Below are 410,000 nucleotides of genomic sequence, written 5' to 3'. Positions count from 1 at the left end.
GAGATTACATGTGGCTGAGTAATTAATGACAGAAATTTCATTTTTGGGTGAGCTAACCCTTTAAATGTGTTCTTATAACTTCTGGAATACAGGGCTTGACGCTAAGTTTAAAAAATTTAGGACCTGAAACACCTTTTAGAGGCACATTGAGAATTTATCAAATAATAGTTTTTTTCTTAATAAAGGGATTCAGTGAGACATTCACAAGCAAAATGATTTAATTTATTAGAATGCAAAAAAATACACATACTTCTAAATACATTTTACAATTTGCGCACATCTATTTGAGTGAAACACTATTGAGCCCTGGAATAGCTTTGAATATGCTTCCACATGTTGAAAATTATTCAATCTCACAGACAAAAAAAAAAAAGTAATTGCCTTGCCTACAGTTTTTATGGTAGTTGGGTAGAACTGGCATTTAAAATTTAAATCATATTAACTTTTTATGTAGCAGCTGAAGAACTTGGCAGGTTTCTGATCATATAATTGTGTTCTTCACATCAGGGATCTTCTGCAGACACTAACAGAAGAAGAGCTCATGACGCTGGAGCGTAGCCTCTGCATTTCCCAGGATGGAGAATTCCCTGCAGGTTCCAGCATGCCATCGACCAATGACCCGGCCACTTCCACTGGTCCCGAGAGCCATCTAGAGACACTGGAAAAGGACGATACAGTTGAGGAGGTGGTGGATCTCACACTTTGTGTAGCACAGGAAGAAGATTCTGTATGGAAGGAGGATGAGGAGAAGATGGAGCAGCCCGACACCTCCAGTGAGAGTGAGGAAGAGGAGGCCACAGATACAGACTTGGCTTGCTCTATGCAGTATGATGAAGAAGAGATAGAGCAACTTAATATGATGGTGCATCAAGTGGGGGACGAAATGTCTACGCTTCTTTCCCCTCCAAGTCAGAATCAGTCCCCAGCCCACCAGCCTCGACCCTATAGAGGAAGTAGCCTCGATGGTTCCAGTGCCACCTCCAGCCAGCAGGCATCTCCAAGGAGAGCCCCGGGTTCCTACCATGATGACGATAGATTGTTCTTTATGGACGACCTGGAGTCTGGTGTAACTAGCGAACTGTGTCGCGGACAACTTGCCCTTCCTACCGTATGCCTCAGATCCCCTGAGGACAGTAGACCCATCCCGTTGACTGACTCATCAAGTAATGCTTGGTTGACAATCTGCCAATCAAGCAACACCACCAATCTGGAATGTCAGCGCAAACTGAGCCAATCGGCTGAGTCCGTGGAGAACTCTGACAGATCGCCCATGGTGAATGGCTGGGAAGGTTCACAGGAGGAAGATAGCGTACAGACTGCGGAAGAAATCGCCAATCGCACCGGTGGAATGAAGCTTTCTGCCACTGTTATTTTTAATCCTCATTCCCCAAGCTTGACCGACATAGCCGTCGTCTTGCCTCATTCAGCTGATGTTCCTGAACCCGGTGAGGGTGGGACTTTAGTTGCCACTCAGTGCCTGCTTAATTCCTGTGTGTGCTGTGCTGGCGGATGCGTTGACAACCACGAAGATGCCATGGAGCCTGCTGGCCGGGGCATGGCGCTGGGATTTGAGAAGCACAAGCTCACCATCACAAGCTCTGTAATCCAATCAGCAGTAGCTGCTGCCAGCCCAGGGAAGGGAAATGGACATTTACCGCTCACCCTGCCCCCTTCTCAGGGCCACCTCACCCCTTCTGTACCACACTGTTCTGTGCAGAACCAAGCGAGAGAAGAGAATGGCAGTCAGGACTGTACACACTATTCCTGCTGTGAGAAATGCACCTCAGGGGTTCTTCTGGCTCAGGATAGAGGCTTGGGACAAGGGGATGGAGGACCTAGTTGCACCCATCAGGACACAGGATGCCATACGCAACATAACACTACAGTAAAAGGGAGATCGGAAGGTTTTGGAAAACAATCCAAAGAAGATAACAGAAAAATCTCTAGGTTTGTTTACTTTTGTCGAGCATACCTTAAGGTTTTCTTGATTTGAAAAACCTTGAAAATGTTTTGTTTGTTACCTTGTTTTGTATATGAGTTAATTTCATTATGAAGGTTGCCGTTCTTTTCAGTTCTCATATTTCATTTTCACCCCCCTCCCATGTTTTTTTCGGAATGGTCTGCAGCAGTTCTCAAGGGTCCCCCCTCAGTTCTGTCCCCAGCAGTGACATTGACGGTGTTTCTGTCACTACATGCAGTTTGTCAAGTTCATACACACCCAGGTAAACTTTTATCTGATGGGTAATGGTGGAATATGTGAGCACTGTTGCTATGGAGTGCTGCAGGGATGACAAATTTTCATAGGCCAACCCAGAAGTTAGCAAGAGCCTGGTTCCCTCAACAAAAAGCAAATAGGATTTTTCCATTGCTTTTTGGATTATTGCAGAAAATAAGCTCTGTGACCAACAAAAGTTTATGATTCTTACACGTTTTGTTCATCAATATAATATTCACAACTAAACACAGGGTTTATTAATCTTAAAGGGTTAGTTCACACAAAAATTAAAGGTGTCCTAGAACCCTGTTTCACAAGATGTAATATAAGTCTAAGGTGTCCCCTGAATGTGTCTGTGAAGTTTCAGCTCAAAATACCCCATAGATTTTTTATTATTCAATTTTTTCAACTGCCTATTTTGGGGCATAATTATAAATGCGCCGATTCAGCGCGCGTCCCCTTTAAATGCTCGCGCTCCCCTCCCCCGAGCTCGCAACTTTATAATACATTGCATAAACAAAGTTCACACAGCTAATATAACCCTCAGAATGGATCTTTACAAAGTGTTCGTCATGTAGCATATCAGATCATGTAATTATAGTATTTATTTGGATGTTTACATTTGATTCTGAATGAGTTTGATATTAGCCTATGCTGTGGCTAACAGGGCTAAAGCTAACATTACACACTTGGAGAGATTTATAAAGAATGAAGATGCATTTATGAATTATACAGACTGCAAGAGTTTAATAATGAAAATAACGACATGGCTCTGGTCTCTGTGAATACAGTAAGAAACGATGGTAACTTTAACCACATTTAACAACATTAGCAACATGCTAATGAAACATTTAGAAAGACAATTTACAAATATCACTAAAAATATCGTATCATGTCAGTTATTAATGCTCCATCTGCCTTTTTTCGCTATTGTTCTTGCTTGCTTACCTGCATAAAGTCTGTTGATTCGGCTGTGCTGCTCCAGACGTTAATACAGGCTCGTCTAATGCCCTGAACATGGGCTGGCATATGCAAAAGTTAGGGGCGTGCATATTAATGACCCGACTGTTGCGTCACAGTTGGTGTTATGTTGAGATTCGCCTGTTCTTCTGGGGTCTTTTGCACAAATCAAATTTACATAAGGAGGAAACAATGGAGTTTGAGACTCACTGTATGTCATTTCCATGTACTGAACTCTAATTATTTAACTAAGGTAAATTCAATTTTCAGTTCTAGGGCACCTTTAAAATTCTGTCATTAATTATTCACCCTTATGTTGTTCCAAACCACAATACTTTCGTTCATCTTTTGATAACAAATGAAGGATTTTTTTTATAAAATCTGAGAGTGTTGAATGAAGTTGAATGAAAGTCTTACTGGTTTGGAATGACATCAGGGTGAGTAAATGATGAATTTTCATTTATGGGTGAACTAACCCTTTTAAGCTCTAAAGCTTAAATACAATCACCAGAAATAAAAAGCAAAATTTAGGCTATAAACAAGTCGACTAGTGAGGAAATGAGTTTTTCTGTTCAGCGTGAGGCCATTTTATGTCCATGACAACCTCTGTAGCCACTTGTGAGCATCTACCTTTTTCAAGACCCATAATAGCTTGTAAATGTATAAAAATTATATGTATATATATCTTGGGCTTGTGTTAACTTTATTTCTGGCATTTAATCAAAACCCATTTATAAAACCAATTGACTTGGGACTATAGGACAGAAGAGCAAAAATGGCAACTTATTACCGGGTTTTAGGACTCATTCCTGAAGCACTCTGTAGGTTGTGTTTAGTTTGTGGTTGTACTAGCTAAGGTGTGTAATTTTGGTTTTCAAACAGGTTTTTAAATACTCATTTACCCATTTTTCATTGTTACTCCCTCCCAAAAGCCAATGGTTAGACAATGGTGCTGTTTCGGGTTGGTTGAGATGTTCAAACAAACACAGTAATGTTCTAATGGCTCAGTTAGCAATGCCAAGGTCCTGTGTTCGTTTCTCAGGAAATGCTTGAACTGATTAAATGTATACTTTAAATGCAGTTGCTTTGGAGATATTGAGAACTCTAGCAGTGGGTTCTTTTGACCCTTTTTGTCAGCCACCCAACCGCCCTTAGTAATGACATGCCAATGCTTTGAACAACCTCTCAGAATATCTTGTTGCACATAGCAACATATGATATAACACTTTGACAAGCACATTTTTTTCAGAAATATTTCTTTTAATGCCGATGTGAATGATATGTGAAAATCAAATCCTAAAATTTGCCCTGTAATTCCAGCAAAACAAAATCCACAGTGTTCCCTCAGCCATAGGGTCACACTTTTTGGATTAACTTGATTATGTGAATTTCTCCCTTGATGAAGGCCAGCAATCTTCACCCTGTTTCAAACCATGGAATTACTTAGTCACACTTCATTGTTTTTTGTTTTGTTTTGTTTGTTTGTTTTTTTAAATTTGCTGTTATAAATTATATTTTAGAAGAGATATGGTATTATTATTATTATTATTATTATTATTATTATTCATTTAAATCTAATATTTTTCTCTTTCAGCCCTGTCAGTAGCCTGACAACCAGCTCGGACATGTCTGAGGATCTGGATCACCAGGAGATTCAAGTGGCTTTGCAAGCTGCCAAACTTGCTGCTCACAACAAAATTCGATCCCGTTTCCATAGCAGTAGTGACCTCATCCATCGTCTTTTTGTCTGCATATCAGGTGTGTTACCTAATGACATTGAATTGACATGGATTTGTTGCCTGTGGAGCTTTTGTGGTAAAGCCATGTTTAAGTGGTAAAGCATATTTTCTACTAAATTAAACCCCAGGAACTAAGTAACAATTCTTGTGTTGATGTCTTCTTTTCAAATATCTGAAGGTGTGGCTGATCAGTTGCAAACAAATTATGCGAGTGACCTGAGAAGCATCTTAAAGACTTTATTTGAGGTCATGGCTACAAAATCCGATCAAGGGGACAATGAGAAGCCCAAGAAAGGTCAGTGTGCTTCTGAAAGATACGGAAACTATAACAGCATGTTTTCATCGCTTGATGCCAGACATCATTAGTTTAATGTGCTGTTTGATATGCACCTCAGGTCCGTGTCTCGGCAGTGCAGTACTGGAAGATTGCGCTCTCTGTCAGGAGACCATCTCTTCATCAGAGCTCGCTGCCAAAGCCCGAGAGGGACAGTTTGAAGGTTAGTTCAGTACACCACCTATATGCTCACAATATGAAGAGAATTTTATTTTGATGTTCACAATACGACTGTGTTCAAAACCTAGGCTGCATCTGAAATCGCATACATTGAATAGGTACTTTTCAAGTACTTACTTTTTTTTTTTTATCGGTGACAAAGTATGTTCTATTTAGTATGAATATGTCTAAATCCACCTTGTTGGCACTGTCATGTGACCTTATACGTAAGTTGCGTCACTTGCCCACCATTTACAAATCCTCCCCCGTGTCCTTTTGGGATAGTAAAGAACCTTTAGTATGCACATTCAGATTCTTGACGGAAGTAGTAGGTCATCCAGGAGCTTTCTGCCTGCTGTTTTATGAAGCTGTGAATTTGGACATACTACTCTTGTCCACTTTCTGGTCTTTTTTTTTTTTTTTTTTTTTTGGTCTTTTTTGGGTCTTTTGTGGCTATTTGAACACATTTGACCACATGAGTGTTTACACTACAATATCAAACCAGTCAAATGTTTTTTGACAACCTCTGGAAGTGGTTGTAGACATGCTCAAAATGTTTTAAAATGTCTGATATTGAAGTTGAGACAGTGTTATTTTAGTTTCATTGACTTGCTAATATCATTTCAATTTTACCTAAATTTAGTAAATTTGTTGCATATGAAGAATTTGGTTCCAAAATGCAATAACTCCATTTTGATTATTTTGAGTAAGAATGTGTTTTCTTTACCAAGAAAGTGGCAAGATGAAAATCCCTATTTTCTGTTTCAAACTTTCACATAGCATCTTTTGGATATAAAAACATTAAAAATTCAAATCTACATTTTGATTTTAAAAAGTTTATTATAGAAACGTATTATTTTTTTCCCAAAATGCAATAAATTCCTGACACTTTTTTTTTTTCAAAATGCAATTAATCCATCAATATAAAAGTTATTTTTCAAATTGAAAATGCACAACAAAGTAAGTTGATTCACATATATGACAGAGTCTAAACTTTGCCAATATTTATTTTATATACAGGCATTTTACTAAAAATGCAATGGTAATTTTGTTAATGTTATGAATTATTTGTCATTACCGATTAAAGAGTATCTGGCGCCACCGCACGGTTAAATAAACACGTTTGCCAAGTACATTGGTATTAAAAACGGCTTTTAAAAAAAGCCTTCAATGTTTACAGTGGGTGGAATGGAGCGCTGTGATTGGTTGAGCGGATATATCACGTTCTGCAGAAAAAGGAGACTGGCGTTTGTTGCGTTTTGGGAAGAAAGGGGGAAAACATGACAGAATAACACGACGGATATCGCATTTTGCGCAAAATTAATAAATTACTTTTCAATACCGACCAGATACAATACTGATTTAGGCGGAAACTCAGTTTTTTGAAAATGGCGTTTATCGCGTTTTGGAACCAAACTCTTCATATAGTAATTAGTTATTCAATTTTTATTTCAGTTTTAGCTATTTGAGTACTTCAAGTTAAACTAAATGAAAATGAGAATTTTTTTGTATTTTATTTTATTTTATTTATTTTATGCTAATAAGTAATATGTAAACAGCCACTGCTTACAACACCTGCAGACCTCTATCAGTTTTTGCAACCCTTTTTCTGTTCTTCTTTCAACATCAGATCCTCCTGAATGGGTACCAGATGAGGCCTGCAATTCCTGCATTGCATGTAAAGCACCATTTACAGTCATCAGAAGAAAACATCACTGCAGGAGCTGTGGAAAGGTACAGCAGTCAGATCTTGTCAGAATAGAGTGCAACAGATGGCTCCAGATGGAAAAATCCCATTCGTTTTCTCCACAGCTGTAAAATTTAACTTATAAACTAACTTAACTTATAAACTTATAAATAGTCAGTCTCCCTAAACTCTTAAACTAACTAATAACTATCTTTACTAATAACTATCAGGTTATTAAAGGGTTAGTTCACCCAAAAATGAAAATTCTATCATGAATTACTCACCCTCATGTTGTTCCAAACCTGTAAGACTTTCGTTCATCTTCGGAACACAAATTAAGATATTTTACTTAAATCTGAGAGCTTTCTATCCCTTCATAGACAGGTACGCGACTGACTCTTTGACGCTTCAACAAGTTTAAGAGATCGCAAAACAAATCCATATGAATTGAGTGGTTTAGTCCAAATTTTCTAAAGAGACACGATCGCTTTACATGATTAAATGATTGAATTTAGGCTTTTATTCACTTATAAACATTCATTAACCACATCGGTTGTGGTAAGTGGAAGCTCAAGCATGTTTGCTTGATCTTAATTTATGTTCCGAAGATAAACAAAAGTCTTGCGTGTTTGGAACGACGTGAGGATGAGTAATTAATGACAGAATTTTCTTTTTTTAGGGGGGGTGAACTAGCCCTTTAAGCTTAATCTCTTGCTCTCTATCGCTTTCAGCTGAAAGAACATTGTTTGCAACAACAATTTCACTTGATTCCAATCTTAATAAGATGATTTATATTTATTGCAGATCTTCTGTTCCCGCTGCTCTTCACATTCAGCTCCGTTGCCTAGATACGGTCAGATGAAGCCGGTGAGAGTTTGCACTCACTGCTACATGTTCCACGTAACGCCTTTCTACAGCGACAGGACTGGTATTTGACCACACCATACATCCACACAACACAGAAAGACATAAGCACACTACAAGAAGTTTTACTGAGGTTTGATACTTCAGTGAGAACAGACATGCACATCATTTTCACCATCCAAAAAAAAAAAAAAAAAAATTGTAAATATGAACACTAAATGCAATCACTTCAAAGCAAAAGAAAAATCCTTGACCAGGGAACAAAGCGAGAAGGACTCGAATGGACGGGTTGGGAAGGCCTCAAGCACATAAAGGAAGTACCCCATCGCTATGGGAGCCAAAGTATTTATTTAGGGCTTTGCTTTTGAATAATGAGCTTAATTACAAATTTGCTTTAATCGAGCATGGAACAAGCGGTCTATTCTGTGAAACAGAAGTGCACCCGAACAACACAAACAAGAGACATGCAGCTTGTTAACAGGATTTTGTCTGGCAGTAATTGCGGCTTTATTAGCGCCGGAGATTTTATGGGCTCAGATTTCTAGAATGAATGTAAACTGTGAGCACATTATAAATATGAGAATAACAAACTGTGACTTATGAAGACAATAATACTAACACTAACTGCACCATCAGTGACACCTTTGTGGCACAATATAGCACAGATGTTTGTTTTTTCCCAATTTATTATTTTTTTTTTTTTTTTTTTTTTTAAGAAAATAATGCTGCTTTCTGTAAAACAGAAGTAATATTTGAGGATTTAGTTGAATGGCCAAAAAAAAAAAAAAAAGATGTGTGTATATATGCTTGAAAGTTTGACATGGATTTAATATATCTTCCAAAAGAGAAGATTCTCTCATATTCCTCATGCAAATGAATGTGCAACACTTGGATGTTCTTTTCTTTTTCTTTTTTTTCTTTTCTTTCTGTAACTGTAAAGTAATTGCCTTTTACAGCAGTTTGGGAGCCTTCTGCTTTTCCCTCTGGTACAAAAGAACACTTTACACCCCCTACCTCATCCCTGTTGACCCCTCTCACGCGGTTCCGTCCCGTTACAGTATGCCTACACTACCGTATCGGTCAATCCTGACTGTCTTCTACACTAATAGGCAGATGCCTTTCTTTGTCTTTGCACTTTTTTTGTGGATTATATAATGACCAACCACTACGTTTTATTTGCAATTGTAGAAAGTTAATCATATTTGAAGATGTATAATGACGAATCTCATGAATCCTGTCAAAAATATGACATCTGGGTCATATTTTTACTGCAAAATAAAAAGACTGACATTTTAATTAATGTTACATAAAGGAAATGAAGCTGATTTATTATATCTCTGCATTAATGTTAAGGTCATTTAGCACTTTGCCAATTCTCATTATTGTAATGTGAAAAAATAAATTGTGATGTATTCACAATAATTGTGCTGAATTCAATTCATGCTGATTTTATTTTTAATCAGCCTAAAATTGGCTTCATTTTCTTTATGCAATTTTTTTCCGATTTTGGGGATAACCTGGAAATCTGACCTCCTTTTGACATTAACTAATGAAAGAAATACTACATCATGATCCTGTATTGGTTTAAGATCTCAATGTGATCAGGAAAATTGTTTTAGTTTTGTACACTGCTTTTGAAACCTCAGTATTAACTGCAAAACACCTGCTTTTATAACTTCATCACCTTTTAGAAATCAAACTGAGGATTATTTTCTTATAAACAGGCAATATCCGTAATTGCTATAAATTTACGTAGGAGCCGTATAAATGCACCAGTTGTTGCAGTCAAGCTGGTCTAAGATTGAGCATGTCGATATTGTGCTTCAAAACGGTTTTGACCTAAACACGTTATCTGAAATGGAGCGATATGACAAACACTACTGGCTAACATATTATGCACTTTGTATGGCAAATAGAGGAGCATTTGAAGTCGGCTACAGCTTGCAATCGATGCCACATTCGATGATTTATTATGTGTAATGATCTCAAGTCATTTTACAGTAAGTTATCTTGAACCTTGCACCTGATTTCAGATGTTAATTACATGTTTCTGAGATCTTAGTGTTAAACATTCTCAGTAGATACTTTATTAGACACTGTTTTCCAACACTAAAGAATCTGAAATAGTATGAATTACATAATTTATCATGTCATATATTTATTTAGCCTTATTAATGAGTACAGAACACATTCCTTTTTGCCAAAATTATTATTGTAAGTCCTTGGCACCCATGCAGCCAAATACAAATGGTTTCTAGTAAGATAAAGGTCTAATAATGTTTGCATGCATCTTGTAAAGTGGCGTTTATTAAGTTGAGTATGACCAGTTCTAGCAATATTGTAAGCTACATCACACTTGAGGCAGTTTGATTCTGCTGGTTGATGGTTAATACTTTACCTCTTTCTGCCTCATTACCTTTGACCGAGTGTTAAAGCTAATCATTCCCGTATTCAAACCGGTCCTCGCTCTCATCATACTGCTGCGTTTACTGGACATTCACAATGTCTACAGCTTTAAAATTCTGCAAAACTTTTTTTTTTTGTTGTTGTTGTTCATTTATGCATATTTAAAGGTTTATAATGATAAATGGCATTTACGTTTCCCTTATGATCATTTGGAACGGCAGGGTACAGCTATATTTATTCAGACTTTTCAGTTCCTTTTTTTTTTCTTAAAGGGATAGTTCACCCAAAAATGAAGATTCTGTCATTATTTACTCACCCTCAGGTTGTTCCAAACCTGTATGAATTTTTTTCTTCTGCTGATATTTTGAAGAATTTGGGTAACCAAACATTTGATTGGACCACATAGACGTCCATAGTATGGGAAAAAAATACTTTAGAAGTCAACGGGGCCCAACAACTGTTTGGTTACTGACATTCTTCAAAATATCTTCTTTAGTGTTAAGCAGAAGAAAGAAATTCATACAGGTTTGGAACAACTTGAGGGTAAGTGAATGACAGAATTTTAATTTTTGGGTGAACTATCCCTTTAAAAGCATGGTCATTTTATTATTTCCAGATTTACCACTACTGGAGTTGGTTGTTATAATAAGATTTGAAAGTACCTCTTGATTGCTTTGCCTTCATATTACTCACCTGAAGTCAGCTGAACAGATTCTAGGTCCGTCAGTGTTGGGATAGACCGCTTCACCTGACACTGGAATCAATTTGCCGTTGCACACTACTCCAGTTATAGCTTTAGAATCACTTCCGGGTTGATACGATATAGTCTTGTATACAGATTTCCATCTTTATTGAGTGGTACGATCAAGTAGACATTTGCAGAGTGGAACAATTGTCATTTTTCTTGTTGCTTCCTGTTTTGATATCATGAGTGTTCCTCAGGAATGTCTTGATTGTACATCGGCATGATACTGAAGGATTGATTTTTACAGCTACTCTTGGAATGTTTTATGATTTGAAATGAGACGGTGACTGAGAATCAGCCAAAGGTCGAATACTTCCTCGGATGGCAGGTTCAGCGTCTGAAGACTCAACTTCCAGCCTGTCATGTGATAAGCTCAGTTTCTGATTTGTGCCCTCTTCTGAATCTTTTTTGTTTGTTTTTTTTTTTTTGTTTTGTTTTGTTTTTTGTATTAAAAATAAGATACGAGTCTTTAAAATTATACAGATGTTTTATTTTACAGAGAACAAAAATAATGAAATTATATATGTACAAAATTACTTTTTTCTGTATAAAGAGAATCACAATGAGAGAATTTACTCTATTTATTCAAAGCTTGTTCTTATTTTGTAATGGCCGGTTCAGTCTAATAAGATGTAAAGAAGAACTTTTCGAAGTCTACTAAGTATTTATGTCATGCGATGAAAGTAATAAATGAAGTTTTCTTTACATAACTGAAGGTCTCTGCTGTTTTTCTTGTGTCTTTGTTTTTGGAGTACAAATGGATGACATGAGGTGCATTGGCCTATTCTGAGATATATGCATTGGATATTAAGATCACATATACCCAGTTTTTGTTTTAAATGCTGAAATCATTTTTTTTTTTTTGTAATTCAACTTTTTTTTTTTTTTATGTTCAACAGTAAAACATTTCGAAGTACATCACAGTATTTAGTAATCACCTTTGCAATTAAACATTCAGCCACTAGTCGCCATCAGTGGAATACAAACAAAACAAAAGCACATGGAAATTAAAGGGTTGTTAAGCATTCCTACTCATTCACATCATTTTTATATGCTGCTCTGAAATCATCATTAAACTTTTGTTAATACATTAGAACCAGAAGTATTAAAGTGAGAGGATATCAGTGCTTTTGTTTGATAAATGTGTGCATGTAACGGGGCATGTGAATCTTCCAGTTTAATTCCAGAGGAATATCACCATCATCTGAGGCAGTTTTCAGGTAGCTGTAAAGAATGTCTTCTGTTTGCCACCAAGAGAAACATCTCTACAGAACCTGCTGCCTAATGACAAAAACCTCCATTTCAATAGGATTGCAAAGCTAACTCACCATGAAATGGTTTGAGACGATCAATATTCTTTAATGATCTTGAAAAATCTAATCTGTTAGTCCTTCTGAATTTTTTCTTAAGAAATTAATATTTTTCTTTAGCAATGATGCCTCAAATTAATCAAAAGTTACAGTAAAGACAATGTTACAAAATATTTATATTTCAAATAAATGCTGTTCTTCTGAACTTTTTTGTTTTTTTTGTTAAAAAATATACAGTCAAACCAAAAATTATTCAGACACTAGATATCATTTTTTAAATATTTTTTTTACTAGTGGGTGCAGGACACTATAATTCATTTATGTCAGTGAGGATAGCAGAATAAAAATGTGGGACCAAAAATTATTCAGACACTTTGACCTGACTGTTTTGCTTAAGTGTTATCTGATTAATTTTTCTGACACAGTTTAACTCGGATCTTGTCATGTTATATTACCATTTTTTAAACTATAGTGAATAAACTGTATTAATGAATGAAATGTTCAAGGTGTCTGAATAAATTTTGGTTTGACTGTATGTATAATGGATTCCACAAAAATATTAAAGGTGCCGTAGAACGTTCTTTTTAAAAGATGTAATATGTCTAAGGTGTCCCCTGAATGTGTCTGTGAAGTTTCAGCTCAAAATACCCCGTAGATTTTTTTTTATTAATTTTTTTAACTGCCTATTTTGGGGCATAATTAAATATGAGCCGATTTAGGCTGCGGCCCCTTTAAATGCTCACGCTCCCCGCCCACGGAGCTCGCGCTTGCCTTTAACAGCATAAACAAAGTTTACACAGCTAATATAACCCTCAAAATGGATCTTTACAAAGTGTTCATCATGCAGCATGTCTAATCGCGTAAGTATGGTATTTATTTGGATGTTTACATTTGATTCTGAATGAGTTTGACGGTGCTCCGTGGTTAAAGTTAACATTACACACTTTTGGAGAGATTTATAAAGAATGAAGTTGTTATGAATTATACAGACTGCAAGTGTTTAAAAAATGAAAATAGCAACTGCTCTTGTCTCCGTGAATACAGTAAGAAACGATGGTAACTTTAACCACTTTTAACAGTACATTAGCAACATGCTAACGAAACATTTAGAAAGACAATTTACAAATATCACTAAAAATATCAAGATATCATGGATCATGTCAGTTATTATTGCTCCATCTGCCATTTTTCACTATTGTTCTTGCTTGCATACCTAGTCTGATGATGCAGCTGTGCACAGATCCAGACGTTAATACTGGCTGCCCTTGTCTAATGCCTTGAACATGTTCTGGCATATGCAAATATTGGGGTCGTACATATTAATGATCCCGACTGTTACGTAACAATCGGTGTTATGTTGAGATTCGCCTGTTCTTTGGAGGTCTTTTAAACAAATTAGATTTACATAAGGAGGAGGAAACAATGGAGTTTGAGACTCACTGTATGTCATTTCCATGTACTGAACTTTTGTTATTTATCTATGCCAAGATAAATTCAAATTTTTAATTCTAGGGCACTTTTAAGCACCACAACTGTTTTCAACATAGATAATAATAAAAGTTTCTGGAGCACCAAATCATATCAGAATGATTTCTGAAAGATCATTATGTAATGCCTTATGGCTGCTGGAAATTCAGGTTTGCCATTCGCAATAAATTACATTTTAACATATTTTAAAATAGAAAGCTGTTATTTTAAATGTAATATTTCTCGCTATTTCTTTTTTTTTTATTGAATTTTTTATTTTAAAAAAAATTGAAGTATAAGAGACTTCTTTAAAAAAAAAAAAAAAACTAACTTGACCTTTTCCTATATTTTAATATGAAAAATATTACATTATGTATTTTGTAGTCATTATGAAGTGCTCTTATGAATCAGTCAAGTATGTCTTTTAGGTGCCTCCTAACACCAGCAGTTGTCATGGGAACATTTCTGAGATCTGCATCAGTTGGCTAAGATCCCCAGAGTCCTAAATACATTTCCTCCATTTGCAAAGATGATGTAAACCCACTTTCATAGCTTAGTGGATGCCACAGGGAGATCCTCCATCATCGATCCCTGGAAGCAGTAAATGATGGAGATGTGATGGTGTGGGAAGAGATGAGGATGAAGGCAGCGTCCCTTCAGTTTGACCACATCTAAATCAGTGTGATTGCTTTCTGGATTCTGCTTTGCTCCAGGGGATGTGACTGCTCAGTGTTTGTGTTGGTCAAACAGGGCAGGGCTCTTCTGACCATCAGTCTCTCATCTGTTTATCATGAATAAACCACTGATGAAAGACACTTTTTGGGAGAGGAAGGAGAACCAGTCGAGCCCCAGCAAGAAACCTAAACCGGTGAGTCTGTATTAAAGTTCCTTACAATATACCAACATGATAGTATATACACTAGTCGTGATAAAAACCATGAAGGTTTGTTTTGAGCTCACCAGAGTTATCTGCATTTGATAATGCCTCTAAAAATACACGCGACACCTGCAACGAGACATGAAACAGGCGCGCGGACACGATGGCGTGACCGTGAGAGCGTTTGGTGCAGTGATGCCTGGAAGTGGGAGTAAAACATAGCCTGTATTCAACAGTGTATCAGCAAACAAAATACTAAGGCAATCAACAGAAAGGGACTATGATCCGAGATAAAATCACAACGCAAAATTTGGTAGGCGCCATTTTTAGAAAATGCGATATGAGCAAACGCTTAGGACCAGTTGCTCTTTTATATGTAGGCTACGTGATTTGATTACTGTTGCAACAACGCAAATTGCGTAGCGATTTACGACGAAAAAGAGTTTATTTTGAAGACGTTTGGTTAAGTCACTTGTTGGTCTTACTGTAATGAACTTTTACTATGAACTATTATTATTTTATTCATTTATTTAACATTTTATGCTGCTACTGGCGATTTTATGGTCTTTTTTTTAAAATAGCATTTGATGTTAACAGCAATTGTTTGGTCTATTTATTTATGTGTATATTTGTGTAAATAACATTTTAATATGTATTTGTCTAAAAACATTCGAAATTGGTTACTGACATTTTTGGTCTTATTGCACTGTTATTTATTTATTTAACATTTGGTCATGTTAATAGCAATTGTTTGGTCTTTATTTTATTTATTTGTATCTTGTTTGTTTGTGTAAATAACATTTTAATGTCTGTCTAAAAACATTCGAAACTGGTTATTGCCATTTTTGGTCTTATTGCACTGTTATTTATTTATTTACTTATTTATTTAACATTTGGTCATGTTAATAGCAATTGTTTGGTCTTTGTTTTATTTATTTGTATCTTGTTTGTTTGTGTAAATAACATTTTAATGTCTGTCTAAAAACATTTGAAACTGGTTATTGCCATTTTTGGTCATATTGCACTGTTATTTATTTATTTATTTATTTACTTATTTATTTATTTAACATTTGGTCATGTTAATAGCAATTGTTTGGTCTTTATTTTATTTATTTGTATCTTGTTTGTTTGTGTAAATAACATTTTAATGTCTGTCTAAAAACATTTGAAACTGGTTATTGCCATTTTTGGTCTTATTGCACTGTTATTTATTTATTTATTTATTTATTTATTTATTTAACATTTGATGTTACTAATGGTAATTGTTTGGTCTTTTATTTATTTATGTTTGTTTGTGTAAATAACATTTTAAATACCTATCTGTTTGTCTAAACTCATCCAAATTTGGTTATTGCCATTTTTGGTCTTATTGCACAGTTATTTATTTATTTAAATAACATTTGATGTTGTTAATGGGAACTTTCTTTCTTGTCTAAAAACATTTGAAAGTGGTTTCTGACCATTTATTTATTTAAAATTGGTTGTTGACAATTTTGTCTTTTTTGCATCAGTTGTAAATTGATAGCCTAATTTATTTATGTATTTATTTATTACAAAATTTGAAAATAACACTCAAATAGTAATCAAAAATATTTGTCCTGCTGTCAATAATGCAAAATTGTTTATTCAGCCAAAGCCTCAGAATGCCATCACTATCGCGGTGTCCTCCCGCGCCCTCTTCAATATGGATCAGGAGCAGGACATTTATGAGCAGCAGGGAATGGAGGATTATCTGAACTACCAGATCCAACATGAGGTTGAGCCATTTGCACCCGGACCTGCTTTCCCCTTCATTAAGGTCAAACCTGTTCTAATGTACTTACGCACAGCAATGGTATCAGTAAAATGATCTCAACTTAATGGAGATAATTAATTATCTGTCATAATAAATGCTCACACTGTCCAACAGTGCTATGGATATAGGGAAATGTTCTTTTATTTTCTGTGTAGGCAGTGGAGGCAGTGAATGCTCGACTCAGAGAGCTGTATCCAGACAGTGAAGAGCTCTTTGATGTGGTTCTGATGACCAGCAATCATGCTCATGTGGGACTTCGGCTCATAAATTCAATTAATCATCACCGTAAGTCAAAACATCTTTGACCCCAAAGCTCTGCTTTTCACTGAATAAACATCAGGAATTTGTGTCCCTTTGAAACACGGGGAACTTGTATTAGAATTTTCATTTTTGGGTGAACCATCCCTTTTAAGTTCACATATTACCATAATTCATGCCTTACTGAGCTTATTGCTGTTATCAAAAGACTATATTGAGGTATTGTTATGTCCAGAGACGCTGATTTATCAGAAAACCTGTTTTCTTTAATGTGTTTTTGTATGCTTTTTCTGTTTCTTTCATACGTAACAGTAGCTTTTTAAGTGCAACGGAAGTCATTCAATCAAAAACCAACTTTAGCTCGATAATAATTTTCTTATTGTCACTGTGAAGCTGCTTTGAAACAATATGTATTGTGAAAAGCGCTATATAAATGAAGATGACTTGACTTGACTTGACTTCTTCAGTTTGGCGGTAGTCATCTCTATGTAATTATGTAAAAGCGTAAATAATGTCTTGGGTTGTCTGTTATTTCCAGAGCTGTTTATAGAGCGCTTTTGTATGACTGGAGGCAAAAGTCCCATTGGGTATCTGAAAGCCTACCACACCAACCTTTATCTGTCAGCTGATTCACTGAAAGTTAGAGAAGCCATTGAAGAAGGTGAGTGGAGTGTTTGGAGAATTGATTATCTTCTAACGGTAGAATCATAAATATACAAATCTTGTTTAATGTGAAATTCTTTTTTTTTTTTTTTTTTTTTTTTAGGAATTGCAGCAGCTACAGTATTCTCACAAGGAAAAATCACAGAGGTGCCGGAGACTCAGCTGCGAGTGGCCTTTGATGGAGATGCCGTTCTCTTCTCGGATGAGTCGGAGAGAATTTATAAAGCCCACGGACTGGACAAGTTCTTTGAGCATGAGAAAGCCCATGAAAATAAACCCCTTGATCGTGTATGTTCAATTTAAATTTAATAGTAGTGTAATGTTATACAGTGTGAATTCTTAAACCTTTTATAGTCGGTACGTGCTGATTGACGCTGCTTTCGAACGTACTCATTCGTGTTTTATTTGGGCGATCTCTGAGCATCAAAGGTTTCTTTTTACAGCATGTTTTTACAAGCATTGAGCATTGTAGCCAATCACAATCATACCTGTTGAGCGTATGAACTCAGTGGCCTATCAGAGGTGCTAGTCCGTAAGATGAACAGTTTTCTGTTTAACACCGCTAAAAACGCATGAGGTTTTGCTTTGTTCACTGTGAGCTGTTCATTATAACCAACAAAATCTAAACATGATGTAAAGATGTAGAGATTCATTGTACGATTAATACAGAATTTTATTATAACGAGTTTTCGCAAGAGTGCAGAATTCAGTGACCTTGCACTTTTTACACGTTTTAGCCGTTCATTTACATGACAAGTGTTTTGGTGGCCTGAAAATGCAAACTTTACAAGTACAAGCTTTTGAAAACGATACCGTCTATGTGTAAATGCAAAAACTTGAATATGTGAAAACGGTGATGGTATGCACATGTGTATTACATGTTTAGTCTGTAGGCATGTGTGTTTGGCGCCAGTGCTCTGTAAAAGACGTGCGCAGATCCGTAGTCTTTCTTTACAAAGTAACTATCGCTAACTACTGGAATGCATAATACATAGTTTTTAGTTATTTTCATGGATCAGGGATTTGGTCATGTTAATAGCAATTGTTTGGTCTTTATTTTATTTATTTGTATCTTGTTTGTTTGTGTAAATAACATTTTAATGTCTGTCTAAAACATTCGAAACTGGTTATTGCCATTTTTGGTCTTATTGCACTGTTATTTTTTGATATAGTTGTCATCTGTACAAAGAAAAAACGTTTCCATTTTTAGTACATCGTTGTCGAGTAAACGGACCCTTAGAGATTGGCAACCTTAGGGTACATTTACACGACAACGATGTACTAAAAATGGAAAATGCAAAATGATCCGCGAAAACGATTATAAACACTGTATTATTCATGCCAGGCCAGTAGGTGGCGATATCACTTTGTAAAGACACGCTACGCGCCTATAGACTGAACACGTAATAGAGTACCTCAGGGATGACGCATTTTTGTAGGCAAAACCCGGAAGCGAGTTAGCATTTTAGGGCTTCTGGTTCCAACGCCGTAAAGTCTATGGGTTTTTTGAATGGGTTTTTGCTAAATCGCCTGAAATAAGGTCTGTGGTTAACAAAGCCTCTAAATATTTTCACGTTTTGATCTATGACATAAAACACACCAGTTATAACCCGCTTGTGATTTTTTTAAACCTTTACTGTGTCTTAAAAACAGCGGTTGCTAACAAATTGCTAAAAGGGACTACTTCCTTTGGCGGGGACTTTAGGCGTCATCATTAAAAACGGGACATTTGGACAGCATTTCTCATGAAAAAGTGGATAAGTATTCATACACAGCACAGATCATAATCAGCGAGCATGTTTATAAATAAAGTTGTTTTTTAAATACAGTTTGAGGAAGCTTGGTGGTGACGACGTTGATCCGCGACCATGGTGTGCTGTAGTCTGTTTATAGCCTACTGTTAGCTTTTTATATCTGACGACTTTATTTAGGCTTCAAAATGTATTTATGTTGTTTTAACTTGTAAAGATTATCTTGATAGACAAAACGTGTAAGTGTCATAACCCTTTGTTAAACACAGAGCTTATTTTCTGCGATTTTCCAAAAGTCTATGGGAAAAATGCATAGGCTTTCAACCGAGGGAACCTTTTCTAACTTCCGGGTTGGCCTATGAAAACACGTCATCCCTGAGGTACTCTATACACATGCGCATGACATCACCATTTTAACAAATTCGCTTTTTTGTAGTTTACTGGGAAACAATAATGGTAGCCTTTCGTTTTCAAAAACTTGCAATTTGAAACCCGTTTTATAAAGTTTGCATTTTTAGTTTTTAGTTGAAAATGGTGTCACGTAAAAGGCCTCTTAGTGATTATGAAGGAAGGGCTCTTCTCTTTATTCGCTTTCTTTTTATTACCCATTCACAATTTGAATACAAGTTTAGTTTTTAATGCTGCTAAGTACACTGCAAAGTAGTGTAGGTTACCATTCAACAGTTTTTGCTCAGGTAACGAAATTGGTACCAAGTTTTACTGGTATTGTACCGACTACTGAAATTTTGGTACAATGACAACCCTACTTTTGACAATAGTGAATTATTATCTTTTTTCCTATAGGGACCACTTAAGGGTTTCCTGGAAGCCCTGGGGAAACTGCAGCAGAAATTCTATGCCAAAGGCCAGCGCTTGGACTGTCCCATCCGCACCTATTTGGTTACAGCTCGCAGTGCAGCCAGTTCAGGCACCCGGGCCCTCAAGACGTTGCGTTCATGGGGCCTGGAGACAGATGAGGCTCTCTTCTTAGCAGGAGCCCCTAAAGGCCCCATGCTGGAAAAGATCAGACCTCACATCTTCTTCGACGATCAAATGTTCCACGTGGAGGGAGCGGCGGAACTTGGAACTGTGGCGGCTCATGTTCCCTATGGAATTGCCCAGAGGTTTCCACCAAAGACGGGGAAGGAAGTAAAAAAAGACCTGTCAGCCAAGCATCTAGTGTGAATACTGTTCCATCAAGTGATTCATTTAAAACAAAGCTTTTAAGAACATTTTTCTTTGTAATTGGTCAATTTGCTTTGGACTATGTTAGTTTTGCTTTTCCAACTTCCAAAAATGGAAGCTCTATTTGGTTAATAACTTGTAACAAGCCTTAAATAAACAGAGAAAATAACGGTTATGGGCAATAAGTGGTATTTTACTATTGTAAAAATGTTCTGTTCTAATGCAAAAGTACATGTTATTTACTTATTATGCCCAATGTGTAACTTATCTGAAACTAAAATGCACCAAATACTGTGTTGGATAATATATATCACCTTTCACACTTCTAGCCATATATATTTTCACCTTTTATATTGTAATCGCCATGTTTTGAATGACCATATCTGTGATTGTTCACCATAAAGGGCTGTTTTACACTCTGTATCTGTGTATATGCAGTGTTTTAATTCATTAGTGTTATCATGTACAAATTTGGTTAAGTTTTTGCTGAATGTATTAGTTACCTCTGCAGTGTGGGTGTGATGTGATTATATAGCATATGTGTTACTCAGGGCATGCTCAAGTCAGTGTTTGCACTTAAAACCATAATAAACGGTTAAGAGGAAATGAATATGTTGGAAAAATACTGTATTTTTTCTCTCCTTGTAGTTCAGAATATATAAGTACGCAGAGCTGGGGAGTAACGGATTACATGTAATCTGGATTACTTAATCAGATTCCAAAAATCAAGTACTTGTAATTAGAGTAAACTACTTTTTAAAATACTCGTAATCAGACTACAGTTACTTTTTTATGGATTACATGATTACATATTATTCACACAATGGCAGTAAGTTGTTCACAATTCATTGATTCTCCTAATTTACTTCTTTTTTTAACGTTTATATTTTTTCATCATAATAAACTAGCTGCTTATATACGTTCGTATATAAGTTAAGGAGGTGAGAGGGAAATATAGATGAAATATAAATGAAATATATATATGAAATATCATAATAATAATAATATAATATGAAATATTTGATGTAGCAGTGATATTGCTGTGAATTGCATGTTTTTCAATATTTGTTTTTGTAATGTTGCCATTTTCTAAATTTACTAAATTTTAAGTAAAAATGTTTTAAAATCATAAGATGTGATTTTGTTTTATTCAATGTTACTATAAGCAAACACTAACAATATTTTGAAGTATTAACTGCCCATACATTGCACTTTAAAAAGAATCTGTCGAGGCTGTTGTTGGTGAATAGAATATATATTTTTTTTTAAAATTTTCATCTAAATGTAATCCAAAAGTAGTCAGATTACGTTACCAAAAATGTGTAATCTAAGATATTACATTAACCTGATTACAAATTTTGTCATGCAATTTGTAATCAGTAACTGATTACAATTCATAAGTAATCTACCCAGCTCTGTAAGTACATAATAAACAAGAATGTCAGTCATTTGAAATGGAGCAGACTGGACCATGTGAAAAAGTAGAATTATCCAGCTTTAATTGTTTTTTCTACTGCTGTGTCACTGTGTAAAACGTGGCGAAATTACAGAAATTTTCCTATTTCTTTACTTCTTCAAAAAACACCAACCATGGTAACCGGTGATCTCAGGGAATATGGTATTTTGCCCTACAGTTACCATGGTAAAAAGGGCGGGACTTCAGAACAATCTCTGAGAAACTCTGTTGGACTTTTAACTGGCGTCCAGCTGGTTAATGTGTCACCCACCTTAAATATTACAACTAACTTCTGTCGTGTTTTAGTTTAGTTCATGCGTATAGAATGTTTGTAGATGATAAAATAGTAAGGTTATAGTAAGCAGTGTTTAGGAATGTGATCACATGATTAGTGTCATATGACTTTGATGAGCCCTCGACAGAGGGAATGAGAGTGAGGGAAGAAATCTTCATTAGTTCCCAATATTACACTCTTTTACTAATGCTGTCGTCAACCGTGATGAAGGCAGATGGATAACAGTGGGAACTCTTGAAGTCAATCGCTGGATCATGGAGCGTTTGAGGGTTTTGTTTGTTCTCGTTACCGCTTGTGTTTTGGGTGAGTTTCCAAATCAACAGAAAATCTGTGACTTTTAACATGCTTTTATAACGTATTGGATTATTTAGATTTTATTATTAGATACATGTACATAGATACAGTCGTCCTGTTCGGCAAGAATATATTTTATTTTTTTATATTTATATACTTTTTTTAATCTATCCAGACAATGTTTATTTTATTAACATAAAGTTGATTATTTATAAATAATAATAATAATAAAAAAAGAGGAATTGTGTTTAGGTGTTGACCTTTTTAAATAATTTTTCACCATTTTTAGCTTTTGTAACAAATTAACCAGAGGTTTCATCATTTTTACCTTAGTAAACAAAATAGCCAGAGGTGGTGGAGCAATTTTTTTTCCAATACAGAAACAACTTTAGTACATTTTTGAGGGTTTTTACCAACAACAATCTTCTTTGTGAAATCTACTAACAGGCCTTAACCTAAAAATATGTGCAAATATGTTGGCCAGAACCTCTGCTGTATAGTAAACCTGTACTTGTTTTCTGTAGTGTGACATTTTAATGTTTTTTATGACCTCTTGGTTCATTTGTCAATATACATGTGATTCGTCAACCTCCTCATTTTGTTAAAATGAGCTGAAAAGTATCAAAAGTAGGAAAATCTTGGAAGAGAACCAACAGAGAAATGGTTCCTGGTTCCCTCACATAGTATTTCTGGAGTGAAATCAAGTCATATGATCGTCCCCTCAGAATAATTGTATTTCTTCAGTGGGAGCTTGAGTCGCTGAGGGTGACCGGCCTCATGGCTAATGTGATTATGCTCACAATAAGGACTCTGTTTGCCTATTTTGCTGATGGTTAACAAGCATGCTGTGCCATTTACAGTATACACCAACAGACAATAAAAAAACACACACAGTCGAAAGAATTTGAGCATGATTCATGTGATGCCATTGCAATAAACCTTTAAAATTACCTTGTCAAAAAGTCGAGCAGTATTGAGTCAAAATGAGCAAGAATTAAAATCATATCATATTTGTGACTGTACAGTACTTTACACTAAATTAGATACAATACTTATATTTAGTAAAACTGACCATCTACACTACCGTACAACAGTGTGGGGTTCTTCAAAATATGTTTTTTTTTTTGTGCTTTACAGAAGAAAGAAAATTATGTGTTTTTGAATTACATGTGGGGTGATGGTGGAACTAAGCCTTTAAAAGCATTTAATTATGCTTTTATGTCATATGATTTATTTTAAGCTGGTTTTTCATGTGTCTGCGGTTGTGTAGGAGTGGTGATGAGTCAGACAACACTTAGTCCTGCTGTGACGATCACCACAGTGAGTGCAAACGTAACCACTGCCACTCCCAGCACTACAGGGCCCAGCTGCTCCGCGCTCAACACCTCCACCTGCACGGCCTGCGCCCCTGGCTCTTATTTTGATAACGGTGTGTTCATTTTCATGTATTGTTGACTTTAAAGTGTTCCTCACATGTTGAAGCTGACACATGCACTTTCTCTTTCTGTGTTCTCAGAAACTCTACTGTGTTCTTGCTGTCCTGAGGCAGGCCTGTGTGTATTACCTGAAGCCTGTCTTCTCTGCGTCCAGGGTTTCTATCAGCCTCTAGCAGGACAACAGGGTTGTCTGCCCTGCTCATCTGGGTTTTACAGCAAGTGAGAGGAGAAAGTATTACATTGTTTATGTTTATTCAACGCATAAGCATATGCTTTTTTTATGTAAGCATATACATTTTTTTTTTTTTTGCATTAGTTCCACTGGAAGCCCAGTCTGCCAGGCATGTCCTACTGGTTCCTACAACAATAACACAGGCTCTGTCTCCTGCAGGGCCTGCACACCAGGTAACAAGTGATGTGTTCTTCATTTAAACATTCCTTCCTTCCTTCCTTCCTTCCTTCCTTTCTTTCTTTCTTTCTTTCTTTCTTTCTTTCTTTCTTTCTTTCCTTTCCTTCCTTCCTTCCTTCCTTCCTTCCTTCCTTCCTTCCTTCCTTCCTTCCTTCCTTCCTTCCTTCCTTCCTTCCTTCCTTCCTTCCTTCCTTCCTTCCTTCCTTCATTCATTCATTCATTCATTCATTCATTCGCTTTGCTATATGAATCATTTGACACAGAGGGGTGGAGAAAAAAAGCAGAAACAAATGCTACTACATATCAAAATATAAAAAACTTATATATTATATATAATTCAAATTTATTGTGAAGATAATGTATTTTTACATACACACACTAGGGCTGCACGATTAATCGCATGAGATTGTCATGCGTGTCTCGTGAGTAAAGCCGGTTCTGTGATTAGTGGTAAATGTCCATCACCTGCTTTCAAATGGAGCGGCACTTAATATACAGAGCCGTAGTTCGCGGACAAGCTACGCAATATCGCGTTCATAATCGAAGGCGATTCATCTGCGATTATGAACGCGATATTGCGTAGCTTGTCCGCGAACTACGGCTCTACCACTAATCACAGAACCGGCTTTACTGACGAGACACGCATGACAATCTCATGCGATTAATCGTGCAGCCCTAACACACACATCTTACATTTATGAGACATAAAATGTAATCTGAAATATTACAGATTTATTAAGCATTCAATAAAAATTTAAAAGGTTAAAAAAAATCATTTATTGCTTCAGGTTTCTACGCATCTTTGCAAAATTCAACATCATGTAACCCATGTCCACAAGGCACGTACTGCAAGTAAGTTCCTTTTCTGAACATTCTGAACATTGCACCATAAAATGTGTGTCTCAGCTATCTATATATACACCAAACAGGCATAACATTATGAGCACCTTCCTAATATTGTGTTGGTCCCACTTTTGCTGCCAAAATAGCCTTGACCCGTCGAGGCATGGACTCCACTAGACTCCTGAAGGTGTGCTGTGGTATCTGGCACCGAGATGTTAACAGTAGATCCTTTAAGTTGCCAGGTGGGGCCTCCATGAATTGGACCTATTTGTTCAGCACATCCCACAGATGCTGGATTGGATTGAGATCTGGGGCCAAGTCAACACCTCAAACTCGTTGTTGTGCTCCTCAAATCATTCCTGAACCATTTTTGCTTTGTGGCAGGGCACATTACCCTACTGAAAGAGGCCACAGCCACCAGGGAATACCGTTTCCATGAAAGGTTGTACATGGTCTGCAACAATGCTTAGGTAGGTGGTGCGTGTCAAAGTAACGTCTACATGGATGGCAGGACCCAAGGTTTCCCAGCAGAACATTACCCAAAGCATCACACTGCCTCCGCCGGCTTGCCTTCTTCCCATAGTGCATCCTGGTGCCATGTGTTCCTCAGGTAAGCAACGCACACGCACCCGGCCATCCACGTGATGCAAAAGAAAACATGATTCATCAGACCAGGCCATTGCTCCGTGGTCCAAATCTGGCGTTCTGGTGCTTGCGGCGGTGGACAGAGGTCAGTATGGGCACCCTGACTGGTCTGAGGCTATGTAGTCCTATACGCAACAAACCGCTATGCACTGTGTATTCTGACACTTTTCATTCAGGACCAGCATGAACTTCTGAGCAATTTGAACAGTAGCTCGTCTGTTTGATCGGACCACACAGGCCAGCCTTCGCTCCCCATGTGCATCAGTGAGCCTTGGCCGCCCATGACCCTGTCACTGGTTCACCACTGTTCCTTCCTTGGACCACTTTTGATAGATACTGACCACTGCAGACCGGGAACACCCCACAAGAGCTGCAGTTTTGGAGATGCTCTGACCCTCTCTCAAATCCTTACGCTTGCCCATTTTTCCTGCTTCTAACATAAACTTTTGAGGACACCCACTAACAGGTGCCATGATGAAGAGATAATCAGTGTTATTCACTTCACCTGTCAGTGGTCATAATGTTTTGCCTGATCGGTGTGTATATATAAGTATTTTTGGGCGTACTTCCTAAACATAAAAGCATTTCCATTTTATAGACTTGATGACATTTTTTCAGCTGACTGTTTTTCTATTACGTTGGCACTCCATCATTATAACGGTGTCATTGCAGTGCCAAATGACGGTTATAATTTGTTGTAAAGAGTTTTTTCGCCGTTACAGTTCTCCCCTTCTCCCTTTTTGATAGTTCCTCCAGTTGTGCCCAGTGCCGGATCTGTCCTGCAGGCTCAGAGGCTCTACAGATCGCTTCCAAAGAATGTACGCCCTGTCGCCCAGGTATCTTCCTTTAGCCACATTGCTTACTCAAAATATATGTACAACATGCAAACTAATGAAAGCTTTAGTGATATAAAACTCTGAAGACAGGTCATCCACATAATGAAAGCTACTCAGAAATCAGATTGGTCATCAGTTTTGTCATAGATCAGTACATGAATATAGGTCATTGTTGAACAAGTAAATGAGTATTTCTACAGTACACTTATGAAATGTCAATATTTTTTGACAGGAATGCACAAGCCTTCCTATCAAACCATGTGTCAGATCTGCAGCAGTGGTTTCTATCAGATCCGCTGGGGTCAGGAGAACTGTGACCTGTGTCCTGAAAACCATTACTGCCCTGTAAGCGATTACTTTCTTAATCAAACACACACATACAATCTTTAATGTTACCACAGGACTGGTTCCTCTTGCTTGAACGCAAAGAAATGCAAATCATATACTGTAGGTTTTTAAAAAGTGTTTACTTCCTTGTTTATCTAAGAAAATGATTAATGTCACTGTATGTAATACATGTGCCTTTGTGTATTTGCTCCAGAGTCCTGATGTAAATCCGATCCAATGTCCCACTGATGCGTTCTGTCCTGAGGGCAGCACGGCCCCTGGTTACTGCATGGAGACCTTCTTCAGAAAGGTCGGGGAGACGTGTGAACTTGCTCCTGTTACTATTGCACTGCTTGTTATTGGAGGAGGAGGTATGAACATTTGCATCACATTGTCACTCAATTGAACTTCTCTTTCATTAACCACAATGTGAAAAAATGTCAGTTTCACAAAATAAAGTGTTTGTTAAGCTCTGCCCCCTTGTTTACACGTAAGGTCACATTAGTGAAATTTCAACAGAAGTTTGCCAGTAAAAAGTCTGTTGTATATTGTCAATAGTGTAACAGAGTTCACGCAGAAGCTTCTTTCTTACCAAGCAGCTTTCTGTTGATCAACATGGAATTGAAATCTGCTGAGGGAAATGTTTCACCCACACCAAATTCCGTATTGTGTGGATTCCCGTTGAAATGACTAGATTTTGCACGTGAAAATTCACTGAACAACAGTAAATGTGACCGCACCTTTACTTGGTCATACAAGCTTAAGTTACTAATGTCATTATTATCTTGACTTGATAGAGCCAACATACTGATCTACTATTTAAGCTTATTATGAGTGAGACTTAAACAGTGTCGTCTCCTTCTTTCAAGCTAGAACCACCTACTCTATATTTTTCTAACTGATCCGACTTAGGATTTTCGTTAAATGCATACTTATTCACTATTCTATGAGGTTTTTAAGTATAAATAGCGCAAGTAGTGCGTTCACACAGAAAAATTCCAGAAAGAAAAAAATGCACTTTAAATATCCGGATGATGCACTAAATTAATGGGGAAAAAAGCATGGAATGTTGGACACTGTGCAAACATGCTAGCAATGTGTTTATTTATACTAATCATGTTACCAACATACCAAAATGCTAATTCATGTTAGCAGAATGTTAAATCATACTACCAATTTGCTAATTCATGCTAGCAACATGTTAAATCATGTTAGCAGAGTGTTAATTCATGCAAGCAAAATGTTAATTCATACTACCAACGTGCCAATTCATGCTAGCAATGTGTTAATTCATGCTAGCAACATATTAATTTATGCTAGTAACCTAATTCATTCTCACAACATGCTAATTCATGCTAATAACATGTTAATGCATGTTAACAACATTCTAATTCAGGTTAGCAAAATGTTAAATCATGCCAACAACGTGTTAATGGTATTAACATGTTAAATCTTGCTAACAAAGTGTTAAATCATGTTAGCAATAGGGCTGCACGATTTATCGCGATTAAACCGCATGCGATTTGGCAAAGGCTGCGATTATTTTATGCGCAGCTTGTCAGAGCTGTACGGCTCTGTGATCAGTAGTAAACGCTTTTCTATCTGAAAGCCAGAGGGGGCTAACACAGAGGACGATAACACGCGTCATATCGCTGTAGCTGAATAAACATAAAGCCTGAATAAAGCCGTTATGAAATGAGTTTGGAGTAAAAACATTTTATTAAATGTTGTCTTTTGTTGGACAAGATGTTAATAAATGCTTCTCATGTCTGGAAAGATGTTTGACTCATGTTGCTTTTTCAAATGTACATTATAAGTGACTCAAACTCGCAGTGCTTTCAGATGGATTAGCATTTGGAGCCATACTTCATTGACAAGCTGCGCATAAAAAAATAATCGCACTAAGAATCGCGTTTAAGCGATAATTGTATTTAAGTTCAATGTTATTTTTCATATTGTGCGATAAATCGTGCAGCCCGAGTTAGCAAAATGTTAATTCATGTTAGAAACATGTTAATTCCTGTTAGCATAATGCTAATTCACGTTAGCAATGTGTAAAATCATGCTAGCAAAACATGCTAATTCGTCTAACAACCTGTTATGCTAGCAGCATGTTAAAACATGCTAGTAACATTGTTTTACTTTCTCCGAGTAAAACCTTTAAACTTAAAGCTGTTCAAAGTTATATTAAACTTTCAGACCTGGCTTTGTCAAGCCAACATCAAAGTTTGTCATCAAACTTCTACTTACACTTAATCGATTAGGATTGGTCAGTAACATTTTTAAGGTGTTGCTTGGCATAAGGTCAGTTGTCACCCTCTTTAAATTCTTTTTGTCCTCTACAGTGGGTCTTCTCTTCATCATTGTTTTGGTTCTGCGGAGGAGAAGAGATAATGACAGTGAGCTGTCCCTCGCCCGTACACCCCTCTTGCGAAAAGACCGTCCACCTGGTCGCTTCTATGGAATCCCTTGTGATGCGGAGCCTGTTTATGCAGGCTGGTGACATTATCATGTACATTCCAGCTGCACATATTTTGTCTGAATGTTTCTATTTAGAACAGGGGTGTCCAATCCTGCTCCTGGAGGGCTAAAATCCTACATAGATTCGCTCCAACACACCTGCCTGGAAGTATCTAAGCATCTTTAAGACCTTGATTAGCTAATTCAGATGTGTTTAGTTAGGGCTGGAGTGGATAGTGGCCCTTTAGGAGCAGGATTGGACACCCCTGATTTAGAACTTTTATTGAACTGTTCTAAGCTTTATATTGGTAAGATACTATTAAATATTTATGAATGAAGACGCAGTTTTCTGCATTCCATTTTTAAACCTGTGTACTACTGATCTTGTGATGGAGTTGCATCTTTATAGATTTGATTCTGACTGCTTTTCGAGTCTGAAGAGTAAACCATTCAGTATTTTGGGGGGGTGTTTTCTTTTGTTTAATTTTGCACTGGATATTGAGTTAAGCCATGGCACTGAAAAAAAAAAATTGGACTATGTTGCTGGATTAAGCTTATTTTGTTCATATGTGTGTTTATTTTTTGGTACCACTACATTTGATACTTGGGGTACTTGACAACTCGAGGTACATTATATTATATAAATGCACATTATTTCTTGTATTTAACATGTGATGTTACATATTGGCTACTTTTGAAACAAAAATTTTGGACAATTTCCAATGTTGTATACTGGAATAAACAGCTTTGCACAACTTTGATACAAAACTGTAGTGTTTCTATGCAAGTTTGATGGCTGATTCTTGAAACTTCCCTTCAAAAAATCCCCAACATGAACTTTCATTTTCTCAACTGTCATATGACAAATAAAGAACAACATCAAATCCATCTCAGAAAGATGGGTTAGATTAACCAACTTTTTACTTATCAGACCTTGTATCGTTCACAATCAGAGCATCAGGAGTAGTTATATATGTAAATGTATGTAAATAACACTTAAATTATCTCAGTGGTGTTTCTTTCCTCCAAATATCAGATGGGCCATTCCACCGAATCGGTGCCATTTCTGTCCCCAGGACATTTTATGTATAATTATGCATGAAAATGAACTCTAAAATATATTTTATTATTAAGCAAAGTGTCCTAAACATTAATCTAACTGCAAATTTAAAATATATAATTTAAAACATTATTAAAAACTACTGAGAATACTAAAAAAATAGCATTTGTTACATGTCCCCGCTATATAAACCTAAACTTTATCATGAAATATAATCATTAAAATCTTTCAGAAATCTTATTATTTTTGCACAGTTATGTTACTCCAATTACCATCTATGCTAAACGAAAAGAAATTTCATAAGAAATCCATAATATGCAATATAAAATACACATTTTAGTCGTGTGCCCAGGTTTTCACTCAGTCCTGTTACCCTCACACATTTTCCCCACTACAAAACTTGGAACATTCCACAAGACACATTTTCAACAGGAAGTTGCATCATCTGGATCTTATGCAGGCCATGAGAAGACCAAAAGTAAGTTCTCTTATTTTAATTTCTGTATATTTGATGAAATTGTAACTATGACCAAGAGGGTCAATCTCAACATACTGTCCTGTTACCTAAACTATTTCTTTAAAGTTATTTGTTTATTTTAAAAATATTAATTTTGGGTAAGTCACCAGTATTTGCTTAGTATCCTCATGCTATTAGCATATGCGCCATGTGTCCATATGTCAAGTATTTGATCATTTTTGCTTAAAAACTCAATCCTGTTACTTTCAGCCCTGTTACTTATATGAAAAATAACAGGACTGAGTTAAGAGTAACAGGAGTGAGTAGAGTCCTCTGTTTTGTGATTTAATGATGTGAATATTAGCTGATATAATACTATTCACCTGTATCATGAGTTTTACAGTTAGAATTACTTAAATTATAGATTTTTAGGATTAGTTTTACAATATGAATGCCATACTTGTAGGGAGCCAGTCCACCACGATGTGACTTCATCTTTTTGTCTTTCTCTTTCTTATCTTTTGTAGAAGATGGAGAGAACCTATACTATGCAGTTGCCAGAAACACACACCCATGGCATGCTGCAAGGGAAGGAGTGAAACACACCCGCAACCCTATTTTTTCCCCCCTTTTTTTGTCTTTCCTTCCCTCCCTCTCCCCCCTCTCTTTTCCTCGCTCTCCTTCTTTCTCTTTCCACCTCCTTCACTGTAATGTGCTACTAGCACATAGAACATCCCTTCAACACAGAAATCTCACTCACACACATGCACACACGGCCATGGACACACTCTTTTTCTCACACACATACACACACATATGGACACTCAGTCCTGTTACCCAGCGTTCAGTCCTGTTACAAAGTGCTCAGTCCTGTTACTAAATTTATTTACTTTTCTAGAAAAATAATGTTAAACCACTGTTTTTATCAGTTTTGTGTGATCCATCATTTACACAATTGTTAAATAAATTAAATTATTTAAAAACATATAAACTTGAGGCTTTTGTCTTCTTTTAAATTAGAAAATTGTTTTGTGTTTTTTATTAAAATACATCTTGCCTTATAATAGATTTTTTTGTCACAAATATCAGTTATTTGAACACATAATCAACCATTTCTTCAAAATAAACACTTTCTTGAGGTGAATACAAAGGAATTAACTCACATGCTTTTAAACATGATTTTTAAATGTCACGTGAGTTTTGGTAACAGCACTGAGAAAACATGCATCCATCTTCTGCGTTGAAACCTTGTAAAAAATTAAATAAAGTTGCCTGATTTTGACCAATACACATTTTGAAAAGTTAAAAATGTGTAGTATTAGATTCAGTGTTGAAAAAAGATGAAAAATAATGTTTAATTTTGAAGAGTTACAACAAGCAAATGGCACCCATTCGGTGGAATGGCCCAGTTATCATTATTAATTACTTGTTGGAACAAAGCCAGCATCCCTTTGCTTCATAGTTTTCTAGATATAGATCTAGTGCTTGGCGTAAAAAAAAAAAGACATATATATATATATATATATATATATATATATATATATATATATATATATATATATATATATATATATATGTGTGTGTGTGTGTGTGTGTGTTTTGGTAAGACCTTTCTACTTTGTGTATTCTCGCACCGCGTTCTTTTTGTCCAAACCACCTACTGTAGTTAATGCGTCAGTGTCGTTTAAGATGGCGGCCACCTTGACGAGAGGTCTGTCGGGTATGAAATGTGCACATTTAATGTTTTTTTAAATGTCATAAATACATTGCTAAAATGAAAATGAGTTTCTGTGGACTCTTAAAGTTGGTGCGCATTGGAATACGCAACTAAAGGTTTCCTGTGTCTGCTGCTACAATGTGTGGAGACTATTTGTGCACTAAACTGGATTTTTAAAGTTTATGCATTCCTAGTTTAACGTTATATTATTCGACTTGAATGCTATATTTTCTGTTCCATTGTCGTTATATTACTGTGGTAGAATGTAAGGATTGTCATGATGCAGTAAAATCTTTTATTAGACAACAGAAAACGCCCATCAACACTGTAAACTACAGTTCTTTCTCCTCTGATGATCAGGTTTGCTGAGACCCTTGTCGGTTTTAGGCAGGGACTGTCTCACCCCTGCTGTCAGACTCACACAGACAGCTCGCTTCTCAGCTGTAGTGCAGAGACATGTCTGCAGACCTCTGCCTCCTGTTCATACTGCTGCTCCCGTGCAAAACACTGGCCTGCTGAATCGGTAAGACATTGCCTAAAGGCACAACATGTAAGATTTTTTTTGGATTAAAATATCATAAACAAACAAACACTAGAAGAGTGTTATATATTTTGTTGACTGATGTACTTGCATTATCCCAAATGTTTCCAAGAATGTTTAAATTCAGAGAAATAAGCAATTTTAACCAGAACAAGGACCATGTTTGTGCGACATCATTCCACACCAAAGATGCTTTAATATATTATGTGTATTATTAGACAGGTGAGCAACTGTTTGGATACATTAATCGATAGAAAACGAATCATTGTTAGATAGCTTGACACATTGTCTTATTGTTTACATCTTGTTTTCTTGATTTACTGTGAGTACCATGTTTTACCATGCCTAATACTGATCTAGCTTACTGCAGCATGTAACAAGTGTCTCACAGCATCCGTCGAGCGAACGCAGAGTAGCACTATAACAGCTTTCAACACTCATATGTATCTAATATGATAAAACATACGCTTGACTGGAAGAAGCAGAAGCGGTCTTTTGAAGCATAATAAAAGCTCCACTGCTCTCGAACTGTGTCGCACTCGTCTCTCATTAGCAATCGCTCCAGTGGCTTTCAGCCACACCCTGCTTCATACTACAGTAATCTCATCCATGAATATGATTTTTGCCCGAGTCTCATCGGATTCTTTTCCACTGGCTGTAGACGTGAAGACAACTCTTTCCATGATTCTGTGAAATCAAGCTGCGCCTTTGTTTTGAATGGCGACCTCTAGAGCCGAAAACTACATAGTGTGCCTTTAATCACTTTGGTTGTGTGTCAATGATTTTATTGTTCATCAGCTGGAATTGTTGGTGTGAACATGCTTTTAGTTTGGGGATTTTTTTTCTTTTTCCATTGTTACACCAATAGGTGGGGACAAGTGACTGTCTGTATTGAATCATTCACTGAACCGATTCATTCAACAACAAAACAAACTTCTTCTGTGTGTTTGCTATGGGATGCAGAACAGTTGATTCTGCTTTGACTTCGTTAAGAACCATTTTTTTGGTGAAGCAAACAAAAAAAAATAATGTTTTCCCATGATTTATGACTATATCTTCTTAGTTGCATTTTTTGACTGAAGATTTGCTCTTTTTGTAATGGTGACGTTTTTTCTTTTTCTTCAGCGTAACTCCCCTCATCCCTTCATTGATGCTTCAGCCAGTCAGGAACTTAACCTACTACAGTCTGAGGAAAGGCAAGAGGAAGTCTGTGAAGTCGGTGGTTCAAAGGTTTCTCAGGCTACACTGTGGCCTGTGGGTGAGGAGAAAGGTAAAGCATGCCCACATATTATTCAGAGCTGTCCTGTCATGCATTTCTTTGGCATCATGTTGGAAATCCGGTCTGATATTCAAATAACCCAAACTGCGAACCTAAACTGAAACTTGTTCTTTGTGTGTTAAATAATGCTGTTGTTTTTTAGGCTGGATATAAGAAAAAGCTGTGGAAAAAGTCAGCAGCCCGAAAGAAGCGGCTGAGAGAACATGTGTTCTGTAATAAAACTCAATGTAAACTACTGGACAAAATGACAACATCCTTTTGGAAAAGAAGGAACTGGTACCTCAACGACCCATACCAGAAGTACCATGATAGAGTGAACCTGAAGGTGTAAAACCCTCCTAACCTTATTCTGTTTAGTTTTCAAGCAAATAAAGATGTGTCTGATACATGTATCTGTATTTCTGTTGTCTTCTATTGATGCAAGTGTGTATGAATTCACTATTGAAATTCATTGTGTAAATGCAACTGAATAAATGTAATTCTTTCTATTGTTAAAAGTTCAAAAAGTATTTATTTTAAAAATGTGTATCCCCTACAATGGGTGGATACTGGTCTGTAAGTAAATTGACTGATTAAAAAAAAATCAAATAAAAAAAATGAGACAGGAGGAAAAAATATATTTCAATGCTTTTGCATTCTTCCACAAATGTTTTGTGTTCCTCCCAGAAAATTTGTTTACTCTCAACACAAAAGTTTTGCGAGGGAACGCAAAAGCATTTAAATATATTTTTTCCTCCCATATCATATTTTTTTTCCACCACCATGTCCCTATGCTTCGTAGAAACTTAATGAACTGATAATTCAGAACAAGAATTAACTGATTATTCTACCATTTTTATTTTTTGATTAAATAGTTCTGTTGTCTTATTGTAAAAATGATTTAGTCAATAAGTGGCTGATTTAGTTTCAATAGCTAAAACTAGTTAATTTCTATGGAAGAGGATTAGGGCCAAGCAATAATAAAAAAATAAAACCATTTAGAGATTAAAGTTGTAAAATTTTGAGAAAAAACTTGTTAAATTACGAGAAAAAAGTCGTTAAATTTCGAGATAAAATGTTGAGAATAAACTCATTAAATTACGAGAAAAAAGTCATTAAATTACAAGAACAAATTCGTTAAATTATGAGAAAAATGTTGTTAAATTTTCGAGAAAAAAGTCGAGATAAAATGTTGAGAATAAAGTCATTAAGTTACGAGAAAAAACTAGTTAAATTTCGAGAAAAAGGTCGAGATAAAATGTTGAGAATAAACTCGTTAAATGGCGAGAAAAAAACTAGTTAAATTTCGAGATAAAAGTCGAGATAAAATGTTGAGAATAAAGTCGTTAAATTACGAGAACAAATTCATTAAATTATGAGAAAAATGTCATTAAATTTCGAGATAAAATGTTGAGAATAAAAGCTAAATTACGAGAACAAATTCGTTAAATTATGAGAAAAATGTCATTAAATTTCGAGAAAAAAGTCGAGATAAAATGTTGAGAATAAAAGCTAAATTACGAGAACAAATTCGTTAAATTATGAGAAAAATGTCGTTAAATTTCGAGAAAAAAGTCGAGATAAAATGTTGAGAATAAACTTGTTAAATTACGACATTTTATCTCGACTTTTTTTTCGAAATTTAACGACGTTTTTCTCCGAATTTAACGAATTTGTTCTTGTAATTTAACGACTTTTTTCTCTAAATTTTATGAGTTTTTTCTCGAAATTTAACAACTTTAATCTCGAGATGGTTTTATTTTTTTATTATTGCTTGGCCCTAATCCTCTTCCGTAAATTTCAGTAAAATAAACTGATGTACATATTGATATATTTAATCACATAGATTATTTAATCATAATAATATAATTAATATTTTATTTATGATTATTTACACCAGATCAGGTAAGGAAATAAAAGTAAATCTTTTATTTTGCAGATTAAATAAGTACCAGGACACAGGGTTTCACATTCACCTTTTAATTTCTGAATTCCAATACATTTTGAAGTTTTTTTTAAACAGAGATTTTACTCTTTTTACATCAACTTCTGTCTTTTTCACTCAAGATTTATTCAATAAAGGACTTGAACAATGACATACAGTATATTCTGGCCTGCCAGACATGACAGCTGTGGAATATGGAGATGCTGCAAGCTATTATGTTTTTAAGAGGATAGTGAAGACATTTTGACTCCTACTCTGAACAACCTGGCACAAACAACTCAAAAATACATGATATTATTTCAGCTTCAAATGGGTTTTAACAGACAGCCAGGACTTTAATAGTCTTTAAAGGCACAGCCTCTTCTTAAGTCCCTGCAATTAAAAATATCTTTGTCTGACATGATAAAGCACGAATGTGTAATGTCTCACTTTCATACTTGAAAACTGCAGATGCAGAGAGTAGTCGACGAGATTCATATTTTTAACATCATTTTGTTGACGTAGTATGGAGCTCCTAAAGGGACATGGTGATGAAAAAAATACGAGATGGGAGGGTAAAAAAATTACAATGCATTTGAGTTATCTCGCAAAAGTTTAACGTTTCCCCAAGAAAGTTTTACGAGCAAACACAAACATTTTGAGAGCGAAGGCAATGTTTCTCGGGGGAAAGCAAACATTTTGCAAGCGAACGCAAAATTACCTGGGGGAACATTTGTGAGAGAACACGAAAGCATTGATATATAATTTTTCCTCCCATCTCATCCCCCCCCCCCCACCCCATGTCCCTTTAGGGGAAAATCGTTTAAATTCATATTATCATATTACGTTCATATTATCATATTATGTTCACTTAAGACATAACCGACTGTGTTTACGTGAATACTCGCCAAAACAGATATTTTGACAGTTTTGTGTGTATTTGTCCATTCAAATGCGAAAAGACACGAAAGAGAACTCAATTCAGTACTCGCGTGCTGTTTGAGGTGGCTTTCTGTGGCTTTCTTGGACTGAATTGAGTTTTTCAGATATATTCATATGTCTGCACTGCTCTTTCTCCCGGACGTTTACATTTTTAAACGTTTGAGACATGCAGCTAGCGTATGCTAACTTAATTTCTGCCGGGTAGATCGGACACGTTACAATTCAAATGTGCGCGTCTACCATGCAGCGCATCCGTTCTTTTGAGTCTGACAGGATATCTTCCCACATTGTCCCTCCCTGACATTTTCATCTCTTTGTTTATTTGATTTTCTTCATAGTTTTTGTCATTCAAAACTGTTTTTTATTTAGTCATCATCATCTCGTCATCATTTTTGTCAGTGAATAAATGTCGTTGAAGAAAATTATGACGAAAATTATTCAATGAAATAACACTGCTTCATAAATAGCTGTTCTATATATTCTCCTACTGAGTAATAGAAGACCAAAATCAGCAACTACACTGCTCTTCATATGGTAAGAAATTTCAAAGTTTGTGCCTTTAATGACCTGAATATTTTAAGAAGCAACAGTTTTTATATTTATAAAAGGCCAAAGATGGTTCCACAGAGCACTTTAAAATCATACCCATAGAGAAAAAAATGCTGCATTTTGATCTTGCTGTTAAAACTGGAAACACAAGGCAACAAAAAGAACGCCAACCAGATTATCACTATTCCAATGATTTTTTTCTTAGTTCACACTGTAGATAATTTCACAAGTGTAAATAAAATTGTGATAAAATGACAAAAACTGTTCCTGAGGCAGATTTTTTTTTTCAGTGACGTTTGATATAACCATTTGAACAGCTACAAGATATCAAATACTTAGAACCTTTAATCTGATAAAGCATGTATATGAGATTAGGATTGTCATCATTTTCACAGTATAAAACACATAGTGAAACCCTTTCCATAGTGAAATGCTTTCGAGAGTTGATACACTGCTGCCCTCTCCATGACATAGAGATTTACAGTGACTCAAATACACTCGACTGTGATCAGGAACGATAACAACACCAAACTGTGAGTTTCTCTGTGATACATGCTAGTGTAATTGCACAGTGTTTTCAGACATTTCTATCTCCCACATATGATTAAATTCGTAAATGCTACAAAAGTAAAACTACTACATAGAGTGAAGGACCCGCTTTGTGTTGTACCAAATCGCCACTAATGCCCGCTCAACTCTGATAAGGTACTTTAACACTTTAACACGCGCTCAGAAAGTGGAGGCTAATGATGTGAGACACATTCAAATTGTCAATGTCGATACATGCAACATCAAGCAACTGAAGAGGTTTAAGAAATAAACAGAAAGATTTGGTTTAAAGACTTAAAAATGCCATGTTTTGAAAGGTTTCTAAATGCTAAAAAATACTGTACATGCCCAATAATAATTAAAGTAATGAAGTAAAATAAGAATGTCGATAAACAAGTATCAATTTAATTGCCTCTTTCTGTCTTTTTTTAGTGCATTTTTATATATGCACTAAATATATAATGAAGTTATGGCTGAACTATTGATAGTTTAGCAGAACTGTAAAATCCATTGCACTTTGTCCATCTATTTTAAATCATAAATCATGTCAGGCATTGGCAATCAATACCTTAATTTGGTTCAACTATGAGTTTGTTTTAAAAAGTCCCTCTCTTCAGAAGAACATTTGCATTTGTTTATACATAAACGATTAAATAAATGTTACGTTTGTCAAACACACCAATCATATCAGTGCAGTACATTTTTGCTAATAACTATTGTTCTAAGAAAGACTGGTTTGGAAACATCTTGCTACCCAGGGGGCGTCGGGTGACCCAAATGGGCGTAGCCCCCCAAAAATAAAGTATGCCCATAAACAATAAGTGGATTATGGTTGGGTGACTCGAGACATAAAACCAGAGGGACATGCATGCATTTGTTTCTCCCAAAATCATACCAAGAAATCAAACAATCTACACTCAAACATATCATAAATATGTACAAAACAAGTTTAACAACCTCAAAAGAGTCTCAGAGCAGCAATATGTACACAAATGTGTTGCCTAAATGGATACCCTCCCCCTTGAGTGTCAAAGATCAGAAGCGAAAGGTTGCACATCGCTTTGGTTACCTCATTACAGAGCAAGGCTGCTTTTGAATATTTGAACATTTTGGCTGCATTCCTTTTTTTTTTTTCTTTGCCTTCTCTTGTGTCTCCTCATGTTGCAGGTTAGACAGCTAAAGCGCTCCCGCAGCATATGCACAGTCACATGGCTTCAGTGTCTGAAGAGAGGGCGTTCTTTGATCTGGATCGGGTGACAGGTCTTAGGGATCTAGGAGGAGGCTGAGAGAGAGAAGAGATAGAGTCATTCGGTGAGCCAGTAGGTCAAATCAGAGAGCAATTCACACTTCATGTTTACTGTTCACAAATAAACATGATCACAAGATCAGGTCAACATAATTGAGGACATGTATATTTCTGTGATGTGTCAATTCAAGAAAGACAAACACATGTCAAACAGATGCTTTGTGCACAAAGGCCTGTTTTTAGTCAGTTAGGATGTATTATGGTCAGGAGTTAAACTGGTCCACCAGCTTTGGTTTATAAAAGAACAAAATTATTGGCACACACATTTTGGATCTATTTAGCAAGTTTATGCAGTGTGTGAAAAAAAGAGAATGTCCTACTGGGTAGACCATTCACGAGATTTGTCGAGATGAGAGGTAATTCACATAGTGCCCCCTGGGGAGTGATGGGAGAAACAAAGCTTTTCGAAACTTTGAATCAATTGAACCACTTGCTTCACAAAATACTCACTGATTCACTGTTCCTGCTGTTTAGAACAGTGAAACTCAACCTTTTTTGAGTAATGGACCCCCGTCATATTTGGAACCATCCTCAAGGATCCCAGAATAAAATTGGTATCATTGCTATAATTAATGTGTTTGTGACGAACAAATGCAATCAAGTGTAATTTACTTGACTTGTCCTATATTCATACAGTCAGTTATATTATACATGTATTATCTTCTTTTATGGGAACATGTCAAATGTCAAAATATACAAAAAATAAATAAATAAATAATATTTAGATATTTTATAAGGACCCCCTGGCATTATGTCAAGGACCACTAGGTGTCAATGGACCCCTGGTTGAGAAACACTGGTTTAGAACAGTATAAATGCAGTGGCATAAAACATGCCCAAACATGCATAAAAACACCTTTTACATACCAAGTGCAAATGTTGTATTGAAGGTGTTATTAATTAAATGCAATTAACAAATCATGTAATGCCATTAAATATGAAGGGTCTTTATAATCTGTGATCAATTTTAGAGCTTGTAAATCAGGCATATGGAGAGCTTGGTAAATCAGACCAATAAGAGACTTTTAAAGGTCCCGTTTTACGTGTTTTTTTGAAGCTTTGATTGTGTTTATAGTGTGCAATATAATGTGTTCATGTTTCGCGTGTAAAAAAACACAGTATTTTTCACATAATTTACTTATCTGTATACCGCTGTTTCCACTGTCATAAAAACGGGCTGATGACTTCCTTGTTCTATGAAGTCCTCCTTCAGAAATACGTAACGAGTTCTGATTGTGCCAGCGGTTCCTGTGTTGTGATTCCACACCAGCTTAGCGCTCCTTGCCCGGAAAGGTCAGGCCTCTTACCATAACGTGGAGATGCATGCGCTCAGTGTTATTGTAAACATAGTTTTACATGTGGATTATAATTTTCGGGAACCGAGTTAAACATAAATTGTAACCATTGATCTCTAAGTACAGCGTCCCTGGGAAGGCCAAACAAAGGTGATTGGACTGCAGGATGAAAATAACAGCGTTTCGACGACATGGCGGCAAACACACTCTACAAACGCAACTCTTGCTCTTCTCCGTGGGAGCGCAACAAGACCACGCCCCCTTTTTTGTGTATTTCTGTGGGCGGAGGTTAGTCAAAAAACTGTTTTAGTGACGTCATTAAAGAAGGAAGTAGAGGGATGTAGTTCAAACTGGCCGTTCGATGTAGGCGACTTCTGTTAAATAAAATATCTCGCTTGGCATTGAACTTTGAGCTTTAAAATTTTACAGATTTTATTTATACTCTAACAACAACATTACACACTAACTAAAATTTGAAACATGGGATCACGAAGAATGGGACCTTTAAATAAAACTCTTCCATTTTATTATACAAATGTGTCTTTAAATGTGTACATATTTATAAAATTGATCCAAGATCAGGTAAAAGTCATATATAGACATTGGTTCATGAGTTCATGAGATTGCCTCCAGCGGCGAACCATTGAAATTTCAAATCATTTAGAAATTTATGACGTTGTTTGCATGTCCTGATTTTTCCAAGTTGGGTGCGTTCCTGAGTCAACATATTTTGGTGATCCTGGAACAGCATTCCTGTCCAAAAATTTACTCCTAACCATATCCCTACCCCTAAACTTAACCCTAAATGATAGGCGAATAACAGTGATGTAGAAGCACCTAACCCTTGTTGTAAGCCTAAACTAGACATAAACTGTAAAGTTGTCCCTCAAATCTGATTGGTTGATTGGAATGTTGTTCCAGGGTCAACAAAGATGTTGATCCAGGAACATGTTGTACTTGGGGAAATCAGGTTCTGCGCCTCATTTACTGTAATCACGTGACTTTGGCAGTTTGATACACTGGTACGAAACAAATGATTCACATAGGTTTCAAAGCTTCACAAAGCACGTTTCAAAAGCACCCATCACTTCCCCTGGGTAGTGTGATGTCATTACTAATCACCCAGACGCTGGCGCTTTGTGCTGGCCCACTTTGAGCACTGAGTGTACGCGTGTACCAAAAACAAACAAAAAATTGTTATATTAAGTACCATCCATCTTTGGAAGCCTTTTTTCGCCTCACGTCGAAACCACACTGGACGCAAGCATTGTGATGCGACAAATAAAACCCATTATAATCTGAGATACTGTCTATACTGTATGCAGCATGGCACAACATGCCGAAACATCAACAGCAAGCTGATGCTCTGTTCTATTTCTAAAATACTCCATATGCTTGCACTACTTCTGACAACAGGACAAATGGATTTGGATCTTTTTCTTTGACATCTTCAGTGTAGGCCTCAAGCAAGCTGTGGTGGCGCAATACGATGTGGCAATGGACCTGCCAGGTATAGACATGGTGTCAGAGTTAAAAAGGTAATTGTGAAGTTTAAAACAAACAAAGTCACATTGTGAGATATTGTGCAAGAAATTTTAACTTTTCCTTACAGGGATAACAATTATATATGTTTTAATACTGTATGTCTCTAACACTTGGGCCAGAATTACTGTGTGTCTGAAAATAACAAAAGGAGAAATAAAACTAGACAGGTGTCCAGTTTTGTTATGTATGTCCAAACTCATGATGGAGGTATCCAGATTTGCTCCTACCTAGTAAAAAAGAATGTAGAACCAATCAAGTTGGAGGAAAATTATGTAATGCATCATGTCACTTTTTTTTTTTAATAAAAACTGTTGTACCCTCTTGATCAGGGAGTTTTCTCTGAAATTGGTCTGAGATCCTCCCGACCGTGATCGATTAAATCATACTGAAGGGATTGTCTGGAGTCCTGTCTGATTACTGCTGTGCCAGCAGGTTAGTGGAACACTAAAGAAATGAATCCCAAATGTTAGTGTTCATAGGGGGCGAGACGCCATCCGACTCGAAGCAAGTTGTCGCCAGTAGACGCGCAAGAGTTCATAAAGTGTCGATTAGAAGAAGTCAGGTGCGTAGGGGAATTTCTACCACAATATACACTCAGAATTGTGTGATTACAAGATTACAAGAAATAAAGTTGTTAGACAAAGTCGCAATGACAAGAAATAAATTCTTGGATATAGTCATGTTTATAAGAATGAAAGTATTATTCTCTGTATTTCTGTATCTCTGTATTACAAGAAATACAGTTGCAATTGTGAAACAAAGTCACAATTACAAGAAATAGTCCCAAATGTGGGATACAAGTCAAAATTACAAGAATTAATGTCTAAATTATTAAAATTATGGCTTTTTTTTTTTAGCATAAAGTCGCAATAACAGGAAATAAAATCACAACTAACGTTACAAGAAAAAAAATCACAATTGTGAGATATAAAATCAAAGTCACAACTACAAGAAATAGAACAGTCAAGGCCTGTTCACACCGGGACGAATATCGCTCGCGATTTTCGCCGACGTTTGCCTCGTGACTAAACAACGGGCGCCAATGTGATGCTGCGTTCACACCGAACGTCCAACTAGACGCGAATCAGAATCCAGAATACGCGAATTTGACGCCCCAGACGCGTCTAGTTGGACGCTTGAACATTTTGAAGTCAGACGCGCGTAAAATTCGCTCAATTCGCGCGTCTAAACAAAGTGTGTTCAGACGCGAATTCGCGTCATGGGAGGGGCTTCCATCTCTTTCTGCACAGATCCTCCGAATAAACACATCATCTTGTCAGTTGGAAACTAGTAGCGGCAATTTCTGTTATGCCGGCCGGCTTTTGCTAGCGAGCAGGTGGGCTATGATCAACGGCTAAAATCATGCAAAGCGTTTTACAACTAACCAGATTGTCCGATTTCTTCGCTTATCCTCTTCCAGGCAATGTCCTTTTTATTCCTGTCTCTATAAAAATATGATGACACATCATAGAGCTCAGGGTTATCACGTCATAAACACGTTACCAAAGCAGAGTCCCTGATTGGTTAACGCGCCGCGAATTTACGCCAAAATTCAGATTTTTCAACTCGGGCGTCAGACGCGTCAGGCGCGTGAACGCTCAATTCGCGCCGTGCCATTCGCGCGTCAACGGCCGATTCGCGCCGCAGGATGACTAGACGCGCGTTTACATTAACTTAACATGTAAATCAGACGCCCCAGACGCGTTCGGTGTGAACGCAGCATGGCACCGACGCGAAAAACGCGAGGCGTAAAAGCGTCATTTTTTAAAAAACGCCTCGGGTTGGTTTTTTTGGTTTGACGCGCCGCGTTAAAAACTGGCCGACCAATGAGATTGGTGCTTTTGTTCACGTGCCTGGAGCTGCTGAAGTTACAGTAAAACACGACTTGGTGGCGCTCAAGCATAAAACAGTCTTGCCGAGCACCTAGACGATGAAGAGAAAGTAAGTAGACGAGGAAGAGCCCTAGAAACTATCCCTGCGTCTCAAACAGCTCCTAGCTTCCTTAGGTCGTGTATCAGTATACCATTTAAATGAATGTGGCCGACTCCCTGATCAGTGCCCTGACTAGTGAACTAGGGAGCTGATTGAGACGCACACTATGGGTGCTCTGCCACTTCTTGGCCACACCAATAGATGTGTATTATTTCTGTATTTTTCTTTTCTTTTACGTTCAAGAAATATAGTTGAGAATGTCTATTTCATAAATGTTTATTTGCACTGCTGTTTCTGACTACCATCTCTCATATATGCAATTTAATATCTGTATTTTTATCTTCTTTAACTTTATTAATATCATAAATATGTTTATTTGCACTACCGTTTAGCACAAGCGCCATATACTGTCAGGGAGTGAATTTGCACGTTCACTCTGCGCATCGCCAGTGAAAATCGCTTGGGTGTGAACACAAAAAACGTCTCGAAAAACGCTGGCGATAAACGCGTGCGATATTCGTCCCGGTGTGTACAGGCCTTAAGTGTGTTTATAGATGTTACTCTTGTCCTTCCACACAAAGGCAGCAGGAATACTGATATTAATCACAGTATGACATTCTGGTGCTCTTACAGTCATTGTTCAGTCATTGGACGTCCAGTCTTAGAGTAGCAACAGTGCTGAACTCCATTTATAGACAGATTGTCTTACAGTGAACTGATGAACATCACAGCTTTTAGAGATGCCTTTGTAACTCTTCCAGTGTAACCTGAGGTAAGAGTTAGACTCACTCTGAGACTCACTCAGTTGACTGTTGCTGGTGAACAGCAGCATTGGTTAGTGATTAAACAGGTTAGTCACAACAGAGCTAACAGAGCCCCGGTGCAGCCAGGCAAGTCAGCAGCTAGCCATGAGAAAGCAGGGGTACCTCAGGGGCACGCCTCTTAAATCTGAATTGGAGTGAAGCAGATGAGGCAAATTCCTCCTTATCCTGAGGCTCCTCTGAGGCTACAGGTGTGGATGCGGAATTATCCTGGAAGGACTCAGGGGAGGAAAGCAGTGGAGTTGTGGGCTCAGGTTGAGGCACAGTGGGCTGAGATGGGGTCGGGGTGGGTGTGGGAGTCAGCGGGCCAGGAGGCTCCTTAGACGCATATTGCTCCAAGTTGAACATCTCATATTCGGTCATGTCAAAATCATGGCCTGTACCATGACAATCAAAACAAAGACTGTGACACCAACTGCACTTAAACTCTGAATATATTTTAGATCCAATATAAATTTCATTATGGAAGACTTGAAAATCATGTAAAGCCGAATGACAGAGTTACCATAGTTATTTTTGACACTGTGTGAATGATAAAGATGCTAACAAATGATTGGTGCAGTGGACAATATTCTTTCTGTTCTTCAGGAAAGCGATTCTGCTACATTTTGCTGTTTCTAAACTGTGCTGAAATAAGATCCTCACATCTATAACTGGAATAGGAAAGGCCTGTTTATTCCTAGCTAATCACTTCCTGTACTAGGAGAACAGATGGATAAAATGAAAATTAGACAGTTGTATAAAATAACACTAAAGGCCTGTTCACACAGAGCATGATAACTAAGTTATATACAAGTTAATATACGTTGTTTTTTTATAAGAGTGCACCGCAATTGTCATCTGCCACTTTAAATTCTCAAGCATTTTATAGCCGACTGGATTCTGATTGGCTGTCTATTAACATATCAGCTTAAAAAAACCAGTTTTCTCTGTATCATTATTGTTAGGGGCCGTTAACACACGTGATGTGTTTTCGTGTTTAAAACGTGAGACAGTAAAGTGGAATGAAAAAAATGCAAAGATGCATTTTTAAAAAGTTTTTACTTTTAGCGTGATGCACTGAAAAAGATGCAAGGGCAATGGTAAAACATGTTTGTTTAGTGCATGTTTATGCAGAAAAACAATGGAAAAGCAGTGAAGTGGAATGAAAAAAAAAACGCATTCTGTGTGAACTTCCCCTTATAGTTGTGTTGTGGGCTATGGTATTTTCATAGAAATAAAATAATTATTGAAACATTATAGTTACCATCCTTGGTGTGAACAGGCGTGAAGTCTTGTCATGTGTTGATGAATGTTTGACAGAAAGATACAATATGGTGGAATTAATAATATATGTAACAATGTATATTTTCAATGAGAACATTTTCTAAACTCATATGACTTTCTTTCTTTTGTGGAACAGAAAAGGAGATCTTTAGCAGAATGTCCAAGCAGCACTTTTTAGCACAAGTGAATGAAAAAAGCCATGGCTTTGAGTCAGAAACAGAAATGAACATTTTTGAAATCTTCCACTTAGCTTTCAGATCATGTATGTGGCATGTAAAGACATGTTGTGCCAGGTTGCGCCTCTCAACGAGATTTGAAAGCTAGAGTGGAAGTGAAGATTTAAGTTTGTTCCTCATCCAAAGCCATCAAATGACTACAGAACACTGGCAGATATTGGTATATGGTTGTATGGTACTTTTCTGGTCCTTTTCTAAATTTTTGGAGCAAAGACAGACCTTAATCGTGCACTTTAATTGTATGGAAAAGAGCGGGAACCAGGGGCATTTCCTCTGAGGAGGCAAGAGAGGCAGTGCCTCCTCAAAAAACTTAGATAAGAAAAATCCATATTACAAAAATAAAACAACAAAAATACTACAAAATGTGACATTAAAAAGTGTATAAATCACTTGTTTTTCTAAGTAACACTGTCCAACAGCGACACCAACAGGTAAAGTTACAGCAGGAGACCGCATCTCTCTTACCTCCCCCGAGCCCATTGAGTTTTAACAGACCCCTAAAGCGTGGGGTGGGGGGGGGGGGGGTAACTGAAAATGAATGGAGGGAAATCACATAAGATGCATCATGCTATGATTTGATATGATTGGTCATGATTGAATATGATTGGTTTGTGTGATAAATCCCGCCTCTTGTTTTCATGCGTGTTTGCGAATCGGTCTGAATGAACAAAACTATGGCGTTAATGGGAAGACTAGTTAAACATTGAGTAAACAATTCAGCCACTTAGATATCACCTGTTTATGTCACATCAAAATTTGAAATGGCCTTGAAATGTTTTTTTTTTGTGAGCAATCACAATCAGCTTGGTGAAATTAAAGGTACATTTCCGTGTCTGTGACCAGTGTTTACCGAGTATGATGACATGAGTCATCAAATTAAAACATCAAAACTGGGACATGAAATTACATAATATATTTATAAACATAAAAAGAATTGCGAGGACTTTGCCTCCATATTTCAGAACACCGCTGTATGCCACTGGCGGAACATTCTGCCAAATATCTCTTTTTGGATCTGAAACAGCATGACACTGAATAATGATTTTTGGGTGAACTATCCCTTTAAGAGAAAAAAAATGCTTATCTACGATACTTTTGCTGAATCACAGTAATAGAAGGAGATGAAAAATAGAGAACAATAAACAATTTCAAACATTTACAGAGGACATTGGCAGGGCTACAGTGCTCAGGTTAAGGATTAATTACATGTAAGGGATGATTGAGAGAAGCAGCTAAACCAAACAGGATTAGCAGAAATCTGATTGGCTGATAGTAGTATCTTCTTCAAAGGGTTAAGAGAAATGCAGCACTGATCATTAGGCTTGGCATTGCTTACCCTTGCTGTAACCAGTCTCTGATTTGCTGCGCATCATGGTGCGTGTCCTGTGCTGTGCGGCTGCAGGTTGAGTGGTTACAGAACTTGCATTCTTTGCCTGGCCCTCTGCCTGGAAAGATGACAGGTCCTGCATGCTGAAACTGCGAAGTCGCTCGGAGAGAACGCCCTGGCCCTGGATCGAGAACACGGAGAGTCAGATGGAACTCCTTAAGAGTGTTTAAATACTGTCATGCTGTGTACTAGACTATCATCAACAATCTGTTTTGTTTGGACAAAATGAGCATGAAGATGTTGAAGTATTTAAGTTTTGTATATCCAGTCTGCTTAAATTACGATAAGGTATAAATATAGTAAATATTCACTTCAAAAGAAATACATATTATCTAAAATAAACTCAGTTGATATGGCATATGTTAAAATGTACCCAAAAGTGATGATACTTTTAAGCAATAAATACCATGTTCTTTGGTGTTAGAACTATTGGGTAAGCTATTATCTTACATAACATGCGTTGTCTCACCTAAATGGTCTTGACCTTCTCAATTGTAACGAACTGTATTAAACCAGTGTTATAATTTTGACATCTTTTAAACTGATATTCAATTCATTATAGATGTGGGACCCACATGATTTTCCCTTATTAATAAAATCAAAGGTGGAAAATTCAAAAAAACATTGTGACATCTAATAAATAACATCATATGGACCATTTTTTTTTTTTAGTTTTTACATGAATTGTAGTGTTGACTACATTTGTCATAATCAACTATTCAACCCTGATACCAGCATTATTGTAAAAATAAATTATATATATATTTTTATTAAAATTATTACAAACCCGATTCCAAAAAAGTTAGGATACTGTACAAATTGTGAATAAAAAAGGAATGCAATAATTTACAAATCTCATAAACTTATATTTTATTCACAATAGAATATAGATAACATATCAAATGTTGAAAGTGAGACATTTTGAAATGTCATGCCAAATATTGGCTCATTTTGGATTTCATGAGAGCTACACATTCCAAAAAAGTTGGGACAGGTAGCAATAAGAGGCCGGAAAAGTTAAATGTACATATAAGGAACAGCTGGAGGACCAATTTGCAACTTATTAGGTCAATTGGCAATGATTGGGTATAAAAAGAGCCTCTCAGAGTGGCAGTGTCTCTCAGAAGTCAAGATGGGCAGAGGATCACCAATTCCCCCAATGCTGTGGCGAAAAATAGTGGAGCAATATCAGAAAGGAATTTCTCAGAGAAAAACTGCAAAGAGTTTGAAGTTATCATCATCTACAGTGCATAATATCGTCCAAAGATTCAGAGAATCTGGAACAATCTCTCTCTAAGGGTCAAGGCTGGAAAACCATACTGGATGCCTGTGATCTTCTGATCACTGCATCACATACAGGAATGCTACTGTAATGGAAATCACAACATGGGCTCAGGAATACTTCCAGAAAACATTGTCAGTGAACACAATCCACCGTGCCAGTTCTTTTTGGAAAACTGGGACGCCATGTCATCCGGACTAAAGAGGACAAGGACAACCCAAGTTGTTATCAGCTCTCAGTTCAGAAGCCTGCATCTCTGATGGTATGGGGTTGCATGAGTGTGTGTGGCATGGGCAGCTTACACATCTGGAAAGGCACCATCAATGCTGAAAGGTATATCCAAGTTCTAGAACAACATATGCTCCCATCCAGACGTCGTCTCTTTCAGGGAAGATCTTGCATTTTCCAACATGACAATGCCAGACCACATACTGCATCAATTACAACATCATGGCTGTGTAGAAGGATCTGGGTACTGAAATGGCCAGCCTGCAGTCCAGATCTTTCACCCATAGAAAACATTTGGCGCTTCATAAAGAGGAAGATGCGACAAAGAAGACCTAAGACAGTTGAGCAACTAGAAGCCTGTATTAGACAAGAATGGGACAACATTCCTATTCCTTAACTTGAGCAACTTGTCTCCTCAGTCCCCAGACGTTTGCAGACTGTTATAAAAAGAAGAGGGGATGCCACACAGTGGTAAACATGGCCTTGTCCCAACTTGAGATGTGTTGATGCCATGAAATTTAAAAAAATTAAAACTTATTTTTCCCTTAAAATGACACATTTTCTCAGTTTAAACATTTTATGTCATCTATGTTGTATTCTGAATAAAATATTGAATTTTGAAACTCCCACATTGCATTCTGTTTTTATTCACAATTTGTACAGTGTCCAAACTTTTTGCAACCCCGTTACCAATTTTAACTTTGTTTGTTATAAATTTTATTTGTTTGCTTTTTTTTTTTTTAAACTTATGTACGTATTCATGTTTATTTATTGTTTATTGCTAGACAATAATGAAATCACACAAACCTATATTCAGAATTTGGTAACTCATTTTGGTAACAGTGAGAAAAACTTCAAGAGCTTTAAGCCTTTGTATTATTTTCATGGAAAGTTAAACTCTAACAACAAGATAACAGTATTAGATTACCTTGGTGGCAGCCATTACTGCAGCTGTAGCTGCCACATTCAGGCCTTTCCTTCCAAAATGCACCAGGGTGTCGTAGCTTTTATCTTTTGCTTGGCAAAGGTATTCATCAATGTCCTGAGAAAGAGTCAAAGAATATTTCACATATGCTGTATGTATAATAGAACTGACAGTGTGCAACTGATTTATTTCATTGTACACTTTCACATCAGCATCATGTTTTATTTTTATATGAGCAAAAGAACATTTTAATAGTTTATATTTTCTCTTTGTATCAGTGTTTGTCAAATCCATTTGGACTTAATTTGTCCTTCTGACGAATTTCCTGCCCCAAGAATAAAGAGCAGAGGAAAGACTGTGGAAAATCACAGTACCGTTTCCTTACCACTGCTCATCCTCGGTCAACCAGGAAAATCAACCCAAAAAGGTTACAGGAAAAGGACACAAATGTGCACTTCCTCCTCGACTCCAACAATTCAGTTTCTTAGCATTAAAACAGTTGAGATTCTCCACAGCTGTTAAGGATGATGCTTGAACATTTACAATAGAAATGCTTTTGCATTAAATATTAAATGTATTAGTGAAAGTTCTACAGTGTCTTTGGGTATTTTTTTCAGCCTAGACAGGGTAAAGGAAAAAAAATAAAAATGAACAGTGAACAAATCACATCAAATACAGTACCTTCTCCTTAGAGGACAGTGTAGGATGGACAAATTTTCTATATAGGACACTGGATCCCTTTGTGTACGGGGAAAGTAACCACACGACAAAGGCAATTTTGAGCTCATAGTAGAATGGGAGCCTTCAAAACACAATAAAAGACAATAAAATACAGTCATACGCTCATGTGTCATGCTGGTTACCGCCTACATCAAACTGCCATATGCATCAGCAGAAATAAAAATATGAGTAATTCCTAACAATAGGATATGACAAAAGCAATGGCGCATGTACTTACCAGCACAAAAAGATATCAGTAATCACTTCTACTGTAGTAAAAAGTGCAAATATTATCCAGTACATCATCCATTTCACCTGTTTGAAATAAAGCAGTAAACAGAATCAGCAGGCAAAAAAATGAAGGTTAATAAACTAAAACATCTGAGCTGTACTTACATATTCTCTCACATCTTTTGATTTAACAGCTTTATATGAGGAGTATGCTGGGTAAAGGGTACCAAATATAAGCCTGTGAGAAATGCAACAAACACGCTTAAGATAAATAAGTGGAAAACAGATAGAAAAGAACAAAGGTATTTTCTCAGGACAAGGGTATTTTTCATTGGCAAGACATCATATTTGTACGGGACAAGTTGTCATTTGTCACATTAGGTCTCGTTATGTCTGTGTTTGAGTTGGACTTTTGGATAATGATGATGTACTAAAAACAGAAAAGTTTTTCCTTTGTGTTTTTCGCATACAGACAACAATGTTGTCAAAATGATCCCCGTTCACACAGATACATGAAAACTACTAAAAACACTGTATTATCCATGCCAGGCCAGTAGCTGGCAATGTCAATTTGTTAAGAAACTACATGCTTATAGATGAAACACATAATATGCATGCGCATGATGTCAATGTTTTCACAAATGCGCATTTTTGTGGTTTACATGGAGATGATAATGGTATCATTTTCAAAAACTTGCACTTTGAAACCCGTTTTCAACAGTTAGCACTTTCAGGCCCCCAATACGGCATCGATGTGTAAAGGAACGGCCAAAACACACAATATTTTTCATTCTTAGTTGAAAACAGTGTCGTGTAAACGGCCCCAAAGTTGTTTTTGCTTTTTATCATTGTTTTCAGTTCTGTTTCCTGTTTGAATTAGTTTACTATAGTTACTCATTGTTTGATTAATGCACCTCACCTGTTTCTTGTTAACCTTGATAGAGAGCTTGTTTTCAGTCATTCTTTGTTCTGTTCTCATCAACGTTTGATGGTTGTTCCATTCGTATTTTGAGATTTTTTATATTTTTGTTATTCTGAGTTTGTATAATATTAAATAAAGATCACTGTGCATAGATCCTGCTCTTTTTCATCTTTACTGCAACAACTCAGTGTAATCATTAGTTTTATATGTGGTATTTTAAAATATATGCAATTTTATTTAATCAATATTATGTAGTATGCTACCTTGAATTGTTTATTTTTTATTTTATTGTATTAAAATGTCCAAAAGGATAATATGGGCTTTAAATTGTGTTTTTTCACCCCTGGGCAAAAATGGAGAATTATTGATATTCAAAAAGACACTTACTTTGAGGAAAATATTCACTGCATTAAAGAGTGTGACAACTATCCCGTCTCCCTTACCAGAAAATTCATCAAAATGACATCATTGCTTGTTTTACCTCATTTGCGCATGTACTTGGATCATTTCAGAATTAACTTGTTTTTAAATTTGAGTTTATTTGTATGAGAAATTAAAGACAATAGTATTACGTGATTTCAATATTATTTCAAAATCACATAACAATAGCCACTTATAATTCCCATCTAGTTCTACTTCCCTGAAAGGAAACCGCTCCACTCCCTTTCCATTATTGATATTTGAGATAACCTCCCTTTAGTAGGCCTGGAGTCTTATTTACTCAGCCCAGAATATATTTCTTGCAATTCTTGCCTATTCTAAACCGCAGTAAAGATAGTTTGCGGTTTGATATTCAGATTTCTTTTGGCTATAAATATGCAGTGCGCTGTCATAGACATGCAAATAATACCAAATATCGTTCTCCATGATTTGTGAATTAAGGTGACGCTGTCCTTTGGGCCGAAATCAGTTTTTTTTTTTCATAGCGACTCTTAATTTTATAATGGCTATATCTCCAAATGTTGGACACTTAGAGGAATGAAACTGGTGTCATCTTCACCAGCTTGATCTGTGAATTTTTTCACAGCAAAGCTCTTGTCCGTAAGCCCCTTGGTAAGTTCGCCAGTAAGGAATGTGAAATAAAGGCGTTCTTCATGTTTAACGTCTATTACCAATAAACACGCAGACTGCTGGAATAAAATAACATTGTTTTAGGTCGAGCTCAATTTGTGAAAACTTTCACAATAGCATTTTATCTCATGGTCGTGTTTCTCTTTGCTCTGCCCCCGTTTTTTGTATAATATGATATATATATATATATATATTATATAAATGACCTTGTACAGATAATGTACATCACTATTCTCATCTGTGAAAACTTTCACAGTTCAGTACGGGTCAGCTGACCCTTCTCTGGGTCATGTACATCACTATTCTGATCTGTGAAAACTTTCACAGTTCAGTACGGGTCAGCTGACCCTTCCCTGGGTCATGTACATCACTATTCTGACCTGTGAAAAAATTCACAGTTCAGTACGGGTCAGCTGACCCTTCCCTGGGTCATGTACATCACTATTCTGACCTGTGAAAACTTTCACAGTTGAGTTTTGGTCAGCTGACCCTTCCCTGGGTCACTAACATCGCTATTTTGATCTGTGAAAACTTTTAGAGTTCAGTACGGGTCAGCTGACCCATCCCAGGGTCACTAGAATCACTTTTCTGATCTGTGAAAACTTTCACAGTTGAGTTTTGGTCAGCTGACCCTTCCCTGGGTCACTAACATCACTATTCTGATCTGTGAAAACTTTCACAGTTCAGTACGGGTCAGCTGACCCTTCCCTGGGTCACTAACATCACTATTCTGATCTGTGAAAACTTTTACAGTTCAGTACGGGTCAGCTGACCCATCCCTGGGTCACTAGCATTACTTTTCTGATCTGTAAAAACGTTCACAGTTCAGTACGGGTCAGCTGACCCATCCCAGGGTAACTAGAATCACTTTTCTGATCTGTGAAAACTTTCACAGTTGAGTTTTGGTCAGCTGACCCTTCCCTGGGTCATGTACATCACTATTCTGACCTGTGAAAACTTTCACAGTTGAGTTTTGGTCAGCTGACCCTTCCCTGGGTCACTAACATCGCTATTCTGATCTGTGAAAACTTTTACAGTTCAGTACGGGTCAGCTGACCCATCCCTGGGTCACTAGCATTACTTTTCTGATCTGTGAAAACGTTCACAGTTCAGTACGGGTCAGCTGACCCATCCCAGGGTAACTAGAATCACTTTTCTGATCTGTGAAAACTTTCACAGTTCAGTACGGGTCAGCTGACCCATCCCAGGGTCACTAGAATCACTTTTCTGATCTGTGAAAACTTTCACAGTTGAGTTTTGGTCAGCTGACCCTTCCCTGGGTCACTAACATCACTATTCTGATCTGTGAAAACTTTCACAGTTCAGTACGGGTCAGCTGACCCATCCCTGGGTCACTAGCATTACTTTTCTGATCTGTGAAAACTTTCACAGTTCAGTACGGGTCAGCTGACCCCTCCCTGGGTCACTAACATCGCTATTTTGATCTGTGAAAACTTTCACAGTTCAGTACGGGTCAGCTGACCCTTCCCTGGGTCATGTACATCACTATTCTGACCTGTGAAAACTTTCACAGTTGAGTTTGGTCAGCTGACCCTTCCCTGGGTCACTAGCATTACTTTTCTGATCTGTGAAAACGTTCACAGTTCAGTACGGGTCAGCTGACCCATCCCAGGGTCACTAGAATCACTTTTCTGATCTGTGAAAACTTTCACAGTTCAGTACGGGTCAGCTGACCCATCCCAGGGTCACTAGCATCACTTTTCTGATCTGTGAAAACTTTCACAGTTGAGTTTTGGTCAGCTGACCCTTCCCTGGGTCACTAACATCACTATTCTGATCTGTGAAAACTTTCACAGTTCAGTACGGGTCAGCTGACCCTTCCCTGGGTCACTAACATCACTATTCTGATCTGTGAAAACTTTTACAGTTCAGTACGGGTCAGCTGACCCATCCCTGGGTCACTAGCATTACTTTTCTGATCTGTGAAAACGTTCACAGTTCAGTACGGGTCAGCTGACCCATCCCAGGGTCACTAGAATCACTTTTCTGATCTGTGAAAACTTTCACAGTTCAGTACGGGTCAGCTGACCCATCCCAGGGTCACTAGCATTACTTTTCTGATCTGTGAAAACGTTCACAGTTCAGTACGGGTCAGCTGACCCATCCCAGGGTCACTAGAATCACTTTTCTGATCTGTGAAAACTTTCACAGTTCAGTACGGGTCAGCTGACCCATCCCAGGGTCACTAGCATCACTTTTCTGATCTGTGAAAACTTTCACAGTTGAGTTTTGGTCAGCTGACCCTTCCCTGGGTCACTAACATCGCTATTCTGATCTGTGAAAACTTTCACAGTTCAGTACGGGTCAGCTGACCCTTCCCTGGGTCATGTACATCACTATACTGACCTGTGAAAACTTTACCAGTTCAGTACGGGTCAGCTGACCCTTCCCTGGGTCATGTACATCGCTATTCTGACCTGTGAAAACTTTAACAGTTCAGTACGGGTCAGCTGACCCTTCCCTGGGTCATGTACATCGCTATTCTGATCTGTGAAAACTTTCACAGTTCAGTACGGGTCAGCTGACCCTTCCCAGGGTCACTAGAATCACTTTTCTGATCTGTGAAAAGTTTCACAGTTCAGTACGGGTCAGCTGACCCTTCCCTGGGTCACTAACATCGCTATTCTGATCTGTGAAAACTTTCACAGTTCAGTACGGGTCAGCTGACCCTTCCCTGGGTCATGTACATCACTATTCTGACCTGTGAAAACTTTAACAGTTCAGTACGGGTCAGCTGACCCTTCCCTGGGTCATGTACATCGCTATTCTGACCTGTGAAAAGTTTCACAGTTCAGTACGGGTCAGCTGACCCTTCCCAGGGTCACTAGAATCACTTTTCTGATCTGTGAAAACTTTCACAGTTCAGTACGGGTCAGCTGACCCTTCCCAGGGTCACTAGAATCACTTTTCTGATCTGTGAAAACTTTCACAGTTCAGTACGGGTCAGCTGACCCTTCCCTGGGTCACTAGCATCGCTTTTCTGATCTGTGAAAACTTTCACAGTTCAGTACGGGTCAGCTGACCCATCCCAGGGTCACTAGCATCGCTTTTCTGATCTGTGAAAACTTTCACAGTTCAGTACGGGTCAGCTGACCCTTCACTGGGTCACTAACATCGCTATTCTGATCTGTGAAAACTTTCACAGTTCAGTACGGGTCAGCTGACCCTTCTCTGGGTCATGTACATCACTATTCTGATCTGTGAAAACTTTCACAGTTCAGTACGGGTCAGCTGACCCATCCCTGGGTCACTAGTATCACTATTCTGATCTGTGAAAACTTTCACAGTTCAGTACGGGTCAGCTGACCCATACTGAACTGTGAAAGTTTTCACAGATCAGAAAAGTTATGTACATGACCCAGGGAAGGGTCAGCTGACCAAAACTCAACTGTGAAAGTTTTCACAGATCAGAATAGCGATGTTAGTGACCCAGGGAAGGGTCAGCTGACCCGTACTGAACTGTGAAAGTTTTCACAGGTCAGAATAGTGATGTACATGACCCAGGGAAGGGTCAGCTGACCAAAACTCAACTGTGAAAGTTTTCACAGATCAGAAAAGTGATGCTAGTGACCCAGGGAAGGGTCAGCTGACCCGTACTGAACTGTGAAAGTTTTCACAGATCAGAAAAGTGATGCTAGTGACCCAGGGAAGGGTCAGCTGACCCGTACTGAACTGTGAAAGTTTTCACAGGTCAGAATAGTGATGCTAGTGACCCAGGGATGGGTCAGCTGACCCGTACTGAACTGTGGAAGTTTTCACTGATCAGAAAAGTTATGTACAATACCCAGGGAAGGGTCAGCTGACCCGTACTGAACTGTGAAAGTTTTCACAGATCAGAAAAGTGATTCTAGTGACCCTGGGATGGGTCAGCTGACCCGTACTGAACTGTGAAAGTTTTCACAGATCAGAAAAGTAATGCTAGTGACCCAGGGAAGGGTCAGCTGACCCGTACTGAACTGTGAAAGTTTTCACAGATCAGAATAGTGATGTACATGACCCTGGGATGGGTCAGCTGACCCGTACTGAACTGTGAAAGTTTTCACAGATCAGAATAGTGATGCTAGTGACCCAGGGAAGGGTCAGCTGACCCGTACTGAACTGTGAAAGTTTTCACAGATCAGAAAAGTGATTCTAGTGACCCTGGGATGGGTCAGCTGACCTGTACTGAACTGTGAAAGTTTTCACAGATCAGAAAAGTGATTCTAGTGACCCTGGGATGGGTCAGCTGACCCGTACTGAACTGTGAAAGTTTTCACAGATCAGAAAAGTGATTCTAGTGACCCTGGGATGGGTCAGCTGACCCGTACTGAACTGTGAAAGTTTTCACAGATCGGAATAGTGATGCTAGTGACCCAGGGAAGGGTCAGCTGACCAAAACTCAACTGTGAAAGTTTTCACAGATCAGAATAGCGATGTTAGTGACCCTGGGATGGGTCAGCTGACCCGTACTGAACTGTGAAAGTTTTCACAGATGAGAATAGTGATGTACATTATCTGTACAAGGTCATTTATATAATATGATATATATATATATATATATATATATATATATATATATATATATATATATATATATCATATTATACAAAAAACGGGGGGCAGAGCAAAGAGAAACACTACCACGAGATAAAATGCTATTTTGAAAGTTTTCACAAATCGAGCTCGACCTAAAACAATGTTATTTTATTCCAGCAGTCTGCGTGTTCATTGGTAATAGACGTTAAACATGAAGAACGCCTTTATTTCGCATTCCTTACTGGCGGTCTGACCAAGGGGTTTACGGACAAGAGCTTTGCTGTGAAAAAATTCACAGATCAAGCTGGTGAAGATGACACCAGTTTCATTCCTCTAAGTGTCCAACATTTGGAGCTATAGCCATTATAAAATTAAGAGTCGCTACGAAAAAAAAACCTGATTTCGGCCCAAAGGACAGTGTCACCTTAATTCACAAATCATGGAGAACGATATTACGTATTATTTGCATGTCTATGACAGCGCACTGTGTATTTATAGCCAAAAGAAATCTGAATATCAAACCGCAAACTATCTTTACTGCGGTCTATTCTAACGCCATTGTAACACGTAAACAGGCGACAGATCTGTACGACCCCGTTTATATTCCAGGTTTACATTCTGCATGCTTGATAAAAATAGACCCGACAAATGAATGCTCGTCAAGGGCGCAAACTCAGAAGCCAATGAGACGGAACGAATACCGTTTGCGCACTCCTGTACAGGTTAAATAGGTGATTGGAAAGTGCTAGATAGCCAAAAGAAGTGCCCTGCACCTGTGTTTAAGCGTTTCAGTTTAGCACTATTCTAGTGTCATCTCTTTCTCCAAACCAGCCAGCCCAGCAACAGCTGCGCCTCTGACCCGATCAAATGACCGACCCACAAACCGAATTCAGAGTCACCGCGACACCCCTGACCGTCAGAGACCCACAAAACAATACATTACCGACCACATACAGCACACAGCAGACTATCTAGGGCACACCAAGCTAAAACACAGGTTTGTTGTCTATTTTTAGACTCTTCACACAGCTAGTTTACTTCACAAGTGTTGCCATATGTGCAATGTCATCGGATATTGTGATCTAAAATGAATTGAACAGCTATTTAGAGATTTTGCACACACAGCAAGAGGATTGAATGAAGCGCTACAACAAAACTAAGACATTTACGTGGAATATATTAAAATGCGCACTTAAAAACGCTAATGTTAAGTCAATTAATTATTATAGCGATAATGAAAAATAAACTAAATGCTGAAAAACCCACACATCTGTGTGCATCAGCTGATTGACCATCCCATTGTTTTTCCATTATACTGGCACATCAAAGACCTGCTCTGTGCCTTCGATTCCAAACAACAGATTCAATATTCGCATCCTACATTGTGCATTTCCACTAAATACTAGATTCTGTAATTGAATCAAGTGTTGAATAAAACGAATTGCTTCAATAGCTGAGCTAAAACTGTTTTTATATCCTACATAATTCACCGTGTCACTTGGTGTCAGATTCCTATTTAGGGAAATCATCCATATCTTGCAAGTGTACAGTAGGCTATCTTTTGTAATAGCCTATCAACATGTAAACAAAATAACGACTTAATGACTAATCAGGACGAATCTGACCTGATACATAACCATTACATATGTGATTCTATTCTGCCTAGAATTAAGAGGTGCCCTAGAAACCCCTTGCGTTATCGCATCAAAAAAAAGCTAAAAACAACATATTCATAAAAAGATTAAGCATTCTCATGCATCCCAATGAAAATGCTTTACAAGAGCAGAATGAAGACTTACACCACAAGCCTAGAAATAATCCAGGAGACCATTGCGCTGAGAGCGGCGTGTTGTCAACAGGGAGGAGTTTCCTTCGAGACTGTTGTCGGCATTTATCGTTTGACAGACGCGTCAACAGCGCAGGCGCTCTGATCTGAACATGTGGCTTATAGATAATGGGCAAAAATAACAGCAACTTATATGACCGAAAGATGATGGTTTTAAATATAACAAAATAGATATATATTAAGTAACATTAGTGAAAAAATATGGTAATTATAATTATGGTTTTATATAATATTAATTTGGTGGGTTTTAAAATGCTATTTAAAGGGTTAGTTCACCCAAAAATGAAAATAATGTCATTTAATACTCACCCTCATGTCGTTCTACACCCGTAAGACCTTCGTTCATCTTCGGAACACAAATTAAGATATTGTTGATGAAATCCGATGGCTCAGTGAGGCCTCAACTTTCAACTTTCAAGGTCCATAAAGGTACTAAAAACATATTTGAAACAGTTCATGTGAGTTCTGTGGTTCTATCTCAATATTATAACACGATAAGAATACTTTTGTGCGCCAAAAAATAAAAAAAATAACTAATTTTCAACAATATCTATATGGGCCGATTTCAAAACACTGCTTCATGAAGCTTCTGAGCTTTATGAATCTTTTGTTTCGAATTAGTGATTCGGATCTCCGATCAAACGGCTAAACTGCTGAAATCACGTGACTTTGGTGCTCCGATTCACTGATTCGTTCGTAAAGCTCTAAAGCAGTGTTTTGAAATCGGCCCATATAGATATTGTTGAAAAGTCTTTATTTTGTTTTTTTGTTTTTGACGCACAAAAAGTATTCTTATTGCTTTATAATATTAAGATAAAACCAATGAACTCACATGAACTGTTTCAAATATGTTTTTAGTACCTTTATGGACCTGAATGGCTTTGCTCTCAATAGAGGCCTCACTGAGCCATCGGATTTCATCAACAATATCTTAATTTGTGTTCGGAAGATGAACGATCTTACGGCTGTAGAACGACGTGAGGGTGAGTAATAAATGACTGTGGTAAACTAACCCTTTAAATACTCTAAACTCAATCTTTTAAGCAGTCATCCATCTTTGTGAAATAAACAGTGCTTCTATAGAGAAGTAACCCAGATTCACAGTATAAAGACTCCAAAAAAGATCTGGTTTCCTTCACAAAGCTTTGGATGAGTGAACAGGGAGGGAGTCAAAAGGATAGAGATTGAGGTAAGTAAAATAACCCTCTGAGAATCTCTACTAAAGCAGCAGATAATAACATAGTCTACAAGGGCTACTGAGTTACTGTACAAACCCTATAACTTATATGAGATATTAACAGATAACAATACAACATCGTTTCATCAATGTTGTGAAATGTACTCTTTTTGTCTATAAAATTTTATTAGTGTTATTTTTCCCCATTTACAAAACAACTTTTTATGCAGATGTGAATGTTTTTCCACAACAGCAAAGGTATGAAATGAAGCTAAAATAATCCATTTGGTTCATGAGCCAACATATTGAGATTGGATCTGTATAAAATCCATACTTAGCAACAGTTTATGTCAAATAAGCAGATATTAATGGTCGCGCCATACTAAAAAACTAATTATAATGCACAAACAGCATCTGTTTCATATGTAGACATGTTAGAATAATAGCAAACTAACTCAGCTGACCATTCAACTTAAAATATAATATGGACCTGGTTGAAGCAAGCATAACATAAATTGTCAGCCATTTACATCATGTTAAACAGGCATTTCAGTCACCTAAAAGCAAAGGCATAATACTCATAAGAAAAAATGTACAAAGACAGAAGTGGATTTAAACCATATTAAACATCCAAAAGTAACAAACTAAACAGAAACAAAGACAGAAATGGGATCAGCTCATTCAAGTTCCAAAACACCAGGCGTGTAAAAGCCAGTCAGTTATCGAACACATCCATTCCTTTATTCTGAAAGCCTGTCTTATAACTTGCCGACAACTTTACTTACAAAATAATGCAAACGGATTTATTTTTATATTCAGTATTTGTACAAGATTTACAAGTAATGGCTTCCATGAATTTGTCCTACTCAGTAAAACAAATTTGCCAGATATAGTAAAGAACTACTCACTTAGCCAAAGTAAGGCTTGAGATAAAACTGCGAATTCGACAACAGAGACAAAACGACTAAGACCGACACTGATATGACGACACTGCACAACAGATCCTTGGACAAGCTGCTTAGCTATAGGCATAGATTCAAATGAGTGGAGCCAAAATATAGTAAAAAAAATGAATGATTTGAAACGGCCATCCACCTGCTACCATATGAGTACAACAACTGAATATCTGACTTCACTGTTCATTATTATTATTAATATTATTATTATTACACATAATAAAGAGTTAGAAATTGATAGAAATATAGAATTTTTGTTTCTATTCTATATCCACTTCAATATAGCTTTGTTCATTTTATGTGAAGTCCGAATTTAGTCCTATATTTAACATGCCAAAGTGTCTTTTTGGGTAGAAAAGCTACAGAGGAAGTAAGATATGCTATCTATGCCTATAGAGCTTGAAGGTAAGGAACACAGGTCCTTTAGCTCCTCAGTGCTGCTAGCCTGGACTGCATCGCCTCTATATCTTCTTCTTCTTCTTCTTCATCTTCTGAGGCTGCCGTGGCCCCAACCGGCACTGGTTCAGGCAGGGCATCTGTGACTTTGCTAGGAGCTTTTCCAAGTGCACCTGTTAAACAAAGCAATACCTTCAGCTTTGGCTCTCCATTAATTATCAGTGACTGCATAATGACTATAGGGCTGGGCATTGACCCAAACTTCATGATTTGATTCAGTTCATTTGGATATATATATATATATATATATATATATATATATATATATATATATATATATATATATATATATATATATATATATACACAGTACAGTCCAAAAGTTTGGAACCACTAAGATTTTTAATGTTTTTAAAAGAAGTTTCGTCTGCTCACCAAGGCTACATTTATTTAATTAAAAATACAGTAAAAAACTAGCCTGACGTGGTCATACTCAATTCTAGTCCGAATATGAGTCTGATACTGCTCCATTGGGCTTTGATTATGGGGGCGTATTTCAACCGATCCAGGAAAGACCTCAATTGGATAGACCTACAACCAATCAGCGCTACAGAGTAAGTGAGGTATGTTGAGCGACGCATAGTTGTCAACAGAACTCTTCTTAGCGACCATCGGGGCCAGCTGATAAATCAAACTTTTGCCGAATTCCGTAGGAAGGACGGCAAAGACATCTTTCCCATCGACAAATGCCTTGATCGCGGTCCTCTGTTCCTTTTTTCAAATTAATGCGCTGTCGATATCTTCTATAACGGACGCGATGGCGGAATCTACACATCTCAGTTCTTCAACAGCCATCATTGTTGTAAACTAATTGACCTTTCGCAAAGACCCGCCCCCCTTAGTTACTGTTGCTTTGTCCGACAAGCCGTGGCGCTGTCACGCCACACAGAGTGGAAAATACATCGCGGAGCAAAGAAGAAACTGAAAACACATCGACAGACGAGACAGAGCAGGTTACTTATGATATTAAACAAAGTCCCAGCTTTCAAACTGTGTAGTTATTAAAAAATTCAAACAATAAAAACCGTTTTGTGGCTCTTTAATGAGTTGTGACCATGATCGTGACAGATTGCTGTAGCGCCTCAGCTCAAGAGGCTCGTTAACCGATCATCTCTTCCTACTAGTCCATTTATAGCATCAAATAAACATGAATGAACATGAGAATGAATGTTGTTTCAAACGCGGAAAGACGTCAATATGCACAATTTTTCAAGTTTAACTCCACCGAGGTTAATCTTCTAACTCCTGACTGCTTTGTAGGACAAAATGGCGGATGCGGCGTTCTGATTGGTTAGATCGCTTGTCAATCAAACTCCCCAAGCGCTCTTTGATGACGTGGCTGATTACGTTTCTGGTGATAATCTGTCAATCATCGCCCTGACAATGTGATTGGTCCGAACAGTTTCTGTTCGGGATAATTAAGGTGCGTTCACGCGGCCTTGTAATTCCTGTAGTTACGAGATTCTAGCTTGTAAAAAGCGTTCACGTCCTCGTAGAGCTCGTAATTACAGCTTGTAAGCTGGGAGTTTTCTGAGAGCTCCCACATGTACCACGTGGCCGCTGTACCAACTGATCGCTGTAGATTCATTTAGGTGTTGATAGTGGTGTCATGGAAACGCATAATTCCCAGTCCAAGGACCAAAAGGACGTGAACAGCTCCGAATATAACGTCACGTGTTGTCATCTCAAGATTCCGGTAAATACGAGGTGACGTGAACGCAGTATTACTCCTCTACGGATCGAGTCCAGACCGAACTCCCCGACCTCAAAATGTTGTGGGCGGGGCTAAGTTCGGCTGGCATCCAGGCTAGTAAAAAACAGTAATATTGTGAAATATTATTACAAATTTAAAATAACTGTGTACTATTTAAATATATTTGACAAAGTAATTTATTCCTGTGATGCAAAGCTGAATTTTCAGCATCGTTACTCCAGTCTTCAGTGTCACATGATCCTTCAGAAATCATTCTAATATGCTGATTTGCTGCTCAATAAACATTTATGATTATTTTCAATGTTGAAAACAGTTGTGTACTTTTTTTTCAGGATTCCTTGATGAATAGAAAGTTCAAAAGAACAGCATTTATCTGAAATACAAAGCTTCTGTAGCATTATACACTACCGTTCAAAAGTTTGGGGTCAGTAAGAATTTTTATTTTTATTTTTTTGAAAAGAAATTAAAGAAATGAATACTTTTATTCAGCAAGGATGCATTAAATCAATCAAAAGTGGCAGTAAAGACATTTATAATGTTACAAAAGATTAGATTTCAGATAAACACTGTTCTTTTGAACTTTCTATTCATCAAATAATCCTGAAAAAAAATATTGTACACAAATATTTTGTACAATTGTACACATTAAATGTTTCTTGAGCAGCAGATCAGCATATTAGAATGATTTCTGAAGGATCATGTGACACTGAAGACTGGAGTAATGATGCTGAAAATTCAGCTTTGCCATCACAGGAATAAATTACTTTGTGAAACATATTCAAATAGAAAACAGTTATTTTAAATTGTAATAATATTTCACAATATTACCATTTTTACTGTATTTTTAATTAAATAAATGTAGCCTTGGTGAGCAGACGAAACTTCTTTTAAAAACATTAAAAATCTTAGTGGTTCCAAACTTGTATAAACTTATATATATATATATATATATATATATATCTAAGCAATAAGGTACGAGAGGCTGTGCTGTATCGTGAATAAGTCACGGCTGAAGGCCGTGAAGGCACGACGTGAAGCGGAGTGCTTGTAACCCCTTCAGCCGTGACTTATTAATGATACAGCACTAGCCTTCGAGTACCTTATTGCTTTTATATAATGGTTACCACACAATACAAATATTAAAGCCAAAAGTATGTATCAATGCAACTTTCATGAACTTTCACTAAAGCCTTCCTTCTGCCGGAAAAAATAGTCCCTGACTGTTGAACAGCAACAGAAGTTACATTATTGCGCCATTAGATGGCGCCAAAGACTGTCTTTGTGAGTGTGTCAGTCAGTAGCGAAAGACTTTTCAATTCAATTTAATCCACATATATTTGTATAACACTACATTGAAAAGACTGAACTGTTGTGAACACGGAATAAGACACAACTGACAAATGCTTCGACTAGCTCTGTCAGTCACGGGAAAACCCCTTAACTGTTAAAAGGACAAGATAATACATCGGACATTTAAACAGATTTTTATTATGAACATAGGACTGACCTGAAGGAAAATGCTAATTCTGAAAGCAGCTAATAAACTCGTTCAATCGATCTCTTTCTCACAATACTCTTCTACATAATACAGCAAGCTTCAATAAACAATATAAATTGAGAACAAACAGTTTACGTTGCTAAGAGTGGTTGCTAAGGGTGTTGTGTATTGATACACAGAACCGTTGGGTGAAGCTTTATCGTGAATAAAACACAGCTATTGACCAATCTGAATCAAGGACAGGAAATAACCGTTTTATAAATATATTTTCTTTTCAATTTTCTAATTTTTTTTTTCATATCAATAAAAGAACCTGTAGAAAGTGCTGGACGTAAACAGCGTAAGAGAATGACACAGAAGAGGAGATATTGTTGAATAAATTCATTAATTTTGTTTTGTTTTTGCACACAAAAAGTATTCTCGTCGCTTCATAAAATTAAGGTTGAACCACTGCAGTCACGTCGACTGTTTTAACGATGTCTTTAGTACCTTTCTGGGCCTTGAAAGTGGTGGTTAAATTGCTGTCTATGGGGGATAAAAAAAACTTCTCGGATTTCATCAAAAATGTCTTTATTCGTGTTTCAAAGATGAACGAAGGTCTTACGGGTGTGGAACGACATGAGGGTGAGTAATTAATGAAATAATTTTCATTTTTGGGTGAACTAACCCTTTAAAACTAATCTTTTATCACCAAAATTAAATATTTAAATGTTTTTTTTCTGTGAAAAAAAACTTCATGCCTTAAAATAGCTTGAATGTAACTCTACACCCATGCTTCACTTAGTATACACGGATCTATGATTATTATTATGCTAATTAGCCCCACCTCCAACTCACTTGCACAAGGTCAGAGATCCACTCGGTCAAATTACTGAGGTAGACGCTGCACAACGGTATTGCTTTTTACAACATCGGACACATAACGGTAATTAATATAACTAGTCTTTTTGCTTGACTGTGTTATCAAACAGCTAATAATGTGTTGCTAATTTTACACTGACTCCTTTGCTAAAGCCCGCCTGCACGTTGACGTGATTGGTTACAAGGTAGTTTGTGACGTAAGAAACACTAGCGATTTCAAACCACATTTTTTAAACTGTCTTTAGATCACCTGCCGTTTTAAAGACAAAATACTCAACAATAGTGTTGACTTGTTGAAATGTAAAAATGTTAAAAACACCAAATAGACATAACATTAAAAACTTGATTTTCACCACAGGGGGACTTAAAATACAATTTAATGAATATGCAATTAGTGTATATATTTATCAGAAATGCTATCCTCTATAGAGTTTAATTTTTTTATGAGTTATGGTCATTGAATGGCTTTCATAGCAAAAGTAACAAAGCTTAATGCGATTTATTGGACGGCAGGTGCTATCGAAAAGATTCATTCTTGGGATTTAAAAATCAATATTGGTTCATCAAAATGAAAATTGAGAAATCAATATTTTCATCCAAACCCTAATAATGACTAAATGTTTTGTGCTAAAGCATTTATCATAATAAGAAAAGCCTGGGGATGCGAGATAAAATGGCCATTTCCACATCCTGGATGATGGTTATGTGGTTCCTTACCAGCTGTAATCTCAAAGAGGATCTTGTCAACCTCAGCCTCTGCTGCTTCCTCCATCTCCTCCTCATCATCCATCCCTTCCAGTGTATCTTCCAGCATCTCCTCTATGATGCCAGCCTGTGTAGTATGAGTGCTCCACGTTAGATGTGTTACATGTGCTCATCAAGAAGTATCTTTGAAGAACTGTTCATGTAAGTACCTTCATCATCTCTTTTGAGAGTTCTCTCATGGTGGCTTGAATCTCTGGGATTTTAACCAGGCTATGCATGGCCTTCATGACCTCTGTGCTCTTCTGCAAGGCACCTGCCACTCTTAATACAGCTGTAATGGGAAACCAGTGGACAAATATATGAGCAAAACTTTACAACAAGGCTCTTTATGTTAAAGGGTTAGTTCACCCAAAAATGAAAATTCTGTCATTAATTACTCACCCTCAAGCCACTCAATTCATATGGAATAGTTTTACTATCTCTTTATGAACTTTTCGAAGCAACAATGGTAGTGAATGAAGGGACAGACTTCTCTCAGATTTCATCAAAAATATCTTAATTTGTGTTTCCGAAGATGAACGAAAGTCTTACAGGTATGGAACAACATGAGGGTGAGTAATTACATAATTTTCATTTTGGGGTGAACTTACCCTTTAAGATTAGTTAATGCAATAGCATGAAACAACAACACTTGTTCAGCAATCGTTAATCTAGGTCAGGGGTTCCCGAACTTTTCCAATTCCAGGACCCACCTAGACAAGTATAATCAATCTCTCAAGACCCAAGGGGGAGAGGGGGGAATCTGCTTATGTAAATAATCCACCGTGTCATCACGTTCATGATCAGACATACCACTGTATAATAGAGTATAAAACCAAAATATTAAATGTCATGGATGTATATTTACTGAGTAATTCACTATTTTGTAGGGGGACCATTTTCAGCTGAGATTTGGAGGCAGATTACACATCATTAAAAATGAATTTAGAAAGATGGCAGCATCATTGCTTTATTTTTTACACAGAGATTGGTAGGTCTATTAATAAAATCTGCAATCGATGTTGCAAAAAAAAAAAAAATGGCAAAAAGCACTTTTAGTGTTTTTTTCTGCCTGAAGTCTGCATGCCTAACTCATTAAAGATCTCTTAATATCCTATTATATTTTGTTTATCAACAAAGTTTTCTTTTAGTATCTATATTTTTAAGGCTCTATATGGCTCATTTCCAGAGATAAAAGGATTTCAGTGTGGCTCCATGAGTAAATTGTACACATTTTCAGTGGTCAAAAACCAAATGTGGGTCACTTTGCATATAGCTGATACTTTTTTTCTTTTAAAGAAGAATATCTCCAAAAAATGTTGAAACTACAAATGTATCTTTTTTTTTTCTATCAACTTACAGCGCATATTGTTGGGTCAGCAAAATGAAAACTATACTCACACAACTGATTCTTCATACTGAGTAGCACAGAGTTCATCTGGGCTTTAGAGGCGTACAGCTTGTTGATAGCTTTCTTTGAGTGAATCATCTCTTTGGCGAGGATGATGCAGACGTCTTTCTGACCCTTCTTCGCAGCATCTTTGATGGATCTCTTCACCTTCTCCTCCTCTCTTTGAATATCTAAGGAAAATTATACACAAGTACAGTTACCAAATTGAACAATTACATTATTAGAATAGACTGTGACTGATCAAATCAATAATAAACAGTGTATTTTGACCGCACCTCGGATCTGTCTGTCAATAACTCTCATTTCTTTCCTGATTTTGAGAGACCATTCATTGATCTGCGGAAAAGAGATGAAGACAGTTTGAGATCAACAACCTGTTGTGATTTGATTTGACCATCAAGCGTGTAAAGCCGATTTATTGAATTTGGTTTTCATAAAAACCCACGTACGGACCGCAACTTTAAAGTGAGTCGTTTAAAAAACTAATAAAGACATGACGTAATACAGCATGTAACCAACAAGTATGACAAGCGAGCTATTTATAGGCCTGCTATTATTTACAATGGAACATTTAATAAAAACTGTTAACACCCGTCGTCCACTGTGATCGATGTTTCACTTACAAGGTCCTTCGGTGGTTTCTCTTGTGTTTTTCCAAAAAGCCCCATTTTAAACTTGTAAATTAAATAGTCGAACAGAGACGAGCTCAATCTAAATAGTACATTACAAGTCCACTTCCTGATTCCAGCCTCTCGACGTATGACAACATAGGTAATTTCCGGTTATGGGGAGTATAGTTTACATTTCAAAATAAAAGTCCGACTCCACCTGTAATCCCCCGCCCCCCTAAATTCGCATGATTCAAACATTTTAGTTGCCGATTCATAAAAACATTTAGTCATTATTATCTGCATTACCATGGTGATGTTAAACATTTATTAATTAATATAAATGGTTCTGTCATTGTTTGTTAATGTCTAAATAGTAAATGTTGTCAAGCGTCACAATATTCTACAATTTAAATAAATAATTTGATAAATAATAAATACACTTTCATACAATTAACGGCATTAAAACTACACGATAAAATAATTAATTTTTAGGACAGTGATTTAAACATCGAAAATCAAATACGATAATTATATATATATATATATATATATATATATATATATATATATATATATATATATATTTTTTTATTTATTTAGGTATTCATTCACTATGTTGTTTGTTTCTCATTGTGTGCGGCTCACTGGTAAAGGCTTTAGAAACTAAATAGTGCAACCCTTTGATAAAGCGACTTTGGTCTCACCAGGCTTTGAATATTTGAAATGATAATTTGATTCTTAATTAGGTTCACTGCAAAACAAGAATTGAACTGCTGAGAAAATAAGCATATTTACAATGTATCGGACACGTTTGGTGTTACGAATTCATTTCATCCCGTGATATGAACATATGACAAAAAATTTAATAAATAAATAAATAAGAAATAAACCCATCCAGCAACGCCTTTCTGTAATAACCCAATAAATATCTGCCTTCAGTTATATTCAGATATTTTCAATTATAAAGGTTATTTAATTATTTATTTATTTCCTTTCAGCACATCCAGTGATTGACCCCTGACATCCTCACAGGTCGTTTAATTGCACGGTCATTCCCAGTGACGTAAAAATTCGAGCTTCTTTCGCGAGGTTCTAGATTTTTCGTCCTTATCTGGGATGCTGCACCAATCGAACTGATGGTTGGCGTCCAGTAGCCAATCAGAACCACCTGTGGGCGGGGTTTGACTGAATTCCAGGCTCTTAACAAATGCGCAGGTTTACCCATATTGCCGGTTGAGAATATCAGTGGAGGCTGCAAGAATGCAGTAGAAGCGTTCTCTGCTAGGATTAGAGAGGAAGAATTATCTATAAAAAGCCTGACTTACATAATAGCGTATAATTCTTCTAGCTCGGTTACAAGCGCACTTAGGCACATACTGTAGAATAGGGGTGTTGTGTTCTCACCCAGCTGCACTGTTAAAACTGGACCGGAGGTGTTAAGAATAAAGAAATAAGGACTGAACATGTCTGTGGTGGGAATTGATGTGGGTTTCCAGAACTGTTACATCGCTGTTGCCAGGAGCGGCGGTATTGAAACCATTGCAAATGAATACAGTGACAGATGCACACCGTAAGTATAGCATTGCCATCCCTGTAAAATGATGCTGTGTGTTGTTACGCAACGTTTGCTGTTGCCTAGCTGGCAGTGTTCCCGATCCAGTGCATGTTGCCGAAGGATGCTAAACCTCCATTTTGCATTGAAATGTCAAGCTGTAGCCAAGTTTAACCTCTGTATGGGTGTTATAAATGATTGCTACGCCCTTAATTATGTCTGAGAGCAGTGCCAAAGTATGCTTATTATACGAAAACACAAAGGCTTGTCGTTTTTTGATACACGGCGTGTAATTCCCACATGCCATACAAACATTCAGTCGCTAGTGAAATTGATTAAAATAACTGTCTGTGGCTTTTTCACAAGTGTTGCACGAATTCAAAACTGCATGTCGTGCACGAGCACTGCACGTGAACGATATAATCTGACACCCTGCATGGGGTGAATCCACGAGACTGTGACCGCGGCGTCGTGTAGGTTGTTCTGTCGACACTCTCGTTTGGGCGCGGCAGCACATATAATCCAAATAAAAACTCAATATTTTGTTGTATTTTATCCGCGTGTTTTCATACACTGGCTTTTGGACAAATGGCCTAAAAGGAAATCAGTCAAATTGAGGTGTTGTAAGAGGTCACTGCAGTGCTTACTCAAATCGAATTATGTCTTTAGCGCATCCTCAGTTTATCCTGCAACACTAGTTATGGATGACACTTATTCTGGAAATATGGTAGCACAACTGTACCTGCCAATCATTTTTTTAATATAGCAACATTTGTACTGAAATCAATCAGAGATGACAAGGATGTTCATTACACAAATGCAGCTTTCATTTGATTTTTAAATTATGATCTCAAAAACCATCTGTCTTCACACCATAACTCGATACTTTGTGTTGGTTAATATATTAAAGGTATGAAAAACAGAAATTTTGCTACTATGCCCTGGCAGAAGAAAAAATGTAGAAAGTTTTACAGCTGCACTCCTAATCAATGGTAGTGATTTACGGCAACAAAAATCAGGCAATATCAATGTTATTATCTTTCGTAAAGGTGTAGTTTACCCCAAAATGAAAATTCTGTCATTATTTTCTATCCCTCATGTCATTCCAAACCTGTATTTCTTTCTTCAAATGAACACAAAAGAAGATCATTTTTAATAATGTCGGTAACTAAATGGTTTTGATAACGATTGACATCCATTGTATGGACAAAAACATTTTACTAAACAAAAGTCATTACAGTTTTGGAAAGACATGAGGGAGAGTAAATGGTGACATAATGTTAATATATATCTCTTTAATTTCATCTTTACATGTTTCACCTGTTTTGAGTTCATTAAGGTGACAATTTCTAAAGAAATAGTTTGGGATTTTTAGAAAATTTCCCTCATATTAGTAGTTATAAATAACAGAAAAACGAAATGCCTACTGACTTGTGTGATTGATTTTTTTTTTTTTTTTTTTTTGTCACACATCCTGTAGTCTTATTTCATTCATTCTTTAAGTGAATTAACATTTCACACATTATTGTATCTGACGTTGGCTTGTATTGATTGATAGCATGGAAAACATACATTTCAGCAGGAGGTTGCACCCAAATATGCCCAAATCAAACATAATTTTGAACATGTTGAACAGATCAATCCAACTCGTTTATACACAAACTTTTTTTTTTCTTCAGTTCATAGCTTAATTCCACTAATAAGTTCCACTATCATAATTCTAGTGGCTATGAAATGCAGAAGTCACCTTATGAGAAATTATTTTGAAGACATTTGCTAGCAGTCTTGATATACCTTGACATGCCTTTTCAAATCTTAAAAGCTTATTTCACACCATAACATAGTTTTAGACTCAGAAAAGGCTTCTGATAAACACTAGTGAAGACGCTGTCCAAGGTGCTGATCCACACCCTACTCACCCAGTTTCTTTAATGCATCAGTTTGGAAATTAAATATTACCGAAATGCATGATACATTTATGAACATGTCATCTTTCCCTACAGAGCATGCATTTCTCTGGCCTCTAAAAACCGGACCATTGGAAATGCTGCTAAAAGTCAGGTACGAAATGCTAGTCATTTCATGCTTTCTACTTTATTGAACCTTTGTTGTTTGTAAAAGTACTCAGATTAAGTGGGTTATTAATCAATAAACATGCCCTCTGCAGATCATAACTAACTTTAAGAACACAGTTCATGGCTTTAAGAAGTTTCACGGTCGAGCGTTTGATGACCCATTTGTTCAAGGGGAAAAATCCAAGTTGCCTTACAGCCTTCACAAACTGGACAATGGCAATGCTGGAATAAAGGTAATATGACAGTCTGAAACACTTTATTTTGCTGTTGTAGACCACCGTCCAAAATCTAGGCTGTTTTATGGAGGCTATATGTAGAAATCAGACCCCCCTTGTTATTAGCAACACCAGTGGCTGGTAAGTGAACTGCAGCCGGCAACTTACTGCTCATGCACAAGAGACTGAACGTGATTCAATGTCCCGATATACTCATGGTGAAGTTCTTTTTTGTTCTTCAATTAGAAGTAAAAAGAAGTCGGAAATACCTTTGCAGCAATATACTGTTAACGAACATACAGTTAATGAGCGACGTTTAGATGAATACGTAAACGTGCTGCTTGCTTTCCTCTCAATAACAAAATAAAAACAACAAAAATAACAGCTGTGAGAAAACAGTAGTTAAGAAAGCATCTGATCATAGCAATGTGGATATTTTCCTGAACATTGTATAAGCATTCATAAAAGACACATCCTTTTGATTTTCCCGGCCAAAACGACCCCAGTTCTTCACATAAAAATCAGTCTACAGGCTTTAATAGATGACCTAGGAAGTTGGGGAAGGTCTCTTTTTCAAGTTTCATTACAAGCTGTTCACACATTGGCAATAAAAAAGCGGTTAATACATAAAAATTCGTACATATAGCCCCTTCAAAAAAACAACTTGTCGAATGCTAAATGTGCCAGAGATTTCATACATTTACCTACATCACAGGTACGTTATCTGAATGAGGACAAGGTGTTTACCATCGAGCAGATGACAGCCATGTTGCTCACCAAGCTCAAAGAAACTTCTGAGCATGCCTTGAAGAAGCCTGTGGTGGATTGTGTGATATCTGTGAGTGCTCGTGAATCATTGAACCTCGCATATTTCCAGTAGTGATTTGACATGCTTGACATCTCTTTGACATGTTTGGGTTCTCTCCAGGTCCCCAGCTTCTTCACGGATGTTGAAAGGAGATCCCTGATGGATGCAACTCAGATTGCTGGGCTGAACTGCTTGAGGCTGATTAATGACACAACAGCAGGTCAGTAAAATTAAGCTGAAAATGGTTTTTATGTTGGCATTATCTACAACTACACAGAAAAAAATGACAACCTACTAATGGTAACATCTAAATTAACTGGTTTTATTCAAGTCAAAAATATTCTTTAACATCTTTGAGTCAACCTAAATACATTAATTTATACCAACAAAACCAATTTTTAATGCAATAAATAAGGTACAAATAGCACTTTAAGGTAACAACTGAACTCAGCACGAACCAAAGACATCTAAACGAACCAAAAACAGGATGTGATGTCATAAAATCTGACCATAAAAATGACAGAATGCTCAAGCATACCTGTTTTTTCTTGTCATAGTCACAATGTTGCTCGTTACAAGTGTCAGAACTGCCATCTCCTTGCAGCAGATCTTCGTTTGTGTGTGTGACAGAGGAATTCTGGGCGCTGTTTTGACTCCTTTACACATTTTTTAAACTCTTTGTGAGTTCTGACCTGGCAAATATATCATATGTACGCACATACAACAAGCACATTTAGCCCAGCACAAAGCATAGTTTTGGGTGTTCAGTAAGTTTGCAAAATATACATCACAAAAGCTGAGTTTTTTATGTTCAGTGTTAAAAATGACATTGTGATTGCTAAGCGAACCAGGACTAAATGTAGTATTTTCTTATTTGAAAGAACCGAACGAGCAAGTGTGAACACATCCCAAAACAAGCTGCATAACTATTATGTAGATTTACTGTAAGGGAAGATTGGCATACTGTACATGCATATGGGATTTCAGCTTTTTTAAATGGCTAATTAAAATGACTACATATTTTCTCTCTTTCTCGCTCTCATGACAATGATTAACCCTGCTAAGGTTGTCAATCTTCTGCTCTAGCTGAATGTGTGAGGATGTTACGGAAGCATATTTAATGTGGGATGTTTGACAAGTACATGATTCATGAAACATGATTACCGTTTCCTTCCCTTGTGTAATGGTGTTTCCTTAGTTATTTATTTTCAACATCTTGGACAGTAAGTGTTTGCAGTAATAATGATGCTGGCCAGTGCTCCTGTTGGGCAACTAAACAGTTGTTTGTTTTATGTACAAGTTGTTTGACTGTGGAGAGTCTTCTTCATGGCCACATGTTTAAGTAACGTGTTATTTACTACAAACAAAATAAGTCAAGTGCATTTGATTATTCATCATAAATAGACACCAACCACAATTAAAGGTGCCAAAAAACATGTTTTCAAAAGATGTAATATAAGTCTTAAGTGTCCCCTGAATGTGTCTGTGAAGTTTCAGCTCAAAATACCGCATAGTTTTTTTTAAATTAATTTTTTTAACTGCCTATCATTATAAATGATTCAGGGTACGCGGCCCCTTTAAATCTCATGCTCCACGCCCCAAGAGCTCGCGCTTGCCTTGAACACCATAAACAAAGTTCACACAGCTAATATAACCCTCAAAATGGATCTTTACAAAGTGTTTGTCATGCAACATGTCTAATCGCGTAAGTATAGTATTTATTTGGATGTTTACATTTGATTCTGAATGAGTTTGATGGTGCTCCGTGGCTAAAGCTAACATTACACACTGTTGGAGAGATTTTTAAAGAATGAAGTTGTGTTTATGAATTATACAGACTGCAAGTGTTTAAAAAATGAAAATAACAGTAATAAATACAGTATAGAATACACAGTATATATACTGAATACAGTAAGAAACAATGGTAACTTTAACCACATTTAACAGTACATTAGCAACATGCTAACAAAACATTTAGAGAGACAATTTACAAATATCACTAAAAATATCATGTAATCATGGATCATGTCAGTTATTATCGCTCCATCTGCCATTTTCCGCTATTGTTCTTGCTTGCTTACCTAGTCTGATGATTCAGCTGTGCACATCCAGACGTTAATACTGGCTGCTCTTGTCTAATGCCTTGAACATGCACTGTAAAAAAAATCCCAGTAAAATTTACAGTAAAAAACCGGCAGCTGTGGTTGCCAGAACTTTACCGTAAAAAATACAGTAGCAACGTAAAAAAAAAATCTGTTAAATTTACGGTAAAATAACGTATTTCATTAACTGATATAATGTTAATTTACCAACCTAATGAAGTACTAATATCTGTTTTGTACCTTTATAATACACTGACAGTCACCAAACACAGTGGTGATAAGAGTCACATGATGAATCAAAGTTCATCACATGCAGCTTTTCCACAAGCTGAGGAGGACAATACTAATATATAGAAGGTGCACACAGTGTCATTCACACAAACACTAAACACCATCATGGTAACATGCATGAAATTTTAAAAATGCAATAAACATTAATTTAACAACATTAGATGTAACATAAAACCCTAATGTACATAACTGATTAGAAAAAAATGAGAAAAACTAAGAAGAAACAGAGTTATTTCAACGAAAATATATCAAATGTGAAGTGTCATGCAGGGAATTGTGGGAATGTCAATTTACGGTTTTTCACTGTAAATTTTACAATGAATTGTTATTTTTCACTTCCAAAAACGGTGAATTTAACAGTATTTTACCGTAAAATTACATTAAATGTACCGTTAGATCTATTACAGTTATTCACCGTATATAGTACGGAAACTTTCTGTAAACCAATTGACAGTTTTTCACCGCAGCATTTTTACAGTCTTTTACTGTTAAAATCACGGTCATTTTTTACAGTGTGGGCTGGCATATGCAAATATTGGGGGCGTAACCCCGACTGTTACGTAACAGTCTGTGTTATGTTGAGATTCGCCTGTTCTTCTGAGGTCTTTTAAACAAATGAGATTTATATAAGAAGGAGGAAACAATGGTGTTTGTGACTCATTGTATGTCATTTCCATGTACTGGACTCTTGTTATTTAACTATGCCGAGATAAATTCAATTTTTAATTCTAGGGCACCATTAAATTGTGACTGTACGTTATACTAATTTGTTCCCTTGTTTTAGTTAAATTGTGGCCATATTGTACTAATTTATTACCTCATTTTAATTTAGTTAAAGGTGCAATAAGCAATTTCTGAGAAAAGCTGTTGAAAATGGATTGGACCGAGCACCACAACACACTTGTAGCCAATCAGCAGTAGGGGCGTGTCAACTCATGATGGGGGAGGAGAGAGAGAGAGCAAGAGTGAGATTTGAAGAAAGACTGTAAAGATAGAGAGATGGCTGAGAGACATTACAAAAGAGAAAAGGTCAAATATCACTGGAAAAAGAAGGGTTATGATCAGGCAAGAGCTTTAGGACCCGCGTTAATATTAGAACAGCTTTCCAGTGCTGGACAGATCTAAGCGGGAAGGCCTGAAAATGGACACAGAAGTTGCATTGTTTCTACTCCATACATGAGTAACATTGGTTTTGCTGTGTTTCACAGAACCAAAATATGCTGTTGTTGTAATGTTAGCTCTAGTAACAGGACAGTTTTGAGTGTCATTGTTTGTCTGGAGCTGGTGTGCTGCTGGCGACTAAAAAACAACTCAGTTGTATACACAATTGTGTACTGCATGTTCATTTTTTGTTTTTTCTTGTCATTCGTTTGCTTCAGATATTTACCAAATAAATTTATAAATAAAATTATTGGATTATGCTAGAAGAAAGAGACTGCTGAGTGATATGAGATGCATGAAACTGGCATAGCTTAGTAGTTATACCCATTATACTATATTATACCATAAAATACTAAATGCCCACAAAATGCTACAATTGACCAATCATGATCAAGTATTTTTGGATGCATTTACATTATACTACTTACATTATCTTTGCTTAAAATGGACAGAAAATCTTCATTGTTAGTCATTACTGTGTGCAAATGTTACTTTCATAAAAACACTATTATGTGTAAAATATTTTGTATTTCATGTATATTATTGCTTAAAAATGCCTGATGAAGATCATGTCATGTGACTTTTCTAAGCTTTAATAGTGTGTGGGACTTTCTTTTTATTTTTTACTTTTTTTGGTCCTTTCTCCTACGCACATATATTATATTTAATATAATAATTATATTATTAATTTTTATATATATATTATTGCTAGAATAGATAATTGTGTAATATATAAGACAGAATTGTTGGTAATAATGTTAATTGGATATTTGGATGAACCACATTTAGAATTATTCTCACCTCTTGTCTAGTACTACAGTCCACAAGGCCTTTTTACAATTTGTCATTTGATTCTTATTGCAGTGGCCTTGGCTTACGGCATCTATAAACAGGACTTGCCAAATCCAGAGGAGAAACCCCGTAATGTTGTGTTTGTTGACATTGGGCACTCATCTTATCAAGTTTCCATTGCTTCCTTTAACAAGGGGAAATTGAAGGTCTGTATTATTCATATCCTTTTGTGAGATATGTTTGCTTCAAAATATAATGCTTAATCCTTCACAAAGCCATTCTCAAAGATATTATCAAATATTTTATTGTTTCAGGTGTTGGCTACAGCATTTGACCCATATTTAGGCGGGCGCAACTTTGATGAAATACTTGTGGAGTATTTCTGTGAAGACTTCAAAAACCGTTTCAAACTAAATGTTAAAGACAACCCAAGAGCCCTTCTAAGGCTCTATCAGGAGTGTGAGAAACTGAAGAAACTCATGAGTGCAAACTCTTCTGATCTCCCTCTAAACATTGAGTGCTTCATGAATGACATTGATGTCCATGGCAAAATGAACAGGTAATTCCAAAAACAGAGGGTCACTCTTTAAATATATCAACATTTATTATGGTCCCACTTTATATTATGATTCTACTATGTATGTACGTCAAAAGAATGTAATTGTATTGTGTTCATATTGCATTGCAAAAACTTTTGCTGCTATTGAGGTGTGATATGGATAAGGTTAAGGAGTTAAGGTTAGAGTTGTTAGTGGCTTGTTGTAAGTAGATCCAAAGTGTTGTGAATTTAAATATATGCAAATGAAACATTTCAGACTTAATACATAATGATCATTTTTCTTTTGGAGTTGCATTGATGGTTTGAGCAGAAACATGTTATTGTGATTGGGCACAGGGCTCAGTTTGAAGAGATGTGCGCTCAGCTCTTGATGAAAGTGGAGGCGCCATTGAAATCGGTCATGGAACAATCAAGTAAGTAGCAGCAGACGGTTCACCAAAGAAATCAATCATCACAGATGTGAAATTTAAATCCATTCCTAATTTGTATTCATCCTGGTACAGAGCTTAGCAGAGACGAGATCTATGCCATTGAGGTGGTGGGTGGAGCTACCAGAATCCCAGCCATAAAGGAGAAAATCTCGAAGTTCTTCTGTAAAGACATCAGCACCACACTGAACGCAGACGAGGCTGTAGCACGTGGATGTGCATTACAGGTAAAACGTGCCATTATCCTTAAAGCCATAAAAGTCATAAAGCCTCATTAAAAAATTAGGTGCATGACCATAATCTGACTAAAGCACTTAAAATGGCCTTGATAATAGGCGTGATAGATGTCAGAACAGACTCAGCAAAGGTGTTAACAGTGTGAGGCTGTGATACTGAACAGTTGTTGAACAATACTTGTGCCAGTTCCCTGGGGAGGTAGTGGATTCTGTGGGAGAGGTGTAGAAACAAGATGAAATCTGTGTGATGCATGCATGGATTACCATCCAACGCTGTCTCTGATTCCTTACACTAATACCCTATTTAGACAGCTTATGTAACTGCATTTGCTTGTATATACAGAAATGTTTATTTTGTGTGTGTGTGTGTGTTTTTGTGTGCGTAAGTGTGCAATCCTGTCTCCAGCCTTCAAAGTCCGAGAGTTCTCCATTACAGACGCAGTTCCCTTCCCGATTACTCTTCGCTGGAAGTCTCAGACTGATGAAAGTGTTGGGTAAGAGCCTTCTCATTTGGACTTAACCAAAGCCATTATAAACTGTGAATCCAGTGCACATATCTGAATTAGTACACTGTGTCCCAGTTATTCTCTTTACCAAGTCATTATTTATTTTGTAGTGCTCACTAAGGCACGCATCAATATTGCTATTGCTCGTGCTTAGAGTTAAGGTTTTGAACAAACCACAAACCCTCCAAGAATTGAACATCAACATATAAGTGGTTCCAATGAATGATACCTCAAATCATGCGGCTTATTGAGGAGAGGTGTGATATTACATTTCTTGGCAATCACACTTTCATTTGCACCTGGTGGGCCATAAAAAGACCTACATGGCAGAAGGGACCTAAGCCATCTAGGCATGAGAATATAACACAGACCAGCGAACGCTAGAAACCAACCATATCATCCTAGCAAATTCATAGTAATGTGCTAAAAATCACTGTAGCAGCTACATGCAGTAGAGACGACGACCCAGTTTAGCACTGTGGCGGCACCACTCACATTATATATATATATATATATATATATATATATATATATACTTTATTAGATGTTATTAGATCACACAAAAAGGTTATTAGATGGATAAATGTATTGTCAAGAGATATATATAGTCCAAAATGTATTCAGATACCTTGAACATTTCATTCATTAATTCAATTTATTCACTATAGTTTAAAAAAATGGTAATAAAATATGACAAGATCTCAGAGGTTAACTGTGTCAGAAAAAAATAATAATCTTAATTATGTCAAAACATGGTCAGGTCAAAGAGTCTGAATAATTTTTGGTTCCAAATTTCTGTTAATTTTACTGGTAGTCCACTGTATGAAGAATATTTGGGTATAATATGTCACAGTTTACTTTATTTTTCTATCCTCACTTACATAAATGAACTATAGTGTCCTGCACCCACTAATAAAAATATATCAAAAATATCAAAAATGTCGGAATAATTTTTGGTTTGACTGTATATATATATATATATATATATATATGTATACATACATACAGTACATACTGTATCTTAACAATACATTTATACATCTAACAACCTTTTTGTGTGAAATATATGAGATGTGTTGATCTTTTTGTATGAACTATAGCATGTAATAAATTAAAAAATATGCTAGAATATATATGACAAAATGTTGTTGCATTAATCTGTATTATAATGTAAAATAATGTTATAATATTTGAAACCCCTTAAATATTAATTTAAATATGAATGTAATTATTCATAATTTAGTAAAAAAATATTAACGATCATTTAAATAAATAAATATTTCTTTTAGAACTTTTTTTCAAAAGAAAGCTGTAGTAATTTCTAAAGTAAGATATGTATTCTTAAAGTCGGCATGAAATGGAAATTGTAATAGTCTTTTCTTCCCTATTGTGATATATATCCTAGAAAACAATTTTAGGACGGGACTTGATTTTGTCCATCGGAGTTGATTGGATTTTGGATGTTTGCTAATTTCTGCGATAGTTTCAGATGAGTGACAGATTGTTGGAAAGGAGAAATTGAAACTTGTCTGGCCATTGGACAACTTTATTGCCCGGCCCTTGTGCTGGTGCACACTTCGACATCCCCCATCATGAGGGGGAGGGGACATTAATGTTTTCGATAAAATATTATGAGGGCACATGAATTATAAACAAATTAAAAATAATTTATATTGAATTTGTTTTCTAACTGTTGTTTTTCCATCTTCAGGGAATGTGAGGTGTACAATAAGAACCATGCAGCACCTTTCTCCAAAGTCATCACCTTTCACAAGAAGGAACCTTTTGACCTGGAAGCATTCTATAGTTCTCCACATGAGCTGCCCTATCCAGATAGCAGAATAGGTGTGTATTACTGTGTGTTGTGTGGTATCCTCAGTATCATGTTGACTACATTCTGTAATGGCATTCTGAAACCAGACTTTATTTAAACATCTATAACCATCTGTATAAAATGATTCACTTTGAGTTTTAGTCTAGCCTAATTTACGACCAAAATGAGACCAATCACTCTGGTGTGAAGCCCAGGGGATCCTTAAATAGACGTTCATGTCCTCATTTGATTAAGAATGCCCTCAGCATTGTGATCCATTGTGTCCGAGCACCTGTTATATCTTCAACACATTAACTGAAGTGGGTTAGGGTTGGGGGTGTCACAGAGGTGTCAAAATACATCTAACAGCCAGGTAATTAGGACTGAGACATGACGTCCCTAAAGCTCTAACTCCCATCGCATCTCTCAATACTGAGTGTATGTCTATTGAGTGTGTGTAGGTCTACTTAAACTTTCCATATGGCTGGGTCAGAAATTAACTTTATTTGCCCCCTGGGATTGATTTCCATGTTCCAATGTATGTTTTATTGTATTTAATTGATTCTGTATTGTATTTAATTGTTAAAAATGTATTAAACCTGTTAGGAGGACAACACTTACGTTTACGGTAACACTTTACAATACAGTTATTCATAGTTTGTTTATGTTAGGTCACGGTGCATCAACTTAATCTTAACAAACACAACTTTTGATTTTAAGAATGTTTTAGTAAATGTTGAAATTAACATTAAAGGGTTAGTTCACCCCAAAATGAAAATTTTGTTATTAATTACTCACCCTCATGTCGTTCCAAACCCGTAAGGCTTTCGTTCATCTTCGGGACACAAATGAAGATCTTTTCGATGACAGAATGCTATCAGATTTCCTTCCATAGACTGCCTTTGCACCTGAAACTTTGACGCTTCAAAAAGTTTATAAAGAGATCGTAAAACTAATCCATATGAATCGAGCGGAAATTTTCTGAAGAGAGACAATCACTTTAGATGATGAACAAATTTAATTTAGGCTTTTTCTTGCATATAAACATTGATCAGTGAACATAAGCAGAAGCTCGACCGAACCTGAATGACGCACAAGAACAAATCCCTTCCGGAAGCTCAAGCCGTAATAGATTGAGTTTAACTGTGCATTTTTTGACCCCTTATCTTGAATTTAGGGGGCATATTGTTAATTTTGGTGACATTTTTGCCCCAAGGCATCATTAGTTTCTGACGCTGCCATACTAATACTATTATTGTCTGATTCTGGTTCTGATTACCATGTTGTTCTGTTGTGGTCAGGCCGCTTTACCGTCCAGAATGTTGTGCCACAACCTGATGGGGACAGTTCAAAGGTCAAGGTGAAAGTGCGTGTGAATGTGCACGGCATCTTCAGCGTGTCCAGTGCCTCTCTGATAGAGAAGCAGAAAGGAGAGGCAGAGGATGTGCAGATGGACACAGAGCCGACTGTACAGAATGAGGGCAGGCAGGAAGAACAGGTAGGAGACGCTGACCAGCAAAAAAAGTTCAGTCATGTTATAACAAATGAATCTAATTCTAGTTTTGCGGCCATTCAGCTGTTGACAAGACTATAGAGAAATGATTAGTTCAACCAAAAAATGCTAATTCTGCCATCTTCATGTTGTTCCAATACAGTATGGCTTTCTTTCTTCTGTGAAAATGATTATATACACAGGCACAACATTAGCATTACTTTTGCTCTTTGTAACTAATTTTCGCTCGGCACTGAAAATGACATCTCTGTCCTGGAGGAGGAGGATTGTCGTTCTTTTGTTGGGTGTTACTTTATTTAGCTTACCAGGGTTCTGACATGACTTCAACAGCTGTAATTTGGTACAACGGTTTATAAACTAGGCCAAAAGATGGCCTGGTGCACAATTATGACCTCATTCAATCAATCAGTACATAATACTATGCACTGTATTTAAATTTGTCTAAAAAATATTATCAAGTATTTTTTGAAACATCAAATCAGTGTGTTCAAAAGTTTGACTGATAGTGTATGCATTTATAAAAAATCAAATACACTACCATTGAAAAGTTTAGGGTCGGTGAGATTATTTCATATTTTTGAAAGAAGTCTCCAGTCTTCAGAGTCACATGATCCTTCAGAAATCATTCTAACACGCTGATATTATCAGTGTAGTTTATCAATATTTTTGTGGAGACTGATAAAAAAAATTCAGGACTATTTGATGCATAGAAAGTCCAAAAGAACAGGATTTATTTGAAATAGAAATCCTTTGGAACATTAAAAATGTCACTTTTGATCAACTTTATGCATATTTGCTGAATTAAAGTATTAAGTATTTAAAATTCTTACAAACCTTTATGCTAGTGTATGTTCCAGGCTACACAAACTAATAATGCAAGAAGCCAAAAGAAATGTTTTGAAGTAGAATAGCTCAGTTCAGGTCAGTTACATGCCTTTTTATTGATTTCATTCATGGCATTGCTTTTATTTCATTTGTTTTGTGAATGCAAGAGAAGGAAGTCTGAATTGTAATGATTTCTATGGCTCTCAGCCTCAGCTATTCAATGGTCCCCTGTTTATGAAGAATATTCAAAACAAGCAAACATTTTTAGCGCTGTGAGCTTTTTTAAATGAATTTATGGACAGAAAAGCTGCAGGATTGCATCACTGACGCTGTGTTTACACGTTTGTTAATAGAATAAAATGCAGGTGGACCAGGAAGGCCAAGGAGAACAGCCCACTGAAGAGGAAAGACTGAGTAATTCTGGCAGCAAGGTACAATTTATTTTGAAGAATATCTATCTATCTATCTATCTATCTATCTATCTATCTATCTATCTATCTATCTATCATCTATCTATCTATCTATCTATCTATCTATCTATCTATCTATCTATCTATCTATCTATCTATCTATCTATCTATCTATCTGTCTGTCTGTCTGTCTGTCTGTCTATCTATCTATCATCTAATGTTTGTAGCTTATTTTCAATAGATAGTCTTTCTGTACTGTGGAATAAGTTGTGAAACAATTTGATTTCTCTGATATAGAGTTTTCAAAAGTACTGACTAAATTTAAAAAATGTGATGCTTTGAGCGCTGTTGAGCATATTCTTAAACACCTCTGATTGGCCATTGTGTTCATGCGGTCATCGGATATGTCTGTGATTGCCTACAATGATCAACGCATGGGAGTGTTTGAATTTGAAAGCATTTTGAAAGCGAGAGCTTTTGAAAGCAGGCGTCTATCAGCGGACTGGTCCGCGATAGATGCCTGCTTTCAAACGCTCCCCTGTGTATCTGTGTAAACACTCGGTGAAGAGCTTAATTGATGACTATTTATAACGTTTTTGAAGCGTTGATCCTTGAAGCCAATCACAGACATATCTGATGAGCGCTTCAACACAATGGCCAATCAGAGGTGTTTATGAATCCGCTCAACAGCGGTCAAAATGTCACATTTTTAAAATTTCAGTACCGACTTGGTACCGAAGTCGGTACTTTAGACATCTCTCTTCTGATATGACCCCTTTAAAGGCAGTGTGTTTCCTGATATTTGTGTATTTTGCTTATATCTTTTCAATTTTCTTATTTTCTTAAAGGATGGTGATAAACAAGATCAAGGTGCAAGCAGTAGCAAAGCCAAGTCAAAGGTGAAGAGTGTTGATCTGCCCATTTTGGCCAACACCACCCGACAGCTTGATCGAGATGTGCTCAACAACTTTGTTGAATATGAGGCAAGTCTAGTGCTTTTCCATTCACGTTCACTCTGCCTCATTTCCCTGGAGAACATGCGGAGTGTTGCGATTAGTTTAACTCAGCTCAGTTCAAAGCAGTCCTCTTTAGAATCATCCACCCTGTGCATTTTTGATTCCCATCTCAACCCGGAGCTCCATTTTCTGCACTTTTAGGCAGTATGCATTTTGGTTATATGTTCTCATTATATAAGTCTCTTTGTAGCTCCTGTTCATAACACTTGCCAGCAGAACTGACTGTATCTTGTTCTCTGCATGTTGCTGAAATCGTATGAGGGATTTAAATATCCATGACACAGCTCAATTCAGACCACAGGGAAAAGATATTAGTAGATCATTACGTCAGTGATGCGACAGCACAGCTCTAGGCATTAAACTAATGCCCTTTTTTATTAGAAAATAAATACTCAATTTGTTTTTTGTGTAGTGTGTAATCTCACACTATAAAGCTTTTTAATCAAGGCTGAACTTTGGCATCACAGATTTATGTAATGGTATTTATGTTAGTCAACAAAAAATGAATCGATGAATTGACAACATTTTTTAATACAAGTTCATCAATTCACCTGTGGGCATGATTCTTTGTCAATTTTATTACATTTTGCCACTTTGGTACATTTCTCGAATTTTACTGATTATTTACAAACATGTAAGTGCATTTCTCAAAACAATTTGCACAAACAGCACCACACAATGAATTATCTGCCAAAGCCTGTAGTGTATTTTGCTCAAAATCCTCAAAAGTAAATATTCATATCAATGAACATATCAATACCATCTGAATGAAGTCCTTGTGTCATTGAGACGGCGCCAACTCCTGCGAGGACTTCAGATGACACAATATCTGGATCAACATGCACATTCCCAAATTTCTATATATCCTAATTATTGTTAATATGTAATTCATTATTTCCAGGAGCTCATTGCTTCTACCTTCAATTAAACTGCTAACAGTGATTGTAAATTAAATTGCCTAAATTATTACATTATTAGTTAAAGGTGCCCTAGAATTAAAAATTGAATTTACCTTGGCATAGTTAAATAACAAGAGTTCAGTAGTCTCAAAACACCATTGTTTCCTCCTTCTTATATAAATCTCATTTGTTTTAAAGACCTCCTAATAACAGGCGAATCTCAACATAACACCGACTGTGACGCAACAGTTGGGATCATTAATATGTACGCCCCCAATATATGCATATGCCAGCCCATGTTTAAGGCATTACACAAGCCAGTATTAACGTCTGGATCTGCACAGCTGAATCATCAAACTAGGTAAGCAAGCAAGAAAAATGGCAGATGGAGCAATAATAACTGACATGATCCATTATAACATGATATTTTTATTCTTTCTAAATGTTTCGTTAGCATGTTGCTAATGTACTGTTAAATGTGGTTAAAGTTACCATTGTTTCTTACTGTATTCACGGAGACAAGTGCCGTCGTTATTTTCATTATTAAACACTTGCAGTCTGTATAACTCATAAACACAACTTTATAAATCTCTCCAACAGTGTGTATTGTTAGCTTTAGCCACGGAGCATAGCCTCAAACTCATTCAGAATCAAATGTAAACATCCAAATAGATGCCATACTCACATAATCCGATGTATGCATGCAGCATGCATGACGAATGCTTTGTAAAGATCCATTTTGGGGGTTATATTAGCTGTGTGAACTTTGTTTATGCAGTGATAGAGTCGAGAGCTCGGGAGGGGGCGGAGAGCGCGAGCAATTAAAGGGGCCGCAGCCTGAATAGGCGCATTTCTAATTATGCCTCAAAATAGGCAGTTAAAAAAATGAATAAAAAAAATCTATGGGGTATTTTGAGCTGAAACTTCACAGACACATTCAGGGGACACCTTAAACTTATATTACATCTTGTAAAAAAATGTTCGATGGCACCTTTAACTGCATTCTCTAAATTGTAATGTTGATATGCATTCTCTGTAAAGCTGCTTTGAAACGATATGTATTGTGAAAAGCACTATACAAATAAATGTGAATTGAATTGTCATTGTTCACAAGCAAGATGCCAAAATGCGTAGCCATGTTATCAATATAACAGTGTACCCTTGTCAGTATTTCCTGATGTACTGTAAGTTATGGTGACGGTTTTGACAAATTATTGATAATTCTCAAGGCTGCACTTTTTATGTATGGCATATATCAATTTCAACAGTACATAGTTACACTTTACTATTTGTGGGATATTGATTGCAAGAGATTGGACAGTATTCACAATTCACATTTATACTTTTACCTTCGGTCTGTCAAGAAATTACAGCCAAGATTCACTTGAAAATTTGTCAATTCAGGATACATTTACAAATTAGACTATTAAAAGTATATAGAAATTATGCTTGACAGATTAGGACGACTGGTTCAGCTACTTAGCATTTAATAACTTATGAAATGAACTAATGCCTAGATGTTTTAGAGGTAAGACTGTTTGTCAGAGAAACAGTAGGCAATAATATATTTTGATCAACTTGACAAATGTAATGACAGATGGATGAATGAATGGATGAAATCAAGCCTCTTTTTTCTTCAAGTATTCGGTTTCAGTATTCACATTAAGGATGCAAAATTGATTCTGAATATTGTTTTGTGTTTACTTAAAAGATATAGTTGACCTAAAAATTTAATTTCGTCATCATTTCTCACTATGATGTCTTTAAAATATCCCTTTACGTTAAAAAATAGTAAATGTTTGGCTGCACTTTTTTGTCTCCACACTGGAGAATTACAGATTCAGTAATGTTACAATAATATTTATTTTGTCTAAATATACCCTTATGAGAAATAAGTACACTTTAGCATACTTTTAAACATATAATTAATATTATTACATGAATTAATAATATGTGTGGAGTGAATGTTTTCAGACACTTAATTGCATGTTCATTGCAATTAAATGAAAATGTATTATAGTTTAAACTTAAATGCAGTTAGTGCTTTTTTGACCCACTTGAGTAGGACAACATATATTTGTAATTACACATTTGTAATGATGACATTGCAATTCAGTATTAGTATAGTATATTTAGTATAGTACACTGAAATACATTAAATGTAATATTGAATAAAATTATAAACTTTACATGAGTATGTTAGACAAGAAAGCAAAATAAGTGTACTTCCTTAAAACAACTGTACTTCATATCATGAAATTGTACTCTCTTTTAGTGCACTTAAGTGGCCTTTTAATTCATTAATATATTATCTGCAAGTAAATTATTAATATATATATATATATAAAATGTTAAAATTTGAAGTACACTACAAATGCACATTCAAGAAAGTGCACTTCTTTTCACAAGGGTATGTTTACTGTCCCATGTGGATAATTACAGTGTTTGAGAATTTTTGTGTGAATGAAAAGGGAAAAGGGTGGAAAGTTTCAATGATCCAGTTTGTGAATGTTTTCTTTCCATTCTGTCTTTCAGAAAAAAATGATCATACAAGACAAGCTGGAAAAGGAGAGGAATGATGCTAAAAATGGTGTGGAGGAATATGTTTACGACCTGCGAGACAAACTGTGTGGCATCTATGAGAAATATGTGACTGAAGATGTGAGCACATAATCTCTTTGTTATCCGGAGCTGATGTTCTCAGACAAGACAATAGGGAGCTTATGTTTTATCTACCTCAATTCTGCAATTCAGAGAATATCAAATCATTTTACAAATCAAACAGAATATAAACATATACTTAGCTACCAAAACAAAGCACAGGTAAGGCTTATAATGTATGTGTGTTGTTGATGTTCTCTTTTGCAGGAAAGCAACCAGCTCACCATAATGCTTGAGGACACAGAGAACTGGCTGTATGAAGAAGGAGAGGACCAGGAGAAAGAAATCTATCAAGACAAACTGTCTGAACTCAAAGTAGGTGTTTTAGTCTTCAGGCCATGCGTATGTTCTACAGTTGTGACATTTTGCATTATTTCTAACTGTTTATACAATTATTCTTTTATATACATATATCTTTTATACTTTTCTTTGGTTAATATTTTTCTCCCAGCATGATTTAATTTAATTCTGTAATTCGTTTTTTTGCTAAACAAATTGATATCATGTAGGCAATGGTTTCTTCTTGCGAAAAAGAAGTGTGCTTAATTGTATTGAATGTGCACTTGCAGTTTACTTCTAATCTTAAAGTGCCCCTATTATGCTTTTTCAAATATTACCTTTCATGCAGTGTGTAATATAACTGTTTGTGAATGTAAAAGTTCTGCAAAGTTTCAAAGATAAAAGTGCATGACAAGTAAAGCTATTGTCTCCTAAAAGAAAGAATCGATTCTGAACTGCTAAAATAAGTCATCAGCAATTCCAGTCTCACTTCCTGTTACATACCTACATAACAATGCAACAAATATGTATAATGCCAGTCTATGGTCTTCATTGGCTGCCTGTGAACAACATCTACTTTGACCTGCCCTCAAACACTGAGGCCTGGAAGAGTTTGGTTCGAGTTGTCAAAATGTTGAGAAGACGCTGTTTTCAGTTCTGCAAATCCACTTTGCTGCACCTCAAAAGGATGAGGGCTTATGCTGGAATTGATACTGAAAAACTGATGCCATCATTTGTATCACTGTGTATCAAGCGCTGATGAAGATCCAGAGTTTAAATTCAGACATGGTAATGGGCTTTTCTTTTCTGACAAGCGCTGTAAGCGGTTGACCAATCACAAAAGACTGGGCCGTCTGACCAATCAGAGCAGAGTAGACCCTCGGAAAGGAGGGGTTTAGAGAGACCGAATCCTTTTCAGATCAGTGTATATTATGAGAAAATTAAAGCATTTTGAAGACCTCCAGAACAAAATTAGGAACCTTTAAAATAGCATAATAGAGGCACTTTAAAAGCGTATCTTTAAAAAAAACGGTATGTTCGGAAAATATAATATTAATTAATTAAAAGGCCACTTAAGCGTACTTAAAGAGGGTACACTTTCATGACTGTTTCTTAACACAATTACAATTTTGGTTTTAAAGTTTATTTTAAATAATTGTTTTATGTAAAGTATTATTCGAACTGTAACATGTTTCAATATTACATTTAAACGTCATCATTACAAATGTGTAATTTTAAATTTAAATAAATGACATACAAGTTTCATAAATACTTTTCACTACAATTGGCATTGCACTTTACCCATATTTAAAAGACAATATGAGTAATTATGAAATGACATATAAAGATATACTTGAGTCCTATTTAAGTGTTCAGCTAAATGAATTTATTATAAATTTAAACTATAATACATTTCCATTGCATTTAACATCTAATAAAGTGTCTGAAGACATTATATTCAGTTCGCACTTAAGTATATTCTCTTTTAAGTATATTATTTCTTTAATAAGTACTCTTTTTAAAAGTATGCTTAAGTGTACTTCTTTTTCATCAGTTCTTCCAATGAAAACCTCAACTGAAAATGTTTTCTGGGGTTTTGTAGAAGTTTGGTGAGCCCATTGAAGAGCGGTACAGAGAGCACGAAGGCCGACCCAGAGCGTTTGATGAGCTGGGCAAGAAACTTCAGCTTTTTATGAAGGCGGTGGACATGTATAAACAGAAGGTAAGCTGTAATTCCATACTTTTTTGATATTGTGTAGTTCTGTTAATAGTAATTGATTTAAAAAGCTTTTGTTTTTGTAACTATAAAGCAGCCTGTTGTGTTTTTATTAGTCTTAAATTGATGTGAAACTTTTTTTTTTTCTTCTTCTTCTTTTTTTTTTTTTTTTACAGACGTTAATGGGTTATATTTTGGGATAACTCCAAATATCTACTGGCCTAATTACTTTCGCAGCTAACATTTTTTTTTCATCATATACAAGCTATTTAATTTACCTTGTTATGTCTCCCACTATTCTCTAGGGAACATATTCACTTTATAATTCTTCTTCTTTTTTAATATATCAGATGAAGTTTCAAGTGACCGTCTTTATATCAGTTGTTTTGGTCATTTATGTCATTACATAGTGATGTATTTGTCAGACTAATTGTGTTTATGACTGAATCTTAATCTTTAGCATTGTTCAGATTGGCTTAATTATTTTTAAGAGCATTTCACATTAATTTCCTTCACATATTGTTGATGATCATATTATTTATCATCAATGTTGATGCACTTAAAGGTGATGCTGAGGTACACTTAGCACTGAAAAGGATATTATTGAAATGAATGGAAGCTGTGATGCATTAAATACTGTGGAAATGTCTGCCATTTGACCAACAGGACGAGCGCTACCAACACTTGAGCACTGAGGAGATGGGTGTTGTTGAGAAGAGTGTGAATGAAGCTTTAGGCTGGATGAATGTGAAGATGAACGCCCAGAGCAAACTCACCATCGCTCAAGACCCAGCAGTCAAAGTAGCAGAGATCATTCAGAAGATTCAGGTTTGTTTGTCTAGTTTTCCCATAAAAAAGTCACAATGAAATTTTTTGCTGTCATTAGAATGATCACACCAGTTTCTTTAAGAATGAATATGACTAAATCTCATGAAAACATAGCTAACTGACATTTACACAAAAAAAAATTATATTTTGCATAAAGAAAATGAAGCCTGTTTGAAAACCATTTCATTGTGATATTATTTTCATGATACATTGCCACTTTGCATGCAAAAAATTCTTTACTGCAATGTCGTTTGATAATGGATTTTTCCCTATTGTTATTCTTATGATAAAAATTGTAAAAGTTAAAAATGTATTCAATATTTTTTTTGCTTTAAATTTGCTTGAATTAAAGGCAGTAAAACAAATACTGTACTACAATGATGTATGAAATATACTTTAAAAATTACATCATTTTAAATATTTACTGTATATATTTTGCATTTAAGTAATGAGAATGAGAGTTTTCACATTATAGTAATGAAAATTTGTGGGAAAATGTTTTATTTTTTTACTTTAAATTTGCATAAACGAACGACAAAAAATACTACCATAAATGTATATTTCTAATTAATACTAATAATTAAATTAAATTTTGTAGCATCCTTAAAATATACAAAAGGTATCAATGTAGTTATGTAGGACTTTTATTTTGACAGACTGTCTAGTTCTTTGTTCTATATATATAAAATGTATTCAGACACCTTGAACATTTTATTCATTAATACAGTTTATTCACTATAGTTTAAAAAATGGTAATAAAATATGACAAGATCTCAGAGTTAAATTGTGTCAGAAAAAAATAATTTTAATTATATCAGATAACACTTGAGCAAAACATGGTCAGGTCAAAGTGTCTGGATAATTTTTGGTTCCAAATCCAAAAATTTGGTTCCAATTTTTTTTCAGAACAGAGAAGTATTTTAGAACCAAAATTTGAACCACATTGTGACAATTTTCCCACAAATTTTCATTACAGTAATGTAAACAAAATTCCTCTAAAACAAATATACAGTATTTAATTAAAATAGTATAATTAATTAATTAAAATAGTTTAATTAAAATAGTAGAACAAAGAACTAGACAGTCTGTCAAAATAAAAGTCCTACATAACTACATTGATACCTTTTGTATATTTTAAAGGATTAGTTCACCCAAAAATGAAAATAATGTCATTTATTACTCACCCTCATGCCGTTCCACCCCGTAAGACCTTCGTTAATCTTCAGAACACAAATTAAGATATTTTAGTTGAAATCCGATGGCTCCGTGAGGCCTGCATAGGGAGCAATGACACTTCCTCTCTCAAGATCCATAAAGGTACTAAAATCATATTTAAATCGGTTCATGTGAGTACAGTGGTTCAATATTAATATTATAAAGCGACGAGAATATTTTTGGTGTCCCAAAAAAACCCAAAATAACGACTTACATAGTGATGGCCGATTTCAAAACACTGCTTCGTGAAGCTTCGGAGCATTATGAATCAGCGTATCGAATCATGATTCGGATGTTTTGAAATCGGCCATCACTAAATAAGTTGTTATTTTGGTTTTTTTTGGCACACCAAAAATATTCTCGTCGCTTTATAATATTAATATTGAACCACTGTACTCACATTAACCGATTTAAATATGTTTTTAGTACCTTTATGGATCTTGAGAGAGGAAGTGTCATTGCTCCATATGAAGGCCTCACGGAGCCATCGGATTTCAACAAAAATATCTTAATTTGTGTTCCAAAGATTAACGAAGGTTTTAAGGGTGTGAAACGGCATGAGGGTGAGTAATAAATGACAGAATTTTGATTTTTGGGTGAACTAACCCTTTAGGGATACTTAAAAATTTAATTTAATAATTAGTATTAATTAGAAATATTTATACATTTGTGGTAGTATTTATTTTTGTTGTTCATTTATGCAAATTGAAAGTAAAAAAAAAAAACATTTTCCCCACATATTTTCATTACTATAATGTGACTTTTATTCTCATTTAAATGCAAAATATATACAGTAAATATTTAAATTTATATCATTTTTAAAGTATTCATACATCATTGTAGTACAGTATTTGTTTTACTGCCTTTAATTCATGCAAATTTAAAGTAAAAAAATTATTATTTATCATATTATTTATGATGCAAAATATTGCCCCATAAAGAATCCTTATATTCTGGTACTGGCTGACAATAGTCTAACCTACTGCATAATTTAATAAATGAATCCATCTGCTCTGTGTTGAATTGTAGGAGCTAGAGGACATTTGCCATCCTGTCCTCAACCGACCCAAACCCAAAACAGAGGAGCCCGTAGAAGAGGGAGACAAAAACAACGGGGCACACAACGGCCCCACGGCGCAGCAAGGTGCTGACAGCAAAGGCAATCAGCAGACAAAGCCTCCATCTGGAGAGATGGAGGTGGACTGAGCTCTTCCACACTCAACCATCTGATTCTGCTGCCATTCTCACTTAAGCCACCATTAAACCTTTTCAACTTACACTGAACCAATAGCTGGAACCATTCTCTTTGTGTCCACCACTCAGTTGGCTGTATTTGTGCATCTGTTTGTTGACGTCTGCTCCTCTGTTGGTTTTTCTCTTGTACCTATTAAGGGATCAGGACAGGCTGTCCTTTGAATGTTGCAGCTGTATTCGAAACTCAGTCCGGGATTGGACGTCCATGATAGGATCATATAGGATAGATGTAGTTCAATAGCTGAAACGATGCTGCCGCTCTTAACAAAAAGCTATCCCTAAAACAATGTGATACTTGCATTCTGGGAGAGCCAAAGGCATTTTTTGAGGTGAATCATATCACATGGTAACTTGTTATGGGAACATGAATCAAAATACTGTTCGATCAATCGTTAAGATTGAGGGGAAACAAGCAAATATGTATGCAATACATATAAATATATGGTTTATATTTGTATTTAAAATATAAATTTCCAAAGGATGTGTTGTTTAGAGCCTGTAAATATTATTTTAGTAATTTGAATTTATGGGTGCTTAGATATAGGTACACTCCTATTGTTGACATTGCAATGCTTTCAGCTCCGTAGTGTCATATGAAAGTAGAATGTACTGAGCCGGTCATTACCTTTTTTCCCAGTTTTCATGCAGTCCCATATCAAGTCTTGAGGTTTGATGATCACAAATAATAAAACATGCCTTTATGACTGAATGCGTTTGTTGCCATTTTAATGTTTGTGTCAGTTTATATGAGAGATTTTAAGTGTAATTCTATAGTTATAAGAACAGGAGGGTTTGTAGAAGTGTTAGAAGTACTTAAAGAACTTTTATTTTTATTTTTTTTGCAAAACATACAGGCAAAAATGCATTGTATTCATTTAAATTTAAATAAGTTTAATTAATTTAGATTTAAATAAGTCAAATTGTTTTCCTCATTTACAAACTTGCAATCTTATTTAAACTGAAGAAGTATATATACCTTTTTCCGATAATAAGAGATGTTTGCTCAATTTGTATTACTTGTTGGAGTAATTAATGAGCCACAAAATATTTCTAAATTGATGCATAATAACTTGACACAAATTGGGGTTAGTGAGTTGATGAAGAGGTAATAATTAAATCATAAAAAAAATTAGGGCTGTCAAAAAATTAATCACGATTAATCACATCCAAAATAAAAGTTTGTGTTTACATAATATATGTGTGTGTACTGTGTATAATTATTATATATATATATATAAATACACACACATTCATGTATATAAGAAAAATCTGTTATATTTATATATAAAATATTTTTATTTATATATAATATAAATTATATAAATATATATACAGTATATACATCCAAATATTTCTTAAATATATACATGAATGTGTGTGTATTTGTATATACATAATAAATATACACAGCACACACACATATATTATGTAAACACAAACTTTTATTTTGGATGCGATTAATCGCGATTAATCTTTTGACAGCCCTAAAAAAAGTTTGTTTCATAAAAATATTTGTTTACTTGCATGTAATTTGACCATTACCTCATATTAGAGAACTGTGAATGTGTTATTAAACATTGAAATGTTTTAATTTAAAATCTTATAGTTAATATTTTAGGTCAAAGGGACAAAAAACTTTGAGAATCCCTGACTAAACTATGTTTAAGTGAACTATACAAAAAGAGCCAATGTTGTATTTAATGTTATTAATTATAGAGAAGCCAGTGTTGCAATCATAAACAAAACCATACAACCATTAAATTGAATTATTTTATGTATTCCATAAATATGTATAGGTACTAAAAACTTGATATCGTTAACGTGGTAATGTAGAACTTTTATTTTGACAGGCTCTGGACGAGTTTTGTGTTGTGCTATAAGCTGTTCACCGATTGGTCAGTTTGCGCAGCGACGTCGATGACGTCATTACGAGTTCTAACGGGCGGACTTTTCAAAATGGAGGAAAGGCAAACATTTTGGAGGGGAATACAAATATATCGATTAAAAGCATTTTTATACGTCATGCTCAAGTCAAAACATCACGGAAAAATAAGGGTATTTTAAATACACACACGAGTCGTCGGACTGAAGAGATTATGAAGTGAAAATGAGTGTCTCAATCGGTGATAAAATTGAGGTAAGTAGCGCGGCCGCTTGCGGCTCGAGAGCCATCCAACCCGACTGACTATTGTATTAAATTCGGAGGTTTTGTGTATATTTTAAGCTCCCACAACCAGCTAAAATTATCCCTTTGTTGATCTTTACTTTGGTGTGTTGTTGCTTTCGTTCTTTCTAGCTGGTCAAACATTTAAAACGCAATGTTAAACAGTAACAAAACTTCAATTCATAACATTTGCAGTAAAACATTCTGATTTATCCGCACACGGTTACACTTCCGTCTGGATCGCGCCTTCTGTTCATCCATCTGCGGTAAATTTTCAGTGCAGCCAAAGGTGTTTTGGGGATTGGGAGCATGGAAACTGTTGCTAGGCGACGTGCGGTAGCGTCAGTGTCAGGTAGAGTCGCGGGAGGAGAGCGGGAGAGTGATGAACAGATGTCACTGTCAGATGCAGGTAACTAGTGACTCGTCAACAAAGATTGCACAGTGCTCGCAACGGGCTGCTTTTGTGTTGTCGGCTTGATCCGTGATCGAAACACTTTATGAAACATGTTGGAAGTGATTCAATCATTCCTGATAAATTTGACTTCTAAAGGAAAAGATCCACATGAGGACAGAATTTTGGCATCATCTGTGGATCTTAGAATCGAGGTAGGAGATTTTTATGGAATAATAATAATAAAATAAAAAGGTAATTGACTTTTTCACCCTCACAATTCTGAGAAAAAGTCAGAATTGTTAATTTTAACTCGCAATTAAGTCTGAATTGTAAGGGGAAAAGTCTGAATTGTGAGGTAAGAAATACCTTTTTTATTTTGCTATTCTGTGGTGGAAAAAAAAACAAAAAGTCAGAATTGCGAGATGCAAACTCAGAATTTTCTGAGAGAAAAGTCAGAATAATGAGAAACTCGTTAAAAGTTTATACCTTGCAATTGTGTGAGGGGGAAAAAAAGTCCAAATAATGAGAGATTTCTGCAATTGTAAGGGAAAAAAAGTAAGAATTGTTAGATAAAAAGTTGCATTTACCTTTTTTGTTTTTTTTATTCTGTGGTGGAAACAAGCTTCCATAGGGATGTCATTTAGAGGTTTAGGGGCACAGAAACTCTCAAGGGGACAAGATCAATCTCATGGGAAAGGCTCTTAAAATTATCTCATTTGGTCTGTGTGTTATTCTCCCATCTAATTCAAACAATTGCTTTTTATGCTTCAGGACTTCAAGGTTCTCACCTTGTTGGGGAAAGGCTCATTTGCATGTGTCTACAGAGCAAAATCTGTAAACACAGGCTTGGAAGTGGCAATCAAAATGGTAAGAACAAGATTTTCTGTTTAATTAACCATAGTGCCAGGGTTGCGGTTGTGCAGCATCTGTTCAAAACCGTCCACTGATCCCCATGTGTACTTGCAGATTGACAAGAAAGCCATGCACAAAGCTGGCATGGTGCAGAGAGTCATTAATGAGGTGGAGATTCAGTGTCGGTTAAAGCATCCTTCAGTTCTTGAGGTGAGCCCTGAACACTCATCACAGACCTAACCGGACTTCAACTGATGCTCATGTTAGATTAGAATGAATATTTTACTTTTAAATGGAGAAAAAGATTTGCATAGTTTTATACAGATCATTAAAATCCTAAGATGCCACAGAAAAATTATGGAAATATTTATAGTGGAAATAAAAATTTTGTTTTGATTATGATGTTTCATCGGCTACAGCGATGATTCCTCATTGTCCACAACAGTATTTGAAGGCGCAATACTCCTTGTTTGTGTGAATTAAATTTCGGGATTGCAGAGCTGAATGCTCTTCAAGGTTCCCACTCGTTTTAACTATAAATTTGGTTCGTGATTTACTGAGTAAGGATAATGATTTTAAAAATATTTTTCATTATTTCTAGATGATAAAATACTTTAGAGCTTGGCATGACTCGAAAAATGTATATTCATTATAAAAATGCCCATGTAGCTATAAGTTTTTTATGAATTTACATTATTTTTCCAGGTCTAGAAAATTACTTATAAAATTTTAATTTTCTAGAAAAACGTTTAAAATAAGCTACCTCATGTAGAGTTTTCAAGACATTTGCGAACCCTGGTTCTTCAATGAAAAATGGGGTTGCATAAAAAGAAATAATAATACATAAGAAATGTCTTGATTGTAGTTGAATTATTGCAAAGGTCATAGATAAGTCATAAAAATTATTTGGACAAAAAGTGTGGAAGACCTGACTGCATTAATAGATATGAGAACACCAAAAACACTGATTGATAATGGAATAATATAGAGTAATAAGTATAATACAGATTTTTGCTTTTATGTTTGTTAGCAGCAATGAGATGTATATGGACTGAAGAAAGAACTATATGCATGAATGATGCAGCTTTTGTATAATGTGACATTATTATGCACTTGCAATATTACTTGAAGGAAACTGCCATCCTGAATGACTTATTCATAAACTAAATATTGACCATTCCTTTTATTTCCCTTTCTTAAGCTGTATAATTACTTTGAGGACAGTAATTATGTGTACCTGGTGCTGGAGATGTGTCACAATGGGGAGATGAGCCGCTACCTGAAGGAGAGGAAAAAACCTTTTACAGAGGAGGAGGGTGAGTTCATCACATTCATGCATTACAAATGTTAAAAAATCTTTTCTGTATGTAATTCCATTTTAAAATCAGTGGCTGCTGCTACTTTTAATTTACAGATGTATATATGTATATATATAGTATGCATTGTCTATATCGGTGTTTCCTGCAGAATTCTGTTTTTGCATTGCATTTCCAGCACTTCATCAGGTTTAATGTGTGCTAAACAAAACAATATTACCTTTCGTAACATAACACATCTTTAAATATTGATTCATATAGTTAGATTAATATTCAAGTAACAATCCTAAAGGATTTTTTTAATTAAAGCAAAAAGTATTGAAAGTATTAAAATTGAAAAAAAATAAATAAATAAATATATATATATATATATATATATTAATAGTATAATAAAATAATCTAATTCTAATATAAACTAAAATGCTAAAAAAAAAAAAAAAAACTAAAATGCTAAAAAAAAAAACTAACAAAAACCAATAACTATTTAATCAACAACTAAAAACCTAAAAATAAAAAAAAGTTTCTGAAACATTTAGATGATTTTTTATGATTAATACATTTAATTGATCAAAACTCTCAGTTTCTGTTCATAAAAAATGCCTCTTGTCTCTGAACACTGTGTTTTCAGTCTTTATTTTGATTTTTGTTTGTGTTATCAACAGCGAGGCACTTCATGCATCAGATCGTAAAGGGAATGCTGTACCTCCACACTCATGGGATCATGCACAGGGACCTGACCTTATCTAATCTCCTGCTCACCACCAGCATGAACATTAAAATCGCAGACTTTGGTTTGGCAACGCAACTCAAACTTCCCAGCGAGAAGCACTTCACCATGTGCGGCACACCAAACTACATTTCTCCTGAGGTGGCTACACGCAGCGCTCACGGCCTGGAGTCGGACGTTTGGTCACTGGGCTGCATGTTCTATGCCTTTCTCACGGGCAGACCTCCCTTTGACACAGACACTGTGAAACACACACTCAATAAAGTTGTTCTGGGAGATTATCAGATGCCCACTCATATATCAGCAGAAGCGCAGGACCTGATTCAGCAGCTGTTGCAAAAGAACCCCGCACTCAGGCCCAGTCTCTCTGCGGTGCTGGACCACCCTTTTATGACTCAAACCGGGCCCACTGCCAGCAAAGACTCTGGGAGCAGTGATGGAGGGTCCATAGACAGCGGGATAGCCACCATATCCACAGCCTCCAATGCCACCAATAGCAGCAGCAGCAGTAGCCGGCTACAGAGGAAAACCAGGAAGATGATTGGACAGCCCTTACCCAATCGTATGGCTCCGATCCCCAGCCACTCCCATCATTCCACCAGCTCCAGTTTTAAGAGTGGGCAAGACTGGCAGACAAATTTTCAAGATGATTTATCAAGGATGGGTATTGGGAGAGTTCCCTTGGGTGCTGACAGCGGAAGGCCTCATTCTCGCTACTTGAGACGGGCTCATTCATCAGATCGATCCGGTGCTGGGTTTAGCCACACTCCACAGGAGGCGGAGCTGGAGAGATGCCACTCGGAAGAGATGCTTTCAGGGTCCGGACGGTCATTCCAACCAACATCCGGTTACAGAAACGTTCACCATGGCTACTCTGAGCATGGGCGTCTTCCCTCTCCACCTGTAAAACAGCCTGCAAAGTAAGAGCCGTGTGATTCTATCAAAAATGACTGCAAAATTTAATAATGTATTGAGTGCAGTTAGCATGTTTGGATTTCAGCATCATTTCACTATTTTATAATTATTAAATTTTTGCTTCTTTTTTTGTTCCCCTCTTTCCTCAGTCCAGGATCATCTTTCGCTACATCCACCCATTCGATGAGACCACAGATCCCTGATTCTCAAACACAGGCCTGGTTCAGCAATGATGGTATAATGCCCTGCTGAATTTTTTAGTTATATTTATAGAAGAAATATTTCAGCAAAATTTACATTTCTGTCATCGTTTACCCCCGCACATCCCAAGAAAAAAAAAGATATTGTGGCCACGAATTAAGAATTTGTTCCCCCGATTTGTGGCCATAACTTAACTAAATTTAAACAAGGGAACAAATTAGTATAAAATGTTTTACCTAAAACAAGTGAACAAATTCTTAATTCATGGCCATGATATCTTGCATGTCATGTACTGGGCTCCGTACAAACAGTATTTGTTTATTTTTCTGTAGAATATAAAAGGAACTATTCTGTAGAATGTCGAAGCTTCTCATTTAGCACAATGAGAATGAATGGTGATTCACACTGCCAACATTTTTAGAAAGAATAAAAACCCCCATGAAAGTAGTCCATGCAACTTGTGCACTATATTCCAAGTTTTCAAAAGCCATATAATTGATTTTTATGAGAAACGGAACAGTATTTGTTGTGCTTGACTTCCTCTACAGCTTAGCTTTCAAGTCCTATTAATGCTAATGTTAAATTTAAAGCATTCGAACGAATCTCATGGCGACTGAGACATGAGAGAAAGTTCCGTTTAACATCATTGATGTCAAACCTGGATCAATGCTTCATGAGGCGTCATGTTTAAATATGCTCAAGTATGAATGAGATTTTGACAGCTATACCAGAGGCAGATATTTTCAGAGTAATGACTTCAATTTTAAGCTGTATTCACTCAAAGCTATCATTTAGCTTCAGAAGACTTGAACATAAATAATGCATGAGACGTGGATTGCTTTAATGATTGTATGGAAAAGAGCAGCGTGAACATTCTAAAAAACATCTCCTTTTTTGTCCAATGGAAGGAAGAAAAATCATAAAACTTTAGAATGAAATGCTAGAATTTTTTTGTGTGTGAATTATTACTTTAATATGACTTATTTTAAAAGCTTTGCATATTGAGACATTTTAAACCTTAAAACATTTTTGCATTTAGGAATGTTCAAGAGGCCAGCAGATTTGAGCAGTCACAGCAGCAGTGGGAGTTTTCACTCTGGACGAGGGCCCGTCGGAACACAAACCTCCTGCAGCGACAAACCCAGCGGCCTTCATTCCCAGCAGCAACCCAACCTTTTCCCCCACAACAATCCAGGGCCCTGCAGGGAAGATGGGTTTGGATCAGGACACGTGTCAGAACCTCAGGGCTACTCGGATCCGCAGTTTCTGGGTCCACCCCTTTCCAAAGGCAAAGCAAACACAGAGAAGAAAGAGAAGGCATGTCCTACAAAGAGCTTCCCTTCGCTCTGTGCTGCCAGACTCAAGCCCATCAGACAAAAGACCAAAAACGCTGTGGTGAGTGAAGCTATTTATCTCCTATAATGGGTACAATTTAAGTCAAATTTATCAGTATAGCGCTTTTCACATACACATTGTTTAAAAGCAGCTTTACAGAAAATCATGACATTAATATTTATAATATCTTATATATGTACTGTATAAATTTATGTGTATGTATATATTATGTGTGTGTGTGTGTCCATTTCACTTTGAGTTGGAGCACTGGAGAGAACTTATAAGTTAGAATTGCTCATTTAGAACAACATAATGTTACAACGTGTATTTCCTTAGGTCAGTATCCTGGATTCTGGAGAGGTGTGTATGGAGCTGCTCAAAGGACAAGGAGCTCAGGAGAGAGTCAAAGAAGTACTTAGGATATCCTGTGACGGATCCATGGTGAGGGACTAGAAAATCAATCATTAATATAGTATAATTAATGTGTGGAAGTTACAGGATGAATCAAACACTTTCAGAAAGGAGTTTAACATGAGAGATGGACATATCTTGTTTTAAACAAGTTTTCTGTCTTCTGACGACTGTAATCAATCTCTCTATATTTTTTGTTCTCTTTTGGAAAGTTGTGGAAACTCTTATCACATTTTTTTTTTTTTTTTGCTATTGGAGCAAATAGAAATACAAAAAAATTGCTGTTATCTCTCGTTCACCACAATAGAAATTTACCCAACTATGATGACTTTCGTTTCTGAGAACCCCGGAAATCTCTAATTCTCATGCTTTTGTATATTTACTGTCTTTAGGTTACAGTGTACCAACCTAATGAAGGTAAAGGCTTCCCTGTGCTGGACCACCCACCCTCACCACCTGAAGACATTCTCATCTGCAGCTATGAGGATTTACCAGGTACAGTGACTTATACAAGACTTAACGGAAAAGCTTTTGAAAGCAAGATGTGTTTGTAATATTCAATATTTAACTCTGTTTCCCTGCAGAAAAATACTGGAAGAAATATCAGTATGCTACGAAGTTTGTGCAGTTGGTGAAATCGAAGACCCCCAAAGTCACATTGTACACAAAGTTTGCCAAGTGCATGTTGATGGAGAACACTCCTAATGCAGACCTGGAGGTGTGCTTCTACGATGGTGAGCGGCACAGATGATTCAGTAATATCTCATGCAGAATGAACTGTGTACAGTGCAGAGTGTATCTGATTTAAGCTTAAGGATTTCTTCTTTTTTATTCGTCCATTAGGTGCAAAAACCCATAAGACGAGCGAACAGGTGCGTGTGGTGGAGAAGAGCGGGAAATCGTATACAGTGAAGGGTGATGTAGGGCTGAGCGGACTGAGTCCTGAGTGCAGACTCTACATGGAGCTCTCTGAGGAGGTAATGCATTACTGCAACTGTGGTTACATGTTGCACTTGACTTTATGCATTTTGATAGGTGCACGTTTAAAGCTTTCATATTTATTTTAGGACTCTTAGGTGTCTGGTCGTGCTGCTTGCTACAGTTATAATGCGTGTTTTTTTTTTGTTTTTTTTTAGGGGCATCGAATGTGTCTGTCTTTGGAAGCGGCAATTACTGCTGAGGAGCAGCGCAGTGCTAAAAACACTCCATTCTTTCCCATCACTATCGGCAGGTGAGGCTTGTGTCAGCAGCTAACTAAAACTAAACCCATGCTATTGGTTGAGATTAAATGTCATACATGAGGCATGTCTCACACTGGTTGTCTTATGCTCCACCAGGAGACCCACCAATCCAGCTTTTCCAGCTCCTCAGCCTCAGTGTTCCTCTGGCTCCAGCCCAGCTGCACCTGCAGAGGTGGCACAGGTGTGTTTGAGTCCGCCCCAGCCACCCCACATAACACCATCAGTAAGTCATGCACGCATATTATCTCCAAGCACATCTATTTATTTCTGAGTACGTCCTTCTCTGAAATACAATTTTTCATTAATAGTAATTCATTTGTCGTGTTCACGCCTAGATGATTTCCTACGCGGGATCGGACTTCACCACAGCAAGTGTGGCAAAAGGCAGCTCACCTCAGTCAGGAAAAGATGAACGCACCATTAACACAGGAAAGGTGCTCAAGTCCATTTTTGTGCCGAACATTGGCTGGGCCTCTCAGGTAAAGTGTTTGCCTGGATAGTTTGGGGATAAATTAATTTAAGACTTAAAGGCCTGGTTTCACAGTAAGGGCTTAGACTAAGTGAGGATTAGACCTTAGTTCAATTAGGATATTTAAGTACCTTTTATAAATGTGCCTTAGAAAAAACAATACTGGTGTGCATCTTGTGACAAAACATTGGCACTGACATATTTTAAGATATGTCAGTGCAAGTTGCTTTCAGTAAAAACAGCTCAATCATGCTTAAGCCTTAATCTGTGAAACTGGAGAAAGACTTTTTTATGATGTTAAATAAATGTATAAATATATACATATGCATACACCATTATTAGCTATCAAAAAGTACATTTTAATGCTGTCCGCAAGATACTATATGTATGTATGTATTTATTTATTAATAATGTACTAATAATAATAATTATTTATTTGCTTTTATTTATTATCCTTGTCATTCCAGTGTTATTTATCATTGATATACTATTATAGTTTTTGTTAATATTTTGAATTAGATTGATTTATTTTTTCTTTTGTTTTCATTTTAATATTAAAGTTGTCATTTTACTTTGTCTAGGTTTTAGTTTATCTAATTTTAGTTCATCAATTTAAACTAAATGAAAAGGAGTAATATAGTTTGTTTTTTTCATATTTTATTTGATTTCAAGTAATGACTTTTTTATGGTTTTAGTTTAACAATAATAACCCTGCATTATATAAATATTATATATCTCTCCATGGTAACACTTTGGAATGGGGAACACACATTCACTATTAACTAAGATTTTTTCCTTAAACTCTTAATTTAATGCTTATTAATAGTTGTTGTAGCGTTTAAGTTAGGTATGGGGTATGATTTAGGGATGTAGAATATGATCATGCAGAATAAGGCATTTAATATATGCTTTATAACTACTAATAAACAGCCAATATGCAAGCTAATAATCATCTTGTTAAAAGTGAGAATTGTTCCCCATACTAAAGTGTTACCATCCACCATTATGCATATAAATAATTTTATATAAACTACATATTTAGAAATGATATATCAACATAATTTATAATTACCTTTATATGTATAACTTTTCTCATATAAACTATAGTATTATCATTGAAGTCAGTTTATTTATATTTTTATTTTTATTTTTTAGCTAACAAGTGGTGAGGTATGGGTTCAGTTTAATGACGGATCCCAGCTGATGGTCCAAGTTGGCGTCTCTTGCATCACTTTTACTTCCCCTGATGGACAAATCACCAGGTAAAGCTTGTCATATAGAAAAATCAAAAGAAAATTATTTAAGGACAATGCATTTGCAACATTCATAACTTCCATAATTGCATAAAAAGTCCAGGGATATTTCTTAAAACCATTCAAATAGCTCTATTTTTGATTGCACATTGTGTTTGAGAATGAATGCTGGTAATGCTCCTGTTCTGAATTGTCATGCTGTCTGTTTCCTCTCAGGTATAAAGAGAATGAAAAGCTACCAGAGCTGGTCAAAGAGAAACTCCACTGTCTCTCCACCATCCTGGGCCTTCTCGCCAGCCCCGCCGCCAGACGCTGAGGAGCACAAATGAACTTGTTCATATGACCTTTGTGTTGCTGTCAGAAGCACTTCTGTTTTTTATGTCAAATTCTCACGAATGTGCTTTGAGTGTTTGTAAATATATATTTTTAAACCTTTGTACATATAGTCCCACAGATTATGAAAATTATATATTTTTTATGTTGTACATAATGGGTTTCCTGTGTTTATCTTGTGCATGGTGCCTTTATTTTTGTCTACCAGTTTTCTACTTAGTGCTTCAATGAAATGTTAGCTGTACAAACATACAAGCATTAAACATCTGCTGCCTGGTGTATTATTGCTTTTTCTCTCTTCTGTGTTTATTTAAAGCACACGTGGGCAGGATTTACTAAACTATTCAGCTGGTTACTGATAATGACAAAATGCAAATTCAAGTATAAATGGATGAATCTCACAAAAACTCAAAATATCTCATATTTTATCCCAAAATCTTTTTCATAAAGAATCAGTTGCTCATTGCAATGCAAAAACTCTGTTTAAAGAGTACATTTTTTAAATTGTAAAGCGTATTTGTGAGTATTTTGTAGTCATACATCATGATAGTACATGTATTAAATTTAGTTTTGCTTTATTTTTTTTTACAAATATATTTTTAAAAATGATTACATATACATGTCTTGATATATACACTGTTTAAAAGTTTGGGGTCGGTAGGATTTTATGTTTTTGAGAAAAAAAAAAAAAAGTCTATCCAGACAGGAGCAACAGCATGAATCTTCATCTAGTTTAGGAGCTTAAAATCAAACATTACCAAGAAAATATATACGTTTGGAATACAAGAAATACAGGAACACCTGTTGTTTATCACGCCTAATTTACAGCAGTCATCTTTTATGTAAGGCACGTTGAAAACAAGTATTTTCCATCGCGCAAAAAATAACTACACACCGAGTGCTTTGAATTTATTACCTTGTTTTCTTCAAAACCCAGTCAGCGCGTGAAGTTCTCAATATCAGAGATTGTATTGCACTGGCGCCCCCTTGCGGCAACATTCACACAGTGGATTCAGCAGCAGTGAGGGGCAGAGCAGAACAAACCTCCTGTCATGCTTCAGGAGGAACACACACACACTCGCTAGCCGGACTGAACTGATCCCAGCCCCACCTCAGGAGGAGGCAGTGCTCGCTCTCTAGGTGTCTGGATTGAGACCAGAACGCATTCGATTCATCTGATCATCATCAAAGCGCCTTTAATTCTCAGTCTCAGCGACAGACAGGCAGCAACACGAGTCATGGAGACCAGACTGCCCTCCAGCTAGCTAACCGCTATCTAATCGGAGTCCGAAAACATGCGCTAGACAGGTATTTACTTTTCTGCATCTGCTTTATCACTGTGTCCACCGGGGAGAAAACAAGAGTTGAAGCTTTCTGACATCCATCAGTAAGACTTGAGATGATCTGTATGTGAAAGTAGGTGCAGTGCTAGCTTGTTTGCGCTGCTGCTGAATGGGTTGCTTATGGCGGATTTCATGAGTCCTACTGGGTCCATGGTATTGATGTGTTTTCTAAAATGAACAGAGTATGTATAATGAGTAGAATCAAGTGTATTACTGTTCTGAAGTAATGATAGAGTGAAAGTAAGTCTTCCATCAGAAGGGACACATGGGCTGCGTTTCCAATTCTAGTGAGCTGCCTTCCTGGACAGCATATGTGGGCATCTCGGTGCTTTCTAATGATCGGAAAGTTTCAGCTCTCCGAATGTTCGATTCACGGTTTACCTGGTCTGTGATGCGTCAAATGTTCGAATGTTCGCATAGAAAGTTCGAACTCGCATATGATTCATTGTATGTTCGAATTTTTTTTTTTTTTTTTTTTTTTTTTAAAAGGGTTTGTTCACCCAAAAATGAAAATTGGCATTTATTACTCACCCTCATGTCGTCCCACATCCGTAAGATCTTTGTTGATCTTCGGAACACAAATTAAGGTATTTTTGATCAAATCCGATGGTTCAGTGAGGCCTCCACAGACCCAGAAAGCTACTAAAAACACATTTAAAACAGTTCATGTTACTTCAGTGTTTCAACCTTAATATTATAAAGTGACAAGAATACTTTTTTTTGCACCAAAAATGACAAAATAGCGACTTTATTCCACAATATCTAGTGATGGGTGATTTCAAAACACTGCTTCATGATGCTTAGAATCTTTACAAATCATTTGTTTCGAATCAGTGGTTCAGAGCGCCAAAATCACATGATTTTAGTAAACGAGGCTTCTTACGTCATAAGTGTTTTGAAACTTCAATAGTTCACGTGACTTTGGCAGTTTGATACGCGTTCCGAATCACTGATTCAAAACCTATGATTCGTAAAGAATCGAAGCTTCATGAAGCAGTGTTTATTGGATATTGTGGAATAAAGTCGCTATTTTTTTTTTTTTTTTTGTGCACAAAAAGTATTCTCGTCGCTTTATAAAATTAAGGTTGAAACACTGTAGTAACATGAACTGTTTTAAATCCGTTTTTAGTAGCTTTCTGGGCATTGAAAAGGGAGTGTTATTGCTGTCTATGGAGGCCTCACTAAACCATCGGATTTTATAAAAAATATCTTAATTTGTGTTCCGAAGATCAACGAAGGTCTTACAGGTGTGGAACGACATGAGAGTGAGTAATTAATGATATAATTTTCATTTTTGGGTAAACTAACCCTTTAAATTTATGTAGTGAATCAATTTTTTTTTTTAATATAATATTAACTCGCCTTTATTGAAAGTTCAAAGATGAATAATTATCAAATATTCTAATCAAACGTCAGGACTTATGTATTAATTTAGGAATATTATAAAACCGATAGTGATTCTGATTGGTTGAGCCGCGTTCGAAGCCGTTGTAAAATTCCTGAAAACATTAAGCTGACCGCATTACATAAGTATCGCTGCGCCACTGAGTGTGTATCTTGCTGCGTCTGTCTTAGTAACCACTTATAGCAATGTAAATGTATGTTTGTTCTCTATTGATTTTGTTAATTGAAGCTTTTACTGCATTATGTAGTGCTTAACAACGGCCCTTAGCTGTTATAAATTCACTGTAAACCACAGCTTCTTGGTGCTTATTGCTTTAATTGACTCTGGGCTGTTGAATTCTTAGAAAATAATGCACACCCGAGGTGGTAATGCGTTGTGGCCGTTACACCTCGGGTGTGCATTTTTTTCTTGACTCCATCGGCCCAGAGTCAATTATTTCGCTTATACTACGGTTACCACACCTCAAAACACACTTCCAGTGTTGTATTTCAAGACATTTGTCAGGTTTTTGTCCTTAAAACACTTTTGGGTGTGGGACTAATTTCTTGCGCATCTCATCCCATACCTCCATTGCTGATTCCACAATGTTGTTTAAGAACTAGTAACGGAGGTTTGAGCCTTGATAGCTGAATGATACAATCAATAACGCAGTTGAGAGCGAGAGAAAATAAGCAGCATATGTGAATTAGCCTACCTGAGTCTGTGCGTCTCTAACAGCAGCAGTGTCTCTACTAATAGCGAAACTGATAAGTTTATCTACCACAAGAACCACACAGTTATTACCTCGCTGGTGAGAAATGGCATGTAGCTTTTAAGTTGCTAAACTATTTTATTAATTAATTCGTTGAGCAGCGCTGACAAAACATTTCTGTGCAAGTTTGTGTCCGTACTGTACAGTACGTGTGTATGTTTGAAAGAGGGAGAGCTCGAGAGAGTATGTGCTTTACACAATAAAACGTATTTTGTGGCAAAAACCATGACAATAATTTGTCGTTTTCATCCTATAGTTTACTATATTTATTTGCTTGGTCGTGTCATTGTGGGTTTTGTTTCTTTTGCGGTTGTAGGCTGTAAAGGCAGGGACACACCAAGCCGACGGTCGGACGTCGGGAAGTTTTTGTTCGTCGGCCGACTACGTTTTCTCAGTGTGTTTCGCACCGTCGGCTGAAGTTGGTCCTCGTCAGCCTTTTTCGGCCGATTCGAAATGTTGAATCGGCGTTGGAGCTCGTCTGTCCGTCGGGCCATCTGATCATTCTGGCTGTTCAGCTACTGCCACCTGCTGGTTCGGAAAGGCATTTCATCTCACGCAGGCGCAGAACGGACGTGCTACTTGGTCGTCGGCTGTCGAGCGTTGGTTTGGTGTGTCAGGCTCATTTTGGACACTCCCGCTGCCAACTTGAGCCAATCCCGCAGTCTGCTTTCGTCGCCACTAGTTCGTCGTCTTGGAGTGTTCCGGCCTTAAGGACCTTTTGAAATAACTGAAATCATTTGGCGAAGTGTCTGTAATGTGGTCAAGATCTGCTAGAACTACTTTAGCCGTGCATTTCTCTGAAAATATTTGCACGCCTTAGAATGTTGGTCAACCAATCAGATTCGAGCATTCAACAGCTCCGTAGTATAAACTCTCCAATAATCTATTGATTTTTTTTAATCGAATCAAGGCTCTGAACTCACCAATGAGGTTTTGAATTTCCAGAGAATGTTTGCATAATGCATTGAATGTTTAAACTGAGCTTTCACACTTGATATGAGAACCTTTTGAATTAGCTTATAATGCATCAGATGTTCGGACATAACGCTTATAATAGTCAAATTCTCGCACTCATAATTGATGCATATGATTGTCAAATAGTTAAGACTATTGCATGAACAAAACAAATTCTTAAACTTGCTTGTAATTAATCTTTTTTTTTTTTTTTCTACTTTTTATTTAAACCTTTGATTTCCATGGTTTTGAATTAAACTCGCATATGATTTGTTTATTGAATGATGCATCCCATGATGTTCTAATAGAACATTGAAACTCGCATACATTCCAACTAAAGTGCTTGTTGATACCCAAACATTCAGTTTATCTAGGCAGTTCATTAGGTTTGATGTCAAAGCCGTGGAGCATTAATATTGGGCAGAATCTGGCTAGTATATTTACAGACACATTTATGCCTCTTTATTGTTCACTGTAAGTCGTTAGCTGTCTTTGATTTAACCCTCATAAAAAAATGTTCATCATTTCAGGCACTGATAATCTCTCTTGGCTTTGGTTTCACAGGGTTGTATAAGAAGACTGTTTCCTGTTTTCACTGGAGTGACACTGCTGTCACATCTGGCCATCAGCCGCTGAAATGCAGACTTTCCTGAGAGGCAGACGAGTGGGCTATTGGCTCAGCGAGAAGAAGATGAAGAAACTCAATTTCTTGGCCTTTGCAGAGATGTGCAGGTGAGAGGTGAATATAGATCCATCAGCCTGGATCTCTTCCTGCATGTGTTTCCATGTAAGAGCACAGCAGGTGTCTGTTGCTGTTGGGCTTAGGCCGTACTTGTGGTCAGCGGTTCATCCAGAACAGCTGTTTTCTGTGTCTGCTTTTGTTCCAGTATCACTCTGCTGTTTGACAGATCAGTTGATTGAGCTGTTTGAATACAAAGGTGTGACAGGATTTTTTTTTTCTTGAATGTTTTCTTCATTGTGCATGTTAGAAAGGACTTTGAACTGTGGTTGAGAAAGATCCAGGAAGGTTGCTTGCTTGAGGTTGTGTAATACTGTGCAGCAGAGATCCATGTTAACATAAGATGCATATTAAGACACTATTTCTCGTGGAAGTGTTTCATAAGCAGAAATTGTTGTTTAGGTTGACAGACTGCGTATCTGATTTAAAGAAGTGCGCAAATGACTCATACCACACTTATATAGCTAAAATAATCAATTTTGCAAGTTTTAAATGGTTTTTCCCAAACACTCCCTGTCTGTCTTTGGTTGGATAAAGGGATAGCCCATCCCAAACTCATGCATTGGTTGAGCAAATCTTGACATGTCAGGCATGTCGGATTACTCGAAAATATGAATTATTTAGGAAAGGTGTGTTGTTAACCCTTTGATGCACAAGCTATGAAAACCCCTTCTAATGCACAACATGGGTCAAAAATTACCCGTATTCATTTCCTATGTAATTTCAATCATGACTGAGTGTTTCTTTGCTGAATCTTTAAAAGAAATGTATTTTATCATTCATTTATTCCAGGTATTCCTTAAATATCTTGTTTTTGTTTGTCAAAAATCATTATGTTCATTTTTTTTCTTTCTTACTTTATAAACAAACACAGTTTTTGTATGTCTACATCAATTTTACACACATGGGTCAAAAATGACCCATATTCATTTCCTATGTTATTTCAATCATGACTGAGTGTTTCTTTGCTGAATCTTTGAAAGAAATGTATTTTGTCATTTATTTATTCCAGGTATTCATTAAATATCTTGTTTTTGATTTTCTACAAATAATTAAATAAATAAATAATAAAATACATTTCTTTGAAAGATTCAGCAAAGAAACACTCAACCATGATTGAAATTACATAGGAAATGAATACGGGTCATTTTTGACCCATGTTGTGCATTAGAAGGGTAGTGATACAAAAATTATTTTTATTCAAAAAGTAAGAAAGAAAAAATGAAAATGAGGATTTGTGATGATCAAAAACAAGTTAATTGAGGAATACCTGGAATACTGAATGATGAAATTAATTTCTTGCAAAGATATAGAAAATAAAAACTCAGCCGGGTCATTTTTGACCCATGTTGTGAATCAAAGGGTTAATATTTAAGCAATTGTGATGCGTTTTTTTTTTTTTTTGAATAAAATCCTTAGTTACTACTGTTTTTTTATTTCTAACTAAATCGATTAATCATGATTAATTGCATCTAACAAAAGTTTGTAAATATATAGGCCTAATGTGTGTGTGTGATATATATATAATATATAATAGATGTAGCTCATCTTCTCTTATGTCAAAATCCTCCAACATTTTTCTTTAAAACTTCTTGTTTTAGACTTCTAATTAGTGACCGGCGTTTTTGCTCTATCCTCTGCGCTTTTGCGTTCACAGATCAGAATTTGGATTTTTCCCACCTCCTTCTGGGAAATAGGAAAATAACGTATGCAACACCGCTCAAAGTCGGACATTCGGCGTGTGAACTCATTGTACATTGATCAACCCCGACCTCGGCGAGACGCGTCATTTGACGTCACTTCCAAGATGTCTCCAAGCCCTGTTCCCAATGAGCATAAACATAAAAGCAAACTTTTACATTAGAAATTGTTTATATAATGATACCTTCGTTTTTGCTTTTCGTCAGCTGTTTTCAAAGCATGACGACATCATGTGGTCAACATGTGAACGTGACGTGTGATTGACTGAAACTCACTGAGGTCTGAATTTGGACATTTAATTTGGGATATTACCAGCTTCAACTTTATTTGGAACGCAGGATTAGGCTACGTCCTTCATCATACGTCGGGTCAGAGGTCACCTTTCCACCAGAACTCTACTCTTTTGTGAAAGTGCATACGGCCATTGCCGTAAGCCAGTGATACCATTACAAAGCTGGGAAGAGCCAGGATATCAATTAATATAACCTTGATTGTGTTCGGCTGAAAGAAGTCATATACACCTAGGATGGCTTGAGGATGAGTAAATTATGGTATAACTTTCATTTTTGGGTGAACTATTCCTTTAAGAACATTCCTAAGTATTTCTTATAATTTGTCCTCAATTTTTTTTCTTCAATTAAATTCTGGCCCCTGAGCCATATGTAGGGGCCAGAATATAACATACACTTGGGTTTTGGGCTGATTTGTCTTGGACCATTAAGCAAACGCTCAGAACACCCTAGCAACTGCATAGCAACATGGTGAAAACCACTAAGAACATTCTGGCAACTGAATAGCAATTTCCTGGCTACCACTTTCAGCACCCTAACATTGTGGTAGTGAGTTTTGCATGGCTGCACACTTACTTTTCCCCTCCCAAAAATATATAATTATATCTTACTCTGCAGGGTTATTCTAAAGTGGTTTTATTTGTATTAGAGCTGCATAATTCTGGATAAATTGAGAATCATGATTTTTTTTTTTTTTTTTTTTTTTGTTTCAAACAAAGATCACCCACAATTCTGGACAGACAAACTGAACAAAATAACATGTAATTTACTAGAGGTTCTGACAGAATGTTAATTGCTGCAGTCTATTTAAAAATATTTAATTAACTTGAATTATTTAAAAAAATCAGTTTGAATAAACGATTCAATGACTCACTCATAAAGACTTCACTTCTTTCATTAGTGGATGAATCTCTTGAATGAATGATTCAATGACAAATACATTTTTTTAAGTCACTTGTCACCACCTACTGGTGTAACGATGTAATGACACAATCGTTATTTGAATTGCCAAGTTACTTTCAAAAGCTGATTTGCTGTATTTTGATCACTGCTATGGACATCGGTGTTTATATCCAAACTATAAGCTTTTATCTCAGTACTTCTGTGATCATTTGAATATTTGTAACAGACACAACTATACTGTGAAAGACTGTTTGTGAAGCTGCTTCCTGCTGTCTCTGTGTCAGCGGCAGCGCAAACACAGATAGGAATGTTCCTTGGTGATTTTGTGAAAGGTTTAATAGAAACAGGCGAATCATTGTCATTTAGGAATGAGATTGCGTGGGTGTTTGAATTGAGATTGCGATCTTTTAGCAATTAATCGTGCAGGTCTAATTTGTATAAAGAGTCATCTATTTTGTTCCGTTCACAATGCACAATGTCAAAAGGGTAATTTGCCAGTTTAAAACTGCGCTTGCTGTAAAATATTTGCAGTATTTTCCTCAAGCCTGTGTTTTGTTATGCTCTGACTGTTCTTTGGCTTAAGTATCTCTGCTCTCCAGACTTTGATACCCTTGAATGATTTTACATGGTGCGTGTAGGTGACTAGTCTTGGCCTGGCTGTTTTAACACTGTGCCAGCACTTCTATTCCCTATGACTTTGCAGTTAGGCAGATTGGCTTACTCATCATTGAAGGGCCCCTGGATTATTACCCAACATTCAGAGGGAGAGAGAGTGAATGAGTGAGTGAAAGTTGGCATTGCAAGCACTTGGACAATGCACTTGGGTGCTGTGTTTGTATGGGCTGCATGTGTAACCTGAGCAAACTGAATTGCTGGACCTGCAAAGGGTTAAGGTTACAGTGCTTTGTGTGTGTCGTAAATGTGTGGTGTAGTGAAAGATTATGTGTGTGTGGGGTTGGTCTTCTTCTTCTTTTTTTTTTTGTCTTGCGCTTTGCTCGTTGTGCCCCACTGTCTCTGTCTCCAGCTGAATGAACAATTGTGTAATGTGTGAAGCCAGCATTGCATCGGATTTCCTTAGTGGCTGTGACTGTGTGTGAGGAATTGTGTGACTGAGCTGGAGAAAGTGAGGGATCGAGGGAATACAACAATGTGTTCAGTGTAAGCGGTCAAGTCTGTCAGCCAGTTAGCAAAGGGATATGTTTTTGTGTGTTACACATTAGCACTTTTTTAAGGGACACGTCACTCAAATGAAAATTGTCATCATTTACTCACCCTCATGTCATTCCGAACTTGTTTGACTTTCTTCCACTGAACAATGGAAAAATGTTAAAGACTTTTCTGTTCCAAGTCTTCTGAAGCCATAAAGTAGCATTGTTTGAGAAACAGACAAAAAATATTTTGTTATTCATTGTAAATAGGTCATTGACGAATAAGGTTTTTAAAAGTGTAAAAAACATAATGGAGATATAATTAATTTAGAAGTTGTATTAAGTATTAACAATGAGATTATGTGGTTTTTATAATCAATTAACACTCTTTTTGTAAAAAAAAATTTACAAGATGGACAATATTCGTCACTAAAAAGTCATTCAGTTTAACCAAAATTTCGGTTTTACCGAATGACAATATTTTCGAATAATGCTAACAGGCTGATATCTATCTAGCTAGCTAGTTAGCAAAAGGACAATCAAACATTTTATATTTAGGTTTTGAAATATTACAACATTTTCCATGTTTTATAGCGGTTGTACCGAATGACCTGATGTTTCGGGACATGCGTATGAGCAAGTGAAAACATTTTCAAATAGTTAAGAGAGAGTTAGTTACTTTGCTTCATGACCATGTGGTCCTTTGCAGGTGCCTGAATGATGTCACATCCTGTCACATGATATTGACCGCATGACTTGATCCAAAATGGTCCCTTTTATATTTGTTATTTTTAATGACATCAATGAAATTCATTTTTCTGGACATTCTTTCTCATAACAAAGCGATGACTTCTACACATAATTTTAGTTGATATATGATGTTATAAAATCATGCCAGAATAAAAAAAAAAATACATTTATTACATTTTAAGATATTTTAATCACTAATGAAATGGCTGTATTGGCCTTTGGACGGTTAAAACGAATGACCTTTTGACACTTCAAAATCTTTAAAATACCTTTTATATGTAGCAAAATATAATTAAAACCTTTTGGATTCAATAAAAGAGATCTAGTTGTGCTACCTTACATACTTTGGATGTCATATCTTTGTTTTGTTTTTTAATTATTATTAAGGCCTTTGGACAAAAAAAATGACCCGTCACGTCATTGACCCAAATCTTTTTTTTTTTTTTTTTTTAGTTGAGCTAGCTAGCTTGGAGACAGGTGGTATTGGGGAAGGGGCATTCTCATTGTTAAAGGTGCCCTAGATTAAAAAATTGAATTTACCTCGGCATAGTTAAATAACAAGAGTTCAGTACATGGAAAAGACATACAGTGAGTCTCAAACTCCATTGTTTCCTCCTTCTTATATAAATCTCATTTGTTTAAAAGACCTCCGAAGAACAGGCGAATCTCAACATAACACTGACTGTTACGTAACAGTCGGGGTGTACGCCCCCAATATTTGCATATGCCAGCCCATGATTGAGGCATTACACAAGGGCAGCCAGTATTAACGTCTGGATGAAAGGCATTAGACAAGGGCAGAACGTCTGGATGTGCACAGCTGAATCATCAGACTAGGTAAGCAAGCAAGGACAATAGCAAAAAATGGCAGATGGAGCAATAATAACTGACATGATTCATGATAACATGATATTTTTAGTGATATTTGTAAATTTTCTTTCTAAATGTTTCGTTAGCATGTTGCTAATGTACTGTTAAATGTGGTTAAAGTTACCAGCGTTTATTACTGTATTCACGGAGACAAGAGCTGTTGCTATTTTCATTTTTAAACACTTGCAGTCTGTATAATGCATAAACACAACTTCATTCTTTATAAATCTCTCCAACAGTGTAGCATTAGCCGTTAGCCACGGAGCACAGCCTCAAACTCATTCAGAATCAATGTAAACATCAAAATAAACGCTGTACTTACGCGATTAAACATGCTGCATGACGAACACTTTGTAAAGATCCATTTTGAGGGTTATATTAGCTGTTTGAACTTTTTTTATGTTGTTTAAGACAAGCGCGAGCTCTTGGGGCGTGGAGCACAAGATTTAAAGGGCCACACACCCTGAATCGGCTCATTTCTAATTATGCCCCAAAATAGGCAGTTAAAAAAATGGATAAAAAAAATCTATGGGGTATTTTGAGCTGAAACTTCACAGACACATTCAGGGGACACTTAAGACTTATATTACATCTTTTAAAAAAAGTTCTAGGGCACCTTTAAGAGCATTTGATTGGACAGAAATCTGTTTAGAACAACATGAGTCATCAATATTTTTGATTCGTTATGTGGATGAGGGACAAAAACAACATCTGCTACATGTGACTTTTGTCAACGTTTATAATAATTTTTATCCACATTTTTGTAAATATTTAGTTTATACTTAGTTACGTTTCAACTAAGTTTAATAGTGCAATTTAAAAATAATTAATAGTGCGTAAGTAACTTAGTATCTTTTTATGTTGCAGCTAGGGGTGGGAGAAAAAAAAAGATTCTCCAATGCATTGCAATTCTTTCTTCAGCGATTCTGAATAATTTCTGAGAATTTCATAATCGATTCTGAGTTTCGTTTTTAACCGCAGATGCGCAATGTCACTTTGTGTTCTAGAAACAGCCGTATTCTGTTTGCTTCCAATAAACTTGCACACACACAAAAACCCTCAAACTTATAATTTAAATATTAAATATAAATAATCTTCCATACATTTCAAAAAGGTTGAAGCAAATTACTAGGGCAATTGCAGTCTTCATTGCACTGTGAGAAACACATGCTTTTTTTTTTTTTTTTTATGCTTACAGTGTTCACTTACATCGATAATCGTTTTATCATCGCATCGCAGCCCTCTGAATCATAATTGGATCGAATCGTGAGGTGCCTAGAGATTCCCACTCCTATTACACACAGCTGGTGCAACTGAGCCCCTGGATTTGAGGCTTTTCTGCCTTTTTTTTTTTTCTGGAGATCCTCTCATGCTCTGTCCAGTTAGATGAGGGCAGTTGGTGGACAGCCATTATCAGGTCTTTCCAAAGATGTTTGATTGGGTTCAAGTCCGGTCTCTGGCTGGGCCACTCGAGGACATTCACATTTTTGAGTAAATCAAGTTAATGCAAGTCTGAATGTCACTTGAATATATTGGTGACCCTCTGAGCATGTCAATCACACTAGCACAGATTAAAAATGTTTTGTGGATTAAAATGTTAATCCTTTTATAACCTCTTCAACCAAATTACTTGAACTGTCCAGAGTCAATCAATCTGAGTTGAGCGAAGATCTATTCGGCTGTTCTAACTCATGTCAGACCTTTCAAATGACTGTATTATTTTCTGGGCAGGCTTTCTCTAGCACTGTCTTGTTGTTTTTCATGTTTTGGCAATGACTCTGACAGTGCCGCTAGTCTTCTATGAGCTCTAGTTTAGATTTCTCTAGAGATCCATTTGATGTTGGAGATCCTGCAAGATAACAGTGTTGCATAAAAACTTACTGCTTTCATTTTAGATTTAGAGAAATAGTTCACCTGATAATAAAATGATCATAAATTTACTTGGCCTCATGTCATTGGACAAAAGGAGTCTGCTTATTTCTTTTCATTCTTCATGTTTCTCTCTTGCGTTGTTGCTGGACATGTTGCTTTTTGTTTAAACATTGTTTTTTCTTCAGCTTTCTTAATCTTTCTTTGGTCAAAGTTACCGTAGTACCATATTGTCCGGAATGTAAGATGACCCTGATCATAATTAGACCCCCTCCCCCTTTTTTTTTAAGATGGAAAAAATACTTTTTAAGGACCATATCTTATCTTTTAGAAAGAAAATGCTTTTATTTGAAAATAATTTTCATATTGCATATTTTTCATATTTTAATTTCTAATTTTTATATTGAAAGAATGGTAAATACTGGTAAAACGGACCAGCAATCACATTTAAAAATGAACACTTTATGGCATACCATAAAAATAACCTGTAGTTCTCATTTCCAGTAGATTTTAGTTTCACAATGACTGATGTCTTTTTTTATGTACAGTGACAGATGTTGGCATGTCAAAAAACACAGGTGTTTGATCCGCATTTCATAAAAAGACAGCATTTTCTCCCTGAAGTCGGAGGTCAAGTGCCGGGCAAGACTTGTTCTGCGGCGTAATGCTAATCCATTACGCCACATCATTCTTATGGTGCGAGCGTCTTCAATTCAATTCAATGAACTGAAAATGTTTGCTCTGCTCCGCCCTGTGGACATGCACCATTACGCTGCATCAAATCGGCTTCGAAGGAATTGACAGGCAAGTGTGTCAGTACGTAGACGAAAGAAGAAATGAGGGGCTCGTTGATGGGTATGTTCAGCTCTTTGGCAATATCCAGTGCCTTCAACTGGATGACGGCTCTGGTTATGGGTAGCCCTTCATTTCTTTTTCAGCTACGTACTGTCACACTTGCCTGTCATTTTCTTCTTCAAGAAGTCTAGATCCTGAATATAAGATGACCCCATTTTTATGGATGTATTTCCAAGAAAATAACACTGACTTATATTTGGAACAGTACGGTAGTTTTAAGTGTGTTGCTAGTAGCCGGTATTCTGTAGTACGATATATTGTGATGAACATACACAGTACTGTTATCGTGGGCACTTTAAAATACCATGAATGATTCTGTATACCTTATTGTGAATTTTTAGAATGCTGCTTTTCCCATCAACCAGTTAAATTTAACAATGTTAAGAATTTTGTACTCACTACGTGTTTATCAGACAACACAAAGTACTTAAAGTGTGTATATATATATATATATATATATATATATATATATATATATATATATATATATATATATATATATATAAACCATTTGCAACTAGAATATTCTATCTTTTATTTATTTTCAAACATATGTTAATTTGTCTAACCCCCCCAACCCTAACCCTAACCCTCGACCTTAAAATAATTTCTCTAAAATTAATTCAGTGGTAGAACAACTCTTAACCGGATGAATTCTACTGCTGCTGCTACCTGAGCAGCCTCCTAGTGGCTACAACCACACTCTGCAAGTTTCGTGTTTGGGTCGGTACACAGAGCCCCGCCCATCCCCTGCCAGCGGAAGTGTGCGACCTGCTTTACGGCATACGTCACGTATAGAGGATATGCACGTGACGTCACCGTCGACCGTTACGACTGCGGTCACGTCCACTGAGTGGCAAAAGACTGAGCGGCAGCATTGGTTTTCAGCGTGAATGTCCCGAAAAACACACAAAACACATCCAAAACGGGAAAGAGCTTTGTGATTTGACTGTACAAATAGCTTTGACACAAACCCTGAGGCATATATTTAAAGACCGCCGAAAGCTACAGAAAAAAGAAGCAAATGGATCACTGTAATTCACAGAAACAACTTGACTTCAGCAGATAAACATGGATTTGCAGTAATCATTTTGTGTCAAATTGTTGGATTTTGAGGTAAAATCATACCTTATATATTGTATTGTTATATATTATGTTGACAACTCATCAATTAAATATTTTCCATCTTATATTCTGCATAATTGTGTGTTTTTAAATAAACAACACTGACAAAAACTATACTATAATGTTTAAACTATATATGTTTTAAGGCTGGACAATATGACGATATAAAATTGATATAAGTGATTACGCGGATTTAAACCTACCTATATTGTAGTTATATAAAATATTCACAGGCAGATTTGCTTTATGTGTCTCCCCGCCGTCGAAATCAGGCACATATAAATGTCAGGAAACACGATTCCTGGCTGCATGCAATATCCATGGATTAGGTTTATTTGACAAGTTGTAAGGAACACATTCAATTCCAACCTTTAGTGTAATTCGTCAGTTTTACTCGTGTTTTCGCCGTTTCCTCTATTAAATCCAGTCACGCAGCAGGTTCTTTTGCCACTCAGTCCAGCTGAGGGAGCGCGCTTTCGGCGGGAAAGTGACGTCGATGCATACCCTCTATTTTACTTGTAGCCTGGGTGGAGTTAGCCAACAGCTAACTATAAGACAAAATGATCTAATATGCAAGTCTCAAAACCATGCGGACAACATTTTATTCTATTATACAAATTACACCCTTTACGAACAATGCTACATACGAACTATGCGAGCAAAAAAACTAGGCTAACATACTACCGTTCTTTTTGTCATTGTACTTTTTAATTCTGGCGTAACAATAAATAAATATAATATGTAATGATATTTGTAGAACATAGTGTAACACGGGCTACTTTAGCTGGTCGGTGGACATGGTTTCCACGGGGAAGCTTATACAGTAACAGTATTTACGACATTGATAACAGACAACTGCACTTATCAACCACATAAGGGAACCGTAAGCAAATGTTACATGGTGTTGCTTTAACATTTGCTAACCCAAAGTCATTTCTATTACATTTAAAAGAGCTCTGTTATCAGCCCCGCATTGGAAAATGAAACCATATCCGTACCGGCTGGGCCGGGTTGGCACGAAATGGAATGGTTAATAACCAGGGCTCCAAACTAACATTTGAGAGCAGTAGCACCGATGCCACTATAAGTTTTACAGATGGTAGCACCAGCACCTGATTTGGTATCGCTGAGGGATTTTTAAACATAAAGTTAAAAGCCCCTGAAAAGTGCTTGAATTTGACTTGCAAAAGGCTGTACGAACCCTCAGATGAATACATTCGACTGTTTCTGCCACAATACCATGGTTACAGTTAGCATTACTTCATTAAATCCATGGTGAATGTTGGTGATTTGTGGATTGAAAAGCCTTCTATAACTTGTTCGTTCATGGCACAATGTTGCACTTTCGTTTCGTTCGCTGTTTCTCATATGCAACAGAAATGGCAGCTCTTATCAGTTGGCCAACGAGGTGGTGGCACCAGTGCGACCTCTAACAAAATTTGGTCGCACCAGCAGGAAAAAAGGTAACATTCTGGAGCCATGTGTCAAGCAACGAGAACGGTTTGGCCCAACAGGCGAAAAATCATCTGATCATGAAGAAAAGTAACATACCCCTCCCTAAGCAATCTGCATGATTTGTAGTATTATGAATGTTTGTAGCACAAACTCTATTTATGCCTTCATTTCACAATTAATTGTGGGCTGCACACTAAACAAGCAACAGTTCCAGTTTGTTTGTAACCAGGGCAACAAGTGAAGCATAGCAACAACAGAGGTGTAAGACCAAAGCGGTTTGTGTTTTTGGTAACCACAAGTATTTCCCCCGCCAACGTGTGCGAGTGTGTGTCCTGTCCCAGACGGCAAATGGCTGTGATATTCCCTGCAGAGGTTATAAGCAGTCCTCGCTCACAGCTGCAGAGCTAAACAGAGGTCTAGAAGGGGTCATGACTGTGTTCTCGTAGAAATGAGATCACGATTTCCAACCCCCTTTTTGTCCTTCTCAAACGTTTCACAGAATGTTTGTTAATCTTGTCAAATAGATTTGGTTTAATATTAAACAAGTCTGATGAAGGATGACAGATGTGTGTTATGTACTATTGACATTCAATAATCTTTCAGAACAGGCACTCTAAAACTGCTGAAGGTCTGTTTGACTAAATTTGACAGAAATCTCAGGTGCAATATTGCCTTGTGTGTGTAATCATATGTTTAAGGAAGTTGGCAGAGCCATCACGGTTGGTGCAGTCATGTGCGTGCTGTGTAACCACACGTGTGCCATAACACAGGCCTGTGAAATGAATGTGCTCAGTGAAGCATGGATGTTATCTTTGAATCGCACACAAGGCTGCTTTTGACTTTGCTCATCAGATTTTTTTAGATGTTTTTTTTTTTTTTTACTTAAAAAAAATTGTTCACATCAGGTCCAAATATTTATGCATTGCATTGTATGTATATGGATGTACTGACATTGAAATTCTTATAATCCGATAAAAACATTTTTGTGTTATGACTGATAATTGTTAAATGGCTGATAATTAAAATTCTATACTATTTTGTTAACAAATTAAAAAAATGAATTTAAAAGTGAATTTAGGCATTATAATGTACAGTATGAAAAAAAATGAGTTTTGCTAAAGATTACAGTGTTATCAAATTATTAGTATTAAAATTAACTTTGAAAAACATAAGAATAAAAATTGTAAAAATAGAGGAGGTGAGAGAACCAATATTGACTGATATCAATAAATAAATAAAAAAAAATCTCATCTGCTGATAACTGATGTGGTACAGATCATTCCTAATTATTTGATTTTTCTTTTTCACAATATTGTAACGATAATTCTAAAAACTTTGACACTTTGTTGTACAGCTGCACGATTAATTGGTAAAAGATTGCAATCTCATTTCAAACACCCAGAATTGTGCAGCTCTTCATTGTTGCTACAGTCAAAAGTTGAGAAAATCTAAATGAAACCCTCCAAGCTTAAAGGGTTAGTTCACCCAAAAATGAAAATTCTGTCATTTATTACTCGCCCTCATGTCGTTCCACACCTGTAAGACCTTCGTTCATCTTCGGAACACAAATTAAGATATTTTGATGAAATCCGAGAGGTTTATGACTCATCCATAGACAGCAATATAATCAACACTTTCAAGTTCCAGAAAGGTACTAAAGACATCGTAAAAACAGTCAATGTGACTACAGTGGTTCAACACTAATTTTATGAAGTGACAAGATTACATTTGTGCACAAAACCAAAACAAAAATAATGATTTTATTCAACTATCTCTTCTCTTCCCTGTCATTATCCTTACGCTTCCGTGTTTACGTCTGAATGCCGGCTCAGTATTGGCCAAAGCTGCACACGTGAGCAGCACGACGCTTGCATGTGATGCTGACTCAGGAGCCGGCCAATAATGAGTCGCCGTTGTGGCGTAGAACCTGGAAGCGCTGGATGTAAACAATGTATGAGAATGACACAGAAGAAAAGATATTGTTGAATAAAGTCGTTATTTTTATTTTGTTTTTGCGCACAAAATGTATTCTCGTCGTTTCATAAAATTAAGGTTGAACCACTGCAGTCACTTCGAAGGTTTTGTCTTTAGTACCTTTCTCGACCTTGAAATTAATGATTATATTGCTGTCTATGGATGATTCATATACCTCTCAGATTTCATCAAAAATATCTTGATTTGTGTTCCGAAGATGAACGAAGGTCTTGCGGGTTTGAAACGAGATGAGGGTGTGTAATTAATAACAGAATTTTCATTTTTGGGTGAACTAACCCTTTAACAAGAAAATATGTCTTGGAGATTGTTTCGTCTTCTGGCATAAATTACATTATTGGTTTAACCTGGATGGTTTATGAGGAAAATATCTGAAACTGAGCACATTGTGCTATTGGACTGTTTTCTTTACCCTCTTTCGTATCTTAGTCATAATAAAAGTGAATGTGCTCACCATGTTTTGTTTTCTCTATCCCATATTCTGCTTCACTTGGATAATAGAATGAAACCAATGAAATCTGAGCCACACTTTCCTCTGTCCGTATCTCTAAATCCAGCGGCCCTGATCTGTCACTGTGACCCAGCTCAGTCCAAAACTCTGTGTCTCGTTTCACACCGTACTTCTCCTGGATAACTTCAGCCAAGCATTTTTTAATAAAACATTGTTTAGTATGTTTTTAAAGCTATTTTAAATATGAGGACTCATGAAATGTCCTCATATTTCATTTCATTTCATTTCATTTTCAGTGTAATACGCATGTCATTATACAAATTTGTGTCCTCATAAATCACAAAAGCGTGCACACACACAAATATACACACATACTGTATAAATATGTATATTTGTGTTTGTGTGTATTAATATGACTGTTCCTGTCCTCTACGTGCATACGTACAGTACAGTCCAAAAGTTTGGAACCACTAAGATTTTTAATGTTTTTAAAAGAAGTTTCGTCTGCTCACCAAGGCTACATTTATTTAATTAAAAATACAGTAAAAAACAGTAATATTGTGAAATATTATTACAATTTAAAATAACTGTGTACTATTTAAATATATTTGACAAAGTAATTTATTCCTGTGATGCAAAGCTGAATTTTCAGCATCGTTACTCCAGTCTTCAGTGTCACATGATCCTTCAGAAATCATTCTAATATGCTGATTTGCTGCTCAATAAACATTTATGATTATTTTCAATGTTGAAAACAGTTGTGTACTTTTTTTTTTCAGGATTCCTTGATGAATAGAAAGTTCAAAAGAACAGCATTTATCTGAAATACAAAGCTTCTATTTTTATTTTTTTTAAAAGAAATTAAAGAAATGAATACTTTTATTCAGCAAGGATGCATTAAATCAATCAAAAGTGTCAGTAAAGACATTTATAATGTTACGAAAGATTAGATTTCAGATAAACACTGTTCTTTTGAACTTTCTATTCATCAAATAATCCTGAAAAAAAATATTGTACACAAATATTTTGTACAATTGTACACATTAAATGTTTCTTGAGCAACAGATCAGCATATTAGAATGATTTCTGAAGGATCATGTGACACTGAAGACTGGAGTAATGATGCTGAAAATTCAGCTTTGCCATCACAGGAATAAATTACTTTGTGAAACATATTCAAATAGAAAACAGTTATTTTAAATTGTAATAATATTTCACAATATTACTGTTTTTTACTGTATTTTTAATTAAATAAATGTAGCCTTGGTGAGCAGACGAAACTTCTTTTAAAAACATTAAAAATCTTAGTGGTTCCAAACTTTTGGACTGTACTGTACATATACAATACTGTGCAAAAGACTTAGACACATTACTATTTTCACCCCAAAAAAAAGTAAATGTAATAATCCAGTGAGAATCATAAAAAACTCTAACATTTAGTAAACATTTTAAGATGTGACAGGATTATCGGTAGCAGCCAATGGGAATCTGTGGGAAGAACTGCTATCAGTAGGCTGTTCCAGTTCATTAAATGACATATTCATGTTTGAATAGTTAACTTGTGCCATCTCATCTGTCAGACATTTAAGTTTCAACCCATCAAACATGTAGCGTGACCACAGCTACGACTAGTGCACTAGATCAAAAGCGCTCCTATTGTAGTCAGTGGAGCTTTGTTACACATGACAGCGGTGTTGTGTAGTGTTTTAGCCCTGGTCGCGCGTTTGTTTGTCGGGAGGTGAAACTTCCACGGTGGCTCTGAGCGTAGATTCGGTGTATGCTGCAGAAGGGTAGTGTTCCAAGCAGACTTACATGTAAACAACGAACAGTAATATGATAGAATACAATGTAATACAAACCCTAATTTCATTCAGGAAGTTCCCCTCAGGAAGTTTTCTCTCAGAACAGAGCACAAAATGACCACTGACAGATGGAACCATTGGCACCAACGATCAATTTAGCTAACAGTGCTTTTGAGAAACACAGTCCTGGTTGGTTTCTGAGAACAACAGTTGATATTTGAGTGCCTTCAGGCTATGTTGGTCAAGGACCTCTGACTAGTACAGTCAATGAATTTTATTTCATTTTAATTACTTTCCTTTCACAACGGATTTCCCGCCTCCTGGCACACATTTTGATTCATATATACACAACATACTCCACATTCAGGAGGAGTTCAGGCATGTTTCGTCTGTTCGCTGTGACAGACCCAGTGGTTTTCAGGGAGGCACTAGTGCTCTGTGAAAACCACTGCTTAAGACTTTTTGGATAGATGTTTTTTTCAGTTTCCATATTTTTTTAATCTATCTCCCTCAAAAATATTCTTCCTTCCATAATGAATGAACCCACACAGAAAAGTTCTGTCTCACTGAAACTTATTCCCACAAGCCCCACTCACGATGTTTCCTGACAGAATAATAAATAAGCTCTGGCTTATGCACTGCTTGATTATTTTGACATTGGTGTGGAATAATCTGACATAAGAAGGGGAAAATGGTGGCCTGTCTTAAAGTCAGCATGAAATCAAAATGGACTATTGGAATATTGTAGTATTTATTATAAATGATTTGTCTGTGCACATCATTTTGGTAACACTTTACAATAAGGTTTCATTAGTTAACATTAGTTAAAGGTGCCCTAGATTCAAAAATTGAATTTACCTTGGCATAGTTAAATAGTTCAGTACATGGGAAAAGACATACAATGAGTCTCAAACTCCATTGTTTCCTCCTTCTTATATAAATCTCATTTGTTTAAAAGACCTCCAAAGAACAGGCGAATCTCAACGTAACACCGACTGTTACGCCCCAATATTTGCATATGCCAGCTCATGTTCAAAGCATTAGACAAGGGCAGAACGTCTGGATGTGCACAGCTGAATCATCAGACTAGGTAAGCAAGCAAGAACAGTAGCAAAAAATGGCAGATGGAGCAATAATAACTGACATGATTCATGATAACATGATATTTTTAGTAATATTTGTAAATTGTCTTTCTAAATGTTTCGTTAGCATGTTGCTAATGTACTGTTAAATGTGGTTAAAGTTACCATCGTTTCTTACTGTATTCACGGAGACAAGATTGTCGCTATTTTCATTATTAAACACTTGCAGTCTGTATAATTCATAAACACAACTTCATTCGTTATAAATCTCTCCAACAGTGTAGCATTAGCCGTTAGCCACGGAGCACAGCCTCAAACTCATTCAGAATCAATGTAAACATCAAAATAAACACTGTACTTACGCGATTAGACATGCTGCATGACAAACACTTTGTAAAGATCCATTTTGAGGGTTATATATTAGCTGTTTGAACTTTTTTTATGTTGTTTAAGGCAAGCGCAAGCTCTTGGGGCGTGGAGCACCAGATTTAAAGGGCCACACACCCTGAATCGGCTCATTTCTAATTATGCCCCAAAATAGGCAGTTAAAAAAATGAATTAAAAAAAATCTATGTGGTATTTTGAGCTGAAACTTCATAGACACATTCAGGGGACACCTTAGACTTATATTACATCTTTTTAAAAAAAAGTTCTAGGGCATCTTTAACTACTTTAGTTGGACTAAGAATGAACAATACTTATACAGCATTTATTAATATTAGTTAGTTAATTTCAATGTTTACTAATACATTATTAAAATCAAAAGTTGTATTTGTTAACATTACTTAATGCACTGTGAACTAACATGAACAATGAACGACTGTACTAACATTAACAAAGATGAATAAATACTGTAACAAATGTATTGTTCATTGTTAGTTCATGCTAGTTAATACATTAACTAATGTTAACAAATGAGACCTTATTGTAAAGTATTACCATTATTTTTTTTCAAACATTCATGTGTAATCTTTTATCATCTTTTATCTTTTCTCTGATCATGTGTTTACTGGTGTGAGGGCAAAGCAACCTGTCAGTCACATGACATCACAGCAATAGCAAACCAATGATCCAATCAATTGCTGATCGACAAAATCAAGTCTCGCCCTACATTTTTTTTTTTTTTTTCTTGTTCGAGCAGCCTTTTTATTTGGACATATGTCACAATAGGGAAGAAAATCTACCACAACTTCTGTTTCATGTCGACTTTAATGTAGGGCTGCACAACGATTAATCGTTTGCAAAATAAAAGTCTGTGTTACGTAATATATGTGTGTGTTCTGTGTATAATAATTATGTATATATAAGTACATGCGCATACATGTATATATTTAAGATTTTTTTTTTATTTATATATAAAATATTTATATTTATATGTAATATAAAATATATATAAATATGTATATTTATTTATACATGTATATATTTCTTAAATTTATACATGTATGTGCATGTATTTATATATACATAATTATTATACACAGAACATACACATATATTACGTAAACACAGACTTTTATTTTGCAAACGATTAATCGCAATTAATCGTTGAGCAGCCCTACTTTAATGGCTCCTTAAAATCATCCAAAGGTTTTCCCCACCAACATGCTTTATTTATATCAGGATCCAATTTCAGGATCTCACTACAAAGCATAAGTAAAATGCAGCAAATATTTAACTTTACAAAATTTAGTGCAAAAATATAACCGCTCGAAAACAGAGCATTCTTGTGTGTTAGCTTGTCCTGTTGTTTACAGAAACACTGGGGTAAATTCTAACATTTGACTAGCGCTTGCTTTGTGACAGTCGATCCTTGTTGTGCACTGTCTAAATGCAGAGATTTTCTAACAGCACAGGCAGGTTGATGGCTCTGACTTCTGACAGGTTTGAGCACAAATCAGCTTCTATGGTGTTGATTCCCTTCCTACAGCCAGTCAGGGGTTCTCTGATCTCAACTCTGTTGCTTGGCAACAGATATTTTTATTTAGGCTGCATTTTCATGTCAAAATGTAATCTGTTATGATAGTATCTTGAATTTAAAAATTTAGTAAAATTTTAATATAATATGTTTTGTTTCTCTCATTTTCTGGTAAACATGTGACATGAGCAAAAAAAATAACTTTGTTTGTTTGTTTGTTTGTTTCAGGAAAAGAGGGATAGATGTTGTGCAGGTAAGTGGATCTCCTCATAACTTTTATTTTCAGATATTTATCTAATGTGTGAAATCACAAACAGTGTCCACCCACTTTTTCTGTGTTTAAGTCCACAAGCATTTTTCTTGTTCATAGGCATTTCAGAAAATTTTTCATTAAAGATTTCCTTTGCTGTTTCTCATTCAGCTCATTACAACTTTGAAGCTGAAAACTCAGTTAATGAAAAATCCTAAGTTTTACGCAAATAAAATTTATCAGTGACTCGGTTCCTATGTTACACAATAATAAAACCGATAAATAATAAAAACGATAAATAATCCTCTTTACACAAGCAACACAAATGCTAGCTCTGTTTATCAATGTTTGTCTAATGCAGTTTGGTTGCCATGAGAGACTTCTTTGTTGACGAGCAACAGAAAAAACAGTTGCATATAGACCTTATGTAGCCCCGCCCCTTTTCAGCGCCGCGCTCGTTGTCTTTTGACTTCCGGTTTGTATTTCCACAGCGATCTTACGTATTTATGAATGAACTGCTCATTTTAAAATCTTCCCGGGCAACTGACATTTGTTAAGACACCTGCTTTAAACATTACAATGCTCATGATAACTCTCATTAACTCTACAACAGGTAAATCCACTTCACCAGCTAATTATTCTTCAACAGCGATGCCAAAGACAATATTCAAAGACAATATTCTAAAGATGCCGGCGCGCTTGTTTCTCTGGAAAATAAGGTCTATAAAGCAGACCCAATAGCTAGCTATGTTAGCATTAGCATTATATTACCAAGCTAGTTTCCACTAGTCTGCCATATACATAATCCAACTTCGGCAACAGCAGGGTTCAGGAAATAAAAATCCCATTCATTGTCTCCATAGGGGAATTGATTTTTAACAATAACCTTTAAAGACAGAACTACTGTAAGTTACGAGGTTGTTAATCGATGGTATTTGCTTTTGTTGAAGCATTATTTCAACTTATTTTTTTAAATAGTCATCTTTAAGTGTCATTTCTGGTGAAAACTACATTACCCATGATTCTGCAAAGAAATCTTTACCAATCAGAAAATATAAAAAAGCACATCACAAAAAAGAACACTTTCTCAAACTACTTAAATATTTGTATATATTCATATTTTGCAATCAACATAAATTGTTTTATCTGTATATTCAATAAATCTTTAAATCAATAGTTTCATATATCCATCATTTTTAATTTGTCATTCAAAGTGCTTCATGGGATTGCACTCTTTTATTAAAGCTGTTAAGTATATAGTCTTGTACCCTTTTTTTTTTTTTTTTTAATTTTCAAATACTTTTAACTTCAAATCAAATTTGTAATGTTGTGTTTCACCTCATAGCTGGCTGGTTGGCTTATAATGAAAGCCTTTAAAAAAACGTATAGGAAAAATACTTCCAGAACCAAGTCCGCTGAAAAGGTAGACGGGTGCTCTATTAAACACATTAAACATAATATTTTAAACAAAATACACTGACTTGTGGCTTCTGGCATATAGTGTACCAAGCCTGAAAAACCTCTGCATTCATTGTAGCTCTGATTTTATAGATAGAAAGTTTACAGTAGAAGTAGAAAGATGTGTTGGGTATGCAGTTGTTTGCGTATTACAGTGGACAGATGAACTGAATATGTGAATGAATTGGTCCGGGTCTGTTGATAATCTTATTGGCTAAGGCTCCATTCCTGATTCCTAGGAGATTGAGCAGGTGTTTAGTATTGGAAAGTGCTAAACACAAAATATTTCTGTCTCGTTTTCTATTACGTTTATTTTTGAAAGCGGAAAATGTGGTTAGCTTGTTTTCATTAGAGATACTGTTTTGATAGTAAAGCCCAAATTGTTCTCATTGGTTTTGGCTAAGCATGCTAATGTTAACATTTGAACATTCAACAAAGCCAAGGCCTGGAAAGCTTTCCTTTCACAATGAGACCACAAAATCCTTGCCAGTAGAACATCTCCCTGCAGTGTTTCAGCAAATGACCACAAATGAATGTCAACTTTTGAAGATCATCACAGACTTTAAAGGGTTAGTTCACCCAAAAATGAAAATTCTGTCATTTATTACTCACCCTCATGCCGTTTCACACCCGTAAGACCTTTGTTAATCTTCAGAACACAAATTAAGATATTTTAGTTGAAATCTGATGGCTCCGTGAGGCCTGCATAGGGAGCAATGGACACTTCCTCTCTCAAGATCCATAAAGGTACTAAAAACATATTTAAATCAGTTCATGTGAGTACAGTGGTTCAATATTAATATTATAAAGCGACGATTAACGAAGGTCTTACGGGTGTGAAACGGCATGAGTAATAAATGACAGAATTTTCATTTTTGGGTGAACTAACCCTTTAAGGCCCTGATTTTTACTTTTTTTCAAATAAGGGTGTAAAAGAAGTTTGAAATACCTTTTCAGCGGTGTGGACCTAATGCGCCAGAGAAACAAGAGCACAGCCATCTTTAGAATATTGTCTGTTGCTCTGTTTGAAATCCATCCATGGTTCTTGAAATCCAGCCCTGGAGGGCCACTATCCTGCAGAGTTTAGCTCAAACCCTGATCAAACTTACCTACCGTAATCTTCTAGTAACTCTGAAGACTTTGATTCGCTTGTTCAAGTGTGTTTGATTAGGGCTGGAACTAAACTCTGCAGGGCAGTGCTCCTCCAGGACTGGATTTGAGGAGCTCTTTTATATAGCATTGTTCTAGTGGTTTTCCAAATATCTTAGAGAGAGAGATGTTTCCAGATTACTTACATGACATTATTTAGAAGACTTACATGACATATTAGTTCCCCCACAGAGTTCTCAGTAATACCTGCTGGAAACAACACAACAAACTGTTGTTGGAACCAGATTATTATAGAAACGTGTACAGTAAGGAACCACCTAGCAGCCACTCAGAAAACTCCAGCATTATGAAAATTTAGTTTTTATAGTTTTTAATGTCCCATTCTTGAGTTCTGTCATTTGGCATTGCTTGCTCTTAGTGATGTCATCACTTTCCATGTGTGCGTTTGACTTTCACTGTAATCGGGGGTCACATCAATGCATGCAAATATCTCAAAACCGAGCAGTCCCTACAGGCCGACCTCACGTCTTTTTATTTAAGTGTGGGAAAAAACAAAGGCAGGAGTCTCTGGTGAATAAATAGCCCAGAACCAGCTCCTTGGAATTGCCTTACCACACACACACACACACACACACACACACACACACACACACACACACACACACAAAAATTGAGTACATGTACTTTTGAGGACCTTCCATTCACTTCTGTTTTTCTTAAAGGGGTAGTTCATGTTAAAATGCAAATTCTGCCAATGGACCCCATTGGTTCTGTTTCCACCTGGTATTAAGATGCGTTTTAGTCGATCGGATCACAAGTGGACGACACTAAATACAGGTGTAAATGGGGTGTAAAGCATTTTAGCTTGTCCACTTTCGACCACTTCCAGACCAGAGGTAGTTGAAAACACATTCGACCACATTGCTTTTGTAGGGGAACTGCTCATGTGGTTGAATGTTTTCGAACAGCTACAAAAGACCGCCTACTCTCTGCTTACTAATGTGTAAACATTATGGGAAGCACGCTTGCCAGATGGGATTTAAACTTTGTCGGCTGAAGCCCAAGTTTGGCTTAAAAATGAAAAATGTACCAAGCACAATGTTCTCTCACCATTCCTGATTTCTATCACACACTCACCGCATTCAGCATGGTCTCGTGGCTATCAGAGCAGAAATGAAAGCTGTTGCTCTCTGTGTTTTTTCCATTGTCTCCTGTCGCGTTCATATGTAAATTGCGTGAGCTTATTTCGTCCATTAGATCGAAAGTTCTGGAAAAAAAACATACATTTACCTGCCCATTGACCCTCCCCTTGAAGAAATCAGGATAGAAGTGGACAAAAGAGACAAATTAAAACACCAGGTGTAAATGGGTATGTGTCTCTCTTGTCCACTTGTAATCCAATCAACCAAAACGCATTTTAATACCAGGTGGAAACAGGGCCATTGACTTTCATTGCATGGAAAAAAAACCCTATTGTTCCACAGTAATACACTACCATTAAACAATTTAGGATCAGTAAGACGACAAAAAATATCCACAAAAACTGTTTTTAAGAGACTTCTTTAAAAAGCATTAAGAAAATTTTACCAACCCCAAACATTTGAACAGTAGTGTAGTAATGTTGTAATGAGTAATTGATGATATTGTCGGTTATGGAGGAACCCTTTAATTTGATTTAATTTTAGAAACTATATTCTAACCCTTACTTTAACCCAACATTAAAGGAACTATTTTTAATGATTTTGGCCCATTTATAAACCTTATTTGCTAGTGTGTACTGTCCTCATGATATGTAGGTTTTGAGAGTTTTTACAATATTTCCGAGGACATTTTGAGAAATTTAGCCCTCAAGCATATAGCAAAACACACCTCAGTCAAAATTTGTATTGTTGTAATAATGTTGATCATCTCACTTTCTTATTCTGTTCCTCTTCAGACTACTTGTCGGCCAATTTTCTTAAGTCTATGTAATCCAGTATTATTGTAATGCATTCAACCACATTAACCTAGACAATGACTTCATCAGGCTCATTTCCTCTCTAAATGCTATATGATTCATGTTTAATTCTCCAGCTTTCAGGCTGTGAGGCTCCATTAGGATGAAGAACATATCCTGTTTCTCTCAAGTGCATTGGTGCATGAAGAATCCTTGGTCAGTTTTTTTTTTCTTTGATTGACGCATTTGTACGGGCATAGTGGGACGAATCATTAGTTGAGCCCCTCTATCATCGCTTTCAGCAATTTACTCTGGTCATCTTTATGTGGTTCTTTTTATACCCAGAGATACAGACTCTAGGGTACTTATCTCCCCTTTCAGTGTGCTTTTATTCTAATTCACTGCTTATTTTCTAAAATGGATCCATCAAACATGAGCACTGGCAGGGAAGAGTGTCAATATTTCATGAATGAAAGAAGATTAAAGAGTGATGACATCAGCAGGGAAAGATTTACCCCCTGCCTTGGCTTCCTTCTTCTATTCAAGGGTGATTTTTCTTTTTCTTTTCTTTTTTTTTCTTTTTTTTGCTGATGAATGCTTATTTAAAGTCGAAATTGATGCTACCTAGCTCCTAATATACAGGTGCATCCCAATAAATTAGAATATCATGAAAAAGTTATGTAATTTAATTCAAAAAGTAAAACTTAAATATATTCTAGATTTATTAGACATAAAGTAAAATATTTCCAGACTTTTTTGTTTTCATTTTGATGATTACAGCTTGCTGCTCATCAAAATAAAAAAAATCAGTATCTCAAATTATTAGTATATTTAATTTCAAGTTCTATTAAATTACCATTCTCAGGGTATAAATACTGGGTTTAGGTCAGTAATCCAAACAGCAGTCATGGGGAAGTCTGCTGACGTGACAGATCTTCAAGACCCTTTACAATAAGGGTAAGCCACAGAGGGTCATTGCTGAAAGAGCTGGCTGTTTGCAGAGTGCTGTGCCAAAGCATATTCATGGAAAGCTGACTGGAAGGAAAAAGTGTTGTAAGAAAAGGTGTACAAGTGAAAGGAATGACTGCAGGCTTGAGAAGATTGTCAGGCGAAGCTGATTTAAGAACTTAGGAGAGCTTCAAAAGGATTGGACTGAAGCTGGAGTCAGTGCATCAAGAGCCACCACACACAGACGTCTTCAGGAAATGGGCTACAACTGTCACATTCCACGTACCAAGCCACTTCTGAACCAAAGACAACGTCAGAAGCGTCTTACCTGGGCTTAGGAGAAAAAGAACTGGACTGTTGCTCAGTAGTCCTCTTTTCAGATGAAAGTAAATTTTGCATTTCATTTGGAAATCAAGGTCCCAGAGTCTGGAGGAAGAGTGGAGAGGCACAGAAACCATGTTGCTTGTTGAAGTTTCCACAGTCAGTGATGATTTGGGCTGCCATGTCATCTGCTGGTGTTGGTCCACTGTGTTTTCTGAAGTCCACAGTCAATGCAGCCGATTTTAGAGCTCTTCATCCTTCCTTCTGCTGACAAGCTTTATGGAGATGCTGATTTCATTTTCCAGCAGGATTTGGCACCTGCCCACACTGCCAAAGGTACCAAAAGCTGGTTAAGTGGCCATGGTGTTACTGTGCTTGATTGGCCAGCAAACTCGCCTGACATCACCAAGGCCATTAAAGGAATAGTTCACCCAAAAGTTCCAAACACAAACGATTTTGTTCATCAGATTTTTGTCCCTCCATTGAAAGTCCATTCCACCAAAAATTTTAACGATTCATAAAGATATTAAAAGTAATCCATATGAATCGAGTGATATAGTCCAAGTATTCTGAGTACACATGGCCTCTTTTATATGATGAACAGGTTTAATTAAGTTTTTTATTCAGATATAGGAAGCAAGTAAGGTTGAGCTTACGTTTACAATATTTGATGTGCTCTACCATTCTAAATTAAACAATAAAAAATTTGGTCGAATGCACTGTAAGTGGAGGGACAGAAATCTTTCATTAAAAAATATCTTAATTTGTGTTTTATAGATGTTTCTTGAATGGAATGGAAGTAATGTGTTTGAAATATGAGGATAAATAAATAAATGACAGAATTTCCATTTTCCCTTTAAACATTATCTAAATAGATATTATATAAATTATATAAATAGACATATTTTAGGCTTTTGTAGGTAATAGATCTTTTTTAAAATCTTAAGTTTTACGCAATTTTTATGTTGGTTAATGTTTTGGCAATAACAGCAAATAAAGATCGATTTGAAAGGCATTACTCATTGTTTGGACAAACATGTTTGTGTCAGAAGTTATAGGAAAACGGTTTATATATTAACTGCTTTCAGATCGGCCTCAACCAAGCAGAAATCCATTTCCTTGCGTTTTGTTCCTGTTCATTAATGCCTTGCTTTCAAAGCTGCTGCTGCTGCTTCTAATCAGCTCCTGTCCTGATGATTTTAACTCTGAACGACGGCTTCAGAATGTTACTGCCCGAGCGACTCAGCTAAATTCATCTTTGAGCTCTTGAGTTGTGCATGTCTCCCTCCGCCAGCCATCTGCGGGCATGAGTCATCGGTGCAGGACTGGGTCAGTGTCTGACCTCTGCCTGCTCATTTCTGTCATGAGCTCTCAGTATGTTTTAGTAATGACAGGAGGAATCTGACATTTATTGAATAGATATAGATTCTTTGGAGTCAAATTGGTTATATATTTGCTTATAAATTTTGTTTAGTGCAAATGAGCCATGGAAAGGCATTTTAAAACAGACACAGACGTCACAGGTCATGTTATGCCTTGAGTAGCAGGCAGACAGACGTCAGTGTTTAGTTACTTGTCTCACTTGGCATAAAGCATCATGAATAACTGATTGGTCACGTCTACACAGACGTGCATGGAGAAAAAGAAGTGGCTCTCAGCATCATGAATAGACTTGTTTTTGTGAGGGGAAAATTAGATGACTAAACAAAAACAATTGAAGGCAAAATGGAAGAAACAGTTAAAGCGTAACTGCCAGTTTTTCATCACACTTTGTATTGCTACAGTTGTGGTAGTATATGTAAATGATCAAGGTTTACTCATACTCTGTGTTATTCGTACACCGATAAATTCATGTTTATTTGTCAGCAAATGTCACCTGGATAACGTGTTTTGGCAGCTTTATGCTTTCGCATTTTTGTATTCCCGTCCACGACAGAGGGATATTAACAGAACAGCTAGTGTAAGGGTAGATTTACCACTGAAAATTGAATTGTACTTTGTCTACTCTTTAAACAGCATTATAGTAAAATGGAACACTACAGCAACAGCTTTCTTACCTGTATGTGACAGCGTTTTGCTTCAGGGCGGAACTAACGGAATGACAGTTTCTTTGTTTTTTTTTTCCCCCTCCGTTTGGCCTAAAACACAGTGCTCAGTTATCCAGTTTGAAATGTTGACTACAAACACAGAGCTTTTTCAGATATTCTGTTGCGCCGTTCTCTCCATATTTATGATTCTTTGTAGCCTTGAGCCTTGTAGCGCTGGATCCTTCACTGGAAACCGAAAGTAATTCAATCCCGAAAAACAATTACTCTTTTTAATTCCTTGCACCTGGGAACAATACATGTCAATACCATTATAACTGAAAGTTTGCTAAGAAGTATTTCCTACTAAAGCTAGGTGGTATTTGACTCTAGTAAGCATATCTAGTGTGGTATTTGACTCTAGTAAGCATATCTAGTAAGCGCTGGATCCTTCACTGGAAACCGAAAGTAATTCAATCCCGAAAAACAATTACTCTTTTTAATTCCTTGCACCTGGGAACAATACATGTCAATACCATTATAACTGAAAGTTTGCTAAGAAGTATTTCCTACTAAAGCTAGGTGGTATTTGACTCTAGTAAGCATATCCGTAGAAGTATACGTAAATCTATTTAATGCAATACACAATTGGGTGTTAAATTTTACTAAATTATTAACTAGAGGACTGTTATCAATGGGTCAATAAAACATTTATTCAGTGAAATGTTTATTACAATTGCTTTCTTTTTTCTTGCGTCTAAGGAAAAGGTCATAGAAAATAGTTAAATGTAAAAATAAAATGTAAATAAATATAAATAGTTAATAATAATAAACATAATACAACATCATCATCATAATTTTACATGATTAGTCAATTATTTTATTCCATTGACTGCCATAATTCTATGTTTCTCTTCATGTTTATGCCTCTAACAGTTCTACAATGGTGGACGAATAATAAATATATTCCATTTTTCTTTTTTTTTTTAAATTTTACATTGTTTGTATTTTTCACAGTATAATTGGTTTATATACACAATTATATAGCTGCTTTTATATTGTAGGGAGGGGTCCCTTTTGACTCTTTTGTTAGATTATATGAACGTTATACTGTTTATTTTATAACAGACCCCTAATAAAGCTCTTCTCTCAAATGTAAAATTCACTGTACAGCAAACTGTAGAGTGCAATACATGAGATGAGATTTCCTGAAAAATGTATGATGAAATACTTGTAAGAACTAATCTGATCTGGTTACATCACTGTATTAATTTTCTTTCATTAAGTATCATGCACATTTTCAATGTAGTTATATGTTAGTGATCTGTCTCCTGTTACTTTATAGCCCCTCAGCGTGAGGGAGGAGCTGCTCTATAGCCAACAAACTGTCTGACAGAGAGAGTTGTGGTTGTTGTACCTTGCTTAGCAAGGATAAACACACAATAATAGGCTGTCAGGGGTGTGTTTCCACTGTCCACAAATGGGCTTGTGGTGGAACGGCCTGTCCGTGTACAGTAAGCATGAGATTATCGGAGGCAGAACAGGTTTGTCAGCACATCAGCACCTTGGGATTTGAGCTCTGTGTAGTCTGGAGTTGCTCTTGACATCGACATCCGACCACCCGAGGGACGAGTCGTGCTGGAAACAAAGTGGATGGGAAAAAACAACTAAATATAAAGCCACTTTAGGCAGTCAGATGGGTATAGACATTCAGCCATACAAGGAAATTCATTGTGTTCCAACCGCTCTCAGCCATAAATAGTGTATTGCACTTTTTTTTTCCTTATTATTATTATTTTTTTAAATGTAAGGGTTATTGGCAAACATGCCCCTTGTTTAATGTATGTTTAATTACATTTTTGTGATTGTAGAAGGTGTAGAAAGGGAATTGAACAATAATTAAATATACATATATATTGTTTGGCCAGAGGAGAACTCGCCCCCCGACTGAACCCGTGTTTCTTCCTTCCATTTTTTTTTTTTTAAATTTACAGAATGACAGAATTTTTTTTTTTTGGGTGAACGAACTAGTGCTCAATGCTGGTTCAAATTTTTCCTTGCCCTGCCAAAATTTTCACTCACCCCACCAGAAAAAAGTAATAAATAAATAAATTGAAATAGTTATAGTTTTCATTGTGTTTGACCCATGCAGTCTTAATTAATAAGGTTATGATACCAAATTTCAGATGCCAGTGAAATTTCACAATTCTTAATTCCAATTTTGATATCACAGCAAAAACAGCTAATTTTAAAATATTAAATACAAGTAAAACTTAAAATAAGAACAAATAATAGGGATAAATACAATAAAACAAACATGCAAATGTAATAAAGAGTGCTTTTAAGGTTTTTGAGGTAGATCTAACAGTAGTTTTCAGGTACAGAAATTGAATAAAGCAATCAAATGTAAAAAAGTGACAATTTCAAGCCATGGGGCAGTCCTTATTGTCGAGCCCTGCTAACCCTTTAATGCTGTTTATAAGTGACCCATTTTCAGTTGATCTTTTTTTCCCATGCTGTTTTTCTTGAACTTAAATGATATAAACACATTCATATGTCGTTCACCCTGAGTTTGCCAAGACATGTTCCTGGATCAACATATTTCTTTGATCCTGGAACAACATTCCTATCTGAAAATTTTGTCCTATCCCCATTCCTACCCCTAACCCTACCCTACCCATAACTAATAGCTAAAATAGCTTATAGCTAAAAGGGAAATAATAGGTAAAAAACACAGATATAGAAGCACCTAACCCTGGTTGTAAGCCTAAACCTGACATAAACTGTAAAATTATTCTTCAAATCTGGTTGATTTCTATGTTGTTCCACAAAGATGTTGATCCAGGAACATGTTGTACTTTGTGAAATCATGTTGACCTTCATACAGTATGTCAGCCATGCATTATTTTTATTATGGAAGCACAGACTGGCTGTCAGTAGACATTAATTAGTTCAGTACATGTAATGTTAATCTGTATTAAACTGCAGTGGTATTTAACATCATTGGCTTTGTCTGTGTCAGCACTGCTCTGAGTGTAAATGATGACCTTTCACCTTTCTGTTCTCTGCAGCTTGACCTGAGTCAGCCATTAGAGGAGCAGGGTCCCCTGGATGTCATCATTCACAAGCTAACAGACCTGATCCTGGAGGCGGACCAGAATGACACCCAGTCCCTGCTGCTGGTCCAGCGTGTGCAGGTGAGAAGCATGTGGTGGGCTTGTCTGAGCATGTGTGTAGCAGATCTACAGCCCTGATTAGGAGGCAGGAATCTCAAACTGATTAAGCAGCAAGAATTTTATCTACCTGAATTTAATCTCTATTTCCCGGTTTCACAGACAAGGGTTAGGCCTAGTCCCAGACTAAAATGCATGTTTGAGTTGTCTTAAAGGGTTAGTTCACCCAAAAATTCTGTCATTAATTACTCACCATCATGTTGCTCCAAACCCATAAGACCGTTCCTCTTCGGAACACAAATTAAGATATTTTTGATGAAATCCATGAGCTATCTGGCCTCCGATAGAGTGCAACACAACAACCACTTCCAAGGCCCAGAAAGGTAGAAAAGACATTGTTAAAATAGTCCATGTGACTACAGTGGTTCAACCTTAATGTTATGAAACGACAAGAATACTTTTTGTGTGCAAAAACAAAATAAAAATAACAACTTTATTCAGTTTCTTCTCTTCCATGTCAGTTTCCTACGCAGTTGACGTAGTAAACAAAGTGCAGCGCTTCCAGGTTCTTCGTCAGAATGCTGGCACAGTGTTTATCCAAATTAATAATATTTGAATATCTTTATCTGTTTGGGTTTTCATTTTAGTTAGTTTTGGTTCATTTTAAAGTTTTAATCTCATTTTCATTCTTTGAAAGTGACTACTTTTAGGATTTATTCTAGTTTCAGTATTTGATTTAGAAGAAATTAGGGATGTGTTGATACAATAATATATATATACAGTACAGTTCAAAAGTTTGGAACCACTAAGATTTTTAATGTTTTTAAAAGAAGTTTCGTCTGCTCACCAAGGCTACATTTATTTAATTAAAAATACAGTAAAAACAGTAATATTGTGAAATATTATTACAATTTAAAATAACTGTGTACTATTTAAATATATTTGACAAAGTAATTTATTCCTGTGATGCAAAGCTGAATTTTCAGCATCGTTACTCCAGTCTTCAGTGTCACATGATCCTTCAGAAATCATTCTAATATGCTGATTTGCTGCTCAATAAACATTTATGATTATTTTCAATGTTGAAAACAGTTGTGTACTTTTTTTTTCAGGATTCCTTGATGAATAGAAAGTTCAAAAGAACAGCATTTATCTGAAATACAAAGCTTCTGTAACATTATACACTACCGTTCAAAAGTTTGGGGTCAGTAAGAATTTTTATTTTTATTTTTTTGAAAAGAAATTAAAGAAATGAATACTTTTATTCAGCAAGGATGTATTAAATCAATCAAAAGTGGCAGTAAAGACATTTATAATGTTACAAAAGATTAGATTTCAGATAAACACTGTTCTTTTGAACTTTCTATTCATCAAATAATCCTGAAAAAAAATATTGTACACAAATATTTTGTACAATTGTACACATTAAATGTTTCTTGAGCAGCAGATCAGCATATTAGAATGATTTCTGAAGGATCATGTGACACTGAAGACTGGAGTAACGATGCTGAAAATTCAGCTTTGCATCACAGGAATAAATTACTTTGTCAAATATATTCAAATAGAAAACGGTTATTTTAAATTGTAATAATATTTCACAATTACTGTTTTTTACTGTATTTTTAATTAAATAAATGTAGCCTTGGTGAGCAGACGAAACTTCTTTTAAAAACATTAAAAATCTTAGTGGTTCCAAACTTTTGAACTGTACTGTATATATATTAGGGCTGACCAATATATCGCATGCGATTGTCACACGCATTTCGTCAGTAAAGCTGGTTCCCTGATTACCGCTAAATCGCCATCACCTGCTTTCAAATGGAGCGGCATTTAATAGACAGAGCCGTAGATCACTGACAAGCCACGCAATATCGCGTTCATTATCGAAGGCGATTCATCTGCGATAATGAACGCGATACTCACTGTAATCCTCTGTCATGTTTCACACAAAACAAAACTCAAGAGCAGATTCTAATGGCTCATATGGCAGCGGCACTTAATATGGTTGCGTTCATAAAGCGTTTTATTTTTTACGAGCTTGACAACCCCATTCTATCGTTATAGTTATCATCCTCGATGTGACCGAACTGACGCCTGCACATTTTCAGTACTCACAACCGTATTCTCGACAAACCCGCGCTGAATGAACGGAACCGCAATGGACAACTAGTTGTTTGCCACGTCATATAATGTGAGAGCCACAGTGAACTGTGTAATCATGATGGGTTTAGTTTATTCACGGAGATGGAGAAATGATTTGCGTTCATCCGCAGATCCGACAGAACTGCTGTGAGGCGCATGGCTCACGCGTACTCTGCCCTCAGAACTTGTTGGTTGTTTAAAATATCTGATGGATAAACTCATGCCTCGATTGGACCGGTTTATTTAATAACACTCTGTCAATTGTGATAAAACTTCCCGATGTTATGGACATCTCCATTTTTGATACGGTCGCTGAATGTGGTTGTGAGTCCTGAAAATGTGCAGGCTTGTATTACGCAGAGTAGAAGACGTCGACATGCTGTTCCAGCCCTATTCATATTATTTATTTCCTTCAGTTCAATGAAAGTAAAACACTGGACTTCGGTGTTCGGTGCATCCATGACTTCTGAAGTAGAATGCTGCAGGGGTAACGTCAAAAAGTGGAAGACTAATTTGCCGCTGGTTCCTTTGAGATTTTTCTATGGGGTTTTATAATTGGGTTTTTCCATTTATGAGTTAAATAAAGCCTGTGGTAACCATAACTTGACGATACCTTGACGTTTTGTTCTACAACGTAAATTGCACACATTCGTACCATAAATGCGAATTTTGTTTATTTTTGGAAATGTAAGTAACTAGATGTGACCGTTTGGGATGTATAATGTGTAAAATTAGTCTTTAGTCTGGGTTCTGACATCATCCCTGCACCACTCTATTCAAAATTCACCTCATGTAATGTAATGTATGCATCTTTTTTATTATTTGGTGTATGTATTTATTTTTTGGTTAATATTTTTTACTGCTTTTTAGGTTTAGTTTTCATCAGTAATAAAATTGCACTAAATACATTTCTACTTCAATTCAGATTCCCATCCTACAACTTTGTTTTTGTTTTGTCGTCTTATGAAATGTCACCTCAGGTACTCACCTCTAAATGAGAACGTAAGAGTGCTGAGCCTCTTAATGTTCTTAAACAAAGCTCCCTCCTAAGACCGTGCTCTCACTAAGCATGCGCTTAATGTATATTACATAGATTTACGTAAGACACAAAATGAACTGAAGTACAGTGTTCGGTTTAAAGCCTCTGAAAAACTTGAGATGTGTTTGTTTTCTGCTGTTGTGTAACCTGTTTTCCCCCATTTAATCGGTGCTGGTAGAATGTGTATTAATACATTCATATTTTGAAAGTGATTTGATCTAAGAATCAATACACTGGGATCTGTGAATAAATTTCCCATTGAGGACAGTAAATGAGTGATGGAAATGGGAAACTGCATGACAAAAGAGTGTATTTCAGAATGTATTTCAGTCAAAATTACTCATGATTTGAGAGGTTGAGTGAATGGGGACAGTGAAGAGAGAGAGCGAGCGAGTGGTTATGTAAAAGAAACAACCTCGCAGCCTTGCATTCAGTTAGCATGATGTAACAGCAGTGCAACTGGGCTTCATGTGTACATGTCTTTGTATGTGTGGCGTGTACATTCATGCATATTGGATGCCTTTTAACAACACCAATAGGAAATGCTTGTACTTGAAGGTTACGATTAGTCATGTTATTCACTGCTGTTTTAGCTTCTTACCTTCTAAATGTCACCTCCACACTTTCATTGTTCTGACCTATTCCATTGGTCTTGCAGGATTATATTGACGCTCACCCAGAGACCATTATTCTTGACCCACTTCCAGCCATCCGAACTCTGCTAGATCGCTGCAGGTCCTACCAGCTGGTGCACAGGATAGAGGCCTGTATGAGAGGTACTGTGATCCAGCGCCCCTTTTCCTTATTTCGGCAATATTCGTGAAAGTGAGTTTATGCGGTTTTCAAGTTTTGCAAATGGTGATATGCCCAACTACAAGAAGCCGTCAGTTGGTACTTAAAGGTTTAGTTCACCCAAAAATGAAAATTCTGTCATTAATTACTCACCCTCATGTCATTCCAAACCAACTTCATTCATCTTTGAAGCACAAATGAAGATCTTTTTGATGAAATCTGAGCACTTTCTGACCCTCCGTAGACAGCTTCGTAAAGTTCATAAAGGGATCATAAAACTAATCCATATGAATTGAGTGGTTTAGTCCAAATTTTCTGAAGAGACTCGATCGCTTTATATGATGAACATATTGAATTTAGGCTTTTATTAACATATAAACATTCATCAACTCACACATCAGTTGTGGTAAACGGAAGCTCAAGCATATTTGCTTGATGTGCAAGAACCATTGAGGTTAATTCTCGTGTGTTACGCAGCACGTTTGAGCTTCGGAAAGAGGTTTGTTCTCATGCGTGAAGCAAGTTCGGTTGAGCTTCTGTTTGCTGATCAATGTTTATATGTGAATAAAAGCCTAAATTCAAACTGTTCCTCGTATATAGCGATTGAGTCTCTTCGGAAAATGTGGACTAAACCGCTCAATTCATATGGATTAGTTTTACGATCTCTATGAACTTTTTGAAGCCTCAAAGTGGTACTTGCATAGCTGTCTAAGGAGGGACAAAAAGCTCTCAGAAGATCTTCATTTACGTTCTATAGATGAACAAAAGTTTTACACCGTGTCTACACCGGACGCGATGCATCGCGTCAAAAGACAATAGAACCAATTATAATCCGTGATATTGTCGCGTTCAGTGTAGACAGCTTTTAGCTGTTGCGGCGCGCTAAAGGTCGCTTTTGGTGTAGACACAGTGTTCTGGGTTTGGAACGAAATGAGAGTGAGTAATTAATGAGTAATTAATTGACAAGTGGCAAACACCTATTTGCCACTTGTTTGCCACCTGATGTCACCTGATGGAGTTTGGGTTCCTTTCCGCTGTTGCCTTTGGCTTGCTTAGTTGGGGACACTTGACATTTGAAATTCAACAGTATTCTTGACATTTATTCAACAGTGCTTTGATCTGCCTGCATTGACACTATTCTGTAAGAGCTGCTGTGCAGCCAAATTATGTACCAGTTATCAATGTAAAGCTGCTTTGACACAATCTGCATTGTAAAAAGCGCTATATAAATAAAGGTGACTTGACTTGACTTGACTAATGACAGAATTTTCATTTTTGGGTGAACTGTCCCTTTAATTTTTTGGGTTAATCCCAACAACTGTCCCTTTCATTTTTTGGGGTGAACTTGTTAATGTAATGGCCATGTTGAGCTGTGGCGCTCATGTAGGTCAAGCAGGTTTGAGTCCGGTATGCAACATCTTCCATTCCATTTAAAAAAATAGTTTTCCCAAAATTAAAAATTCAGATTTTACTCACCCTGTTTCTTTTCAAACCCGTATCACTTTCTTCTGTGGAATAAAAAAGTGAATTTAAAGAAATCTCTTTTCCATACAGCCGAAGCGAAAGAGGAATGGGGTTGTCAAGGTCCAAAATGACAAAAAAAAACACCATAAAAGTATAATAAAAATGGTCTACATAACTCCATGCGGTAGTTTTGTGTGACAAACAGGCTGAAATTTGAGTCATTATTCACTGAAAATCCACCTTACAGCACCTAATTAATCTTTTTAATAATTTATTTATCCAAAATACCCATATTATAGTGGTCTCAACTCCCCGTGCACAGAAAGCATTTGGTTCTGCCCTGTGCAGACGCGTATATTCGGCTATATTTGTCTTTGTGGGCATCATGTGTGTCCGGGTTCTATTGAACCAGACGTGGCAGATGGTTATGTAACAAAATCATCTGTAAGCCCCCAGTCTGTGTCTCTCCTTTTCTCCTTTTCTTCTTTTGCCCTGATATCAAAGCCTCCCACTCTTTATTTCAAGAAATGTGAAAGACATGTTCAGTTACGCTGCAAACATTTAAATTGAATTAATTACATGATATGTCAATTTAATAAAAGTTATTTAATCACATATATAATTATTTGTTAAAAAGGCCCCAAATGAAGAATTCAAAAATGCACATGATGCATTCTTGAATTCTGTCCTCAATAATTATTATTATTTTTTTAATATTATGACACATCGTGGCAATTGTGTCAAGATTAAAGGTAGTTTACCTGCAGACTCACAAAAAGCTTTCTCCAATGGTAGGAAAATCCATATAACAGATTAAATCGTAACACGTAAAATTGACAGTTGCAACATTAAACATGCTGTAATGTAAATGTTACATTGGACGCTGTCAGTACTTGTTTGCAGATAACACAACTACCAAATTACACTCTGGCCATCTGTCACCCTCTCAGTTTCTTTCGTCCTCTCACATTCACTGGCAGACACAGCGCCACATCCCTCTCTTTAGCAACCGTAAGCATGTCTGACGGTGGTTACCATAGCAACACAAGTGGCAGCCGCTCTAGATACTCTAAGCATAGCAGCGCTCACACCATATTGGGTAAAATAGTTTTCAGTATTGAATGAGATATTTATAATCAACATTTCTGTCGTCTTCAATGCATTTTTTTTAAATAAATGTGTTGCAAAGCATTGGGGCATTTAACTTTTGTTGACAAAAAAATATCTGTAGCAATTTGAAATTAGAGGCAACCACTGCATTTTAATCACGATCCAAACAAAGATGCTACACACAAGTAGCATGCATGTAGCAGCTATTTTTTATTTAAATTTAAATTTCAAGATTCAAAGCAAAAACAAAATGGTCTGTCTTTAGCTTTGTGAATTATGCTACATAGAACATACCCGCACAAAACAAAAACAGCAGACGAACTGAATGAAAATGCAAATTCACTCTCTGACAGTAGGTGGTGCTTATGGAAAAGCAATATAGCTTTTTTTTTTGGTTATCGTTGTACACAAAGCAGCACTGCGCTTATAAACAATTATACGGAGGTATATGGAAAAGAAAATGGCATCTAAACTTTTCTGCAGTCAGTCGGTTCCCTTCAGAGATACATATAATCCCACACCCCAAATTCAATACAGAATTTTCTCTGCTGTTGCATCTGTGCTCTCCTCTCCTATTTGCATCCACAATTCAGTGTCAGTGGCCTGTGTTAACATCGTGTTTACAGACTTAGTAATATGTGCAAACAAATATCATTTTGGGAAATGATTACAATGCAGTTTGTATGCAAGTCCTGAAAAGAGATCAGCCAAAATAAAACAAAAAAACTTCCGGTTGCTGATTTTGTTTGGAGCAAAATCTGGCCGGTTCCAATTGATGGCCGGTCGACTGGTGCATCTCTATTATTATTATTATTATTATTATTATTGTTATTATTAAATTAGATATGCATAGATATCAGCCGCCGATTTTTGATCAATTTACAACTATCGACATATCATGAAAAAGGCTGATATAACAAACCGTTGGTTTATTAATTAAATGTGTGAAGGCACTGAGCTGTATAATCCAAGATTAATCCATAATCTAATATTCTTGCTGTGCTGCTGTCTGCGTTTTAATGTAAATAAAACGGCAAAAGACGAAAATAATAATAATTAAAAAAATATCGCTCACTACTCTTGACTAAATAACTTTTGTAACATTCATAATAAGGATTAATATGTATAGGGTCCTATGATTTCCACGTCGCATAAAACAGACGGAATTGCGGAATCCAGTCATAAAAACAGAATTTACTGTATAACACAGAATGTCACGGAATTTGTCAAAGTTTTGATGAACAGTAAAAATTAGGTCAGTACATTTAAATCAAATCGCGATTATAGACTTGTGTCTGTACGGAAGAGGATTAGGGCCAAGCAATAATAAACAAATAAAACCATCTTGAGATTAAAGTTGTTAAATTTCGAGAAAAAATTCTTTACATTTTCTAGAAAAAAGTCGAAATAAAATGTTGAGAATAAACTCGTTAAATTACGAGAAAAAAGTCGAGATAAAATGTTGAGAATAAAGTCATTAAATTACGAGAAAAAACTTGTTAAATTTCGAGAAAAAAGTTGAGATAAAATGTTGAGAATAAAGTCATTAAATTACGAGAAAAAACTCGTTAAATTTAGAGAAAAAAGTCGTGATAAAATGTTGAGAATAAAGTCATTAAATTACGAGAAAAAAGTAGTTAAATTTAGAGAAAAAATTCTCTCGACTTTTTTCTCGAAATTTAACTCAATTTTTCTCATAATTTAACGAATTTGTTCTCGTAATCTAACGACTTTTTTCTCGTAATTTAATGACTTTATTCTCAACATTTTATCTCAACTTTTTTCTCGTAATTTAATGACTTTATTCTCGTAATTTAACAAGTTTATTCTCAACATTTTATCTCGACTTTTTTCTCGTAATTTAATGACTTTATTCTCAACATTTTATCTCAACTTTTTTCTCGTAATTTAATGACTTTATTCTCGTAATTTAACAAGTTTATTCTCAACATTTTATCTCGACTTTTTTCTCGAAATTTAACGACTTTTTTCTCGTAATTTAATGACTTTATTCTCAACATTTTATCTCGACTTTTTTCTCGAAATTTAACAAGTTTTTCTCGTAATTTAACGAGTTTATTCTCAACATTTTATCTCGACCTTTTTCTCGAAATTTAACGAGTTTTTTCTCGAAATTTAACAACTTTAATATTGAGATGGTTTTATTTTTTTATTATTGTTTGGCCCTAATCCTCTTCCGTATGTCTGTGAATCTTAAGCCACAAAAAGACTATTTAAACATGAATCCTGCATGTTATGCATGTCTCTGTGTGAATGAATGGCGCAGACGCGCGGTTTCATTTTCCTCGCACACACATTGAAGCACGCGTGATGCTCGCTGTGTTTTTCAGCCTCTGCCGCCTCACTATATGAGGACATGAATGCATGACCTTCATCTCTAGAGTCACTTTGTGAGCATTTTACCATTTCATTTGAGAAAATCTATCATCATATCATAAACACACAGAAACTCAAAGGTCTTCACTGCAACCCGTTAAAATAAAAGTTCAGTTTAATTTGAAGTAATTGTGACAGAAATATATTACTGTCGTACAGTAGAATTTAGCTACGTCTCAATGTAATAATAATATATGGATTTAATTTATACAGTGAAGAATATGCAGTGTTATTTTACATTTTGTTTACATTATTTCTGTATCTGAAAACTGTTAAACCTACCTAGAAACATTGTTAATTTCATTGTATCTTTGTTCTGTTGTATTTATATTGGCCTACTGAATGTTAAATGGATCCAGTCCATGTTCATTAGAAATTATTTGATGATGCAGCAATAAACTAGCTAGTATATTTTAATGCATAGTTTTTTTTAAATTTGCTGATGATCAAAACACTGTTTTAATGACAAAAGATAAGAGAGCAAGTGACAAATATCTGTATTGAAATTGACCAGTAATTGTTTTGTTAAAATTATTATCGGCTTCATCGGTGCATCCCATTTTTTACTGCTTCAATCGAAAACTGTACTGCACAGTACCATTTACATATATTACACAGCATACCTTCTCATAACATTGTTAACATGCATACAGGTGAGGAGGCTTATCTCATGAGCGGACAGATGGACAGCAGTACAAGTGAGAGAGAGTGATGAATTGGAGAGTGTAGTACATGGTGTACTCTTCTGTATAGTAAAAGTGTAGTACTGTCTTCTTTTCAGTAAGAGGGATGAACTGAGACTGAATATAGAGCTGATGAAATCCTGTAAATAAAACTGAAGCAGATGAGCGATAGAGGCTGAATGTGCCTCTGAGAGGAGTACATCTGTGAAGATCCGCCACTGACTCGCTGACATCTGCAGGACAGGAGTCGCGCTACAGATCATGTTCAGCAAAGGTTTTTAAGCGAAATATATGTATGAAGTTGTTGAACTTTTTTTTTTTTTTTACCTTTTGGTAGCTCACTAGGGGGACAGAGCTATGATCTGTGCTTGTATGTATCAGTTGAAGAATTCCCACCAGTGTTCACCACCAGCACACAGGAAGTCCCCCCTCACACTGGTGCTGTAATGAATGCTGTTTGTCATCTGAGCACACACTCATTTCCAGTGTATTTCTTAATGAGACGCCTAGTGATGTGGTTAGTGCCACATTTTCTGGCTCCACTCTTGTCCATATGACTCATGCACATCCTGAAGAGCTTCACCTAAGCATTGTCATGCTGTCTTACATTCTGTCCATGGAGACAAAGCAGGACACCGTTTGTTTGTGCAGGAGATAAGAGTGTTTCAGACTTTATAAGGCAAAGGTTCGCACCTTTTATTTCATCCGTAGCTAGATCCACTTCTATGGTATTGTTTAACTATCCCTTTTATTAGCAGAATTCAAACCTGATCAAATAAAATAACTCAAATGGATTGCAAGGAGACATTTTTTGTCTGTCACTCTGCACTTTTCCATTCTCCTTTTGGGAAAATTTGTTCTGTCATCTCAGAGATTCAATTGAACCTTTTTTTTTTTTTCTTTTTTTTTTTTTTACAGATTAGGCAGTATGTCAGATTTTACAAAACCACCATTGTGTTTGCTGTAAAAAAGGGATGAATGGATGGAGGACGAGTCTCATATGATATTAGGCTTCCCATCTGTGCTGTCCGGCATGACCAGAGCCAAAACTCCATAGCGATGCTTTATAAACGTATTCTAAATATTCCATAAACGTCACATAAACTTCTCGGCTGGCTCCAGCAGGTCTGCAGAGAGTTTGAAGTGTTTAGACAGAGCGGAGATTGATCCTGGACCCTCGCTGAGCCAGAAACAGGAACATTGCTAAGCGTTTGTACCTGCTAAAGAGGATCTCATTACTCTTCCCCTTTTATTTACGGAACATCTCTTGGTTAATTTAAATGGAATCTCTATTTCTAATAATATGTCATGTATTAACAGCCATAAACTGCTTAATATCTCTGTATTGAAGTCTTGTACAAAAAAACGCTTCTAGAGCTTTGCCTGTGATGTACTGTCGATTGCCACAGAAAATAATCTCGACTTGTTCCTCAGTTCCTCTTCTGCTGAACGCAAAAGAAGACATTTTAAAGAATGTTGGTACTATAGAAGTCAATGGGGTCCCGTCAACTGTTTGGTTACCGACATTCTTCAAAATATCTAAACTTTTGTGTTCAGCAGAAGAAAGAAATTCATTCAAGTTTGGAAAAACTTAAGGGTGAGTAAATGATAACAAAATGTTCATTTTGAGCTTGTTCACTTTTGAACACTTCTAGAGATAGTCGAAAACGCATTCGGCCGGATTGCTTTCGTAGTGGTCGAATGCATTCAAACAGCCACAAAAGACCACCTTTTCTCGCCTACTAACCTAATGCCGTAAACATTATGGGAAGTGCGCTAGCCAGACGGGATTTAAATTTTCTCGACTGAAGACCCAAGTTTGATTTGAAGACGAAAAATGTACTAAGCACAATGTTCTTTAACCATTCCTGATTTCTAACATGCATTCAGCATGCTCTTGAGGCTATCAGAGCGGAAACGAAAGCTGATGCTCTCCATATGTTTATCTGTCGTCTAAGGTCATGTTCATATGTAAACGGTGCAAGCTTATTTTGTCCATTATATCGAAAGATCTGAAAAAGCCCATATATTTACCCGCCCACAGACCCTTCCCTCAAAGAAATCAGGACAGAAGTGGTCGAAAGTGGACAAAAGAGACAGATTAAAACCCCAGGTGTAAACGGGAATGTGTCTCTTACATCTACTTGTGATCTGTTCAACCAAAACTCATCTTAAGACCAGGTGTAACAAGTTGGAAATATTTTCTAACCGAACATGTAAGTCTGGATGCTCATCTGTTTGTAAATGGTAATAGTAGGTTGCTCACACCACAAAACCGTTTGTTGGTCTTAAACAGGAGATTGCCATTGCCCTTTTTTACTGGCTTTCATAAACGCTTATGTAAGCTTCCTCTGGAATAGGAGAACAAAAGTCTAGCAGCTGGATAAATGAACCAGCTATGATAAGAAAACCAGCACTGCTTTCTCCATTTCAACACTACAGGATATTTCGGTAACGATAACATCATTTACCAGTTCAAAAACTAGACAAAACAGGAAGTGAATGAAAAGCTTGCATTTTTTTTCCTGCATGGGGACTTTGACCAATCACTAATGACCTTGTCTTGAACTAACTGTTCTTGTTGAAGTTCCTAGCTTTGAGGAACTTTGAGTTGTTGAGTCAGTCTGCTTTGCATTGAGTAAAAAAAATTACTGACCCCAAACTTTTTAATGGTAGTGTATTCATATTTTAAAGAAATGAATACTTGTATTCAGCAAGGATACATTAAATTGATCAAAAGTGACAGTAAAGACATTTAAAAAAATAAATAAATAAATGCAGTTCGTTTGAGCCTTCTATTCATCAATAAATACTGAAAAAAAAAAAATCATGGTTTCCAAAAACATATTAAGCTGCATAACTGTTTTCAACATTGGTAATAATAGAAATGTTTCTGAAGCATCAAATCAGCATATATGATTTCTGAAGGATCATGTAATACTATTGACTGAAGTAATGGCTGCTAAAATGATTTTCCATCACAGAAATAAATTACATTTTAAAATATATTAAAATAAAAAAACAGCCATTTCAAATTGTAATACAATGTCACAATATTACTGTTTTTAGTGTATTTGATGTTCTCGGTCGAGCAACCCTCTACCACAACCCGTGTCCTGCTGACACCGACAGTGCTAGTCAAAGCATTTGTCGTTTGCGTCTTGTTCCGTGTTCTCAACAAGTTTCAATATAAAAGTCTTTGCAACTGAATGACTCCCTCATAAAGAGAATCTTTGCCGCCATCTAGAGGCGTAATACATGGTCAGGGACTATTTTTTTCCAGCGGTAGGAAGGTTTTTAATTATTTAAAAAAAAGTTGCAATGTTACATATTTTTTGCCTTCAATATTTGTATTGTGTGGTAACTGTTTTATAAAAGCAATAAACCCTGTGAAGCCGTGGTTTACAGTGAATTTATAACCGCTATAAAAACAGCCTAATGCTGCATTCACACCGAATGCGTCTGGGGCATCTGAAGCGTCTGAGGCGTCTGATTTACATGTTAAGCCAATGTAAACGCGCGTCTAGGAATCAAGCGTCTAACGCGGCGCGAATCGGCCGTTGACGCGTGAATTGAGCGTCTGACGCCCAAACGCCCGAGTTGAAAAATCTGAACTTTGGCGTAAATTTGCGGCGCGTTAACCAATCAGGGACTCTGCTTTGGTAGTAACGTGTTTATGATGTGATCGCGGCGCGAATCGGCCGTTGACGTGCGAATTGAGCGTCTGACGCCCAAACGCTCGAGTTGAAAAATCTGAACTTTGGCATAAATTTGCGGCGCGTTAACCAATCAGGGACTCTGCTTTGGTAGTAACATGTTTATGATGTGATCAGTGGTGGAGACCAGAACAAAGATGTCGCTGTGTGTGGCCACCCTGAGCTCTATGATGTGTCATTATATTTTTTATCGAGACAGGAATAAAAAAGGACCTTGCCTGGAAGAGAATAAGCGAAGAAATCTGACAATCTGGTTAGTTGTAAAACTTTTTGCATGATTTTAGCCGTTGATACTAGCCCACCTTCTAGCTAGCAAAAGTCGGCCAGCATAACCGAGTTAAATTGCCGTTACAGGTTTCCAACTGACGAGATTATGTGTTTATTCGGAGGATCTGTGCAGAAAGAGATGAAAGCCCCTCCCATGACGCACACTTTGTTTAGACGCGCAAATTGAGCGAATTTTACGCGCGTCTGAGGCGTCTGACTTCAAAATGTTCAAGCGTCCAACTAGACGCGTCTGGCGCGAATTTGACGCCCCAGATGCGTTCGGTGTGAACGCAGCATTAGCTGTTATAAAATCACTGTAAACCACGGCTTCTTGGGGCTCATTGCTTTATTTTACCTGCCAGACTTTTTACATGGAATGCAAGAACAATGCAAATGAAAATAAATAAATAAATAAATAAATAAATAAATTCTACATAAATATAATAGACAATAGAAATATAAAATTGAAATTTCAAACACTATTAAATTCAAGTAAACAGTCTGTAATAAAATAAGAACAAATAATCAAACTACAAGCTATAGGATTATTAGGCTGCTGTCACTTTAAGATATAATGCACGGATCCAATATATTGATACTGTACACATGTTTTATTTCTCAACTGTTTACCTTCACTTAACACATAACCGACAAGGTTTACTAGAATACTCGCCAAGATGGGCACTTTGACATAATTTTGTGAGATATTGTCCATTCAAGCGCAAGACGTGAAAGAGAGCTTAATTCAGTATTCGCATCCTGTCAGTTGCGAAAGTTATCTCGGATGTTTATATTGGCAAGGCTTAAAAACACGTGCAAATGATAAACTTTCATGACAACGCAGCTCTGATCCGAGCCCTGCATGTGCTCTGCTCTCTTTCTCTCATGATGATTGCAAGTATGAGAGAAAGTGACAGTGCGTAAAGTTCAGCAGGCAATGAAATTATATCTGCTCTAAACTTATTTTTTGCCTCTAACTCAATTACAGGCTGTAATCGTACAATTTACTAGCCATTGTCTAATAAAATATATTTTTAGTCACCTAATGTGAAATTTGGTCACATAGGCGAGTAATTTACTGCATTGTAGAGGGTTGTAGAGTCTTGAAAAATGAATTGTTGTTTTTCTACTGCTACAAATATAATTTCGTAATGTGTACTAAATATTAATCCTGGTGTCATGTTCAGTATTTCCAATATACAACACTGAAAAGCATCTTATCTTCAGTTTTGCTACCTCAACACACAGGCGGTTTACCGTGATCATATCAGAATGCTTTGTGTCATCGGCCTGTTGAGGCTTCACTCTTCAACTCATTTCCTGACTACACTATCAAAAACTCCCAAAACATGCCTTATCCTGGCTACACTATTAAAAACTCCCAAAACGTGCCTTATCTACCTAGATAACAACACTGGCATCCAACTGAAAGCAAGTTCTACTGCAGGGAAGCAGATTCATTCACTAAACCTCTAGGCGGTTGCTTACTGGCCCAAGTTAGAAGAGCCTATTCTCAAGTTAAGCCCAGTATGCATCTTTGTTTTGATGATTCATCCCCATCCGATAATGTGCCTCCGGTTGGATTCGCAAACATAGCTACTCATTCACAGCTATTGATGCTTTTGTTCCATCTATCGCTCTGTTTGCTCAACAGAGCAATCCCCAGGACAGTGAGAATACGGTATTTTCAAACAAAGCCTTGAACCCGCGGGTCAAATTGCTGCGCTTCTGTTAACTGGCTCCTGCATTATGCAGAGTGAGTCAGAGCTCAATGCCTTGTGTCCATTGTTCTCCATTCGATAAAATAAATAGGGAGCAAAGGCAACCAGAGGGGCTACTGATGACTGAAGACCTTTCACAAGTTGTTTTATAGGAGTCGCTGCCGATAACTTCTACTGTTACTTTTATCCCTGTGATGATGTAAACTCATTTGACTACTCTCACCTAACTAGTCCTGACTATTCTAAATTTCATGTCTTTAAATTGATTTTGATTTTTTCCTGCTTAAATATCAGTCTCTCTAAACCCGTCCTTTCCGAGATCCTGCTCTGCTCTGATTGGTCAGATGAAATATCGTGGTGTTTGTAATGTATAATGTATCATTATTAGGGCCCGAGCACCGATGGTGTGAGGACCCTATTGTAATTGCTCAGTCAATTATTCTTCTATTCCGAAATGAATCGCAGTTTTGAGGGCCAAAACATGCTCAAACTCATGAAACCTGTTGCACTCACTACATTATAACAGGGGAGAAAAGATGTTCACAAGTTTCTTTTCATGCCAACTTTAAGAAAGAGACAGGTCAGTTTTTATTATTTATTTTATTTTATTTTATTTATAAAGGCTCTAAATAGTCACAGCTCAGAAGGGTTTTGGGACTGTGTACGTTCCTGTGGTGCCATCAGCTAATCAGTATTATCATGACATCATTTTCCTGCAGCTCCAGAGTGATTACAAGTCACATGGCATTTTATCTCTCACGCGATTGGCTAAAAAAGTTCTATGGGTCCATGAGCAAAGATGCCAAATATCAAATCACATACATTTGCCAGCCAATCAACTGCCATTGAGATAAATAAGAGCGTTAATGGATAGTATTCTTCGGGTATTACATGCTTCCTTGGTTACAGTAGTCATATGACTCAGTAGTCAAACTCCACTTTCACAAACCCTTGCCTTTCCCTTTATAATTCATATAAGATTCAACCAGGTCTTTTCAGCAGGACTCACCTGTCTCTTCCTGTCTTTCGTTCTCTCTGCAGATGTAAGGATCTGTTCTCCTCCATTTATGGTGCTGAACAGTGAGTGTGGCCCAGACACGCTGGAGCAGATTGAGCAGCATGGTCTTACATTCCCTTTCAGTAAGTCTCACGATTCTCACCTCTTCCTTTCTGAAACAGGAAGTAATGTTTAACCAAGGCATCTCATTCTATAAATCTCACTCTAAAGATGTGGTTGCATTTACAATTGTTCTACAAATTTTTGGCGGCAAAATCCATTAATTGCAGTAGGAATCGGGAATATTGCTTGAGAAAAGATTCAACGAAAGATTTCTCCATGCAGATTTCGCAGTGGGTTCATATTGGTTTAGCGAATTTGCCGTGTTGACCAGAATAATTCTGCTTGGGTTGAAAGTCACTTCAGTGTGAGCTGTGCTTCATACATCCCTACACTATTGACAATGGACAAAGGACCTTTTTTGTCCTTGAAATTTCACAGAAATTTCTTAAAAAGTTTAAAATTCAAATTTTAGGCCATAAAAAGCTGACATATATTTTTATTAGGGCTGGGCGATATATCGCATGCTATTGTCACGCGCATTTCGTCAGTAAAGCCGGTTCCTTGATTACCGCTAAATCGCCATCACCTGCTTTCAAATGGAGCGGCATTTAATAGACAGAGCCGTAGTTCACTGACAAGTTACGCAATATCGCGTTCGTTATCGAAGGCGATTTAACCTTCTAAACCTGTTTAGAAGATTAAAACAAAGAAAAAGGGGTGACACTGTGTTTCTAAATACAGATTAGGTTGTTAATGTTTTCCAAGAATGAAGGCGAGAAGAAAAACGTTGAGTTGAATTGAATTTCTTATGGGTTTGTAAAGTCCCTTGTTGTCGTTCTTATTAGTATTCTTCCGTTTCCGCCATAGAAGTCTCTGGCAGCCCATAGAACCGTATGGTAAAAAGTTGTGAAATTTGGCACACAGTTAGAGGACATTCTGAAATGTGTCCATACCAAATTTGGAGTCTCTAACTCAATCCCTCTAGCGCCACCAGCTGTCCAAAGTTGCACTTATGTTTATGCTAATAACTTTTGAACCGTAAGGGTTAGAACAACTGATTCCTTGGGTCACGACGAATCGATTGCACTCTATGTCGTCATTTTCCGTCATGAAAATTTTTCCGCCATTTTGAATTTCCTGAAAAACCTACTTTTACTGCTAAATCACCATCACCTGCTTTCAAACGGAGCGGCATTTAATAGACGGAGCCGTAGTTCACTGACAAGCTACGCAATATCGCGTTCATTATCGAAGGCGATTCATCTGCGATAATGAACGCAATATTGCGTGGCTTGTCAGTGAACTACGGTTCTGCGCTCCATTTGAAAGCAGGTGATGGCGATTTAGCGGTAATCAGGGAACCGGCTTTACTGACGAAATGCGCGTGACAATCGCATGCGATATATCGCCCAGCCCTAATTTTTATGTGGTGTTAAATTTGGGGACCGAAAAACAGGAAGCGCAATACGGCTAATGTGATTAATAAATGTTCAATGTCAAAATGCAGTGATGTTGCATATTTACAGCAAGGGTGTCCAACCTTGCTCCTGGAGAGCTACCATCCTGCAGACTTCAGTTCCAACCCTGCTCCAACAAACCTGTCTGTAATTATCAAGCAACCCTGAACACCTTGATTAGTTGGTTCAGGTGTGTTTGATTGAGGTTGGAGCTGAAATCTGCAGGATAGTAGCTCTCCGGGAACAGGTTTGGGCACCCCTGTTCTACAGGATCGGGTTTCAGAGCAGTTCACAATCAATAATATAGTGTTTGTATATTGTAATATGTTGTAGATGGTTGTAAGAGTGCATATTTTATCTTCCTCCTCATTATGAATGAGCAGCTGGTAGTAATGCAGCATTTCAAAATAAGAGTCACGGTGTATTATTATTAAGAGTCCCACATTATGTGTAAAATCTGGTGTTTTTTCTTATTGGGATTTTGGTTACACAGTAAACTGTATCTGGCATTTAATTTGCCCTGTCATAGGAAGGAATGACTAAAAACATTGTTTAACACATTTAATATTTATATTTTAGTAGAATCTGCACAGTATCTGCAGTCTTTTTATTGCCTTTTTAAAATAATTATTATTGTATCAGCAAATTCCAGTACTGACCAACCTATAATTTGTATGTATTGATAAATTAATATGTAAATGATTTTAAAAACTGCAGCTGTGACTATAACTCACTAAAATGCTATTAGGTTGCATTTCACAAGGATTTCACTGCATTAAAGGTTTATTAAAGAGCTGCATTAATAACTAGACTTAACAAGAGTGTTTTTTCTTCTCATCCTGCACAGTTTGCAAAACACGGGTTGCTCACGGAACTAACTCTCATGAGGTAATACTCTTTTCTAACTCTGTTTTTGTGAAATGTGACCACAGTTTTTTATCGGCATCCATGGTTCCATGAAGAACCTTTTAAGGGCCCCTATTATGCTATTTTACAAGTTCCTAATTTTGTGTTGGAGGTACAACACAACAGGTTTACATGCATTCAAGGTCAAAAAACACTTTAATTTTCTTTTAAGAACTGTTCTCTGAAAAGTTCTTTGGAGAGCCCAAAATGGTTGTTTCTATGGCATCACTGCAAAAAAACCCTTTGGAACCTTTATTTGTAAAGAGTTTATTTATCACTTTAAATAGATACGCCTGTTTAAAGTAGTCTCACTGTGTTCCTCTGCAGATGGCTATAATATTCAATGCCGAGGACCTAAAGGACGTGAAGCCACCGTGTGTCATTCAGAGTTTTATAAACCACAATGCCGTGCTCTATAAGGTGTTTGTGGTGGGCGAGTCATACACTGTGGTGGAGAGACCATCACTCAAGAACTTCCCCTCTGGACCATCTGGTAAACCTTCAGTCCACACTTCAGCTCTTTATAAATGTTATTTCCATGAAAGGCCACTCCTGCGATAGGGTTCGTTTTACTGCAATTGAACCGTTCAGTTTGTTTAGGCATGATTTACGTTACAACATTCCCGCTGTATAACTCAGATGCCTTTGCATAGCTGACTTTGCAGTGGAAACAGTCGATTGTATTTTGCTCCTACCCTGTCAGCAAAAGTGCTTACTCAAGTCTGGTTTCCGCCACAGGCCGCTGTACAGGATGGTCCGTTTGCATATGCATATGTACTTGCAGTCCATGCAAACCAGTTATGGCTCCTGGGAGGGCAACCTGTTAGTTTAATGCAAATTCATGAGGTCATACTTGTGAATCATGAAATTATGCTGAACTCTGCATGAACACACACATGAAAATGCACTCGCATGTCATCGCGCCTTGCCTTCAAGCAGTATTCCAAACAGCAAAAACAAAAAACCTGTTTAGAAGATTAAAACGAAGAAAAAGGGGTGGCACTGTGTTTCTAAATACAGATTAGGTTGTTAATGTTTTCTAAGAATGAAGGCGAGAAGAAAAACATTTAATTGAATTTCTTATGGGTTTGTAAAGTCCCTTGTTGGCATTCTTCTTCTTATTATTATTATTCCGTTTCCGCCATAGAAGTCTCTGGCAGCCCATAGAACCGTATGGTAAAAAGTTGTGAAATTTGGCACACAGTTAGAGGACATTCTGAAATGTGTCCATACCAAATTGTGTCCAAAACTCAATCCCTCTAGCGCCACCTGCTGTCCAAAGTTGCACTTATGTTTATGCTAATAACTTTTGAACTGTAAGGGTTAGAACAACTGATTCCTTGGGTCACAACGAATCGATTGCACCCTATGTCGTCATTTTCCATCATGAAAATTTTTCCGCCATTTTGAATTTTCTGAAAAATCTACTTTTTCGAACTCCTCCTAGGCAGTTACTCCAATTTTCACGAAAATTGAACCAGATCATCTTCAGAAAGTTATGGAATTCAAGTTGATTTCTCAAACCGTTTTCGAAAAACACGCAAACGAATTGTACGTAGTACTTGCGAAAATAGACGTAAGGCTGTATCTCCGCAACGCTTTATCGTATTCAGACTAAACTTGGTCATCACAAGCATGACCTGAGACATCATGCATTGTTTCGGCGCAGTGCCCCCTACTGGTGCGGAGATATGAAAAATGGCTATTTTTGCTTATAACTTCTGATGGGTTTGTCCAAAAATCATAAATTTGGTCTCGTTAGATTCGGGACATGATATCCAATTTTCCCATATCGTCCATTTTGTCCGTCTGCCATTTTGAATATTGTGCTAAAATGCTGTATTTTACGAACACATTAGCGTATCGTTACGAAACTCGGTATGGGTTTTTGGCACCATGCCCTGACAATACTCAAAAAAGTTTGGTGCAGCGCCACCTTGTGGTCAAAAGTTATAACAAAATTTACAAAAATTCTAATACCTTTTGACTATATTAACCGATTGTAATGAAACTGGTCTCAGTAGATTCCTTGGGTCATGCTGAGAACATAGATATCAAATTTGCCATAGTCGGCTGAACTTCCTTTCCACCATGTTGTTTTTCTTTAAAAACCTACTTTTTCGAACTCCTCCTAGACCATTGCTCCGATTTTCACCAATTTTGAACCAAATCATCTTCAGACCATGCTGACAAAAAGTTATGGATTTCAAGTCGATACATCAAACCGTTTTCGTATACCGGAGCAACGAATTTGAGGCATGACGCAAAAACGACTCTTGAAGCTGTATCTCTGTAATGCTTTGACATATTGACACCAAACTTTGCAAATGTCATTGTCACCTCACTCTGACCATACCACATTAATTTGGTCACAGCGCCACCTATTGGTCAAAAGTGAAGAACCAGTAAATCCTCATTTTTGATCATTTTTCAGCTCTTTTGCCTAAAATGATCTTAATGGGTCTTTAATTGCTCACTGTTGCGGTTGGTCTGATGCTCACAGCCATGTTGGCTGGCCTCTTGTGTTGTTTTTGTGCTTGGCCCCGTAATTGCTGCTTGCAGCTATATTTATATATATATATATATATATATATATATATATATATATATATATATATATATATATATATATATATATATATATATATATATATATATATCAAACAATTAATCGCATCCAAAATAAAAGTTTGTTTACATAATATACGTGTTTATTGTGTATATTTATTTTGTATATATAAAAACACACATGCATGTATATATTTAACAAAAATATGTTATATTTATATATACAATTTTTATATTTATATATAAAATAAATTATAAATATATAAATATACATGTATACATGTAAATATTTCTTAATTTAATAAATGTATGTGTGTTGTATTTTATATACAAAATAAATATACACAGTACACACATTTTGTAAACACAAACTTTTATTTTGGATGCGATTAATTGTTTGACAAATATTATTAAGGTTTATATATACATGTTCTATTTAAATGTGTTTTAAAACATGGATTTCTAAAGCAACTAAGTATATTCCATTGTAATGGCTTGTTTCCTGGGTTCTGTCCATTGTTCTATTCAGTGGCATAACGGCCATGTTTAGAAGATATACAGATGAAGAGAATTCAAAAAGATATCTTTGAGGATTAATAGATGTACATTGTGAATGTTTGGGGTGTTTTGATGTCTGCAGAAGGAAGGCTAAATGGTGGATTGCTGTCTCCCTTAATGAATTTCTTTACTGCCATTTGAGTGGGAAGTCATAAATCTCAGCATTCCCTTGGCACTAGATTTTTGTTTTTCCTCCTCCTCCTCCTCCTCCTCCTCACTGTCTCTTTCTCTCCCTCTCTGCCTGGCACTCCTGAAGCCTTGAATCTCTCATCTGAACCGCAACTCTCTGCTGCTGTCTAGTGGCTTCCTGTGCACTTGCACTGTTACACTTTCACTTTTATTCAGCTGACTGTGTTTGGATTTTTTTACATGAATTTGTTTGCATTTTTATGCCTTTACAGACAGAAAAGCGATTTTCTTCAATAGCCACAATGTGTCCAAGCCAGAGTCGTCCTCTGACCTCACATCTGTAAGTGGGCATCCCGTATAAATTGCAGTTCTCGCTAGTCAGCACACAGTGTTGTTCACTAAAGCTTTTGGCCAAAGCTCTTTATTCACTTTACTTTTGTTTGCATTTTTGACAGAGAGATAATGTAGAAGGTGTTTCTCAGCCCCCGAATGATGATGTCATCAGGGAACTGTGTAAATCTCTACGGGAAGCTCTCGGGGTTTCACTCTTCGGCATCGACGTCATCATTAACAACCAGACAGGCCAACACGCTATCATTGACATCAATGCATTCCCTGGTGTGTATCTGTCTATGCAAACATCCTGCTAACCACAAGACATCTCTCCCTTGCCAGATAGAGTCCAGAACTCCTGGAGAACATTTAATAACTTTTTTATTTTGCACACATACACTACCGTGCAAACTTTTAGGTCAGTACAATTTTTTTAATGTTTTAAAAAAAAGTCTATTATGCTCACCATTAAGCATGATGAAAGGAACATAATTTATTTGAAATATAAAACTTTTGCAACATTATAAATGTCTTTACTGTCACTTCGATCAATTTAATGAAAACTTTCTAAATAAAAGTATAATAAAAATAATAATAATTTCTTAAAAAAAAAAAAAAAAACTACTGACCCCAAACTTTTACTTTTTTAATAATATTTAAAATAAAATATTATAGTACAATATCCAGCAAGTTAGACAGTTTTGGCATCATGTCCCCACAAACTTTATTCAGACATTTAAAAAAGTCATTTGTTTGTCTAATCATGTTGTATTTATATTATGTTAATTTAAAAAAATGAAATGTAATACATTTATATTACTACTAATTATGAGTATTTAAATATCGTGTGTGTATTGCTCTTCAGTCATTTTTGACAAAAAAAAAAAAATTACTTTTTTTTTTTTTTTTTTTGAGAATGTTTTACTTCATCAGACACACACAAATCATTGACATGATTCAAAAAGGTTAAATGGGCCTTAAAAAAAATAGTCACACTCAAAAATGTCTGCATTGGAAATTCATTTCATCTAGTGGAAGCGTTTGGTACTGCGCCCAAACAAAATCTTACTGAGAGCTCATACTTTGAGATAAACCTCAAATTTGGAACACAACTTTAGATTTATGTTTTACATTTATAGCTTTGATTTTCTCACAGTTTTAGAATAAAACATGCTTTAGAAAATGTTTATCATACAAAAATGTAAAACTGTATTTAACTTTTTTAAGTTCGCATTTTCACAATTTTCACTTCAGCAATATTCAGGTACTTTAAAAAGTGTCCAGACTTAAGTCTGAGCTCCAAAGCATTCAAGATTTTTGACCGTTTAATTTGGAAATTTAATTTGCAGGTCTATGCACAAAAACAGGTATTAACAGGTAATAAATGGATTATAATTACTGCATAGATATAATTTGCTACCATAAAATCCCCTAAAAATACAAAATATTAAATAAAAAACATTATTGAACTACCATATAGTACATTTATTTAATTAAAATAAAAATATCATCATGTATCTCATCATGAAATATCATGTTCTCACTGACCAATCTGCACTCAAGAAACATCATGACCACATTGTCTTTACTCCTTTCAGGATATGAGGGCGTTCCTGAGTTCTTCAATGACCTCCTCAACCACATCATCAGTGTCCTCCAAGACCACTCCTCCAACGACCCCTCGGCCCCACCCCCTCCCAGCCAGCTGCCCGCTTTAGGCGCTGGAGAGCGCAACTGCGCCCCCTCCCAGGAGTGCTGTGGCATGCTGGGCAAGGAGTCGGACAGCAGCCCCTGGATCGTGGAGGGTGACAGTGGTCTGAAAGGCCCATGTCAGAGACTGGGCTGCAACTCGGCCATGTCCCCCAACTTCCAACAGCACTGCGTGTCCACGATAGCCACAAAAGCCTCGTCACAATGACTGCCGTCACCCTACTGTCCCACCCCTCCGCCATCCTTCCCTGAACAAATTGTGAAAACAGAGTGAATAATATACAATAACAATAATAACTATTATACTGATAAAATATATCTGTAATCAAAAATAAACTATATTGGGAATCATAATGATGTTGATAATGGGCATTGAATTCTATCTTCTATGCCTTTGCATACAGTTTTTTTTTTTATAGTCTAACAACTCAGTACTGTAATGTGAACTTTTGGGAAATCAACATCTAAATCAGTTTAAATTCGAGTCACGGTGGATGTTAGTTAAGTGAACATACTAGGCATGTTAGATATTTAAGCTGGAAGACTGTTCTGAAGGTTTTCTTTTCTTGATGATGGAAAAGACTAACTGATATCAGTGTCTTTAATGACACTGAACATAAAAACACCCAATAATCTAACAACCGGGACACCTAAAATGTCTTTGTGCTCCGTATTTAGTGGCAATCCTATATTGTGATGATCCACAGTGTATATCTTTGTGCAACGTCTGCAAATCTGCTCTGTAAGCCGAATGAAGGCCCAGCGTGCAGCTCTTGCGGACCGTGTGCCACTGTGTTTGATCTTGTGACACTCCGTAATCTTTCCATTGTGCTCCGAAAGACTTTCATCATCTTTCCATAAACATTGTGACACCTGACATTTTTCATGTGCATTTCAACGCATTATATCATGAGGTGTTATATGAAGTGGGAGAAAAATCGAATGATGAAGTTCCAGGTGAACAGTGTCATGTACCGTTAATGTTTTGATAGTTTTATGAAAGACCCCGAAGAGGCTAAAATTCAACTATTCTTTTAAAAATTCTTCTAAACTCTGTTGTTTGTCAGTGTCAAGTTTGGTTGGACGGTTGCAAGAGGATATATTGACATTCCCTGTATGTGTGTGTGTGTGTGTGTGAGAGAGAGATATGTTTTTTAGCAGGCGTTCCTTTAAAAGTTCTAATGTTTTGTACATGATTCAGTTTTGAAAGTCATATTTATGACTTTGCTTCAGATTAGTACACACCCTTGAAATATTTGAACAAACTGTATGTATATGTTGGGAGTATTTTTTCTTGTTCTAATTGCAAGGAAGGACACATCTCTTCCATAAAGGTTAAAACGCTTTGATTCTTGGTTACCATTCCTGGATTAAAAGGAAAATTAACATAGATTTGTACAATTTTGTTCATATTCCTCCAAGTTATAAATGGAATAATTGCTAGCTTGTTTGAAAATCACTAATGAATACAAAGTATTTGTTTTATACATCATGTAGTTAGCGGAACGTTTCATTTTGTTGCTGATTTAAATCAGACTGTTTTGTGAACTGCCATGTGGTGTGTTCCAAAAATTGTTTAGCACTAATTAATATCAATATATGTAATTAAAACCATCTGAACAATATTTACATTAATTAAAATGTAATAAATCCAAAACGTGATTTGCAGCACTTGTTTGCATATGTAATGAAACCCTTAGACATCCCACAGCAGTTTTTGCGCTATTAAAAAAAATGAGTTGTTGTTAACAGTAGATTGGAAGTTCATCTTTATGTGTATTCATGTTTATGAAAGAAATTTCGCCCACTTAGTGCCCATAAAGTTACACCTTCACATTTGAAGACCAACAGAAAACAGCTTGTTTTTGTTCACTGTGAAAGGAATGAATGTGTGGAGATATTTGACACAATGTCTTAATGTGGTAAACAAGAGCGGTGCAAATGGACTGCTGTCGTCAGCATCTGCTCCCATTCTGTTCAGTTTATATAAAGTGAACATTTAGTGCCACTCCATCGGCCCTTAGCACCTTATGTTAATGCTTTTCTTGTTCTAAAGGGGTCCATTTTTTAATGTTATATAACATTTAAGATTAATATTTATACCAAACTGTTTAAGGTCTTTTTCTATAATAACTCCCTCCATTGTTATGGAATTCAAATTAATTGGTCAGTGTCATTTAAATGCAGTTTTAAAGGTTGTGAGCCATGTTGACTTTAACAAGAATTCGTTTTTTTGTTTGTTTGTTTGTTTTGGACGTGTAGCCTCTTGCTTGCCATGGATATTTATATCAAGAGATTTGGAATATGTTTATATGTCTAATGAGGAGTTGTTCAGATTAAGGTTGTGTTTTGTATAACCTAAAATGCTCCAAGTCTGAGTCCTATGAGAGGCAGAGAGAATGACGGCCTTCAACGCAGCTTTACCTTTTGTCTCTGTACTTTTACCTTCATTGTGCTATCAAATAGAAAAACTCCTCACCTACTAAATTTTCTGTCTCTTATCATTATTTATTGACATCCTCAAGGTTTTGGGTCTCATATAAGATTTCAGACCCCCTTATTTACATATTCACTAGGGCCGTAACCCATCAAGACCGGGGGTGAACATCTCTGGTTACTTCAGTGTCATAATGTGCCCCAATGCTTGACTTTTTGAGAGGGCCATTATATGCTATTCATGCATATCAGATGTGTCCATATGCTAGAAGTGGCCAATTAAGTTTTTAGCACATTTACTCACCTTAAAGGGTTAGTTAACCCAAAAATGAAAATTCTGTCTTTAATTACTCACCTTCATGTCGTTCCACACCCTTAAGACCTTCGTTCATCTTCGGAACACAAATTAAGATATTTTTGATAAAATCCGATGGCTCAGTGAGACCTGCCTTCATTGCTAGCAAGATAATTAACGCAATTTTGTTCACTTGCAATGAAGGCAGGTCTCACTGAGCTATCAGATTTTATCAAAAATATCTTAATTTGTGTTTCGAAGATGAACGAAGGCCTCACGGGTGTAGAACGACATGAGGGTGAGTAATAAATGACAGAATTTTCATTTTTGGGTGGACTAACTCTTTAATGTTGCTCCATACCTGTTTGAATTACTTTCTACCATGGAACACGCACATAAAATGGATGCTGAGTTGCATCAACTTTGAAAAATGTGCCTGGAGAAGAACAAAAAAAACAATGAAAATCTTAGGGTTATTATAGTTAAAGGTGCAATATGTAAGATTTTTGCAGTCAAAGATCCAAAAACCACTAGGCCAGTGTTATATATTTTGTTCACTTGAGTACTTACAATATCCCAAATGTTTCCAACTATTTTGTAAATCGTAAAAATTGCAATTTGCAATAATCAAGGTTTCGGGACGTGTGAGAAGTCACCTATCAATTGCGTCATACCCGCGTTACCCTCGGTTTCAGGTTTTATTTTGTAGAAATCATGGAAACACCAAAGACGCTTTAATATATTACATGTTTTAATAGGCAAGGGAACAACTGTTTTGAAATATTTATAGACAGAAAACTAATTATTGTTATATAGCTCAACATGTTTTGTCTTATTGTTTAAATCAATTTTCTTGATTTTTTGCGAGTACCATGCTTTACCATGCCTCAGAGAAAAACACTATTTTGTCAAATAGCTAACATAGCATAATCAGATGCAGTTTTATTTTTAGTAACAGTAATACAGAATTTTCTCCATCATACAATACGTTTTAAAATTAATTGCATGTCATTTATCAACACAAGCCATCCAGAATTTAATATATTCTAAAATCGATCTAGTTTACTGCAGTGTGTAACAGTGTCTCACAGCAGCCGCCTAGCGAACGCACAGAGTAACGTAATAATAACATTTTCAACACTCTCAAATGTATCTATTATGATAAACAGAGCTGCGTTACCTCATACTCATGACCGGAAAAGCGGAAGCGGCGCCAGCGACTGTGGCATAATAAAAATTCCGCTGCTCGTGTGTTGCGCAATCGCTCCAGCGTCCTCATTCAGCTCCCGCAACACTCAATCCTGCTATGCTTTATACTACAGCAACGTTAATAATTGCATCCATGAACATGATTTCTTCCTGAGTCCTATCCCGATTGTTTCCACCAGCCATTGAAGTGAAGACCACATGTCCCAAGATTCTGCGCTCAAACTTGCCGTCATCAAGCTATGCCTTTGTTTTGAATAGGCCTCTAGCGGACAGAAATCGTACATATTGCACCTTTAACTGAAAAAGAAACATTAAAAAACTTTTTGTTACTTAAAATAAAATATAAAAAACTAAGGCCTGGTTTCACAGACATGTTCAATTAGGACATGTAAGTAGCTTTTATAAACATGCCTTAGATAAAAGCATTACTGGTGTTCATTTTGAGACAAAACAATGTCACTGACATATTTTAAGATATTTTAACTTATTTTAAGTTGCTTTCAGTAAAAAACAATCAAACCTCCATTTTAGTCTGGGCTTAAAGGAACACTCCACTTTTTTTGAAAATAGGCTCATTTTCCAACTCCCCTAGAGTTAAACAGTTGAGTTTTACTGTTTTCGAATCCATTCAGCCGATCACAACTTTTCATTTTCCGTAGGTCTTAGTACATGATGTAACTACAGAAGAGTCAAATTTTAAATAGGAAAAATATCGAAACTCTTTGGTCATTGATGCTAACGGTATAATCAGATTCAATGAACCATGCTAAGCTATGCTAAAAGTGGTACCGCCAGACCTGGAGATCGTCTGAATGGATTCGAAAACGGTAAAACTCAACTGTTTAAATAATAGGGCACTAATAATAGGGAGTTGGAACAATAATAGGGAGTTGGAAAATGAGCCTATTTTCAAAAAAAAGTGGAGTGTTCCTTTAAGCCTTGTCTGTGAAACTGGGGGTAAATTTATTTTAGCTAGTCTTGTTGCCAAGACACCATTTCTTATTTTAATTTAGTTTAACTTGATGGACTAAAACTGAAAAAGTTTGCTGTCATCCCATATTAGAGGGTTACAAAATATCCAGTCCCGTTTTTTGTAAAGTCGTTAAGGTCAGTAAGAGTTCAGACTAGTGTACTCTAGTAGGCCTACAACAAAAGCTATTAAACTGCCATTTGTGCTAAATGAGCAGGCCATACACAGCTTAGACCCCTTCGCCATCCTTCTCCTGCTCGCCATTGGTCCACACATTTTAATTCAACTCATCCTGACGACGTGATTGGCCATACTTTCTGTCAATCACTACCGCCGCTCGTGATTGGCCGGTCCCAGTTAACTAATGCGAAAAATCCATGTTCTCAGGTTTTGACATGTCATTAGAGCAAAGCCACCCGTCTGATCAGAAGTAGAGAGAGTAGCTTCATGCCTCGCACATGTCACAAGTAGTACACGCCAGACTCAAAACCGATTTAACTTGCAGCGTCTGAAACAAAACAAAGCATTTGCCCTAACATCATGCAAACAGCCTAAAGTTGTGCACTTCACTTGAACTGAAATATGTCGTCGATTCGTTTGTCTTTGGCCGGACGAAGCTGCGCTGCTGAGAGCGGACTGAGCGGATAAACGGGACTGAATGTGACGGCTCGTCGCGTCGGTGAATGAAGAAGCACCAGCCGTTCGCTTCTTAGCAAAACACGTCCGAACATGGCTGACAGAACAGCTCCGAACTGTCATCTGCGACTCGAGTGGGTTTACGGCTACCGGGGACACCAGTGCCGCAACAACCTGTACTACACGGCCGCCAAAGAGATCGTGTACTTCGTCGCCGGCGTCGGAGTTGTGTACAACACACGGGAACACAAGCAGAAATTTTATTTGGGACATAACGATGACATAATCAGGTAGGCACATTCACGTGGATGTTTTGAAGGAAATCCATACAAATGCACGCAAACTATCACACTTAAAGTAGTGAACTCAATGGTGCTAATGCATTCAAGCCAGTGTCAGGCTACTTGTACACGAGACGTTGCTGTATATTTAATTGCGAGAACGAGAAAGTGGAGAGAGATGGAGGTGGAGGTTGCTCCTCTGAGGCGCTGTCCAGCACGCCAGGCTGCTGAAGGTGATCTCCGTCACGCTAAGCGGTCGCCCGATCACCTTCACGAGGCTGGCGTGCTGGACAGCGCCTCAGAGGAGCAACTTACGGGACTTGAATTCTGTCAGCGCTATTTTTTATTTTGTTGGTCTATGTACACATGCGTCAGACAGGCGTACGTTGCGTCGCGTCTCACTGTTTTGTGGCAAGTTAAAAGTAGTTCAACTTTGAAAAACGCATCGCGACGCGTTCTCTATCATTCAGTTACTAGCTGTTTTTCGACGCGTCCGTTGTGTGTTAAATTTTAATAAAATAAATAACATTTACAAATGTTAAGCGAATTTTCGCGAGAGAAATTCATTCAGTCAGTTCAATTAGGAATGGACGCCAACGGAAATTTCGCGCGAGGGTGAAAGATTTGCCCACGCAGATTTCGCAACGGTAGATTCGCCGCGTTGAACGACAGAAAGCTGCTTGGTTTGAAAGTGAGCTGTGCTTCATATATCGCTACACTATTGACAATACTGACCTTTTTTGAACGCGAAATTTTGCTAATGTGACTGCATCTTAAAACTTAAAGAATCTCAATACGTTTGCATTTTGTCCTAAAATATACACATTCGTCAAGCACAGTTCTGAGGGGGCTGTACTGAAGAGTTTGTGAACACACTACTTGAAATGAAATTGCCCCGCAGTTCCAAGAGTGACAGGGTTGCCAGGTTTTCACACCAAAACCCACCCAATTGCTTCTCAAAACTAGCCCAATTGCATTTCAAGGGGGGGGTCCTACAGTAAAATTTGTGTTCCGGGGGGTAAAATCCGCATTTTTGGCGGGGATCCCCTGGTAAAATTGGCATTCCAGGGGCTAAATATCACGTTATTTGGGGTCGATTAAACCCACGGACATGAAAAACAACCCCCGCAACAGTGTAAATGTAGCCAGGGTTGCCAGGTTTTTACAACAACACCCACCCAATTGCTCCTCAAAACTACCCTAATCGTTATTCAGGGGGGGGGGTCCTAAAGTAAAATCTGTGTTTTTGGCGGGGCTCCCTTGGTAAAATTCGCATTCCAGGGGCTAAATATCACATTATTTGGGGTCGATTCAACCCATGGACATGAAAAACAACCCGCGGCAACAGTGTAAATGTAGCCAGGGTTGCCAGGTTTTCACAACAAAACCCGCCCAATTGCTCCTCAAGACTTGCCCAATCACGTTTCGGGGGGGTCCTACAGTAAAAATCACGTTCCGGGGGGTAAAATCTGTGTTTTTGGCGGGGCTCCCCTGGTAAAATTTTCATTCCAGGGGCTAAATATCATGTTATTTGGGGTCGATTCAACACGCAGACATGAAAAACAACCCGCGGCAACAGTGTAAAAGTAGCTCAATTCTGCGGGAAAACCGCGGACTTGGCAACACTGAAGAGTGATCATATTTACTATAACAGCACTGTGCAGGGATGGTGAAATGGAAATCCCGGAGTGGATCTTGAGGAGTGAATAGAGAACACTGAGTTCTGTCACTCCACTCCATTCATATACAAAGTTCCAGCCGGCTTTTACTCTGTACTTTGCCATGCTTTTATTCTGATTTAAGCACGAAGGTCCACCACTAACCTCACACCTAAACTGTCACTGGGGCATAAGCAGAACATATAAAATTGTACAAATGAGATCATACTAATTCATACAAAATGTAAAATAGTTGCCATGAGATTGTGTTGTCTATTCGGTACACAACTGCTCATGTGAATTACTATTTATTTAATATCATTTATTAACTGTAAATATAATAGCTCTAACTAACTATCCATCTATCTATAGACAAAGTGCGACCCAGTATCTCACTGTTCAGCTTTGTAGGTTAGATTTACTTCATTAGCTAATATAATATTATCCAATGATCTTGACAATTAATTGTCATGAAATGACCTCTATCTGAAGTCATGATATTGATGTATGTTCTCTTAATTTATATATGATGATCATCCAAGGTTTATCTGTGTTTAACCATAATAGTAATTCAGTTATTTAGGGAGAGCTGTATTCATATACATGTGAAGGTGCTTTCGACTGATGGTGAAGACATTATAATTCAGTCACATGATCATCAAGGTTATGGCATCCTACAGATGTCTGTGTCTGTGGGTGTGTCTGTGTGTGTTGTACGTGTGTCGTGTTTTAGTGAGAGCTTGAGGGGGTGGCGTTCTGCTTCGCCGCCGGTCATCTGCCTCAATTCTCTATTATTAATTAGGTGACAGAGTAACTGACCTTGGCTGCCTTGCATTTGTTTGAATGTGTGAATGGCTGGTGAACACATCAGTGTGCATGTGCTGCCATTTGTACATAGCATATTTATAAAATATGCTATTTTTTTACAGTGTTCTCAGGTGTATAAAATTTGTTCAAATACGAAATCCATGACTAGTTACATACGTTTACTACCTCCTAGTATGTCCCCGGTGTGCATTTGTGTGTCAAATGTCTCATAGGGACCCATCCATCTCTGGTTACTTCAGTATCAGAATGTGACACAATGCTTGACTTTCTGGGAGAGCCATTATATGCTATTCATGCATATCTGATGCGTCCATATGCCAGCAGTGCCCTATTATTAAGTTATCAGCACAGGTATCTAAATACATAGAAGTCATAAGTGATTCATATGTCAAGCATACAATTCAGAACCAAAGGATTATTCATACATTCAATACAAGACAAATGAATAAACAAAGACTAAGTGAAAGATATTGAACAAAGGAGATATTTTAACATTTTACCGCTGCCAAAAGCAGCAATAACTTTATAATGACACCACTTACTCTGTTCCAGTGAAGAAAATGAATAAGGGAATTACTATGAAAAAAGACAATTTAGAAATATGAAGCCTCTAGTACAGTGTGAAGCCTGTGAAGAATATATTCTGGTCATACAGTATTTCATCACCAAAATCAAAAGGGAAAAAGAAAAGAAAGTGTATTATGCATAACGAAAAGGACCATATTTTTGTATTATGATAATATTTTCATAATAATTCAGCACATTTTCTAATTTTTAGGACTGCATCATGATGTTTTACTTTTGCGTTTTTGAGGGAACACACATTTCATAAAAATTAAATTGGTGAAAAAACAATGAAACATTGAAATATTAAATATAAAAAAAATGAAATTTTTCAAATTGGTATATTAATTATTGTACAGTATTTATACTTTGTTAGTTTTAAAAAGATTTTAATAAAAACAACATTGTTTCCCCATTTGAGGTGTTCCTATTTATTATGATTACTATATTTTAATTAAAAATGCTGATCTAATGTGAATCATCCTGTTTCATCAAGACACAGTAAGTCTTCCAATATTCTGAGATGGAGAAAAAAAAACACCAAATAATGTTTCCAAGTACATCTTTCAAATGCAGATCAAATACAGGTATTTCTTGTAGTGGCTGGTCTGAGTTGCTGTTGACATGGATCGGTAGTTGATGGTGGAGTTGGTTTGTATCCTTTGTTATTTGCCCTTGAGTAGAATGCTCAGTGGGAGGTGGAGGATGGAGCCCAGAGCTGAGCTACAGATGTTGAACAGCAGCTTGTGTGTGTGTGTGTGTGTGTGTGAAAGAGAGAGAGAGAGAGAATGAGAGACCCTCTCATACCTAACAGACGTGATTCTGTTTATATCGTACTGTGAGTTGGTCTGAATCAACTCTATTAAGCAAGCTGTGTGATCATGCTGTGCTGTGCTGAAAACTGCTGATGTATGTCCCTTCTTTGTAAATGTTACATGACAACACTCACCAAGGTAAGCACTAACATAAATGCGTAAAATATTGAATTTTGAGCTGAAATGAGCATATCTCCATATGCCCATATGTTAATATGCAGAATGACCTTGCTAGAGGGCTGGGTGGTATGACAATATATATTGTGGTGATAATATAAAGTGTGTATCGAGTACATTACGTGTTGTGGGATGTAAATATATCCATGCAGTGCAGGACTGCTTGTTCTTGACACGCTAGACCAGTAAAAATGTATGCATGAATGAGAAAAATAAAGCACGAGACGTGCTTGATGTTGAAGAGGTGTTAAGGGAGGATCACATTACATTTACTGTTGTTTGGCAAATTTTTTGCAGGAGAAATCCAGTCATTTTATTTGGAATCTATGCGACTTTGAATTTCACATAAGGGCAAATGATTTCCCCATGCAGATTTCTCCACGTCGTGTTGACCAACAGAAAACTGCTTGGTTTGAAAGTGACATCATGCAATATTAAATTCAGTTCTCTTTTGCAGCTTATCACACTTGAATGATCATGAAGACTTCAGATGCAAAAGCCTCTAAGTGCCATCTGAAATTTTTATCAAGTTTGTATGTTTATGTTCAGTTATTTCACTTTAATGGCAATAAAAAAACCTATTAATTGCCATTAAAGTAAAATTACTGAACCTATACATACGAGCAGGGATGGACTGGGACCAAAAATCGGCCCTGGCATTTTGGCCCAGACCGGCCCACCACCACATAAGATCACAAATACCACCCGTCCTTCCGCTTTATATATATATATATATATATAAACATTTATTTTATTTATTTATTTTTTTAAGTTGTTTACAACCAAGTCACCAAAATACGATGAATACACACTGAGCATAACCCAACACACAACAGTAAATCTATTAGCCTTATTACAGTTTACATATTCTTATCACAATGTTAATTGTTGTTGGTGTGGGTGACTTATATCCAACAAGCTATGGTAAACAAGCTAAGTAACATTATAATCGCTAAAATAGCGGACTCACGGGAAAAAATCATCAGTTATCATCTTTTTTTGTTGTTGTTGTTATGACTAATTAAAGAGAAAATAATCACTTCATCCGATGTTTTTGAATAAAATAGCCTTGACAGCCGACTTACTGGAACTCATCTGTCTGTAGAACTGTTCTCTCCCGCCGGCGCCGCCGAACTTCTACAGAATCTACACACAAGCGAGTGTGACGTGCGCGGTGGACCAAACCACTGTGAGGCAAGGGAGGGGTGACTCAAAATGTTTCTAAACTTAAAACGCCCGTTTGCGTTTGTATTGCTTTACTACTTACATAATTATTTTAAGTTTATATAATTTATGCACAATACTTAGCGTGGTTATTAATTATATTTTTTTGGGGGGGACAGCACTCAGATAGGTGTCCCCCCCCGCTATTTACGCCTCTGTTGCTACTGCCGAAAACATTTGTGTCAATTTGACACATTTGGCAGCGTTTGTTTCTCTCACGCAGCTTCTCTGCACCTCCTTTGCGTTTCTTCTCCATGATCACCATCACACTGAAACTGCGTGCAGGCAGAAATCCTATAGATGGTACTGTTCAAAGATATGATTGGGCCAGTCCAGTGTCAATCAAGAAAACAACCAATGGGCCGCTGAGCTACATGTTTCATGAGCCGCGTCTGTCAGAAGGAAAAAAAAAAAAACTAGCCTATGTGATATTTTTGATATGTGTTTTGGGCCAGCAGCCCAGTGTCAATTGAAAAAGTATTGGGCCGCCGATCTAGGCCTACCACTTTCACTTTCAATTTTTTTTTTTTTTTTTTTTTGCGGTCGGCGACCGTCGGCCCCAAAAAGCACGTCGGCCCATTTGATAAAAATTCTCATTTTAGAAGAAAATTTCAGACGGCACTTAGAGGCTTTTGCATCTGAAGTCTTCAAATATACAAATATAAATTTTTTGTCAAAATGTCTATCTTGGCAGGTATTCACATAAACCGTTGGTTTGTCTTAAACAATGAACATAGTTGGGAAATAAATCAAATGTGTGTCAATAGACAAGCATAGACGAAGTGTATGTAAAGGCCCTGATATACTCACAGTGAAGTTCTTTTTCGTTTTTTACTTAGGGGAAAAAGAAGTTCAGAATATGTGAGCAGCGATATACTGTTAGCGAACTTTGTTTTGGCCTGATTTTGTTTTAAATTAAGTCATAGTTTGTTCTTTGATTTCGCTTGAAGTATATTGAGACCTTAGGTCTGGGCAAGGCTTTGCCTTCCCCTGCCTGCTGCTGCTTTTGATCGCTTTTAGAGGGAAAAGCTGCCCATAACTGCTAGTCTAGGATCAGTTTTCTCCGTGATAATAGCATTTCACAAGTTCGTGTGCCCATATAATCTTAGTGTAAGTTGTAAACAGATTTGGCTTGCTGTCTGCTATAGAGGGGCTCGGAGAGGATATTCTACTCGAGCTCCGATTGCCCCTCTATAACAGGCAAAATTGTACAAAAAGGAGGAGAAGGGGAGGAGGAGGGATGCCGAAAGAACTAACAACAGGAAGAGGTAAGATGCTGGTTTTATACCTTGGTATTAATTGGAAGATTAGATGGGCGTACTCCTCTCAAAATTACGTGTATTAACTTCACATTGCAAAACAGATTTGGCAAGCGGTCCAGTGTGTAGGCCTATCTGTGTATGCACTCTGGAGAGAGTCAAAGGTTTTTATTTACAATGTGTTTTTGCAGTATTGAGCAATGAAGCCAATCACAAACATATCTGTTGATTTCTGGAACACAATGGTCATTCAGTGTTTAAGTTAGGATCCACTCACCGCTAAAAAAGTTTTTGTTCAGTGTTCTGCACACTCGTGAATCATTTTATTAAAACAAACAAAGTATAGACACGATGTAAATAAATGATTTCTTGTGTAGTGTAGACAGCCTCATTGATTATAACAAAACTTTGTGAGATCGTGATTAACTAAAATGAGTGACAGCTTTTATGTGATTATAAAGGGAGCACACTTTCTGCCATGCCAAATCACGCATATGCTTGCTTTTCTCTTAAAATTAACAGTGGTTTGTGAATGTAGGAGTGTGAATGTAGTGAATGTAGGAATCAGGAGTGTTTATGCTGGTATGTTGTGGCTAGGCAACACGTAACTTTAAAACTGTTTCATGGAAAATTCATGGACGTACTAAAATACTGTGGGCTTTTGTGGGCAGGAGAGGGACAAAACATGAATGTTACGGGTGGGAGCAGCAGAAGGTAACACATTTTTGTGGGAGTGGGACTGAAAAATCTGTCCCGCGCAGGTCTCTACTCGGAAAGAAGGATAGTCATATGACTTTTAAACAACATTAGTGTGAGTAAATTATTGCAGAATTTGCATGTCTTAAAACAATGGTTTAAAACATGTATACCTTAGATTCCAAAACATCACATGATATGATAGCTTAGTAGTGTAACCTCATCCGACATGCATGAAAATCACGTTTTTAGCCCAGAAATGTCCACGTGTGAGTCATACATGAGTCCCACGGACAGGTGCATGTTGGTCATGCTCCTGAGGCCGTATGCTCTCAGGCAATTGTTTGTTTACAACAGGTGTTCAAAAAATGAATAGGGGCAGATAGAGACTGGACATGTCGGGCAACGGACGAGTGAGAGTGACTGAAAAAGATCTGTCGACCTGCTGTGTTGTTTCCATCCACCCTTTTTTTCATGTGACTGGATAGTGAATCAACTAGATAGTAGTCTATCAACTAGATTTCTCTGTTGTGAATTTTTGCGTGCATGTCCCTTTAAAAGGTTCATGTGCCGGATATTTTGGAGGTTGAATACCACAAACGAGGTTCTTTCCTTATTGAGATGAGGATTTGTTGACTTCAGCAACATTTGCGAAGCCACGTATGAGTGTGTGTGACTGACTGACTTGATTGCTCATGTGAGGGGGAGGGGTGGACATTGTGTCGCGTTTAAACCATGTGATCTTATCAGATGGAAGCTCTCTCCCTCTCTCTCGGTCATGCTCGAGTCCATCTGTAAGCCATGTGCACTCATATGCACTCATTTCTAATGTAATCCTTAATCTGCGCTGCCTCCTGATGCTCTTACTCTAATAGTATCAATGAGTCTAACTGTTGGAAAGTGTGTACTGGTGTGTGGCGCTGTGTGTTTGTGGTCTTGGCTGTCAAATTTAGCACAGATCATGTGCGCACAATGCACGAATGCCTGTCAAGGGTTTGGGTTAGATTGTGATCCCTGTGTATGTGTGTTGAAATTGAAGCTTCAGTTGCCACTGAGATTAAATGTAGGGGTTTTATACCTTCTATATAAAACCTCTCTGGGCGCAGTCCGCTTGTTAGCTTTTTGTCAACGGCCTTGGCAGCTCTCCACCTAACGTGATTGAACTATTGCTTTGTGGGCTTACAGAGTAAAACCTCCTCTAGAGGCAGAAATCACTGCACACTGAATACTGTCAGACAGTTGTAAGACTCTCGTAAAGTAGGGATGTGAATCAGTGAAATAGTGGTATTTCTCTCACATGTTTTAGTGCTAGGATTGATCCTTAAGTAGCACAATCACCACTGATGGTTTTAAGATAGAAATGTTATCATTTATTTAGCTTGAAAATGAAAGGAGATCATAAGCTAGGGCAGACTAAATGTTTCTGGTCTCATTGTGCATGTTATTCCAAAGAAAAAAAAAATGGCAAAAAATAATATAATGTAATCAAATATTAATGTAATGCAAATTAATTTATGTAACAACTTTCCTTCTTGAATGATATCACCAAGAACTCTTATATTTTTACCTCCTCCTCTCAACCACCTGGGTCCTTTCTAGTTTTCTCGATCTAATCAATCGACCTAATGGATGCAATAAATTCTCATTCCTCTTTTTACTGTATTTTGATCAAGTAAATGCAGCCTAAGTGAGCATAAGATATTATTTCAAAAACATTAAAAAACCTTACCGACCTCAAACTTTTGAATGATAAGGTGTATCATATATATTCTTGTCTTGCAGCCTGATTATCTTTTAATGAGATTTGTAGACCTCAAAATTCATGCACCATTATTGTATGAGTGTGTGTCAGGATGAGTCAGTATGTTTGGGCATAATAAGCATGCTGCATATATGTTGACAAAATGCAGTCATGCGTGTTTGAGCCCATTAGAGTGACGCTAATGCTGGGTGACAGGCGTCCTGTGCCTACCGGTTTCACAGCGATCAGCTAGGCTTCCCTCTTCCCAGCAATGCACCGCCCCTCTGGCAGGGAATCCCCACCCCTTCTATAGTAGTTCCAGTGAACGCTACAATCACCCTCTCATTCATTATCCCAAAGCGGCTTATCTGACACATCTACACACATCAAACAGCCTGACATACTAACACACACCAGCATATGGTGTGTTTTGTGTGGCAGTGTAAATGTCCTCACTTTGCAGAGTGGTCTTTCATTGAACGTTTTGAGACCAGGAAAGGCATCCCTTTGTGTGCCCATTAGCCTATGATCCATTGCAGGAGGATTTCTATGCAGTCAGATAAAATTAATTTATTCCATGAACAAAAATTTCCTATAACAGGAGGGTTACCAGAAAAATAGCCTCAGCCTTAGATGTAGGGTGACCTCCTGACTATTGATCTGTTGCAGGACAGTAGATGTGATTTTGCGGGACAATGCGGGACACGTGAGACACATAAATTTACAGCTATTACGCTATGTAAATCGCGATTTACATTTGTTGGCAAACTTGGCATATGCGCCGATTAATGTTTCTGCCGGTGGGTGCCCACACTTTAATGTTGCGCTTATGGTAACATTAAATCCTGGAGAGAAGACAATTCTAGATTCACGGCTGCACATGCTGGAGGACAAAAGTTTGAGCACGCAGATGTGATATCTGAGCGAGAGCGTCCAGTTTTGTGCAAGGGAATCCGCCTGTGAGTGGAGAGATTGCTCGCGCTCGACATTTTTCAATATAATAACGCCATAGAACCCGCATTAAATGAAATATTAACGTGAAAAGAAAGTCGTGTCTGAATTTCGCAATTTTGTATTGGTTAAAACAAATGGAGAATATCTCATTTTTCTGTAGGTGCTCGACCATTTCCGTGTGTGGCGTTTGATCGCCGCCGTTCGTTGGAAATATTTACCATCAGGATGGATGATTACATGCTTTAAATCATCGATTTGGGCAGCTTTGAGCAGCTCTTGAGGTTCTTATCCAGTATGGAAGATGAAATCCTTGCTGCTGTAGTTGTGTTTACTGACTTTGATGAGGCCTGCTGTCCACTCAGTTGTCATCAGTGGGAAAACCTCTCTCTACGATTGCGCTGGTTGGTTATTTTCACAGCTACAATATGACGGCTGCACAAATAGATTTTTAAATGTTCACAGTTTTTATTATATTTCTTACTGTGGTATTGTAATTTCAGGGATGAAAAAAATTACAGACATAAATGAAATGCGGGACACTATTAAGTCTTGCGGGACAAAGCTCCTAATTTCAAAATGCGGGATGGGTGGTCACCCTACTTAAATGTCATGCCCATGGTCTGTTGGCTAAAACACTTAAGGACATTCAAAATCATCATCTGGTTGGATTCTGTATGATTTTCGGAAGACGTGTGTATCACATTCTTTAATGGTCTGGAAGCAAAGTTGGCATGATGCCAAACCCCCTCATGGAAAAAGAAATCCATTGTGTTTACAGCTGTGACAATGAGTGCTTATCAGGATCAACTAAATGTTGGATTTTTGAAAGTATGTATAGTATGTGAAGTTCGCAGCATAGACTTTTTAAAATAAGTCCAAAAGTTTTACACGATGGTCTGTTATTGTAGGGACATTGACATTACAGGGCTGCGTTTAAAGGTCCCGTTTTTCGTGTTTTTTTGAAGCTTTGATTGTGTTTATAGTGTGCAATATAACATGTGTTCATGTTTCGCGTGTAAAAAAACACAGTATTTTTCACATAATTTACTTATCTGTATACCGCTGTTTCCACTGTCATAAAAACGGGCTGATGACTTCCTTGTTCTATGAAGTCCCTCCTTCAGAAATACGTAACAAGTTCTGATTGTGCCAGCGGTTCCTGTGTTGTGATTCGACAGCAGCTTAGCGAACCTTGCCCGGAAAGGTCACGCCTCTTACCATAATGTGGAGATGCACGCGCTCAGTGTTATTGAAAACATGTCTTTAATTTTACCCTATCAATTTGAGCCGGAATCAGACCCGGTGATTGGACTGCGGGATGAAAATAACAGCGTTTCGACGACATGGCGACAAACACACTCTACAAACGCAACTCTTGTGTATTCCTGTGGGCGGAGGTTAGTCAAAAAACTGTTTTAGTGACGTCATTAAAGAAGGAAGTAGAGGGATGTTGTCCAAACTGGCCGTTCGATGTAGGCGACTTCTGTTAAATAAAATATCTCGCTTGGCATTGAACTTTAAGCTTTAAAATTTTACAGATTTTATTTATACTCTAACAACAACATTACACACTAACTAAAGTTTGAAACATGGGATCACGAAGAACGGGACCTTTAACTCAACTTTTAGACATACACTCAAACTTCCCTAAGTACTTCCCCTTGGGGAATCTCCGCTGCCATTTTGAAGTGCATTCAACTTCATCAAGTGGGTTAGGGAAGTTTATTTGGACAGACCATCGATTTTGATTGAGGGAATGAGTCTACTTAAAGCAGAACTAAGTAACTATTTTAACCTTCATAAATAGTTTTCTAAGTCCTTACGATGGTTAATTGACTTGTGGTGTGTTTGAGGCGTGCACTAACCCCCTCTGGCACGTCTACGGCAAAAAACAGCACTTGCAAGTTGAGCTTCGTCGACCCGACACAATCTCGCCTCATGTTCACGTTCACGCGAGAGTGACAAAATGCTTTACGGTAATTCAAAAACAATGTATATATTATGACTTTATAAGACAATTTGAAATTACCCACCTCCATCAAGATTTCTTGTACTGTATTTGCAAAACTACTGCGCTGGTGAGCGTTGTAGTCGTTGTAGTCCAGAGCTGCGCTTGGAGTATTTACGACAGTGTGATTCACTGAAGGAACCTGTAGGGGGAGCTTCGCAAATCTTACTGAGTTCTGCTTTAATATGTACACTTCAGGCAGATTTTGACATTTAACCACTGACTGTTATAGTTTATTGTATTGTTATCATTTTTGTTTGTGTAATTTTTTAAAGCTGCAGTCTGCGATTTTTGGCCCTCTAGCGATTAATAAACAGAACTGCAAGCGTCTTGCGGAAGAACATTCTAGCCGGAGCTACTTTTCTCAGTGTATGTCTATGGCGAGTCATGCAGTTACTGTGATACTCTGCGGCGAGTCCTACCAGTCTGGTCTGAAATAGTCCGAATATAAACACTTATTATAAGTGTACCATAATGATTCAGGGTAAGACAAAAACATGGTTTGGAAAATGGATTCATGTTGTCCATTCTCATTATATAATTTTTGTAAATTTTGAACACAAAAAAAATTACGGACAGCAGCTTTAATATTTTCTCCAAAAGCCCAAGCATACAGGCCTATAGAATGGTGCGTAAAACAGATTCATAAGGAAAAAACTGTAAATAATAAATCAGCTCCATATCAGATTTCAAGTGATCAAGGGCTTAGGGTGTTTCATTTAAACACATTACAAGAGTTCCTCTAGTAGTGGGCACTTGTGCAATGTAAGCAATGACATACATCCGAGTGAATGAGCATAAAAAAACTGCATAAAAAATGTAGTATTCATTCATTTAGTATTCATCTGGTCATGTGATCTCAACATGGCAGTCTTCATGAGGGGACACACTACATATAAAATAAAACAGGCTTTTATTAGACTACTGATATGCCTGGAGTCTTCATCTTATGTGGGTGAAAAAATATATTAAACATTTTTCAATAGTAACATTAATGAGAAAAGAAATTGTGGGCAATAGAGTGCAGTTTTAAGAAGCAGTTTTATTAACTAGTCCTGACACAGTGTGCAATTGTAAGTAGCCTGACGTAAAGTGAGGCACATTAATGAATAATATTGAACATTAATATTAATTTCACACAGAAAATTCACTTAGGGAAGGAAATCAGAGCATTCCCTGTGCTCTAAAACCAGAAAGGGACAAGGGAGCTTGTCCCTTGTCTTGTTATATATATATTAGGACTGTCAAGCGATTACAATTTTTAATCTAATTAATTACACAATGTGGCTATTAATTAATCTAATTAATCGCACATTAAATTTGTCTGAGAAATTACCCCCGAAAGATAATTTAAAGTCATAATTGTGTTAAATGCGAAAAGCATCAAATAGACATTACAAAAATTAGCTTTAGAAAAAACATGTTTTATTTGATTCAACATAGAATTTATTACACAAACTTTTAGGCTACAACAGCCATGAGGGTAAGTAAATGATGGCAGAATTTTCATTTTTGGGTGAACTAAACCTTTAATGGGTTTTTTATTAATACTGAAAACTGAAATATTTTCATTGACAAAATTGAGCAAAAACAGACAATATTGTGTCTAAAATATAATGCAATATCAACTTATTTATTGAACTGTTGTATAAAATCAATATCACATTTGCACTTGTGCTATTCGGGATAAAAACATCACTCTTGTGATATTGCTTAACTATATCATGATATAAATTTGAGACCAAAAATTATATAGAGCCATTTTTGCCCTGATATCTTACATTTTAGGGGTATTCTAACCGCATTCTATAGGCTCCTTTTCTTTAGAAATCACAGATTGTGACTACAAAAACATTTTCAGCCTGCTATCAAGTAGAAATGCACATTTGTACAACACAGTGGGCCGCATGTCAGGAAAACGCTGGAAAACGTGGCCCAGAAATTCAAGCAAATGGAGCTCTTCAGCGGTGGATCATTCTGTCCGCGTGGTCTGTCTCCATTGGATTATATTTCTAATGTCTGATCCTATTGTAGCCCATTTTTATCTCTTAATTTTTATAGCAGGGCTGCATTAGGAAACACTGAGAGATTAAACGTCAGACTTCATCAGTCCAATCATATGACACAACCAAGGTTACTTAACATTTTTAAATGTATGACATCGTATTTAACAACATTTTCTCAAAGTCACAAAGCATTTCAGTTATTTTGCTTCATTTAACAACACTTACAGCTGCGACACTTGTAGTATGTATCAGGCACACATGGATATTTGGGCTTTTTTTTTGCAGACAGGTGCTGAGCATGAAGTGTTATTGGTTGTCGGGATTTAGCTTGCTCTATAGAAGCCAAGGCAAGCAAGATAAATACTGACTTTTGGAAATGTGCTAATCCTCTCCTTCCTGGTAATCCACAACAAGGGCAAGCAAGGTGACTGCTGCAGTAGCTGCTATGACCTGATTTGGACACCATCCAGAATGTGTGTATGTGTGTATGCGGGTCGCACAGATGTGACACAATGACCCCAAATGTGACGTACCATCCTGCCAGCCAGTCTTATTTTAGTATTATTTGTATACTATTATAATTTTTATTAGTATTTTGAATTCTATATATTCTGTTTTTATTTTAATTAAATTTTTTTTGGTATTTTTAAGTCATTTTTATTATTATTTTTAAATATTACTATTCATGGTTAATTTATTGTATTTCAGCTTTAGTTTTAGTTCAGCTTCTCTATTTCCAGGTAATAATATTGGTACTTCAACTTCTTATTTCTAATTTTTTTTAGACTTTTTGTTATTTTGTCATTTTATTAACTGATTTATTTATTAACTCCCCATTAGATGAAGTTTTTCATCTAATATTAATACTAATATTAATAGCTAAGTTTTTTTTTTTTTTTTTTTTTTTTTTGTATTTTGCAATTTTTTGTCTTTTTTTAAATTCAAATTTTTTAGCTCATTTATTTTTCAGCTGGTAATTTTGGTACTTCAACTTAAACTTAGTTAAATTTATTTTATTTTAGCATTATTTAAGTTAACAAAAATGTTTTAATAGTTTTAACAATGATAACCCTGCTTGCCATCTCAGACCTGCAATTAAGATCAAATAAAAAGCTGATTGGAAAACAAAAACAAGTAAAATGATTTGACCGATCAGAAATTTATACTACATTTCAACAGGGTGGAGTTCTTTTTAGTTTGACACAAATAAAACTCTGATGGATGGAAGTTCAATATGTCTGCTTTGCCAATGTTTTTCAACTGAATAATCGACAGACAGATACACAACAATTTGACATTGAATGGACTGTACTTTCAATACCTCATAGTCTTGTTTTCATTCATGTCAAATAAACCACAGCTTCTACTTTGACTAAGGTCTATAACATTTGTTTTATTCAAGCATTTGACCTAATAAATACCTTAGGCTTCCTCTTCAATGACTGTTGACCTTTTGTGGTTTGTTGATTGACTGAATCTACAAGCTGAACTTTTGTTTTGTCTTTGAATGAACTGATTTAACGAGCGCAGTTTCTCTTCTGTGTTGACATATTCATATTGAAGCTGGAAGTTGGGGTAGAACATTTTTGAATTGCTAGTGTTGATGTGACAAAACCACATTTGATAGCTTGTAAAGCAATGTGGACACTTGAATAAATTTCAGCCTTTTTCTTTGCAGCCAATTGATTGGGGAAAGAAATAAATTTAGACTCACTCATGAAACCATGTTTTGCAGCTTACTATAGCTAGTAATTGCAAAGAGGTCTATAATACGTGGAGAGAGTTATTCATTCCCATTCATCTCAATAGCAGTTTCTCAGCTGGCGCATGAGCCGTGACACCAAAGACAGCAGACAGGAAAATATTCACTTCTTTAATTTCTTTTGTAGGAAGAAATTTTACTTTATGAGTCTCACAACATGGTAAATATAAATTCATAATAAGGCATAGGCTAATGTTATGTTAATGGAAAAAACAATATATTTACTGATGTCTATTCAATGATTTACTCGTCTGCCACAGTAATGTCTTTAAAAGATTATTTAAAAGATTGGGATCAGTAGGGTTTTTTTATTGATAAAATTAATACTCTTCTTTAGAAAATGCATGTTAAATTGCTATCCAACTATGTACAGTTTTTTTCTATGAATAATCTGTGCATTCTGTAAATTAATATGACATTTTTGAATCAATTGATTCTTTTGCTCTGGCACTGCAGAGCCATTCATGGCTGAACAGCAGCTTAGAAAATATTGGATTGTTGCTTCTACTGCTTCATTAACAACGTTGCTCTATTAAACAGACCTTGTATGTGAACTGATCTCTATCAGGTGGCACAGCAGACTCCAGCTGTCCAACTTTACATTTCACTTCCCACTCCTCTTCTTGCTCCCATGACATGCTTCTGTTTCTCACCCTGAAGCTCTTTGCCTTTAGTTTTCATCTCTTCTGCAGCTAAACGCTTCCACCCACCTGCCCACCTAAGCAGTCATCCAGCCCTTGCAGTATATCTGTCCAGCAGCCCTGCAGTCCTGCACCGCTGGCCTGTCCACCCACTAAAGGCCTCCATCGGACCCATTAGCTAATAGGCTGGGCTAGCGGCGGGCTGTACATCACAGGAACAGTGCCGTGACAACACTCCACTTACTAAACGAGCTCATTAGCTAATAGAAAGGTAATGTAGGAGAAAGAGGACAGAGAAAGGAGAGTGTTATAGTGCAAAACAAGAAAAGAGATTTTGATGGACTTTTGGTAGCCAATAAATTAAAGAGGTTATCTGAGGGCACTTATATGTATTTTCACTCACATCTAGATCACTGAGAGGCAGATTTAATATTCAGCCACATGAAGAACGGGTTACATGTCAAATCACCTTCCTGACTAAAGCTGAAATTCACTATGAAATCAAAATTTGCCCTTTTACTTATCGTAGTTAAAGGGGTAGTTCACCCCAAAATGAAAATGTTTTCATCATTTACTCACCCTCAAGTAGTTCCAAACCTGTATTAAAGGGTTAGTTCACCCAAAAATGAAAATTCTGTCATTAATTACTCACCCTCATGTCGACCTTCATTCATCTTCGGAACACAAATTAAGATATTTTTGATGAAATCCGATGGCTCAGTGAGGCCTGCATTGCCAGCAAGATAATTAACACTTTTAAGATGCCCAAAAAGCTACTAAAAACATATGTAAAACAGTTCATGTGACTACAGTGGTTCAACCTTAAAGCTGCAGTCCGCGATTTTTCCTCTTTGTCGCCATCTCTGTTTGAAACCTGCAATTGCAGTCATATGCGGAACAGTGTATGTGCGTTGTGCCTCGGCACAGCTCGTCAGCGCGGATGAATCTAATGTTTGCTGTCAGTCACCGCACCGGTGTGGATACTGCACTTCAGAATCACAGATTCTACGTCTTGAAAGTATGACCAATATAAGAATTTTCACTGGAAAATATCATCTGAACAAGTAAGTAACATGTCTGCCACTTTTGTTCTGACCAACTGAGGAAAAAAGCGTTAGGCCTACAATAAATTGTGCTGCCAATGATGATTAAATCTAACAATCGCTTAGCTCGGATCAAGCCAAACCGTGCAAATTATTATTACTGTTATATTGTTCTCAAATTGTTAATGTTAACAACATTAGCATTGCGTGACTATGTGTATTTAGTGTATATTAGCGTTACCTGTAGATTTCAATTTCTGTATCCACTCCACAGTCCAAAGTCTTTTGATTTTTGACTACGGGTGAATCTCCAGTTGGCACTGATGATTGTCATTTGGACCTTTCTGGATTACAATCCGCCATCAAAATGATAAGTTTAATTATTTCAGCTGCTGTGAGAAAAGGCTATAAATGATACGCTACCAGCAGCATCCTCACGTGATAAAACCGACTAGCCTGGACTCCTTCTTTCTGTTTACGGACGTGACGTAATGACGCACAGACGAACTACTGCGTGCTCGTTTTTTCCGCAGAAATCCACCATGTCGCTCTTATTATAAAACATTATTACAAGCTTACCGTTGTGAATCGAGACAAGATAATTAGGTAGTTTTGAACACTGGCTGGTTAGGTACTTGCTCAAAAATTGATTTTGGATCATTTTTAACCAAAAAACGTTACAGACTGCAGCTTTAATGTTATGAAGTGACAATAATACTTTTTGTGCACCAAAAAAATAAATAAATAATGACTTTATTCAACAATATCTAGTGATGGGCGATTTCAAAACACTGCTTCATGAAGCTTCGAAGCTTTACGAATCTTTTGTTTCGAATCATTGGTTTGAAGCGTGAAAGTCATGTGATTTCAGTAAACGAGGCTTCCTTATGTCATAATTGTTTTGAAATTCCAATGGTTCACCACTGGGGGGCGTGACTTTGGCAGTTTGATACACAGTCTGAATCACTGATTCTGATTATTTATTTATTTATTTTAAGTTTTAAAAATCGCTCCAAGTCTAATTTTCTCGCAATTTTGAGAGCAAAAAAACATTGTCTGTTGTCAGTGGTGCAGTAATGTACAAAGCACTTTCAAACCAATCAGCTTTCTATTGGTCACTGTAGCAAATGTGAGTGATCAACTTGAACCTGTTACCAAATCTGCATGTAGAAATCTTGCCCTCATCCGAAATTCACAATGACATGGATTTTTTTTTTTTAAATGACTTCAGAAAATGCAACTTTAAGGCAATTGTCAGCTTATTTTATTTTTACACTTACACAAATTCAAATCTCTAGATTTTCTACCATTTAAAGATTCAGATGTTTGAGCTGAAATTGGCAGGTCATCATCTGATGAAATACTACAGAGAGTAAGTTCCTCTGAGCCCACATAGCGTGGGCTTGTGGCATCTGATCATATTAAATCAAAGCAGAAAATCACAGCATTTATATGCAGAGAGATGTCTAACTAGCTATATCTAGTCACTGAGGAACACACACTGATATTAGTACAGTTTGTATCTGTAAAGTATCTAGAGAGCAAGCAGTTCTTGTTAATTAATGATTAAATTCACATGACTGTGATGTATAAGCTTACTGACTATATTCAATATGAACACTATTGTTAATTGAACAAACCCCTTACTCTACGAATTAAACTTTGTGTTACGGACATAAATGATTCCTCAAAATATGTAACCTGTAGAGGAGAGGTGTGCTATTGCTTTTCTTAAGTGGTCAGACTTATTTTTATCTTAATTTTATAATTTACCATGACATTAAAATAATTATCAGCTATCAGACAGAATTTTAATATCATTGCATCCTTAGTTAAACCACTCTGAATAACCATAGCAACTGCATGAAAGCAGCACTCACTTTTTCCATCAGACAAAGTTAAAATCAAATTCATGTTTTAATCTGTTCACTGACAGCTCAGCCTTAGTTACAGACAGACACTTAGAGTGAGTGTCAAACTGTTTTTGGAGAATGTGTGTATTGAGGACAACAGAGATTTGACCCATCTGTTCCTTAGGCAGGATTGAATGAGAAATTTGGAGTTAATCCCTCCATCTTCTTGGTCTCACTTGGCAATAGCAGTGCTAATGAGACAGGCTGGGGGCAAACACATACTTACAAAGCAGTTGTGAAGGCTAAACAGACCTCGCTGTAATCCATAGGGTTGAGCTGACCCTGTCTTTGTGTTTAGAAACAGATTCAACAGACCGTCTACACCAATCTGACTCACTGAGGGTTGAGGAATGATAGTGAAATGCACTCACTGATTGTGCTGCTTATTTGAATGCACCCATAAAAACTGTGCTGGATACAAATTGGTGAGAAAATGGCAAAATTTCCCATCTTGCGGTTGTGGGTCGTTTCAAAGTTCCAGGTTGTGAAAGATGCAGTAGACCATGTTCTAGTATATTTGTCTGAATATATGCCTGGTTATAATTGTCTACTTTGTCATTTGACCATCAAGTAACTTGTAATTTGTCTACTTTGTAATTTGACCATCAAGGAACCCATGGGACCCACTTTCTAAAATAGCATGTATAAAAAACTTGTCTTGAAACGTAAGTTGCATTAATTCATTATTTCCTATTGTGATGTATATCCAAGTGAAACGGCTTCTCAAATGAGAAAATGTAGGACAGGTTTTGATTTTGTTCATCAGAGAAGAGGCGTTGTTGCTAGAGGGAAGGGAAGTTAATGTTTTTGATTTAAGATTACAAGGGCATGGGAATTAAAAAAAAGAATTATGTGCACAGAGAAATAATTTATAGTTAAAAAATAGTTTTTATCTGTTAAAACTAGTTCTTTCAACAGCGTAAAATAATCACATTTGAAGGGGACCTTATGGTTATACCCCTTTTTACAAGATGTAAAATTAATCTTAGTGTCCCCAGAATGTTTCTCTGAATTTTCAGCATAAAAAAACCCCACAGATCACTTCTTATACCATGCCCAAAATGACCCTTTTTGGGTGGAAGCAGGCTTCCGTGTGTGTATCTTTAAATGCAAATGAGCTGCTGTTCCCTGCGCCCCTTTCCAGAAGAGGGCTGTGCCTTTACAACTCATGCTTCGGATACTCTGGCAACAAACAAAACTGTATGGGGCTGTTTCCCTATGCTACTTTTCTGAACCTTACATTTTTTTTCTCCCATCCAATGGCATTTAAACACAACGCATCTTTGCGTCTAAAAATGATGTGAGACACGAGAGCAACTGTCTAACACGTCCGTCTATAGTGTTTACTTAGAAAAGCAATGGAAAAGTAGCGCAGTAGAATAGAAAAACACATTCTGTGTTCATTGATACAGCCAACAACAGAACAACGTGAACTTAAACGTGTGTACACACTGCCAACACACGTTTAAGTTCAAACACCATGTAGAAGTCAAGTAGGTCCCCTTTAATCTCATGATAAAATAGGAATTAGGTGAAATGTAATTTTTTTTTAAAAAACCCATAGTAACACTTTGCACATGATGTTATGAGCAGAATTCTTACTCAGTTTCTCAAAGAGAGGCCAAAGTATTCCTTCTTACTGTAAGTCATATGAAGGACTTTTTAAATCCCTCTGAATGTGGGTTTCTCTTGGTCAATGATGGAATAAATTGTATCAATTATTTATTACTTTGACATATGAAATCAGTTTGCGTTCATATTGAGCGAAAGGTTGTGCTGTGATGGAGAGTTGTGCCGGGGCTCAGTGCTTTTGCTCTATTTTCAGTTATGTGAGATTATGTAATCCACAGAGAGAAGAATAAGGACTGGCGACTGGCTTGAGGGTTCGTTCACAGCAGGGATATGTAGGAAGCCACACAGCAGCACAGATTTGGGAGGAACTGCTTTTAACTGGTCACAATGATTTTTACATAAAACAATGCAGTGCAAAATGCGATGCTTTCGATTAATACTACAGTAAATATCATTTTGCATGATCTACAATATTATGGTCATTATTAGAATGAATTTAGTTTTAAACTACAAAAAAAACAGTGAGTACTGTGTTTGGAAAAAGACTCACTAGATAGCTTCTTTTTTTTAGAAACATTTAATCTGTTATTTTATAATTGCATTTTGTTTGTTTGATAATGATTTGATTGTCTTTTACATTGATGATATGTAAATATGAAAACAAACATAAATGTACATCTGTATGGAGTCTTTATCAGTTTTGTAATTGTGGTAACACTTTACAATGAGGTTTCATTAGTTAACATTAGTTAACTACTTTAGTTAACTTGAACTAAGAATGAACTATACTTCTACTATACTTCTACATTTATTAATCTTAGTCCATGTTAAAGGGTTAGTTCACCCAAAAATGAAAATTATGTCATTAATGACTCACCTTCATGTCGTTCCAAACCCGTAAGACCTCCTTTCATCTTCGGAACACAGTTTAAGATATTTTAGATTTAGTCCGAGAGCTTTCTGTCCCTCCATTGAAAATGTGTGTACGGTAGACTGTCCATGTCCAGAAAGGTAATAAAAACATCATCAAAGTAGTCCATGTGACATCAGTGGGTTAGTTAGAAGTTTTTGAAGCATCGAAAATACAGTTTGGTCCAAAAATAACAAAAACTATGACTTTATTCAGCATTGTCTTCTCTTCCGGAGTCCTTTCCAGTGAATTGATTCCATTGAATCCTTTCATCTGTCGCCGTTGGTAATGCACTTTTACGTCGTTGTTTTTGGCGATTAGGACGTCCGCGACATGCACACTTACGCACCATTTTAAAAAATATAGCAATACCAAAATACAAAAATGTAGAATAGCTTGAATACAGCGTGCGTCTCCCTCAGACTGTAAACAAAGCTCGGGCGCACTAGATAACATGTCAGCAGCGTCTTACATCAGCAGCGTCACTGCGGAGTCGTGAACCCGGATTGACAACAGACCCGGAAGAGAATACAATGCTGAATAAAGTCGTAGTTTTTGTTATTTTTGGACCAAAATGTATTTTCAATGCTTCAAAAACTTCTAACTAACCCACTGATGTCACATGGACTACTTTGATGATGTTTTTATTACCTTTCTGGACATGGACAGTCTACTGTAGATACATTTTCAATGGAGGGACAGAAAGCTCTCGGACTAAATCTAAAATATCTTAAACTGTGTTCGAAGATGAACGGAGGTCTTACGGGTTTGGAACGACATGAGGGTGAGTCATATATGACATAATTTTCATTTTTGGGTGAACTAACCCTTTAATTTCAACATTTACTAATACATTATTAAAATCAAAAGTTGTATTTGTTAAAGCATTCACTTCAAAATGAAAATTACCCCAAGCTTTACTCACCTTCAAGCTATCCTAGGTGTAAATGACTTTCTTCTTTCTGATGAACACAATCGGAGTTATATTAATAAATATCCTGACGCATCCAAGCTTTATAATGGCAGTGAATGAGATCAACGAGTATGAAGCTGAAGAAAGTACATCCATCTATCATAAGTGTACTCCACACAGCTCCGGGGGGTTAATAAAGGCCTTCTGAAGTGCAGCAATGTGTTTGTGTAAGAAAAATATCCATATTTAACAAGTTATAAAGTAAAATATCTAGCTTCCGCCAGACCGCCTTCCATATTTAACTTATGAAGAAAGTGTAAAACTCTCGCAGTTCAAAAGCTTACACTATGTAAGACCCGTCCAATCGGCCCAACGGCGGTTTCCCACCGGGCGGGGAAGGTTTCTTGCGCATTCGGTCTTTTCAGTCTGGCAAAGTAGTTTAATTCCAAGTAAACTTTTATCTGACTCCATTTTATTATGACCTCGAATTTAGTTTAGAATGTCAATTGATTATTGGTCAATCTCGTCAGTCTTGGTCATTAGACAGAGGCGATGACTAATATTCTAGAGGCCGTACCCACTTTGCTCATTCTAGAATACATTTATTTAGTCTCCATAGATCTGAACACACCGAATTAAGGTAAGAATACTTTTAACTAGGGGCCATGATCATTACCATAAAATCAGGCTGACCAATTTAGCTTCCTCTAGTGGTAACTTTACATGATGAATACCTGATTGTCTGAAGGACACTCAGCAATGTGGGCTCATCTGCACAGGACCGAGCCCTGAGCCTCCTGCAACATCTCTTTAAATACTCAGACCAAGACAGAAACTTCTTTCAAATGGAAACATGACTTCACAATTGGAATTTGCATTAATCAGGGTCCTAGACTGAGTAGTTTACACCTTTTAGGGACAGAAGTCCATTTGCATGAAAGACCTGGTGAAGGTGCACCATGGTCACACCCACTACAGAGGGCAAAATAACTCTAAAATCTTTAAACCTTTATTACCTTCTGGTTTACTTCTGTGGGAATGAGACCTTTGTATCAGTCGCACTGAGACATTTCAAATGATACCAAACATGTATAATGTTGTATGCTAACTGTTCACATTAGACCATATAGATTTTGGGTGAATTTCAGGTCATCTTTGCATGTAGAGAGAAGAAATGGGGGAAGAGGCGGTGAAGGAAAGGAAATGTAGATTAAGGCAATACTGAAGTGTGATTGACTCAATGTGATTGCGTCTCGAATGGGGATGCTAATTTGCAAGAGAGAGTTCGAATGTTAATTTCCTTTGTTTTCTCAACAAGTAGCCCTTTCTCAGTCCAGACAGTCCGGCATTAGTCTTACAACTACGTCCTACGCCTTCCCTATTCAACTTATGAAAAAAGCATAACTGATGTTGCAAATAGGTTTTTTATTTTACTCTTATGACAGTGCTAATGCTTTTATTTTGAAAGTCATAATTTGAATTTTATAGCTTTAACAAAGTACTTGTAGCCCTGGATGAGAATTACTGGTGTAGGAAGAGGGAACAGGTATAAGAGAAAGGAGATTCTGGGAGCAAGAGAGACAGATTAATAAAGGCAGACAAGGCAGACACACAGCGATGTTCATGAGCGGTACAGCTCCCTGAGGGGTTTAATGTAGTCACTCCTCCTCAGTGCCAAGCAGAATCACCCTGGCAGGCTTAAAAAGCTTCATCTGAAGGCTCAGACTGTGAGAGCTGGAAACTCTTGCTGAATATAAACACACACCGTCAAGAGCAGGAGACAGGCATCAGAACTCCCTCAAGAACAGGGAGGCGTTTTGACAGATAGTCAATGGTAAATTGTTGGTGAAATTGTGTCTCTTGGACAATTCAAGAGCCTAGATGAGTGTGGTTTCAAACAGTGCAAAGGAAATCTTTTTTACATTGAGCTCCAAACAGACGTTCCCTCACATAGTCTACTGGGTTTACAAAAACAGCCTCATTTCATCATTTCATCCACTCTAATTCACCCTCTTCTTTTCAAAGTTTCAAACAGTCTTGGGGAGAAGCTAAACAAGTGGCTACTGTTGTAAAGTAGCAACAGTAGCGCATGTTTTTATAATGGTCTAGCTTTTCCAGTAATGAGCTCTTATTTCCAACAAGGAATGGCATAGCATGACAAAATGCTACATTTATTGCACATTATTGCATATGCAGCCAAGTGAGCTGATCCTGTCAGACAAGGAATGTTTTAAGTACTGATAAATAACCTTCTGCCATCTCAAACTAAATTAATAGAAAGTAATACATTATTTCTAACAAAAAAGGCTGCTGCAAACACATACTTACAAAGCAGTTGTGAAGGCTAAACAGACCTCGCTGTAATCCATAGGGTTGAGCTGACCCTGTCTTTGTGTTTAGAAACAGATTCAACAGACCGTCTACACCAATCTGACTCACTGAGGGTGGAGGAACGATAGTGAAATGCACTCACTGATTGTGCTGCTTATTTGAATGCACCCATAAAAACTGTGCTGTTCCAGGTTGTGAAAGATGCAGTAGACCATGTTCTAGTATATTTGTCTAAATATATGCCTGGTTATAATTGTCTACTTTGTCATTTGACCATCAAGTAACTATGTACACTAAGGGTTTTGACAGCTTTTGCCAAGGAACCCATGGGACCCACTTTCTAAAATAGCATGTATAAAAAAGTTGTCTTGAAACGTAAGTTGCATTAATTAATTATTTCCTATTGTGATGTATATCCAAGTGAAACGGCTTCTCAAATGAGAAAATGTAGGACAGGTCTTGATTTTGTTCATCAGAGAAGAGGCGTTGTTGCTAGAGGGAAGGGAAGTTAATGTTTTTGATTTAAGATTACAAGGGCATGGGAATTAAAACAAAGAATTATGTGCACAGAGAAATCATTTATTATAAGTTTTTATCTGTTAAAACTAGTTCTTATGGGTATGCCCCTTTTTACAAGATGTAATATTAATCTTAGTGTCCCCAGAATGTGTCTCTGAAGTTTCAGCTCAAAATACAAAGTTTTTGGTGAAAAATCGGTGTAAAAATGTCTGAATGTCGGAATATTAAGAGATACACATACACCTAAATATTAATACACCATCACTATCAATAATGACACCATTATCAATACTTTTAATAGTTATAATTAATAATTTGTAAGTTATAAATAATTTGATTAATAATTATAAATGGTCTTCCCCTGCATTGTGGACACTATTGCAGATTATTAAAATACATACTATTTGCAATATTATGTGAACTTACAATAAAGAGGACAGTTACAAAACTAATATTTATGTAATGTTCCTCTTGATTCCCCCTGCAGTTCATGAAAAAATCTACTAAACCAATCCAAGACTGATAGGGAACAAGCACTTTTATTATGCTGTTATGTTCTTTTCCAACAGTCAGTGTACAGTTAAAGGCCATCAACACAGCATGTTTTGCATTTAAAAACATGAGACGCATGATAGTGGAATGAAAAAAAAAAAAAAAACCTCAAGGACTGCCAGGTTCATGGTTTTGATCAGTGTGTTTTAATTTAGTTCTGTTCTGTCTCCCTGTCATGATTTGATCTGGTTTAATTTGTTCCCTCAGCTACTGAGTCCGTTTATCTGTTCTGTTAATTATCTCATTAATTCTCCTTGTTATTTAAGCCCTGTGTTTCCTGAGTTGATGGTTCAGTGTCATCAGTTGTTTGTTGTGTTTACTCCTCCATTTCCTGGTGTTTTCTGAGTTGGATTATTGAATTTAAGACGGTTTCCTCTAGTTCCTTGTCTAAGACGGTTTCCTCTAGTTCCTTGTCTTTGGGAATACTACTACAAAGTGTGACAGAACCCTGAACCAAGACAGAAGGTTTTTGTCCCATTGACCCAGCTGTCCATCTTCTCTGCTTGGAGCAGGGAGAATGTCCTCAAGAAGACCACACCAAGGACTTTATCGATCTAGCATGCCAAACTTGCTACACTGCAAAAAATTCTGGGTTAAAAACAACCCATGTTGGTTTAAAAATGGACAAACCCAGTGATGGGGTTGTTTTTAACCCAGTGGTTGGGTTAAATATTTGCCCAACATGCTGGGCAGTTTTATAAATGGTTATTGTTTAATTATTATTCATTAAACTTATTAATAAATGTTCTTTTATTAAACATATTAAAGGTGCTCTAAGTGATCCTGGGTGGAGTAACTTCCTGTTGACGTTTGAAGTGTTGTCAAACAAAACAGAGGCTAGCTAGACCCTCCCTCCTCCTCCCCCTCCCCCTCCCCTCCGTGCTTCCTGAAACAATCATGAACGCGCATTTAAAATCATTCTTGTCGGTTATTGGCTGGAGCATGTTTATTATGATTCGTGGTCCAGGCTGTTTGTTTTTATTGCCGTTTTCGGAGCTTGTGGCGACTACAGAGAACGCGTTTTTTTACAGTGTGTTCAGGGGACAGGCAGCTAGCGGATAGTGAGGAGATGTTTGCAGTATGTGACAAAAAATGTTTTGGCCTAAAAACGCGTGGCATCACTTAGAGCACCTTTAATAAATGTTAATTTCCAACATATTTTGAGTTAATTTTAAGCTAACAATATAGTAATTTTTAAACAATAGTTGAGTTAAATAAAACTACTCAGCAGGTTGGGCATTTAACCCAACCGCTGAGTTTGTCCATTTTCAACCCAACTTGGGTTGTTTTTAACCCAGCATTTTTTAGAGTGTACACGGACCTCTCGCTCTGTGTCTTTTTCTACACCAGCCTGAGCTAAGTCTAAGGGTGCTTTCACATTAGCACTTTTGGTGCTCACCCAGGTTTGACTGACGTCAGAGTTCGGTACGTTTGGATGATGTGAACACTGTCTTCTGAACTCGGGTGCGCACCCGTGAACCGTACCCGAGTCCGCTTAAAAAGGGTGGTCTGGGGTTACGGTTCAAGTGAACTCTGGTACGGTTCGCTTCTGATATGAATGTAAACATACCAAATTGCAGAAGTGAACCGCTATTAATGGCGTATTAAAATATGTGTTTGTGTTTGTGTTTCACTCACTTTCCCGATGAGCGTGACTGACGTGCTGCAAGCATAGAGCTGTAGTGTAGCCTTTTTCATTTCTGCTCGCTTTCAGCATTCTACATTCACGGCAGATAGAGGCAAGTGCCGTTATGAACAAAACCAATGGTTCAAAAACAAAATAAAAGTTATGCATTTTGCCGCCTTCTCCTCCACCGTCGTTACTAAGCAATGAAGTAAACAGCTGCTGGTTTGATGACACAAACGAACCGTGGTTCGGACCCAAATAATATAATGTGAACACAGTCCAGTGGGGGCAGGGGGAGGGGGAGCAATCGAACTCGGGTTCAGTCCAAGCAATCAAACCAAGTGTGAAGGCACCCTAAGACACACTGTCCATCTTCCGTAGAGTGGGTGCTGGTGAACAACAATTCAACATTCACCATTAGCCTGGCGAAGGACTACACAAGTCCCACTCCAGACCCAGAGCCCAGCCGTTCTCCACCCGAGGATTCACTAGAGCCCACCACAGACTGTGGTATTCAGCCTGCCGCAGTGTACGACCCTGAGCCTGCAAGCCTGCTGAGCCTTATACTACTGATAATTATGAAAAAGAGTGTATGTGTGCGTGACGGAAAGAGAGCGAGAGACCATAGTAAAGCTGGACAGATGTTACGCAACATTTGGATGCCTCTGGGATTTCTAAGGCATGTAAAGGCAAGCCTGAATGAATTTAGTGGACTAGTGTGATGGTGAGATTGAAAAATGCTCCATGAACAGTGATGACCTGATTTTTCCACCTCACGTCTATATCATTTGTGCACCAGGGCATTATTATGGATAATGCTACATGCTGTGGGATGAAAATAAAAGCTTATTTCAGAATACAGAAGGAATAGAAATGGATGTTGACAACATTTATATCTAAAGCACACAAAGCATGCTTCTTGGTTTCACAGACTTTATCTGAGCCTCGGTTTCATGAGTCTTAGGTTGCAGAAGACTGCATCATCTTCAGATTATCTCTTCATGGGTCTCTGATAACTAAAAGTCTTTTTCTCACATTCACTCGTGACTATTGGAAATGAACCAGTAATAGTTCATCTTATTATAGCTGTCCACAATCTCCTTTTTTATTAAATCAGTTAGCTGTATAAATCAAGGCCAGATTTCGAACAGGACCATTTCACCAAATATTTAATGATGTATTTCTGGAATGTGTAACATTGGCAGAATGGCCAGTTAGGGAATTTTGGCCAGTGCACTGTGTTCTTTCCTGTTGTAAATACTTAACGTGTTCTTGTGTTACTTTAGGGCAGTGTTTCTCAAACTTTTTCTGCCATTCCCCACTTTGGAGGTAGGGAAGGGTTCCGAGCCCCACCTGTCCCCAGTCGCCCTAACAAAATGTTAATAAACTAGGCTTTAAATTTAATACATTTAAAATGTATTAATTTATTTTATTAACATTACATTTTAAAACATTACATCAAATAACAGCATTAAAAACTTGATTTATTATACGTATATAAATTAAATATTATTTGAGGGTTTTATTGTTTCCATGGCAACGCGCCATGCTTGTCACTTCACACACCGCAGCCACAATAAACACTGTATGTCAGATGTAACACTTTTATTTCGTTTCTCCTTTTTTTTCAAAATATTCACAGACTTGCTTACTATGTCATCAACTATATGATATTCCGATTCTCAAATATGTATAAGTGAGTGTGTTTTGTCGTTTAAAAACGTTAATAAATGATCTTGATCTATAACGCGAGATGGGCGCCGTCATGTTTGTTTGTGCAGCTGTTCAGCGAGCCCTGTCAGTCGGATTTATAGCACGTGAATTCATCAATTTCTCCCGAAATCCATGTTAGTAAGTGGCGGGAAAATAGAATATAGAGTAAACTTTATAGTTACTTATACTATGTGTGTCTGATATAAATAAAACACGTAGGCAAATTATATTTGAATTGAATGTTACTGCTGCTTCCATAGACATCAGTATGTACTTTACAAACTCTAAATGTATGGTTTTACTAGTACTTATGTATATTTAAATGTCTGACACCTAAAATAAACATTATGTTGTTAAAAACACTGCATAGTTGTGACAAATGACGAGCGCTGCTGAACGCGTCCGTCTCTGGCTCACCGCTAGCCAAAGCGCGAAAGCACAGTTTGAATCTGGCAGTTAATTGACGGTATTGAATGTTATAAATCCCATATGTGGGACCGTACTCTCAGGGGCACAGAAATTAAAATCCCATATGTGGGACCATACTCTCAGGGGCACAGAAATAAAAACCCCATATGTGGGACAGGACTCAAAAGGTTAAAAGAGATGGGCACAAAAATGACCAAATTTTCTCTCGTTTCCTCTCGCGCCCCACCTGTCATGTCTCTATTCCCCACCAGTGGGGCGCGCCCCACATTTTGAGAAACGCTGCTTTAGGGTAACAAACCTTAGTACTCAAGGGGAGACAACATTTCCTTTAAATGTCTGTCCCACAAAACCAGATGTGTTATTATTCAAGTAGCTAGCTGTAAAGAAGTTTACTTGCTCTTCAAACTGTTGTTTTGACATGATAGAAGCCCTATGAAAATTGGCTGCTGTAGTGCCTCTTGTGGCAATGGTGAAAATTGTCAATTCAAATTGACTTGAGTATTGCCTGATTACCAGATTACTGAGGGGCCTGTTGGTTACAAGGCTTATTTTCATTTTTATTAATATGTTTTTAAGAAATAGTATAATATTATTACAAAACAGGATCAAGGAGAGGTTGCTAAACTAAAATGTAAATTATTTGATTTAAATAAATTATTATTTCAAATCTTTTTAGTGAATATAATATGTAAAATAAATAACATAAAATTACACTAGTTATATGAATTCTTTTTAATTACAGCAATGTTGTACAATGTTATGCTATATTTAAAATTGATATATATATTTACAACATCGGCTTTATATTGGCCATCGGTTCTTCTTCTAAGGGCCAGTTTATAGGTCACCGCCATTAAGCTTTCGACTCTTTTGGTCTTTATTTAAAAAAAAAAAATCCCTGAAAGTTTGAAATAGAATTAGAATGGTTTGCAAGAGCATGATTAGAAACACATTGAGATTTTAAAAGCAGACTAGTGAGTATGAGTTTACCTGTTTATCATGATGACGTCTCAGCAACCTCTGTAGTCCCATTTAGCCCCTTTTTAGCAACCACTTTTTTTAAAAGTAAAAGCTTTTAAATAAAAATAACACTGATGTATTTTATGTCGTAGAATAAAAAATGAAAATATCTTGAGCTTGTGTTAACCACAGACCTTACTTCAGGCATTCAAAAAATCTATTAAAAAAAAAAGCTAAATCGTTCCTGTTTTGGCCTACAAAAATGTCATCCCTGCAGCCCTCTATTAGTTCAAGTATTTGCATAGAATATGTTTCAGGCAATATGGTTCAAATGGTAATTAACTGATATGTTTGAAAAAGCGTATGCATTCACATACACTTATGAATTTGTTTTGCCAGGCTTATTAATTAGTCTTTAAATGTCCTAACTTCATTATTTTTCTCTTTCCACAGTTTAGCCCTTCATCCAGAGAGAGTTCTGGTGGCTACAGGACAGGTTGGAAAGGAGCCTTATATCTGTGTGTGGGACTCGTACACTGTGCAGACAGTTTCCATCCTGAAAGACATGCACACACACGGTATCGCCTGTCTCGCCTTCGATCTTGATGGACAGGTGAGTGTTGTGAGCAATAACTTACTGCAATAAGAAAGATTTCACTTCTTTACCAAGGAGTTGACACTGTTAACAACTCATAAGATTAATCTCTCAGTATGAGGTGCTGTAAGGTGCTGTGAGGTTTATTATTAGTTGTTGAAGTCAGACCTGTGAACACACCAACGGTGTGACTCCAGCAGTGTGACAGTATGTGTGAGACTGTATAACTGTGTGTTATGCCGAGCTGCTGGTTCCCTAGTTTTTTTCCTTATTGAATGTGACATTGCATTGTGAGGTTTGACAATGGCTAGAAGCTAATGGCTTTAGAAACTTCCATCATATGCTAAAATGTTCTTGCTGCACTTTCTGGATGGCTACAGTTCAACATTGTTCAATAAAACTGCTTCCCATTAATTTTCAGCACTTTAGCAAAACTATTGATGCTGCACTTAGTAAGAACTGCCCCATATAGACCAATTCAAGCAGTGTTTTATAGCTCATTTTACTATAGTTAGTTACAGACCTAAAATCTGATTGGTTGAAAAGCATTCCAAGAGTGAAAGAGTCAACAGCACTGAGACTTTCACTGTTTATATCTGTATTTGCACATTCCAGAAACAGAATCATTCACTGAATCGATTCAAAAATGATAATATATTCAGGAACAAAACTAGTGACTGTCTTTATGAGCGAGTCATTAAATTATTCACTCAATTAGTTTAAAAACACTGGTTAACTCAGGAAGTAATTCAGGAAGTGACTGTCTTTATGGGTGAGTCATTGAATTATTCACTCAATTAGTTCAAAAACACTGGTTAATTCAGGAATGAATTAAGTGACTGTCTTTAAGGGTGGGTCATTGAATCATTCACTCAATCAGTTCATTCAAAATGCTGGTTTATTCAGGAATGAAACAAGAGACTGTCTTTATGAATGAGTCCCTGAATCATTTACTCAACCGAAACACTGAAACATTCAGGAACAAAATACTTGCAACAATTCTGCGGTTGCTTTGTTGAAAGAGAAAAAGCTAATTATTTTCTTGTTTTTTGTTATTATTATACGACAAAAATTGATTACTATAGTTTATTGTAGTATATTGTAAATGATATTTTTGACAACACCATTTTATAGAATCCATATAGTTAGAACCCATATAGTTAAAGATTATTAAAGACTGTTATTAATATCCATAAATTTTCATCTGCATCCCAATTAAAACGCAGCCTACTGTCAAGCCTACTTAAAACTGTAGCCTACTGTCAAATGAGCATTTTTATGAGAAAAAAAGTAACATTTTTAGTAATTGCACTTATTTTTTAAATACAATAGTAATATTATTGTTAAAATTAGTTTCTGGCAAGTAGCAAGTGTGATACTGATTTAATAGCAGCAGGGAGTACAGGGAGCTCAGCCAGCCTGATTTGATCCAAAACACAAATATAATATTGTGCAATGTAGACGGCTGGCAGTGTAATACTTTCAGTGTATAAATGTGATATATTGAAGTCTTAACATTGCACAATAAAAGGCCAGAATAAATGAGAGTTTCGTTACAGTGTCAATTTATCAAAAGCACTGGAAGAGATGAAAGAGTGATGGAATGAAACTTTTTTTTACCTCTGAGACTGACATTTCACATTTCTTAGCTCACTCTTACTTTAACTGAGAGAATTGACCCCTCACCACCCCCCAGCGGAGCTGAGAAAGTGATTTGCAGAGTTTCAGCAGGAAATTGGCCTCATCATTTATTTCACACCGATGGATGAAATGGGAAAGAGATGAGCGGCAAAATGCAGTCTCAAAGACCCGGGGTGTCTAAAGCAACACTTTTCTTCTCGAATTCATCAAAGGTTTAGCATCCCATAATTGACTGAAGCTACTCCGTTTTAGCCTAAGCCAGCGTGGTGCAACCTTAGAAGAAAACTTGTGCATCAGGTTTGATGGGACGGAGGTGGAAAACAACATACTCACATCAAAGGGGCGCTGAACTAATGAGATCCCACCAGCAAACAACATTTGGGAAGATTACACAGGATTTGTGCACCGTTTGAGAGAAAAATCCAGTTTTCTGAAGTTTCTGGCAATTTAGTTCAAGTAGTTACTGTAGTAGGAAGTATATTAGATGGTAATAGATTCATATATGTGTCATAAGTTTAACTATATTAGCGTCCACACCAACATACAACATAGAAAAAATAGCTTTAAATGCTTGAGCTCTTTAAAGTCAGGTGGATTCTGATTAGCAAAGTTTTTATTGTTCATCGGCAGGAAAAAAACATGAAAATTAGGTTAACGATATTGTTCCTCTGTGCCGTTATCATTATAGCCAGTGTTGGGGTAACACATTACAAGTAACTTGTTACGTAATCAGATTACTTTTTTCAAGTAACGAGTAAAGTTATGTATTACTTTTACATTTACAAAAAATATCTGAGTAACTTTTTCAAATAAATAACGCAAGTTACTTTGTTTACCAATTTCTTGACTAACAGCTCCCCTGTCCCCATGTTGAGAGAAATCGGCTGTAAGGGCAGAGGTGTTGCGTGTGCTGTGTGAACATAGTAGTATTGTAATTCTAGACTAAATGTGAACATGCATTTACTCATCTCACTGCACAAATGCAGATTCAGTATTCCTCAAAATGAATAAAAACAGTTAAATGCAAACTCACAATATTACGTAAACATACAATATTTAAATATGTTAAATAATTAGGGCTGTCAATTGATTAAAATTTTTAATCTAATTAATTACATACTCTGTGATTAATTAATCTAAATTAATCTTAATTTCGCATACATAATTTTTGCTGTGAAAGTATTAAATATTTAAATTCAAATGAATCAATGCAGGGTTTTTCCTGGGTCAAAAATGGTCTTCGGTGGTGACAGACATGGTCATCCACACAAACAGTAAAAAGTGCCCTACCCACGTGATCTGCGAGCCCGATACTGACAATAAAGTACCCGTCACTCTCACTGTAATTCTTTCTTGCCCTCTTTGCAAAAAAAAAAAAAAAAAAAAAAAAGTGATTTTATAGCTTTGTAAGAGAAGATGCTTTTTTGCTAAACCTGAAAAGTATTAAAAAGTAGCATTTACAAGTTATATTAACTAATAATATAATTTTCTACCATATACAATTGAATGCACATAGCTAACAACAACTTGCTTTGTTCTGGTTTCACCTCACTCCAGTCTAAACTAACAGATTTTTTGGGTAGGCCTAATTTACTACACATTTTCATTTAAATAACCTGAAAATATTGTGGATTATTAAGGCTAATTTTACTAACCACTCTTGCTAAATGGGGTAAGCACACTTATGTTCTCATTTCAGAGTTGTTCGAGTAAATGATTCATTATAGACCGTGTGGACAGATCAGTTGTTGTCATGATTCATTAAAATGAATCTGTTCAAATGAGTCATTAGGTCGCGAATTAGACATTAGCGGACGTTGATGCGTTGCGTGCGAATCTCGACTGTTATTAGGACATCGCAAAAGATTTGTCAACACAGAAAACACTTCACCACTGGATAGGATTTTCTTTTTGTTTACTGAAAGTGTGGTTTATGTCAGCTGCACGAGAAGATGAGGTGACATTCTTTTGAGCACTATTCACACCCAGCGGTTATTCAGAAAAAACATTCTCCGAATGCGCCTTGTGAAACATGGATTCGGTCTTACGAACTTTTAGCATTGTGTCAGTTGATTTAGATTATTATGTGTGAGGTAGAGAGAGTGCAAAGACGGTGCTTACTTTCTCGCGCGCACGAGGGAGGAGCTCTGCTCGTTCTGTCCGTCAGCGCAGCAGTCGTCTTCCTCCTTCATTTTACAGTCGAATGGTGGCTAGAACTGCTCCAGGTTCAAAGGTCAGTACGGAATGGATTAATCTGCGTTATTTTGACAGCCCTATAAATAATACAAATATACTTTATGTATTTAATGTCATTTAAAACTCACTTTAATGTCACTGCTGACCTAATTAACCCAATTAGTCGATTTTGTAAAAATAGTATATTTAGGGTAATAGTAATGTATAGGGTATTGTAATAGGGTATTAGTAATGCATTATTGTAACACATTCATTTTAAAAGTAACTTTCCAAGACTCTGGTTAGAGCTGTGGTGTGGGCTTCGTTATTCTCGTTAAATTAAAACGATTATTAAAACTTTGTAGTTAGTTATCATTATAGTTAGCTTTAAGACATTTTAGGCTAACAGAGCTTATAGTGACATTTGATCACCAGGTGAACTAAGAAACTCTTTCAAAACCAGCCCTAAATCTGGCCACAAGCACATTTCTGCACTTGCTTAACAAATGGTTTACAGCAGGCGCAGCCAACATTGCTATAAGCTGTCTACACTGAACGCAACAAGATGACCGTTGGAAAGCACTTGGACTACGTCAGAAATAGAACGGTAAATCCGTTTACTGTCGGGAATTTGTCATGTCGCGTCTCGCCGCATCCAGTGTAGACAATATCACGGATTATAATGGTTTCTGTACTGTCTTTTGATGTGTTGCGTTGCGCCGCTTGTGTCCGGTGTAGACACGGTGTTAGATGTCATGACCCCTTTGGTTAGTTGGTTCAAGTGTGTTTGATTAGAGTTGGTGTCTTTTATCATATTGATTTTGCCAACTTATTACAGTTATCATATTATTTCTTTTCTGTCTTGTCTTTATAGTGTTTGGTATCTGTGGGCTTGGACTCTAAAAACACAATCTGTGTGTGGGACTGGAGACGGGGGAAAGTTTTGGCTGCTGCTCCTGGTCATACAGACCGGGTAAGAACTCAAACACACACACATCATTAGACACAGTAGACAGGCAGTGTAATGTTTCTTTTGTCTTCTCATTATCTAGTGGGCTTTCTTCAATAATTTAGTTACATTCAGGCTACACTCAGTAAGTCAAACGTCAATCATACATTACAAATACAAAGCAGACTGCCATAGGCATGTTAGCAATGAATACGTTCTTGGATTCAAGGAGACAGCATCTGGGAATGCACTGAAATCAAGTGTATAGTGTCAGTTCTGGCCAGTCACGTTAGTCAAGCTCACATCAGCTGATGCTTAGCTAATCCACGTCTACTTATAGGAATACGATGCCTATCACAGCATTCCTATTTAAGTTGCCATTTTAGTTATCCTTCAGCTGCTTTCATTGTGTTGCTCAGGAGCTAATTACCATCCACCATCCTCAGCTCCTCCTTTTGTTCACAACAGTCAGGATTTAGCCTCCTAATGTCATCAAGAACATTGTTACAGATATCATTAATGTTGTTTCGGTTCTGTTCATGGGGGGTTATATTGCTGCACTCCCTGCTCTTATCCACGCAAGGCTATTGAAAATCCAAACTGTATGCTAATTGTCATTTATCTTTGACGGAAGTGGTCCTGACAGAATTCATTTCATTTTACATAAATTAACACTGCAGCCAAAACACACATTTGCACATGCAGTATTTTCCTACTTTGATTTCTCTAACTCCGTAACTCACAAATAGTTAAAACAGATTAAATAGTTCTTCACTATAAAATTCCATAAGTAATTTCTGCATAATCTCCTGAGAACCTATTTTCTGTTCAACCAGCCTCTGGTTATCCTGCATGTGTGTTATAACCAAGAGTCTAGCTGCCTTTTCTTTGAGCCCCAATATTCAGAGTTGAAGCTATGTCAGTTACAAAATCAGGGCAGAATCTGATTGGTACTGATCATAATAAGTCAACAAAGCTTAATTTTTAGCAGCCATTAGTACAGTCTTCAATGTCACACGATCCTTCAGAATAGTAGTGTATATACCATCAATTATACTTAATTTGCACTAGTGCTAAACAAGCACAACCTTATAATTCGAACCATCATGTTAAAATTACGATTTACAAACCTGCAAGTAGGAATTTCAAGGGCTTGAAGGCAGCATATACTTTACTGGGTTCTGAAAATACCTACTAATATAATACATCTTACTTTACTTTTTCTTTTTTAAGATATTTGACATATCATGGGACCTGTATCAGCAAAGCAAGCTAGTGAGCTGCGGAGTCAAGCATATCAAGGTACTGCTATTCTCTTTTTGCATTCTCTTTTCCTATTCTCCTTTTTCCTATTCTTGTTTTGGCTTCAGAAATGTTTGTATTGAAATACTTTTGTACTTGTGAAAGTCAATGTGAATTGCTGTTGGCAGCCCACTGTAGTTTCATAATATCTTTCTGAGTGAAAGAGGATATTCAGTGAGATATGCATACCAGAATGGAGATGACTTTGCTAAAACAACGCCATTTGCCAGTAGCTATTTGGAATGGATATTAGACAATGTTAAGCAATAGCCTTCGTTTCAGAGGAAGAGCGAGTTATTACAGAGCATTTTATTAATGATTAAACATCTTTCTTTGGAGACAATGAATTATTTACAGTACAACCAGGAATGTGTATTAAGAGTAAATGGTCAATTTTGACTTCATCTTCAGAAAGCACTCAGATTTCATCAAAAACATCATTTGCATTCTGAAGATGAACAAAAGTTTTATGGGTTTGAAACGACATGAGGGTGAGAAATGAATGACAGAGTTTTCATTTATGGGTGAACTAAACCTTTAAAGCAGAACTGGGTCAAACAGTGAGTCACTGAAATGTACCTCTTCATTTCTGCAGCCTCAGTTCTGAAAAAAAAAAAAAAAAAAAAAAAAAAAAAAAACATGAGCATCGCTTCAGAAGTGTTAGTGGAAGAAGGGGATTAGGACTCATTCAAAAACACTTTTCCAGCTCAGCTTGATGAAAGCAATTATGGAATTATTTTTCAACTACCTTTCAATTGTTGATTCATACTGTTGAAGTACAATGCTACTGATCTAATTACAATCTCCCTCTATCTTTACTGTGAGATGGTTCAAATGGGTTACGAGGGTGTGAAACCATCATTGTTGTTCTCTCAGGAGACAGAAGCCTTTTTCCAAAAATTGCATGCTACTTTGCTTCCTGTCTGTCATCTTTATGAAATTCAGATTCCCACCAACAGCAATTTCCACCAACAAAACAGTTGAAAGTCAAAGGTGTAAATGTAAATAAGACTTTTGTTCATCTTCGGAACACAAATGAAGATATTTTTTAATATTCTGTCATCATTTTTGTTCATCCATTGAAAGTCAACACAACTAACATTTCATAAAATGCATTTGAATTGAGCAGTTTAATACAAGTCACGATTAATGCACAAACACAGAACTCATCAAATATGTTTAACAGAAAAGCAATTGTACCTTTATTGATTGCAAGCAAGCACGGTTGAGCTTCCACAAGAACCAGTGAGGTTTGTTCTTGTTCCTCAAGCAAGCACGGTTCTTGTTTCAGTGCATTCTCCTGCCTTAGAATTTGGCCATAAGCAGATATCTTAATTTTTATAATTTCACCATTAAAGGTGCCCTAGATTATGTTTTTAAAAGATGTAATATACGTCTAAGGTGTCCCCTGAATGTGTCTGTGAAGTTTCAGCTCAAAATACCCCATAGATTTTTTTTTATTAATTTTTTTAACTGCCTATTTTGGGGCATAATTATAAACGCGCCGATTTATGCTGTGGCCCCTTTAAATCTCCGCCCACAGAGCTCGCACTTGCCTTAAACAGTGCCTTAAAGTTTACACAGCTAATATAACCCTCAAAATGGATCTTTACAAAGTGTTCGTCATGCATGCGGCATGCATGCGTCGGATTATGTGAGTATTGTATACTGTTATATTGTTTACATTGATTCTGAATGAGTTTGAGGCTATGCTGCGTGGCTAAAGCTAACATTACACACTGTTGGAGAGATTTATAAAGAATAAAGTTGTGTTTATGCATTATACAGACTGCAAGTGTTTAAAAATGAAAATAGCGACGGCTCTTGTCTCCGTGAATACAGTAAGAAACGATGGTAACTTTAACCACATTTAACAGTACATTAGCAACATGCTAACGAAACATTTAGAAAGACAATTTACAAATATCACTAAAAATATCATGTTATCATGGATCATGTCAGTTATTATTGCTCCATCTGCCATTTTCGCTATTGTTCTTGCTTGCTTACCTAGTCTGTTGATTCAGACGTTGATCCAGACGTTTTGCCCTTGTCTAATGCCTTTCATAATGATAATGTTGGGACCGTGGGCTGGCATATGCAAATATTGGGGGCGTACACCCCGACTGTTACGTAACAGTCGGTGTTATGTTGAGATTCGCCTGTTCTTCTGAGGTCTTTTAAACAAATGAGATTTATATAAGAAGGAGGAAACAATGGAGTTTGAGACTCAGTGTATGTCATTTCCATGTACTGAACTCTTGTTATTTAACTATGGCAAGATAAATTCAATTTTTCATTCGAGGGCACCTTTAAATAAGTAAAATATTACACAATACGCATACTATACGTAAAACCCAGTGCTGTCTATGATTACGTAGAGTATCTTTCTCTTTCATCAGTTAGCATAAAGATTTGGCTTTAGGTTCCTGTCATGAAGTAATCCACAATCCTCATGGGCTATACCTTTTAATCTTTATTTCTGTCTCTCTCTATCTTTCTCTTTATTTCTCTCTCACAACTCTTTCCTTAGACACTGTGCATCCCCTATATCTCTTACTGTGTCAGTATTTTTCTCTTACTATATCCCCCATTCTCTCATATAAGCCACCTCTCCATGTAGTTAGAATGGTGTGGCAGTTGTCCCACATAATTTCTGAGTCTTTACCCCCTCAACCATATGACATCTGCTCCCCAGGCCCACACTCACTCAGCGATTATGCACTCAATACATGCCAGAGATTTAGCGCGCTGTAATCCCCCGTTTCGCTCTCTCTCTCTTTGAGAGAGCCCTAGAGAAACTGAAACTCTTTGGTGCCAGATGAAAAGCAAAATTTTGTGTGGTTCTATAATTTATTCAAGGCAAGCTAAAGATAGCTCTTCATTTAAGAAACTGGACATACTCTACATATTACACACATACATATTATTAACTGAAATTAAACCTCATAAGTGACTGATTTGGAGCACTCTACCGTTAGCAGTCCTGATGCTTTATGTGAGATCAGGCATGAGCCTCCCACAACAGAACATACCTAAAAAATAAATGATCAACTTTAATTACCATTTAGACAATAAAACAACATAGTTAAATTAAATTAAGCTATGGACAAAAAAAAGTGCTTTGATAATCTTTTAATTTATAAGCATTACATGCAGTTGTTTACCTTACTTGCACTGCTGCCAAATAATAGGATGCACTTGGAGGTTATTTAAGGCTATTTTGCTATTTTGCTACCCATGGTTGTGATTTCCATACAACTATGTAACTCGCTGCTTAACCACCATAATACAATTCATCGTTAGAGAAATGAACTCTAGTCATGTTAATGACATCATGCGCAGGTTATGGAGTAATAATTTCTGCTAATTAATTAATTTGAGATCACAATTAATGTCCGATTGTTATAGTAATTTAACAACAGAAAGCAGTTCATTTATTAAAATCATGTTAACATGTACTAAGTAATTGGCATACACTGTATACATATGATTCATTCAGTCAGCAGCTTTCTTCACAACAAAATTTTTCTGAAATTCTGCGGTAACTAACTTGTTAGGCATGTGAAAACTACTTCACACTATTTTGATATTTGATTCATCACAGGTTCCCTCTTGTGTCTTACTTTGGGGTTCTTTTACACATTTATGCATATGCGCACTCTTCAAAAATGGCACTGATCTTTGACACTATAATATAGAATATATAGATAATGTTATATATAAATATATAGAATAAAATGTGTATGTATGTATGTATGTATGCATGCATGTGTGTGTGTGTGTGTATATATATATATATATATATATATATATATATATATATATTAGGGCTGTCAACGTTAATGCATTAATGCATGCAATTAATTCAAAATCCTATGTATGTATGTATGTACAGTACAGTCCAAAAGTTTAGAACCACTAAGATTTTTAATGTTTTTAAAAGAAGTTTCATCTGCTCACCAAGGCTACATTTATTTAATTAAAAACACAGTAAAAAACAGTAATATTGTGAAATATTATTACAATTTAAAATAACTGTTTTCTATTTGAATATATTTCACAAAGTAATTTATTCCTGTGATGGCAAAGCTGAATTTTCAGCATCATTACTCCAGTCTTCAGTGTCACATGATCCTTCAGAAATCATTCTAATATGCTGATCTGCTGCTCAAGAAACATTTAATGTGTACAATTTTACAAAATATTTGTGTACAATATTTTTTTTCAGGATTATTTGATGAATAGAAAGTTCAAAAGAACAGTGTTTATCTGAAATCTAATCTTTTGTAACATTATAAATGTCTTTACTGCCACTTTTGATTGATTTAATGCATTCTTGCTGAATAAAAGTATTCATTTCTTTCATTTCTTTTCAAAAAAATAAAAATAAAAATTCTTACTGACCCCAAACTTTTGAACGGTAGTGTATAATGCTACAGAAGCTTTGTATTTCAGATAAATGCTGTTCTTTTGAACTTTCTATTCATCAAGGAATCCTGAAAAAAAAAGTACACAACTGTTTTCAACATTGAAAATAATCATAAATGTTTCTTGAGCAGCAAATCAGCATGAAAAATGCTTATGGATTTGCATTACAAAGAATAGCAATGCACCTGCTGACAACGTGGCAAACAACTATTTGAAATGTTTATCGTTGCAAAATGGCTACTAAATATTTTCTTTGCGTATACTGTGCAAAATTCCGTAAATGGTAGCTTGTATTCTATTCCGACCATAGCCATAGAGCCTGCATGTGTTTGAGCTTTTGACAAATTTCCTGAGGTTTTTGTTCAGACCCTGCAGGCTGTTCTCAATCCACTTAACTGCATATATAGTGCAATAAGTCTCATGATGATCCTGTATGGTTAGACTAGAGCAAACTGAGGCAGCCTGTTCAAAGAATCCCACTCACTGCCTCCCACCACACACAACATAATCACAGCCTCGCCCACAGGGTCCAACAAAATCACCATATTTACAACATGGCCATCACAACAGTGGTTTAGAAATCAGATATGTCACAGGAGCCGCAGACCACACAATTAGATGTAACTAGATTAAGGTGTAGTGGGCCACCCTGGACTAATTATCCTTTTCCTTCTCGCAGTATGCTAATTATAGCCGTCTTGGTGACTTTAAGGCTGTTTGATTAGTCTAGATGTGCTGGATTCAGGATGGCTTGCACACGCGAGCAGGAGGTTGCTGTCCCCGTAGAGCAGAAAGACAGGGGGAGGACGTGCCTCAGGATGAAGACAGTCTGCCTCTAATGGAGTCTTGGCAGATGAATAGCACTGACTCATTTTGATTATATTAAAGCTTTACCAGAGCACAGACCTGCAGAAACAGTGGAGACCGTGATTCACCATGGCTCTGAATCTCCCTGATGTAACGCAGCCTGGCTGTCTGGAACCGTTCCGTCTGCCCCAGTGTAGGTTGCTAATGGGCCAGCGACTGTTTTTTCATCTTTTCATTCTAGCAGTTATGATTGCCAGAAATTCACCATAAAAAATGCAGTGACAACTTTAGTCTTCATGATATTGGCACTTCATGATTTTGGTATACTTCAGTTCATAAACGTATATATAATAACTTACCCTTGAGAAGAAAATGTGATTCCCCCCCCCTACCACTTTATAGTGTACTTCAAATCTTAATAATATACTGTATTAAAAAAAACTGTACTTGCAGATAATATAATAATAATGAAATAAAAGGATACTTAAAAAGAGTACATTTTCATGCCTGTTTCTTAACACACATTCCGTACACTTTTAAAAAGTGCGCTTTGTAATAATGATAAATTAAAAGTTTTACTTTTAAGTAATTTTAAATGTCATAAGAAGTACACTTTAAAGAAGTACACTTATTTTGATATGTTGACTAACATACTAGAACACAGGTGAACTTGATAGTAATGTTAGCTGTGCTACCGGAAACATCCTTTCTCTACTAATTAAGCATCTAGTCAACAAATTATTGAATTTATAATGATATGAAAACATGTAGTGTACTGTGTATATACTGTTTCACTGTCTAAGTTTTAAATCTGTATCTTAAGGTAATTAATTTATAATGACGTGAAAACATATTGTGTAGTGTACATACATACCGTTTCATTGCCTGTGTTTTACATCCGTATCTGAAGTGTCCCGCTCCATGCAGTGTGCAGTTTCACCTGTCAAAACAAACTCCACAAGGCATTAATGATTTCTCTCGTGCTATATAATGACAGTGGACACAGCAATGGATGCAACACGGAAAAACTATGGAATATGGAATGGATTTTTGCTGGAACAAATGGTTATTCGTTGACTACTAGTAATTACCTCAGTCCTTCTTAAATGAGTCATAAAGGCACTTTAAGGGCCCTATCATACAGCTGGCGCAATGTGGCGCAATGCGGCGCCAAGTGCGACACAAGTGTTTTTTGCTAGTTTCAGCCCAACGCAGTTATCATGTTCACGTCCTGCTCCACGTTGTTTAAATAGCAAGTGCATTTGTTCCAATTTGTGCACCCATGGGCGTGCTGGTCTGAAAATGAGGTGTGTTCAGGCGCATTGTTGGCGCATTACTATTTTGAGGCAACTGAAAACGACTGCGTCATTGACCAACTGAAACCTGGTCCAAAGTCAGTGGCGCAATATACACACACAGGGATGCGCAGCAGCACACAAACATGCAAAATATTAAAGGTGCCATCGAACGTTGTAATATAAGTCTAAGGTGTCCCCTGAATGTGTCTGTGAAGTTGCAGCTCAAAATACCCCATAGATTTTTTTAATTAATTTTTTTAACTGCCTATTTTGAGGCATAATTAGAAATGCGCCGATACATGCTGCGGCCCCTTTAAATCGCGCGCTCTCCACCCCCTCCTGAGCTCTCGACTCTATCACTGCATAAACAAAGTTCACACAGCTAATATGACCCTCAAAATTGATCTTTACAAAGTGTTCGTCATGCAGCATGTCTAATCGCGTAAGTATGGTATTTATTTGGATGTTTACATTTGATTCTGAATAAGTTTGATAGTGCTCCCTGGCTAACGGCTAATGCTACACTGTTGGAGAGATTTATAAAGAATGAAGTTGTGTTTATGCATTATACAGACTGCAAGTGTTTAATAATGAAAATAGCGACGGCTCTTGTCTCCGTGAATACAGTAAGAAACGATGGTAACTTTCACCACATTTAACAGTACATTAGCAACATGCTAACGAAACATTTAGAAAGACAATTTACAAATATCACTAAAAATATCATGATATCATGAATCATGTCCGTTATTATTGCTCCATCTGCCATTTTTCGCTGTTGTCCTTGCTTGCTTACCTAGTCTGTTGATTCAGCTGTGCACATCCAGACGTTAATACTGGCTGCCCTTGTGTAATGCCTCAATCATGAGCTGGCATATGCAAATATTGGGGCCGTACACCCCGACGTAACAGTCGGTGTTATGTTGAGATTCGCCCGTTCTTCGGAGGTCTTTTAAACAAATGAAATTTATATAAGAAGGAGGAAACAATGGAGTTTGAGACTCACTGTATGTCATTTCCATGTACTGAACTCTTGTTATTCAACTATGCCGAGGTAAATTCAATTTTCAGTTCGATGGTACCTTTAAAAATAAAAGGATTACAATGTAAAAGAATATTATTGTGTGTGCATAAAGAAAAAAATGTTTTGGTGGAATCCGGCTTTTCCCATAGATGGTCTGCTTGTGTGCTTTAACCTTGTGCATAAGCAGAGTTCGTTCAGTTTTTCCGCTTGCAAATTCCGCTGTGTAAATAGCGAATCCACCATGGCGTGAGCACAACTGGCTTTTGAAGGCAATGGAAGATGAGACTCTGATTGGTTTATTGCACGTTACGCCCAAAACAAACCTATTACTCATTAAGAGAATAGGGACTACCCTTTTAGACCATGTGCCAGGAGCGCCGACCATTTTTCCCAAACTAGCAGAAGTGGATTTGGATACGCCCGAAGTGCACTTGCGTTGTGTGCTTTAGACCATGTGCTTAGATCATTAAAATAGGGCACTGAAGATCAACTAACTGCATTTATTATACATTTAATCTATAATACATTTTCATTTTATTGCAATTAACATGCAAATACTGTAAGTGTCCGAAAACATTACACTCAGTTCACACTAAAGAATATTCTTTCTCCTTAACGCAAGCTGATGATAATTACAGCATTAACTACTTGGCATAAGCTGATTGGTCCATGTCACTTCTGCAGCCAATGGCTGGTTACATTCACTATAGCAGTTTGCAGTGTGCTTCAGGGTTCCTCTAAAACCCTCCACCTTCCCCAGCTTCACCTGTATAGATCTGCTATGGGTTATTGATATATGCTATTGTGCAGCAGCACTATGTCTTACTCGCAGCAGCGTATCTGTGAATGTATTGGCAGTAGCAAGTTCCTGTACTTTCTCTGCAGCAGCAGCAATAATCTACAGCAGCAGCAATTCAGCAGCAGTGTAGCAGATCTATTCCACCAAGACCAAATACATTAACATTGTCGTATCCATTACCATGCTAAAAATCTTCAGAGAGTTGTCATGATTGAAATAACTTTGTGTTTTATGTGCCATATTTGAAGGAGTATGCAAACATAATTGAGACTTAATAGCTAATTTTATAATATTTCTCTCTCTCTCTCTCTTTTTTTTTTTTTGAAACAGTACATTCAATTTAAAATTACATTTTGTATTCGAAGATGAATGTGAAAAACCTAAAAAATAGTTATGACATGTCGGACTACACTTCGGTTTTCTTGCACTCGACCACTGAGGATGAGGATGAGGTCACACACCGAGTAGACCCTGCCATTCTCTTAATCAGGAGCATGTGACCTTATGAAATAGAGCTCTGAGGTGTCACACACATGCACACACAGCTGAATCAGAATCAATGAGCCAATTATTATGCGGTGGCTGTGGGAGCTTTCCGTGTTTGTTCTAAACTGAGATCGTGTCTGTGCATTTTAATGATGTGTTTAACGAGAGTAAGCATTAGTATGTTTGTGAGCTTGCGTGTGAGTGTTCGCAACGATTTATTTAGCTTGTGAATAGACCATTATGTATGCTGTTGCGCAATATTAAGCTGTCGCACAATTTATTCTGTAAGGCCTTTAAATAGGTTATTTGTTACAATAAATTTAGCAGGAAACAGCAATTGTCTTGCTATATAAATCTTTGATTTCCAAAATAAATCAAAGAGCCTTATGATTCATGTTTCAGACTTAAATTATGTGCAATAGTAAGTGCCATTAAAATATGAGCCCAAGTGTGTTTATGAAATTTACATATATTGTTAATGTCTCTCCCTTGCCCTCAGTTTTGGAGTCTGTGTGGGAACGCTCTGACCCCTAAACGTGGCGTGTTTGGGAAGACTGGAGACCTTCAGACTATACTCTGTCTGGCCTGCGCAAGGGACGAGATCACATATTCAGGTGCCTTGAACGGAGACATCTATGTCTGGAAGGGAATCAATTTAATCCGGACAGTTCAAGGGGCTCATGGGGTAAGTGAGGGCGAATTTTCCACAGCATCTCCAGAATGACTTCTGTCTGACTCCTGAGTGACTTTGGTATCTGCTTACACTGATTTATGAACTGAGTTTGGCCTATTAAATGCTTATTTTTGATATAGCTTTTAATACTCTGTGGTCTATGCAAATGATTACTTTTGCCACTTTAATAATTAATGTCTGTTAGTCATTTCCAATTTCCAGTTAACCAATAATATTTTTGTAGGTAAACTATTATTTATACTTTAAGTGTTTCATAACATACAGTTGTTTATCATTTAATATAACATCTAAAGTCTGCTCATAATAATAGTATTTAAAAATATATAAATAAATAATAAATGTATTTGCTGTTTACCTCTTTGTCCTTCAATCAAAATATTCACAAAATCTAAACTTTGCCTAATGTAAAATAATTGAAAGATTTTTCTGTAATTTTACTTAAATTAAAGGTTAGATTTTTTTTTGTGAATATTTCAAATTAAATGCAAAGGCAAATAAATAGCAAGGGCATTTCTTATAATATAATATAATATAATATAATATAATATAATATAATATAATATAATATAATATAATATAATATAATATAATATAATATAATATACAAATTGTATTACTTAAAATAATTAATACATTGCAATTTATTTATTTCATTTTTTCCCCTAAGGTCCACTCATAATATTAATATTTCAGGTAATATTTATTTTTTAAATTTAAAATGAATTAAACTAATATTAGGCTACTAAACACTATGTTTTATAATACATATATATGTAATTTATTTATTAATTTTGTATGTTATTTAATTTATTTATTTTATTAAATACGTTTTATTAAAGTAATATTACAGCTTTCAATCTTTTCCTCATATTATTGTTTTTTACTTTGTTGTTTAAGAATAATTGGATCTATTCTACTTCCTCATTAACTTTAAATTGGCATTGTTGATGTGTAAATGTGGGTGGTTATCATTTGAATTTGATTTCTGATAAAATCCAAGTACTGTAGCTTACTTTCAAAAGTTTTGAGTTCTACTAGTTACTGTATTTTTATATAACGCAATTAATTGTTTCATTTACAAACAAAGAGAACGGTTGGATTTCTCATGATATGACCCCATTAAGATCTGCAAATGTTTTTCAAGTATACTTTATTTGACCCTTAGTTCTGTCACTACAGTGAAAGTTTGAGACTTTAGGTTCTCTAATTGTTTCAGTTGTCAGAGACGTTCAGCCTCTCAGAGCTCCTGTGTGTGTGTGTGTGTGTGTGTGTGTGTGTGTGTGTGTGTGTGTGTGTGTGTGTGTGTGTGTGTGTGTGTGTGTGTGTGTGTTTGTGTAGTCTGGTATTTTCAGCATGAATGCGTGTGAAGAGGGCTTTGCCACTGGAGGCAGGGATGGCTGCATCCGGTTATGGGACCTGAACTTCAAACCCATCACCGTCATTGACCTCAGGGAAACAGACCAGGGATATAAGGGTGAGTCTACAAACTCCCAGAATGCATTACTCTACACTGACATTTATTTTGTCTAATCCATTAAGTTGCCACTTATCTTTTGTTGTTAAATACTCAGGATCCCACAATGCAAAAGTCCTTTGTCTCTAACAGAGCTCTATCTCTTTTCTTCTTTTACTTTCTTTTTCTATGACTCATCAGTAGCTAGAGGTGAAAATTCAAGAGGTGCGTTGTAGTTGTCAGTGTTCTTTATGCGGGCTGTCCGCCCTGTGTTATATCCATAGCTCTTACCCCTGTTTGTCACCGATCCCAGATGTCTATATGTATTATCAAGCACCCAAGCACCCTGTCCATCCTTGACGGTCTACAGTGTACATCCTTCAGTATGTTTCAGGATCATGTCTGTTTACTTCCACGATTACCTTCATTTCCATACTTACTGTTTTTGTGATGGATCTGTGCAGGCCTGTCGGTGCGTAGCGTGTGCTGGAGAGGGGACCACATTCTGGTGGGCACGCAGGACAGTGAGATTTTTGAGGTGGTGGTGCATGATCGCACCAAGCCCTTCCTCATCATGCAGGGTCACTGTGAGGGTGAGCTGTGGGCCCTCGCTGTTCATCCCACCAAACCCCTCGCCATGACCGGCAGCGACGACCGCTCTGTTCGGTAAGAGCTAAAAAAAAAAAAAACGAATAACAAATCTGAATCACTCTATAGAAAAGAGAAATCGTTAGCTATATCGGGGATGGGCAACATCGGTCCTGGAGTGCTGCTGTCCTGCAGTTTAGCTTCAACCCAAATCAAACACCTGAACAAGCTAATCAATGTCTTCAAGATTATTAAGGCTACAGGCAGGTAGGGCTGCCCCCTAATAGTCAACTAACCATTAGTCGACGAGAAGAGGCTTAGTCGGCCAAAATTAAAATTAGTGGGTCAGTCGCCGAAAAAAAAAAAACTCCACATGAAGTGGAGAAATCACGCAGTCTGTGACGGACAGATAGATAACGGCAAGAAATCCATTCATCGACATCAAATATGTCTTATCACTTGAAACATGTGAGCAGTAGCAACTTTACAAGTCCGCTCGCTCTAACATTAACCTAGATAAATGTGTGCTATTATTTGCACATATCCAAGTGTTTGTATGGAGAGCGCGCTTACTGCGTGACTTTGAGGTGCTGGTGCGATCACTTACATTTAACTTAAAATACATTTTTGGTCTTACAGATAAGAATAATCCAACATTAGAAAATGTAAATGGTTGCTTTTATTTCTGTAAACTCACAATAACAACAAAATGTGCTTTTGTAAAATGATGAAAACAAACAGGATGCGATTTCTGCTGTCTCGGTCTCAAGTGAACTTGAAGCGTGTCACAAAAATGAACTGAAACCTAGCATATACTTGCCTCTCAGACATGAGAAATATATCTATGGAAAGCTTGAAATGTATAAAACAAATATTTTCAGATTGTGTAATCCATATTTCTGTCAGGACCACTATCGTCAAATATGATAGATGATAATGCATAGAGTTTGTATTGGCGGTATGGTTCTGTTCTGGGCAAGAACTCCCTGCGCATCCATGCAGCCTAGCATGGATAAGAGCAGGGAGAGTAGCAATAACCCCCCTAGGGTAAACAGAACAGGACCAACATGCAGAGATCATTAAATGTCATGATTTAACATACACATATTTCGAGAATTTGTCTGATTCAGGGGAAATAATAAGGCCAATCCTGACTGAAGAGAGGAGGAGCTGGGGATGGAGGAGGGTAATTTGCTCCTGAGAAATGCAATAGCTGCTGATGATACTGAGGAACTTATATATAGATGCCGTAATAGACATAAGTCACCTGGGAGTCAGCTGATGCAAGCTTGACTGACGTGACCTGCCAGAACTGACGCTAACGCTAGATGAAACGTGCATATAGGCACATCCACTACTGCGGAGATGACGAGTCAGTATCGTCAACTTCATCTGCAGCTGAAAACACACAAAACACTAATTTATCAATAAATTATTAAAATGTTCAGACAGTCTCCTTCTGTTTTTTCACGCCACATTCATAATCATTACGTTTGCCAGTGCGCTGCTGCAAGCTTTATGTGTGTGTTTGAGTGCCGATTAGGCTACAGTATGTTATATATAGGTGATTAAAGGCTCATTATTATGATTTGTCTGGTTTATTAATATAAACGCACGATTAGTTGACTAATCGCTTAAATGAACGACTACTAGTCAACTAGAAAAATCTTTAGTCGAGGACAGCCCTAGCAGGTGAGGTTTTTTTTAATTAGGATTGGAGCTAAACTCTGCAGGATGGCAGCATTCCAGGGCTCATGTTGCCCATCCCTGAGATATATAATTAATATATAATCAATAAATTAATTGCTCAGTTTTTTTTTTTTTTTTTTTTAAGATGGTAATGAGATTAAATGGAGAACAAGCTTTTCTTAAAGAGACCCTTGTGAAAAAGAAGTCCATACTTTTAAAGGTCCCGTTCTTCATGATCCCATGTTTCAAACTTTAGTTAGTGTGTAATGTTGTTGTTAGAGTATAAATAAAATCTGTAAAATTTTAAAGCTCAAAGTTCAATGCCAAGCGAGAGATTTTATTTAACAGAAGTCGCCTACATCGAACAGCCAGTTTGGACAACATCCCTCTACTTCCTTCTTTAATGACGTCACTAAAACAGTTTTTTGACTAACCTCCGCCCACAGGAATACACAAGAGTTGCGTTTGTAGAGTGTGTTTGTCGCCATGTCGTCGAAACGCTGTTATTTTCATCCCGCAGTCCAATCACCGGGTCTGATTCCGGCTCAAATTGATAGGGTAAAATTAAAGACATGTTTACAATAACACTGAGCGCGTGCATCTCCACGTTATGGTAAGAGGCGTGACCTTTCCGGGCAAGATGCGCTAAACTGCTGTCGAATCACAACACAGGAACCGCTGGCACAATCAGAACTTGTTACGTATTTCTGAAGGAGGGACTTCATAGAACAAGGAAGTCATCAGCCCGTTTTTATGACAGTGGAAACGGCGGTATACAGATAAGTAAATTATGTGAAAAATACTGTGTTTTTTTACACGCGAAACATAAACACATGTTATATTGCACACTATAAACACAATCAAAGCTTCAAAAAACCACGAAAAACGGGACCTTTAATACTTGTGATGGAAATAATATACTTTAAAGGAATATACTTAAGTGTGAACTGAACTGTGAACTGTAATGTTTTAATTGCATGCAATTGCATTATAGTTCAAATTTATATTAAATGCAATTAACTGAACATTGATGATTTAAATGATTTCAAATGTACTTTAAAGTAACACTTTTACTTTGACATTATGACAAAGTGCACTTTTTTAAAAGTGTAATTAAGGAACATAGTCATGAAAATGTACTTTTAAAGTACATTTAAGTGCCCTTTTATATTATAATTTGCACAATTTTTTGATATACTTTATGATATACTTATAAGATTTTAAGTACCATACAAGTGCACATACAATTAAGCCTTCTTCATGAGGGATTACTTGTGTAATTCTCTTTTGATGCTGCTAGTGATACAGAAAATATACAGTAATTGACATTAAACGCGTCATGTCTCATGAGCTACAGTATAATGGATTGTCTGAGCAGTACAGTTTTCCTCAGATTAGATCAAGACTATTGAAGACATGATCTTTAATGTTCAATGCACTAATTTGTGTATTTTTATGGGCCATTACTTCATTTTTTTCTCTGCCTATATCTTTTTAAATTGGAGGATCTGGAGTCTCGTAGATCATGCGCTAATAGCACGCTGCAACATGGAGGAGCCTATACGCTGTGCTGCTGTTAGTACTGATGGTATCCACCTCGCTCTGGGCATGAAAGATGGATCCTTTACAGTGCTAAGAGTCAGGTAAAAACACCCAAGCAAAATAGCCTAGAGCAGGGATACTTGACAATTTGGCCTATACCACAAGCTATCAAAACTGCTTCACTGCTTATTAATATTTGAAAAATGCGTGTCGTGGTGCAACCAACGCATATAGAAAAAACTTTTAACAGGAAATGATGTCACAGAGAGATTAATTTTCAAAATAGAATATAATATTACATGGATGCTGAATAAAAATATTAATAAAAAATCTAACTTTTGAACAGTAAAGTATATCATTAATCCAGCATGTTTAATTTCACTTTGACTACATTTTTAAGAAAATGAAAAGGGTCTTTGAATAAACTAACTGACACTTACTGTTTTGATGAATAAAGTGATTACAATATGAGGCTTTTATAAAGCTGTAATTATTTGTTACTGCACATTTTAAAGCTAGTCAAGTATCCACCAAAATCAAATATTTATTACTATTACCAGATCATTTTATTCAAGTGTTTTAAAAGTGACCCCTAAGCTGTATAATTTGAGTATCTCTGGTCTAAAGCAACCTAAAATATGTTACTACGCAGTAAAATATGCAAATCGGTTATAACTGCACTCATTTTGCAGGGACATGACGGAGGTGGTCCACATTAAGGACCGTAAAGAGGCCATTCATGAACTGAAGTACTCCCCTGACGGAGCGCACCTAGCCGTGGGCTCTAACGATAACTCAGTGGACATCTACGGCGTTGTGCAGCGCTACAAGAAGGTGGGCGAATGCGTGGGCTCCAGTAGCTTCATCACACACATGGATTGGTCCACTGACAGCAAGTATCTACAGACCAATGATGGCAACGGTCGGCGGCTCTTCTACAGGATGCCCAGTAAGAGCTCTGTGCCATCTTGGAATTACAAATTTCTGTCATGAAACTGGTGCAGGCTGATAGGTCCTTAACTCAATCTGCTTGCAATCACATCATTCTCTGTAGGGCACAGCTGATTGGTGCATCAGTAGCCACTAGCCAGTGAACTTGCAGCTCAAGTTTCAAATACTTGGTTAGCATTTCCTGTTAGCAGATGCACTATGATGACTATGGTTTTGACTGTGTGTTTAGGTGGCAAGGAAGTGACCAACAGAGAAGAACTGAAGCTTGTCCAGTGGTCTTCATGGACTTGTGTCCTCGGGCCGGAGGTGAACGGGATCTGGCCTAAATACTCTGATATCAATGACATCAACTCTGTAGATGCCAACTTCAGTAGTCAAGTTTTAGTTACAGCGGATGATTATGGATTAGTTAAATTATTTCGGTACCCATGTGTAAGAAAAGGTGGGTCATCTTTTTTCAGTTTCTTTTATGTTTACTGCACTCTTTAAATTGTTTTGCTTACTCAGTGTATGTGATTTTGATTTCTAGGTGCGAAGTTTAAAAAATATTTAGGACATTCAGCACACATAACCAATGTCAGATGGTCACATGATTATCAGTGGGTGATTACTATTGGTGGAGCCGATCATTCAGTGTTCCAGTGGAAGTTTGTCCCTGAAAGGAAGTCAAAAGAAACTCTTCATATAGCTCCTCAAGGTGTGAGCCATATTCTCTTTGGATGCCTGGCTTTTTGACAAGTTTAACCAGCATTATTAGAGATTACTTTTAGGCTGTGTGTCCACCAAAATGTTTTTTTTTTTTTTTCCTGAGGCTTTTTTCTGTTATTTTCAATGGAAGTGCCACATTTTTTAAAGCCGCTGAGTTTATATTTAGTTTTTTTACATTCGGCAAGAGTTGAAGAATGTTCAGATTTGGGTAAAACACAGCACTCATCACTATCACTTTTTACTTTTTACTTTTACTTTAGCACTTCCTGCTTGTACGCCGGCAACAGACGAAAACAAAAAGCACAACAACGGAACAAATTCATTTAAAACTAGAGCCAGAGCAAATATTTCACATTATATAAACATTTTTATATTCAGAAACAAACTGCCTCTGAAATCAGATACTAGTAACACTTCCGCGGATATTCCATATAATGGCAACCAAATCACAGCGAGGCATTTTCAGAGGAGTGCTGGCGTTTTCAGCTGGTTAAAAATGGTGGACACATAGCCTTAATCTCTTGAATTATGGATGAATCTATTGAAGAAATAAATGAATGTCAAGGCGATGGCTGTGCTCATGAAATATGTGCTAGATTAAATAAGCAAAGCAACTTTACTAATGCAAATTGGGTCTACTTTTTCTTGTGTCTTTTTTCTTTGCATGTTGCTACTCAGTCTACCATGTCACTGTTCATTTTCCTAATGGTTTTCGCACTGCTCACGTTGGCAGTTCTGTTTATTAGCCATCAGCAGTTTTCTTAGTGATAAATCTATAAAGGGGAGGGGCAGCACTTAGAAATGATGAATAAGTTACTTAGGGTTTCTCTGGAGATCACGATAAATGGAATCGGTGCTAATTTGTTAATTCATTTATTTGTTTTACTTGAGTGGAATGCATAATCAATGCAGGAGGTGAAATTTTGCCCTCTCTACTTTACAGAGACGTTAATAGACTCGCATAGTGAGGAATCTGACTCGGATCAGTCAGACGTGCCTGAGATGGACTCTGAAATCGAACAGGAAACACAACATACTTACCGACGACAGGTTTGTTATGACATTAGTAAAAAAGACATTGTTTTATACATACTGTATAAGCAGATCCTTTTCCTCATGGATCCTTTGTTAAATTCCCTCTTCAGTTCTGTGTGTGGTGAGTTTTATGATGAAAATGTGTTGTTCAGGTTTACAAAGAAGATCTACCTCAACTTAAAGAGCAGTGTAAGGAGAAGCATCGTGCCATGGCCATGAAGAAAAGGGAAAGAGCTCCAGCCAGTGGAATGAGGTTGCACTTTATACATGGGTAAGTGCTTCAGTAGATCCCCAGCATCGCACGGACAGCCATCGTGGTTTATTTATTGAGCTCTCAAAAGTACTGAACGAATGGCAAATAAATCAGTACCATGCAAAGTTTGTCCCTCAAACATAAACATATTTAGTAGTGTGCAGTTTGTGCACAAACCAGCTACCATGCTGCAAACAGTCTGACCACTATGATCTGCTTTTTCTGGCAAGGAATTTCTTTTTGTTGGGCATTATTATAACTGAGTTATATAATATAATATAATTAATCAAAAACAATATTACACATACTATTATTTATTTATTTAAAAATATTTTTGTTTCTCTCATAATATTTCAGTTAATATAACAATATATCAATATTAATAAATATTCATATTAATATTATATTTAATATTGAATATTTTCAAGCATTTCCTTACATTTCATATATTTACTGTCTCTCTCTCTCTCTCTCTCTCTATATATATATATACATACATATACTATATATATATATACAGTGGCTACGGAAAGTATTCAGACCCCCTTAAATTTTTCACTCTTTGTTATATTGCAGCCATTTGCTAAAATCATTTAAGTTCATTTTTTTCCTCATTAATGTACACACAGCACCCCATATTGACAGAAAAAACACAGAATTGTTGACATTTTTGCAGATTTATAAAAAAAAAAAAAAAAAAAAAAAATGAAATACCACATGGTCCGAAGTATTCAGACCCTTTGCTGTGACACTCATATATTTAACTCAGGTGCTGTCCATTTCTTCTGATCATCCTTGAGATGGTTCTACACCTTCATTTGAGTCCAGCTGTGCTTGATTATACTGATTCAGACTTGATTAGGAAAGCCACACACCTGTCTATATAAGACTTTACAGCTCACAGTGCATGTCAGAGCAAATGAGAATCATGAGGTCAAAGGAACTGCCTGAAGAGCTCAGAGACAGAATTGTGGCAAGGCACAGATCTGACCAAGGTTACAAAAAAAATTCTGCTGCACTTAAGGTTCCTAAGAGCACAGTGGCCTCCATAATCCTTAAATGGAAGACGTTTGGGATGACCAGAACCCTTCCTAGAGCTGGCCGTCCGGCCAAACTGAGCTATCGGGGGAGAAGAGCCATGGTGAGAGAGGTAAAGAAGAACCCAAAGATCACTGTGGCTGAGCTCCAGAGATGCAGTCGGGAGATGGGAGAAAGTTGTAGAAAGTCAACCATCACTGCAGCCCTCTACCAGTCGGGGCTTTATGGCAGAGTGGCCCGACGGAAGCCTCTCCTCAGTGCAAGACACATGAAAGCCTGCATGGAGTTTGCCAAAATGGTGAGAAATAAGATTCTCTGGTCTGATGAGACCAAGATAGAACTTTTTGGCCTTAATTCTAAGCGGTATGTGTGGAGAAAACCAGGCACTGCTCATCACCTGTCCAATACAGTCCTAACAGTGAAGCATGGTGGTGGCAGCATCATGCTGTGGGGGTGATTTTCAGCTGCAGGGACAGGACGACTGGTTGCAATCGAGGGAAAGATGAATGCGGCCAAGTACAGGGATATCCTGGACGAAAACCTTCTCCAGAGTGCTCAGGACCTCAGACTGGGCCGAAGGTTTATCTTCCAACAAGACAATGACCCTAAGCACACAGCTAAAATAACGAAGGAGTGGCTTCACAACAACTCCGTGACTGTTCTTGAATGGCCCAGCCAGAGCCCTGACTTAAACCCAATTGAGCATCTCTGGAGAGACCTAAAAAGGGCTGTCCACCAACATTTACCATCCAACCTGACAGAACTGGAGAGGATCTGCAAGGAGGAATGGCAGAGGATCCCCAAATCCAGGTGTGAAAAGCTTGTTTCATCTTTCCCAAAAAGACTCATGGCTGTATTAGATCAAAAGGGTGCTTCTACTAAATACTGAGCAAAGGGTCTGAATACTTAGGACCATGTGATATTTCAGTTTTTCTTTTTTAATAAATCTGCAAAAATGTCAACAATTCTGTGTTTTTCTGTCAATATGGGGTGCTGTGTGTACATTAATGAGGAAAAAAATGAACTAAAATGATTTTAGCAAATGGCTGCAATATAACAAAGAGTGAAAAATGTAAGGGGGTCTGAATACTTTCCGTACCCACTGTATATATATATTTTTTTGTTAGTTCTATATTATTCGAAAGCCAGAAACATTGACCATTTTATGTATCTATGTATCATGTATGCATTTTATGTACTATCAGAATTTTAAAGAATTACAGAAAGTAAAATTCATAGCAAATATTACACATGATATTTGTTAATAAAATCTGTTTATTTCAGAGAAATGTGGAAAATAAAGACATCTTCTGCAGCACCTTTTGTATTTGCTCCATTTTATTGGGAGCGATTGTTTTGAATAGGACACATTTCCAGTTTAGACACAGTGTAAGGAGATCTCCATTTAGCTTACATGATTTAGTTACGCACCTGCATATCTGCAACAAAGTTTATCCAGCTATAAATATGCATGCCACAGCTCTGGGAAGTGCCAGTGTCAGTCCCAAAGATGAGTCTTAGCACCCTTAGGGGCTAGCTATATACCAGTTGTTGTTAGTTCACACTTCATCTTCTGAAGGTTTTCTTCAAAGTTACGATGATTTTCTTTGACATTACCAGTAGCTTCAAAATCAGCCTGCCTCTCTGACTCAGGGTGATGCAGATGGACATCCCCACAGTCAGCTGGATTATTAGGCAGCACCTTTCTGACAGCCTACAGTTGTGTTCTGGAGAAGATGGTGACCAGCACTGAGGTGCCTCAGGGAACCCTACTGTTTGCTTTCCTTTTCACACTTATATGGCAGACTGAAGGTAGTTAAAACTAGCTCATACTTTCCAACTTGGCGATGAGTTGGAGTGCAGTGAAAGACTGTCTTGTGCTGTTCACCTGCTGCTGCAGAACATCAGTATAGAAGTTGTGCTGGAAGCTGGATTGGGTTGGACTCACAACACAGTTGGCCTTCAATTTTTGTCTTTTAAGGCTTGCTAATTCTTCTGAAGAACCCACAGGTGAACTCAAAGGGCTGCATTTTCAACCACAGCTGAACTGCATATGTGTACCATTTGTTTCAAGTGCATCCATAGGTCATAAAATGGATTAAGGGTTACGGATTAAAGTTTAAGAACATGGCAGTAATAGTGATTGCTCAGTGAAGATGTGCATGTGCTACCAGAGCACACCTGAATCTGCCTTTAGGGGATGAAGAGATGATGGTGAGGAGAATATTCAGATGAGTTTATTCAATGGTTTACAGAAGCAAGGCATTTTAGGTCACTAGATAAAATCCCATTTGTTTGTTTCTATTTATTTGTCCATTTATTGAAATATAATAATTACATTTACAGTGCTGTAAGTGGAGATGGAAAAATTATGAAAAATGGCAATGATCATAAACAGTTAAAATGATGTACAGACATTTTTAAATATATTTACGCCAGTGTTGCTTTTCTAAAGCTCAATAAAAGTCATGCTTAGCAGTTCACAAAATGGATGAAAATTTAGAAATGTTATGTTGTCATTTGTATAGAAAACACTTGACATGGAATTATCATTCACCCTATCTATTTCCAAATGCGTTATAGCTTTTACACCATGTTGTAATTACCATAATTACAAGATTTCAACTTGTAAAAAGCATTCACATTATGGAAGATATTGTAATTACAACTTGTACGCTGGGAATTTTCTGAGAGCTCCTACTTGTACCAGTAAGCCAGACCTCTCTGGTCATTTATTTCACTTAAGCCCCACCCCTGCAAGTGCATGTTCATTTCATGCCTTCACTTTGGAATGCAACACTCACGTTTCAAAATCCAGTCAACAGCCGATGCATAGAACCAAGTCTTCATCCAACATTTTCTAATTTTTTGATAATCCATTAAACTTAGATGAATGTCGCAATATGGAAGAAAAGCTCTTTCGCTACTTCTGTTTCATCACAACTTTAAAAATGTTCATTCTGTAGTCTCTTGTTAGGGTAACACTTTACAATAAGGTTTATTAGTTAAACATTAGTTAATGTATTCACTAACATGAACTAACCATGGGCAGTGAATTTTATACTGTATTTAATAATCTAAATTAATGAAAATACAGTTGTTCATTGTTTGTTCATGTTAGTTCACAGTGTATTAACTAATGTTAACAAGATTTTAATAATGTATTAGTAATGTTGAAATTAACATATAATGGAATGTTCTTTCGGTTGTGAACAGTGCTTATTTGTATCAAGTCAGTTGAGTGACTCATTCAGTGACTCACTCATGACACACAAAAAAACATTTACTGGTTCCCACATTCTGGATCAATGAAGTTACCTACTGAGTGAACTGATTTGGTGAATGGATTCAAAAGATTCAGACCAATAAAATGACCAAATTTGGTTATAAAATTCAGAAAGATCCATACATCCATATATTACATAAAGTGATTCATTCTTGTATAGGGTGACCTATATGGTTGTGAAAACATTTGCAGTGTTTGTGTGTGTGAGTCCTGGTAAACCCTATTTTAGGGTTTACCCTCACAAAGATGGCAGTATTCGAAATCCTTGTCCTTGTGGGGACATTTTTTGGTCCCCATGAGGAAAACAGCTTATAAATCATATTAAGTGATGTTTTTTGGAAATATGAAAATGCAGAAAGTTTTCTGTGAGGGTTGTGTTTAGGGTTAGGGGATTGAATATACAGTTTGTACAGTATAAAAATCATTATGTCAATGGAAAGTCCCCATAAAACGTGAAAACCCAACATGTGTGTGAATGTGTGTTTCAGTTACAGAGGTTATGACTGCAGAAGTAACCTCTTCTACACTCAGACCGGTGAGATTGTGTATCATGTGGCAGCTGTGGGAGTGGTGTACAACAGACAGCAGAACACACAGCGCTTTTACCTGGGCCATGACGATGACATCCTCTGTCTGGCCATCCACCCTGTCAAAGACTATGTAGCCACAGGCCAGGTACAGTCAAACTGCACAAATGTCTGTCTTTGTCAACAGCAGCATACAAAGCAGAGAGTTTTCTCACTTGAATACATCAAAATCACTTCAGTTCACCTTATGGTCTGGGCACCTTAACATCTGTGTTTTTCTTACACAGGTGGGCCGTGATTCGTCTATTCATATATGGGAAACAGAGTTTTTGAAGCCGTTGTCTGTACTTAAAGGATTCCATCAGTTTGGGGTGTGTGCACTTGACTTCTCAGGTATGGAATGCTAATTAGTACTTAACTAACTGTAACAAACTCAATTCTTGTATCTCAATTATTATTAGTGTTTCTGAAAACAATTTACAAAAAATGGATACAGGAAGAGTCCATTTAGGACAAACTAGTGATAATTCTGAACACTCTCTGTGAACAAACTATCTACAGTTTATGTTAAACAACATATTTCTTGATTAAAATAAATGAGTCAGGTGTATAGATGAGCTTCTATTGACAAAGCAAAAATAGCAGAGCCTCCAAGTATCTGTCAATGTCAAAGGCCTAAACATAAATGATTATTCTCATTTGATTCCATCCAACTGAAATATCCACTGGAGTGACGTCTTTGTTAGCTGTCAGATTGTATTACTTGAGATGTCTTGTTTCATTGTTAGCAGGGTGGAGAGGGTATAATGCATGATGTGCATGCTGTTATTTGGCTGATGTTGAGTGTAATCAGAGGGGTATGATGTCTGTCTCTGCAGCGGATGGGAAGAGGCTGGCTTCAGTGGGTCTGGATGACAATCATACCATCGTCCTTTGGGAATGGAGGAAAGGAGAAAAGATCTCCACCATCCGGTCTGTGAATAAGACCTGCTTTGCTTCCTTAAAGTTGAAGTTTTGTGGCTAGTAGTGCATGTTTGCTAGCTTGGGGCAAATTATATACTAGTGTACTCCTAAAAGCTGACAAATATAATTTTGGCAGATATAAGCATTTGGAATTCAAAGTATCTAATGGACAAAAAATATTTATGACTCATCTCATCTGATGTCATATACAAATTTTTGTCCGATAAAATGTCTAGAATCATGTTCCTCCCCTAGTGTGTCATAAACTAAACCCTTATTGGATACTTGAAAAAAGAGACCAGTAATTTGATATTTTCAGTCCCAACCTCTTGTTTCAAAAGGAACACATGAAAAGTGAATTGCATTCATCAAACTATTTCTTGGGGAATAAAAAGAAATGTTGTTTTCTTCACCAAGCAGCCAGATTCTTTTAAATATTTTTTTCCAGATAACCTTTATTCTTTTGTAATATATCCTCTAAAAATATGTTGGTATCAGTCCATTTCAGCAGATTAGCATCGAAGCACTTCTTCATGACATTAGCCTGTTTATCATACACTCTTTATCTCAGCATGATCATTACCCCAGGACAGAATCGTGAAACCTCCTTTTCTCATTTTCTCTCCCTGAAGAGTGATTTTCATGATACGTTTCGTGATTAATTTATGGAAACGAAGGGATTGTTTCATCCTTCTGTCAGAATGTACTGTGTTAGTTGTTAATTAAAGTCGTGTGAAGTCTGATAAGAATATTTTTTTAAATGTAAAATGTCTTAAATTTATAAGGACTTGAGATCAATCACAAATTATTTTATGTTAATTAGTTTATTAACTGGCAGCCATCAGTTTTTATGTTCAGGTGGGTTAAAAATTAGATACAAAGTCAACTGAATAGAAAGTAAATACTTTCCAGATGATATTTATCACATTTATAATATTATATTATATTTTTTCACAATATAAATGTGTCTTTGTACATGAAAATATAAAGCTTAATATTTTAGAAAGAGTGTCACTTGCAAGAGCATCATAAAAAAACCTTAAAACTCTACAATTTGAGTGGATAAACCATGTTCAAAGCAATATTATCATTTGTATTATAATTTAATTTGTGTTGTTAAAGTGCCTCTTATTATGCTTTTTGATATAAATATGATATTGTTATTTATAACGACATTTAATTATTAATATACATTTACTTGGGGCTTAGTGATGCCAAAGCAATCATTATTATTGCTCAAACTTGGGTTTGAGATTTCCCTATAAATATTAAACAGGAAATCCCTGGCAAGCAGCCACAACGTTCTAGCACTGTGTTGGCTATGACTTAAAGGATTAGTCACTTCAGAATTAAAATTTCCTGATAATTTACTCACCCCCATGTCATCCAAGATGTCTTTCTTTCTTCAGTCGAAAAGAAATTACGTTTTTTAAAGGAAAACATTCCAGGATTTTTCTCCATATAGCGGACTTCACTGGGGATCAACAGGCTGAAGGTCCAAATTGCAGTTTCAAAGGGCTCTACACGATCCCAGACGAGGAATAAGGGTCTTATCTAGCGAAACGATCAGTCATGTTCTAAAAACAATAAAAATGTATATACTTTTTAACCAAAAATGCTCATCTTGCACTAATCTGTGATGCGCCACGCATTACGTAATCATGTTGGAAAGGTCATGCGTGACGTAGGCGGAAGTACTGATCCAGTGTCTACAAAGCGAATGTGCAAAGACTAAGTCAAATGACCTTTATAAAAAAAGGCTAAAACAAAGATGTCGGATGATTTTGAAGTTGGAGGAGAAAATTAGAATATTGGAGGAGTTTTTCGCCCTACCATGGTACTTCCACCTACGTCACGCGTGACCTTTCTAACGTGATTACGTAATGCGTGGCATATCACAGAGCAGTGCAAGATGAGCATTTGTGGTTAAAAAGCATATCATTTTTATTTTTTGTAGAAAATGACTGATCGTTTCGCTAGATAAGACCCTTATTCCTCGTCTGGGATCGTGTAGAGCCCTTTGAAGCTGCACTGAAACTGCAATTTGGACCTTCAACCCGTTGTATCCTGGCAAAGTCCACTATTTGGAGAAAAATACTGGAATGTTTTCCTCAAAAACCTTAATTTCTTTTCGACTGAAGAAAGAAAGACATAAACATCTTGGATGACATGGGGGTGAGTAAATTATCAAGTGAACTAATCCTTTAAAATTTCTCAAAATCTAGTGTAGAATATCTGTTGCTACAGTTACGAGCAACTACAACTCTTTACCGTTGTAAAAAACTATAATGTACATCCTCTCATGGTTTATTGCTATAATATAGAATGGTCTCAAAGAGTGTATACTGTACCTCCTCTTACAGTCTGAAGCGTTTGTATTCCTCTGGCTGGATGCTCTTGAGTTCAGAGGTAGTGCAAGGCTCCAGCGACTCTTCCCTGGGGCTTTCTCTGGTAGCGAGGATGCTTGTGCGGGTGGAAGTAAATAGAGCCTGACAGTGCAGTCACTGCTCAGTGCTCTGCCCGCTTCGCATCAGGCCTAATGCAAAACCGCAGACACCCACTGTCCCCTGGCACTCAGACAGTGGAGACAGCACAGCAGACAGGTCAATTACAGCCCTACAGTGCCTACTGTGAACCTTTAAACACGTAAGCAAAAGAATCCCAAATACATTTAACAAATTAAATGCCTCTCTTTTTGATTTAAAGGGGAAGTAAGGACAAAATCTTTGTCATTAAAATCAACCCCTACATGCCAGACAAACTGATCACTGCTGGAGTGAAACACATGAAGTTTTGGCATAGAGCGGGTAAGACTATAAACCTTTTGTGAAATATGTGAATCACTGTACACTGCAGATCAGAGGTCACCTCACAAACCTTTGATGTTCTCAGGTGGCGGACTGATTGGGAAGAAGGGCAGCATGGGAAAAACCGAGACTATGATGTGCGCGGTGTATGGCTGGACCGAAGAAATGGTGTTCTCTGGAACCTGCACTGGAGACATCTGCATCTGGAGAGATATGTTCTTGGTGAAAACTGTCAAAGCTCATGATGGGCCTGTTTTCAGCATGCACGCACTGGAGAAGGTATCAGATTTAGCTTCAAACAGTAAAGCAGATGGAGTCCCTTTCTCTTTAAATGTGCTTAGAACTGAAATGCAAATATATATTTTGCAAAGGGTTTTGTGACTGGTGGAAAAGATGGAATTGTGGCTTTGTGGGACGACACGTTTGAAAGATGCCTCAAGACATATGCCATAAAACGAGCGGTGCTGGCCCCAGGCTCCAAAGGTGAGGACGTCGCTTGCATTTTTTGAATGACAATTTAGATATTACAGACACAATGCCTCATAAACTGAGCAATTTTTGTCTTGATTTCCAATAAAAAAATATGATCGAAACACAAGATACATTTACTTAAGGAATAGAATGTCGTGAGATAATACGATTTAAAGGGATAGTTCACCCAAAAATGAAAATTCGGTCATCATTTACTAACCCTCAAGTTGTTCCAAACCTAAATGAATTTCTTTCTTCTGCTGAACACAAAATAAGATATTTTGAAGAATGTTAGTAATTGTATTGTTGTATTGAATTGTTGTATTGTATTGAATGTATTGTACTGAATGTCAGCCATTGTATTTTTTCCATACCATGGAAGACAGTGGAAGTAAATGATGACAAAATTTTCATTTTTGGGTGAACTATTTCTTTAATAACACATTTCAGGGAGTATTTCTAGTTTATATAGATTTTCTGTGCTTATCTTTCTTGCATAAATCAGGTTTATGCTTAAAACAAGAAAAGAATACTTTGTCAAAGGGGTTGCAAAAATAAAATTAATAAAAAACTGTGGATGAATAAATAAATAAATTAATTAATTAATGTAGTTAAATGTAATTAAAAATGTAAACATCCCCCTAAGTCTAAGTATTTATAAGTATTGTGCACAAATAAAATAAATATTAGTTATTAATGTGTTATTACAATTTATTACAATTATAAACAACTTAAATATATTAATTTTTAATTATTTTAAATATTTTAATTATATATTTTATTATTTATTATATATTTTATTATATTTTATTATTTTAATTATTATTTTTTATTATATATTTTATTATTTTAATTATTATTTTACAGTTATGCATTTAAAAATCTTTAGATGTTTTTTACTGGACAACAAAACAAAAATACTAAAATTCTTGCAGTGTATAGCTTTAACAGTGTGAATAACTTGGCAATTAAAGCTAATCAGGTCAAACACCTCCATGCATCCTCTAAGAACATTCAGTGTGTTTAATAAGTAGAAAGCCAAGGTCACGGATGTGTGTTTATTTATAACATGTCCCTTCCTGCAGGTTTGCTTTTAGAGGACAACCCCTCCATTCGTGCCATATCTTTGGGTCATGGGCATATTCTTGTAGGAACAAAGAACGGAGAGATTCTGGAGGTGGACAAAAATGGGCCCATCACTCTCCTGGTTCAGGTAAGGCACAAATTCAGGTTTCTGATAAGTTTTACAAGCCACAAAACATGACCATTTTGATAAAAAAATAATAATAATAACTCGGTGAGAAAAAAGACAAGGGCTGAATGAAGAATTTATGTTCAGTTGGCCTTGTTGATTCATTAAACAGGGCTTTACAAGTCTGACCCTGGAGCTGCTTGTCATGTTACATAAACTTACATGCATCCTTGGATATGAACCTACTTCATCCTCCCCTCAGGTCATTTTAACCAGAAATTCATTTTCTTTTAATTTTTAAAATTTGAGTGTTTATCGTAGTGGTACAAGACCTTGTCAGTTTTCAAAAAAACACTGTTTAGTATGTTTTAAAGCCATTTGGTTTATGAGGACACAGGAAGTGTCCTCATAAACTATAGGTGCATCCAATTCGCGTATTTATGGACTATTCTATGACGTTTTTAAGTATAAATAGTGCGAGTAGTGCGTTCACATCAGAAAATTCCAGAAAGAAACTTTAAATACCCGGATGATGCACTAAATTAACGGGAAAAAAGCATGAATGTTGGACACTTTATGCACTCAACTGGCTTTAATTACGTTGCGGAGGGGGGATCAGACTCTGATGATGAATGACAAAATAAACGTATAAAAAAATTCACACACAACATGGGTGAGTACATAGTGCATAAGTACACAATATTAAGTGCATACTGTATAGTGCGTCATTTGGGACGCAACTCATGTTTACGTTGTAATACCCATGTCATTATACACAATTGTGTCCTCATTAACCATGTATACAAGAACACACACACACACACACACTAAGAGAGCTGTTCTAAATTGAAACTTGCATGTTGTGTATTTAAATATATTTGTAATTAAATATTTTTAATAATGAAGTTACAATTTAGTACACTTAAATTATAACCAAATATGTTTGAATTAAAAGTAATTTGAAATTACATAAAATGTACTTAAACTTTTTAATTTAATTTAGAATTAAATTGCATTTTAATCTCCCTTTGGCTTACGTTGTTAGAATATGTTACCATTCAAAATCTAGATGAGAGTGATCATTGTAATCATTGTAATATTTGCATACTGAACTACGATAGGTCTGTTATAGGCCTGTTGCAAACTAAATTGTGCAAAATACATCTAATTAATCACCCGTATTGCATATTACTGTTCAATCTGTCTCCTACTATATACTTGGATTTATACTTTTTTTGTTTTTTTTTTAAACACTTTTTTTCCTGTCTTGCAAGCACTGTTTTTTCCTTCTGGAAATTCAGATCTACTTTTTACACTTTTTTTCTTACAGCCGCACCTGTAAATGACCCTGAGAATGAATGAGTCAGTCAGATGTCTGTTTCTGCACCTGCCCTCACCACTGAACCACTTTGTAATGTGTTCTGCACAAGGGTTTTGTCAGCATCACTGGAACTAAATTGCTCCAGTTTCATTTTAGAAACAAATAGAATGGTCCCGGGGCTGTTGTTGTAATAAATGGTAAATGGCAGTAGCTGCAGACCAGGCAAAACAAGTAGTTTCCCAATATTTCTGCACTCTAAAAAAAATGCTTAAATTAAATTTTGAACCCAGTGGTTGAGTTTGTTTCATATTTGACCCAAATTTGGGTTGAAACAACCCAACATTTTTTAGTGTGTACTCAGACAGCCATGGTTTAGTTTTCAGCATGGCAGGGAACAGCTGTTTAAATGTGTATTTGTTTGGCTTGTGCGACTTGTGTTTTAGAGTCAGGCACAATCATTAATTAAAGGTATGTGCATGTTATTGATGTACTTGTTTACCTATTAATGTTACATTTCAGTTGGTACATACCCTCCATTGCATTATGTCAGCTTTTTAATTTGTCAAGTGATTATTAGGGTGAATGAAAAAAATGCAGATTGCATTTAGTAAGTAAATATGCCTTAGTTAAAGCTTTTTCTAGGCCCTACTCACTGCTAGAAAACATTTGAGCTTGATTAAATTCTTATTTAGTGTGCTCTAAAGTGCTTTTTGGGAAAACATTTTATGAATCTCATGGGTGCATCAATTCCAGTTTATAGCAGAATACACTGTGGGGAAATTGTGCACACTGACAGCATTATTTATTTGATTTTTTAGCAATCAATATACAAATAAAATAAAGTAAAGTAAAGTAAAATAAGGTAAAATAAAGTAAAATAAAGTAAAATAAAGGTATAGCCACAAAGATAACCAAAAAAGGTTGTGGAGGATATGGCAGACTATGGCCATATTCAGACTGCCAGCAAAAATCCGATTTTTTGCATATCCTGATTTTATCCAGATTAATTTTTGAAAGTCTGGACAGCAAAAAACACACAAAATCGTATTTTTTCAAATCTGATTCAAACCACATATGGCGATGGTTTGAAATGTACTTCCAATCCAGTCAGATTCCAAACTGTCTTTTTCATCATTTTTAACGTAACAAAACTGGTGACGGAAATGATGAAAGTGTTCATACAGTGTTCAAATGGTATGTCCAAAGATTTCCTCATTTTCCTGTGCGATGGAGAAGTTCTGCACTACAACTCGACAGGGTATTTATTTGGAGAGCGGTATGATGCACATCCATTTTTCCTGCATCTGTTATGAAAGCCTTGTCACATATGTTGCCCAAGCAACCCATGCAGATATGTTGGTTATGTCTGGACACACAAATCTCATTTGATCACTTGCAATTAATAGTATGGACAGTCTGCCAGAAAATATCTGATTTTAGAAAAAATCTGATTTGCCTGCAGTCTGAGCATAGCCTGCCATACTGGGACTGTACAGCATCACTCCATCACTGTGTTCCAGACTCCTGAATCAGCTCTTTAACACTATGTCTCTGGATTTATGCCCAGTTATAATGATCTTCTTCATCATTTGATGAATTACTTCTGCCGTGTTCACTAGAAAAATGTAGTTGAACATCTATTTTAAATAAAATTTCTCAGGCAGTAAAAGTGTGATGGAATTTGCTAACTTTTATGGTCTATATAATGAGAATAACTTTCACAGTATGGAGGCATGTTTGTGCTAAAAAGAATGGCAGGTATGTTTGTTAGTTTGTTAGTATATATTAAATAGTGTGTGTATGTGTGTGTCTTTGTGTGGGTGGTGGGGCTGTACTTAGGGTCACATGGAGGGCGAGGTCTGGGGTCTTGCCACTCACCCACATCTGCCACTGTGTGCCACTGTCAGCGACGATAAGACCCTGCGCATATGGGACCTCTCCCCCAGCCACTGCATGCTCGCCGTACGCAAACTCAAGAAAGGTAAGCAGAGGCTTACTCGTTACACTAGATTTAAAAATTCCACTGTTTCATGTGTTCACAGAGAACATAATAAAACATTGAGTTACATTTTATTTGAATGTGTCCTTGTTGCAGTGTAATTACACATGTAAGTACTGAGTAATATGAGTTAAAATATTAATTAACAGCATGTACTTACTATAGATTTAGGGTTCGTTTTGGTATTAGTTACTTGCAATAAGTGTTGGGGAAAGTGCATTACAATATTGCGTTACTCCCTAAAAAAGTAATTAATTGTGTTAGTTACTTTTTATGAAAAGTAACGCGTTACATTACTTTTGCGCTACTAAAATTCTGAGATTGCATTTCACTGTTTTTATTCATTCTAAGGAATGCTGAATGTTTTTGTGCAAGTGAGATGAGTAAATGCATGTTCACATTTAGTCTAGAACTACAATATCCATCATTTTCACACAGCGCACACAACACCTCTGCACGGGGACAGAAAAACTTTCAGTGCAATAAATGTGACCCTGGACCACCAAACTAGTCATAAGGGTCAATTTTTTGAAATTGAGATTTATACATCATCTGAAAGCTGAATAAATAAACTTTCCATTGATGGTTGGGATAGGACTATCTTTGGCTGAGATACAACGGAATCTGAGGGTGCAAAGAAATCAAAATACTGAGAAAATCACCTTAAAAGTTATTTAAATGAAGCCCTTAGCAATGCATATCCACTCACAAAAATACATTTTTGATATATTTACGGTAGGAAATTTACAAAATATCTTCATGGAACATGATCTAATGATTTTTGGCAGAAAAGAAAAATCGATAATATTGACCAATACTATGCATCGTTGGCTATTGCTACAAATATACCCATGCGACTTATGACTGGTTTTGTGGTCACAAATGTGAAATAAGTAATTTATAAAAAAAAGTAACCCTTACAGCAATATAAACCATGCTTAGGGCAACTACTATGATGTAACAAGGAGAAATAACTATGGCCAAATATAGTTAAGCTTGTTGTTCACTGACATACATTCTAAGCACAAATGCATTACCGTCTACAAACAGCCCCTCTGTCTGATTATAAATAGCTCCTTATCTATGAACACGCCTTGTGATTTGTATTCCAAGCTTGGCCTTTACATGCTTGACCTCGTTATGCTTCAGAAACTCAATTTGCATTGAAAAATATAACTTAAGTGAAGAACACTCAGCATGCAAATTAGCCTTAGAGCATATTGATTGCCTGAGGGCAGAATCTCTAAAGGGAATGGTTGCAATACATTTTGTAGAGGAACCATTAGCGCTCATCCATGGAATACCATATAGACCAGCGATTTAATCAAATAAAGCTTGATAGGCCAAATCCTTAAGATGAGCTATCAACTCTTCATCAATCCTAATTAAATTATATTATGATGGTTATCCTTAGAGTACACTGGGTCTTTGCATATTTACTTTAATGAATAATGATAACTTACTTGACAATGATCAGAAGATTGTGTAATGGGTTCAAGAGATTCACCTAACAAATCACCTTTATGTATCCTCATATTGTTCCAGATATTTTCTACAGAAAAAAAAAAAAACTGAATGTTCATAATGTTCTTTTGAAATAAAGTTTAATAAATGTAGACTTTTTGTGAAAAACAGACTGATATTTGTACTTCACTTGTTGCAATCAGTCATGTGGCATGTGAAAACCAGTGGCTACAAGCCAATGTTTGGCTGGTATTTTCATTAGGGATTAAAGATTATTAGTATTTTTATGTAGTATTTTAATGTTTCGCCAATCATTATTACATTTTCGGGTCTTTAACAACCCGGATCTATATCTAACACGGATGGATCTCTAACTGCTGCAACAGTATCTCACCTGATATTTTAATAACAATTACAAAGAAATAAAAAAAAAAACATATAAAGCAACTTTCAATTTGAGCAGATGATTTTACCATCATCACTGTCATCGTCATAACTCATTTCCCCAGTACATTCAGCATCTAGATCATATTCACAAGCTCAAGCATATACTTATGTATTCTTTTGTTTTATGCCTGCGGTAGTTATGAGTGAAATATCATGTCATTGTTGTGTATCAGACATTGCCACCTTGAGGAATAATGCACTTATTGAGTCATCAGAGATTCAATTAATGTTGCGCAGAAAAAAAATTTTACTTACACTATTACATATCTCAGGTCGTTAGTGACCCTATACACTTTTTACAAAAAATTAATTAGAAAACATACGGAAGAGGATTAGGGCCAAGCAATAATAAAAAAATAAAACCATCTTGAGATTAAAGTTGTTAAATTTCGAGAAAAAAATCGTTAAATTTCGAGAAAAAATTTGAAATAACATGTTGAGAATAAACTTGTTAAATTACGAGAAAAAACTCGTTAAATTTCTAGAAAAAAGTCGAGATAAAATGTTGAGAATAAAGTCATTAAATTACGAGAAAAAAGTCGTTAAATTATGAGAAAAAAAGTCGAGATAAAATGTTGAGAATAAAGTCATTAAATTATGAGAAAAAAGTTGTTAAATTATGAGAACAAATTTGTTAAATTATGAGAAAAAAAACTCGTTAAATTTCGAGAAAAAAGTCGAGATAAAATGTTGAGAATAAAGTCATTAAATTACGAGAAAAAAGTCGTTAAATTATGAGAAAAAAAGGCGTTAAATTACGAGAAAAAAAAGTCGAGATAAAATGTTGAGAATAAAGTCATTAAGTTACGAGAAAAAAGTCGTTAAATTACGAGAACAAATTCGTTAAATTATGAGAAAAAAACTCATTAAATTTCGAGAAAAAAGTCAAGATAAAATGTTGAGAATAAAATCATTAAATTACGAGAAAAAAGTCGTTAAATTACAAGAACAAATTCGTTAAATCATGAGAAAAAACTCTTTAAATTTCGAGAAAAAAGTCGAGATAAAATGTTGAGAATAAAGTCATTAAATTACGAGAAAAAAGTCGTTAAATTATGAAAAAAAGGCGTTAAATTACGAGAAAAAAAAGTCAAGATAAAATGTTGAGAATAAAGTCATTAAGTTACGAGAAATAAGTCGTTAAATTACGAGAACAAATTCGTTAAATTATGAGAAAAAAACTCATTAAATTTCGAGAAAAAAGTCAAGATAAAATGTTGAGAATAAAATCATTAAATTATGAGAAAAAAGTTGTTAAATTACAAGAAAAAAAGTCGAGATAAAATGTTGAGAATAAAGTCATTGATGTCTAACTTAAAAAAATGAATGAGGGGGAGGGTAGTGAACGAAGTCCTGGGTCGTTTAAGGGTTAAAAGGATTGTTCACATTATTTACTCACTCGCGTGCCTGTCCAAACCTTTATGACTTACTTTTTTCTGTGGAACACAAAAGAAGATGTTTTGAAGAATGTTGATAAAAAATTTTGGTTACCATTGTCTTCCATTGCATGGATGGGAAAAAAATTCTCAAATTAACTTATCATATGCTCCTTGGAAGAAAGAAAGTCGTACAGGTTTGAAACCACATCAGGGTGAGTAAATGATGACAGAATTTTGCCTTTAATTTAATGTTATGGCCGATATTATATTTTTATGTTATGGTTGATATTAAAATTCTATAATAATTTGTCAAATAGTTTAGATAGTAAAAATTAAACATTAACTAAAATCAATCATTTTAAATGCAACACACGAATTTAGCCATCACAACATTCTAATGTACAATATGAAAAATTATACATTTTGAATTTTTCTGAAGATTACATTTAACGGTGTTAATGAATTGTTATTCAAATGTTTTTAAGACTAACATTAAGTGAACATTAGATGTCAGCAAAGGGAATATAAATGTAAACATAGTAGCATGCAGAATACTTTTGCAAGTACTTTTGCTTACTTTTTCGACATTGATTCATATGCAGCTATAAAGAGAACCAGTCTTTTCAGCTGTCATGATAGATTTTTAACGTCAAAATGCTTGACATGACATGGAATTTAACCTTTATAACTTTGTGCAGGTGGGCGTTGTTGCTGCTTCTCCCCAGATGGGAAAGCTCTGGCTGTGGGCCTCAATGATGGCTGCTTCCTCATCGTCAACGCAGACACTCTAGAAGACCTGGTGTCATTTCATCACCGCAAAGACATCATATCAGAAATCCGCTTCTCTCCTGGTTAGTTAACACACTCATTTCAGTACACAAGACTGTACCTTCACATACGCTAATGTAATTAACGAATATTTGCAGGAATGTATTAACATATTAATGAGAACGTGAGATCTGGGTCACGGTAAGAGCTCAAATCTGATTTTTTTATTACAGTAACAGGCAAGTATTTGGCTGTGGCATCAGGTGATAGCTTTGTGGATATTTACAACGTGATGAACAGCAAGAGGGTTGGTGTGTGCAAAGGATCCATGAACTACATCACCCATCTGGACTGGGACAAGAGAGGTGAGAGAGATAAAAGGCACAGCGGCTGTATTTCAAAGAGAGAATGAGTCAAGGGACCTTCACACTGACAGAGTTTTGACAGCAACAAAGTGACCAGAAGTCATTCATCTTCACTAAGAGTAGGGGATTTCAGGCAATGAGCGATAGAAACAGAGGCAATGTGTCTGGTGATGAAAGACTAGCTGAGTTTAACTTTATGTAGTTATGCAATGTGGCGACTATTGGAAATAAAGACATTGGAGTTCTTTTTGATCTGATTTGAGTGCAGGCAAGATGGAAAACCGTGTCAGAAAGGGTTAGGGGGTTAAGGTTGGTGTGGGGGCGTGGGGGGGCAATCCAACCCTCTCCATTGACTTTGTATTGCATGAAGCTGCCTCCTTGTCATTTCTGACTTATAACAAAAACAGAGCAATGTCTAAATGTGACAGGGTGTACAGCAAACAGCTAGAACTAAGTTTTTATAAGCTGCCGACCCAAAAAAAACTAGCATTTAAGGACACAAAAGTGGGTATAGGCAATTGAGACAGAGCGTAACGTGTCACAGTACTACGCCCACTGGAGGGGAACGTAATCGGCTCAGAAAATATAATATATAAAACTGACATTTGGATATTTGATTAACCAGTGACAAAATGTTCACTGCACACATAGGCATAATGAGGCAGTGTCAGGATCCCACAATTTACCCATTCTTCCTGCTGATGCTTCACGTCTTACTGCCTGTATCCACTTTTGTCTCCTTAAAGGCTGGCTTTTACGGTTCGGTAGCTTATAATAACTTAGCTCTGGGTTTTTTAGCTTATTTGCTGTACACCCTGTCACACAGCAGCTTTTAGGCATTGTTCTCTTTTGTTAGAAGCAAGAAATGACAAGGAGGCAGCTTCACGCAATACAAAGTCAATGGAGAGGGTTGGATTGTTTTCCCTCGGTGTGGGCGTGGCCTAAAAATGCTCTGTCTCCATAAGTCATTGGTTATGAAATCAAATAAAATATATGAGGATTTTGGCCTTCTGAAAATAAAACCTTAACTACACTCTACACTCTAAACTACGGAAGAGGATTAGGGCCAAGCAGTAATAAAAAAATAAAACCATCTCGAGATTAAAGTTGTTAAATTTTGAGAAAAAAGTTGAGATAAAATGTTGAGAATAAACTCATTAAATTACGAGAAAAAAAGTCGTTAAATTATGAGAACAAATTCGTAATTTAACAACTTTATTCTCATAATTTAATGACTTTATTCTCAACATTTTATCTCAACTTTTTTCTCGAAATTTAACAACATTTTTTCTCATAATTTAACGAATTTGTTCTCGTAATTTAACGACTTTTTTCTCATAATTTAATGACTTTATTCTCAACATTTTATCTCAACTTTTTTCTCGAAATTTAAAGATTTTTTTCTCGAAATTTAATGAGTTTATTCTCAACATTTTATCTCGACTTTTTCTTCGAAATTTAACGAGTTTTTTCTCGTAATTTAATGAGTTTATTCTCAACATTTTATCTCAACATTTTATCTCGACTTTTTTCTCGAAATTTAACAACTTTAATCTTGAGATGATTTTATTTTTTTATTATTGCTTGGCCCTAATCCTCTTCCGTACTAAACCTAACTACACTCTACATTTATTTTCTTTAATGTATAGAAAATTTATATATATACCAGAATTGATACATGTATATATCATGGGAAAATCTGTCCTTTTTTTTTTTTTTTTTTTTTTTTTGTGAAAGCTCTGAAAACTCCCACTATAATGTCATTTCCGCCATATTTCAAAAGATTAATTGTGTTTGACAACATTCTGTGAAATTACATTTTCTAACATTTTTGGAACAAACTGGCTGACTACTTTGTCTTAATAAGGCTAATGTTACATCTAGCATTTTATGTACCCAAAATACTCCACATTTAATAACATTCACACTTTTTGCATAATTTGACAATATTACAACTTAACTGGAAATGACACACAGTAAAATATTCTGCTTACAAAGGATATTTAGCTTGATTGTCCTTTGATTTCTTTTTTCATCCCAAGTTCTTCATTGACACTGTTGTCTCCTTGGTAAAGTACACTGACTTCAGAAAAATCTAATTAAGGGCACAGTTGTTCACTGTAGTGGAAATAATGCCACAGCTGAAGCCACAGTGTAGCCACATGATAACCTGTCAGGGAAAACCCCCTTCAGGAGTGAAACTGCTTCCCTACTAATAAGGCTTTATATGAAGTTCATGTAAACAAGCACATAGATTCATAAAGACCTTATGTAGCCTCACCATGTCTTCCGGTTTGTATTTCCACAGCATGAAGGTAACATCTTACAGCTTTATAAATGAACCGCTCATTTTAAAACCTTCCCGGTCTACTGACTTTTGTTATGACATCCGCTTCAAACATTACAATGCTCGTGATAACTTTCGTTAACTCTACAATAAGTAAATCTATTTTACCAGCGTCAGCAATGCCATAGAAATATACAGAGCTACCGCAAAAACAGAATTCTAAAGATTGCTGTACACTTGTTTCTCTGCCGCAAAAGGTCTATAGTAACTCTACATATAATCACAAACTGCAAGTTGTCCATACTGAATTCATATTTTTTGAGATTGTCATTGCTTAACTTTGTTACATCGCAGCATCTCTCTTCTGTTGTCTTGTATTAGGGAAGCTTTTGCAGGTCAACACATCGGTGAAGGAGCAGCTATTTTTTGAGGCCCCTCGTGGGAAGAAGCAAACCATTCCTGCCACAGAGGTATGGATCTTGAACATCTCACTGTGTGTCACCCTGCGAGGGGAAGGGCACTCTTTAGGGCAAGAACATGGCCCACTTTTCATTAGCTTGACTCTAAATTTGGAGGCAGGGAATTAGGCCGTGCTTAAGGCCATGGTACGTTGGGACAGACAGTGAACGCTTACCTTAATAACTTAAGATTTAGTAAGAGCTGGAAGCCCTTCAATGTTTCTGATCACCTGCCTTCAGCTAAGTGCACAGCTTCTGTAAGCATTTTGGCCAGTCTCTGTTGGATTGAGTAGGAATTTTAATATCCAAATGAATGCGGCCAATTCATTTTCATTAAAAGTGTTGCTCAATTCTTCAGCTTTAAAGCATAAACTCTATATATTGGTTAAAAAATATTGTTCTAATTAGGGGAAGACATGGCAAAGACACAAGCAATTAATTTTTTTTTTACTGGCCGTTTTGAGATTAACCAGAAGATTCCATGCTGCCTTTTTCTTCCTCAGGTGGACAAGATCGACTGGAGCACATGGACGTGTGTGCTTGGAAGTTCTTGTGAGGGAATTTGGCCTGTGGTCAGTGAAGTTACCGAAGTTACGTCCGCATGTCTTAGCAATGACAAGAAGTTGTTAGCGACTGGGGATGACCTTGGATATGTCAAGCTCTTCAAATATCCAGTCAAGGTTAAGAAAATGTTTTTTTATTTATTGATTATTACTATCACTCATACTAAGGGATAGTTCACCCAACAATTAAAATTTTGTCATTTACTCAGTCTCATGTTTTTCAAAGTTGTCCTAAAACCTTCTTCTTAGGACAACTTTGATGAACTTTTTCGATCCACTTCAAATGTTGACTGCTGTATATATTTTTAAATCTGTGGAACACAAAAAAATTTTGATTTGTTTTTTGCCTATACATTGAAAGTCATTGGGGTTCAGTGTTGTTTTGGACTCTACTGACTTTCATTGTAGGGGCAAAAACAGTTAAAGTGTTTAAAACGTCCTGCACCACCTGCACTATGGACATAAATTATGGCTCAAATCAAATTGTAATGTTATTTATTGTATCTTTTTTTAATGAAAATCATTTTGTTCTCAAAGACAAAAACATTCATACAAAGTAAAAACAATATTTATTATAAAACCATGTTCTTAATCAATATACTTTCTCAAAACATAAGGCAAAATGTAACTTACTGTTGGTAAGTTAATTTTTTGGGCTTTTTATAACTTATTTTTTAATGATCTGAATAGGGAAAATATGCCAAGTTTAAACGGTACTTGGCCCACAGTACCCATGTGACTAATGTGCGCTGGTCACATGATGACTCTTTGCTGGCGACCGTCGGTGGCTCTGACACCTGTCTGATGATCTGGAGCCATGAGACCGAGGGCTGCCGAGAGGCCAGACAGTGTGACAGCGAAGAGTCAGACATTGAGAGTGAAGATGATGGAGGTAAAAAAGATCATTCATAAAAAACAATTATCACTGCCATCTAGATTTAAAGAGGGTAGCCATCCATCATATGAATGTTCATGTAAATGCCATATGTCAAGATTTAAAAGTAAGGTGTCTCTCTTTCTGTAGGGTATGACAGTGATGTAACTCGGGAGAATGAGATTATGTATGTAATCAAGGCCTTATCCACAAACATGCGACCCATGACGGGGGTCAAGCCCCACTTCCAACAGAAGGAGCCATCGGTAGACGAAAGGTAGGTTAGGAATGACACAGCAAGACAATTCTGTACTATAATGATACAGTAAGGACGAACAACTTTGGATGGAGCACGGATTTCACTTTTTTCATCACTTTGTCTTTCTTTAATAGCTTAAGGAATTAGTTACACTTTATTTTGATGGTCCACTTTAGACACTCTACTAACTATAAGTAACTTTGCAACTACATGTCAACTAACTCTCATTAGAGTATTAGTAGAGTGTTAGTATACTGTTAGTTTAGGGTTAGTAGAATAAGATGACATGTAGTTGCAAAGTTGCTTATAGTCAGTAGAATGTCTGTTGGGGAATCATCAAAATAAAGTGTTAGCAGATATTAAGCAGACAGTCTACTAATACTCTGATGAGAGTTAATTGACATAGTAGGTTTCAAATAAGCATTTATATTGGGATGCAATAGATAGATACATAGACTGATTGATTGATTGATTGAGAATAGTTGTGTCACTGCTAAAATGATGATATAGACCATGGTGACCAGGGTCCACTAGAGGCTCTTTTAAGTATTACAATTATTGAGTGTAAATTCATGGAACTCTTCGGCTTTGAGTGACATGCTACCCTCATGTCTGTCTTTTCCAATTTTCCTCACTCCTCTGTCTGTCTCTGAACTCCACTCCTCTCTCTCACCATGTGAAGGCAGGGCGTAGTCAGGTAAGAAGATCAATAAAACGTGCAATATGTTCAGAAAATAACCAGTTTCATGTGCCTCCTCCTCTCATGCTCTTTGGATGTTTGCTAAGCCGCATGGCAACAGCCATCATATCCATAAACCCACTTACCTTTACCTGAACTGAATCATAAAACCGCATGTCGCTCGGTTTTTGCTCTTATTTTACACTCGGATTGCTTTAAAAGCACGTAATTTTAGTCTTAAATTAGAGTAGATGGCACAGTATTATGTTAAGTGCTTTGCTGGCAGATATTTTGTCATTGCTTTGAAGCGACTTTATCACTGCTCTCCACTGCTAATTATTTAAAGAGTAATGCTGCCTCTTTGGCTGCTGGGATATTTGCTCATGCTTTGCTCCCTGCATTCTCTCTCAAGACGATTAAAGGATTAGTTCACCCAAAAATGACAATTCTAGCATCATTTACCCTCATGCTGTTTCAAACATTACTTTCTTCCATGTAAGACAAGGAGAAATTTAAAATAATGTAGTTGATCACTTAGACTCCAGTATCCCCACCACCCTACATAGAAAAAGTGGTTTGAAAAATGGATGAATGGATGGACGGATGAATGGATGGATGGATGCAATGACAATAAATGTGGACTGAAGCTTTTCAATCTTCAAATAAAGTGTCATGAAACATGATTCATGCACTAAATTGCAAAGTTTATAAAGCCATACTATATATTTGTGTGATGGACAGATCAAAATTTAATTTGTTATTCACTGATAATCTTCAACTCTTATTCAAGGATCAGTCTAATTAGTGAACAAATCATTCAGACTCTTTCTTTCTCAAAAACAAACAAACAAACAAAAAACTATTTGTTTATCAATCAGACATTGTCCCTTATGAAAAAGAAGTACACTTTGGCATACTTTTCAAAAAAAACCTTTTCACGGAATAATATAAGGGAGAGCGGGGCTGGTTGGGTCAAGGGTTGGTTGGCACGCAGTTAAATCCCAGTACACTACAGGGCGCTGCCACATAAATCTAACATTAAAATGACTGCCCTCTTGACCAGACCACACCCATTTACTGAAATCATTCAACTGTCACTAACTATTGAGATGAGGACAACTTTTCTATTTTAGAGTCTCAAAACAAAAAAAAGTTTTCCCCACTAAATATATTGTAGAACTGTGATAGATAGAGATATATAAAATGTAAGGATTTCAGTTTATAGAGATAGGAATCATCTATATTTTGACAGGAAATTTACAAGTTTCTGATGAGCTATACTATGTGGCTAACATCATGTCAGTAAAGAGGTGTGGATGGGGTTGGTTGGCACAAGTGCACAACATGAATTAATGATGAATTTTAAAGGAAATAGGAATCATTTGAGAATATTAAATATATCTGTTGATTAGTTGAGATCATAACCTTTCAGTCGATACTGGTTAGACTATTTTCACATATAACATGACTGAGAAATATGACAGAGAGTGAAAAGTGTGCCAACCAACCCCGCTCTCCCCTACTTTCAAAGAATATACTTGAGTGCAAACTGATGTTTAAATACATTTAGGAGTGTGAACTTTGGAGTGTTTTTGACCCACTTATGTCATAATTACTTTTATTGTCTTTGAAATATGGTTGTGTGTTTTGTTGAATATACTGAAAAGCATTTATGGTAAATTAAAATGTACTTTAATATAATTTCTATTGAAATAAGGCTACTTCTCTTAGGAACTTGTCAAGGAGAGCTTGGTGAACAACTTAAATTTTGGTCTGTTCCTCACAAAGAGCTATCGTACAGCTTTAAAAGATTTGGAATATAGCACACAAATTATATGTACCACTTTTATGACACTTTTTTATGGTGTCTTTTTGTCATTTTGGAGCTCACACATTTTGTGTTATAAGGAAGAAAGTAAGTCATAGTAGTTTGGAATAACATGGCATTGAGTAAGAATTTTAGGTGCACTATTCTTTTAAGTGTAAGGAAATTATCCTATTGACTGAGCTAACTTTACAGAGCTGGTTTCTTGCTTGACTAGCTCTATGTCATTCCGTGGTTTGACACATGCTGTCAAGTGAACATGAGTACATTTTTGTTGTATTTTGTTTTGTGTTCTCAATGTCCCTGTGTTGTGCTTCTTTGTTTTTGGAGCACTTGAGGGAACTGCTCAACTGACACTTCTAACGTTTTCTCTCTCTCTCTGTTAATGCTGCTTGTAAAGGGGCTCAAGGTAAGACTAGACTGATCCATTACACCTTATTCTACCTGATACTTTTAGGATTTTTTTAGTTTTACAAAAGTTTCACACAAACGTTTATCATACATCACAAAGTACCTGGTATAGAGCTGACTCAGAATGTTTGTTTTTAGTATTTGGTTACATGTTACAGTGAACGCTTAAAGTGAAACATAACCATGCCAGATGTCTGGTGTCCTTTTCACCCGGTCACTGACCGACCTTATTACTGCTGTAAGTCTGATTAAGTGGCTGTGTTTTGTCTTTGGATGTAGACCCCCAGTGAGCAGGGCTCCACCAATGCCAGAGAAACTACAGACCAACAACGTGGGCAAAAAAAAGAGGCCTATTGAAGTGAGTGATGGCAGATCAGAACCATTATTATTATTTTTTTTTGTTTGTTTGTTTTTTTTTTGGAAAAAATAGCTATACGTAATCAAGTCAAACATGCATCATCCATCACTTTCCTTTCCTTTCCTTTCCTTTCCTTTCCTTTCCTTTCCTTTCCTTTCCTTTCCTTTCCTTTCCTTTCCTTTCCTTTCCTTTCCTTTCCTTTCCTTTCCTTTCCTTTCCTTGTATATTATACTATCATATCCTATCCTTTCCCATCCTGTCCTGTCCTTTATTATTACACTGCACTATCCTATCCTATCCTGTCCTGTCCTTTCCTTTCCTGCCCTGTCCCATTATATTTTGTACTACTAACCCAAGCCCTAACTGCACTATCCTATCCTATCCTATCCTATCCTATCCTATCCCACTCTGTCCTGTCCTTTCCTGCCGTCTCATCTTTTATTTTATTACACTTTCCTTTCCTTTCCTTTCCTTTCCTTTCCTTTCCTTTCCTTTCCTTTCCTTTCCTTTCCTTTCCTTGTATATTATACTATCATATCCTATCCTTTCCCATCCTGTCCTGTCCTTTATTACACTGCACTATCCTATCCTATCCTATCCTATCCTATCCTATCCTATCCTATCCTGTCCTTTCCTTTCCTGCCCTGTCCCATTATATTTTGTACTACTAACCCGAACCCTAACTGCACTATCCTATCCTATCCTATCCTATCCTATCCTATCCTATCCTATCCTATCCTATTCTATCCTATCCCACTCTGTTCTGTCCTTTCCTGCCCTGTCCCATCTTTTATTTTATTACACTTTCCTTTCCTTTCCTTTCCTTTCCTTTCCTTTCCTTTCCTTTCCTTTCCTTTCCTTTCCTTTCCTTTCGTGTCCTGTCCTGTCCTGTCCTGTCCTGTCCTGTCCTGTCCTGTCTGTACTACAGTACTGTACTACTTACATATACTATATACCAGGGGTTTTCAAAGACAGTGGGCCTTCTGACACAATGTGCATGATAGTGATGCATGGCCCTGCACTGAACAGATAAATTTACATTACATGATATATTAACAAACTCTCTATCAATTGACCCTTGTTGGCAGGATATATAGCCCTACTCCTCCCTGACGTGGCCTTACGCATGCACGCCACACTTATTTTTTCTGTAGTATCCTATGCAGTTCTACACAGTACTGTACTATATTCATATCCATGTACAATCTATCCTATTCAATACTATACTATACTATACTTTAAATTACTTAGTAGTGGTTTTGTTTGTAGTTTGGATATGGATAACTTTTCAATCCATTAAATGTTCATTACAGTCTCCTCAGTGGTTAGATGATCTTCCTAACCTCTCTTGACTGAACTGCAGCACAGTTTCTCTGTGCTTGTCCTTTCACATCCTGAGAGCCAGATACTCTCTGCTGTTGTCATGGATACGACCTCAGACACCCCTCTTTGACTCTCTCTGCAGGACCTGGTGCTTGAACTGGTGTTTGGTTACCGAGGCAACGACTGCCGTAACAATGTGCATTATCTTAATGAGGGGGCGGACATCATTTACCACACTGCCTCAGTAGGGGTCGTCTTAAACTTAACAACAGGTGGGGAGAAAACTCATAGATACCTGCCATATGTAATGCATGTTTAATGCATTTTAATGTGCTAGAGTGGGCGTAAGTAATAAGCAAGCATGGATTAGCTATGAATTTTATTTGATGAATAAAATTCATAGCTAATCCATACTTGCTCACTACTTACACCCACTCTGGCACATTAAAATGCATTAAACATGCACTACATATGGCAGGTATCTATATCTTTGGCATAAAGACGTGACAAAAATGTTGTTGAGCATCATTATTCTGTTTTCTGTTTGCTTGCCTTCAGCCTGCCAGAGCTTCTATTTGGAACACAGTGATGATATTCTGTGCCTGACTATTAATCAGCACCCAAAGTTCCCCAATGTGGTGGCAACTGGCCAAGTAGGTATGTTTGTGAAAACATTCACCCTCTCTTCTCACTTTGACTGCCATGGTATCAGCTTTGTCCTGGATGTTTCTCTAAAACATTTAACAAACGAGACAATGACATGCAGTCAGAGTATAGAGCTGTAAAAACAACATGGATAGCATAGCTTAGAGAAGTTGATCTTGGAAGACTTTACTGAGAAATAAGTTCACATTGAAAAAAGTTTTTGATTTTGATTTTGACAAAACATGTATGAGATCACTTGAATTTTTTCCTCAAGAGAAAAAAGTATTTTTGAAAAAAAAAAAAAGAAAATCTCATTTTGAATTTTCCCTTCCAATAGTTGCACCTCTGCTCTGCTGTACTTTATTACCATTTGCACATATTGTTTGAAACGTTCTTTATTTAAAAAAAAAAAAAAAAATGTATTTTCATTTTTTAATTTGGACATTGTGTTGCTACACTTTTGAAAACAGTACATTTTTGCACCAATGAATTTCAAAATGATCTAATAAAAAAAAAAACTGCTATAAAACTGTTTAACTGCTATTGTTGTTCACTTAGGTGATGCTGGTGATATGTCAGGTAAGAGACATTCTCCATTTTAAAAAAGTTTCCATGGAATGCTGTCCCATACTAGCACTTCATTATTGATTATTAGCATACTTCAGAACCCTTATCTTCACAATTTTTACAAACTAAAAACATTGGTCTTTACCTGAGGTTAAGAAAAAAATGTAAAACTTAATGTGAAATTAGTTTATACAAATAAAGTCTCTGTATTTGCAGCCACATCTCCTTCTATCCACGTGTGGGAAGCCATGAACAAACAGACCCTCTCTGTGCTGCGCTGCCATCATTCTCGGGGCGTTTGCTCTGTAAGCTTTAGTGCCACTGGCAAACTGCTGCTTTCTGTGGGTCTGGACCCCCAGCACACCCTCACCATCTGGAAGTGGCAGGAAGGTACAGGTCAACCAACCCACAGCATTCCAGCTGCTTTCGTGTGTTTTTATATCAGGTTTGTGACCTGTTTTTTTTTTTTTTTTTTTTGAAGGTGCCAAAGTAGCAAGTCGGGCCGGTCACACCCAGAGGATCTTTGTGGCAGAGTTCCGACCCGATTCGGACACTCAGTTTGTGTCAGTGGGGATTAAACATGTGCGGTTCTGGACGCTGGCCGGCAGGGCCCTGCTCAGTAATAAAGGAGTGCTGAGCTCCATTGAGGATGCCCGTATGCAGACCATGCTCTCAGTGGCATTTGGAGCTGTAAGTATTCTTCTGTTTTTTACATGATGTTCAGCTCTACTTGTAATTGCTCTAAGAGAGGGAGAGATTAAGGTATAGTTCACCCAAAATTAAGTTCTATCTGCACTACCATTGAAAAGGTTGGGGTCGGTAAGATTTTTTAAATTATTTTTGGAAAAAGTCACTTATGCTCACCAAGGCTGCATTTTATTTGATTAAAAAAAATACAGCAAAACAGTAATTTGATAAATAGTATTGCAGTTTTAAAAGGTGGTTGATTATGATTTCACTTTTTTAACTTTAGTTAGTGTGTGATGTTGCGGTTAGAGCACAAACAATATCTGCAAAGTTACGATGAGTTACGAAAGAGTTACGAAATCTCTTTTTTTAAGGACTACATCAAACAGCTGGTAGAGACTACAACTAGGGTTGCAAAATTCCGGGAATTTTCAAAGCTGGAAACTTTCCATGGGAATTAACGGGAATATATGGGAATTAATGGGAATATATGGCAATTAACAGGAATTAATGGGAATAAACAGGGAATTTGCAAAATTACAGGTTAGCCTATAACAGGGTACTTAAATGTAGTTGAAAAAACATCTTGCAGGATAATTTTGGTTAAAACAACCATATTTAATGCAATTTTAGTTGAATTTTTACCCTGCACATTCTTCAATCACATTCAGACAGCACACTACTTACTGCAGGGCTATTGAGGCCACACCCCCTACATGCACTGTGCATTTCCCCAGTCCATAACATGCACATTTGATCAAAAATACAGAAAAAACAGTAATATTGTGAAACATAACTACAATTTAAAATAATGGTTTTCTATTTTGATATACATAAAAATATAATTTATTTCTGTGATGCAAAGCTAAATTTTCAGCATCATTTCTCCAGTCTTCAGTGTCACATGATCCTTCAGAAATCATTCTAACATGCTAACACAACTGTTTCCAACAATGATAATAACAAATAAGTATCAAATCAGCAAAATTGGACTGATTTCTGAAGGATCATGTGACACTGAAATAAATATCATAATTGCTGCAATAGAAAATGTTTAATTTACATATTTACTAAATTAGAATTAATTGAATGCGAAAAATAAATAACTGTTATTTCATGTTATGACCAAACAAAATGTTTATATTTGTTTTTATATGATACATTTTATATAAATATTAAACTCCCGTAAATTCATGTAAATTCACGTAAATTCACGTCAATTCTTGTTAAGTTTCCAAATTGTAATATTTCCAAAATTCTAACCCTAACCTAACCCTAACCATAACCCTAACCCTTTATGCCGGACTGCTTCACAAACGAGGGACAATTCAATGCTGGATTTGCACAAAAGATTAACAAGATGGCACATGTTAGTTGATAAATTGAATCAACTCCAAAGCAACTACATACATTTATCCACTAACCATTCGGAAACTACCATATGTATTCTATAAGTTGTAACTTCTTCCTGAGTCTCTCCATCAGTGTCTGACTCCGGTTTGAACAATGTAAGGTTGAACACAGTTACTGACAATCATCATTTTGGCTGTGTGAGATTCTCCAGCTTTGTTGTTGTTGAGCAACCAAAGCAGGAGCTGTTAAAGCTCCACCCTCTTCTGGAAAGGGGGCCGGGAGCAGCAGCTCATTTGCATTTAAAGGGACAACACACACAAACAGCATGTTTTTGCTCACACCCAAATAGGGGCTAATTTGACAAGCTATTATAAATGATCTGTGGGGTATTTTGAACTGAAACTTCACAGACACATTCTGGGTTCAATAAAAGTTTCATTCTCGCTGAACCCTTCCTTTCCACGAGTCTACACTTTTTTGATTGGTCAGAAGGCCCAGTCTTCCAGGCCTCAACAACAACTACAGTGTTTGAAGGTGATCTATAGATTTTATGGGCAGACAAAAAAAGACCATAGGCAGGCATTATGCAAATATGATACAAACCTTCACATGCTTGTGCAGAAACTAAGGCTGGAATTACTGATGACTCATTTCTTGTTAATGCATCCTTGCTGAATAATCATAACCCTAACCTAACCCTATTAATTAAAAACTTAAAAACTAGAAAACAAAAAAACTTAATGACACCAACCTTTTGATCGGTTGTGTATGCCATATTTTAATGTACACAAGCACTAATGAGATTTGAGATTTTTATTTTTGGGTGAACTATTCCTTTAAATGAATGCGGGAATGTGTGCGAGTCGGTATTTATGTATACATACAAGCATATGTGTGCATTTGTGCATTTGTTTGTGCACTTGTGTGTCAGAGCTTAAATGGACAAGATGTTAAGTCAATTAATAATTCCAAAAGTTGTTTATGATTATATTTAACTTCAAAAATCACATTTCACACTTTTAAAGATTGGGTGTAAAAGGATGTGAAAATGCTGTGCTTTGCCATGTTTGTGCTGTTTTTCTCTTAGAGGTCACTAGATTAGTGCAGGTTTGTTTTCTTTTCAGAATAACTTGACATTTACAGGTACCATTAGTGGAGATGTGTGTGTGTGGAAGGAACACATTCTAGTGAGAATCGTGGCTAAGGCTCACACTGGACCTGTGTTCACCATGTACACCACATTACGTGACGGACTCATTGTGACGGGAGGCAAAGAACGACCGTAAGTGGCTTGACCTTTCCAACTATCTATACCTAAAGTATTTTGTTTTCTGAACTTGCATTAAAATCCTCAAAAGATGTTGTAGTAAATGAGAGGATTTGTGTGGGCTGCCCTCTGCAGGTCTAAGGAGGGTGGCGCGCTGAAACTGTGGGATCAGGAGTTGAAGCGATGCAGAGCCTTCAGACTGGAGACGGGCCAGATCATAGACTGTGTTCGCTCTGTCTGCAGGGGCAAGGTACAGTGCTTATACAAAATCAATACATTATAGACTAGAGGATGGACACTACTGGACCTCTGACAGTACATGTTGGTCAGCAGTCATTAAGGTGTTTAACAGATGTTGTGTTAATAATGTGGACCCACTTTTATTTATTTATTTAGAGTTGTTTGATCTCATGTGTTTTAAAAAAGATTTACTCCACTGAATTATGCCTTGTGTGGGATGCTGGTGTGCATATGTAATTAATAACCCACAATATTTTTGATATCTGATAGATAGATAGATAGACAGACAGACAGACAGATAGACCGACAGATAATTCTTTAATATAGCAATTATGCTATAGAAATAAGAGAAAATGGTTAATTGACCGTTCGCAAAGACCCGCCCCCTTTAGTTACTGTTGCTATGTCCGACAAGCCATGCCACTCTCACGCCACACATCATGTTCTCAAGCAGAGGACACTGACAACATGTCGACAGACAAGGCAGAGAAGGTTACTATCGATAGGAAACAAACTCTCAAATTTCAAATATTGAATTTTTAAAGAAATTTAAACAATAAATACCGTTTTGTGGCTCTTTAATGTGTCGTGACTCGTGACAGATCGCCGTAGCGCCTCAGCTCAAGTGGCTCGTGAACCGATTATCTTCTTCCTACTAGTTCATTTATAGCATCAAATAAACATGAAAGAACATCAGAAAGAATCTTGTTTCAACTGTGGAAAGACATAAATACACACCATTTTTCAGGTTCAAGTCCACCGAGGTAATCTACTAACTCCCCTGACTGCTTTGTCGGACATAATGGTGGATTCGGTGTTATGATTGGTTAGATCGCCTGTCAATCAAACTCCCTACGAAGGGTCAATAAGCTTTTTTTCATAAATAATGTGGCTCCCCAAGTTAGACCAGTGCCGGTATGGTACCCTGTGTCCTCTTGCTTGATTCTTTAGGGGAAGATCCTTGTAGGCACTCGGAATGCTGAGATCATTGAGGTTGGTGAGAAGAATGCAGCATGTAACATCCTGGTTAATGGCCACATGGACGGTCCTATCTGGGGACTTGGTGCTCATCCCACCCGAGACGTCTTCCTGTCAGCTGCAGAGGATGGCACTGTACGACTCTGGGACATTTCAGAAAGGGTAAATTATATACTGCCTGTGCATAGTCAATTTATTTTCTGAGATACAAGCTTATTCAAATGCCTTCTTGTTTGGAAAAACAGAAGATGCTCAATAAAGTGAACCTCGGTCATCCTGCACGCACGGTCAGCTACAGCCCAGAGGGGGACATGGTGGCCATCGGCATGAAGAATGGAGAGTTCATCATCCTTCTCGTTACCTCACTCAAGATCTGGGGGAAGAAGAGAGATCGGCGCTCTGCCATACAAGATATCAGGTGAGACTTATGTATTATTTAAAGGTGGTAAAGAGGATGTTTTGTTTTATACATTTTTGCAATATTACTTGAAACTGTCTTTACTAAGTAATAAAAGACTATTTATTAGGTGCACTGAAAGGAATATTATTAATATACATCATCTGTGCACGAGGTAGGGCCTTAAAAACATCAGCCAATCGTTTACGCGATCATCGCGTAAACGATTGGCCCTCTGGCTTGTCAATCACTGCCATTGTGAGAGACGTGCGCGGATTGGCCCTCTGGCTTGTCAATTACTGCCATGACGTTCCTTGGGAGAGACGCGCGGCTGCACGCTCTAGTAACTTTCCACACTCTACAGGCGCTGCATGCAATGTTTTTGTCAGGAGTAACAACTGCAGATTATGAGTTACCTGCGGTGAGTCCGACATAATGAATCCACTAAGTGTGTGCGCGGCTTAACGATTGTAAGGCCGATTATGAATGTAAATTGATACTTATGACTGATCGCGCTCAAACGCGTCCAGTCAGAGCCAGTTGCGTTTAGTCTGCGATTACAGTCGGTGTTCAAATTCCTTGTGAAAGTATATAAATCTGCTTCAGGAGCAGGAAACTATCGCTGTATGTTGAGCATAGTCAGAATGTTTTAGCTAGTCGTAAAATGTGTGCCCGGCTTAATAACACAGCGAATGCCGGTGGTAAACAAACACTCGTGCACGAGTTTTGGGAGGCGTTCACTTGAAATGAGCTGTGAAGGAGGGGGATTGCGCATGCGCTCATTTCAAAAACTCAGTCGACGAAAACATCCCCTGTACCACCTTTAATATTGTAAACAAATGCATAATAATTCAAGCCACTAAAATAATTCAATCCATTTTCCACTGCAGCATGAAAAATAAAGGTAATTTAAAAATATGAAATAAAGTCACAATAATGAGGTACAAAAAACATTTTTACTCTGAGGCAGAAACAAACTTCCATACACTGCGTTCCAAATTATTATGCAAGAGACAAATCAGTAAGATTTCTGTACAATAAACATTCAGATTTTAGTTTTTCTAAGAAAATGTTTGTTCGTTTATTTATCCATGTCTTTTTAGATAACTGGTATCAATCTCAGACAAAATAATTTGCCAGGTCTATGGAAACCCTACTTAGAGGTTGTTCCACATTATTAAGCAAGTCACAGTTCTCATGCAATATGGGGAGGAAGAAAGATCTTTCTGAAGATGAAAGGCATGAAATGGTGCAATGTTGTGCAAAAGGCATGAAAACAACTAATATTGTGTGAAACTGAATGGAGATTATCAAATTATCATAAGATTTGTGAGTGATTTAGAGCACAGCAGAACTCGGTCAGATAAAGGCTTATTAATTAAAGTTCCTATCAAAAAATTAATTGTATTAAAAGGGCAGCTATAAAAAAGCCAGTGTTGAGCAGCAAACAGGTATTTGAAGCTGCTGGTGTCTCTGGAGTCTTGCGAACCTCACCATGCAGGCTGGCAGTTGTGCGTAAAGATGCATTTCAGCCACTCCAAACCAAACCTCACAAAGAGAAACATTTACTGTGGGTTTGGAAATACATTAAGACTAATTTTTAAATGGTTTTATTCACTGACTAATGCCGTACTACAATGGATGGTCTAAATGGATGGATTTCTGGATGGTTGGTGAATGGCCACCACGTTCCAACAAGACTGCGACGTCAGCAAGGAGCTGGTGGGTGATGATTTGGGCTGGAATACTGGGAAGTGAGATGGAGGGTATTAAAATTACTTTTGCAAGATATGTGGAGCTCATAACTGGCCATTTTCAACTATATTATAAAAAGGAGGATAGTGCATAGTACAATGCACTATTTGTACAATGCACTATGCACTATCCCATGCTGCAAAAAAACACCACAGCAATAAAACTGTTTGAAAATGTATTTCTACACCCACTGTAAATGTTTCTCTTTGTGAGGTTTGGTTAGTGGTGTCTAAAATGCATCTTTATGCACAACTGCCAGCCTGCATGGTGAGGCTCTCAAGACTCCAGAGACACCAGCAGCTTCAAATACCTGTTTGCTGCTCAACACTGGCTTTTTTTATAGCTGCCCTTTTAATACAATTAATTTTTTTGATAGGAACTTTAATTAATAAGCCTTTATCTGACCGAGTTGTGCTGTGCTCTAAATCACTCACAAATCTTATGATAGTTTGATAATCTCCATTCAGTTTCACACAGTATTAGTTGTTTTCATGCCTTTTGCACAACATTGCACCATTTCATGCCTTTCATCTTCAGAAAGATCTTTCTTCCTCCCCATATTGCATGAGAACTGTGACTTGCTTAATAATGTGGAACAACCTCTAAGTAGGGTTTCCATAGATCTGGCAAATTATTTTGTCTGAGATTGATACCAGTTATCTAAAAAGACATGGATAAATAAATGAACAAACATTTTCTTAGAAAAACTAAAATCTGAATGTTTATTGTACTGAAATCTTACTGATATGTCAATTGCATAATAATTTGGAACGCAGTGTAGGTGAATGCTATTTGAAGCCCCAGGTATACTTCATTTTCCACGTCCCGCTCCGTCTCTCACATGCGCTGTTGTACACGAACCGTCTGCACAGACATAAAAATTGGTTGTGCGGACAGTGTGTGTAGACGTCCAGTGACCCTCCTGATGATGAAAATCACGTCAGTGCGCGGACTGTCGCGGAACACGGGAACCTGAAATATACTTTGGGCTTAATTCTACCAATAATGTGGTCCGTTGCAACAACTAAAGTTTCTTTTCCTTCAGGTTCAGTCCAGACTCGCGCTACCTGGCTGTGGGTTCCAGTGAGAATGCTGTGGATTTTTACGACCTGACATTAGGACCGCAGCTCAACCGCATCAACTGCTGTAGGGACATCCCTAGCTTTGTCATGCAGATGGATTTTTCTGCTGACAGCTGCTTTGTGCAGGTACAGCATGTGTTTATGTGTGTCTTTGACATTATTACAAAGTACACTTAAGTGGTCTTTTATTTAATTATATAATACCATCTGCAAACACGGTTTAAAAAAAAAAAAAAAAATACAATTTTAAGATTTGAAGTAGGCCTACACTACAAATGCACAAGTGTACTGTTTTTCACAAGGGTGCTACACCATTCTAAATGTCGCCACCAGGGGCCAAAAGGTGAAAGAATATCTCACTTGTTTTTGTTCCGCTCTGGCTCACAGATTGATCATCGGTTCATTCCGTTGATGTCCACACACACCATCCACGTGCAGCCGATTTTTGTACAAGTGATTTGAGTGCTTGAAAAGAAAGGTCCACTAGATAGTACTCAATTATTTAATGCTCACAGTCAAAGGATTATACTTTGAAAGAGATGGAGAAGAACATGGAAAACGAATTATACCTGCACCTTAAGCCAGGGTTACCCACACTTGGGTCTCTGAGGGAATCTGATAATTAATCTAATCTAATAATTAACTCTCTCCCCACCATTGACGCAAACAGGCGTGTTTGACTTGAAGCGGCGCTGTGCAGACCGATCAGTGTATGACATAAAAGTACGACATTAGAGAGCAGACGGCTACACATGCTTTCGAATCACGCTTGCAGTACTTGGATGTCATACACCATGTCATGCACAGCGCCGCTTCAAGTCAAACACACCTGTTTCTGTCAATGGTGGGGAAAGAGTTTTTTGACAGAATTTTCCGGCTTTCCGTGTTTTCACTGTTATATGGTAGGGGGCGCTATTGCACAAATAGTAGAGAATCTCAGAATCAAAACACAGGCAAAAAAGCAGCAGAAAAAAAGCAATAAAAGGATTGCTTTTGCACATTGTGTGGTCTTTAAAACAAACAAACAAACAAAAAAAAAAAAAGCTTTTTGTTCAAAATTTTGCTTTTTTTTTTATGAAACTTCCCCACATTCAGATATTCATAAAATAAAATATTCTGGGGGCCATTAAAGTTTTGTGAAAATGATCAAATATGTGGGGAAGGAGTTAATTAAATTAATTAATTAAAAAATGATAATAAAATTAACAATAAAATAATAAGAATTAAAAATTAAAATAAATTACTTACTAAAAATCAAAATAAAACCTAAATATTATTTGTTTTTATTTTACAAATATTTTATTTGTTTACCTGTGTGTCCTGTGACCATTAAACAACATCTGAGAACTGTGAATGTGAATGTGTTGTTAAAGGTGCCCTCGAATGAAAAATTGAATTTATCTTGGCATAGTTGAATAACAAGAGTTCAGTACATGGAAATGACATACAGTGAGTCTCAAACTCCATTGTTTCCTCCTTCTTATATAAATCTCATTTGTTTAAAAGACCTCCGAAGAACAGGCGAATCTCAACATAACACCGACTGTTACGTAACAGTCGGGGTATACGCCCCCAATATTTGCATATGCCAGCCCACGGTCCCAACATTATAAAAGGCATTAGACAAGGGCAGCCAGTATTAACGTCTGGATCTGTGCACAACCAAATCATCAGACTAGGTAAGCAAGCAAGAACAATAGCGAAAAATGGCAGATGGAGCAATAATAACTGACATGATCCATGATAACATGATATTTTTAGTGATATTTGTAAATTGTCTTTTTAAATGTTTCGTTAGCATGTTGCTAATGTACTGTTAAATGTGGTTAAAGTTACCATCGGTTATTACTGCATTCACGGAGACAAGAGAGCCGTCGCTATTTTCATTTTTAAACACTTGCAGTCTGTATACCGTAAAACTTCAAATAATAGCCCGGGCTTCTATTTACCCAAATCGCCGAACTGCACCGGCTTGTATTTGAGACAGGCGTCTATAAGAGACAGGCCTTTAATTTAGTGTTGAGATGTTCAAGCATGACAGTAGGAGGTTACCACATTATATTACGTTTTATTTATAATTAATTTGAATGTGTTTAACAAATCATTTAATGTAAGAAATGTCTTTGGCTATTGGCAGCATAAAAAATAAACATAAAAAACGAAACAATGTGACCGCAATGGGCAGAACAATACAAGTTACCCCTAAACGAATGTGTTTAACAAATAATTTAGTGTAAGAAATGTCTTAGATTATTGGCAGCATAAAAAACGAAACGATGTGACAGCAATGGGCAGAACAATATAAGTTACCGCTAAATCCATCGAGCATATGAACTTGTTGCCCGAAACATATCAACAAGAAAGAATGAAGGCTACCCTGTAAAACAACTGCAATCATGTGATAGAAAATTACTCTATTCATCACTATCATCATCCCGCGATCCTCAATTACAAGTTCATTGGCGAATTCCTCCTCCACGTCGCTCTCCTCCACTTCTCCTCTCCAGCCTCCGCTAACTCTGCCTGCCTTGCTTGCACTAACAGCTCTCGCCCAGATGCGCACGGCTCTCCCTCTTTGAAACAATGGATAAGGTGATCCTCACTTCCATCAGAAGCTACTGTCAGGCCACATACCTAATGATAACATCCCGAAGTTAATGAAATATATTATCTCCTCTTTCTCCCTCGCACACACACGCGCGCGCAAGCAACCCGATACTAAAAAAACAGACCAGGCCTCTATTTGAGACCGGCCTTTATTTACCCAAACCTGTCGTCACACCAGGCGTTTAAAAGAGACAGGCGTCTATTTGGGACTCGGCTATTATTTGAAGTTTTACGGTAATTCATAAACACAACTTCATTCTTTATAAATCTCTCCAACAGTGTAGCATTAGCCGTTAGCCACGGAGCACTATCAAACTCATTCAAAATCAGAAGTAAACAATATAATAGTATACAATACTCACATAATCCGACGCATGCATGCCGCATGCATGACGAACACTTTGTAAAGATCCATTTTGAGGGTTATATTAGCTGTGTAAACTTTGTTAAGGCACTGTTTAAGGCAAGCGCGAGCTCTGTGGGCGGAGAGCACGGGATTTAAAGGGGCCGCAGCATAAAATTGGCGCGTTTATAATGATGCCCCAAAATAGGCAGTTAAAAAAATGAATAAAAAAAAAATCTATGGGGTATTTTGAGCTGAAACTTCACAGACACATTCAGGGGACACCTTAGACTTATATTACATCTTTTAAAAACATAATCTAGGGCACCTTTAAATTATTGAATTAAATTAAAATGTTTGGGAATCACTGCCTAAGCTATTCTTTACAGAAAGTATTTGATTAAAGTTAGAAACATATAAGGTTCTTCTTCTCTATTTAAAAACAGTGTTGATATTGTAATGATTTTCTCTATGCTGTTTTTCTGCTAGGCAGCTTTAGATCAGCTCTACAAATGTATTCACTGTCTGTGTTCTCTGCAGTTGTCTACTGGTGCTTATAAACGTGTAGTCTATGAGGTGCCTTCTGGGAAGCAAGTCACTGAGCAAGCAGTGATAGACAGAATAACCTGGGCCACATGGACAAGGTAATGCTGCAATGCACCCACACTTCTCCTCTGGTCAGATCAACGAACATGGTGTGGTTTAATTCCATATATGTCTGATATTTGCTGGCCAAAGCCCTTGTAACTCCATTTGAGCTTGATCTTGTTAAAATGTTAATAATATAACGACACATGCAAGTGTCTGGCCATATATAAAGCAACAATATTTGCTTTGACAATGCAGTTTTTAATTAATGTAAAAATACAGTGTTTCTTTTTTTTTTTTTTTCATTTTCTGAAAGGTAGCATTTTTTCTCCTGACAACAATGATAAGTATCCATTTGGTAAGGAGGTTAGATAAACTTATAATTTTATTCAGTTTAAATTTAACATGTTTTTCCTCAAATAAGTGGTAAAAAATTACACAGCAAATTACCTTCTGTTTTCGGCTAACTCAGGGAATCTAATCCTGTCTGGACAGGAAAGTTTGTGGTTGCTGCATTGCTTCTCATTTATTTTGTTACTCAAGCTAAATTTCTTGTTTTGCTGTCTGGTGCACCTTTATTATAGACCTCCTTGGTAACAGTTGATGGTTCCAGCTCTGCTGGCATCCCATAAAATAGAAATGAAATCAATAAAGAGTAATCTGAGACAGTACTGCAGTGTTTAAGTGTTTGGGTGTCTCTGTAGTGTCCTAGGGGATGAAGTGGTGGGGATCTGGTCCAGGAACACAGATAAGGCAGACGTAACCTGCGCTTGTGTGTCTCACTCCGGCCTCAACATCGTGACAGGCGATGACTTTGGAATGGTTAAGCTGTTCGACTTTCCGTGTCCAGAGAAATTTGTAAGTATACTGTTTTTTTTTACAGGAATAATATAAGACATGTTCCTGGATCAATGTATTTTGTTGATCCTGGAACAACATTCCAGTCCCTGAACCTAACCCTACCCATAAATTATCTTAAATGATAGGTGAATTACACTGATGTAGAAGCACTTAACCCAGATTGTAAGCCTAAACTGTAAACTTGACCCTCAAATCTGATTGGTTGATTGGAATGTTGTTCCAGGATCAGCAAAGATGTTGATCCAGAAACATGTTGTACTTGGTGAAATCACGTTCATCCATGAGGTCTTAAGGATGGAAAATAAAAATTCTGTCATCATTTACTCACCCTCATGTTGTTCCAAACCCATATGATTTTCTTCCATGAAACACAAAAGAGATGTTTTGAAGAAGGTTCACGCTGCTCTCTTACATACAATGAAATCGGATGGGGACTGATGCTGTTGAGAAGCATCAGGAAAATTCAAGTGCCATATTTGAATAGACACCATCCAAATGTGATTTAAAGAGGTCACGCGCTGCATGTTCCCTGTGGCCACTTATAATGTTGGTATGATTTTTACATGCAATGCAGTCATATTATATACATAAATGGCCATGTTCCACCCTTTTCTGAACCTCTGATTTAAACACTGTTTAAGGAGCATGTCTCCTTTAACTTAAACAGCAAGTCTTTGCATATCAAATAAGTGTTATATATGTGAAACGGTTCAAATTTGTGGTTGTGATTACAGTTTCTGTGATTAACTAAACATAAGTGACCCAAGTCACTCAACTATACGACAGTAAGAAACACAAATATGTCCTTTTTGTTCCAAAACTGACCTGATTTCAGTCCCCTTGTGAAAAAGAGGTGCTCTTATTATACTGAATGTGCACTTGTAGTGTACTTCATATCTTAAAAGTATTAACGCTTTATTTTACACTTTATTTTATTTTCACTGTTACATATGTTACATGCAGTTACTATAGTAATAACTACAAATTATGCATAATTGCATGCTACCAACCCTAAACCAAACCAACTTCAGTGTACTTAAAGAGAGTACACTTTCATGACACTTTCTAGACTACAGGTTTAAAAAGTGCATTGTTTTAATAATCTATTGTGGTTTAAAGAAGTACACTTATTTTGATGTGTTGACTAACATACTAAAGCACATGTAAAGTATTTCATTATAATTTTAAATTTAAAGTTAATAATATTTTAAATGTACTCAGTTGCATCATCATGTGTAATTACAAATATATTTAAATACATTACATACAAGTTTCTATAAAAAATATATTAAATTATATTTTTGTGTACTATAGTTGCTTGCCAGTATTCGACAGTACACTTTAACTTTATTTCAAAGACAATAGAATTATGAAATTACATATATTGATGTACTTACACCCTACCAAATTGGGTCATAAAAGCACTCCAAAGTTCAGCTGATTGCATTTAATATAAATTTAAACGAATACATTTTCATTTAATTGTAAATAACATGCAATTACTGTAAGTGTCAGTACACCCTTAAGTATATTTTTTATTATTTCAGTAATAAGTATGCTAAAGTGTACTTCTTTTTCACAAGGGTCAATAGTGCTGTTCCTACAGATAAATAGAAACCACAGACTAACTTTCGCTGTCTCTGCATATTGTATAATGCCCTAGCATGTGACAGCACATCACAAGACAGTAAAGGGCTGGATGTGACAGTTTTTGTCAACACAGAACAAAACATTCTCACAACAGCCAAAGGTCAGCTGTTGAATTAGACCGTAAAATCTTTTGTGTTTTCATTATATATGCATACTTGTTATATATTAAAATAAAATGTTCCCTCGTCCACTCTTTTGACCTGTGCTGCACATATTTCTGCTTTATCAAGGATAAAATTGCAAATTGTCTCACTAGAATCTGTTTCCTCAGGCCAAACACAAACGTTTTCTGGGCCACTCTGCCCACCTGACCAACATCCGCTTCACCAGTGGGGATCGCTTTGTCGTCAGTGCTGGAGGCGATGATAGAAGGTGCTTGTTCACTTGTGCTTTCGTTATGTTTCTCACAGGCCTCTATCTTTCTGTACTTTCTTTAGCATTCTTCCTATTTAAAATCAACATTTAGAGAAAGTTTCAGTGTGTTTTCTATGTTACAGTTTCAGGATCCAATCTAAGTTGTCAGCTTTGTTTTACTTTTAACAAAAACTTTAACACGTTTTGTTCTGTTCTGTTAACTCGATAGATAGATAGATAGATAGATAGATAGATAGATAGATAGATAGATAGATCAGCATCATTACTCCAGTCTTCAGTGTCACACAATCCTTCAGAAATAATTTTTTTTATGCCAATTTATGTTTAAGAAATATGTATTATTATGTTTTGAAAAAAGTTATGCTGCTTAATTTTTTTTGTTGAAACCACAATACATTTTTTCAGGATCCTTCGGTGAAGAGAATGTTCAAAAGAAACAGTATTTATTTAAAGGTGCCCTAGAATCAAAAATTGAATTTACCTTGGCATAGTTGAATAACAAGAGTTCAGTACATGGAAATGACATACAGTGAGTCTCAAACACCATTGTTTCCTCCTTCTTATGTAAATCTCATTTGTTTAAAAGATCTCCGAAAAACAGGCGAATCTCAACATAACACTGACTGTTACGTAACAGTTGGGATCATTAATATGTACGCCCCCAATATTTGCATATGCCAGCTCATGTTCAAGGCATTAGACAAGGGCAGCCAGTATTAACGTCTGGATGTGCACAGCTGAATCATCAGACTAGGTAAGCAAGCAAGGACAATAGCGAAAAATGGCAGATGGAGCAATAATAACTGACATGATCCATAATAACATGATATTTTTAGTGATATTTGTAAATTGTCTTTCTAAATGTTTCGTTAGCATGTTGCTAATGTACTGTTAAATGTGGTTAAAGTTACCATCGTTTCTTACTGTATTCACGGAGACAAGAGTCGTCGCTATTTTCATTTTTAAACACTTGCAGTCTGTATAATGCATAAACACAACTTCATTCTTTATAAATCTCTCCAACAGTGTGTAATGTTAGCTTTAGCCACTGAGCACAGCCTCAAACTCATTCAGAATCAAATGTAAACATCCAAATAAATACTTTACTCACAGGAATCGATGCATGCATGCAGTATGCATGACGAACATTTTGTAAAAATCCATTTGAGGGTTATATTAGCTGTGTGAACTTTGTAAATGCACTGTATTATCGTCGAGAGCTCGGGAGGGCAGGGAGCGTGCGATTTAAAGGGGCCGCAGCCGAAATCGGTGCATAGTTAATGATGCCCCAAAATAGGCAGTTAAAAAAAAATATATGGGGTATTTTGAGCTGAAACTTCACAGACACATTCAGGGGACACCTTAGACTTATATTACATCTTGTAAAAACAAACAAAAAAAAAGGGTACCTTTAAAATAGATAATTTAAAATAGATTTTTCTTTTGTATAAAACAATGTAATGTCTTTACTGTCAATTTTAATCAATTAAACGCATCATTTCTGAATAAAAGACTCATTTAAAAAAACGTACCTATCCTAAACTTTTGAATAGTAGTGCATGTATATGAATATTTCGGAACAACACATGACTAACAAATGAAAAATTAGGATCCAAAATTTACTTTTTTGCCATATTTGCTAATGTTAAGTGAAACTTTAAATGAATGAATCAATCAATCAATGAATCAATCAATCAACCAACCAACCAATCAGCTTGTTCGAGATGCATTGGCAATCGATTGGAGAGCAGACAACTACTTATGCTTTTGAATCGCTCTCGCTGTACTTTGATGTCATACGACGATCATTCTGCGCAGCGCTGATGCATCTAGAAAAAGCCCAATCAATCAATCAATCAATCAATCAATCAATCAATCAATCAATCAATCAGCCAATCAGTCCTAAATGTTGTACAATGAAGAAAGAAACTTTCCCATTTATAATAATATAATTACATTTTCTCTGTGTATGTTCTACAGCCTGTTTGTTTGGCGGTGTGTCCACGCTCCTCACTGAGGACATGTGGTCTCTTCCCCTCTGCCTCAAAACCATCACGAGCCCAGCTGACAGCACGAGTGAACAGATCAGACGCTGATCTTCACAGAGTCTTACTACCCGTCTGATCCGTGACCGGATGCATGTGTCACCCATACCTGAACTGAGCCGTTTTTGAATGATAGTTGGGCCAAGGTGTCACAAGACCCAACATACAGTAAAAGATCTGTCAGATGTGTATGTGTTTACCCCTCACGTTTTTTTTTTTTTTTTTTTTACATTTTTTATTATTATTATTATTATTTAAAAGAAAATCTTGAGCTACAAGTTGCAGGACGTAATTTATTTTGGAGTCCGTCTGTATCGATGATTTTCTTCCAACTGAGAAAGAACTTGTAGCAAGCGAAGTACGATTAGCCTTAAACTACCCGTTGAGTGTTAATTTAGGTGTGGTGTTTTTGTTGGAGATTTTCGTTTTATATCATAACCTGATTGTTTTGTGTTGTATTTCTTAATGTTGGTTTAGTTGGGTGATTCTTTTCAAGGTTTAATAGATCTCCTGTGGCCTTCTCCCTGAATGTAACACTGGCGTTATATTCTAGGATGTCAGCATGCCAAAGCATTCTATGCACTGTATACTTGACCTGCTCACTGTGGTTGTCCAGTGGTCTTTTAATGTTGATCTTGAACGTGATCTGATCTCCCTTAACAGTAGATGACACTCCTAACCTCATATGTAGCAGCTTTAGCTCGACTAGTAAATGTCTGTGTGTGAGTAGGAATGAACCGTATGCTTCGTGTTTTATGTCTGAGATCAAAGTTTAAAAGAAAAAAATGGTGATGCAATCCCTCAGAAAATGAATGAAAAGAGTTTGTTCCAATGCTGTCTTATCTGAATTCACTGTTCATCTTGCTGCTGAAGCCTTTATGACATCACAATCATTCTGATTAGGAATCAGTTTTTTATCATTGTTGGGTTTTTTTTCCATTTGATTTTACTCTGCTGGATTGCCGAGGCTCAGAGTGAACTGAAGATATGAAATGCAACATTTTCTCTCCTTCGGTGTTAACATTCTGATCGAAAGAGATGCTTAATGCGTATTATGATTTTCTTGTTATCGATGTAAATATCATTTGTAAAGACATTCTTTTGTATATTTTTGTGAAATGTTTCTTAAAAGCCAACTTTAATAATAAAAAAAGATGTACATATATGACACATTCATGTAAAACATTGTCATAGTTATTGAATCGTCTCATTCAGATTGCAAGTTATAGAAATCTCACTCGTTCTAAAGCGACGTGGACTGATTGTTCTGGGTTCAATACAAATCTGCGGCATATTGTTGATTATCAGAGTATAGTTTACAGTAATGTAATTAAAATGAGGACTGAGTCAAAGTTCTTTTATCTTGTTTTGAACCCGGAACATTCCTTTCAATCTTTTGGCACAGTTTATTTGATCTTCTTTCAAGGGAAAGACTTTGTCAGTGTAAAAAAAAAAGAACAGCACACTACGATAATGAACTTCCTCATTACCCAGATAATATGATATTTACTTACAGTTTACTGGTTTTTATAATGCAATCAGGAAGCTTATTAACCCAGTTCTATGATCAATCCATCGTTTAATTCAAAATACACATTTTCTGAGCTTTATCTCAAGAAATGTTGATCACATGATTCCTCCAAACACTGTGATGCAACAGGCTCTATTCCACAGATTTAAGAATCTCAACAGGCAATGGAAAATTGTATGATCTTATAACTTTATTAGAAATATATTTACAATCTTCCTTATATACAACACACTAACATCTGTAGGTTGTGATTTTCTTCCATCATGTCATTTGTGGCCATATATCAGAATCTCTAACGTTAGCTTATTATTATGCTTCTGACTGATCTTAAAGCAGCACATAGCCATGCATGCATAAATAACTTAATAAATTGCAACGCTGTGATGGAGAGAATATGTGTCAGAACTTCACAGAGAAGGACGAGCCGCATGAGCAGCCGTGTTCAGCCTGTGGGTTCTTCAACACCTGAAAGGAAGAGCGGATGAGCTCCTGACTGAAGTCAATAGTGGATCCTTTCACAAACTCCAGACTGTCCTGGTCAATTATTATCCCAACACCATTTCTTTCAAACACTCTGGAAAGAAAGAGAAATAAATGCAAGAAATCAAAAATTCATTTCTTAAATTATTTCTGCAGTATGAATCTTAAGACTTGGTAACAAAGGAAGGCACAAATCTCTTTATTTAGAGAGTGAACTATTAGAAAAGTTAGATCAACAAGATACAATTAACATAGAATTAAGTTTTACATTGATTAAAAGTCTGTACCCTTATCCTTAAAATGGCGCTCTCACCTCCTTATTCAATATTCATCCAAATTGTGTGAAAATATTTTTATTATTTAGCAATAATATATATTTTTTAATATGTAGTAACACAGTTTAGGCTCTTTCTACAGCATCAAACTTCCTAAGATTTTGTACATAAAATGATCAAACAAATATTTTTCTTTTATATGATACTAAAAATAAGTATATAGGAATACCATTATTTTATATTAATAAATATAAACAGAATATTTTTAAGTAGAATTTAGTCTAAGTTACATTAACATTTTATTCTAATTTATAACATTTTTGTTTATTTATTGTTTATTGCTAGAAAACAACAAAATCATGGGTTTAAACTCACTTAAAGTTTGGTAAAATGGCTCCAAAACTCATATAAAATACATTACATGTAAATATGACATGATATTGACCTGAGGTTGATGGAAAAACATGAATTTCTGAGTGATTCAAGTTTTTCAAGCCCTGTTTGAGGATAGTGCCTACGCACTGATTTTTGTAATTACCTGTCATCTTCGTTTCTAACACCATCCACTGAGAATTTATACTGGAATCCTGAACATCCCCCTCCCTCCACTGATATCCTCAGATACTCTCCCTTAACCATAATCTCACCAAGCCTCTGCAGGAATAAAAACAAAAAAAACAAATACATTTTTATTTGATTAATTTTATTTGTTGTTGTCCATGTCTAGTATGATGGGGTTTTTTGTAACTGCCAAAATTGTGATGTATGATGAAGTGTAGGTGAGTTCAAACCTTGACACAGGAATCACTGAGAAGAATGTCATCAGCTGCAATGGATGAGTTTTGCAGTTGTTTGGTGGAGGAGGCGCTGCTGTAGCGCGCAGTGGAGGTGAGAAGAGCTGGACATGTTCTCACTGTATGAACTCTGGCCGAGGAAACGCTAGACAACAAAAACAAACACACGTGACACACTGAACTGCTGCACACAATGCCCTTGATCACACTAACGTAACCAGTTTCGATATCCACAGCACAGTAATATGGTTATATAACATTAAAAATAACTATGAAACCAATTAAAGCTTTATTACGCTTAATGTGTGTAACAGAACGGTTTGTTTTTAAGCAACCGACAACAATTTCACCGTAATTAAAGCAAAAATTTTAACGTAACAGTAACATGTGGCGATTATCATTCGACATTCAAAAGTGTTGATGTGCTACTTTAAGTTATCAAATGTTGTCATCTGTGCTGTTAGCTTTCAATCGCAACTGTTCTCAAGCTAGCTAGCTAAGCTACCTGCAATTGCTATATTAACCGAAGAACAGGTACCAAACAAAGTCGTTTTATATTAGACATTACATCCGGAATATATCACTGTCATTTCGATAATGTGTGCATACTTGAGAAGGTAAAATGACGCTGTTTTAGGGGCGCTTATGAGCAGTCTTCTTGCGAATGACATCTTCTATAACTCGGATAGGACTGCGCATGTGCATAACGGAGTTATCTAGAGTGTGGGTTGCCAGGTTCTTGTTAAAGGGTTAGTTCACCCAAAAATTAAAATAATGTCATTTATTACTCACCCTCATGTCGTTCTGCACCCGTACAGTTCCTATTGTTGATGAAATCCGATGGCTCAGTGAGGCCTCTATTATGGACCCATTCAAACTCTCAAGGTCCATAAAGGTACTATTAAAAACATATTTAAAACAGTTCATGTGAGTTCAGTGGTAACTTAATATTATAAAGTGACAAGAATACTTTTTGGCGGCAAAAAAAAAACAATATAGTGATGGGCCGATTTCAAAACACTGCTTCGGAGATTTACGAATCGAAATTTTTACATTTTCAATTTAATTAAATTGTACATAAAATCATTATTAACAATATAACCACTGTTATATTGTTGCAATTACACCAGAATACCTCTATTTTAAAACAACAATGTAACTTTTAAAGGGATAGTTCACCCAAAAATGAAAATTTGATGTTTATCTGCTTACCCCCAGCGCATCCAAGATGTAGGTGTCTTTGTTTCTTCACTAGAACACAAATGATGATTTTTAACTCCAACCGTTGCCGTCTGTCAGTCAAATAATGCTAGTGGATGGGAACTTCTACTATAAGAGTAAATAAAACTTGCTTAGACAAGTCCAAATTAAACCCTGCAGCTCGTGGCGATACATTGATGTCCTAAGACAAGAAACGATCGGTTTGTGCGAGAAACCGAACAGTATTTATATCATTTTTTTTACCTCTAATACACCATTATGTCCAACGGCATTCATCACTCGATTCGTTTGGTCTGATCGCGCTCTGACAGCGGCAGTGATGTCTCGCTCTCATTGAAGTATATGCGCGAGACATCACTGCCGCTGTCAGAGCGCGATCAGACCAAACGAATCGAGTGATGAATGCAGTTGGACATAGTGGTGTATTAGAGGTAAAAAATGATATAAATACTATTCGGTTTCTCGCACAAACCGATCGTTTCGTGTCTTAAGACATCAATGTGTCGTCACGAGCCGCAGGGTTTCATTTGGATTTGTCTGTCGTGTTTTATTTACTCTTATAGTCCAAGTTCCCGCTGACTTGCATTATACCACTGACAGACGGCAGCGGTTGCAGTTAAAAATCATCATTTGTGTTCTACAACATCAAATTTTCATTTTAGGGTGAACTATCCCTTTAAGAATGCGCTTTTTCACCTTATACAGAATACAAAAATGCAAACATTTTATGGTTTATTGGTTTTAAAAGTTTATATAAGCTGTTTCATTTGCCGCCACAAATGAAGAATGACCCATCAACATCTTGAAGAAAGTAAAGTTTTGGTAAACATTTTGAAAACCGATATATTAAAATGGTTTTACTTCCCCTTATCAACCTTTGCGTAAACATACTTGCCTGAAAAGGGGGGTTTTGAAATATCTGGCAACAGAATGCCCTCCTGTTTCCATGAGTCACTGCTATTGGTTAAGAGTTCGCCGAAAGGCGTGTGCGTCAAAAAGACGCCCACACAGAAAGTATTTGATTGGTGGAGACAGTCATACTTACTGATCTCGTGACAAGGAAATCGGGTGTGAGCACAGTCTGGTCTGAAGGAACTGGTGAGCAATTAATTTAGTTAGTAAATAAATACATTATAAGTGTTTTAACGTTTGAACTCACTCCTATTTTGTTATTTTTTGAGTTTTCTGTGTGTTTATTGGTAACGGTAACATTCATCTTCACGAGGAAGTATACCGAAAGTACGCAGAGATTCACTGTCATGTGATTGACCGATGTTGTTCTTGTGTTTGTTGTAGTCTCTCAGTCAGATAGTTTGCTCTTTCTCGACAGGATTCGTCTGAACCATGGATTACCGTATGCTCTGCGTTGTTTTACTCTCTTTCCTCGCCTACGCTAATTCTGAGCAGGTGAAATTTGTGGACTGTGGTAAGTACTCAATCATGTTTATATATTTAACAAATATAATAATCTGTATTGTCTTTCTGCCCTGTTTTTTCAATCATTGCACTTCCTTACAGGTTCAGTAGACGGAAATGTTGTGGAGGTTGACATCCAGCCCTGCTCACAACAGCCATGCCAGCTTCACAAGGGACAGTCCTATACAGTCAATGTAACCTTCAGCAGCAGTGAGTGGCTTTATACATCCAGTAGCAGCTTAAATAAATCAGATCTAAATTTAGGAAAACAACAACTTGTTTGTATTTCCCATAGGTGTTGCGAGTCAGACCAGTAAAGCTGTGGTTCATGGAGTGATTGGTGTTGTCCCGGTGCCCTTCCCCATCCCTTGTGATGATGGTTGCAAGTCTGGAATCCAGTGTCCTATTGCTCCACAAAAAATGTACAGCTACGTCAACCAGCTGCCCGTCAAGAGCGAGTATCCAACAGTAAGTGTTTAAGTTCCTCATCTTTCTCTAGTTCAAACAGTGCTTTAATATCACAGGCATTCACTTAATTTATTTTTGGTTTGTTTATTAGCTAAAACTGGTTGTGGAATGGGAATTAAGAGATGACTCCAACAAAGATTTATTTTGCATCAAGTTCCCAGTTCAGATTGTGAACTGAAGGTCTACACTGAAGCCAGGATAAAAAAAAAAAACGCTTACAAAGGGAAGCCTCTGGATGTGTGCCTAAACACTTTTCTATGGACTTTTTTTAGATCTAATATTAGTAGACACAGATTTTATGATTTATACTACTACTTTTTTGTTTCTAACCCTGACAGATTTGTTATTTTAACATTTATCTTTAACTATGCACACAGTGCCACTCTACAAACATTGCCTAATCTTAGTTTGTTGCTAAAATTGTCAATGATTCACCAGAATGAGACTCTGACAAATGACAGTGGTCAGTGCCGGTGATTAAATCAAGTATGCGCTAGCTGCTGTGTGGCTAGACAGTGTTCTAATGTTTGTAATCATACCATCTTTGAGCAATTATTTGTGTATTTTTACTTGCATTTTTAAATCTGCATATTTAATAAAAACTTGAATCTTAAAAAGAGCGTATTTTATTAAAACATTGGCGAATGTGGCCAGTTTTGACACGCAACTATGTACGTTACTGAAGTAAACTATTTTTTTTAATGGTATACAATGATTTGAGTATTTTTATCCAGAATGTTAAATTGGGGCAAAATTCAAATATTCCCAGTGTTCTCACACCTTTTGATCAATGTTTAAGATGTGGGAATGCTGTGTATATATTGATTATATAGACTTCTATGACCATTTTTAATGGTAAAGTTTCCATAATGGTGGGCATACTGTATCTAATGTTTATGCTCAGCTGGTTAGCTAAGAGTGCACTCCAGTTAAACATAATACTGTGTCTAAAAGGCTCAATGTAAAGCTGAAAGTGCTTTCTCTGCAGCTAAAGATATCTTTATTTGACGTGTTGACTATTAAAGTGATCTGTTCACTGTTTCTCCTTTCTGAGTCCAGTGTCTTGTTTCAGTTCTGCTTTCTGACAGCTGCTTTTTGTTCATTTTTGAGAGGTCACCCATCATGTGTTTGTGGGCTTGTGGTTACTAGGTCAGTTGTGACAAGTTCTGTTTTAATAGGTTAAAAATTTATCATGACCAAGAAGAATTTGTAGTTAACTTTAATGTTTAAATATTGAACATTAGCAATAACTTCTTCACTACACAATTATTTTACTGGAAACTTGCAAAAAGAAACATCACTGTCTTTAAATAAACTCTTAAGCAAGCAGGATATGACTATTGGCAAAACTGAATAACCAAACCAAAATAACATTTGAATGTGTGCTTTTTATTACAAGGAAACAAAAGCGAGCAACATTTCTTACAGAAATGAAGTTACAGGTACAGAAGTTATTTGTGCCATGTACATCATACTCGTTTTCCTCTTGGATGTTTGAGCAAACATTCTGTAAATTATTTGGATGCTTGTTTGGGACAGAGATTAGTGTATTGTGTTTGACAGGAATTTGTTAACCAGAGGACCGCATGTGTTCATTGGCCCTGTTATCACAAAACGGCATACCATTATCATCTACCTTATCCAAAACCAGTTGGAAACACACATCAATTTCACAGGCATGCTAAAGATGGCCAAAATAAAAACAACATGAGGTAGAAACCCATCATACAAGAACTTCCTGTATGCGTTTAAGTATCTAAATGCTGTTCTAAACCTAAAAGAAATGGAATGTAACTTTTGTAGCATATTTTTACGCAGCCCTTTCAAAGAAAGCCAGAAAATGGCTGCTTTATTACCTTTTAGTGCAATTCTGCGCAGTATTGAACATGTTTTAACCAGTCAAGCAAAGGTTCTACATAACTTAAAATCTTTCATCCCCAAAACAATAAAAATTTAAAATTTTTAAAAAAACCACCAATACATGATATATTGGCTCTTGCTGATACAGAACTATCATCAACCATAGGAAATGTCCCTCTCTTTACAACAAAAAGTCAAGCATTGACATCCACACAAACATGCTGTTATGTAATGAAATTGCAGGGGAAAAGATTCTGCTCAACTCAGAAGTATAAAGCTTCTGTTTCAGTGCTAAAATGCACTGTTTTAAGAAAGCTGATGAATGTCTCTTTTCTTCAAAAAAATACCTTTTTTTTTTTTGGCTCATCAGTCCTTTCTCCTGTTTTTGACAGATTGAGAAAGAAAACAAAGCAATAGACATATATTCCTACAGTCACAAATGGAGTTCGATACATTATCAATAGCAAGCCAAGAGAAGAAAGTGAATGTATCAGGATTTTTTTCAGACAACCACTATCTGGTAAACAGGTTAAATTTACACATTTGAATGAAAGTAGTAAGGCATCTGATATGTTTTTAATGATAATACCTCAAAGAACCATGCTGTACAGTAGACAGAAGTACAGTATGGAGCTCAAAAACTCATTTTACAGGACTCAGTTAATCCAAAATCAGAGCACTTGTATGTTAACATAAGATTTTAGTTCAAACATTTTTCCATAGCCCACATAACAGCATTTCTGAGGGTTATTTCACTTGCATAAATGTTAAATAAAAACAGAGTTTTCATCTGGGCCCATTGTGTTATAGCGCTGCCTCCAATGATACCTCTCTAAATAACAGTAAAATACTTTAAAACATCACAGGCAAGTCAGTTTGTCAAATTAACACCAAGAAGTTCTGTTAAAACATATCACAGGCTAAAAACTGATAAAGGTACCACTGATGCTTAAAGCTGAGAGCGGCACAGGACTTGGTAAAACTGTTAGCAAGCAAAATAATACTGAACCCGTCACTGTCCATTTTGTTTGAGCCTCTCCAGTCTCTGTAGCAGAGCATTTCCAAACGCTTCTCTATATCCGGGGCTGAGGGAATCCAGCAGCGAGTAAACAGTCTCATGATACTGGGTGTTCAAGCCCTCGTCCACCTGATCAAAGGTGTGACCCACCACCTGACAAATAACAAACAAGTCTTTAGGACTCAGTAGAAACATACCATCTGGTATTTCTCACTTTTCATCTTTGTGATCAGTGGCAGGACTGAAGAAAACAAGTGTTACTTTGTAAAATTAACGTACTATATTATGTTTCAATAATTCGTTCTTTGGGGACTTCATGGTACTAGACAATATTCACCTTTAAATTATGCGACATTTCTATACAAAATACAAATATTAGAAAAAAAGATTTCATATCTTCAGCTGTTAGTGTTTAAAGGTACATTATGTAACCTTTTGTTTTTGTTCAAAATTAAAGAGTCAATGGCTTTTCAGAGATGGTGAGAACTGAAGGATTTGAAATGTGACACAGAGATGCTGTTAGACTCAACAGGTGAGTATGGTATATTATTGAACAGATAAATTGCCATATGTAGCTTAGTGAATGTTTTGTGATCCATATTCATCCACACAGTCAGGCAGAACCAAAGCACAGTCAAAACAATGTTCTTCCTCAAAATGCATGCAGTTTTTTTTGTTTTGTTTTTTACGTTAGAGGGCCAAAAGTTACATAATGTACCTTGAAGTTAAAAACAGAGCAAAGTTATTTAATGGAAGGCAGACTGGTGCCGTCTGGTGGAACAAATGAAGAAAATCATATGTAATACCATGGCGTAACCACTGTATAGCCCTAATATAATTATTAATAATAATATAATATAATTATATATATATATATATATATATATATATATATATATATAAAAATAATATAATATGTATATATAAAAATTAAAGTTGTGATAGTCTTTTTTCCCCCTATAGTGACATATATCCAAATAAAATGGAATGTTGTACAAGAAAAAATGTAGGGCAGGACTTGATTTTGTCCATCAGGAATCGATTGGATGGTTAGATTGTTGTTTTTTGTTATTGCTGAAATCTAATGTGACTGACAGGTTGTCCCACCCTGGCACCTGTAAACATCATCAGAGAGGAGATGACATTGGAAGAGGGAGGGGAAATTATTTTGATTCAAGATCACAAGGGCACTTGTATAAAAAAAAACCCTATATATATATATATATATATATATATATATATATATATATATATATATATATATATACATATATACACACACACATACATACATATATATATTTATAAATATTAATATTATTGATGTGCACAGATAATTCATAATAACTACTGCAATATACCCAAACAAAATAAGAATTGCCAATTTTGATTTTATGATGACTTTAAAGTAGAGGCCTATATTGAAAGTGGACCCATCTTCATCTTTTGGAAAACATCAGATTGTCAATATTACAATCAATGCTGTAGAGAAAATGCTGTTAGAAGGTGATACTTTATCACTCACCTTTAACCCTGCCTCGGTGAGCTCTAAGCAGTATCGGTTTCCCTCTCTGGTTTCCACGTTTATATACGCCATATCTAGTCCGCTGGTGAGACTGTGAGAGACGTGCATGTCTGTGACTGCGAAGAGCACATCATTGACCACCGCCTCTGCCTCCAGCCGCATGTCTTTAACCTCTCCCAGCTCCACACAGCGCTCCTCATACGAACACATAGACAGGTCCTCTGGCTTACAGTCCACCTCCATCCCCTACAAACAACAGCGAGCCTCCAGATTATGGATTATCAGACAAATAACCCGCAGAGATGAACTGCATGTTCATAAACATCTGACGTCGACTGATCATGAGGGGGCGCGAGCACTGTAAAGTCATGCTAACGCCTCAAATTCCTCCACTAACAAGTCACGAAGTACGTTTTGCTCTTAATTTTTGGAAGAAGCACTCAGTTTAATGCAAATCATCGGCGTAAAGTAATATGTAACTTGCATAAAGGCAATCTGAAAGATATTAAGGGCTAGCTAACAATATTATTACTGCCAATCGAGGCTCTTGTAGCGTTAAAGTTCCATATAACGCCAATTCCGGGTTATATTGAGAGAATAATAGTCTGACAGCATACATAAGAGGTTAATATGTTATATGATAAAGTCTGAAGCGATTAATATTTATTTATTAACATAATTTTATAAGTTACTAACCTCCTCCTGGGGTGGTTCGTCAGAACACTTCCGGCTCATGCCGGCTGGGACTCATATGTGACTCAATTATGCGCAGCAGTTGCGCAGACGAGCTTCTGCGTATCCGCCTCAACAAACGTTACGATATTTTAGGAAACAAATTTATAGCAAAATGTCTAAATCTATAATTTAGCAGTTGGCCATTTAAGATAATGCAAAGCTAACAGCTAAGTTCATTACGTAACAAATTGTGCGGGTGGATGCGCGAGCTTTGGGGGGGCGGAGGGGCTTCTAGAGAATTCTTTATTTTCCACAAATAACATCAAAGCATTGTTATTGTCCAAAGATGTGAATACATTTAATTTACTTCATTAAATTTGAAAAAGTTGTGTTATTTTTCTTAAATGTGACTGTTTTTCGTTATTCAAAGGTGACATCACTCGCATTTCCACAAGTGTTCCTACTGAAATTCACTAATGGAAATTTACTGGATTGTTCATGCATGAATTGAAACTTATTTATGTCTTAAGATCCCATTATTCGCATTAATTCCTAAACTTTAAATGTATATTAACTCGCCAACGAAAAATGGTGAGATGAGTTGGTTATTAAAATCAATTTATGATGTAATGTTAAATATATATACATATATACTGGCGAATAAATTGCAGAATTTTGGCCTGTTTCGGAATAATATTATACTGTATTATGTAGTATCAGTTTGAAGTATGTAAATACAGGCTAACGGATCAATCACATATTTAAAGAAATAGACAAAAGATATGACTTAGAAACCTTGATATCAGATCATCAACTAAATTCGTTACACCATGTAATTTAATCCTACTTACCATAAATAAAGTGACTTTACTATTAAAGCTTTCTTCCAATTCGTAGTAAAAAATACACTCCTGTAGCTGAGCGGGTGAGCTGTGTAATGGCTGCGCAGAGCGGATGCTCGTGAACACTCCGCGTGGAGCGGCGCGCGACAGAGTGCGCAGTCACGAGCGTGTTTGTAAACACCATCATTAGCCTTATAATCAGAGATGCTGCTTTCACACGACCTGACTTACAATGCGCATGAAGACTGCCATCTCCAGCTGAACATAGGTGTTATTAGTGAGCGATGCATCAGCAGAAGAGACTAACTTGAATGAAGGTATACAGGATTGTGTTTAGCCAGCCATGCTAGTTCACCCTAAGCCAAGGAACAACGGTTAGTCAGCTATTTTATAATACAGGTGAGTTATTTTTCTTTGACATTCTTATTTTGAATGACCACGGTACGTACGAACAAATGGTAAACCTTTTTGCTGTTGTGCAGCGTCTCTCCATGATTTGGCATTGTTAGCTGCTAAAAAACAAACTCGCCAACCTTAAAGGGATTGCGCAAACACTGGTGCTCACTATACTGTATATGTAGATATGGGGTTAGATAGCAACGTCAGGTATGCCAGACAAATAACTATAACTGCAAGTCTTTTAAAGTGAGCTCATCACCACACATTCTGATGTTGTTGTAAGGGAATTGAATAGCTAAATGCCAGTCATTTGCAGTGAATTGATAGGTTTGCCAAGGTAATCTCAGGCTCTAGCAGTCCTTCGCGCATCAGTGTATTGAATTACTAGTTCAGCATATGTAATTGGTTCAGACAGCTTCCACATCAGTTGGAGGTCTACATTAGTCAGCTAGAATCAGAACATGTATTTATACTGAGTCATTGTCATCAACAGCTCTTCACCGAATAATTGTGTGGGTGCGTTTTCAGCAAAACAATGTCAGTCTCTGAGAATAAATATCACTCTTTTCCATGAGGATTTTTTATGCTTGGGTGTATTAATCTGTATGTTCTATCTTAATACGCCACCAAACCGCTCTATTCATTGAGGTTTACAGTAAAATGCTCTTTAGTCTGTGGCATTTAATACCTTGGATGTCTTAATGTGTTTCAGTAAACACTGAACCCAAGAGCTGGTCAAGATGCCTTGGCCATTTTCTGAGTCTATTAAGAAGCGGGCCTGCAGGTACCTGCTGCATCGATATCTTGGAAATTTCCTCCAGGAGAAGCTCAGTTTGGACCAGCTCAGTCTGGACCTCTATCAAGGCACAGGCTCACTCGCTCAAGTGCCGCTGGACAAATGGGTAAGTTCTCTACTTATGTGATGTTGACCCGTATTTGATTCCATATGGAACAAACTCCATGCAATCAGCTCCCAATGTTGGGTGAAGTTTTTATAATTTATCAGATTGTTTATACCTGTTGCCAAATAGGCCGTTCCAGGATGACACTCAAGTTTTTAATATTAAGAGAAGTTCTTTTCGTCACAGTCCTTTATCATTGAAGCATGTTTTATTAGGTAACCTTGTGAGAAACACTTTGGAAGAATTTTTAACAAAGATAAACCAAATATAGTTTCTGAGTTTTTAGCAAAAATAGATTTTTAAAAACCTGATAGTTTGCATTTTTCTTCCCATGAAATTAGCCATAGAAATAGAATAGACATGAACAGTAATTAAACTTCTGAAATTTGATAAAAGGTACCTTATCTGTTTCTAGCTCCAAGGGAATCTGACGTTCCATTTCCAGATATTACTGAGAATGGTTTACATAGTAGTATTTTAACCACCAAAAAGGATGTTTATCCACAGTTTGTCTTCTGTTGACTTTCATGTCTCATGCATCTTCAGTCCCTGAATGAGATCCTGGAGTCTGTTGATGCACCATTTGAGGTGAGTGAGGGCTTCATCCAGGCCATTTCTCTCACTGTGCCATGGGCCTCACTGCTCCAGGACAACTGCGCACTGGAAGTGAGGGGCTTGGAGATGGTGTTCAGGCCAAGACCTCGAATAGGTAGGAATCATCTTTGAATCCACTTTCTTTTTAGATGATATGCCATGATCTTGACAAATTCTTTGATTTCTAATGCTGTACATATATGTTAAGTTTATTCTTATTTATGATATTTTCACCCTCTAATATTTTGTATTTAATAGTTTTTTTGTCTAATGATCTGTTTTTTTATTTATAGTAATTTTAATACAAAAATTGTTTTATAATACTATTTTTTTTCTAGAATAATTTTTCTCTGGCAAGACCATCTTTAATATAAAGTTGAGATGTAAGGGGAGTGCTGACAGATCATTTCTTTTGTAATTTGATGTACGTCAGAGTGAAACAGATTACTGAAAAAGAAAAAAGTGTTGGGCAGGGATTTGGTTCTATCCATTGGTTGTTGATTAGATGGAAGCAGATCTGAATCCAAGCTAGTCGATTGGAGGAAAAGGGGCATTTATCCAAAATTAATTAATAGAGAAGGTACATTATGAGAGAGAAGTCCTTTTCCCGGAAGATCCAATTATGACATTTTGATTAAAAAGTACAAGGTCATTTTTTTTAAATGAAACATGTGCATGAACGAATTGTGACGTGAACTGAATTTCCATTTTATGACTACTTTAAAGGGTTAGTTCACCTAAAAATGAAATTTCTGTCATTAATTACTCACCCTTTATATCATTCCAAACATGCAAGACCTTCGTTCACACAAATTCCGATATTTTTCTGAGAGGTTTTTTATCTTCCATAGAAAGCAACAAATTTACCACATTCAAGGTCCAGAGAAGTAGTAAAGACATCGTTAAAATAGTCAATGTGACTACAGTGGTTCAACCATGAAGCGACGTAGAACACGGAAGCTCTGTAATGTTTCTTCAACATAAACTGTGTAGGAGAATGACAGGGTAGAGAGGAAATTGTTGAATAAAGTTGTTGTTTTTGCACACAAAAAGTATTCTCGTCGCTTCATAACATTAAGGTTGAATGACTGTAGTCACATTTGACAATTTAACAATGCCTTTAATACTTTTCTGGACCTTGAATGTGGTAATTTCATTGCTTTCTATGGGAGATTAAAAAAACCCCTCAGATTTCATCAAAAATATCTTAATTTGTGTTCTGAAGATGAAAGGAGGTCTTGCAGGTTTGGAACGACATGAGGGTGAGTAATTAATGACAGAAATTTCACTTTTGGGTGAACTAACCCTTTAATGTTGTGTATCTTATCCTATTGTAAATCTTTTTTAGCATCAGGCATGGAGCCCATGTGCTGGTCCAGCTTCATGACCAGCAGCATGCAGCTGGCCAAAGAGTGTCTAAGCCAAAGACTCACTGATGAGCAGGGAGAGAGCTTCCAACCTCTGGAGGGTCTGGAAAAGTTTGCCGAGACTATTGAGACAGGTATGCCTCTTCCCGTAGACCATAAAATCTTATTTACTCATTGTTTTTTGACAACCTTTCCCTGTTCTCTCTGTTAGTGTTGAGAAGAGTCAAGGTCACTTTTGTGGATACTGTCCTGCGGATGGAACACATTCCTGAAAATTCTAAAACTGGCATTGCCCTCGAACTTCGAATCAATAAGTAAGTTCTAGAGCTGTAACTAAATATTTTCAACACAACAACATATGCTTTCATTTTAATCATCACCATGCTGTCTGCACATTTTGTGATATTTAGAATGGTTTACTGTGATGAGAGTGTGGAGGAGGCCTCCAGTGTCAATATCCATCAGCCTACTACATTTGCACATAAAAACCTCACTCTGGACGGAGCTTCTGTGTTCTGGGATGAGTTTTCAGAGTCGGCACGCGCCGGCCCCAAATCATCCCCCACTCAAACAGTGAGTTTGTGCTCTGCTGTAATCAAAAATCATCTTGCACAATCATAGTTGTGCAACCTAAGCCTAACTTAACCATATAGCAGTACAGTAATTTCACAAGAGTTTTTTTTGTAGCTGTTTACCAGTACAATTCCAAAGCCCTCTTAGACAAATGTTTTTTATAATTTAAAGGAGGTTGAACCCAAGCTTTCACCGAGTTGGAACCCAAAAATCATCTGTGAGCCTCACCCTCAGTTCCCAGAGCCCGTGTCTTCCAGTACACCATTCGAACCAGTGCAGGTGTGCTGCCTTAGTGGAAAACTGGAGCTGTCTGTGGTTCTGAAGCAGAATGAAGCTATGCCCGGAGCTAAGGTGAGTACATGCAGTATACCGTACAGTTAAAGGTGCTATAGAGGATTTTTTGTTTTATACATTTTTGCAATATTACTTGAAACTGTCTTTACTAATTGATAAAAGACTATTTATTAGGTGCACTGAAAGGAATAATATCAATATACATCATCTGTGCACGAGGTAGGGCCTTAAAAACATCAGCCAATCGTTTGTGTGATCATCGCATAAACGATTGGCCCTCTGGCTTGTCAATCACTGCCATTACGTTCCTTGTGAGAGATGTGCGTGGATTGGCCCTCACAAACGATTGGCTGATGTTTTTAAGGCCCTACCTCATGCACAGATTATGTATATTGATAATATTCCTTTCAGTGCACCTAATAAATAGTCTTTTATCAGTTAGTAAAGACAGTTTCAAGTAATATTGCAAAAATGTATAAAACAAAACATCCCCTATAGCACCTTTTAATATACACTAGAGCTGCACAATTCTGGTTAAATCACTATTTTTTTGCTTCAAATAGAGATCACGATTCTCACACGATTGTGAACAAACAGCTAAACAAAATAACATGTAATTTACTTGAGGTTCTGACAAAATGTTAAATGCTGCAGTCTATTTAAAATGTTTAAGGAATTATTAAAAAAAAACAATTTAAATAATGATTCAATGACTCACATCATATTTCACTTGTTTCATTACTGGATGAATCAGCGTTTTTGAATGAATCTTTTGAATGAATGATTCAATGACATTTTTAAGTCACTTGTCGCCACCTGGTGGCATAACAGTGCAATCGATACAGTCGTTATTTAAAGCGTTGTTATTTTCAAAAGGTGATTTGCTCTATTTTGATTGCTACCGTAGACATCAATGTTTATATCTGAGCTATAAACTTTTATCCTTTACTTCTGTGATTAATATGAATATTTATAACACAGAAATAATGAAACTGTGTGGTTGAAAATACTTTGTGAAGTACTTTGTACTGTACATGACAATTGCTCTCTCTGGCTCACAGATGTTCCGGTGTAATTTTTGTCAAAGGTTTAATAGACACAGGCGAATTCATTATTTAGGAATGAGATTGCGTAGGTGTTTGAATTGAGATTGTGATCTTTTAACGACTAATTGTGCAGCTCTAATATACACTAATTTGAATTCTAGCTGGATATAAAGGTATTGCACAGATTAGCTTTCTTTGGCGCAGTGATCACTCCTTGACTGAATGTGTTCCACTACATTTGACAACTAGAAAGTATTTAAATGCTTTTTTGTCTAAATTATAAAACAATACAAATGTTGTTCAAAATAAAAAGCATAGCAAACTGTTTTTTGTGTCCTTTTAAATAATTACTACTTGGTATGATGTTTTATTATCTAATTCATTTACATTGATACAATTTTTAGCTGTGTCTTATGTGTATTTCTGAATGGTCAGTGTTGTCAAAATAAAAGTTAATTTTTTAATAGCAAGATTTAATGGCTGGTCTTTTCACAGTTGGATATTGATGGACAGTTTGATTCTCTAATCATGCTGCTGTCACCACAACAAGTCCACCTCTTACTGGACATGTTTGGGGTCTTCTCCAGCTCAGGTGACATTTTTTTAAAATTATTTTTTATTCATGATTTGGCAACATGTGTCCCTCATTGAATAAAGTGAGTGATAAATGGTTTCCAGTGAATGTGACCAACTTTTTTTTTATTGGAATACAGCCGGGCAGGAGTGGTCTGCAATAGGAAAGGACAGGAAGAGTCGGCCCATGCAGCAGGAGGATGAGTATCGCCTCCACATGGAGCTCAACCGCTGCCTGAAGAAAGACACCATAACAGGTGCCACTGACCAGGACCTGTTTGAAAGCCAGACCACCAGAACAGTGTCCAGCAGAGGTTAGTTTACCACAGCACATCTTTTACTTCTTAGTACATTCTGCTTTTGCACAATGTCTTCATATCTCTAACTACATATTTAATTTGTATCTTTCTTATTGGTTGGACAGAGGATGTCTTTTTCTCCATGGCTGATATGGACATGTCACATAGCCTATCATCTCTGCCTCCTCTTGGGGATCCTCCCACAGTGGATCTGGATTTGTCTGTAAATAGCAACTACTCCGCCTCCCTGGGGGAGTCGCCATCTGGAAATGTAACTGTAAGTCTTGGCTTTTGAACTCTGTGATGCATAAGTAGAGTAGGCTAACACTCTGTCTAGAATGAATGTGAGCATCTCGCTTATAATAATCCCATCCAACGCATCTGCACTCAGCATGATGCGCCACAACTAGACATGTCAAAGTAAAAAATATAAACTGGAACACAGTCTTTGAAGGTCTAAATGCAGCAAAATTTGGTCTGGCCCTGCACTTCTCTACCCAAAACTCCAAAACTGTATGCCTTTTCCCATGAAACAAGTGAACCATGGTCCCACACCAGCTAAACACCCTCTGGCTCAGCCTGCTACAGTATCCATGCTCCAAACTCGCTCTATTGGTTGAGCTGGAAAGAGGTTGACCGATCTGAGCGGACTGCTCTCACTGTTTAGATGGTGCCTGGGGTTTCAATGTTTACACTTTTTGGGAGAGATAAACTCACAAATGTCATACTAATAGCAGTTAATGAACAATAAACTGGCTTAAGAGAATGTATTTTAACATACTTTTTTTTTTTTTTTTTTTTTTTTTTTTTACATACTTTAAGATATTGCAAGTTTAAAACATTTTTTGACACATTCCCTAGACGGTGTGGGATGAGTACATGGATGTTCCTAGACAGAAGGAGAAACAGATAAATGAAACACCTCAACTTTCTAGAGATTCTCAGCTTACCCACAAGTTGCTACGCCAGACATGTGAGTCCCATCATCAGCTTTATGATTTATGGTAATTGTTAACCTCAAATGACATCTTTAATCATTGTATACCCTATGCATGATCTCTCCAGCTCATCCATCTAAAGGCCATTGTGACGAGTCCAGGCCTGAGCTGGTTCTCAGGCTGACAGTGGGCAATCTCTGCCTGTCTGTTCTCCATATCGATCCCCTCCCACCTTCAGACTCCTCCCGCAGCCATCTTGCACCAATGGCCTCAGAGTTTTTCCGTATTCTGTCTGTAAATCAACTCCCTGCTGGTGGTTTCCTCCAATCACGAACTGTCTTTGATGAAGCCTGTCCACATGATCATCTCAGGTAAGCTTTTACTTCTTAGCCTTTTAACACAGAATTAAAAATGTTCGTCATATCTATCTGCTTAAGCTGAGTTCAGACTGCACGATTTTAGCCCCGATTTTGGCTCGCCGACAAGTTTTGAGAAATCCATGACAAATGCCCGAAATCACAGGCAAATCGGTGCTCGTTCACGCGAGTGACAATCACGCAGTGTGAATGAGTAAAGACGTGATCTGAGAGAATCGCCGACGAGTCGCCAACGCCCGTGAGATATTTGGCATGCTAAATATCTGGACCTGTCGGCGATTCAAAATCCTGCTGTGTGAAAAGTGCTCTGACTGAAAACTACATCGGCGATGACCGACAGCCAATGAGAGAGCAAGATACAGAGCAGCGGGGAGTTCGGGGAGGAGTTATAGACCACAATATCAGCAAGCATGGCTTCATACACATAAACATTACAATTCTATCAAACAGAACCAAAGCACAAACATTTGCTTGACCATATGCAACAGCAGCACATTGAAAAGTTATGTATTTTGCTACAACTGTCGTTGCAGAACACACAATCCTTGTTCCTCGCGTCTCCCCAAACATTTCCTTCTCCCTATTCTTCTTTTATTTTTGTTGTTTTCGCTGCAAATCAGCGCACAGACAATTCGCATTTCAAGCTTCTTGCGGGCTACTATTTTGAATAATAATGGCCGTGTGTCTCAATCAGCTCCCTAGTTCAGCAGTCAGGGCACTGATCAGGGTATCAGCCACATTCACTTTCATTATATACTGATTCACGACCTAGGGAGCTAGGGAGCTGATTGAGACGCAGGCCCAGTCTCACGTGAGAACTCCGGTCTTGAATGTGTGATATCGCATTGTTTCCTTGTCACGTCTCGCGCGTGTATGATTGTGAAATGGAGTTTGTGTGCCAGACAGAGTTGTCGGCGATTCTTCCTATTGTAAAGTCATGCAGTGTGAAACCTTCTGTCGCCGATCCATCGTGCAGTATGTACACTGCAGCGACTGAATGTTGGCCAAGATAGTCATGCAGTGTGAAAAGAACAGTGACCCGACTACTTTGAAAATCGTGCAGTCTGAACTCGGCTTTAGTTGAATTAATAGAAAAAAAAAAAAAAAAAAAAAAAAACGGCTTCCAAACCCTTTAGATCAGGGCTCACCAAACTCAGTCCTGGAGGGCCACTGTCCTGCTTAGGCTGCGTTCCACTCCAGTTTTAGACATGCACTCGCGAACTTCCCTAAACACTTCCCCATTTTGAAGTGCATTCCACTTCGTGAAGTGGACGAAGGAAGTTTATATGGACAGACCCTCGCTCCCTCGATTTTGACCATGCTACTTCTACTTCATATGTACACTTCAGGCAGCTCCATAGCCCACAATGCAACACGATTATGACGTCACCGCATATCGCGTTTAATTTACCCCACCACAAACAACTCAATTTATATATTAATTATTTTTTAAACATTTAAAAAACACATATATACATATAGAATGTTGTATTAAACAATTTTGTAAGGGGAAAAAATAAATAATAAATCAGCTCCATTGTGGATTTCAAGTGATCAAGGGCTTAGGACGTTCCAGTTCAGCCCATTGCAAGGGTTCCGCCAGTAGCGGGCACTCGTGCAACGTAAGCAATGACGTACATCCGAGTCAACGAGACTGAGGGAAGTTAGCGAGGGAAGGGCATTTAAAAAACGAACTGGAACGCAGCCTTAGTTTAACTTGCCTCAACACACCTGCTTGGAAGTTTCTAGTATGCCTAATTAGACCTTGATTAGCTGATTCAGGTGTGTTTAATTGCGGTTGGAGCTAAACTCTGCAGGACAGTGGCCCTCCAGGACAGATTTTGGAGACCCCTGCTTTAAATGTTATGATGAGGAAGAAAACTGGAGAAACCAAGACTCCGTGGCGTAGCCCATTGGCATGTTTTATCAATATAAACTTAATACAGAATATTATAAGAATGGTCGCTTATTATTTTGTTATCGGCCTTCTTGCAATTATCAATATTTAGATTATGTTGAATGGCTGACATTGGATGTGAGTTCACAAAAAAGATGAGGTGGGACAGCAATAACTTTGCATTCACTCTTTAATGCCCTCATTGCACTCCATTGATTGGAAAAACTGAAATTTTTAATGGGTTGAGGAAATTTAAACCTGTGAGTCATCACCAAAACAATGAAAGCAAAAGATAACGATAACAAGAAAGGACCTGAGACGGAGCCTTGTGGAACTCCGTATTCAACCTTTCCTTTTGCTTTAGATAGTATATGTTTTAAGGTGCCACTGAAGATGGCAGAACATTTAAAATGCATTTTTCTTCATCTTCAGGTTCATTGGTCAGGGATTAAAGGTGACATACGAGCACTGCCAAGGCTCCAGTGTACGTACGCTGAACACGGATCTCTCTCTAAGTCAGGTGGAGCTTTTGGAATGCCTGTACTCTACTGACAGCCACACTACACAGAGTGGAGCCCAGTACACAGAGGTATTTTTTGTCTGTTAACAAATGTTGTATGCACCCAGAATAGTTATTTTACATAATAATAATGGTTCATTTCTTCTGTGTCAAACATTAGCTTCTTGCGTTTGATGTCCCAGCCAGTAGTGAGTCTCCCCCTCCTACATGCCTACATTTACACTACAAACTAACAGAACGCAGAGGCCCGCAGGTAACTGCCTGAAATAACACTTCTTTTAGAAGTGTTGATTGGAGCTGATTAAAGTACTTCTTCATACTAAAGTAAATGACCACATGATTATGTTCTTGACTAGTCCATTTATATGATATTTTAATAGTTACATTAATTGTTTGATTTTTACTTTTTATACTTCAAATTAATCACAAATCTAGTCACTTACAGCAGACAGTCTTTTATTTATTTTTTAATCAGGGTGGGCAGGTACGCCTGAGTACTGTACCTCGCAAGGCAGATTTGCAGGTGGAGCTGGGTAAAGTGCGCTCAGAGTGTGACGTCAGCATTGTGGACAGGCTCAACTCCCTACTACAGCCTCAGAAACTGGTTACAACAGAGATGATGGCATCTCACATGTACACATCCTACAATAAACATGTCAGTCTGGTGAGAAACATTACAGACTATCTACCTGTACTTAATTTACTTTCTTTTCTTTTACTTTTATATCACTTTGCATCTTATTGTGGTTGTGTGCTTTCCTCACAAGCACAAAGCCTTTGCAGAGGTCTTCCTGGATGATAGTCGCACCCCAGCGCACTGCCACGTGTCTGTGTCAATAAATGCACCTCTGCTGGTGCTAGTGGTGCGGTTTCCAATCCCAGACTTGCGCTCAGATCAGGAAAGGGGCCCCTGGTTTAAGAAGTCCCTGCAGAAAGAGCTGCTGCAGCTGGAGCTGGAGGATCTGGAGCTCAAGACGGAGTTCACTGGAGGAAACTCATCAGAGCAGACCAAGATGGAGCTCACTTTCAAAGAGCTCAGCGGTACTAATTTACAAACAACCTGATCATGCCAAAAATAATCTCCCAGCTTTGCATTTTGAGTGAATTCTGAAAGTAATCACTGGATGAGGAAACTTAACAATTAACGATTCAAATAGTCATTTTTAAAATACTACAATTACAATAAATTGTAATATACAAATTTTACAATTATGTAATTTGTGCACAATCTAACAATGTAAGTCAATGGGAGATTGGGAAGTTAATTTTACATTTCTTAGAGTATAAAAGTAATTGGAGATATGATATTGCAATACAAAACCTCATAACATAATATCCAAAGAATGTTAGAATGGTTGATTTTTAACACATTTAACCCTACAATGTGTTTTCTGTTACACTAGGGTCATTCCAAAAAGACAAAGATCACCCTGCGGCCAGGTTCTTAAGAGTAGCTAACACCATGGAGGAGGATATGACATCGTCCGACTGTGGCAAATTCGACTGGCCCAGGTAGACTGTGCTCTGTGTATCCTGTTTTGTTCATAGTCATTCTGTGGATCTTTACTGATAAGATTCATCCAGATACAGAAACTAAAATATTTTCTGCTCAATACCCATTCAGAGTGGTTTTGAAGGTGAACCCCAAGGCTGTGCGCTCCATCTTAGAGCGTGTAACGGCTGAGGAAGAGGAAGAAGAAGCAGATGGTCACTCACAGGAGGAAGAGGAGGAAGAAGAAGGAGCCGCCCACTCCCTGAAGGATGTGTGTGATTTTGGCAAACCTGAGCCATCCCCTTTCTCCTCACGACGTGTCATGTATGAGAATGAGGAGGTATGGAGATTTTTATTTTTTTTGTGTGTTTTAGATTTTTTTTTTTTTTTTTTTTTTGTATTTTAATTTCTAATTATTTTTCTTTTTGGATAATATAATATAATTTCTACATAGACTTATAAATAGTAATTATTAATTATGGAAAATAACTTTGCGCCTCATACAGATGGTCATCCCAGGAGACGTGGTGGAGATGATGGAATTCCAAGATAAAACCATGAGTAACTCCCGCTACATCCTTGAGCTGTTTTTCCCTAACGTGCAGCTCTCTTTGCCCAATAAAGACTTTTATGAGAAACTACACAACAGGTAATTATTATTAATGCATGAAGAAAACTTCAAATTCACAGTTTTGTCTTATAAATGTACATCATTAAAAACTTCATATTCATGTTCTTGTGAGTTTCAGCTACCATGTCCTTTTTTTGTACCAGGATTAATAATGACCTGCTGCTATGGGAACCCACAGCTCCATCTCCAGTCGAAACAGTGGAGAACATCCCATATGGGGTGGGCCTGTCTGTAGCCAGTCAACTCATCAACACGTACAGTAAAGACAGCTTCAGTCAGTTTAGATCTACTGGCCCAGAGGGTAAAGATTATTTTGCCTTCTGCTCACTTGAATATTTAATATCAGACTAGAAAAAGCATTAACATGCTTTATGATACTACTGCCAGTACTTATTCTTGGAAAGATGTTGTTTCCAGGTAATAATCTGACATCCTGCGTCTTTTTTTCTCATTATGTGTGTGAAGAGGAAGAGAGTGGTTCTGAGGAAGAGACTCTGCAGTATTACACCCCTGCTGAACTGGGTTATAGGAACAGAAGGAAGAAGAGGAGTAAGATGCAGCCTAAGAACTCTCAGAGCCTCTTTTCCATCGTCCTGTCTGTTAACCATGGTCTGCTATCTCTGCACACACACTTAAAGGTATTACACCGACATCGCAAAGATAGTGCTTCAATTTTGAGTCAAGTGATGTTTCATGTTATGAATGTCAATTCTTCCAGCAGGATGATAATAGTGTGTTACAAAAAAAACATGGTGAATTCTGGATGGAGGTGAAAAACGGGACGCTGTTTGGCGTTACGCAACATGAAGGCTATAAAGACCAGCATTATGTCTGCTTCCACACATCTCAGGCCTGCCTCTATCACCATGGTAAACAAAACATTTTGTTTGAGTAGTTTTACCTGTTGTTTTTGAGTTAAGTTATATAATGGTCTATATAGATTCCTGTACATTATTGTTACTGTGTAAACAAATATATGCTCCTACTTCATTATATTTTAGTGCTTAATTATTTGTATGATACTATTTTTCTCTTATATCTCATATTTAGGATTAATAAGTATGCATGATGATTTTTTTTTTCCCCCTCATCATTGTGTATTTAATTCCTCAGGCACGGTGGATGGGGATGCCCCTGAGTGGAGTGTTAATCTGCCCTGTAGGACGCGTCCTCTTTGGCTGGAGCGTGTTATGTATGCGTCTGAATCTGCCCCAGAGAGGGCGTCTCCCTCTGAAGGGCTCAGTTTGGAGCCCCACAGCATGCTGTCTGTCGCTGTTAAAATTTCCTCCCACAACACTGAGCGCAACGTCAAGGTAAGCCACATAACTGGCATAGACAAATGCTGTTTAAAACATAAATTACTGTTTAAAACTTTGGGGTCTGTAAGATATATATATATATATATATATATATATATATATATATATATATATATATATATATATATATATATATATATATATATATACTTTTATTCAGGAAGGACGCATTAAATTGATCAAAAGTGTAACAGTAAAGACTGTCTTACATTGTTACAAAAAATCAATTTCAAATAAATTCTGTTGTTTTGAACTTTCTATTTATCAAAGAATCCTGAAAAATATAATAACGTTTTTAAAATGTATTAAAATAGAAAAGTTATTTAAAAGTGTTATACCATTTTCTTAATATTACTGTTTTTAAACTCCTGTATTTTCAGGAGTTTCTCATAGCCATTGGCATGAGGGGAGTCACACTGGAACACAGAGTGGTGCCTTCAAGTCTGGGCTGGTATGACCAGGTAATAAAAATAATATAGTAATATTAATATATGCAAAAACGCCTAAGAACTTTGGGATTGTGGACATCTTAAAAAGTTGTACTGATAAATGAGTTGTTGACTCAGTTATTATCAATCTGACTAAGTCATTTCTGACTAAGACTGTAGTTAATTTATCTGTGCTAAACATTATTGGTTGTCTTTCCACTGTAGATAGTTGACTTTTTAAATGTGTCAGATGAGCCTGTGCTTGGCTACACACCCCCTTCATCTGTGTCCACCCTCCACCTGCATCTATGGAGCTGCTCCCTGGATTATAGGTGATGCATTTAGCTAGATTCTAGCACTATCTTTTCCAATACATCTATCCAGTATTTAAAGAGAAAACGGTACCTCCCAAAACTGTTTGGACACTTAAAACGGATGAATCTACAAACACGTGAAGCTCAGAACTTCATCAAAAAGTGTCCAAATTCATTTTGTATAAATTTTGAACAACATATGCAGACCTGCCAACATGTACGCATTTTGCGTACCAGGTACGCATTTTGACCTCAAAGTACGCTGGTACGATTTGTCACTCTATACTACGCAAAAACCCGGTGAGTCCTCTGTGCACGCGTAGTGCTCAAATCCAGCAAAAGAAAGAGTTTGACCAATCATATCGCTGGGTTCATTTCCCCAAATAGCAAGCGGGGATGATTGACCTATCAATAAAAAGAGACTGCAAATCGACAGCAACACAAAATCCCGCGCGATCCTCCTTCCACTCCTGCAGTCTCAGTGACTGAATTCTCAAGCGAGGACAGTACAGCAGTCACGGTACTTCTGACTCCTTGAGGTAAACGGGTATAACATGCTCAAGTAATGTTGAACAACAAATCTAAATAAAATTGAAATCGCTATATGGCTTAGTGGTTATGAAAGTGCTGTGATGTGTGACTGACTGACAAGCGCGAGTCTGGAGAAACAGGCGTTTATTTATTTATTCTCTTGATACGTATAGCCTACATGTGTTGCGTTATTGTGTTAATACTAACTAAAGTACCTAATTATGTTACATAGCCTACTTATTTTGTAAGAAAACTAGCACATTAGTTACTTATGCATTTAAAAGCACCGTTGTCTCAGTGCTGCGCGAGCTCTCTGTCATACACACAAACGCGCGCGAGCACAGAGGGAAGATCATTGTAAAATGAAAATTGACGTGCTTGGTTTAAAATTTGTTCTTGCTTGTGTTATTTTTTTGTCAGAAAACATTTTTAATTATCCACCCGTGTTTTTAAGTTTCGGTAAATGACGGACTCTTTAGTTAACACAACCCCTCGTTATATAACTAACTTCTTGATATTCTTGAATTCTCGATTCGTTTTGCACTTATGGGTACTGTCTATTCACTGTTAACTGTTTTCTATAAATATGCTGTATTTGAACAAGACAAACATTCGCTGATTAAAGGTTAGCCAATACAAACATGTTACAAATAGATACCTTTTTTTTCTGTGGGATTTAGTATATCCAATATTATTCCAATATCCAAATATTTTAGCATATTTGGATATTGGAATAATAAATTAAGTATTTTAAATGAATCACATATAAACTCAATGTTTACTCTTTTCTAAGGGTTTCTTAATTTTAGACTAGTTTTCATTACAAAACCTGTGTAAAAGACTCAACTGTCAGGTTAGTTGTATGTAAATATAACCTACTTGAAATTGCAAACACAATTTTTTAGTCCATATTAAATATGTGAATGTGATTCACTTGTGGTTGTCAGTTTGTATAAGCACAAATTATGCAATGCAATTTTAATCATGAATAAAAAAAATGCTTTTGAGCAGGTGTAGTGAAAATATAAAATAACAGTCAAAATTAGATTAACGAAGATGGGTGTGTGTTTGTGCTTTGTGTATTGTATTCTCAAAAATGTAAAAAAATATATGACCCCCCCCCCCAAAAAAAAAAAAAACCGTGTCCTGTCCCATCACACTGGTACTCGAAAAAATTTTCCAAGGTTGCCAGGTCTGCATATGATGTTTTTATTTAGAATGTAACAAACTTTACTGTAAAAGGTGTTTGTGATGCTCTTTTTTTTAAAAAATAAATTCAACTTTAATTTGAAGTTTGTTTGTTAGACTCCAATCCTCATAGTCTGCACAGAAATTATATCTGCTTTTCTGTTAAAAGACCATTTTGATCTAAGCAGTAGTTTTCTCTCTCCAGACCTTTGTATTTACCTGTGAGATCTCTGCTGACTGTGGAGACCTTTAGCATCTCCAGCAGTGTGTCTTTAGATCACTCTTCCTCCAGTTTGAGGTAAAAACGTGCACTGATGCAACATCAGTTCTTGAAATATTTTTCTGTCTATAACTGAACATTTCCTAGTTACTTTTCTCTAATCGTTTATGCTTTCTTCCCTTATAGAATAATTTTAGATGAAGCTGCATTGTTTCTGTCTGACAAGATCAACGCTGTGTCTGTTAATCTGCCGCGAGGTGTGCAGTTTTACTCTTCTGTGCTGTTTCAGAATAGGTCTACAGAGCACTCTGGTTTCATTTTCTTATTTTTGTGTTTTTAGATTATGTGCAAGTGGTTGATATGGGGACTCTGGAACTGAGGATCACTGCAGTCAAACCAGGAGCAGATGGCAAAATGGTGTGAAAGTCCTCTGTTAAAACAAAAAGTTGTCTACCCTCTTATGCAAAATGTTCCAATGTCTTTATCTTGTGCCATTTATATCTCTGTAGACGGAGCCAAGGTTTGAGCTGCGTTGCTCAAGTGATGTTATTCACATTCGCACCTGTTCAGACTCCTGTGCTGCTCTTATGAACCTTATTCAGTACATAGCCAGCTATGGAGATCTACTGCCCCCTTCTGGACAGGAGGCCAAGCGCAGAAGCACTAAACAAAGGGTTAAGGTCAGGTCAATTGAAAATCTACAGAAATTCGACAGTGTCGCATTCCATTAAGCTTGATATTTAAAATCTAACTATCAAAGTAATTATTATCAGACAATCTTGCCAAATGTTTTGATAGTCGAGTAGTTGTTAGCTTATTTGAGCTATTGTTGTCATGATGAACATTTAATGTTCTCCAGACGGAAGCAGCGAGCCGCCCACCAGCTCCGGCACCTCTGCTTCCTGAAGCGGAGCAGCAGATTCTTCAGGATCTGATGAGTGATGCAATGGAAGAGACGGACAGCCTGCAGAGCCATATGCTGCAACAGAACGGTCAGACTTGTTCATTAATAAAGCCTTGGCAGCTAACTGAAATAAAATAAGTTGAAGTACTAAAATGACTAAAACTGAAATAAAAATAAATTTAAGCTAAATAAAAATCTTTAACAAAAAAATTACAAAAGCACATAAAAAGATTACAAAAAACTAAAATAAAAAATAAATACTATAATAGTATGTGAATAATACTGCTCACATTGCATCTGTCTTTTGTATAGGTATCAACGAAGACCATTCACATGATCATGAGCCACCCCGTTCTGACCTCTTCCTTTTCCCTGATGAGAGTGGAAACCTGGGGCAGGACCCTAGCCCCACATACCCAACCCTGCACTCCCCACTCATCTCTCCCCCTGCCCCCTCTGTGCTTCACGACTCTGATGACTTCTGCATCCTGGACACGCCAGGCTCCAGAATAGAGGTGAGATCTTCATTTCATACATATTTCAAGCATTTATGAAAGGTAGAAGTATTTACATAAGCATATCTCTTATTCTTCTGAATAAATACAATAGCTTTGTGTGTAGAACTGACTGAATTTCAAGACGTTATTCACATTTTTTGGTGAACTGTTCTTTAAAATAGGCATCTTAATTAGTGCATGCATTACTTGATCAAAAGTGTTTTGCCTATCAGGAACGGGATGAGGAGCCTGTGGTAAAGAAGCTAACCTCTGAACCTATCCTGGTGAAGGAAGAATATTTCAGTGTCCCCCTGGAGGGCAGCACCTCGAATAAGGGGCCGCTTCATTTCCCTGTGCCGGAAATCAGATACCTGGTCAAAGAGATCTCTGTTGTGTGGCACCTCTACGGAGGAAAGGACTTCGGCGGTGGCGCACTGTCCTCATCACCAGCTCGCAGTCAAGGGTACATAATTAGGTCATGCTTCATATAAATCTGCATGTGTTATAAGTGTGTATTCAGAGAGCATGTTTGTGCACGTGTGTGTAGGTGCACTCCTCACAGTTCTCCATCACAGACTCCTGTAAGACAGGTGAGAAGAGGCTCCCGTGCTGGAGGATGGGGCAGAAACCCTGATGTTCTGATGGAGATTCAACTCAGTAAGGTCAGAGAAACATAATCATCTGCCTGCTTAATATATGAACATGAATATAATGCTTAAAATATGAAAATGGGTGATGGTTCTTTTACTAATGTAGGCTATAAGGACCTTTGAAATAACTTAAATAATTTGGCAAAGTGATATGGAACCGAAAATTGGTCGACAGACCTGGAACTACTTCATAGTTGTGCGTTTACTGGAAAATAATTGCGAGGCTTAGTTCGTCAACCAATCAGAATCAAGTATTCAGCAGCCCTTTGTCCATTTCAAGGAAAGTCTGTTCACTCTGCGACCATATTTGCAACGCCTCTGGGCAACTATTTCAAATGAAAGCTTGTTTCTGCCATGGAATAAAAAAAATTAAAGGATAATTGCGACTTTTTATCTCTCAATTCAGATTTTTTTTTCTCAGAATTTTGAGATAAAACTCGCAAGTGCGAGTTTTAAAGTCCAATTCTGAGGAAAAGCTCAGAATTGCGAGATAAAATGCAGCAGTTACCTTTTTATTTTTTATTCAGTGGTGCAAACAAGCTTCCATAATTTCAGGCATCCAAGACCAAGTCCTATCTATTTGAATGTGGGAATCCTGAAATCTCAAAAGCTGCTGGCCGAACTCAGAATTAAATAACTTATTGCAAATCCGCAACAAAATCTGACAAACTGTCCCATAAATGTTGTTTCTTATGTTCAAATAGCATTAAAAAAAGCATGTGCAGTCGTGAGCACGAGTCTCAGATTTCTTCATGTCTTATATTAGGTGCGGTTCCAGCATGAAGTGTATCCTCAGATGGCTCCAGAGGCAGGCGTTTTGACGGAGCAGCCGGTGTCCAGACAGGTGTTCTCAGTGCAGGATCTGGAGATACGAGACAGGCTGGCCTCTTCTATGATGAACAAGTTCCTCTACCTGTACTCCAGTAAAGAGATGCCCAGGAAAGCTCACTCCAACATGGTACGATTAAATAGACACAGACAGATAATTATCTTATATATTACATGATCTAGAGCTTGTTTGTATGGTTTCTAAAATATCAAATGATATCGTCTGAGCATGGGCTGTCTGTGTACATCAGTTGACCATCAGAGCCCTACACGTGTGTGCGGAAGCAGGACAGGCACCTCAGGAGTGCTGTCTACGTGTGTCACTAATGCCCCTCCGTCTGAACATTGATCAGGTACAGAACAAAACTGTTCAGCAACTCCCATCAAATCATATTTTTAACAGCGTAGTTCAGACTGATGACTAAATGTCAGTGATCCCCCTCATTTTTGTCACTTTTTTTTTTGTACAGGATGCATTGTTCTTCCTGAAGAACTTTTTCACCAGTCTGGCAGCAGAGGTTGAACTGTTTTCCCCACCAGAGCAGGAAGGTAACAATGCAGGTTCACTAGTCAAAAAGATGTCTATTCTGCGTTCACACCGTGTCCTAATTACTGTTATTACTACCTAAGTTGTAATTACGAGTTTTACAAAGAACGCTTTTCACAAGTTGGAATTTTATGGTAATTCCAACATGGCATCAACACACAAATGGAAAGCTAAATGATTTTAAGAAAAGTTGAATGTCAATATACTTAATTAAATATTGAAAAGCATTGATAAAATTAACTGAATTAAAATTGTAATATTATACCCAATACTTGCATTTACTTTGTATTTTTATTTATGCTGACAAAGCCATTGAAACTAATATCCAAGTTGGTCTATGCACTTCTATTGAGGAGCGCTGTTTGTTTGGCATGCAGAGTTGCTTTCTATGTACAGTGGGTACGGAAAGTATTCAGACCCCCTTAAATTTTTCACTCTTTGTTATATTGCAGCCATTTGCTAAAATCATTTAAGTTCATTTTTTTCCTCATTAATGTACACACAGCACCCCATATTAACAGAAAAACACAGAATTGTTGACATTTTTGCAGATTTATTAAAAAATAAAAACTGAAATATCACATGGTCCTAAGTATTCAGACCCTTTGCTCAGTATTTAGTAGAAGCATCCTTTTGATCTAATACAGCCATGAGTCTTTTTGGGAAAGATGCAACAAGTTTTTCACACCTGGATTTGGGGATCTTCTGCCATTCCTCCTTGCAGATCCTCTCCAGTTCAGTCAGGTTGGATGGTAAACGTTGGTGGACAGCCATTTTTAGGTCTCTCCAGAGATGCTCAATTGGGTTTAAGTCATGGCTCTGGCTGGGCCATTCAAGAACAGTCACGGAGTTGTTGTGAAGCCACTCCTTCATTATTTTAGCCGTGTGCTTAGGGTCATTGTCTTGTTGGAAGGTAAACCTTCGGCCCAGTCTGAGGTCCTGAGCACTCTGGAGAAGGTTTTCGTCCAGGATATCCCTGTACTGGGCCGCATTCATCTTTCCCTCGATTGCAACCAGTCGTCCTGTCCCTGCAGCTGAAAAACACCCCCACAGCATGATGCTGCCACCACCATGCTTCACTGTTGGGACTGTATTGGACAGGTGATGAGCAGTGCCTGGTTTTCTTCACACATACCGCTTAGAATTAAGGCCAAAAAGTTCTATCTTGGTCTCATCAGACCAGAGAATCTTATTTCTCACCATCTTGGCAAACTCCATGCGGGCTTTCATGTGTCTTGCACTGAGGAGAGGCTTCCATCGAGCCACTCTGGGCCACTCTGCCATAAAGCCCCGACTGGTGGAGGGCTGCAGTGATGGTTGACTTTCTACAACTTTCTCCCATCTCCCGACTGCATCTCTGGAGCTCAGCCACAGTGATCTTTGGGTTCTTCTTTACCTCTCTCACCAAGGCTCTTCTCCCCCGATAGCTCAGTTTGGTCGGACGGCCAGCTGTAGGAAGGGTTCTGGTCATCCCAAACGTCTTCCATTTAAGGATTATGGAGGCCACTGTGCTCTTAGGAACCTTAAGTGCATCAGAATTTTTTTTGTAACCTTGGCCAGATCTGTGCCTTGCCACAATTCTGTCTCTGAGCTCTTCAGGCAGTTCCTTTGACCTCATGATTCTCATTTGCTCTGACATGCACTGTGAGCTGTAAGGTCTTATATAGACAGGTGTGTGGCTTTCCTAATCAAGTCCAATCAGTATAATCAAACACAGCTGGACTCAAATGAAGGTGTAGAACCATCTCAAGGATGATCAGAAGAAATGGACAGCACCTGAGTTAAATATATGAGTGTCACAGCAAAGGGTCTGAATACTTAGGACCATGTGATATTTCAGTTTTTCTTTTTTAATAAATCTGCAAAAATGTCAACAATTCTGTGTTTTTCTGTCAATATGGGGTGCTGTGTGTATATTAATGAGGAAAAAAAATGAACTTAAATGATTTTAGCAAATGGCTGCAATATAAAAAAGAGTGAAAAATTATGGGGGTCTGAATACTTTCCGTACCCACTGTATATAGGCAGTAGACAGTAAGGCAGCTCGCTAGATCTTGCAACAGCAGTTCTGTTCTGCAAGCAGTTGTTTCATCTATGTGACTATTTATTGATTTGTATTGTAGCATTCTGTGTGTCAATGAAGAAGCCTCCTGGCCCGGAGGTTTCCTGCAGTTTTTCCAAGTACAACGGTGCAGCGGCTCAAGACCCTGCGCCCATCATCTCAGTGCCAACACAAAGCCGCTCCAGTCCAAGCCTCCTCCGCACCTGCAGCCAAGACAGCACTGCTGAGACAGACACTGCCTCCACATCTTTCACAGACCAGCCCATATTCTTCAGGTGTGTGAGAGGAAGCAGTATTCATACCCATCTACAACAGGGGTGTCCAGTGAGAGGGCCACTTTCCTCAAGAAATTAGATGTCTAGCTTTAGTTTTCTAGTGGTCCTGGATTAGCTGCTTCAGCCATTTTTAATTAGGGCTGGAAATAAAGGTGGCTCTCCAGAAGCAGGATTGGACACCCCTCATTTACAACATTAAACATTTACCCCAAACATTGCTTGTGTTGTTTTCCAGAGAGTTCCGATTCACTTCAGAGGTGCCAATTCGATTAGACTACCATGGAAAACACATGGCCATGGAGCAGGTGAGCTATCTACAAAATCCAAATGTCAAATTTTTTTTTACTCTTTTGCTAAACATCATATTTCATTCAGAATTGATTCTTTATTAATATCAAATACATTTGTTGTCATTTTTCCATGTATTTTGATTTTGTGAATTGTAACGAACATAGTGACATAATATATATGCAATGATTAGTCAACAAAACTCCTTTATTGGGTATGAATCAAAGGGTACATTTACACAACAACAATGCACTAAAAACTGAAAAGTTTTTCCTTTGTGTTTTTCACTTACAGACGACGGCAGTGTAAAACAATCTCTGACTAAAAACACTGTATTTTGCATGCCAGGCCAGTAGTTGGCGATGTCACTTTGTAAAGAGACTACACGCTTATAGACTGAATACATAAAATGCATGACGTCACCGTTTTCATGTTTTTGCAGTTTACATGGAGACAATAATGGTATCGTTTTCAAAAACTTGCACTTTGAAACCAGTTTTCAAAAGTTTGCGTTGTTGTATAAATGAACAGCCAAAACACATAAAATCTTTCCAGAATTTAGGTTTATAACTCACTTGATAGTGGGTTAATAACTCCTTGATACCTGAACTGCACTGTTAGATGTAATAAATGGTATTTTCATCTAAATAAAAAGCACGGGTCAAGTAACACAATATTTTGCTACAAAACAAGCTTGTAGATTTCATTCTCTCTTAGTAACTAAACAATGAATAAATTATAATGTGTATATAAAATAATGTTTGTCTTTTTATTTTCTACAGGGCACATTTGCTGGTATTGTGATTGGACTGACACAACTGAACTGCTCAGAACTTAAATTACGGCGTCTGTGTTACAGACAAGGGTAAGAAAAATTAACAAAATGTAGCGTTTTAAAAATGGTATTTATTAAATTTACCTCACAAATCTTTTTGAGGCCATTTATTTAATTAGATTTTTTTTTCCAGGTTATTGGGTGTTGACAAACTCTTTTCATATGCCATTAATGAGTGGCTGAATGACATAAAGAAGAACCAGTTGCCGGGGCTTCTGGGAGGCGTGGGTCCCATTCATTCCTTGGTTCAGCTAGGTTGGCACAACACATTCGTACACACATTATTCCATCCGCAATTGAATAAGTACTTCTGTTATAAAGTTCTATTGACCAAATATTGATATTGACCATGTAAATAAAGTTGCCTACTTAGAGTTCTCAGTGTTAAGCATTTGTTTCCTCTTTGTTGCAACTGTAGTTCAGGGTTTTAGGGATCTAGTTTGGCTGCCAATTGAGCAGTACCGTAAGGATGGAAGAATAGTGCGTGGCTTTCAGCGGGGCACGGCTTCCTTCGGGACCTCCACCGCAATGGCCGCTCTGGAGCTCACCAATCGGATGGTGCGAACAATACAGGTAAACTCTGATTTGTGTTACTTCCTTTTAGTGTGTGACTTTTTTGGGCGACTGTGGCAGTATGTGAATGTTTTCATCAACATATGACAATGGAAGATGAACATAGATATATATCATACTGATCACATTAAAGGTGCCCTAGAACTTTTTTTTTAAAGATGTAATATAAGTCTAAGGTGTCCCCTGAATGTGTCTGTGAAGTTTCAGCTCAAAATACCCCATAGATTTTTTTAATTCACTTTTCTAACTGCCTATTTTGGGGCATCATTAAATATGTGCCGATTCAGGGCTGCTGGCCCTTTAATTGCTCGTGCTTTCCGCCCACGGAGCTCGCGCTTGCCTTAAACAACATAAAAAAAGTTCAAACAGCTAATATAACCCTCAAAATGGATCTTTACAAAGTGTTTGTCATGCAGCATGTCTAATCGTGTAAGTACAGTGTTTGTTTGAATGTTTACATTTGATTCTGAATGAGTTTGATAGTGCTCCGTGGCTAACGGCTAATGCTACACTGTTGGAGAGATTTATAAAGAATGAAGTTGTGTTTATGCATTATACAGACTGCAAGTGTTTAAAAATGAAAATAGTGACTGCTCTTGTCTCCGTGAATACAGTAAGAAATGATGGTAACTTTAACCTCATTTAACAGTACATTAGCAGCATGCTAACGAAACATGTAACGTTAGAAAGACAATTTACAAATATCACTAAAAATATCATGTTATCATGGATCATGTCAGTTATTATTGCTCCATCTGCCATTTTTTGCTGTTGTTCTTGCTTGCTTACCTAGTCTGTTGATTCAGCTGTGCACAGATCCAGACATTAATACTGGCTGCCCTTGTCTAATGCCTTTCATAATGCTTTGAACATGGGCTGGCATATGTAAATATTGGGGGCGTACACCCCGACTGTTACGTAACAGTCGGTGTTATGTTGAGATTCGCCTTTTAAATAAATGAGATTTATATAAGAAGGAGGAAACAATGGAGTTTGAGACTCACTGTATGTCATTTCCATGTACTGAACTCTTGTTATTCAACTATGCCAAGGTAAATTAAATTTTTGAATCTAGGCCACCTTTAAACTTAATTTGCTCTGTTTTGTGTAGGCGGCTGCTGAAACGGCTTATGACATGGTGTCTCCAGTGCCAGATGAGAAAGAATCCAAAAAGATTAAACGGTACTCGCATTACTGTCTGGCCCATCAGCCAGTGGACCTCAGAGAGGGGGTGGCCAAGGCATACAGCGTAGTAAAAGAGGTATGAGCACTTTGTTGTCCCCTTATTTGGCTCATAATATACATTTTTGCCATTGTATGTGTAATCCTAGAAAGTTAATATAAAATCAAAAATAACTTTTTTAATGCACATTCCCAATTGCACAATTCATCAGCATTTTAAGGAATAGGAAAATAAATGGGTTGTGAATGCCTTTAAATTTTGACTTTAAGGGGATAGTTCACCCACAATTGAAAATACTGTCATCATTTATTCATCCACATGTCTTTGAAACACAAATGAAGATGCTTTTAATGAAATCTGAGATTTCTGTCCCTCCACTGAAAGTCCATTTCACCAAACCTTTATAGTTCATGAAGACATCATAAAAGTAATCCATGTGAATTGATTAGTTCAGTCGTTTTATATGATGAACAGATTTAATCTAGGCCTTTTATTAACATATAGCATAGATCAGCGCAAATTCGTAGAGAACATCAAATATGATAAACAAAAGCTCAAACATTATTTGTTTCATGTGCGAGAACAAATGATGTTTGTGTATATGTGAATAATAACCTAAATAACATCTTCATCAGATAAAGCGATCATGTCCTTTCAGAAGACGTGGGGTAAACTGCTCAATTTATATGGATTATGTTACGAACTTTTTAAAACATCAAAGTGAGTAAATGATGACAGAATTTTCATTTTGGGGCAAACTGTCCCTTTAAGAGTGACTGAGGTATATACTGGTATGTTTAGATTAACAGTTCCTATGCACCGTGTGTTTGCAGGGCATTACCGACACAGCTCTGACCATTTATGACACTGCAACACGCGAACATGAACAGAGGGGCATGACGGGCGCTGTGGGCGGAGTCCTGCGGCAGCTTCCTCCAGCTGTTGTTAAACCTCTTATCGTTGCCACAGAAGCAACGTCCAATGTGCTGGGAGGCATGAGGAACCAGATTCACCCAGATGCACGTCAGGAAGAGTCCCAAAAATGGCGCCTAGGAGAAGAGTGAGCTCTCTTCACTGAAATTTACTCTGCTGGCCTGCATTACATCAAAATTGATATTCATACTGGCCTTTCAGCCCAGATATGTGTGTTGGATTTTATGTATTGGTGTGTTTATGCCTGTAAAGATCATATGAGACCAGTTTTTCTGTTTTGCTGCTTATGCTTTAGTTTAAAGCGTTTGTGGTGTCTGAGTGACAGACAGCTAGAGGCTGTGATAGCACAAATATAACCCCCAAATGAAGTATCAGAGAAAGACTGGAGCTTTTTTCTCAACAGCACTTGTGCTTGACATTTAATGTAACTGGAGTCATTGAGCCGCAGAACTGGAGACGCACAGCTCCCGCTGGAGTAGATTTAACTAGATTTGTCTCGTCTCAGCCCCCTATCAAACGTCCTTGTAGTGCCTTCATGTCATAGTTTATTAATATCATACGTTTATCTGTTTTATGAATGAGGTGGTGTAGTGTCTTGTAGGGAACAAGATTTCTGTGCCATGGGTTTTCTCATCATTTAATTTATACAACAGCATTCAAGTCATTTAAAATGTGACTTGTGTTGGTTACGTCGTGACGTCTTATGTTGGATGCAAGGGAGAATCTCACAAAAAATCAGGGTCATATTTCACCCAAAAATCAAAAGAAGTAACACTGTGCATAAAGACAATGAAGCCTATTTCAGGGCCATTTCGGGTTTGTTTTAATATTGTTTTAATATCCCCCACCACACACATTCTTATTACTGTAACAGTCATATAATGTTAAATAATAAAATCAACTTAAATTACAACAAATACTGCTATGATATATACTTCACTGCTGATTCATATACTGTCTCGCATACAGTACTGAGAATTGAGAATTCAAGAATTGTGCCTAATTTGATTAAAATAATAATGCAAAAAAAAATCCTAAAATTTAAAAATATTTTTTATTTTATTCTTTTGAATTTGGGGTGTCATTTCTTGACAGTTTTTTGTGAGAATCAAAATCTAAACCTAAAAAAATACTGAAGTTATTGTAAACTATCAAAAGGGCAAAAATGAGCCATTTAGTAGCATTATTCTTTTTATTTCTACTACAAGAAGCATCTCTTACCTAACCACACTTTTAACAATTAAAATGGAAGACAGCGACTCTTAATTTGCAACGGATCGATTTCTATGGCTTAAGTAACACAATATGGTGTAGTGTTTCTCTTTACAGATACTGTGTTAGAAACTAGTCTTCAAACGTGGAATGTTTTGCGGTTATTATTTACCACTTGCACTTTGTACTTAAGTGATCCCAGAAATTATCACCTCTTCTCTTTTTTTTTTGTTTGTTTTCAATTCTATTAAGCTGTCAAGACGGCATCTGCTTGAGTGACATTCCCTAAGCATCTGCATTACAAAACAAGTCTTATGAAATGAATCTTTCTTTAGATTGACATAAATTGTCTATAGAGTTTACCTTTTTGTTGAAACTGTCAAATAGACAAGAATTTTAATATTCTGTTCTTCATGATTATCAATATCGTAGTTTGACAGAATTTTTTTTTTTTTGTCTTTATGGCATCATTGCTCTTGTGTGAGTAAATGTTAGTTTGATATGCCACAAAATTGAGAAATGACAGCTAATTTTAGCTTCATATTCCAAACACTTCCTAATTCAAATGTGTTAATATTTATTGTACTTTTTTTTTCTCCTTCAAGTGGTAATATTTCATGTACATAGATGTACAGGTCATTTTCCCAATTTATACAAAAGCATGTATTATCAAGAAAGGGAAATAAATTATTTAATGTCATCTTGTTTATTGTGTCTACTTGACATCGATTGCCAGAAAATTGGACAACAATTAACATCTGTGGTAATCTCTGAGGATTGATGTATATATATTTAGTAACACTTTACAATAAGGTTTATTTGTTAACATTAGTTAATGTGTTAATTAACGTAAACTAACCATGAGCAATACATTTGTTACTGTATTTGTTAATCTTTGTTAACATAAGTTAATAAAAATGCATGTTTTCTGGGGTTTCATTTTTAAAATGTTGTGTAGAAACCATCCTACATTTGATCTTATGATCGTTTCTCAAATGTGTGTGCAGAGAACGAACATACGCACAGTGTCATATATATATTTCTGTTCAGTGAGTGAACACAGTGCCATAGAGTGCTGAACAAAAACATTCTGTACATGAAAGATCAGTGACAGAATTAGTCAACAGGTGGCAGTCTGGTACAGCTGCAAACAGCTGAATACAAGTTATGATCTATAGCATCTGTGGCATGCAGTCTATTATCACAGAAAATAGACGTGTAAAATAATGTGCTTCACCTCCAGATGGAGGTGGTTTTATTTCCTGCCAACATTTACCAACAACTGATTTAAGATAGTGTGGTTTCAAAGCAGCTTTACAAAAAAATGCATGTTTCTACATTTCAACTGAGAGTAATCTGTAATCAGACTTTTCGGATTGTAGAAAAACAGGCATGTTGAAATAAGAAAAAAGCATTGATCAATGGGGGGCAGTGTGGTTCGGCAAATTCCATCTCACAATCATTCTTCACTGTATCTGTGATGCTAATAAAAAGCATGTACAACTTGAGTTGCACATCAGTTCTGATCTTTATGTGCAACTTTTTTTTCAGGTTTCACCATTTGAGAACTTGATAGAGCTGACATTATTTCCTCCCGCTTGTGCCTTAGCAAGAAACACTTCGTAAAAAGAGCTAAAATGATAAACACTTTCCTTACCATATCTGTGTATCTAATGATGCTAACAGGTAATTATGGACAAATATGGACTTAAATATTTGTAAGTAAAGAAGTAATCAATTTAGGCTACTTCGACATTATACCGATTATTTCAGTGCAATCATTAATTTTAACACCTGTTTTATTTTCTCCACAGCTGCTTGTCTTGGTAAAAATGTTGATCAGACGCCTGCGAACCTCATCAAGAATCAAGATGAATCTGCTCTGATCTCATGCACTCATAATATACCGAGATATGACCAAATATTCTGGTACAAACAAAATCAAGACTTATTGGGCCTCAAGTTGATGGGATACCTTTATTACAGTGAGAATAAAGAGCCTGAATTCACAAACAAGATCAAATTGGAGGGAGATGCAACAAAACATGGCACTCTGACTATCCAGAACCTCATGCTGGATGACAGTGCAGTGTATTTCTGTGCAGCATATTACACAGTGCTCAGAATCACATCTGTCTAATACAAAAACCTCCTCTTTTAAATGTCTTGTTTCTGTGACAAGCATATTTGCAGTTCTCTTCACACCTGTGGATATTGACTCAGTGCCAATGCTAAACACAATAAGTTTTAGTCTTGCCTAAAGTGTTGCTTAATGTCTTGTAGAATGTGGTCAATTCAATTCACATCACAATTCAGGAGCTGAAAGGAAGCTTTTTCTTAAATTCTGAATTTTGCCCCACCCTGAGATCACCACTACCATGATACTGATGTCACATCCTGTATTAACAACTAAAATTTGAATCATCACTGAAGATTATAATATAACACATCATCATCCAGCCTCAACGTAACATGATGAGGAACATTATTCTGTTGATTCTTTCAGTACATTGGAGCCAAGGTATTCAAACCATCTAATATACATAATAGAATAACCTTTTGAAATTGCTACAGAAATATTTTTATTTCCAATTGCAGGTATCAGTGATGTTTCACAAAGTCCAGGTGTTTTAATGGCAGTAAAGGGGAGTTCTGCTCAAATGAACTGCACACACAAAAAGGATTTTACACACAACCAGATGTACTGGTATCGACAACGGCAAGGACAAACTATGACTCTTATTGTGTTCACAAGCACTTTGAGTGAACCAGACTATGGAGATTCTGATCAAAGTAAATTTGAAGTTTATAAAAGTGTTGCTGAAAATGGATCTCTCACTGTGAAGAATGCACAGCCAGATGATAGTGCCATATATTTCTGTTCAGTGAGCAAACACAGTGAATCAAACACTGAAGGCAGATGTACAAAAACAGCTTGTACACATATCATATGAATATACTCTCCAAAAGGGGGCACTCTGGTACAGGTGAAGAGCATCTTCCATTCAATGTCTTGTGCAATGACAGCTAATGCTTTCCTGTTCAAGAAATCAGAACCACATACTAGTATATACACCTACCTCTTGTACTACATTTTCCATATATTTCTATGGCAGAAACAGTAAGAGTAGTAGGCTTATGCGGTTCAGAATTCAGCAATGCGTCACTAGATGACATCACTTCCTTCATCACCTGCATTTAATTCATAGTGGAATCAATCAGCAGAGAGAGACGACATGAGTAATGCTCCTCATCTCAGTGTTTCTTTCTTTGTCCTGTGTCTTGCAGGTAATTCTTTTTAGTCTAAAGGTGTTTTTCTAATACTTTGTGTCACTGAGATATATGAGCTCTTCACAGCTTTATATTGTTTATTCATTTATATGTATCTCTACAGTGACCATTTTTGGTAAAAGTGTTGTCCAGACTCCTCCTGATCTCCTGAAGATAGAAAAGGACTTTGCAGAGATTGAATGTTCGCACAAAGTACAAAGCTATGATGTCATACAGTGGTACAAACAAAGTCAGGCCATGTTGGGCCTCAAGTTCATGGGATACCTTTATTACAAAGATGAAAACAAAGAGCCTGAATTCACAAACAAGACCAAACTGAAAGGAGATGGAAGAAATAATGGCACTCTGATTATCAACGACCTCACACTAACTGACAGTGCAGTGTATTTCTGTGCAGCATATGACACAGTGCTCAGAATCACATCTGTCTAATACAAAAACTCCTCCCCTGTTACAAGATTATCAGTGACTGCAAATTCATTCCCAGTCTGCATCTGGACTAGTGGTTCAGTGATTATAATGCAAACTAGCAGCTTAGCAGTACACAAAAACTCTGTAACCATTAGGCCACAGTGGCCTAAATAATGCAAATATACTTTATGTATTTAATCTCACTTTATTAACCATTGTCTTTGCTGCTGGCTTTTGATGATCATATTCAAGCAAAAATGACTTCAGATAAACATCACATTTGTGTTTTATTTTTTTTTATTTTTTTTTTAATTGCTGAAGTAAGTGTTTAACTTTCTTCTCCTGTGTCGTTCTTTTGCAATCCAGAATAGCAGCACAGCTGAAAGTTTTCTTTGAGCTGCGCCCTCTACTGTACAGGCTTGAATTTGCATTTCATTCAGTCTGAGGCTTATTCATTTCACTTTTTGTGTGAAAGGGCTTTTACATTTGCCAAAAATAGAATTATTTATTATTATTATTATAAAACAATCAAGTAAGCTCAGTCCAGGTGAGAAAAGTAATGGGAAACTTGTAATCACCCATAACCCCCTTCCATGTTCTATGTCAGAACGGCGACTCTATTGGCTGGCTCCTGCGTCAGCATCACACTTATGCATCGTGCTGCTCACGTGAACAGTGTCAGCTAAAACTGAGCCGACATTCAGACGTAAACAGAAAAGCGCTGCACTGCATAGGAGACTGACAGGATAGAAAAGAAATCATTAAATAAAACAGTTATTTTTGTTTTGTTTTTGCAAAAAAAAAAGTATTACTGTTGCTTCATAACATTAAGGTTGAACCACTGCAGTCACATTGACTATTTTAATGTTGTCTTTAGTACCTTTCTGAACCTTGAAATTGGGATTTCGATGCTTTCTATGGAAAATAAAACCACCCAGATTTCATCAAAAATATCTTAGCTTGTGTTCTGAAGATGAAGGAAGGTCTTATGGGTGTGGAACGACATGAGGGAGAGTAATTAATGACAGAAATTTCATTTTGGGGTGAGCTAACCATTTAAAGTATTCATTACTGCTTATGGAGATTCAGACTTTAAAGATGTTGATAAAAACAAATCTGAAGCTCTTTAAAGTGCTCCTAAAAGTGGATCTCTTACAGAGAAAGATCTAGAGCCAGATAATAGTGGTATACATTTCTCAGTAGCCTACATTAAAAACTATACTTAAACAGATGGCAATGACAATATGTGCCAACAGGTGGCAATGTGGCACAACTAATAAATGGCACATATAATGCATTCAAATATATGGAGAGATAGTGCAACATAGAAGAGTTGCAGGAATGACACATAACACAGAATGCAAGTCACACTGCATAATATTACAGAGTATATTACCACTGTAACACAGATCCATATGAAATACATCTGAAAATGTCATTGTAGTACAAAAAATAATAGCCTATTTTTTAACAATTTAAAAGTCTATAAGACTGATAATGTTTTCAGACTCTAAAAGAAAAATCTGGACCTTAAGGGTTTTAAGTGTGCAATTTTATTTATTGAGCCATTTATTAAATTTGGTTAAAATAAAATGATTTTAAGTGTAAGAATATATACATGACATTCACATTCATTCATGAAATATACAGTTCACAATCACAAAATAACGAGTCAGAAATTCTTCACTATATCATTACAGAGAAACAGCATGAATAATACACTCCTGAGTTTCTCTGTCACATTTATGTGGTTCACAGGTAATAATGTCTTTTATCAAGTGTTTCTTGATTTTTGTCACAACAACTGTGTATAAATCTTATTTTATTGACTCTTCAGCATTAAATGTCATTTATCTGTCTCTTCACAGCTTCCACTCTCGGTAACACTTGTTCACCAGACTCCTTCTGACATCACTTCCTCCTGCTTGAGCCTTTAATTCATAGCAGAATCACTTTGTAAAAAGAGCTGACATGATGAACTCTTTCCTTAGCACATTTGTATATCTAATGATAATAACAGGTAATTATGAACAAATATGGACTTAAACTTTAACAAGTAAACAATAATTATAAAACATGTGTTTTATTTTCTCCACAGCTGCTTGTCTTGGTAAAAATGTTGATCAGACGCCTGCGAACCTCATCAAGAATCAAGATGAATCTGCTCTGATCTCATGCTCTCATAATATATTGAACTATGACCAAATATATTGGTACAAACAAAGTCAGGACATTTTGGGCCTCAAGTTGATGGGATACCTTTATTACAGTGAGAATAAAGAGCCTGAATTCACAAACAAGATCAAATTGGAGGGAGATGCAAAAAAACATGGCACTCTGACTATCCAGAACCTCATGCTGAATGACAGTGCAGTGTATTTCTGTGCAGCATATTACACAGTGCTCAGAATCACATCTGTCTAATACAAAAACCTCCTCTTTTAAATGTCTTGTTTCTGTGACAAGCATATTTGCAGTTCTCTTCACACCTGTGGATATTGACTCAGTGCCAATGCTAAACACAATAAGTTTTAGTCTTGCCTAAAGTGTTGCTTAATGTCTTGTAGAATGTGGTCAATTCAATTCACATCACAATTCAGGAGCTGAAAGGAAGCTTTTTCTTAAATTCTGAATTTTGCCCCACCCTGAGATCACCACTACCATGATACTGATGTCACATCCTGTATAACAACTAAAATTTGAATCATCACTGAAGATTATAATATAACACATCATCATCCAGCCTCAACGTAACATGATGAGGAACATTATTCTGTTGATTCTTTCAGTACATTGGAGCCAAGGTATTCAAACCATCTCAATGGTAATATACATAACAGAATAACCTTTTGAAATTGCTACAGAAATATTTTTATTTCCAATTGCAGGTATCAGTGATGTTTCACAAAGTCCAGATGTTTTAATGGCAGTAAAGGGGAGTTCTGCTCAAATGAACTGCACACACAAAAAGGATTTTTCATTCAACCAGATGTACTGGTATCGACAACGGCAAGGACAAACTATGACTCTTATTGTGTTCACAAGCACTTTGAGCAAACCAGACTATGGAGATTCTGATCAAAGTAAATATGAAGTTCATAAAAGTGTCCCTGAAAATGGATCTCTCACTGTGAAGAATGCACAGCCAGATGATAGTGCCATATATTTCTGTTCAGTGAGCAAACACAGTGAATCAAACACTGAAGGCAGATGTACAAAAACAGCTTGTACACATATCATATGAATATACTCTCCAAAAGGGGGCACTCTGGTACAGGTGAAGAGCATCTTTCATTCAATGTCTTGTGCAATGACAGCTAATGCTTTCCTGTTCAAGAATTCAGAACCACATACTAGCATATACACCTACCTCTTGTACTACATTTTCCATATATTTTATGGCAGAAACAGTAAGAGTTAGGCTTATGCGGTCATAGTGGAATCAATCAGCAGAGAGAGACGACATGAGTAATGCTCCTCATCTCAGTGTTTCTTTCTTTGTCCTGTGTCTTGCAGGTAATTCTTTTTAGTCTAAAGGTGTTTTTCTAATACTTTGTGTCACTGAGATATATGAGCTCTTCACAGCTTTATATTGTTTATTCATTTATATGTATCTCTACAGTGACCATTCTTGGTAAAAGTGTTGTCCAGACTCCTCCTGATCTCCTGAAGATAGAAAAGGACTTTGCAGAGATTGAATGTTCACACAAAGTACAAAGCTATAATGTCATACAGTGGTACAAACAAAGCCAGAGCATCATGGACCTTCAGCTCATGGGATTCCTTAATATTGGTCTTGAGAACAAAGAGACTGCGTTTGAAAACAAGATCAATCTGAAAGGAGATGGAAGAAATAATGGCACTCTGATTATCAACGACCTCACACTAACTGACAGTGCAGTGTATTTCTGTGCAGCATATGACACAGTGCTCAGAATCACATCTGTCTAATACAAAAACTCCTCCCCTGTTACAAGATTATCAGTGACTGCAAATTCATTCCCAGTCTGCATCTGGACTAGTGGTTCAGTGATTATAATGCACACCAGCAGCTTAGCAGTACACAAAGAAGGGAATTTAAAAGTTTATGATTTTGAATACTTGTTTTTAATCATTAATAATTCTAATTAATTCTAAATCTAATTTATATGATCATTCAGATGCTGACATATCTGTAAATCCACACAAGTTCAACTGGATGTCGTCAGTATGATTCATTATAATTAAGAGCAGTTCAAAAATGAGCTTTCAGGACAGAATGCCAAATCTTTTATCCCTTTTGCTCTATATACATTTATATGTATATATTATTATATACCTTTTTTTAATGTGTAATTCAGTTGAGTACAATAACTATGAAATGTTAAACTTTTAAAGCACCTCTTACAAAAAAGTTTATTCAAGTGTGCTCAAGTGTGTTTATTCAAAGTATTGGTATACTTCTTTTAAATTAAAAAATAAGAAAGTGTTTCAGTCTACTTTGTATGTACTTCTCAGTAATATACCTAAAAAACTTTTAAATTTACAACAAAATATCTGAGTTGCTTTTCAAATAAGTAACGCAAGTTACTTTGTTTTCCCATTTATTGACTGACAGCTCTCCTGTCTCCATGTTGAAAGAAATCGGGAGTGCAGAGGCGTTGAGTGCGCTGTGTGAACATGATGGTTATTCTAGACTAGTTAGACTAAATGTGAGCGTACATTTACTCATTTTCTTCTCCTGCGTCTCAATCAGCTCCCTAGGTTGTGAATCAGTATATCATGTAAATGAATGTGGCTGATTCCCTGATCAGTGCCCTGACTACTGAACTAGGGAGCTGACTGAGACGCACCCCAATTCTTCTGTATTCCAGAATAGCAGCACAGCTGAAAGGTTTGTTTGAGCTGCGCCCTCTACTGTACAGGCTTGAATTTGCATTTCCTTCAGCCTGAGGCTTATTCATTTCACTTTTGGTGTGAAAGAGCCTTTACATTTGTCAAAAAATAACTTTTTTGTTGTTATAAAAACAAACAAACAGCTCAGATGAGAAAAAGTAACGCAAAAGTAACGTAACACAGCACTTTCCATAAAAAGTAACTAGTAACACGATTAGTTACTTTTTAGGGAGTAACGCAATATTGTAATGCATTACTTTTAAAAGTAACTTTCCCCAATACTGTTAATAATATACATATTCCATGTTCATGCAGTTTTGTTCATTACGGTTACAATCTATGATGTCATATCCTGTTCACCAACAGCTAGAGTTTGAATCATTTCAAAGGCTGGGACTCACTGTGCGCTCCACCAGAACTCAACATGACTAGAGCCATTATTTCATTGATTCTGTTACTGCACTGGAGCCAAGGTATGAGAAACTCTGTGACACTGTCTCCACTGCAACTGAAACAATAACCTTATATTCTTATCAGTTTGTTTACATTTTTTCCACAGGCGCTATGGGTGGAGATGATGTTGTTCAAGAGCCTAAAATTCTGTGGAAACCAAAAGGGAATTCTGCTAATATGAACTGCACACACACTATGGGTACTTCATACTTCCAGATGTACTGGTACCGTCAGCGTCCAGGAGAGACCATGAGGCTCATAGTATTCACTGTTGCTGGTTCAGACCCAGACTTTGGAGATGTTGATAAAGATAAATTTGAAGCTCATAAAAGTGTTGCTGATAGAGGATCTCTAATAGTGAAAGATCTAGAGCCAGAAGACAGTGCCATATATTTCTGTTCAGTGAGTCAACACAGTGTGTCAAAGGCTGGAGAGTGCTGTACAAAAACATTCTGTACATGAAAGATCAGTGACAGAATTAGTCAACAGGTGGCAGTCTGGTACAACCAATGTGCTGCATGTCAAAACAGTTGAGATGAGGCAAAACGATCAGGAGTATTATGGCTCAAATACAAGTTACTGACACCATTTATTGCATGCTCTCCATTATCACAGAAAATAACTTCAACCTCAGTTTGTAAAAAAATGTTTTGGCAGAATTTGATTTAAAACTGGTTCTGCAGAGATTGAGTCCTGACACAACAACACAGACCATGGACCAGAGATTACCATTACTGGGATATTTTGTTCTGTAATTTAAAGAGTTCAATGTGAATTTATTCATTTAAATATTCTTCTGAATTTAGATGGAACCAACTTCTGTTTCACCTCCAGATGGAGGTGGTTTTATTTCCTTTACCAACAACTGATTTAAGATTACATTCACACGTGTAAAACTAATGTTTCTTAGTGCAAAAGTGATGCAAACAACATTTAACATATTTGTGATGCAAATCAACAACTGGAGATCAAAATTTTGTTCACGTTTAACATCATTAATACATGAACACATCATATCAAACAAGGTTTATTTAATACTACGTCATATAAACAAATCTTTGAGACCATTCCTCTTTACAGTAAAGTTAATACATTCCAGCCAAACAGCCAAAGAAATATAAAGTGCAATGTGTTTTCCTCATACTGAGTGAGTGGACATTTAAACAATACAATGACAAGCAAAAGTAATTTAGATAACATTTTCATTGTAATTTATTTATTATTGTGTGATCCAGTAGAGTGAATAATGTGCTCTGTGGTGGTTATACAAGTAATCAAACACAAAATTTGAGTCAGAAATTCCCATGGTGACATCACATCCTCCATTGTCTTTGTTCATTTCATCAGCCGTATTTACTCACAGCAGAGTCACACAGAGAAACAGCATGAATAATACACTCCTGAGTTTCTCTGTCACATGTATGTGGCTCACAGGTAATAATGTCTTTTATCAAGTGTTTCTTGATTTTTGTCACAACAACTGTGTATAAATCTTATTTTATTGACTCTTCAGCATTAAATGTCATTTATCTGTCTCTTCACAGCTTCCACTCTCGGTAACACTGTTCACCAGACTCCTTCTGACATCACTTCCTCCTGCTTGAGCCTTTAATTCATAGCAGAATCACTTTGTAAAAAGAGCTGACATGATGAACTCTTTCCTTAGCACATTTGTATATCTAATGATAATAACAGGTAATTATGAACAAATATGGACTTAAATATTAATAAGTAAACAATAAGTAAATATTTAGGTTACTTTCACATTATACAGATTATTTCAATGTAAACATTAATTATAAAACATGTGTTTTATTTTCTCCACAGCTGCTTGTCTTGGTAAAAATGTTGATCAGACGCCTGTGAACCTCATCAAGAATCAAGATGAATCTGCTCTGATCTCATGCACTCATAATATACCGAGCTATGACCAAATTTATTGGTACAAACAAAGTCAGGACTTATTGGGCCTCAAGTTGATGGGATACCTTTATTACAGTGAGAATAAAGAGCCTGAATTCACAAACAAGATCAAATTGGAGGGAGATGCAAAAAAACATGGCACTCTGACTATCCAGAACCTCATGCTGAATGACAGTGCAGTGTATTTCTGTGCAGCATATTACACAGTGCTCAGAATCACATCTGTCTAATACAAAAACCTCCTCTTTTAAATGTCTTGTTTCTGTGACAAGAATATTTGCAGTTCTCTTCACACCTGTGGATATTGACTCAGTGCCAATGCTAAACACAATAAGTTTTAGTCTAGTCTTGCTTAAAGTGTTGCTTAATGTCTTGTAGCATGTGGTCAATTCAATTCACATGCAAATTCTGAATTTTGCCCCACCCTGAGATCACCACTACCATGATACTGATGTCACATCCTGTATTAACAACTAAAATTTGAATCATCACTGAAGATTATAATATAACGCATCATCATCCAGCCTCAACGTAACATGATGAGGAACATTATTCTGTTGATTCTTTCAGTACATTGGAGCCAAGGTATTCAAACCATCTAATATACATAATAGAATAACCTTTTGAAATTGCTACAGAAATATTTTTATTTCCAATTGCAGGTATCAGTGATGTTTCACAAAGTCCAGGTGTTTTAATGGCAGTAAAGGGGAGTTCTGCTCAAATGAACTGCACACACAAAAAGGATTTTGCACACAACCAGATGTACTGGTATCGACAACGGCAAGGACAAACTATGACTCTTATTGTGTTCACAAGCACTTCGAGCAAACCAGACTATGGAGATTCTGATCAAAGTAAATTTGAAGTTTATAAAAGTGTTCCTGAAAATGGATCTCTCACTGTGAAGAATGCACAGCCAGATGATAGTGCCATATATTTCTGTTCAGTGAGCAAACACAGTGAAGTGAACTTTGCCAAGAGTTAAACAAAAACAGCTGCCACTAATAATTGCACTGATCAACAGGGGGCGATGTGATTCAACAAATGTGGAACCTGTTCATCCAAATTTCATATCCTGTATTGACAGGAAGAATTAGAATCATCTCTCAGGACCATGATTCATTGCACTCCTAGCCATCATTTAACATGGTCATTGTTCTGCTAATCCTGTCACTTTGTTGGAGTCAATGTATGATTATTTATCCAGAGCATTACAATGTTAAATAATACAATAGAATAAACAACTATATTGTGTTGATACAGAAATAATCATTTAGCATATTTTGCAGGTGCTTCAAGTGGAGATGGTGTTTCACAGTCTGGCATTCTTTGGATCCTCAAGGGGAAATCTGCCCAGATCAACTGCTCACACAATAAGAGTGCTGACTACAATCAGATGTACTGGTACCAGCAGAAAAAAGGAGAGAGTTTGAGACTCATAGTGTTCTCAAAAAGCTATGGGCAACCAGAATTTGGAGATTTTGATCAAAGTAAATTTGAAGTTCATAAAAGTGTCCCTGAAAATGGATCTCTCACTGTGAAGAATGCACAGCCAGATGATAGTGCCATATATTTCTGTTCAGTGAGCAAACACAGTGAATCAAACACTGAAGGCAGATGTACAAAAACAGCTTGTACACATATCATATGAATATACTCTCCAAAAGGGGGCACTCTGGTACAGGTGAAGAGCATCTTCCATTCAATGTCTTGTGCAATGAAAGCTAATGCTTTCCTGTTCAAGAAATCAGAACCACATACTAGTATATACACCTACCTCTTGTACTACATTTTCCATATATTTCTATGGCAGAAACAGTAAGAGTAGTAGGCTTTTGCGGTTCAGAATTCAGCAATGCATCACTAGATGACATCACTTCCTTCATCACCTGCATTTAATTCATAGTGGAATCAATCAGCAGAGAGAGACGACATGAGTAATGCTCCTCATCTCAGTGTTTCTTTCTTTGTCCTGTGTCTTGCAGGTAATTCTTTTTAGTCTAAAGGTGTTTTTCTAATACTTTGTGTCACTGAGATATATGAGCTCTTCACAGCTTTATATTGTTTATTCATTTATATGTATCTCTACAGTGACCATTCTTGGTAAAAGTGTTGTCCAGACTCCTCCTGATCTCCTGAAGATAGAAAAGGACTTTGCAGAGATTGAATGTTCACACAAAGTACAAAGCTATGATGTCATACAGTGGTACAAACAAAGTCAGAGCATCATGGACCTTCAGCTCATGGGATTCCTTAATATTGGTCATGAGAACAAAGAGACTGCGTTTGAAAACAAGATCAAACTGAAAGGAGATGGAAGAAATAATGGCACTCTGATTATCAACGACCTCACACTAACTGACAGTGCAGTGTATTTCTGTGCAGCATATGACACAGTGCTCAGAATCACATCTGTCTAATACAAAAACTCCTCCCCTGTTACAAGATTATCAATGACTGCAAATTCATTCCCAGTCTGCATCTGGACTAGTGGTTCAGTGATTATAATGCACACCAGCAGCTTAGCAGTACACAAAGAAGGGAATTTAAAAGTTTATGATTTTGAATACTTGTTTTTAATCATTAATAATTCTAATTAATTCTAAATCTAATTTATATTAGATTTCAAGTTCAACTGGATGTCGTCAGTATGATTCATTATAATTAAGAGCAGTTCAAAAATGAGCTTTCAGGACAGAATGCCAAATCTTTTATCCCTTTTGCTCTATATACATTTATATGTATATATTATTATATACCTTTTTTTTAATGTGTAATTCAGTTGAGTACAATAACTATGAAATGTTAAACTTTTAAAGCACCTCTTACAAAAAAGTTTATTCAAGTGTGCTCAAGTGTGTTTATTCAAAGTATTGGTATACTTCTTTTAAATTAAAAAATAAGAAAGTGTTTCAGTCTACTTTGTACGCACTTCTCAGTAATATACCTAAAAAACTTTTAAATTTACAACAAAATATCTGAGTTGCTTTTCAAATAAGTAACGCAAGTTACTTTGTTTTCCCATTTATTGACTGACAGCTCTCCTGTCTCCATGTTGAAAGAAATCGGGAGTGCAGAGGCGTTGAGTGCGCTGTGTGAACATGATGGTTATTCTAGACTAGTTAGACTAAATGTGAGCGTACATTTACTCATTTTCTTCTCCTGCGTCTCAATCAGCTCCCTAGGTTGTGAATCAGTATATCATGTAAATGAATGTGGCTGATTCCCTGATCAGTGCCCTGACTACTGAACTAGGGAGCTGACTGAGACGCACCCCAATTCTTCTGTATTCCAGAATAGCAGCACAGCTGAAAGGTTTGTTTGAGCTGCGCCCTCTACTGTACAGGCTTGAATTTGCATTTCCTTCAGCCTGAGGCTTATTCATTTCACTTTTGGTGTGAAAGAGCCTTTACATTTGTCAAAAAATAACTTTTTTGTTGTTATAAAAACGAACAAACAGCTCAGATGAGAAAAAGTAACGCAAAAGTAACGCAAAAGTAACGTAACACAGCACTTTCCATAAAAAGTAACTAGTAACACGATTAGTTACTTTTTAGGGAGTAACACATTATTGTAATGCATTACTTTTAAAAGTAACTTTCCCCAATACTGTTAATAATATACATATTCCATGTTCATGCAGTTTTGTTCATTACGGTTACAATCTATGATGTCATATCCTGTTCACCAACAGCTAAAGTTTGAATCATTTCAAAGGCTGCGACTCACTGTGCGCTCCACCAAAACTCAACATGACTAGAGCCATTATTTCATTGATTCTGTTACTGCACTGGAGCCAAGGTATGAGAAACTCTGTGACACTGTCTCCACTGCAACTGAAACAATAACCTTATATTCTTATCAGTTTGTTTACATTTTTTCCACAGGCGCTATGGGTGGAGATGATGTTGTTCAAGAGCCTAAAATTCTGTGGAAACCAAAAGGGAATTCTGCTAATATGAACTGCACACACACTATGGGTACTTCATACTTCCAGATGTACTGGTACCGTCAGCGTCCAGGAGAGACCATGAGGCTCATAGTATTGACTATTGCTGGTTCAGACCCAGACTTTGGAGATGTTGATAAAGATAAATTTGAAGCTCATAAAAGTGTTGCTGATAGAGGATCTCTAATAGTGAAAGATCTAGAGCCAGAAGACAGTGCCATATATTTCTGTTTAGTGAGTCAACACAGTGTGTCAAAGGCTGGAGAGTGCTGAACAAAAACACACTACATGAAAGATCAGTGACAGAATTAGTCAACAGGTGGCAGTCTGGTACAACCAATGTGCTGCATGTCAAAACAGTTGAGATGAGGCAAAATGATCAGGAGTATTATGGGTCCATTATGAGAGTATGATGCTCTCCATTTATCACAAAAAATAACTTCAACCTCAGTTTGTAAAACAATGTGTTGGCAGAATTTGATTTAAAACTGGTTCTGCAGAGATTGAGTGCCGACAAAACAACACAGTATGACCATGGACCAGAGATTACCATTATTGGGATATTTTGTTTTGTAATTTGAAGAATTCAATGTGAATTTATTAGTTCAAATGTTCTTCTGAATTTAGATGAAACCAACTTCTGTTTCACCTCCAGATGGAGGTGGTTTTATTTCCTGCCAACATTTAACAACAACTGATTCACACGTAAAACTAATGTTTCTTATGCAAAAGTAAAACAACATTTAACATATTTGTTGCAAATAACATGGAGATCATTTTGTTCAATACATGAACACATATCAAAATGACATTAGAACATGGTTTATTTTATACATAATATAAACAAATCTTTGAGACCATTCCTCTTTACAGTAAAGTTGATAAATTCCAGCCAAACAGCCAAAGAAATATAAAGTGCAATGTGTTTTCCTCATACTGAGTGAGTGGACATTTAAGCAATACAATGACAAGCAAAAATAATTTAGATAACATTTTCATTGTTATTCATTTTTTTTTATTGTGTGATCCAGTAGAGTGAATAATGTGCTCTATGGTGGTTATACAACTAATCAAACACAAAATTTCCTTATATGACATTTGCAAATGTATTCTTTCAAAATTGAATGATCACAAAACATAATAGTCAATAATCATATACAGTACACACACACACACACACACACACACACACACACACACACACACACACACACACACACACACACACACACACAACTTGAGTCAGAAATTCCCATGGTGACATCACATCCTCCATTGTCTTTGTTCATTTCATCAGCCGTATTTACTCACAGCAGAGTCACACAGAGAAACAGCATGAATAATACACTCCTGAGTTTCTCTGTCACATGTATGTGGCTCACAGGTAATAATGTCTTTTATCAAGTGTTTCTTGATTTTTGTCACAACAACTTCCACTCTCGGTTACACTGTTCACCAGACTCCTTCTGACATCACTTCCTCCTGCTTGATAATTATAAACACTTTGTGTTTTCTTTCCTTATTTTTTTAATGATAATAACAGGTAATTATGAACAAATATGGACAAATATTAATAAGCTGCTTGTCTTGGTAAAGCTGCTTGTCTTGGTAAAAATGTTGATCAGACGCCTGCGAACCTCATCAAGAATCAAGATGAATCTGCTCTGATCTTGTGCACTCATAATATATCGAACTATGAACGAATATTTTGGTACAAACAAAGTCAGGACATGTTGGGCCTCAAGTTCATGGGATACCTTTATTACAAAGATGATAATAAAGAGCCTGAATTCACAAACAAGATCAATCTGAAAGGAGATGGAAGAAATAATGGCACTCTGATTATCAACGACCTCACACTAACTGACAGTGCAGTGTATTTCTGTGCAGCATATGACACAGTGCTCAGAATCACATCTGTCTAATACAAAAACTCCTCCCCTGTTACAAGATTATCAGTGACTGCAAATTCATTCCCAGTCTGCATCTGGACTAGTGTTTCAGTGATTATAATGCAAACTAGCAGCTTAGCATTACACAAAAACTCTCTAACCACTAGGCCACAACGGCCTAAATAATACAAATATACTTTATGTATTTAATCTCACTTTGTTAACCATTGGGCCCTATTTTAACAATCTAACTTCACTTTTGCTAGTTTAACGATGAAATGGTCCAAAAGGGTTGTACCTATTGTATCTTAATCAGTCATGAGTGTAATGTGCAATAAACGAATCAGAGTCTACTCTCCCATTGCCTTTAAAACCAGGTGCACTTGCACCATGGCATATTACTAACGCACCCTTTAAATAACAACAACAACAAAAAATACTTTTATAATAATCTAAATAACTTTAGATCAGGTTTTTGTTGGTCAATGGCGCAGTCATTTTCAGTTGCCTCAAAATAGCAACACGCCAACAATGCACCTGAACACACCTTGTTTTCAGCCCAGCACGCCCATGGGCAAACTGATGTTTGCGAGTGTATTTGCTATTTAAACAAAGTGGGTTCTGGACGTGAAAATGATAAATGCGCCGGGCTGAAACTTAGCAAAAAACACTTGCATCGCGCCTGCCGTCACATTGCACAGGGTGTATAATAGGGCCCACTGTCTGTGCTGCTGACCTTTGATGATCCAATTCAAGCATACGAATAAGTAAAATGACTTTAGATAAACATCACATGTGTGCTTCATTTTTTTGTTTGTTTTTATTGCTGAAGTAGAGTGTTAAACTTTCTTCAGTGTCCTATTCTTATTCTCCTACAACACTTCTTATATTACAGACAGGATATTATTAACCATCAGACTTGATGTTGTAAAATAACCTATTCTTTGGAAAGCAAAACAGAGTTCTGCAGTTGTGGACTGCATACTGCTGCCTATAGAATGAGCAGTGTCCAGTAGATATGATGAGACTCATAGTATTCACTACTGCTTATGCAGATTCAGACTTTAAAGATGTTGATAAAAACAAATCTGAAACTCTTTAAAGTGCTCCTAAAGTGGATCTCTTACAGAGAAAGATCTAGAGCCAGATAATAGTGGTATTCATTTTTCAGTAGCCTACATCAAAAACTATACTTTAACAGATGGCACTGACAATATTTGTCAACAGGTGGCAATGTGGCACAACTAATAAATGGCACATATAATGCATTAAAAGATAGTGCAACATAAAATAGTTGCAAGAATGACACATAACACAGAATGCAAGTCACACTGCATAATATTACTGATTATATTAAAATTGTAGCATAGATCTATATGAAATACATCTGAAAATGTCTATAGTACCAAAAATAATACCCTACTTTTTAATAATTTAAAAGTCTATGACTGAAAATGTTTTCAGACTCTTAAAGAAAAATCTGGACCTTAAGGGTTTTAAGTGTGCGATTTTATTTATTCAGCCATTTATTCAATTAAAATGTGTTTCAGTGTACACATGACATTCACATTCATTCATGAAATATACAGTTCACAATTACAAAATAATGAGTCCGAAATTCTTCACTATATCATTACAGAATATACAAATATCATTGTCAGTATATTTAAGAACAAAGGGCCTGCCGGGTTATAGTTTGTAAAATCATGAACTTGAGTTGTCAGAAATTCCCTTGGTGACATCACATCCTCCATTATCTTTATTCATTTCATCAACCGAGTCACACAGCACAGAGAAACAGCATGAATAATATACTCCTGAGTTTCTCTGTCACATTTATGTGGCTCACAGGTAATAATGTTTTTTTTTATCAAGTGTTTCTTGATTTTTGTCACAACAACTGTGTATAAATCTTATTTTATTGACACAGGCATTTAATGTCATTTATCTGTCTCTTCACAGCTTCCACTCTTGGTAACATTGTTGACCAGACTCCTCCTAAATCAATAAAGGAGCAAAATGAATCTGCTGTGTTTGTATGTAGACACGACATAACAAGTTATTTCCAAATTAGGTGGTACAAACAGATCCAGGGCACCCTGGGACTTAAACTAATGGGATTCCTTGACGGAGAAACTGGCAACAAAGAGACAGAATTTACCAACAAGATTATTCTGAAGGGAAATGGAAGGCGAAATGGCACTCTGACTATCACAGACCTCACACCGAATGACAGTGCTGTGTATTTCTGTGCAGCATATGACACACTGCTCTAAACTTCCTCTGTCTAATACAAAAACCTGGCACAGTTACACTATTGGGTTATCAACAAAAGACACAGGCTAAGCTTTCTATTTGTGGCTTAACTCAACTTGGCATTCTTTGAAATAATGAGCAATAATGTGATGGTTGCAAAAGAAAATATCCTTTGTATTATGATTTTGGATTAGTATAGCCTATTATTATGGGTGCTTAGACTGCTTACTAAAGGACACATCACTGTTACTCACACTTTACTTTATTACTTAACTGAATTTGAACAAACCCCTAAACCTATGTTAAATGAAGTTGTTGGAACATAAAATGTCGGAAGGAGCTTGTTCATCTAATCCTATTAACTTTTTTCAAGGTATCTAAGCAGTAGCTTGATCTTGGTTGATCTCAAAATAAGCTTTCAGGACAGCATGCCAAATCTTTTATGCCTTTTTCTCTATGATTATGTATACAGGTGCTGGTCATATAATTAGAATATCATGAAAAAGTTCAATTTTTAATTTTAAATTATTTTAAAAAATGAAACTTTCATTTATTCTAGATTCCCTACATGTAAAGTAAAACATTTCAAAAGTTTTTTTTTTTTTTTTTTTTTTTAAATCTGTTGATTAGAGCGTACAGCTAATGAAAGTCCAAAATCCAGTATCTCAAAATATTAGAATATTTACATTTGTGTTTCATTAAATGACCATCCCTACAGTATAAATTCCGGGTATCTCTTGTTCTTTAAAACCACACTAATAGGGAAGACTACTGACTTGGCAGTGGTCCAGGAGACAATCATTGACACCCTCCACAAAGAGAATAAGTCACAGATGGTCATTACTGAATGTGGTGGCTGTTTACAGAGTGATGTATCAAAGCATATTAAATGCAAAGTTGAATGGAAGGAAGAAATTGGGTATGCAAAGGTGCACAAGCAACGGGGATGACCACAAGCTTGAGAATACTGTCAAGTAAAGACGATTCAAACACTTGGGAGAGCTTCACAATGAGTCAAATGAAGCCGGAGTCAGCGCATCAAGAGTCACCACACTCAGACATCTTCAGGAAAAGGACTACCAAGCCACTTCTGAAACAGAAACAACGTCAGAAGCATCTTACCTGGGCTAAGGAGAAAAAGAACTGGACAGTGAACAGTGGTCGAAAGTCCTCTTTTCAGATAAAAGTAAATTTTGCATTTCATGTTGAAATCATGGTCCCAGAGTCTGAAGGAAGACTAGAGAGGCACAGAATCCAAGCTGCTTGAAGTCTAGTGGGAAGTTTCTGAAGTTAGTAATGATTTGAGGAGCTGTGACATCTGCTGGTGTTGGTCCATTGTGTTTTATCAAGTGCAAAGTCAATGCAGCCATCTTCCAGGAGATTTTGGAGCACTTTATGCTTCCATCTGCTGACAAGCTTTATGGAGATGCTGATTTCCTTTTCCAGCAGGACTTTAGCACCTGCCCACAGTGCAAAAACCACTTCCAAGTGGTTTGCTGACCATGATATTACTGTGCTTTATTGGCCAGCCATTCACACCATGCCTGCCCCCTGAATCTATGGGATATTTTCAAGAGAAAGATGAGAAACAGTCGATCCAACAATATACAGATGATCTGAAGGCTCAATAGTGCCTCAGCAGGGCCACAGGCTGATCACTTCCATGCCACACTTCACTGATGCTGTAATTTGTGCTAGGAGCAAGTCATTTGCTGTAATATGTGCTGTCGACCAAGTATTGAGTGTACAAATGAACATACTTTAAAGAACTTGAACTTTTCTGTTTTGAAAATCCATTTTTTGATTGATCTTAGGAAATATTCTAATATTTTGAGATACTGGATTTTGGACTTTCATTAGCTGTACGCTCTAATCATCAAAATTTAAAAAAAAAAAAAACTTTTGAAATGTTTTACTTTACATGTAGGGAATCTAGAATATATGAAAGTTTCATTTTTAAAAATAATTTACAACAAAAAAAGAACTTTTTGATGATATTCTAATTATATGACCAGCACCTATATATTATTATTTTATTTAATGTGTAATTCAGCTGAGTTCAATAACTAAGAAATGTTACACTTTAAGAGCACCTCTTACAAAAAGAAGTTTATTCAAGTGTATGTACTTACTTTGTATGTAGAAATATACTAGAAATATACCTAAAAGTAGTTGTAAACTAGTTGTGTATTTAAAGTTTACTACTGTTACACTTAAAAGTATACTTTTATACACTAAAAAGTTGGCCAATTTAGTCCCAAGCATGAAATAGTTAACTTACAAGTATGCTAGTAGTGCACTAATATTAGTTGGCTATACCTATTACATAATGTATACTTAAAATATACTGAATAAAATTAACTTGAATAAACTTATTTTTTTGTAAATGACAGCTAATCAGACAAGAGCTCTTGAGTGAGGTGGGAGATATATTCACACAGATTAATAATGTCAAGGCCTTCATTTGATTTCCCATATTAAAGATTCACTTTAATTCTGAGTACCACATATTTGTATTATAAAAAGGGTTTTATAAATCTATAGATTTTTAGTAATATATATACATATTCCATGTTCACACAGGTTTGTTCATTACTGTTACAATCTATGATGTCATATCCTGTTCACCAACAGCTAGAGTTTGAATCATTTCAAAGGCTGGGACTCACTGTGCGCTCCACCAGAACTCAACATGACTAGAGCCATTATTTCATTGATTCTGTTCCTGCACTGGAGCCAAGGTATGAGAAACTCTGTAACATTGTCTCCACTGCAACTGAAACAATAACCTTATATTCTTATCAGTTTGTTTACATTTTTTCCACAGGCGCTATGGGTGGAGATGATGTGGTTCAAGAGCCTAAAATTCTGTGGAAACCAAAAGGGAGTTCTGCTAATATGAACTGCACACACTATAAGGAAATTTCATACCAACAGATGTACTGGTACCGTCAGCGTCCAGGAGAGACCATGAGGCTCATAGTATTGACTATTGCTGGTTCAGACCCAGACTTTGGAGATGTTGATAAAGATAAATTTGAAGCTCATAAAAGTGTTGCTGATAGAGGATCTCTAATAGTGAAAGATCTAGAGCCAGAAGACAGTGCCATATATTTCTGTTCAGTGAGTCAACACAGTGTGTCAAAGGCTGGAGAGTGCTGTACAAAAACATTCTGTACATGAAAGATCAGTGACAGAATTAGTCAACAGGTGGCAGTCTGGTACAACCAACGTGTTGCATGTCAAAACAGTTGAGATGAGGCAAAATAATTAGGAGTATTATGGCTCAAATACAAGTTACTGACACCATTTATTGCATGTTCTCCATTATCACAGAAAATAACTTCAACCTCAGTTTATAAAAACAATGTGTTGGCAGAATTTGATTTAAAACTAGTTCAGTAGAGATTGAGTCCCGACAAAACAACACAACTGGAGATCAAACTACAATTTTGTTCACATTTAACACCATTAATAAATGAACACATCATATCAAACAAAGTTAATTTTATACTAAGTCATATAAACAAATCTTTGAGATCATTCCATTCTTCTTTACAGTGAAGTTGATCAATTCCAGCCAAAGAAATATAAAGTAAATGCAATGTGCAAAAGTTCTCTTAAGTGGGCATTTAAGCAATACAATGACAAGCAAAAATCAATCTTTAAGGAGAAATGTACATAAAAGTTTTTTTAAATGTATTAAAAAAGACTGTTAGGTGTCAGTGTGGTTGAACAAATTCCAGCCTATTTGAAATGTAAATCAATCTGTTTGCATAAAGTAAATATGAATGATCTTTAACGTCATAATCATTGTGATTTGCATATCAGTCCTAATATTTATTCAAAACTCATTCTGTAGACTGAATCTGACTGCCCCCATTTTATTACTCTTTTCTCTCAGGTTACACCAGTTAGGAACTGGTATAGCTGACATCACTTCCTTCTGCTTGTGCCTTGAATTCATAGCAGAAAAACTTGATGGAAAAAACAACGATGAACACGTTCCTTAGTGTATCTGTATCTTTAATGATGTTTACAGGTAAAAATATACACTTGTTAACTCTTTACTTACACAATGCACAGATTATTAGATTATTTCACCCAAATATTAATATAAACAACTGTTGTTGTTTTTTTCTCCACAGCTGCCTGTCTTGGTAAAACTGTTCACCAGACGCCTGATGATCACTTGAAGAATCAAGATGAATCTGCTGTGATCTCATGCTCTCACAATATACAGAGCTACAACCAAATTCTGTGGTACAAACAAAGTCAGGACATGTCAGGCTTAAAGTTGATGGGATACCTTCAATATAAAGTTCCAAATAAAGAGCCTGAATTCACAAACAAGATCGAATTGGATGGAGATGCACAGAAAAATGGCACTCTGACTATCCAGAACCTCATGCTGAATGACAGTGCAGTGTATTTCTGTGCAGCATATTACACAGTGCTCAGAATCACATCTGTCTAATACAAAAACCTCCTCTTTTAAATGTCTTGTTTCTGTGACAAGCATATTTGCAGTTCTCTTCACACCTGTGGATATTGACTCCGTGCCAATGCTAAACACAATACGTTTTAGTCTAGTCTTGCTTAAAGTGTTGCTTAACATCTTGTATAATGTGGTCAATTCACATGTAACTCAAAAACGGAAAGGAAGCTTTTTCTTAAATTCTGAATTTTGCCCCACCCTGAGATCACCGCTACCATGATACTGATGTCACATCCTGTATAACAACTAAAATTTGAATCATCACTGAAGATTATAATATAACGCATCATCATCCAGCCTCAACGTAACATGATGAGGAACATTATTCTGCTGATTCTTTCAGTACATTGGAGCCAAGGTATTCAAACCATCTCAATGGTAATATACATAACAGAATAACCTTTTGAAATTGCTACAGAAATATTTTTATTTCCAATTGCAGGTGCCAGTGATGTTTCACAAAGTCCAGGTGTTTTAATGGCAGTAAAGGGGAGTTCTGCTCAAATGAACTGCACACACAAAAAGGAAATTACATACAACCAGATGTACTGGTATCGACAACGGCAAGGACAAACTATGACTCTTATTGTGTTCACAAGCAGTTTGAGCAAACCAGACTATGGAGATTCTGATCCAAACAAATTCTCAGCAAACAAAACTGTTCCAGAGAGAGGATATTTGACTGTGAACAATGTGGAGTCAGATGATAGCGCCGTCTATTTCTGCTTGGTGAGCCAGCACACAGTGAAGTGAACTTATGCAAGAGTTAAACAAAAACAGCTGCCACTAATAATTACACTGATCAACAGGGGGCGATGTGATTCAACAAATGTGGAACCTGTTCATCCAAATTTGCTGTAGTTAATATATCTGACCTGACTCACATGAACCAGTACTTCAAGTGCTTATCACTAAGATTTGTATTTATTTATTAGCTTTTTTTTTGGAACTGGGAACAGTGAATAATTTTACTGCATGGCTGCAAGCTTTTCTATGTAGAACTGATTTTTATAAAACTTTGTGTTGTTCTATTCTTTTCAGGTTGTACATTTAGTCAGAGCTATTTCAGTCTTCAATTACCAATGACCAAAAATAATTTGGCCAAGCACTGAGGTTTTAACATTTCAATTAGAAGATCGGTAGGTGCATCTTTATCTCTCAATAGATAACTGATAATATTATACAATTTGTAATTCATACTGAGGATTGGGGTAAGAGTTTGAGAAATGGCCAATGAAGAACCTCTGAATGCCATTCATTCCCTTATGCAATATTATTTATCTTTGGAATTTTTAAATGCAATAGTAATTTGTTCATAACCAATTATCAGCATAACAATTACAGTGAAAAGTGAGTAATAAGCTGTGTAATAAGCAGGGAATTGTTCAGTCAGCAAACCAAACTCAATCTATTTGTTGAGTTCACCCTATCAGGTTTTTTTTTTCATCATTCCAGTTTATATGTTCAGCATTTCTAAGAATGTAAGAGAAAACCCATTGAAATAGTAGCAACTCACTATCCCACAATGATAGAGGGAGCCATTTCTCTATTACCGCTTCATTTAGAACAGCATACTGTACAAATTTATTATTATTATTTTTTTAATAAATGCATTTTTAAAAATGTTCTGTGTATTTATAGGTATAAAATTCTTCCAAATCTTAAAGCTTTCCTCTAACAAATGCATAGATTTTCTTTCTACTATGTAACTGTTGTCAATGCCTTCAGAGATGACATCATTTCCTGTTAGAAGTGCCTTCAAGCATTTGATGCATAGCAATGCATTTGAGCACATACAAACATGACTCTATTAAGTGTTTGTGTTTGTCTTGTATGCCTCACAGGTAATTCTATTTAACGTTTTAGTTAGCTGTATTACTTTATAATATGTGAAAGTGCTACACTGCTTACAGTTTTTTTTTTATTATTATTATTTTAAATGTATATTTTCTCTCATTACAGCCGTCTGTCTTGGTAAAACTGTTCTCCAGTCACCTGGTGACCTCATAAAGAAACAAGATGAATCTGCTGTGATCAAATGTGCACACAAAATATCAGGCTATGATCGTACTCTTTGGTACAAAAAAGACATCATGGGCTTTAACTTGATGGGTTTTCTTAATCTTCAATATGAAAACCCAGAATTGGAATTTAAAGACAAGATCAAACTGGAAGGAGATGGAAGAAATAATGGCACTCTGATTATCCATAACCTCACACTAACTGACAGTGCAGTGTATTTCTGTGCAGCATATGACACAGTGCTCAGAATCACATCTGTCTAATACAAAAACCCTACTGTGATATGAAGCTCATTGTTACCAAAATATAACATTTTCCACAAACTTCCACATATAAAAGATCAAGGTACACACATCCGAAGCGTCTTCCAAACTTCCACAAAAATAACTAATAAAAAGAGATATGTTTTTAAGAAGATTAATGTATAGTGATAAACACTAAATAACACCTTGTGCATATTCACTTATCAAAACAAAGAAAATACTACTAAAAAGAAGCACTCTGGTACAAAATTATGAGTAAATCACCTGCTGAATTATTTATTGAGGTAATGCTCTGACTACGTCAATATAAAGCGTAGATACAGTATATTTTAAACATTTATTCACTAGAATATCTCAGTTATGATTATATGCTAATTTGTTTTAAATGATTCAAGCATTCATGAGACAAGCATTTTAACATTTTCAGTTCTAAACTTTCTTCACAGCTGAAGTCCATGCCATGGCAGGAAATTGACGCAATTACAAAACCTGAGGGAAGGAGGCGCTGGGGGTCCATACTAGAATTTGTAAAATACTTAAGGACTGTGATATTGCAATGCTGGGTTGGGTTGTGGTGTTGCAATGCTTATTTCACTTAGAATATTTCTCCAGTCTCAATCAACATGATCAGAGTTCTCCTTGTCTTACTACTTTGGCTTACAGGTAAATATTTTATCATATAAAATAAGAGTTTAATAGGAGTTGTTTAGTAATAGTGCAGTGTGCTCTTACATCATTTACCATTTTTGTTTCTTTTCACAGGTTTTGTTGTCAATGGCAGTGTTCATCAAAACCCCTCAAATCTAATTAAAACCGAGAGAAACTCTGCAGAACTTGTCTGCGAACACAACGTATCATCTTACACTGTGATCCTCTGGTACAAGCAAACACTTAACCATGAATTTACATTAATGGGATATATCTGGAATAAAAATTATTATCCAGAGGATGATTTCAAAGACAAAATCAATTTGAATGGAGATGGAACCAAGAATGGATCCTTAAAAATCAATGCTCTTGAACCCAGTGACAGTGCGATGTATTACTGTGCAGCTAGTTTACACGGTGTGATATGTAGTCATGCCACAATACAAAAAGCTCTGAAAGCACCGATACTGCTGCACAATTAACCACAGCAGGGCTTTTGCACCTGCTGAAGGGCTCGGTTGAATTTCCTGCTAATATCCGCTGAGATGACATAGCAGTCATGTGGTCTGAATATTGATGCTTGCAAACATATAAAATTGTCAACAGGGATGTAAACCGTATTCAGTTTGTATTTATAGTCATTTACAGTGGCATAGTACAATGTATCTTAATTAAAATATTACAAGTCTTGGCTGTGAAATCATGTGATCTAAGTTTCAACACATTTAATATATAGCGCATGCTGTATCATATATTTGACACACAAATTTCTAAAGCCTCTAAATTATCAACATGATCAAAACTAGCTGAAAAGAAGTCTTCTGTCATCTGACATTTTTAGCAAGTAAAATGCCTTTTAGTATAATTCTAAAAAACATCGCCCCTTCAGGTTGTGGTGTCCTGAAGAAGGGGGACGTTTTTAGAATTATATTAAACTGAAACAATACAGAGACGTATAGAATAACTTTTATATTGTTAATATTTCAAGACAAACTTACTGGACTGAGGCAACTAAAGTTTACTGATTATCCATCAAGTATAAAATATGATCCATCAGGCTTTTGAGGAATGTTTATTTGATCTCTTATTCATCATTATATTGCGCAGCACTATATATAAACCTGTATATATATATATATATATATATATATATATATATATATATATATATATATATATATATATATATATATATATATACCTGAGGTATCAAATATAATATTCTACAAAAAAACACATATGCAAACTTTTTTCTATTATTTTATCTAAAGGTCCAATAAACTATTCCATTTAAAAATAGATTTTTTCTTTGACTATTATTTCATATATCTTTACAAGGTTCAGTTTCTTTTCATAATAGTGTTTTGCTAATAGAGTTTATAAGCTTATGCATTTTTTTCTTTTTTCTTTTTACAGTCAACATTCTTGGTAAGTGTTCTCTGTACTATTAATAACATCAAACATTGCTCTCTCTAGTAAAGATGATCATATCCCTTATTCATAATGCTTTACACACAGTTTACATCAGTGACAGAATTAGTCAACAGGTGGCAGTCTGGTACAACCAATGTGCTGCATGTCAAAACAGTTGAGATGAGTCAAAACAATGAATAAGAAATAATTACAGGTGGAATTTAAGTTATAGTCTATATATTTCACATTAACTGTCAACACTGGCCATGGACCAAATTGGGACATTTTGTTGACCTAAAGAAGTCACAAAAAATATAAATTCATAAGTTATTCTTAAATTATGCAGAAGGATGTGGTTTATTTCCTGCCAGCATCTATCAACTAAGTTAGGATCAGTACTAACAGATTTAGTTTCTGCAGTAACAGAAATGGTTTTTTTGGAACAAAAGCATATCATGCAATCGTTTATATCTACCATTGGAGGTTAAAAAAATTTATGTAAAAATGGGTCTGTATGATCCAAAAGATGATAAATGACAGGAAAAATGATAAATGATACTTTTAATGAACACCAAGAACTAGAACACAACACAACAAACCATTAATGAAGCAGAACAGAGGAAACTGAGGGCTTAAATACACTGAGAATGATAATCAAAGAAACAGGGAACAGGTGTGCACTAATCAAAAAACCATGGATACATCTGAGAACTCAGGCAAAGACAACGGCTGTGTCTGAAATCGCCCCCTTATAGGGCACTATTTGAGGGGACAGCCATTTGTAGTGGTGTCCAAAATCGTGGATATTATTAATTGCACTCATTCAATCCCACAATGCCCTGCAATAACAAGTGTACAACCAATGTACACTTAACGGCTAAAGAATACCCATAAAGCACTATAAGAGTCATGCGCCAAATGAATTCCCACGTCTCGCCAGAAGATGGCGCACTAGCCCATTTACTAATTTATTCTTTGATAATTACGTAATAAAGTACGGTCTCTCCAGGTCTTTAGTTGAGACATGGTTTGGTAGACACCTATGAGTGGTGAAATATTCATCTTTCTTTTCCTGACACTCTTAAGCTTTTGTTGTCACATCCTGTACAACAGCTGAAGCTTCAGTGTCGCAAGGCAGAAGAATAAACTCAGGGTTCAAGAACTCAGCATGATCAGAACCATCATACCATTAATTATTTCATTGTATTGGTGTGAAGGTATCAAAACACCTTCATAGTTGTCTCCATGATTTACTCTTTATACATTTATCACTAAACTCATGTACTCTATTTTTGCACAGGTTCTGCTAGTGGGAGTGATGTTTTGCAAAAACCTGCAATTCTTTGGGAACAAAAGGGGAGTTCTGCCCAAATCAAATGCACACACAATAAGGGTTCAGACTACAGACAGATGTACTGGTACCGTCAGCATCCAGGAGAGACTATGAGACTCGTAGCATTCACAACCTCTTACACCGAACCAGAATATGGAGATTCTGAGAAAAATAAATTTTTGGCTAATAAAACAGTTCCTGAGAATGGATCTCTAACTGTGAAGAATTTGGAGCCGGATGACAGTGCCATATATTTCTGTTCAGTGAGCAAACACAGTGAATCAAACTCTAGGCAGAGATGTACAAAAACAGATGCATTAAAATAAGAGATGAATACTGATCAACAGGGGGCAGTGTGGTTCAACAAATTTCCAGCCACATTTCCAGCCTAAGTAATGCATAATTAGGGTGAATTCAGGATGATTGGGACACTTTTTGCCATTGATATGACCCTGTATTTTTATGTTTAGTTTCATTTTTTCCCCATATCATTCCCTCTTCTGTCCGTAACTTTATGAGAAAAGACCTGTCACTGATTTTAGTATGAAGACCCATCAGTTGAGAAGAGATGAAATATAGCTGACATCACTTCCTCATGGCAGAAGCACTTGGTGAAAGAAGCCATGATGAGCACGTTCCTTAGCGTTTCTGTATCTATAATGATGTTTACAGGTAATAACAACCAACGTGCATTTGTTTAAAAAATTACTCTGTACAAATCTTTTATCCTAAATATTGCTGTAAACTGTTTCTAACTGATTTACACGGTTATACACGGTTTTATTTTCTCCACAGCTGCTTGTCTCGGTAAAAAAGTTGTTCAGACGCCAGCAAAACTCATCAAGAATCAAGATGAATCTGCTGTGCTCACATGCTCTCATAATATACCGAGCTATGACCAAATATATTGGTATAAACAAAGTCAGGACATGTTGGGCCTCAAGTTGATGGGATACCTTAATTATGGTACAAAGAATAAAGAGCCTGAATTTGAAAACAAGATCAAATTGGACGGAGATGGACAGAATAATGGCACTCTGACTATCCAGAACCTCATGCTGAATGACAGTGCAGTGTATTTCTGTGCAGCATATTACACAGTGCTCAGAATCACATCTGTCTAATACAAAAACCTCCTCTTTTAAACGGCTTGTTTCTGTGATAAGCATATTTGGCAGTTCTCTTCACACCTGGGGTTTGATTCAGTGCCAGTACACAATATCAATCAATCAATCAAACCTTTATTTATATAGCACAATAAGAACAACAAGAAAGACCGCAAAGCAATAATAAAGGGAGTTTATATCAGAAGCACTAATCAGAAAGAAATTCAACGTTAAAAACGAAAACTAAAAAACAATAGGTCTAGCTAATTAACAGCAGCAAATATTAAAGAAAAAAACTAATTCTGCATATTCTACATTCCTTAACCTAAAATATATTAAATTTAATATATACTCTGCATATTAGTTAATAAATAGACATAATTAGTCAAAAAAACTAATACATTAGTAATATACTGAACCAATATATTCTTGAACAAACAAATTCCATTATATTTTGTTAAATTTCCTTCAATTGCAATTCTGATTTAAATTCCACTGTAACATCCTGCATCATGCAGTCAGTTCTTAAATTGTGAATTTTGCTCGAGCATCAGGTCTGGTGCCATAAGGGGGCAAAAGGGTCGAGATTTTAACTGAGGGTCCATATGATACCAGTGAAGTCAACTTTGGCAAGAGTTAAACAAAAAACAGCTGCCATAATTAATTACAGGAACAATGATCAACAGGGGGCGATGCGATTCCAAGAAGTCTTCAGTGCGGACTCTGCAAAAGCAAGCATCGAGAGTGCATATCGGTCGCAAAGGCGGTGCTTATGAACACTTAAAATGACAAACGGGATACCCATTTGCAGTGTCCCAGCCTGAGCTGATGAGTTGAATTAGATGTGTTTGATTAGGAAGAATTTGGTTGGTGTGCCTTCAGGAACAGGGTTGGGAAACAATGCCATGCGATCTCGTGGAGTTCATGATCATACGTATAGTGGCGGCCATTATAAGTCCACAAAACAGTAAGTGCATGTGAAGTGTGCCATTTGAGAAGGTCTTAACAAACAGACTGCATCATGAGCCCATTTCACACATGGTTTTGCTGCTAGCATAGAGGATGCATTACAGCTAAGCTTTATAATCAGGATATTCTAACAAAATCTAAATTTCTAGCTGTTTTTAATGCACCGATCTTTTTTATGCACCCTTGAACTTGGCATATGGGACAAATAGCTACTCTGAGCAGCTCATTTCACAGAGCAGTTTCTCAACCACCATAGAAGGTGCGTTATTAAAGCTAAAAAAAGTGCTTCTCTCTAAAGGTACATTTCTAACAAAATCAAATTTTTAATGTTGTACCGTGTAATATATTGGTTATTACAGTTGAAACAATCAATTTAGCAGTGACATTTAACATATCACACACTGTCTAATGGACAAGCGAAATCCAAAATTTGCGGACCAATACACAATGAGCCACCTATGGCATCATCAGCCCATTATGCAGTTTCTCGGCCACCATGAAGGTGTGTTAAAGCTAACATAAGGGATTCATGCTAGAGGTAATGAAATCTAAATGAACAAAATCTAAATTTTTAAAGCTTTTATTGTACCAGTCAATTTCTCAGCAAATCAGCTGTGTGCTGGTGTTTATGTTTAACTGTTCATACATTAATATTTCATGTTTATACTGCTTTCCCCCCAGTAGTGTTATAACCTATGATGTCATATCCTGTACAACAACAACTAGAGTTTGTATCTATTGAAAGGCTGGGACTCACTCTACACCCCACCAAAACTCAACATGACTAGGGACATTATTTCATTGATTCTGTTACTGCACTTGAGCCAAGGTATCAAAAGCTTTTTAAAATGATATCCATAGCAAATGAAACAATAACCTTATAATCTTACCAATTTTATTTTTTCCACAGGCACTATGGGTGGGGATGATGTTGTTCAAGAGCCTAAAATTCTGTGGGAACAAAAGGGGAAATCTGCTCATATGAACTGCACACACAGTAAGGATTCAACTTACAGACTGATGTACTGGTACCGCCAGCGTCCAGGAGAGACTATGAGACTCGTAGCATTCACAACCTCTTACACCGAACCAGAATATGGAGATTCTGAGAAAAATAAATTTTTGGCTAATAAAACAGTTCCTGAGAATGGATCTCTAGCTGTGAAGAATTTGGAGCCGGATGACAGTGCCATATATTTCTGTTCAGTGAGCGAACACACAGTGAATCAAACACAAGGCAGAGATGTACAAAAACAGGTGCATTAAAATAAGAGATGAATACTGATCAACAGGGGGCAGTGTGGTTCAACAAATTTCCAGCCACATTTCTAGCCTAAGTAATGCATAATTAGGGTGAATTCAGGGTGATTGGGACACTTTTTTTGCCATTGAGATGACTGGGAAAAAGTGTCCTACTCACCCTGATTTTTTTTAATGGTTAGTTTTATTATTATTTTTGTCATATTGTTTCCCCTGATGTCCACAACTTTATGAGAAAAGACCTGTCACTGATTTTAGTATGAAGACCCATCATTTGAGAAGAGATGAAATATAGCTGACATCACTTCCTCATGGCAGAAGCACTTGGTGAAAGAAGCCATGATGAGCACGTTCCTCAGCGTATCTGTATCTATAATGATGTTTACAGGTAATAACAACAAAAATGAGCACTTGTTTAAAAAAAGACTTTGTACAAATCTTTTATCCTAAACATTGCTGTAAACTGTTTCTCACTGATTTATATGGTTATACACTGTTTTATTTTCTCCACAGCTGCTTGTCTTGGTAAAAATGTTGATCAGACGCCAGCGAAACTCATCAAGAATCAAGATGAATCTGCTGTGATCATCTGCACTCATAATATTCAGAGCTATTACACAATATTATGGTACAAACAAAGTGAGGATTTGTTGGGCTTCAAGTTGATGGGATACCTTAATTATGATCAAGAGACTAAAGAGCCTGAATTTGACACACCAGCAAACAAGATCAAATTGGAGGGAGATGGACAGAAAAATGGCACTCTGACTATCCAGAACCTCATGCTGAATGACAGTGCAGTGTATTTCTGTGCAGCATATTACACAGTGCTCAGAATCACATCTGTCTAATACAAAAACCTCTTCTTTTGTTTCTGTGACAGGCATATTTGCAGTTCTCTTCACACCTGGGGTTTGATTCAGTGCCAGTACACAATAGGTCTAGCTATTTTACAGAAGCAAATAGGCTACTGAAGCAAAAAACAAAACAAAACAAAAAACCTTGTTCTGCATATTTTGCATCACTCAACAGTCAATTTTTGCCCCTGTTACAGTCAACTTTGGCAACAGGGGGCAAAAATGGGGCAAAAAGGGCAAAATTTCAACTGTGCAATCAACTTCTGCAAGACTCAAACAAAAACTGCTGTCATAATTACAGGAACAGTGATCAACAGGGGGCGATGTGGTTCCATAAATTTACAGCATGTTTGCCCAGACTCGCTATAACTGAATCACATGAATCATTTTTCAGCATGGCAGGTTAAGACTGCAACCCATTCTATGCAGAAACAATTATATTTAGCTTTTTTGCTGGTAACATCTTTTCAGATTTTATTCTTGGCCACAGTATTTTTAATACCAAATTTAATTTAGCTAAACAGTTCAATGAGATCTGCAGGAGTCTTTTTCTCTCAATAGACAGAACAACAGAACAAGCCATCAATGTTAAAGAACAAGCCATCAATGTTAAACTTATTTATCTTAATTTTTTCTCAGGCTTTCTCTTTAAAGGTCTCTTTAGATTATCGCAACTCACCTACTGTACTTGTCGGCATAGATATGTATACGTAGATGCCACATTCGACCGCTCCAGACACAGTCAACACGTCGTCACTCACAGTAAGAATCAATGATGCCACAACATTGTGCATCTTCATGGTTGTGAAACCGCCAAGATTTAAATTCTCAAAGAAGTGGGATAACTTTTCAGTTGAGAATGTGTTGGATTGTGTTTTAATATGTATTACCTCAATATTACAAGCTTTTACTATGGTACTTTTTAATGATTTTACTTTTGTTTTAGTAACTTTTTAATGTTGTGTTAGCTGACGCCTTCGTCTTGTATTGTTAGTTTAGCAAAATCATCTGCTGAAGTCTATTGCAGATATAGATATTCATGTGCCTAACTACGGTTACAGACGCTCAGTCAACATTGGCTTTGAGTGTTCACAGACTGGTTTTGACCATTCCAATGTGGCGGACGGCTTATGTACCGGCCCATAGAAACAGCCAATGATGAGGCATCTATGTATATATATCTATGCTTGTCAGTGCCCCCAGACATGACATCACTTCCTACAAGTGCACTCCTGCATTTAATTTGAAGAATTATCACCCAGCACATGAAGCAAACATGGCTAGCGTTCTTCTCAGTGTTTATGTTTCTCTAGTATTCCTCACAGGTAATCCAATCTAATGGAATATTTTTAGTTTCCATTCCACAAAAGGTTCTTTTTAGAGGAAAAAGTTTCCATTATAGATTCCATTACTAAAACGTTCTTCACACTATGAAAAAAAAAAAAAAAAAGTGTTCAGTGAAAGGTTCTTTGTGGAACTAAAGGTTCTTCTATGGCATCCTTGCAACCAGTGTCCGCCAAAATCGCACTTTTGTATTCTTCAAAAAGCTTACGATGTATGTCCTACGCCTTTCCTATTCTACTTATGGAAAAAATGGAACTGGAGCTGCGTTCGTTCCATAAGTTCCTTAAGTAGATAAGACCCTTATTCTTCGTCTGGTATCATTTAAAGGCCTTTGACGCTGCAATGAAACTGTAATTTTGACCTTCAACCGTTTGGAGGCCATTGAAGTCCAGTATAAGGAGAGTAATCCTGGAATATTTTCATCAAAAACCTTAATTTCTTTTCGACTGAAGAAAGAAAGACATGAACATCTTGGATGACATGGGGGTGAGTAAATTATCAGGAACATTTTATTGAAAGTGAACTAACTGTTCATATTTCATGTTTATACTGCTTTCCCCTCAGTAGTGTTATAACCTATGATGTCATATCCTGTACAACAACTAGAGTTTGTATCTATTGAAAGGCTGGGACTCACTCTACACCCCACCAAAACTCAACATGACTAGGGACATTATTTCATTGATTCTGTTTCTGCACTTGAGCCAAGGTATCAAAAGCTTTTTAAAATGATATTAATAGCAAATTAAACAATAACCTTATAATCTTACCAATTATAATTGTATTTTTCCCCACAGGCACTATGGGTGGGGATGATGTTGTTCAAGATCCTAAAATTCTGTGGGAACAAAAGGGGAAATCTGCTCATATGAACTGCACACACAGAATGAGTTCAGCCTACAGACTGATGTACTGGTACCGCCAGCGTCCAGGAGAGACTATGAGACTCGTAGCATTCACAACCTCTTACACCGAACCAGAATATGGAGATTCTGAGAAAAATACATTTTTGGCTAATAAAACAGTTCCTGAGAATGGATCTCTAACTGTGAAGAATTTGGAGCCGGATGACAGTGCCATATATTTCTGTTCAGTGAGTGAATACACAGTGAATCAAACACAAGGCAGAGATGTACAAAAACAGGTGCATTAAAATAAGAGATGAATACTGATCAACAGGGGGCAGTGTGGTTCTTTTGGTAATTTTCAGTCTACTCGCAATGCAAAATGAATGTCTCTGTTTTTCATAAGGTGATGCTTTAAAATAGATTTTAATGAATGATTATAAACTTCATTACTGCCCCCCTTATCTAACAGTATGTACAGTTCTGATATTTATGCATTCTGTGTAGCTTGTATCTTATCTTCACCATTTTATCCCTTTATATTTCTCTTAGGTTTCACCATTCAGGGACCGATATAGCTGACATCACTTCCTCCCGCATGTGCCTTTGATTCACAGCAGAAAAACTTGGTGAAAGAAACCATGATGAACACGTTTGACAGCATATGTGTATATCTAATGATGTTTACAGGTAAAAATAAATATGTACTTATTAATTTTACTTTAGTCTAAAAGATTACTGTAAATAACTGTTTTTTCCCCCTCCACAGCCGCATGTCTGGGTAAAACTGTTGTCCAGACGCCTGCTAACCTCATCAAGAATCAAGATGAATCTGCTGTGATCATATGTGCTCACAATGTACAGAGCTCTGAACGAATATTGTGGTACAAACAAAGTCAGGACTTGTCGGGCTTCAAGTTGATGGGATACCTTTATTACAAAGCTAATACTAGCGAGCCTGAATTTTTAAACAAGATCATATTGGAGGGAGATGCAGAGAAAAATGGCACTCTGACTATCAAGAACCTCATGCTGAATGACAGTGCAGTGTATTTCTGTGCAGCATATGACACAGTGCTCAGAATCACATCTGTCTAACACAAAAACTTGTGAAAAGAAAATTTATGTTTCTCCTCGCAGGTTTAGATTCTGACTCACTGTCAATACTAAACACAATTAGTCTTGAAGCAAATATTTTGTTCTAAAGGGTTTTAGTTTTTAAAAGTATTGATTACTGTTAAGTTTTGATGATGGATAAAACTATGATGAAGTGCAACATGTTAGAAGAATTTTAGACAGGATATATTTGAGCCTACAGTACAATCAACATTTAGGACTTATCTTTAACTGTCTGTGCAGCCTATAGGCTAGCTGACATCACTTCCTTCCTCTTGTGCCTTTGCTTCATAACAGAAGAACTCACTTTAGTAGAAAGAGCTGACATGATGAACACTTTCCTTAGCATAGCTGTATGTCTATTGTGGCTAACAGGTAATAGTACAAAATATGATGTTGTGCAAACTGTGATTAACTTTAATGTAAATGTTATTTCAATGCTATACTGATCATTTTATTTGAATCATTAATGCTCACTACAAACAGTATTATCTCTCTCCATGCACAGTGGTAAATCATGCAAAAACGGTTCTCCAGAGTCCTGATGACCTCATGAAGAACCAGAATGAATTGGCTGTTTTCACATGTTCTCACAATATACAAGACTACAACCAAATGCTGTGGTACAAACAGAGTCACATGTCTGGCCTCACGCTGATGGGATACCTCAATTTTGAGAATGAGAATATAGAGCCTGAATTTGAAAACAAGATCAAACTGGAGGGAAATGCAAAGAAAAGTGGCAATTTGACTATCAAGAATCTCAGACTGGATGACAGTGCAGTGTATTTCTGTGCAGCATATTACACAGTGATACAGACAATCAAATCTTAATACAAAAAGCTAGTCTTACAGGACTCACCACAGCTCTGCCTCACCTGCAAAGGGTTTGATTTGCTGCCAACATTGAGATGAGATGTTCTGTAAGGTCTCATGTCAGTTAAATGACAGTGTGATTTTATTAGATGTACACCAATTTCTAAGAATGTTTGAGGAAACCCATTTAAGAATAGAACAAGGCCCGCCACATTTTGACCTCCTACAGTCAATTAAATTGATACACATGCCAGGGATACCAAGGCCGCAGTTTTCCAGAGGAATTAGGCTACTTTAAAACTGTTGCCACAGGATGATTTTTCCCCTAAGGTAAATTATATTTGTCTGAAATACTTGTACTGAAATATTTTACATTCTCCCAATAATAAAACTGAGCTAGCATAACCAGTCCTACTCGACCCACTCTAAGGGGGATTCGAACCAGAGTCTCAGGCGTGTGAGGCGGGCACGCTAACAAGGACAATAAAGACCGCAGCCTCTATAGCCCCAGTTGCTAGTGCGCCTCTTGAGGCCAGAGGAGTGAGGTTTACTCACATAGCTCTTACTAGCATTCGTTACACAAGATGTTTTATGAAGGACGGCCAGTGTTGGAGCCTTTGAGCTGTGTTTATAATCACTACGATATAGTGGTTTTCAATATGCATAACAGTGACAGTATGGGAATGACATATTTTGAGTTTTCATATTTGGATATTAGTCATTGGGCTACATTTGATTAGCCATTGGGCTAGTTTACTATCCCAGAACGGCAGAGGGAGCCCTTACTCTGTTAATGCTACATCTGAACAACATTTAACAATATGAATATTTTACAAGAATTGTAAATTGTAAGAATTATTATGGCATTGATAATAACAAGATAAACTTAAAAATGTGTTAATTATGATTTCTCTTACTTTCTCTTTAAATGTCTCTTTGGAATTTCAACTATGTTCCTCACCAGCTTGGTGTCAGTGCTACCAGAGATGACATCATTTCCCATGAGTGTCTTCCTGCATTTAATACAGAGCATTGTCCCTAAAAGCATAAATCAAAGATGACTAGTATCCTTCTAAGTGTTTCTCTAGTATGCCTCACAGGTAACCATATAATGGAACCTTTTTAATTGTAATAATGCTTATTATGTGAACATGTTTTACTCTGATAACCTAGATTGTCATGGTACAGTATATATGTATTTTCTCTCATTACAGCTGCATGTCTTGGTAAAACTGTTCTCCAGTCACCTGGTGACCTCATAAAGAACCAAGATGAATCTGCGGTGATCACATGTACACACAATATACAAAGCTATGATCGTATTCTTTGGTACAAACAGAGCCAGAGCACATTGGACTTTATGTTCATTGGATATCTTTTCAATGAACTTAACACCCCAGAGTCTGAATTTAAAAACAAAGTCGAAATGAATGGAGATGGAAGAAAAGAAGGGACTTTGACTATCAAGAACCTCATGCTGAATGACAGTGCACTATATTTCTGTGCAGCCTATTACACACAGTGCTCAGAATCACATCTGCATAATACAAAAACCTGTGATACTGTTACGAACCCCACTTTCAAAAAGAGCTCGCTAGGGAAGGGGGTAAGCAACATAAAAGGACACGCAAGACAAAGAGAAACAATTTATCCGTTTATTAATGCCGCAGCACTCGCGTATCACAGGCAACTGTTCAGGTAGTATAGAACCAGCGCTCTGATACAACGAACATGAAATAAACAAACACACAGATCAACAAAATAAAACAAAAATGAAATAACAAACAAACCACTTAATAACAACAGCGGGCCATCAGGACGCACACAGAACTCGTCGGACAGAAGCTGGCCGTCCGCGTCAGCTTACCGCACGAGCCCTCTCTCTCAAGTGTGCGCCACGCTCACGTAGAGCTAAAGACAGTGGCAGTGGCGGCTACACGACAGGTGTTGGAGTCATTGGGGGTTCCCAAATGCGCACCACGCTCACATAAAGCCAAAGACAGTGGCAGTGGCGGCCTGGCGACTGGAGTTAAAGTCGATGGAATTTCTCAAGCGTACACCACGCTCACATAGAGCTAAAGACAGCGGCAGTGGTGACCTGGCGACTGGAGTTATGATGGAAGCAGCACAAGTTCGACACTCAACAGCCCACCCTTCACATCCACACTCTCTCCTCTTATAACCAGCCCAGCGCGTCGTAAATTAATGGGCCGCAGGTGCACAGGGGCGGAGCTTACCCTCGGGAGAAGAGAAAGACCAAAATTAATACAAAGAAAAAATACACACACTAAACAAATAATAAATACAAAGGCTTGGACCGTAACAATACAAAAGCTTCAGCTTATCAGTGTCTGCAACAACAAAGTCACTATCACTCTGCACCTGGACATGTGGGCTTTTCAGTACCAATAATGAAGACAGAAGCCTTAGCAGCACACAAAGCAAATATTCTCACTACTTGAATGTGCACATAACATGTTCTCTTAAAAATAAAGTTTCTTTATTGGCATTGATTGTTCTATGTAGAATCTTTAACATCCATGCAATCTTTCCATTCCACAAAAGGTTCTTTTTAGAGGAAAAAGTTTCCACTATAGATTCCATTATTAAAACGTTCTTCAAACTATGAAAAAAAAACAAGTGTTCAGTGAAAGGTTCTTTGTGGAACTAAAGGTTCTTCTATGGCATCCTTGCAAACCCCCCCTTTGAACCTTTATTTTTAATACAGGTCCTTCTCAAAAAATTAGCATATTGTGATAAAGGTTCATTATTTTCCATAATGTAATGATAAAAATTAAACTTTCATATATTTTAGATTCATTGCACACCAACTGAAATATTTCAGGTCTTTTATTGTTTTAATACTGATGATTTTGGCATACAGCTCATGAAAACCCAAAATTAGCAAATCTCAAAAAGTTAGCATATCATGAAAAGGTTCTCTAAACGAGCTATTAACCTAATTATCTGAATCAAATAATTAACTCTAAACACCTGCAAAAGATTCCTGAGGCTTTTAAAAACTCCCAGCCTGGTTCATTACTCAAAACCGCAATCATGGGTAAGACTGCCGACCTGACTGCTGTCCAGAAGGCCATCATTGACACCCTCAAGCGAGAGGGTAAGACACAGAAAGAAATTTCTGAACGAATAGGCTGTTCCCAGAGTGCTGTATCAAGGCACCTCAGTGGGAAGTCTGTGGGAAGGAAAAAGTGTGGCAAAAAACGCTGCACAACGAGAAGAGGTGACCGGACCCTGAGGAAGATTGTGGAGAAGGACCGATTCCAGACCTTGGGGGACCTGCGGAAGCAGTGGACTGAGTCTGGAGTAGAAACATCCAGAGCCACCGTGCACAGGCGTGTGCAGGAAATGGGCTACAGGTGCCGCATTCCCCAGGTCAAGCCACTTTTGAACCAGAAACAGCGGCGAAGCGCCTGACCTGGGCTACAGAGAAGCAGCACTGGACTGTTGCTCAGTTTTGCATGTCATTCGGAAATCAAGGTGCCAGAGTCTGGAGGAAGACTGGGGAGAAGGAAATGCCAAAATGCCTGAAGTCCAGTGTCAAGTACCCACAGTCAGTGATGGTCTGGGGTGCCATGTCAGCTGCTGGTGTTGGTCCACTGTGTTTTATCAAGGGCAGGGTCAATGCAGCTAGCTATCAGGAGATTTTGGAGCACTTCTTGCTTCCATCTCCTGAAAAGCTTTATGGAGATGAAGATTTCGTTTTTCAGCACGACCTGGCACCTGCTCACAGTGCCAAAACCACTGGTAAATGGTTTACTGACCATGGTATTACTGTGCTCAATTGGCCTGCCAACTCTCCTGACCTGAACCCCATAGAGAATCTGTGGGATATTGTGAAGAGAAAGTTGAGAGACGCAAGACCCAACACTCTGGATGAGCTTAAGGCCGCTATCGAAGCATCCTGGGCCTCCATAACACCTCAGCAGTGCCACAGGCTGATTGCCTCCATGCCACGCCGCATTGAAGCAGTCATTTCTGCAAAAGGATTCCCGACCAAGTATTGAGTGCATAACTGAACATAATTATTTGAAGGTTGACTTTTTTTTGTATTAAAAACACTTTTCTTTTATTGGTCGGATGAAATATGCTAATTTTTTGAGATTTGAATTTTGGGTTTTCATGAGCTGTATGCCAAAATCATCAGTATTAAAACAATAAAAGACCTGAAATATTTCAGTTGGTGTGCAATGAATCTAAAATATATGAAAGTTTAATTTTTATCATTACATTACGGAAAATAATGAACTTTTATCACAATATGCTAATTTTTTGAGAAGGACCTGTAGTGCAGGCCATTTATCTGTTGAAAATCTTGTGGATAAAAAAAGTTGTAGATAAAAATAAATTTTTTTTTACATTTCATTAAAATGTTATTTTAAGATAAACCATTTTATTATTTATTTATTTGCTATTTTAAACGATACCAAACGATGAATAAGGGTCTTATCTAGCGAAACGATTGGTCATTTTTGAAAAAATGTAAATGTATATGCTTTATATAAACAAAAGATCGCCTTTCAAGTGCTTCCGCCAAAACCACACTTTTATATTCTTCAAAAAGCTTACGATGTATGTCCTACACCTTTCCTATTCTACTTACGGAAAAAATGGAACTGGAGCTGCGTTCGTTCCATAAGTTCCTTAAGTAGATAAGACCCTTATTCTTCGTCTGGTATCGTTTAAAGCCCTTTGACGCTGCAATGAAACTGTAATTTTGACCTTCAACCGTTTGGAGGCCATTGAAGTCCAGTATAAGGAGAATAGTCCTGGAATATTTTCATCAAAAACCTTAATTTCTTTTCGACTGAAGAAAGAAAGACATGAACATCTTGGATGACATGGGGGTGAGTAAATTATCAGGAACATTTTATTGAAAGTGAACTAACTGTTCATATTTCATGTTTATACTGCTTTCCCCCCAGTAGTGTTATAACCTATGATGTCATATCCTGTACAACAACAACTAGAGTTTGTATCTATTGAAAGGCTGGGACTCACTCTACACCCCACCAAAACTCAACATGACTAGGGACATTATTTCATTGATTCTGTTACTGCACTTGAGCCAAGGTATCAAAAGCTTTTTAAAATGATATTAATAGCAAATTAAACAATAACCTTATAATCTTACCAATTATAATTTTATTTTTCCCCACAGGCACTATGGGTGGGGATGATGTTGTTCAAGATCCTAAAATTCTGTGGGAACAAAAGGGGAAATCTGCTTATATGAACTGCACACACAGTAAGGATTCAACCTACAGACTGATGTACTGGTACCGCCAGCGTCCAGGAGAGACTATGAGACTCGTAGCATTCACATCCACTTTCGACAAACCAGAATATGGAGATTCTGAGAAAAATAAATTTTTGGCTAATAAAACAGTTCCTGAGAATGGAGCTCTTACTGTGAAGAATTTGGAGCCGGATGACAGTGCCATATATTTCTGTTCAGTGAGTGAATACACAGTGAATCAAACACAAGGCAGAGATGTACAAAAACAGGTGCATTAAAATAAGAGATGAATACTGATCAACAGGGGGCAGTGTGGTTCTTTTGGTAATTTTCAGTCTACTCGCAATGCAAAATGAATGTCTCTGTTTTTCATAAGGTGATGTTTTAAAATAGATTTTAATGAATGATTATAAACTTCATTACTGCCCCCCTTATCTAACAGTATGTACAGTTCTGATATTTATGCATTCTGTGTAGCTTGTATCTTATCTTCACCATTTTATCCCTTTATATTTCTCTTAGGTTTCACCATTCAGGGACCGATATAGCTGACATCACTTCCTCCCGCATGTGCCTTTGATTCACAGCAGAAAAACTTGGTGAAAGAAACCATGATGAACACGTTTGACAGCATATGTGTATATCTAATGATGTTTACAGGTAAAAATAAATATGTACTTATTAATTTTACTTTAGTCTAAAAGATTACTGTAAATAACTGTTTTTTCCCCCTCCACAGCTGCATGTCTGGGTAAAACTGTTGTCCAGACGCCTGCTAACCTCATCAAGAATCAAGATGAATCTGCTGTGATCATATGTGCTCACAATGTACAGAGCTCTGAACGAATATTGTGGTACAAACAAAGTCAGGACTTGTCGGGCTTCAAGTTGATGGGATACCTTTATTACAAAGCTAATACTAGCGAGCCTGAATTTTTAAACAAGATCATATTGGAGGGAGATGCAGAGAAAAATGGCACTCTGACTATCAAGAACCTCATGCTGAATGACAGTGCAGTGTATTTCTGTGCAGCATATGACACAGTGCTCAGAATCACATCTGTCTAATACAAAAACTTGTGAAAAGCAAATTTATGTTTCTCCTCGCAGGTTTAGATTCTGACTCAGTGTCAATACTAAACACAATTAGTCTTGAAGCAAATATTTTGTTCTAAAGGGTTTTAGTTTTTAAAAGTATTGATTACTGTTAAGTTTTGATGATGGATAAAACTATGATGAAGTGCAACATGTTAGAAGAATTTTAGACAGGATATATTTGAGCCTACAGTACAATCAACATTTAGGACTTATCTTTAACTGTCTGTGCAGCCTATAGGCTAGCTGACATCACTTCCTTCCTCTTGTGCCTTTGCTTCATAACAGAAGAACTCACTTTAGTAGAAAGAGCTGACATGATGAACACTTTCCTTAGCATAGCTGTATGTCTATTGTGGCTAACAGGTAATAGTAAAAATATGATGTTGTAAAAACTGTGATTAACTTTAATGTAAATGTTATTTCCATGCTATACTGATCATTTTATTTGAATCATTAATGCTCACTACAAACAGTATTATCTCTCTCCATGCACAGTGGTAAATCATGCAAAAATGGTTCTCCAGAGTCCTGATGACCTCATGAAAAACCAGAATGAATTGGCTGTTTTCACATGTTCTCACAATATACAAGACTACAACCGAATGCTGTGGTACAAACAGAGTCACATGTCTGGCCTCACGCTGATGGGATACCTCAATTTTGAGAACGAGAATATAGAGCCTGAATTTGAAAACAAGATCAAACTGGAGGGAAATGCAAAGAAAAGTGGCAATTTGACTATCAAGAATCTCAGACTGGGTGACAGTGCAGTGTATTTCTGTGCAGCATATTACACAGTGATACAGACAATCAAATCTTAATACAAAAAGCTAGTCTTACAGGACTCACCACAGCTCTGCCTCACCTGCAAAGGGTTTGATTTGCTGCCAACATTGAGATGAGATGTTCTGTAAGGTCTCATGTCAGTTAAATGACAGTGTGATTTTATTAGATGTACACCAATTTCTAAGAATGTTTGAGGAAACCAATTTAAGAATAGAACAAGGCCCGCCACATTTTGACCTCCTACAGTCAATTACATTGATACACATGCCAGGGATACTAAGACCGCAGTTTTCCAGAGGAATTAGGTTACTTTAAAACTGTTGCCACAGGATGATTTTTCCCCTAAGGGTTAATTGCATAAATTATATTTGACTGAAATACTTGTACTCAGGGCTTGACATTAACACCCGCCAACCTGCCAAATGCAGGTAGATTTCAGCTGTGGCGGGTAAGACAGCCACTCCCACTAGCCACTTTGGCGGGTTGAATATAATTTCAGCCTACAGTCAAATGAAATGTAGCTAAACTCGTCGTAGCACAAAATTACAATCCGATCACAATTCGTTATCAATTAACTTGCAGTTAGTGAAGGCGGGATCGGCGGAATCGCGCTGAATGAGACACAACTGTAAAGGACACAACAGAAGCGCTCTCTCGCATGCGCTCTCTCTCTCTGTCGTGCGCGCGGTCAGTTCTCCTTGCGCTGGAACAGTCAAATACACGCACACACAGATATCAAAATGTCCATCGTGTGGAGTATCTCGCGTGGATACAGTTGGTTATGGCTTAAGTGGACGTAAACAGGTGGGTAATAATTAACCCACTGTATCTGAAAAGTTTGGGCTATTTAATTTACTATTGTATTTGTAATTTGCTAATTTGCTTCTTTGTTCTTTTTATATAGCCAAAATATAAAACAATATAGCAAAAATAACTTATACAATTATAAAATTTATCATATTATGTTCATATTACTCACCTATACATACCAGCTGATATACCATGCAGGCCTAGTCTTGATTTAGGTGGTGAATCTGAAAGTTTGAAAGGGTTTTAAATCTTCCAAATCAAGTAAAATGACTCAAAATCAAGTAATTTTAGCATGCCAAAGTCAACTTTAATCATATAAAATGTAATTTCCCAACAGCAAAATTGTGGCCAGTGAAAAAGTAACTTTGGAAAACCACTAGCCACATTGGCTGGTGAGCAAAAAAGTTAATGTCAAGCCTGTACTGAAATATTTTACATTCTCCCAATAATAAAACTGAGCTAGCATAACCAGTCCTACTCGACCCACTCTAAGGGGGATTCGAACCAGAGTCTCAGGCGTGTGAGGCGGGCACGCTAACAAGGACAATAAAGACCGCAGCCTCTATAGCGCCAGTTGCTAGTGCGCCTCTTGAGGCCAGAGGAGTGAGGTTTACTCACACAGCTCTTACTAGCATACGTTACACAAGGGGTGCTTCTCAATTCTTATTTGTGCATCCTCGTTTCCTTTCCTCGCTTCCTTTCCTCACGTCTTAGCTCCACCCCTTCAGGATGCGAGGGAAGGACGCAAGGAAAAGAAGCGAGGACGGAGGAATTGAATCAAGTGAAATGATATATCCTCGCTCCCTTTAGCGTCACTTCAAACCATCATCAGCTGCGCTCGAGGGATCTACCCATTTGTTGTTAAAGTTTGGTTATTTAAAAAATTATAATAAATAGTAATAAAGCAAGATGCCCCGTTGACATATATGAGGTATAAAGTTTATTTAAACTGTAAAAGTAAAGCATGCATCTAAATTATTGTGACAGATATGAAGGGGGAGGAGAATGTATGCGTGCGTCATGTTTCTTGACGAGAAAGACTTCCGCAAAGGAAGCACCTCTATATTAGGGTTGCCAACTGTCCCGAATTAGGCGGGACGTCCCGCATTTTGAGCCTAATTGATTTGTCCCGTACGGGACCTCACTTGTCCCGTTTTTTTACTACTGCGTTGATCTAACCACTGATACAACAGCAGTGCTGATCACAACACTTGAGAATGATCACCGACACGGCAACACACACACACACACACACACACACACACACACACACACACACACACACACACACACACACACACACACACACACACGACACCTCACACCTGACCTATCATCATCATCCAATCACAGCCCCCCTCCTCTCACGCGCATCAGTATACGTTGTAAATGCGCCAATTCCTCCACACACAAAAAGTCGATAATCGATAACTGCAAATATGGATAAACCTGCAAAAAAGAAAAGACTGTGCAGCTACAATAAAAATTGGGAAGTAAAAAATATATGGATTAAGCCCGTCAGCTGTGACTCAACAAAAGCCTTCTGTAGTTTATGTCGCAGGGAATTTTCAGTTGGTAAATTTTCAGTAATCAAACAGATCTTGGTCCCCATTGACTTCCATAGTAGGAAAAAATATATACTATGGAAGTCAATGGGGACTGAGATCTGTTTGGTTACAAACATTCTTCCAAATATCTTCCTTTGTGTTCAGCAGAACAAAGAAACTCATACAGGTTTGGAACAACTTGAGGGTGAGTAAACGATGACAGAATTTTCATTTTTGGGTGAACTATTCCTTTAAATTAGCTATCATTATGACAAATGGCTAAAAATCATACACTGTATTTTCGCACAAAATCAGCCCACCTTTTGTCCCTCATTTCATAGTGACAAAGTTGGCAACCCTACTCTATATCCTCGCTCATGACTCCTCAGGAAGCCTCCTCAATCCTCGATCCTCGCCTCCTCGCGGTGCAATTAGAGAATTGAGATGTCCTTCAAGATGGCTGAGCTCGATCGTTTTCCGGGTCATAGGATGGAGGATGGAGGAGCGAGGAGACGAGGAGGGATATTGAGAAGCACCCAAGACGTTTTATGAAGGACGCCCAGTGTTGGAGCCTTTGAGCTGTGTTTATAATCACTACAATATAGTGGTTTTCAATATGCATAACAGTGACAGTATGGGAATGACATATTTTGAGTTTTCATATTTGGATATTAGTCATTGGGCTACATTTGATTAGCCATTGGGCTAGTTTACTATCCCAGAACGGCAGAGGGAGCCCTTTCTCTGTTAATGCTACATCAGAACAACATTTAACAATATGAATATTTTACAAGAATTGCAAATTGTAAGAATTATTATGGCATTGATAATAACAAGAGAAAATGTTAAAAAATATGTTAATTATGATTTCTCTTACTTTCTCTTTAAATGTCTCTTTGGAATTTCAACTATGTACCTCACCAGCTTGGTGGCAGTGCTACCAGAGATGACATCATTTCCCATGAGTGTCTTCCTGCATTTACAGGGAGTGCAGAATTATTAGGCAAGTTGATTTTTTGATCATATTTTTTTTCCAAGTACATTTTACCAATTCCAATCCACATCAATCATAATAACTACTATTAATATTGTTTTTAATCATTTATAAGTGATACATAATTGTTCATGAAGGCTGGAAATGAAAAATGCCTTATATTCAGGTGTGCAGAATTATTAGGCAGGTTTTCTTTTACAGGCCAAATGAGCCAAAAAAGAGATTTAACTCAGACTGAAAAGTCAAAAATGATTAAATACTCATGAGAAGGACGCAATACTAATGCAATACTAGAAATTGCAAAGTTAAAGCATGACCAATGGACAGCAAAATGCTCATTGGGTCAGCGGGGTCATACAAAAACAGGTGGAAAAGAAAAGACGCATGTTAACTGCAAAAGAATTAAGAATTAAGGTGAAGAATTAAGTGTGAAACCATCAGGAACCCTTTAGTCTCCAGCGCCACCATTTTCCAGAACTGCAACCTACCTGGAGTCTCCAGAAGTGTGAGGTGTCAGGATCTCAGAGACTTAGGCTAGCTAAAGAATCCTAAAAAATGACCTGCTCTTAATAAAAATCACAAGCTGAAGTGTTAGAAAATACATTAAGACTGGGTTTTTATAGGCCTTATAGACAGACGGCTTGAGAGTGACTCTTGAAGGACCAGCACCACATCCTCTTGTACCACCGTTTGAAGAATTTATCTTCCAGAATCTGGCAGTAAGATGTGGGAGTTCACTTTTAGTCCATCTCTTATCCTGAAATGTCCGTCTTGCAGATATGGACTAAAAATGATCTTCTAAAACTTACTGTCAGATTTTGGAAGATGAATTCTTCAAACGGTGGTACAAGAGGATGTGGTGCTGGTCCTTCAAGAGTCACTCTCAAGCCGTCTGTCTATAAGGCCTATAAAAACCCAGTCTTCATGTATTTTCTAACACTTCAGCTTGTGATTTTTATTAAGAGCGGGTCATTTTTTAGGATTCTTTAGCTAGCCTAAGTCTCTGAGATCCTGACACCTCACACTTCTGGAGACTCCAGGTAGGTTGCAGTTCTGGAAAATGGTGGCGCTGGAGACTAAAGGGTTCCTGATGGTTTCACACTTAATTCTTCACCTTAATTCTTAATTCTTTTGCAGTTAACATGCGTCTTTTCTTTTCCACCTGTTTTTGTATGACCCCGCTGACCCAATGAGCGTTTTGCTGTCCATTGGTCATGCTTTAACTTTGCAATTTCTAGTATTGCATTAGTATTGCGTCCTTCTCATGAGTATTTAATCATTTTTGACTTTTCAGTCTGAGTTAAATCTCTTTTTTGGCTCATTTGGCCTGTAAAAGAAAACCTGCCTAAAAATCTGCACACCTGAATAATAGGCGTTTTTCATTTCCAGCCTTCATGAACTATTATGTATCACTTATAAATGATTAAAAACAATATTAAAGGTAGTTATTAAGATTGATGTGGATTGGAATTGGTAAAATGTACTTGGAAAAAAAATATGATCAGAAAATCAACTTGCCTAATAATTCTGCACTCCCTGTAATGCAGAGCATTGTCCCTAAAAGCATAAATCAAAGATGACTAGTATCCTTCTAAGTGTTTCTCTAGTATGCCTCACAGGTAACCATATAATGGAACCTTTTTAATTGTAATAATGCTTATTATGTGAACATGTTTTACTCTGATAACATAGATTGTCACGGTACAGTATATATGTATTTTCTCTCATTACAGCTGCATGTCTTGGTAAAACTGTTCTCCAGTCACCTGGTGACCTCATAAAGAAGCAAGATGAATCTGCTGTGATCATATGTACACACAATATATTGAATTATGATCGTATTTTGTGGTACAAAAAGGACATGGGCTTTAAGTTCATGGGATACCTTAATCTTGGCTCTGAATACCCGGAGTCTGAATTTAAAAGCAAGATCAAACTGAATGGAGATGGAAGCAAGAACGGGACTTTGACTATAGAGAACCTCACACTGAATGACAGTGCAGTGTATTTCTGTGCAGCATATTACACAGTGCTCAGAATCACCTCTGTTTAATACAAAAACCTGTAATACAAAAGCTTAAGCGTATCTGGCTGCAAATTCCCTCCCACTCTGCACCTGGACCTGTGGGGTTTGATTTAGCACCAATTATAAACACAGAAGCCTTAGCACTGCACAAGCAAAGTATTCCCCATAATTCCTATTAAAATAATTGGTGTTGTATAGACATTTAATGGTTTCTTCCTGTTATGCATTACCCTTTGAACTCTGTAACAAACCGCTGTAGTATTTCAAACAAAATGTCCTGGAGGATGGTGCCATTAATGGGGTCATGACATGGATTTTTATTATTTTAATATGTTCCTTGAGGTTCACATATTATGTTAATAATAAGTTGAGCAAGTTGAGCCAGTGGCTTCAACTCCTCTTGTAGAATGAGTAAATTGAAATGGTTCTTGGATACATAATATTAAATATTAAAAAAATGACCATAAATTCAAACCAACTTTATAGCTTTTGTAGGATATGATAGGTTATTGAGTACCATGCTGCACTCTCTCAGAATAGCCTCTGCCTTTAGTAGGCACAATGTGGCAGAGTTCTTTGATAACCTTGCTTCAATGATGAACATGTAACATTATGATTGAAAGACGAGGCACACAACATTAATTGACTAAAAATGTTCCGTTTTCTTCTTCTTCTTCTTCTTCTTCTTCTTCAAAAAAAAATAGCACAGTTTACCCCTGTGTGGCTCATCTTACCGCTTATTGGGGCAAGTTGAGCCAAGAGTCCATCCTTGTTTTCTTTTGGAAAGTCATATCATATATATACATCTAAAGTGATTATTCCCAGGGGTGCACCACATTGTAAAATGTATGTATATTATTTAGTTATTACTGTATATATTATTACTGTACTTATTATATAGACGTTACTGTAATGCACCCACTTTAAAGACACCTCAAGTAAATATTGGCTCAACTGGCTGGCTTCAATCTTTATAATAATGGAGTAAAATAATTAAATTAATGATTAAAATAATTAACACAGTTTATATATATATATATATATATATATATATATATATATATATATATATATATATATATATATATATATATACATACAGTACAGTCCAAAAGTTTGGAACCACTAAGATGTTTAATGTTTTTAAAAGAAGTTTCGTCTGCTCACCAAGGCTACATTTATTTAATTAAAAATACAGTAAAAACAGTAATATTGTGAAATATTATTACAATTTAAAATAACTGTTTTCTATTTGAATATATTTCACAAAGTAATTTATTCCTGTGATGGCAAAGCTGAATTTTCAGCATCATTACTCCAGTCTTCAGTGTCACATGATCCTTCAGAATTCATTCTAATATGCTGATCTGCTGCTCAAGAAACATTTAATGTGTACAATTGTACAAAATATTTGTGTACAATATTTTTTTTCAGGATTATTTGATGAATAGAAAGTTCAAAAGAACAGTGTTTATCTGAAATCTAATCTTTCGTAACATTATAAATGTCTTTACTGCCACTTTTGATTGATTTAATGCATCCTTGCTGAATAAAAGTATTAATTTCTTTAATTTCTTTTCAAAAAAATAAAAATAAAAATTCTTACTGACCCCAAACTTTTGAACGGTAGTGTATAATGCTACAGAAGCTTTGTATTTCAGATAAATGCTGTTCTTTTGAACTTTCTATTCATCAAGGAATCCTGAAAAAAAAAGTACACAACTGTTTTCAACATTGAAAATAATCATAAATGTTTATTGAGCAGCAAATCAGCATATTAGAATGATTTCTGAAGGATCATGTGACACTGAAGACTGGAGTAACGATGCTGAAAATTCAGCTTTGCATCACAGGAATAAATTACTTTGTCAAATATATTTAAATAGTACACAGTTATTTTAAATTGTAATAATATTTCACAATATTACTGTTTTTTACTGTATTTTTAATTAAATAAATGTAGCCTTGGTGAGCAGACGAAACTTCTTTTAAAAACATTAAAAATCTTAGTGGTTCCAAACTTTTGGACTGTACTGTATATATATATATATATACACACACACACACACACACATATATTTTATATGTTATTTATGGTAACTAGTATACATTAAATAAAATATTTGTCTAATATTATGGTCTGTCCTATAGGCACCATTGTCAAAACTAGCACAGAACTCCATATGCATAACAGTGTAACTTTAACCAACTACGAAAAAGATTTTACTCTTCTATGACAATGGGGCAGGTCTATCAAAGTCTGCCTACATCAGCATGCACTTCCTTAATAAAGTCAAAGAGAGAGAATGGGGCACTTGACACACAACATCACAAATCATAAAACAATGTGAAACCTTTATTCACTCTAATACCTCAGTTCATGATGGTAGTTGTTTATTTGTTCTTGTAAATAAGAGAATTCAAGTATTGATTCAAAAACAAACAAACAAATATTTTAACATTTAAACTTTCTTCACATGCGCATGGCAGGAAACTGTTGTAATCACAAAACCTGTGGGTAGGAGGCGCTAAGGGTCCATACTAGAATACTAAAGGCGTGATCATGTTGCAGTGCTCACTGGGATGAGGAATTATATCAAACCAAACTTTTTACCCCACTTAGAATATTTCTCCAGTCTAAATCAACATGATCAGAGTTTTCCTTGTCTTACTATTTTGGCTTACAGGTAAATATTTTATAACATAAAATACAAGGTTAAACAGTAAATGAGTTATTTAATAATAGTGCAATTTGCCCCTTTTGTTTCTTTTCACAGGTTCTGTTGTCAATGGCAGTGTTCATCAAAAACCCTCAAATCTAATTAAAATCCGAGAGAAACTCTGCAGAACTTGTCTGTGAACACAGCATACCATCTTACACTATGATCTTCTGGTACAAACAAACAAATGGACATGCATTTACATTACTGGGATATAGCTGGAATCAAAATCACTTTCCAGAGGATGATTTTAGTAAAAAAATCAATTTGAATGGAGATGGAACCAAGAATGGATCCTTAAAAATCAATGATCTAGAACCCAGTGACAGTGCGATGTATTACTGTGCAGCTAGTTTACACGGTGCGATATGCAGTCATGCCACAATACAAAAAGCTCTGAAAGCACCGATACTGCTGCACAATTAACCACAGCAGGGCTTTTGCACCTGCTGAAGGACTCGGTTGAATTTCCTGCTAATACTTGCATCTGCTGTGTTGAGATGCACACAGTAGCAGTCATGTGATCTAAATATCAACAGGAAAACTTGAACAGGTCATGAATTCACATCTTGTTTGATGAGTCCAGACAACAAATCATGCCAAACATATTAAAACAAATGAAATGTCAATATATTTCAACTGAAAAAACAAAAAAAAAACAAATCATTAATAAAATAAAATGTAATCAACACAGTTTTTACACATGCTGACAAATAATTTGCTCTTAAAATTAATTAAAACAGAAATAATTAACACTGATAAAAATGCAGTTTCTTCTTGGGTTCCTTTTTTCTTGTCAACTATTTAGAGAACGTATGGCTGCCACTCTTGATGACATCACTTCCTGCATCTCCTGCATTTTACTCATAGTGGAATCAATCAGCAGAGAGAGACAACATGAGTAATGCTCCGTGTGTCTATGTTTCTGTCTTTTTTCTGTGTCTTGCAGGTAATCGTTTCTTATCTAATATTGTTTTTGTAATACACTGACTGTACCATTGAATTAGGACTGAATTGACTTTTTTTTCCTTTTCTTTTTTTACCAAGTTTATGCAATAATATTTCTTTCAACAGTCACCATTCTTGGTAAAAGTGTTGTCCAGACTCCTTCTGATCTCCTGATGAAACAAGCTGAATCTGCAGAGATCGAATGTTCGCACAAAGTACAAAACTATTATGTAGTACAGTGGTACAAACAAAGCCAGAGCATCATGGATCTTCAACTCATGGGATACCGTAATATTGAACAAGACGGCATAGAGACTGAATTTAATGACAAGATCAAAATGAAAGGAGATGGAAGAAATAATGTGACTCTGATTATTCACACCCTCACACTAACTGACAGTGCAGTGTATTTCTGTGCAGCATATGACACAGTGCTCAGAATCACATCGGTCTAATACAAAAACCCTCATGTGTTGTACAAGTTTATCAGTAACTGCAAATTCACCGTCGCTTCACACCTGAATCTGTGGTCGAGTAAATATAATCCTCATGGATATCAGATATTGCATACTGTTCACAGCATACATAACACTGAAGTGTGCTATAAAATACCATTTTCACTACTGCATCAGTGAACAATATATGAAATAGTAAACATTTTGCAATAATAATTTCAAACAGTATTAAGTTAAATTGTTGTCACATGACCTCTTTATGTGTATCATATTATATTAGGGCATATTATATGCTTGTTTAAAGGCAGAATTGATTTATCCTTTCTGGGGTATTAGGGGGGTCGATTTATCGTAGATGGTGTGTCTCAATCAGCTCTCTAGTTAAGTGTTTCGGGCACACATTGAATCTTGCAAGCAGGTTTAAACGTTTCTCATGTCAGTCTCTTGCATGGTCGCGTGAGAAACGTCGTGGCTTTCTTTCACCGCAGTGCACAGCAACAGCTGTGCTCACAGAAAAGCAAAAGACGCTTGCGATGCTTTGCTTTAAGAAGTTCTGTGGACCGTTCACATTGCGTATTTTCCGCGTGTAAGTCAGTTATTATTTTCAAATGTAGCCGCGCGGCAGGCGCGCTCATAATGGGATCAACGCGGTCGCGACGCATATGCAATTCTCAACTTCTCAGAATGCCGCAAGCGCACCGCAGGTCGTGTGACAAGAATCAACCGATCAGCTATGGCCTTTCCGTAACAAAACATCAAAAGCTCAGCCGAACAGCTGATCATAGCTGTACATGGTGGTTTTTATATCTTATCTCTATCAATATAGCTCGTAGTAAAACTAATGCAAGGGCTAGAAATCATTTATCCTTTGCAGAAACATCCTGATCCTCTTGGAGAGCTCAGTTCATGGTTGCATAGCAACGACCGACGCCACGGGAGCGCAAGCGCTTTGGAAAGAAGGAGAAGCGGTGCGGCCGCGCCTTCCACGCGTTTTTAGACGCGATATGTGAACGGCCCCTATTCATAATTCTAAGTTCATGTTAAATTTAACATTTTTTTTCAGTGACAGACAGCCCTATTCAACTGTTAATTTGAATACAGAAGGTTTATTAAAATTTTATATTTATTTATTTTATTGAAATGTGATCTTGTATTACAACAAGGAAAATTATGAAATTTGTTCATGTTTTTTTAATAAATCTTGTTTGAATTTTAGTTTCTTTTGTTCAAAATATCGTGATACTATTGTATCGTGAACCCGTATCGTACGTCCGTAGTTAGCGTATCGTTACACCCCTATATTATATGCTTGTTTAATTGAGGGGGGGGGGGGTCCCGGAATAATCTCATATTTCTAAGTAAGCAAGTAAGTATGTAGATAAGTAAGTAAGTATGTATTTTGTTCTATTTCCTTTAGTTCCTGTTTCTACGCTGTTTGGTTCCGGTTTCCTTGGTTTCTGATTATGTCCTTGTTTGTTTCTATGGTTAATCATCATCAGCTGTTTTTTATTTAGTTCATTGTTATGCCCTGTATATTTACTCCCTGTTCAGTTTAATCCTTTGTTGATTGTTGTCTTATGTAATGCATTACTCCCGTGTTCCTCAAAGCCTATTTTGAGAATTCCTAGTTCATGCTTGTTGCTTATCCTCCCCACTCTAGAACGTTTAATAAGTAGATAAATAAAGAAGTACTTATACTTACACTATGCAAAGGATACATATTGTGATATACAGTATGTTGTGAGTATATGATACATGATACATGCATGGGCTCTGTTAATCAAGCAGTCAAGATGTAATAGGTACTGTAAACACTTGGAGGAGCTCTTGATTAAATTTATGTGCAAATTATGTTCCACTAACAGCTTTGAAATGTTACTGCATTGCTCAATAACAACTCAGAATTAAAATGCAAAACTCTGAGCACTTTATCTACCAAAATAGCACAGCAATCAAAACATCATTATTGGGTGCGTTTCTATTATTTGGGATATGAATTCAGTGAAAATTGATGGCTTTTGCTTAATGAATAAACGTAATCTTTTGTTTTTGTAGAATAAAGAAAGTCATAAAGGTTTGGAATGATATGAGGGTGAGCAAATGTTGTCAAAACTTACATTTTTGGATGAAATGTCCCTTTAACTGTTTCCAGCCATTCACTTTCCATTTACTTCCTCTTTGCAACTATTTTATACAAGATTTATGGTAACATTTTACAGTAAAGGTACATGAATAATCATGTACCAATGAAGAGCTAACCTTAACTATGACTGGAGTCCTGTGGATTCATGCATGAATAACAGCAGCTTTAACTACATGTTTCATTATTAATGCATTAATTAACATTGGAGTGCATGCTGAAGTAAGTAAAGTGTTACCAGACCAACTGCTGGAACTTGCATCTAAACTGTTTGCACACACATACCAAAATTTGCTGTGCTGCTTTACTTGTTGGTTTTGAACACGACCCAGAGCTTTCACCTCTACACGTCATATGATGTATTGATACCCTAGAGGCAGTGGTCACACCTCTTCTGTTTAGTGACAGCAAATGAAAGATGACACACATTGTGTTGACACATCAGAAAAAAAAATCTTATATTCCTCCAAGTTTGGCATCGTTTTGAAACCAAGTGACAAGATGAACCCAGTTGTAGTTTGTTTGATAATATCACTTCAGTGGAGCTCAGGTATTTGACAATCTGATTGATAAACGAGTGTTTAAATCATATTTGAATTGCATTCATGTTAGCTGTTAAAATGTCTTGATCAGTTGTACAGATGTCATTGCATACTTCTCTCTTTTTTTTGCCAGGTTTTGCTGATGTAAATTATATTACACAGTCTCCAACCATAATGTTACCTCTTAAGGATAATGCCACTCTGACTTGCAGTCACACAAAAGATGCTACTTACAACAGAATGTACTGGTTCATTCAGCATCAAGGACAAACTATGGAGCTCATAGTGTACACAACAAGTTTTGGCACAAAGGAATTTGGAAAACTCAACAAAGAAAAATATTCAGTCAATCATGAAGCTCCAGAGAAGGGTTTTCTTACTGTGATCAGTCTGGAGTCTCATGACAGTGCGCTGTATTTGTGTGCAGTGGAGCAACACAGTGCAGCAGAATCACTTCACAGATGTACAAAAACCCCCCTTTTTTTAATCTGTCATGAGAAGTGATATAAAAGATCACAGACAGGTGGCACTCGTGCTCAACATCACAATACAGCCTTATAAAATGATTTAGGTCCTAAAGTATATTTGTATGACATTAACACTGTTTAAATCTTTTTCAGCACATTCTTTTTGACGTTCCATGTCAAAACCATGCAGCCAAATTTATAACAAAATCTGAATACATTTTCTTTACAAAATGCCTCAGATTAGCATGATTTTGGTGAACGTGATTTCACCAAGTGGATCAACATCTTTGTTGATATTGGAACAAAATTCCAATCAACTAATAAGATTTGAGGGACAAGTTTACAGTTTATGTCAAGTTTAGGCTTACAACTAGGGTTAGGTGCTTGTACATCACTGTAAATTATAGGCAAACAAGAATCATGTGGAAGCCTTTAACCTTTGAGGTAAGCCTAAACCTGACATTAACTGCAAACCAATCTCTCAAATCTGATTGGTTGATTGGAATAATGTTCCAGGATCAACCTTTAATTACTGCACATTGACAATACATCATTCATTAATTTCATAAATCATCACAATATTCATATGGTATACCTGTTAACACTTCAAACTTGGTGCAGACACATGAGAACCAACGCAATTTGGCATCATTGCCACCAATGGGTGCAGCAAGTCATTACACATGAATTTCAAATATGCACAATAAGTGTAAACAAGATTTAACAGCTACGATGGTAAGTAAATCAGTTAATTAAAAACTGTTTCTGTCTTTTCCTTACTTAAAGCTATACTGTACACTGTAAAAAATTATTTTAACGGTAAAAGACTGTAAAAATGCAACGATGTAAAGCAGTTAATTGGTTTACAGTAAGTTTCCGTACTATATACTATATATATTTTAAGGTAAAAAAAATACTATTAAATTGACAGTTTATGGAAGTGAAAAATAACAAGTCATTGTATAATTTATAGTAAAAAAAAAACAAAAAACAAAAACAAATTGACATTCCCACAATTCCCTTCATGACACTTCACATCTGATGTATTTTCGTTGAAATAACTCTGGTTCTTCTTAAATTTTTCTTATTTTTTTCTAATCAGTTATGTGCATTAGGGTTTTATGTTACATCTAATGTTGTTAAATTAATGTTTATTGCATTTTTAAAATTTTATGTCTGTTACAATGGTGTTTAGTGTTTGTGTGAATGACACTGTGTGCATCTTCTATATATTAGTATTGTCTTTCTCAGCTTTTGGAAAAGTTGATTGTGATGAGCTTTGATTCATCATGTGACTCTCATCACCACTGTGTTTGGTGGTTGTCGGTGTATTACAAATGTACAAAACATATATTAGTACTTAAATAGGTTGGTAAATTAACATTATATCAGTTAATGAAATACGTTTTTTATTTACCGTAAATTTAACAGAATTTTTTTACAGTGTGTAAAATAAACAGTTATGAACTGTAATTATTACAATATAAACCTTTAAATTATATGGTGTTGAATTGTATAATAGACTAAGTGCTGTCCTATAAAACCTAAGACGTTGCTACCATATTTTTTACGGTAAAGTTCTGGCAACCACAGCTACCGTTTTTTTAACCGTAAATTTCATGGTGATTTTTTTTTTTTTACATTGTATGGCTTCAGAAGAATTGGACAATATTTTGTCCCCTCCCCACTCAAAACAAACTCTATGTTCTCTCTATAAGGAAATGAGGGGAAGGTGATGGTGAAGGTTTGTCCACACACATCTCTTTTCTGAACACTGAAGTCAACATGATCAAGACTCTCATCAGTATTGCTTTTCTCTTCTGTCTCTCAGGTACAAAATATTTGACTATTCACACCCTTCAAATTGTTTGTGAAGTTATGGGTTTTAACACTATTCCAAAAATTAATAATTATTTGAATACATTATATAAATAAATGATTATTGAATAAATCAAGATGCTAAATGAATAAACAGAACTGTTTGAAGTTATTTACACATTTTCACTTTTCTAACAGGTATTTCAAACAGTCAAGATGTGAAACAGAATGAAACTGATCTGATCAAATTTCCTGGACAATCAGAAGAGCTCCACTGTTCTCATAGTTCATCTTCTTATAATGTCATGCTCTGGTACAAACAAACACGTAGCAAAGGGTTGGAGCTCATTGGATACCTTGTGATGTCTGGTGAAACAGTTGAGGATAAATTCAAAGATAAAGCAAATCTGGATGGCAATGCAAATAAAAACTGTGTTTTAAAACTAAAGGATCTTTCATCTGATGACAGTGCAGTGTACTTTTGCGCTGCTAGTATACACAGTGCTGTGGGTTCCCTTCCTTCTCAGCAAAAACCCTGGTGTATTAACATGCAATTACAATGAGTGGAACCTGGAGCTTTCAAGCTTCAAAAACAGTGCAGAAGCATCATAAAACTATGCTAAAAGTGCTCCATATTTTCTAAGGCCATACAAACATACAATAGTGATAGATGGACAGCCTGAAATGTAAATCTTTATTTTTATTTTCCCATTTGGGAGCTTTATGTCCCCATTCCCCAATTAAAAAAATAAAATAAATCATAATACATGTATGAGCATCATTAAAAGTAACATGTGAATATGTGTATGAGCATGAGAGTGATATGAAATAATTTTTAAATTATTCTAATTTTTCAATTACATTTCTAATCTGGGAAAAAACAGAACAGAACATGTTGTAGTTTGAAAAGTGAACAACAGAGGGAAGTGTTGTAATTGTGTGTACATGTACCTTACATTTTAGTATGACTTCCTCTGTACAAGATGGAAACATTTCTTAAATCTCATATCTCATTCATTTGCATTAGCAACGGCACACATCACTGTGTTCAGCATACAATGATCTTATAAGGGCTCATCATGAGTCAATTTATGATAAAATTAATTTTTGCAACCTGTTTATGTTCTTCACTCTGGATTCAGGGTATGTGTTATTTCTTTTATATATAAAATCTGTTCATTAATATGATATCAGCAAATCCAGTCTGTAGAGATGAAATTCATTATCAGCGCTTAAACTCCATCAATCATTTTGTTTTTGTAGGTTCCACTCTCAGTGACAAAGTTCGTCAGAAACCTCCTGACATGATAGAGAATGTTAAGGAGTCTCCAGTACTGCAGTGCTCCCATAGCATTTCAGGCTATAATTGTATCCTGTGGTACAAACAAACCCAGGACAGACAGCTTGTTCTTTTGGGATATATCTATGGTCAGCCTCAGTTAGAGCCTGAATTCAAAGACAAATTCGAGCTAAATGGAAAGGGAAATGATAATGGCAATTTAACTATAAAAAACCTTGAGTTTAATGATGCCGGCACATATTTCTGCGCAGCATCTACACAGTGCCACACATGTGTTGTATCACCTCTACAAAAACCTGCTGACAGGCTACATTTGACCACAAACTGATTATCAATTCACCTGAATTTTAGTCTTTATGTGTTGTGAATTAATCTGACATAATGTGGTTAACCATCCAAACATCTGCTATAGTTCAGATAACAAAATATGTCTATGTTATGCTAATGTTCCCATTAAGTTGTGAAAACGTAATTTCTGAATGTTCTCCGAACTTTCAAAATGTCCCTTTTAAAATGTTTTTCTTGGTTATGCAAATGTTAAAGGCCCACTGAAGTATCTTTTCTACTCGTCAGTGCTGTTTCTAGGTGAGTCTGTCTAATGGTTTCTCTTTGTAACGGAGCATTCAAGTCATAGGAACTTCGTATTTACGAGTTGGGAAGTCGTGTTTATGACGTCAGGTGTCAAGACACTTTCGTACCGTAACTTTTTGTACCTGGTGTACTTTATTTATGATGCACTTTCAGCTTTACAACTGTTTTACAGTCTGTTTAAATGGACACAAAAATACAGCAAGGTTTTTAAACTTTACTTCCAGAAAATGAATAAACAATGTGGAACAGGTGTGTTTTTTTTCTTTCTGTTTTTAATTATTTTATGAAGCCACTGTAAACTTTATCATTACATATTATATTTTTATATTGCAATGCCATTATGTTTTTGTGCAGGTAATTAGCTTAATTTGTTGTAAATGAAAAAGCCTGACAATGTCAGTGCTAAATACCTATAAATATTGTGGTATTCAGCCACGTTTCTCACTGACACGCCCCAACTCGTAAACATTGGGGCTTAAACTTTTTTCAAATTGAGTGGAGATGGAAGAAATAATGTGACTCTGACTATCAACACCCTCAGACTGAATGACAGAATGACAGAACTGATGACAGAATTTACATTTTTGGATGAAATCTTTAACTGTTTCCAGCCATTCACTTTCCAATGACTTCCTCTTTGCAACTATTTCATAAAAGATTTATGGTAACATTTTACAATAAAGGTACATGAATAATCATGTACCAATACCTGAATTAATACTTACTTCAACATTAACTCATGATTAGTAAAAATATGAACTAATCATGAACCAATGAAGAGCTATCCTTAACTACGACTGGAGTCCTGTGGATTCATGCATGAATAACAGCAGCTTTAACTACATGTTTCATTATTAATGCATTAATTAACATTAGAGTGCATGCTGAAGTAAGTAAAGTGTTACCAGATTTATCCAACTGCTGGAATTTGCATTTAAACCGTTTACACACACATACCAAAATTTGCTGTGCTGCTTTACTTGTTGGTTTTGAACACGACCCAGAGCTTTCACCTCTACACATCATATGATGTATTGATACCCTAGAGGCAGTGGTCACACCTCTTCAGTTTAGTGACAGCAAATGAAAGATGACACACATTGTGTTGACACATCAGACATTCCTTCAAGTTTGGCATTGTTTTGAAACCAAGTGGCAAGATGAATGCAGTTGTAGTTTGTTTGATAATATCACTTCAGTGGAGCTCAGGTATTTGACAATCTGATTGATAAACGAGCATTTAAATCATATTTGAACTGCATTTATGTTAGCTGTTAAAATTTCTTGATCAGTTATAGAGATTTCATTGCAGACTTCTCTCTTGTTTTTGCCAGGTTTTGCTGATGTAAATGATATTACACAGTCTCCAACCATAATGTTACCTCTTAAGGATAATGCCACTCTGACTTGCAGTCACACAAAAGATGTTGGTTATGACAGAATGTACTGGTTCATTCAGCATCAAGGACAAACTATGGAGCTCATAGTGTACACAACAAGTTTTGGCAACAAGGAATTTGGAAAACTCAACAAAGAAAAATATTCAGTCAATCATGAAGCTCCAGAGAAGGGTTTTCTTACTGTGCTCAATCTGGAGTCTCATGACAGTGCGCTGTATTTGTGTGCAGTGAGTGAACACAGTGCAGCAGAATCACTTCACAGATGTACAAAAACCTTTTTGATGTCACGAGAAGTGATATAAAAGATCACAGACAGGTGGCACTCGTGCTCAACATCACAATACAGCCTTATAGAATGATTTAGATACTAAAGTATTTTGTATGGCATCAATAATGTGAGTTTAAATCTTTTTTTCAGCACATTCTTTTTGACGTTCCATGTCAAAACCATGCAGCCAAATTTATAGCAAAATCTGAATACATTTTCTTTACAAAATGCCTCAGATTAGCATGATTTTGGTGAACGTGATTTCACCAAGTGCAACATGTTCCTGGATCAACATCTTTTTTGATCCTGGAACAACATTCCAATCAACTAATCAGATTTGAGGGACAAGTTTACACTTTATGTCAAGTTTAGGCTTACAACAAGGGTTAGGTGCTTCTACCTCACTATTATTCAGCTATCATTACAATATCATTTTAGGGATAACTCATGGGGTTATGTTCAGGGGTAGGGACAAAATTTTCAGAGAGGAATGTTATTTAACAAAATATGTTGATCCAGGAACATGCCTTCCTTGGCAAAGTCAGAGGGATATTATATAAACAAGAATCATGTGGAAGACTTAAAACTTTGAGGTAAGCCTAAACTTGACATTAACTGTAAACCAATCTCACAAATCTGATTGGTTGATTGGAATAATGTTCCAGGATCAATGTTTAATGACTGTACATTGACAATACATCATTAATTAATTTAATAAATCATCACAATATTCCCATGGTATACCTGTTAACACTTTTCAAACTTGGCGCAGACACAAGAACCAATATGCCATATCCAATATTCAAATATGCACAATAAGCGTAAACAAGATTTAACGATGGAAAGGAAAATTAACAGTGAATAAAAACTGTTTCTGTCGTTTCCTTACTCATAATGTATGGCTTCAGGACTTTTTGTCCTTTTTTTCCCTATAGTAACTATGTGCTTTCATATGGCAAAGAGCAGCGTGAACATTCTGTACATTTATTCAGTCTTGGAACTCATGCAGGTTAGTAATTGATAGCAGAATTTTAAACTATTCCTTTAGAAATCCAGCTTTGGGATTTGTAGCACAGCTGAAATTTGACACATGAACAGCAGGAGGTGGTGTTAACCATACACCCTTTCTTGTGCTAATTTAGCCTACTATTATTACACCCAAAACAAACTCTATGTTCTCTCTATAAGGAAATGAGGGGAAGGTGATGGTGAAGGTTTGTCCACACACATCTCTTTTCTGAACACTGAAGTCAACATGATCAAGACTCTCATCAGTATTGCTTTTCTCTTCTGTCTCTCAGGTACAAAATATTTGACTATTCACACCCTTCAAATTGTTTGTGAAATTATGGTTTTTATCACTATTCCAAAAATTCTTAATAATTTGAATACATTATATAAATAAATGATTATTGAATAAATCAAGATACTAAATGAGCTGTTTGAAGTTTTTTACACATTTTCACTTTTATAACAGGTATTTCAAACAGTCAAGATGTGAAACAGAATGAAACTGATCTGATCAAATTTCCTGGACAATCAGAAGAGCTCCACTGTTCTCATAGTTCATCTTCTTATAATGTCATGCTCTGGTACAAACAAACACGTAGCAAAGGGTTGGAGCTCATTGGACGCCTTGTGGGCTCTGGTGAAACAGTTGAGGATAAATTCAAAGATAAAGCAAATCTGGATGGCAATGCAAATAAAAACTGTGTTTTAAAACTAAAGGATCTTTCCTCTGATGACAGTGCAGTGTACTTTTGCGCTGCTAGTTTACACAGTGCTGTGGGTTCCCTTCCTTCTCAGCAAAAACCCTGGTGTATTAACATGCAATTACAATGAGTGGAACCTGGAGCTTTCAAGCTTCAAAAACAGTGCAGAAGCATCATAAAACTATCCTAAAAGTGCTCCATATTTTCTAACATACAATAGTTTTGTACGATGGACAGCCTGAAATGTAAATCTCTGTTTTTATTTTCCCATTTGGGAGCTTTATGTCCCCATTCCCCAATTAAAAATAAATCATAATACATGTATGAGCATCATTAAAAGTAATATGTGAATATGTGTATGAGCATGAGAGTGATATGAAATAATTTTCAATTATTCTAATTTTTCAATCACATTTCTAATCTGTGAAAAAACAGAACAAAACATGTAGTTTGAAAAGTGAACAACAGAGGGAAGTGTTGTAATTGTGTGTACATGTAGCTTACATTTTAGTATGACCTCCTCTGTACAAGATGGAAACATTTCTTAAATCTCATATCTCATTCATTTGCATTAGCAACGGCTCACATCACTGTGTTCAGCATACAATGATCTTATAAGGGCTCATCATGAGTCAATTTATGATCAAATTAATTTTTGCAACCTGTGTATTTTCTTCACTCTGGATTCAGGGTATGTGTTATTTCTTTTATATATAAAATCTGTTCATTAATATGATATCAGCAAATCCAGTCTGTAGAGATGAAATTCATTATCATCGCTTAAACTCCATCAATCATTTTGTTTTTGTAGGTTCCACTCTCAGTGACAAAGTTCGTCAGAAACCTCCTGACATGATAGAGAATGTTAAGGAGTCTCCAGTACTGCAGTGCTCCCATAGCATTTCAACCTATAATCGTATCCTGTGGTACAAACAAACAAAGGACAGACAGCTTGTTCTTTTGGGATATCTCTTTGGTTCAGAGCCTCAGTTAGAGCCTGAATTCAAAGACAAATTCGAGCTAAATGGAAAGGGAAATGATAATGGCAATTTAACTATAAAAAACCTTGAGTTTAATGATACCGGCACATATTTCTGCGCAGCATCTACACAGTGCCACACATGTGTTGTATCACCTCTACAAAAACCTGCTGACAGGCTACATTTGACCACAAACTGATTATCAATTCACCTGAATTTTAGTCTTTATGTGTTGTGAATTAATCTGACATAATGTGGTTAACCATCCAAACATCTGCTATAGTTCAGATAACAAAATATGTCTATGTTCTGCTAATATTCCCATTAAGTTGTGAAAACATTATTTCTGAATGTTCTCCGAACTTTCAAAATGTCCCTTTTAAAACGTTTTTTCTTGGTTATGCAAATGTTAAAGGCCCACTGAAGTATCTCTTCTACTCATCAGTGCTGTTTCTAAGGTGAGTCTGTCTAACGGTTTCTCTTCGTAACGGAGCATTCAAGTCATAGGAACTTCGTATTTATGAGTTGGGAAGTCGTGTTTATGACGTCAGGTGTCAAGACACTTTCGTACCGTAACTTTTCGTACCTGGTGTACTTTATTTATGATGCACTTTCTGTCACGGTTGATCAATCCGCTGTCTCATTCTGGTGTCTGTGTGTTTGTGTGGGTGTGTCTGGTTGATTGTTCTGTGTGGGCGTCGCCGCTGATTGTTGATCAGCGGCAGCTGTGTGCAATCATTATCTGCCTATTTAACGCCTTGTCTTTCGTCTCGTGTTTGTCAGATCGTTGTTTGGAATCCTGGTGTTGTGTCCTGTGCTCTCTCGTGTTGTTTGTTCCCCGGAGTGGATTACCTCGTCGTTGTTTCCTGTTCCTGTTCTCCGTCGGACTCTCACTTTGGATTGCACTCACGGATTCGGACGCACGGACTCACGGGCTCACGACACCATCTCACCTCACCACAGGATTCCAGCTGCCCATCGAAGTCCCTGCGTCACCACTCTCCTGCTACTGTCTTTTCTCGTTTTGATGACTACTCTGTGTGAAGCTCTAATAAAGAGATTAACTTGCACTTGCATCTGTCATTCTTTCCGTGACAGAACGATCTGACCAACTATGGATGCAGCAAGTTCAGCAGCGTTGACGGAGTTCATCAATCACAGCATTTCTCGTATGGATCAACAACAGGAGAGTATCTCTTCAACCGGACGCGCTGTTCAAGCGCTGGTGACGCAGGTGTCCGAGCTCTCCCAGCAGCTTCAAGAACTTCACGCTCCCACTGCGCCGCCCACACCGCCGATTCCCCCCACACCTCTGGAGCGAATGGACCAGCCGGAGCCACGCCTCCCGGTTCCGCAGACCTACGCTGGTGAGCCGAACTTTTGCAGAGCCTTCTTGACCAGATGTTCCATGCATTTCTCATTGCAGCCACGCACATTTGAAAGAGAAGAATCCAAGGTGGCGTTCGTACTGACGCTTTTGACTGGTCAGGGGGGACTGCTTTGTGGGGAACGGCGGTGTGGGAGAACCAGGACCCGTGTTGCGCCTCGTTCCAGGCACTCGCCGCCGAGATGAAGAGGGTGTTTGACCGTGCGGTGGCGGGCAAGGACGCCGCTCGACAACTCACTGAGCTCAGACAAGGAAATCGCACGGTCGCCGAATACTCTATTGAGTTCCGCACCCTGGCGGCGGAGTGCCGATGGAACGAGGAGGCGCAGTGGGATGTATTCCTGCATGGGTTGGCCGACCGTGTCCACAGAGAGATCTACGTGTTGGACCTTCCTCAAACCCTCAATGGACTCATCGATCTCGCCTTACGAGTGGATGCTCGCCTCCAGCGGCTGGAGCGTCTTGCTCTTCCCAGTCCTGTTTCCCGTGGAGCGGAGGGACGGTCGGCCAGCTCAGCGGACACGGTCGGCCCTTCATCCGATCCTGAACCCATGCAGGTAGGGAGAGCTCGGCTTTCCCGGGAGGAGAGAGAAAGGCGGAGATCCCAGGGATTATGTTTGTACTGCGGCGGAACGGGCCACTTCCTACGGTCATGTCCAGTAAAAGACCAAGCCCGGTAGTAATGAAGAGGCTACTATCGGGTGGGATCTCCGCCGAGAAGTCCTCACCATCCACTCTCCTTCCGGTAAGACTGAGATGGGCCACACACAACCTCACCTGCCAGGCACTCCTAGACTCTGGGGCTGCGGGGAACTTCATGGACACCGGCTTTGCACGCAACAACAACTTACCCACCACTCTACTCAACCAGCAGATCACAGTCAACGCACTCAACGGACAATGGCTCCCCAACATTTCTCAGTCTACCGATTCCATTACTCTCATCACGTCTGGCAACCACACCGAAAGCATCAAGTTTCTTCTCATGGACTCCCCACTGGCACCCATTGTACTCGGACACCCTTGGCTCACTGAACACAACCCCAAGGTCGACTGGCAGCAGCACTCCATCACGGAGTGGAGCACTCATTGTCACAGGTCTTGTCTTTTGTCTGCTTGTTCCACTGTGTCTGCTTCTGTGTTACAGGAAGAGGCGGTGGATTTGTCAAACGTGCCCGCGGAGTACTTGGATCTGAAGGAAGTGTTCAGTAAGTCCCGTGCTGCTTCTCTTCCTCCGCACCGTCCCTACGACTGTGCTATAGATTTAGTGCCCGGTAAGTCTCCGCCTAAAGGCAAATTATACTCTCTGTCCGCTCCCGAGAGGGAGGCCATGGAGAAATATATTTCTGATTCTCTGGCAGCGGGGTTCATCCGTCCTTCCTCTTCTCCAGCGGGGGCGGGGTTCTTTTTTGTGGGTAAGAAGGATGGTTCCTTGCGACCTTGTATTGATTACCGAGGGCTGAATAACATCACGGTAAAGAATACTTATCCTTTGCCGTTGATGTCTTCAGCCTTTGAGAGGTTGCAAGGAGCATCCATTTTCACTAAATTGGACTTAAGAAACGCTTATCATTTGGTTCGCATCAGGAAGGGGGATGAATGGAAGACCGCTTTTAACACCCCTAGGGGGCACTTTGAATACTTGGTCATGCCCTTCGGGCTGTCCAACTCCCCGGCAGTCTTCCAGGCACTCGTCAATGACGTGTTGAGAGATATGGTCGACCAGTTCATTTATGTCTACCTGGATGACATATTGATTTTTTCTTCATCTCTCCAGGAACATGTGCAACACGTCAGACGAGTGCTTCAACGTCTGTTAGAGAATGGGCTTTTTTTCAAGGCGGAGAAATGCGATTTTCATGCACAGTCTGTTTCTTTCCTAGGGTACATCGTCTCGTCTGAGGGAGTGCGCATGGATCCTGACAAGGTTAAGGCTGTGGTGGATTGGCCAAGTCCAGATTCCCGTAAGGCCCTACAGAGGTTTCTGGGGTTCGCCAATTTTTACCGGCGGTTTATTCGCAATTTCAGCCAACTAGCCACGCCTCTGACCGCCTTGACCTCCCCCAGAACGACGTTCAGGTGGTCCGATGCAGCGGTGGCTGCATTTACCAAACTGAAGAGTCGCTTCGTTTCGGCTCCCATTCTCATTGCCCCTGATTCCTCACGTCAGTTCGTGGTGGAGGTCGACGCGTCAGAGGTGGGGGTAGGTGCAGTGTTATCTCAGTGTTCTCCCACAGACGATAAGATGCACCCTTGCGCGTATTTTTCTCATCGTTTGTCTCCCGCCGAACGCAATTACGACATTGGTAACAGAGAGTTGTTGGCAGTCAAATTAGCGTTGGAAGAGTGGCGACATTGGTTGGAAGGTTCTGGGGTACCTTTTATCGTTTGGATGGATCACAAGAACTTAGAGTATATCCGATCAGCTAAAAGACTTAACTCCAGGCAGGCTCGGTGGGCACTTTTTTTCGGACGATTTGATTTTTCTCTCTCGTACCGCCCGGGCTCCAAGAACATCAAGCCCGATTCTTTATCTCGCATTTTTGACCCTTCCGAACGCCCGTCTACTCCCGAGTGTATTCTTCCTGAGACATTAGTGGTCTCCACTCTTACATGGGAGGTCGAATCGAAGGTCTTGGTGGCCTTAGAAGGGGTAACGCCTCCGCCCGGTTGCCCACCGAATCGTTTATTTGTGCCGGAGAAGTTGAGGTCCTGCGTTATCAAATGGGGTCACTGTTCCAACGTAGCTTGTCATCCAGGGGTTAATCGTACCAGGTTTTTGGTTAAGCAACGATTCTGGTGGCCTGCCATGGCTCGTGACATTCGCAGTTTTGTTTTGGCTTGCTCGGTTTGCGCCACTGGTAAGACTTCCAACCGACCCCCAGATGGGTTACTCCAACCGCTGTCTGTCCCTTCGAGACCCTGGTCCCACATCGCGCTAGATTTTGTCACCGCCCTCCCACCCTCTCAGGGGTACACGGTCGTTTTGACCGTAGTGGACCGGTTCTCGAAGGCGACTCATTTCATTCCCTTAACCAAATTACCCTCTGCTAAGGAGACAGCGGTAACTGTCGTTGACCACATCTTTCGGTTACATGGCCTCCCGGTAGATGTGGTGTCCGACAGGGGTCCCCAATTTGTGTCCAAATTTTGGCGAGAGTTTTGTAGATTACTGGGGGCGACTGTCAGTCTTTCATCTGGGTTCCATCCCCAGACCAATGGTCAAACCGAGAGAGCCAACCAAGATTTAGAGAGAATGTTGCGATGTTTGGCTTCCAAGAATCCTTCCTCCTGGAGCCAACAACTCTCTATGATTGAGTACGCACATAATTCGTTACCAGTGTCTTCCATGGGCCTCTCACCGTTTGAAGGTAGTGTAGGTTACCAGCCACCTGTTTTTCCCAGTCTGGAGTCCGAAGTCGCGGTCCCCTCCGCTCACGCCTTTGTCCAGAGGTGCCACCGCACTTGGAGTAGAGCCCGTGAGACTCTTCTGCAGGTGAGGGCGCGCACCAAGGCTAAGACTGATCGCCACCGGTCGAAGCCTCCCGTATACGTCGTGGGTCAAAAAGTGTGGCTTTCTACCAAGAATATTCCGCTCCGCTCCGTTTCTAACAAGTTAGCTCCCAAATTTATCGGCCCGTTCCCTGTCACCAAGATCATTAGTCCGGTGGCAGTCCGACTCAAACTTCCTCCAGCGTACAGGAGAATTCATTCCGCCTTTCATGTCTCCAAAATTAAACCTGTGTTTCATTCACATCTTAATCCGCCCACTCCGGTTCCCCCACCGCCGCGACTCGTAGACGGGGAACCCACTTATTCGGTCAATCGTATTCTGGACTCAAGGCGGAGGGGACGTGGATTCCAGTACTTGGTGGACTGGGAAGGTTACGGTCCGGAGGAGAGAAGTTGGGTTCCTGCTAGGGACATCCTGGATCACTCCCTTATCGATGATTACAATCAACAGGTAGGTGGTTCTGGGAACGCCGTGAGGCGTTCCTAGGAGGGAGGGTACTGTCACGGTTGATCAATCCGCTGTCTCATTCTGGTGTCTGTGTGTTTGTGTCTGGTTGATTGTTCTGTGTGGGCGTCGCCGCTGATTGTTGATCAGCGGCAGCTGTGTGCAATCATTATCTGCCTATTTAACGCCTTGTCTTTCGTCTCGTGTTTGTCAGATCGTTGTTTGGAATCCTGGTGTTGTGTCCTGTGCTCTCTCGTGTTGTTTGTTCCCCGGAGTGGATTACCTCGTCGTTGTTTCCTGTTCCTGTTCTCCGTCGGACTCTCACTTTGGATTGCACTCACGGATTCGGACGCACGGACTCACGGGCTCACGACACCATCTCACCTCACCACAGGATTCCAGCTGCCCATCGAAGTCCCTGCGTCACCACTCTCCTGCTACTGTCTTTTCTCGTTTTGATGACTACTCTGGTGTGAAGCTCTAATAAAGAGATTAACTTGCACTTGCATCTGTCATTCTTTCCGTGACACTTTCAGCTTTACAACTGTTTTACAGTCTGTTTAAATGGACACAAAAATACAGCAAGGTTTTTAAACTTTACTTCCAGAATATGAAGAATAAACAATGTGGATCAGGTGTGTTTTTTTTCTTTCTGTTTTTAATTATTTTATGAAGCCACTGTAAACTTTATCATTACATATTATATTTTTATATTGCAATGCCAATGTTTTTTTTGCAGGTAATTAGCTTAATTTGTTGTAAATGAAAAAGCCTGACAATGTCAGTAAATATTGTGGTATTCAGCCACGTTTCTCACTGACACGCCCCAACTCGTAGACATCGGGGCTTAAATTTTTTTTTCAAATTGAGTGAAGATGGAAGAAATAATGTGACTCTGACTATCAACACCCTCAGACTGAATGACAGAATGACAGAACTGATGACAGAATTTACATTTTTGGATGAAATCTTTAACTGTTTCCAGCCATTCACTTTCCATTGACTTCCTCTTTGCAACTATTTTATAAAAGATTTATGGTAACATTTTACAATAAAAGGTACATGAATAATCATGTACCAATACCTGAATTAATACTTACTTCAACATTAACTCATGATTAGTAAAAATATGAACTAATCATGAATCAGTGAAGAGCTATCCTTAACTACGACTGGAGTCCTGTGGATTCATGCATGAATAACAGCAGCTTTAACTACATGTTTCATTATTAATGCATTAATTAACATTAGTGAGTACATGCTGAAGTAAGTCAAGTGTTACCAGATTTATCCAATTGCTGGAATTTGCATTTAAACCGTTTGCACACACATACCAAAATTTGCTGTGCTGCTTTACTTGTTGGTTTTGAACACGACCCAGAACTTTCACCTCTACACATCATATGATGTATTGATACCCTAGAGGCAGTGGTCACACCTCTTCAGTTTAGTGACAGCAAATGAAAGATGACACACATTGCGTTGACACATCAGAAAAAAAATCGTATATTCCTCCAAGTTTGGCATCGTTTTGAAACCAAGTGGCAAGATGAACCCAGTTGTAGTTTGTTTGATAATATCACTTCAGTGGAGCTCAGGTATTTGACAATCTGATTGATAAACGAGCATTTAAATCATATTTGAACTGCATTTATGTTAACTGTTAAAATTTCTTGATCAGTTATAGAGATTTCATTGCAGACTTCTCTCTTGTTTTTGCCAGGTTTTGCTGATGATATTACACAGTCTCCAACCATAATGTTACCTCTTAAGGATAATGCCACTCTGACTTGCAGTCACACAAAAGATGCTACTTATGACAGAATGTACTGGTTCATTCAGCATCAAGGACAAGCTATGGAGCTCATAGTGTACACAACAAGTTTTGGCACAAAGGAATTTGGAAAACTCAACAAAGAAAAATATTCAGTCAATCATGAATCTGCAGAGAAGGGTTTTCTTACTGTGCTCAATCTGGAGTCTCATGACAGTGCGCTGTATTTGTGTGCAGTGAGTGAACACAGTGCAGCAGAATCACTTCACAGATGTACAAAAACCCCCCTTTTTTTAATCTGTCATGAGAAGTGATATAAAAGATCACAGACAGGTGGCACTCGTGCTCAACATCACAATACAGCCTTATAAAATGATTTAGATACTAAAGTATATTTGTATGACATTAACACTGTTTAAATCTTTTTCAGCACATTCTTTTTGACGTGTTCCATGTCAAAACCATGTAGCCATATTTATAGCAAAATCTGAATACATTTTCTTTACAAAATGCCTCAGATTAGCATGATTTTGGTGAACGTGATTTCACCAAGTGCAACATGTTCCTGGATCAACATCTTTTTTGATCCTGGAACAACATTCCAATCAACCAATCAGATTTGAGGGACAAGTTTACAGTTTATGTCAAGTTTAGGCTTACAACAAGGGTTAGGTACTTCTACATCACTGTTATTCAGCTATCACACAGTATCATTTTAGGGATAACTCATGGGGTTTGGTGCAGGGGAAGGGACAACATTTTCAGACAGGAATGTTGTTTACTAAATATGTTGATCCAGGAACATGCCTTCCTTGGCAAAATCAGAGGGATATTATATAAACAAGAATCATGTGGAAGATTTTGACCTTTGAGGTAAGCCTAAACTTGACATTAACTGTAAACCAATCTCACAAATCTGATTGGTTGATTGAAATATTGTTCCAGGATCAAACTTTAATTACTGCACATTGACAATACATCATTCATTAATTTCATAAATAATCACAATATTCCCATGGTATACCTGTTAACACTTTTCAAACTTGGTGCAGACACAAGAACCAATATGCCATATCCCATATTCAAATATGCACAATAAGTGTAAACAAGATTGAGAGCTACAATGGAAAGGAAAATTATCAGTGAATAAAAACTGCTTCTGACCTTTCTGTCACAGTTCCCTCGTTTCCCGGACTCCATTTCCCATGATCCTCCTGTTTCCACACCTGCACTCACTTCCTCGTCATCTCCCCATCATCACTCATCACCTGCACCTGGACTTTATCATCTGCACACCCTTTATAATGGACTCACTCCCTTCACTCCTTGTCTATTCTTAATGTTGTGTAAAGTGTTATGTTTGTTTCCTTTGCTCCTTTGTTCATTAAATACCCTTTTATTGTGGAAGCCCGTGAACGCCTCATCTCTACAACAACATACACGCAACACTTTCCTTACTCAAAGCTATACTGTATGGCTTCAGAAGAGTTTTTGTCCTTTTTTCCCGTATAGTAACTATGTGCTTTCATATGGCAAAGAGCAGCATGAACATTCTGTACACTTATTCAGACTTGGAACTCATGCAGGTTAGTAATTGATAGCAGAATTTTAAACTATTCCTTTAGAAATCCAGCTTTGGGATTTGTAGCACATCAGCTGAAATTTGACACATGAACAGCAGGAGGTGGTGTTAACCATACACCTTTTCTTGTACTAATTTAACCTGCTATTATTACACCCAAAACAAACTCTATGTTCTCTCTATAAGGAAATGAGGGGAAGGTGATGGTGAAGGTTTGTCCACACACATCTCTTTTCTGAACATTGAAGTCAACATGATCAAGACTCTCATCAGTGTTGCTTTTCTCTTCTGTCTCTCAGGTACAAAATATTTGACTATTCACACCCTTCAAATTGTTTGTGAAATTATGGGTTTTAACACTATTTCAAAAATTAATAATAATTTGAATACATTATATAAATAAATGATTATTGAATAAATCAAGATGCTAAATGAAATAAACAGGAACTGTTTGAAGTTATTTACACATTTTCACTTTTATAACAGGTATTTCAAACAGTCAAGATGTGCATCAGAATGAAACTGATCGGATCAAATTTCCTGGACAATCAGAAGAGCTCCACTGTTCTCATAGTTCATCTTCTTATAATGTCATGCTCTGGTACAAACAAACACGTAGCAAAGGGTTGGAGCTCATTGGACACCTTGTTGGCTCTGGTGAAACAGTTGAGGATAAATTCAAAGATAAAGCAAATCTGGATGGCAATGCAAATAAAAACAGTGTTTTAAAACTAAAGGATCTTTCATCTGATGACAGTGCAGTGTACTTTTGCGCTGCTAGTATACACAGTGCTGTGGGTTCCCTTCCTTCTCAGCAAAAACCCTGGTGTATTAACATGCAATTACAATGAGTGGAACCTGGAGCTTTCAAGCTTCAAAAACAGTGCAGAAGCATCATAAAACTATGCTAAAAGTGCTCCATATTTTCTAAGGCATACAAACATAGTTTTGATACGATGGACAGCCTGAAATGTAAATCTTTATTTTTATTTTCCCATTTGGGAGCTTTATGTCCCCATTCCCCAATTAAAAAATAAATAAATCATAATACATGTATGAGCATCATTAAAAGTAATATGTGAATATGTGTATGAGCATGAGAGTGATATTAAATAATTTTCATTTTTAAATTATTCTAATTTTTCAATTACATTTCTAATCTGGGAAAAAAAACAGAACAAAACATGTTGTAGTTTGAAAAGTGAACAACAGAGGGAAGTGTTGTAATTGTGTGTACATGTAGCTTACATTTTAGTATGACCTCCTCTGTACAAGATGGAAACATTTCTTAAATCTCATATCTCATTCATTTGCATTAGCAACGGCTCACATCACTGTGTTCAGCATACAATGATCTTATAAGGGCTCATCATGAGTCAATTTATGATAAAATTAATTTTTGCAACCTGTTTATGTTCTTCACTCTGGATTCAGGGTATGTGTTATTTCTTTTATATATAAAATCTGTTCATTAATATGATATCAGCAAATCCAGTCTGTAGAGATGAAATTCATTATCATCGCTTAAACTCCATCAATCATTTTGTTTTTGTAGGTTCCACTCTCAGTGACAAAGTTCGTCAGAAACCTCCTGACATGATAGAGAATGTTAAGGAGTCTCCAGTACTGCAGTGCTCCCATAGCATTTCAACCTATAATTGTATCCTGTGGTACAAACAAACACAGGACAGACAGCTTGTTCTTTTGGGATATCTTGTTGGTTCAGAGCCTCAGTTAGAGCCTGTAATTCAAAGACAAATTCGAGCTAAATGGAAAGGGAAATGATAATGGCAATTTAACTATAAAAAACCTTGAGTTTAATGATGCCGGCACATATTTCTGCGCAGCATCTACACAGTGCCACACATGTGTTGTATCACCTCTACAAAAACCTGCTGACAGGCTACATTTGACCACAAACTGATTATCAATTCACCTGAATTTTAGTCTTTATGTGTTGTGAATTAATCTGACATAATGTGGTTAACCATCCAAACATCTGCTATAGTTCAGCTAACAAAATATATCTATGTTATGCTAATGTTCCCATTAAGTTGTGAAAACATTATTTCTGAATGTTCTCCGAACTTTCAAAATGTCCCTTTTAAAACGTTTTTTCTTGGTTATGCAAATGTTAAAGGCCCACTGAAGTATCTCTTCTACTCGTCAGTGCTGTTTCTAAGGTGAGTCTGTCTAATGGTTTCTCTTCGTAACGGAGCATTCAAGTAATAGGAACTTCGTATTTACGAGTTGGGAAGTCGTGTTTATGACGTCAGGTGTCAAGTCACTTTCGTACCGTAACTTTTCGTACCTGGTGTACTTTATTTATGATGCACTTTCAGCTTTACAACTTTGCAGTCTGTTTAAATGGACACAAAAATACAGCAAGGTTTTTAAACTTTACTTCCAGAAAATGAAGAATAAACAATTTGAACAGGTGTATTTTGTTTTTTTATGTTTTTAATTATTTTATGAAGCCACTGTAAACTTTATCATTACATATTATATTTTTATATTGCAATGCCATTATGTTTTTGTGCAGGTAATTAGCTTAATTTGTTGTAAATGAAAAAGCCTGACAATGTCAGTGCTAAATACCTATAAATATTGTATTCCGCCACGTTTCTCACTGACATGCCCCAACTCGTAAACATCGGGGCTTAAAATTTTTTTTCAAATTGAGTGAAGATGGAAGAAATAATGTGACTCTGACTACCAACACCCTCAGACTGAATGACAGAATGACAGAATTGATGACAGAATTTACATTTTTGGATGAAATCTTTAACTGTTTCCAGCCATTCACTTTCCATTGACTTCCTCTTTGCAACTATTTCATAAAAGATTTATGGTAACATTTTACAATAAAGGTACATGAATAATCATGTACCAATACCTGAATTAATACTTACTTCAACATTAACTCATGATTAGTAAAAATATGAACTAATCATGAACCAATGAAGAGCTATCCTTAACTACGACTGGAGTCCTGTGGATTCATGCATGAATAACAGCAGCTTTAACTACATGTTTCATTATTAATGCATTAATTAACATTAGAGTGCATGCTGAAGTAAGTCAAGTGTTACCAGATTTATCCAACTGCTGGAACTTGCATCTAAACTGTTTGCACACACATACCAAAATTTGCTGTGCTGCTTTACTTGTTGGTTTTGAACACGACCCAGAACTTTCACCTCTACACGTCATATGATGTATTGATACCCTAGAGGCAGTGGTCACACCTCTTCTGTTTAGTGACAGCAAATGAAAGATGACACACATTGTGTTGACACATCAGAAAAAAAATCTTATATTCCTCCAAGTTTGGCATCGTTTTGAAACCAAGTGACAAGATGAACCCAGTTGTAGTTTGTTTGATAATATCACTTTCAGTGGAGCTCAGGTATTTGACAATCTGATTGATAAACGAGCATTTAAATCATATTTGAACTGCATTTATGTTAACTGTTAAAATTTCTTGATCAGTTATAGAGATTTCATTGCAGACTTCTCTCTTTTTTTTGCCAGGTTTTGCTGATGATATTACACAGTCTCCAACCATAATGTTACCTCTTAAGGATAATGCCACTCTGACTTGCAGTCACACAAAAGATGCTAATTACAACACAATGTACTGGTTCATTCAGCATCAAGGACAAACTATGGAGCTCATAGTGTACACAACAAGTTATGGCACCAAGGAATTTGGAAAACTCAACAAAGAAAAATATTCAGTCAATCATGAATCTGCAGAGAAGGGTTTTCTTACTGTGCTCAATCTGGAGTCTCATGACAGTGCGCTGTATTTGTGTGCAGTGAGTGAACACAGTGCAGCAGAATCACTTCACAGATGTACAAAAACCTTTTTAATGTCACGAGAAGTGATATAAAAGATCACAGACAGGTGGCACTCGTGCTCAACATCACAATACAGCCTTATAGAATGATTTAGATACTAAAGTATATTTGTATGACATTAACACTGTTTAAATCTTTTTCAGCACATTCTTTTTGACGTGTTCCATGTCAAAACCATGTAGCCATATTTATAGCAAAATCTGAATACATTTTCTTTATAAAATGCCTCACAGATTAGTGTGATTTTGGTGAACATGATTTCCCCAAGTGCAACATGTTCCTGGATCAACATCTTTGTTGATCTTTGATGGCATCTCCTTGGCAAAATCAGAGGGATATTATATAAACAAGAATCATGTGGAAGACTTTGACCTTTGAGGTAAGCCTAAACTTGACATTAACTGTGCACCAATCTCACAAATCTGATTGGTTGATTGGAATAATGTTCCAGGATCAATGTTTAATGACTGCACATTGACAATACATCATTCATTAATTTCATAAATAATCACAATATTCCCATGGTATACCTGTTAACACTTTTCAAACTTGGTGCAGACACAAGAACCAATATGCCATATCCAATATTCAAATATACACAATAAGTATAAACAAGATTGAGAGCTACAATGGAAAGGAAAATGATCAGTGAATAAAAACTGCTTCTGCCCTTTCTGTCACAGTTCCCTCGTTTCCCGGACTCCATTTCCCATGATCCTCCTGTTTCCACACCTGCACTCACTTCCTCATCATCTCCCCATCATCACTCATCACCTGCATCTGGACTTTATCATCTGCACACCCTTTATAATGGACTCACTCCCTTCACTCCTTGTCTATTCTTAATGTTGTGTAAAGTGTTATGTTTGTTTCCTTTGCTCCTTTGTTCATTAAATACCCTTTTATTGTGGAAGCCCGTGAACGCCTCATCTCTACAACACCATACACGCAACACTTTCCTTATTCAAAGCTATACTGTATGGCTTCAGAAGAGTTTTTGTCATTTTTTCCCCTATAGTAACTATGTGCTTTCGTATGGCAAAGAGCAGCATGAACATTCTGTACACTTATACAGACTTGGAACTCATGCAGGTTAGTAATTGATAGCAGAATTTTAAACTATTCCTTTAGAAATCCAGCTTTGGGATTTGTAGCACAGCTGAAATTTGACACATGAACAGCAGGAGGTGGTGTTAACCATACACCTTTTCTTGTACTAATTTAACCTGCTATTATTACACCCAAAACAAACTCTATGTTCTCTCTGTAAAGAAATGAGGGGAAGGTGATGGTGAAGGTTTGTCCACACACATCTCTTTTCTGAACACTGAAGTCAACATGATCAAGACTCTCATCAGTGTTGCTTTTCTCTTCTGTCTCTCAGGTACAAAATATTTGACTATTCACACCCTTCAAATTGTTTGTGAAATTATGGTTTTTATCACTATTCCAAAAATTATTGATAATTTGAATACATTATATAAATAAATGATTATTGAATAAATCAAGATGCTAAATGAATAAACAGAACTGTTTGAAGTTTTTTACACATTTTCACTTTTATAACAGGTATTTCAAACAGTCAAGATGTACATCAGAAAGAAACTGATCGGATCAAATTTCCTGGACAATCAGAAGAGCTCCACTGTTCTCATAGTTCATCTTATAATGTCATGCTCTGGTACAAACAAACACGTAGCAAAGGGTTGGAGCTCATTGGATACCTTGTGATGTCTAGTGGAACAGTTGAGGATAAATTCAAAGATAAAGCAAATCTGGATGGCAATGCAAATAAAAACTGTGTTTTAAAACTAAAGGATCTTTCCTCTGATGACAGTGCAGTGTACTTTTGTGCTGCTAGTATACACAGTGCTGTGGGTTCCCTTCCTTCTCAGCAAAAACCCTGGTGTATTAACATGCAATTACAATGAGTGGAACCTGGAGCTTTCAAGCTTCAAAAACAGTGCAGAAGCATCATAAAACTATCTTAAAAGTGCTCCATGTTTTCTAAGGCCATACAAACATACAATAGTGATAGATGGACAGCCTGAAATGTAAATCTTTATTTTTATTTTCCCATTTGGAAGCTTTATGTCCCCATTCCCCAATTAAAAAAATAATCATAATACATGTAAGAGCATCATTAAAAGTAATATGTGAATATGTGTGTGAGCATAAATAATTTTTCTTTTTAAATTATTCTAATTTTTCAGTTACATTTCTAATCTGTGGGGGGAGGGGGCATGTAGTTTGAAAAGTGAACAACAGAGGGAAGTGTTGTAATTTTGTGTACATGTACCTTACATTTTAGTTTGACCTCCTCTGTACAAGATGGAAACATTTCTTAAATCTCATATCTCATTCATTTGCACACATCACTGTGTTCAGCATACAATGATCTTATAAGGGCTCATCATGAGTCAATTTATGATAAAATTAATTTTTGCAACCTGTTTATGTTCTTCACTCTGGATTCAGGGTATGTGTTATTTCTTTTATATCTAAAATCTGTTCACTAATATGATACCAGAAAAAACTACAGTTAATTCCAAATCCAATCTGTAGAGATGAAATTCATTATCACCGGTTCAACTGCCTCAATCATTTTTTTTTTTTTTTTGGTGTTTTTGTAGGTTCCACTCTCAGTGACAAAGTTCGTCAGAAACCTCCTGACATGATAGAGAATGTTAAGGAGTCTCCAGTACTGCAGTGCTCCCATAGCATTTCAACCTATACTTGTATCCTGTGGTACAAACAAACACAGGACAGACAACTTGTTTTTTTGGGATATCTCCTTGGTGAATCTTCTCAGTTAGAGCCTGAATTCAAAGACAAATTCAATCTTGATGGAAATGGAAATAATAATGGCAATTTAACTATAAAAAACCTTGATATTAATGATGCCAGCACATATTTCTGCGCAGCATCTACACAGTGCCACACATGTGTTGTATCACCTCTACAAAAACCTGCTGACAGGCTACATTTGACCACAAAATGATTATCAACTCACCTGAATTTTAGTCTTTATGTGTTGTGAATTAATCTGACATAATGTGGTTAACCATCCAAACATCTGCTATAGTTCAGCTAACAAAATATATTATAAATATATATATATGTTATGCTAATGTTCCCATTAAGTTGTGAAAACATTATTTCTGAATGTTCTCAGAATGTTCAAAATGTCCCTTTTAAAATGTTTTTTCTTGGTTATGCAAATGTTATGCACTGAAGTATCTCTTCTACTCATCAGTGCTGTTTCTAAGGCCAAGTCAGTCTAACTCTAACGTTTCTCTTCCGAATGGTGCGTTCAAGTCTTCCTGGGAACTTCGTATTTACGAGTTGGGAAGTCGTGCTTACAATGTCAGGTGTGTTCAAGTTACTTTATTTAGAGAAAGATGCCAGTGATTCTTTTAATTAACTACACAAAAATACAGCAAGGTTTTTAAACTCTACTTCCAGAAAATGAAGAATAAACAATGTGCATCAGGTGTGTTTTGTTTTTTAATATTTTTAATTAATTTACGAAGCCTCTGTAAACTTTATTGTTCTCTTTAAAGTCTTGCACTTGAATGGACAAATTCACACAAAAATTGGCGAGTATCCAAGCAACGATAGTAGGTTATGTCTGTTTGTTCATAATTTTGAGAAAACCTTGCCAGAATGTTGAAGTTCTGAGAATGTTCCCTGTTAGCTGAGAGGTCTGATGTCATATCCTGTGTCTTTTACCTCAAATGGCTTGAGTTCAGACTCTCATTCGGGGCTCATTCAACATGATCAGAGTTTTAATTGTGGTTATTGCCTCTCTGCTCTGGCAAAAAGGTAATTCATAGGCTATCAATAGTATAAATATTTAAAAATGAATACAGTTTTACATAATTCATAATTATTGCATAATTTCCTTTTGTCCAGGAACTGTTAGTAGCAGTAAAGTTCACCAAAAACCTCCTGATCTACTGTTGAATCTTAATGGCACATTGGATCTCAAGTGCAGCCACAACATTACTGACTATGTCTCTATTTTGTGGTATCAGCAGCTGATTGGTGCTTCAGATCTTAAACTCATTGGATATGTGTTTTATAAAGAACCAACTACTGAGAAAGAATTTACAGAGCTCTTTGAAGTGAGTGGAGATGGAGAAAAAGAAGCATATCTTCGCTCTATAAAATTGAGGCAAACTCAAGACAATGGCATGTACTTCTGTGCTGCACGAGCACAGTACTAAAAATGAGCATTGTGCCCCACAAAAACCTTTTGAGATCTCACCTGTTAGACACAACATCCTTACACATTTGCAAAGATCACAATCATTTTTTAAAGTTATGCATCAGCTTAGTTTTCTGTCAGCTGGGGGCAGTGTGTCTCCACACACTTATTTCCTTCATGGCATTCTGGTGTCTACATACTTGATGAATCCACATCGGACCTGTCACTACTACTAAAGCACCTATAAGCTCATAATGTTCCTGAAACTCGTTATATATATAAGTTTGGCATCATTTGTCCCAGGTAATGTTGATTCTTTTTGGTAATGTTGAGTCTTTCAATGTCATAATATTCTTCATAATTATAAAACTTTAAGTTTGTAATTGTGATTTCTGTTCTTTCCACAGGTGAAAAGGCAGACAAGACTGTTCACCAGAAACCTCATGATCTGATAATAAATAATGGAAAATCTCCTGAGATTAAGTGCTTCCACAAAATCCCAGACTATGACCGCCTGTTGTGGTACAAGCAATCCAAGAGCAAAGAGTTAGAATTCATGGGATATCTTTTGGGTAGCACTGGATACCCAGAAAAAGCTTTCGAGAACAAAATTAAAATAGAGGGGGATGCCAATAAGTTTAATGGCACTTTAATGTTGATCAGTCCTACATCAGAAAATAATGCTGTTTATTTCTGTGCAGCCTATTACACGGTAATACCAAATCTGTTCCTCCCATACAAAAACCTACTACTAAGAATTATTGTTAGGTCTCACACCTGTGATAAACCACTGCTAGATACTCTATAGCTCTGTTCCAAAACCTAGTGAGTTGCCTTACAGAAATGTAACACTCCATGATCATTTCATGTAAACTCACAACTGATTTTCAGTGTTGTTGATTCTCACAATTCATTAATTTGCATTAATACACAAATATTGGATCAAATAGTCTATTTTAATTAGATACATTTCCCCAAAAGAACCTTTCATCTCATTTATCTGGTTGCAATGCATTATGGGGTTATCTGCTTCACAAAGGGTATATTTTATGATGCTTTTTCAACATAGAAAATATGTTAAAGCAAGGCAGCATAGGCAACATAGTGGCACATCAAAAGATGTTCAATATAGTGACAATAGAAGGAAAATGCATTAAATTATGTCCCAGAGTAGCCATGTGAGTCAAAGTTTGAGCATTGAACATGTTCTTCAATAAACCCTGCTCATTGTTTTATCATCACCACTTTGTCTCCTGCTTTCCGCTGTTCCTTGGTTTCCCCCGTCAACCTCTCAGGCTGATAGAAGACTTTTAGTTAAAGGATTAGTTCACTTTCAAATTAAAATGTACTCACCCCCCATGTCATCCAAGATGTCCATGACTTTCTTTCTTCAGTTGAAAAAAAATTAAGGTTTTTGATGGAAATATTCCAGGATTTTTCTCCATATAGTGAACTTCAATGGAGCCCAAATGGTTGAAGGTCAAAATTACAGTTTCATTGCAGCTTCAAAACGTTTTACATGATCCCAGACGAGGAATAAGGGTCTTATCTAGAGAAACCATCGCTCATTTTCTAAAAAAAAAAAAAAAAAAAAAAAAAAAAGATATAAGTTTTAACAATAAATGCTCATCTTGAACTAGTTCTCTTCTTGAATTCCAGCAGTGTAGACACTGCTAAGCATATTACTGCCCTCCACAGGTTAAAGTTTGAACTAATTGTTATATACTTGCACTAGCATATTGTATATGACAATTTAGTTCAAACTTTGACCTGTGGAGGGCAGTAATACACTTATAGCTGTGTCTACACTGCTGGAATTCAAGAAGAGAACTAGTTCAAGATGAGCATTTATTTATTTATTTATTTTTAGAAAATGAGCGATGGTTTCTCTAGATAAGACCCTTATTTCTCGTCTGGGATCGCTGTAAACTGTAATTTTGACCTTCAACCGTTTGGGCTCCATTGAAGTCCACTATATGGAGAAAAATCCTGGAATGTTTTAATCAAAAACCTTAATTTCTTTTCGACTGAAGAAAAAAAAGACATGCACATCTTGGATGACATATGGGTGAGTAAATTATCAGGAAATTTTAATTTGAATGTGAACTAATTCTTTAATATCATTTTGAGTACCAGACAAAAAGTACAGTTTTATGGTTTTGGGTGACACTCTAATACAGTTTCGGATACAAAGGCATGTCTTCTGACATGCCTTTGTAAATAGCAATAGCAAAGAGATCCGATCTAACATTTTTGCCGTTATCAGCAGGATGTCAGCACAATCTATTTTACCCAAAGCCTAAAAGAAAAATATAAATGAATGGGACGAGTACTTTTAAAGATGTAAGCTGCAACATGGAGATGCCACATCACTTCCTCACAACTTCATTTAGCAGCTAGATTTAATCATTTTGAAGGAGGGACTAATGTTTCCCAGCATTATATGTTCAATCCACTAGATGTCCTCACATGCAGCTATAGCTGCTGAGTTTCTTTACAACACTCATAAAAACAAAATGTTTGGTTTGCTGCTTTTGCTCTTGCTTCTTCCATTAGGTAGGCTAAATAAAAATATTGTAACTTAAATCACACATTTCACAACACTTACAAATTTATGCTAGTTTGTTATATATTAACCTTCAAACTATCTGATTTGAAATGTGTATTTTCAGAATCATTGAAACTAATGTTATTTTTATTTAAATTCATTCTTTTTTTCACTAATTCATTCTTTTACAGATTTGGGATTAAAACAGTCACCTGATTTCTTTGTAACTGAGGATCTCAATGTGACTATATCATGTTCCCAGATTGGAACATCACACAACAGCATGTACTGGTTCAGACAAACATCTGCTGAGCCGCTGGAGCAGATAGTGTATTCCTATGTTAAATCACTCACCTGGGAAAAGAATTTTGAAAAGAGAGCATCTGCTGCAAGGAATGGGGCATCTTTAGACCTGACTCTTTTCAAAGTACAGAGCTCTGACAGTGGCGTTTACTTCTGTGCAAAGCAGGATGCACAGCAGTATAGCCCAATCTATAAGTTCAACAAAAACATGCAGTCCTTCCCCTGCAGATAAACATCTAACACCTGCTCGCCTGCTGGCTGTGGGTGAATTTCTACATGCAGGGATGAGTAGATAAAGTATTTGCATTTGTTTTGTATTATTATTTTAGTTTACACACAGAATTTAAACCTTTTCACATGAGAAATGCATAAAAATAGTTTAAAAAATTTGTTTTAATTTGTTTTATTCTACATGATCCATCAACATATCGAAATCATATGACAAGCCAAATACTACTAACTCTCTGTAACACACATTATTTGACTTTATTTAATAATTTTTTAATTAATTTTGGTCCATACACAAATAAACTAAATTCTTCTTGGTGTGCTCAGTCTCACAAGCCATTTCTCGATTGAAAGCATGTTTTTAGCCCATTAACATATAGTAATTTTTATTTTTCTGACACAAACAACTCAAGCCGATTTTGAGTCGGTTTGTTGAAACAACCAATAGGGGTCTCCTTTGAGCCTAAATAAAAAAGTCACATATCACGTGGAATGAAACAGGCTCATGTGCTTCATTCACATGCCGTGTTCAGACCTCACACACATACACTGTTGTTCATTCATGTCATTCTTGCAGCACTGAATCATCAATATGACATTTATAGTGTGTTTAATTTATTTAACAACACTGCTATTCTGGGCCTCAGGTAAACTATTTCTTTATTTGGTCCTTCGGTTTATGTTTTTTTTACTAACTTCTACTGCTAAATACATTTTTGTCTGTTTTAAACAGGAGAATCATTAAGTGACCAAATTTATCAGACTCCAACACATCTGATAACAAACGCTGAGAAAACAGTTCAACTCATCTGTTCGCACACCATTAAAGACTATCGCATGATATTATGGTATCAGCAGCTGAAGGGTGATACTACACTAAATCTCATTGGATATGTATATTACAAAACTCCAACCATTGAAAGCCAATTCGCAAATCAGTTCAACGTTACAGGAGATGGTGCAGAAGCCTCTACTCTTAATTACACATTAGAAAGGAATCTTGTTGGGAGTACTGCAATGTATTACTGTGCTGCCAGCAAAGCACAGTGATAAAGACCCGTTAATCACTCCTACAATAACCTTCTGGTAAACCTCTTTACCACAAAATTCTTAGCACCTGAATAAACCCATTAAAGGGTTAGTTCACCCAAAAATGAAAATTATGTCATCTATCTATCTATCTATCTATCTATCTATCTATCTATCTATCTATCTATCTATCTATCTATCTATCTATCTATCTATCTATCTATCTATCTATCTATCTATCTATCTATCTATCTATCTATCTATCCATCCATCCATCCATCCATCCATCCATCCATCCATCCATCCATCCATCCACTATATGTATGTATCTATCAAAGCAAAGGTCTACTTTATATATTTTAAGTTGTGGCAACACTTTTTTATTAGAGTATGTTGTAATTTATAGATTTTTAATTACAAAGTTTACTGGAGCAATTCACAGTATTTCATAGGTTATAACTGAGGAAATGTTATACAGTTTTTCTATAAAAATTATTGTTCTGTTCCTTTCACAATTCATTTGGATTGTATAATATATGGGTCCTTATTAATTACTTGTATATGTTTTTATAGTGATATTTTGACATTTTTGCAACTCAGCAACTCCGAATTCACTTTTGTTGTATGGCAAAGCAATCTGCAAAATCTTTGTTACAGATGAAAAAAATGCAACTGGTCTGGATGGAACAACATGAATATGAGTAAATGATGACAGAATTTTCATCTTTTGTTGAATATTGATGAGATATGACATGCCTACTTTTCAATAGGTGGAGCTGTACTGCAACACATTTACTATAGAGTGTAATGCGACCTCTGAAGTAAATTCACAGCATCTTAGTTTTGTTAGTGTTTTACACTGTCATTGCTGGACTTATGTGCTCATATTATCTTTAAGATTTAATATCAACATGAGAGTTGTCATTATAGTTACTGTCACATTGATCATTTTCTCAGGTAGGCTTCTGTCTATATTTATATACTATATATAAAGTATTCCAACTTTTTCTCTTTTCTGTTTTGACAGTGAAATGAATATGTCATTCTTCTTTTCACAGAATTTTCTCATAGTAACACAGTTGACCAGTCTCCACCTGATGTGATTGTGAGACAAGGAGAATCTGCAAAGATCCGGTGTCAACACAATGTGTCCAATTACAATCAAATCAACTGGTACAGACAAAACCAGGGTCAAGAGTTCACATTCATGGGATACTTACTTGTGCAAAGTCCGAACAAAGAAAAAGAGTTCACTGAAAAAATAGAAATGTCTGGGAATGGAAATAGCGATGGATCTTTGACCATTAAAAGTCTCTCATCTGATGACAGTGCAGTGTATTTTTGTGCTGCATATTAAACAGTGTTTTAGATCCCTGCTGTTCATTACAAAAACATCTCTTTGATTCTGCTATTAAGAAAAAAAAAAAAAAAACATGAAAAGTTTAATATCTTGAATCGCACCTGCTCTTGTGGTGTTTACTGTATTTGAGACTCTGCCAGTTTTGATGAAAACAATAATCAACCACAGATGGTTTTGTCACTTGTTTATATAGTATGTTTTGATTAAAAACATGAAAATTAAAGAAAAATGCAACAATATATAGTGTAACCCCTAACCTAGGTACTACTTGCCCCACTCTATGCGGGCCTCGAACCTGGGTCTCCGGCTTGGGAGTTGGATGTTCTAACAAGGAGGCTAAAGGTTGCAACCTCTAGCATCAGTCGCTAGACCATCTCTTGAGATCAGAGGAGTGAGGTTTACTCGCATAGCGACTTCTAGCTGGCCTCTGTTACAATAGCAGAAGTAAAATATGTTCAGAACAGCTCTGAAACCCAATTGGGCTGATCGAAATATCTCCCAACTGACCTTTGAGTAGAGGAGTTCACATGACGAGTGTCACAAATATAAAGTTCTGTCATGAAACTCTAAATGGCGCAGGCTGATAGGTCCTTAACTGCAGCACGCTTTCAGAAACCCTCCATCTTCCCCAGCTCCACCTGTATAGATCTGCTATGGGTGATTTATGTATGCTATTGTACTTCAGCAGCATGTCTTACTTGCTCAAAGAAGCGTGTTGTGTATGTATTGGCATTTACTCAAAGCGACTCATTAAGGGTATTTACATTCTTTTGAGAATTAAAGTAACTGAGCTACAGGAACTCCAGGCATCAGGAATGCATATGAAACAGTCTGAAAAACAAAATAAAATTTGGTCACGCTTTATATTAACTACTAATATGTATGTTAACACTTTAACTAACATGTACTTACATAGAAAATGTAGGTACAAATGTTAGTCTTCATGTTGTATTGTAAGGTCAGGTCTAAAGATGGTGGTTAAGATATAAGGGTTGTAATTACAAATTATCTACAGCTGTAATTACATGCTGTAAGTACATTGTGAAAACATGTATGTACACAATAAGTGCATTGTATCAAATGATAAATTAAATGTTAGTAGTAGTTAAAGGTGGGATCAGTAGATTTTGAAAAACGCTGTTGGACATTGTTGATATTTGAAATCAACCCAAACAAACGCACCCCTCTCTTCATTGCTTCACCTCCAAAAGTCACACTCCAATCCCAACCACCCTGCTCCGAGTGGTTTAACCCCAGGCCGATCGCTGCTGGCAGGCAAGGCGAGTGGTTTAACTGCACAACTCTCATTATCTGGCCACTGTTACACATGCAGTGCGAGTGGGTGTCTGTTTATCACAGCTGACACGCAACAAAATTCTTCACGTAAAATAAAGCGCAGTTGATGAATGAACGACAAGGAAGCACAAAAAATTAACGCACAATACACAAGAGTAAATACAATGTTTTCAATGTTAGTCGCCAACAGCACAGCAGCTCCAGACAATCAAAACCCAGTATTACTCACATGTGAAGGAATCAAAGCAGCCTCCACATCTGTTTTCAGGCCTTCCCACTTAGCACTCTCCAGTGCTGGAAAGCTTTTCTAATATAAACTCGGGTCCTCTCTCCTCGACCGTCATACACCCCCTAATGCTGCATGGTTACACGTTAGTTATTGGTGTCAGCCCAACTAACTTCCAGACAGTGTTTTTCAAAATCTACTGAGTCCACCTTTAAAGACTCTTAATATAAAGTGGGACCAAACATATAAAAATTGGGGATGTGAGTTTATTTGGTCATGCATGCTGTTACTGTATCTAAATATCATACAGGAAAATACAATGTTAAAACCTAATCTGTTTTTTTTTTCTTTTGTATGTATGGTTGTACAGTCCCAGTATTTTTTTACCCTATTTTTAATTCTCAGAGGTTGCTCTTTTATAGCTCACAAGACGTCATGTTCTCAATGATACTGTTGTTGAGATGTACAGCAAGAGTATAGAGCTATACATTAAATATGGTTAGCATAGTGTTGTGCATCGAATTGAGGTGACGTTTCTTTCCTGGAGCAAAACACATCACTTCCTTTCACTTGTCGTGACTTTTATTTTGTCTCAGTGTTGTTAGCAGGTGTTAAGCTGCTTTCCATCACTGGCTGCCTATGCTAAATGTTACAATGGTGATAATGTTTGCTGTATTCTTCACCATGTTGCCAGGTAAGATTCTTAAGAACATGTAATTTAATGGCAAGAAATGAATTTCCTGAAAATGTCCATGTATCATTTATGCACCACTTCACTCTGTTTAGGTCTTGTACAAAGTCAGAAAGTTGAGCAGTCTCCTCCAGACCTGATGAGGAAGCTCACAGAATCTGCTGTTCTCACTTGCTCACATTCTGACCAGGGCTTTGAACTCATTCTCTGGTATAAACAATCTGATGAGGGAAGATTCATTTTTCTTGGTTATCTCAACAACAACTTCAAAAACCCTGAAAAGGAGTTTGAAAACAAAACAGGCTTGGATGGAGATGGCAGAAGTCGTGCCACACTAACAATCAAGAATCTGACACCAGTCGACAGCGCAGTCTATTTCTGTGCAGCACGGAGTCACAGTGTGTTAAATCCCCACAACACAGCACAAAAACCATCTTTATCACATCATAATATCTTTAGTGTGCACTAAAACAGGTGATAGCATTCGTTCACCTGCTACAAAACCACTAAACCTGTATTTTACTGTTAGATTCACAAAAACAAACTACTTCTCTGCACTTTCTTATTTAAATAAGATACACATTTGTGACTTTTGTGACATTTTTAACTGTAATAAACTACATTGTTGTCACATGACCTCACTAAGTTATCACTTGATGACAATCATGCTGCATTTTTAATTCAATTAATTTATCTCAAAAAGGCACTACATATAAACCCATATCACCCCCATAAGTTTTCCATAAATTGGGCACTGATAGATAATCTATCTATGATGATTAAAATGGCCGTCAATGGAGAAAAATTCTTTTTGCCTCAAGATGGTGTAGTTACAACATTTACCAGCAGGGGCTAGCTGTGTCTTGCTAATCCAGCTAATTTTGACCACCTGATTTAAACAAGCTCACAGCAGAGTTGAACTTTGTTCATGTTTGTGCGTACATCCACAGCATATCAGTGATTTTGTTGTGGTGTTTTTTTTTAATTATTATTATTGTTGTTGCTGCACTAAAGTTTTCAGGTTAGATTATTTTAAGTACTGAGTGTCAACATGAGAGTTGTCATCATATTTACTCTTACACAGATCAATCTCTTAGGTAAGGCTCTAAGCATTTAAGTCACTATTATTTTTGTCAAGTATTTTTTTGTTTTGTTTGATTTTTCTTTTCTTTTTTTCCACAGGCTTTTCTCTGTGTTACAATGTCGACCAGTCTCCACCTGATGTGATTCAGAGATCAAGGGGAATCTGCAAAGATCCAGTGTCGACACAGTGTGCCCAGTTACAATCAAATCAACTGGTACAGACAAAACCATGGACCATGGGTTCACATTAATGGGATACTTGCTTGCAACATCAGGATACAATGAAAATGATTTCACAGACAAAATAGACATGTCTGGGAATGGAAACAGCGATGGATCTTTGACCATTAAAAGTCTCTCATCTGATGACAGTGCAGTGTATTTTTGTGCTGCATATTACACAGTGTTTTAGATTCCTGCTGTTCATTACAAAAACTAATATCTATTTGATTCTGTGATTAACAGATAAAGAAACACGAAAGTGTTCATTTACACCTGTTCCTGTGGTAGAGACTCAACTATGACAGTTTTCACTGAGAGGATTTGTCAGACTTAAAGGGATAGTTCACCCAAAAATGAAAATCTGATGTTTATCTGCTTACCCCCAGCGCATCCAAGATGTAGGTGACATTTTTTCTTCAGTAGAACACAAATGATGATTTTTAACTCCAACCGCTGCCGTCTGTCAGTCAAATAATTGCAGTAGATGGGAACTTCATCTATAAGAGTAAATAAAGCTTGCTTAGACAAATCCAAATTAAACCCTGCGGCTCATGACGACACATTAATGTCCTAAGACACGAAACGATCGGTTTGTGTGAGAAACCGAACAGTATTTATATCATTTTTTACCTCTAAAACACCACTATGTCCAACTCCGTTCATGACTCCTTTAGTGATGTCTGATCGCGCTCTGACAACGGCAGTGATGTCTCGCGCATATACTTCAATGAGTGTCAGACATCACTGCCGCTGTCAGAGTGCGATCAGACATCACTAAAGGAGTCATGAACGGAGTTGGACATAGTGGTGTATTAGAGGTAAAAAATGATATAAATACTGTTCAGTTTCTCACACAAACCGATCGTTTCGTGTCTTAGGACATCAATGTGTCGTCATGAGCTGCAGGGTTTAATTTGGATTTGTCTAAGCAAGCTTTATTTACTCTTATAGATGAAGTTCCCATCTACTGCCATTATATGACTGACAGACGGCAGCGGTTGGAGTTAAAAATCATCATTTGTGTTCTACTGAAGAAACAAAGTCACCTACATCTTGGATGCGCTGGGGGTAAGCAGATAAACATCAAATTTTCATTTTTGGGTGAACTATCCCTTTAATGTAATATGTAGTAGTTATATTGAAAGCCCATACTGCTCATTTTAAAGTACCTCTTTAAAGGTACATAAAAACAAAAAAAAAAAAAAAAAAAATCAGTCCTTAAATATAATGCTGAAAGTCTATTTCACTAAAGAACAGATTTATTTTTCTGCTATAATGGTACAGTTAGTGAACACTTTGAAACTTGTTTGGTGCAATTAATATTAAGACCAGTAGGAGTCTCATTTGAACCTTATTTTAAGAAACATCAGTCAAAAAGAGTGGGCGATCCTCAGAGAGTGCTGGGAGAGTTTATTTGTTCTAAGGTATTTTATTCTGTGCATCACTCTGAGAGCTCCAGCACTGAAGCATTACCATGACATTTACAGCGTGTTTGATTTATTTCACAGCACTGCCATTCTTGATCTCAGGTACAGAATCATTTATGTATTTTTATATGGCTCTAGACTTAGACTCACACTAATTTCCACTTTTCCTTCTCTTTCAAACAGGGGAATCACTGAGTGACAAAGTTCATCAAACACAGAAAGACCTGCTGGTTAAAACTCATGAACCTGTTACACTCACCTGCTCTCACACAATACCAGAACTATTACATGATATTGTGGTATGAGCAGCTGAAGGGTGATACAGCTCTAAATCTCATTGGATATGTGCGTTACACGAATGCAGTCACTGAAAGTCAATACGCAGAAAAACAGTTCAAGATCACAGGAGATGGTGCAAAAGACTCTACTCTTGATTTCAAGCTGAATGTATCTGGGACTTCTGTTATGTATTATTGTGCTGCTAGCAAAGCACAGTGTTAGAGATCATTTAATCTTCCTACAAAAACCATCTGTTACCACAAACCAAAACTTTTAACTGTGTGCATTAACCCTCTGGAGTCTGAGGCTGATTTGGGGCTTGGAGAAGTTTTGACATGCCCTGACATTTGTGCTTTTTTCAGTTGTTCATAAACATATAAATGACAAAAGTGTCATTACACTGTATTCAGCACAAACTAGGCTACAATAATATGTGAGGAACATGTATGTACATGTTTGTATTTTTGAAGGAATAATGTTTATGCGTGGTTATTGAAAAAACAAAAAACTTAAGTCACTGAAATAAGGCCAAAAAAAGTATATTAAATCTGTGTTCACAAAACTTTTGGGTATTGGAGGTTGTAGACTAGAGTTTTTGCTTCAGAATTATGTAAAAATTATGCTGCCTACTCCTTCATATAAAACAATATATTGATTTAGTTTTTGTAAGACACTTTTTGTCAAGAAACACAGTATGCGTGGAGGCGTGAATCTGCATGAATAATGGGCCATTTACACCTGAGAAGACAAAAGAATCACATAATAATGACCTGAAATGACTTGCATATTAATGAGGCCTTTCAGTCAGGTAGGCTGTGAAAAAAACCCTCTGTAATAATGTCTCAGCTCATCATAAACAGCAATACTGTGAAATATTATTACAATTTAAAATAATGGTATTCTATTATATTCTTTAAAATAAAATGTATTTCTGTGATGCAAAGTGTCTGAACAATTATGTTACCTCTATGGCATTTCATATAGGCTTTTAGCTTAAAAGCATGCACATTTGGAGAAATATTGATGGATTCTTATATATTTATGTCAATTTTCTATACGGAGAAGTAATATTTATTGTCATCACTATGAGTGCTGGATACTGTTTTTTTAATTCATACTTGCAGCCGGAGGGCGCTCTCTGTACACCTTTAGGCCACAAATTATTCTAAAGAAGAAGAGGACATTTCAGGAATGGTATTTTCAATTCATACTTGCAGCCGGAGGGCGCTCTCTGTACACCTTTAGGCCACAAATTCATATAAAGAAGAAAAGAAACTAGGATCTAACGGCATGTCTTCTAGAGATCGCTAACCATTGCTTTAACATCCAAATAAACACTTTTCAAGACAATAAATACACGATTGAGACGATGAATGCATGTATTGCCTCTGAATTTGCGTCTGAATAGCGCTGGCTCCGTGGGCGTGGCCGCATTAGCGGATAATGAGCTGAATCACAGACTTCTGACATGGCTCACTTTTCATACAGATTACATAAACACAGAATGTTTGTTTTCGATTTGACTTGCACGATTTATAACCTGACATTTCAACGTTTCTTTAGACGTAAGTGTCATTTTTTTTGTCATTAGTATTCATAAGTTACAGTTCATTTTCTGAGAACTATCAGATTGGACTTCGTTCAGAGGGAGAGGAGAGATCACGCATCATGTTAGTTTTCTTTATTTTACAAAAAGCACAACATTGTGATTTTACTCTGAGTGTACACAAATAAAAGAAGACATTCTATAGTTTCAATTGATATATTACTTATGTCTCTATGACAAGAAATGACGGAGTATTTTAAGTCTGTTTTGCTGCAATGTGAAAAACATCCTGTTTGTTCTATGATATTAGACTATAATATTATAGCCTATAATAAAAGATAATGAATTTAAAACCTGAACCAAACATATTTTTATTAAAAGATCAACAGTCTGTCATTAGTCTTTAGTCTGCCACAAAAAAAACAACATTAAAATCATGAACTCAAATGTCATTGTGAAAAGAAAAAAAAAACAATGACTGTTGTAAGTAACAGTGCATAAATCAGACCTTTCTATAGCCTAACGCTAATAAGCTTAAACGAAAATAACGAAATAATTGTGTAGTGAAGTATTTTTTTGTACACAGTGCTGCGATTCGAACAATCAATCACTCCTTTACGCGTGCATCACTGTTCTCCTCGCGGCTGCAGCAACTTACGCTCTCTTCATCAAGGCTTAAACAAAAAGGGCATGCATATCTAAATTTGCGCCTAGCCGCCTACAGTATTTTTTTTTAGAACTTAGAAAAAAGATGCTGCAGCCAATGAGCAGCCGGCGGGGGCTGGCTGCAGGACGACTCAACCTCCGCAGACAGTTTTTAATGTTTATCAGACAATAACTTCTCAAGATTTTGCTTTAGTATAATTTTCGGGACAATCAGGGCCAGATTCGGGATTCGGGACAACAGTTTAGATTTTGGGACTGTCCCGAATTTTTCGGGATGTCTGGTCACCCTATGGTTTTGCCATTGTAACTTCAGTAAAAGATTTAAAGGTGCCATCAGATGTTTTTTTACAAGATGTAATATAAGTCTAAAGTGTCCCCTGAATGTGTCTGTGAAGTTTCAGCTCAAAATACCCAATAGATTTTTTTTAATTAATTTTTTTAACTGCCTATTTTGGGGCATAATTAGAAATGCGCCGATTCAGGTTGCGGTCCCTTTAAATCTCGTGCTCTCCGCCCCTGGAGCTCGCGCTTGCCTTAAACAGTGCATAGACAAAGTTTACACAGCTAATATAACCCTCAAAATGGATCTTTACAAAGTGTTCGCCATGCATACTGCATGCATGTGTCGGATTATGTGAGTATTGTATACTGTTATATTGTTTACATTTGATTCTGAATGAATTTGAGGCTGTGATCCGTGGCTAAAGGCTAATGCTACACTGTTGGAGAGATTTATAAAGAATAAAGTTGTGTTTATGCATTATACAGACTGCAAGTGTTTAATAATGAAAATAGCGACGGCTCTTGTCTCCGTGAATACAGTAAGAAACGATGGTAACTTTAACCACATTTAACAGTACATTAGCAACATGCTAACGAAACATTTAGAAAGACAGTTTACAAATATCACTAAAAATATCATGTTATCATGGATCATGTCAGTTATTATCGCTCCATCTGCCATTTTTCACTGTTTTCCTTGCTTGCTTACCTAGTCTGATGATTCAGCTGTGCACATCCAGACATTCTGCCCTTGTGAATGCCTTGATCATGGGCTGGCATATGCAAATATTGGGGGCGTACACCCCGACTGTTACGTAACAGTCGGTGTTATGTTGAGATTCGCCTGTTCTTCGGAGGTCTTTTAAACAAATGAGATTTATATAAGAAGGAGGAAACAATGGAGTTTGAGACTCACTGTATGTCATTTCCATGTACTGAACTCTTGTTATTCAACTATGCCAAGATAAATTCACTTTTTAATTCTAGGGCACCTTTAATTATTTATTAATATGGCTGTATGTACCTCATTGGTGCAATTACTATCAAGTCCAGTAGGAGTCTCTTATCAATCTGATATAAAGACATTTTTATCAAAGGAAGTGGGACAGGCTTTATGTTTCTCAGAGAGCACTGAGAGAGTTTGTTCTAGGTATTTTATTCTGTGCATCACTCTGAGAGCTCCAGCACTGAAGCACTACCATGACATTTACAGTATGTTTCATTTATTTCACAGCACTGCCATTCTTGATCTCAGGTACAGAATCATTCCTTTATGTATTTTCATATGGCTCTAGACTTAGATTCACACTAATTTCCATTTTTCTTTCTCTTTCAAACAGGGGAATCACTGAGTGACAAAGTTAATCAAACACAGAAAGACCTGCTGGTTAAAACTCACGAACCTGTTAAACTCACCTGCTCTCACACAATACCAGACTATTACATGATATTATGGTATGAGCAGCTGAAGGGTGATACAGCTCTAAATCTCATTGGATATGTGCTTTACACGAATGGAGTCACTGAAAGTCAATACGCAGAAAAACAGTTCAAGATCACAGGAGATGGTGCAAAAGACTCTACTATTGATTTTAAGCTGAATGTATCTGGGACTTCTGTTATGTATTATTGTGCTGCTAGCAAAGCACAGTGTTAGAGATCATTTAATCTTCCTACAAAAACCATCTGTTATTACCACAAACCAAAACTTTTAACTGTGTGCATTAAGGATACATAAATGCTAATTATGAAACTAGCTATATTGCATAGCATATAGATAGATGAGATGAGATGGATAGATAAATATTTAAAGGTTAATAATATATTTTTAATTTTAATAATTCATTTGATTTATGGTAAAAGCGATTACAATAGTGTATACAGAGATGTTCATGAGCTTAAAAAATCCTCTGAATTAACTTCTATATTGGATGTAGAAATTGATTTTTTGGTAGCTTAGTTTGACAGTGGTGGTTTTGCCATTGTAGTGAAGTTCACAATGTAATTTCGGGAGGAGTGAACCTACCTAATCTTTCAATTAGTGAAATTCAAACATAATTTCAAGAGGAGGGAACCATAATCTTTCAATTAACGACCAGAGCATATAAGCAGCTACTCATCCTGCTCTGGCATCAGTTGTTTCGATATCCCTCCACCTCCCCAACTCCACCACATAATTTAGACATCTCATCTATCATACTCCTCTTCCAGGCACTAGTAGTCCCTGGGGGGGTATGTCCAAGCTCGAGCTGAAGCTGCTTCCTCGAGCCCCTCCACAGCGGACAGCAAGCCAAATACACTTAACCTTTTTAGCTTAAAGATTTTATGAGGAAACGAACTCGTGAAACTTCAATAAAAGATTTAATTATTTATTAATATGGCTGTATGTACCTCATTGGTGCAATTACTATAAAGACCAGTAGGAGTCTCCTTTCCACCTGATATAAAGACATATTTATCAAAGGAAGTGGGTCAGGCTTTATGTTTCTCAGAGAGCACTGAGAGAGTTTGTTCTAGGTATTTTATTCTGTGCATCACTCTGAGAGCTCCAGCACTGAAGCACTACCATGACATTTACAGTATGTTTCATTTATTTCACAGCACTGCCATTCTTGATCTCAGGTACAGAATCATTTCTTTATGTATTTTCATATGGCTCTAGACTTCCACATTGTTTTTAATGTGCTTTTCCTTCTCTTTCAAACAGGGGAATCACTGAGTGATAAAGTTAATCAAACGCAGAAAGACCTGCTGGTTAAAACTCATGAATCTGTTAAACTCACCTGTTCTCACACAATACCAGACTATAACATGATATTATGGTATGAGCAGCTGAAGGGTGATACAGCTCTAAATCTCATCGGATATGTATTTTACAAGAATCCAACCACTGAAAGTCAATACACAGAAAAACAGTTCAAGATCGCAGGAGATGGTGCAAAAGAGTCTACTCTTGATTTTAAGCTGAATGTATCTGGGACTTCTGTTATGTATTATTGTGCTGCTAGCAAAGCACAGTGTTAGAGATCATTTAAACTTCCTACAAAAACCATCTGTTCTTACCACAAACCAAAACTTTAACTGTGTGCATTTAGGATAAATAAAATGCTAATTATGAAACTAGCCATAGCATAGCATAGCATAGATAGATACAAAATAGATACTGTAGATAGATAGATAGAGTTGGCAAATGGTCTGCCATTGTAATGAAATATGAATCACAATCTTACTAATCAACCAATCAAGTTTGGAAGCATACAGTAGTAGGCTATATAGAGTTGGCACAATCACAACCATTTTCGAACATGGAGGAATGTCTAAATCCCCAAACAGCAACAGCAGTTTATTTCTGTAGAAATGTGTTAAATATAAACTGAAAATACACAGTTGTTTGTCATGGAAGAACAATATATATGTAAGAATGTATGGTGTTGGGAAGACTGTAATACTGTAATAGAATATGTAAAAATGAACAAGCAACTGCGAATTTTCAGTTTACATGATGTAACACATTTCTACAAAAATAAATGTGCTATAAATAAATAAAAAAGTTTGGTCCTGCTTTATATTAGGTGTCTTTGTACTGACATGTATTGTAAATGAATCATTTGATAGAATGCACTTATTGTGTGAATACATATTTTTACATTGTACTTTTAAAAAAAGATAAAATAAAAATACAGCTGTAATTATACTGTTGAGATTTCCCTTACCTCACCCATAAACCTATCCATACCACTAAACCTGCCCCTAACCTTACCCGCATCCCACCTCCATAGCAGCACAAGTGTTTTTTAATACAGTATGAATACAGTAAGTACACTGTACCTCAGTAAATACAGTACAGTTTGAATTTTTTTTGTGTACTATAGTATTGACTTTCCCTAGTAATTTTATTACCTACTGCTGAAATCTGTATAAAGCTCAGTGTAATACACAAGAGCATTCAGCTAGACAAAACTGACATTCTTGTATAGTGTAGAAAACAGTGTCAACTAAAAAGTAGAAAACATGTGCAATTTGTACATAACAAATATTTTCATAGTGAAAAAAATATTTAAACATTTCGACCAGTGTGGGTTGCATGACGACAAAAACTATTTTTATTTTGGTGGCATTGGCCAACTTACTGACGCAATACTGACTGACTGACTGAACCAACTAGGTTTTGAAGCATAAATTAAAGGTTTTGGGTGAGTAACTACATTTTGCAGACATACAACAGAGTTCTGATGTTCCAGCGAACAGTTGTGACAGAACTTACAGGTTAGAGAATGGTAAGGCTGTTGAAAGCAGTTGAGAAAAACTTTAATATGGCTGTATGTGCCTCATTGGTGCAACTGCTATCAAGACCAGTAGGAGTCTCTTTTCAACCTGATATAAAAACATATTTATCAAAGGAAGTGGGACAGGCTTTATGTTTCTCAGAGAGCACTGAGAGAGTTTGATCTAGGTATTTTATTCTGTGCATCACTCTGAGAGCTCCAGCACTGAAGCATTAACATGACATTTACAGTATGTTTCATTTATTTCACAGCACTGCCATTCTTGATCTCAGGTACAGAATCATTCCTTTATGTATTTTCATATGGCTCTAGACTTCCACATAATTTTTAATGTGCTTTTCCTTCTCTTTCAAACAGGGGAATCACTGAGTGACAAAGTTAATCAAACACAGAAAGACCTGCTGGTTAAAACTCATGAACCTGTTAAACTCACCTGTTCTCACACAATACCAGACTATAACATGATATTATGGTATGAGCAGCTGAAGGGTGATACAGCTCTAAATCTCATCGGATATGTGCTTTACACGAATGGAGTCACTGAAAGTCAATACGCAGAAAAACAGTTCAAGATCGCAGGAGATGGTGCAAAAGACTCTACTCTTGATTTTAAGCTGAATGTATCTGGGACTTCTGTTATGTATTATTGTGCTGCTAGAGAAGCACAGTGTTAGAGATCATTTAATCTTCCAACAAAAACCATCTGTTGTTACCACAAACCAAAACTTTAACTGTGTGCATTAAGGATACATAAATGCTAATTATGAAACTAGCCATAGCATATCATATAGATACAATATATATATATATATATATATATATATATATATATATATATATATATATATATATATAGATAGATAGATAGACTGTATATCGATAGATAGTTGATTCTCAGTAAAATTGTCAAACTGTTCACAACTTCTAAACATTCTTTCATCGTGTGAGTCTCCACATGCAAATGATCCATTTCAGTTATCAAATCTGTCAGACCTGCATGTATACTCCAAAAATACCTATGACATGGAATATTTGTAACATATGCTGAATTGGCAAATGGTCTGCCATTGTAATGAAATAGGAATCACAATCTTACTAATCAACCAATCAAGTTTGGAAGCATACAGTAGTAGGCTATATAGAGTTGGCACAATCAC

General features: G+C 36.8%; 15 protein-coding genes, 1 long non-coding RNA gene and 17 gene segments (V, D, J or C); 29 read left to right on the top strand and 4 right to left on the bottom strand.

The window, feature by feature from the left end:
- Positions 1–11,819, top strand: part of zfyve28 (zinc finger, FYVE domain containing 28) — a 22,974-nt gene extending 11,155 nt beyond the window's left edge. Inside the window, exons 8-14 of one of the 2 annotated variants that reach the window (XM_048191642.1) lie at positions 508–1,947; positions 2,130–2,222; positions 4,770–4,933; positions 5,093–5,209; positions 5,310–5,411; positions 7,038–7,141; positions 7,899–11,819. In XM_048191642.1, coding sequence (XP_048047599.1) covers positions 508–1,947; positions 2,130–2,222; positions 4,770–4,933; positions 5,093–5,209; positions 5,310–5,411; positions 7,038–7,141; positions 7,899–8,030 — 2,152 coding nt within the window. In that variant the 3' untranslated portion in view covers positions 8,031–11,819. Of the gene's footprint in view, positions 1–507; positions 1,948–2,126; positions 2,223–4,769; positions 4,934–5,092; positions 5,210–5,309; positions 5,412–7,037; positions 7,142–7,898 lie in introns of both variants that reach the window. The other variant, XM_048191641.1, reaches the window with a different exon arrangement.
- A 2,406-nt stretch (positions 11,820–14,225) lies between these two features.
- nt5c1ab (5'-nucleotidase, cytosolic IAb) lies at positions 14,226–21,025 on the top strand. Of its 2 annotated transcripts, none has more exons than XM_048191638.1 (6): positions 14,226–14,754; positions 16,394–16,561; positions 16,714–16,843; positions 17,355–17,477; positions 17,583–17,767; positions 20,035–21,025. In XM_048191638.1, the coding sequence occupies exons 1-6, from the start codon at positions 14,677–14,679 to the stop codon at positions 20,413–20,415; spliced, it is 1,065 nt and encodes a 354-aa protein (XP_048047595.1). In that variant the 5' UTR covers positions 14,226–14,676; the 3' UTR covers positions 20,416–21,025. The 2 variants fall into 2 exon arrangements, with proteins under 2 accessions (XP_048047595.1, XP_048047596.1); XM_048191639.1 differs by lacking the exon at positions 14,226–14,754 and adding an exon at positions 14,778–15,076.
- Positions 21,026–22,097: 1,072 nt separating this feature from the next.
- On the top strand, positions 22,098–30,184 carry si:dkey-21a6.5 (laminin subunit alpha-5). The gene is made up of 9 exons (XM_048191637.1): positions 22,098–22,469; positions 23,731–23,889; positions 23,977–24,115; positions 24,213–24,301; positions 25,094–25,157; positions 26,541–26,629; positions 26,862–26,974; positions 27,171–27,327; positions 29,302–30,184. Exons 1-9 carry the CDS (start codon positions 22,421–22,423, stop codon positions 29,457–29,459), a joined length of 1,017 nt encoding a protein of 338 aa, XP_048047594.1. The 5' UTR covers positions 22,098–22,420; the 3' UTR covers positions 29,460–30,184.
- A 2,351-nt stretch (positions 30,185–32,535) lies between these two features.
- On the top strand, positions 32,536–34,862 carry mrpl35 (mitochondrial ribosomal protein L35). 2 transcript variants are annotated; one of them, XM_048191635.1, is made up of 4 exons: positions 32,536–32,653; positions 33,011–33,173; positions 34,317–34,461; positions 34,613–34,862. In XM_048191635.1, the coding sequence occupies exons 1-4, from the start codon at positions 32,623–32,625 to the stop codon at positions 34,799–34,801; spliced, it is 528 nt and encodes a 175-aa protein (XP_048047592.1). In that variant the 5' UTR covers positions 32,536–32,622; the 3' UTR covers positions 34,802–34,862. The 2 variants fall into 2 exon arrangements, with proteins under 2 accessions (XP_048047592.1, XP_048047593.1); XM_048191636.1 differs by having other exon boundaries at positions 32,545–32,644.
- Positions 34,863–36,413: 1,551 nt separating this feature from the next.
- On the bottom strand, positions 36,414–60,272 carry reep1 (receptor accessory protein 1). Of its 2 annotated transcripts, none has more exons than XM_048191633.1 (8): positions 59,916–60,272; positions 51,753–51,825; positions 51,595–51,671; positions 51,318–51,438; positions 50,640–50,753; positions 48,151–48,322; positions 45,418–45,689; positions 36,414–39,695 (listed from the first exon to the last, which is right to left on the bottom strand). In XM_048191633.1, exons 1-8 carry the CDS (start codon positions 59,945–59,947, stop codon positions 39,618–39,620), a joined length of 939 nt encoding a protein of 312 aa, XP_048047590.1. In that variant the 5' UTR covers positions 59,948–60,272; the 3' UTR covers positions 36,414–39,617. The 2 variants fall into 2 exon arrangements, with proteins under 2 accessions (XP_048047590.1, XP_048047591.1); XM_048191634.1 differs by lacking the exon at positions 59,916–60,272 and adding an exon at positions 52,507–53,265.
- A 1,034-nt stretch (positions 60,273–61,306) lies between these two features.
- chmp3 (charged multivesicular body protein 3) lies at positions 61,307–69,563 on the bottom strand. The gene is made up of 6 exons (XM_048191632.1): positions 69,403–69,563; positions 69,055–69,115; positions 68,770–68,949; positions 67,539–67,660; positions 67,342–67,456; positions 61,307–62,664 (listed from the first exon to the last, which is right to left on the bottom strand). Exons 1-6 carry the CDS (start codon positions 69,445–69,447, stop codon positions 62,519–62,521), a joined length of 669 nt encoding a protein of 222 aa, XP_048047589.1. The 5' UTR covers positions 69,448–69,563; the 3' UTR covers positions 61,307–62,518.
- A 1,024-nt stretch (positions 69,564–70,587) lies between these two features.
- hspa4l (heat shock protein 4 like) lies at positions 70,588–95,254 on the top strand. Its single transcript, XM_048191630.1, has 19 exons — positions 70,588–70,960; positions 72,946–73,003; positions 73,110–73,250; positions 73,948–74,070; positions 74,161–74,260; positions 78,459–78,592; positions 78,701–78,945; positions 79,282–79,358; positions 79,449–79,600; positions 79,997–80,103; positions 81,827–81,960; positions 83,230–83,426; positions 84,620–84,697; positions 85,525–85,659; positions 89,127–89,252; positions 89,460–89,567; positions 91,135–91,254; positions 91,915–92,076; positions 94,321–95,254. The coding sequence occupies exons 1-19, from the start codon at positions 70,854–70,856 to the stop codon at positions 94,495–94,497; spliced, it is 2,481 nt and encodes an 826-aa protein (XP_048047587.1). The 5' UTR covers positions 70,588–70,853; the 3' UTR covers positions 94,498–95,254.
- Positions 95,255–96,463: 1,209 nt separating this feature from the next.
- On the top strand, positions 96,464–106,435 carry plk4 (polo-like kinase 4 (Drosophila)). 3 transcript variants are annotated; one of them, XM_048191628.1, is made up of 16 exons: positions 96,464–96,682; positions 97,875–97,970; positions 98,070–98,165; positions 99,157–99,271; positions 99,934–100,918; positions 101,063–101,148; positions 102,154–102,509; positions 102,786–102,890; positions 103,253–103,355; positions 103,445–103,594; positions 103,704–103,837; positions 103,997–104,091; positions 104,198–104,324; positions 104,437–104,580; positions 105,726–105,832; positions 106,040–106,435. In XM_048191628.1, exons 1-16 carry the CDS (start codon positions 96,653–96,655, stop codon positions 106,137–106,139), a joined length of 2,829 nt encoding a protein of 942 aa, XP_048047585.1. In that variant the 5' UTR covers positions 96,464–96,652; the 3' UTR covers positions 106,140–106,435. The 3 variants fall into 3 exon arrangements, with proteins under 3 accessions (XP_048047585.1, XP_048047584.1, XP_048047583.1); XM_048191627.1 differs by lacking the exon at positions 96,464–96,682 and adding an exon at positions 96,736–97,315 and having other exon boundaries at positions 104,198–104,282; XM_048191626.1 differs by lacking the exon at positions 96,464–96,682 and adding an exon at positions 96,739–97,315.
- A 707-nt stretch (positions 106,436–107,142) lies between these two features.
- Positions 107,143–167,318, top strand: itpk1b (inositol-tetrakisphosphate 1-kinase b). The gene is made up of 11 exons (XM_048191629.1): positions 107,143–107,464; positions 111,174–111,341; positions 129,788–129,812; positions 140,678–140,803; positions 144,619–144,736; positions 157,152–157,250; positions 159,475–159,515; positions 159,861–160,026; positions 163,061–163,128; positions 163,244–163,406; positions 164,720–167,318. Exons 2-11 carry the CDS (start codon positions 111,247–111,249, stop codon positions 165,037–165,039), a joined length of 1,221 nt encoding a protein of 406 aa, XP_048047586.1. The 5' UTR covers positions 107,143–107,464; positions 111,174–111,246; the 3' UTR covers positions 165,040–167,318.
- A 2,777-nt stretch (positions 167,319–170,095) lies between these two features.
- Positions 170,096–271,587, top strand: eml5 (EMAP like 5). 5 transcript variants are annotated; one of them, XM_048191616.1, is made up of 44 exons: positions 170,113–170,667; positions 201,927–202,086; positions 206,759–206,857; positions 208,067–208,135; positions 217,480–217,665; positions 219,013–219,148; positions 219,592–219,793; positions 222,910–223,047; positions 223,639–223,895; positions 224,127–224,339; positions 224,427–224,594; positions 225,549–225,655; positions 225,793–225,911; positions 230,706–230,892; positions 231,032–231,137; positions 231,623–231,716; positions 234,414–234,514; positions 234,600–234,793; positions 234,886–234,997; positions 236,071–236,198; positions 239,338–239,479; positions 243,486–243,638; positions 243,789–243,920; positions 246,589–246,677; positions 247,169–247,345; positions 247,919–248,120; positions 248,253–248,379; positions 249,044–249,058; positions 251,266–251,274; positions 251,556–251,634; positions 253,100–253,229; positions 253,516–253,614; positions 254,161–254,181; positions 254,386–254,559; positions 254,651–254,859; positions 257,334–257,491; positions 257,612–257,726; positions 258,668–258,856; positions 258,940–259,112; positions 261,892–262,054; positions 265,419–265,522; positions 266,171–266,324; positions 268,249–268,349; positions 270,333–271,587. In XM_048191616.1, the coding sequence occupies exons 1-44, from the start codon at positions 170,471–170,473 to the stop codon at positions 270,367–270,369; spliced, it is 5,925 nt and encodes a 1,974-aa protein (XP_048047573.1). In that variant the 5' UTR covers positions 170,113–170,470; the 3' UTR covers positions 270,370–271,587. The 5 variants fall into 5 exon arrangements, 4 of the variants coding, with proteins under 4 accessions (XP_048047576.1, XP_048047573.1, XP_048047574.1 ...); XM_048191617.1 differs by lacking the exon at positions 249,044–249,058; XM_048191618.1 differs by lacking the exons at positions 249,044–249,058; positions 251,266–251,274.
- Positions 271,588–272,100: 513 nt separating this feature from the next.
- Positions 272,101–274,219, bottom strand: isca2 (iron-sulfur cluster assembly 2). Its single transcript, XM_048191620.1, has 4 exons — positions 274,087–274,219; positions 273,475–273,622; positions 273,222–273,337; positions 272,101–272,502 (listed from the first exon to the last, which is right to left on the bottom strand). Exons 1-4 carry the CDS (start codon positions 274,146–274,148, stop codon positions 272,328–272,330), a joined length of 501 nt encoding a protein of 166 aa, XP_048047577.1. The 5' UTR covers positions 274,149–274,219; the 3' UTR covers positions 272,101–272,327.
- Positions 274,220–275,657: 1,438 nt separating this feature from the next.
- LOC125268969 (NPC intracellular cholesterol transporter 2-like) lies at positions 275,658–277,623 on the top strand. Of its 2 annotated transcripts, none has more exons than XM_048191621.1 (5): positions 275,658–275,796; positions 276,029–276,124; positions 276,217–276,324; positions 276,410–276,582; positions 276,674–277,623. In XM_048191621.1, exons 2-5 carry the CDS (start codon positions 276,043–276,045, stop codon positions 276,758–276,760), a joined length of 450 nt encoding a protein of 149 aa, XP_048047578.1. In that variant the 5' UTR covers positions 275,658–275,796; positions 276,029–276,042; the 3' UTR covers positions 276,761–277,623. The 2 variants fall into 2 exon arrangements, with proteins under 2 accessions (XP_048047578.1, XP_048047579.1); XM_048191622.1 differs by lacking the exon at positions 275,658–275,796 and adding an exon at positions 275,874–275,937.
- Positions 277,624–277,950: 327 nt separating this feature from the next.
- Positions 277,951–282,643, bottom strand: LOC125268970 (gsk3b interacting protein). Of its 2 annotated transcripts, none has more exons than XM_048191625.1 (3): positions 282,512–282,643; positions 280,986–281,231; positions 277,951–279,613 (listed from the first exon to the last, which is right to left on the bottom strand). In XM_048191625.1, the coding sequence occupies exons 1-3, from the start codon at positions 282,512–282,514 to the stop codon at positions 279,455–279,457; spliced, it is 408 nt and encodes a 135-aa protein (XP_048047582.1). In that variant the 5' UTR covers positions 282,515–282,643; the 3' UTR covers positions 277,951–279,454. The 2 variants fall into 2 exon arrangements, with proteins under 2 accessions (XP_048047582.1, XP_048047581.1); XM_048191624.1 differs by lacking the exon at positions 282,512–282,643 and adding an exon at positions 281,682–281,848.
- A 119-nt stretch (positions 282,644–282,762) lies between these two features.
- atg2b (autophagy related 2B) lies at positions 282,763–309,891 on the top strand. 3 transcript variants are annotated; one of them, XM_048191615.1, is made up of 43 exons: positions 282,763–282,901; positions 283,614–283,803; positions 284,350–284,512; positions 285,746–285,898; positions 285,976–286,078; positions 286,175–286,337; positions 286,509–286,688; positions 288,173–288,269; positions 288,391–288,564; positions 288,675–288,826; positions 289,411–289,522; positions 289,615–289,858; positions 292,194–292,350; positions 292,442–292,534; positions 292,757–292,936; positions 293,049–293,322; positions 293,685–293,793; positions 293,906–294,113; positions 294,280–294,422; positions 294,548–294,705; positions 294,870–295,042; positions 295,123–295,273; positions 295,518–295,717; positions 296,104–296,184; positions 296,377–296,483; positions 298,390–298,482; positions 298,591–298,661; positions 298,745–298,821; positions 298,914–299,084; positions 299,264–299,396; positions 299,621–299,823; positions 300,039–300,268; positions 300,353–300,467; positions 301,222–301,413; positions 301,535–301,636; positions 301,754–301,832; positions 303,954–304,167; positions 304,403–304,472; positions 305,238–305,320; positions 305,424–305,545; positions 305,709–305,863; positions 306,975–307,124; positions 307,880–309,891. In XM_048191615.1, the coding sequence occupies exons 2-43, from the start codon at positions 283,642–283,644 to the stop codon at positions 308,108–308,110; spliced, it is 6,228 nt and encodes a 2,075-aa protein (XP_048047572.1). In that variant the 5' UTR covers positions 282,763–282,901; positions 283,614–283,641; the 3' UTR covers positions 308,111–309,891. The 3 variants fall into 3 exon arrangements, with proteins under 3 accessions (XP_048047572.1, XP_048047571.1, XP_048047570.1); XM_048191614.1 differs by having other exon boundaries at positions 292,757–292,945; positions 295,126–295,273; XM_048191613.1 differs by having other exon boundaries at positions 292,757–292,945.
- Positions 309,892–316,335: 6,444 nt separating this feature from the next.
- Positions 316,336–317,268, top strand: LOC125268232. The segment is given in 2 exon segments: positions 316,336–316,409; positions 316,516–317,268. Coding segments are annotated over 2 exon segments (381 nt in total).
- Positions 317,269–318,192: 924 nt separating this feature from the next.
- LOC125268169 lies at positions 318,193–318,683 on the top strand. The segment is given in 2 exon segments: positions 318,193–318,241; positions 318,328–318,683. Coding segments are annotated over 2 exon segments (405 nt in total).
- Positions 318,684–318,700: 17 nt separating this feature from the next.
- LOC125268964 lies at positions 318,701–320,188 on the top strand. The gene is made up of 3 exons (XR_007185009.1): positions 318,701–319,655; positions 319,766–319,916; positions 320,049–320,188. It is a non-coding gene; the product is annotated as an uncharacterized LOC125268964 (long non-coding RNA).
- Positions 320,189–323,744: 3,556 nt separating this feature from the next.
- LOC125268231 (immunoglobulin iota chain-like) lies at positions 323,745–324,385 on the top strand. The gene is made up of 2 exons (XM_048190299.1): positions 323,745–323,948; positions 324,035–324,385. The coding sequence occupies exons 1-2, from the start codon at positions 323,900–323,902 to the stop codon at positions 324,367–324,369; spliced, it is 384 nt and encodes a 127-aa protein (XP_048046256.1). The 5' UTR covers positions 323,745–323,899; the 3' UTR covers positions 324,370–324,385.
- A 944-nt stretch (positions 324,386–325,329) lies between these two features.
- Positions 325,330–326,086, top strand: LOC125268230. The segment is given in 2 exon segments: positions 325,330–325,480; positions 325,693–326,086. Coding segments are annotated over 2 exon segments (459 nt in total).
- A 1,683-nt stretch (positions 326,087–327,769) lies between these two features.
- LOC125268229 lies at positions 327,770–328,725 on the top strand. The segment is given in 2 exon segments: positions 327,770–327,839; positions 327,951–328,725. Coding segments are annotated over 2 exon segments (363 nt in total).
- A 1,582-nt stretch (positions 328,726–330,307) lies between these two features.
- Positions 330,308–332,203, top strand: LOC125268228. The segment is given in 2 exon segments: positions 330,308–330,985; positions 331,072–332,203. Coding segments are annotated over 2 exon segments (405 nt in total).
- Positions 332,204–332,240: 37 nt separating this feature from the next.
- On the top strand, positions 332,241–332,721 carry LOC125268168. The segment is given in 2 exon segments: positions 332,241–332,286; positions 332,393–332,721. Coding segments are annotated over 2 exon segments (375 nt in total).
- Positions 332,722–338,818: 6,097 nt separating this feature from the next.
- LOC125268957 lies at positions 338,819–339,586 on the top strand. The segment is given in 2 exon segments: positions 338,819–339,093; positions 339,217–339,586. Coding segments are annotated over 2 exon segments (378 nt in total).
- A 1,517-nt stretch (positions 339,587–341,103) lies between these two features.
- On the top strand, positions 341,104–341,819 carry LOC125268951. The segment is given in 2 exon segments: positions 341,104–341,325; positions 341,407–341,819. Coding segments are annotated over 2 exon segments (405 nt in total).
- Positions 341,820–341,829: 10 nt separating this feature from the next.
- Positions 341,830–342,611, top strand: LOC125268954. The segment is given in 2 exon segments: positions 341,830–342,144; positions 342,270–342,611. Coding segments are annotated over 2 exon segments (387 nt in total).
- Positions 342,612–344,444: 1,833 nt separating this feature from the next.
- LOC125268167 lies at positions 344,445–345,384 on the top strand. The segment is given in 3 exon segments: positions 344,445–344,666; positions 344,755–345,101; positions 345,355–345,384. Coding segments are annotated over 3 exon segments (426 nt in total).
- LOC125268955 lies at positions 345,253–346,445 on the top strand. The segment is given in 2 exon segments: positions 345,253–345,492; positions 345,572–346,445. Coding segments are annotated over 2 exon segments (378 nt in total).
- Positions 346,446–351,686: 5,241 nt separating this feature from the next.
- Positions 351,687–352,307, top strand: LOC125268949. The segment is given in 2 exon segments: positions 351,687–351,828; positions 351,917–352,307. Coding segments are annotated over 2 exon segments (405 nt in total).
- Positions 352,308–352,589: 282 nt separating this feature from the next.
- LOC125268956 lies at positions 352,590–353,096 on the top strand. The segment is given in 2 exon segments: positions 352,590–352,654; positions 352,734–353,096. Coding segments are annotated over 2 exon segments (378 nt in total).
- A 284-nt stretch (positions 353,097–353,380) lies between these two features.
- Positions 353,381–353,918, top strand: LOC125268958. The segment is given in 2 exon segments: positions 353,381–353,455; positions 353,588–353,918. Coding segments are annotated over 2 exon segments (375 nt in total).
- An 18,859-nt stretch (positions 353,919–372,777) lies between these two features.
- LOC125268948 lies at positions 372,778–373,878 on the top strand. The segment is given in 2 exon segments: positions 372,778–373,205; positions 373,382–373,878. Coding segments are annotated over 2 exon segments (411 nt in total).
- A 9,608-nt stretch (positions 373,879–383,486) lies between these two features.
- Positions 383,487–384,184, top strand: LOC125268947. The segment is given in 2 exon segments: positions 383,487–383,596; positions 383,784–384,184. Coding segments are annotated over 2 exon segments (411 nt in total).
- A 9,514-nt stretch (positions 384,185–393,698) lies between these two features.
- On the top strand, positions 393,699–394,556 carry LOC125268943. The segment is given in 2 exon segments: positions 393,699–393,927; positions 394,111–394,556. Coding segments are annotated over 2 exon segments (441 nt in total).
- Positions 394,557–410,000: the final 15,444 nt, after the last annotated feature.

This window comes from Megalobrama amblycephala, linkage group LG5 (genome assembly GCF_018812025.1).
Source record: "Megalobrama amblycephala isolate DHTTF-2021 linkage group LG5, ASM1881202v1, whole genome shotgun sequence".
NCBI classification, from domain to species: domain Eukaryota; kingdom Metazoa; phylum Chordata; class Actinopteri; order Cypriniformes; family Xenocyprididae; genus Megalobrama; species Megalobrama amblycephala.
The sequence above is the reverse complement of the archived record's forward strand: the minus strand, read 5'-3'. Positions and strand labels throughout refer to the sequence as shown.

Bases quoted from the DNA above. Each gene is read 5' to 3' on its own strand.
- LOC125268231 (XM_048190299.1), top strand. From the start codon at position 323,900: ATGACTAGAGCCATTATTTCATTGATTCTGTTACTGCACTGGAGCCAA. The intron at 323,949-324,034 runs GTATGAGAAACT...TTTTTTCCACAG, and splicing joins GTTACTGCACTGGAGCCAAG to GCGCTATGGGTGGAGATGAT.
- nt5c1ab (XM_048191638.1), top strand. From the start codon at position 14,677: ATGAATAAACCACTGATGAAAGACACTTTTTGGGAGAGGAAGGAGAAC. The intron at 14,755-16,393 runs GTGAGTCTGTAT...TTGTTTATTCAG, and splicing joins CCAGCAAGAAACCTAAACCG to CCAAAGCCTCAGAATGCCAT. The intron at 16,844-17,354 runs GTAAGTCAAAAC...TGTTATTTCCAG, and splicing joins AAATTCAATTAATCATCACC to AGCTGTTTATAGAGCGCTTT.
- plk4 (XM_048191626.1), top strand. From the start codon at position 97,214: ATGTTGGAAGTGATTCAATCATTCCTGATAAATTTGACTTCTAAAGGA. The intron at 99,272-99,933 runs GTGAGTTCATCA...TGTTATCAACAG, and splicing joins ACCTTTTACAGAGGAGGAGG to CGAGGCACTTCATGCATCAG. The intron at 101,149-102,153 runs GTATAATGCCCT...TTTTGCATTTAG, and splicing joins GGCCTGGTTCAGCAATGATG to GAATGTTCAAGAGGCCAGCA.
- isca2 (XM_048191620.1), bottom strand. From the start codon at position 274,148: ATGTCATTCGCAAGAAGACTGCTCATAAGCGCCCCTAAAACAGCGTCA. The intron at 273,338-273,474 runs GTTTGAACTCAC...TTATTCCTGCAG, and splicing joins TCAGTGATTCCTGTGTCAAG to AGGCTTGGTGAGATTATGGT. The intron at 272,503-273,221 runs GTAATTACAAAA...CTTTCTTTCCAG, and splicing joins GTTAGAAACGAAGATGACAG to AGTGTTTGAAAGAAATGGTG.
- chmp3 (XM_048191632.1), bottom strand. From the start codon at position 69,447: ATGGGGCTTTTTGGAAAAACACAAGAGAAACCACCGAAGGACCTT. The intron at 68,950-69,054 runs GTGCGGTCAAAA...AATTTTCCTTAG, and splicing joins TATTGACAGACAGATCCGAG to ATATTCAAAGAGAGGAGGAG. The intron at 67,661-68,769 runs GTGAGTATAGTT...TTCCCATTACAG, and splicing joins CAGTATGAAGAATCAGTTGT to CTGTATTAAGAGTGGCAGGT.
- eml5 (XM_048191616.1), top strand. From the start codon at position 170,471: ATGGCTGACAGAACAGCTCCGAACTGTCATCTGCGACTCGAGTGGGTT. The intron at 206,858-208,066 runs GTAAGAACTCAA...TTCTTTTTTAAG, and splicing joins CTCCTGGTCATACAGACCGG to ATATTTGACATATCATGGGA. The intron at 236,199-239,337 runs GTAAGGCACAAA...GGCTGTACTTAG, and splicing joins CCATCACTCTCCTGGTTCAG to GGTCACATGGAGGGCGAGGT.
- itpk1b (XM_048191629.1), top strand. From the start codon at position 111,247: ATGCAGACTTTCCTGAGAGGCAGACGAGTGGGCTATTGGCTCAGCGAG. The intron at 111,342-129,787 runs GTGAGAGGTGAA...TGTTTGTTTCAG, and splicing joins GCCTTTGCAGAGATGTGCAG to GAAAAGAGGGATAGATGTTG. The intron at 129,813-140,677 runs GTAAGTGGATCT...TGTTCTCTGCAG, and splicing joins GAGGGATAGATGTTGTGCAG to CTTGACCTGAGTCAGCCATT.
- reep1 (XM_048191633.1), bottom strand. From the start codon at position 59,947: ATGGTCTCCTGGATTATTTCTAGGCTTGTGGT. The intron at 51,439-51,594 runs GTAAGTACATGC...TGTGTTTTGAAG, and splicing joins ACTGATATCTTTTTGTGCTG to GCTCCCATTCTACTATGAGC. The intron at 48,323-50,639 runs GTAATCTAATAC...TTCTCGATCCAG, and splicing joins CAGTAATGGCTGCCACCAAG to GGCCAGGGCGTTCTCTCCGA.
- atg2b (XM_048191613.1), top strand. From the start codon at position 283,642: ATGCCTTGGCCATTTTCTGAGTCTATTAAGAAGCGGGCCTGCAGGTAC. The intron at 298,483-298,590 runs GTAAAAACGTGC...CTTCCCTTATAG, and splicing joins CACTCTTCCTCCAGTTTGAG to AATAATTTTAGATGAAGCTG. The intron at 299,085-299,263 runs GTCAGGTCAATT...AATGTTCTCCAG, and splicing joins GCACTAAACAAAGGGTTAAG to ACGGAAGCAGCGAGCCGCCC.
- LOC125268969 (XM_048191621.1), top strand. From the start codon at position 276,043: ATGGATTACCGTATGCTCTGCGTTGTTTTACTCTCTTTCCTCGCCTAC. The intron at 276,125-276,216 runs GTAAGTACTCAA...ACTTCCTTACAG, and splicing joins GGTGAAATTTGTGGACTGTG to GTTCAGTAGACGGAAATGTT. The intron at 276,325-276,409 runs GTGAGTGGCTTT...TATTTCCCATAG, and splicing joins CAATGTAACCTTCAGCAGCA to GTGTTGCGAGTCAGACCAGT.
- LOC125268970 (XM_048191624.1), bottom strand. From the start codon at position 281,720: ATGAGCCGGAAGTGTTCTGACGAACCACCCCAGGAGGAG. The intron at 281,232-281,681 runs GTTAGTAACTTA...TGTTGTTTGTAG, and splicing joins ACGAACCACCCCAGGAGGAG to GGGATGGAGGTGGACTGTAA. The intron at 279,614-280,985 runs GTGAGTGATAAA...GTTATTTGTCAG, and splicing joins TCACCGAGGCAGGGTTAAAG to GTGGTGGGTCACACCTTTGA.
- si:dkey-21a6.5 (XM_048191637.1), top strand. From the start codon at position 22,421: ATGGAGCGTTTGAGGGTTTTGTTTGTTCTCGTTACCGCTTGTGTTTTG. The intron at 23,890-23,976 runs GTGTGTTCATTT...CTGTGTTCTCAG, and splicing joins TGGCTCTTATTTTGATAACG to AAACTCTACTGTGTTCTTGC. The intron at 24,302-25,093 runs GTAACAAGTGAT...TTATTGCTTCAG, and splicing joins CTGCAGGGCCTGCACACCAG to GTTTCTACGCATCTTTGCAA.
- mrpl35 (XM_048191635.1), top strand. From the start codon at position 32,623: ATGGCGGCCACCTTGACGAGAGGTCTGTCGG. The intron at 33,174-34,316 runs GTAAGACATTGC...CTTTTTCTTCAG, and splicing joins AACACTGGCCTGCTGAATCG to CGTAACTCCCCTCATCCCTT. The intron at 34,462-34,612 runs GTAAAGCATGCC...GTTGTTTTTTAG, and splicing joins GCCTGTGGGTGAGGAGAAAG to GCTGGATATAAGAAAAAGCT.
- hspa4l (XM_048191630.1), top strand. From the start codon at position 70,854: ATGTCTGTGGTGGGAATTGATGTGGGTTTCCAGAACTGTTACATCGCT. The intron at 78,946-79,281 runs GTAATTCCAAAA...GATTGGGCACAG, and splicing joins GTCCATGGCAAAATGAACAG to GGCTCAGTTTGAAGAGATGT. The intron at 79,601-79,996 runs GTAAAACGTGCC...TGTGTGCGTAAG, and splicing joins CACGTGGATGTGCATTACAG to TGTGCAATCCTGTCTCCAGC.